Source organism: Astatotilapia calliptera, chromosome 7, assembly GCF_964374335.1.
Source record: "Astatotilapia calliptera chromosome 7, fAstCal68.1, whole genome shotgun sequence".
Classification (NCBI taxonomy): domain Eukaryota; kingdom Metazoa; phylum Chordata; class Actinopteri; order Cichliformes; family Cichlidae; genus Astatotilapia; species Astatotilapia calliptera.
The window spans coordinates 61,938,935-62,426,563 of record NC_137428.1 but is presented as its reverse complement, the minus strand read 5'-3'; the positions used below and the strand labels follow the sequence as shown (position 1 = coordinate 62,426,563).

Here is a 487,629-nt window from a genome sequence, read left to right as displayed (position 1 = left end):
ATAAATAGAGAGTGACTGCAGGCCAAAGACATGAGGTTTCAAAGCCACAAAAAGAGGTTAAAGAACGTCAGAGGCAGTGAGGACAGCCTGGCTTCCAAACGCTCCCTATAGCCATGCTCTGCTCGTAATGTGAGATCCTTCTCACCAGTCACCAAATGCATCAGATTTAATATTCCACCCAGGCTATTATGTCCCTCTAGTAAAACTCAAATGTTAGTTTTAAAGCTCTTCATGGACAGCCAAGTTACAGTGTTTGCTTTTTTCAGATGCTAATTTTTATTGTAGGAGGTTTTAGAAGGTAGAGCAGGGACCCATTTTTGCTCCATTTCATTTCCATACAGCAAATGACTCATCCGCTGAGCTCCTCAAACTTTGACAGCTTCTCTGCAAATACTGTTTGCACGTAGAGGTCTATATGTTTATCAAAGCCTCGTTACTCACATATGATATCGCTCATTATGAATTGAGTTGTTTCTTAAGTCTCTTTTTTATCTGCTTCTTTCCATTTCGCAACTCCCTTTACCAAGACATATATTTTTTGTGTTTGGTCATGTCTGTGTAATGCAGTAAAAATAAACATAATTAAACCTTTAACCCTATGCTGAATAGCATTACAGCGTGCTAGGAGTTGTAAATTAAAACATTATTTATTTATTTTTTCATATTACCTGAAAAAACAGTATCAGTCTGGTATGAGTCTATTGTGCTTTGGCTTGTTTATATGAAAAGTACTAGATACACATTAATCTAACACTAAAAATGCACAGTGCAGTTATAGGTGTTTACACCATTGCATCATTGCAGAGCAATAGCAGTCACTTCAGAGAGATGCTAGATCACCCTCAAGAACACAGAAACTGACATGGGAGATGCATCAGTGGAGAAAAGTGGGTGTAGATGGACATGTGGATAATGAAGAGGCTCACTGGGAAGAGTTTGTCAGAATCAACTTCTTGAAATAGGATAAGTGTGAGCTTTTGAATACTCCCTAAAGTATATACTCGTGACGGTATCTGATTTTGAGGCTGAGTAATTCAGGCAGTGAGTGTGGGCTGCCAAAGGAAAATGTGTTTAGTTTAGAGGAGCTGGAGAAAAGGGTGGAAGGCTGGAAGCAGCCATTCAATAGGAATGAAAAATTATATTTCAGTATAGTCTTAGGAGCTTGGAAAGAAAAGCGTCCGGACTTCTTTAATTTTCTTGAAGATGTTTCACCTCTCATCCGAGAAGCTTCTTCAGTTCTAAGACCAACTGGTGAAGAGTCCCAGATTTTAAGCCCTACCTAATCATACGAGCCAAGGTGTGAAAATGGGTGTGGGTCATGTATAGGAATTTCTTTCATTTATGTATTAATCGCATTATTTTTGTATAATGCCTTGGTGCCACTGGATTTTAACATGTCTGACACCCATACTGAAGACAAATGGTGGGGGTGTAGTAAGGAAGTTGGGGGAAGCAGACCAGAGTCTTTTGTCTCTTCGAGGACTCTGGGAAGTAGCAAGGGAGTGTGAACCTTACGGTGTGAAACAGCTGTGTACTGCCTTTTGTTCCTGGAGAAGGTATTTAACTGAGAGCCATGCTAGGCTCAGTGAGACTCTGCTGACCCTGCCCCGTGGTCATGTAGGCGCTCCATCAAGCTTGGTTGTCTGTTGTCTTTGTGTGTTTGGATTAAAGAATGTTAGCTACCGCTCACCACTCGTCTGCAGGCTTTATTTAAATAGAAAACTTCCACAACAAAATGGCGACCCAGATGGGACGGTCCGTGTGGTTGCTGAACAACGGTTCCGTGGACGGGCTGATCACCCCTGAGGGAAAAGGTACCTTTGTCCTACCGGCTGTTGAAGCAAAGGAAATGGAGGAGTCACGGAGCCGTGTGTTTCAGTCACCACCGAGACCATTTTGAGGGGACCCCTGCAGATGGGTGAGTTGTAGCTAACTTTGTATACAGTTATGAGGAGTTTTTTTGTCTGGCCGAGCAGTGAAGTGCTTGCTGCTCCGGAGTTCGAGTCTCCGGAAGGAAAATCCTGGGGTTCGAGTCCCCAGGCTTGTGTTCGGTTCCGGTGTTGTGCAAAAGAAAAGCAGTCGTCTGCCAGAGTAATTGCAAAAACACCGGTCCATCACAGGGAACGGTGGTTCGAGTCCACCGTTGATAATCACGTCTGCACAATACAGTGTGTGGAGTGACGGTATTTTAGCACTTTTCTGCCGAGAAGGGAAGAAGGCCATTGCAGGGGACGCTCTGAATGTAAATATGGGATCTAGATCCAGTAGCAGCGCTCCACCGGGCGGCCAGAGACAAAACTCAATGTGTGACTGTATGGTAAGAATTGAGTAAATGTGTGGTGTGTAAGATTGCAGAGAATGGTTGTGTGGGAAAAGTTGATGTGTGTGTAAAAACAGTGAGAAATGGGGTTACAAAATGTTGAAAATGGGGAACAAAAAAAAAAAAAGAGAGAGGAGTGTAGAAATGTGTGTAAAAGTTGTTTCCAACTAGAGGGAGAAGGTGGTACTGCAGGCCACCAGCTCCTCTAGGGTGGACACACGAAAAATTTCTTTTTAGCAGAATTGTTGATAAAAATAGGCAATAAAAATAGGAAGAGGGTTTGGTGTTTTTCAACGTAGAACAACTAAAATCTCTCTGGGATTTTAAGAAAGGGGAGTTCAGAACCAGAGAGGGGAGATGTGTTGTTTCAAGCAGTGAGAAGAATGATCAAAATGTCTCAGTGTGTCACTTGCAGGTGAAGAGCAGACCCGGATCAATTTTCCACGTGCAGCAGTCAGAAGAAAATTATAGGTTAACATGATTAGAAACACTCAAGCCAAGTTTGGCTGAATTATTTTACAGCTTAACTTCCATGTGTTTGTCACCCTGAGAACACAAGCTCCAAGAATCTCTCCCTGAAGACAAGAAATGCAGTTCCAGACCAACGAGATGGATCTCAAGAGCTCACAGCAGTATCCTGAGCAGTGAAGAAAAGGTTCAGCAGCAGCAGCTGTGCAAGACGGCGACAGCAAGGAGAAAAATGGCATCATCATGACTGGGTGGATGGATGTGCATTTCCAACGAGCTGCACCTTCACTGTGTGTGAATGGACCTTTGAAAAGACTGCCTGAGTTGGACATTTGCCACTTTCAGCGCAAAAATGGCAAGATGAGAGTGTTAAAGACACAGGACAAAGCTGAAAGGCAACTGACTCTCACTAGACTGCTGCAAGGGGGGAGATGAGATGAGACCACAGTGGAAGGAGCAGGGGAGAACATGGAGGAAGGCTGTGTGGGAATGAAATTTGGGTTTAGGAAACTGGGAGTAAAAACGACTGCCTTGCATGGAGAATTGAAAAGTGTCTGGAGCACCGCAAAGAGGAGAGGTACACAAAAATTACACAAACAGAAAAATGCATTAATCCTACTAACACAGTAGTGTCCGGCAGCCTCGCCTCTGTCAGTGTGCCCCAGGGCAGCTGTGGCTACAATGTAGCTTGCTATCGCCAGTGTGTGAATGTGTGTGTGAATGGGTGAATGACTGAATGTAGTGTAAAGCGCTTTGGCGTCCTATGGACTAGAAAAGCGCTATACAAATGCAGGCCATTTACCATTTACAAACACACATGCAATGAAGCTCATGAAGACCAAATAGCATTTTAAGCATTTCTGTTACCATCATCTTGTCCGGTTCACTTAGTGGGTTAAGAAGTGATACATAGACTAGTGAACTAGTATTATTTTTGGGGAGGGATGATTGAATCATTGCAGGGGTGAACAGAATGCTGCAGGGGGGTCAGATGAGTGGAGACCAAATAGATTGAGTTTCTTGTTTCTGATGTGTGAGGGAGGTCTGATGTGTGAGGGAGGTCTTATCATGACACATGGGTACATGGGGGAAACCAAACACTCATTATCTAATAGAATATTGCTGTTGTGCAAGGTGTGACTGGTGGATGAAAGTTTTGGAGATTTACTGATGCATTTTCCTTTGGTACCACTTTGAACCAGATCTATTATTCTAAAAGAGTATGCTTAGACAACTTCTAAAAAGAGGCCTTCATATTTTTTGATTTTAACAGTGCACTGAGATTTTTTGTTTGGCAATTTTCTCTTTTTCAAGCAGGCCTGCAAGATCGGAATCGAAAGCGCTACACAACATGTTGAACAATCGCAAGTGAGCTTCTCCAAAATTAAAATGGGCTCGGGAGAAAGCCACTTATTTGGGACAATCAGAAAACAAGTCCCTGTCAAAAAGGATTCAGCGAGGTAATCCCGTCTAAATTCTTTTTTCTTTTTTTTGAAATGACGTCATTGCTGGCAGTAGAAACGTATTGCGTCACGAGAGGTTCTACTGTCAGCAAATAAAAAAAGGGGACTGACTGTTGACTGACTGGACACCAGTATGCAAGATTGCACCTCCACCTAGACAGTGACAAAAGGGTGGATGTATGTATGTTTCTTTTTACTGATATATTGTTTTTACAGTGGGGCAAAAAAGTATTTAGTCAGCCACCGATTGTGCAAGTTCCCCCACTTAAATTGATGACAGAGGTCAGTAATTTGCACCAGAGGTACACTTCAACTGTGAGAGACAGAATGTGAAAAAAAAATCCATGAATTCACATGGTAGGATTTGTAAAGAATTTATTCATAAATTAGGGTGGAAAATAAGTATTTGGTCACCTCAAACAAGGAAAATCTCTGGCTCTCACAGACCTGTAACGTCTTCTGTAAGAAGCTTTTCTGTCCCCCACTCGTTACCTGTATGAATGGCACCTGTTTGAACTCATCATCTGTATAAAAGACACCTGTCCACAGCCTCAAACAGTCAGACTCCAAACTCCGCCATGGCCAAGACCAAAGAGCTTTCGAAGGACACCAGGAAAAGTATTGTAGACCTGCACCAGACTGGGAAGAGTGAATCTACAATAGGCAAGCAGCTTGGTGTGAAAAAATCAACTGTGGGAGCAATCATCAGAAAATGGAAGACATACAAGACCACTGATAATCTCCCTCGATCTGGGGCTCCACGCAAGATCTCATCCCGTGGGGTCAAAATGATCATGAGAACGGTGAGCAAAGATCCCAGAACCACACGGGGGGACCTGGTGAATGACCTGCAGAGAGCTGGGACCAGTAACACGCTACAACGGCAGGGAATCAAATCCCGCAGTGCCAGACGTGTTCCGCTGCTGAAGCCAGTGCATGTCCAGGCCCGTCTGAAGTTTGCCAGAGAGCACATGGATGATACAGCAGAGGATTGGGAGAATGTCATGTGGTCAGATGAAACCAAAGTAGAACTTTTTGGTATAAACTCAACTCGTCGTGTTTGGAGGAAGAAGAATACTGAGTTGCATCCCAAGAACACCATACCTACTGTGAAGCATGGGGGTGGAAACATCATGCTATGGGGCTGTTTTTCTGCCAAGGGGACAGGACGACTGATCCGTGTTAAGGACAGAATGAATGGGGCCATGTATCGTGAGATTTTGAGCCAAAACCTCCTTCCATCAGTGAGAACTTTGAAGATGAAACGAGGCTGGGTCTTCCAACATGACAATGATCCAAAACACACCGCCCGGGCAACAAAGGAGTAGCTCCGTAAGAAGCATTTGAAAGTCCTGGAGTGGCCTAGCCAGTCTCCAGACCTCAACCCCATAGAAAATCTGTGGCGGGAGTTGAAAGTCCGTGTTGCTCGGCGACAGCCCCAAAACATCACTGCTCTCGAGAAGATCTGCATGGAGGAATGGGCCAAAATACCAGCTACTGTGTGTGCAAACCTGGTAAAGACCTATAGTAAACGTTTGACCTCTGTTATTGCCAACAAAGGTTATGTTACAAAGTATTGAGTTGTATTTTTGTTATTGACCAAATACTTATTTTCCACCCTGATTTACGAATAAATTCTTTACAAATCCTACCATGTGGATTCATGGATTCTTTTTTCATATTCTGTCTCTCACAGTTGAAGTGTACCTCTGGTGCAAATTACTGACCTCTGTCATCATTTTAGGTGGGGAAACTTGCACAATCGGTGGCTGACTAAATACTTTTTTGCCCCACTGTATATTCCCATTTTCTGTGTTGTAAAGCACTTTGTGATTTTTATCTGTGAAAAGCACTATATAAATAAATTTTACTTACTTACTTACTTACTTACTTACTTACTTACTTACTTACAGGAGCAGAAAGGTGACAGCAACAGGTTGCATGAGCTTTTGGGCCGTGCTGACTTAACCTTTTAATTACCACTTTCTGTGTCTTTGTGAATTTACCAGCGGTGTGTTATTCATGACCTTGTATGGTTTACAGTGCAGAGGTCACTGTGAGAAAGTGTGCATACAGATGCGCTGCGCTAACATCTACATCACTTTTTCCACAGCAGAGGGTTAATCGTGGTTAATCACATGATTTACAGCAGGACACACCACTGGCTAATGTTTTTTCTTACAACAGGGCCCGGAGTGAAACTACTCCAGGGGAGAAGCCCTGGGAATTTTTAAGAGACTATGCACAACTTTATTGTGCATGTCCAATTGTGATAAGCTGACTGAGGGCAAAAGAGGGTTTTCCAGGGAAGTTTTCATTTTAAAATTGCAGAGACCGTGACATGAGAGATATGGAAGGATTGACTGAGGTGCAGATGCAGACCATGACCATGAGAGAAGGCTTCAAGAGGACCAGTGAGAAGCAGGAACCACCTGCAGGACAGCAGACGAACGACAGTGGCCAAGGTTTCGGGTGAACCCACTGTGAAACCACCCCTCCCCTTGGGCAGCACTCCCATAGGCCTTAAACGACATGTCAGCTGATTATGGTGTCTCGTTGTCAAAGTTCATTGGACTTGTGATTTGAGCTTAAATTAGGGACTCTGAAGTCATATTGCAAAAGTGCATTTCTAAATTAGTTCTTTCAGCTATGCTGGAAGTACAGTACAATTTCTTACTTGTTGATGTTGGCATTTAAAAATATCTTCAGTTTGTCTTCGTCCTCTAGTTATTTTATGGATGATCTATAACAAACAAAAACACAGAGATACATGGCATCATGGTGCAATGGTTAACACTTTCAGATAATAATGCTCTCCGGGCCTGTCGCTGTGCAGTTTGCATGTTTTCCCTGTGCTTATTTAGGTTTTCTCCTGGGCACTTTGGCTTCTTCCTGTAATGCACATTGTATAGTAAAGTGCTTTTGAAAGTACAGTAAAATTAAGAAATCATAAATAGCACTCAGTTCCATTTATTCTGAAGTGAATAAACTGACTTTATTCCAAAACTCAAAGAGAAACAATAGACTTAACAGAAAACAATGTGCAATTACTACATCAACACTTTGTTCCGCCATGTAATGAGAAGATAACACAACCACTTGTGATTAGAAATATATTTACATTAAGGTAAATTACTGATGTTATAATTTGTGTCAGTGCATGTATTTTGAGTAATGAAGGATGGTGGAATAGAAATCAGTTTTAGCGTGGAAGCAGAGATTCACTTCCTCTCTAATATCTCAAGTAGATTTTAAACAAAGCGTTGGTCGAAATTTGAGCATAGTAAACTTCTGTAAGCTAAATCAGTGCCTAATTACAACAATAAAAAGTGTTAACCCAGTGAGGTCGTAATTTGCAAGTGTAATTCAACCTTTACATATGCTATTGCTCTCACAATGGCAGTGGAAACAGGCTGATGTTTTCCAGGTCCTAAATGAGCCTGTTAGCGTTCCAGCATTTGTCAATTGGCACTAAATACAAAGTAGAGCTGAAGTTGATGTCTTTTCTTATGTGGGTGTTTGGTCAAAGAAAGTACATGACAGCTCATTTAGTAGCTGTTTGTTGGTAGCAGCCCAGTGGAGAGACATTTCCTTCCTGACAGTTTTACAGCTATTATGGCTAAAAATGATGTGATTAGTTGACAAGGATATATGTTATAGTGTTAAAGGTGTTAACAGGGACCATTGCTGGCTCATTTAATTTGGACGTTTTTCGATTGCACTCAGTGTAAATATTTTGTCAGTCTTGTGTTAAAAGTAGCTCTTAATTAAGCAGCAATCCATTCAGATTCATGCGTTTGGATCACTGAGATCTACCACGACGAAAATCATTTGCTTCTCTCAATTATTATGCCTTTGTGCCACAATTTGCTTGCAAACTAATCCTCAGCTCTTCTTATTTCTGACATATGTACCTAAACTCTTAGCATGAGAACCTGTCAATCAACTGTTTCATCTGCAGTAGTGCCATGCAGAGGGAGGCTTTTCGTGATTGGAGAACACCTTGCAGGGATTGATGTAAGCAGGTTTTGATATCTGGTCTCTTTAATCTCTAACCCTCCCCTTCTTTAAACCATGTTTGATGATTGGCAGATGAGAGGGATTTGTGGGGTCGCCTGGCGTACAGACCTGAGGCATAAAACCCAGTCTCATGTGCAGGCATGTGTGCTGATTCTCCAATCTAGTGTTCGCTGGTGACAGACAAGCGGTTTGTTAATGTAGAAAGGGTGAGGTTTTTGAGTCTGGAGAACATAAGAATTCATCAGTAATCAATGGGTTTTCCCTCAACCATGGCACCGATATGAATAATATGAATACTTAATAAAACCCTTAATCTTAGGCGTTTTTAAAGACTTATTTCTTTGTTTTGTTTAGTTTAGTTTAAAAGAAGATTTCTGCTTTAAACCCTTGAAATTCAACACAGACCGATCACAAAGACCTAACTAAGTACTGACTTCACTTTGCTAACTCTGAATGTAGTGGTTTAAGGTCTTGGAAATGGTGGATGAATGTAGGTCTTTCTTAAAGGTGTCTGCTATCTAAATATTATAAACCTGACACACATGTTCCACTCCACAAATATATTACTTTGCATTTTTAAGATTTGACAATCCGCTGACAAATGCAGGTTTCAACAGAGCACAAGTGTGTTATTCATCCCAGCTGATCTTCTTTAAGCCCTGCTTAGGTGGATAAGAGACAAAAAATGTTACTTCTACTTTTGCTAAGATGCAGCCTAAATGCAAACATGCAAGCTCATTACTGAGGTTTTCTGGGTGAAAAAAAACAAAGGACAAAGCAAAAACCTTTTAAAAAAGCATCAGAAATAAACTCTCTGAATGTAAATATTTTAAAATCTCAAAAAACAAAACTAATAAATCAGTTCTTGTAATTGTGTTTAAACCCAGCTGCTGAAGAATTTTTATGCCTCTCCAAACCAAAGTGTTTGAAATGTTTCCACTACATTTCTCAAGTTAACTCATGCATAGTCTTACACGAAGCGCTTAACCTTTAGCTGTAAATTTAAATATGAAAATTATGTCTGCAAAATTACAACCTTTATGCAGCTTTGATTTTATGAACTGCAAGATGACCACGGTGAGTAGTGCAACAGTGAGAGCTGAGTTCTCATGAGCTGAATGTAGCTTTGAATTCAAAGTCTAGTATATTTGGAAAGGGGACATAATGACTACCTAGAAAAATGCGGCATTTTGTATAAATATTTGAGTCAAAGTCACACATCCTATGCTATATAAAGTTCTCAAGATGAAAGACCTGCTTAAAGTCACTATACATTGGAAACCGACTGAAGCTTTCTAACTATGCTCAAAGGAATTGTTACTGTAGTGAGTTTGTACAAAAATTAAATTTTGTTTTTTTTGTTGTTTCCACCATACAAAGCATATTAGCTCCACAATCAAAGTAAGTAACTTGGAAAAGTTGAAATGCCCAGATAAACACTTTTTTCTGATCCCTGTAAAAAGTGACATGTGAGTTTGACCTAGTGTAACAGTGTTCATTCAAAGATGAAACCAACACATTGCTGAAGTTTAAAGGTCAGCATTTCAAAACATCATGAGTCCCTATACATATATTACTTGGGAGACTACACCAGGCTTGGCTGCATTGAGTTTCAGCTCCAACGAGGTTCCCAGAGTTCATCGAACTAAAAAAAACAAAATCTTAGTCTTGTAACTTACTTTTCTTAAAATTTACTGTGTAAATTGACCTGAAACGCATTTTCAAATAATCACCAGCTGACTATTTCAACTGAGGCAACAGGTCACAACAACACAAGTCACTGTCCTCATGAGAACGAACATGCAATCTTTCATTTAGTTTTTACATATGAACACAAAAGTGACAAAACAAAGCAAAAATGAAAACCTGATGGGAGAGACTTCAAACTGATCACCACAATGATTCTACTGTAGAAACATGTACAGGTAGGGCTATAATGCTTCAAGCCTGACAGCTTACTTTTCTACTTACTGCTTTGCTTTTGTTACTCATTGAAGTTCAGAGTATGGCTGCAGGCCTGGAGTCTGCATGCACTCAACATTCTTTGCTGGCTTTGTTTTACTATACAGTTGTTTCTGTCCTGGACACGGTTTGGCATTTTACCACTGGGTTCATGTCAGTTTGTGCATTAAAAATATCATTAATGTCCATATCCACTCCTCAAAAGCTGTAGACCACTACACTATTCTCCTCCTCACAGCACAAGAACAGATATCAGCTGACTGCTGGATGAAACGCACAGGAAAAAAAAACATGTTTACTATTTCTATCTGTGCAGAGAGCTGAAGAATTTTGTAGCCCAAGTAACGACATAGTTGTAACTTTAATTTAAATACTGTATTTAGTACAGTATTGCGCTACTTTGTAATGTGGTTGGCTCTGTTGTAGACTATCGACCTGTCCAGACTACACCTTGCTTTTCACCCAGTAACAGCTGGGATAGGTGTCAGCCCTCCTCCCCAACCTGAATTGGGCAAACACAAGAAAATGGGCTGATGGATGGATGGTTGTTTTAGTTCTGTGGCTTCACACATTACATATGCATTCATAGCAGTGTCTAAAATAGATTTATTATCTTTAGCCCTCAAGCCTAGAAGACTTTTACTGGCTTCAAGTTTAAGAATTAATTTATGTTTTGTCTTTGAGAGTCAACCAAGTGACACTTTACTTGTGAGTCAGTAAGGTTTTGAGATTTTGTCATCTTAAAAATATCAGTTTTTTTCGTAACCAATGCATTATGACTACATTTCTCGTTTCCTATGTAAACTCCATATATACCACTTGCAGTGTCAGTTTTCATCTGGGGTTTTTTTTTCTGTCATCCATCTTCTTGTATGACAAGATATCAGCAATACTATCAGTGTCAAGCTAGGACTTGTTGAGATCTTCCCTAAACTACACTTTGTCACTCCATATTCCTTAGAGAAGTGAGCTCATAACCCATTTATACATTCTCAGTAAGAGAGGTCAATTGTACTATCGACACAGTAGAATTTTAATATAGCAGAGTTTAAATTTTAATAAAGGACTCATCAGGGTCTAAACAAATAATCAGATATCATGTTCCTCCTGTGAATGTGGACAAACTGTTCAGTTTTGTGAGCCTGTGTAACTTGTAGTATCAGATTCTGGTTCTCTGACAGCAGGAACACCTGCTGTAGCCCATCTGCTTCAAGTTTTGTTGTATTGTCTGTTCAGAGATGCTCTTCTGTATACCTTAATTGTAGCGAGTGATTATTTGAGTTATTATTTCAGCTGGAAGTAGTCTAATCATTTACTTTAGACTTCAGCAAGGCATAGTTATTTAGAGATATTTTCTCGTTTTTAGGTGGTTTAAACTTCACCAGGTCATCGTGCCTAAAGACATTAAATTTGTGATTGGCTAATTATATATTTGTGTTGGCAAGCAATTAAACAGGTGTGCTTAAGTGGCTGGTTTAGGTACAGTATAAACACTTGAAAAAAATGATGTTTTTTTCTATTAAAAGGCTATACAAATGGGAAAAAAAACCATGATAAACTAAAATGACTGAACAACACTACAATGTGGTGTTTATGAGAATTTCTGTTGCTTCAATCTAAGGCGATTTAAGGAATTTTTTCTTAATCTTAAACCAGTAATCTAAGTCCAACTGAAGAAAAACGTCCTTTTGGTTTTATGATGCATCAAAAAATGTTATATAGCAACACTTACTGCAAATAAGATTATTCGCTAAAAAAAAAGTACTTTTCATGTCCTATCATTATGGGACTAAAACACTGTGATGGCAGTAGGTTAAACATATTTTCTGACACCTTATCAGTAATCTGTCTGTGTAGGTTTTTCAGTCATCCAGGTCGTGGTCATCTTAAGTGGCTTGGAAAAAAAGCAACTGGACTCTTTGAAGTTTCGTGAAGATGTTTCTTCTTGGATGTTTCGTCTTCATCAAACTTCAAAAAGTCCAGTTGCTTTCTTTCCAAGCCACTTAGTCCTTATATTTATATGAATGATTAAAATGACCCGTATAAAAAAAGAGCTGCTTCACACAAATAAACCCAAATTTCAATCATTTCTGTATCGTCAGATGTTCACTGAATTGTGCCTTCACCAGAGCTCTTATTATATAATCCTACATGGTTCTGCGGAACCTCTGCTCATCTGTAATATGTTCACAGTGCATGCCGATGGGCCTTTGATCTGCCTCCCCTTCTGGGCCTCTTCTAAAGGAGGACCCTTCTTAAGCTCATGCTGCCTGGATATATCTAGTTGGATATCCTCCAGGTGTGATGAAGAGTGGCCCTCATTATGTTACTGCATCTGTATGTCAATATGTTACTTCAGGTAAGCTATGGCACTCGTATGGCCCTCTGTTGTTCAGCTGAACGCATCCATGAGCACTGGTGCACTGCAGGTCCAGTACTATCTACCTCTGTAGGCCCCCAGTCCTAAGGAATGCCAATGACTGCCAGCTCCAGACAGCTTTTAAGATTTTAACTGATGTATTTCACTACAAAGGCAGATATCTGTGCCATATGCTAAACTGTGGAAAGTGCATGCTCAGACATCTAAGACTACTATTATCAGGGTTTGGATATTTGCCTAAAGCATATCTTAATGACGATGACATGTGTAAGATGTATTTAGCTGTGTTGATAGATGGTTGCACAAAGTATCTGTCAAGTGATATAAGGAAGAAGATGTTTATATGGTGAGAGCACTGTAGCACAGATTTTAAAAATATGCAGTGACTTATCTCACATATCGCCATTTCACTATATATATGTGTGAAAATTTCTTTGGAGTGTGTGATCCAGGGGGTAAAGGACAGTAAAATATGGTGTTGACTTTACTCTGTTATGCTCTTGTCGTGCGTCTCAGTTAGAGGAGGTTGGCTTGACTCTCTTGTTTTGGATAATTGTACGCTGCCGAGGTCTGTGGTCCCCTTCTCTGTCTCCATGTGGCCTAGGCTGCAAGAGCCATATTTAGGTTGCATGTCCTCTTCATCCTGTCCTGTCTCATCCCCATCCTGTCTTACACACCCCCAGAGCGCAGCAGGGGGCAGATAAGAGACAGCAAGTCATCCAAAGACGAAACTGTAGGTACATTAGGAAACTCTCCTGGGTTATTACAAGATTTGTGCTGACATCACAGGAGTGTTCAGAATTTTTATTTTGAATGGGTTTTTTTGTTGTTGTTTTTTTTGTGAACGTCAAGTTGTTTGGCTGCATAAACGTTTTTAGGGAATTTATGTAACCAAAAATATTTCAAACCATGCTTTACTTGTACTAGTGGTATTTTATTTTTGCAGGTTGTGCTTGGCCTTTCTTCTTTTAGATGGTGCAACTTGAGTGCAACGTACGGCCTCTTCTCATATTTGCTTAAAATTACCATTAATTACACCCCTTCTTAAAGAGTTAATGTAGGTCTCACATGTCCCCAGAAAGTCTGTCAAGTTTCACTTCAAAATATAGCACAAATTGTTCATTCTAGCATGCCTGTATATCCCTGGTTTTAGCCCTTTTCCAAATGGGCTGTTTCATTTTCTGTACCTTTAAATAAAATTAGCTGCTGCTGCCAGTGTGCTTTGCCGGAAGAGTAGTGTTCCTTTTATGTTGTTGCCAGCAAAAACAAGGGGGAAAAATGACCCCAGATTATAGTATAGGAGTAACCCTTAAAGAGCTGTTGGCTAGCAACAAAACCTTTAAGTGTAATAGTTTATGTTTATTATATTTATATTTATTTTTCACAAGCATACCGTGAGGAAATACTAAAAAAAAAAAGTATAGCTCAGGATAGCACTACAGGAGACATATAAACTCAGAAACCTAGTTTTGGTATGAAATTTGTCTTAGTTTCCACAATGTGGTAGTGACTGTTTGACATTACAGATTTATGGATGTCCTGAAGATTCATTTAATGGCAGGTTTTCAAAATACAGGCTGTGTGAATAAACTTACTACATCAGTATCAGTGTCTACAATGTTGTAACTTTAGTGCTGATTATAAACTTTCGTGGATGTCCACAAAAGACAACAGTGGTGGATGATCGCAGAATCATTTCCATGGGGAAGAGAAACCCCTTCACAACAGCCAACCATGTTAACAAAACTCTCCAGGAGGCAGGCGTATCTGTCACGGTTCTGGGTCAGTTTCGAACCAGTATTTTGAGTTTTGATGGTTAGTTTATTTTTGAATGATTGTTGTGGTTTTGGGCGCTATGGGTATTATTATTATAATGATGATTATTATTAGAATTCTATGTTTCTGTTTATTCATGTTTAAGGATTTGTTCTCGGTTGTATCTCACGTCTAGTTTAGTTCAGTTCAGGTTCCATGTGTCATTCTCTGTCTGTCTGTCTCTCAGTGTCAGGTCTGCGTCTTTGTGTAGTGTTCTTGTTTCCTGTTTTATTGTGAAGGTCTGCGTCTCATGTGAGAGCGTGTGTTTAGTTTTACCTCTGTCTCGTCTTGTTGATTATTCCCAGCTGTGTCCACCACCTGTGTGTAATTCCCCTGTGTTTCTCTGTGTGTATTTAAGTTGTGTCCTCTGTCATTGTAGTTGCTGGTCCGTCTGTGTATTCACCATGTTTCATCCATGTGTTCCCTGCTGTCTAACATCGTCTGCCTCTGCTCGCCCTCCTTCATGTTCTGGTTTCTGCGCTGTAGTTTAATTGTTTTCCAGTATAGTTTAGTTTGTCTTCATTTGCCGTTTTCCCTTTGCCGTTTAGTCAATAAACCACCTTCACGACTACCTGTGCTTGGATCCTCCTTCTTTTCTTCCACACGGCTCTTCTCACTCGCCGTGACAGTATCGATATCCAAGTTTACCATAAAGAGACGACTTCTTGAAAGGAAATACAACTGGTTCACTGCAAGCCACTCATAAGCCTCAAGAATCGAAAGGCTAGATTGAACTTTGCTAAAAAAAAATAAATTTAAAAATGAAAAAGCCAGCAGAGTTTAGGAAAAAAACATTCTTTGGCCATCGTTCTACTGGAACGATGGAATGAAAAAGTATGGAGAAGGAATGGAACAGTTCATAATCTAAAGCATACCACATCATCTGTAAAACATAGTTGAGGCAGTGTGATGGGCATGCATGGCTGCCAGTAGCACTGGGACAGTAGTGTTTATTGACGTTGTGACAAAGGACTGAAGCAGGTGAATGAATTCGGAGGTGTTCAGAGACACACTGTCTGCTCAAATCCAGCTAATTAGAATATATAAGAATTTTCTTGAATATTCTTGAATGGCCAAGTGAGTCACCTGATCTTCCCGATTAAGCATGTGTTTTGCTTGTTGAAGACTAAACATTGGACAGAAAGGCTCACAAATGAACAGCAACTGAAAGCCATTGCAGTAAAAGGCCTGGCAGATAAAAAGGAGGTAAACCAGCATCTGGTGATGTCCATGAATTCAAGACTTCAGGCTGTCATTGCCAGCAAAGAGTTTTCAACCAAGTATTAGAAATGAACATCTTATTTTCATTTATTTAATCACTTTTGAGACCTTGAAATGAAGGGACTGTGTTAAAAAATCCTTCACTTCCTCAAATTTTGATGCAATTCTTTTGTTCAACCAACTGAATTAAAGCTAAAAGTCTGAGCTTTCAGCTTTAATTCAGTCAACTGCATCTGAGTTGTGGTAATGTAGAAATTTAGATAATTTAGAAAAAAAGTTGTCTCTCCCCAAATATTGATGCACTTAACTGTATAAATTATACATTGTTTTACTAATTGTGTCTCAGCTGATAAAAGACAATAAGAATTAAATACAGAGTCCACAGGAGAGAGTAATGATGCGCTGATTCAGTCTTTCCGGTTCCAAAACAATACTGAAAGCTTAGCTTTGAGCATCCATTGATACCAAGTGTCAGTACCAAGTATGTCATATCAGAGCACTTGGTATTGACAATAACTGCTAATCATCGAGTGTTCTATGCAATCAAAACATGCAATTATTGTTTTTATTAAATGGTCCTCCTTAGTCTTTGCAATCAGAGAACAAAGAAAATAATCATTCTAACTGACAATTATCAAGCATGTTTTACATAAAACAGTCAGTCAGTCCCTTTTTAAAATAAAGGTTAGGAAGGGGGTTGGAGTTTGGGTTATTACCTGTTAGACCTCAGAGTGTTAAATTTATGAGCTTTGTTACTCATTTTGAGAAGGAGGCTTATAGTTGTGATAATCTCCTTATATACGTTCACTAGTCTCCTTCTCGGTGCTAGAGTCATTCGGTTAATTTATTCTTTCTCTGCTGTCAGTCTCAATGTGCTCTTCACACTCATACATGTAAATGTGAGGCATGTGCAGTGAAACTAACAAGACAAGTAAAGTGAGACGGCATTAATGTAACTGAAGGAAACATGCAATAAAAGCTTACAAGTGTAGAAAGTAAAGTAGCTTTTACACCAATCACAACGAGAGTGATAGCCGAGAAGAGAGGGAAACACCATCAGCTGATTTCAGCCATGTCAGCTCACTTGGATTCTTGCCACAGATACCTTATCATTTTTGTAGGCATAATAAAGATTCATTATCAGAAACATTGTTGTATATATCCCAAATTTAAATAGTGAACATGATTAATGTATTTTCTTTCATCCGGTTGTCTCTTACTTAGCAGTGCGCGCTGAAGATTCACTGAAGCTGGATCTGTCTTTGCCTTTGATGAAAAGCTTGAGGATATGTAGTATATCTTTCCAGAAGAACAACATTTTAGCTTAAGGGGAGTGACTGCTTGGAGAAGGAGCTCGTAATATTTATTATTACAATTAAACATTTATTGTTACTATGACTGAAATCAATATCTCTCTCTCTATCTATCTATCTATCTATCTATCTATCTATCTATCTATCTATCTATCTATCTATCTATCTCTCTCTCTCTCTCTCTCTCTCTCTCTCTATCTCTATCTCTATCTCTCTCTCTCTCTCTCTCTCTCTCTCTCTATCTTTCTCTCTATCTCTATATATGTGTGTGTGTGTGTGTGTGTACCCTTATGGAGCTGATAGTGGGGTCATGTATTTCTCTCAATCCTATACCTGCATCAGCTCGCATACCTGTCTCCTGCGGCAAATAAAAGTAGGAGCAGGTGTTATAGCACACAAAGCCACATGGAAGAACTTTTGATTTCTCTGGCTCAGTCTCTCCTTTTTCTTTTCGTTCACTCACACATATGCACCCCCTACGCAAACACTTCTTCACCTTCTCTTTGCCTTTCAGTTTAATCATCCAGTGAAAAATTTATGACTGCTGGGCTTGGATTCCAGTCATTATCAGCTGAAGTCACCCATGTAGTCAGATGCATTCTTTTTTTTAGACAGCTACTTTTCAGTTTGCTCTACCTATAGACAACCTACAGGGACTTGTTGTAATTCATCATTCTGTCCAGTTCTTCTTTTCCTTTCTCTGAGCTAGACATTGACCTGGTTTTATAGAGTTTTACTGGAATATGCTTATCTGATAGTGCTATAGCTTTAAGAAACTTTTATCAATAAAAGTACCTGTCTGTCATTTTTGATAATAATAAGACTTAGAAGAATAACAAAACAGGTGTTATTAAAAATAATGGGAGAGATCCTACCAAATAAGTACACAATCTATATACAGTGAAAAATTGAAGAGCCTGATATTATGTAGGGTTTTGGTGAAAATTCCTCTGCAAATGATCCAGAAATGTTATAAAAAAATTAAAATCTCTTTCTCAAACCTGGCTCATTTTTTGTATTGATTTCAGTTCACTTACACATTTACAGGAATCTGTTGCCTTCCTGTGCTGTTATACGGTAAACCATCACTGATGATGACTAACCATTTCTGGTCATTGTGAAGTTTTCCAAACCTCAAGTCTGTGAAATAAAACCCCTCTGTTTTCCTTGTGTTCCAATCATCCGGTATATATTCCATTTTTGCCTCATGTAGATGACCATAAGCTCTTGTCTTAACTGGAATTGTAATGGTGAATTTCCAGTATTTGTCTTTGTGAACAGATTTTGTCATACTATTGCTTAAATCTGGGATTCCAGTATGCAGTAAATCATAATTAAGATATTGTGATAATGCAAAATCTCAGGTTAGGGCTCAATCCTAATCTAGGATAATGTTTTTGATAGCTATAACATACATATTACATATGTTTCTCAAGATACTGATACTTTCAGGGTCAATCAAATTTTGAAAATTTGGTGAAGAGACGCATGAGAATACAAGTTGAACAGCAGCCACCCCAGGAAGTTTACTTGGCTCACTGGATAGAAATGTAAGTTTATCTATTGGTCTAATATTTCTAATATCTTACAAAATTGATAATAGACCACTAAATTTGGAAAAGGGTAAAATGTTCATACTTATGGTTTCCTGAACAAGTGCTCTAGTAATGACATTGACATTATCAGCTATTATCAAATTTGAACAGACATTAATGGTTCTCCTAACTTCCTGGTAATTCCCTGACATTTAGTCAAGAACCACCTAGAAGATGGTAATTGTGGATGACAATGTACCAGTAGTTTATTTTAAACATTTAGAAACCGTGATGACCTCTGTGCTGAATACACTAGCAGATGTTAAGATCCCAGTAACATGGCTAAACAGTGATCAAAACACTAATACTAAATAATCCCTTAATTATCACATTTAGGTTAGACCCTGGAGAGCTGTCCAGGGTCTAACCTGGCTCTCGCCTTACGATAGCTGGGCTAGACTCCAGCCCGCCCCTGACCCTGACAAGGATAAGCGGAAGATGATGGATGGATGGATGGATTGATTTGGAGCACGTTGGCCAGAGAATCAGGAATATCACTGACGACACATACCATCTGCCCTATTATTAGGTACACTTGTTTTACTGATTTTCCCGCATAACCATCTCTAGTTTATATAGAATGGTATGAAAAAGAGAAACTATGCAGTGAGTGGCAGTTTACTTAACTAAAATCTTGTTGATGCAGGAGATCAGAGGAGAATGGGCAGACTGCTGAGAGCTGATATGGAGGCAACAGAAAGTCAAATAACCAATTGTTAGAATCAAAGGTTTGCAGAAGAGATTCTCCAAATGAACAATACAGTATGTCAGCTGAGAAAAGGAAACTGAGTTTATAATTCCCACATGCTCACCAAAACTGGACAAAAAAAAAGATTAGAAAAATATTTCCTGGTTGGATGACAGTCCATTTCTGCTCTAACTTTTGGATGGTACAGTCCGAATTTGGTGAAAACCCAACATGAAAGCATGTTTCCATCATGGCTTGTAGGTTGCTGCTGGTGGTGTAATGATGTGGGGGGTATTTTATGGGCATACTTTGGGCCCTTCATACCAATTTACCATTGTTTAGACATCTTTACCATATAAAATAAGACATAATGATTAAAGTAGTGTACATGGTAAAAACTAGACAAAAGCGATCATGCAGAGGTGAATGTTAAGCTTCATTTAAAATGTATCAATAATGTCCACGGATCTCAAGTGCATTAGAAGCCTGTTCCACAGCTTGGAAGCCACAATCTCAAAACCACAATCCTCTGAGATACCGCCAGCAAACACTGATCAGCTGATGACCTATGAACTGATGACCTGTAAACATATAAACCAAATATAACAAAAAAAGATATTTATTTGTCAATAAAAAATATTGCCCTGTGAATAAAATCTCTGCAGAATTTGTATCAGTGGCAAAGACATTTAAAACAAGACGTGCTGGTTTAACATCTGTATACAGATACAGAACAGAAACCTGTGTGTAAAAATCAGCACACAAAGTTCCCACGCGCAGTTTGATGACAGAGTTAAACAATCACACAAAACCACAGAGACTGCCAAATGCAGGCACAAACTGTAGATGCAGGCATTTGGGATAGTGACCTAAATATGTGAACAGTTGTTAGGTCTTAACACATTTTGGGCCACTGACATAATTTGACCCTTCTGCTGAAATCGTCCAATGACAGAAAGAGAAATGGGAATGTTGTAAACCAGACAAACAGGAACTGGGGGAGTGAGGGATGACCAGCAGAGAAGGAAGCTGTTCCAGATTCTCAACGATTACATAGTGACTCATAGGTCAAGGCTTGTAAATAGGATTTTTTTTCATGATTGGAGAGCTGACTCACACGCTACTTTGATTTTAAGTAGTGCTCCCTGGGAGTGGGGGGGAAGAGTGAAGCATGGGATCGTAAAGCAGTTATCTTTGGAGTCAGGGGAGGTTTGTGGGGATGTGGCTGATGATCATTGTGGTGTATCACAATTGAGCAGCTGAAGCTGGAGCCAAGCTGGTATTTAGGATCGTGATGATGACTCAGAATCGTAATGCGGTTGTTGAAAATCTCTCATCTGCTGCACGGCTGGGTTATATTGTGAAAGCTGTTGTCAGCACTGCTCTGGCTTATCTCTTGATCAGGTTACAAGATGACTGGAGAGCTGGAGTGAATATACTCTCCTCCTTTTGACCCTTTCTAAGTTACATGCAGTAATAAAGATTGTTATGGTTACATCACAGACCACAACAAAGAGAAGAGACGGACTGCCACCGTTATAATAATTAACAAACAATATCATGAGAATAGGCTAAAATGAATGAAAAGAAGCAAAATGAGGTATGAGTGTTCGTGCATATATGTGGCACATGTTTTAGATGAAAAACTGAACGATAATACAGAGTAAGATGGTGCTGAGTGCATGGTGAGGAGCACGTATAGGCTCGCTGGTCCACGTGTAGACAGACAGAGGTTAACCGGTAGATAATAACCTTATTGGACACCAGCCAGGTGCTCTGGATTACAGCCAATCATACTTGGCTCCACCTAGAGGAAACCCTGCAGCACATACAAAACACACAGCCCCGGGTCAAAAAGGTTCTTGTGAATTTGAGACAGCCCACTAACGGATTCTTACTGAAGTGTGTCAGTCAATTTCGATTTTAGCTACATCTCCTTTCTTTCTCCCAGTAGGTCCCAGTAATTCTGTTATTAAACTTGCATGCCTGCCTCTCAAAAAGCACCATGCATCCCTCAAATTTTGGAAAGATGATGTTAGGGTCATTAAAGCTGTAAAGTGCATCTGTGCGAGTGTCTTGCAGGTATGGAAGCCATATTATTCACTGTCACATGCAGTCACCAACCAACCATAAACATTTAAACATTTCCTATTAAATGCCTTCAGCCAAGTATAGATTTATAGAATCAGTTTAACAGTTCTGAAACCAGATGACAGTTGAAACAGTATGGAAAGCAAACTCCAACTGGATTCCATCTTTTGGCTTAGAGTAAGCTCTGTACTGCACACATATATGTACACACACACTTCAGTGAAAGCAGGTGTGTTTCCTTCATTACACAGCTGCACACCAGGGTAAGTGCGAGGTAAAGCACACGCTGTGAGTGTGGTGCATGAGTGTGAGAGCAGGAGGCAGACGGAGAAAGAATTCAGACAAATTTAGATAAACAGTGACAGGCAACAGCAGGGAGAAGAAGAACTTGTGAGTGGCAGAAGCAGAAAGAGAAAGGAAGCAGGATTTTTTTTTTTTTTTTTTGAAAGAGCAAGCGATTTGCTGATTGGCAGGACTTTAAGAGGGAAAAGTAGTTTTTAGGAAAACCTTTAAAAACTGCTAGGAAAAAGGAACAGAACAAAAAGGAGCTCAGTAAAAAGAAATCGGTGGAAACAGCGCAGTGGTGAGAAAGTTTAAAACATTTTGGTGGAGTAAAGTGTTCTGATCTTTTCTCTCCTGAGGGCGTTTTTTTGGAAGCCTTTCTCATCAGTCTGGGCAGGACTCATTTGTCCCTCTAACCTTCCCATCCCTCCTTTTCCCTCTGCCTTAGTTCACCGTGACTAGCGCCACGCGATGACTGCAGGTTGAGGAGTAAGTGAGGGAAAGGGAGAGCAAGATCAAGGAGAGGAGAGACTGACACACACCTCATACATTGGAGTTTGGAGTCACTGTGCAGCCCAGAAAGGTGAGCGGAGGAGAGAATGTCTTACCTAATGTTGAGCTTTCCCAGTGTGTGTCTGCATGTGTGTGCATGTGTTTTCGTGTGTCTATATGTAAACACAGGTATCATTATGGTAGAACTGGGACTGTGAAAGCCATGTCATGCAGTGGACTGGGTGGAATTTTCTTTGAATCCACCTTAGCCTCAGAGAAGACACGTATTTATATTTGAGTATGTAAACCACTCTTGTGTTAGTCATCAGACTTTGAAGTGGCTGTGGCACCTTTTTCCTCCCTTAGATTAGAGTTTGATGTGTGTGTGTGAATCACCAGGTGAAGCAGGTCAAAAGACAATGGAGGAAAGTCGCTGCAGCGGGGTGCACGTGTGCTGCGAGTGCCTTTGTTTTGTTTTGATTCAGTTTGAACTTTGGTTTATGAAAGATCAAACAAAAAACTTGTCCTGCTTCAGCAGTGGACAGCTAGTAAAAGAGTCAAGACCTCATCTGGTCACAATATGGTTTGCATGAACATTTTGCTGCCACATAATAAAATAAATTAAGCATTTCTTTTAAGTTTTGTATGTTTACAGGACATCAGCTGTTATGTTAGCAATGAGAAGCAGAAAACAGCTGCAACAGACTAATATTACAAGAGTCTGTGTAGACTTTGTAAGTGTGCGTTATCTTTTTTGAACACCAAAAAGTAGCAGAGAAGAAGCTACAGCGGTGATCCTGCCTATACCTGTTTGCTGTAATACTGTTTACACATTGCTTCTACATGCTCCACATTTAGACTTAAGTATTTCTTTTTTCTTCTGCCTCTCATTCACCTTCCGATTGATTCATCTCTGTGTTGTGGTTATCTTGATTTGCTTTTAGCCCACCGGTGACAGCTCAGAGCTAAGAGCTTCCAGGGTGTGGCGAGGAACCTAATGGTGGGGTTAAGGTAGAGCAGAGAGAGAGAGGTCACAGGAATGTTTGGGGGTTTTTTTTTTTCGCTCACTACTTCCACAGTGAATATACCCAGCCCCCAACTTACATGCCTCCAACCAACCTGTGTTTCCTTGGCTTGCACTGAGCCCTCCACTTCCCCTCCCTTTCATCCCCACACCCACTTTATCCTCCCCTGCTCCGCAAGTGGAACCTGCTCGGTCATGCCAGTCTACCTCCCTGTGCCAGCCTGACTACCACACTCATTTGAAAGGTGGAAAACTCATCCTCACTGCTGCCAGGTGTGGCATTCCCCCTGTAAGTGTAATGCTGTATTTTGCCAGGTGTGCCATCATGATGTCTGCGTGAAGGAGACAGTTATACTTTGGGTCCTGGTCGGCGAACGCTTTGTTTCAGCGGTGAACAACATAACTCCAAAAATGCTGATCCAATATTTTGTTGCGATATGTGTACTTATTACATATTTGCTGTCCACTGCTGTCAGCGCTGTCAATTATTGCCTTAGGTTACTTTGCTCCACTTCCAAGGGAAATTGTGCGTCTATGTGTGTGTTCTGTAAGGCAGACTGAGCAGCAGCAAGGCTATAAACTTTGCAATTATGAGTTCATAAAATGTGCTATGTGTTCTGTGCATGCAAGTGTGTTTTCTAATGCTTCTGAAGTCTGTTTATTTCTTGTTGCTACCTTACTCCAAAGCATCCATAAGATTTTATATACCACACAGATTTTATATACCTTTAACAGTGACTCGAAAAGAAGGTACAAATGCAGTGATCAGTAGACAAGGTACCAGATGTGTCCATCAGCAATCAGAGTCATGTTCACAATATAGAGGGACAAAGCAGGTATTCCTTTAAAAGCTTTATAAGAGGATTGATTGATTTATGAGGTCGTAGGCGGGAGTGAGGTCAGGAATCCAGGTGTACGGGGATGCACATGCATAATCTGATGAGAACAACAGAATGGACGAGTGATGTTTGACATGAAGTTGGTGTGCCCTGAAAATGTTGGCTGAGTGAAACAAGAAGATAAAGGTGTCATTGATAGTCAAGGGAATAAAACCCCAGGCAGTTAGCAAAAGGAGTGGTGCAGATGGAAGGAGAAGGGTGTGTCAGAGGTGGGAGACAGCACTGAAGAGTGACAGTCCAGCTGTATGACAGGCCTGCTGCCTTGAGCTCTTTAAACACCCAGAAAATGCTGCAAGAATAGAAACCATATCAGTGCTGCGGACCTTTTACCTAAGATTACTTCTCCCCCTTTTGTCCCTCCCCTTAAGATACCCTTTCCATCCTCTGTCCTCTAGCATTGTTATGTTTTTCATTAGCCATTTTCAACCTCTGAAGCTGGGCACGTTTCTGGGGCAGTCTTATATCCTTGTTTCGGATCTTTGCTGGGGTCTCTTTGACCTCTGCATATAGCGCTGCCTTCTTTTTTACTTTCTTTTATCTTGTAAATTTGGCTTAGTATCAAAGCTAATCCAATGACCGCATAATGCAGCGTGTTATTAAATCACATATAGCAGTCTCTGGAGCAGTCTTTTTTTCAAACTGCCAGTCTAAATCGGATTTGTTTTTCATTTGAAAGGCAGCTCAATTTAAAGAAAATATTTGGCATGTACCAGCCTCTTGCATTTGTATGTACATGTACAGATGTATGCACAGAGCAAGGCACACAGTGCATTCTCACTAGCTGGAAAAGCTAACACATGCAAGCCCTCACTTGCTCCCTTGCATTTATTAATTCAGGCAAGGATATCTCAATATGCCCTTAGAGATGAATTAAATAAAACCTCAACCAAAAAAAAACCAAGTAAAACACTGTTTTGTATTGTCACAGTATTTTAACGTGATGCATGCAAGGCGCTGACAAGCTGATGCAGTGTCATACACTACTTTGAAATACGAGCAGCCAAAATCTTAGAAATATTGTATTTTTTATGACTAAATCATTCCGAATTGAACTAACATTATGTATATAGACCTATATAAGTGCGGGCTTATAAAAATACTTCTGTTTTACAGTATAAATTGCTGCGTTTTAGCTTCCATTACATGATGCTGCCATTGAATGTTCGTATATTCGTCTCTGACAGGCAGCACTGCAACAAGCCCTGGTGGACCAGTAAACCTCCAAGAAAAGAGAAACAAATGGGTTTAAAGCACACAGACATAGCTGTCATAGTGCCAAATCATCAGTAAACACCACAAAGTCTCATGTAGGCAGTGCCTTAGCATTTCCTTCCAGATAAGTGTCTCATCTGCTCAGCTAGAGCAAAATACCTGGAGCTGTTTCCATTGGTCCATTCAACAAGCATTTATATAAACTGTTTACTACCTTCATTTTTTACTTGCTGTTAATGGCAACCCCAGCTTTTATCAGTTAACATTTAGTCTTAAATGAGCTATAGTTTACCAAAGTGACTGAGGAATGTTGTTTTTTTTCTACCCAGCATGACTTTCTTTCCATTTTCTCTCATGTGCTTTTTATCACGTTGTCATAAATCTCCCCCGGTAATCTTTGTTTGAAGGTGTTTAATCTGTATTTGCTTACATTTAGAGTATATTTCACTGGAACTATAATGATACGCAGTTTTATTTAGTCATTTTATGTGCTGGTTACTTTGCATGGAATGATTTAAGAGAGAAAGCTTTCTTTTTCCATATATTATTTTCAGTTTTTAGCACACTTTGGTTAGATGGTTACATTTAGGCAAAAAAAAAAAAAAGTAGCTGGGTAGGTTTAGGAAAAGATCATGGTTTGGGTTAAAATGCATCCTAAAATACACACTGCCTGCCTGGCAGAAAGTTGTGGGAGCAAACTTCTCCCGTTTGCTTTGCAGGGTTGGTTTATGTGTTCAGCCCATGTCCATTTGAGTTTCAATCACAAATATGTGTATTTGTCTTCCAGATGCTTAGATTATGAATGATACAAATACTCCTAAAGTGAACAAATACAGAAAAACGTGTCTTTAACTAAAGTGTGCTGTTATGGAAACATTTTCAGGTATGCAGGCACCTCAGCCTTTAGGCCTGAGGCACTGACATATCAGCTGTACCCTGCAACCCAGGACTTTCTCAGAACTTTAGCAAAGAACCAAAAGCGTGGGTGTGGAGATAATAATCCCCTGACAACTGCCCTGATTTTAGCTGTTTCCAGACACGTAACTTAATGAACCAAATTCCTGCCTAATGCCTCATCATTACAATTCCTGCAGTATAGCTTTTTTGTTGTTGTGTTGTTTGTTTGAAAAAGTACAGCCCTCACCCAGTTCACTGGAGTAAGATATACCATGTGATCCACATTGTATATGTCACCTCACCTGACTGGTAAGCAAATATGCTGAGATGATAAAAAGGGGGCTGGCAAGGATGCTAACGGTGTAAATACAGAGGGAAAGGAAAGGACACACACACACATATTTATATATATATATATATATATAGAGAGAGAGAGAGATACACACACACACACACACACACACATTTACGCAGAACAGATTCAACATTACGTGTTATCACACTGACAGGCACATGTCCATACGTCAGAGTATGACCCCGTGTGGGAAAAATTGTTCACCACATTTGACAGGCTCAAAATTCACATGAAAAAAAATCTCCCTTTCTGAGCACTTTTTATTTACATTTTTAAAAATGCTTCTACATGTGTAAGGTTTCTTCTTAGTACTGTGGTCACACTTGAAGTATGATTACCAAGCAGAAACACAGCATGAGAGGAAAAATCAACAAATGTTAAATCCTGGACGTCACTTTCTCTTTGGAGTTATCAAAGACACACGATGATCCACAAGAACACTTTGTTCTCCTCTTATGCTCCATTTCAAAAAATGACGCAGAAGACTGGGACCGAAAAAGGGCACAGAGTGGAATGACATTGGTGTCCTCGAGGATTAATATGACTCGCATTTCCTTCCATGTTTATATGAGTACATGTGTAACTGTGTCGGTGTGTGGATTTGTGGTTGCACGTTTGTGGCTGCATCTGTGTGTCTCAATAGTAAAAGTCTTTAACTCCTTGTGGTTGCAGCTCTGTGGTGTCATAGAATAGATGAAGACACAAACACCAACAGATGACTCAGAACACCTTGAGGTGATTCCCAATGGCAGGGAATTGAATGTGTCAAGAAAACCACACAGCTGTACATTCTCAGACTCTGAGAGTGGGATGTAGATTAACCGAGTGGAATACTTGAATCTGTAGACGGGGGCTGTGCGCTTGTCTGATTACTTTTGTGTGTTTATCTGTGTCTGCGCATGGATATGGGTCTCCCAACTCATACTGCCTCAATGTGTGTGGGAAGGAAGACTCATTTTGGTTACACTTTTAAAAGTCCGTGTAAATATTTTCTGGATAGCCTCCACGGTTTAGCACTTTAAGGCAGCGTAAGTGGCTCTGTTTACTACATGCCTTTATGACTGATTGTGCTACATGTGAAAATCCACAGTATACTGTACGTCACTTGATATTTACTTCCCAGTCTGTACATGGGGCATGTGCTGTGCTTCATGGTAGCACTGCCATGGATATGTGGGTATGTAAAGGTGATCTGATTGACAGAATACGATTTGAATCTCCAAAAGTTGATTCTGTTCATCTGGACGTGGCGTTTTGTGGGAGAAATACTATTTCTTTTTATACTATTACTACTATTTCTTTTATTATACTATCAAAATACTATTTGAACACACTCACAAAGACAGCAGTGTTATGTAGCTCCCCTTCCACAGATCTAGCTGCCTGGAAACCCTTCTGCAACTCCTCAGTGGTTAAAACCTCCGTTTGGGGTTCTCAAAGTTTTGGTGATTTCTTTGTTTAAGATTGCACTGGGCCAAAAATGCATTGCTTACACCTGTACAGTGTTAGAATAGTGTTCTGTCTCTTTTACTGTAAGATATGCATGTGTGCCTGATTTCTGTGTTTGGCATTCGGTGTGACAGCTAAAGAGTTGATGTGATGGGTTAGATAAGGGAGCAAAATAGGCAGTGTCATCACAGGCTGAGTGGGATTTTTTTATGTGTGCTGTCACTGCTTGGTATCAATTTGTCTCCTAAAGTGAATGTCAAACATGGTCGGCGGTTTCTGAATACATGCTGTAAATTTAGGAATTACACCACAGTTGCATGTGATTTTGTCTGGTATTCTAATGAGAGTTAGTATCTCCCACAGCTTAAGGCAGCTTTAGAGCAACAAGGTCCACAGTGGCCACAAAATAACTTAAAAATACAAAAAGAAAAAGAAAAAAGAAAAAGAAATACTGCCTCCCAAAAAGAAGAAAGAAAAAGGGTCACATGAATTTATGGACAAATTAGCACAAGTTAAAGGTAAAATCCTTTGGACTTTACCTTTAACAATGCACTTTGGCATGATTTGTTAAATGGACTGGTACTGATGCAGTGCTTTTGCTTTTCTAGTTTTAATGAGCACTCAAAGCACTCAAATCATAAACGCATTTACCTGTAATACTCATGCACATTTAACGTTTAACTGTCCAAGGACAGTGAAACAGGCAGGCCTTGCTCAGGGATTGAACTGATGTTCAGATCAGTAGATGATCTATTTCACCTCCTGAGCCACAGTGATATGGGTCCCATTGTCTCTCTATTAAAATATTTCTAACTTGATGGGAATTATCTGTTACAAGATGACAATGGTCCATCCATAGGACACAAGGGGTCACTGATGGAAATAAGAGTTTGACACAGGAAATCTGAATTAAAAGGACTGATAGACGTATTGTATGTATTGAATTCAAAAGCTAATGTTATTTTTAAAATATACTGGCTGATGGTAAGAGGAGGCTAAAATAAGTTCTGAAGTCTGGAGCTGATTAATGGATATTTAGTTGAGGTATTTGAAGAGACTAGTTCTTTGTCTTAATAGAGGATAAGATAGAATAGCTTAGCATTTTAGCATTGGAAATTTCATTTCTAAGATACTAAAATGGAAATGATATTTCTAAAAACACAACTGCACAAGCTTTCTTGATGTACTGCTCAAAACTTTGTATCAGACCAAAAGAGAAAAAGCAGATAGGGATGGGCTGGGGGACCGACTAAGCGGTGATGTGCTGAGGGAGGAAAAAGGAGCAGGATGCCACCATCTGTTAGCCACATGCACGCCCCACAGCAGTAACATAAATCTCAACCACACTCAGCAATGCAAAGCTACATTCTGCCAGGCTAAACTTGTGCTCGCTAGCTGCATCAAGAGAAGTGTGCAACTCAGGCGTCATATAGATCGAGGATGTATATTCATTATATTGTAATAAAAGTTAAGCCGAAACACCATGGGTGGACTAAGACACTAAATTGGTCTGGAACAAGGTTTAGAAACATACTGGAAACCCTATCTCCAGTTGGGAACTAAAATATTGATGGGATGCTGTAAACCTGCTCAACGAGTTGCCAGCTTTGTAGAGAATTAAGTAAGACTTAGTAGAGCAGTTGCACATTCTTTTTGAATATGCTACTGCTGTAGTGGACCCATAAATTACAGCTCCTAACTATTGGCTAGAAATTCGTAGGAAAAATACTGTGGCTAAGAAATGGTTGATTTAAAAGTTGTTTATAAAGGAAACGTTCTTCTGTTCTTCTCGTGTGGTCCCTTGGCCCTCCACTACACTAGGAATAGTAGATGTGCAAATACACAGGGCACTCTCACACAAACACACAGTTACAGGTCACCGGGGTTAATGGCAAGCCCAAGCAGGGCAATGTGTGGATGAGTTGGGCGTTACTTTGTATTTCAAATGAGCTGGAACTCACAAAGTTGATTCTTCCCACCATCCTCGTTTATGACAGTGTGTCCTCTACTACAGTGGCAGTTTCATCTTCAGTGACACAGTTAGATCTCTGCATCAGCCATATAACATGTGTTGGTGTATGAAATTTGAAAGAGGTTGGAGGCTGATGTCTTAGTTACAGGTGAAATAGCTAGGGTAAAAAATGGAAATAGTAGGTAAAAACACTTCACATCTGTCTACTAGTTTCTATTTTTTGATAATTGGTAGTTGTTTTTTTTCTAAATCACTTTTTAACCAGCAAGGAAAACCGATGGGTTTTTGTTTTGGGATTTCCCAGAGAAAACCTGTTAAACACTAGGACAACATATAAGCTGTACACAGAAAGTCTGAACGCGGGAACAAATTTGCAGCTAAGGCTAGAGTAAAAAGTAAAAGGAGTAAAAAACTCTTCTCTGTTATTCCACTCTCTTGTCTTCTACCTCATCAATTTTACTTTAAGATAATAGGGGCCAAATAATGTGCCCATAGTGTGTCTATAACTATAAAGATCTCTTGTCTTGTCTCAAATGACATTTAAGTAGTACAATCACATGTCACTCAAATGAAGTTTATGGAAAAAATGGTTTCTAATTTTAAGTGGAATTTTATTCTATAAAAAATCTCATACATGTGTGTGTATTTAAGATTTTGTACTATATTAAATTAACTATATGAAGCGAAGGAAACCTGCTCTTAAAAACAAATAATTTCCGTCTTTCGCATAGAGAGACATTCTTTTGGCTTTTTTGGTCTGATTTCATGGAACTTTAGATCGATTGAAATCATCACTGGTGAAGAAATGATATAATAACATAGTGGCCAGAGATGAGTCACCACTAATTTCACGTTCCCTTTCAAACCCACTGTTCAATTGTACTGTTCAAGAGCTGCGGGCGAGCTGAGCCCAGCCAATATGAGGGCCCAGTCCTGACATCACACTCATGCAGTGTGACAGATGGATGGGGGAGAACGCTCCAGAAAAAACATTTAAAAAACAGCAGCAGAAGCAGAAGTTTGACTCTTCTTATATCATTCGCTGAGCTGTGATCAGCAGAATCGGTAAGAAGGTGGCATCTTGTCAAGAGGTCTTGCTTACTAGGCAGTAACACAGTGACACGCTACAGTTACTTTAGGATAAGGAAACCATAACATAATCACAGTCCTACAGAGCATCATTGCTGTATGTCCTTCATCTGTCCTTCATCAGCATGCGTCTTCTATTAGGCTACAGAAGCCACAGCCAAAGTGGCAGCTTGCCTTATCCTCTGCATATGAAGCAAATGAGGCAATGTCATTCAGAAAATAATTGAAAACTATGGGGAACGCTGCTCAGGGACTGTTGGTCTGATGTATTGTTCCAGTAACTTGGGGAGACTGTTGATTAATTCCCAGTATTCCAACTACATTAACAAAATAGCCAGCTGATGAAAGCATAGCCATGCAAAGCTGCTCACCATTCAGCTGGCTATGCTCCAGCAGCAAAGTCAGTCAGCTGCCCGGTGGCCAATTAATCCATGTTTTAGCTCTTTGCTGCTTACTTTAATCATCTTTTCTAGATGTTGCACAAAAGTTATAAATAGAATTCTTTATAAATTGTGGAGAGATAAATGGTTTTCTTTGGCATCAGGATGGGCTGATGTAGCCCGTCACATGCTCAGTCAGTTGATGCAGGACAGTGACAGCTGTGACTTCCTGAATCTCAACTACTGACTCTGTTGCCAAGCCAGACTAATGGCATCTGGAGCAGTGTGCTTCCAAAGCAGTGTGCCGCTGATAACATTAGGTTCTTTTTAAACCAAGAGTCATTAGGTGTATTATGTTAAAAACGCTGTTTGAAGTTGTATGGAGCATCGTTAAACATGTACTGTCCAACCAGTTTAATCTGCTCCAGAGTCCCTGCCTAGTAGCATCGGATTGCTACTGAGGGATTTCTTTGTTATTTAACATCACTTGGTGACATAAAAAAGATAAATAGAGTGTGTAAATGCAAAAGTGTGTAAATCTAAAATTAAACTAACCACAGGAGAATGAAAGGAACAACACAAAGCAAACTTTTCTCTCTGCCATATCAAATAAGCTGTTCATTAGGCATTTCAAGAAATGATCAAAGGAAAGTTAATGAAAGACATACAAATGTCATGGTAGAACTGGCTATCCCGTGTGTCTGTCTCACAAAACGCATAAAACTTGTTCATCTTCCTTCACTCTGTCTTTTTTTTTTTTTTTTGCACTTCTACTTCTTCCTTTCATCTTCAGCCAGACGCTTTTGGACATGTAAGATGTAAAAAAAAAAAATGCAGGAAGGAGAAGAAGAAAGAAAGGACAGTTCTAAAGGAATATGGCTCGTATTAATCTGGAAATATTGCTTTACCTCATCTGAACTAAATTACCGGTCTGAACTCGCTGTCCTCAGAGAGTAGGCAGATTTCCACCGGCAGCCCAGATGGGCAAGGAGGGGTCGACAGATCTGTCACCATGACCACAGTGAGCACATGAACCCCTGGTCTGTCAAGCTCTGTTGCTGTCCTTTTATACAGCGGATCAAAAGTGTTTCTTTGTTATTGTTGGGCTTGGATTTTATACTCAGGGGCAGCATCTCTGGAGGAGAATCCAGAAGTTTTTAGACTCTTTCTCTCTCTCTTTCTTTGTCCTGTTTCCTGCTATCTTTGTGGCTTTGTGAATGTGTATTCTTAAGAAACCAAAATTCCTATAAGTAAGGACATGAAGGTCCTGAGACATGATCTATTATTCTAAAACTATTAAAGACACAATGAAAGTATGGTGTTGTTCAAGCTTACCAAGGCTTGTGGTTTCTACTGGTAAGGAACAATGCCAGGTTGGAATGACCAGCAGCCTCTCTCACATTATGAGGGATATAAAGCTGCGTTTTGACACACTAGGAGTGAGTACTAGGCCATTAGCCTGCTCTTACCCATAACCGAGCATAAATTGGAGATAGAGAGGACCCTCGGAAGGGTGACGGTCAAGTGATACCTGTATGACACATCAAAGACCAGTGGCAGTCAAGCAGCACTTGTTCCTACAATTGCACTGTGGTAAGAGAGCACTCTGTTTTTAGTGGAATGGTTTAGAATTGTGAAAAGGGGCTGAAATGATGCCCTCAAATGACAGATATTGTTGCATCACTCCACTGTTCTCACCTGTGTAAGAATACTCAAGAGAGACTTTCCTTTCATGTGTACCTGTCCAACAGACGAGGCAGCAAAGGAGGAAAATCGACCTGTTTTTGCTCCTACACCAACTCCAGTTTTCACTGTTAAAATTTTTTTTACAAGACAGAAGTATGCTGTGATTTATCTCCAACGATAATTTTTCGTGAAAGAAATCATAAATTACCTTGCAGATGCCCCAGACAGCAGTTTCTGATAGAAACCAGCAGGAATGTTGCTGTCTGTGTGTGACATGCAAAAAAGGTGCTTCTAGCGTTTTGGTTACAGCTGCACAAACATAATGAGCATGATGGGGCGGCTTAATGAACAACTGATGCAGCTGATCAATTATAAAAGTGAATAATATCATTGAAATGGATAATAGAACTGTAATACTTATATTAATTATTACTGAAGTTATTATTACGTCGGTTATTAGGTCTAGGTCTATGTTTCGTATTAAAAAAAAAAATGAATATAGCAAATTACATTTGTTATTATTAATGTCTTCATCAAGAGTCATTAGCTCTGATTCCAACGGTGATGATAATATTTTCCCACATAAAACATGTTTTACACTACATGCATAGCCAGAGTTAAACAGAATCAAATTACAAGTGTTTGAAAGCTGTAAAGATTCTCATTATTCATTATGTTTTCTATGATCTCCAGATGTGATATGGAAATAGGAGTGTTGTTGTAGATCTGTTGAGGACGGAATGTTTGGACAGGTTTTTGACACAATCTTCAAAATACTAAAGTTGAAATGTGATTTCAGACAGAAAGCAGGGCTTGCATGACGCATGAGAATTATTGCTGTTAGTGTGGTAAAACTGTTTTCAAAATCCAAATACATGTTAGGGGTACAGGAAGAGGCTCCAGCGAAAAAAGACAGCTTTCACAGTTCATAGACGCAGTAACCATTTATGGATGTGGTTCATTCAGAGGGACCAGATCAAAACATCGATTCATGCCTTTTAGTACAAGACTTTCACAATTATGATACATATCAGTTAATAGAACAGATGAATGGAGGAGTGGTATAGAAGCTAGGTTGTGACTGTCTGAAGCACCGCATTTGATGTGAGCTGACCAGAACATGGACAGTAGGACTATGAAACCCATCTGACAAGTTCTGTCCTCAGATGAAGTTGATAAATTTATTCGTCTCTTTGTTGAGAGGTCCCTCCACTCATCTTAGTGAAAAAATCAACACCATGTCATTGCAGTTTGATGTGTCAAAATATATCATAGCTCAAATTTACCATTGCTGCTGTTTGTCAGCTGATCTGAGAGCTTTATTTTTATTTTTTCTCATCAAATTTGCTCCTGCCACACAGAGAACAAAGATTTTTGCACACCCCTTCTTCATCCAAGTCATTGGTTCCAATCAGTAGCTCCTATGTTTGTATATTTACCTGGTTTGCCTACAGGTGACCTCTGACCTCAGGAAACACAACTCCGTGGGAGAGAGAAATGTTCCGGTGACAGGCCCACTCGTGGGCGGCAGAGCGGTTTTATACTCAGACTGGCATTATCTGCATCTCCTGCTCTGCTCAAAAGGACAGGGCCACTAAATATACCCTGTAAGGCCTTCCCAGGCTCCTCTGGGCTGGGGAGATGCAGCCACCGCTTGGGCCGAAGGCCAATGACATGGCTGCCGACCTCCACTGAAAGTATTTTTAAGGTCAATTACAGGGTACAGTGCCTTTAGATGGCCGACTGGTGCTGAGGAGGCCTCATATTAAAGGTTTATGTGGAGAAGGACCAGAGAACTTTGCCTTTGCTCACCCCAGCTCCCATTGTTACCACACACCCACTGAGACAGTGCACCCAGAAAGATTCCTATGGTGATATATGTCATATATGCAAGTGTTTTGATATGTTTATGTGAGTGTTTTCTCTTGCAAAGTGTTTCAAAGAAAGATCGTTATTAAGTATATATTGTGACGAGTCTGTCAGTGGCTCATCATTCTGGAATGTGTTTTTACTGATAATGTAGTTTTGTAAAAATGATTATTTATGCATCTGTCAGTGTTATCTGGAAATTGTTGTAAATCCCGTTGTCATTTAAGGTTATGTTGTGGTTATTGGAATTTTAACTGAAAAGAAGAAACTCTAGCCTTCTAAACTGTAAGCACTTTTCTTGCATTGAAAGCTTCCTCCATGCTTATAGTGGCAATTAAAAAATCATTTGAGACAACCTTTATAATGCACATTAACAGATACAAACAGATAAACAGAGCTTGGTCCTCATTAGGCTTATCTTAATATTCCCTCACACATACACTCACACAAGCCCCATTCTCTTTACATAGGCCACACACGCAGACCGCCACAGCTGACCGACACTTGATATAAATGAGCATCCAGCAAGATGCATTTGGTTTTTTTCATGATTCATTCCAACACGACTACACTATGCCATAAATACAGGCCTGTCAAAATGTGTTCTACCCCACAGAGAGGGGAGTGGTGTGAGGTACAGTAGACACCATTCACTCTGTGTTTGGAAGGGGCAGAAAGTTGGAGTTGGTGGCTTTGGTCTCCCTGAAGAGTAAGGTATTGATGGGACAAAAGTGAGGAGAAGGATTGAAAGGCCCATTTGTGAGGGTCAGTCATCTCTGTGTTTGCTATGCTGTGGCTCTGGTGCAATTCAATGGACGCTCTATCCACCCGACCTATTTCAATCCCAACTCCTAAGTCAAAAAAATAAAAAATAAAGACACTGCAACTCAAAAAGGTCACACTTATATTCATTTTATCCTAAAACATAATCACTTAATCATTTTAAATCAGTTGCCCTTCAATTAAGTTCAATAAATTCTTTCTAGAAAGTCCAAGTATAGTTTGTCTTTGTGAACATGATCATAAAATTGTTTGGGTTTTGTTCTGAAATTTAAAAAAAAAAACTGCTTTAATTACAATTAATAAAAGACCTTTTCAAATAAAAAAAAAACCAGTTATGTTTTTGTGCGGAACTGGACTGTAGTTCACGTGCGGTCACAGTCCCACAGTTATGCTTATAGATTTATGAAATGCAATCAAGGCGGGTCAGCCCACTGTTTTAGTGGTCTTATCGTAAACATACCATGGGCTGTGTGAGAAGTGCTGAAATTGTCACAGCATACCACCATATCGGTTTAAATTGCCACAGCAGTCAAGGCTATAAGAGCCTGAATAAATACTATTCCATTCCAACGGAGTCGTTCTTATTATTAGCAATCGTCTGGATTTGAATTACCCATATAAAATAGAAAAGTAAATCAGTGTATTGTATAGGTTGTGTAATCCTTACCATTTCTTACAGTGCTGTGCAAAGACTTCAGTCACATTTCAAATCTGAATATTTTGCTTTTATTGAAACATCTGCAAAAATACATGAAAATACAGTATATAAGGCAAAACAGAGTTTGCACAATTCTAACAAACTTGAAAGTCAGTATTTGGTAGGACCACCTTTATTCTTCGACACAGCCTGAAGACTCTCAGGCAAGTTTTATTGCTTCTTCTTTTGATGTCGGCAGCCTTTTTTCAGTTCTCTGTCAAGATGATCCCATACTGCTTCAATAATGTTGAAGTCTGGGCTCTGAGGAGGCCAATCCATGATTGAGAGTGTTCAATTATCTGTTTTTCTATCCAGGTTTGTTTTTACTGAACTGGTAGTGTGTTTGGGATCATTGTTGTGATAGAAAATAAAGCCATCACCAGTCAGATGTTTTCCAGATGGTACTAAATGGTAGATCAATCAAGAAAAACAGATATTTTTGCATTCATAAATTCATTTTTTACAAAACCTCCAATACTACTGGCTGAAATGAACCGTGACAAAGCCTCCACTCTGTTTTACAGACAGATACATAAATACATACATTTAATGTTGTACCTCTCTCCTGAACTCCTCTGTGCATATTGACAGTGATATAAACTACAAATGTAAAATTTGGATTCATTATCCTTGTAAAATCTGTTGCCATTGATTTTCATTTTTTGTGTAATTTGGCCACTCAGCCTTTTGTCTCTGTTTCCCTTCCTGAAGAATGGCTTCTTTACAGTCACTCTTCCACTGAGACCATTTCTGACGAGGCTTCAATGAATAGTTGTTAGATCTGTTGAAGGGCCTGATCCTTTGTTGGATTTTTTCCTGTTTCTTAAGGACATGACTTTCAGATACATTCATCTTCTGTTGATAGTTTTAAGCCTACCACTTCTTCTTTGTCTTCTGCTTGGCCAGTTTCCTCATTTTTAAGGTCACATTGCACAGCATGCCAAGATATGCCAAGTTTTCTGCTAACAGCTCTTTGGGAATTACCTTGTTGGTGTGAAATACTATTTTATGCCTGTAAAACTATGTTTTCTTTGGCATTTTTCATAGATTAAGCAAAAGACATGGGAACTATTAACTGTTTCTCAAGAGCACTTTAAAACAATTACCAGAAAGTCTGGCTTTTTGGAAACAAAATATCAAGAAATGAAGGGTGACACAAGGCTTTTGCACAGTACTGTACACAGAGTATTTTCCATCCATCCATCTTCTTCCGCTGAGTATTAAGCGGAAGAAGAAGCGGAGTATTTTCCATGTGGTACATATATTGAAATTGTTTTAGTCAAAAATAAATATGATTATAATTTTCAGAATCTTCTGGTAACTAAGTTTTGAAGTAGATTTGAAATTATTCTGTGCTGCTTCTTTCAAGGACGTATTTGACTTAGAATTAAGTTCATATATAGTGATTATGTCTACCTTTGCTCTTTCAAGAACACACTTTCTTCAGCTTTCCCTCTTTTACCTGCGGTGCACCTCATGACGTTGTCTTCCTGGGAACATCATCACTCCTGATCGACATGATGGGGCGAGTACACATCGCCAAACTGCTAAGTCTACACTGGCTGGGGTGCCCCATGTTTGCCCTGGGGGAGAGCATCTGCTCTTGTCTGCTGGGCTCTCTCGGTCAGAAATGGCACACCATGGTGTGATGGACTCTACCGGTCACTGTTCATCGGCATTGTAGGTGTGAAATTCCCAGGAATCCCCAGTACGGCTGCTTCAGAGTCCAGTAGTTGAATCAGAGAGAGGATGGGAATGGATGTGTTAGACCTTTTGGTCAGACATCATCACCGTGTCTAACTTGAAACCCACAGTCTAATATTTCTGGGGCCCATTCTTGCCTCAGGACATAAACTTACAAAGCACTCATTGAACTAGTCTTGGGTTTGTAAAATATTTTCTTTCCTGGTTGTTAAGTTTTAATGTAATTGATTTTATAGGACATTTCAGGTGTCTAACAGTCAGTGACTCATGGAATATACTCACCACATGTAGTCAGCGCCTACACTCAGTGCCCTTAATTGACAGTTACAGGAGCGTTGTTGGTGGTGGTGATGGGGAGGCCTTTCATTGGGCCTCTGGGTGTGTCACCAACATGACCTGGAATAACCCAGTTACTTTAAAACCTTACTGCAACTGTGGCAAAATCGGGTTGCAGAAATAATTTAAAAACTTGGAACCAAAGCAGTGTTCTTGCTATTACTTCACTGAGATGCTGGAGTCCAGTGGCGCTGTCTTAGCTTTTACAGTATACAAAGCACTCAAGGGTTCATCTCTTCTTTAGCTGTTAAGGTACTTCGATGTCAAGTTACCACATGTTAATTGAGTACACCAAAACAGTGACACACAGCCAGGGAGCAAGATCTCATTCAACATTAATCTTGCCATGGTTAAACCACTCTATCCTCTAAAAGGCTGAAAAGAAAAGCTACACTGTATATTTAGGGGAGGTGAATTTACACATTTTCCCCCAATCTATGTTTAGTTTTAGGGAACTATTTTTAGTAACTTTATTACAGTCAGTCAATAAATCTGTGCATGCAGAATTACTGCTAAACGGTCAAAAGTTTTATTAGTTTTTTGACCCAGGTGTTGCTCCAGTCAGGAAAGCTAGAATCTTTTGTGGTCACTGTTAAAAAACTCTAATAAGCATCAGCATTGGTTTCTCTGGGGTTTTTTTTAGTGACACACAGAAAGAAGGACCATTTAGAGACCCCAGACGGTTGGCAGGAAGAGGATTTGTGTACTAGCGGAGAGTTTAAATTGAATTCCCCGTGTGGGCAGCTGGTGGTCTGATATGCACAGACTACAGGGCTAGGTTTGAGCAGGCTCCACTCTTTTATATACATTCATCTTACAAAGCGGTTCTCATTGAAGTGACGTTCAATTTGGCATGGCTGTTGGTACCAGATTGGCTGATCTGAACATTTCAGGAATTGCTGATCTACTGGGATTTTCCTGCACAAACATCTCCAAAAATGCCTAACTGATGTCAGTGGACAATGCCAAGCAGGGGCGTAATTTCCAGGGGGGTTATGACCCCCCCAATAATCAGACCCAGCCAATATAACCCCCCTCCCCCCCAATAAAATTATGAATTATATCTTGCATAAATAGGCTGTTGATTTTCTTTACTCATTTCAGTTATTACCAGCAAAATAGTTGCATGTTTAATCATCTGGGAATTTACAACATATTTATTTATTTAGACAGAGATCTTGACCCCCCCAATGTTCAGCACAAAGTTACGCCCATGATGCCAAGACTTCTATGAGCCAACAGGATGGAACAACAACTCAAATAATTACTTGTTAGAATCATTGTATGCAAAAGAGCAGCTCTTAATACAATTACAAGTCTCTTAATACATGCTATAGATGGACTACAGCAGCAGAAGACAACACCAAGTGCCACTCCTGTCAGCTGGGAACAGTAAACTGATGTAACAATAGCCTTCAGATCAGGCTTATCATTGTCTGATCTGACGAGTCTTGATTTTAAAATTTCGCTGGTAGCATTGCAATTTGACCGTTTCAATAGTGTGGTGGATATTTTCTTTGCACTTTTTGGGCTCCTTAGTACCAATTGAGAATCATTTTAACTCCAGAGTCTAATTTAACATCGTTGGCGACCATGTCCTTACTGTTTCCATCTTCTGATGGCTGCTTCCAGCAGGATAATGCACCATGTCACAAAGCTCAAATCATCTCAGTGAGTTCACTGTACTCACAGAGTTTCCACACTCACTCAATCCAAGAGAGCACCTTTGGGATGTAGTGGAACGCAAGATTCACATCATGGATGTGCAGCTGACAAATGTGCAGCAGCTACGTGATGCTATCATGTTAATATAGACCAAAATCTCTGAAGAAATGAGACAGTTCCAAAAGCAAAAGAGAGTCCAGCAAAGTATACCTGATAAACTGTCAGGTGAACATTATCATTCATTTAATTTACACAATCCTCTCTTCTTAAATTGGGTAAAAAGCAACAGAAATTATGTTGTTTATTTTTAGTCTAATGAGTTGTAGGCCATGTCTGACCTGTACTAGATTAATAAGTGATTTAAATCGGTGAGATGGGATTTACAATTTGCTGTACCAGTCATGAAAACAAAGGGCACAGAGGTTTGTCCTCTTTGAAACAAAAAAGAGGGAAGAATGTGAGAGTTGTTGTTACTGCTAAACTTTGCCGCACTGCACTGTACTGTATTTACACCACAGCTCTGTAGAGCCCCTAGTGGCTAGGTAGGATGTTGAGTGTATTCACGTTCCTAAATACCAATTTTAGATCAATCATATCTCTCTTTTTTTTAAACTTTCTCCCTCTTTCTTTCTATTTATATTTCTCTATATCTTTCATTTTATTGTATGGGTTTTTGCTTTTTTTGTTTTCTGTTGGCTGCAAAGTCTGATGGCAGCCTGTCGTGACACATCTAATTTTCCTTATCGCATGACCACTTTGTGCTATTTTTATCAATTTACCATCTTTAGGGTAATGACCATACCTGATTATATTGCAGACAGTAAACAAACAGCAGCTTTCAGATGTTGGATTAGTCTTTTCTTTATCACCAAAGCCTCCGATTAAAGACATAAAACACCACAGAAAGGCTGTCCATGTCACTGGTTTTGGAGGATTAGTGTTTCTTAGCAATGAAGTACACAGAAATGACTTTGTCTCTTCTTTCTCTGTCATTGCTCTACCAAACCATTTTCAGCTGTCTCAATCCCCAGTCTCGTGTCTGAGTTTTCACAGCCTACAATGAAGGCAGCCCATAACTTTAAGTACTGTTTTGTGGACCTGTGTAAATTTGACACCATTATGCCACTGAGAGGGTCTGTGTAGGTGTTAATGTTAGCATGGGAGATTGCCAGAGATCTGTATAATGCCTGCTTACCTCATCATGTGCTGCCAAAAAGTTCTCCTTTACTCTTACATTATGCTGACATTTTGGTCCTTCTGCTCTGCTCCAAGATCTCTGGCTGTCTTTTTTGTTGTTGTTGTTGCGGTATTCATATTTGTCCCAGCTGCTGTTTTGCTTATCCCTCTTCCTGTTCCTGTTCAAGGAGCTAGCACTGTATCTTAGAGCGCTGTCCTCTTATTTAAACTTAATGCCTTCTTTTTCTGCAAAGGTAAATCAAACTGAGGCCAACAGATTTGCCAGTAGTGGTGGATGTAGAGATGTCCTGTGATGATGTCTTTTTAAAAAAAAAAAAAAAATGTTAGCATCAATGTTTAACTTTCATGCTATGATCTTGAAGTTGGCATGCAGCAGCTGAACTTCCACAGAAACCTAACTAGAAGTTATTTAAAGTATAATGTGTTTTTTTGTTTCTGAAGTCTCTATTACCAGTTGACTTGAACCTTAATTTTAACCTTAATTTGTTTTAGTGTACTTTTCTTTCACTTTACAGCCCCCTTTTTCTGCCACTGCCCAGTTTAAACTGGCAGACTTGGCAGAGCAAGGTTTGTGTGTGGTGGCACTGGGGGCAGGGTGCAGAGCTTGCCTGGGCTGACTGTACCCAGCCCCTCATAATTACGGACAGTAAACAGCTAGTGCTTTTAGGTCTGATTTTCCCTGTCTCATGGGGAGAGAGTTCACTTTGGCATGAGAAAAAAAGGCAAAGAGGATGAAAAAAGGGGAAAAGACATTCTGAAGGTGGACAAAAAACGTCATCCTTATTCTTGGTGATGAATATGGAAGCAGTTTGCAAAGAGTTATAAACACACAGACAGTCATTGTGCCCACCCCCAGAACTTAACACACACACACACAGTCATAGTCCTTCCTGAGCAGCAGTCGTTTGATGTGATCTTATAGTAAGTCTTAATTAAAACTTCCAACACCCCCTGGTTAAGTATGTGTTTGGTCTTTTTCCTTCACTCCCTGAAACTGTCAAACTGATCACCTATTTTATGTCTCTCTCTGTGTCTGTGTTTTTCTTTCCGTCTGCCTGCCTGTCTATGTCCTTCCCCTGTCTCTTTCCACTATTTCTAAAGCGAAGCCCTTCTGTCCTACACCCAATACTTGGTCTAAATTTACTTTTGGTCTTCCTTCTTTTCTTTCTTCATTTTAATTTCCTAGACATTTAACGCAGTCACTGGCAAACTCTCACACTTTATTTCTCCCTATTGCATTTTGAGGTTTCACTGGCAGAAGTTGAACGGATTTTGCGACATTATATTTCATTCATAAGGTCCAAACTAAGCAAATAACTCTCTGTGTATTCAAATGATTTGCTGTATGACATCTCTGTTTCTCCATCTTCTTCCTCATTGCTCTTTTTCTCTGTCCGTGCACTGCACGGCACTAGCAGGCGGTGGGACTGGAGGTTTTCTTTGGCAGCCTGCTCCCCCTCTCTTGGCTGAGACAGGGCCTGTGCTACTGGCTGGGAGTGTGGAAGGGAAGCAGGGAGGTAGTGAAGGCAGAGGGGAGGGAGAGAATGGGCTTGGGAGGAGAGAGGCTGGAGGGGTAGAGGCGTGGTCTCAGCTGGTAATGAAGTCTTCTCTTTTCATCCTCAGAAGGCAGAGTGGGAGCGAACGGGCCCGGGGTCTGCGCAGCTCCACAGCCTTCTCTGCCTCTAAAGTGTGCTGAGCGCTGCTCCGCTCTGCGCTGCCTGTGCCTGTCTCAGTTCCCGTCTGCCACAGCTGAGAGATACAAAGATACCAAGACTGAAAGAGACCGCTACAAACATGAAGCTTTTCCTTGCATCGGCTCCACAGCGCTACTCTTGAGGTAAGACTTCCTTCTTTATGTGCTGCTCCTGACCGTGCCTTGCTATGTGCTCTGCTTTACTGTCCGTCAGTCTCTGTTGATTGTTGTGGTGGGGGCTGGGAGGTGGGGGTGTAAGGGGGCCTGTCCAGGTTAAGTCACTCCCACTTTCATCATGCATGTGTACGTGTGTGCACGTGTTTGCCCATACAGTATGACCAGTTGTGGGTAGCTGTGTTTTGGCTCATGTGAGATTGCACCTCTGAATATGCAGCATGTGTGTGTTTGTGACTTTGCACAAATGAATGCAGTCAGCGTCAGCAGTGAAAGGTTTATGTTAATGGTGACAAATGGGTTGTAGCCATGCAAAGACTGTGGCTGAGGCACACATGAAGGAAACAGGATGAAGTGGCAGGCATTATTAGAAAAAAAAAAACTTTGGAAAAGTAAGGTGAAAGTGACTATTCTGTAAGAATGTTTTGGTTTTTTAAAAATTGCTTTGTTTGTCAGATGAACTTAATATCACTCTTTTTACTGCCCTTCTGGGCTAGTGTTAATGTAATATAGAGCCATAAAGTCATTTTAAATGAGCTGCTAAATGGTGTGGTGTTACTGCACCTGAGTGTTTGGCCACATGTGGATATTTATTTATTTGCACTGTTTATTGCTGTTGAATGCAAAAGGCTAGTGGGGCCCATCTCTGTAAATAAAAAGGACAGCAGGCACTCATCTGCAGCCCAGTGACACCAGGCTTTGAAGTGATTTCAGTGGATCTGTCCTCCTCCCCGCTGGGCATTTCAGATCCGGCCTGCAACTCTCTTACTTTCATCTGCATTCCCTTGGAAATCCATCCATCTGTATTCTTTCACACACCTCCTTCCTGATCCCATTCACCCCATGAGTTCTTGCACCCTGAAACCCCTCTGCGAGGCCTTCACCTCCTATCAACACCTCCTGTATTTTCATAGACAGTATTCCTACTGTTTTTATTCTCCATCTCATCTGACGAGCTTCCAGGGAACGGGTCTTTCCGATACCTCTCCCAGAAAAAAAAAAAAAAGCTAAGTGACTTTCCATTAGTTTTTGCTAGGCCATGAGAATTATGGTTTCCCAAATGAATGGTGTACAGGAGCCTAGCTTAATTGAAAAAACACAAGCATGGTCTGCCATGAGGAGACGGTCCTTGTGTCACTGTTGAACTGTGCGAATGTACTTTCCAGAGCTGGCGAGAAAGAGAGAGAAAATACAAAAAAAGAGCACGAGAAGGAGTACAGACAGAAGGCTGGGGCAAACAGATTTATTAAATAATAGTGTGGAGAATGAAAAGAACTGATTGAAAACATTGGTGGTGTTACACAATGCTGATCAAGCAGCAAATAAAGATGAATCAGCAGAGGGCATCAAATTATATAAAAATTCTTCTAAAGAGAGCCAGAAGAGGAAAAAACAGTACAGCGTGAGTGAACTTCCAGTTTGGCTTCAGAAAGGATAGTTTGGATAAAGTGAGATTTTAGTGGCAAAAAATGACATAAGACGCCCATGTTGAGGCAGTTTGCTAGCACTTTAGCCCCAAGGACAACAATAGAACACAATAGAACTGCACAGTTCTGCAAGTTTGACTTGTAAAGCACTCCAACACACACTATCAATATCTGCCTTGCCTCCTGCATTCTCTCCATCTTATTTCTCTTCTTCCCTTCCACTCCCCCACTCCCTTCACTGTGTTTGTGTGAGATACTTGTGAAGCAGCCCCATATTGTGATGATTGAGGCCCTGTCATTGATTCAGATGGCACATTTGTCAGACACATGTTTGCCAGCAACTGCTGTTGCTAGGGTGCGCGGCGCTGCTGTGGAAAGCATCTCTTGTTGACTTCCTCACTGGGTGGTTCATGTGTTTGTCAGGTCACCGTAACCCCTGACACCATCACCACCTCCTGCTTTTCGTACTGCCTGTTAATGTAACTCTAGACTCCCAAAGAGATTACCGCCACACTCATGCATCACTGCTGACATAAGGAAACATAAAAGATCAACATTTGCAACTGCAAGAGGATAACAAAAAGTATTTGTTGTAAGAATCGTCCACAAGAATCCTCTGATGAAAACACATGCAGGCAGCCTTCACTGGAGAATGTGTAAAAAAAAAAAAATATAACCCCAGGACTTAATACTGATTTACTACTCCAGAGGTGGCACACACATATTATTTGTGATAAGTGCACTTTTTTTCAATTTATCCTCACTGACGTGTCTAAGGGGCATGACAATGGTTTAAAGGTTGGTTTATTATCAGCTCAGCAGGTACGTAATACAGTGGAGAATATTCCAATATTCCATTAATTTTTATGTTGAGTGATGTCATCATGACTTTCTGACTTCTCTGGCTCAGTGCTGGCAGGACTGAGAAGACTTTCATTATAATTTGGTAGTGAAAGGTGAACGGTGACTTCAGTGCTCATGTCTGCTCTGTCCTTCCTCCGTGGGATTAGAATAGAAATATAGAATAGAAATATCCCGTATTGTCAGTAACTGGGGAAATTCAAGTGTTCCCGCAGCAAAGTGACAGGCAGATGGAGCATGGAGATAAAAAAAAACAATTTACAGCATAATAAAAAAAATAATGTGCAGTTATTAAGTTATTAAAAATGTAAAAGATTATTAAAAACAGAAAATGGAAAAACTGTGCAAATAACAGTGGTGTTATTTTTGCCAAAGTTCTTCTGTTTCCTTCCACCTGCACTGGGTCGAGAGGGCATCCGAAAGCAGCGCTGGCCTTCATGATGAGCTTCTCTAAACGCTTTCTCTCAGCTGTAGATAAGCTACTGTTCCAACAGACAACATCATAGAAGATGGCTGACATCACCACAGAGTGAAAAAAGGTCTTCAGAAGCGCCCCCCTCCAAAAGATCTCCTCAGCAGTCTGCTCTGACCCTTCCTGTAAAGAGCATCAGTGTTGTGACTCCATTTATTCTTCAGGTGAACATCCGTGTACTTATAAGAGTCTGCTCTCTTAATGTCAGTTCCCTGGATGTTCACTGGTGTCGGTGTGGTGGGTCTGCACCTGCGGAAATCCTACACCAGCTCCTTGGTTTCCCACATTGATCAGAAGATGGTCACGCTGGCACCAGTCCACACAGTCTGTATTCTGAGTCATCCTCACCTGTTATGAGGCCAGCTATACCAGAGCTATCAGTGAGGTAGTCCACTAACCACTGGGACAGCTCCAGCTTCTACCTCAGAAGTCCAGGCTGGATGGTGTTCAAAGCACTGGAGATCCTTACAGTGCTTCCAGGCTTCTCCAGCTGGGTCAGAGTTCGGTGCAGGACGTAGATGGTGGCATCATCCACCCCGATTCTAGGCTGGTAAGCAAACTACACCAGATCCAATGAAGACTGAAGGAGGAGGCAAATATGTTTGAGGACCAGTCTCTTGAGGGTCTTAATCAGACGTGAGATCAGTGCTACCAGCCTGTGGCTGCTGAGGTCCTCCGGATGCGTGGTCTTTGGTACTGGTACCATATAGGATGTCTTTCACAGCTGTGGTACTTTCCCCAGCTTCAGGCTCATGTTGAACATGATGCCAAACAGTTGGTCAGCGCGGCACCTCAGGAGCTTGGAGCTGATTCCACTTGGACCTTCAGCCTTTTGCATCTTGATCTCTCGCAGCTCGTTCCTCACCTGAAGTGTTGAAAGGGACAGGATGGTGTTGGAGGAAGGGGGGCGTGGGATGGAGCCTTTTGAAGCAGAGGTGGTGGATGATGGCTGAGGGCTAAGAAGTCATGGGAAGAAAAGCTGGCACTGGTTGAAGATAGGGTGTTTGCAGCAGAGATGATGGGGCTGGGGGAGAGCCTTCATTTCAGGGTTGATCCAGGGCTTGTTGTTGGAGAAACACTGTACCTTCAAAAGGGGCAGAGTGTCATCCGCACAGAAGTTAATGTAGTCAGTGATTATGGATTATGGTGCAAAGGTATTGGGGAAAAAATAAGTTCTCCAAAACTTCTCCAGACATGAAAAATCTAAGTCTGTGTTAAACTGAACTGACCCTCATGTTGAGGATTATCACTGGTGATGAAAGCTGAACCTCACACTATGACCCTTAAGACCAAACAACACTCTTGACTTCGTGGAGTCCAGTTCTTCAGAAAGCACATCATGTGAGGAATGTGAACAAGAGCATGGTTATCGTTTTTTGTTTGTGTTTCTTTCTCTCTTTTTTTATTTTGAGATTGTCAGGGTTGTGCACCGCAGATGAACACAGTGTCAATCTGCCAGACTTGATTTATGCACTAACGTCCTACAGAGTAAGGGAACATTTAGCACATGTGAAAATGCTGGTAAAAATCGCAAAGTTTTTTGGAACTACCACCACAATCTTTGCTTATCTCCTATCTTTTCTTTTTACCAAATTTGCGTTGGGGCGAGTTTGTCAGGTCTTGACACAGTGGAGATTCAGCATGAATCCCAAACAAACACAAAGTGGTCAGAACAGTATCAGCAGGATGACTGGAAGCAGTGTATGACTGCACAAGGAGACAACCTTGAAGGGTGTAGATTTGATTGGAATTCTTTGTAAATAATGTATTTTGAGGACATAATGAGTTTATTTTGTGACCATAATCTGTGCGTTATTTACTGTTGTCAAGGACAAAATCCAGATTTTTCTCAGCACTAATTTTTAGATGTTGACTAGTTTCTACTTGCTTAAATATTCCATTTACCTTTATCTTATTTTCACTGGTGAATGATCAAAGAAACACAGTCTTAGTAAACGAGTATTTCTTTAATTATTACTGACTACACCCATAATAATTTTCAACCATAACTGGAATTACCATACTGTTATATTTTGAATTCCCTCCCTCCATCTTTTACTGGACACTGTTGCCTCCTGAGTGTGAGCAGAAACCATCTACAGTTGGCGAAAACATAAGAGAAATGATGCGCTTGGTAATACCTTAAAGGAAAGAGCTTTGAATTCATGATAAATTATTGCTTTCATCACAGACTTCTCATGGTGCTCCCAGTCATTAAAACTCAAAAAACCTCAAAGTTAGATGAGAGTATTTTTAAATTTCTTGGCCCATATAATTTTCAGCTAAATTTGAATATATAATTGAAGAGATGGCCTCATGATTAAAAATTGTTATGTGTTTGTCGGCTGATCGCTAACATCAATAGAGACCAGTGTGATTTAAGACACTGGCACTATAAACAGCAGACTTCATATTACAAAAATATTGTGCAGTAATTTTTACTTTTATTGTTCCTTTTCCAGCATCCTTTGTACCGCTCTCAGTTTATTTATTCCATTGTGTAAGTTGTGCAGTAAGTGACATGAATATTATCAGGACACTCTTAGAATTGAACTTCTTGACCTCATTCACCTCATATCCTTTCCTCAGCTTGCTTGCTTTCACTGTAACTCTCAAACTTTTCAGTCAGGCATTACTGGCTTTCCTTTAAAGAGTCTTTATAATGAAGTACTTCATTTAGTAATTAGCTCATTTATGCGACCCACTGTCAGGTGCCTTCTCCAGCTGGTGGCGCTCTTACTGGCGAACTAGTCTGTCCGTGCCTAGAATCAGGCCTGTAAATAGGATTTGGAGGCAGATGCTTTATAAATTGCAGTGCAGATGTAAAACACATGACTTTGGGGAGCAGCGAGTCCCTCAGGTTCTATCATTTTGTCTCTTTCTCCTACCTACTTCTACTCCTCTTATTCTTTGATTTCTCTGTCCTCTTATTCAACTACTGCACATCCGCCATATTTTCCATCTTATTGTATGTCTGTATTTATCAGATCACACCTTCATTCTGAAGGTCTCCTTAACCTCCTACGCAAATCCAAGTTAATATATAGATATGCAATGTGTTCTAAAGTGTGCATGTGTCCGTGTGTTACGGTGCGCATTTTATGCATTCTTGACTGTAAGTCCAAATTTCTGTGTCAGACTGTAGGTGGTGTACTGTGTGTCTGCTGACAAATAACCTCTGGATCAGCCGTCATGTGTTTATTAGACACTCTATCCAACAGGCAGAAAATTGGCCTGAATTTTTGCCTTGCACCTCTGCTCTTCTGCTGCGTGAAGGCAGACCCAGCAGCTCTGATTGCTTCTGACACTGACAACAAGACCTAGCTTCCTGAGAAGACTTTCTGCAGAGCTCCTCTTGTATCTGCACAGAAAAGTCAAAGGTGATCAAATCAAATAAGATGTTTTTTCTCTAACGCTTGCCAGAACTTAGAGGTCAGACAGCGAGTTACGTATGGATTGGCAGGTTTATGTTTACTTTCAGTGTGCTGAAATATGTCTTTATCCCATTTTTTTAACCCTGACATTTGAACCTGCTGCATCATTCCTTTGTGAGTGAAGGGCAGATGCATCATTTGTAAATTATGCTATAGTTACCTTGGCCTGCAGCTTGATAACTTCAGGATCACTTTCCCTTTTCAACCCCTCTCCGCTACATTCCTGCTGGTCTCTGCTTACTTCTACGTTTCGCTCCAGATGTGGCATTGTTTGGACACATTTGTTTTGGGCTGGGGCCGGTAGACCTGCTCACAGTCTGATGTCATGCTCTATTTAAAGGGAAAGCCATGAGAACTGGGTGGAACGCTGTGGTTTCACTTCAAAGCTTCTTTCTTGGACTACTGATGACTGTCATCCGTGGCACAGCAATCTGTGTCATGGACAGATGACCACATTCATTTTAACTGTTGACAGATATGTGATTTTAAAAAGGCTTATAGAGGAGGCAGGATTTTGCACAAAAATCAGGAAGTTTAACTTTTACCTCATGGCCTATGAGTTTTACTGAAGTTTTCTCAGTTTCACAGTTCTTTAAAATAACCTGCCACTCCTACAAAGAAACAATACAGGGTCTTATTTAAAGATTAGGCTCGGGCTGTTTATGGTATAACTGAGAGAAACCTGATACTATAGTTGGATGAGATGAAAGGATGATGCCCTCAATTGAACCAACAAACATGACAGGTTTTTATGGGTCAGGGGAGTCACATGCTGCTTAAACTTTCATGCCTCTCTAATTAGCTCTGTCAGTCAATGAACCTGGCACCTCATGCCATTAAAGAATGGGATAATGAATCCTGTCTGTCTCTCAGTGTGTGTGTGTGTGTGTGTATGTGTGTGTGTGTGTGTGTGTGTGTGTGTGTGTGTGTGTGTGTGTGTGTGTGTGTGTGTGTGTGTGTGTGTGTGTGTATAGGGTATTCTGTACCACATTAAATATGAAATATCTCACAGTGTTCCAGCTATATGGGGGTTAGGATAAGGGCATCTTTTCCTCGATGACTGAGCTTATTGTGTCTCTTATTTAAACTGTGAGCATAGTGGAAAGCCGCTTTACTGTCAGATTCCCCATGGGAGCTCTGCCTTCAGCACTATTTGGCCTTCAAACACATATATATTTGCCAGGTCCTCTCTAGTGTTTCTGCTTCAAAGAGCCAAAAGTTCTAACCCTGCTAAATATTTCCGGTTCAAACGGGCATCTTTGCTAGATGTTCATCCCTCTCTGTCCTTTCTCCTTTCTCTGTGGTATTTGCTTAAGGAGTTCACAGTGGCCTTACAGGAGTTGAAATCTGAAATGACTGAGGTGAAGTGCTATTAGGCAATTTAGTAATGCTCACACACATACTTCCAGAAAAAGGGAAAGTAGCAGTGAGATAATATTGTCATCACACAGGCTCTCTTTGAATTTGCATCAGTTTGGGATGCCCACATCCTGACAATGCTTAAGTGTTGTATTCACACACTCAGGCACAAATATTTAAAAGGTTAGGTTAGAAGGTGACACAGCCTGCTGAATGTTTTTAAATGCATTATTGCCCATTTGTGCATTGTGTTTTATTCCCAGATTGTTTAAAGAGAAAGATGCTGGCAACGGAAAGTGAGTTTTCCCACTTTTGCAGCGTACATATAATTCAACAGTTGTATTTTCAGAGTAGTTATATATAAATGCAGATGTTTTTGACACCGAAATGTGTTTCTCTGTGGGTCTCGCTCCCTTTCGGCTTAAAGTTCACTACAGTGCATTGCCACTGTGGTCAGCATCAAAGGCCTGGATATAGACATGTTTACACACTTTCATGCACAGACACGCAAACAGACCTTTGGATCATTTATATTTACTTACATATGAGAACATAAACAATAAAGATGAAATCAGGAAAACTCTTCAGCTCATGCATCCTTTCCAAAAGCACACTCACAAAGTCACACGCTCACACACACTCACACACACACAAACAGTCTGCCTGGCTGCGGTCCAGTGCTGCGCCCAGTGTTTCCTCCAAACACAGAGGCCAGATATTACACATAATGAATGGATAACAGTTCAACCCTGGGGTCATGAGGTCAAGCATCTAAATGATCAGTGCTTCCGCTCCAGATTCTGTTTATGACTATGTGTATACACACCATACAGCCTGTCAGACAATTATATACACCCCACACCCAGCGTCAAGCTCAGACAGCTGGCACAGCCAAACATTCACCGTCTGTTTTAGGGAGGGGGGGGTGTTTGTGTGGGGGTGCGTGGAATTACTCATGTTATCAGGACATAAATCTGTTTACCCACCACTTGCAAGAGTCCATAACATAAATCAGAACAGAATGAAGGACTGGGTTTACGGTTTGGTTAAACTTAGGTTTAGTTTCAAGTTAGAGTTAGAGTAAGGCAAGTAGTGATTATGGTGAGAGTTAGGGAAAGTTTCCAAAAAAATGAATGAATGCGATATCTTCTTGTGCAATAGATACACAAGAATCTGTGTGCCCGTTTGTGAACTCATTCAACTTATTAATCTGCTACTAACACAAAGATTAAAAAGAAGGCTAAGGCTGCGAGGAAATTCTGTTAGTGCTGGAAAAAAAGTCTTCTTCATCTTAGTCAGAGACAGTCTTTATTGCTGCCCTTGACTCACATTTGTCCCATTTTCTTTCACATATTAGTCTATCCTAGTGTGCTGCACATTGCAGGAAACACAGATAATGAATCTCAGTGTATACCGTGATAATGTGGGGAAAAGATGTAATTTGTTCACACATGCTCACTTTTCAAGGATGATAAACTCACATTTTAGAGGGCTAAAGCAGGTGTTTGGGTGGGACAAATGGGAGGTACTGATGGATAAGGTGACAGGGTGGAGTAATAACAAACTTCAGTATAAATTAGAGTTAAACATTGTCATTTGATGGGAGTGTCAGACTGGTTGAAACATAGTTTCATTTTCATCCTTCTTTTTTTTATTTACTTGTGTTTCTATCCCAGATTCCCACAGTCCTTTTTACATTTGAAAAAGTTGGACATCTAAAGAGAACAAATTAGTTCATTGATGTAACTGGATTACTCTTCGCCTGCGGACAGTGTTATTTCATAAATAAATGTTTCACTGATCTTTGAAACAGGAAATTATCCAGTGGGAAAAGTCCAGTCCATGAAAGCAGCTTTGCATCCTTTCACAGCGGTTTTATTTCATGTAGCATCTTTTGCTCTGTACCCGTTTGGAAGTAGGGACAAAATCTTCATCATCACCGCTCATTGACTCAGCCCGTGTGTATGTACATATCCATTTGTTTGGATTTGTTTATCTTCTTCCGTCTGTGTTGTATATATGCAGCCATGTATACGTACACCTACACATGTTTTTGTTCAAATGCCCTTTTGTGGTATGTCATGCCTATCTGTGGGTTATAACTCTGCATTAGAAAGTTGATGCCTGACTCTTCAGCCTCAGCACCATAGTGTATATCTCATTTCCGTGTTCGCATGCAGCCTTAAACTGCCGAGGAGAAAAAAAGGGGTTTGTTATGTGAACCATGTGTGGCTACCGATGCACATCTGAAAGGTTAAAGCAGCAGGGAACTCAAAAAGTGTGGCTACATCTGCCAACTTATTTTACTCTGTATCTGATGTCATACATGAGACTGTCAGTCTGTGAGATGCTATCAGCTCCGAGGCATCCAGCGAGGCCTAAAATGACCATTGATACCAGAGATAGGTATGATTTTGGTCTGTGTAAGTCCTCTAAGCCCTCTTGGCTGAAACAAAAACTGTGATGTACATCATTTCTTACTACAAAGTCACATTTTGCTCCATGGGGTTTTGAGGAATAACTTTCAAAAGCTTCCATCTTTATCCAGATTTAGCGAGTGGGAATAACTGCTTCCTGTAAGACACGGTGGGATTATGAGTAAATGCAACAGACACACAAAGTGTCCTGTGGAGGAAAATGTATTAACAGACTTAATGGTGAGATTGCAATGTCAGGTTTGAGTTTGTTGTGTCAGTAGTTACAGGGAGGCTTTGTTGATATCATATGTAAGATGTGGAGCAGATCATCAGCTTTCTTCTTTACCTTACATACCTTATGCCTCTCAGCTTAAATCTCAGTGATGTTAGAATGAGCGTTGCTTTTATTTCCAGAGCTTAAACACATCTAAGGATCTGTCTGTATCTGCACCTTGGAGAGGGGCTAAGGTATCCCCTGTACTGTCTTACAGCACTACTACTATCTTCTTCAATGTTCCTACTTTTGAACTAATCTCTCTCTGGCTTCTTCCACCCCTGCCACTCTATGTGTCCTGGTTCTAGACACAAACTAAGACCTACAGTCTCTGGTCCTCCAGAGAAAGTTACAGATGTTGTTGGGAAAACCACCTCAGTCCACCTCTTCTAAATCCTCATGGCTCTGTTAGATGCTACAGTGCCACTGTTGTCTAAGCCCCTCCTACAATTTGAATGACAGACTCATAGGCGAGCAGAGCAGAGGTATTACTATCAGGTTTCCCTCTAACTACAGCAAAGACTGAGTCTGAGCCTGCTCTGCCACAGGGATCTTATATTCCCAGAGGCACTCACGTGCCTTCTGCTTATGAAATTACACGCTTGGCCTTAGCTATTCTATTTCACAGAAGAAATTCACTTTTATTGCTGACATTTTGTTTTCCGTGACTTTACTAGAGAATGAAAGAGATGAAAAGAAGGATAAGAAGAAGTGGGGGTGGTAGTGTTTAAGAAAAGCCAACATCTATTTCCATTGGGGAGCTGCTTTGCTTAGTTGAACCGCATGGTTTGGATAAGAGTAGATATTCCGCATAAATATTTTTACGTGTGATTGACAATTAGCCCAAATGTGCTCATAGTTCAGCTCACGATGCTTGAGAAAAAGCCATTTGAAGTACTTTGATGTAGCTCAACACTCTGTGATCATTTTCTCTTTTGGTTCGTCTTTATTACTTTCCCTCCTCATTTCCAATCTTCCTTTACATCAGGTAGATAACACCCTTTGCTCTTTTTTAAGCTCTGTTGTGAGAATATCAGAAACGTTCAGAAAGTTTCAGGTGGAGAAAGCACGTACACAAAAAGAGCTCCAAACACAGCGTTCAGTTAGAAACTTTTAATCTCTGTTTATCCAGGCTGTTGATTTATAACTGAGTTCCCAGGATTTATTGGTCAAGCTGTGATCCAGAGGATTATAAACCCTTCAACAGAACTGCTCTCTGTTAGTTATTATTCAATATCTAACACAGAGCTTCAAGTCATGATGGACCTTGAGTGAATTTTAATGAAAGATTTCCTGCTTGGTCCCTGCCAGGCCGACTAACACGCAATATCACCCGCTCCTTAAGAACTCACTTCTTCAAATTAAGGGTGAGGGAAAGGCTGCACTTCTAAAAACAGAATATTTTCAAAGGAATGAGGCCACTTTCAGGAAAGTTACAGGAGCTGTATCCGACTTTAGACCTCGGTATGGGTCAGTGAGTGTAGGAGCAGTAAAACCCAGAAGGCCGTGTCTCCCCCTTTTACTTCACCAGCTCAGGCCAGAGATGAGGTGATCCACACGGTTGATATGTGTGTGTATGTGTTTGCGAATGGAGGAAAAAGTCAGACTCTGGTCTCGGTCCAAGACAGGAAAACGCTGAAGTAAGCTCGCCCGTCACCTCCCAAACTCCACTGGCCTAATTATTCCTAATGCAGTTGTGTGATTTATTCTTTTAGCACCCTTTTAACAGGGTGTAGATGTGTGTGTGTCTAATGTGGTAGTCTCGCTGAAAAAAGGTCATGTGAGGACAACTGCTCTAAGGATGCAATGATGTATCAGATGTGTGTTTTTTGACAGATTTTCTTTCCTGCCATTGCTTGATTTGTGTCAGGAGCTGAGACTCACCCATTTTATGCTGTACAGACTGTTCAGAACAGCCCCCACAGAGAGCAGAGGAAAGAGTTCAGTCTGACGAATGATGTCAGTGTTTGGAGAGGATGAGTGTGATGGTGGTGGTGGTGGTGGGGGGTGGGGTTACATGGGTCTGGGAAAATAAGAGTTTGTGTGGGGGAGGTAACATGAGATCCCCCACAGAGATGCTAAACTCCTTTACAGACTGAAAGAGAGAGAAGAGGACTCTTTACAAGGATGAAGAAAAACGTTCCCCTTTTAATCTGTTTGCAATCTAAAAATAACCTCCCCTCTCTGTCTACTGCCCACTGGGGCAGGCTTGTTAAAGTGTCTGTCTCCGAAGGGAAAGAGTCAAGTGCTACAGAGGACCAAACAAAAAAGAAGCTAGTAAAAGGGATGAGAAAAGAGGGAGGGGTTAAAATGGAAAATGGAGCAAAAGTAGGAGGGCAGAGGCAAGGTAACAGCAAAAATATGCAAAGAAGGAAGAGTGCTGGGAAAGATTTAGGACAGATGGATCCTCGAGAGAGTGAGAAAAGGTTCATGAAGCTTTAAAGACTGCTAAGTGGATCATCAGATTTCTACCTTGTCAACTGTTCCTTCTCACCACGCCAGTCAGCTAGCCAGACTGAGTGTAAAGCAGTTACACACCAACAGTATGTGGCCCCAAGGTTTTTTTGACTGTTGGTGCAGCAGTAAAAGCACCTAATGCTTGGAAATGTGAAATAACAGAAAAACTTTTCCTTGGCCCAATGGCATGGCACTTCTCTAAGGGGTTCACTGCACATGCGCTGAATCGCACATTCCAGATAGTCACCCATTCTTCAAATGCTTCCCTAGTTTTCAGTCTGACTCACAACTTTCTACTGTACCAGTGTGGCCAGCCACCCAGCCTGATGTGTCATCCCCATCTGTTACTGTTCTTTTTCCCCTGACTTCCAGGAAAATGAATGGAACAGGACAGTATTTGTTTTCAGTGGGATTTGGTAATTTGTACCAACAGCGTATTAGAAGAAATGAACAAAGAGGGACAGAAATTCTAAAAATGCAAGACACTGTCTCAAGGACATGCTGAGCTTCTCTCGGAAACTAAAACAATCTCTGAAAGGTGGAAAAGAGACTCAAAGAATGTGGAGAAAAGTCTACTTGGTGGATTCTTCAAATTGCGACTCTGCTATACTCAGAGGCTCCTTCTTTCTGACCTGCACTACAGAGCTGGCTCTCAACTTGCTCACCTCTAACATTCCACCTTAAACAGCGGCAGATAAAAGCATCTCGTCATCTCTTCTCTGACCTCAGTTCCCTTTCATTTTATAATCACACTCACACTGTGGTTAGCAGAAATATTATTCAGATACTCTCAGATGACATAAAGAGCAGACTGTTGCCTGCCAAGTACACAACTGATATGCTACAATTACACATCGTAGCTGATAAACAACATATGGACACTTTACTTTCAGACAAGATCACACAAAAATACTAAAGCTACATACCTTATCAGTGGTGCCTTTTTTACCACTGTGATGTCATTTTCCCATTTAATTCAGGGGGAACTAACCTCCCTGCTACCATTACTTTTTCCTTTTTTAACAATGGAACATCAGCTGGGCGTCTGTGGAGAGATTGCAACACTGAGGTTATTCTAGTCTGCTGGAGCTGCAGCAGTCTGGCAGAAATATCTGAGCCCCTGACCAAACCAGCTAAACACCATTCATAAATTCCTCCAAGATTGCAGCCAAGAGCCTAAGACCTGACGATGTGTGGACTGCCTGACCTGCTATTTGCTCTCTCTGCTGGTTTGAAGCAGACTACCTTGCCATAGAAAGAAAGGTATTCTAATGTTAGATAAGAGCATATCCTCAGACGCATTTTCTGTCTTCTGCTAGTTTTCCCTATCCTTCAAAACATAACAGCAGTGATTTGCGTATTTGTTTTTTGAGGTCAGTAGAAGCTTTTAACATTTCAAATCCTCTCAAAACTTTACGAGCCTATATTTCATTTTAATTTTCCTGTCCTCGGTCTGCATGCGCGATAGCAAGGTGGATAAGAGATGAAAAATCACCAATCACATGAGACTATCTTCATTTGTTATTCTTTCCTGGAAGTGTTGCAAATGGTACTCCTCCACATAGTTTTCAGTACATGAACTCTGAAAGTGTCTTTCTGTAAAAACAAAAAAGAAGTTAAGGTACGCATTTTGCAGTAGATAAAAAAAGGACATGAAAGGGGCTTCCTTGTATTTATGTTATGTTTGAGATGGTTGTGAATCACAGTTAAGCAGATAATTCTAATGTAACTCTCTATCCTCAGTAAGTGGATAATAAGAAAGCAGGATCAAAGTCATCTTCTGTAATCACAGTTTACATTTGAACAACTCTTATTTATTTAGCATTTGTAGATATTTTAATATTTACACTTGATAAATGATTGCTCCTATTTTTGACTAAATCTTTGACCAAAATCTGGGTGTGTTGTAGTGGCGAAAGGTCCTCACATGGCCCCTAAAGACCCAGTAGCCCTAGATTAATGGCTTTCCTGCTACCCAAGAGATGAAGACTGTGCCAAAACAAATGGTTGGGCACGCGATGTTGGCATGACAAATTGAAGTGAGGTCAAAAGGGCAAAAGACAGACCACAGCCCAGACCGACAGTTTTTCTAGTGGGGCTGCAATGAGACCATAATGCTAAGCTGAGAGGTCACCAGCGCAGGGTTACAGGTTGTAGCTTGTCCCTGTCTCAGCCTTTTAATGGACTGTGACAGGGCTTCCGATCCCAGCAGCCTGGCCAAATGTTATATTCATCAGAGCAGCTCCTGGGTGCAGCACTAACACTTTTCATGGATACGGAGTTTGACACATAAATTAGAGCGTGCTATCCTTACCTCAGCTTGTGCAACCAGAAAGGTATTCATCTGATGTGCATCATTCTGGAAGCGAAGACAAAAAGAAGTTGGCAAACTGTGCTGTAATGCTCACAGTAGTCATTTCACTTGAGTTATTTATTGTAAGTTTATAAGATGTCAGAAATGTGAAATGCTGTTGTAGTATGCAGTCAACCATATAAACAGCAAAAGAAATAAACACCAGTTCTGAGTTAAAACAAACGTCATCTCTCACTTTAAGGTATGTTACTTCCTTAAGTGAGCTCATTTCAGATTTTGGAGACCATTCTTAGCACCGGCGCAGGCGTTTGTCCACGATTGTTCAGTGTTTACTTAATGTTTTCCAAGTGTTGATTTGGTGACAGTCTGATATGGGATTGTGGTTTCAACTCTTGCGTTTTGAAGTAAATTGGCTAAATCAAAGTAGAAAAACATAGGCTGTAAATCATTACTCGTTCACTGATAAAAATGTTTTTTTGAAATGCACGGAGCATTATGTTCACACATAACTCAGGATGTGAATGCTCACATATGGCTGAAGGTCAAGAGGGGATTGTTGGTGTTTGGGTGACTGTGAGAACCTTAGTCTTGAATACTCTGGGTTTCTTATAGTTCTTTGTGACCAAAGAGTTAAGCATTCAAGCAGATCTAGTTGTGCAGCAGCTGTAAAAATAGGAAGGAGAGGCAAAGTATAATTCATGAGATAGCGGGCACGACTACTGCGGCTTGCATATACTATTTTGCTTCTGGTAGAAGAAAAATTACCCACAGCAATTCTTGTAGATGAATTAATTCAATATTATTCATTATGTCCAAAGCCCAGATAAAATAGCACTACTGGCCAGAGGATGACATTTGTGTACTTCTGTTTAGAGTGAACCTTCCCTTAAGCTGTGTGTCTGGAAATAAAATGTTTTCATCATGAATAATCCCCTTTTAGAAATTTTGATAGTGGCATTGTGTACAAGAGTAAGTATATTCTCCATGCTACCCAAGGGTATTGTAAGTCTCACTTTCACTTTTAGCCATTTGAGGCCCCATAATCTGTCAGATTTGGAATAAGTCACACTCACTGTACTCACCTATATTAAAACCTGAGAACATATAACAACGATTTTATGTAAGCCCTCTATTAATTGCTAAGACATGGGCTGAGAAAAATATTCTTAGGTACACAGAATATTCTCTGGTTTGCTCTTTGGCTTGCTCGGCCGCCAGCGTTCCACACAGGTATGTCAGACAGGTGGGGTATGGTTGATGCACAGAAGCTGCTTTCTCTATCTCAGCCTCCTGCACTGGTCTCCAGTGAGCCCGAGCACATTTGATGGGAACAAAGTGAGTGCTGCCAGGTGCTTTGGCCTCCTTTTCAGCACTGGAAACGCATTGGGGAGTATACAAAAACATTTAGTGTGGTTTCAGTTGATTAAGTTTGTTGATCAGCAGGAGATTAATCGTGTAAAAACTGGTTTATTTCTTCATCATACACTCCTATGCTTCAGTGAGAGCTCAGCCAGAAATACCAATGTTTTTAATAGGCTCTAAGCGTACTATCTCATCTGTGAAGATGTTGAGCAATTGAGCACAATCTTCGAGTCAGTGGTGATGTTGTGCAGGATCTCTGCAGAGACCCTGCAGTGATCCTGCTGAATCAGTGGGCATATAGCCTTAGGATCACTGTGGCATCCAGCACAGAAAGATCAATACTGATGTTGTGTGGTGTAGAGACAGCAGGGACTGGATCAGTGCTGGTTCTGTTCCAGCCAGCATGGGTCAGTGCTGCACACTCTCTGTGGTGGAGTTGTGGATGTATGAATGGCTTCTTGCAGTGGCTGTACAGAACGTCATTCTTCTCACCCTCATCTGAGGCTGACATCCGAGGGGGAAGCCCAGGAAGCCGGCAAGTTAAATGTTTTTCTGTCCCCCTGGTAGGAATGGACGTATCGGGTGCTGTTTTAATGTGTGTAAAGTATAAACACACGGCAGTGTCCAACGACCCAAGGTAAAAACGACAAGGACATTAGAGAAAACAGACTGTGTCTCAGCAATATGCAGGGGGGAAACCAAAAACATTAATGCTGGGTTTGTTTGTCCTAAGAGTTACTTGCCCACTTTGCCATTTCCCCAAGAATCTTAAATAGCCTTACCTTATTGGCCCTCATAGGGTTGTGTAAATATTCCAACTCAGGTGAAGACTACTATTCCCAAGTTCCTGTTCTCTCCACTGCTGCCAGGTCTAGATGGGACAAAGTACGCATTCCTGGAATAGCAGCACGACTCCAGTAACCAAACTGATTTGCTCCCCCTAGCCTCAGACAGAGATTTATTTATTTATGTATTTGTTTATTTTACCCTCCACCTTTAACTGTGACTGCCGGGATTCCCTTGCAGTGACTCAATTATAAGGCTCATTAACCATTAAACCATTATATAACCTTTTTTCTATGTTCAAATACATCATTTTGTCAATGAACCCGTGCTGCTTACTTTACCTTCTGACGTAAGTGGATACATGTCAGAGAGACAGACACCATACAAAGGCTTAACACCAGCGTGTTTCACCTCACCAGTCTCGGGGCAGCACTGGCACAGCTTGTCTGTCAAGCCCCAGTGAAAAAAGGGAATGAGCAGTTGGTTTATCTCAATGCCTCTGAGAGGGCAATATTTGTGAATTTTAAAATAAAGCTATCCTAAGGTTGGTTGGGGAGAGAGGGGAGGAGTCTTGGGGAGAGGATGAATAGGGTCCTGTGCTCAGCCCCTGGGTGGACTGAACCCCTCTGTTTGAGCTTTTTTCGGCCTTGGCACACAGGATTCCCTGTGAGGAGTTGGTCGGAAGCAGGAAGTGGTCGTGTAAGTCGATCTGCAGATGCAGCACAGAGCTCCTTTTCAACAGCAGACCCCTTGGTCCTATTCTACACAGCGACGCATCAGGTAGTCCTCCTGCTGCACCCGCAGCAAGACACATGCCACACAGAACCACTGGACAGAGAAAGTGCAAAAGATAAGAGGAAACGCTAGGAAAGAGGACAGAGAGACAAGGAACAAAATTGGGAATGATGCCGAAACAGTGCAGACTTCCGCTATTTAAGTCATTGATCAGATAGGAAAAGCTGTTTACCAGCTGTGGTTTAGCACTGCTGAAGTCTCTGCCAAAATCTGACACGGCTGGACAACAGTCCAAACTGTTATCCATGAAATCTTCTTTTGACAGGCAAGGAAGGGTAAAGTAGCCAGTGCTGATACTAAAGTCAGGAAAGAAAGAGTAAGCTACAGGTGCACTGCAGCTTAACATTTCCACAGCATATTGTGGTCGAACTGTTTGTTGCAGATAAGGGACTTTATTATTTTAACGGCTCTGAATTAGATTCTGAGTGCAGTTTACAGTCCTCTCTACTTGAGATCCCTTCGTCCTCCACATATCTCTTCTCCAGCCTTTTTGTGACTTTTCTGATTTCCAAGAAAGAACAACTGCTCCAATTGTGAATTTGAGAACTATGCTACTTCTTATTTCAGATCCTGCACATGCCCCCCAGATCCCTCCCCCCCACCCCAATCCATCTGTTTATAGATATTTTTATCAGCAACATATAAAAAAGGTCTCACTCACAAAGGTGGCACATTGACAAGCTAATTAGAATGGAATGTGGGGCACTCCAACAAGTGTGTCACGTTCTCCTTCATTTTGCCTTAATTGTCTTGGCTTTTCCAAACCATTACTATAAAGTGGTTTTGAGCAGGATGTATACCACCTTGTCTCTCAGCACTAAACAAGCAGTGCTGAGGCACAAGCAGTAAAAGGATAAAGTTAGAATCCTGCTAAAATTTCACTAAATGACAGCTGAAACTGAGCTTCTGTTGCTATGAACGAGGCTATTGTTTAAATAGGATTCGTTGTTATTGTTTCCAAGTGCTACTTTAGGTGCAGCTGAACTGCTGAAGTGGACCAAAGTGTTGAGTCTCCAAAATAGAAAAAAAAATTTTAATGATGTTTGTTCGGGCAAGAGAACTTTTGTGTGTGTGTGTGTGTGTGTATGTGTGTGTGTGTGTGTGTGTGTGTGTGTGTGTGTGTGTGTGTGTGTGTGTGTGTGTGTGTGTGTGTGTGTGTGTGTGTGTGTGTGTGTGTGTGTGTGTGAGTGAGAGAGGCTGCCACAGTTCAGTAGTAGTTTGACTGCATTTTAGTGATGTAAAATGCATTACTGAAACAGAGTTTCCAGTTTGCACTATTGTGACATAGAGTAAGGGGTGATGAATTGGTCCAGTCATGTCTCTGGCAGATCGTTTAACTTCAGTAAGCCTTTGAAGAACTGCCGTGACCAAGGAAATCCTTGACATCTGAGACACAACACAAAGAAACATAGACACAAACACAATCCAGCTTATGGTCCTAACATACGTCTAATAAAACCAAACAGAAGGGAAGCAAACTTTATCACCATCAAGATCCTGCTGTTTTGTCATTGGATATTTTTGAATACCATGTCATGCATTAACACAGGCTACTTAGGAAAGTCATAATTAGGTCATTTGGACATTTCCTTGGGCTATTTAAAGAGACACAGGCAGAGTGAATTTGGAAAATGCTGGTACTGACTCACGCACACTAGACCTGGAATTCCCTCTTTGCCATTTGCCAGGGGCCTACTGATTTTGGCATTGGTGCAAATTGGACGGAAGAATAAAAAAGGGAGGGAAAAATATTAAGCTGTGTTTTTTCTTTGCTACCCTTTCCACTCATCTCCTCACATAAATGCTAGAATTCTGCTGGAGACACAAAATACTTATTGTCACCCTAATACACTCAACTCCAAACAACCTAAGCTAAGTCTAAGGAGCTTGGAAAGAAAAGCGTCTGGACTTCTTTAAGTTGCTTGAAGATGTTTCACTTATCATCCGAGAAGCTTCTTCACAGACATTTTAGCATTAAGCTGTGACTGTCAGTCATGCAGCCACTCCAGTAACCTTCGTCCTAAATCTTCCACAAATGTTTTTGTTTCCTCTCATGACCAACCCCCACCTGTCCCTCAGTTCCTGTAGCCTAATGCTAAACTGAAGAGATTTTCTTTCATGTGGGTGTGGGATGGAGACAGAAAGAAAGTGTTAAGACAGACAGCACAAGATAGAATGAAGGAAAGAAGAGGCACAATGGTTCATCTGGGAATGATGTTTGAAGCAAGAAAACAGAAGTTTACTGGTCATGTTTTTTTTTTTTTTTTCTCTGTTCTTGTCTCTGTCCCAACCTAACGGTAGAATACTGAGCTCTTTCTCTCAGCATATGGCACATCAGATGCTGCCAAATCTAAAAGGAGTGAATTACTTTCCATTACAAACCCGCTCTCCTTTTGATTTAAATCTCTGTGACAAGATCAAGTCAGAATTAAATCTGACTTTGATTCAGCCGCTGGTGCCGTAAAGTAATATTACATCTACTACTCTATAAAAACCCAAACATTGTGCATGTCAGTCATACAACTTATACTCACGTTGTACATAAACAGACTTGTCTGGATAAATACAGCACACATATACAATTTTACTCCTCTGAATGTGTGAATGCACTTTCATGCACTCACGTAAAACCTGAACCATTTTCCTAACTGCTATCATGAAGTGAGACCAAATGTTCACAAAAAGAGTTTTTGTATATCTGCCAGCTGTGAAGTCTCACAGAAAAACTGTATTTCATGAAAATGTGCTTGTTTTATGTGGCACTGACATGTACTGCATTTAAATGGCCCCCTTTCCCAAAGTTTCACAGTCACATGCCGGGACTCGACTGTCCCCTTGTCTGGAGATACGTGCACACTAACTCCTGTCTAAACCTTACTAAGCAAAAGTTGAACCTGAAGGTGAAAGGTCATGAGTATATCCTGCAGGTAAACAGGAGTCTAAAAGACTTTTGCCTCATTGTCTTTAATGGATTTCTGCCACTCCCAACTTCTTCTAATGAAAGCATCTGTCCACAAAAGGCTGTAGTATGCGGGCTTATCTGGCTGTCTAAAAGAGAAACAAATCTAACTAGAATCTCAAAATTATTTAATATTGCCTGTTCTTCCATACTTAGTTCAACACACAACATGCTTTAAATACCCAGTGATGTTAGGTTTGCTTTTACTCTTTTTGCAGGGGGATATAGAATTTCTTCACTGCTTAAAACATTAGTGTGAGGCACAGACTTTATGCCAGTTGTAAAAATCATTTTAGAGCTTTTGTTACCGTGTAGAAATAGCAGCATGTGCATGGCTGAATAAGTATTTTGCCATTTAGGCATGGCGTATGACGACAAGGAAGCTTGTGTCAAAATTTTGTGGCTACCGCGCGGCGTGTTTCTGCACGCTTGTGTTAGGTGAGGTTGTTCATTTGCTCATGGGAGGTAGGGTGATGGGTCACTAACAAAGGGCTGATTCCCCAGAGGCCAAAGAGGTTGTTGCGCATCTTTCGCAGGCCCAGTCTCATCTCTGGACTTTCACCTATGTGCTACTGGCGCCAGAGTCTCACTGCCTCTGGCTTCTTTAAGGCACAGGATATGCAAATATTAATGGAGCAAAACATGTATGTCATAAATAGATGGACACTTTTATTGTAACACGGTATCATGGATTTATGGGAATCTGATAACTAATGGCTGCAGAAATTATTTAATGAAAGAGAAACTGCAGACAAAGTTTACATAAATATGTCTGTACCGTATAAACCTACATGCCGTTTCAGTCCTTGAGTATGTGTGTACAATAATTTACCTCAAGGTTTGTAAAGATCAAAGTTTATTTTCATGTAGAGGATGAAAAAGACATGTATCTAATTATTAAATAAAACCGGTTTCAATTATTTAAAAAAAAAAACTTCACATACTTTAACGTCAAAGTAAAGATTAACAGATGGTCTTTTTTTATCTGGCACATCTGAATTTGTCAGGATTGTTATGATTTCTTTGTAACGTGTGACTGAAAGAGCTAAAGCCAAAGCTTCTATGTTTCACCTTTCACCTTTTGCATCTACTGTATCCAGATTCAGTAATTGTTCTACCATGACCACTTTATAACGGGACTTTCCTCAGATACCTTTCAGCCAGTGTTTAATGAGTTTAGGTTGTCTTTTGTGGTATGTGGCTTGGTGAAGAAAGCATGAAGTGTCTTTTACCTTATAAATTCCTAGATATGTGCAGCAATTAATAGTTAGTTATTTTACTGGAGCTCTTGGTGTGTCTTATAGTATTAACTGTCATCTGGTTAAATTTCCCCCGAGTACAGCCCTGGACCTAATTGAAACAATTACAAATGAGGCTAAATGAGAATGTCAACTGATGATTTTTTTAGAGGCAACCAAATACTTTTGCCCAGGCAGAAGAAAGGACAAGCAAATATTGATACGGTAAAGAAGGAAGACTTTCTCCATTAAAAACAAGAAGGAGCCAGGAAATTTTACCTCCATCGCCCTTTTCATTAATATCCTCTTCTACTCACTCATGTTTTACATGTCTGTCACACACACCTTTTTCTGTCACAGCCACACAAGTAATATTCCACAGACAAGCAGAAATACTGGAAACTGTGTCAAGAAGAAAAAATAATAACCTTGAAATGCTCTAAAACAAAGATTCCATCATGTTGATGGAATGCTGTGGTTAGCAATATGGAAACAGACTGACTCCAGAATTCAGTGGTTAGCAAAAAAAATAAATAAAAGAAAAAACTCGTCTGTGAAAGAGGAAAAACTTGGGAGGGGGTAAGGACAGCCTCTGGAATTACACACCAAAACCTCTGAGACGCGCACACTCATGCACACTAACAGATTCACATACACATACACACCTTCTATCTTACCCACTGAGCAGTTAACCACAGTGGGTGAAGGGTGGGGTTAGGGTGGTGGCGAGCAGGGAGGCACAAATTTAACAAACCTCCTTTTAGTGCTTTGCTCGCTGCTTCATTTGAAGTGCTCAGATGTGCTCTTCTTTCAGACACTCTGAACTGACTTCTCGCAAAATGTCACCAGTATGGCAGAAGACAGATGACTCATTAATTATCCTCTGTAAATCGTACACTGAGAAACTAAGGTTATGAACTACTGACAGGCCACTGCTGTTCGCACACCCACATCCATTGCTTCTGTTTTAATAACTGCGGTGGCAGAATTGAGAAAGCGCATCACTGTCATATCTCTCCTCCTAGCCTGCCGTTAAATAGACATAAGTGCAGAGATCTTAAAGGCAAATTGCTTGCATAATGGATGTCTCCAGAATTACAGGGGAGGAGGCAGGCACGCTGACAGAGGTTTTGGCGGAGAGCCCCAACAAGGGCCTGGGGCCAGCCACTCTCACCATGCATTCTCTTCACTGGGCTGGTCATGCTGGGAAAGGTGTGAGGAGAGCAGTGAGACACCCCACCAGCATCCCTCTCATTACACAGCCTACTGGGCTACGCAACACACTGAACAAGCCATCCCTTTTGCACACTTTTCCTTCTACTTAATGGAATTCCCCGTTACCCCATAAATGCCTCTCCATTCCATCACCTCTTACCTCTCATCATCTCTCGTCTTCATCTGTCTTCTCTCCCTCAGTGATCTTCTAGACCACTGCATGTTGATGTTTCAGTGCACAAGCATCTGGAAAAGGCGAACAAGCAGCTGATGGCAGTTATTGATTTCCATTATTATAAAGCAAGCCATTCTTTGTAGGAGTGGATTACTCACCCTGCTGTTGCTTTTCTCTTGGCATTAAGGGTTTTTTGTTTCTCTGGAGAGTCATTGTCTTCCCGAGCCACCTTTTTTTTGTGGTGTCTTAAACAAATGTTGAATTGCTGCATTGTTAAGATCACCCATTTTAGTAGCTCTGGTCTGCTTTTACCATTTCTGTGAGTCACCTTTGGGTACTCTCCTATTACAGAACGCACATCAACAGAGGTGTTGAGTGGCTCATAAAAAAAGAGATGCTGAGCCTGTAGTCTTTTATGTTAACTGATTTTGAGAGATATGGCGCTTAGAGGTTTTGGCCTCTAAATGGCAAAAGCAGCTATGTGAGACTGATGTGATGAGTCGACAAAGATTTTGACAGCGCTACTAGCAAATATTCACTTAAACCAACACCACATACATCCTGTTCTAAAATGACAGGAAAGGGGCTTCCAGGAAATTGAGCTTTCATTCAAGCACCGTTTAACCATCCCTTCCTTCGTTCCTGTGAGAAACCAGTACAGACCCTTGTGAAAGTAATGGGAGAAAACAGTGTAGCCACTTTTGTTACAGTTATGTGCACGCACACACACAAACACGCGTGGACTTATACCACAAGCACACCAGTTCTTAGGCACTCAGCAGTCTCAAGCTGAGAGTCAGGGTGGTGTTGTGGTGAAGCCATATGGGGCGCCACTGCCTGAAAGACTTGGTGATTTGACAGGAGGCCTGAAGAACACACACTCACATGGACACATACACACAGCCTTAATTGACTTATAAAACTGCACTAAAATGCACTTTTATGGAATAAATTTTAGACCAGTCACACAGGATTTGATATGAACTTGTGCCCAGCTTGCAATTCTGTCACCACCACATTGTCTTTATACACAGTCCAACAGCAATTCATGCTATTTCATGAAAAAACTAAGTAAGCAGTGCAAAAACACCACCAATTTGCCAGATTAATATGCAAGCAGTCTCTGTATGAAATAATTCTTGTTTATGAGAAGGGAAAGAAATACTGTGCAGCCCAGGGCTGTAGGGGAAGTGTCCAAGGCATTTTTAGACTATAATTGACCCTTTACTCTTTGTAAACTGACAGCTCAGGCTTTGGTGCTACTTCTGTAAGGTTCCTGTAATCCTCATACTGCTCTTTTTGTTGTTGGAGGCGTTCATTCACAGCCACAAACCGCAACAGCCAGTCTAGGCAAATACAATTGGGGCTATGATGTATGATCGTGACTGTTGACTCAGCAGTGCTGGATCAAGCGCTGCCTGATGGAGACACGGCAAGACCGTTCACCCCAGTTTCCCCAACCGGTGGCAGAGATACCTGCAGACACTTTGGCTTTCAGATTCTGTGGAGCTGTAAAGGGGATGTGATTTTTCACAACCAGGTCAAAACCTAGCCAGGTCTCAGCTTCAGGTCTCCCTTCCAAACTGTTAAATACCTCTGGGAGGTTTACCACAGGATGAGACAAGGAAACATGCAGCACAGGGTGATCTTGTCAGAAAAAATTGAGGGTCATATCTCACTGTGTGTCATGTGGTATCTGAAAGCATTGACTGCTGCTTTGTGGATGGAAACATAATGGCCTTCAAGGCTCAAAGCTGTAGGCCAACACATCTTATCTCATATCAGCTCATCTCCTCGTCTCTGTGGCTTTGAGAGGGCTTGAATTTATACAGTGAAAAAAAATTGTCCACCTTTAGGGACCTATCTGGCTGTGACCTCACTTACACTACAATACAGTCAACATACCATGCACTTGCTAACTTATTACCATTAATAAGGCCACAAGACATACTCCTACAGAAACAGGATTGTATTTATGTTTCATCGTGATTAAATGTGGTTTGGTTCTTTTGCCAGGGTGCACAAAGAATTCATTTGTGAGCCATCTGTCATCGTCTTCCAGATAGTCAGCACTAATGTTGTGCTGTCAAACAGTCTTATCATAGGCTCGGTGCTCAGGTGATCAGATACGATCTCTACGAAAGGAATTTGGATGTTTTGCAAAAAAAACTAAAGTAGGGTTGTTTTTTTAAATCTGCCTGAATTATACCTCTAACTGAATACGGCTATAAATAAAAGAGTACATAAATCATAATTACCATACCAACCTGCTAAAGGATGTTTTAGTAAAAATATTGATTCCACAGGATGGATTCAAGATGGAAACAAAATCAGGTGCTGATGACAAAATGACCCAGAGAGTTCCAAAAAAATAATCTCCTGAGAGACTGATGAGGGTGCACATACTTACTGTCTGTTTGTCTTTCACATCTCACAGTGTTATATACAGTTTTCTGGCTCCATTATAGTCACTGGCTAAAAGAGAGGCTCGATTCAGTGGTACTTCGTTTTTCATTTTAGTATGCAGTTTTCACTCATTCCTCACAAGCTAAAACTTTCCTCAGGAAACCACAAGTGCTTTGCTCAAGGACACTTCAGCACAGTGGATGGTAGCCAAAACAGATGCTTTAACCAGAAAGGTAGTCTCGGCAAACACAGGCTACCTCCAGTACCGGTATAGTCAGTGGAGGCAGACAGAAGATGTGTTGGAAGTTTGGTTACCGGGCCTAGAAATTACATTTTGGTGCTAACTGCAAGTTTCATTTGGTCTGACCTCAATCAACCAGGAGCATTGCCGGGCCAAAGTAAACCAGGACCCGAGAGCACTGTCTGGGATGCCTGGGGAAAGGCAACAAACGTCAGTGTGCCCTCACTTCTCACTGTCTAAGGGCTGGCTGACTAATCCTCGATATTCCTCCATGATCTAAACCTGAAGCCTTCTGTAGCAAAAGAACACTGTGGCATTGTGTCCCTTCTCTCAAGGAGTCTGTGATTCATTTACTGGCAATGCACTTTGGATGCATGTACTGAATTTTTCTCATCCTCAGAACTACGTTCAACTTCATCATTCCAAGACGAAACTGCTTTCTTTGTATGACTGTTGAATATGACACAACAACTATTTACTGCTGTCAAGCGAGAATCAAGCACTCAAAAAAACTCTATGTGGTTGTTTGAAATGTGTCTGTTGTTGAAAAAAGGAACTTAGACTAAGTAATATCTCAAGGACTAGTATGAAAAGACAGAATTTTGGAATTCCCTATTGATCACACAGTGTATATTGACAGTACTGTTGTTTGATGCTGCAATACTGCTCTCTGCTGGCAGAAACAGGGAACAAGTATATGACATGAAGTAGCTTTGTGTGAAACTGTAGGGTTTTGTTTTGTTTTTTAACTTTATTTGTTTCATTTGGAAGTTCCTGACATTTCTATTTTCAATACTAACACCTAGGCCAAAAAGTATTTTTTGGATACACAAGTTTTTCTGAATGCTGTTCAATGTTTCGCTTGCATGTTTAATTAGTATTGTTTGCTTTTATCTAACAAAAAACATTTAATTTCTAAGAGTTTTTAATTGTTTTCATCAGATAGTTTAAGGTTGCCATCTGATCCTCTTTGCTCTTTATTCCTTCCAGGTCTGATTTGCTTTGGTGCCAGATCTGCAATTGACAATGAGGGTGAAGAGATGAGCTTGCAGCGAGAAGCCCGGTCCCTGCAGTTCCTGCCACTGGACATTTAGTGAATATTACTACACACAAGACGATGTCCCTGTCTCCCAGATAGCGCTTCTGAGGACCAGGCCTTCACAGCACACATTGTGCACCATGGCAGGAGAGACTCAGCGAATGCATGCAGTCAAAGAGCTGGACACTGAGTCCAAACTGCAGGATGAGGGCACCACGCTGGAGCAGACGAGTGAAAAAACCTCAAAGGAATCTTCAGAGCACTTTTCAAGCACAGGCACTGAGGCCAGAGCCAGTAGCAGAGGGCCCAAAGCTGAAAAAATAGAGAAGAAAAGGGACTGTCCTCAGCAGCGTGAGGCTGTCATACGACCACAGCAAGCAGGGAAGATTGACTTCAGATCACTGCAGAACAGATCAAAGTTCGCCACTGACAGGACTTGGTCGAGTGGCAAAGGCAGTCCCCAGTCTCCAAGTGGAAAGAGCCGCAGCCGAGAGAAAGGGAAGCGGTCAGTAAAGACAGAGCGAGGCAACCCACAGCAGCTGTACAGACCAGGCATTACAAATCCACGCACTGTTGGTATTGCATATCCGCAGCAGAAGGTTTTGCCACCCAAGAAGTTGGAAACCAGTCGTGGCCCAGTTTCGGGCAGCTACAGATTCCACGTTCCCAGTATACCAGAGAGAGAGGCCGAACTACAACAAGAAGAGCTTAGCTACAGCCGCTGTTTCCAAGAGGCTTCCTCTAACCTCACCTCCCAAAGCTTTACCTCACAGACACTGGGCTCCTCAAGTGGAACATCATCTCACCCACACCCACCCCTGTCACAGCAGCAGCAGCCAGCATCCATGGAGAGCAACAGTGCACAGCCTGGCGGCCAACTGATTCTGACTGACTTTCATCTGAGTGGCTCTAATGCATGGGCATCTCCTGAAAGGACTTTCAATGGTGCTAACTTTGGGGTTTCATCGCAGAAATCCACTGCCCTATCAGAAGCAAATAAGGCAAACACATTTGTGCCTGGCCCATTTCAGTATGGATATAATTTAATGGAAGAATCAACCTCTGACTCTTTTCCCTGTGAACAGGACCCACAATCCCAAGACTTCACAAACGCCTCTTTAGGTTCTGTTCATGTGACCCATAACTCGTTTTCTTTCGCACCTGCAGAAGGGCAAAATATTGCTCAGAACAACACTCAGTTCAATAATGAACAGCAACCAGAGGGTCGAAGCACTTATCCTCACAATCCGCAGTCACAGTTTATGCAAGGGGTGGCATCATCCATCCAGTGTCCAAGAAACCTGAGTGAGGACTCAGCCAGCAGCGACAGCTCTGGCTCCAGCTCACAGCAGTCGGAGCAAGGAAAGACTGGGCTGGCCGAGAGCACAGATGCAATTGGTCAGGCAGACAGTAGGGATGCAGCCATCACCTCGGGGAGTAAGAGAAACTGTCACCCCAAAGACACAGCTGCCAACCAAAGAACACTCATTCAAGGAAGTATGCATGCAAGAAATATTTCACAAGTCCCAGGCTCACCAATGCACTTTCCCACCAAAACATATAACAGCATTCCAGTCAATAACATTCGCTCGAGCACAATGGCTTTTGATAAAAACATCAACAGTAATGTTCTAAGTAGGATACCACATTCATGGGAGGGGCCTAATAAGGCATATTCACAAGAGGATCCAAACACAATTCAGTACACTGATATAAATGACAAGTTTCAGTTTCAGAACCAGCCAGCGATTGACCAAAGGCCAAATTCATCTAAAAATAACAGAATGCCCTGGCAGCAGATACGACCCACCCCTGCCATGCCAAACCAAAGTAGAATTGAGTTATCTAGACAAATAAGCAATCAAAAATTGGCTTACATAGTTTCCCCCTCTGACTGGCAGGATGACATAAAATCACATAAACCCAGCTCGTTGAAAACTCCTGGCTCATTTCAGAACAGCAGAACTGGTGATGTCTTTTCAAACCAAAGACAGGAGATTGTTAAAAAAAACAGTAACACAGTCCCAACTTTTAAAGTAGAAACAAGCCACTCACAAGTATGTGAGTCGAAAAATAAGGTAGTATTCTTTGGACTCAATCATTCTCTTCCAGCAGCACCGTCAAGAAACTACAGCTTTCCACCATTACAGGTGCCGCCTATGGGACTGATGATGGTATCGCCTTATGAATCCCCTTTACCATCCCCAGTTCATAATCCTGCATCTAGCAGTACCTGCTCCTCCCACTCCCCAGCATCCACGAGCCCTGTTAACATCAGCTCAGAGGACATGCAGATATCTAAGCCACCACCCTCTCACCCATTCTATCACCAACCACAAGGCAAAACCCAGTTACCCTCAGATCACCTGAGCACTCACTCCCACCAGTTTCATTCCGACGCTCCGCGGAACCTTCCTTTTGTACCAGACAGACCCAAAGACGACATGATGAGCTACCTGCAAAGCAGTAATCATGTAAAGACAACTATGGATGGAAGCAAAGCTTATGTGGATAGTTTTGGCGTGGAGCACCAGCAGCCTCCCCCGCCATACTCTGCACATCAGCTGTTAGCCAGCTCATTAGCCACAGCAAATCTTGACCAGTTGGATGTGCTCCTGACATGCAAACAGTGTGATCAAAATTTCAACAACCTGGCCTCATTTTTAGGCCATAAGCAATACTGTGCTCATCACACGTTTGCACAAAATGACCTCAAAGAAACGGCAAAGATTGAGGACAGTAGAAAATACCATTCAGATCCAGCAAAAGCAGTGTCGTCCGTGTCAAACGTTTCACTCTCAAGGTGTCCGTCTGATCTTCACTTGTCTTTGTTGGGCCTCAATAAAAATGGCGACCTGATATGTGACAGTGAAATGAAAGGAGACAATAAAGACGATTCAATGAAACTGTTCTCCAGTTCAGTCAACCTCCCCGAGCTGGAAATGGATGCCAAGTTAGACAGTCTAATCACAGAAGCTTTGAACGGACTGGGATATCAGTCAGACAATGCTGAAATAGACAGCAGCTTTATTGATGCATTTGCTGATGATGACCTCACCACTGTCAAAACATCGTCAAACAAACAATCTCTGAAAATGAAAGAATCCCTGGTCTTTGAGAGCAAAAGTAAACAAGCAGTTGATGATGTGTCTTTCACACAGGAAAAGTATTTTTATGACTCTGATGTAGAGAGCCCTGAGAAAATCTCTCTGAATCTGGAACAAGATGAGAAAATTAACATAAAAAAAGAAGTCTCTCATAAAAATTCAAGAATTGCCTCCAGGGAGAAGACGTGGGAACAAGGCAGCAAAGTGAAAGAGGCAAAAACTCTGTGCAAGAGCGAGGGCGAAAACACGGGGACACAGAGGTTACTCTTATCCAGCAAGTTTTCGGAACGCTGCGGCGTTAAGAGCTTTCAGGACAACTCCGCACTTCGAGGGTCGGCACCCTCACAGGCCTCCACCTCTCCGACTTCAAGAACTGCAGTGAAAGAGAGCAAGAGGAAAAACACTGGAGGGGGCACCTGGAGCAAAGAACTTATTCACAAAATAGTTCAACAGAAAAATAAGCTCCATAAACTCCACGTCAAAGGTACTAAAAACCTTCAGTTTTCCTTGGTGATGGAGAGACTAACTCCTACGGTGCAGAACACCGCCTTTGGAGAATACGACTATGTCTCAGACTCAGATGATGAATGTGAGCCCGTAAAGATAGCAAGCCAAGGCCGACTGAATCAGAGTAGTCGCTGTAAATATACATACACTAAAGAGTGCAAGTGGCGAGCGAAGAGCGAGAGGGACCAGGCAGCATGGAGGCATGAGTCGAAGGACTGTTTTGAGATGAAAAAAAGCGAAGAGGTTTCTCTCTCGCCCGACAAGCACAGCTCTCACCAGAGGCTCAGGAGGCGGGGTAGCAGATCGTCCACAAGCAGTGAACTCAGCACATCTGTGAGTGTTTCAAGTGATAGTATCAACAGCCCCAAAAGCACTGATCGCACTGACTCAGACTGTGAGAAGAAGACAGACAAAAACAAAGAGTCTCCAGAGCAGAAAACCCATGAAAGGTCTTCCCCTCAGAAGTTATTTAAAGAGTCCAGCACACTTGCACTGACTTTCACAAAATCTGTCAAGAAGTATAACAACAACAAAGCCATTCATTCTGATATCAAAGACAATACAGAGGATCCAAAGAAATGTCACTCAAATCCTGAAGCTGCTGATCTAGCGGCATCCTCACAAAAAGCAAAAGACATAGTAAAGTACTTGGAAAAAAGCAAAACGTCTCATGCAAAATCAAGAGAGAAACCCGTGTCTCACAAAAAAGAACCCAGTACAACGGTTACTTCAGACAGAAATTCCCTACAGAGAGCAGACAATCTTTGCCCTAAAGACGAACCAACACAATGTGGCGGCACAGATAACAAGACATTTAATTCACAGTCCCCCTCTACCAAAGAAACTGATTTCAATATTGACAGAAAAACAAAGGGCAAAAGAAGAGAGGGCTCCCTGGCTGCACAGCCAGAGTTATCAGACACTCCCACGTTTGAAAAACAGAGCGACAGTGTCTGTGCAGTGAAAGAGGCTATCACTTTAGCCAGTGACCTAGTCACGCACAAACCTGGGTCTCTTTGCAGCTCTTTGATGGATGAAGTGTGCCTGTCTCCAACTGAAAGCCAAAGCCCGCTGATACAAAAAGACACACTCCACCTCATGCCTTACCCCCTGGACCAGGAGCAAGGACTCATTAAATCTCCGCTTTCATTTGACACCTCATCAATGTTTGGGGACCTCACAGGCTTTGACGGTGGCCTTTACTCGGAGATGCCGATACAAAAAGAGGGTTTCCATTCAATAGAAAACACATCGGAGAAAAAGGACGACTTTGTGTCATCTTTCTCTCCTTTTCTGGAGCAAAGAGACTGGAATCTCATTGTTAGCCCCGTTCTACCAGATGAGATATCCCAGTACAAAAGCAACTCGGAGAAATCAAATGAAAAGAAGCCAGATTATAATCACGTTCCTTTGTCTCTGCCAGAAAAAATAACTGACTACAGTGCAAATCTCAACAGCTGTGCATCAGAGGATGAGCTGGAGATAAAGAGAATAGTGAACGAGCTCGAGAACCAGCTGCAGACAACAAAGTTGGAAAGGCCACCGATACTGGATCAGCACGTCCCCAAACAGCTGCAAATGAGCAAATTTTCACCTTTACGTCTGGGTGATGAGTCAGAGAGTGAGTGCCCCACTTTGGATGCTAAATGCTCTGTACCGACGATAGATGTACCTGTTTCGATGCCTTCAGAGCCTTTCACTGAACAGGGACTCTCATGGCACGGCACGTTTCAATTTGAGCTAATGGGTGAACATCACAGTCCCCACACTGCAATTCACAATGAATCAGGGGCTCTTGAAATATTTTCAGACAAAGAGGGCCATGCACCAAATTTAATCTCTGCATCCTCACGTATTGAACACCCACAGCTCCACCTTGGTCAAAAAACGGAGGAAAGAAGTGCTGAAGAAGACACTCCTGCGGAAACAAAGGAAGAGATTTTGGAGCAGAAGAGATATACAGAAAATCTCATGAAAAGTCTGGAGGTGATTTCACACTCTATATTCAAGAAAGAACCCCTTATATCAGTAGACAAAACGCCAAATGTCAACTCTCCCCAAAGTCAACAACATGTAGAAACTGAATGTCAGGCAACAGATGCAGTTGAAAGAGAAGATCATGAGGAAAAGGAAGCAATTATGAAAAAGGAGAATATATTATCACCTCCAAATATCAGTGAGAGGAAGGATGAAATTGAATTCATTCTGGATGAGTCAGAGTCATCTCTCTCCAGCAAGGCTGACCCCAGAGTCAATGGCAGCCAGCCAAATTCATCGCAGCCAAGTGAGGCCACAGAAAACAAGGATTACAAGGCACAGAGTAAAGTCGCATCAGAGCAGGATATCTCCAAGAGTAGCACTTTAACCGAGACTGCTCACTGCTCAAGTGTGGTGACACATGAGCCACGTGTGGATGAGGAATCTTGCGGAAACTGTAATGCAGAGGACAATGTCGATCAGCTGTTTAAAAACAGTAGTGTCAGCCGAGAGTATTCACCCACGGGTGAGGAAGCGGAGGCGGTGAAGGGAATTACGGGTCACTCTGGTGTTCATCTGTTATCACCAGCTCAGGCTGAGCCCAGTTCAGATATTAGTGAGAAAATGGCAGATGTGACGAAGGCAGCAGCGGAGCGACAATCAGCTGGTAGCCATGGTAATCGTGACGACAACAGCTCATTGCATGCTGACGAATTAAAAGTGGAGCGGTCAGAAAGTAAAACTGTTAAAATAACTGTTGAAACATCAAGCCAAGATCATTTAATAGGCCTGTCGACACAGACGTACAGTGAAACTGATATGTCCGTAGAGATTGTCACCACAGACAAGCCCTGCAGTCCGTTACTGGTGGAAACCAAAACAGAAAGCTCTAGATGCTGCTCGCCCTTCCATGACACCCAATCCATAGAGGGACAAAGCAATCTGTTGATCATTTCACAGTCTGATGGCATCATTAACGGTGATTCCTGCAAAATGACTCCATTTAATGACTCATTAAAAACTGAGACAGGTCTCATCTTTGAGTCTGCTCAGAAACGAGAAGAGATTTTAAATGTTCAGGACATCAAAGAGCAGCTTCCCATTGATTTCATGGCAAGTCAGCATAACTCACCGTGCAGAGATGAAGTGGAAGAAAGTCACTGCGTCTATTTAACGACTGCTCCATCAGTCAGTCCTCTATTATCAAGCTCTAATCAAATGCCTATGCGGAAATGTAACACAGAAGAGGATTCGTGTAAGTCAAACAATACATGCGACAATAAATTTATTGATCAAGACTCCATTCAAAATACAAAATCCCCAAGAAGCAAAGGCAAAAACAAAAATTCAAACAGTGAGGAGCTAAACACAACCGTGGAGATGGAGTACTCTTTAATAAGTCCGCCTGACCTGCACTTGGGAATGATAGAGTGTAAAATCCCCAGATCTGAAACCACCATCTCCTCTCCACTTCCAGCAACCGTTATGGCAGAACCACCAGTGGTATCAGAGAGCCTTGGAAAAAGAGATTTAATGTACGACTTCAAGCTCAGCCCACTCAACTATAACAGCATCTCAGATGAACCTCCACAACTAAACCAGTACGATTACATACCAGTCTCACCAGCCAGTCAGCCTAAAGAGAATGCAGATACCGTGCTGAGACCCAGTGATGACTCTGAATCATGTGATCTGAGTATAAACCCTGCACTGATTTTTAGCAAAACTGAAGCAGACACAGGAGCATCACTGAATTCCAACCCTGCAGCTAAGCTATATTCATCCGATGAACCACTGGTGCTACAGCAGAGTATGAAATTCACATGTTTTTCACTGGGGCTCCCAGCTCAAAGCAAGAGAACAGACTCTACAGCTGGTAATGTAAAGACAAACCTGGAGGTTTGCCATGAGGTGCTCAAACCTGTTGAGAATTTGCATGTGCATGCAGACCTTCTGAGCAAGGCTGAAACAGAAACTTTAGATTCTCACAAAGCTTCTGTTGAGGACAGTAAACTTCTCAAAAAAACCTTTTCAGATGGTCCGCCCACTCCTAAGCCACTCATCATCTGTGAAAGTGAACAAATGCTGATTCCATCAGACCCTTCAGAGAAGCGACCAACAATAGACACTGGCCAGTGTTCAACAACGCAAATACACAAAGATGTGACGCAAAAAAAGACACAGAGCAGCGCTCAGCAGGGCAAAGTGCTCTGCGAAATTTGCTTCATGTGTTTCAGGACTGTGCCAGGGTTAAAGAGGCATAAAGCAATGAAGCATTTGGTCAAAGCTGAAAAACACACTGGCCCGCAGAGTGCAGCATCAAGCCATCAGGGGAGTGCGCTTATTTATGAAGCATCACAAACTACAGAGAAAAAACATAAAGATGATTCACAGACCTGTTACCCAACAAAAATAGATGGCCTGCCTGAGATAAGTAGTGCTCTCATATCTAAAGCGGCAGACACCGAATCCATCCTGGAGGAAATGGCAAGTGAGACAAGTGCAGTGGCAGTAGATGAAATAGGCTATCAAAGCCCAATGCTGTCAGTAAAAGCAAAGAAGAACAACAAAGCTAGAAAGAACAAGAACAGTGAGGTAAACAGAAAGCCTAACCATCTCTCTGATGAGCTTCTGAATATATTAAAAACAGATATACTTCAAGCTATAACTCCCGAATTCAAAAGCAGTGCAGAGCGCAGCCAATCTTCTGAGGAACAGGAGAAAACCAGTGAAAGAACTGAGGAATTCCCTCACTGTGCTGCTTCAGAGCCTGCTTTTGACAACACAGCCCGATCTCCAACAAAAGAGACAAATGTACTTAATGAAACTGTGGAGATCAATCAAATTGCTGATGCAGAAGAAACAAAATGTACGAGTATCACAGAGATGGCAAATTTGGAAGTGTGTACGGATAATAATGTGGAAAGTACTATAACTGTAGAAAAGGAGGTTATCAGAGAATGTGATGAAACCAGAAGGACTCTGCTCCCTGTGGAAGACATGTGTGAACTGAAAGGTTCAGAAGATAGCCTTGCCCAGGAGATTCTTAGAAACGTGGCAGGCGAAATAAAATGTGAGAAAAACAGTAGCCCTGCAGACAAAGTACATCCTCTCTCCTGTTTGAACTCCACAGCTCTCAGCCCTCCAAGTATAAGTCCTGATCTGAAGGCCCTACTTGACGATGACACCACATTCTCACAGCTCTTCCCCAGAGATGATGAGGCAAAAAGGAAGAAGTGCCAAAGGGTGTACAGCAAAAGAAACAAAAGGCAGAAGCTATCGCCCCGTTCAAATGTGACTGCTGACTTCCTTCCTCCTGAAACATTCGTGCAAAGTAAAGATCAATTCGCGGAAAACCAGGCTGAACAGACTTTTAATGACAATCACGCAAAGCACTGTGAATATGAGACAATTTCTCTTGATGATGCCATCATGTTGAATATGTGCCACAACAGCACAATAAAGGCAGATGTCACACCGCTGGCAGATGTTAAACAGAGGGATCAGGGGGATGCTGTTCATGACAACATTAAAGAGCTCCGCAGCAGCCTCTTGAAACCTCTCGAAAGCACAATTGATGAATCTTCAATTGAATGGAGCGGTCCCGCTGCCTTCACCAGCTTTGATACCAGCTCATCTGTGACCTCTGACCCCAAATCTTGTAAACCAGAAGTAGCATCCACCCCGTACACTGTGGAGCCAGAGGGCGTTCAAACCTTCCACAGCATTGACATCCAAAACATGAACACCACGTTTCAGCTTCCAGAAATCCAGTTCTTTGATTCTAATAAAGATATCTCAGTAGCTCCTCCAGCAATCGCAACTGTTGATGTGGAGAATAGAGATGATGAAAAGTCCAACAAAGTGGCAGAGCGGCGAGGCAGGAAACGGCAAGATGGCGGAATGAAAGTCAAAGATAAACAATACAAGTGCAAAGTGTGTTTCACTTGGTTCCTTACCCTGGGTGAGCTGAACTTTCACAAACTCTCCCACAACCCCTCTCCACCTCCAACCTGCTACATGTGTGTCCAGCGTAAATTCAGCTCCAGGGAACAACTAAGAGACCATCTGAGGGAGAAGCATGCAAAAAACAAGACAGGTATTTGGACCTGTGGAATGTGTTTGAAGGAGATATCAGATGTGTGGATGTACAATGAACACTTACGGGAGCATGCCACACAGTTTGCCAGGAGGGGTCAGACTCAAGGATCCATGCTAGGCATTTCGGGCAGCTTCATGCAAGAGACAGCAGTGAAGAACTTCATCTCCTCAATAATGCAACATCGCCCCAGCAAGGTGAGCAGAGAGGCCAGCAAAGTTAATAAAGAACAGGAAAAAGCTGTTTCTGCAGACAGCACAATGGTAGAGGGTGCTGAGGCAAAGCTTCACAAATGTAAAAGCGCCAGCGGAGCTGGTGGGAAGAACGCCTTAACCCCACTTGAAGTCCTCCACAAAACAGAGACACCTAAAAGCGTGGAGATGCATCCCAACTGCAAAGACCCCTCAAGAGACTGCCACCACTGCGGAAAACAATTCCCCAAACCATTCAAACTCCAGAGACATTTAGTGGTTCACAATTTGGAAAGGATTTTCCTGTGCCACAAATGCCCCGTCTCTTATCAGGAGGCCCAGGAGCTTAAAGATCATCTGAAGAGAGCTCACGAGGAGGTGGATGAGCTGGATTCGAAGCACACCACCCTCTACACCTGTGAGCTCTGCGCTGATGTCATGCACGTGATTAAAAAATCCTTCATCTGCAGCACCTGTAACTACACCTTCTCCAAGAAAGAGCAGTTTGATCGTCACATGGAAAAGCACCTGTCAGGGGGAAACAAAATTTTCAAATTCCGAGGCGTCTTGAGACCCGTCAGAGTGTCTGCATCCAAAGAAGATGAATGTGTTTCGCCTACAAGTAAAAAGAGGAGAATTCTCCCTGACAGTCTGCAAGAAAACAGCTCAGACAGTGGCATTGCTAGCGTAAGCTCACTGCACTTAAATCAAAACTCTGACACACAGTCTTCCAAACCCCCTGTGTCCATGGCAGACGACTCCACACAGACCATCAAAAATGAATACCACAGTGACACAAACAATACAAGTGTGAAGACTGAGGACATTGCTGAGGACTACTCTGAACTGCTTGTAAAGTTGGAAAAATGCATTCATATGGATTCTCCTGAGTCTGCTACACCCAAGAAGGAGGAAATTGACCCGACTCCCTCGCCTCATCTTGATAAAGAGGGTAATGAAATATCAATTCCTGAAGCATGCGACGTGAAAGAGGAGAATGAGTCGATCCACATTAGAGCAGAAACAACCTGTTGGTCAGCATCTAAAGAGAGTAGTGGTGCGGGGGAGGAGACTGTTAAAGCTGAGGAAGGTTCTGTTCAAGGTGACGCTACAGAAACGGAAGAAAAAACTGATTCACCTCCTCCTAGTGACAACTCTGTAGTCAGCTTAATAGAAAATCAAATCAGTTTAAAGACACCTGAGTCTGCAAAGGATGAATCAGCTGTCGATGTGATGGACCAGCAGGGGGATGAGGAGCAGTGGCATCAGATGTCCAACTCTTCTAGTAATAGCAGCAAACAACAGATCTTATCTCATGGTGCTGAGCAGGAATATGACAGTCAGAATAAAGAGAAGGCTGCCCTTGAGAAGTCAATTGACAACACCAAAAGTAGTCCAAAGACCACAGAGTCAACACCAGGCCTTCACTCCAAGGTTTCCCCCAATGCCTCAGCTTCAAATGAGGATAAGGAACCGCTGAGGCGACAGAAGAAGAGAAAGGACACGAAATCCCCTCATAGCCTGCAAAGGGTTTCCTCTCCAGTCACACAAGAAAATTTTGGCGTTGATTCTAGACCCAAGAAGAAATTTTGCCCCAGCAAGTGTGCAAATCCGTCTCTGCAGAGAAAGTCAGATGGACTGAATGAGTACCCTGTGCTGTCCTCAGTACGGGATGATGTCGTTAGCAACAAAATCATTTCCAAGTGCAAGACTGTAAGTTTGGGCTTGCAGTCGAAACGAAGTCTGCTTGATAGCTGTACGCAAAAGAAGGCTGAGTTTGTGAGCCCTCAGAACGGGGACTATAAAACCAAAAAGGGAACTCTGGGGAGAGCTTTGCATTCTCAGATATCGAAAGTTTCTTCAGTTCCCATGAACAATTCTTTGAAATCTCGACCAAAGATAGGGGTAAGGTCGATGGAGACCCATTCCTACCGGACAGCAGAGTCACAGAACCACCTCCTCAGCCAGCTGTTTGGCCAAAAACTCACTAGCTTTAAGATTCCTTTAAGGAAGGACACATCAGAATCTATTAACTAAGGGTTGGGGAGGGGGGGGATCTGTGAATAATAGACTGTAAATGTTCACAGGTATAAATGTTTAAGACAATTCATTATGGTGAATGAGATTGCACAGCTATTTTCTGTGAAATGCTTTAAATCTTTAAATACTTACATAGTCACTTTATTTCTTCTTTGTACATGTGTTTTTATTACATAAATGTGAGGATGAATGGCAGATATGAATATTGGGTCAGAAATTAAATATGCTAGTTGGAGAAATCATTGAACTTTTTTTAAGAGAATATATTTCATTTACCTAAAGGAGAGAAAAAAGAATACTTGAAAATACAGTAAAATATTTTGTTTTTAGAAATGCATGTTCATGTTGCATTCATAAAATAATTTTTTTAATGTTTTCTACTAAAGGACCAAATGACATCAGAACTGACATGGACTATTGTCTGTGCACCTTTCATAAATACTTCCTACATAGTCATTTTGTATTTTTTTTTTTTACATTACTGTACTGCATTGACATTCATCGTATTAGCCTTTGTATAAACATTACGTGGTGCTACATTGTGTTTTTTTATTGTAATGTGAATGCCAATGTCCTCAGAAGGGAACATGAGATCTGTAGCAGATGCAGTTACAAACGTACATCAGACTGTTTTTACTGGCTCTCTGTATTTTATTAATACTGTGTAAACCATCCAAGTAAATCACATGTAGGCTGACAGAAAACAAAATTAGGAAAAGCTTCCATTGTATAAACTCAGGTGCATACAAGGACATCAAAGTCCCAAGACCTGTATTTGGAGTTCTTCCCATGCACTGAAAATACCACACACAAATTACAAACTCAATCTGTAACTCCAAGTGTTTAATTCTTAATAGTATTTACTAGGACAACAAAGGTGCTTTATCTTGTTTATACTGTATGTATCTTACATTGTATTATATTGTAGGTAGATGAATGTGTGGTGTAAAAGTTTTATTTTAAAAATGTGCAAAATGAATACGAATGAGAAGAAAGGGAAATGCAGTGTCTCTTGCAAGTTGTAAAGTGGCTCACCAAGTGCCTGTTTTATAGTTGGTTATTAAAGATCTGTACAGGTCTCTCCTTGCTCTTTTCTTCTTTTGTTCATGACATGTTTTGCAAATGTTCCTACTTCCATCCCTGCGGACTGCAGCTGTCACCGCTTGCTTCAAACACTGGAAGCAGTGGAAGGTGCGTGTGCCTGGAGGCAAAAACAGGTGCACACACAACAAACTCTGACGCCATATTTTTGTCTTCAAATCAGCACTTCGCTGAGCTCACTTTTCATCAGAGAGACGAGCATAAATGTATCTTTACTACAGGGAAATATTCAGCAAGAAGACAGTTGCATTTATCCAACCATATGTTGTTGGTCTCCGTGAGCACTGGCAAGCAGGCAGCGAGGAGCTCCCGCTTGTTTCATGCTTCCGTCATGCTGCTCTACCACCACGTGTAAAATGGCTTCTGTTCCTACATGAACACTTTTCATCATCACATAGGAATAAAAAGCCATATTACACAGTGGCATACACACAGAGAATACAAGGAGAGGGGTCCTCGCATTTTTCCCCGTATTACCTGAGGGGAAAAAGCAAGAAGAAAAGAGGATAGTCAGAAAAATCAAGTCTTTCTTTGGTTGAAGCTCAGGATTTGGTTCTTGAGGAAAAAAATAAATAAAAGATTAAAAAACAGTATTCAATAATAACAGTTGGCTGACTGAAGTGGATGTCTGCATTACAAGATGACATTTAACAGCAATCATCAGCACACTGTAAAGGACGGTTTAAACTATTAGTCTGTGTTCAATTCGATTCAATTCAATTTTATTTATATAGCGCCAAATCACAACAAAAGTCGCCTCAAGGCGCTTCTGTGTTGAGGATATAAGCAGATTTCCACATATGTGGCTCCTTTTTCTTCAAAATCAAAGATCTCACTTGTGGTACGAACACACTGGTGTTTTCTGTAAACACTGTAAGCAGCCATCGGCCCATGTGTTGATTCAGAGGGAGTGTGGAGGAAACAGAGCCACCGTGTTGTTGAAATAACTTCTCCAATTATATTTGTGTGAATGCTGGTTTGGCAGCAGACGCAAACACCATATTTTTGGACTCACTGATGACAACTGAAAATAAAGCAGGCATAACTGGGAGGGAATTATAGGCCTCGGTCCCTGTCAGCCTCTCTCAAGGAGAAGCAGCGATTCAGACTGCATGAACGTGTGCCGGCACGTGTGCTATATCCTGACCTTTGTTACCGTACCCAAAATAAGCACTTTAAAGATAGAAAATCAAGATTGTTTCCTTGAAGCAGTCGAGGAGATGTCATGAAGGCTGAGTGCTGAAATGAAAACTCTTACAAAAATCAAGCAGTGTTCAGAAGCATCCCAGTTATATCATCCTGCGTATAGACCCTAGAGTCTAATGCTTGTGAGGCTTTTCCAATACTCCTAAACATTTTAGATACACATTGCATAATCAGAAATGGTCTAACGTTAGCAGTGATGTAAAATGAAGGATTTGGCATTTAAATTATTTTTGGACCTAGGTATTAGCAGGTTTTGGTTATGAAGTAATGAAACCCATCATAAATGTCACTGTATCAGTGGAAAGTCATTTTTAATCCTTCAGTCAATAATTAATAAGACTCTAGTTTGCCTTTTCAGTGTCAAAAAGTGAAGACTGTCTCCCCTGATGTTTATCCTCAGCTGTCTATCTATGTATTTAAAACCCAATCGTCAATCTTTCGCTCAGCATTTGTTAAATACTTCCAGATAACCCACAGAATAACTTGCTGTTTAATATTTAATGATGTATAGCAATGACTCGGTTGGATTACTAAAGCAGCTCACTGAAGCATAAAATATTTTGTGGTTTTTGTAGAGCTGCTTTTTTTCTTATTCTAAACAATAATTAAATTCCCACCCATTAGTAGATCCACAGCAAAAAATAAATGAAAAACCTTCGTGGGAGGATGGATGACCATCTGTTGATGCGTGTGTGTGTGTGTGTGTGTAGTAAAAGAATGCCACTGACTCATTGGCAGACGTATCAAGATTAATTAAAAAAGAAAAGAGCTGCTGAGGATCACAATGTGCTTTGGTTTAGCCTCAAAGATTAATCATTTAAAATGCTTAAATATTGAAAGACCTTGATTGTCACAGTAAATATAGGGTGCGTGGTTCATGAAGATTTTAACAGTATTCAAAAACAACACAGTTCTCAGTGTAACTGTTATGAAGTGAAATCTAGTTACAGATCTAATTAATGCATGATCTGGACTGGGAGTAAATTTATTGCACTGCAGGAATCCTTGCAACTCAGGGACTCAGGCATGAGTGTGGTGCCTGAAGGCTGCATCACTGATGACTTCAGTGACGTCTAAGCCATCAAATTGTGTCAGTGAAATGCCTGTGTGGTGATTAACATGTCAAACAGAGCAATTATAATAGAAGCAAAATTACAGTTACATGTTGCTTTGTACGTATATTACAAAGTTTGCCATTTAACAATCTCAGGCTCAAATTAAAATTTTTGTTGCTAATGCACAACCAAGTCCTGCAGTGGTACTTCTGAGTAAAAAAAACTCATAAAATATGTATGTGGGGTAATCAGGTTGTTAGTTTTTAACTGTTGCAAATCGGCAACGCCTGCCTCGAGAGGGTTAAGTGTTTACATTTCAGATTTATTATCCTTCTGAGCTCCACTGGTAATTTATACGCTAATTAGTGGTTGATGTTTTGTCCTTGACTGCATCTGGATTTTACCTGAATGTCATGCTGAGCTTGGTTCCCCCCCCCCCCCCCCCCCACACACACACACACACACACACACACAGTCTTGTTGTTGTTGATTAAGACAGAATTAGAGACCTCAGCAGATTGTGTCACAGTTTAGCCCACAAAGTGTCACACATAGTATGAGCCCCACACACCCTACTGCCATGCATCCTTTTATCATCTGATCTATAAGGAAATTCTCCAGAGGCACAGTCATGCAGGAGCATGACAGGAACGCTTTGCACTTTGAAGTAGAGTGACATTATCAGTAAGTACGGTCTTGAAATAGCATCTCCTCTCACTCCATATCTGAGTCTCCCACCCCTGCCTCATCTGATCTCCGACTTTCTTTCCTCCATTTTTTTCTCTGCCGCCACCCTCCTCTTCCTTTTCTCTCGCTTTTCTGCTCTCTTCATCATCAATTTCCAATTCAGTGTCTCACCCCCCCTCTCCCCTTCCTCATTTTTGCCTCTGCCTCTCCCCATTTTCTCCTTTCACCCTTTATCTTAGTCATTCACCTGATTTTTCATACATTCCTCTGTTTTTTACATTTCACCCCATCTCTTTGCAGCTTCCACATTTTTTTCCATCTATCCCAGCTGCCTGCACACCTTTCCACCCACTCTTCTTCCTTGTTTTTTCCTTCCTTTCTATCTCCCTCTCATTCTGTCCCACTCTCTCGCCTCACCCTTTGCTCCCTCCTCCCTTAGGTTAGTGTTGGCAGCCTCGCGGGGAGGTCATGAGATCAGGGGCAGATAGAGATGGGCTACTGGTCAGCAGTAATGACACACAGGCTGAGGGGCCACTCAGGTCGCCCGTGTTGGGAATTTTCACTTTCAGCCATCATGGAGAGATAAATGGATAGGCGGGAATTCGCTGCATGAAAGGGAGGGAATGACTGAGCATCCCTCCCGGCACACACAGGAGGGAGATCGTGATGAATTTCCATGGGGATTGTATCTGAAATCATTTTTGTTCAGCAGGAAGAAGGTGTACAAATAACTCAATGCAGGCACTTTGCCTTGATGTAAACAAAAAGGGAAGAGAAATCTTTGAAGTCAAATGATCAGTCAGATTTTTCCTGACAGACATCAAAACAATCTCTATCCAATTTCTTTTTTTAAACAGGAGCGAGAAATCTATGCAAGGAATCTCCCACAACACTGGAACCTGAAATAGAAGTCAAATGAACTAGGGCAGCAACAACATCAACATGAATTATGGAGCAAATGAGCAGATAAAAATATATCTCAGTGGGTAAAAGGTAATATAGGAAAATGAAACATTAAAGTGATGCCAGGCACACTTCAGATTTCCTAATTAATGGCCTCTCACCATGAAGTCTTGGCCGCTTACTGCCAACAGAGGCTTTATCAACTCAAACATTTGTCATTGCAGTCAGAGCCAGAGAGGAAACAGGCTGCACACAATAGCTAAAAGTACCTGTTTGATGTTCCAGGTTTACAGAAATAAATGGGGTTGCACTGTAGGGGCTATGCAAACAAAAGCCTGTCGATGTGTGTCTGCAGCCACTGGAAAGCTGCAGCCAACAGCAGGTGTCTCCAGAGCAGCTGGCCTCAGCAAACAAACACACAGCTCATGTTAAAGAAAGTTTAATGCAGACAGACATCATAATGAGTTTAGTTGAATTTTGTATAATTTTCTCATTTCTATTTATACTTCTTTTATACTGATTCATTCTTTAAGCTATTGACAGACTTGAGAAAAATCCAGCAGATAATTGGTGCTGGGTCAGAGTTAAACAACAAGAAATAAACACCTGCGTCGTGATATATACATTTCAAAATTGGCTTACATTAAGAGCGACTCATTGTTGCATACAAGGCTGGACCTGACGGCCAGTAGGGTTTCCTCACGTACCTCCAAGACATTCTTCACCCTCGTTCCCTTTCTCCCGTGCTAAAACCTTCATCCCTTCCCCCCTCCTCTACCTCCACAGCGTGCTCTCCCAGCTTTGCCCCTGCTGTTTCTGTGGATATCACAGAGAATCTGAAGGATCTATTCTGACATTTGATGTGGCACAAAATTGGATTTCCACTGTGATTCTCTCCCCAAGCGCCTCGTGGAGTGTAATCCACGCTGTGACTAATTGAGTGACATGCCAACAGCCTGAGAGTGTAAATGGATGGTTGCTGGTGATATGTGTCTGTGACCTGTTCTTTTTTTCTTTTTTTTCCAAAGGCCGGTGAGTTAATTAGACAGAAAACAGAAATAACACACACAACCTCTAAATCTAAAGCAGAGGCTCTGGTGCTGAATTCTCCAACACAAAGACACATTTTGTGCTTTGTCAGTGTCATCTTGTGTCGTTGCCTATTGAATGTGACCCTGCATTGTTGTCTGGCTGCCTGTGACATTTATAACTAATATCTGCCACAGAAAAAATCAAATTCCCTTGTATAATAAACAACATACTCTATAAACTGGCTTAATTTGTGTGATGGGTAGCAATGACATTCGCCTTGTGGATCAGAGAAGCTGTAATCTAAAGTGGGAGACAGAGGTGTCAGTGACAGATGTTACAGGATGACTCACCACTGCTATGTCACCTGTATGACCACCAGCATCCCAGAAGGCATTGCTTTAACCTGGCAAATCCCTGATGCAGACAGAGGAAGAGCTCTATAACAATGACGCAACAGACAAAAGAGCATTTCCCCCCCGCCCCGTGTAGATAAGTTATCCTTGCACAAAATCCCTACACTCTAATCTCAAATCTCTGTCATGCCCTCTGCTCTGGGGATCCTGCATCTGATTTGGATTTGAATAATTGAAGCCGCTTTTCTCCTCCGGAGACTGGATACAGCAGTTTCCTCTTCATTAAAAACTTTCCACTAATGCGCGCGGGTGCGTGTGTGTGTGAGTGCACCCCTTACACGAGCACTCTCCTTTCACACCCCCGCTAAAATATACACACCCACACAAATTCACACGGAATTAGACCGGGATGGAGATGTGTACACTGAGTGCACGCACTCGTTCGCTGTGACACGTTGTGAAAACATGATAATTACTTTGAACAAGTGAGTTGCTGGCAGCAGTCTAAAGCATAATGGCAGGCAGCACGCAACAAAAGACACTAATGAATGAACTCATAGATGGATGCTAATGTGGCATACGTACCTGAATGAGGATCATCCACCAGACTCTCCCTGCTTTTCTTCTCAGTTCTCACCCCTTTCCTCCCTCTTTGTGGATGTTGTTATGGCTGGTAGTCTTGTACTGGAGAACAGAGTCTTCACCCTTTCGAGTCGGGGACCGGGGCTCAGCTGCAGAGACTGACATCATCCCTTTCAGAGAGGAGGTTTTCCCCTCCCGCTATCTGCACCCTCTGTGTGTGTGTGTGTGTGTGTGTGTGTGTGTGTGTGTGTGTGTGTGTGTGTGTGTATGTGTGTTTCATGGCTCTCCCTATCCCTCTCTTTCTCTCTCTCTCACACACACACACCCTAACTCAGCCGCTCGCTCTGTACAGTAGTATACTCCTCCTATCTCTCCCTCCCCATGCTTCTCTTTTTTATCTTTTCTCATCTATTTTTTACTTCCTAAAATTGCTGCTATTTTTCAAAGCCACCACAGGTGAGTAACACAAAACTGTACAGTAACATGTGCTCAAGTAAGACCATACCAGTAACAGCACCTTGGACTTGTGCTGCATATTGCTCCTCGTAGGTGTGTGAATCTGCCGTCACAGAAGGAACCCATCCACAGGAGTTTTACATTAGAGATTTTATTAATAGATGTGATTGCCTGCAGGTCTTTCATAGTTAGCTTCACCTCTTCTTCTATCACCCCCTGCATCTGCTTTCCATTCCCGTTATAGACCGAGGGCTGAAGGTGTACATCAAGGCTGAAGCTTAATGGGCAGCCCACTTTCACCTATCCAATTCTTTCACATCAGCAGAAAATGAAAATGGAAAGGAGCTAAGCACAGGAAGCCTTTTTGAGTCTATTGAGATGGATGCCTGCTGTGGTGCCTGTGATGGTGGAGATCGGTGTTGCTGTCCATGGTGCTGATTACTCCTGAAGGAGACATCACTAAGGACAGCAGTGACCCTGCAGACCCACAGAAAATAGCCTTCAACGGAGCAAGGAGGAAAAACCTCTTTCAGCCACTGCAGAAACCTTAATAAATGCACATGCACGGACTCACACACGCAGACACACACAGATAAGGGTGCATGTGTACACAGCAACAAACACACACACACACATAGAGACTTAAATCTACCTCCCAGCCTCCTCCTCTGTCTCCCGCGGGCATTTCTCTGCGTCTCAACTCATTTAGGCTTACATTCATCATTGTAAGGTAACTGTGGCAGGTGGGATTAAAATGGATTAGCCCTATTAAAGAAATGTGTGGTGCATATTACACCCCAAGCCACACACACATATTGTCCTCAGAGCCACATGCATTTTACTGCAGGCACAGCGCTGTGCTCAGACATGTAGAAGAGTATACTGAAAATACATGAACGTGTGAGTATACGAACCTGCACAGTCTCGTAAAGGTAAAAAAACCCAAAAAACCAGAGGGATAAAGATAAAAGGGCTGGCAAAGCAACTTGATGAGGACATTCACAGGAAGGAGAGGTATAGCTGCTGTGTATATTGTTGCTTTTCTGCCACTCACACAGTGGACTCCTTTTTGTTGTCTTAACTCTCGTCTCAAGAGGTAGCTTTTAGAATCTCGCCTCCTTGTTTCCATAGTGACACTTTCCCTCCTTTGTGCGAGAGAGTATGTGTGTGTATTTCAGAGACACACAGAGAGGAGAAAGACAGGCGTAGGGAGGGAGAGAGGAGGGGGATGACAGCAAGATAACTTGGTTCACTTACATTTATTCACAACAAAAAAAAGTCCACACAGCCAGTTTTGTACATCAGGGAGAGTTTCCTTTGTTGATGTTTTATCGGCCAACTTTTGACTAGTTGCTTTGCAACGGCTCAACCAAATTATAACTGTTGTTACTTTACGTGTGAGACCAACAATAGCACATGCTGATTCCTCAGAATCTTTCTATGGGGATTTTTAAGGCATTACTTACTGTGCTAAATGCTCCATGTGGAGGGCTGCCAGTTCTTTTAAAAATACACCAAAAAAACTACTAAAATTAAACCAGTCTCTCTCCTATTTTCTTGCTGAAATAGGAGAGAGACTGAAAAAGTGTGTCTTTTATTTTCTACTCATAGTGCCATTTAGTTATATCAAAGGCAGGTTACTGAAAAGCTTCATTGAAATTAGCTTAGAAAGAATAATGACAAACATTCAGAATGACCTTGAAGGATACAACTATTACCTGGATAAAATACTACCTAGTGTAAATCTGTGGCGCGTTGCGTATAATAAATTATTAATTATGGATATTAAATGGCTAAATTTATCACTTTCAAAACAACCTGGGTTGGTGTGGGAGATTGATGGCAGGAAAACAGATGTGTGGATGTGTATGTGTGGATATATAGATATATAAATTTAAATCTCCTCTTGTTGCTCCAGAAATCTGCACAAAAAAAGACTTAGCCAAGGAGCAAATCCCTTCTCCCCATGCCCTCCAGCATCTCAGCCAACTGCGTTCCACATCAGTGAATCTGATTCAGGAGCGAGGACACTGGAGGCTCGGCTGAGACGCAGGGTTGACTACACATAAGGGGATTGTCTAAACTGAGACGTCTGCCATCTTGAGCTGTCATAACTCTTGTGTATAAACAAGGATACATGTGACAAACTTAATGCAATGATGGAAGAGGTAAATGGATCATATAAGCAAGGCTCAACTACTCATCAGCTTCTTAGCCATTTCCCATTCTGAGATTGCAGCACGAGGTTTGAAAGTGTGGCAGCAAACTTTTCGAGAACCGGCATTGACACAGTATCTCCACAATTTTAACCACTGTAGCTGCTCTCTAAAGTTTCTGAATGCTCAATGATTACTAACATAGCAGTAGAGCATCATATAAGTGCAATGGCAGGGTGGTATTACATAAACTGAAGCTGTTCCCCATGAGTGGCTGGAGGTAAGTGGTGGTTCTTGACATCCATTCTGGTTTTGTATGAGAGAGAAGGGAAAAACCAAAAGAGCGGAAAAGAAAATGCAGAAGGTGGTGCGATGACAGCGGTGTTGACTGATGCCTGAGTGGCTCTGAACTGATCCCAGCAGCAGGTTGAAGTCGTCATAAGCCCAGTATTGCTCAGCTGCTCCATCAACCCGCAGTTATCTCCATAAAAAGAAGGTCTATCACCCTGACAGTGAGGCTGAGGCGAAGGTGCACCACTTGATCCTTCACCATTTCAAATTACTGTAACCTACCTGCCAGCCACTTTCCACAGTAGGCAGAAGTGGGGCCGCGTTACCTTGTAAGGATTTGTTATCACTGAGATATTGAAGCTGTTCGTCCATGTGATTTTTAATCTGTGTGCGCAAGCAAAAGATTGCGTGTGTGTGTGTGACTCTCAGCAAGTGGCGCATGGCCGCAGATGACTGTGTAGTCTTCTCTTCACTTTTCTATTTTGTCTTGAATCAATCCCCAGAGTGTAACAATACCTATTTCTCTCTGTATAATTGGACTGGATGACAGGCACATCTGAAGTCAGCGGATGAAAGCCTCTCCTGACAATGAGAGAGTGTCTGGCCTGTGACATGACTTGAATGAGAAAGAGATAACACTGCCACACACACACACACACGCACGCACGCACGCACGCACGCGCGCACACACACATTGTAGCTGATAAGCAAAGCAGGTCAAAAACTTTTACTCATTTGTCACACGAACGTGATCACTGGACAGCTAGTGATCACAAAGAAAAGGCAGATAAGGGATGAAACAATATCATTTGTGTCATGATCTCTAATTTGCCTTAAATTAAATCTCTCCCTGCATAAGCAAAAGATAAGTTGCAGATTGAATTTATTGCAGTGCTCTCCAAATATTTGCTAGCATTCTGCTTGCTCTGCATAACGCTACTTTGACAGACTGTAAGTTTGAATAGCTGCCAGTGAAACAAATTATTATTCACTTCCCCCTGTATTCTGGCTTGCCTATTTATATCTGCGTGTGAGGGTGTGAATGTAATATTCTGCATCCTGATGCATACAAACCCACACGCGTGCACACAAGGATCTCTCACACACGCGCACACACACACACATAGACACACACACATGCTACCAGAGTGTGAACAAAACACCGAATGCATCTCAATAAAGCACTCAAGGAGATATTTGTAAAACCAGATCATGCCCCTAAAAAGCACAAAATGTCTCTTTCTTAGTCTATTTGCTGTTCACTTTGTCACCACGGAAACCACCATTGCCCAAACATCCCTACGCTGATGGACACTTACATTAAGTGTCTTCCCATCTCTCCCTCTGTTAGGCCCCTTCCTTTCCTCCCCTCTCTCCCCTGCCATCACTTACCACCATGTGGTCAAGCAAGTAAACAGCTCTGAAAAACTTTGTTACCCCCCAAAACCAGTTTTTTGCTCAAGTAATGGATCGTATATTAAATGAAGGGGGGAAAAACTCCATCTCAAAAAGCCAAGGAAAAAAAAACATTTTTTTCTCCCACATAAATTAAAGGCACCAAGGTACAGATCAATAGCCTTAGAAGTAGGGAAATATTTCCCTGGACAAGAAATTTATGTATCTCGCACAGGCTGGCTATTATACTCTCTAATGATGCCATCTGTGCCACATCATATACTATTTCAACCATCTATGTATATAGATATATACGGAATAGGCACTGGAGTGTATAATAGCGGCCATAAATCAATATGTCACAGTGTACAAAAGTGATTGGTTTTCTTTGTGTCCTTTAAATCCCCTTCACAAACTGAAAACACAGTCTCATGGACTGAGCATTCCTCTCTGCAACACTAATTCAGCAGTGATTTATTCTCATGAGAATGTTTTCCAGCAAAAGTGCAAACTGCAAACAAAACAAATTCCTAATCATGGGACATTTTAACAACATAAAGAGAGAGGAAATCTTTCTTTTTCAAGCCTAATCTTGGGCATTATCATTTTGCCAATTTGCCAATTTGCGAAGAACCAGTGACACATCTCTCGCGCCGCATGTTGCAGACTGGCGCATTTCCATGGGCACGTGGACAATTTGATTCAACTAAAGCTTATTACGTTAAATTTATGTTGAGCCTGACTGTCACAGAAGAGTTGGTTAAACTCTTTGGAAAGTTTTGGGGCTCCAGTTTGTTTTGAACCACATTCAAGTGAATCATAGCAAAATAATATGTGCTTTTAAAAAAAATTGTGTGTGTGTTAAATGCATTTATCTTAAAAAGTACATATAAATCTATTTGATTGACTTAATTGTGCACCAATCAATAACAATAACATTTGGTCAGAAACCTTGGTAAAAAGGAACTCAACTGTCTTAAGAAATTATAAAATACCTACAATCAACAGTTTACAAAAAATAAGAAGAGCTGCATAGCTCAGATTGCTCTCAACAATCTAAGCTAGTTCCCTCTTCAACGAGGCAACTTGAAGTCCAAAAAATACTTTTGGGGGGCTTATATGCTTACTATATAACATCTAGCAAGATTTCCCAGATTTTGCTTTTTTTGTTTGTTTGTTTGTGTCTATAATCCATATTTTTACCTTTTTTTTTTTCTTTTTTAGATGATTGTGAAATAGGAGACAAATTCCTGGCTGTGATGAATCTCAAGGAATTAGAGTCTGCTCAGCAGTTCTCTTCACGTTTTATTTGTCTTTCTGCATATTTTTAAATGTAATTTATTTTTGTTTGCTTTTGTAGGCTGCAGTGTTAATGTTCTGATTCAGTCTCACAACATTCACCGCTTTCATTAAGACTCAGCTAGAAGCCGTATTCAGCAATTCGAAAATCCCACAGTATGAGTCAAATGAAAGAGAGACAAAGTTGGTGAACATAACGGAGCATTTACCAGCTAAAAGAAGACGGGTTGTTGGAGACCAGAATAAAACTGCAATGATAATCAATGGTGAACTTTCACTCATTGAATAGATACAAGCATGATTAGAGTGATGCAAGTGTAGCCATATGAATACAGTTTAATTACTTCTCACCACATGTTAATCAATTTTCTGGCCACCTGTTTTGCTGTCAACAAGTTGCCAGAGACAGTTAATACCTCCTTTAAGTCTTCAGGGTGGATGGAACTGAGATATAGGCATTGTGGATTTAGACTTTTGACTTTTGACTTTAAAAGTATTTAGTCTGTGTTTTATACTGCATATATGAGAAGGTTTGTACATTTTCCTTAATGGTGGGAGCAGTGGGAATGATTTAACGATTCTCCCACTGTGTAGTACATCCATTATGATATGCCTCTCTGACACTCTGGTCAGCAGCAGCAGCAGCAGGTGGCATGATGTGGCTGAAGTGTAAGTGGCTTTCACAGTGCAAGATAGCCTGTCAGTCAGAGGCCCTAAGGGAAACAGCTTCACACCATGCAGAATGGCCTTTCCAAACTCTCTGTCGTTCTGTCTTTGTGTGTGTGTGTGTGTGTGTGTGTGTGTGTGTGTGTGTGTGTGTGTGTGTGTGTGTGTGTGTGTGTGTGTGTGTGTGTGTGTGTGAGAGAGAGAGACTGAAGTTGACATAGAAGCTCATCTCTTTTGTTTTGTGTGTCTGTGTTAAAGTCAGAGGCAGAAGATGTTAGTGGGTGGGTGTAAATCTCTGTCCAGCAGCATGTTGGGATGGGTGTTTGGGGACTAGTTGGAGAGCTGGCTCACAGGAGCTTAGATTGATGAAGTGATGGTGATGGATGGTAGTAATAAAGGCCTGGATGTCCTGTCTGTTGCCAGTGATGAAGCTGGTATGAATCACCCGTCTGGGGGCTGCTGAACATGACGCTGCTCAATCCCCACGCCCTCCACCCTGCCACCCTTCTCGCCTCTGTCCTTCTATCCCTTTATCTTTCTGCCTTGTGCCTTTGCCGTCATTACATGGAGAATATGCTTTGTGCACTTCTAGCAGCAAGCATTCAACATCGTGCCATTATAGCATCAATTGGTACTGATGCATACTCTAAGATATTATGAGGCTTGTTTATCCATCTTGGAACACAGCATGCCCACAGTTCAAAGCATTGTACGCTGTTCATTAATTTTGTGTCCAAACATCACTTGTTGACTGATTGTGATGCATGCAAGAAAAAAATCCAATCAACTCAGTCAGCCACTCCTCATGAATAGGGTCATTTGAATATAGAGGGGCATCTGAAATTGCAGTGTTTGTGTCAACATAACAAGTTAATGATCTCAGATGATAATTGGTAGTTGGATGCTGAAGCGCTGTGCTGTGGCCCATGAGGTTTAGTGCCAAGGACCTTCTGTGATAAAAGAAGCAGCATGAGGGCTTTCAAAGTGGCACGATGCTGTAGGCAACACAATTCATCACCGCTCCATGAATATTCATCCAGCTCTCCGCTTCCTCCTGAGCTGCTGAAAACACGTCTGTATTAAGTCTCTTCTATGTGCTGCAGTGTGAAGACACCTAAACCTTCTGGCCTCTCATTACCAGACTGTGCTCTTGCAGCCCCGCATTCAGCTGCCTACCAGGGAGGGAAGCCACGCTTCATTAAAATCAAAAAGAAAATTCTCTTACTCGCCGCACTAACAAGGCAGAGGGTTGGACGGTCAGATGATTGTGAATTCACCCTTCTTCGCACACGCTCGCGGGGGTCAGGAGTAGTGATTGCCACCCAGCTTTCTCCTGCACATGGCAAGTGGGTAGATGAAATTGCCAGCTTTGGGCTGTGTGGTTTGCGCGTGGACCCAGTCTGAAGCTTGATGTTAGCAATTTAAGAACATTTGCTGTGTCTTTTTCCAGCCCAACCTTCTCGCTGACGAGAGCCGAGAGAATCGTGGATTGGTTTCTGGGGCATCTTTTCGGCGCTTTATCGGACCTGCAGGCTTCTCAGTGCTGTCCCCAGATTACAGTTTAGGAAGACGGTGCTTGACTGACAGGCCTTGGCCTTGACAGTCCCTGGGGGGAAGGGGAGGGGGATTTGTGATGGCTGAACTGACTTGTACTTCTCTTACAATTTTCTCCAGGCTGGTTTCAGACTGTCAGGCTGAGAGAAAGCTCTCTCTGCATAATTCATTAGATCTCCTCTCTTTTTCACTCTTGGCTGGTATGTGGCAGGCACCGTAGCCCCATTGTTTAGGAAGACAGAGTAATGGAGCTTGTCACAATATGGTAACATAGTTTATTGTTCACAGCAACAGTTTGAAAACAACTTAACTTCCTTTGAAACAAGCTATTTGGCATATCCAATGCAGAATAATTACAAAGGAAAACCGAGCAATCAAATAGGCTATTCAAACAAAAACAGCTTAAGCCGCTCGTTTATTTTTCATTTATAATTGGTTAAGAGCATAAAAAGAATTCATAAATGATAATTACAACTTTAGTGTCACAAACAGTTTTGGCTAATAGACTGTAATACAGAGCAGGATATATCTATACAGGTTGCCTCGACACCAACCATTGTTTTGCAGCCAATTACCCCAGCATTGTCGGCATATGACACATACACAGGCCTGTCCTTTTGAAGCTTGTATACTGTCTCTGGGCATGATCTAGCTGGCATTTATTTCTTGAAAATCTGCAAGGGAAAATATCTCATCTTTGATGCTACATGACATCTCCCTTCACAGAATATGACTAAACAAGCTCGTTTTCCAACACACAATCCTGCGTGTTGAAGCCAGAGGACAACTTCTGTCACTGTAGCAGTAAATAAGGGCTGGTAGGAAGGGACTTTCTATAAAACTATGCAAATGCAGCAGCATGCTGACGTCTAAAACTCCTTGCATGGATGCAGTATGTCAAAATCACAAGGCATACACTGCCAATGACAGAAATGTTTAAACAGGGCCGTGGCTAATTTGGAAATTATGGTTACAGCATTTAAGGTGGTGGTAAATAAAGCTGAATTTATCTGTACTTGATTTGAATCATTAATTTTTAAACACGTGCTCAAAACTTCACCCAGGCAATTAAATTTAAAAACAGCCTTCTACACTGTTTTCTACATGGAGTTAAAACCAATAGTAAGGGCAAATATGAAAGGAGAGTGTCGGTCTCTGCTACAACAAGGAGGGATCATCTTCCACAATAACTAGATCAGGAAATTCTGTAACTGTCGCAGGTACATTCCATAAATCCCAGAGAAGACCAGCCCGTCTGGCGCCAACAGTTATGCCACGTTTAGTCACTTAAATCACCTTTGTTCCCCATTCTGATGCTGAGTTTGAACTTCAGCAGGTCGTCTTGGCAATGTCCTCACGCCTTTGAGCTGCTGCCATGTGTAGATTAGATATTTGCATTAACGAGCAAGTGAACAGGTGTGCCTAACAAAGCAATGTGCAAACAATAGTGCAATGGAGGATCCTCATCTTGAATAAGGTCAGCAAGTACAAGGAATTCCTGTGAGTCCCAGACCAGGTTTCAGACTTCTCTAAACAGTCTGTTTCGGATCATTTTTCTCTACTTTTGGGTCTTTGTGATGTCACTGAGACAGCCAATCAGAAGATAGCTGGCTTAAAAGGAAAGGAGATAAAATAGACTGCACTAAGGTATAGTAATGAAAATACTCTAGAGTTAAAGAGAAAGACTGTAGAGTACAAAATGACCATAACAGCCACGTTTTCTACATTATTATCCATTAGTCTTTGTATGTATATATTTCAATAACCCTGAGTGTTGCTTTGATTGCAAGAAAGGTCAGAATGTAACAGAAAGATGTTCAGCATCTTGCTTTTGAGAGAAAAACACACGAATTGAACAAAAACATACCACGGGCGAAGCTCCAAAGACATGCAAAAAGTGAAAGCCAAAAATTTGCACATTAATATAAAAGAACAGTTTCTTTCAAGTTTAAAGCCTGGTATTAGTATTCTGATGCTACACTGAAAAACACCCTTGGTTTCTCATTCAAAGTTAAGGATTACCTCTGGAGCGGTTTTCTGTCAGTACTGAACAGCTGTAAATAAGATTTGGATGCTTTTAAAAAATACATTTAAATCTAGTCAGAGTTAGAGGGGTGGAGCATAAAAGTACAAATGAAAAAGAATAAATGAAACGCTAATGTTGACTGAATGAAACACATCTGATGTAAGGTCACATGTGGACACAGGACAGGACCAGATATTAAAATATTTTTAAAGTCTCTTTGATTAATAGCTCTGCATGTTTTAACATCACTATATCAGAGTTCATCACAACTCTCAGCTTTTCACTGTATAAAAACTTGGATCTGTATGTAACAATATGAATACTATAAACATGTAACGAGCCTTAAGAGATAATAGATGTTGTCCCATTCAGAAAAATAGCAAATGTATTCACCATTCAATGCTAATTCTTAATACTTAGATTTAGCAAATTTAATGAGCTAAAATAGGTTTTAACCAACTGTTTGGACTTTGCAAACATAATTAGTTAAAATTAGATTCCTGTCAAGGTGCCTGCACTGAACCGGTTTCATTCAGATGAAATAACATTAAGAGCTCATTATGTTAAACCTGGAGAATAAGATCAAGCTATTTCAAAGAAAGGATACAAGACAAATGTGATTGTGTGTATATTTAAAGCTGAGCTTTCTTACCAAATCAGGACTCTGGACTGACTCCCAAATAAAACCTCAAGTGTGGAGCTTTTGCTTTGTTAGAACTGTGCATCATGGCCTAATGAAACTGGCATGTTTTTGTTTATACATATTAAAATATATCAACTTAATTCATGCACGCAATGAACCTGATGACAGTACATGAGGTTAATTCTTGTCATAAATGCCTGTCCATGATTTTCAAAATGAATAAAAGTAAATATTTGTGCTGTGACTCGAGTATATTTAGTGCTTTTATATTCTTTAAAATGTACCAGGTAGAACACGGCTGACTCTACAGCAAGTGCGAGCAGATGGAGAAATGCGCCTTCAGAGCTGCTCCTTGTCATCTGTAATACTTTTCAAACTGAGTGAACAGTGCCATCTACTGGGAAGACTGGCGAAGTCTTCAAATATCAGAAGAACAAAATGAGATCCTATTTTTAATCACTGCAAATTTGTGTCAATACTGCAGTTACATTCTCCTATTCTCCAGCCGTTCGTTGTGCTGTGATGGAAAAAAAACTAATCAGATCATTCAAATTGAAGAGGAGGAAAAACATTATGAAGGAAACAGAAAAAAAAAAAATAGTTGGGTTCCTCTTTACTTTGTTCTTTATTACACATTAAATAGGAGTGGTGAGATTTATGGCAAAATAGACTCATTTGAGATTAGATCACCACTCTACATTGCCCACCACAGGTATGATGTAAAGTGGTCATTCATTCACTTCCCTAAACCTGGACCCCAGTCACACTCGCTGTTCACATACAGAGAGCGGAGCGAAACTCCATTAAAGCAACATTCATGTAGACACAAATGAAATGAAGCACAATTTACAAAATATGCACCTCTCATTATCACAACTATACAAAGGTTGTTAAAATACGATCCAGGTATAAATGATACATTTCAGAAATCAGCTGTTGGCACCCATTAAAAGGAAGAGGAATATTTCAAACATTACAGTAAAACTACTTGTGAAACAGTATTGTGGACAGGAGGGTTCCATAATTAAAAATTGCATCAACAGTTATCATCTACTTCATGAAAGAAAAAGAAAAAAAGAAAGCAAAAGAGGTAATAATAAACTGGGTCAAAATCCATTAATCCTGAAAGCAAAACATCACTTTTTGTGGGAATAACAACGCTCCCCTAGAAGAGCATTTTGTGTATCTCTAGAGTACACGGGGGAAAAATAAATGATGTTTCGGCTCTTCCAACATCTATATGTAGCACCTAATGCAAAGATAAAAGGCAAATTTAAAAAACCCAGATGAGCAGTTTGTAAATACAATGGAAAATGGTGAAATTGGGGTTGACCCCAGAAGGAAACTGGACTTTTTATTATTTTTGTAATAAAGTCAGACGATTTAATCTAAGAACCAATTTTATGGCAATTATTGCCTCATTTACAAACATCCGTTCCAGTTGCATCGCCACGCTAAACACATTTTATGAGAGAAAAAAAAAAGAAAAGAAAAATTATTTTGCTGGACAATCATTTTTGTTGAAAGGCAAGCCAACAAACAATTTCAACACTCAAGCAAAAGAATCCAAGGAGTAGGAGAGAGAAGGGAAGAAAGAAAAAAAACAAAACCCTCTTCGAAAAGCTAAACAAAATCTGAAAATTTATTTGGACAACATTTTGAACAACCTCTGTGACTCCACACCAAGACAAATATTCTTGACAGCTGCGTAAAGGATTCGTTCTGCTTTCTAGCTGCTCACAAGCAAAGAAGTTAGTGCGCAAGACACCTCCGTGGCCTCTTATGTTCTGCTGCTGGACAAACCTTAAATTATGCAGTGAACCTAAACATTACGGTCAAATACGAAGTCCACAAGGAGGAGGACAGCTGTTAACAGCTGTTTTTGAGCATATATTGATGAAATGATTATTTGTCAGGATGAATCAAAACAATCCTACAGTCAAATCTTAGCCTAAAGAAAAGCAGGAAACTTTTAACCGAAGTCAAAAAAGGCAACACAAAATGACCCTCATAATGTGGCTGCTAGTCCCATCTTATTAAGACAAAAATGGGTTCAAATATATATCTTGCTTAGAATTTCTGCTTTAAAAAAAAAAAAAAAGAGAAAAAAAAGGCAGATTTATTTCTCACAAAAGCAAAAAACTACTTTCAAAAAAACCTGAAAAACTAGACTATGTCCAACCGAGTCAGAGTTCTTTATCGCTGGCTTCGTTTAATCCATCGACCAGAGGCAGTTTACCCATGTCTTCTAGGACATAATTCATGCAAAAAAGGAAAAAAAAAAAAAATCTCTCTCACCTCATGGCAAGAACACACAGTACTAAGAAAAGACAAATTAATTAATAACTAATGAAGGTGTTAAAACATTCAGAGATGAGTAGGAGTTTGCATGCATACTTATCAGTGGCATAGCTAAGTCATACCTAGAGGTCGTTAGAGACGGGGACAAAACATGGGGGCTGGGATTGGATCTCATCTGGCTGACTGTTGGTCCTTTCTTCATATCCATATTGTCTACGTGAGCGGGATGAAAATTCATTCTTTGGCATCCCATACTTTTAAAAAGGTCATTAGAGAACATGACCTTTCAAGCAAAGAGAAAATTAACTCACGGTTTAATGAATAATTTGTTAAACATAATTTGCAATGCAATTGGCTCCCAGCTCTGTAAAATGCTCCAAATCAGCATTATCATTTAAAAAAAATAACAATCCTAAATTCATCAGGCTCTTGAACCCATATTGTGGGCAACTGGCACTAAACTGAAAATGAAGCTTATTGGTGTCCAAAGAAGCAAATAAGAAGAGAAAAAAAAAAGAAAAGGCAGAAAATTCAGTTCAGGTTTAGTATTGTGTGGGTATGGAGAAATAGGCTAATAATTTAGTGTAATGTACAAAATGTATTACTTGAACTGTTCAACATAGTTGCATTTTTTTGTCTTAAAAGGGAATCATTATTCACATAATTGTACACTTTGTCTTGGACTTCTTTTTCTTCTTTTTGCCCTCCTTGCTCATCTTCTCCTTATGCTTCCGGATTTCTCGCACTAACGTGTAAAAGGCATCGTCGACGCCCTGGAAAACAAGCAGAGAGTGTGCACCGTTAGAGTTAAGAAGCTTTGTTCATGACTGCACTGTGTAAACTTGTCTACTAAAAGTGAATCAAAATCTCCAAATAAAAAGTCTGTCCATTTTAAATATACCGTTTTCTGATTAAGTGTACATTCTGTAAATGAGACACAATTCGGGGGATCAATCCGATTCGAACCATTTAGGACATGCTGAATAAAATGTGTGTTTCAGAATAAAAGTCAGTGGTGCTTCCACTGACATCAAAGACAGTGGCTGCAGTTACATGGGCTTCATTTCTCAATGTCATCAGCACAGTCTGGCACCAGTACAGGATTTAAAATGTATGTACCTGAAGTATTCATAAAATATAGTTCCAGTGGAAAAGATGCACCGCTGGGAAAAGTGCTCTCACAAGCAATGAATAAACAAATTTAAATTAGCCCTTTTAAAAAATAAAATAAAAAAAAATAATTAAAAAAAGAGTTAAAGGGGTAATAAAACTTTGTTTTGTTTTTATATAAATACACCAATTTATTCTGACAGAGGTATTTAAATTAGGCTTTTATTCTCTCACAAAGATCCTATTCAGATTATTGGTGAGTAACAGGCTCCATGGAAATGCAGCAAGTGTCGTTTTAATGGCACACTGACGTAAATGTGTGATGAACATTTTGAACGGTGTGTAAATGTGACAATAATCTGTAAGGAGCAGTAGAGTGAAGAGCCTGAGGCCAATTTAAGGTTTTGACAAAGACAGCAGGAAAACAAAACAGAGTAAAGAAGAAGGGATTTATATCAGCAGGAAAAATTGCCTTAAAACCACACGCACACAATTTGTTGACGACACATCTCTGCCATTTTCTCAAAGCGCATCCTTCGCAGAAACACATTCCAGCAAATGATTCAGTCCAATGTTTGCAGTAACATCCTCTAATCACACATGATGGCTAAACCAGCCCAAAAACCCCATTGTTCATGCTGATTTCAGCCCATTAGGACACTTTCACACTGGTAGTCTGAATCTAGGAACGGTTAGCCTGGAAATCTGACTGTGTGAACACAAGTGCAGACCCCTTTCCAGGTTGACTAAAAGGAAAAGGTCTGGCTGCCAAAGTGCAGAAAGAAGGTTTCTTTCATTATAGGAAAATGTATTTCAGTAGTCGTGTTTGGATTAAAACAGGACAGAAAACAGACTCCCAGCTTTACAGTCGGAAAACAAACCCAAACCTGGTGCCGTGTTAGTTTTTATGCTCGAGTTGAGCAATAAGGTAGGCACTTGTTTGGGTTTTTTTGTAACATTTCTCACTCTATGCAGACTGTTACTTCAGTCGTGCTTTTTCTACTTACAGCGTTCAATTTTTCTGACATCTCTCAATAAGCACAGTCATCATTCATAATGGAAATAAGGGGAGAAAAAAAAAATCCCCACCTCTATATGAGGAAGGCATAATGCAAATGTCCACCAGTGTGAAAGTAGACTAGCTTGCATAGATCAAAGTTCTTTAGGCTCAGTAAACCAATCCAGTGTGAAAACAAACTCAATAAAATCAACCATGATACACAGAAACACTGAAAGGACAGGAATCATCAGCTGCCTCAGCCTCATGTTAGACTCACACCACAGCCCCAATAGAAACCAGCAGGTTAGCTTTGAGAACATGTGAAGCACCAGCTCCTCACTGAGTGTCTTCTTCCATTTCCTTCACCACAATTCCCACTAACAACACACACGCAGAGCTGGTGGGTGTGCGGCTGCATACACTTACCCCTTCACATCACAACACACTTTTTAAGCTTGACACAGCGCGGAGTCTTTTCTTCCTTGCTGATCTTATTGACCCGGTACAGCCTGATCTCCCGTACCAGAGTGTAAAAGGCATCTTCCACTCTCTGCAGTATGAAACACAACTTTCCTCAATGTTGAGGAATACACAGGAGGAGGGGGGAGGACATACTATTTGGATGCATTTGTTACAAACTACAAATACGAAGGAGTAAAGCAAACTGGCGGTGCAGGTCTACTTGCAAAGTTTGCCCTGCCTAATCCTCTGCATAACACTTTATTTCAAAATCTTGGGATATGGATGAATATAAATGTTGATTTTTCCCCCCCCCCTCCATATCTTTAAAAATATAATTTGAGTGTTTTTAAGGAGAGGAAATAAATATTAAGTCATTCAGAAAACAAATACTTTGATTCAGTATGTTGCCTGACCTGACTACTATTAAGCAATGATGCACTGTAGTCTCCTTACTTTTCCATCCACATTGAAACTGACAGAAGCAGTGTATTCAGCTACATCAGTCCAAAACAAGTGCAACGCATTGAGTATATGTATACAGTTGTAGTCAGAAGTTTTAATTCACTTATCATGGGCATGAATGTCCTGATAATTTTGGGCCATTATTTTTTTCTTTCAATTGATTGTACAGCATACATCTTTAAGCTTGAGCTTTGAGTTCATTTTAGTTTTCTCTAATCCACACAGGCTCAAATACAAAGACACGCCCCCACTAATATTTGGCTAAATGTCCCTTCTTGAGTTGCACCTCAACCAGACACCAGCCATCAACACGCTTCTGGCATAGTTCTGGCTGGATTGCTGACCACCCTTCTTGGCAGAATTTGTTGAGTTTGTGTAAACTTCTGACCACAACTGTAAACAGACAGTGGAGAGGTGTAATATGGTGCAGGAGTGGTTCAGAATTTTGATTACCAGTGTGGCTGCTCTTATTTTCACCTTCTGAGTACATGTATGCAAGTGTTCTGTGATGGTAAATAAGATCCCTGAGACATCTACTGTAGTGAGGACTAAGACAAGGCGGCTCTCTTTGCTTTAGCTTGTGGTTTTATATCTGCTTGTGGACAGATTGTTATGAATGTGATACCTTTACAACTATGTAAGACGCAGTTAAACTTTACAGTCATAATAAAAATGTCACAATACGAATATATTTGCTTTTTTTTTTTTTAAATTGCATATTTAAAAAAAAAAAAAAAAAAAAAAGCAGCAAAGCTCAAGCCACCAGATTTTAATTTAGCCAATTATCCCCTCTGGCCTCTGCACCACAGCCAATTTTAGATGATTCAGTGAAAATCTCATTTTTAGCAGATGCATTTGGGAATCTGAAATGGAGTTACCATTACTTCCAGCAGAACAAGCTTAAATGCTTCTCTAGAACTTTATTTTTCAAGATGACAAATGCGGCAAGCAGGGTAAGTCGTGAGCGAGGACTGTGTTGGTGTGTCCAAAACCTCCTTCGTTATTCATGTAACGTGTGCAAGTTCCAAAACTGTATGCCGTTTTAAAAACAGACACCTTCCAAGCTTGCAGTGGGCGAGTGGTAACAGTATTTGTTTGGTATCATTTAAAAATTGTATATTGTGCCCATCGTGCATTTCCAGAGAAGATTAAATTATTTAAGAGTAGCCATGAGTGGCTTCAAATAAATGTAATAGTTCCGGTTCTAATAGAAGCAGCACTGTGTGGACACTGAACTTCCCTGCACCAAAAGGAACTATGATTCACCCCAGATCAGAGAACACTAAAATGCACTTACAGATCACTCCAATAGCCAGTCTGCTACCTAAAGCCATGCCCACAACACACACACCACTGATATCACAGCAAAATCTTCCAAAACCCCAGACACAGCAACCAGTAAGCAGAATCATTAACCCTCTGATTAATTTCCGACACTTTGCCCTTTCATGCAGAGTCCCTGACACCGATTTGCTGATTATTTATAAAGCAGGATCCTTTGCAGGTGGGCTAATAATGATTTAATTCACATATCCGTGACAAAGCAGCATGCAATGATTACATTGTCACCCATTAAATTTAAATTAACCAAAAAAAGATTTAATGATGCACAGCGTGTTACCTGAGACAATTTCAAGCAAGATAATCATTTAAGAAAAAACAAACAAAAAAACAAAAAAAGGGACCAACAGAGATAGCAACACAAATCAATAATCCCTCATGATACAATCACATTCTTGTGATCCATTTCCCAAAATCATCCAGCTGTGTTACCAAAATTACCATTAGCTTACCTTTTCTGAAAAAACAATTTGATACGAAAGGAACATTTATGGAAATGACAAAACGACCAATAACCCTGAGACCACATGCACCTCCACACCATTTAACATGCTCTCCATACCTCCAGTTCAATCCCACAACAGTTTAGTGACAGAGTTGACAAATGAGCCACTTTGAGTCTTGAGGACAACACTCAGTCTGTTGTTGGGATTCTCACCTGTCTGGTTTTGGCTGAGGTCTCAATAAAGGGAATGCCGTAGCTACGTGCTAAGTCCTGAGCCTGCTTTGTGTCCACTGTCCGGGACGGGAGGTCACACTTGTTCCCCACCAGCACCATGGGGACGTCCTCAGAGTCCTTCACCCGCTTAATCTGTTCTCTACACATTCACAGCCAGAACAGAATTGCAGTTTTAGTTTCATTTTACTTGTGTAGTACTCCATTGGCTACGTAATACGATGTTAGAAAACACTGTACAAACAAACCACACTGAACACACAAAACACTTGTAGTGTACAGAATGACTTTCTATAAACTGCAAGTGTTGCTGTAGTTTTCAGAAACAAGAACATTAATGACTTAAGCTCAGCCCCTTACAGAACACTGATACACATATTCTGCTGTAGTTGTAATTCCTACAGTGTTTTTGTACATTTTAATAGAAGATCCCATATATTTACAATATTTTCGTATATCAGTAAGTTGGGGGCGGGGGGGTTGCTACAGTAAAAAAATAAATAAAACTAAATAAATAAATAGCAATGATACTGGTATCGATATTGAACCGTTCGATACAGTGCTTTCGGTTCGGTACGCATATGTATTGAACAATAAAACATTTATTTATTTTATCAACTCTTCTTCTGACGATACTGTCTGTGTTGAGCGCTCAGTGGATCTGTGTTCGACTACCCCGCCTAGGCTGCACTGTCGAGTGCAGATCCACTGAGCGCAGCGCAAGCTAGCAAGACAGAAGCTAAGCTCGTTGCAACATGGCAACTGCCTCAATGCTACCCGAAATTGAACCTCCCCCACCCTCATTCAGATCTGGCGTTTGGAACTATCTTGGTTTTCATGTGAAGCATGACCCTGATGGTAAGCGCGTCATGGACAAAAGTAAAACAGTATGTCGGATAGAGGTGGGAATCACCATACATCCCACGATACGATATTATTGCAATTTTTTAAAATATTTTGCAATAGTTAGATTCAGTACATAAAGGTAAACTTTATCAATATTCATTTTATCTAATATCAAAGTCTCGCACTCAGTCTTTCTCTCATTTCAGTCAGTTTTATTGTTGACAAACTGAACGGTTTGTATTACAGTCTAGTCCAACTTAACTGAATGCAACCATCTGGTACAATTATAGCTATTCTGAACTATGCAATTTGTGAAAACTATGCACCCCATTCAGCAACTGAAGAATTTGAAAGTAAATTAAAACAAAATATAATTTTACATTAAATAAAAAAGTTTTAAACTTAATTAAAAAAAAAAAAAACATGTCTTAAATTAAAATAAGTAAACTGTCATGTTTATTGCTGCCAAAAAAAAGTTAAACACATTTGGACAGTGAAGGAATGTCAGGATTCTTGCTCAGAAAAAGGAGCTGATCAACATGCTCTGAAGTCAGAGCACAAAAACTTTTTTTGTAACAAAATATCGATTTCTGCTGTCCCTGTATCGATACATTATTAGCAAACAAAATATCACGATACTACACAGTATCGATTCGTTTCCCCCACCCCTAATGTCGGATGTGCCACGCAATGCTCAATTTGTGGGAACTAGTGCGTTAGCGCAGTTAGCCGTTTACGTGTTGACGCCGTCCAGCCCCACGCACGGAGCGATCCGCGGTAACTTGTTAACGGAGATTTGACGCGTTATGGTGTTAACGTCATTTTAACAAGATTAACGCTGACAGCACTAGTGGGAACAACGAATATGACTGCACATTTACACCGACATCATCCTAGTGCAAAGACAAGTGGAAGCAGGCAAAAACAACAAGCACGCATGCTACAAACTTTAGCCGAGTCATTTAGACAGCCTTTAGCACATGATTCTCCTTATGGGGACCTGATATGTTTAATATGCTGCTGAGAATATACCCCAGAAGAAGGCTATAGTATAGCTTTTATTTTGGAAAGAGCCATGTCTCTGTAATAAACTCTCTTTTCCAAAGATGAGTGATTTCTCGATCAGATAGATTTATTTTTTTTTATTTTGTTGTTTCAGCAACATTAAATTTAAAAACTGTACTTTTGAGTTAAAATATACATTTATAATTTTAATAAATTAAAAATTAAAAAGGCATGAACATTTTTTGTATCGAAAAAATATCGAACCGTGACACCAAAGTATCGAACCAAACCGTGAATTTTGCGTATCATTGCACCCCATATATATAAAAAATATACATTTTTATATATACACTTTAGTGACTTCAAAATACAGCATGTTATTTCTTAGTTTTAAGTAAACTACTACATACTGGTTACAAAGACATGAGGCAATTTCTCCCCTAGCTCACCTATAGTGGTGAATGTCTTCAAAGGACTTGGTATTGTTGATGGCAAAGACACAGAGGAAACCCTCCCCTGTCCTCATGTATTGATCCCTCATGGCGCTGTACTCCTCCTGACCTGCTGTGTCCAGGATGTCCAGTAGACATGTCTCTCCGTCAATGACTACCTGCTTTCTGTAAGAGTCCTGGAAGCAAAACACATGAGAATCCTGGAATTTAGTGGTTTTAAGAGATGTAATACAATGAGATGATAGCTTATTTAATAATTTTTAAATAGATTTTAAGTTACTCTAAATGTGTTGGCTGAGTGTGATTTACCGATGATATCGCATTTTTAATCTAATAATTACGATACTTAAAGTTATGAGATGATTTCAATAAAAGATACCACAGGGCATCTTCTGTTCACTACACCAGTAGGGCACTTCATTTTTCAGCAGACCTCATATTACAATGAGCTCATTTCTACCGTGTCGACGTACTCCAGCTTTTTATTACACTGATAACTACACTCAATCCCATCTAACACAAATAATTACTCTTTGCTCCAGTGAACAGCCATACCTTTGGATGCCATCTTCTATTTAATCTATATCAATGGTCTAACCTCCAGCAACAAATCAATAATTGATTGAAATCATGATGGGACTTAGTTTGATCACTGGCCTTTTGAGAGCTCGGGCAGGAAGACATCCATTGAAAGTTCTAGAAAACCTGTTTGGAGTCTCTCTTTAAAGCTTAAACCAGTAAAACCTGTTGAAACTCATTTTTGTGAATATATACACATATATATATATATATATATATAAAAACAGGACTTACAACTTGTGCTGCCCCCTTTCATATGTCGACACATACACAAAGACACAGGAACAGAAACATTCTATATTTTTCCTTTACCTCAATGGTGGGGTCATATTCATCCACGAAGTGATTCTGGATGAGCTGAATGGTAAGTGCGCTTTTGCCAACGCCACCAGCTCCCACCACAACCAGTTTATATTCTGTCATGATTCACCTGCAAGTTAAAAAAAAACAAAAATACAATCTCATTATATGATTATCTTCAGTGAAAGTCAAATGGAAAGTATTAGTTTATCTGGTGCACAATCAATGCCTCGTGCATTTTCCACTTAAAACAATTTTACAATCTAATCGCATTCAAACATTGTCATTTCTGTACAACAACCCGTTTGTTTACTGGAAATCTGCACACTCAGGACTGGCAGAATGAGAAGATATTAATATATGAACACCACTTCCAGTAAGTAACTCAACTCGCCCTCAGCTATTCGTTTAATAACACACCTGAATCACTGGGAAATTAGATTTCACACCAAGTTTAGTTTGCTTTTCACAGAGAAAATGCCCATTTTAGTATTAACCAAGAGGCTTGTAGAAGAAGCTTGCCACAAACACAATAGATGGTTAATCTGCATGTGTTTGTATGCAAATGGAGGGTATAAACAGAAAAAACCCAAATGGATTCACAAAAAGCTGCTATATTATCAAATATTCTTTAAATAATCAATTGAAATTGCTGTCTCTGAAAATTGTCAGAAACATCAAACGTGAAATAAAATGCATAAAGATGAGATTATGCGTATATATAATTAAATGTCTAAATTCAGTAGTGTTTTCTGAGTGACAGCTCCACAACAGACGCCAACCCCAGGCAGAAATCCATGACATTACATTAAGGCTCCAAAATTGACAGGCAACTGGGAGGGTCTCTGCTGTCTGTCTGCTGTGTGGAGCGGAACACATCAATAGTAGTTGCTGGTCTTTTCAGAGGCTACAGCACAGAAAGCTCAGCTGAGCCTGCAGTCAGGGAGGAGTGCCACTAAATATTATTGCTATGTCTAGAATGCTATGCATTTGCCCAACTACTAATAAACTAGTTTGTGCTCACAACACTTTTCTTTATAAAATTGTCCCCCATTATTTCATCTACACACTAAGTGATTTACACATGTCATTGATGAGGATGCCATCTGTAAAGAAACAACCTCATCTTTAACCTGAACAGACAAGACCAATTCCAGTGTCAATGGAGATTCCTCTGAGTGTGCCACATGGCTTTCACGTCTCTATGTCTATGCTGTCACTTTGCAGCATACTAGTCAGTGAAAGTGGAAAATGAATGAATACAGCAAGCTGTCAAGCAATAAACAACAATTTAAAAATAAGGAATTTAGCTCTTGTACTCCAGTAAGAAAATATAATTTGCGTTTTAAGGATTGAGATTCTTTTTTTTAATTTTTTAATACAGTGAATGATATCTGCTTCAAACTGTGGCAAAGTTTTGAAGCTGTGGAAGGTCGATGGAAACCTTATTTCCTTAAGATAGGAGTGTGCCACTCGTGGCTGTAGCTTGCCTTAAACTGAACCCATTAATGGCATGCAGTGCATCCAACTTTATGTTGACATTCCTGAAATCAAGGACATTCCCAATAGAGGAAGAAGAAGAAAAAAAAACCCACTGAACTGAATATCACTGCGGGAGAAAAAAATATATCACCCATTTCACAAGAAGACTTGTCGATATTTATTAGCAAACATATCGTTATGCTAGTTTGGAACGGTTAGCCGGCTACGTGATTTAGCTTTTCAATGAAAGACCACCTATCATGCTTCAACAGGTAGAAGCATCAGTAGCATACTTAAAAGTCAACAGGGATTTTGATTTAAATTCACCGCTTTGCGACTACAGGGTTACCATAAAGGCTGTGTGAAACCGTCTGAGCACCGGGCTGCTGTGCTGCTAGCAAGCTTAGCATTGGAGCTCGCCAACAGCCTCGAAAGTAAACTCACCATGAGACCACATCAGCTAACTTAACGTATTATAAAAATGTAATTCATTAAAAGGAGCACTGGCTGCACCGCCTACCCCGACACACTCGTTATCATTCATTCAAAGGGGAAGGGTGCCAGATTTTGAAGCCGCCATTGGTAAGCTAGCTCACAGGTCTGCGTTGCAGGGCCAGACGGTAGGTTAACAATTGGGCGTAGTTAAGTTCAAAAAACCGAAAATGAATAATACCACTATAGCGGTGTTGTTTAGTGTTTAGATAGCGGGCACGGTGACCGACTAACTACATTAGTGAAAACAATGTTTCGACAAGCACTACAAAAAAAAAAGGAAAGGGGGCCCAACATGTAATAATCTCCTCCATTTGTTTTACCTTTTACTGAGTGGAGTTCCGCGTCCGAAGTAGCGACCGAGTCAAGCTGATATTCCTCTCGTTTCACACGATCTCTGCATTTCCTATTTCTCACCAAAACCCCCGCATTTAAGTTGATCTGTCGTCGGTTCACAAGCAAGAGAGAACATGCGAAAAAGTGAGCAAATTAATCGATTGAACTTTCCATTTGATCCAGCGCCCCGGCCTAGCTGCTCCGTCTGGCCTGCTTTACGCGTATATGGGCGGATACCAGGCGTACTTTTACCCATAAACCATAGCAGGATTTCAACCGGTCTGGGGCATTTATCTCTCGATGTGTGTATGTGTCGCAATATGAGTTGTAATACACTGTACTTTGTCATTTGTGTGCGCATTGCGGCTCTTTTACACAGTTTTCATTTATGACTAGATTTATATAAGCACTGATTATTCTACTAGTAGTGGAGATGTTACCTGTCTTTTTTAATTCACATATGTATGTTTTTAAAATTATTATTTTTTAACCAGAGTGAGAGGTTCATATCAATACTTTAATGATTGAAATGATTAATGATTTCATTGATATACCCACAAAGGTCACAATTTGTAGGACTTGTGCTCTGACTGCTGCTGCCTGCAGTCAACAAAGCCTAGGGGGCACTCCACGAGCTTATTTATAGGCTCTAAATATAACTGGAATGTGCAGGACGGACGTCATTCCCAGGCAGGAAAATGATTTGGCAATCCCTTGTCAGTTTTCCTACGTGTTCACAAGGGTTCCTCCTGCGCACTGCATGTGCAGGCGTTCGTAACAAAAGACGGACACAAAACCCAAACTTATGTTTAAGGATAAAAGGAAAGAACAGCATATAGCATGTTTTGTTTGTTTCTTGTTTTGTTTTGTTTTCTCTTTTAGTCATGAGGATTAATGCCCATTGTACCAGAAAGGTTGTTTTTAGTGGATTCTGTCTGGGACCTTATACTAATAACATTAAATAAATAACATGCAGCAAACATAATACGTTCTTGTACCGTAAAATAATATGACGTTGTTTTTAAAACCCAATGCATTGCTTTCACATTGTACAACAGACACGCTAGAGGGCACTATTGAGCTCTCAATTCCATGTGCTGCTGGATTTAGAGATCATCTGTGAAACAAATGTGTAAATTGAGAATATCTGAATCACTTTTTCAATTTTTAATCACTTTTTCATTACTTTAAAAGATGCCAGGTCAGAGAGGTGCAGGTAAGAGGTAACTTTACAGCTGAAAAAGACTATAATCAAATGCTCAAACGTATTAAGGTCGCATCATTCATTATACTGTGAGCAAATAACAGTAATTATCATAATCTGTGCCTGGAATTTTACATTAGTGTCAGAGAAAATGCTGCATTGTATCTACATCTCAAAAAAATATACAGTGTGTAAAACTAAGGAAGTAGTTAAAAGAGAGAACTCTTAAGTTCCCTCTTTTCAAAGTCATACACGGTTCAAATGTTAATTGAACAAAAAAAAAAACCTCCTATCTACCAACGAAACTCTAACTATAGTATCACCATTGAACTACACATATCAAAGGCACTGTTATTTGCAGACATGAGAGCAAATTTTGGACAAAAAGTAATTTCCACAGTGACAGGCATGTTCCAGCCACATGTTCATCAGTAAAATCACGTCCATAAGTTTTTGGACAAAGATACAAATTTTTTAATTTTGGTGGACAATTGTCATATTAATGAAACGCTTTAATTCTTCAATAGTTAATGTCTTTTTTCTTTTTTTGCTAAGCTAAAAATCTGTACTCAAGTCACATCTCGATTGTTTGATTTAGATTCTACAGTGGTGTCACACAGGGGCAAAACTACAAAAACCAATGTGTCACTCTCCAAGTATTTAACTGCACATTAAAGAAGCTTCTGTGCTATGACACATTTTACTCAATTTGAGCACTCAAAGCACTTTTTACTTAAGTCTCGTTCACACCTCACTTTTATATATGACTAAGGAGTTCTTGTCTAACAGTCACACACACACAGTCCAACTGATACAAGGATATCTCAACACATGGACTAGAAGAGCCGGGAATCAACCAAGCGACCTTCTGATTAGTAGATGGTCTGAACTATATATATATATACTCAACAAAAATATAAACGCAACACTTTTGTGTTTTGTTTTTTCTCCCATTCCCCATGGGATGGACGTAGAGACCTAAAATTCATTCCAGATATACAATATAAACATCCCTCCCAAACACTGGTCACAAATCAGTCCAAATGTGTGGTAGTGGGCACATCTGCTATATTGAGATAATCCATCCCACCTCACAGGTGTGCCACATCAGGATGCTGATCTGACATCATGAGTAGTGCACAGGTGTACCTCAGACTGCCCACAACAAAAGACCACCCTGGAATGTGCAGTTTTTTGCGCTATTGGGGGTCTGGGGACCCAGAACCGGTCAGTATCTGGTGTGACCACCATTTGCCTCATGCAGTGCAACACATCGTCGCATGGAGTCTATCAGATTGTCAATTGTGGCCTGTGGAATGTTGGTCCACTCCACTTCAATGGCTGTGCGAGGTTGTTGGATATTCGTGGGAACTGGTACACGCTGTCGTATACGCCGGTCAAGCACATCCCGAACATGCTCAATGGGTGACATGTCCAGTGAGTATGCTGGCCATGCAAGAACTGGGACATTCTCAGCTGCCATCTGCCCTGAACAATGTGAACCATGATTCATCCGTGAAGCGCACACCTCTCCAACGTGCCAGACGCCATCGAATGTGAGCATTTGCCCACACAAGTCTGTTACGGCGACGAGCTGGAGTCAGGTCAAGACCCCGATGAGGACGACGGGCATGCAGTTGAGCGTCCCTGAGACGGTTTCTGACAGTTTGTGCAGAAATTGTTTGGTTGTGCAAACCAATTGTTCCAGCAGCTGTCTGGGTGGCTGGTCTCAGACGATCTTGGAGGTGAACCTGCTGGATGTGGAGGTCCTGGGCTGGTGTGGTTACACGAGGTCTGCGGTTGTGAGGCCAGTTGGATGTGCCGCCATATTCTCTGAAACGCCTGTGGAGACGGCTTATGGTTGAGAAATGAACATTCAATGCACGGGCGACACATCTGGTTGACATTCCTGCTGTCAGCATGCCAGTTGCACGCTCCCTCATTGCTTGTGGCATCTGTGGCATTTTGCTGTGAGACAAAACTGCACATTCCAGGGTGGCCTTTTGTTGTGGGCAGTCTGAGGTACACCTGTGCACTACTCATGATGTCAGATCAGCATCCTGATGTGGCACACCTGTGAGGTGGGATGGATTATCTCAATATAGCAGATGTGCCCACTACCACACATTTGGACTGATTTGTGACCACTGTTTGGGAGGGATGGTTATATTGTGTATCTGGAATGAATTTTAGGTCTCTACGTCCATCCCATGGGGAATGGGAGCAAAAACAAAAGTGTTGCGTTTATATTTTTGTTCAGTGTATATCAGACATTATACTTGCTGACACAGTCCACTGTGCTTTAGTTTTGAAAGCAATTTGGCAAAGATCAAATTGGTTATTACAAAAGCGATTATGCACATCAGTAAAATAAAAATGTATACATTTATACCAAACCTCTGATGAAGTAATGTAAACCTCACCAGACGTGTTGGTTAAGAGCACTTAAACCACTGATTGCACCACTTCTCTGTCCTTAAGAATTTAAGAGGAAAGTCTGTTTTGTCACAAGAGGGCACTAAGCCTCCGTTTATACGCGGTCTCACTGCTGTAGGCTCATCTTCATCATTTGCATCAGTTTGAATGCATCTACATGCTGTGTATTTGCAAGAAACTGAGGGAATGTAAATGCAGCCTACAAATTCATTCACGTGATTTCTAATATGAATATTTGACAGTGTAAATGATGTTGTTTGAAAATAAAAGTGTTCAGAGCACCAATTTGACTTTTTTTTCAGTTAGATGATACAATGATGATTTATCAGCTCTTTATGTGAGCTTGCCTTTATGGTGTCTCAACAGAACTGGAAATAAAACACGATGGTGTTTAAATGTCTATTTTCACTCTTTTGGTGCAGTCTAACTGTAGTTCAAAGCTTTTTCGCTCTCTCACGGGCAGATTTTCAGTCACAGCCTACGCGACATCCCCCCTTATCCCAGTATTTCCTTATGTAAGAAAACCCTGCATGGTATCTTTCTTCTTCTTTTAAAAAGTCTGCGGATCTGTAAAAGTTGGCTGGAAGTCATCCTCCCCCTCACAGTGTATTGCAGCTTTAAAACAGTCCACAATGCCTTGCGGTGCGTCCCAGTTCCAATGCGACTCCAGCAGGAGTAATGAAACGGGGGAGAGGGGCTTTTTCCGCATCTTATTGGTGAGACCGCAAAAGACTGTGTGCCTAGAGAGGACTGACACAAACTTTCGGACCGCGGATTGAAGCGACAGTTCATCTGTTTTCGGTGGGTTTCCTAAGCCTCTGTTTTTTTTCTGTTTTCGAAACGTGACTTTGTCGCAGTTCGTTGGTAGTGATTTACTGGGCAATGCTGAAAAAGGAGGACGAATTTTGCGGAATTCTCTCCTCTACCTGTGTTTTCCCTCTAAACTTCGGTCCGGACAGGAAGGACTAACTTTAATCCAGCAAAGGTAAGACCGTTACGCAACGTTGATTATTCGCAGATTGCGCCGCAGCTGAGTCCGCTGTAGTTGCGTGTAAGGCGGAGATAACGGAAACATTTCTGTAGTAGAATTTAGTTAGACTGCTCAGGACCCACTACAGCCCACTATCGCCATTTCTCGGGCTTCCTCCCACTCAACACCCACTACAGCTCGAGCTACACAAGCAGCTAGAAGGTGCTTGTTTTTGAGGTGTTTCAGCTCACAATGCTCCTTGCGTTCTTTCATGTGAATTTTAGAAATATTGTCAGTTACAATCATGTGACGTGCTCAAAGTCTATGTTTGCCCGTGTTGTGTTGGCTTGCCCCGGGTTTTTCCACAATATCGGGTAAGCTGCAGCTTCTTCTGCAAATATGTCAAGCTCGTATGGTCTCAAAAGTATGTATGCATGTTTAATAATTTAATAATCTGCATATAGAGCCACTTGGTTTATTGTGTCTAAAGCTCCAGTGCTTTAACCACTTTGACACACACACACCAAGTGCAGCAGAACCAACCTGTAGAGTTGTTGCACTTGCACAATGTCTTATTCTCTGCAGCCTTGGAGCATTACTTGGGTTTTGTAGCGGAATCGAGTCATTTGGTGGTCTTTTCTGCATTCTGTAAAGAACCATGAAGACCAGGCTGAAAACAACCACCTACAGACTGGAAAAATATATATATATAATTGGCACATTTTTTTTCGTGGCTGCCACTTCAGTTGCTCCTGTAAAAACCATTTGAGTTCTATAAACGCATACGCAACAGTTTGACTCACAGCTGCAGCTTTGCAAACCACAGTAACATGTAAAAGAAATTGGCCAAAGGCCTCTGGTTGCCCCGCTGAGCCGCCGCTGTGCTGCCCTGCTGCAGGAGCCTGCTGCTTGGCCCTCTGGCTCTTTAAAGCTGGCTAGTGAGCAGAGAATATGGCAAGGGAACAAAGGCGGCATTATTGCTGGCTGAACGTGCTGTCCAGATGTTCCAGATTCTGCCAGCACTGACCTCCCAAATGGGGGAGGTTGCTTCAGCGCTTAATAGTTTAATATCAACCAGACAGAAAAAAAGAGAGAGGAGTAGCTCCAGGGCAAGGGGCCACTGGAGACATCCCAAGAGCTGTGGGTGCTGGGTGTAGCCTAACTGGATGGGGGTTTAATCCCAAACTCTCCTATCTTCAGAGCGAAAACACAAATTCTGAGGAAGTGCTGGAAACATTTTTGTCCTTATTTTTGGGGTTACTTTGGTGGCTTGGGGCATTTACTTAAGGCACACACATTTAAAAAGCTTCACATGTAATAAGTATGTTGAATGCAATCCATTATCTTCTGCTACGTTTTCAGCGGATTTAGTATAGGTGCAATAAATGGACAACAACCATCAATTGGGAATCCTCAGTTTGAGCCTTGCAAACGCAATTTTTCTGACCTTGTAATTATTATTATTGTAGGTTCATGTTATTTAGGTGCCATTACCTACTGTTGTACTTTCCATAGCCACCAGTATCACTATGCAAAGGACCCCATAGCTTTCTTATCTCTTAGTCATGGCCTATTGGATTCTCACAGCCCAGGAATGCATACCCTGTATGTTATCAGTTTTCACTCTCCAGGATCAAGGCTTTTCTCTGGTCCTTACCATGCTCTGTGATGTTTACAGTTGCACAGGACATTGTACACACTCTAGGCTGGCATATCTGTGAACAGGAACTTCTTTATCTGGTCATCAGTGCAAGATGGATAACTTTTAGCCACAATTGTTCCATGATGTCAGCGTTTCTTACATTAATTAAAAACTTTTGCCTCACACAAGTGATTTAAGGCCAGGGATTATACTTGTTTATGTAGTTGTAGCGCTTGACTAAAAGGGAAGCAGTAGATTACTCCTGTTTGTTCCAACCCAGTCGCCTCCACGATAAAACCATCATCTGTCTCTGGCTGCTCACAGTGATCTATTTCACAACAGGTCTGTTACCAATTACAGCAGAGTATAAATTGCTACTAATTACATGCTACCCTGCAGGGTGTGCAATTTGAATTAAAGTTTGGTAAGTAATAGGCTGGAAGGTTTAGAGAAGACTTTTGTTGCTCCAGTCTGTAAGAAGGATCCTATTGTATTTAGTTAACAGCAGTGTGGGGGAGTTTTAAATCTCAGAAGGCTTCTGCTATAAATCTTTATTAATAAAGATGCTGAATACGAATTCCAATAATGCCTGAATGCCTGAACCTCTGCTAATAGCATTGTTTACCACCTTGTTGAACAATGGTTAGCAAATATAGACAGGAACTGGAATTTTATAAGAACAATTTTATTTCATAGTCTTGTGTTTTGTTTTTGCTGCTTTACAGGCCTTTTCCTTGGTGAAGCACACTGGCTTTGATGTCTCCTTGTTCAGCATACTGATAAAATGCACAATACACCTGCCAGATCGCGATGGCTGACAGACTGTAAATCCAAGACGCAGTTCCGTATTTAAGCTCTAACATTGAAACTCCTACAGTATTTCTGTATACTGTATGTTACTGAAATGTGTTGGTTGTGCTGAAACACCCACAGGAGCATATGGTAGCTTGTTTACAGCAGCAGCCAGTAGAAGCCTTTTCCCTGCCAGCTTGGTGTGCTCCTGTAGGTCTGGAGAAGTGTCATCAGCAGCCGGCCAGGCAGGCTGCTCATTTCTGCTCGTACACCTCACTACTCAAAGAAGACTACTTAACCAATACCAGACCGAAACAAATGTGAGCGGTCACTAAAGTCATTTGGGGTTGTTGTTTTTTTTTTTTATGCAGCTGATCATGGCTCAAATGGGCTTAAGCAGAATTTGCAGAAATTCGAGTGTTTCTCTGTCTTGTGAAATGCTTCTCTGGCAAAACACAAGCTGCCCAAATCAGCAGGCGGGCATCTCCCCAGGCTGTGGCTTTGACTGGCCAGAGGAATGGAGCTTGCAGGGCTCAGGATGGCACTCTGCCTCGCACCGCTGTGCCTGTATCATCAGTTGGGTTTTCTGGGTTAATGGTAATGAATACAAATGTTGCAAGCCTGGACTAAACCGAGTGACATTTGTAAATTCCCCTCTGAGTCTTATAGAGCTTTTGCAAAGAAGAAGCCCTGAATCAGCCAGCAGATATTTCTAATGCCAGTGAAATACAAAGTGTTCCATGCAGTGGTCTTTTTAAAATCCTTTTCAGCCAGATGCCATTAGTCTGGAAGTGTTGCTATAGTTTTTTGTTTTGTTTTTTTTTTTTTTTTTTTCTTCCAATCAGAATGGCTGATCACCTCTGGCTGCTCCACTATGACTGCTTTGCATCAAGACCTAATCAGTGCCTGTTACTGTTTCTACGCCCCCCTGGAAAAAGGTCTTTTGGGTGATGGCAGAAAAATCTAAGCGTCTGCATGTGTTGGCCGTTATTCATGTTCCTCTACGTCCTTCAAGCATGTAATGCCATTTAGGTTCTGTTTTAAAAGAAGGATAATAGCACTGAAACTAGATGACACTAGTGCACATACATACATAACACACACTGCAATGAAACTACGTAGGGTTTTTGCTTTTCTGCTTTTTGTATTGCAGATAGGTAGAAAATTCTTCAGTCAGTATTATGAAAATTGGAGGATTAAAAGATTTTTTTAAAAATTTTTTTTAATCCAACACTTTGGCTGTTTTTAAATTTCTAAAAACAATCATTTTAAAAATATCAACTTAAATTTCTGATAGGCTTTGAGGACCATCTTTTAAAACAGTAAATATTATTAAGAAGTCTACTTCTGTTTCTCTATTCTTGCATACCATACCTTGTAGCACTGCACAACGTCTTGACCATATTTAGAAAAACTATTGGCGATGGTGACTTTGTGGTTGTGGACAGGGGATATGTGGGGCGTACAGGAGGTTTAACGGCGGGGCGGGGGGTGAACAAAAGAACCTTTTGACACAGTAGTGTAGGTGCATTGAAGGTTAGATTCATGGAGAGTGATACAGGTCTGCAGAGAAAGTATGCATTCATTCGGTTGCTGTCCTTGAAGTGCATGTCGACAGATGCCTCCATGTAGATTCTTGTTTCTTGTGTGGTGTTTTGTCACTGGTTATTTACATCTTTGTGTAAGTAACCAGCTTTCATAGGCATAGCCACATAGCTGTTGGTATAAATCAGTCAATGTTAATATTAAACAAACTTCACGAGGATACATCTTTTCTTGTATTTTGCTGTATTGTTCCACAGTGGAGAATAAGGGATTCTGTCAATACGATATACATGCCACGGCCATTTTACAGAACCGTGAGCACGCATCCAAAACGAATCTCTACTCCCCTGTGTTGTAATTCTTTCTTTCCTTTGTTTTAAATTACATTTACATTCCTTCTCTGTTTCTGTCCACCCTGCTAACTGAGTTAATCTTTCTTTCGTCGCAGCTGTACAAAAGCAGGAACTGGCCTTGGGAATGTCTCCTGGCACTCTCTTCCTGCACCCCCAACAGACATGTACCTATTCATAGAGAAGAACAAAACAACAGCGTTATGGCCAGCTGGCCCTGGCATGCCAGTCTCTTTGAGTCACTCTCACTGGATTATTTCTTACCTTAACCTACTGCGAAAATAGCGCCACTCTACCTCCACATTATTATTTTTCCCTTCTCAACTGGGTTCTTGTTAACAAGTAGGAAGTATACACCTTTGGCCTTGAGTACATGCAGACTAAAGACTTCCTGTTTCCCCTTGTTCTCTCCACAGCGAATTAATCAGAGGGGCTTCCGCTGCCCTGCCATTGCCACCTTCAGTAATGTTGGGGCCAGCACGCAGCACCCGGCCCCCTTGCTTCTGACCCAGCATGGAGCTCAAGGTATGGGTGGATGGAGTCCAGAGGGTTGTCTGTGGGGTCACTGAGGCAACCACCTGCCAGGAAGTGGTGATTGCTCTGGCACAGGCCATAGGTAAATAATCCCTATTTTATGAAAGCTACAATAAGCACACCTAAAGAAGTTCATTCAAAATGATTCAAGTAGTGTGAATGTATTAGTATTGTCATGCATCAGTAAGTAACTGATTTCTGCACAAAAATGTCATCATGAAAACATGAAAGGTTACACCTGCTGTAAAAAGACACTGATAATTGGCTAATATTAATAAATTCTTTTTCTTATACATGTTGGCCCAATGGTTGAATAGTTTACAAATATTTTTTTAATACCACAAACACTGAACAGACATTAACTTTCATCAAGTGTATTTTTATGCGTTAGCCAACCCACAAAGCTTTAATCTTGGTTTAAATCCCCTAAATGCCAAGTAAGTCCTAATGAAGTGAAAAAACAGACTCTCCTGCCTACATGCTAAGTCCCTGCAGAGATGTAGTGGGTCATAGGCTTCATTGGTACTTCCTTAAATCTCAACACCCTACTCTCTCTTTCCATATGGTTCCTGCAAGAATAGGGGCACTTGAGCATACTGTATTGACATCACTTTCCACAAAGCCCAGGGTAGGAGGAGGGGGAGGAAGGAAAGTCTGACTCATCCCTCAGTCTCCTGCCAAACTGAGAAAGCAGCACTTCTGAGCCCCCTCCTTTGCTTTTTAACGCCATGTTAAGTGATCAGACATCAGTATTGATCTGGTACTTAAACCTTTTCTGTCTGCACTCTACTACTAAGTGTTGTGTCTACGTTTTCCCTAAACAGCAGAAAGCAGTTTCTTTGTTATAATCATTGAATGAAATGTACTGTGAAAGAATTGCTCATTGAGCTGAAATCGCTTAATAACACCCCAACAATGCAGATCTGTGCAGCTCGCATCCTGTTTAGGCTGAATGTTCTGTATTCCAGACAGTATTTTTACAGTATGTTTAGACTGTACTCTATAGTGTGAGACTCAATGCTCTTGCTGCAGTTATAAAAACCACTATAAGGTGTTTCAGAAACCATGTAAATAAGCTGGGTGAAATTGTTAACTGTTATTGTTAATGCAGCCAGAAAAATCATTCCAATGAGGTCATCATTCTAATCTGTGTGTGCTAATGGTTTAAAGGTTGGAAAGATTGTAAACACCAATCAATTAAAACCACTTGCATAATATTTGTAGGTCTCCCTTGTCCTGCCAGAATATGGTGTGAAAGTGGGACTCTTGGCACTGGTTTGCTGGTGGCAGGTCTTTAGGTTCATAAGGTAGTTTTTCCAGCATTTCCCACAGATACCTGATCAGAATGGGATCTCTGGAGTTTGAATGCTAGACGCACATCTTTCAGACTTTGTCGTCTCAACATCCAGTTGAATATTAGGACCCAAGTTTTCTTAGTTAATGTTTGGTGTATGTTGATCACATCACAACTGCATTTCTATGACTTTGTTTTAGAGATTTATTTCTAGCAGCAGTTGTCACGTAAATGTAAATGTGCTATACTGTGTTGTTTTCAGGTCGCACTGGAAGATACACTCTTGTAGAAAAATGGCGCGACACTGAGCGTCACTTAGCCCCTCATGAAAGCCCCGTGGCTTCCCTGAACACTTGGGGCCAGTATGCTGGTGATGTCCAGCTGATCCTGCACCGCACAGGCCCTTCACTGACTGAAAGACCCCCCTCAGAAGGGCCCCCTCTCAGGGGGCCAGAACGCGGTTTGCATCGACAAAGCCTCCCTCCGCTTGCAAAGCTTCGTCATCCCAATGATCGCTCCCTTCGCCGCCGTGAACCCCGCCGCAAGTCTCTTACATTCACTGGTGCACCCAGAAGCCTTAGGGAGATACTGAGCGGAGGCCGGATTGGTGAAGCCGAAGCCAAACGAAGGCTTCTTCTAGGAAATGGAGGAAGTCTTCACCATGCTGGACCCACTATCGGGACCACGTCCCCCAGCCTTTGGGCCTGCCGCATGGAAGATCTTGTCAGGCTGGTCGGTCTGCAGAGAGAAACTCTCAACGTGTTGGAAAAAAAGCTTGAGGCCTATGAAGCTGAACTTCAAGTCTGGGCTGAAGGACGAGGGGGGCGAGGTGAAGGGTGCGCTGGGAACCCAGGTGTAGGTGGAGGGTTAATAGAGGAGATCCTGAGGTTGGAGAAGTACCTGAGGAAGAATGAGGTGGAGATGGAGGAAGAGGAGTTTTGGGCCACTGAGCTACAAATTGAGCTTGAAAGTGAGAGACAGCTGGAGGAAAGGCTGCAGGAGCTTCGTGGGCGTCTGCAGAGCTGTGAACTGGAGATTGAGGAGAAACTGGCAATGGTGCAGGTGTGTTGTATGTGGGAGCTTTTTTTGTTAGATTGGATTTGTGGGCGGAAAATACGTTTTTATCATTGTTTCAAAGGTTTTACAGACTTTCTAGTCATCTTTTCTTCCTTCCTTTTCCTGAGTAGTTTAGTTTCTTTCTTTTTCTTCCACCTTCAGGGTGTAGAGGCAGGCCTGGAAGAAGAGAAACTGCAGAGAGAGCGGCAGGAGACCCAGTGGGTCAGTGAGGCTGAGGCTCGGGCTCAGGTCCTTAGGATCAAATCAGAATTGAAGGCCCAAGAAAGACAGGCTGTCCAGCTGGAGAGCAGTTGCAAAGCTGTGGACAGGTCGCTTGGACAGAGTAGCAAGAAATTGCAGGTGACTGATTTGAATGCAGTGTGCAAACTTTCTATGAAAACACTGCTGCAGAATGATGTAATTATAACACAACTCTATCAGCAAGCTCTTCTTTAGCACTGTTCCTCTAAGCTGTGAGGAACAGTGATAGAGGAGTGCTGAGTATTACTCACTCAATTTAGAATCAATAGGAAACACTGATAACAAACCACAGATAACAAACAAGTGCTGTTGTTCTATGTGATGGTTTTTTTGTTGTTGTTGTTTTGTTTTTTTTAATTAGTCAAACATTTTGAGCATTTGTCTGAACTTTTCATGGAAAAAGAAGCTGTCTGAAGCTGCTGGTAATGCTTTGCGGTCTTCTGAAAAATAATTTCTCCCACTGCTGCGTTTTTTTATTGAAGGACATGCAGCATGACCTGGAGCAGCTGACCAAGGAGCTGAGACAGGTTAACCTGCAGCAGTTCATCAAGCAGACTGGCACCAAGGTCACTGTACTGCCAGCTGAACCTGCTGAGGAAGGAAGTACCCACAACAGCCCCGGTATAGGTATTGAAATTTTCTTCCAAACATTGAATAAGTAGCTGTTTCGGGTCTTCTGGGAAGTTTTCTTTGGAGTAAAATATGTAACTACAACTCCGTATTGCAATATGGATGCTTTTTTTTTTAGCCAAAGTGTGGAGTCTGTAACAGTGGTTTCTTTGAACTAATGGTATGTCAAATTGCAGCGTGCCTTTGGTGGTTTTTCACATGCTTAACATGTGATCTTTTTCTTTTTTTTTTTTCTTTTAATGAAGTAAGAAAGCTGAGATTGAGTTTGCCTGTGCATTAATACAGTCAGTCTGTTCCATCAAGGTGCTCATTATTCTGCTGCCTCGTGTCTTAACAGCATGCTGAGTGAAAATGACTCTGCTGTGTGTTTAAGTGTTTGTTTTCTTTGAGCTTAATCTCATTGTAAACTGTAGGGATTGTATTCACCTTGGACCAGCAGGTAGAGACTAACTGCTGAGGGCCGAGACTTGGTTTTAGGGATTCAAATTAGATTACTGGTAGGTAGAAAAAAGTATCTCGATGGCTCTCCCTCACCTTGTCCCATCAACTGACTCGTTAAACTGGGAAGGCAAAGGCTCAAGGCAAGGTTGCTAGGGAGCTCAGTATGCCCATGTATGTTCATAGGGAGCAAGAGTGAGAGTTCTTTATTATGTAGGATAAAAGCTTAAGTGTATGTTTGCGTGAGAGAAAGAGAGAGAGATTATCCTGCTGAAAACTGTGGTAGGTAAAGGGCTCAGACCTAGTTTATTACCCCCTTCAGTGGCAGTTTTAATCTTCACATCAGTCTGGATAAAGGGAGACCTAGTATCAGTTGTTTGCGACGTTTATTTATTCTTGACTCCTTCACATCTTCAGAAGTTTCTGTGGTGGGTCATTGGACCAAAGCTATCTCATCCTACAAGAAACCGTCAGACAGCTGACACATAAATTAAGAGCACTCAGTGAGAAAGTAATGCAACAAAGGAAATGAACCATCATCCAGCTAGTTGTTAAAAACTTTACGATACCAACCCACAGTTGGATATAACTCTTAAGTTTTGCAATTCAGCCTTTGTAAAAACATTAAAAAAACAACCTCAGAACCAAATGTATAAATGCAAAGGCATAAATATGATAATAATTAAGCCTTTATTCTCATGCATAGGAATGATTTTGGTACTCCACATTCACACCTCCTTAAAAACTGAGCATTTATTTTTAAGTAAATAAAAACTTGGATTTCCGTTTATTAATACTGAATATTGAATCGCTTTATTTAAATGAAGTCATTCATCTGAATGAATTCCATTTACTGTGCATATAGTGAAGCTGGTTATATAGTTTGGTTATACTGATGGTGTAATAATGTATGCCACATTGGATTTGTGCTAATTGAATTGAACTGTTTACACCATTGGATCTCTTAGATGCACTTCATGGTAATAGTTTCTCATTATGAAAAGTAATAATGGAGGGTTGATGATGATCTTCTTGTAACCTTCAGTGCAGAGTGTAAATCAACAAAGGCTTTAGTTCCTGGCCATTAAAATTAACTGCACTGGCTGATTCTTTGCATGGCCCAATCCTGCCCCCTGGTGCCCGTTTAGCAAAATTACACTGCATTACATCATCAGCATGTGTATGTTTTTAACTAATGGTTGTCATTTGGAAATCTCACCATTAAAATTTGCATTTATTCATAAGCTTTGGGGCATTAGTTGATCATAAATCAAGTTTTCAATTAAAAAAAAAAAAAGCTAAATGTTAGTCTTTGATGCCGCTTGCCACAGTCCAATGCTTTTATTATTAAAATTTTGAAATGCTCTTGATAATTATTGTTTCTCATTTTGGTGATGTTTTTATATTTGTTGTTAGATTTAGTGCCCCTGTCTGGCTCGTTAAAGCGCCCTGTGTCAACCCACCCAATGCCCAATCATCTCCGGGCCCTTCACAGTCCTCTCAGCTCTGGTCTGAACCCAGAAGGGATCTATGTGTGAGACGGTTCTGCTGTGGAAGCAACACATCTTGCCCCCGTGCCAACAGCCAGTTTCACCCCAGAACAGTTTTGTAAGTTGATATTTTAGTACAGAATGCCTCCGTAGCACACTACTATGCACTGTTTTTGTTTTTTTTTCTCAATTAAGGCAACCTTTACTTTGAAGATGTAATCTTTGACTAAAAGGCATGGAGCACTTGGTAGGAATGAGAGATGGTTAGCAGCTATGGCATGAAAAAAAAAATGATAACAGAACCAATAAATTACCATGTAAACATCTGGCTTTTTGTTATAAACATATCCACCTGATGTACTCTCACTTCAGTACCTGCTGAATGATGTTTATTGTTTTCTGCATAGCATGGTGAATCAAAACTATTGCCTTTGGAATTTTGGGTATGTGAACCTATGAACCTTGTGTCTTTAAAATCAGCTGATTCTTAAATAAGTGAAGGATCTACTTAGAGTAAAATTGTGAACAATCCATCATTTTGCATATCAGAATCTATTCCTGCGATCTTTGTTCAAATTAAAACTATGCACAAATGCTTTCCTTACTGTAGAATGTTGCATTCTGTATGCACCAAAATGATGGCTTATTGTAAATATGTTTTCTTACTTTTCATCTTTATTTAGTGGATTAGTATATTTTATTACCAAGCGGTGCATTTACCGTCATACCAATGCTGTTCCTCATTCCTGCAGTAATATCTGCACACTGAAATGGTGTTATTAATCCTTTTACACTGATTTTTGTTTTTTGTTTGTTTTTTTTCTTCATTTTGTGTCCTCACACTATATTTTTGCCAAATGTGTTATGCTTGTTTTTCTTGATTATCATGTGGCCAAAGATAGGCAGGTCTTGATGCATGATTATGTTGTCCATATATGAATGTGCACAGCAACCACACTCCATTTAATCTGTTAGTTATATCTGAAAATGGAGGCATGTAGTAATAGGGTGGATAGTTCCAGCTAAGCTAGTGTGTCTATTAGAGTTTGTTTGTAACTATGCGCATCAAAATAGCCAAGGTATGAAGCCCTTATTAAGTAGTAAAGTGTGTGTGTGTGTGCGCGTGCGTGTGCGTGTGTGTGTGTGTGCACGCGAACACAAACGTGTGAACTCCTTGGGTTGTAGTCCAGCTGCTAATTACATCAAAGTGCCTTATATCAATTCCACAGTGGGTGTATTCAAATAATGTACAGTAAATCTTTAGTGGGGCCATTTAAGGAATGAGCCAGTTTAGACCAAATGTGAGTAGATATTAGTGAGAGAAGCTAAAACGGCACAGCAGCAAAGAGTATATAGTATTTTTTTTCTATAGTTGTTGTTTTTTTGTTTGTTTTGTTTTTTGTGTCCCTGTGGAAGGAAAGTACATTAGTTTTCATGCTTTTTTCCCCCTTGGTGTATTATTGTCACCATAACAGTAGTGCTGTAAAATGAAGTAAACATTAGTTTAGATTTATTACTTGTCATGCAGCACATTTATACTGTAGGTTGGATCAGTACTGTCTCATAGTTATGGTCGTTGTTTACAGCTGCATATCTTCTAGAAAAGTGTAAGATGTCGACTGTACATAACCTGTTTTTTGTTGTTGTTTTTTTCTTCTTCTTCTCTGCCTTAATATACTGCAAAGTGTTGACAGATGTATGGCTGTAACAGGTTGCTGATATGACATGGATTGCATGGTTCAATAAACCATCTGACAAAATTAAATGTGTCGCTGGTGCTTGATGTAAGTGTTAAAAACAGCCCATGGGTGTAAATGAAAAAGATTCTGTACTACGTTGTATAGTGTTTCCGCTTTTCACCAGTAGGGGGAGACATTTACTTTGTAATTGAGGCAAACATGGTGGGAAATGCTCAGGAGTTGGGTATGTTTACATGCAAAAGAATGCAGTGAGGAAAAAGAATAATGTTAGAATATGAAAATGAGCTGTTTAGAAAAAGTATGTTTTTGGTGAAACTTCATTTCACCAAAAACAATCTAAACTTTCAAGGGTTTTTCTTTTTTGTACCATAATAATGACTTTTTTTGAATTTTGTTGTTGTTGGATTTGTAGTGTGGGTCTTATTCCATCAACAATGATGGAACATGTATAATGAACTTGTTTATACCGTTACCAAGATTGCTTCAAAAAAAAAAAAAAGGTGAGAAACTGGAATGCCATGTTAATATTAAAATGATATTGCGACAAGCCAATTAACGGCAACAACAAAGACTGGTTTTAACCTTGTTTAAAGCTTTTGACAGGTTGGAATGAGGGCCCCCTGTTTTTCTTCAGCCTGTACAGACAGACTATAATCTCACTTCATCACCCCTTTTATCACATGACTTTTGTTTAAAGCCTTGGCTTACTGTACATTCCTCTGCTGTGACCTGTCAGCTGATGTGTAGCATTACATTCCACCCATTGAACTTCTAATATTTTTATTATTCATTAATCCCATTATACTAATGCTGTCCAATATTTTGTATTGTTTCTCGTGACCTATGTTACACGTGTATGTACTTGTTGCTTATTAATAGACAATGACCGAAGCTGGATTTTATTGCACGTAAGACTGTGAAGACATGAAAAACTGGTGTAGAATAATAAGTAATCTGCAATGTTCAGATTTTGATATTTATTTTACAACTCATCAGCAATAATTTAGAACAGCATATGTGTAAAGCATTAACGAAATGTGCAACAGTTGCTCAGTTAAGTCTTTAAAAAAAATCCATAGACTTCTACAACATTGACAAAGACATGTATACTTCTTGATATATTCACAAAAACCTATTTACAAACACACATGCCACTTTATAGAACAGCTGATAACAGATCTGAGGCAAAAACCCAGCTGAGGAAAACTACAAAAGCAATGTCATGTAGGCGAAATACAATGAGAAATCTGAAAAAGCAGAACAGCACTATACTTAGTGGGAATTATTTATAAAAAAGAGGCCAGGATAAAGTTCTTAAAATGACCAGACTTTCTTTCCCAGTTTTAGACCATTTAAAAAAAAAAACTAAAAAAAAAAACTATGGTTTTACATGATGATAGCACAGTATCCCAGATGATGACCTGATGTGTAGTTGGGTTCAGGGTTTTCAAACTTGATTGTGATTTTAACCCCTGAAAGAGCTAGAAATCAGTTTTTTGTAAAATCTGGCAACTTGGTTAACTCCCACTTTACTGCATGGAATCATCACAAAATATCCAATATCTCTTTTCATTGATGGAACAAAATCTTTTTTTTTTAAATTTCAAGACAACACAATAGAAAGGTTCAAAGAGAACTATAATGATTTACTTTAATGATGAGGTGACTTTTCAGGGTGGAGTGGGTAAAAGCAGAAAAAGTGCACTTAAAAGAGTAACTCAAAGAGCAATGCCATTCTACATACAAACTTTAACAGCTGGGAAAATACAGGTACATTCAATATCAAAGATCTTTAAGGTGCTATCCTACAATGTTTCCTGGAGGTACAGAAGGTCACTGCATCTCTGTGCAGAAATGCTTCAGTCAGGGGATGTACAATATGCTGGTCAAGCAAATCCTTATGAATGAAGGCTTTGTCTCTCCATTAATGGTTTTATTACATCTGTTTCTTTCTTCTTTTTATTTCTTTTTTTGCCACAAGGATACAGAAAGCAACGGAAACCAGAGTAACTTTAGTGGGAGTGAAATGAAGGAATTTATGCATAACACCTCTCCCGTGAATGTATTACAAATGTTTTATTAAAACATGAGACTTTTATATGTGTTGTGTATGATGGAGATGCTGTCTGTGTATGTTCTGAAAGGGGGATGCGTTTCAGTTCTCAGGAGGTACAGTAATGTGCCTCCCAGCTTACCCATGCAAAGTTGGGGATAGATGCACTTCCAGGACCACCCATTTTATAGGCCCCATTTAGTACACATTTACATGGTAATGAATCTTTCAGGTAATAATATTTACAGTCAGAGTCAGCCAAGTTATTAATAATCTTGGCAGAGGTCAGTTGCAACTTCATACATCCAAAGAGACTCATTGACTGGAATATTGCGCACTGCTGCAGTACTCAAAGTTTTGGCACCAATGCTGCCATGTCAAAATAGTTTATCAAAGAGGATAAAAAAACTAACTCCAGCACAACACGGCCGTGTAGTGTCAATCATTGTCGATAATCATTCAGATTGTTTAATCTAGCATAAGTGCAAAAGGCACGCGCCGTCACAACTGTCCTCTCTTTCGCCAAGATATTGTACACGAGCAACTCTCCTGTGAAACCCCGTTTAAAACTAGCCTAATTATTTTAAAAAAATGAAGATACATAAACTCCTCGAGAATGCGCAGAGAGGTAACACGGACTAATTAGCTCCTCTGACACCCAGAAAACTGGTCGTGTGAGCTACTCTTGCTCTCGTGGGACGTGTCGCCTACGTCACCCTCTCCGTCGTCACTAGCGGGACTCTCCTCGCGCTCCTCAGGTGAGCCCTCGTCAGCCTCGAGTGACCCGTCGGTGTCTAGAGAGGGTGAGTCCTTGGACTGAGAAGCGGCTCCAAAGTGCGCAGACAGGCCGGGGAACGCGGCAGCAGCGGCCGCCGCCGCCGCCGCTGAGGCGTGAGCGGGATATAGCCAAGGGAAAGGGGAAGCAAGGGCGGCCGCCGCAGGGTACATGTACTTTTCAATGTTGTTCTTGTCGAAAAAAGGCATGTAAGAAGCAGCGGCTGAGGGGTTAATGAAGTAGAAAGGCATGCAAATCGGTGTCTGCTGTCCCACACTGCTTATTCCCATCAGAGAGTTCATAAACGCCACGTCGGGCCTGGTGAGGTCTGCGCCCCCTGCCCCGTTCACAGGCCAGCTCATCTTTGGTTTTTTGGCAGCCCGCTCATCTCCGAACTCTTGCTTGATTTTCACTGCCTTTGGTCCCTGCGCCTTATTGCGCTCACATTCTTTATCTTTGCCATCGCTCTTTTCTGCCTCGCCCCCGTATCCACTGTCCGTGTCTGTGTCATTCTCGTTGAGCTCTCCACCCTGGGTCCTCTGGATGACGGGGACACAGTTGGCTTGGCTGTCAGATTTCTGACCATCCTGTGCGTCCCCGGCGGGCAGCTGGTGTTGTAGTGGCTGCGCGCCGGGCTGGAACTGCGCCAGCACCTTGTGAAGGTGGTTGATCAGCTGCGCGCACCTCTGCTCCCGTGCTGTCCAGTTCTCAAACTGACTCAGGTATTGCAGGACCTCTTTGGCACAGGCCTGGAATCCGGAGTGGAACGCATCCAGATCAGCGTGAATGGAAGATTTCATCGACCGGTCTCCTGCGAAGCAAGGAGTTTGAAGAGTAACAGATCATTATTCTGTAAGATGCTCATCATAACTAGTGACGAGACGAGGCTAGCGACTCAGACAAAGTGAACAGATGCGGTATTAATAGGAAGAATCTTGAAATACACAATAAAGCATCCAAGCTGAGTCTACTCTAGCTCCTCTTTCTTCAATTCTGCTCGTTCTGCTATTTTAAAAACGGAGATTAATAAAGTTTCCCCAAATCCGGTCAGTTAAATGATAAAAACCCATATCCATTTAATTATTGTCAAGAAGTGCAGTTTCTTTACAAAACTTTATGTATATGAGGATTGAGTTCGTTCATCTTACCATTCTGCAAAGCAATAATCTTCTGGTGCTGCTGCTCAGTGACAGCAGTCAGCGCGTTTAAGTGTTTCAGCGTTAACTCCAGGACGACTGCCTTCTCCAAGTGCCCGAGCGTCTGTGGAGAAAATCAGAGGTTGTGTTTGGCTGTTTACGAGGTCTCTGTCATGTAAAGCCATGTCCTGAGCACGTATAAAACTTTTCATGATTTCGTGATCTCACCGACAGCTTGAGATGTTCGGGTAACAAATCCTTCAGCTGCCCTATACATTCGTTGATTCTGTCTCTCCGCTTCTTCTCTATCAACCGGTGTGGTAACTTGTATGCGTCCTGCTGACAAAATACGAGTGTTTAATTAATCAGAACAGGAACACGCTAGTAACACTATAACACTAGTTACAGTGTGTTTCATATCATTTGTGGTATTTTTAAGGAACAACTGTGAAAACAAGCTACATATTATAATAATAATTTTTTTTTTAAAAAAAACAACGCGCGCACCTTCCCACCATCCTCTCGCTTTATTCCTCTTTTGGATTTACACATGTAGAGTGAGGGGTAATCCACCCTACGGACACGGGGAAAGTGTCAGATTATTCACCAGGTCATCATGACAGTTTATTAGGCATACTTTGACAGAGTTTGCCAAAAGCGATACTCACCCCAAGAAATCCGCGTGCTCCATGAACTGTCTGTCCTGTAAATGCGGTATTCGTTCATCCATCTCTCCTCTGCTGGTTCTTTGCTTCTTCTGAGCTTCTTTTGGGAATGTTTGTTATTCCAACGACCCACGCGTGGACGGCTGAGGCAGATAATGCACAGTGCGTGTCCTCCAGTGGAGCTGCGCGTCAGACTGATGTCTATAGTTCCCTGAGCTGCCACTTTGCAAAGCCGTCGGCTCTGTGGTTAGAGCGCACGCGCGCCGGTTGGGAACAGCTTCCGACTCACGTGTAGGCTGCACCAGCACAAAGTCCGGTAATTAGACCTTGTCTGTAATATTGCAGCTATCGACGCTGCTTCTATGGCGACTAAGTCCAGGCCATTTTGACCAGGCTGCTGAAACGTGATTCGTGCGCAAAATGCAAAGGAGCAGACGCAGGCGCGTGGAGCGAGGTAGAATAATGATCCTCAGATGCAGCGGTTTTGCATCTAGTTTTATGGGCTACAAAACTTCACAGCTCGTGTTTGCTGTGCAAGCGCTGAGCTGCCGGAGCGAGACACAGACTTCTAAACTGATCACGAATAGTCGCACTTCGGGAAAGAAGCCTCCGCGAGATAAAAACAAGAACCGGTCACGTAACGTGACCGAGCCTGAACAGCAGACAGGTTATTGTGGCGTAAACACGGAGCGTAAACATGGGGGTGTGAGCTTTTTAAAGTCCACAAAATGTGTGCGCTCATGCGTTTTCATGCACCCTGCACCCTCTATGTACGTTGTTGTGCGACAGGACAACCTTAGTTGTACATCAATTCCCCAAAGCTGCGTTGTCAGTAACCATGGCACCGGCCCAGCTGTGTGCTGAAACACGTGCGTCGCAGTTCTTTTATTAGTCCCGGGATAAAGTTTTGTGACTTGTTAGTCCGACGTGCTGAAAATGATGAGTGATCACAGTCCCCTTCAAACACCTCGGTTTCTCGTAAGCCCGTTAGTTCTCTGTATTGACCGCGATAAACACGTGAAGCGTGAGGATAAAAAGAAATAAAAACCTTTTATATATAAATGTGTTACTGCATATTTATAGTTTAACCACATAAAGTTCATCTGTTACTGACACCTGCTCCTCCCTTGCGAACGTTAAAATGATCCAAAAACACTAAAATCTGCGCCACTGTAATGCCCTCACATGCCTTGTGATCACATTACTCGTTCCTGTAAGTCATGTGACACGTTCTGGCTGGCGGCATATGGTTGTCTTGTGTAACTGCTGACAAAGAATGAAACAGTCACTTGGCTCTTTAATGAAGTGTCACCTCCTCTGTGCTGGCTGTTCATTAACTCATACCTGCTGATCCCTCTCTGTACTTTCCCTTTTTTGTTTTTAATGTGAGTACACGATAAATCATCTTATTGTCGTAAGTTGGAATCCCCCTTTGTGTCTTCCTGCCTCCCATCCCTCCTCTTCCTTCCCTCCTCAGTATGCTGCCTGCTCTATATGTGGCACTGGAGCCGCGTTAGGATTCCAGTCCAAATGTTTTCCATATTAGTTCAGAGCCTTCTCTGATTCCAAATAGCAGCCATAGCTGTGTTTATGGTGAGAGAGGGCAGGGAGGGGAAGGGAAGGGAGGGAGACCGCAGGCGGGCTCATACACCCCAAAGAGTAAAAGTCGTGTAGAGACACAGGAAAAGAAAGTGAAGGCAGAAAGAGAAATGAGACAGACACAGAAAGATTCCTCAGACAAGAAGGAGGGCAAGAAGAAGAGAGAAGAGAGCCCAACACCAGAAGATGGCCATAAGTGCAGAGTCTGTCGTTTCCCTCTGCTCATCGCTCTGCTCCAGCTGCTGTTGGGGGTGGCTGTCACAGCCGTGGCCTTCCTTATGTTGGCTATCAGTCCCTCACTTTTGGCCAGGGAGACTCCACACTGGGCTGGGATCATTGTAAGCTGCATACTTTACGCTCTATCATCATCCGCTACACTCATTTGTTTGCATGGAACTTCCGGTTTCTGATACTTCTGCATGAGCCTCAGCAACACACCTGTGTTGTACATCTTTAGCACACTGTATGTCAACACCGGCCCCCACCAGGCTGTCTCTGCCAGACAGGCACCGTAGCCATGGGAAATCACTAATATTGTCATGTGGTAACAAATCTCCATCTGTCATATTCACCTGAATGCATACACCTGCATTTCCATTATTTCTCAGTCACATGCATCAGCTTGCACCTTCTGTTGTTCACACTGCATGTCCAAGAAATCTTAAACATCTGGACAGATGAGATGAGTCATCCAATAACAGCATGCCGCATTCCAAACTAACCCACGAACACCCACACAGTGTCAGAAGACCTCATTATTATTTGCAAATATGATGTACATCTTTTTGAGTACCTCTGCATCCTTGCCATCCGGTCTCCCCCACATATACACGCACACATCACATATAGTTTCACACAAAAGTAAACTTTTACGATGCAAACAACAAATGAAAGATAAGTTGCGTGTTTCATTTAGGTTAAGACGAGAAGTGGAATTTCAAGAGAAATTAACAAAAAGGTCACGAAAGCACTGAAAGTTTGTTAATGTTGAAGTGTAACTGACTGGGAGCATCAGTTAAACTGTAAAGCTTTGAGGTTTCAGCTCACAAAGGTGAACTTTGTTAAGAGTAACACGTAAAAAGTGGATAAACTGTAAGTTGAAGTGTTACAAATGCACGCACTTTAACTTGTATAACCAATGAGGCACAAAGTGTTCATCTTTCCTTGTGAAATGTGTAATAAAAAAGGGGGGAAGGCAAATTTACTTATTATTATAGTTTGGGCTAAGACTTCAGCTCACCTTTCAGTGATATATGTTTAAAAAAACGTGTTTTTTGTGTCTGGGCTCTACCCCAGCCTATCACAGATGCCATCTGCCTTCGAAAACATCCCTGGACATCAACATCCCGAGTTAGATCCTCACGAGATTCAGCCAAGTGAAAAACATTGAGGTCATCAAGAACTTTCCAGAGAATCCTGAGTGCTTAAGAACCTGAGAAAAACATTTAAATAAGATGCCTCACGTTAGTCACAAGACTCCAATTGCACTGAAGACACAGAGATAGAGTGTGAGTGTGTTTGTGTGCAAGAAAGAGAGAGGAGGGGAGTGAAAGGGAAAGACAGAGTAAAGTAGTCAGATGGCAGCTTACTGCTGAATCATGTAATACCAGGAAACACCTCTGAAAACCTGGGGGAAAGTATTTCTTTTTCTTATTCATGGTCTAAACTGTATGTAAATGTATGATCTACAAGTCATTCATATATGCTATATATATGGATGAAATGGATCTTTGTGGTGCTTAAAAATCATGTTGTCACAAATCATGTAGATGTTTTTAATGCCTTGATGACTGAGTCTATCCAAATAATGCTAAACCCTTTTTTTCTGTTATGTTTCAGCTGTGTTTAGTTTCCATCCTGGGCTTTGTCCTGTACTGTATCACCTATGTCCCTGATGAGAGAACATCGAAGCAATTCATTGTCAAGGTGAGCTTAGCGAAAGCCTGGTGACTTAAAACATTTGCTTATTAATGCGAAAACAAGTGTCTGAAATTGTCCCACGATTTGTAGAATCAGTCAAAAGTATGACCAGGCTTAGTGTTCAGACAGAAAACCTCTGCAGAAAACATTATTTTACTCCCTGTTAAAGTACAAAGCTGGTCTCAGGGAACTGCAACTGTCAGAAGCATAGAGAGAAAAGCATTTAACAGCATTCCTGTTTAAAAGTGCTCTGCAGGAATCCGTGTGAGCGGAGGAGTGCTTTCATTAATGCGACTTGATTGTACAGCTTAATTAGCCACACAATGTATGCAGCTGGAATTTCAAAGCAATTAAAATCAGCCGATCATTGTTTCCTGGGAAGGGGCATCCTTTTTTTATGTCTGGGTCTTCTGTGCATACCAGGTTCAAATATGTAAATGATGTAAAGACAGCATACTTCAGCAGTATTTTGTATTAGAAAATGCTGCTAATTTGCAGAAAGGCTTGTTAAAAAAACAAAACAATGCTAGCATGTCTATTTTGTGTAGCTTTAAATGTCATCGATGTACCTCAGTCACCAGAAAGACACAGATTCTGATCATTTGCATTTTTAAGTTCACAAACTAGTGATATTAGCCAATCCCTAAATGAGACAGTATTGAACTTGTTGAAATTTGACTGCATTGTTCATTTATCCATTTGTCTTGCATAGCAGCAAAGTATAGTGCTGTGAAAAAGTGTTTGGCCTCTTGATACAATGAGTCTTTCACATCGCTGTGGAGGAATTTTGGTCCACTCTTCTTTGTAGAATTGTTTTAATTCAGCCACCTTGAAAGGTTTTCATTCATGAATAGTCTCAATTGGATTTGAGTCCAGACTTTGACTAGGACACTTCAAAACCTTCCTTTTTTCTTTTGAGACATTCAGAGGTGGACTTGCTGTTGTGTTTTGGGTCATCGTCCTGCTGCCCAACTCAAGCGTTCTCGAGCTTCAGAGCACAAATTGATGAACATTTAAAAATTTCTGCTGAAGAGAATTTTTTTTGATTCCATCAATTACAGCAAGTTACTCAGTTCATAAAGCAGCAAATAGCCCCAGACTATTAACCCACCATTGGTCATGATGTTCTTTTTCTGAATTGCTGTGCTAGTTTTATGCCTGATGTATCGTGACATAAACCTTCCAGAAAGTTCAACTTTTGTCTCGCCAGTCCACAGAATATTTTCCCAAAGGTCTTGGGGATCATTAACATGTTTTTTGGCAAATGTGAGACGAGTCCTTGTGTTCTTTTTGGTCAGCTTGAACTCTCCCATGGATGCCATTTTTGCCCAGTCTCTTTCTTAGTGTTGAATCATGAACACTGACTTTAACTGAGACACGTGAGGCCTGCAGGTCTTGGGTTCTTTTTTGGCCTTCTGGAAAAGTTGTGTTGGTCTCGGATGATAATGGCTCTCATTGTGGTTCACTGGACTCCCAAAGCCTGGGAAATGGTTTTGTAACCCTTTCCAGAGTGATAGATGTCAATGACTTTGTTTCTCAGCTGTTTCTTTTGATCATGTGTTTTTTGATATCTTTTAGCTTACTAAACTTTGTCAGTCAGGTTCTGTTTGTGCTTCTTAATTGATTCAAAGGTCTGTTGTAATCAGGCCTGGGTGGGGCTGGTGAATATAATTCATTAATCATAGTTAATTCAAGATTTTACAATGGGGGCAATTACTTTTTCAAACAGCATCAGGTAGGTTTGGATAGCTTTTTTTCCTTTAATAAGATAAGCAATCATTTAAAATCTTTGTTTTTGTTTACTCGGGTTATCTTTGTCTGATATTAAAATCTGCTTGATTATCTGAAACATGTAAGTGTGACAGTTACATAAAAAAAGAGATCAGGAAATGGGCAAATATTTTTTCACAGCACAGTATGTCCTTATGTCAGGTGTCATTTCTTGTAGTTTTTTTTAGCCAAAAGTTCTATGTAGAAGAAAAAACCTCCTTGTCTGGCCTTCAAACAGCCCTCAAACCAAAACAAATGTGTTTTAATTTGTTAATTTACTTTGTCAGTGAATACGCGACTACACTGTCTCTCTTTCTGAAGAATCTGTGGCCTTGCAGTGAGCTTGTTTATTAATTCCAGTTGCCCTTGGTTCAAAGAGAGAGCAAAGGGAGAGGGAGCCGTTCTCACATTAAGTGTTAACTGTGTTGTTAGATAGGGACTCATATGACCACTTTATTTCTCATTAACTGTGTAAAAACACTCGTGACTATGAGTTTTGAAGTGCTCTGTAAAAGTGGACAGCACATAGACTCTTAACAACGACGACGACAACAGCATCCTTACTTTCAACTTTGGGCTTTCCGATCACCTGTTTAGTGAAGCCCACACTGTTCAGCAGAGTGCTTGTTGATGCACTTGCTTTACATGCATCTCCCCTGTAATCATCCATACTCTCCATCTCACAGCTGTTCCAAAATTAACATAAATGCAGTTTCAAATCAAGCACCACTCATCACTTGCATAACTCTATAAGCAGCATGTAACTGAAAGCAAAATACACCAGCGAATGAGGGCTCCTTTTATATAAGCGGTGGATTAAGATGAAGGTTTAGTGTTATTGCAATCGTGCAGTTGCATAAACAGCACAAAGCCTCTGTCACATTTTGAAACTGTATTTTTAGATGCTCTCTGCAAGTATTCTCACACAGGACATCCACTAAAGGTTGGAGGTGGCTGTAGCTGCAGGTCACTGGAATATATGTGATATCTCCCCTTCGTGCTAAGAGCTGGACCAGTACTCTTAGGGTCAGAGTATTCTGGGTAATCTCTTTGAACTTAATTTGCCATAGGCACTGAGCCAGCACGTCTGTTTCTAAGCTACAGTTTTGGCACTGTGGGGTAATCATGAGACAACAGGCTAAAGTGGGAGCCGGATTAGAATATAAAAACATATTGAATAAAAGATAGACAATGTTTTCTGATGAAAGCTTTCATAGTGTCTGGTCTCACGCTAGCTTTCTGCCCCTACAGCTCCTGTATTTTGTCCTGTGCATGATTGGCCTGGTCATCTCTGTGCTGGTCATGGCGTTTGCTGCCCACCATTACGAGCAAACCAGCAGCTTCATCTGTGAGCAAGATGTAGAAGCCTGCGTCTGCATACTCGATGAAGAAGATCTACTAGCTCGCACCTTCACTTACGAGGGAGTCAGTGACTGCGAGGTGATCACCGGTACACTCACACTTTACTTCCTGATCCAGATCTTCCTCAATCTGGCCCAAGCGCTCATCTGTGCCGTTGGTGCCTTCATCATGTGGAAGCACCGCTATCAGGTCTTCTTTGCTGGTCTTCAGATTGGCTCTCCCTCAACCCAGCAGTGGCAGAAAGTTTAATTGAAGATGGCAAAGCTCACGAGGTGCCTCTGGTCAGTCAGCTCAAGAGGGAGGTTGACTTAACTCTGGCGGACTGGAATATTTGTCTTTTTGTGTGCCTTGGCTTGTTCTCTGTCAGCCAATCACGTGGCAGCAGCTCAATGTATTTATGCTGGAAGTTGTATCAGCTTTGTAACAGCTTTTTGTATTTTATATAAGTAAAGTTCTACTTCCAGTTTCCAATTTTTAGTCCTTGAAAAGAAGTTGTAAAGTCAAAAGCAGCTTATTGTGTTTCATATTTTTGTTAGTTATGTTTTCATCTCATTCACAGAAATTTCATAACCACGACACCTAAAACACATCGAGTTCTTGTGCAATGATTCTCAATTACAGAATGAAACTGCCTCAAAAATTAAAAAAGGATTGTTCACACATTAGCAAATATTAGTAAGATGAATCTTAAACCTTAAAATGAATGCTTTATTTATTGTTACTGTTACTGCATAAAATCCCCTTTTATTAAAGCCTTGTTTTATATTATGTGCATTTTGAGGTTCGTTTTCAGGGTTTTTTTGATGAAAATCATTTAGTTTATTAATTTTGCCACTAAACATATGCAGCTCGCTAAATACAGACTTCACTCCCCTGACAAAAAAAACGTTATCAAAGTCCTTTTCAGCTGGTACAAGTAAACGCCACACAGTTCTGAGTGCAGTAGCATAACCTGAGCAGGCTACACTTCATAAGACTGGTTTCAGACTGAACTGGGCTGTGGTGGAAGGTGGCCAGCAGCCAGCATGAGTCAAACAGCCTGTAGGAGTGGAACTGCTGCAGCCACAAAGAGAGGAGGGGTGAGACGGGGTGAGGAAAGGGGGGACTCAGACTGGCAGCTGGACTGAAGTGACCTATGGTGAATCATTTCACAGTGTTTGAGCTGTGTTAGGAAGCGGGGAAAAAAATAAATGGTGGTTTTTATTTTTAAATGAAATAGGTTTCTGTGTTATTTATTACTACTCTAGCAATATTTACCTGCAATCTCAACATGCTAAGCAGGAAACGTAAGCATGAGTCAGTTTCCATATGAATGAAATGTATGCCCAGAGGAAGAGTGTAACTAGTGCTGAATCAAATACACCCTACATTGTTTTGTCAGTGATAAAAGGTTAATTAACTGAAATCTTAAATTTTATGAATTAATTTCATGTGGATAAAAAAATGCCAGTAGTTACTCTTTCAAGACTGTCTTAACATATTTGGGCACAAATAGAAACCTTTTTGTCAGCTGTATGCAGTTGCAGTTTCCCTTTTTTTGTAATTACATACACAGGTACCAGGCACTTTAGGTAAAGTGTTGAGCTGCCTATTAACACAAAGGTCTAATCAGCCAATCACATGGCAGCAGTTCCACAGGTGTTGGTGTAATGGTGTGGGGGACATTTTTTGGCACACTTTGATTCGCTTAGTACCAGCTGAGCATCATTAAAATGCTGCAGCTTTCCTGAGTATTGTTGCTGCCTATGTCCATCCTATTATGACCACAGTGTACCCATCTGTTAATGGCTGCTTCTAGCAAGATAATGCACCATGTCACCATATTGTCATCTCAAACTGGTTTCTTGAACATGACAATGAATTCACTGTACTCAAATGGCTTCCACAGTCACTAGATCTTAATCCAATAGAGCACCTTTGGGATGTACAGTTGACAAATCTGCAGCTGTGTAACGCTATCATGTCAATATGGACCAATAACTCTGAGTCATGTTCCTAGCACTTTGTTGAAGCTATGCCATGAACATTTAAGGTAATTCTCAAGGCAAAAGGGGTCTAATCTAGTACTTGCACACTGAGCCCAATAGTGTCTAATGAGTGTATATAGATATCAAATGAAGACTGAACATTGCATTCAGAATAATTACTTGGTCTTTACATTAAAACATGTATTATTATTGCTGAAAACAGAGTAGAGTAAGCTTTACCTATGCTACCTGCAAGTTACGCCAATCTATACATCCATTCACAAGCCACAGCATATCCAGGCAGAAGGGCAGCCTATCATGATAATGTAAAACGTAAAAGCAGGCACTGAAACTTGTTGTTCGTTAACAAAATATGTAGTGATCATAATTTACATGTGACTGCTCACATGTGGCTTTCCTCAAAGACTATGGCACAACTTAAAAAATATTAACTCAGTGTGTCATTTATTGTAGGAATGATTTATTCATTCTGTTTAATGATTTATTCACACATATTGCACGATACACAACTGTGTGTGTGTGTGTGTGTGTGTGTGTGACGGAAAACAATATTCTCCATGTGCTTGTTTTCTGTGATATGATGTCAATGCATCATGTGACCAGAAACAACTCAACTTCACTGCCATACAAAGGAAGTCACATGCCAGTCGTCATGAGGCCATGGTTATTTATAAAAATGAGTGTGATGAGGGACCTTCCACCCACCTCTTTGGAAGGTAACAGCTTTCTGTGTGGTCAGTTTGTCTTTCCAGGCAAAACAACAACAAAAAAGCATCGTCTGATATCTGACTCTGGTGGCCACTGATGCTGCTGAGAGTCTTTAGAGAAAACTGCAGAAGACAGAAGATCAATATGTGTATTGACACGAAGGAAAACGATGCACTCTGCATCTCTAAAATAGACTGAACAACATCAAGTGTTTTTGATCATTTTACATGCAGATGCTCTTTATATCCAGCTAAATATGGCTTGATTAATTCTGTGCATTGGTGTCAAAATGCCTTCCAGGCACAGAGGTGTCTCAGATGTTGCCTTATATTTACTGATCTGGGTGTTTTCCTACTTGCTCTAGTGAATACACAAAAGCTAAGCATGTGACTTGAAGATGATCCAAATGTGTCTGAGGTTGTGTTCATAAAGTAAACAAAACACTTCTCATGTGCATTAAAAGGGCTTTGGTAATCACCAAGGATGAAGTTAAGCAGACTGTAGAGTCTAGGCTATTAGCCATTAATAGTAAATGGACATCAAAGTTAAATGGTTTCTCTCCAGGGTCACAGCATAAATATTAGCTGATCAAATTTAGGAAGTGATGCAAGGTGAAGCGGTGGTGTTACAATATAGCATCAAGAGTTTTGCCAGACAGCAGTGATGGTCCTGATATTAGCCTCTCCCTCCTTTCCATTTCTGAGTGCAACACATTCCAGTGAAGCTGCACTTAACCCTTCTTGTCTGCGCAGTGACAGCTGCTCGCCATTATGGCACTGCGTGAACTAATTTTAATGGCTGTCACAGGCAGCAGGAGCAAATGCAGGCCTGCCAGCGTAAACACTGAACTGAAGCCAAGAAGGATGGGCTTCTCTGCAGAGGGTAAATGGCAAGACAGGATAAGAGACCAGTTTACTTTCTGAGACTTGTTAATCATTTCAAATTTCATACAGACGCACAGACAGACGCAGAGACGGGTTTGAGTTCACCACCTCCTCAAGTGATGACTGTGGAATTACCAGTGGGGATTTCCATGTGTGGAAACAAAGCTCAATGTAGCTAATGCTTCAGTTCATTAATGCCGTTAATATTTTTCTTCTTAAAACCATCACCGTTTAGCTTTTGGCGGGGTTAGTTTTTACACCAACATTTTCCAAATTACTTTTAACTATTTTTACATATCCAAGCTGAGGTGTTACAGCTTAATTTGTTAAAATAGGTGCAATTAATGAATAATTGCACCTATTTTGCTTTCCCACCACACGTTCACTGATAGTTAATTACTGCTCTAGAAATCCTGTACAATCTTTTATTTTTGTAGTTTAAAAACTATTTTTTAAGTACTGAATTAAACTTAAATAAATCTAATTAGATGGATGTGATTATTTGAAACTATTCATTAACCGATATGACGGATTGAAATGACAAGGCTATCTAATTAAACATTTGGTATCTCTGATTGCTAGACAGCTAAGCGTACAGATTCAACACCGCCCACCCATTTAATTCAGCTATTGCACATTTTGAAACTATAGACACTTAAATCCACTATTCAGGGAAATGGTTGCAAACTTTACAAGGTCAGGCAGCCATTCATCTCACACATGAAGAGCTGCAGACTTAATAAACTACTTGATAAAAATCTGATGATGATTCTGTATTGAATGAAAGGAGGCCTTATGCTTTTTTTTTTTTTTTTTTGCCATTTTCCATCATATTTATTCATGGATACTTATATTATACATAGTCAAAGTCTCATTTAATGTAGACAACATCTTTACCAGGCGCAGACAGTCAGTGGAAAGTTAACTTAAAGGCAAAGCAAGTAAAACAGCTTGTTACAGACAGACGATGAACCACGAGGCCGCACTATACTTAGATATAAGCAAAATTAATAAAGATTATTTTGTAATTTGAATCACGCATAGCTACTCAAGTACAGCACAAGAATAAAAATACTGGGCTTGAAATGTACATAATTAGTCCCCTTTAAATACAAGGGGTGTAGCAAAGCTGGAAGAAGTAAATTTGTCATAACAGTCATGAAACTGAGCCGAAATATTAGCTCATCTAAAAGAAGACGTGACATCTTGCATCCCCCTCATGGACGAGCACAAGTAAGTTAAGACTGGTGTACAGGGGCTCACAGTGAGTACTCATCCATTTCCAACAAGAAGATTTGAACTGAACTTTACTAGAGAGTTGAAACATTTTTCTACACACTGCCTTTCAGCTAACAGTGTCTCAGGACATTGAGTGATGGAGTACGCCACAGTCTGGTGTTCATCTGTGCAACTTTAAAATAACTGCAGACTTCTCAACTGCACTTCACGAGGGACTAGTGAAAATTATTTACACTAAAAGACACTTTATAAAACAGTAGGAGATGGATGTTAGAGCAGATACAGTAAATTACAGTATTAGCTTACATCTCTATAAACACAAGGATGTTCATAACGTAACAAAAAACTGTGAGCTTACCATCTTCAGTCAAGATGTATCAATATATGATTTAAGACCATCAAGAAAGTTTTGCACAGGAAATAAGTTTATTCACATTTATATATATATGACATAGAAATCTGTAAAAGGCAACTGAAGTGGTGCGGTGAATGCGTATTTAAACAGAACAAAGCATTCAAATAATAATAATAATAATAATAATAATACCTCAAACCAACCTGTTACTGTTTGCAGTTAAAGGTTTTTACTCTTTTTTTTATTTTAAAAAGTGCACTTTCAGCAATCGCAATGTTCCATTTATAAAAGTTAACGAGTAAGGCAGCATGAGTCTTTTTTTTCCCAAAATGCAAAAATACTCGTCCAGTTATGAACCAACAATTTTCTCATAAATACCAACAAAAATCTAAAACGGTAAAATTCTTGATCTTAGTGTGCACACTCTTCCTCTGGAAGCCTGCGAGCCAATCATTGACCTCTGTGGGGCTGGCTGATCAACACTATGACAGTGGTGGAGCAGAGGCCAAGACAGCTGTCCACAGGCCTGACAGCACTTAACCATTAACCTACCTTAACATTTCCCTCAGCTTCTGTCTGGCACGCTATCACTACATTGGAAGGTGTGTGCTGTGCCTGGTCAATCATTGACAGACCAGTTTTTCTGTACACAAGGGCCCTTATGGCTGAGTGGGCACAAAAGGCACACTGTCTCCAAATAAGGCCGTGTTTGTGTCACTTTGTGTCACAGAAAAGGCACTATGTCTAAAATTAAGCATCAACACTTGCTGGTCCCTTGCAAATTTTGACATCAGTAATTGTAGGTGTACATTTGAGTACAAGTGTTGTTCTCAAGGCTGCAGTTCATGTGTCTGCGTTTCTCTCTGGCTTTATAGTGAGCCAATAGCAGCGCTCAGTGAGTTGGAATGTGATGATTGGGCTGAGGAGGACCCAGGAATCCGAGCCTCTGTTTGTTCTTCCTCTGTTCTGTCATCTGTTGAGGAGAAGGGGAGGAAAACAAAAGCTGTAAGGTTTGTATATTCTGTATGTAGCACACACAGAAACTTGGTTTCTTGCCATTAATGTAGTAGTACAGTTATATATATATATATATATATATATATATATATATATATATATATATATATATATATATATACACACACACACACACACACATACATATATATATATATATATATATATATGAATAAACTTGCAGTACATGTAGATTTCTCCTCCAAGAGTGAACAAACTGTTTTAGTTTAGACAAAAATCATTGAATTTGTCATTTCAGAAGTTGCACAGTTATTCTACAACATTCTTCTATCAATTTTAAATCGCCTGAGATGTAATCTTCTGCACGGCTGCATGAAAATAACCTTGTTCAACACTGCCGTTATGACTGGAAACTAAAATGTCCCTTGGAAACTTCATTAGAGGACACAGTCATGTGTGGGAGTGTGCAGAACTGTGACCTGCACAGTGGATGTATAAGAGTAAGTGCGTGTGTGTAAATGAATCAGAAATGCTGGTTCACATTTACAGTGGTTTCCAGTGTTGACGTCACAAATGGGGTCCATGGGTTCTGTGAGCCGTAAACTGTATATGCAAAATAAAGGGGGCGAAAAAAAAGCAGGCTGTGCAGAAAGCCACACTGCTAAGTAGCGACACACATAAACCTACACAGAGTCTCAGCTGTGATAGTGTGCAGAGGTCAGCAAAAGGTTGTAATGAAGGAGGAGCTGCAGGAGAACTTTCCTCCCAGTGAGAAACAGTCTTGAGTTCATATCTGGTGTGAGACCTGCAGACCTCCCTTGTGACTGCAGAGCTGTGGTTGGGCCTCACCTAACCCTCCATAAACACACTCACCTCCTGTGGCGTAAACTACACTTTCTGTTTACCATATAGGTGGAGTAGTATTCATGCTAACCCTATGATTCCTTATTAGTCAGAATAGAACCGGCAAACTTAGATTAGAATAGGTCCGCCTGCAGCTGACGCAAAACAGATTCAAAGATAATGCCTTGCCATCTTTGTTCAACCGTGCTGTAATAAAAGACATATTGAGCTGTTACTGGGGGTTACATGAGAGATCCCAGCACACAGCGAGATGTTACCAACTTTACTGCTTGCAGAGGTCGACAGTAGCTGTTCTCTTTTTTTGTTGTTTTTGTTTTTTTTAGTGAAGTGTTATTCTGCCCCATAAGGAGCTGTTTTCACACATTAGGCAGAAGAGGAACAAGGACAGGCCTGTGACTGGAATCACATGCAGAGGAGGCAGGTGATGAGAGTGATCAGTCACACTGCAGCAGCGGTGCTAGTCATCCAAACAGCCAGAGGCTCACTGGCGGCTCTCAGTCGTGTCGACTGCTGACGTGATAGTCACCTGTCGTGCTGCGTTCAGTAGCAGAATCCATCTGCATGAATAAACTGAGAGCATAGGGACTCTGCTAAAGCTATGTCTTTTATGTGACCTCCTCCCCTGTTGGTGTTACGAGGAGTCATGTGATGTGGACTTCACAGCACATGCGTGGAAGTCAGCTACCGAACAAGACGCAGTTTTACTTTGTGCTATTAAGCAGTTACAAAGAGCACAATGCTCAGAAGAGACCTTTTCCACAAGAGCATGAAAAATGCCTGAAGTAGCATTCTACCTGTTCTTTGAGCTCAGCCAGCTGGCCTGAGAGCTGAGCCACCAGATTGGCAGTGTTCTCCAGTTTCTCCTGCAGAGACCGCATCTCATTTTGCTCGTTGTCTCCCTCGCTGCTCACCAGAGACATGGCTCTCATACGAGGGAACCAGTCCAAGTTCTTCTCCTGGAGGAAAGGGGGAGAGAGATGGTATGTATGAGAAACTGAGAGAAAGGTGAAAAGAATAAACGCCTGAAATAAAGCTGACTCAATAGGTCAGAAAGATGGAAGCAACAGTATGTTGGCACACATGCAAGATTTGCATAGACACGTCAGGAGCATTACAGTGCTGAAGCCAGACTGCAGGAGGAGAGTAAACACAGAGGTAGTGGTAAGTGAAGACAGGCATGGAGGTTTAATATTAATCATTTCATCAGAATGGAAGCTGCTCTCCGTTTTGCACCTGACAGTGTAAATTTTTTTAAGCACCATTGCTGTCTCTTGGATACAGCAGATAGCAATAATACACTAAATGAACAGTAACTGGCATTTCAATTCTCACCCACTCCATAAGCACACTGTTGATGCACACAGGAGATGAGTCACTGTCGTCTATCAAGAACACAACTGGGAGTATAGTGTTACTTATGCGCTCGCGCGCGCGCGTGTGTGGTCACATGCAAAACGTGGATGTTTATTTTCTGTTTTTCTAACAGCGCAGCAGCAGCAGAGCAAACACTCTGCAGCAACGGTATAAGAAAACAAGGCGCATGCAAACCTATAGAATTATGTAAAGCGTGACTGTGTTTGTCTCTGTGTGGGTGTGTGTGCTGTTCATTTGCTACTGCATGGATATGTACACAGAAAGGTGTGAGCGAGCGTGTGTGTTTTACAACACGCGTGGCTCTTGTGCAACGCTGAAAGTGAGATAGGTTTCACAGCGACAGACTGCCATCGGCTTATCTTATGTAATATTCTTTAGCCAGTTCTTCTGATAAAAATTACTTAAAAGGTGCTGAGAGTGGGATTTGACTGGCACCACGTTAAGTCTGGTAGGAGGAGTGAGGTATTCTCCCACCTTCTCTTATATAAGAATAAACCGCAGGGATAGAAAGACCGATCAGAGTGCGAGACGCTGAGGACAAAGAAGAGGGCATGCCGTCTGAGGGTGGACAGGGATGTGGAGCGTGTCGGTTATTTGTTTGCATTTCCTCATGTGATCGGTTTAACCACTCTGCTAGGTGAAACATTCGTATCGTGAGTTTACTGCTTTGTCCATTCCTCATCAACAATACAAATGGAAACTCTCAGAAACTGTTCATATCAGTTTTATATATGCTCGCAGTGTCAGATTTTTAACATTCAAACACTGAAAAACTGTTGTGAATTTGACAGTTGTATACAAAATACAAATTTCTACTATATAGACTGAAATCATAATAATAGCACTGGGAATACATGAGAAACTCTTAGTTACTTCGTTACCCAAATCATAAGTGAACCTTCAAAGTAATTTCAGTTTAGCATGCACATGCACTCACCAGAGACTATTAGTTTTACCTTGCTAGCATATTGGTATCACAGCATCACACAGTTGGTGCAGATTTGTTGGCCACTCATCCACGATGAGAATTTTACCACATCCCAAAAGGTGTTCTATTGGATTCAGATCTGGCAACTGTGAAAGCCATCCAGGTGCAGCAGACTAATTTTCATGATGAAGAAACCAAAGCTTTTGTGAACTTTGGCCCCAATTTTCTTTTCCAATTCTGACAGGCGTGGCACCCAGTGTGGTCTTCAGCTGTCGTAGCCTTTCTGCTTCAAGGTTCAGGCTCAGAGATGCTCTTCTGCATACCTTGGTTTGTTGATGGGTTATTTGAGTTACTGCTACCTTCATATCAGCTCAAAGCAGTCTACCATTCTCCTCTAATCTCTGGCAATAATAAGGCATTTTCAACTAAAGAACAAACAATCTTAGCATATTACTTTACAGATGGTTTGGTGGGAAAATCCCAATAGATGATTATTTTGTGAAATACTCAGACCAGCCTGTTTGGCACCAAAAATAATTCCATGTTCAAAGTCACTAAAATCACCTTTCTTCCTCATTCTGATGCTCAGTTTGAACTTCAGCAGGTTGTCTTGGCCATGTCTGCATGTCTAATTGCTCACTGGATATTTAGCAAGCAGCTGAAAAGGTGTAGCTAACAAAGTGGCCACTGAGTGTGTACACACACACACACACACACACACACACACACACACACACACACACACACACACACACACACACACACACAGTAAGTAAAAGCATAATATATCCACTTTAAGAGATGCATCAAACAAGCCGTTTTCTAAAGGAAATAGCTTAACTTACATTATACAGATCAGAACAATTGTACCTAATGAAGTGGCCAGTGATGTTATAAACTTTGCATTTTTAGCATTTTGCTAGGCTTTAGCTGACGCCAACATGAAGTATTAAAATTATCACATTTAACTGGTGTTATTATATAAAATCAAAACGCCTCATCTGAGGGTTAGAAACAGAGAAAAAAGGGGCCTGGTGAAGAATGGAAGTGGAGAAATATGATCAAGTACACATATTACTAAAACTGGGTTTAAAACAAGGTTGAGTCTCTTTCACTGAAGTAGATTTATGATTAGGTGCCATTTAGTTGTGCTATCACATAAGCAGACCCTCTTCGCAGAATGTCAGCTTTTATTTTAAATGAGAGGCAACAGCCACTTTAAGTAACATCACTTATCTGAATCATTGTTAGCAGGTCAGTTTAAGTTGTCAGGTTACAGTTTGCTCCATTGGCCATTTTGCAGATATCTGAGTCAGATCACTCTGTAAATAAAAAGGTCCTTTCACTCCTTTACTGTACTTTGTTTTCTATTCCTGTTTTTTCTTTTAACCAGAACAGTCTGTTCACTACTCAGTGCTGTAAAGTATGAATTAAGTCATTCTATAAGAGCTTGACTGAAGATCTTTTCTGATTTAGGCTTCTGGCATCACAGGGGACATAAAATTAAAAAAGGAAAAAAAAAACAAAAAAAAACCACACAGCAAAGGCTGTGAGAGCTCAGAGACAAAGCTCCAACATCTGAGGACTATCTAAAGCTCACTCTTAACAGCTGGATTAAAAAAAACCCTCAAAAATGTGAACATAATATCATTTTGTATGTGAAGTCCCTCATGTTGCCTGAAGCATTGTTTAATTAAAGAGTTAAAGTTAAACATCCCACCAATGTTTTGTTGCTCTTTATTAGACTGTACAGTAATCCACTGTGGGCTATGCTGCACTGTCTCAATGAGTCAGGCTTTAGTGTCGCTTCATGATCAATTTAAACACATAACTGAGCGTGAATTTACAGACATTCATGTGCTTCTCACTCTGCTGCCGTCACCAGACCAGTGTGCGTTTATTTCATCCCGTACGGGTACATACTGTACATACAATCTGTAATATACTCCAGAAAAGTCAGGGTACTGATATAAAAGTGTGGGAACAACCTTAGATGTCACCAAAGACAAACAATGTATAATCAAATATCATCAACGCTCCAGGTTCCAACCACTGTGTTGTTGTTGTTGTTGTTGTTTTCTTTTTAAAAACCCAGGCTTAAAGCATAGGTTTTAATCATGAACAATAATGCTATCCATGTAATTCTACAGGATTCATTAAACTTCCTGACATATCTGAAGGTATTAGACATGCTGTAAGCATGGAAACAGACATTTATATACATACAGTACAATAAAAGGACATATTCATTAAAACAGTGCAGCCTACTGGGTAAAATTAGTAGTTGAGAGTCGCTGGTTAGCTAAAAGCATCTTTCTCAAAATTTATTTTTAATTTAAAGTATCTGTGCAGTAATGATTTTACTTGCTTTACTTTAATTATCAGTTAAGTATGCAGCACATAATTATTAAAGTGCTATGAAATATGTTTTTTGTATTATGTGTCACAACTCCATGGATCCTCTACCCTACACGCTTGACTTTGAGGTTAGTCAAGCTCAGTGAGGTTAAAATAATGGAGTTCAGCCTGAATGACGTAGCTGCACAACACGTCCTTGTGATCAGCAGCCACAGAAGAGTGTCAAAGTATACAATGACACAGCACACAACAGTGCACCAGACAAGCATACACATATCACTGACACACACACACACACACACACACACACACACACACACACACACACACACACACGTTCTTGACTGGGACATTTAACAAAAAACCACAGCAGTACTTTCATCTCATTAAGCAAATTCTAACCTCTGTCCTCAGTTTACATCACAAATGCCGGCCCTTCGTTTGCTTCTTTTATTAAAGGCAATGCGTTGCATGTGTGTTATATCAGAAATAAAGGGTTCATGATGTGACAGTGACTGTGTACATGTGTACGTGTGTGTACGTGTGTGTGAGAGAGAGAGGGAGACAGAGAGAGAGAAAAAAAAGAAAGGGACAGGGGAGCACGTGCCAGGCAGGGCTGAGCTATTAGCAGGCCACTTGAGATGGGTTATGTAACGCTGTGGCTGCTGCAGTACTTGCTGGGCCTGTAGTCGCTGTCATAATTTTACACACAAACACCCGCACACTGACTCACATCCACATGCACAACACCGTCAGAACAGTCACAGTGTAACAAGATCCTACTTTTTTTCTTCTTCTTTTTTTTTGGCTTCGCACCACATCACTTTATCCTACCAGATGAAATCATTAGTCAGGAGCTGCTTGTGTGTGCCTGCATGCATGTGTGTTTGAGGTCATCAGGTTACAGCTCTGTTCCATCACTGGGAGGGCAGTTTAGTTCATACAGCAGCTGCTGCCAGTGTTACCCTAAAACTGTAGTGAAGTAGCGGAGAATAGAGTTAAAAAACAAAAAGATCCAATTAGTAAACTGGCACCAGCAGTATTTCTACCTGAACATCACATCAAGCACAACTCTGTGTTGGGATGTGGAGAACACAAACGGTGCAAGCTGCTGCAGACATCTGCATCATGGACTAGCACTTCTCTCCAATTCAGCTGCTCTTTTACAGCTTACGTCAAAACACCGACGCTTTCTCTTATCAAGACTAAGTTACTATGTGTGAGCAAGTGGAGCAATTTAATACAACATTTTAAGATGACGGGGCAGCAAAGAGATAGACTTGTTTAAAAAACAAAAAAGCAACAACGAAAAAACAAAACAAAACAGGAATCCTAATCAAGGCAGTACAGTCTGAAACATGAGTCCCATTATGCCCTAGCAGAGCAGTTTATTGCATTTTTTAATTAGATCCTTACTGTCTGGTATATGGTCACACAACTTGTGTATCTTCTGTTCAAAAAAATAAATCCAAAATAAGACTAGTTAAAAAGCTGAAGTTAAGGTAAAGTAAGCAAACAACTAATACCCTAAACATATACCAAACTTAAACTTAATGAATGTCAGAAGCTGAATGCATCAGACAGAAAAACTATTTCTGGAGATTTTAAAAATGTAAAACTCTGCTTTCAGTTCCCTGTGCAACCTGCACGTAGGTGAAACCTGCACCACCTGCACTCTGAGTACAGCACAACCTCTTTATATTTATTCTGACATGGTGGTAGGATTTTATATGAAAGATTGCAGTAAAGCATACAAGCGCTGCACAAACAAACTGTACGCAACAGGCTGTTTGTTTAGTTGTCCACGTGCGTGCGCATGTGACTGTGTGGGTTCTGCAACACTTAAGAGGTGTTAATATGTAAAACCCAAAAGAAGTTAGAAGTTCATTTAAAAAATAAAAAAAAAGGTGATTCTTTACAAATCAATTTATTCACAATAATATTAATATTATCTCATTCTGAATTTTATGGCAGCAACATGTCTCAAAGTTCGGATAGAGGCAACAAGATGCTGGAATAGAAAGTGGTACTAAGTAGAAAGGGGTGGAACAACATGCAGCTGAACTTCTCAGAAGTAAAGATCGGTAAAGATTGCACCAATGTGCAAAAAACTACATCTAAAAACTGTGGAACAGTTTCAGAATAATGTTCCTGAATGTAAAATTGTAAAGATTTTGAACATCTCATGACCTACAATCAAAGGTTTTTTCATAATCTCTGTGTAAACGTCTGGATTCCTGTGATCTTTAGGCCCTCTGGTGTCAGTGCACTGAAAACAGGCCTAAACTGTCAAGGAAATCACTGTACAGCCTCAGAAATGCTTTAGTTCATGGTGTCATCCACAAATGCAGGTTAAAGAAAAAAGAAGAAGCCAAATGCAAACATGATCCAGAAATTCTGTTGCCTTGTCTGGGCCAAAGCTCATTTAAAATCGTCTGACGTAAAGTGGAAAACTGTGTTCTGTGATCGGACAGATCGATATTTGAAATTCTTTTTAAAGAGAGCAGGACCATCTGATGGTACGGGGGTGCATTAGTACCTATGGAATTGTCAGCTTGCACATCTGCAAAGGCACCATCAATACTGAAAGGCATACAGCATACAGATTTAAGAGGAACAGATGCAGATGATGTTGTTGTCAGAAAAAGCCTTACATATTTTTGCATATTTCAGCAAGAAAACATACTGTAGCCATTGAAACAGCATGGCTTCATAGTAGAAGAGCCAGGTGCTGGGCTGGCCTGCCTGCCTTGAAAACATTTGGTGTGTCATGAAAAGAGAAATACGACAGACGGCCCAGGACTGTTGAGCCGTTAGAATCCAGTATCAGACAGGAATGGGACAGCGTTCCTCTCCGAAAATTCCAGCACCCAGTCTCCTCAGTTCCTAAATCTTCACACGCTCTTGTTAAAAGAAAAAGGTTGCTGTGTGCGTGGAAATTCAAAATTGGCTCGTGTTTCTTCAAATGGTGCATTTTCTTAGCCTAAACATTTGATATGTTTTCCATTTTCTGTTGACAATAAATTAAGGGTTTCTGAGATTTTGTTTTTAAGTAGAATTTACACAATGTCCTCACTTTTTTTTTTTAAACTGGGTTTGTAAATTCCTGACTCATCATTGCATCATCACCCAGCAATACCTTGGCCTGGCATCAGAGAACCGACCTGTTGGAAGACCTGCTGATGCATATTAATTCAACGTCTATCACCTGTTTGTTATGCAAATTGTTCATTATAATGCCACCATTCTTATGCCCATCACGGCTGAATGTTAATCACAAAATGTGCCATTGTGCTCCAAGGCTTCATTTGAATCCATTAACCTAACAGCAACACCTTTAGTTGCCCTTACATCCTTCAACTTCTTGTCTGTGTGTCAGTGCGGCAAGTTGGTACATTGATGATAATAGGCCTGGACTGGGTTTAATTACTATTTAACCACACTGTGTCCCTGCAGGTTAGGAGCTCAGTATGGTGAGGACTACCTGAGTATAGAACCCCATCTCTCTCCAGCAGCGAGGGGAAAGGAGAATAAATTGGGATGCCTGGCACAGTCCTAGAGGCTCAGTCTCATTTTTTGATCACTCGTCTGCTGTAGAGGATCACGCTTCTATAGCACACTGTGCAAGTCTGCTAACTAAAGAGGCTGTGCATCTTTAAGGCTCTAACACGAAGACATCTGTATGCTCATCTGCTTGGTGCAGCTTGCCAACAAAATATGAATTAGGGGGTGAAATGAATGTGTTTGTTTGTCCATATGTTCCTGGAATAATAAGGAGGCTTGGGTGTGTTTATGTACCACCTTAAAAATGTGCAGTCTCAAATTCCTAAATCTTTACACTGCTGTATGTCTCTTAAACGTGATCTGTATAAAGAGAGTTAAGCTATTTTGATCAGACAACAACTTGTGAGATGTACCTGTTAAAGTGGATCTATTACGCTTTGACTTATTGTGTGTGTGCGCATATACACTAAGTGGCCACTTTGTTAGGTACATCCGAAAAATGGCTGATTAACAAGCAGCCAATCACATGGCAGCAATTCAATACATTCAAGCATGTAGATGTGTTCAAGACAACTGAATATCAGAAAGAGGAAGAAAGCTGATATAAGTGACTGAGCATGGCATGGTTATTGGTGCCATACAGATTGGTCTGAGTATTTTAGAGAAATCTGCTCACACTCACACACAGAAAAAAAAACATGGATCCATCCTGCCTTATATCATCCATTCAGGCTTCCGGTGGTGGTGTAATGGTGTGAGGATGTTTTCTTGGCACACTTTGAACCCTTTAGTACCAACTAAGAATGGTTTAAACACTAATGTAACCCTAAACACCAAAGCCTAACCGAGTACAGTTGTTATTAACCATGACCATACCTTTATGAGCACAGTCTGCCCACCTTCTGACAGCCGCTTCCAGCAGGATAACTCGACATGTTAAAGCTTAAATCATCTCAAACTGGTTTCTTGCACATGACACTGTACTCAGACAGCCTCCACAGTCACCAGATTTCAAACCAATAGAGCACATCTGGGATGTGGTGTAATGGCAGATCCTCATCATGAATCTACGGCCAACAAATCCGCAGTAAATGTGTGGTGCTATCATGTCAATATGGACCAAAATCTCTAAGCAATGGCTCCAGCATCCTTTTGAATTTATGCAATAAGAATCAAGGCAGTTATGAAGGCAATAGAGGGTCCAACACAGTACTAGCAAAGTGTAATTAATTGTGCGTGTTCATATTAAAGCTGGCCAAAGTTTCAGATAAGGTTAGCATATGAGGACGAGTAGAAATGATCCCTCTGAGCGGCTCTATTTTTTCTACTCGTCACTGTAAAAGATCAGAGTGTGTCCGCTTAGCATCGTCATCTCAGACACAGAGCGCCGGCTGTGAGCACGGCAGCCCCAACCGCTTGCTGCTCAAATCTTCTTTTTACGAGAAGCTTTCAGTCAAGCTTTTTAAGCCCACTTAAAAAGTTTGTTTTATAAAGTGGGTGAACTGACACACTGCACCAAAGCCCAGCATAATATAAATAAGAATAATAACTGTTTTAGTAGATTCTGAGAATAAAAATATGGATGCGTAAATGAGCATAATGGGTCACATTTAAAGAACATAAATCTGCATTACAAAGATACACTGTAACCATTTCCTGTGTGTATAGTGTGTATATATTTGGCCTACTTACTGCAATCATTTTGTTTACGTAGCTCTCAGGACCAGTGTACTCGGTTGGATCCTTCACTCTCACCAGAACCATGAAGTAAAGGTAGTGCCACATGTTGTGTTCAGACTTGATATGCTCCTCAAAGGACACCGTTTTGTTATCAAATTTGTCTCTTTCCAACCCTGCAAGATTATACACATTAGCTCTGTTATGAATTCTACCTTAGACCATTTTGTCTATCATAGGCATGCTAGCTATACCACGAAGCTGTCTGTACACACCACAGATGAAACAACTGGTTTTGAGGATTTCCTCCTTCCCCTGTTTCTCACTCCTCAGGTCTGCAAAGGTGTCAATGATAACACCAAAGATGAGGTTGAGAACGATGATGATGACAACAAAGAAAAACAGAAGGTCGTAAACCACTCGAGCTGCAAATAGTGGCTCCTGGAAATATGGAAGAAACGCAGAATTTTATTTCAGGTTTTTCTTCAGACAGAACACACAATGAGAAAATGCCATTTTTCTGTATTCCCTGTATTCGTTTTCGGCTTGTCCTACCTCTTTGGAGGGTCTCCTGAGAATATCTCCCACACCACCTCCATTACGCAGGCCCTGGTTCAATACAGTGATTATACACATGAGCAGAGTGTCGCACACCCGCTCGGTCCCATCATCTTCACCTAACAAGACGAAAACACAGAGAAAAACATGTGAAGAAATGGAGCGAGAGAGAGAGAGAGATAGAAAACCTATAAAAAGGGAGATTTTATCAAGAGGACCTTTGGTGTCTAATGGGATAAATGTGAACCTTTAAATTTGTGTTACATCTGGTATGAAATTACACAAGATTGGACTGACACGCAATACTGTTGTTCTTTAAAAGTTCTTCTTAAAAGGTGCTTCCCTTTTCCATCATTACATTCTGCTCATTTGATAAATTGTTTTTATTAATCTCACAGTGAGAATATTTATTTTTATATTAGTCTTAATTTTATTAAACTGAGCTAGAAGAGTTGAAGAAGATTTTAGTTCATGAAATGAAAACAACATTCAAAAACAATTTGACCTAATTCAGATAAAAGTGTGACTCAGCTGACGCTGACAAGTGACTGATAATAAAACACCTCCAACTCCTACTGTAAATGAATAAAGCCACGCACAGCATGACTGCTGAGGAGAAAGAAGAGGTGAAGGATGTGGCTGAGATCACGTGTGTGCCCTTATGGCGCAGGTGATCCGTGGAGACGAAGGAGAACAAACAGGAGTAGGAGTCACCCGCCCTGCCTCATCAAGTTTCTTTGTGTGCACAAACTCAGTGTGTGTGCATGCGTACGTGCTTATGTCTCAGTATGTGTGTTAGTAACCTTTCAGGAAGTGATTACTGCTGGAAAGGTCACATACACGCCCACCACCCCAGTCAAAACACAAAATCTTAAAACTTATCCACTCCGTGACTTCCACCATGGGTAGGACATATTCAGTTTAATTTTACCCCAAAACCTACCAGGAACAGATGTGGGTGTAGAAGCAGGGCATCTCTCATTCAAACATGAGCCTGCAACCTCGCTGTTGCTCAATAAATCCCTTTTTCCTACAAGAACAACAAAAACATGGGAAGTTTGCGTCAGTGACAACAGCACTAAAAATTTCCATATGAAAGGTGACGATTAAATTATGCTCCTGCATTAAACCTTCTTCCCGCTAATTCTCATCAGCGCTGGTAGAAATCAGCAAGAAAGATATAGTCAGACATTATGTAAACTGAGGCAGCAGCTGCTGGGTGGGCGGTGAAGTGTTGCTGAAAAAACCTGAGCAAATCATTTGCACATCGGCAAAGCCCCGAGCAGCAGAGGAGCCGCACCGCCTGAGCGTGATCTGCTTGGGCAGACAGGCAGAAGAAAGAACTGTGCATCTGGACCAGAGTGTCACCAAAAGAGCTTTTTACAATGATAGTCTGGAGAACTGAGGGCAGGTGACAGGAGGTTTAGGAAGGAGAAGAAGACGACAACTTGGCGGGACAGGGGAGCACGGGGGGGGGGGGGGGGGTGCAGGGGTCACAGCTCTAAGTTGGCAGAAGAGTGTAAAGGGTGCTCCCCAGTTTTGATGAAGCTCCCTCACGTCGTATCTCCACTCAGCCTTCAGCTAACATACAGAGAGGCGTGAGCCCAGCTGGTTACATAACCCACCACTGCTCGGCTGTGTCTGCTGTGCTCTATTCAGTAAAACACAGGATGGCGCGGCCACCAGGTTATGCAACAGGTGCACATGTGCTAGCAGGATGTCTTCCTGACCGTGGGTGCTGGAGCTCATTAACACTACCCACACTCTCCACAGTGTTTTCAAAACATGTGTCTGGGTATATAAATATATATATATATATGGCTTACTCTAGATGGTCGACAATTTCTATGGGGAGATTATACACAAGAAAATGCTGATTTGATCATTGTAATTAAGAAATTATAGATCAGATCAAAAGTGAAGGGAAAAAATGAACTCGCTGGATCAACTAGCATCCAGCAACTCCAAAATGTGAACAACTTTGTACATTACGTTCTATGATTTACACAAATTCAGAAAACGAAAACACAGCTCACTAACAAATCACAGATGTTCATGGCTGGAAAAGATTAAAAAAGAAGAGCAAACTTGTTTCAGTTCAACTAAGGATAACTTTCTTTTTTTTTCTTTTTTTTTTTTTTCTTTTTTTTTTCTTTTTGCCTGTCCCGTTTGGCTCTTTTGCCATCAGAATTGTTGTCTAAAGGCAAAGAAAGATGCCCAACGGATTTACTTTACCAAACTGACCATCCCAGCCTTGCCGTAATGGTCCATTTGATTCACCTTTTATTGTTTATTTTATTTTCACTTACTGAATACGGAACAGACTTGACTGGGGGAAAGAAGGGGAGAAAGAAAGAGGGAAAGAGAAACAGCTGAGAAGAGGGACGGGGGAGAAGGGCAAAAGACAAAAACCAACAGAACGGGCAGAGAAAAAAAAATGCATATATCAATCACCTGGATCACCTGCTGAGAAAGAAAAAAGAAAGCAAGCAGAAGAGAACAAGAGTAATAGAATAAACAACATCACAATGATATATGGGAATATGACAGTAAATACTAAATGTTAAACCTTATTGTGCAGCACATAAGATCAACAGAACACAGTGTGCTTTGAGGTAGGAGCCATAAAGGGTGTAGTTTGTGGGTGTGATCACCTGTGTGTACACCTGTGAGCATGGACGCGTTTGTTTTTTGTTTTTTAAAAGGTTCCTTCATGTAATAATCTGCTAGAGGGTGTGGGGGGGGCCACAGCCCCGTCCTCCAGGGCGTGAAGCAGGTGTGGAGGAGATCAAAACTCCAGACATCCAGAGGCCCCCAGAACACAAGAGACCAAGGAAGACCAACAGAGGGGCAGCTGCGCCACTGTCCCGGAAAGAGCTGAGGAGAGTCCCAGATGAGGGCTCACTCAGCAGCCGCGGAGCAGAAGCCAGGGGGAGTTGCAGTGACGCGCCCGTGAGCTCCGCCGGCAGCCAGCTGCGCCTGAGTGACCGAGCCCCAGGCCGAGAGGCCGGGGGCACCCCACCTCCGAAGTGGCCCGAGCGAGCCCCAGGCTCCAGGCCCCGATAAGCGGCCGCCAAGGAGTGAGCCGGTGTGTACCTGGACGCCCATCCCCGGACACAAAGAACCACCAACGCACCGATGTCTGAGGGGGTCCGCCACTGGCAGGGGAAGTGGTGGTAGGGGGAGATAGGCCTCCAAACCTTGGAGGGCCTGAGATGTCCCCAGAGAGGTGGCGCCTGACACCCAACCTGACATATAGACACAGACATACAGGCACACACAGATACAAACATCCATTCCCACCCTCATGCTCTCATATGCACTTACTCCACACTCAACCAACGTGGAGACAGACATAAAGAGACGTTGTACACACGATCACACTCCCCAAGCGTACTCTACAAACCGGGTCTAGGTGCCCCCGCCCCTGGAGGGGGGAACTGCACCCAGACCCAGGTGGTGTTTCCCTTTTCCCTGCGGTGGGGGGAGGCAGACCGCCCCGACTCCGCAGCAGCAGGAAGGCTCCACACTCCAGACCGCAGTTGGACGGCCAACTCCTCCTCCTAGTCCTAGCCCCCCTGCTCCAGCAGGTCGCAGAGAATGGGGGTGAGAGAAGACTCTAAACCTCCCTCCACCCACTCATTGTAATGTTGATGCATGTGTGTTCTAAGGTGCATTTAAAACCCAGGAGGGCATGGAGCTACCTGCCAGAGAGCAGCAGGTAAGCGCATGGTCCCTCCTGCTAGCCCTCAATGTCTACGTGTATTTAAAATTGAGAGGTGGGCAACGATGCCAGGGGTGGGGTGTACACCCTGATGGTACTTTGGACTCCGTGTATCGTGCCCACCCCCAAGATCCTATATGTATGTGTAATGAGAGTGTGAGTAATGTGAATGTCTAAGTTGTGGGATAAAATTGAGGCAGAGGCAGCCAGAAGGGGACAGAGGGGGGGGGGGGGGGGTAGCCTCCTCTGCACCCTGGTGATATACCCCTACTCCAAGGCCCTGCATGTGTGGGTGGTTGTGGTGGAGCGGGAAGAGGGAGGCAGCTGGAGATGGGGAGGGAAGGAAGGGAGGGGCAAGTGACCCCTCCCTGGTGCCAGCTCCCCCGCTGACCCCAGTAGGCACCCCCATACTCCGCGACCCGCCAGGGAAAGGGGGCCCAGGCCCATCCAGACCGGGCCCAGTGCAGCAGCGCCGCCCGGCCCCACAGAGCCCGGGACAGTCCACCCAACCCCACCACAGAGAAAACTGCACCCACCCCACCATCCACTCATCTTCCAGACTACATAAGACAATAAACACCCAGGCTGAGATCTTCCTCCACCTCTCCTGTATCTCCCCCTCCTGCAGAGGGAGCTCCTGAGGAGAGGAAAGCTCCTGCAAGATGTGACAATCTCCCCCACCAGTTGAAGAGCCCCCCAGGTGGCTCGACGCACCGGCGGCACCCTGCTCCAGGGCTGGGCCCCCATGCACCCACTCGCCCACAACCCCGGCAACACACCAACCAGGACCCAAGCCCCCGAGGCCCGATCCGGGTCCCAGCCCAGAGACGGAGCGCCCCCAGAACCTCACGCCCATCCCGGACCCACCCAGGGGCAGCCAGGCCACCAGGTCAGTAACCCACGTCCGTCAGCACAGACCCTCCCCTAGCCCCGCTGCACGCAGCCGCGAGGAAACAGTCACCTGAGAGCCAACAGAGCCCCTAACCGGACATGACCGCTACCCCGGGTTGAGCCCCCCAAGGAAGATGCCTCCGGGGAACCCCCCGACGCCCTAAGCCTGTCCCTACCCCCACACCAATCACTAGGTGATGGAGCTGATCAAAGGAGCCCAGAGCAATTGATCTGATGTGGTGGCAGAGGCTGTATCAAGACTAATGTAATCTAATAGATAATTTCTATATTGGTTAGAATTAAGATTATTTTTATTTTTCCAGTTCATGAGGACAGTTTTCTTGGCTATGCATAGGGCAGTGAAAACCATATGGGCGATATTCTTTTCTGAAGTGACATTATCTAAGCTGCCCAACAAACACACTAAGGGGGAAGTTGGAATGTTACATTTCAGACACTTCGATAAGTCTTCACATATCTCGCGCCAAAACTTCTGAACTGGTGGACAGAACCAAAGAGCGTGGATATAATTGTCCGGTGAATTGGTTTGGCAGTGTGAGCAGTTGTTGGTAGACGTAAAGCCCATCTTGAACATCCGATGACCTGTATAGTGCACTCTATGTAATATTTTGTATTGAATTAATTGAAGACTGGGATTTCTAATTAGATGAAAGGTTTTTAAGCAAATCTGAGACCAGAAGTTTAGGTCTAAGTTAACTGATAAATCCACTTCCCATTTTGCAATAGGAAGTGATATTGATTCATCTGTTTTAGAAAGCATTCTGTATATTTTGGATAGTAATTTGGGGGGTTTAAGAGTAAGAAATTGAACCACACTTGGTGGTGTTTGTAGTTCAACTTGACCCGGTTTAAATTTCTTTTTTACTATGGATTTAATTTGTTGATATTCTAAAAATCTTTTCTTGTTGATCCCATATTGTGTAACTAGTCCGTCAAATGAAATAAATTCTGTTCCTTCTAGTATATGTTCTAAATATTTGATTCCTTTATCACTCCAATCTGAAAAGTTTATCATATTATTGTTTTGTAATATGTCAGGGTTGTTCCAGATAGGTGTACGTTTGCATGGGATTAATGAAGACGCCGTCAATTTTAGAAACTCCCACCATGCTGTCAGAGAAGAGCTGATGTTGATGCTTTTAAAGCATTCATGTCGTTGGATGTTTGAGCTGATAAATGGTAGGTCTGAGATCTCTAGATTATTGCAGAGTGCTTGTTCTACATCTAGCCAAGGTTCATCTAAGAGGGTGTGTTTTAGCCATCCTGAGATAAACTGAAGCCTGTTGGCTAAGAAGTAGTGCTGAAAGTTAGGCAGTTCTAGTCCTCCTTTATCCTTGGTCTTTTGTAGTGTTTTTAAGCTTATACGTGGGGGTTTATTTTTCCAAAGGAATTTGGACATACATGAATCTAGAGATCTGAACCAATCTTGTGGCGGTTTAGTTGGGATCATTGAGAATAAATAATTTATTTTTGGTAAGACCATCATTTTTATAGCGGCAACCCTTCCCATGAGTGATATGGGTAGACATTTCCATCTAGCCAGATCATCTTCTACCTTCTTTAAAAGTGGGATATGGTTTAATTTAGTTAGATCTGCAAGCTTGGGAGAAACATTAATACCTAAATATTTTATATTTCCCGATTGCAGTGGTGTAGAAGAGGAATTATGGAAGGAGCAATTAATCGGTAGGACTGTAGATTTTGACCAGTTAATTGAGTAATCTGATATTCTTGCAAAAGAGTTTATCAATTCAATCACCCCAGAGATATTGGTTTGTGAATTTTGGAAAAAGAGTAACACATCATCCGCATAAAGGCTGATTTTATGTTCCACGTTCTTGCATTTTATGCCCTTAATTACTGAATTCTGTCTAATTGCTGCTGCTAGTGGTTCAATAAAAATTGCAAATAGTGAAGGGGAGAGTGGGCATCCCTGCCTGGTGCCCCTCAAGAGACAGAAGCTGGAGGATGTCTGGTCATTTGTTCTAACACAAGCTGTTGGGGAATTATATAATATTTTTAACCAGTTTATGAAAGAGGATCCAAAACCAAATTTGTGTAAAGTTGCAAATAGAAATTTCCAGTTAACTCTGTCAAATGCTTTTTCTGCGTCTAAAGAGAATATTGTAGTTTCTAGGTTTTTACTGTATGAGTAGTCTATCAAATTAAGTAATCTACGTGTATTTGTTGATGAGTGCCTACCTTTTATGAAACCAGTTTGGTCAGGATGAATTAAGAGGGGGGTTATTTTCTCCAGTCTCTTTGAGAGAGCTTTGCAGATTATTTTAAGGTCTACATTTATAAGGGATATTGGACGATAGCTTGAGGGATATACAGGGTCTTTGCCTGGTTTTAGCAGGAGATTAATGTTTGCAGAATTCATATTTGATGGAAGTCTGCCCTTTTCTTTAATTTCCAACAACGTTCTGTAGAAAACTGGTGCTAGAATCGACCAGAATTCTTTGTAGAATTCTGCAGGAAAGCCATCTGGATCTTATTATTGTGCATACTTATCAGGGCTTCGTGGAGTTCACCTGGTGTCAGTGGTGAATCCAGTGCCATTGCTTGAGTGTCCAATAATTTTGGAAGAGTTATGTTGTCCAAAAACTGATCAATTTCTTTTTTAGATGGGTTTATTTGTGGTGAATACAACGTTTTATAGAAATCCCTGAAAATGTTGTTTATTTGTATTGGTTCATATAATGTGTTCCCAGATGAATCTTGAACAGCACATATAGTTGTTTTTTCTTTATTTATTTTTAGCTGGTTTGCTAGAAATTGACCGGATTTATTACCATGTTCATAATTTTGTAGGCGTAGTCTTTGTACTAAGAATTTTGTTTTTTTATCAATTATCTCATTTAATTCTAGTTTTGTTTTGCGTATTTTGTTCAATGTTTCCTGATCTTGGTGGGACGCGTAGGCTTCTTCTAGTGATTTGATGTTTTTTTCTAATTCCTGAATATTTTTGTTTTCTTTTTTCTTTTTATGTGATGAGAAAGAAATAACTAAGGATAACTTTCACGAAAGATAACAGAAAAATATACTGAGAGGAGCGCAAAGCACAACTACAATCCAGTCTGGAGAATGAACAAAACTTTCCTTTTCCTCCTTACACAGTATAGACTTGAAATGAAGTTAAGAGAGATAATACATATCACCAGATATGCAATTACTGCACATACTACTAGAAGATTTGATCTTTTTTTACATTGTAGAAATTATTATTTATTTAATTGTTTAAACATTGCCAAACTGGAGCCATCAGTGCATTTTTAAAGGTTTTTAAGTATGACACATTCATTGGAAAGGTCAGGTATAAGTACTATGACTAAAATAGATGTGGCATTCTTGCAACTGATTTCTATTGCATCACATTTCTTGCAGTTACATCTGAAGATGTTGAATATCACCCATGTCTCACTCAGTGTTTTTTCTGCTTTCCTCATAAAAGTGGAAGTGAAACTGTCACTATTTGGTGTAGTTTGTTTTAAATATCACACTAGACTGGTGATAAACATAAGCAGCATTTTTGAAGCATTATTTTCAAATGGCAATATCAAAGGATATCTTAAAGCCCAAGGAATTTACGACAGGGAGAAGACCACAGTAATGACTTAGTGTACTTTAAAAGTTAAAGTTTCTGACCTGGTGAAGGAAGGCGGTCCACCTCCATGCGGAAGTCGTCTTTGAGGAAGAGGAAGCCGATGATGGAGAAAAAGTAAACGAGAAAAACGGCCAGAACCGCTGTCAAAAAAATGGAGCGGCCATTTTTCGTCACACTCTTTATCACATTGAGCAGCGTCTCCTCTCGAATCACCAGGTCCAAAAGCTGCAAAAGGAGATCGTTATCTGTGAGCCATCAGCAAACATTCGGAGAACACTGTCACAAATCAAACGAGCTCTCTTACCAAAATGCTGTAGAAGAACTCATGAACAAAGAGGCCCAGGACGCAGATGATGGCATACCCCAAATGGTAGATAAAGAGTATGTCCATCACGACTGCTTTGTAGCCTCGAGTGAACGTCCCCTGGTTCCCCACAAAACTTACAAGAAACACCAACTTGTTGAAAAGCTGAAAATGGAATAAAAACAAAAAAAACTCGTACGTGTGAAGAGGCAAGAACAGACACATTCTTCAAAAACAAGCCTTTGTTCACTTACATTGACAGCACCGAGCAAAAGCAGCGCAGGGCCAAGGCCCATTGTGTAGATAGCACGCAGAATAAGGGAGACCAGGAAGAACCCGATGCCTATTGGTTTAGGTAAGACGGGAAGCAGTGCGGTGAAGACTCCCAATGCCACCCACAGTAAGATATTCCAGAATGGGGATAATGTGCCTGTGTGGAAGAATAAACAATCGAACAAGGCACAAAACATCAATGCTTTAAAGCACAATATCCCTCTAATGAATTATTTATCTGAGCTAAAAGCTTAACTTAGCAAACAGTCAAAGGAAACACTTTAAAATGTCAAACAACCATCCATGGGGACAGCATCAGTCAAAACAACCAACTCTTCTTCAGCTCACTGAGTAAATCAGCAGAGTGATGCTCATGGGTCTTTTGGAAACTGCAAAGTGCTGACAATTCATTGAGGAAGTATTTATCAGAAAGCCATCTTTAACACTTCTGTACGCCACAGGAACCACGTGTACAGTAGGTTTACATTTCAACAAATCACACCAAGGCAAACCAGCAAATACAGCAAGTTCTAGTAACATTTCGCAAAACCTAAAATCAGGTAATCTAACATTGCACGTAAAGAAATGAATTTTAAAGAGTAAAATAGGATGATTATTGGGTGATTTAACTTCATCTGATTAATTAGGTCTCAGGCTGACGCCAGGCTGAGGGCAATGACATGAAGTCGTATCAACATACCGATAAAAACGATTAAAGTCCAAGTTGTCCCACCTCAAAACGATATCATGATGACGTGTGATGGATTTCCTTTAAGCACATTTTGTACACGCCCACTGCTTCTTATCCAATTAGATACTGTATTGTTAGATAAATCACCAGCATTCATGAGACTGAGTGACCAAGGTGTTTAAATAAATGCAGCATCACGTGTCACAGAACACACATTTTCAGTCATAAAAAGAAAGCAATAATCATTAATAATTAACATTCCAAAAAAAGAGAATTGTTATAAACTTACTTTACTTGAAAATTAATACATTCAAAGTGTTCTTCCATAGGTTTTTAAAATTATTAAAACTGCTTGATAAAACAGCTGTAAATAGATAATTTTTTTAAAAAGATCTGCCTGTTGCTCATTGCGTTGTAGCTGATGGTTGGTGGTTGACACTCCAGGCAGTGGTTGCACAGGTTTTCCTCATGTCACATGTCTCATGCTGTATTCACCTCATTTGCCCATCTCAAAACTGAAATTAGTTTAAATAAATGGCCCCTTTGCCAACAGTTGCTTTAAAATTTACCACATTTCTTTCTTTCTTTTCATCACATAGCCACTAGTCTCTTTAACTCTCTGTGTGTACGCCTCTTTTTTTTTTGCATGCTTGACTCCCTCATTATTTTAGTTGGATAATACTAATGAGTGTGTCTGCATTTGAATTAAAGAGATACGGCATAATTTAGCTGATATTAAGGACTTTTATTCTCCACATACATTTTCTCTAGTACATTTATGAGATGTTATTTCAGCACCAGGAGCTGTCCATACTATGCTCTATACAAATTTTACACAATGCACACAATAATTCTGTCTGCCTCATATGGTAAGTTCATCTCTACTTTGATATTGGCAGATGTATTGCAGATTAAATAGTTAATCCATGTCCAGTAGGAGCCATTTGAAGACCACTGCCTTAAAACATTGGTTTGCTTAGCAAAAGGTTTAAAAAAATGGCTTGAAATTACAAATTACAATTTGAGAAATATGCAGAAATTCTTACCCTCATCTTCATCGTCACCAAAAGGGTAGAATACAGCCACAGCAATGTTGAGCAGGAGGGCCAGGTAGAAGGAGATGCTCCCCCAAAGAGAGATGTGACGTGAGAACCAGAACAGAGCCTTATTTTCTGTGCAAACACAACAGGGAGCATAAGTACAGGCACACGAATTCAGCACACACCACATCACTGCAGGCCCTTCAGTTTACTGTGAAAATAACATAACCAGACTTGCTGGATGGGAATCGTGATTTGTCGTCCTGAAGCCTGTTCCTGCTGCCACCACCGCCACCACAATCATTATTATTTTCCAAGAACTGGATGCCGAATGTAAGGAAGACTTACTGCGGATCTTCTTCTGCCACCTCATCTCATTGTAGAGGTTGTCAAACTGGTGGAAGAAGTCATTAACCTTGCTGCCTTGGTCATCTCTCTCAGTGGTGGTGAACACACGCATCTTTGACTCCTCAGTTAGGTACTCACAGATGTTAGGAACTGGAAACACTATCTGCTCCATGCTGCGGTCATTACGCACAATCTGATAACAAAGATTAAAGGTTTGGCTTACAGTTTTATAGTTTGACGAACGATTTAAGAGATTTTAGGATAAATGATAAATTGATGATGCGGGTTACCTCTATCTGAGCTGTGTGCTTCGCATAGTAACGGAGGGCATCATCCTTTTCCTTATCGTGGTCCATGCCTGACCCCAGACCTAACCCTGACCCAGGGGTGAGGCTCTGCTGCAAGATTTTGTTGTGCCTGGCCAACTAGGAATGAAGAAATATGATTAATATCAAGATATGATTTTGCTGCACTACACTGGATGATACTGTAACCAGTAATGAACCAAAACTAAACAAATATGGTTTACAAAATCTCCTCATGAGCGTTAATGTCATGGTCATTTTTATGGATTTTACAAGACATGACTGTGACTTTGGAAAACAAGAACTGGGTGCTGCTTTAACCTTGACTGAAATTTGAAATAGCCCATATGGACAAGAAATATTCCTTCTGGAGAAAAGTTTTATGGTCAGCGCAGACAAAGGTAGTGCCATGATGACAAGAGGTATGTTTCGCGGAGTAAAGGTGAGGCTTTCACACTAAGAACACTCAACTGCCAAGCATGGTGGTGGTAGCATTGTGCTCTGGGAAGTTTTGCTGTAGTACTGGTACACCGCACAAAGTGGATGGAATAATGAAGAAAGTTCTTTCACCTCACATTAAATTAACATCTAAATGGTTGAAAATTTGGCAAAATTGGGTTTTCCATCAGAGCAATGATCCCAAACACACATCAAAACTGGTTTTGGGATGGATAGACCAGGCTAACATTAAGCTTCTGGAATGGCCTTCCCAACTCCATGAACTCACCTCTATCGGAGGATTTTGGAGCAGGTCTAAAACCCAGGTGTGTGACAACCAATTTAAATAAATTCTGCCAAGAAGAGTGACCAAATATCTAAGCAGAATTATGCCACAAAATTGTTGATCACTATCAAAAGGTGTGTGTGTGGTCGAGATGCAACTTATTAAGAGATGTTTAATACATATATTTGATCACTGTTTATATATTTTTGAAAGTCCAAAATAAATGCAATCTTGTGCACCCGATTCTTGTTTTCTAAAGCAATTAAAGATGTAAAGTATACAATGATTCCACCCTGGAAAAAGCCCTAAATTGTTGTGAAATTCATACCCATGATGAGCCCACAACATCTGTAAGTAATGTCTATATACCGTTCAAATTCAAGCTTTATGGCCTTGTTTTTTGTAATAGAGCTAAAGCTGCCATCTCCCATTAAAGGAATTGAATTATTTCACAGTTTTAAAGTGATCCAGATCCCAACCAGAAACCAGCAACAGTTTCTTTCTTTCCCCACACTCTGCAGAGGTAGTTTTTATGTATCCTTGCTGATAAAAAGACATTGAAAAGGACACCTGTGGCACAAGAATTAATAGATGAGTAAGAAACAGGTTCTGGCCTTTTTCCTTTCCTGTGTTGTTTACTTGTTTTGTGTACACTGAGGTCAACTAGAAATCTAGGTTCAGTCAACAAATTAGATTTCCTTATTTTTTTCTGCTTCTCTTTTTAGGTGAGGAAAATTTTACATGGTTTGTGGAGTTCTGAATACTTGCTGAGGTTTTCTTTTTAATTTATTATATTTTAAACATCTATTTTACTCCTTTAAAATAGGCAATTGTAGAGAAATTTATGGAGAAATGTAGAGAACCATTTAGTTTGTGCATTCTATCTATTGTTTATTTTATATTATCAATTTAATTTGTTTATTTAGACAATCAGAAAATATATTTCAAAGCTGATGCACACATTTGTGCATTCCTGTTTTAAGCTGAAAGGTTATTTTTTTAAAAGTCAAACATTAAAAAAAAAAAACTAACAAAAAAAACAAACATGCACACTTCCTTGTCATGATGAAACTCGTCTGCTCTGTAGACCAAAATATCCTGTCTGACACTTTGCTCTAAAGAGACAGAAGTGAAAACCCACAAGACTTGGCTTGCTCTCAACAACTTACAAACAGCGTAGACAAAGACTGAGACACGTCAGATGGACACACACATTTAGAACAAAAACAAATTTCTCAGGGGTACAGTACTCCTTCCTCATTCCCTCGTTCCTGATCCCTGGACAAAGCAAACCATGTGTATTTAGTTGTGCAGCGACTACCTGCCTCAGTGAAAACGCCTAAAGCCTATCTGTCAGTAGAGCCAATGTCACAACACAAAAACTCATTTCAGAAAACTGTCAGAGCAGTTCATTCAGAGAAGCACTCCTCCATCACTTGGCACTCCTGCACTGCACTGGCCCAGTGGTCATTAGACTAAAGCATCACTGCATTTCCTCTGTTTGTCTGACCACTTTAGACTAACTCAAGTTTAATCTTTTCTTTTACCTGGTGGGCCAGGATGTAAATGTTGTGTCCGACATCTTTAGGTTTGATCTCGTCTCCCATGCCGTCATCGTCGTCTTCACTCTGCAAACCCTGTTTGTAGGCGTCCTTCATGACATCCACCTGAAGCAAAAGTGTTTTAGAAGTCACCGTTTTTGCACCACACGTCAGGTGTAGTTTGTGTGCATGCATGACCACACTCACCAATTCAGTGGGTCTCATCTTGTAGAGAATCTTCTCTGCGTTCTCACTGTCATGGCAGCTCTCCATGATAGCTAGCAGGAGCTTGGAGGCATTGTTCTATGATACACGTTTCAAAATAATCAGCTTTTATATTTTGATCAGTTACACAAAGCTGAATAATTGAAAGGAAAAAAACCAACAATACTGGTCAGATGCAGTTTTTTCAGAGTGCTGTGATTCGACTAAAGGGTTGTACTACTAAAGACATCTGCAGTCAGACAGCCAGTAAACATGGGCTTTATTTGCCCCATTGCCTTTTTCATCATTGCACAATTGTTATCTATATTTAATTAATACTATGCAGCAATGCAAGTATATAATAGGGTAATGGAAATGTGTTGCCTCCCAGACCTCTCATACAACTACTGCTCACCTTGAGTTGCAGCACCAGGTCCAGGCGATCCTTACCCAGGGGGTTGATGGCGTTGACAATCAGTGCTATAATAATATCAATACCATTTGACTCATGTTTAGCTATACAGCTCTGGAAAAGAAAAAAAATGGACATGCTGTAGTCAGTGTTGGCTACATTACAAAAAGAAAATCATTAATATAATTCATCAGAAGAAAGTGTCTGTGCTTTACAGGTAAATCCAAATAAAAGATAGTTTAAGACGGCTTACTACACCACAGCTCATGATTAAAACAGCGGTGTGATCACAAAGTGACCAGGTCCACTCTAGACAGACATTTATGCTCATATTCACACCAACAGTAGATTTAGAATCACCAGATTTCCTCCTCCTTCTAATTAGAAACCAACACAGACACAGGCGTAACATCCAAACTCCATACAGAAAGGCCCCAGCTGCTCAGCTGGTTCGAAACCAGAAATTTCCTGTTTCCTGTATTCTCAACTTGACTGGACTTGAACACATGAAATAAGAAAAGCTTTTCGCTACAGGTTTAACGATACTGTATGATGCTTCACATTTAGGAAAAGATGAACAATTTTTCAAATATATTCACAGTATTAGGCTCTATTAAATAAATATGTTGACAACTTGACTATCCAATAAATCGAGCATTTTCTCTCAACTAACCAGCCACCCTCCTCCTACCTGGTTTTCATGGCAGGGCCCCTGGCAATACTCTGTAATGGTTTCCAACGTTTGGAGAATCAGATCCACATTATACTCATTTATATAAAGTCCCAGCAGCCCTAGGCCTCCAGTGGTGCTCCCACAAATGCAGTCCAAGAACTGAAGAGTCTCACACACCAGATTGTAGTTAGTCTTGTTGTTCTGACTGCGCAGAAAGTTCTGGATTCAGAGCAGGAAAAAAAAAAATCAATCAGCGGTCATTTTAATGACTGGACTTAGAAGGGCAAAGTTCACAGAGCATCAGTACCTGCAGCTTTGAATTGTGGTTCTCACAGAGCAGCTGTAGGTAACGCAGGATTGGTTTCATGATAGATACAGCCGGGCTCATCTGAGTGTCTTCCGATGCCTCCTCAGTACCGATTATCTCACTGTTTTGGCCGAGGCCTTCAAGGTCAGGGTCCAGCTCTTTTCTGAAGGCTGAGAAGGCCTTTGAGGTCACTGAGGAGGCTTCTTTTAGCTGCCCTCGCATGTCGTCCCTCATGTGAAGCCCAGAATCTTTCCCTACAAAGAAAGGATTTATTGAAAAAAAAAAAAAACACACACACACACAAACAGACACACAACACGATTCACTGTTTAACTGCAGGGCAGGAGCAAATTGCTTCCATTCATAAGTGCGGCAATTGTATTCAAGAGAAATTGATATGTGTGTATATATATATATTTATTTATTTACAGACGTTCACTGACAAGCAGGCAACAATTTAGTGGGTTTCTGTAGCATAAAAACACTCAAACTTGATACAATGGCCTTTTGATAGGATTGCAATGTGGGCTGTCACATGCTTCAGACATGTGACTGCTTAAACTGGGAACAACAGTTTCAACAGAAGTCAGCAGAGCTACAAAAATCATTGTGGATTTATCCACTACAACTGTTTTAAACTAAACTAAACTTGTAGACCTCAAACACTGTAAAAGCATTACTTTTTTCCAGTCTGTGGCTTTTTAATTCGCTCTTTCTATGGAAATGCCTGGATGTGCTGAGGACGTGAGCCTCATGACTCAGTATTGCACTTTTAAATCCTCATCGCTAGGTACCTCTGACATTATAACAGAGGTGATTCACTTCTAATGAACTTTGCTTACTTACTTTCAGCCTCCCTTTGACATTTTGACACAGTGGTTAGCTGCATTTTGAGCTCACAAACGTTATCTGGACATTATGTGGTGTTTTTGCTCTAATAAGTCAATAATGTGAAAAAAATTAAAAATACACCATCACCGAACGGTACCTTTTTTAACCCTGATACTACTGACATCACTGTCATCGTCCCTTCTTTTGCAGGTGACTTCAAACATGTTGACTGACACGGTGGCTCGAATCTCCTGCTGGGCCAAACGCATGCGGTCGTAGAAAACCTTGAAGAACCTCTCGGACTTTTTCTGCTTGTTCAGTTGGCTGTAGAATGAGTTCTAGTTGGGAGCAAAAATGGCCATGAGTATACTTCTAAAACATGTGGAGGAGAAGTACAGGATTCGTGTATCTGTGAAGCCAACCTGTATCTGTGTGTTTCCACCCCTGAGAAGGGCAATGCCCAGCTCGATGCTCTCCTTAAACAGTCGATCATTCTTGGTGTTGACGATGAGTTCAATTACCATCTCTGTTGCCCCAACATTGTCCAAAAGACACTGAATATCCGAAACAGTGGTGGCTGGCTTGTCAGCGTCTACCATGGGAGAACCTCCTGCAATGATGTAGAAATTTAAATTCTAGCTTCTGCTTCTCATGCTCTTTCTGAGTTAGTCTCATGTATGTTGCCTGGTTATTTTTGTGCTGCTGCTCTCCCTGCCTCTGGCTTTCCATGCATGCACATACCATATATAAATAATTGTAGATAGAAATAATCTCTTTTTGAGAAATTGAACAGGAAAAACTTTACAAATGTTTGATTATTTGTTATGCTCATCTACTATATTCCACACCTGCCTGGACCGAATATTTGTGGGATGCATTATAAACCTCTTATGTCTGCCAACAATTGTCAAACAGCATACTGCCTAAGAAACAGAGCACTGTCATTTTAGTTCCTGTTGTTTCCTCGGCTGTGAGTAGTTATTGCAGCATCTACTCAGTTTATTTGGGGTTCTCGGTACCTCCAGGTGACTGCTTGACAAAGCCACCAGATGAGCTGTTTCCACTCCCGAGCTCTGACTTGGAGAGGAGCTTTTGATTTCCAAAGTAGCGTGTGAGGAGAATCTTTCTCAAGTCGTTTCCCTGTGGAGACAGAAATCATAATGTTAAATCCATTTAAAAGTCTGACTGAGTATGAGCTTTAAACTAGGAAATTCACACATATTTAATAGATTTTGATAAAGCTTTTTTTCCCCTTTACAGAAAGGGAAAGAGGAATAACTATAAAAATGATCAAAATGAAGGACAAATCTTAAGAAGGGAACATTTGTGGTAAGGTGCATTCATTGGCATGAAATCCATCCGATCATCTCTCAGAGGGCTGAGCAGATTTCATCTCATTTCACCTAATAGGAATCATCGCCATCATCCCATGACACATTTCTGCCTTGATGGAAGCAGTGGTTTGCAGTATGACAATGCTCTTATCAACAAAGAAATTGGAGCTTGAGAGAGCATGACGGTTATAATGTTGTCCAATATCTTGATCCTATCTGAGCATTTATGAGAGATTCCGAGATAGCAGCCAGGGTGTGTTTGGAGAAAAGCAACCATAAATGATGACAGATGTTACTTTTACTTTTAGTTAATATTAGTCGGCAATGAAAGTCTCCAAACAGTTCAATTTTTAAATTGACATGATGAACCGCTGATCTTACCCCAAACTTTTTGGGATGAGGCTAGTTTTCCCTCTCTTATTGTGCAAAATAGGACCACACTGTGCTTCTTTCTTACACACACACACACACACACACACACACACACACACACACCGTGTGCACATAAGCATGCAAGTGAAGACAAGTGGAAAAAGGTTATACAGAATGTGGTCATTTGCGTGCAAGGATTACTGATGCATATGTATAAAGTAATGCATTGCACAACACCAGCTTGCCTCTAGCAGCTCATTTATTTAATAACTGCATTTATTTTCTTTCGAATAAACATCTCTCTGTGTCTGCGACATTTGACGCAGATGAGCAGAAATGAGATTAAAAGATTCACGGCGACAATCGCCCTTCAGTGGTTGTGTAATCAAAGTGTGTGATTGGCAGGTGGATGACTTGCATTGTACATTTCACCACCTATTTTTAAAGAACAACAGGGAGAGCGATGGATGGATGAAAAGAAGGAAATATAAAGGGAAGATAAAGTATGTATGAACACTACATGTGGTCAGCACCTGTTTCTATGGTAATCCAACAACGCATCAAGGCCTTGTTTCATGACACCTTACCACTGGTATTGATCAAAAGACTTCAAGAAGAGCTGGGTAAGGGGTGGAGTTAAAATTAATGGGCTGTAAGCAGCCATGTATGGTTTCCATGGAAACGTGTTAGCAGGCTAGCAGAAAGGCAGGTGCCTGTCAAAATAACAACTGAATACACTTGATGTGTTACACTCTGCTTGTGCCAGGTTAGACCCCCCTTTTGCCATCAGAACTCCTAATTTTTCATGCTATAGATTCAGCAGGGTGCTGGAAACATTGTCATCATGATGCAACTCTCCTGTTCCTCCTAGTCCCAAAGGTGCTCCATGTGATTGAGATCCGGTGACTTTGGAGGCTATTTGTGTACAGTGAACTAATTGTCATGTTCAAGAAACCAGTCTGAGATGATCCGAGCTCTGTGGCATGCCACATTATTCTGCTGTGAGAAGCCATCCGAAGATTGGTGCACTGTGGTCATTAAGGGATAGACATGGCTAGAAATAGTACTTGGGTAGGCTGTGGTGTTAAACAAATTGTTCCTAGAGCCTAGAGTGTGCAAAGAAAATATCCTATACTACTAGACCACCACCACAAGCCTTAACTGCTGATACGAGGCAAGATGGACCCATGCTTTCATGTTGTTTATGCCAAGCATACAATGTTTAGCCAATCTTCTATCGTCAGATTTTAGTTAACCTGTGCAAATTGTAGCCTCAGTTTCCTGTTTTTAGCTGACAGGAGTGGCACCCAGTGTGGTCTTCTGTGGCTGTAGCCCAACTGCTTCGATGTGCTTGATGTGTTTTGCGTTGTGTATAGGTTGGTTGTAGGGACACAATTTTGGCTTCCCACATTTAAACACAGACAGTCTTGAAAATGTGTTATTTAAATCGAACGCAAAGCAAAAACAAAATGAGGCACTCCCCCACCTGACTAAATCAGCGCTGAACCACATCCAATCACAACTGTTCACTGCATTACGAAGCCTGAAGCTTCCTGGACTAGTCTAGACCGATAACACAATGTAAAAAGACAGATATATTAAAAAAATCGAATGACTGACACAGTAGAAGGTGAAGAGCTTAGCAAAGCGGATTTAGGGTTAGTGACATTGACCAAGAAGAGATTATATACAAAGAGTGTTGTAGAGTTGTTTCTGTGCCACAAAGCAACACAACTAACATAACCAGCGGCCTGAAAACTTACCACCAAATAATTAGTATAATTAATGCATGAAGGACAAGAGAAGCAATGCAATGGTTGCTAACCTGAATTGCTCAACATCAACACAGACATTCATAAAAGTGAGGCTGTATGGCACACCACTTTGCTAACAAAGATGTACTGAAATCACTAACACAAAGCGTTCACTAAACATTTTTACTATTGAAAGCTTCAGGAATGCATTTGGGGGGTTTTCAAGATGGAAAAACTTGCAAAATGTTGCAGGAGAAAAAGAGATAGATCTCACAACAGTAAATTACTATGCTACATCACTCATGCAGGTCCAACAAATTTAGTTTTCTTCCAAGCGATGCACCGAATTTACGCAAACGAGGATACATTTTCTTTTGATGCAAAGATTTGTAAATGAACAGGAATGTAGCGCAACTTGGATGCAAAAACAGTGTTATGTTTAAGTGAAAGAGAAATTTTTTTTTTGCTCTGTCAGTTTTTTGTCAGTTAATTTTGACAATAATCGCACAGCCCTACTTGATTGTAATGAATCAGTATTTGTTGCCTTCCTATCAACTTGAAGCAGTCTGACCATTCTCCTCTGAGCTCTGGCATCAGCAGAACAGTCTCTGTAATCGCTCTGGGTGGTTGTGCAGAAAAAGTCACCTATATCGCCATTTCTCTCCATTCTGATGCTCCGTTTATAATAATAATGATAATACATTTTATTTATAGGCGCCTGTTGAGGATCCTCAAGGTCACCTTACATTAGTACAACAAAATAAAAACATAAGATAAAGTATGTAAGTATAAAAGCTAAGTAAGATAAAAATAGACTAAGACGGAGTCATGGTGAAGAATATGCAATTCTGAATGGATGGGTTTTAAGACACAATTTAAAAGTAGAGAGAGAGTTTGTAGTCCAGAGATCCAGTGGAAGTGCAAAGACTTCCAAAGACTCAGAAGGAAAGTCAGAAGGACGTAAGATTGAACATCGGGCAGGTTGCCATCAGGTCGCTGCCACATGACTGGCTGATGAGATATTTGCATTACCAAGCAGCTGAACAGGTGTACCTAATAGTTTTGAATATATGTGATCATTTTTAGGCTGTAATTATGCAACCTTTAGGCTATAAAATAACTAAAAGCTGAAATTGTTCATTAGGTGTTAACATTAATTAATTCAAAGTTTAAGTAAAAGTTCTGACTCCTGCTTCAATAATGTGAATATTTGGTGCGTGCTCTGAACGATTAGTAACAACCAATTTCTTTCTTTAACTGTCCTTTTAGTTTACTTATATTGTAAATCTTGTTTTATATTTGGTACTTTTAATTCTTTTTATGTAGCTTTTATGTTGAATCATCTATGAAGCACTTTGAACTGCGTCAACCTTCATGAAAGGTCCTATACAAAGAAGGATTGATTTATTCACTGACTGGCATTGTTGGTTAGACAAGTCACCTCACCTCACCTGACCTACAACCCTATAGACATTTAATGGAAATTTTTCCCATTCCATTTATCCTAATACTTGCATGAAAATAAATGCATTTCCTTTATTATACATTTCAGAATTTTGCAGTTTGTGACTGACGCACCAGCAGTTCAGCAATTGTCTGGTCTCTTTGTTCCTTTGCAAGTTTCCCTGCTGTGATTGTCACACCTCCTTTAAAGCTGACACATACAGCTAATTAGTATTCAGATGTATATGACTCATTTGTGTAGCTGCCATTGTAAGTTGTAAGTAGTTGCTTCTTATAAAATTTTGGGTGCATTTGGATGTGTCAAATGTAGTGTGGTTCATCCAAAATGAAACTGAATTATCAAGCAGAAATAATGGGATTTCTTTTTTTCTTTTTTTTTAAAAAAAAGCTCCAAACTGCAACCTTAAAAAAGAAAAGGTCTAATTATACAATATCAAGGCATCAGGCAAACGAGGTACCTCTATGTCTCATCACAGAGGCTGGCCAGATACAGTTCAGCTAAGCATCCTCAAACTAAGTGTACCGAAGAGCAAAGATGTGGATGAGCACGTGTAGCTGATGCTCCCTGTGTCAGTAAACACTCTATCTCATCTGCAGTCAGCAGAGACACTTGTCTGCCTGCACTGTCTGGCTGAGATGTCTCACAGAAACACAGACACACACCCACATAGACACACACACGCACGTACACACACACGTGCACGCACACACTTCTTGAACTGAAGGTGAGGATCCATTGAGTCAGTGTCTCTCATTTCCACACACCACTACACAGACACAATCCCAGTGCATCTCCAACCTCAGCACTACACTCTATAAGGCAATGCATCCCACTGCATGCTCCCTTGCAAACTAAACATGTTTGACTTTCCCCTTTTCCCTCTTGTAGGGAGAAGTTGAAAGGTGGGGGTGGTGACAGGTTTTTGGGGGGATTTTTTTGTCTCCCTTCTGGGTGATGCAGTGTGCTGGCACACACTGCAGCCAGCACACTGCTAGGTCTGCAGAGAGAAAGGAGAGGATAGAGGAAGCAGGATGGCAGTAGAGAAGAGTCAGCCCTGCCTGACTCATCTGCTTGTTGCTGCATTGACAAGAAAAACTCTAGTCAGGTGATGTAAGAGCCGAGAGAGAGAGAGAGAGGGGGGGGGAGCAAGAGAGAGAGCGAGAGAGAGAGAGAGAGAGAGAGAGAGAGAGAGAGAACTGACAAAAGTAAGAGGAGGGTGGCAGGAGGAGGAGGAGAGGAACAAACAAAACCTAGCAATGAGCAGACAGTCGTGGTGTTTTAAAATGTGCACCGGCACGCCACACTGCGGCTCTGGTGTCCAAGCTGAGGATGAGCTGCCGATCCCCACCTCCAGCTTCACTCCCCCCCACCACCTCTCGCAGCTCTGCTGTCTACAGATTCCTGTAACTCCGGTGAGAAGCATGGATAAAAAGACACCGCCTGTTCTGTGCTTCTTTAGGTGGTCTGAAAACTCATGCAGGCATCAGAGGGCAGTAGCAGCTGTAAACCAGGACATACACTGCCTGGATGGAGAAGTTAGAGCTGCTGAGCTCTGATAAGGTCAACTGCAGCAGCGTGTCAGGCAGTGCAGGAGGACAATGTTCCCCAAACAAGGTTGAGATGAGAGGGGTGGAAGACTAACAGTCTTACTTTTTTCCTCCACAGAGGAATCCGAGTCGGTCTTTTATGAACAGAATGACTCAAGCACACAGTGGCATAGCACAGTTTCCCCACAGGCTGTGAGAGACCAACAACTTCACCATCACAAAGCTTATGTTACTTCAGTCAATACACTGATCAGTACAGTGTCAAACTGAAAATCTACCTTCTGTTATACAAAAACTCAAAGGGAAATTCGATCTTATCATGTACAGTTTAAAAGCACGCGCTGCATGCAATCTAATAAAAATTTCTGTTGTCTCTAAGGCGAGCTTGGAGCTGAAGGAGAAATGAAAAGCTTAAAGTGGGAACCTGTCATAATAAAATCCATATCAATATGTTTTATAAAGTGTTTTCTCCAAGATATTTATTCTTTTTTAAAAAGAAAATAAATTAAAATGTATTTCATTATTTCACATTTTTCTGCTATTCTACCACAAACACAACAGGAGCGCAGATGAAAAACAAAACACGAGGGAACATAGGGTGGTGTGCAACTGCCACCCATAACTGAGATCACTGGGTTCATCATTCTTTGGTGAAATTGTGGCTGGATGAGCTCAGGATTACCTAAAACTCTTGCCATTAGTCAAGTCCATTAGGGTGAACCATGTCTGCATATTTGCATTTCATCCCATCTCTTTTACCTGCTGCTGAATATGACATGTTCAGAAGTAGCTGTGGAGCGCTGCGTGCAAGGCCAAGAGGTTACAAATGGTATCTGGAATCCTGGAAGACACACGCGCATCAAGTGGTGCCATTTATGATTTCAAGCTGCAGTTCCACAGCGCATGAAATGCTTTTACCCAACAAACAAGCACATCAGCAAAACAAATTAAGCCCACATGTGAGAGCAATTGGTGAGAACGAGTCAGGGAAATACAAGCATAAACAAGTAAACAAGCATTCAGTAACAGGTCTGCTTTAGGGAAGGCCTGACTTTTAACCAGCGGGTTTACGGTGGAAGTGTTATGTGTTATTCACTAATATCATTATGTACTGATTGAGTTTATTAAGGAGACTATGATGCTGAAGATAAGCTGACTGGCAAACAAGGCTCATCTGTTTTGCCTGCCTCACTGGAACTCGGGCAATTTAGTTGACATAAAAAGGCAAGCATGGGGAAAACATAATAATTTTTGAGAGCTTATGTTTCAGCCATGAGGCTTCTGAAAAATTACATCAGCATAAAAATAAGATTACATTTGGCAGAATCACTCATGGTTCTCAGAGAGCATGGGGCCATCTGATTTTTGTGATCCACGGACTTTGAGTCTATCAATTGCAGCGGATCAAACTTTTCCCTTATTCTAAGCTGCTGGTTACTGATGACACACCCTCGAGACGCTGACGTTTATTTTTGAGAGACAGAGTAAGGAATATTGCATTTATTCCAATCAAATACGGTTCAGGTGCTCAGATCCTTCTAAGGATAAATGGTTAATAAAGCATTTTTTTGTCCACCCTGTAATAAAAGGCTTTAACAGAGGTGTGAGCACATGTGAGATACCATGACATAAGAAATGAATCAAAAACTGAAGCAGATACTGAACGCTAACTGAAACACACAGTGTTCTTCACCAGACTCTTGTTTGTCTTGAGTATTATATCATCACTGGATGGTTTGTGTCGTGTTGTCCACCAGCTATGAGCAATAAACGCAAACACAATTTCAAATTCATGTCATTCCGGCTCTTTTCTTGTCATGTGCCTCTCAGACTACAAGTGACCTAACAACACACTATGAACTTGTGAAACTCTGTTTACACTGAAAACCACTGAGATTCATAGAAACACTTAGATACCATACGTAGGTAACTCAAAACCTCAAAATTCCTGCATGCTAAAAATAAAGACAATCTCTTTTTAGAAAATCTCAAAGGTAAATAATCTCATTGCACACATAATACATTTGTTATGTTGCTCGTGTCAAGGTAAATCAGTGATTTAAAAGTAATTTTTCAGCCAGAACTAAACAAGAAAGGAGTCCGACAAATGAACGTGATGGTCTAGTTTCAAGCATCTTCAACTTGCAGATTTTATAAAGCTACACAGGGTTAAAAATAATTATCCACCCAAGTTCAAGGTTTTATAAGAACAACTGGAGCAACTGAAATATTTTTGCTCAACCCACAGGAAGATTATTTCTAAGTTCAAATAAGTATAATTCAGTGTTTTAGATTCTAGAAGGATATCTTCTTGCAGTACAAGTGAAACTTTCTCTCTGTCTCTCTCTGCTTGGAACTAAAAGAGTTCAGCAGGCATCGTGCTCCAGTTCTGGAGGCATCTCTACATGGTGTACACAGACCTCCAGCGCCCAGTCACGGCCAGACTAGACAAAACAACGTGTTCTAATCCCTCATCGCCATGGAAACCAAAGCATAATGCTCCCCTAACAGACACCTGGCTGATGGATCGAGGGAAGCAAGGGCAAGAGGAACTGAGTAGAACCTCCTCAGCACAAGTTCACGCAGCAAAATAAACACTTTTTTTGTATTAGATAAGTTAAACTTCACAAATCAAAACTATTTTGGTTAGACCTCTGCAATCTCCAACTTTCTGACTCAACTCAGCATGCTGTCTCAGCCAGAGTCCAGCCAAAGGTCAACCTTTACAATGTACGCATGAGCTCACGCAGCTCTCTGCCTGCCTGACCCTCTCCACCTAGAAAACCTAAAGGCATGGTCCATCATGATTCCCATCAGACAGACAAACAAGGAAAGGCCTGCAGTATGAGCTCACGCAGGGCAAGCCAGCATGACACTGCATGCCTGGGAGTGTGTGTGAGTCTGAGTCCTTGCATCTACGTGTGCGTTTGTGTGTGATGTGCTTAGCATCGAGAGGGTGGTAATCTGTAAATCTGCTTTGCCTTGGGCAGGTGGTGTGAAACTTGGCAAGCAAGACAGAATGAGAGACAGACAGACATCGTGTGAATGACAGATGAGTGTGATAGAGAGAGGAAAAAGAAACCACGTGAGAGTGGTTTAGATTATATAATTAGCTGGTTTTTTATTCCTATGTCACTTGTTTACATACTTATGCATACGTCTATATCAATTTAAAAAATATCTTAAATACAGGCTAGTAAAAGTTTAATCACAGGCTGCTAACATTTGTAACTGCAAGGATTTAAAAAAATATCTTATTGCTAACAAATCCCTGAAACCAGCAACCAGCTGATCCTATTATGAAGTATTCTCTGTGTAGCCGAAGGCGTTTACATCCTTCTCTTTCAACAGCCTCCCATTGTTGGCGAAAAAAAACTATTAAAAAACACATGAGCGTTTCCTTGCGTTGTAAATACTGGCTGGCATCAAATGTGTGCCATTAAAATCTACAGTGCTCAGCAGTTTTGGAGAATTGCTTCACTTCATTAAAGGAAAGAAAAGCGCAGATCATTAGGTTTTCTATTTATTTATTTGTTTATTTTTATAAGTAGTCCTGACTGATATCCACCTTAGAAAAGGAAATAAAGCTAAATAAATCACTAAACTTTTTACCCTGAACAATACAACACAGACTTCCTGAGGGCAAGTGAGAGCACAAACATTTAAAGTGGCCTTTTACTGACAGCCAAAACAAGTGACATGCAGCAGCCAGAGCCAACACATCTCTGTGCAGTTACTGCAGATCTTGCCCTCTCTGATCAAGGCAAACACCTGAGCAGGGCCTGGGTGGGAGCAGGTGTGAGCGAGACAAAAAAAATAAAATTATAATACTCAGGCGGGCAGACAGACTGCCACAGACTAAGATAAAGCGTAGAGGGAGCAAAGGAGGAAGACAGAGGCAGCAAGCGGACAGGAGAGTGAGAGTAAGCAGGGAGGGAGGGAGAACGTGGTGGTACACGTGACGCTGGCTCAGCCACTGCAGGCTGTTACGTAAGCGCACCCCCTGCCCTGTCTCCTCATGGACTGAGCAGACTCTGCTTCTCTCCAATCCCTATCCCTGCAGCCGCTGCCCACTTTTTTTTCTCTTTCACTCACATGGCTCCTCACATGGCTGCTTCCCTCGCTCCCTCAATGACTCTCCCTCCATCTCTTTCACTCACTCTCCTCCACCCACTCATTGCACCCCAGGGGAGCCACCAACCTCTACTGCCTTTGCTGTCACTCTGTCTCTCTCCTTCTGTTTTTGTCTGTCTGCTTGCCTGCCTGCCTCCCTCTCTCTCTCATTATTTCCATCAATCGTTTTTCTCTCTCTCTCGTGCAGTAAGGCTGCAGCTCCACACTCAGGGCTACGCGGATATGACAAAGAGAGGCCGCAAATACATGCTCGAGCACACTCATGCACACCTACACAAACTGACATTTCACATATCGTTACCGCACTGTCTGGCTTCTCCAAGCCGCTTTTAAAAAAAAGTGACTGTTTTTCCACTTTGAATTCCTCTTATCTTGTTCCACACAACTGTTGAATCATTTGCCTTTCAAATAAAAAAAATAAAAAAAGCGCTCCAAAAAAACAAAAACAAAAAAAACCCCACATAGCTTGGCTGACTGACACACAATACAAACACAAAAAGGAAAAGCAAAACTCTGACTCCTCAAGCAGCTGGAAGTCAAACAAGTTGCCGTGTACTATATTGAGCAACGTAGTCCTGACAGTATTAGTAATACCATTATACTGAAATAGAAGGTAAAAGAACATACATTTGTTCTGCTTTAATAAGCTGTGCCTTAAGTGGACTAATAATAATCACATGCATGCATGAAACATGCAAACGTGCTTTCCTACCACTTTTCTTTAAAACAAGACAAATGGAGCTGCAAACTGAGCAAAGCAGTGGACGATTAAAACAGGCCATGTCATGTTTTTGTGCGAACTGATAAAAGGTCTTTTACAGGAACGGTGCATCCTGTGTGAACTTCAGACTGGCACCTTCTCTCGCCACACAGCTGGAGCAAGAAGTAATTACAGGCTTGATGTTTTTGTACTTTGGCCCTCACCTTCCACCCCTGTCAATGTGAACAAACATGCGCGCTCTCGCACACGTAGCCACCTCTTTGAGTCTCCTCTACACAAATTTGCGTGTCATCCTACCAACTCTAGTCATTCGCTTCCCGGGCCTCTGGCTGAGAGGGAGGTGCAGCAGGACAGGGGCTCCTGTACCCCCAACTCGCTGCAGTATTGATTTGTTTGTTCAGTGCGTTCCCCCACCACCACCTCCTCCTCCTCCTTCCTTTACTTCCTCCTTCCTTTTCTCCCTCTCAGTGTGAGTGTGTCCTCAAGTGCCTCCCTGCCTTATGTAACACAGAAAGGCCCACAGCATACTGATGAAGGGGAGTCTGGGCTCTGGGCTGACAGACCTGAGAGAAAACAAGCACTACGCTGCACTGCTATAGGAGCACAGCATTGCCAACACATGAAGTTGAGGATAAATCCAAAGCAAACTTTTGGATGTTCTCACTCACGTAATGTAACTTGTATGCAAAGGTGAATGTGACATCCTAAAACCATTCACTTGGTGAACTTGTTAAAGTCACCTAAAGTGTCATGTACTCACAGATTGCTCAAAGCTTTCCTTCTTTTCCAGCATCTCTCTGAGCGTCTTCAGGATCTTCAGACACAATTTATCCTCTTTGTCCATCAGCTTCTTGGTGTGTTTGATTAGTCTGGAAGAGCGATAAGAGTTGCTGCGTCATTTTGGTTTCTGGTTAATGCACTCGCTTGCTCACAAAACAAGGCCACGCTTTAATGATCACCGCAGGTGAAATCTCCCTCTCTCTGTTCCCAGAGGGTGTCATAGAGAAGAAATAGTGAGAGCACCCTCAGAGGTTTGATGATGTGTCTGAGTATTTTTTACAAAATGTATTTGTCAATTCATGCAGGCCACTGCCACAAATACTGACTTTTTTGCTACCATGCTCTCATTCACTTCATTTAAAGCTGAATGTGGCTCTATGCAATGACGTTCATTTATCATTTAAAGTGTGTTTTGCAAGTTTATTCTTTTTTTACTTTTCCAGCATCTACACAGCTGATAAAAAGGTGAAAAAAACATTGTCAAAAACTGCAAATAACTCCAAATACTAACTTAGTCATGCTGCTAGTTTTCCCAATGGTCAGACAAACACTTTAAAATGTGGCCTGCAGGCTGTCTTTGTTCTAAGGACAGTTTATAGAGAGCTGCTTACTTGGACATAAAAGCTCCACCCTCACAGCGTAAACGAGCAGGCTCTGGAAACAGCAGTTCTGGGCTGTGCAGAACATCCACCAGCACAGAAAACTCTGCCTGAACCTTTGGACTGAACTGCTCCTCCAGATGGGACACAACCCCCTGCACAACACAACAGATGCATTAAAAATGCTGCAGCAGAGACTGTAGTGCTGATGAGCATGCATGTTCATACATTACGTAATTTCAAGGGATGGCAATGTCAGTTTGTCAGGCCACTACTGTGACTATTGAAACTTTCTATATACCCAGAGGATAAATTCTAACAGCTTAGCACAGTCGTTAGATCAAAATGTTCATTTGCCTAATATTCCTTCTTGAGCATGTTGCACATTATCATAGACTCAAAGCACTGCAGTGTCAGAGCTGCTAGCATAGATGTAGACTCCCAGTGTTAGAATAAAGGTTCACCTGCAGCTTCTCTATGATGTTCTTATAGTCAGGCCCACCCAGTGGCTCCTTGCGAGGTCGTGTACGAGCAGAGATCCTCCAATCTTTAGCTGCCCGCTGCACCATATTACTATGGAACTTGAGAGACAAAGTGTTGACCTGGCTGTCCAGATCAACAGGGATGGCTATGGACCGTGCCTTAGCTGAAGGAAGAACACGTAGAACATGTAGGAGATGTCATTGTGAGCTTAACTTTACAGTCATGCGAAAAGGGAGGCTTTCACAGGACTCTATGCAGCCCTATGGAAAACTAAGCACACACCAAGTACTGCTTGCAAACGTCAATGGAGTGAAGCAACACTGTAAAAAAAAAAAAAAAAAAAAAAGAACGGGGCAAAATTCTTCCACAATGATGTCAGAGATTGTTAAAGTCATACAGAAACTAGTTACTTCAAGGTATAGCTGCTAAAAGCGGTTCCTCAAGCTACTGAGTCACAGGGTGTACTTAGTTTTTATAGGACTGCGTGGAGGTGTTGTGAAAGATCTCTTTTTCAAATGTGTTTCAACCTCAAATGCAACCAAAGCCTAACTTTGGCTGATCCAGCAAAGGACAATGGAACTGTGCTGCACACGATTATGTCATATAATAAGTAAAATAAAGGACAATTGAAAAGCAACATTACAGCAATAAATATTGGTAAAAATTCAGATCAGCATATGCACTGTAAGATATGGATTAAAACTTTTTAAATATACAGTGAATGTGAAGTAATGAAACCATCTCCTATCGAGGCTGAAGAGCAAAGTTGCATCACTCACCCACATCGGACAGTGTTTTGATACAACTCTCAATATTAGCCTTCTGAGCTGAGCTGAGCCATGTGCAGTTGTAAATCCGGAAGGCTGACTGGAGGAGCTTGATGAAGATAGACTGGTTTGTCTACATGTTAAATAAAAGAAGAAGAAGAACTAGCAGGATGCTTTAACTTAAAAAGGCATAACCACAGAGAAATACAGAGGAACAATCAGATGGCATGACTTGAAAATTGAATGTCTCTGAGGTCATTACTGCATTACTGCTAAAAAAAAACAAACTCAATCTTTATTAAATATGTTCACCATAAAGTTATCCAAATCCATGACATTTGCATGCTTGTCAGGGGTGAAGAGATACCTGTAGGTTAGAGTGATTAACAGAGAACTGAGAGCTGAAGAAACCCTTGACAATGGCCATCACCGTCTCCGTCACATACTTCTCCAGGGCTAGATCTGCATGGCTACGCTCCGTTGTAGTGTTGCACACCTAAATTACAAAAATCATGAAGAGGAATATGTCTATTATCATTTCTTATGCAATAGTCTTGACACATACACAGGCTCATAAGGAAAGAAAAAGAGGTGAATGAACCTGACTTACACTGGCCATGTCCACCAGGAAATTATCAAAGAGCTTCCAGATATGGGAGGAGGTGTAGATCTCCTTCATTTCGACCTCTGTGTCCACATAGCAGTGATTCACAAAGTTCACATAAGCAGTTTTGACCTTAGGGCGAGAAATTAGAAAAAGCAATGTCCAATTAGTTTTTGAAGGCACACAGCACTGAAACATAACCAAAAATGTCTTTACAGAAGGATGGCGATATTATTTATCTTTACCCTACACCTCAATGTGTATTCTTATTGTGTCGTAAAACTATCTGGTCACTACCTCTGGTATGCAATTCACATCAGTGACAACTTTAACAATGTCATCCAGCGGCAGCAGGGAATTGCATTTCAGCTCAGTGTAGACGTTCTTTCCCTCGGTACAGGCAGCCAGCAGCTCCACGAGTGTGTTATGATACGCCAGAGCTCCATACTCATCGGCCCGCTCCCGCTCAGAACCCATCATTTGCAACAACACCTGGAAAGACGAGCGGTCGTTGTAGAACACCAGCACGTCCTCACCAGCGTTCACCAGCTGGAAACGCAAACAGAGAACCCAAGAAGAAGAAAGGTTTAAGGAAGAGTCTCGCACACCGGCATTCATTTAAAAGTAAGCATCAAAAAAAGCCTTTCAATTTATAATTGATTCTTTGTGTAGTGCGCAAGTATTCTCATCTTCTCAAGTTCAGTGAAAACCAAACATGAAATGTTATGATTAGTAATAACAATCTGTCACATGTTAAATTTAAATAACCAGTTAGATGAGTGGCTGCAGTTATTAAGAAAAATACATGATAACTGATTTGGAGAACTTCCACATGAGTGTTTCCTGTTCATAAGATTATTTTTTCCCATTTTTCACACAAAAAACAAACAATAAAAACAAACCTCTGTCATGACTTTGTCCTGACATTTCTTTACATATTTTGTATCAGCCTTCACAATGGTTTGCAAAAACTTGAGGTACTGAACATGTCTTCCGTGCGTTTCGATGCAGTGGACAAAATGATGGACCACCCGCTCACTGATCTCATTGCACAGCTGGTAGTTGTTCATAAAGATGTGGCGCATCGTCTCAGCTTCCAGCAGCTGGAGAAAAGCAGAAGTTGTGAAGATGATAACGTTCACTTAAACGGCACACTGAATCATTCATCAAAAGAAACCATACGGCTGTCGCACTACTAGAAAGAGGGCACCCAAAGGTATGCCAGCATGAGAAAAAGTGGAGGATAGTCATGTCTACACACCCCTGGAGTGAGGAAGAGGTTCAGCTGTTTATGTAGGAGAACTTGATTCTGATGGTTTCCTTTGCAAAAGTTTTGGAGAAATGTATGTGCCAGGGTCATGATGTCATTCATCTTGTCATCACTCTGTGAGAACATGGCACCGGGGAAATAAAAGATGATTAGAGAATCAGGAAGACATCCAGTAACTATGTTGCACACAGAGTGAAGCAGAAAATCATTGAACTGGCTGTTGTGTACACGGCTTACCTTCTCATAAGGGATCTGCAGCAGGTCCAGCACCACTGTATGAGCTCCCATGTTCTTCAGCAGCCTCTGCTGCTGCACGCGACTCTTCTTGTTGCCGTAACACAGCTTACTGAGCCGCAGCAGGATCTATAGATGAGACCCACAAATTTTTTTCTCAGATGCACAAGAGCCCAACAGACATTTTACAGGAACACACTTGAGATAAGGATGTGCAGCGCACCTCTTTTACTATTTTATAGTTGTTTGCCTTGTTACCGTCAATCTGAGGTTTACTTTCCCCATCCTGCACTGGGCTCAGAACAGCCTCCTGAGAGAGACATGAGACATGTGAAAACAGTTGTGCTCAATGTCCACTTTAAAACAGGTCTGTTTTTAATATGAAACAATCTTATCCCATCTCAGTGAGTTATTAAAGTGTGTTCAAAGACTTCCAGCACTCACGGAGATGCTCTAAAAATAACAGTAAAAATAAAAATTTGTCACACACAAGTGCCTAAATGCAGTTCCCTGTGAAGTCAGACATTTTTTACTAATTAAGCTAACAGAACAGTTGGACTTTTTCATTAGCTGTGAAGAAAAAACAACAATCATCGAAACCATTTACAGTGCAGAAGAATTACTGATGGCCCATTTAACACAAACAGTAATTTCTGAGAGAGCTGAAAATGTCATATCCAATTCTAAAACGTTACTTTTAGATGTTGCTTCTAGATGCTTTACTTTTAAATACGAGCACAGCACCTCAGTGTTTGGCTCTTTGGCCATCTTGGCAGCAAGTTCTTCACCGGTGTAGACTACACTCTTCTCCACCCACAGCTCTGACTTCTCAACGGTCAGACGCAGCTGGTCCAGATCCGACTTGATCTGCTTGTAGTTCTCTACATCCTGCTCTGACACGAGCAGCTGCACCTAAGACACACATGCGCACAATGAAGAGTCAGTCAGGGATATTCCTAAAATATGTATAACCAAAAGAAATTTCTATCTTCTAATAAGTCTCTGTGTACCACTTTGGAGTCAAACTGGCTCTGAGGCAGTTTTTTTTTCATCTGAGGAATCTCTTAGTGATGCATTTTAGAGCTGTTGGCTCTTTAGAGAACACTCCTCCTCCAAACTGATTACATCAACCAGTACTGAAAAAAATAATCGCTTAACTCAGAAAGTGCAACTGCTTTGTTGTTACCTGTTTGAAGGCCTCCAGCACCTCAGATCTCTGACTGAAGTGTTTAAAGAGGAGCTGCAGAGACCCAGATACCAGTGGGGGGTAATCTTGCATGATGAGATAGATCAGAACCTTCAAAAATGTCCGGCCATCCTCACCGTCCAGCTCCACCGCGCTCCACTCAGAGCTGAAGTCAGAGCTGTGCATATTTAAATTTTAATTTGCTTTATCTGAATGTTTGAAAGCATATTAAAAAACACTGGCATACATTTCCTGTCTGTCTCTACTGTCAATCTAATAAAGGCATAAATGCCCTAACAAATCATGCGGAGTCAATAAATAGGCACATGTTCACCTACCTTTCTACAAACATGCTCTCTGCTTTTTGTACAATCTCATCTATGTCAGGTTCACAAGCTGAAGACAAAAATAAAATGAAAGAAAAAGTGACGTGAGCAGACTGCAGTAATCAACACAGGATAATGTAATAAATAACTTTTCTGCATTTGCACGGTAAGAGAGGAAAGTCTCACGTGTTATTGGAGGCACATCGGCCAAAGACATCGAGCTGTCAGTTAAGGCCCTGTCCCCAAACGCTTTCTTGTAGATCGACAGTAAGTATGTGATCCTGTAATCCAACCTCACACTCAAGATGAACTGTCAGAAAAAAACAAAGTTCACAAAAAAAGTGTCAAGCACTGGAAAAAGAAAATGCAGCAGTGATGGTAAGCAGAACATATAGAAGTGCCACTGACTTGCAGGATCTCGATGATCTTTAGTTTTGTGTCCATCACCATCAAATCCTCATTTTCAGGCAGGAAGAGCACCTTCCCATAGCGTAGAGAAGGAGGAGAGTCAGGGAGGATGTGTGGCACACCTCGACTCATCACCATCTGAGTCATCATTTCACCAACACCGTGGATCGTTCGCAGGACATTGTTGCCTAAAGAAAATAAGATTTATACATGTCTCATTATGTGTTTGTGTGTGTCAAGTCAATTGAAGTTAGATTACGTTCATTAAAAGCTAGGAAAGTCAAGAGAAATAAAATGCTACACAGCTATGAAAAAGTATTTGCCTCTTCTTGATTTCTTAGTGTTTTCAGCATATTTGTCACATTTCACATCATAAAACTTTAAGCTATCCAAACCTACCTGCCCCATGTGAAAAAGTAATGAATAATAAATGAATTACTTTTTCACATATAGTCACATTAATGACAAATCATGAATCATGAATTAACTGTGATAAACCCCTTTTTTTTTTTGGCAGGTATCGCAAACACTTGATTGCAGCTCTTGTTGCAAAGAGTGGCAAAACCAGTTATTAGGCTTAGGTGGCAATTGCTTTTTCACACAGGGCAGGTGGGTTTGGATATCTTTTTCTCCACTCAGTTAATTAAAATCATAATTTAAAAACTGCATTTTCTATTTAAACTGGTTATCTTTGTTTGATTTTACAAGTTGTTTAAAATATAAGGGGTGACAGATATTCTGAAAACCTATGAAAAAAGGAAAGGGGCAAAAACTTTTTCACAGCATCGTAGATGACCCAGATGTTTCTCCAGCTGAAGAAAAGTTAATATATAGTTAGTGTTTTCATGTCATTAAACCTCAACACCATTTGTATCTACCAGTCTGTTCACCAATCTTAAAAGTTTTAATTTTTGTTTAAATTCTATCTGCATTGCATGAGCAGATCTGTCATTTCCTCTGTTCTCTGCATTTTTTAAATTTAGATTAAAAAAAAATTCAAAGACACACATACAGTAATTTAAACACATAACTGCACTAACCGCCAGCCTCTGGGCCTTTGCTGAGCTTGTTCAAGGGGCTGGCCGGGTACTGGACAAAATCCAAGATGGACAGCAGAGTGCGCGTGAGGCGCAGCAACTCACTAAAGCTATAAAAACCAAAGTAAACCAGATTTCGAGCCAGGTTCACCACCTGAAAGAGAAATCAAACATGATCCATCATTAAAACAACCCAATAAAACCAGTAAATGAAAAAAAAAAACATGCCAAAGTTATATCTGAAGTTTTGTTTATCCTACCTCCAATGTGAGTTCATTCTTAGCTTTTTCCTCAAAAGGATGAGCCTGGTTTAGCACATCCTTAAGATATTCTTCCACAAACTCCATAGTTGGAGCAAACTTCTTCTTCATTTCCTCCGTTGAGCTGTCAGTTGACTCATACTCAAACCTGTTGAAGCCATTAAAATCTACATGTAGTCACTCACAAATTGTACTTGTAAACACATATAACCCAACACGTAGATGCTCACTCATTAATGTTGATCTTGGAGGGGATCTCGGTCCAGAGGCGGGCATAGCGCACAGGAACCACGGACTCCTGTGGGTCACGATCCACATGCATATGCAACATGAGGCGGCAAAAGGAGGCTCTGAGGTTGTAGGGCAGGCAGTCGTCATACATGCACCGCAGGAGCAGATCCACAGATAGCTGACTGGAGATCTGGTTGATGGCTAGGTACTGTCGGTCCAGACACATTTTAGCAAACAGGTTTAACTGGTATCTGTGGAGTAGAAGAAGAAATTGTCAGAAAAAGGGGAAAATAGTTTCTGTGCACGCATTTGTGGAACTGAATGTTAAAGAGACCTGTAGTAGGTAATGATCTCGGCATCACACTTGTGGCTGGCCTTAGCATCCTGGGCCATGTGGCGGATGGATTTGCCATGAGGCTCCTTGTTGCTGTCGATCCAATAGAGCCAAACCTCCTCCTCCTCCCCCTCTTCTTGTATCAGAGAGGACTCCAGGTTGCTGGACTCTATGTTTGAGATTAGTCTTGGAAGGATAAAGGAGCGAGTGAGACATTAAGTAGTAGCTAGAAAAACTGCTCACTTTACACACTGATGTAGAGCTGCTGCTGCTGAAAATATACATTTCACAAGAGGTAGATGCTCTGGAGGAAACGGCAGTCTCGCACGCTGTGCAAAGGCATCACATATTGGAATTTTTTTTTTTTTTTAATGGTTCGGGACATTTTAAAATATAACAATCACCAGGTGTGACTCACTTGGTCTGGATGAGGATATCTGCATTGGAAGGATTCAGCATGAATTTACAGATAAGCTCTTGTGTGATGGGGATGGCCGTCTTGTTGGACACACAAAGATCAGACAAATAGTCCAGAAATCTGTGCAAAGCAGAGCAGACATGAAATGCCGAGGTTTGTTCAAATATATATTTACATTTAAGATTAACCAGTATATATAAAAATAGAAGAAATAAAAGATATCAAGTAAGTAAGCAGCAGCTGGAAGAAAGATTTGAACTAATTTAACACTTTTCCAGCATTTTTTTCCCTCCATGTAATTGTTCCCTGGGGTTGTCTAATATTTGGGAGGTCTGCTTGACTGACCTGGGTTCTCTGTTGCGCCTCAGCAGGTTGACAAAGGTCTCAATCTCTCTGGCTGTAATGTGTTTTTCCAGCAGCTTGCGGTTGTTGTGCACCAGTGCAGTGATCGTGTCTTCAGCCAGAATCTCATACCCGATCTGAGACTGCATGATTGTGAATTTTTTGGCTATATATTCCTGCATGAGGAAACAAACATGCGTTTATCAGCACTCGTAATGCAGAACGTGGTGAAATAAAAGTGTGTGTGTGTATATATATGTGTGTGGGTGAGACTCACCAAAGGACTTTTGTTTTATTAAAATAAATAATAATAAATAAAAAACTGGATTTGCAATAAAATTAAAGAAGGGAATGTTTTCATACATTTTGCTGTTTTGATCATCATAGCACAATTGTTGACTGAATGTTGCCATGTATTTTTTTTTTTTTTTGAGACCTACTACTTCGATTGCGACCATTAACACATCAGTTGGGGTCCCCAATAGATTTTTTCAGACCATCTGGCAGAATCTATACTGGTTTCAGTCAAAAGCCACCTCTATCCTTAGCTACCTCACATCTTATTGACACTGTTAATGACCCTGATGACAACTCAATGAAAACTCAATATCAGCTTGTATGGAGGCCAGGGAACAACTTTCCTGGCCTGAAAAAAAAAATAAAATAAAATAAATCAACAAAGTGCCAGAGACTTTGTTGCTACATGATTTTATTATTTTATTATTTTCCCCGCACTGGTTAGCTGATCAAACCCAAAAACAGCAACTTATATACAGCATGACAACATACCTGGTTCTTGCGATAGTCCTGTTGGGAGTGGCGTAGGATCCTGTAGCACAGGCTGAACATATACTTGTAGTGAGCATAGCGCTGGTCTCCCAGTTCCTCCAACCTTAGCATTGGCCCGTCGCCACTATCTGTAAATGAAGCCTTCAGGATGCCAAATATCTAGACAAGCAAAAACCACAATGCACTGATAAAGAACGGAACACAAAATGTTTTTATTGTAATTTAGCTGTATCATTCGTTGCAGTAGACTTTTGCACCGGGGTCTTTTTTAATACTTAGTACCAATCAGCACCTGTGTTTACATATTCCTGACCTGGGCAAGGATGTTTTGTTCCCGCATGAGTTTCTGCCGCTCCCGGTTGGGCGTGGATGTGACCACAGACAGAACGTCCTCTCCGTTGTTGGGCACCACACACACAAAGTAAACCAGGTCCTCCAAAAGCTTAGTCACAAACCTGAAATATGCACGAATGAAATATTACATCAGAACATGAAGTACGCACATCATCTGGTGTTACGTGTGTCGCGGTGCTTGCTTTTCTATACCTCCTCTCATTTTGAGTAATACTGGCGTTGAAACACTTCTTCACAGTGGACTCCAAGACTTTGTTTGCATCATTAGCAAAGTCCAAGTCTCTGACCTCTGATAGGGGAACAGACACAATGGCGAACGCTTCTTTGTCCTCTTTAGTAGAACAGGTGCCAATCTATTGTGACAGCCAAAAAAATATGTTAAGTAATCTATCCAGGGTTAGTGCGAGTGTGTGAGTGTGGCCATATTCAGACCTTGAGCATAACTGGACGCTCCTCATCTGCATCAATGGGGACGTTGGTGCTGGTCACCCAGGTGTTGGTGCACAGGTGTCTAAGTCTTACATAGGAGTTTCTGAGGAAGGACAATTTATTCACAGCATGAATGTCAGTTAATTATTTATCTGCGGTAAAATAATTAAAAGTGATCCATCCAGTAAAGTCAATTAACCTACATCCATTCTTAAATTGTTATTTTTAGCAGCAGCAAGACTTTGGGATACTGAAAGTCACAAATTCCCATTACAAAGCTAAAATTTCTGTTTTTTAACAGCTATTCCAACTTTTACTCCAATGGTTTGTGATTGATTTTTTTTTTTACAATTTACAGACATTAACCTAGAATGTGTTCCACTTATTGTGAACTGGAATAACCTTTAATAACGCTGTTTTACTCCATCCCCCATGAGTCACTATAATTATTACTAACAACAAAATTTAAGTAATCTCAAGAAAAAGGGTCAGAAGTTAGAATTAGAAATGGAAGATTTTCTGACATGAGCTACTGTGAGCCTCCTGTGGAAGTTAAAGCTGTGACCTATTTTCTTTAGCGTTGCCTCGCGTGGGAATAACTGACCTGGGCACGAGACAGTCGGCACGCTGCAGAGTGGTGGCATCCAGCTCAAACAGAGATGAAATGTCATTCCCATGAGGAACAGAAACCAAGGTGAAAGCAATCCTTTCTGCTGCTTGATTCTTCTTCTTCGAGTACACAATATCGGTCTCATTCTGAAGCGTACACACGCACATACACACCCACAAAAACAAAGGAAGTAAACATTTGTGTGTGCAGTTTAAAAGCTTATATGGCACAGGCAAGTTACTCGTCAGTCAGAGTCTGTTTCAACTATCAGACTCAACACAGCACAGCAAGCGCAGAGTCGATGCTGGTTTAACTTGAGAAAAAAAAGAATCTCTCTGCAGAGCTCGGCTACGCAAATGGGTCAATTGAAGAAAGTCGTACAGAGTGCAACTCATTAATACACAGGTTAACGGGGTTATTGTGCAAATTATCCTCCTGAACCATTGCATCAAAATGCTTATTTTTGTTGCTCAAACGTCTAAAAGTCAAAAGAAAATTGACTGAAAAGTTTTAAACTTTTAGTGACTCAAATTGTTCAAGTTTTTTTGGTTTGCTTGTTTTTTGGGTTAATGCTAGTTCCAGCTACTCATGATTGCTTTTAAATACAGCATGTAATATTGCATACATACAGTGGAGTTGCACAGGAAAGAAAAACTGTTTTTTTATGACATTATACACAAAGTAATTAACAGGCTAACAGGCTCTGGATCGGACTGGTAACTCTCAAGTGTATTGAGTGACTTCATGTATGTAAATCACGATGTTCTCCAAAAGTTGATTCTGTTCATCTGGACGTAGCGTTTTGTGGGAGAAATGTTTAGTCACTCATCCAAGTGACTTCTTCAGTCTCAGCTGACTGCAGGTTTCCCCAAATCTTATAAACAGTACATTTGCACAATGACTGAAACCAGCCCACTGAAGGAACAATGGGCTGGGAGGTCAGTTCCTTAATCTGAAGAAGTCACTTGGATGAGTGACGAAACGTTTCTCCCACAAAACGCTACGTCCGGATGAACTGAATCAACTTTTGGAGATTTACCTACCTGGATGATTGAGCATGCATCAAATCACAATGTTATTTTTATCCTGCTTTCCTGCACTTTCCTATTTTTTCTACACTTCACTACCATTCAAAGTCATTATCTTTAACTACTACTTCTTTCAGTTGCTCCTTTTTTAGGGGTCGCCACAGTGGATCATTTGCCTCCATATCACAACATCTCTAGCATCCTCCTCTGTTACACCAACCCTTTGCATGTCTTGCTTCACTACATCCATGAACCTCCTCTTTTCCTCTTGCCTGGCAGCTCCATATTCATCTCAGCGTCACCTCTGTAACCAGACCCGCCCCTCCAAAATACTAATTTCTAATCCTCTTACTCCCGTTCATCACCAGAGGAAAAAATCTTAGCATTTTTAAGTCTACTACCTCATGCTCAGCCTCCTGTTTTTTTGTTAGTGTCACATCTCTAAGTCATACATCATAGCAGGTCTCACTATATGTTGAAAACCTTCCCTTTCACTATCCTTCTGTCACAAATCTCCCTGTACACTTATTTCCACCTTTTCACCCTCCTCCGCACCCTTTTCTTCACCTCTCTTGTTCGCTGTAATTTCAGGAATTTAAACTAATCCACCTTCACTACTTCCACTCCTCAAATCTTTATCATTCCCTTATCTCCCCCCATCTCATTCACACCCATGTGTTTCATTCCTCTTCTCGCCAGTGCATTCCTCCACCTGCTACATACTCCGACTGCAGCTCACGTCCTCTGCAAACATAGTTCACTGGGAACCTAAATTAAACGAAAACCTAAAGTGCGAGTGCAAAAAAGGTAGTCTGGTTTTGTGAAAATAGCGATGAGAAAAAACAAATCAATGACAGTAATTCAGATTATTTCAATTAAAAAAAATCTTCTTTTCTGTAGCTGCACTCAAAAAAACTTCGGATTACAAGATTAAACAGAAAGTTTGATTCAAGCGTTTCGTTGACTCTACAATTTTTCCACCCATGTAAAAACTTTTGATTGATCTGATAAACAGTTTAGCACTGAAGGCAGTAAAAAACTTTTTGTTGTTCTCCTCATGTGCAATCTAGCAAATCTACCAACATCCCAAGGCAATAATTCAAATTGTACTCGCATACCCAATGGAAAAAAGATCCAGTACATCCGGCTGCACAGTAAATATTCAGCCACGCTGAAATAAAATTGTAAGTATTGGCTCTGCACTGACATACCTAGTGTCAAGTTGTTGTGTTTTTCCATGCATACACCTAAATAAGACCTAATGTTGATTAATTGAGTACAAATTACACCGAAAACACAAAGAGCCGGGACTTCTCCGTGTGTTGTGTCAGACACTGCAGTACTTAGGCTCCTAAAGAGCGCAGATACTGCAGATAATGGTGAGGGTTAATTTCTCCCACTGTTCTCTGCATGTCAATGGGAAGCTCCCCGGAGCTGCCTCCATGCCTCAGCTTCTCCATCCTCCCACTCTCCTCCTCCCCTCCTCCACCTCCCCCTCCGCTCTGCTAGTGACTCACCCCACCAGCTTAGCACAGCCGAGTGGAGCAGAGCAGACAGCACGTCTGCCTCCCCTCCATCCCCTCTCGCAGGGCACCCCCACACACCCAGACGTTATGTAAGGAGCCCCCCGTGTGTCTGAAATTCAGCATGTGCATGAGAAAGTGTGCGAGACTGAGAGAGTTGGTGTGCATGCTCCTTGCATTGCCAGAATACAAATGTGCAAGCTCGCTAAGAGCTGAAAGAAATGTCTAGATATAGATTTGGAGTTTGGCAGAGTTTGTGTGTGTGCGAGAGAGAAAGAGAGAAAGGAGCTGGTGGTATTGCATAACCAAATAATGGGGAGACAGAGAAGTTTGAAGTTGCAACGCATTTACCTTAAAAACACAGTTTGAAGTTTCTCTCGTGTTAATTAACTCGTCTTATTTCAGTTGAATTTAGAAAAAAGAACAAGAATTAAACGTGCTCTAAAATTCATTAATACTGACAGTGCCTTAGTATTAAGAATATATAAGCAAAATTAAAGTAAGCCACAGTCTGATGTCAAGGGGGTGTGATAATACATGTAAATCAGCTTGTTTACCTGATTCACATCTCCTTTGGTCTCCACAGTTTTGGGTATGAATTCAGGGTTTACCTGCAGAGAGACGATGACCCGTCAGTGGCCTCAGATCTAGAAAGCTCTGATGACAGAGTCATTATCATCATCAACACCTAAAACAATCTATTCAACAGCAACGCACGGGTGATAGTGGGCATAACAATGGGAACACTGCCACCTACAGCACATCATCTAAAATCCTCTTCAGCTGTGCTCACTCAAAACTGAAAAGCAGGTGCACTCAGCTTGAACAATAAACACCATATGATTATTAATGTCAGCTGATTTTTAAAAGCAGGTAACATAAAAAAAAACCTCAGCTGCCAGGTAATTTCCAGTCGCCAGGTGTTTGAAGCGGAAGAGACTGTTCCACTGTCCAGCTCCGCTCCGACAGGGGTCATAGTGCACAACCTGACATAAGGACACAAAATAAGAAGCTTTAGTTGTTTTTTTTTTTATCAGAGATTAGCATGTTTTCAACAGTATCACTCCAAAGAATGTATTTCAGTGTCCAGCAGTTGAGAGGAGCTTTAATTATCTTGCTCACAGCTTGTATGTGAATTAGAGTACTGCACATATATTTAGACATATATCTGCACATTTAAAAAAAAAAAAAAAAAAAAAAGACAGCTGGTGTAAAAGCATTGAGATTAATTCGCTGAATGTAACACCGTGCGGTTACATGACCTGGAAGATTATGAACTAAAAGTCACACTGGCATAAATGCCTTGATTTTAAAGCTTTTGGTACGCCAACATCATTTTGCACCGCAGTATCAGAATGAGTCAGCGTCATCTCTTACACACTGGCAAGAACACAAGAATATTTTGTTTTCCGCAGACTGTTGCAACAACATGTCAGACACTGATACAGTAAGAGAAGTACATCCTGGCACAAACAGAGGGACAACAGGAACTTCAACTAACTGCAAGCTGATAAAGAGGAACATGCAGCACAACAGACGGGTTTATACAGAACTAAAGACGAGCACATGTCTTACATAAAGGGGAAATAATGTCATAAAGTCATGATTGAATGATCTTTTTTCATGGCAATTTTAATATCTGCTTATCCAAATTGTGCTGAGCACAGTTTACAAGTCAGGATTTTACTCTGTTAAAGCCGTGCCTGGCAGTTACTTAGAAGGAGAAACTGCCCCCTGAACGCCAAGTTACCCCGGGGCTGAATTTCCCAAACATACTACGGTCACATCTTCAGTCTGTTCTATGCTTTACCTCAATCTCCCACAGAGCCTTGGAGCTGGTAGCAGAGGTGGCAGACTGCCGCAGTGTGGTCCTGAGAAAAACGTACTGATGATCCTTGTACTCGTCACAGGTTAGAAACTTCTCCTGCTCAGCATGAAACAACCTCACAACGTCTCCCTGACAGAGGACAGCAAACAAAAACATGAGTGCTACATAGCAGAAAACTGCATGTTACACATTTTAAGACGCATATAATGAATGTGGTTCCATTAAAAATAATGGCTAACAAGAATATAAAGAAAGAGGGGAGGAGACGGGGGAGAAAAAAAAAAGCATACTCCTTTTAGGACATCGTCCCTGTAGTCACTAAACTTCATGAACAAGGTGACTTTCCAGCTGGTGTTGCAGTTAACAGCATTGACCTAGGGCATGCACACAAGTAGAAGACAATCGGATAAATAAGAGTCATCTGCCGAAATCACTATGATGATATAGTAATAATGTGACATCCTCCTTTTAATACCCAAGTGTGCCTCCTGATGAAAAACAATCCAAGTGCACTAGTCTCACCTCTTTGCAGCCAAGGTTATCCAAAAGCTCAATGTTACTGGCGTGAAGCGGCTGTCCGGCGTTCACTGGCATCAGCACCACTTTGTCTCCAACCACCACCTTGAAACCAATAGAACAGTCAAATTACAAAAAGAGACCCTGTTTTGTCAATTTCTTGCAGTTTTCCAATAGCTTAACAGGAAAGTAAGAATGCATCCATGCAAAGGGTTTTTCAAACATCCCCATTTTTTTTTCTGGTCAAGGGTGCAGCAGCAAAACAGGCTGGGCTTCACTTGAGAGAGTGGTCGAGCCGTTCACAGCAAACAGATTTATTCATACCATGGCCAGAGGATGTGAATGCAGCATTCAAAAGACACGAGGACTTAAAAGTGCACTTCCCTTTGCTTACTTAACACATGCTTTCTAGTTCATAAAATAGAAAGCTGTAACAGACTCTACACGGTCAACTGTTTCTCCTCTTAAGCATCCACACACAAGCACGCTGTGGTATCAGAAACAGGTGGCCTGTGCTGTTCTGGAGTATTTGACAATATTTCAGCAGTGGCAAACAGCAGATAAAAAGCAAACCAGCTGACTAGATTTTTAACCTCAACCTGACAGTCTACGTGCATTCGAAATGGTGTTGCATCCATGCTTTTCCACAGTATTTTGTGTCAGACCTAACACATGTACACACATCATGCACAATCAGAAGCAATACCTTTAACCATAGGATGCTAAAGCCAAAGGAGAAGGACAAAATCAGAAATGTTACTTGAACAGGACAAACAATGAACTGACAGTCTAGACAGAGGGAATGTCAAGTTTTTGTACAGTACTTCATGTCTACAAAGAGCTGATGCCAAGGAGACAGAAACCTACATTGTCTCCTTCGCTGCGGAGCTTCCAGAAGGGCTGAATATAGAACCAGGAGCCCTCATTTCCAGCCGGGTCCAAAGAAACCCGCATGGCATTCTTCTCAAGCAAAGCAGGGAGTCGCTTATTCACCGTCAGGTACTTATTACTCTTTATGTGCAGGAGCTGAGACAGAAAAATTAGGCAGTTTAGACACTGGGAGAGCAGTGGAGGAGGATGTATTCAGACCATTTATCTATCATTGTTGGGGGGGGGGAATGAGTGTGAAGAAAAAAGTCCTGCTTTGAAAATGTTCCCAAGTAAACGTAGGCAGGGATATGCAGTGAAATGGTCTCAAGGTTTGCATCATAGTTACACAGAGAAAATGCTTCTTATGTTCAACCAGCAGGTGACTAAAACAACATAAACACAACGTAAAAAATGTATGTAAAAATTATTCATATGATTCAGAAGAAAGAAAAACCCAGAAAATGCTAAAACCATGAAATATTTAACATTTTTGCTCAACAAATCTAAGTTATAATCTGAATAATCATCTGGCAAAATGTGTATACTGCAGGTGCAATTTCTGATGATGCTTCAGAGAACAGTGCTGCTTTAGGTCTGCCATCTCGTCTTTTTGTCCTCCACCCTGCACACCACGCTGATATTAGATTCAACTAAAGAAAAGTGGACAAATGATGTGTTTTTGAGAGCCTGCAAGTAACAAGGTGCCTTCATAGGTCTGTGTGTGTTAACAATAAGCAAAAACATTCCTCTGAAAATGCTCAGGTACAAGGACTGGACTGAATGAGCCATCCGCTCATTTGTAGGATACACGAGCTACTCCACTATGTTATTTAATTTGACTTCATTTGGAGACATTTCCTGAATTCACTGAACAAACGAGGTTCTAAATTAGCCCGTGCTTTGAGTCAATACAGACAAATTGCTTATCCATAAGGCGAGTTAACTAAGGTAAGGGAACAATGGCCGGTACCTTTCACAACAGCAGTTAAATGTGTGGTTTCCCAATCCAACCATGCAGGCAAGAGTTCAGCAATGAGTGAAATCAAATACCAGCATTGTTTTTTAGAAACCTGCCTGAGGTGTCAGGGGTTAGATGACAGTAACAGAAGCTGGGTAAACAATAAAACAAAAGGTAGGCTCAGCACACAACAGAGTGTAACACCATAGTTTAAGAGATTATCTCTACCTGGATAACACTGCTGTACTTGACAACTTCTCCAAGAAGTTTCTTGTTCTCTGAATCGTTCTGCTTCTGCTCCAGTTCTGCTGCATGCTGCGTAACGAAGCAGACGATTGTTAAAAAGGTATTACATACACATCCTTCCTCATTCCACATTTTGTTTACAAACGGAAAGGTTGTCCACACAAGATCAACGACCAACCCTACGCTACCATTTTTTAAAAAATATGCTGGATGGTCATAATAAACTGAAGTATGCTCTCTTAACCTCTCTGCTCTGCTTCGTGTGTCACTGGTCAAGCAGAGGAGCAACGGAAAGAAAATAGTTCAACTGACAGCAAAACACAGTAGAGGCTCTCACGCTGAGGTCTAAAGAAAAATTGTATTTTACAGTTAAATTAGCAAAGTGATGTTAAACTCAATAATGATGTTGGCTTACTCATAACACATTGCGTCTTATCCTCACGTTGACAAATAAAGCTTAATAATTTAACACTCGGAGTCCAGATATCTGTACTAGATGGAAAAACTGGATTGGTGCATCCCTGATTTAAACTGTAATTAGGCATAAATTCATGCATAATTGCTTCCCGATTGTCATTTGAGCTCATGTGCCCAACGGCGGTTCAGAGTACCCGGTCTTCTCGGCGTCCCTGGTTTGAGTTCTTGAAAGTACCCCTGCTGAGGGACTTCATTGCTTACATGGGCAACAACAGTGTGACCTAGAGGGCTGTGACTGGGAGGGGCGGCCTGTCCACTATAAACCCAATTAGTGTTTTCTGCTACAAACAGTCTGTCCACAGCAAACTCCATGTTCAAGAACAACAGGGTTTATAAGCGCACTTGGTACAAGGACATCCTAGGTCACACTCTGGTCAGGTTTTGTAATCATATCATTACATCTGTGGCCATGTTTCTTCTGTCTGTTCTCTGCTAATAGCCCCATTACAAGCAGAAAGAAAACAACTGCATACAAGTTAAAAAGTTCTGTAGAACTTTTAAGGCTTTGAAATGCTCATAAAATTAAAAATCCTCATACCTGTAACTTTTTAAAGAGTTCTCCTTGTGTGTTGTTTCCTTGTTTCCCTTGTTTTGCCTTCCAGAACTGTTTCTGGGCCGAGTATCTGTTCATGGGACATACCTTGAAGAGGCAATCTGCAGAAGAGAAAAAAAGAAAAAGCAGTGAGGCTCACAGGACTCACCTGAGCCAGATAAAATGACACTCTAGCGTCTACATGTAGAGCTTGAAGCCTTGAAGTCATTTCAACACATCAAAGCTTATTTGTAACCCATAATGCAGTCTCAGAAAAGTCCAAGTTCACGTGTGTGCCCGCCCATGTGTGTGTGTATGACCAGAAACCAGTGTGACCAGTAAAATCCTACACACCTCTGAACTTTTTGGGTGGGTTGTTCAGGTCTCCAGCTTCAGGCTGGACAACACACCTATCATCGACAAGCCTGCAGAGAAGGACAAACATGAAATTGCATCAACATGATTACTATAGGTGTGTTATTACGGACTTAAACTCCTTTGAGAGCATTTTAATAAGCAGTAAACCACTCTATTATTGTGAGTGTGATATACTATAAGGTATATCACACTCACATGCAAATACATAAGGCAGAATCTCAAACTACAAATAATACCATGATTCGAATAGACAGTTTATAGCACTCCATGGGAAGAAAAGCTTTACTGTCTCTCTTCTCCATCACATCCATTTAATCCAAGGCAGTCCCATTATCTGGATGTGTTTCTGGGTGGGGTTCATCCACGTTGGCAGTGCTTTGATCTCTGCTTTCCTGACCAACATAGGTAATGTGGTGTTGTGCTGAGATAAAAGAACTAGAATAAACTGACGTCAAAGTTTCTATGACTTTTACATGGGTCCGATTAAAACTGTAAAATAAATAGTGTCAGGATAATTTAAAATAAAGCTGTGAGACTGCACATTGAATTGGTCACGGAAGATCAGGCCTCTCTGTGAAGTCTTTTGTAGCTCATAAAGTGCACACTGAGCCACCTCCACCTGGGGAAACCATGTGGTTTCTGTTCAGAGTGGATGAGGGGGCTTTCAATAGGTGTCATCCAGTTAACTGTCTTGTTCCCCCATATCCTCGCCTTTTATTTGCCACACACTAGACACGTTTCACTGAAAGGGTTAAGGGACACAGCAGGTCAGCAAAACTCGCCTTTCTGACACATCTGACGAGCACAGAGTTAAAGCTATGAAGTTGATGATGGCTGATAACTAAGGAAACAGAACCCAGTTCAGATTGAAAAAAAAGTATTAAGGAAAGAACAATTATAAGAATGCACATTCATCAACAGCCATTTAAAGTTATCTGATGCCATGAAGTGTATTCATTATGTACTATGGTGTCCTAAACTGGTTTAAATTGGTCCAGAAGCAGATCTTTGGCAGGCAAAAGCAGTGATCCCTTTTATTAAAAGTGTCCTTCTGCACACATCGTCTTTAAACTGCAAAATTTGGGCAACCTTTGTTAGCAGCCAGCACAGAGAGAGCTGAGGCTGAAGGTGCTTGTAAAAACCTTAATGGCTAAGAGCCCATTATTGAATCGGTGGGAAAAAAGCAAGCAGCGACAGAAAAAGAGCATCATTAAATAATGAAGGCTTATAACATTTCAGTGATTGTGGAGTTACAGGTTTTTCTTTTATGACTAAAATGCAACTTTAAGTTCCAGCTGTGAATTTCTTTGCCTCTTGTTGTGTACATAAGGAAGAAGACTCTGATATTTGATCTTACCAAACTACTGAACTAGTTATTTTATCTAAATCCGTATCCTGCCCATTGTTTGTTTTTATATATAGTGCCTTAAAACTATAAAGTGAAATTCCATTTCTTGCTGGGCAAAGGCACCAGAACATTCTGCAGAAGCAAAACTGAGACATGTGGAGAAAAAGGCCCTTTTGAGGCAAGAAGAATTCATGTAAAGTAAGCCTGTAAGGGAAATTATCACACTACCAAAGATGGTTTTTTTGCAGTATTTGTAGCATGCATACAGCTTTCACTTTCCCCGAAGAGAAATGCTAGCATTTTTTCTGCAGGCAATGACACCAGCTAATGAATTTCTAAAGACTCCATAATCATCCCATTCCATTTATCTCCTCTGCACCACATTTTGAGTTGCACAAGTGCATCCATTCATTCCGTCCGGTGGGGAGAAACATAATGCAATGCACAATTCCTCCAATTCATACAAAGCTGGCAGCTTTGCTAAAGAGAGCTGAGCCATTTCCCTTTTTAAGTCACGGCAGTCAATCAGTCAATCTACAGGCTGTGTATTGCTTCCTTCAACACTGTATCAAAGTTACATCTAAATGAGAAACAATAGAGCCCAACAGGAAGAATTATCACAAGGCTAACTGGCTAAAGAGAAGGGCTCTCTGGGAAAGCTCATAAATAAGGAGGGCCGCAGAGAGCTGGGCGTTAGTACAAACAGAAAGACTCTGACAGTGCCTGACACTCTGTAACCAAGTTAAACATGAACCAAAGATAAATCTAGCAGGCTGGACACAGGGGAGCTAATTATAGCTATTGCCTGTGTTTAGTCGACTGAGAAAATAACACAGACAAAAAAACGAAATAGAGAGCATGTAATGCAAAGCAGCAAGTCTATGTAACTGCTGTTAAATGTTTTAAAGAACAGCGACGGGCAACAGAACAATGACTCATCTGCAAGAAAAGTGGATGCATGTGAACAATTTCAACACGAATGCATGTTTCAACTTGCTGATACCACGGTACTCTAAATGAGTCACACACATACTGATTAAACAGACTCTTCCAATGAATTCACTTTTGGCAAAAAGGTATGAATGTGAAAATGTTTGGGTTTTTTGGTGTTGCATCTATGCATCAGTTTCTACTGTTAGTTGCAACAAACTGGACTGATTGTTACGACACATTAAAATATGGGAAATCTGCCAGTTAAACTGCAAGACTTAAAAGGTCAGGTTGGTGATGTCACTTGGAGGTTAGCCAGCTTTTGAGAGTTTGCAATGACAGGTGTGGAACTAACAGATTTGATGTTATTTTATGCAAACATGGACACGGTTGGGTAGATCAGGTTTAATTGCATTGACAGGGGTTGCAGCTCTGGGAGGATCTTGAAGGCTCTTTGCTTTACTTGCTGCTTCTCTTTGGGCCTGAGTGAGCTCTGGCACAGCAGCGTCCTTGATAAAATTCTCAGGGCACCAGTCAAACTACGTGAGCTATTGAAAGCACCTTGGTGGTTCAGCTACCCAATTTCGCTGTGCAAGAAACTGCACAATGACAATATAAAGCTCTAAGTCTCTAAGTCTCTAAGAAAGGCTGATAAGAATTTAATTATTTTCCCTTTGCAACAATAGCAGGCGTGAACAATCGTTGCTGTGCACTTTTGCTTTTTTGAAACTTACAGCCTCTGTGTACCATGTAGGGTGCCGTCACTTCGATTTGCATTACCACACGCCTTAACAGTTAGCAGCTTAGTTCACACCAGCAGATAAGTCAGGAAACAGCATTGCATTCAAGGGTTACACACAGTTCGGCTTCTATTTGCTCCAAAACTCTACAGATTATTTGAGCATCTGATGTGAGGTACCTGTTGGCAGGAATGACTTAAAGCAGGACAAAGGAGAGAGAAGAAGAGTTGGGGAAAAGGAGAGAACATGGGTGGGGCAGAGCCATTCCTCAGGGCCAATCAGTGTTTCCACACTCGTTCAGCAGGCTCAGAGGCCAGAGTGTAACCCGGAACCACCGAGGCATTTCACCTTGCACTGAAGCTCTCAGCTCATGAGGGGCGACAACCAAACAAACTGTGTGTGCAGCTTCTTCTTTTTCTGCACTGCTTTCCAAAGAAAAGCTGTTTTATTTTCACCAAGTAAAACTGATAAGTAATCTACTGAGTGCAAGTGCTACAACATAGGAAGGAGTCAAAACCAATGGTTTCCTCATTTTAAAAAAATTATCCTGAATATCATTATAATGACACAATAAACACCAATAAATTAACAATAAATGACAAGAGCAAACGGGAATCAGTGAAAAGGTTTTAAATATCTAATATGACTTTAGAACGTTTTTCTTCTTTTTAGCCCCCACATTCACCTTGCACCCTCTCATGTTTATCTTGCAATCCACCAGATTCGTTTTCAATCTGTACATGGACTGCAAAGAGATGACTTCAAAGCATGTGCAACATATAGAGCACACTCATTCCTTCACCTAAACAGGAAGAGTCTAGTCCTTTATTTAAGTGAACACTATAAATATTTGAACATCATCCAAATAAGAGGTAGCCTAGAGCTTCACTCGGTGTCAATTTATTTTGTTAGACGTGGTCTATTTAACAGGAGGAGTGGCATTCAGGGTCATTGGACATTTCTTATCTTAACGTCAAATGAATGAACAACTACTCTTCCCTCAATCTGGTCACCCTGACACCTCCTCGTGCCTCTCTCTGGGCCCCTGAACCATATGTTGGTGACCACAGTAACAAGAATCCGCTCGCAGCCTCTCGCGAAGCGTACCTGGGCAACACGCTGGTTTGCATTCCTGTTAGATTTGCGTAAACGTGAAGAATTTCCTGAGAAGGAGCAGTTTACGCGCCGATGGGCCTTGACCGCAGGTCGCACTTTAGGTTTTCACTTGTTGGATTTGCATAAAACATACATTTGAAGAAGTTCATGCCTGATGTAAAGTGAAAGCAGTTTTTAAGCGTGCATACGGGAGGGTTAAGCCATGGACTCTTGAGTGATTAGAAATTGAGATAGAAAGGAGGAACGTACCCCAAAGTACTGATGAAGCCATTCACCGAGCCTTCCGCGTACAGAGACACAATGTCTCCAATGTGAAGAAAACTGGATCTGTGCTCTGGCATTTTCACCGAAGATATGTTTCACACTCGTTCTTGCTTTTCCATTTATGAACAAATCCACACGTTACAGCGCCTCCAGTTTGGCATCAGCCATCAGATTCGCCGTCATTCTTCCAGATCTGCCGCTCGGCAAAGTCGATCGAGTAAGGTGAAAGCGCAAGAGGAAAAACAAGCAGGCGAGTTTGAGAAAAGCGCTGTGTTTTTGCACTTAATCAACTTCTTCCTGTATGTCAGAGAGACCCGCAGTCTTCACATCCACTCTTCGGGGGGAGGAGACTGCCGCTGTCACGGCTGTGAGCAAATTCCGTTCAATGACAAGTTTTTTGGTTTTTGCTCAGAGCAGGCGCACTGAAAACACAAGTCATTAAATGGCGTTTTACAAGGAAATGCAATTGCATAAGTGTGCGGAAAGACACCCGTAAACATGTATCATAACAGACACGGGGGAAAGTAATTCAAATATATTAAAATTATAAACTGGGCACAAGCCATGAGTATGTTTGTGCAGCTGGACAAAGATCCCACATTAGAAATCACAAACTATCAGACTGTCGGATCTACCCGTCATCTCTGTTATCTTGATCAAAACTATTCATTTCCGTGTAAATATTCATATTGGTCTCAACACAGTGCAAACTTCTGACTGCTCAGCACTGTAATGGACAAACATGGTACTGCACTCTTTTGTAACCTATACAATTTTTGTGTGATTTCACAAAACTTCACAGTTTGACTCATTTGTGTTGAAGTATCTGCTCCTTCACTCATAAAGACTCGCATCTTCAGCAGCTTCTTGTTTTTACACATTTTTTTTTTCAAATGAGCTTATAAAAGCCAAACGACAATGTCCTTTATTGTCATTGTACATGTACAACAAAATTGTGGTTACGTATAACTTTTGGTGATGGTAATAACACAAAAAAAACAACTAAAAGCAGCAAAAACTGCATTTATAAAACGAGTGGGGGAGTAGAAATTACGACCCAGCTACTCCAAAAAATGCTACTGTGAGCTATTTTTTTTCTATCGAGCTACACTGGTATCAGTCAGCAGAAAAACCATCCAGAGTGACAGATGGTAAAAAAAATTATAATAATAGTTTATCCTAATTGAGCTTTTATGTTCACTAAAACAGAAGAAAGGAAAAAAAGCTCTGCAGATATTTTGAGAACCTGGTATGAAACTTGCTCATTTGTTTCTTCCTTGTGACTGCGAGCTTCACAAGGTCAGAGCCATCTAAAAGATCACATTCAGAAGATTTCAGACATTTCTGCAGCTGTTCTCTCTAAAACAACCCAACTGTCACTAAACTGATTTAGATGGATCAGCTGCACTGTAGATGAGAGAAGATATAGGCATGGAATTATGGGGTAAAGTACACCTTTAAAGCAGTTGTTCCCAAATTTAAAAAAAATAATAAAAACTTTCTGGCTTGTGTCTTTTTACTTGTTAGCAGTTCCATTGATTAGATGTTTCTCCTCCAAACTTTGAGGATAAAAATGTAAAATTACAAAATATTTAACCAAAAAAAGACATATATTTTAAAGAATCATATAAACTTGTGCTTGTTGTTCCTTTTTGTTCACCCTTTCTTATGCCATAACTATTTACATTTGGTTAAGAACCACTGAACTAAACCACCATGGTGCTGTTAAAACATAGTTATGTATCAGTACTAATAACGTAATAACATACACAATTATGTCATTCACAACTCAAAAAGGATACATTACACTCGATCCATCCAGCTGTCCTAGAGTTAGAGTTAGAAATAATCCGTGCTTTTATTTTATTGAGAGTAACTTCTTACAATGACTAAAATTATTATGACCATAGTGTTAAATTAAATTTAATCAGTACTGAATGTACGATCATTATGGCACATGAATGTGAAATGGCTTAAAATGAAAGTGTCATTTGCCCATTTTATTGGGAAAGTTAAATCAGCAGCAGGAAATCAGCTGCAGTGGAAGAGTGGCAGGAGCTCACGAGGAAGAAAAGTTGTGGCGGTTTCATGTACTACCCATTCTTTTACACCAGGGGGCGCGCAAGACCCAATCTTAAAGAGTTCCTCCGGAAACGTCGCTCATGCAGCGCAGATGATTCACCCTGCATCGCCCCGTAGTGTTCACTTCATTGAACCAACAGGTGATTCAGCTGTTCCACTTCCTCTGTGTTAAATATAAACACCACCGACTGCTGTTTCATACTGGTTTCAATAACTGGTTCCTCATGGTGATTCAGTGCAATACAAAGCTAACTAATAACTAAAATAATAATGGTAATAACACAAAAAAATTATGAAGATTATTTCTGAAACTAGAAGAAATGAGTGGGTTGCATAATGTTAGGCTTTCCTTAATTTGATGCTGGCACACAGACAGTGACAGGCTAACAGCCTAAACTGAATAAACATAATTGGGAGCAGCACTTTATGCTGACAAATTTTTATTCCACCGACTGGGGAAAAAAATCCTGGACTTTTTTTTTTTATCAAAAGCAGTGGTTTTAAAAAATGTAGCATCAGAAAAAAACAAACTAAATTATATTTTAAATATTACACTATTTTAAATATACATAGACCTAAAACTAGTGTCTCTAATGGAAATTAATATGATATTGATTTCTGATACTTGCTCACAATAATACATCCACAGTTGTGGTCTATATCCTTACACTTACCAAAAAGTTGAGGCATCTGAATGAACTGCGCATGTTACAGAGGTAGGTGGCAATAATTTAACATGAGGTGTACTAGTGAGGCAAACACTGACCGGGTGGCTTCGTGTAACTTGTGTGTGACATACTGGGCTGGAGAGAGAGAGAGAGAGCAGAGCAGAGCAGAGCAGTCGCACCTTTCACAGCTCTGAACAATGAAACGCTCCACTCCTTCCTTCACTTCTCTCTACACGGACCAGCAGTAGGAGCTCCACTCTGGAGGAACAAATAAGAAATAACTTAATATTCGGCCTTGTATCCAGACATCCAGCAGGACTCCCCTCGGTCAGCCTTCACCGCGAGCTGTCGGTCCGAGTGGTCGCGAGGCACCGGAGGATGAAAGTAAACCAGGCTTGTTAATTTTTTCCCTCTTTCGGCGCATGTGCAGTCTCTCTCTTCACGTTAACGCGTTTATTTATTATTAAGACAAATCGTTGATGTGGTTAAATCGATACTTTTTTTGTCTTTATTCCCTTAACCTTTCTCCGCTCGTTGATGTGCCGAGTTAACTGCTCTTTCGGCTTTGAGTAAACAGTGAAAGGCAGTGTTGTAGTACATTAGGACAACGAAATAGTAAAAAGGAGAAAAGGCTACATCAATATGCAAAAGCAGGAGCAGATGGTAACCTGAGTCAGTAGAGGTAGTGCAAGGTGCATGGCCTCTTTAGCGCCACATTGCCAAGACCTCTATTGCCACACTGTGCTGTGACTCTGCTGTTGGATATGTGAGCTACTCCATCTGTATCGTAAACTATATAAACACACGATGTATTTTCAGGGCTTCTTTAGTGCCAGCTGACCTTTTAAAACTCATTTTTTGGATATAGGCTTGTGCCTGGTTTCATTTGCTTTTTTCTGATGGCTAACTCTCATCTTTTCCCAGCAGAATCAGGAGAAGTAAAGCGATGTGAACGGTGACTGGAATGTAGGATTATCATCTGAGCTCGAGTGGAAGGAGAAAAAAAATCAGACTATAAGATTACACATTTCCTGATCTATGCAGCCCTACAATGCCTTTGAGGTTGCAATGTCTTCTCTACAGCACGTTATTCTGCAGGATAAGGACACGGACAATGAAAAGAAGCTGGACTGGAGCTACATCGAATGGGCTGAAAATGAAGTTGTCACAACAGGTGTGGCGGATGCTGAGACGCAAACGGACTCGCCATCTTTTGAGCACAAAGAGAGCCAGACCAGTAACCCAGTCATAATGCACATAGATCTCAAACGGACACACTCCAAAATGAGACATTTGTCTTTGGTAAACCCAGACAACTCGGCTCCACCTTTCTTTCAGTTTGACCGCCAGGCTCCTGGACGTATCTCCACATCTCCCACCTTGAGGAGGATGAGGAGCACCCGACGTCCTCAGATAGATTTTAGAGAGCCTCACAGGATGGGGAGCACTCAGGAAGAGCAATCATCTGCAAGCACGGGATCCCCCATAAGTCCCCTGTCACCAGGACACCGAGTAGATTCACCTCTTGCAGCGAGCCCACTCTCTGACGGGGAGGCCGATCATCAGCCAGTGTCATCCTCAGGCCAACAGCGAAGCAGATCGCATAGATCAAAGACTTTTGACAACAGTATCACTTCTGTGGAACAAGAATGTCACAGTGCTCATCCTTTTCTTATTAAAGACAATGGATTTCCTGAGGATGAAGTTCAGGTGAGCTTTTACCACGTATTTGTAAATTTAGTGTTTGCATATTTACTCAGGAAAAAGACGATTTTTCATAACCTTCACACCAACCTCTTCCCCATCACCACACATAAATTTCCTGTAATCTACTGCAGATTTTTTTTCTTTTTTGGCAAAGTCTAAAAATTAAATGGTTGCACATTCCTTCCTTGAGGAAAACCTTCATTCCCTCAATTGGCCTTGCCTCCCGCAGTGGTCACTCACAATGCAAGCTTTTGACAGCAAATGAATCAGCAGTTACATGCACTGACAGCTCTGACCAAGCCCACTGCCTGGAGAGCCCTGGGAAGTGCTCTCCTCGGGCCCCTATTCACCGCAGTCAGCAGTCACCTAATAATGGAGGGGTCAGTGAGCGATGGAAAAAGATAATGGGGAGATCTATTCATCAGCTCACGGTATTCAAGCGAGCCGATCCTCAATAGAGCACCGGCATTCTCCTCCAATATCAGAGGCTTTTGAATGCAAGCGACCACTTAAAATACAGATTCAAATTTGAATGTCTTTGAAAGTGATATAGTGGTGTTGTTAGCGGCAGGAGGTCTGTGAACCCTCTGCTTGGTCCTGACTGTGGAGCGAGACAGTGTCGATGTGGCGTGTAGTATAACTGCTGATTTGGAAAGATGAGGTCACTAACAAAGTTCTTTTTTCTTACAGGAGAAGGAATCCTGCCATGATAGGTAAGTGTACCTTGGACTGTTTTGCATGTTGTCTGTGTTACCCTATCGTAAAACTCTTCCTGGAACGGATACAGCTGTCACATATGGTTTCTTTTTTTATTTTTGTCCTTCTGTTTCACCTGCTCACAAAAACAACCCAAAATCCGAGCTACAACATGTCAGAGTGCCTCTGAGTTGTGTGCTCTCTTGGTGCTTGAGAGCAAGCGAGGATGATTGGACCTTTGCTTTGAGGATCCCTGTTGTGCACTCATTGTCACTCGTGTCTTTGTTAATGCTTCATAAGCTTGGTGGGTTAAGTTTTGAGAGTCCTATGGTTATGTATGGGCTCATTAAGGCTGTTTTCCCTTACTGCCGCCCACACCCCTCCTAATAGGCGTCCAGGCTCTTCCCCTCACCGGATAATTAGGCAGCTATTGTCCCTGTAATTACACCCTGGCACTGTGCCTCTTACAGTGACCGGGCCTTTGCGAGCCTTGGTTGGGACAGTCTTGTTTGGGAGCATCATTATTTCTCTTGTTATGCATGAACAAAGCGGCCATTTTTACAAGTGCTCTCTGTAGCAGAGAGGCGGACAAAGAGAAAGCTTTCTGAGCTGCCACAAACCAACAGGATGTCATTGTGAGGATGCTGTGGAATGAACTGCAAGGCGACACTGGCCTGGTATGAAGAGGTAATCGTACCTTTCGTGCCACATGTCCCCTACATTGCTCAGGTGCTACTGCCGACTGTTATCTGTCTCTCTGTTCAGCATCTTTACATTGATCTGGACGTGGGTGTCGTATCAGTTTACCAGGAAGAAAACGGCCCATCCAGTGAGAGCGAAGAACAGTTGGTGCTTTCACAGTTGAACAAAAGTGTCCTAGAGGAAAAACGTACCAGGTTACCCCCGCTCAGTTGTAGACTGACTTATCCTCCAAGTGTATGAGTTGGCCCTGCAGCTATGTGGCCTACATGTGCACTCGAATTAGTCTCGTAGGGTACTTTTGCAACTGTGCAGCCACAGCAGCAAGAATGCAGGTCCTGTGTGAGGGGATGTGTTGCACCGTGAGGGGAAGAACACTTCCTCCTTCAATCTAATGAAGAAGTTTTACATAAATTGTTCCTGCATTTTCTTCCCCTTGCTTTTACTTCTGCTCCACTGTATTGTATTGTCAATCTAAACAGGGGCATTAGCCCTCATCTGTCAGTCACACTTCCTTATGGTTTTTAGCCACATTGTGTGTTGCTGTTATCTGCCCTTAATCTGTTACTTTCATCACTACTGATTCCTGCTTAAATTCTCCTTTTTGAAGTCAAAGGCACTAAAATATTTAAAAGCCAAACCGCAGAGTGTTGACGTGGGTCACTGACCGCTTGTCGATCAGTGTCAGCGTGTTCAAAGTGAGCCTTAGCTTTAGCAGAACCAGCTCGTCTGGCTACTTTGCGTCCTTTTTTATGGCTGTATGCAGTCATGTTTAACGACTGCAGTTGTCTATTTAGCATTGGGACGGTTTAATGTCATGCTGTCACCAATCAAGTTCCTCCTTTTGGGCTTTTACAACAAATGAAAACATTTCCATGGCCGTGCCCTTTCTGGATATTTAGCCTGCATATTCCAGGGTCAGCTTCCATTGCTTATGAAGATTTATCACTGGGCTTTTAATTTTTAATTTCAACATGTGAACGTCCATTTTTGCTTTCAGCAATAATCCCAGAAGTGCAGCAGCAGCAGAGGATAAGTCAAAACACTTGAGAACAGTGGCCGTTTAAGCCCTGCCTGAGGCTGAGAGGCAGGCCTGTGTTTTTCCAGCCACAGCCATGCCTCAGTTACTAACTATGAAAAGCAGACCAAGCGGATTATAACTGGCACACACTGACAGCTTGCCTCCTTCCACACAAATAGGGCGATCCATTAACAAGCATCTATCCACGGATAACCAGACACATAACACTTATCCTATGTTAATCGCCGGGTTGCTGCACAATGCGGATGGTATTTCAGTGGTATCCCAACAATGTAAAACCACAAATAGGAATTCTGTAATTTCCTGTTGCTTGTATGATTTCCATTCTTTTAGAATATAATACACTTACAATGGAGTAATAATCATTGAACTGTACATTTCTGATGTCTGATGAGCTTTTCTTCTTAGCATGAAGAACTCGTTTTTGGTTTTTTTGGTTGTTTTGTCTTTTCTTTGTTTGCGTATTTGGATTTTTTTCCATCTTAAATTGTCCACCTGTCCGCTTTTGTGTCCTCAGGCTTTATCAGAGGAGACGGAGCTCCGTCGTCGTGAGTTTGCCCGGCTTGGATGTTTCTCCAGGAGATCTTTTCGTGTCCAATGGAGCAGCTGACTTACTAAATGACTCAAACTTCGCAGGTACCTCTGTCAGTCCCAGCAGATTGCAGTCTGCCCTCTGTTTAGGTGATGCTTGCTCATGAACTAGTATGGGTCTATTATTGAGTCAATATGTCTATTGTTGTAATGCTTCACAGCAAAATGAACTTCCTGCTTCCTGCTTGGTTGTATCGTGTCCTTTCTTGTTGTTATGGTGATCGACTCAAATGTGTGCACAACAGCTAGATTTTTTTTTTCAGTTTACTTTATGAATTTCCATGAACTTTTTATTTTTAGACGTGGGACTCACCAAGCACGCCACCATACAATATCATCGCAATTTTTAGGCATGCGATATCCTGAGTATCTGCTAATTACATCCGTACCTGTTTTATCCAGTAACACAAAGATAAAGTTATCTCACTTCACTTATGTTTTTTGGCTGCAAAATGAGGTTGCTAAGCATACCAACACCATCAATAAAACCTCCCATAAATGTTACCCTAATGCAGAGTCAATCTGCTAATCACTTTGATATCAATTAAGTTTGCTCGGCTAACGTTATGTCAGATGATGGTGCATGAGATGAGCCTTCCTGTTTATAGTATTCTCAGACTATTTAAATTTATGACTAAATTATATTTATTTGGTATTCCTGTTTAGATGCAAGTAAAAATACTACAAAAATACTGCAAAATGTTTTTTCCCCACCATTATTGATTATTGAAATACTTGAAAGCTACTTTGACTAAATGTTTAATTTAGTACTTTAATAAAAGTTTGTTTTTTTAGCTGAATTTCAAACCTCAAACTAAGTTCATTAATGATTATAATTACTTTTTTATAATGAAGGTAATGGTTTTATAGCATTAAATTTATTCAAAGTCAAGATTATTGTAAGTTACATCTTATTTTATTATTACATCTTTACTAAAAGTGTGGTTTATAACTTTATCTACACACCTATAAAACAGACAGACTAGAGATAATCTGTAGAAAGTGCTATATAGAGTTATGAGTAGACATCAGTCTAGTGTTGTTGTGTCGTAAAGGGAGCATTATTTGTATTTCTAGAATTTAAAAAAAGCAAAAGGACAGAACTTGTGGTGGTCACTTTACAAAAAACAAAAGATTTTTTTGACATTTTCAGCAAGCTGTGATTGGCACTGTCATGTGCGTATAACTTAAAATGCCCACGCTTCTTTTCACTGTCACAACTTTTACAGATACCAAGAAGTCAAAGTGGCCTTTTTCGAGGTGTAGTACGGTAAGTGCATTTGTATTTCTGCTAGTCATCGATGTGTGTGACTGGTGCCAGTGGCATGCTTGTAATTTGTTTTGATGTACTTTGTTTTAGGAGTGAGCAATTGGCTTGGACATTGTTCTCTGACCCACTTCCCAAAGCAGATTAGTGTGTTTCCTCTTATCCCTTTTGGCCCACACAGCTTTTTGTAATTGGTCAACACTTGAAATGCAGAACTTGAGCCAAACTTGTTAATTTAGTTTTGAAACTGCTGGGTTGTTATGTGAACAGATATTAACAACAATTAGGCACACACCCTTTTTTCTTGGCTAGTGCACAGCCCTAAAAATCTGCCTAATGTGTTGCCTAATTTTTTTTTCCCTTTCAGAGTAAAGGCAAGCCGCAGACATGCACGGTGTCAGATATTGAGAAATATCTCTCAACTGCACAGATTCAAGACTGGAGAAACTTGGAGCTTCAGAGATATAAGGCAAGAAATGAGCGCTATTAGCTGCTGTTTGTTTTGTAAATCATCGTGTTGGTTCTGTACGTTCACTGACTTTGTGATCCAGGCTTAGCCATCCAGATTCCCAAGTCAAATACAACTCAGTGTTTGCCAGATGACTCAGAAATGAGAAGCTGACAGTTACATGGAAGCTCCTACAATGTTTGAATGACACAGACTGTGTAAGAACCAGAATTTCTAGGCAGTGACTACACAAGTCGACCTGTATATGTACACAAACAAACACTGATGTACTCCTGAATCTATAATAGTGGCAGATGGAAATTTACAGCCATAAAATAAACACGTTTGCTGAGATTTCTGTGGAGGATGCAGCCTTTACTTTGAGTTATAGCTTCTTGTCTTTTTGTGTATCTGTGAGCAGGACTACTCTCTGGCTGAGTTCCTGCAAGACCAGTCTTCCCAGGTCAGTGCTTCCTCTGACCCGCAGGGCTTCAAGAGACAAGAGACCATCTGGGAGCTCTTCACCAGCGAGTGTGTTTACTTCATGGATCAACTCATGGTTCTCAAAGAGGTGACTCTTTCCCTACAGAGCCTCACAATGCACACATACACACAATCACAAAAACACACACAGGATCACAAATAAATAGACCAAACCCAAATGCAACTGAACACCTGCTTCTTTGTATTCTTCTCACTGAATTCCCGCCTTTGGAGTTCGTGTAAAAGTCTCTTTGGATTTTCCCGTCTTTCCACCAGTGGATTTGAAATTTAATGCTGGCATGAGAGAGACCTTGAACCTATTCTCTTTCTGCTTTCTTTGTGCCTCTCAGGTGTTTTCGGCTACGCTCACAAACCTGCAGGTGACCAACTGCCTGACTGATATTGACTCATGGAGGCTGTTTGCGAATCTCAATGAGCTTTGCCTGGTGAGAAATGATGCAAATCATTTGCATGAGGAGTTTGTGTAAATCATTTTTAACAACAGTTGCTTTCATATCCTTAAAACAACATGGTTTGGTGTCACATCAACATAAAGTTACTATGAAAGGGCTAATGATGAGTCGTTACAGCTGTATTATTTTAAAATGCTAGCTTTTTATTTAAAGCTTATTTAATGGTCAGCAAAAAATAATGTGGTGTAAAAAACCTTTGTTAACAATTATCTTAACATAATACCTCGGTGATATTATAAAAATGTCACATGGCCCTGTGGTGACATTTGACACTGTTTTCTGCTCCAGGTGAGCTCAGGTTTCCTAAACAGCCTCCTCCGCGTTATCAAGAACATGTTGGAGATTACTGAGGGTGGCAGTCCCACCCTGCTGGATCTGCTGGGGAAGGCAAGTTTGATTCACATTTGGACTCTGTGACAGCAGTGTTCACTAGCCCGCTGATAAGACAATCAAAATAGATAGAAAAAGTATGAATGATATGCTCATCTGGATTAATTATTATATAATCCTTAAAGTATTTTCATAAACAGCTTTTTTTTTCAAAGACTTGAAAAATAGCTGCATAGTTTGAATTTATTAACCTTAAGCTCTTATTTGGGAAGCATTCTTATTTTCTTCTAGCTATTAAGGATCAGCTGGACTTGATATAATGTGCAGAAAAGCCAAAATGTAATATTCTCGTACAGTTGAGGTCAAACATTTAAGTACACTGATCATTTTTTGGTAATTTTTTATGATTTCTTTGGACTGTTCATTTTCCAGGGTAGGCTGATTGTATAGCATATATCTTTAATGACTTCAAAAAACAAGAACTGGGTACACAAGTTGGACTTTATTTTGGATTTTCTCTAATCCACACGGGATTAAAAATGCACATACAGGTATTTAATCGCTCGTTAGGGTGGAATTTGAGTTCATTTAAATTGCTTAGTTTGTTGGCACATACCTGGCCTTTAAGCATAGCCACATGAGAGGAATTTGTTTAGGATGTTCAAGAACAACTTAGGAACCACCGAGGCTCCAGCCTGCTATGAACTGGTAACTGCACAAGCGTTTTACATCACCATGGACTGAGAGAAGCTCCTGCTCTAAAATCGACAGCTTCAAGCTGGACTAGATTTCTAGCTGCCCACATGGACAAAACACATTCCACAGAGTCTTATAGCCCAATAATCAAGTGTGATAACTAGTGCCCGGGAAAGTGTCCCCTTAATGCAGATGTTTTTTATGAGAACACAAATACACAGCTGAATTTACTTTCTTTCTTTCACGATGCTCTCACTGACCAAATTTAGCATGCTTGCATTTAAACTGTACTTTGAAATCTACGTATGTGCTTTGTTATTATCTGTTCCATCTTCCTTTCTCTCATGACAAGAGCGTGTTGAAAATATGGCATCTTCAAAGCTCGCTGAGAAGGGAAAAGGTTACCTAACTCTAGTTACAATTACATAAAATTATTAAAAGTTTAACAGAAACATCACAGGACAATCTTAGACGCATGTATGCCATTACAAACACACACTGGACATTTTTGTGCGTGCATGTGTGCATGCGGCATCCTCTTTGTGCTTTTTTACGATATGTTTATCTGCAGCTTAACAGCTGATGCGACCCAGCAGCCTGTATCCCAGTGTTTGTCTAACACTACTGTCTGCTGGCAGGCTTTCCAGGAGAGCATATGCCACTGCCTGCAGACGTATTGCCTCAACTACTCCACGGCTCTTCTGTATCTGGACAGTCTGAAGCCCAGAGAGGACTTTGGGACTTACGTGAAGGTACAGGAGAGGTCTTACTGGTGTGTGTGTGTCTGTGTGTGTGTGAGCGTGCCAGTCAGCACAGTGGGAAGGACGCTGTGTACCATGACAATGCAGCAGGTGTTGTGTGCCAATGTGAGAGAGGACTCACAGGAGCATTGGTGCCCAAATAGCAAACAATCAGTTCAGTGTCACAGCAGCCTGCCAATGGGAGGAATGTCACCGTTTGTACCTTGTGTAACTTTCCCTGTCATCATGCTGGCGTGTTTGCTGGAACTGTCACTGTGTTTGGTCTTACATATAATTTCTTCTCACAGGCATTTCACTGCCCATCCTCTCCCTCCTTCCCTACAAAGTCAAGTCCTTTCAAACATTTGACCTCACTCGTTCTGTCACTGTACCCATTCTTTGTCCCTCCTTTTTTCTCCTCAGTGGTGTGAGAGGAGCAAGCAGTGCCGAAGGCTTCACCTGCGTGACCTGCTGGTGGCACCGCTGCAGAGGCTAACTCGATACCCGCTGCTGTTGCGGAATATCGCAAAGAGATGCCAGAAGGAGGACGAAGCCCGAGGGCTGGAACTTATAGCAGAACAAGTGGATAAATCGATATGTGAGCACTGAATTCGAAAATTCCCTTCTGTTATCAAAATGCTCTCCTTTTGATTTCGGCTGACCTCATTAGGAGACTCTGCTTGGCTAAATTTGCTTTTACTGTTTCAGTCCTGCTAAATTAAAGCGCCTGCATAGGTCTCGTCACCTTGCAAAATGAATGTTTTGAGTCAGGCGTCTGAGTAATGTTAATCAGCTGATCATGACTCAGGTGTTTCTTCAGCACGACGTGTTTGCCTCCTGGTGGTTTACAAACATATCTAGATAGAAGGGTTTTTTAAGTGGACGTAAGTCTGTCAACATAAACAGGCCAGCTAGTATCAGTGCCTGTCAGCACACAGGTTGCATGCTTTGGATATCAGCCAGGAGGCCTTGACCATTTATTTTTCACTGCAAGCCTCTGCTTGCAGACCTGTTTTGGCGGTTTATTATATAACTGGAAGGACAGGCTGTGGGAAATGTTCTACAGCCGTTCAACTCAATGTCATGTTGCCGCGTTGAACAAATAACCGTACCAAACGAAACTGCTCAGGGTTCAGAAATCTTTAATTAAACCTTGTCCCATAACCATTAAAAAGGTGTGTTTTACCACACCTTTTAAAAGGTTATGATTGTGTAAAGCGTAGGTGACAATGAGTATTGTAATCACAGCTAGGATGTGTAGACCAAAGTCCTCTGTGGGTGTGGGGGATATTTACTGTAAAAGCAGAGACAGCTGAAATCTCTCACGATATGGTCACGCCCATGTATGGCATCACTGTATAGCATTATAAATGAATGTAATCATTATGCACTTTGGTACATTATAAAATGCATATTTTACATAGGTATATGTTACGTAAAATAAAAGGCATAGGAAATGTAGCAGGAGTTTTGTGTGACGTGTCAGACATGAATGAAGTTGTCAGTGACCAATTTGAGTCTGAGGACCTGTTTTTGTCCTTAATGACATTCAGTCTCCTGTCCTCTCTGTTTACAGGTGATTTAGAAGGAAAGGTCAAATGGCTGGATAACTACCAGAAAGTGAAACAGTTGAGAGATGCCCTGGTTTGGCTGCCTGTATGGGAGAGGGACAAGCGTGCTTTCATCCCTGAGGTCTGTCCTGTGTTTGTGTATATATTGCTATTTGGGTGTGTTTGTGTCTTCAGGAACTGTGTTGAAAGAGCAACGTGTCACACAGATGTGCCAACACTTTATCCTCCAGTGCCTGATGATCATCAGATAAACTGATCAAATTATCAGAAAATCAGATCTGAAAGCAATGAATAGCAGTATTTAGAGTTTTACAGTGTCATTTGATAATAGTTCAGTTTCACATCTTTAAATATTAGCTTCAATTTGAATGGGAGGATGACAGCGGCACTATTCTTCTTCTTCTTCTTTTTTCCAAGAGAGTCTTTCTTCCCTATCATTGTAGGTGGATTAACACTTCTGTTTGTATTCTCTTCATCTGTAGTTATTTTATCTTCACTTTCTCTCTGCCGTACATGTGGCAAGGGAATGGGCTTTGCATACAGAGCGAAATAGAAAGAGCAGCAAACACTTGGTGTAAGTGAGAGCAGTGAAAGGAAGACAGTTAATGAATAGCTTGATTTCATAGCACTTATACTAAGGTAATAAGTCTGTCATCCAGGTGCAGAGCACGCTGTGAAACAGAAAGACTCAGACACCAGAGGAGAGAAACTTGCATGTGTGTAAATGCACTTATTTTTTTCCCTTTTGTTTTAATGGGACCAGCCCACCCAACAGTTGTATGGGGAAAGAGCTTCTACTGTGAAACCACCTCCCAGTTTGTATTTGGAAGACAGATACCTTCTAAACTGATTAAAACATTCCTTTTTGAAAAGTTAACTTATAGTTGCTGCTATAGTTTTGCTGCTACAGGCTTCTGGGAGATTTCCTGTCATACACTGTGACACACATTCTCTTCCGAAATTTGTGTTTTGTCCTGTCAGATTTTTTTTTCTCTTCTCTTTCTCCTCACCATGAACCAGTTCCTTGATAGCTGCCCCTCAGTGAGCCTGGTTCTGATCCGGAGGTTTCTTCTTGTTAAAAGAAAGCTTTTCCCAAGTGCCTGCTCATAGGGGGACTGTATAATTGTTGTAGTCTTTGCTTTTACATTGCAAGTTATATAGTAAAGCATAAATTGCCTTGAGGAGGACTATTGTGATATGGTGCTATATAAACAAACCTGAACTGAAGTGAACACAGATAGCAGTGGTAGAGAGTTGCGATGTGTAAGTCTTACATGTAAATGACTTGTTGCATATAAGTATTGTGAGCATTTAACTATCGTCAGTGCTGACAATACTTATTTACACCCGTGGTACTGGTAGTGTCAGCATGTAACCGTAGTTAAATGTGACCACAGTTTTGAACATTTAGTTCTTTCCGCCATTGTCATCTGTTTATGTGAACGTGTTTGTTTTTGTGTGCTACCTGTTTGCAGCAGCTACCTGTAGCCCTCACACAGACAGCTCATCTGCATTTGAAATACCAAAGATGCATCTTAAATTAGACACGAGTGACTTGCTCTTTCGCTATCATGCGCATACCTATTTATTAATCCAATAGTATGCAGTTAAGACGTGCTATGCTTAAAGTGATATGTACATGTTACTAGTAGAGGGCCAGGGTGCTCATTCAGAAGCCAACATGCTGAGTTGCTGTCAGATTAATGGAAAGACCGATGTGTCTGAAAAGCGCTAAAAGGTGAAAATGTTTTCTAATGTGACTTTCTTTCTTTTAGAATCTGAAACATCTTCTGAAGGCTGTCACACTGGATAATCTGATTTCTCACAGGAGTCTGCTGCACGAAGGGAAACTCGTCCTCACAGGTGTGTCAGCTGGCATAAATCCAACACATTTCACACGCTTCCTGCTTCGAATTGACTAAAAACTTTACGTCGTCTTTCTGTGGTTAATTCCCAGAGAACGCAAAGCTCATAGACGTCTATATGTTCCTCTTTGATGAATTCTTGCTGATTACAAAGATGAAGAGAAACAAGAAGGTGGGTCACTCATTAACCTTTGCTCACTCTAACCTAGGCTAGTGATAGATATTTAGTGCAAGGATGCCTTAACTACATATCCCTCATAACTTCATATATATGTCCTGACATCCTGTGCAGAGGTCCATAGGTCCAGAGCAGAATCCTCTGAAAAACCTGGAGCTGGATCAGATGCTGAAGGAGGGATGCACCTTCACGGTTCTCGACCAGCCAATCTCTCTAGATCGACTCCAACTTAGAAACATCGATCAACTTAATGCCTCCTGTAAGTAAAATTTTTAAGATTCAACTAATTGAGTTTTCTAGCTCTAAACCCATTTTTTATAAAATACATGTTTGTAGCACATCGTAGCAAAGCAGTCAACAGAATCAAAATATCCTTCAGGGTCACGTCTCTCTGTTTATGTTTGCATGCCATGTGGTGCATTGGTGTTATTAAATGAAAGCATTTGTACTTTCTTGATAGCATCGGGGTTGCCTCATTCTTTCATAGTAATGCACCAGAACCGCTACCAACAGTGTATTGGTGCATTCATCCTGCAAGCTGCGTCAGAGGCTGTCAAGGTAGATCAATTCAACTGTGAATACCTGAAATGTTTCCAAAGAGAGCATGCAGGACACAGATCACATTATGTTCAGAAGAACAATGTGTCATAAGTTTATCCAAACATTTCTGCCTTGTGCAAAACATCATTGCAAGATGTGAACTCTACAGAGGCCTGAAAGTGAAGCTAAAATATTTGAAATGATTTCTAAATTCAGTTTGTATGCATGTCTGTTCAGATTTATTTATAGTAAAAAATTCATAGCTATACATTTAATCTTTTTAAAGGTTTCTGTTATTTTGGTTTAGATGAACAATGTATAGGAAAATAAAAATAAATTGCTGTATTGTTTAATCTTACTTGTGTGAAGCTGTTTAGGACAGCTTACAGCAACAAACATTACAAAGAAATAATAAACTATACAATTTATAATATTATCAGTTAATCAAACTGGTAAATCTGATATTTCTCTTTCTAAACATTTTTTCCCCACCAGAGAGTATGGATGTCAAAGATAGAGGGCGCAGTGACGGCGCTGCTGAAGCAGGACTCTCAGCAGGCACGAGTAAAGAGCTCCTCGCTGTGGCTGGAGTCTTCGCAGATATGACCCATCAAGCAGAACTAGAAGCCATGTGAAAAAGTTTCTACTGTTAATGTGCACTTCACTGCCCCCTGATGTCTTGTAAATGACTGCACTAGCACTAGGATGATTTTGTAAACGGTTTGACTGTGAAGGCAGCTGCTACAGTAGTGTGAAATAAACATCTCATCATGTAGTAAAACGTTGGGTTTAGCGTTCCACACATCATTTCATGCAGTTTTTAAATTGTCTGTGAGCTATTGATCACTTCTGATGTTTTATAGTGCTTCATACAGTACTGTGCAAAAGTCTTCAGCCACCCCTAATTATTTAATATTTTAAAAATAGGATATAGGTGCATTCTAAAGAGCTTGAAAGTTTAGTATGACCACTGCAGCTTGATCTCTTAGGCACGCTTTTTGTAACTTCTTACAGTCCTTCAGGAACAGTTCTCCAGGCTTCTTGAAAGACATTCAAGGCTCTTCTTTTGATGTTTCTCACTTTTGTTTCATTTTCTGTGCAGACGATCCCACACTGCTTTAGTAATGTTGAGGTCCAGGTTTGTTTTTATATCCAGGTATGGTTTTACTGCACTGACAGTATGTATCATTGTCATGCTGAAAAATGAAGCCGTTGCCAATTAGATGCTTTCCAGGTGTTATTGCATAGCAGATGGTGGTGATGGTATTTTCCTGCATTTATAATACATGTACGATTAATTCTGACAAGATCTCAGACACCACTGGCTGAAATGCAGCCTCCACCGTGGTTTACAGATGGCTGTGGACCTTCACTGCCGCTCCTCTCTCCTGAGCTCCTTTCAAATTGTCATCAATACGTATAAACTAAAAGAAAATTTGGATTCAAGACCCGTTACCACTCATTTTCTATCTGTTTGCCTTCCTTAATAATGGCTTCTTGACAGCCACCCTTCACCAGTGCCAGATCCAGTATTTGCTGGATTTTCCATCTGTTCTTCTTTTGTCATCCACTCATCTTTTTAAGGACATACTGCACAGCATCCAAGATATGCCAAGTTCCAAGTAGTCTGCTATCTGTAGATACTACACTGGTTCAGCCCTTTTTATGGTTGAATGATTCATAGCACACTCTTAAGTTCCTTAACAAAAAAAAAATTGTCTGAATTGTCAGGTTCAAGGATAGGACTGAAAATTAGGAAAACTTTGAAAGACCTCCAGAAAGCCTGGAAGAGGAAGAATATTAATTATATTAGCAAAATATAAAGAAATGAGGGGTGGTTTCAGACTTTCTGTATTTTATCACAGCATGGATTCGATATTTGAGACAGCATGGAAGAACATCCAGAATTCATTTAAAAAACTACTTGATTAATCAGTGTAGTGGGAAATGTTCACTGAATGAACATCGGGTTCAGATGTGATTTGCTCTTTCAGTCATTTGCTGTTTGTTGGTGCTGTGTGCATTTCTCAAACTTCAGCGCTTTTAGAGGCTTCGAGAATCATTCCTGCAAAGCGACAAAAACATGACACGGTAAGATACAAACATACTGCAGGTTTTATTTTACGTTTGCCATGACAATTAGAAAAATCATCTGGTGCATGTGAACATAAATCACTTCCCTCATCCAGCTTCAGTGAGCCAAAGTCACGTCGACGCTGCTAAAGGCGAGCGGTGACGTGCAGGATGTTTGCGTGAAAACACACTTTCACAACCGCCAAATATGATGACTAAACAATGGAGAAACGTGTGAGCCACAGGCCAGTAAAGTCATCATGCATGATAAGTGAGAGCAACACAAAGCAAGCCACAATTCAGTGTCTTCACGTTTGTGGTGCCGTTTGGTAAAAATGAGTAAGACGCCGATGAATCCACACAGTTTCACCGTTATCATGTTTCTACACCCACGAGTGTTATATAGATTTTATTTTTCTCTTTCATTACAAACATTTACAAAGATGACAGCCTTAGTATTAATGAGCAGTTGAGTACAGCGGTGCTAGAAATGCCGAAGCCTGTATAAAGTCGGTGGTCCTATGTTTGTAGCTGAGCTCTCATACGAACAAGCCCAGAATACGATAAGGTGCAAATCATCTCTGTAGAGTTTCGGGTCTGTACACTATAATAGATCAGTCACAAAATCCCTCATCGAATGCAGGCAGAGATACAACATTTGTGATGTCTATCATTTAGAAATAGTGCTTTTCCTGGGCCAATCTGAGGTAGACATAACAAAACCACTGAAGCAAAAAGACTGGTGTTTTTGAAAGATGGCAACTGAGACAGACATTCTTTTGTAATGAGCATACAAGCATAAGAGCTAACGTAGTAAGTCTGAAGCAAGCTGCTTGTTACATCGTGACCTTCTCCAGTCTACTGACAACTGCACAAAAGATCTTACCAGGAGCGATCAACAATTATAAATTAAACAAAGCAGGAATCAACTTTGACATTGTCCTCAGCAGCAGACGCGTTGGACAGAGAGCCGTCAGCAACCGCTGCTCCTGAAAGCAGCACCGAAGCCCCCAAGAGCAACATGCCGGAGAGAAGCTGAGATTCTGAGCAGCCGACATTCATACAGTGCATTTCAGCATACACAGCAGGCCTAACACTAAAATACACACTCTGTTACAGCAACTTCACACACACACACGCGCCTCCACAGTTATTGCTTGAAAGCAGAACACGCATACAAAAACACACAACTCCAGCCAGTAGGTCAGTGCTGCTGAGTGGAGACAAGCAGCAAGGAACAAAAAAAAGTTAACATGCAGGCACCTTTAAGTCTGCAGAAAGCACCACGATTTGAAGAAAATAACACGTTAAGAGTAATGTGGCACAGGACACAACAAAACAAAAACACGACTTCACGTAAAAAAAAAAGCCTCTCAGATTGCCACATATGCCGTTTTCAAGATAAAAATATGCAACCCCGTGACTTAAAAATGACGACACGTCGAAAAATACTGATAAATGAAACAAAGTCAGGGTGTTAGACCTCGGCTGTATTCCTGCTGCACACATTCTTTGGTCATGAATACATTAAATCCAACAGACTCACAAACGCTCTGCCGCACAAAGGAAACGCGCAGTAACTGATCCGAAGGTCTGTACAGAAACACGCTGGTGCACGAGTCTTTTGACGGAGGGTTTTTCTGATTTTTAAGATTAAAAATCCCTAGAAGGATGTTTAATCATTTCCACTGCACAGTGTTGCAGACAACTTTTTTTTTATAGATTGCTGAAATCCTGAACCCAACAGGGTTTCACAGCCTCGTTTTGCCAGCAACTAAGTGTGTGCGTGTTTTTTTTTACACTTTGAGAGGTGACGTATAAAAAAATGCAAGATCGCTTAAGTTTTTAAGAGTTTTCTTGCAACAAAATTAGAACTCACATATCTTTGTGATGGGCCTGCTGCAGAGCTTTGTAGCGATAAAAAGCAAATACTAGTTAACTGCATTTACCTTTGCAGGGCAGATTACAACATCACTTTTACAATACTCACTTTTGCAGTGTCTTAACAAATATGATGCCAAACATTTCACAACGTATGCCTTATAACTTACTAGTGGGATACGAACTTAAAAGAAATGGTAGGTGTTTTGATTTCCACTGTCTCCGCTCTCTGGCAGTCCACAGGAGTAGCAAAGGCACAAAAACAGATACAGACAATCCCAACCAGTCCTACCCCGACCCATCGCACGGCTCCGGTGTTTCCTCAGCAAAAATCCTTTCCTCGTTACCCTCCACACCAGAGTCAGAGGTCACATTCAGGTGGGAGTCTTTGCACAGCGTCTGTCCTTTATAGTGCACATTAAAAATGACAAAGACATGCCTTCTTCTGCCCATTGGAATAGAAAGGGTAGGGTAGGGATGAAGGGAAGGGTAGGGTAGGGGTGGGGGGAGGTAGGAGTGGGTGGGTAAGTAGGGTTAAAGAAATGAGAGGGGGGAAAACAAAAGAAAATCAGCCTTGGAGCTCCTCGAAGCATGTCTCACACACGCGTACTGGCTTTTTAGAGGATGGAGTGAGGGCGTTCCTTGACGAACACTCGGCACAGAAGATGTTTCCACAATGTCTGCAGTGGTGCTGGACATTCAGAGAGAAGAAGAGAGGCTCAGGGTAAGGAACGACTCAAACGTGCTCTCTTATGGGTTAAAAACAAAAATAATACCCACCTTCCTGACTGTGACGGTGAAGCCTTTCCCACAGGCCATGCAGTTCTGCACTTCATGATCCTCAGCCCACTTTCTGGTCAGACTCTGTGACTGTTTGATCTAAAAGGATCAACAGAAGCTGGCACAATCAGACAACGTCTAACTTTATCGCTATGATAAAGAGCCTCCTTTTTCATCATCTCATTATTTTAGAATTTCTGAGTTTTGGTGCTGACCTGAAGTGACTGGTTCTCTCTGCCGAGCTCCTGCATGGCAGCCGTCGTGTCATCCAGTTTCCTCCTTAGCTCCACCACTTTGGCCTGGAGCTTCTCGATCTCACCTTCACCCTTCACGCACCTGAAACACAACCGTAGAGTGACGTCATCTTATTTAATGGTTTAAGCTTCAAAATGCATTTCCTAAATGGGTAAGATGATTTCATTTGTTAGGAGGTGTGACAGTTTTTTATAACTACATCATCACATGAATATAAAACGCTTTTAAACATCATTTAAAGTTTTCTACTATAAGCTAAGTTTAGCATTCAGTTCCTGATGGGCCCAATTACATGTTTTCATTTGTAAGGCATGACTGAAGCTCGTGATGGTCACATCCACAGCCACGCAGCTGATCTGCTACCTGTCTGCTGCTCCAGCCTGTGGGTGGCTTGGGAGTGGAAATGGTTTAAGTGCAGAGACCAACCAAATCGAATTAACCATCTGCTGTGACGCCATGAGAAGGATTGTTTTTTTATTTACACTTTTTCTTAAAATAGCCTATTTTCATGGTTATGTTTCTTGGATATTATCTGCATCTTTTTGGGGGCATAATAAAACCTGCATTTTAGAAAGTGTGCCTGTGCCTGTACATCCTTGGTTGTTTGGCTCCTGACAGCTACTGAATTTTACTTGGAAATGAGGCGTATCAGCTTTTCATAGTGTGGAGTTTTATTCAGTCCAGCTCAACAATCTTTCTGTTGTTATAACTGCATTTTCACCCTGAAACTGATCTGTAGGCAATTTAACAAAGACAAGCTCTCGGTGCATTAAAAAAAAAAAACATTATAGAAAGTGGATATATTTCGACTTGCACCTGCTGGCTGATATTTATTTTGTTCATTATTTTTTTCCTTTTAGAGAATTTCCCACTTATTTTTGATTTGCTGTGCATAAAAAAAACATTGAGCCAATTTAAACTTATGGAGTTTAAAGAGTTTATAAAGCACTGAGGATGGTAACATATACAGTATTATTTCTTTTTTCTTGGAACTGAATATATGACCAATAAAATACTGTGAATGGTTCTAAAAGCAGTGAATTTTCAAGGCGGTCAAGGATATTTCATACCTTTTCAGGGTTTATAGCATCTCTGCTAAGCAAAGTGTCAAAGGTCAAAGAGAAGTAATATCAATTCACCTTTCCAAAAGAGCCCGTCGCTCGTCCTGGTTGTTCTGCACGGTGGCCTCCAGCACAGCGATTTCTCCTCTCAGCTCATCCGTCTGTTTCTCGAGTTCGCTGACTCTCCGCTGGCTGCCCTGCCATTCCCTCTTCAACGTGGCCACGTTTTCATTCAGGGCTGTCACCTGCAAACCCATCTTAGCTTCTGCCTCCTCCCCACGTTTCACCTGCTCTTGCCATCTCTTCTTCTCTGCTGCCTTTTGATGGAAGAATTGACCGTGTCAGAGAAAGGAATAAGAAGGGAAGCGCCTAATACTGTATTTCTTGGGATTTGGGAGCCTACCAGCTGATCCTGAGCGTCCCTGATTTGAGCTAGGAGCTGCTCCTCCCTCTCACTCCTGCCGTCCTTGGTGGTCTGGTGCTCCTTCTGCTCCTGCTTGAGAGCACCCTGTGCTGCCTCCACCTGAGCCTGCAGCTCAAGTTTCTGCTGGATCAACAGCTGTTTGGCTTCCTGCAATTCGCCGAGCTCCTGAGAAGACACAGTTATGGGCATCGAATTGGTCAAGTTTCAGTGACAAAAGAAGCAATAACTCATCTGTGATCTCTTCACAGCTATGATGTCAAATTGCTGGCTAGAATGCTGCCTTGCGGCATCCCTGACACACCAACATGAGAAATATCAGTATGAGATATATCAATATCTAATATCTTAAATCTTAAGACAAACACTGCTGCTTGTTAAGCAGCGTGACTGACCTTCTCGCTCTTCTCTGTTAGCGTTTTTAACTCTGAAGTCAGCCTGCTGTTGTTCTTCTCCAGGACACTCTTTGCTTTGTTCAGCTCCTCCACATTGCTCTTCTCCTTGTCCAGCTCCTCCTTAACTTGACCCTGAATCAGTTGGCACGGTTTAGATTAAATGAATTGATAACTGTGAACATTTAGGTGTTAATAGTTTCCCAGACCTTTTGCTTCTGCAACTCCTTCAGGGTTTGCTCCTTCTGTTGGAGCTTCTCGTCCCGTTTGGCAAGCTCCTGCTCCAGCGAGCTACGGGCTGATTTCAAGTCCTGGATCTGGGACTCTAAGCCTGACTGATGGGTTTGATTAGCAGCCAGCTCCTCCTGAGCCACGCTCAGTTTCTGCTCAGACGCCTGCACACAGAAGAAGTTTGAAAGTCACTTAGAATCACTCACTGCAAAATCCGTGAGTATAATTTAATACATTTCAATCTGAGACTGAGAATCACCTGAAGCTGCACTATAACAGCCTCGTCTCGCTTGCATTAATGTACCTTGAGATCCTGACGGAGGGCAGAAACCTCAGAGTCTTTTCCGTACACGTCAGACTGAAGCTTACTGATGTTTTCCTTGCTTTGCTCCAAGGCCTTCTGCAGCTCTGCTGTCCGGCTCTTCTCGGAGGTCAGCTCCTGGCCGAGCCCTGACACCTGTGCCCTCAGCTTATTTTCTTCTTGTGCCTGGAGATAACAGTTAAAGTAACAGACTGTGATGGATTGTCCACTGTTACAAAGCTCAACTCATTGAGAATGACTTGTTTCAGTATAGAAACACTGACCACAATGTTAATGAGGAGATGTACAACGCTTGTCTCTTTTCTTAGTTTAAAGACAGTACTTACTTTCTTGACACCAGCTTCCTTTAGCTCTGTCACTTGGCCATTCAGTTTCTTAATCTCTTCTTCCAAAGATCCCTGGGTCATCTTCAGTTGCGTCCGCAGTTTTTCCAGCTCGTTCTCCTTTTCCCTCAGTGTCTCCCGAGTCTTTGTGTGCTGCTGTTCTAATGAGGTCAGCTGCACTTTCAGCTGCTTCTCTGACTGACAGTTTCAGAAACAACAGATGTTTATGTGTTGGATTTTAAAGTCTATAACATTTGATATTGCATTTTCTTTTTAGACGCTTACCTCTCTCATCTGCTCCAGCTGTTCTTTGGATTCCTTCATTGCCTTTGTGATGGACTCATTATTTTTCAGAAGCTCCTGTCTTGCTTTTTCATTAGACTTATCCTGGGGAGAGATGGAATCATGTGAGTAATTGTTTCCTAGAATTTCTCACAGGCTGCAGATTAACCAAACCTACCTTCTCCTCTATAGCTGATTTATGGTTCTTCCTCTCAGTGTCCAGTTGACTCTGACTCTCTTTCAGTGCCTTGTTAGCCTTTCCGAGACTCTCCTGAGTAGCTGCAAGCTCCTTTTGTTGAGCCTTTTTTCCCTCTTGGGCCTTTTGTAACTCTGCTGCCAGACTCTGAGCTTTTTTATCCAGCTCTGCATGCTGAGACTTTCCCTCCTGGGTCACCTTTTCCAGGTTTGCCTTCAAAGTAGCAATCCCCTGCTCGGATTGTGCTAGCTTCTGTTGGACATCACTCAAGGTACCTGCCTTTTTCTTTAATTCCTCCTGCAGACTTGTAGCACTTGGCAGAGGAAAGACAGGAGGTTATTCAATAAAACACAGAAAAATCAGTAAAATACAGTTACTCTGAAAACTAAAAAGCACAATCTCTCACCCTGCTTTCTCAGTCTCCAGCGAGCGTTGTAGCTCCTTGGCTTTCTTTTTAACTTCCGAACTTTCCTTCTGCAGCTGCTGCAGTTCCTGCTGCGCCTGATCCCGTGCAGCCTGCATCTCCCCTACCTGTGACTCCAATTTCTATTAGAATAAAAAACCACGTTAACTTATAAAAGCAATACATGGATGCACTTTCTAGGTGTTACATCATTCAGATCAAAAATAAATCTCTTAAACCGAGAACTCAACGCAGACCTTGCCGAGTCCCTCCAGCTGCTCTATCCGCTGCTCTGAGGCCAGTAGCTTGTCTTTGCATTCCTTCAGACTGCTTTCTAGTTGTGTGCACTGCTCTTGTCTCTCTTTGAGCCTTTGGCCATGATCCTCCAGGTTCTTCTGAACCTTATTCAGCTCCTAAAAGGGACAGCAAGGCAGAGTGAAGGACAGCAGCAATAAAAAGTTGAGCAGAGGTGGAACAGACAAAAAAAAAAAAGCACAAAGTCAAATGAAACTGTGAAAACTGTGTTTCACTGTTTCGGTCTTCAAAGGAAAGAAATATGACACATTACAAAGGAAGCAGTGGGGCGCTTTAGCCAAATTTTAACACCAGTGGTACAGAGAGGAAGCTAACCTGCTGCTTGTCCTGTAGTGCATGTTGGGCAGACTCCAGGCTGTTCTCGAGGTTTGCTTTCTGTGCAGCCTTAGCTGCCTCTGCAGAGAGCAACAACTCTGTCTTTGCCTTCAGCTGCAGAAAAACAATCTGTTATTCTCACTATTTAAACTAAAGACACAACGTAGTGTGCTTGGATCAGTTAAGCAGCACGTGTGCAACACACCTATATCAATATCAACACATTACAGTCAGACACGTTTATCAGAGGCTTACCTGAGTATCCAACTGGGCCACTTTCTCCTTGCTCTCCGTGAGCTGGGTGGTGAGTTCAGTGACTGAAGTCTCCAGGGTATGAGCTCGGTCCTGGGCCGAGCGGAGCAGAGTCTTCTGCTCCTGGACCTGCTTGTGTAGATTATCTTGTGCTTGCTTGTTGCTCTCTGATTGGTTCTTGAGCTTGTCTGTCAACTGCGTTACCTTTAAATCCCACACATGAAAAAAAGTTATAAACTCGGGGAATGACTAAGAGCTCAATGCTGGTCTTTCTATATGATGCAATGTTTTTTTTCCTTCTATACAACAGTAAAGGACATGAGGTGAGGCAATCTAGAAGAGTGTGTGTGTGTGTGTGTGTGTGTGTGTGTGTGCCCACTTGTTCTTGTAGTGCATGGTTTTTCTCTTTAAGCTGGTTAAGGACAGCTGTCTCTCCTTCCCCGGCCTGGATTTTGGCACACAGGTCCTCTCTCTCAGCTTCCAGCTGGCTCACTGTGTCTTTACTCTTCTGAAGCAGAGCTTCCAGGTTCTGTATCTTCTGGTCTTTATCTCCGATTTGACGCAACACCTGCTCCAGGTCATTCTAAATGACAAGACAAACAAGACTTTTGATATTTCGTTCATTTTTTTAAAACTGTAAATCCTTTATTTCATTGGGGTTGTGATGTGATACACATGGAAAAATGTTGACTTGAGCTGAATCTTTCCGTAAATAAAATCTTATTCCATCATGATGAAATTAAATGAGATTTCAGTTAAATACTCAAATTAATAAATCTTAAACACAGCTGTCTTTTTATGCTTTGTGCTTACTGACGATATAATAAATGTCTGAGGTGAGAGGTTACAGAGGAGCCTTACCTGCGCCTCGCGGAGTTTGCCGTTGGTGTTTTGCTGCAGTGCCTGCAGCTCCTGGTGCTGCTGCTTGGCTTTCTCCAGCTGGTGCTGCAGGTCTGTGCTCTTACTGGCACTCTCCTTCAACTGAGGCAAAAACAAATGAGCATCATTACTAACTTTATTGCTTTCACACTGTTTTTTGCCTATACACCTAACATCAGGTAAATTTGTTAACCATTTGTTAACCAATCCTCTAAATTATACACCACCTTTCTAACTCTTTCATCAAGATTTGTGTGTGGGCTTTTTTCTTTTGTTTTTTGGGGGGGTATTTTGTCCTGTCCATCACTGATTCCTTCCTGAATTTTAGTCAAATAAACAAATCAAAAGTATATTTGACTATTTTTCAGTGCACAAAACTCTATCTGCAGATATTCTGATGTTCGCTCTTTCCAATTCCCAATTTCCCTACAAGAATCATTAAAGCTCCAGCAGATGCCCACCTGTTCCTCTGCACGGGAGAGTTTGAGCTGCAGGTCGGCTGCTTGTTGCTCGCGGTCCTTGAGTTTCTCCCCCGACAGCTGCCTCTGTTCTTTCAATCGACCTTGCACCTCACCCAGCTGCCTCTCTGCCTCCAACAGTTTGGCATGCAGCTAGAAAAGCGCAGAGACGATAGTAAAGAGTAAAGTAGATAACAAAGGATGACAAAGTCCAAGAGCAAGAAATACCAGATATTTAGATGTGGAAAATCAACTCTACTGTGTTCGTTTTTTTATTCATGTTTTTTGCTGCACTTTAAACCAATATTATGGTTTAAGTCTGTTTTTTTCACCCTCCCAGCCAAAATATTTGACACGATATTATGTGTGTAACTGAAATGTAAGTAGCAAATTATATTCAGTGTATTTTTTTATACTAATTTGCAACAACGTTCATCTAAAAGCACTTCATGTTTTGAAGAGACATTTTAGACAATGTATGCAAAAGCACATTTTCAAGAGCCTCTGATGTTTTGTTCTCCAACTCTTTCTAACAACAGAAGCATTTGTGACTTCTTTGCCTGCCTGACTCACCTGACTGATCTCAGTCTGCTGCTGAGCACCTTGGCTTTCCTTTTCTTCCCGCTGCTGTTCCAGCTGTTTCCTCTCAACCTTTAACTCTGCATGCTTCACCTCTAGCTCTGTAATCTCACTCTTCAACTTTGCCACCTCCTCAGCCCTCTCTGAGACCTCCATCTGGGCTTTGTGCAGGGACGCCTCAGCCCCTGTGGCCCGAGCCTGCAGCTCTTGCACTTCTAATTCCCTTTCCCTCAGGCTTTCTTGGACTTCCTTCTTGGAAGCTTTCTCAGCCCCTAGATGCTCCTCCAGATCTTGATACTCCTTCTCCTTGCGTGCAAGCTTTTCAGACAGGCTCTGCAAGTATAACAGAAGACAACATCAGTCAGTTATGCGATCTATGCCAAGACATTTGGCCTTTATGGTGGTGACGTTTTTCCATAAATTGAACAAAACTTGTGAATGACAAAACAAGAGCAAGCAAAAATGACTGCCTTGTGTTACTTCTTGGCAGTGAGCAGGGTCTTATTGAAAAAGACTGATAATGTTACAGCCGCTAATTAAGTCACAGCGGAACATGAACCATTTGTCTTTTCTAAATTAAAACCGTTAGCGTGATAGGAGTTGCACCACGTCATGAACACACCCCGCCCCGCACGACCTCATGTGCTACGAGCAATGGAAAAGAACAGTGGCCTGTCAAGAGTCAAGAATAAAGTGAGGTATGCCATTTCTAGAGGATGGTTTACAACACAGAGCTGCACAGCACTTGCTCCGGCTGCAAACTTGGCAACAGGGCGACAAAGAAAAATAATGTTGTTAATAGTGAAGCATGCCGCTAACTAGGAAGAGTGACAGGGGATCTGGATTTCACAGACATCCAAGAACCCTCGTTAGATTTTTGACCCCCACTCTGCATTTATGCATTTCCTTCCTTCTCCGTGTTTTTGCTTTTCTCCTCTTGCTCCCCACTTCCTGTCTCTCACCATCTGCTCAACCTTTTTTTTGCCCCTTTTTATTCTCATGAGACAAATATCTGTATCAGGTCTCGGGTGTCCTGTTGTTAGGAGAAGCACAGGGCAGTGGCAACGTGCTGGAGATCCACTTCTCTAATCCCCTTCTTACCAGAAGGCTGGAGGACTGCTGTTGAGAATTTAATCTCTGGCTACGTTTCCCCAGTTCCCGTTGCAGCAGTGCTGTTACCTGTGACTGCATTTCACCCCTGCAGTGCAGCGCTGGTTTAATTATAGTGCGGCGTGTAAGTTTTGCCAACATATCTGGGTTGTCAAAGACAGTTGGTGACAGCAGGGTATTGTGATGAGACCTGATGCTGAGCAACAGAGGAAGGTTTACAGCAGCTGCTGAGACTGAGTAATGTTACTGTGGGAAAAAGTAAATCCTACACATTCTTGCAGTGCAACAGATGTAAAAGTAGACACGTTTGCACCTGTGCTTATTCGTCCAGAATAGCTACAACAGCTGTAGCTGTTTGGTTCTGGTGTGGTGAGCGTGTGTTACCTGACTTTGCTGCTGCAAGTTATTCAAATTGCTCTGCAACTCATGAATCTGTTGCGTGTAGACGGCTGCTTCCTGAGGACCCTTCTCCAGCTCTGCCTTCAGTTGGGATATGGTCATCTGCAGTCCAGTAAAAAGGACACGTTAGACTCTTTCTCAAAGACAAATGTATATTGACGAAACAGACGCAGCACTGTAAAGGACTGGCATAAAATAAAACACAGACTAGTAATGAACAGGCTTCACTTCCACAAAAGCTAATAAGTAAATAAAATAAATTCACAGACTAATAAAAGTAAAGAAACCTCAGACAAAAACGAAACAAAGCTCCAAAGAAATGAAACTAAATTTGGGGGCCAACTTGTTTACCTCCAGTTTACGAATCTTGAGTATTGTGAGTGTTGCGGAGGGGTGCAGTGTGTGAGAAGCAGAAGGAAGAAAGGGAAAAAGACAGAGGGACAAAAGTGAGTCACAAAACAACAGCAAGCAGCAGCACAGAGCTGCTGAGCTGAGAGAATAAAAATCTGAATATTTCACACAAACATGTGTTTAATATACTAAAACGACAGCGAGTTGGAGACAGCTGGCAAATTCCTAACAGCGCTCCTCGTCAACTATATCTGACAGCTATTATATAATTAAAACCCAGACCTCTAAATATTCTCAAAATCTGCTTTTTTCAGTGTGTAAAAAAATATGAGTAGGTCTTTAAGATCATTTGCAGAAGGAGAGGTTCAGGGCCCGCGGCTGCCTGATAGAGCTCTAAAGATAGTCCTCTCCTTCTGGGAGAAAAATGCAGGAAATAGGGCTGAATTATTCACCATGCATTAATTAAAGGCTGAATTAGGCACAAAGCCCAAAGAACATCTGAACTTTTTCAGAACTTATTACAAAACTGTTTCTTGTCTTTGGTGAACTGTGAAAAGTAAGTCAAATTAAACTTTTTCAAATATTTACACAGACAATGAAAACAATCGTTTTTATGTGACTGTGACAGTCAAGAGCGTCAAACACAACAGGTGTTTCGGCGTTCTAACCTCTGAGGTAGTGTAATTAGCCTGCAGTTGCTCATAATGGTTTTTGAGGCGCTCTGACTCTTCCTCCCTCTCACGGGTCATGTTGTCCATCAGTGTTTGCACCTGGACCAGCTCCTTCTGCAGGACCTCGACATCCTCAACGCCCGGTCGCTGCAGCTAGGGGGCAGAGAAAAAAAACACTATGTTTTAAAAAAAAGAAAAAAGGACCGGGTCACAACAAGTCCAGCAAGAGACAAAAGCTATGTGAAATTCACCAGGCGTGCACACTTTAAAATGCTTTTGAACAGCACCAGTACCATGTTCTGACTTCAGTAAATCCAAGAGTCTACAGCTCAGTGGTTTTAGGATTAAATTTACTGTTAGTTCCATTAGTGGATAGCTGATTTTGAATTGTCAATATGTGACTGAAGTGCAGCCATACATGCACATGACATACCACTGTGCCCACCATGTTTGAGAGCAATTGTTTGCTTCACATCGTGACCTGTATCGCCCATCTCCAAACTTTTCTCTTCCCATCATTCAGTTTTCATCAGGCCGAAGATTTGTTTGGATTTTTTTAAGAGCAGTCTACTCCGGTCTTCCTGGTCCTGAGCGTAACCAGTGGTTTGCACCTTGTTGTAAACATTCTGCGTTTATACTCCTGAAGGCATCACTTGATTGTAGACTCTGACAATGATACTCCTACCTCCTCGAGAATGTTTTGACTTGGTTAGATGTTGCCAAGTTTTGGTTTTTTTTAAACTAAGAATGAATTTGCGATCATCAGCTTTAGCTATCTTCTGTGGTCTTTCAGGCACTTTGAGCTGGCTAGTGTGTTTCTTCTTTTCTTCTTAAGAATGTACCAGATTGTTGATTTGGTCACTTTTAAAAGTTTTACTCTCGCTCTAATGTTTTTATCTGGGTTTTTAAACCTAATTATAGCCTCCCTCACTTGCGCCAAAATCTCTATGGACCTGATATTGAGAGTTCGAATGAAAAGCTATCAAAGCTAAGATCAATGCCTGAAATCAACTCGAGATTCTTTACTTGCTTAGTTTGTCGTGGAATAATCAGAGAACCATGAAGCTGGTTATCAATTTTCCAATTGTTCTGATCTTATGAAAATGGGGGAATATGAATAAAAATGGCCGTCATTTCTAAACAGGTAATGCAAATTTTTCATTAAGCCCTTTAAATTAAAGCTGTAAGTCTCACTTATATCACATATTGATAGTTTGATTTAAAATCCAACGAAATGATGTAGAGACGCAAAAAAAAGGACCTAGCTGCATTTTTGGGTGAAGCTTCCATAAACCAGTTGGAACAGTTAACACCTGTTCAGGCCAGACGGCACAGGAATATGAGCATAATTGTACGTTTGAACCACACGACTCTATTGCTGAGGCCAGTTCACTTTTTTTGGTGATAAAAGTTTTTTAAGATTCCATTTTTCTCAACATGTCTTTGACAAATGTGTGGACAGGGCCTGTGTTGATCCTTCAGGAACACAGCTCAGAGTCAAACTGAAATCACTGTGGAGGTCAAACTCTAAAGAAAACATTTACTCGAGAGAACAGAATAAATAACAAAAGACACTTGGAGCGTGTTCTTGTACCAGCTCTGTTTGGAGTCGCTCGTTCTCCTCCTTCGCTTCCTGCAGTTGTTCGTTCAACTTGGCTAATCTCTGGTCAGCAGCCTCCCTGAGGCTTTTCTCCTCATCGTAACGGGACTTCAAATCTGTTGGATTCAGTGATGGAAAAAATGGGAAAAAAAAGAAAAAATTTAATCAGATTTATCCCGGAAAATACTCATTCCTTGAGGCTGGGTTGAAAAACGAAAAAATTCTGAATAAGGTCAAATGGATTTGTAAAAGGAAAATAAATAAATGATGATGCAGACCCACAGACACAGGCCTCCCAGTTGTCCGGCCGAACACTAACCTACTATCTCTGTGGCCAGCTGGGCAGCCTTCTGCTCAAACAGGTCTTTCATCTGTTTGATGTTGAACTTCTCTGTCTCAGCTTCATTCAGCTTCCTTTCAAGTACTGAAAAACAGCATGACATATTAGCGACTGATGATCTGCTGTGTAGTTACACGTGCACTTTAAGGGTCCCCTACCTGAATCATCCGCGCTCATCTGCCCATCGTTCTGCGGATGTGAGCGAATGAGAGAAACACTGCATTAGCATCATGTTTTATATTCACAAAGTCACCTCTTCATTAAAACATGTTTTTTTTTTATCTTGAAGCATTTACCTGCTTCAGGTGTCCTTGGACTTTGTCTAACTCCTTTTTTAGCTCACCAGAGAACCATCTTTCCTCCTAACCATGAAAAACACACTCATAAATCAAGTTTGCAGAATCATTTACACCGCTCGCTAACAGGTACAGTTTAAACGCAGCTATACCTTGAGAGAAGTGTGCAGGTCCTGGACCTCCTGCCGCAGCATTGTGAGGTCTTCCCTAAAAGAGAAAAAAAATACCATGTTGATTAAAAAAAACAAACACTAAATTAAACACTGCCACAAACGTACTGAGGTCAGTCTCTATGCTTTGATCAGAAACGCTAATCTCACCTAGTGGGGGCCACGTGAGCAGGGAGGTCTCCGGTATCATGGAACAGCTCATAGTGCTTGAACAGCTCCTCTGCAGAGTTGTGAGACTTCATGCACTGAGGACAGATGAAGCCCTGCACACAGAAGTATGCCATTAATGAAAACTGCTTCAGTTAAAAAAAACATAAAAACAGCAAAAACTAAAAGAAAAAACAAAAGTAGAAGTTCTCAGTTAAAAGCAAAGTGCATCCACATTACCTCAGATGTCTGATCGTGGTTAAGGTCGGTGCTGGGCTGCTCTGACTCTGCATTCTGAGACCCTCCCTTCCCGGGAGTCTGGTGAACAGAAAATAAGACTTTTATGATGAAGCTCAATACCTCAACGCGACAAAATTAAAAGTCCATAACTTATAACATTGTGATCTATTGAAATCACATTGTTATAAGCATTAACAACACCATTTGTTTTAAGATTTAAAATATAACTGAGATGACTCGTGTTTCTCTTCATCTGTAATATTTATAGTAGTTAATAATCTCTGGCAAAGGCACATATCTGTCTATGTAAAGTCTGACATATTAAAGAACCTAAAGTCACATTTACCCATACATTCATTCAGTAAGTTCTTCTATGCACTTCTAAGCGAATTATCTTCATCAGTTCCACAGCCAAGCTAACATTCATGTCTTTTGAGTGTAGGAGGAACATGCAAACTCCACATAGGAAGGTCCCAGCCAACCAGGAGATTCAAACCCTGAATTTTCTTACTGTGTAACAGTGCTTACCAGTGCATAACCTGACCATGTGGAACTAAAACACCCTACAGAGCCTGGATCTAGGATTGTGTTAAGGCACAGATCTGGAGCTTCGACACTTCTTCAAGGGAAGATTTTTAGAACGCCAAGAGTCATTCTAGCCCTAACTGCTAAGGCCAAACTAAGCTATCGGGCACCTGGGCTTCATGATAAAGAGGCAAGGCAGAGGCCTTTCTAGCAAGAGACACATGAAAGCTGCCTGGAGTTACGAAAAGAAAGGACCTCGACTGTGAGAAACAACATCCACTAACCAAGCAGGAACTATTTGATCTCAATGCTAAGTGTCATGTCAGGAGCACACTTTGTAATCTGGCTAGGAAATATTTTTAAAATTTCCCCAAGACTGACTTTCCTTGTACAGTTCCTATCAGTGCTTCCAGCATTTCACATATATGACGCTGTGGTGCTAGTGTGGCTATGCTTCGGTCACAGATTCAGTTTTAAAAGCAGCAATGATTTACCTAGACTATCTGCCTTTCCTGTGTTATTGCATATCAATAACTATTTAACATATGTGTTTACAAATTTTCTGTGACTTCATGAAATGTGCAAGGCTTTAGCCCACTGGCCTGAAAAACAAACACATTAGCTAGATGTTCCGCAGGTTTTCCATTCACAAAAAGGATTTATTGGTGCAGGTGACATGAATGAAAGAGGTCAAAATTAGTGTTTGTGCAAGTTGGGCATTCAGCAAAGACTGACCTAAGTTTGTTTAAAGGCTGACTTAAGGGTTGGGTTGCATTACGGAGCAACCTTTAACCCTAGTTCAACAAATAGTGTGTGTGTGTGTGTGTGTGTGTGTGTGTGTGTGTGTGTGTGTGTGTGTGTGTGTGTGTGTGTGTGTGTGTGTGTTATGTAATATTACTAGCCTCAAAAATAAATATACATACATTAAAAATATACAAAACTGTATTATACTACAGGCCTTCTTCAATAATAGCAACTGCATTACCAGTGGGATTATTATTGTACATTTTTTTGAAATGGACTGGAAATGCAATATTTGTCATCTTTTAAACTGCTGTTAAAACCTGTTGAAATCCCTTTAAGGTCAAGGGTGGTGTTGCAACTGTGATATGGCAAAGGTATAAAATGAACTGCAATCAGTATCTTGTGGCCTGATAAGTATTTGAACCTATCAAATTACCTGAGTGTCTAATCACTCTGTAAATAAGGTGGTTCAAAAGCAACTTCTCTTATATAAAAAGGGGTGAGATGTGAGCTGTCTTCTCTAAACAGAGCATGTCTCCCTTTAGTCCTATTAACCCATAATAATAGCCAAAAGGTGGTGACGGTTACAAAGCTGCTACTTCTTATTTTGGCTGCTCCCTTTAGGACTTGCCATAGGGGATCATCTACCTTCATCTTACCCTATCCATACTATCCCCTCTGTTGCACCAACCCCCTGCATGTATTCAACATATCCAAACTATATCAGCCTTTCCTCTCTAACTTTGTCTCCAAACCACTCAACCTGGCCTTTTTGTCAGTCCCACTGTCTCTTATTACCATCTTATAATAGGACTTTTCAGTCTTCCTGCCATGCTTCTGTCTCAAATCAGCCCTGACACTTATCTAGACCTCTCTGTTCACGATCTCCAGGTATGTTTAACCTCTTCTGCCTTCACAATTTCCCGTCCTCGCAGCTTCGCTGTTAATAATTACGAGGCTACAGATAATGTGTAAAGACACAGAACAAAACAGTACTAAGCGCTTTAAAAATGTACCGACCTAAATAAAAACGGAATGGGTATTGTGATCTAACTAATGTATACAAACTAACGCGAGGAGCGATGCCTTGTGGTAAATGTAGTCTTCTAAGAAGCTAGCCAAGTAGCTGACCTCTGCTCTTTACTCTCACAATTAACTTTAAAGACAAGCAGCCAGTTTAATTAACCCTGCCAGCATGAACAGTTTTGTGTTTACTTGGTTAAAACGCGTGTTTCTACGTTGTGGTGAGCCAGATGACAACACTTCCCAACACTAGTAGGTAGCTAACGTCACTGTTAGCATGTGACGAGAAGACGATGAATTAACCTACCTACTCCTGTAACATAGCTAGCTAACGGAAAGTACGAATAGAAACTGTGTCAATGACTAAATATATCAGATTTTAAAGCTCTCCCATAATGGAATAACCCTTAAGAGGTATAAAATTTAAGTATATTATAATCCACAGACTAGTTTCATTCCTGTCCACTTTAGCATGCTCGTTTTATCCAAGTTAGCATTTAATGGTTAGCTGTGTCAGCCCAACGCAAGGAGCGCTCGATGTATTCACTCCGACCTGCAGGAACTTTTTCAGCCTACCAGTTCTCACTAGCTAAACGTAAACCCGCCCATCAGCGATACGTTTTGTATCAAAACATTCGTCTCCACCACGAAACCAGACATAGACAGGCCTGTGTCTTCTGAGGAAAACATCTCCAGTTGCCTAAACAAAAATCGATCCCGATGATTGCTTTGTCCCCCGGATAGCTTACCATTTGCAGTATCCGTCTGAGCATAGCCTCGATTGTGTTTTGTCCCGTCAAGAAATCCTGACAGTTTTCAAAATGCCAAGTTTACGTCTGTGAACGGCGAACACCTGACCGGACTCAGGGAACAGCAGCGACGGATGGGCGGGTCATGGAGAGGATGGCTCAGCACCAGGAGGATACACAACCTGGTGATATTCAGGATTACATACAAGAGCCGTCGTGCTCTGCAGCACTCAATAAAAATCTGTCACAATAGTAATTATCTTTAAACGGTGTTTATTTAAATATTTTGCACACAATAGAATATCCCAGTCACACATGGACAATGAGGAAAGATGTTAGATGGGCTTTCCTGCCAATGGTAGCCTAGGAAGTTGAATTATGACCATATTTGAGCTTTTTCCCCCTAGGTGTTAAAGGACTTCCATGCACAATACAACGCTTTGAAGCAAGCACCATCAAAAAATAATCACATAAAGAAACGGATTTCCACGATCCACAGTTTATTTCTCCAAAAATAAACGACTCTCAGTTTGATTTTTAACTGTGCACGTTTGGGGGTTTGCTTCAGTTTTTTTCCTTCTTTGCATACTTAATTTTCCATTTCTATGCTTTGTGCTTGTGGTTGGACTGTACCATTGCCACCAGGGGGAGTAGTCTACAGCCTGGTATTAATGGTATAGTCCAAACACTAAGACTAACAATAAATAAAAACAATAATATTAACTTGTGAAGAAACTGGATTAAAGTTTAAAGCAAAGCATCAAATAGAATCAGGCGACCATAATTCCTGTCATACTTTTCGGTCCATGTTTCCCAGCGGAACATAAATTCAGTCACTGTGCACCCTCTGTCGTAAAAGCAAACCCACATTTTTCTTAATGTCCTATGGAGCCCAGCTTCCAAAAACTGGGTTGTTTTGACAGCATGTATAAGGCTTGATTTGTTCTGTTCATTTACTTTGTGTTTATGAAGGCACTTAATGGGAGACTTTGTGCAGCATTTGTCAGACTCTTCTAAGGCATCTCTGCAGATACACTATATAAAACATTTGCTATAATGCACTAGATTATAGTTTTTCTGAGGATATGTGCCATTTCATGTTTGATTCAGTTCACTATATAGAAGTTTTTCTCTAATTTACTCAGTTTTCACTCACATTGACAGCATTCAAATATATACACACATGATTTAAGGCTTGTTCAGTGTCACTAGTGCTTAGAGATGATACTGTGTGCGCTGAGGAAGTAATAACAATGCTGTCCACGCTTGCTGCAGACTTTACCTCATCTCTTTTAGCAGAATTCCTTACAAACTTCCCAAGGTAGCAGTTTGTAAAGTCCATCCATAGACTTGCAGCTACTCTTTTTCAAACATCTTGCACATTGTTTGGCACTGAGTCACTGTGGGAATAAGGCTTCCTCCAGGAGCCAACACTTCCCCATACCGCCTCCAGGAAATCACCAGCACACAGTGTGTGCCGCCAGTCAAATATACAACATCTAAGACTAAACAGGCCTTTATATTGCATAATCAGTGCACTGCAGTCTGCCTAAAGTTGAAAAGGAAATGCTTTACAGGAATTTAAAAAAAATAATACATTAAAAAAAGTCTTAAATACATTTGAAAAACTTTTTCAGTGTCACTTCAAATCAGTCTCAAGAAGTTCAGCTGAAAATTCATTTCCTCTCAGAAGACCTGCTCTCTGCCATTATGGCTCCTATCTGCTGACTAGGTCTGAGCAGTGTGTGGAGCAAACAACATAGTGGGGTGCGTCATCATCTGTCATGTGGGAGCTCAGGCCATTGCCGTTAGCTGGGCCACACATGGGAGTGCAGGTGGGATTACAGGTGCCCTTAAGTCTGTGTAGGTACTCTGCATGGACAGGCTTGTGGCTCTGCAGCACCCTTATGGCTTCATCGACCTTGAACCACTTCCTCTTCCTTCCTGTGAAGAGATTCAAGTAAAGTTGAATTGTTTGCATGTGGCTCACACAATCAGTGTTGTGCTTAATGACACTTCAATACAATGTGTGGGAAATTGTTTTAAGTCCGTAACACGTCCATCCTGATAGATGCATAACTGCTAATATGATATTGATAAATATTCGTAAAAGATCACAATAAGGTCTTGATTAAGGTAATCTAAACAAGGAACAAGAAACAAAACATTTCTCAGCATATGATTACAACATTTCAGATATTAGGTCACAGGAAACCATAAGCTCGTCCATCCCTTCTGCTCATTTCTCAGTTGGCACATCCTCGATTCCTTTCCTCATCTCCTTGCATCTTGGTCCCTCCCATCAGAAATGTGATCACAGGAGGAGAGGAAGAAAGATGAGGAGAGAGATGAGGCAACAGGCTGTTAGCAAAATGACACATCTTTGTTTCACAACTGTCATTTTAAGCCAGTTGATATCATGTTATGATCTTGGTGAGCTATATACTTTTAAAAAATATTAAAGAACACTCTGAAAACACATCAGAGGAAAAAAAAATCATGCCGCACATCTATACTGATATGGACTGGGTAATGTGTTAGGAACGAAAGCATGCCATATCGTTTGATGGAAATGAAAATTATCAACGTACAGAGGGCTCAATTCAAGACACCCCCACATCAAAGTGAAAAGATTCTACAGCATGCTAGTCTATTTTCCCGAAATGTCACTGCAGCACCTCAAAATAGAACTCCGTAATTTGTATGGCCCCCACATGCTTGTATGTATGCCTGATAATGTGTGCACAACAGATGGTGTCCAGGGGGATCTTCTCACAAGTTGGACCAGCACATCACTGAGCTCCTGCACAGTCTGAGATGCAACCTGGCAGCATCGGATGGACCGAAACATAATGTCCCACAAGTGTTCGAGTGGATTTAGGTCAGACAAGCATGGGGCCCAGTAACATGTATCAGTTCCTTCGTCCACCAGGAACTGCCTGCATACTCTTACTATTACACCATGAGGAACCCTGACCCGCTGCACCAGCATTGGGTTTGACAATGAATATAATCCCGATATCTAATGGTCAGGGTGCTGTTGCCTACCCCATAGAGCTCTGTGTGTCCCTCCATGGATAAGCCTCTCCACACTTTCACTAACCCACCACTAAATCAATCATGTTAAACAATGTTAAAGGTAGCATAACGCTCTCCACAGCTTCTGCAGACCTGGTGGACCAGCCAATTCTTGTAAATGCCAGTTGGGCTCCACAATGGCAGGCAGTGAGCGCAGGGTCCACTAGACAATGTTGAAGTCTGTTTCTGATTGTTTAGTCAAAGGTATTTACACCAGTCACCTGCTGGAAGTCAGGTAAAGCTCCATCCTGTTCATAAAGGAACAGATACTGGTCCTGCTGATGGGATCTCCCTCTAGGAGATTTGGACTACATGGGAAACTTCTGTAGAGTCCGAGTCCAGGCATCACCGCATGCTGCCGGTAGTGATACTGACCCTAGCCAATGGAGGGAAAGAATGTGGATCATTCCTGTTTTGTTAGTTGTCTCATTGTTGCCCCTCTAGTTTACCTCTAGTTATTAATTTCAATAACACCAAAGCAGCAGAGTGGCTGTAGCTCAGGAGGTAGAGCACCTACTGATCGGAAGGTTGGTGGTTCGATCCCTGGCTCCTCCAAGTCTGCATGCCAAGTATCCTTGGGCAAGATACTAACCTCAAGTTGCTCTCCGATGCATCCATCGAAGTGTGAATGTAGTTAGAAAGCACTAAGTATAGAGAAAGTGCTTGTGAGAATGGATGTGTATGGGTGAATGTGGCATGTTGTATAGAGCGCTTTGAAGAATCCATTTACTTAACTGACCAGATCAATACCCCAGAAGTTTAACTGGTAGCAGGTAAAAACTCTTCAGAGAAAGATACACAATGATACACCGGTGAATCCTAGATAATTGCTCCTCAGACAAACCTCCTCTCTTCCGTGTCCTTCAAATGCATTTAAGCAACTAAAACATTTCTTAGAGCAATACAGTGAAAATAACTTGCACAGTGGAGAAGATGAGGTGCAAATCAGAAAGAAAAAAAAGATAAAAGGCCCATAATGAAGCTCTTGATTTGAGCACTATGGGTCGTACACAGGAAATAAGCGTAACAAACAAATCCAAAAAAGGCACAAGGCAGAAAACAGGAAAGGGCAAAGTATCCAACATACAAACAAGGCAGAGTTAGCAGGAACTAGCTGTGGCAAAGATTAAGGAAAGGAGTGTGCGTACTGCAAAGACTCAGTGTTTAGATGATTAGGGTCAGGTAGTGCTCAAAATGCATGAGATTGAAAATGAAGGAGACTCAGACTGGACCCAGTCCATAGGTGCAAACATAGAAATATAATAGTATTTTTAAACTTAGCAAAGACTTCTTGAACAAATTTTGGATACTAATATCCACAAAGCAAACCACACTGTGTGTTAATTGTATTTAAAATGCTCCAAAGGGCATGCCACCATTAAGCAAACATTGTATAATTTGTCACAGAGAGCCTGAATAAGCGCTGAGTGAGACTGCTGAATGAAAGGATGACTAAAGGATCATTTTATTCACCACACACAAAAATAAACTGTGCATGTCATGGCACCAGTGGGTGTCGGTGTGGACATGGGCATACTTCAGACAGCCCTAAACCCTAAAAAAAGTATCTTCCATAAAAATGATCTGTCCAGCAAAGCGACAGCTGGAAGTTATTTATACTTTATTCAAACTCATCTCCTCCCATTCAATTCCAGCACTTTGCTAAAGGGATTTGCCATGCTCTGTGATAACTGGAGCCTGGTGTGATAATGAGGAGGAGGATGCCTTCACTTCATGTTGGCACCCTGAAGAGTGCCACCACTACCAGCATTTAAGGAGGCGAGGGAGTCAATTCAACCTGTAGTAGTAAACCCTTTCTGTTCAGTCGCAACCCTCGTGTAGGGCAAAAGAGGACAAGTAAGGGGGGCTGCTGTGGTCAGTGATGATAACTGGAATACAGCTGGGCACAGCAAACACTCCTCCCCCTTATGAACAGGCTGAACTCTTACTTCTGTGGGTGAAGGGAGTAAACGGCCACAACCACATTTTCCAGTCCAGTTAGAAATAGTTTACAAGTTACTCAATCCCGGGAAAGGGTATTCCATTTAAAATATCAGACAGTGAAAACATCCATGAAAACATATCTAAACATGTACATCCACCTTATATGCGTTACAGTTTAGAAAAACATTCTATGTTAACTTAAAGTCAACATAGATATTGGCGACGTGTAACGAACCACTTGCTATATTAGAGATCTCCATTCGAGCATACTTAATGTCTGACCTACATGTAATCACAACATACACCCACCAGCAACTTTATCAGTCACACCAGGCTAGTACCAGGCTGGACCCCCTTTGTCTTCAGAACTGCCTAAACCCTTTGTGGCATTGATTCAAACGATGCTCAGTTGGTATCAAGGGGTAAACGTGATGAGGAAATAGCTCCCACACATTTACACCACCAGCAGCAGCTTGAACTGCTGACACAAGGTAGAATGGATCAGTGCTTTCAAGGCGTTCATGTCAAATTTTGACCCTGCTGCCCGCAGAAATTAAGACTCATCAGACCAGATGTTTTTCCAATCTCATGTTGTCTACTTTTGGTGAACCTGAGTGAATTGTAGCCTTTTCTGTTCTTAGCTGACTGGCTGAGTGCCACTTTTTAGCTGTAAAGTCTAGAGATGGCTGTGTGGAACAATCCCAGCAGATCAGCAGCTTCTGAAATACTCAGATCCACCTGACACCAACAACCACGATACATTAAAAAAAAATCACGTTAGCTCCCTATTCTGATGCTCGGTTTGAACTTCAGCAGGTCATCCTGACCATGCCCACGTGCCTAAATGCACTTGGTTGCTGCCATCTGATTGGTTGATTAGATGAGCATTAATGAGCAGTTGAACAGGTATGCTAATATAAATCAATTTAAACCAGTTTATTTACAATTCAGGCTGAATTTGTGAAAAAATAAAAATAAAATCTACAGCTAAATGAAGTGTTGAACTGCACTGCGGAAAGTTATGAGCACAGTTGCATGTCGTTTTATTTTGACAATCAGCCAACACAGGATGAAGGAAGAGGCAAAAAGACAATACAGCCATTGTGAAAGACATAATCTGGGAAACTGCTACTCAGTTCATGAATCTGTTATTCATGTTTTCCATAAAACAGACACATGGGCAGACATGTTCAATTGTCCAATTGTTCTGTTAAGAATTTTAGATCAGGGGTGTCAAACCTAATGCCCGGGAGCCAGAATCGGCCGGGTAAGGATTTCAATCCAGCCCACTTGATGGTTTTGGAAAATGTGAAGGATGGCTTCAACTGTGGACTATTATCTGCTTTACTTTATTTCCTACTGAAAAAGACCTGCTCCCATGCCATTCATATTACACCAAAGTAAAAGATAATTAATCGAAAAGTACCTGTTTTTATCTACAATAGAAATTTCTGTTTTGTTTTTTTACAATGGGTCCACAGTAACAGAAACATTTCTTCATCTCAGTTCTTTCTAAACGACAAACTTTTGAAATTGCACTTCTTTTTTAGTATTAAGACATCTGAGGGATTTAATGTGTAGTTAAACTTCCTTAAGTGGATTGGAAGTAGGGGTTTCAGTCTTCCGCCCCATTCCAGATCAAAGCTGTATGTGGCCCTCGGTGTAAAATGAGTTTGCCATCCCTGATTTAGATCAAATGAATCAGTGGAGCTGTTACACATTCCTCGTTGTGTTTTGTTCCTCTTCATTCTGCTTATGGAGTCATCTTATGTGTGCCACCTTCAAAGGCAGTAGATTATCTGAAGACTAATGCTATGTATGAGTTTATAATCCCTTTCACATTTATGCGAATCAAAATGTGTAACCTAAGCACTTAGTTGAGGCATGTTTAATGTGAGCAAGTGATTCTGGTAAAAAACAAAACAAAACAAAAAAAAAAAACCTTGCCAATGCATGATCTTAAGCCAAGATCTTGAACTAAGAGACTGAAAGCCCTGAAACTCAACCCTGAAACAGAACATGTAATGCAAAAAGTTGCTAAAACCTTTTGCTTGCTTTTGTTTTTTTGTTTTTTTTAATAAACCACAGGATCTCAAAAAACATGCATATGAGGGATGCCCGTAAAAAGGAGAACACAAAAAAACCCCTCAAAAATCTTGTTACCACAGGAATATTTTTCACTCTTTTCCCCTTGGCTGCTAGAATAAGATACTATAATAAGACAAAGAGGGACACAGAGGCATACCAATGTTCACAGAGTCTTCCCAGTCTTCCAGCATCTCCGTCACCACGAGGGTGTAGACATAAGTCCTGTGCTTTCTGTCTTGATTGTGCTGCAAAGGTTTACATGAAGAGAAAATGAATTTATGTTTTTCTGACAAACCACCAACGCAGTGCGTGCAAAGCCTTCATTAAAAAAGGCAAAAACTGTGATTAGCCGTACCATTTCTTTTATAGAAACTCCATGAACTAAACAAGTTGATTGTCTGACCACAGACATACAAAAACGCTAGGTGCGGCAGTAGGATGATTTTATACAGCACTATGTATCGCGACATGATTACAAATTACAATTTTTCATAACATACCTCGAATATCCCAAGCAGTCTGCCGAGCTTTCCCTTTACACCAGCCTGCACACATAAATCAGAGTCATTATTAAAAGTGATTGTCCACAAGTCATAATCTAAAATATTCAGGTGAAACTGTCCTTTCAACACACTGTGCAGCGAGATCACTTGGATTCGCGTCATATATGATCCCAGGTAGACATAAACATAGTCTAAATGACAGAAACACGAGACAGGGGGCTTAGCTCAAGTATAGTACACAGTTAGGACACAGCTATCATTTACAGTATCAAACCATAACAGACATCCCGGTCATTGCTGTAATGTCTTCCAGACTTCTTTAAAAAAGCACACTAAAATGCACACAACGGCCTACAAGGCTTTACAAATTTATGCACAAATAAAAATTAACAAATGAGGCTCAATCCGCTTTGAATCGCCTTTATCCTGATCTGCGTCAGCTCCGTGAGGCGCAGGATGTGGGCAACTGGAACCCCTTCCTAAATGTCACTGCCATACTTCAAAGCTGTCAGCACACTGCTATCCATGTCAGAAGCTCACAGCTCACTTTGCTGTGAACAATCTGGCCAGCCACCAGCAGCCTCCTTTCTTAAACCACAGCATGATAAGCTGGCTATCCATGCATCCTTGCCACATATTTCTACTTCTGTTCTGGATTTTTGGCTGGTAGAACAACAGGAGCGACTTGTACTGTGAACAGCGATGACACTTCTGACAAAGATTTACTGATTTCACTTTCAGTTTAATGTGTCTGTCCTTTGAGCCCATGATGCATACATTGCAATCAGAATATATGATACTGAGATGGAAATTAGCCCCCCAGTGTTCAAAGTCATGAAATGTCATGATTTTTTTTATTTATCTTCCACTTAAATAATGAGATAATTCCTTGGAAAACCAATAAACATTATCAGCTGACAACTGATAAAATTCCCTATACTTATTACTTTTTAACACTATGGTAACTTTGTGTCACTTCCAGTATTAATGGAGCCAAAAATGGTTACTAATCTCAAGGAAACTTCAGAATGCTGCTTTTTATATTGTGCTCTGCATGAAAAATAACACTGTCTCCGTGAGAGGTGATTATGGAAAAGTCTGGAGCCACCTCTCATTTCTTTACATTTTGATTCCCAAGTACTAAAAAGTGGTTTTGACCAATAGTTCTCCAGGCTTTATTCAAAGGATTCTTTGTTTGTTTGTTTGGACATTAGTTGCTTTTTTTACTCATTTTAAGTCAGCTTCTTGTACCTCATAATTTTCATATGAAAGTTTTTGGTTTTGTTAAGGCAAACCTGTGAATAATTCAAGCATAGAAAAGGCAAATAGCAGGCAACTTAGCAAAGATCCCATTTTTAATTGTATCTTTAGCCACTTCGTGTCCTTTTGCAAAAACAAAATCATTTGTATGCATTTCTTTAGTTTATGGAAAATGATAGCACAGCTTGAAAAATACAAAACAGCCTTTTTTTACACCTAAAAAATGTATCTACAGCAGTTAGTGGCAATCTGTTTAACATGGTAGATTCACCATGTAATACATGACATGAAAATGAACCCAAACATACTGCCAGTGCAGTAAAATCATACCTGGATATGAAAACAAACAATGAAATTCCATCAGTCATGGATTTGCCCCCTCAGAGCCCGGACTTCAACATTATTAAAGCAGTGTAAGATCATCTTGACAGAGAACGGTATGAACGGCAGTCAACATCCAAGATGAGCTTTAAATGTCCTTCAACAAAAACACGTATTCCCACATACGTTTCAATAAGTCACTGCACCTATTTCCTATTTTCATTGCAAAATATAAAGAAATGGGGTGTCGTTCATCACTTTGCGCAGTACTGTATAGATCCTAGGCTTTAACCAACAATGCATGCAAACAATAGAAACGTCTTTATGGGTTTAATTAATGAACAATCAATTCACCTCTTCATACACCTCCCTGACAGCAGCTCCACAGGGCTCCTCATCAGGCTCCATTCCCCCTCCTGGCACGATCCACTGGTCTGGATGGCGACTGCTGCTCACCAACAGCACCTGCCAAGGAGAGAGAGCCCTCCGTCAGGCCTCTGCTACTGAGGTTGGGGTGCAAAAAGCACAGCAACAGCATGCCCGAGTTCAGCGTCCGTCGGCACGGACGCGGTGGCCAAACGAACTGCTCGTCATTCAGCAGACGCATGTCGAACATCTCGCATATCATTCCAGTCATTCACTTCATTTACTTAATGCAACATGAGCGCTGTGCGAATGATGCTGCTCTGCGTGTCACAGTCTTTGGCACATAATTTAAATAGACGAATGAGAACAACTAATGTAATGATTCATGTATCGGCCTGTTTTTAGTTGTCAGTGGATTTAATGAAAGATAATTCATAATCTGGAATCTATTAACAGTACGGCCAGCTTTAGCGTTTTGAGTAGTACCAACATCAAATGTTATATTTAATCCCACTGCGTTTGAAGAAGTACAAATCAACGTTCTAACCCAAAGAAATATCCTAAAGCTGCACACTATTTTTAACTGCCATCCAGCCAATGCAGTTTGATGTTTTGATGACGAAGTTACTTGACCTTAAACCCAGTCCGGCATCACTGACCCACATTGAGTTCATGTAGGACTGCCTTCTGAAACCTTAACACTGTTCAACCAACTCACTCTCCAGTCAGGCTAACACTCACCTGTGTTAAAAACGCCAGTCGAATAAACCCTTTCCACATTAAACACAGCTGTCACAGCAGAGGTTTCCCTTCTGTAAGATCTTTCTGCTCACGCTCCAAAATGGAAGCAACTTTGTGAAGCGCCTAATGGTAACATCTTCATATCATCAAAGCTGATCTCTTTGGGTAATAAATGCTTAATGTCATTTATCACCCAATATATATGGGTGATATATACCCAGTGTATATGAGTGTAACACTTTCTCACTCTGCTCCTTTATTTACAAACTCTCTAGAAACCATGTGATTTATTTTTAACAGTGCAACTCTGTCCATATCTATGAGTGAATAAAATACTAAGTTATTAAGGTAAAAGTCACTTCAATGTCCAAGTTCATACTCTTCCACAGCAGACACATCTCTCTACGCATTTACTCTGCTCAGTGAGCTAATTTATTTAGCCATGGCATTGCCAAAATCTTAGTTAAAATCAAATGTATGTGTTTACTCCACATCATGGCTTCTACTTTCTATGGCTACTCACATTAAGCCACAAAGAGGAAGGCCAATTATTTTAGCTGGTTTTGTATTCCAGGTGACACATCTCATCTTAAACGAATCCGCGCAGGGTCCAGGGGACTGTAGAAACACCGCAAGTTGCCTCAGTGACACAAATCCACACAACGTACACATGCATGCGCAATTTCACACAAACGGCATGTGAAGCACGTAGGCACTTGTACAGACACAGCTACTCGCACACAGACAACAGGCTTTCCAAAAACCACCAGATCAGCAGTTACCTCTCTGTATCAAAACAAAGAGCTTAGGAGAGGAGGTTAATGACCCCGACAGGCACCAAACACGATCGGGGGAAAGTGAGGAAGCGTTTGAAGTGGGCAGAACCCCGACATCTTTACAGTCTGATCCCAGTCCGGCCAAACTCTACGGGCTGAACGATGTGTTAATGCCTTTCAAAAGAAGCTAAATTTAAAAGGCAACCTTTGTCTCAGTAAATGCCTTAATTAAGGATTCACTGCTTGTAAAATACTTACATTGGTGTCTAAAAATAACAATTTATCAGCAAATAATAATAAGAATACATTTTATCTATAGGCACCTTTTCAAGTAGGAAGCAGAAACTTAAAATTAATGTGATTAAAGGGAAACCAGTGAAACTGTTGAAAGACAGGAGTGATATGTTCTGTGGAAAGGGTTCAGGTAATGACAAGAGGAGCAGTATTTTGGACCAGCTGAACTCTAGAGGGAAGCCTGTGTGGATACGATTACAATAATCAATACCAGATGCAACCGGTCAAAATAAAAACTTTGACAGACCTTCAGAAAGCCTGGAGAACTTTTTCTCAAGACAAGGCAGGCTTTGTGGAATATAATATAAGGAAATCAGTTACGGATCAAGACTTTTCCACAGAAATGTGTGGTTACATAGCTGTGGACATGTAAAAATAAGTAAATGAATAAATATATGACGTATCAATATGTTGTGAAACCATACATCAGGTGCCACTGAGTGGGGGTGGGGGGATGTCCCCGGACAGATAACTGGTGCATCTCCCCACTGTACCTCTATCCAATAAAAATGTATATACAAATTTCAATTTAAAAGTCAACTCCATTCTGATAAGTGATAAGCTGCTTCTGCTCAGCTCTGCTGTTTCACTAAAGCGATGGTTGGGGCTTTAAGTCAGTCACTTAAAACAGATTATTATGGATTTCCAACTCTTGTTTGGTTTTTATATGTACCCATTTTCACTTATCTCAACTATAAAAGCAGGAAACTAACTAGGCATATAATTCTTTTCTTTCTCTCTTTGCCAGCCATATTTTTCAAGTAACCTATATTTGAAAACAGCAAAATAAAACTGGAAATTCTGTAGTGTGCCACCCCAATATTTTTGGTGACCTCCATACGGCTACCCCTATGAAAAAATTCTGGAGGCGCCCCTGGTAGGGGCCCAGGCACAAGGAGCAGGAAAGGAAATCTGTCAGGGAGTAGCAAGTGGCTGTACCTTGTTTCTATAAATTGCAACTCATGGGTCACTTGGAGTTTAGCACACTGTAACAGCCACTCAGCCCCCTACTCATCATATCACATGTGGCCCAGAGTTAGTCTGCGTCACTAGGCAGACACATTTAGACCCAGCACAAAACAACGGTAATATTAACAAACTTAAAAGTTTCTTATCCAAACTGGCGCATCACTGAATAATAATTTGTGTTTCAGTCAATGTCTGTGCTTGTTATATGACATACATCACTACGTACACGTGCTGTATACTTACACATTTCCACGAATGACAAAATAATAGGCGACTGATTACACGTAACACGTTAAAACCTCATATTCAGCTCTCTAATTTAAAGACAAACATTTCTTTCACGTGAGTAAAATGGCTGAGAACATTTGCTTTATGGTTGCGTCATCATTTGAATCAAAAAGTAGAACCAACTGGCCTCAGGAGTAGCAGGTATCTCAGCAAAATTAGATTTAGTAAAACCGCATCAGCTGATGTGTTGGAAAACAAACTCTGCACTACTTTATTTATGACAGGAGGTGTTTATGGGCCCATAGCTGTGAAATATATGCAGAGACTGCTCTGCGTTAGAGATAACTGGGACGATTTTATGAGTAATCTGGATGTCCTTCTTGGCAAGAACGTGAAAAACGATGATCTCCTGTTGAGTGCCAGCTGCAGCCACACACCCTGTAACAGGTCAAATATTTGCCCCCCTCCAACCTTCACCTCTGCCCAGCACCTCAATTAAAGACGAGCCACGTGAACGCGCTCCCCACACACTGAAAGTCAGCCAGACGCGCGATAAAGCAGGCTGCTGTACTGTCAGGCACAGCGGTTAATTTGGGACTGTGTCAAAAATAGAGCGTGTTAATAAAAGCCCTCTCCTCCTACAAATGGTTTAACTTCACAGCTTACCTCGTCCTCTGTTTCGTTTTTGAAACACAGACACGCCGCTCTCCTCTTGAACCCTTCGACGTCGTACGTCCTGGTCTGGTTGGGCTTAAACTTCATCATATAGAGGCCTTTTTTTCCGGAGGCAGGGAAGTGTTGGGAAATCGGGCTTCAACCAGTCGCTGATTAAAGTGCTTTCAGTAATATCCAACAATATCGCAGCTTGGCTTCTTCAGACACTTCCAGACAAACCATGCAGCTGGTCCATTCATTCCTGCGCTCCGAGCGCGCGTCAGGCTGCATCTGGTGTTGTGCTCTGCTGCTTTAGTGCCGCTGTCAACACGCAGACTGGCTCACATCACGCTGTGGTGGCTGAGCTGCGACCAGCTGACCTGAGAGCTGCGCAGCAACAAGCCCGTCAGTCCCCACCTTACATCCGTGTTTATCACTGCGACGCACAGGCCGAACAGAAACGAGTCTCCTTTATGGAAGAGAAAAGGTGACTGAGCTGCGAGATGGAGTTGCTGTTAAAACTCTCCAAATCCAGCCAGGATGGACTTGAAGAGCGTGTTAATGCCCACGATAATAAGTGCACTGACTCATTTTTAATGCAGAAAACCGAACAGATCCAAACATTTCATGTCACAAATAACACAGAAAAGGTCAATTATTTTTTAAAGGCTTAATGGCACACAGATGATTTTATTCATTGTGATTTATTTATTTATTGCACGAGCACGTGAGTAAAACGCTTACCTGTTGCGTCTTGATTCTTGAGATAGTCAAATTTTCCCTTTAAACGAACAAAACTAAAAAATGCAGGCTTGCGTAAAACTTTCAAAGCTTGGGGTGCCCTCTAGTGGAAGTAGGCAGTCCTTATTTACCTGTATTCACTTGAGGAAGCAATGTGTTTAAAAAAAAAGAGGAAAAAAAAAGGTTGGGGTGTTTGTATTATTAGTGACTGTCCAAATCAGAACCAATGATAACTGGCAGCCGTTTCTGTTTGAAAGCGCTTAAGCTAAACAAATAGTCTTGATTATTATGAATGAGCCTAACATACATCCAAAGTTGCACTGACTCACACAAGGATTAAAAGGGTTTGTGAAAAGTTAAGAACTGAACCATGTTTTGCAAACACAGGTATTAAAAATCAGGAGTACAGTGTGGCAGCTGAAGTTTTCCAGGTCAGATGAAACAACTCGCAATACAGAGATCCAAGCCACATCCATGTGGCAAGTGGCAATCACTGAAGATTTTAGGCACCATGATTTTCTGTAGTTTGAAATTACTGCTTTTAACCCTGACTGGAATTCTGAATAATACCAGTAACAGCTATAAGAACGTCATGAATTTGATTTTGTGTGGACTAAACTAGCAAATAAATGTTAATATTAAGATCTTCTTGTAGTGAACTTGAGTAGCAGGGTTTCTGCATGGTTTTAAAAATCAATAATAATGCATTTTAAGGTCTTATTGTGCAATATATTTTGCCACAACTGCAAGATGAGCATACAATTCCTTCTGATTTTCTTTGGACATTGGCTGCTATGTAACTCCTTTTCAGTCCAGTTCTTGTACCTGGCCACTTTCAGAAGAATGTTTTTGTTTCTTGAGCCACATAACACTAAGCGATCATTATTCAAGCATTTTAAGATTTAGGGGAAAAAAATCCAGCAAAGACCTGAAATAGAACTGGACAGATCCAATTTGACTTTTCGTTGATCCATTAATGTTCACTGAAATGGTCTTAGTGGAGAGGTGGCTGTCAACAAATCTTTAAGGAAGAGAAAGAGGGAGAAAAGGCTGAGGCATCCCAAATTACACAGGACCGTAAAGCAGTGGCAACAGGTTTGACGGAGGGATGAATCCTAATGTGAAATTTTGGGTTCAAACTGTCTTCAGAGGTGGTGATGAGAGAGGTACAACAGTGCTTACAGCTTTCTGCAAAACACGACAGAGGTTCTGTCATGGTTTGGGGCTCCATTTCAGTTTAGTGGTGTTCAGGATCTTGTCAAAATGATGGAATCGTGAATGCAGATTTTTATCCATGCAATACCATCTGGAAAGATCTGCCATGATTGTCAGGAGCTTCATTTTTGCCATGACAATGATCCAAAACATACTGCCAATACATTAAAAGCATACATGACAAAAAAAACCTACATTGAACATCTTCAGTCACGGTTTGGTTTGCCAGACTTCAACATTACTGCGTGGAATCATCTTAACAGAGACAAGAACAAAAAACAACCAGCATTCAAAGCAAAGCTCTGCGTGTCCTTTAAGAAGCCTGGAGAACTATTCCTGAAGACTACTTAAAGAAAATACAAGAAAGGTTCCTGAGAGAGTTCAGGCTGTGTTGAAGAATAAAGGTGGTCAGATCAAATATTCAGTCGAGCTTTTTAGAATTGTACAAACTCAGTTTTTGCCTTATGTACTGTATTTACATGTACGTTTGCATTATCCAATAAATTTCCCACTTTCCTAGCAAACTAAAAAGAAATGAGAGAAGGCCCAAGACATTTGCCCAGTACTGTAGAGTACTGAAAAAAAGATTGCCATCATGCATTGAAAGCAGTTCCAATACTAAGTATTATCTGGTAAGTATGAATGCCATTCTAGTGACAAATATCTAATACCAGCTCAAAAAAAACAAAAAAGTGGTGGCTGATAAAACTCGCTCTTAAGTTTGCAATTTTTGATTTTTCACGGGGATTCCAGTTACCTTTTTTGTCGTATAAATATTTAACATCCCAAAGTGTTACTATGGTTCCAGTCCTTTTATTACAGATTGGAAGAAGTATAAAAACACCCTGGATTGTTTTTGTTGACCTAAGAAGTACGCAACATGCCGCTAAAGATAATGAAAGGCTGCATTTTGCAGATATATAAAGCAGTTACTGTCTTTGTGTTAGTCAGCACATTGCTGGTATGCCTGCCTCCATTTGTGTTTGCACATTTCTATAAATCACTGCATTGTTTTTCCATTTTCCTAAAATGTAAAGAGGAAGTTGGGTCTATAATCTGTCTCTCCCCGTTTGCCCTGTAATGGCTTTTCGCCTTATGATAGATATATAGGGTTAGACTCCACCCCCGTCCCCCTTGAACGGTGAACTGTCCGTAACTGTGTGTGTACAAATTACAAACCAACTTGGACACAATGTACCACATGTCCTATTAAGAATCACAGTCAGGTATTTATTAATCAACAGAATTTATTTACAGAACATAAAAGTTTGTAGTTGGACTGTTTCATATCATTCTGAGAGCAGGAAAACATTTCACCTTCAGATTAACAAAGAATGAATTTACACAAAGTGAAATGAATACAGACTTTACAGCCAAAGCCCAGTCACAACAGTCAAGAGTCAAAGCCTTCATTGTACTTTTGGTGTGATCTCCTCCACAATGCAGCATCTCTTCTCACACACCAATCACAACACCCCAGTTCCCGCTTTCATCAACTGACTGTTCAAATGTAACCGCACTGCTTTTTGAAATAAATGCCAGTGAGAGCAGGTAAACCACAGAGTTTTGCAGAATTAAACTGATGACGTAAGGGGCCGAAAAGCAAGAGCAGTTAGTATGCTAACAGCAAGAAAAGATTCACATGTAAAAGACAAGATATGGTAACAACACATACTGTATGTGCTAAAACTAAAGAAAGGTCCACAATGTCCACTGAACCCACCACACACACTCTCATGCCATCCACAAAAGTACTGTACATCCAAGTCCACACTGAGAGTGGCTGGAAAAGTTAATGTGACAGTGGCAGGCTCAGTTTGGTTCTCAGTCATCTCAGTTTATATTTAACAAATCCAGATTGACTCGAAGAAGCAGCACAGCGATGATTGTTTATGCGTCCTACTGGGCAAACCTACACAGGACTAAACCTTCTCCGGGCGAGCGCCTACAAAAACAGTGGGCTAGTAGAGTTAGCTGCTTTTAATGAACAGCAACACGATAAAACAAAGTTAAAAGAAACATAAAAAGCATATCATGTTATCCACATCTAAGCCAGTCTCTAACTCAGCTTATTCCCCTGCTCCAAAATTGTGCCCCCTCCCCCCTGAAAAAAAAAAAACGTGTGATGCAAGACACCTTTTCCCCTCAGTGGACAAAGAAAGCTAGATGAGTAGATCTAAAACCTCTGCCCATGCATTTGAATAGTAGTGAGTCAGGACAAAGACAGCTCGTAATTTCTAGTGTGCATTTAAATCACCAAATGTCAGCAGTATATATATATATATTTTGTGTGTGTACTTTTAGTGTGTATACATATATAAGAAAATCTGACATGTATATACACTAAAAGATGGTGTCCTTTAAATGCAAATAAAGCAGGAGGTGGTCTTGGCAGCACATGAGTTGTGTTCATACAATTTGCTTCCACTTCTGTCTCCAAGAGGCTGCTTTACACTTCATTTTTGTTTCCAGCATAAAGCCTGGTCCATGTCTTGGCTGCAAAGTAAAATAAAAAATACATCAATTTTAAAGGAAAACATAACTTAAAAGAAAAATATTCCATATTAATTGTGTGTGATATAAGTGACTTGTTTATATACAGAGATGAAGTGGCACGATTATGGGTAATGCTCCTGCATTATCATCATCATGCCATAATTTTAGTCAAGGATCAACATCACAACTGCCCAATCACATTGTTGTGATGTCATAACATTGCAATGTGGGGAGGGGGGAAAGAAAAAAAAAGGTCACAGCTTATATAAAACTCTCTTTGATAACGAATGGTAAGCATTTCAAGTGTTCTCTTTAATAATCTTTAATTTCGAGACTATAATAACTTTATTATCAAATCAGGATTGCTGTTACCTAAATTTGGTTAGTCATGGTGGTTTGCCTGTGATAGTTTTTAAAAAGCATTTGCTAACTTCTTCACAACTGCAATGTTGATTGTGGACCAAGATTATCATAACAACGTAGGAGCATCAAACTGGCTAACAACATCATGAATAATGAGGTAAATCTTATCTTTACACCACGCCAGATCATGGCTCTCACCGGTTTCTATGGCTTCAGCTTCACTGCTCTTCCACTTCTCTGCAACATCATTTGCTAGGGGATCGTCAGGGTTGGGTGCACTTAGTAAAGCCTGGATTGAGAGCAGCACTGTACGAATCTGCAGAGCTGGTGACCATTTATCTATTAAAAAATAAAAATAAAAACAAAGACAAGTGTAGTCAAATAAAAAAATGCATACAGGCAAAACACATGAAAAGTGACCAATGATCCTGTTTAGGAAGAGACTTTTAATAAGAGACAATATATTCTTTGTCTCTGATATGATGGTGAAAGGCATGATTAATATTCTCATAGATTTTTAAGCTACAATACTGGCTTACCTTTCAAAATGTCAAGACATATTCTTCCCAACTTGTCAACGTTTGGATGATAAATTTTGGTCATAAAACGTACTTTAGGAGCTGCCATGGGATATTCCTCTGGTAAAAAGAGTTCAAGTCTAAATGTGCCTCCTTCGAAAGGTGAGTCCTGAGGTCCAGCGATGACCACGTGAAAGTAGCGGGCATTGGCTTCATCTGGCTCTGCCTTGATGCCTGGGACAGGCTCTGCAAGCAAGCGCTGAGTTTCCTGGAAAAATAAAGAAAGCGGAAACAAAGGAAGGAGAAGGAATTAGATAAATTAGAATACCAAGTCCATAAAGGTCATTTTGGGGAACTGCTTTTGAATGTTGTATTAAAGACATCTGATAATACCGGGCAATCACAGGTATGATGGTTTCAGATAATATGGTTCCAGATTTAATTTTAATAATTTATCTTTTCATATCAGCTGATATATTGATTCTGGGTCATTAACGGCGTTTCCGGTGATATCTCGTAGAGCTACTCCAATAAATGCATCTAATTAGCAAAAGAATAGTAAACTTTAAAAAGTTTTGCTGATATTCATAGATCATAAATCAGGATGTGTTTAGTTGTTGCAGTGAGAAATAAATCCCCCTGTCCTCTCCTGTTATCCACTGTGGGTGCAGAGTTGCACCATACGCAGCCCTGCAGTTTCTAAACACATCCAAAAGAAGGTTGAAGGCAACAGATATCCTTAAAGCATGAAATCTTTCCAAAGATCTTCACAAAAAACCCAGACATGTGAGAAACAGTGCAATAATGGGCGCTGTGTGTTTTATGCACTTGAGTTAAAGTGTTTCATGGTGATCACAATCAGGGTCCTTAAACATCAGAGAGCCTAAATCTCCATCAGAGATAATGACTATCACAGCAGTGGTGTTCAACTTTCTGTGTTAGGTCAGACTGCTTTAGTCTATGCATACTTGCATAAAAGATGTTGTCTGGCACATTATTTCATTTTTCTTCCATATAAAACTGAACAATCAAGTCCTGCTCAAATTTCTAATCTGTGTTCTATTTACAGCAGTGTAAAACAAACTTGGCCACAGGTTAGAAATAAGTATCAAAACATTCACGCATTTTCTGCTTCACCAAGTGAAAACAAATTCTTGTGACAATGAAACGCACAGTTTACAATGGGTTTTCCTTGGTTGGCACATGGCCATTCATCAGTGGAATTTGATCAGTGGTCAGTGGTTGTTGATCAATGGCCATGAGAATTTGCATAATTAAGATTAAGGAACTGACCTCCCAGCCCATTGTTCCTTCAGTGGGCTGGTTTCAGTCATTATGCAAATGTACTGTTTATAAGATTGGCGAAACCTGCAGTCAGCTGAGACAGAAGAAGTCACTTGGATGAGTGACGAAACGTTTCTCCCACAAAACACTACGTCCAGATGAACAGAATCAACTTTTTGGAGGGGGACCCTTTAGCTATTACTTAAAGTAATTTAATGTTCTTTTCTGTATGACTTCATTCATCAGTCTCTCACATTATTTTAGAGGAATTCTGGCCCACTCTTCTTTAATACATTGCTTCAGTTCATTGGGGTTTCCAGACTTTCACTTATCCACAGCTCTCTTAAAATCCCACCACAGCATTTCAGTCAGGCTAAGATCTGGACTTTGACTTTATGTTTTTTCCTCAAACATTCTGCTGTAGATTTGCTGCTGTGATCATTGGCCTGTTGCATGACCTAATTTTCACCAAGCTTTTACTTTTGAACAGATGGCCTCATATTTGACTCTAGAATACGTTGATATACAGAGGAGTGCATGGTCCACTCAATGACAGCAAGGTACCCAAGTCCTGTGGCTTCAAAACAAGGCAAAATCATCACCCTACCACCACTGTGCTTGACATTTGGCATGAGGTGTTTGTGCTGATATGTTGTGTTCACTTAGGTCTCCTCTGTCCAAAGGATCCCCCAACCCACAAGTCTTAGTCAAAAAAAAGGGGGAGGGGGGGGGGGGCAATTTAACAGCTCCTAACAAAGCACTCTGCAACATGTGCAAGAAAACTGTTCTTACAGAAGGTGTAAACAGGCTCCAAAAGATAAGATACCAGCAGCTCGTGATGTGTGACCCCTACTTAAATGACACAACCAAACACAGCTGAAGCACTCAATATGACAGGAAGCGCAAATGCAAATTTGCGATCTGATTGCATAATACGAAGGCACGTTTTTAAGCAGCTGGTTAGCAAGCTCAACACAAAATACATCTCAATTTCCTTGAGTTATCATGATTTATCTTTAAAGGTTTGGCTTACATGCAACTTTGCAAACCTAAGTGGCGCTGCCTTGTTCTTTTTAGGAGGAGACTTTCTCCTGGAAACACTTTCAAACAACACATACTAGTTCAATCTCTTTCTAACTGTGTTTTAAAGAACTTTAAAATTCCAACAGCGGCCTGCAGAGTTGGAGATTTAGCTCTTGGGTTTTTTTTGCAGTTTCTTTGAGCATTGCACAATCCGAACTTGAGGGAAATTTGCTGGGATGCCCACTCCTGTGAGATTGTGCCTAAATGCCCCAAAGTGGCAAAACCTGCCAATCAATTAATCATGTGCATTTGATTAGCAGCACCTGGCTGCTATCTGCATTCTTGATTCCCAATGAAGCAGTAAGGATAAACTTGGTTTTCACAGGACTCAAGTATTTACTGTTGAATAAGTTGAACAAAACTGTTTCGTTATTTTCTCAGTTTTAAAAATGATAGTCTCTTCTTTTGCTGTTTGAAATGCACAACTGACTCCAACAAAACAAACTTTACAGTATTCAAAATTTAATTGAATAAATGTTCCAACAACCACCACACTCGTCTTTTACACTCGTTTCCTCCATGCAACTGCGAGTGAGATTCCTGAAATGTTTCAGATAACCCACAGACAAAACCATGCAGTGAAAACACAGACAGTAGAGGGGCTCCCAGTCCCAGTCACACGCTCTCAGGGCTCAAGGGCTCGTCCCATCAAGTACTGTTCCCAGCCCTTCCACCTTTTCCCACCAAGTCTGTGCTGTGGCCTGCTTCCTCACACACCTGGACACTACACGTGTCCAGCATAGATAAAGGCTGGAACCCACCAAATCAATTGTACTGTATTTGTTTTAACATTCACTCAATTATTTTTGCACACATTTCTGTATAATAAGGTAACGAACGTGGATAGTCAACCACAAAAAGTCCCCTTTTTATTGATGTGTGTGCTAATAAAAAGCTTGTGTCTGCAACAACAGATCTAGAAGGAAACAAAAGTGAGGAATCAACTACATTTGGAAAGCTTGGTTGAGAAAATGCACACTCAGGAAAACACAGAAAAATGGGAAAATGACACATTACCCTGCTAAGAAGGCAAACGAGTGAAAATGTATTTTAATCATTGAACGGTGACCCTAAACGTAACATAACAAATACAACAAGCAGTCACACTCGTTCTAAAAACATGGACCCCTCGCCCAAAAAAAAAAATCGTCAGGTTGAGTGTAACACAGGTGTGGATTTTTGATTTGGGGTGGCGTACAGAAAAGGAAACTCTAAAGGCCTTAAATATGTCAACTTAACAACAGTTTTACAAATCATTAAGCTCGTTAAGTAAATTAGCAAGTCATAATGTTATCATTAACAGAAAGTCATTCGCCTTGTTGAAGTAACCACAGTGGGAGCGATTTCATTCATCCAATTTGTGCAGTTTTTAAAACACGTTTTAATTACCTTACTAACCTTTAACTCCCAATGGTTGCCAAAAATAAAAATAAATAACGAAAAAATAAATAAAACGGGTGTGTGATTTTAAGTTATTGCAGTATACAGTAAAGGCACGAGGCTTGCAGTGTCGGGCTTTATTAAAATACAAGCAATGCTAAACAACTAGCCGGCGTTAGCATTTTTAGCTAGCCAGCCTTTCTGACAGCACTACAAGCAACTTGAGAACACCAGAAAAATATATTTAGACAAGTATATTTAGAAAAGGTAAGGACTTTTATCCGCCATCGTTACAGCACGGTGGTGTATTTTTAACCCGCCGTGTCTCGGCGTATGTGGGTGCAGAAACGAAGCGGAAGTTACTTTAACAAACAACCCGTTAGCCAGCGAGATGCTAATGTTAGCACACAAAACTGCTCGCCGGGCGCACCACCAGAGCGTTTAGGAGTTTGTGGCTGTGATTGTGGCATTTTTGCCGTTACTACGAAAGGCATGCTGTTGCTTGAGGCCTGATTTTTTTTCTTTTTACCTTAATGATCCTGCGGGGCAGTCCTGCCATCTTGTCTTAAATGCGGGCTTTTTAGCTCTCAGTGCCTTCTTTCTGTCGTTGGCATTGACAGCAAACACACGTCTTCCGGGTTCTCTGCGTCACGGTGATAGTGAATGGAGGGACGTGAACGTGACTTACACAGCAGCTGCTTGTCTAACACACTCACGATGCAAACATGTTTCTCGAATGGTTAAAAAATATTATTCCAAGTAAAGGTAACGTCTTCTTAAGGTAAGCCCTAATGGAAAACAATAAATATGGGTAACGTGGACTGGCCTGTACGTTTAATTTTTAATAGCATAACATGAAAAAAAAAGAAGAAGCGAACAGTTACTGGCAAGTTTAAAAAAAATTCAACTAAGAAAAAACAGATTTATGAGATTTATGTGACATGAGTGATATTTATAGTGATATATATTTATGCATCCAAAATTGAGCTTGACCAATATCTGCAGTGGCTCATATGGACAAGCCAAATGGCTTCCAGAGAAAAGTTTTATGTTCAGACAAAATAAACAATTAGCTATTTGGCCACAATGACACAAGGTAATGCCTTTAAGCTGAAGGAGACTGTACTAACTATCTAGCATGGTGGTGGTAGCACCATTTCCTAAGGCTGTTCCGCTGTCATTAGTTCTGGTACATTGCACAAAATAGATGTGATAATAAAAAGGGGGGATTAACTTCAAATTCTTCAGTGATTCTTGACAGTGATCTGATATCCACATCAAAAGCGGTTTTGGAATGGATAACGCATACTAACATTAAACTTCTCAAATGGCCATCCCAAATCCCCAAACTTAATCCTACTTAAAAATTTGTGGGCTGCATTTAAAAGCTGTGTCCATTCAAGGAAACCAACCAATTTAAATGAACTCTACCAATTCTGCCAAGAAGAGTGTTCAGATATTCATCCAGTTCCATCCAGTAAATGTTGCACCAACATTTATCAGAATCAGAATCAGAATACTTTATTAATCCCGAAGGAAATTAGGGTTACAGCAGGCAGCACGCTAATAGCGCATGCGCACTTACAAAGGAACCTTCTGACCAACTTTACACAAACATCACATTGGGGAGACATGTCAGAAAGGTAGGCTGATAGGAAAAAAACAATGAAAATACATAACATGAGGTAAGAGGAGGAGAAAAAAAACTCCACTCAGACTGAGCTCCTAGTGGGAGAACAGTTTGATAACAGAAAAAACACCTCAGCACAAAAAGCACATGACTATCAATACACCATAGAAACACAAGACAAGCAACAGGGGCGGGTAAAGGGTAAGAGAGAGCCGGTGTAGACAGCGCATCCGGTCCTGCAGCATGTCTGCACTGGTTCAGTCGACTGCCATCTTCCCTGGTAGGGCACAAGCATCGAAGCCGTTTGGAACGGGAGGGGGGATCAGTGTGTGCATATCAGTGTATGTGTGTGTGTGTGTGTGTGTCCAGAGTTCAGCTGAGACGGTGTCCTTCGCCCCGCCAGGCTAAGTAAACAGTCTTCCAGCCAACCCAGGTGGCCTTGCATGGAATGGGGGGAACAGTCTAAACACAGTCGTTATCAGGGTGTTTTGTTCAGCTCCAGCCTTGAGACCGCAGCTGGCGCCGAAGGGGTCTCCGCATGAAGTGATGGTGGTTTTTACTTTAGTGCAAACAACTCATATGAATTTCAGAGCTGTTCTAACAGTCCAACACTGGTCTCTCAATCTCCCGTTGGAGAGCCGCGAGCTTTCTATGATGTTATCCAAACTTACGTTCCGTGATGTTGTCGTTCTTTTTGCTCAAAGAGCAGGTTCTGAGAACTCACGACCGCAGTGCACTTCCCAAGATGTGATCCAATTTGCGCTCAAAGGTGTTATTCAAGATAGCCCCTCCAGATGTAATCCAGTTTTTCACTCAGAGGTCTTGTTCTGAGTATTCACGGCAGCCGTGCATTCTCCAAGATCTTATCCGTGCTGCACTCAATGAGACCATTTTGAGAAACTCACGCCTCGTCCCATCATTTCAATCCCAGCGGGCAGCCTTGTGGGGGTTTGAACAGCCGGTTCCGCTTCCTTAATTCTTCGATAAGCCAGGGCCAAGCCAGCTCCGATCAGCAAGAACCCTGTTATCATGGCATTTAACCCAGTATCACTGCGCTTGTATGCATATGTTTTCTACTTTGTACACCTAACATACAGTGCAATAGTATAGCATCAACTTAATTTCATAAGAGGAGTAGAGATTAAAGCTGTTAATATATATAAAAGTATATCCATCCATCCATTCACTTCCGCTTATCCTTTTCAGGGTCGCAGGGGGCACTGGAGCCTATCCCAGCTGTCATAGGGCGAGAGGCGGGGTACACCCTGGACAGGTCGCCAGTCTGTCGCAGGGCCAACACACAGGGACAGACAACCATTCGCACTCACATTCACCCGCACCTTCACACCAATTTGGATTATCCAATTAACCTATCTCCACAAGCTGCATGTCTTTGGACGGTTGACATCTTACTTTGACCCAGAAATCAGTTCGGGCTAATAAAAATGAGAAATAAAAATTACTTTATCAAACTCATAAACAATAATCATCATGTAATAAAGTGAGCAGTGACCAACTGCCTTGTTATCAGCACCACAGTTCAAAAGTCAGCATGCATGTTCATATTGGAGGGGACAGAAGCAGATTAGTGCGTGTGTCTCAAGAAGAAAGTCACCTGGATTTTCAAATGTATACCATGTGCATCTACTAGGAGGCTGAGGGGTAGCACTGGCAGCATCAGTATTTTTTGCACTGCAGAAGCTGTAGTAGAATAGTTACTATTAAAATCAACATGGCTGTTTTTTTGTCATTTGGCAACACCTTTTTTTCTACATAAGATAAGATAAGATAACTCTTTATTGTCATTGCACAGTCATACATAGTACAGTAGTACAATGAAATTGGAAAAACTGTCCTACGTCGGCACTACATATAACACAACACGACACGATATGACACATCACAACGTAACAAACAACACAACACAGTATATTAACTTAGTATAAAAAAGAAGAATAAGTGTATGTGTATTGCACACTGTTATTATTGCATATAAATTATTATTGCACCTTGTTATAAATATAAATATTATTGTTATCGTTTTAAACATTGTTACCTCCCCCTAAAAAGTCCAGGGAGGTATCCAGTCAGGTCAGCTATTTACATTGATCAGGGCTATTGCCCTGTTGTAAAAGCTGTCCTTGAGTCTATTTGTTCGGGACCTCAGCAGCCTGAACCTCCTGCCAGACAGCAGCAGCTTAAACACCCGGTGTCCTGGGTGTGTGTCTACATGTGCTTCCCAGCTGTGCTTGTTCCTGAAGCAGAAGTTGTTCAGAGGTTACCACAGTGCCTGATGTTGTCTTTCCCAGTGTTAGACAACTCAGCGCATTTCTTAGACTGAACATCTCCAAGGTCCAATAAACCTGCAGAGTCCTGTTGAATTTTGGGATATTTTTTGTCTCATGGATGAATAAGAAGAATATATTGGAGGGGGTTTGGAGCTCCTCCTCCTCCTCTCATATCCGAATGGACAAAAGCTTTTCCCCTTTGGGTGTCAGGCCTATAATGTGGACATTAGCAGTGCAACAACTTTCACCATGCGGTTTCTGCCCCATTGTAGCTCCACAGGTGCGTTTTTATGTCTCTTATGGATAGATTACGTTTTAATGCAAGCACTGTGTTTGAATGAGTGTGAGTTCTTTTTTTTATTATGCCGTTTGTCATAAATGTATTTCTGTGACTTAGTTTATGTATTTTGTATGTATTTACACTCTGTGTTACTGCTATATAAATGTAAGTACTTACTTTAAATAATGCAACAAATGCAAGATTGTTTTAAATGGTTAAAATTAGGTTTTGAAAACTTAATTTCAACTAGATAGCAAGAGTTTTTGGATTTGGTTAAGACAGCTCGTGCTCAGAGTTACATATTTAACTATCATCAGACAGATCTGACCTTGTAGTATTTAAAATGTATTTTTTATGCATGTACGTACACAGTATTAGATTTTGTGAAGGATTAGAAATTTTAGGATCATAAATTTCTGTCTGTGTAGGTTTGTGCTCACAAATGTGTGTGACGGTAAAATTTAATAAGTTATGCTTGTAAAAAACATTTTTTTTATATTCATGATAATATGGTAATAATAATAGCTGATTTATGTCAACCTGTGCACTTATAAAATGACGTTTCCTAAATTGTTTTGCTCTCATATCTTTTAGCATTTTGTTCTGCTTCACCTCCACAGCCATTTGAAATTTTCCATTGTTCAAGACACAGAGGAACAGATGAACCAGCACCTAATGCAGCCCTTCCGTCAGTGCACAGAGAGAACAGACAATACCAGCCATATTACAGGGGCTGCTGCTCACACCGAGGGCTTAATTCAAGTAGAAAGATTTATGTTAACAGAGAGCAGCCATACTTCCCAGGCCTAAATGAAGTGTACTTCACTTTGCTGCCAGCCTTTTGGTTTTAAGTGACCTTTAAAGCTTTACCTGATGGATATAGATATGTGCTGTGAGCAGTTCAGTTAAACACTGATTTTTAGTCTAGGTATCTTAGAGAAGCACTCATAGAGCCCTTAGAAAACTTAAAGAAAGTGATTTGGATTTAAAATGTAACCAAAATTTATAATAATATGTAATATGAAGCTATAACTTGGTTAGCATGATATCTTAAAGGTGAAATTCATTGGTTCCCTCCAACAGAAACAATATATACACCACAGGTATATACGTACCTGTGCTTTGAGTGACTGATATCTCATTATGTAATTTCACAGGTATTTCTGTCTTGTTTTCAGATCAGTGGAGCACACACTGCTACGTGCTATGTTTGTTCCTCCTCATCAACTGCTTTGGAGCAGCTTCTCCCCTTTATGCTCCTCCCGCGCCAACAGGTCTCCTCTCTGCTTTCTCTGCCACGCAAACCAGTAGCGTGGTGGGAGGCAAGCAGAAGGCAGTGACCTTCAACAGGCTCGTGGTCAACATCGGACGGGATTTCAATCCAGACACTGGCCACTTCCGCTGTCGCATCCCCGGGGCTTACTATTTCTCCTTCTCTGTGGGGAAATTTCCCAAAAAAATGCTTTCTGTCATCCTGGTGAAGAACGGAGAGGAGGTGCAGGCTATAGCTTATGACGACTTCCGCAAGAAAGGGAGAAAAGTTCAGAGCCAAAGTCTTATGATCGGTTTGAAGAAAATGGACATAGTGTGGTTGCGCTTGCAGCCTAGCCCCCAGTATGCTTTGTACAGCAACGCTGGGCCTTACATCACCTTCTCAGGTTACCTGGTCTATCCTGATGCCATGGCAACCAGCTACATCAGCAACCACTTGTCTACACCTGCTCTACCCTACCCAAACTGTCCACCTCAGGTCAGAGGCCAGAGAGAGCAGCCGCGGTCTGCCTTCTCAGTAGCACGGACATCAACCCTCATGGGTCACAGCAGCTGGACACAAGAAAAGCCACCAATCACCTTTGATGTAGAATATGTCAACATAGGGGGCCATTTCAACAAAACCTCTGGCCGCTTCACCTGCCACTTCCCAGGGGTCTACTTCTTCGCCTTCACTGTGGGGAAACACCCTCGTAGGGCTGTTTCAGTGAAGCTGATGACCGGGAAGGGTGAGGTGCAGGCGATGGTGTTTGATGATGACACATCAAAGAGAAGGGAAATGCAGAGTCAGAGTTTGTTGCTGTCTCTCAGCAGGGGCGACAGCGTGTGGCTGTACAGTCAACAGGATGAGCGCTTTGCTGTTTACAGCAACCAGGGCAGGTACACCACGTTCTCAGGCTTCATGGTTTATCCAGATACAGAAACACCTGCCACCAGCCAGGAGGACAGAGGTCACCTATAAATGTCTTAAGGTTGTAGCTGTTTTTTGTTCCCAGCCTGCAGTTTATCTCCACGTCAATGAGTCAGGTAGAATATTTAAACTGTGGTCAGCATAGTTTAACAGATTCCTCTCTCTCTTTCTTTTTGTAACATTTTGTTTGTTTTTATTAAACAGTGTTATTCCAAAAGGTAACATTTGTTGCCACCAGATGGTGCTATGATACAGCTAAGTGCAATGTTCTCTTAGAAAATCTGTGATACAGTTTGGGTTTAGGTGCACAGATACAACTATCTGAGAATTTTCATTTTAAAAAAGTGAACATTGCATGACAAAAAAAAACGTTGTAAATGATGTAAAGTTTATTCGAATTTATGTACTACAAAATGTAGACTTAGAGTTGCACCATGTTAAAGTTATTTAACTTTTATTTGTAGAAAGATCTGATTAAATGATTTGTGTGCATTTTGGGAAAATGATAAATAAATTTCCTTAAATGAGTTTTACATATGTTCTTTTTTTTTCTTCTAAATCAAACAAATGCTGGTTTGTGGATGAAAATAAACCTAAGATAAACCTAGAGATTAGACACGGGGCGATATTGGCTCAAGAGTTGGCATTTCGTCTTGTAATCGGAAGGTTGCCGGTTCGAGACCCGGCTCCGACAGTTTCCATCGTCGTGTCCTTCACCAAGACACTTGTGGTGGTGGTCAGAGGGCCCGGTGGCACCAGTGTCCGGCAGCCTCGCCTCTGTCATTGTGCCCCAGGGCAGCTGTGGCTACAATGTAGCTTGCCATCACCAGTGTGTGGATGACTGAATGTAGTGTTTAGTGCTTTTGGGTCCTTAGGGATTAAGCCCTATACAAATACAGGCCATTTACCATTTAATTAAGGATTTTTATAACATATTATAACACGGGACTCAACATCTGATAAATCTCTTTCCAAACATGAATCCCTAAATGTTGCCATTTCTACTTAAGCTCTTAAAGCTTCTAATTCACAGCACCATTACCACCAGAAAGAGAAAAAGAGCCAAACATTTATCTTAAATAATCTTTATTGGCAATTAGAAAATTGGTTAAAACATGCAAAAAAAAAAAAAATCCCTCAGTCACAGCCCTCTAATTGAGACGCCTTTGTTTGGCCAGATGGCTACCTACAGGCATAAATAAGGAATAAAAAGTCAATGTTTCTGGAAGATGTAAAAGTGAAAGATTATACAAATATGATCAAGCAGAAAAGGTGACAATGTTTTTTTATTTTTTGGTTTTGCTTACTCTTTATTGAATAACTGCATCCCAGATGTTGTGACTAACTATTATAAAAACTATTTCCAGGTAAACCCTTTTTTTCTTGAAAATATTTATTCAGGCAGATCGTAGGATTCACCCATTATCACACTTAATCTAAGCCTTCCACTTCTTAGGAGCACACCGTGGCTTTCCAGTGTTTGTACTTGTTTGACTAATCAAAGTTTTGCATGATATACACAGTAAAAAAAAAAAAAGGTTGGCCAAATCACAATATTTGAACAGGAGCCTCTTTGTCTGTGAATGGCTAAAAATAATAGAGTAATCCATGAGAAAGGCACAAGCAGCACTCTAAACCAATCACTACATGACTAATGCCAATGTCATGGCTTCACAACAGAGGCTGGGAAAGGACTGTATGTTTGAGCTATGATGTTGTCTTGTAAGTTAATGTCCACATTATCACCCCTGTGTTACCGCCTTCTTCTCTCGTCCTGGCCCGTCACTGCACATCCCAGATCTCACAGAGCAGCGGGGTAAATTTGTGGTCATCCGTTCTCCAGGATGTGAGCATCTCCGCGTGGAAGTGGTTGAGCGTTCTCAGCTCTGTCAGACGGCCCAGGAGACGAGCGAAGTACTGCGGCTCCTGCGGATGCTGCAGGGCGCACAGCTTCCTCAGCACATCCAGCATGGGCTCCTGAAGTCTCTCAACAGCCTGCTGATCTTTGACATAAGGCCGATCTGGAGAGGAATAGAGTGGATAGTGATCATCATCTTCACAGAAATCAAAATTTGAATCAAATATTACTTTAGGAAACAATGCCGTCAATGCCGTTAACACTATTTTTGGGGGGGCTCACCTGGTGTCAGGATGGTTACGGCAGTAAGGAGAGCTTGTTCCTCCTGTGCCATGTGGAGTTCGCTGATGCTTTTGTAAAAGTTGAACATGGGTGTAATGAAGTCTTGTGATATACCTGCAGAAAAAGAAAGCAACATGTTTTTTTCTAATAAAATAGAAAGTTTTATATATAAAGTCAGTGAATAGTAAATAAACAAGTCCTCAAAGTAAGAAGCCATCTCTTAAGCTTTGGTTTAATTACTTAGAGTAATTCAATTTCTGTTGTTGTTGTTGTTCATGTTGTGGAAGAGCCAATAAACATGTTTATACTGACTGGAAGTGCTCTAAACACAGTAAACTGACCTTCCCAAATTAATAATAAAAAGTCTTTGATCTGCAGCTCTATGCAGACAATGTTAGTCTGTGCACTAACTTGATGGATAATAAAGGATTGTCGATGCTGCTGAAAGCTGGCGAGGTTTTATAGTTTTAAGATGCACAGAGACGGCCTGTTTTATGTAACAGCCTGTACTTTGACCAGGATAATCTATAACGTTGTATTATACTATTCATTTTATTTATTTAAAAGATGCTGTAAAGTTTTTCATGTAAAATACATTCAGTTTTAAGCTTTTACAGCTAATATGATCAAAGACTGGAGTCTCTCAAAGTTAAATCAAAAACACATATACAGGGTCTGAGGTGGATGTGCTCTGCTGCATTGTGGTGAGAAGAGTGGGGAGGAGGTGGATGAAGGTGTGAGAGAAGCGAGGCAAAGGAGAGAGCGAAGAAAGAGTTTTTTATGAGTGAATTGTATTCAGTATGTGAAGCCATCAGAAATTACGACACAATTATTTGCAGTTAATCATAGATCTTATCCTTATCCTAGCCCTGTGTCAGATTGGTGACCTGTCCACAGTGTGCCCCGCCTCTTGCCCTATGGTAGCTGGGATAGGCTCCAGCCTATATGAATAAACATATTTCATATACATATTTCAAACTACTCTCTATATTATTTAAAAGTTTTTGTTTAGTATGCTCTTGCACATTGGCAGCATTTCCTGATATTAAAGCTCTTCAGCTAGCAGAGGGTGCCTGTCTGCTCGGGCACATTATCGAGCTTTCAGAAATGCCAGCGGGGCTCAGAGGGAGAGAAGTGGACAATAGCACTTCTGATGTTTTGATAAGAAACAATGGCCTCCTCAGACAGCTTTGACCACTTATTCTCCCAGACTGGCCTTTACTGTGAATATCTCTTATAGGCACTATTCACACCACAGCAGCACTGAGGGACCCAGTGATGCGCACACACGCCTGCCATCACCGCTGCTGTCTGTCTAACTGTCCAACCTGGTTGACATAATGACACCCCACATTAATATAAATGATTTTTTCTTTTAAAGGAGACAACACAGGGGACGTGAGCAAAAATCTATAGGTTTGGATTAAAACAGCAGAAGAAACTCATGCGCTGTAATAAATCAATCCCAGAAAAGCCCCTCTCCTTTAATCTGCAAGCATGGATGCACATGTAGCACCGAACGGAGTGAAACAATAGCCAGTGAAGGTGTGTGCTCATGTGTAATCTATACCCAGCCAGAGATCAACAGGTCAGCATACGTAACCGACACAGATCAAATATTAATCAAGGACCTGAAAGACTTAGCTGCTTGGCTGCAGAAGACCAAGACTGCTGAAGGTCATGAAGCAAGAGCTGCACACATAAAAACCTGCATCTGCTATAACTGCTGAATATCTGCACCGACACATTTATAGGTGCTGCTGTAGACTCACCACTCTTCCGTATCCTCTCCTCTAAAAGTTGCGCGTATCCAGTGGGCATCTTTTTGCTGAAAACCTGAGCTGAGCGCAGATATGTGGCTTCCACAGCTGAACCCTTCAGCAGAGCAATCTGATCTTCGTGATCCAGAGACAGAAACCCTATGACAGTCATAACACTTGTCATTACAACAGGCAAGATACTGTGTTTTTACTTTACGTACTCTCCCAGCATCTGTCATGCCTCTGTCCATGACCTTAAGATAACACTGCAGTGTGCTCCACAGGATTGGTAAAAAGAAAAAAGAATTACCTGGAATACTTTTTGTAAACTCCACCAAAACTTGAACTTGACTTGTTGCCACTTCTGTCAGTAGAAGAAAGTTTTCATCTGCGCTGTACTGTTCTTGTAGCTTGAGGAAAAAACAGCGGGAAAAACAGATCAGAGGGAAGAGGGAGCAAACAGCAAAAACTCCACAAAGCAAACGAATAAAACAGTCTCGGCGGCATGTAGTCATGCAAACATTATTTCACCCAACAAGCTGGTGCTGCTTGTCTGATGTCTGTGCATACAGGTTTTATTTTCTTAGCTGCATTCCCAGCAGCCAGTTTTTATCAGCACTGTTCGCCTGGTTATTTAATATCAATATTTCTGTTTCGTACCAGCTTTTTAGCAAAATCTTGAGGAATCTGATGTTTGTTATAAGCATCCACGATGAGTTTCATGAGTGCCTGCTGCTCTTTGGTGAGTTCAACTTTTTCCTGGATTTAAAGAGAAAATCAAAAACAGCCCATCATTGACGTCTTCTGTGCCTGTTTGAGAGCATCAGCGAGCTCTGAGGACATCTGCAGATGTTGAGGTTACCTTTGACAGTCTGGTGGTGGAGGTGACCTGCTTGTTGTCGACATTCTCTGGCCCCTCCGTCTCATCCCCAGTCGACTGTCCTGGGGAGGCCTTGGTGTTCTTCCGCAGCCTTTTAGATTTACACTGGATCTCTGTCAGCAGGCCTGTCAGTAGCGACGAAGGATTCACTTTGCGTGTTAAATACCTTGCAGGTTTTTAATGCAGCGGCAGTGCTGAATGTTTATTTTCATCTATGATGGCTTTGGTCAAACTAATTACTATCTATGTGCAACAAGCAGGCAGATTACTGCAACTCTTGCTGTTTACTATTTTAACATCACATCATAATGTGAACTGCACTCTACTAAATGTGATTCCTTTTCTACCTTATTCCTTCCCCAAAACACTGCAACTGCCTCTACTTTAGATTTCTCTGATCAATTGCATAATAAGTTTACACTTAAGATAGTGCTGAGAAGAGAAGCGTTCTCAGTAACCATCTGTCTTCTCACATTTTGATCAAAAATCTAACTCACTAGTCTCTTGTTGAGGCAGCAGATAGAGAGTCGTGAATGACTTTCACCCTGCATTATTCATCACATCTTCTCTGTACTATTTATGAGCAACAGGAGTCCAGCCTCTCATTCTTCTCTTTTCAGCTGACAGCTCTATAATAGACCCCAATAATCCTCCAATACCCAGTTTCAGAAAAGTGGGTGCTCCTATTTACAGATTTTGCCTTCAGTTTGAGGTAAGCTCAGCATTTGAAACTATAGAGACAACTGAGAAACATCAACTTAAGGCAAAAATCACTTTAGCAAATGTGTCATGTTCTTATTTTTTTAATGCAGCTTAAACAGATAAACAGATGTTTGTACTGTGTGATATGTACTGACATGTAATCCCCCATTAAAATCCAACAGCCCATGTCAGAATGGAAAATGTACACTTATATTTAGCAGTCTCTCTTAATCATAATAAGTAGATGTTACTGTGGGAACACGTTAACGCTCTTTAAAAAAATAATCCCTGTTTCAGCATCCTCGAATGCAGCGATACTCACATTCTGCCAGCATGCCCATCTCCTTGCACTTTCTCAGCCGGCACTCCTGGCATTTCCGGCGCATGTACATGTCCATCTCACAGTTTCCGCCACTCTTGCATTTGTACACAGCGTTTTTGGTGATGCTCCGTCTGAAGAAACCTGAACGTGGTAAAAATAAAAATGTATTAACAACAAGGGACGCCGATATGTTATGATCTTTAATGCGCACATGAGTGTTTGCCAGTTAATTACTGGATTTTTAGGGAATTTGACACAACGTTCCTAAACCCCCAACCTCACCCTGAAATGTCGTGGTGGATCAATGCACCTGTCTAAGCCTGGTTGTGCTGGAGAGCTTTTTTTTTCCTGTTAAAAAGGAAGTTTTTCCTTCCTACTGTCACCAAGTGCTTGCTCATAGGGCGTCATGTAATTGTTGGTTTTTTTTTTTAATATCGTTATCATCATTGTAATATAAAGCTCCTTGAGGTGATGGATGTTGTAAATTTGCACTATATCAGTTGAACTGAATGTTCAGAATCTACCTTTATACTACATAAGCCTAAAAAAGAGCTGGTTAAACAATTATCATTCCTTAAAGTTATTTTTGTGTTATCTTAATCCTTTACAGTGTCATTTAGACTGTGAACATTTAGCAACTCACGGAAAGAAAGGAAAGGCTAGATAAAGGCAACTAAGCGCTATTAAAAATCTTGGAAGCTCGTTTAAATTACAGGAGAAAAAAATCATCCATGACTGAAAATTTCAGGTAATTATCTCATAACTTAGAGTTTGTTCAGAATTTTGACATACCTAACTCAGATTCTTGATTAACCCAACAAGTTCTGACTGGCATTTTTTTTCCACTGGCAGAAACAAAGCTTCCATAATCTGCATCGATAAATTGTGTGAGTTATTAATCTCTGGCTCTCTTCCACAGTGCGTCTTTTGTCCTGCCTCCCTCCCCTTATCCCCAACCAGTCTTGTCAGATGGCTGTCCCTCGCTGAGCTTGGTTCTCCCGGAAGTTTCTTACTGTTAAAAGGAAAATTTTCCTTCCCACTGTCACCAAGCTCTTGCTCAGAGGAGGTCTTCTGATTGTCAGAGTTTTCTCTGTATTGCAATTTAAAGAACTTTATTGTTGTAGTGATTTGGCGCTATACAAGTAGAACGCAACTGAACTGAGATGAACTGAAGTGAATGGAGAGACGAATGCTGTGGCGTTTGTTACTCTGACTGGCAAAAATGAAAAAAATAAAAGTTATGTTACAGCTTCTGTATCAGGTCGTGACATAAGTTATGTTATTTTAAACATAAATGTCAATGCCATAATGTGTGTGTCATTACTTTTGCTTATGCTGAATACTTTTGTTTTGTTTTTTTGTGGTATTGGTACTTAGAAAGTAAATAAAGGATCAGCTCCAGATTCCAGCTTTCTATAAATGATAGTGTTACTATACTCGGAAAAAACTCGAGTTACTGCTTCACTAACTGTTCTAATTTAGTTGTATATTGAACCCAACTGGGTTTAATCCAAACACCACACTAATAAGTTATACCCGGAGTACTGACATGCACTCACACACACTCACACACACGCTCAGAATAACCGTGGAACAGTTAGCAGACATTCTGACATCATTAAGCACAATGGCATGCAGTAGAGTAACTGAGCTCAGGTTGCTCGTGCATTGTACAGCCGAAAGCTGAGAAGGAACCCAATCTGGTGGCAGTACCAGGTAGACCTGAGCCTATTCTCAGTCAAATGGCAGGACAGGTCAGCAGCCACACTCCTGGCATTGTCCCACTTCACAGTGTGGAATTACACTTATATCGTTTCACCCTGTTGTTTGGCAGGATCCACACCAAATCAACAGCGTCATAAAGACATGGTGACAGCAGAGTGGTGGCCTTCAGCAGTTCATCCCCAAGTTAATGATTTGTAAAAGGGACAAAAAGAGTTGTAAAGTCCTTGCTCTTACTGTAAGATTGCCTAATTTTATTGTTTTTTGTTACCTTAAAATCAGCTTCAAACCCTTCAGTGTATGATTGCGTAGTTAACCTCCTGTCCCTGAAGGGTTATTAAATACGAAATAAATGGTATTTTGTTCTCAGTGTACAGCAGCTGTAAAGGATAACAGATTTAAAAAACAGTTTTTACAGGAACTGAGTAAGGTATCAGGTCCAGCATTGGAGCCGCTTACACAGGCATTTCAAACTGTTGAAGACATCTGGAATTAACAAGATTGTAAAAGCATGTTTTCTCTTCTCCATTTGTTTGAACTGTAGATTTAAACACATCGTCATCATGGTTAGACCCCTTAAAGTCAACAGCTAAACACAATAACATGATGTTGGAATTTGGGGCAAATGTCATTCAGCTCGTTATTATGCAGTTGCATCCTAGACACAGTCAGTCTTAGATGAAAACATTGTAAAAGATTTTTTTAAAGTGGAGATATTCTTGTTCGTGTTGCTGTTCTTATGTTTGACACCCCTGCACTAAAGCATTGTGAAGCCACTGCAGAAGTACCTTTACTTCTTTCTAATGGCTAGCAGGGGCAACTCCTCCAGGTACAATAAGAAACATGACTGTATTGAAAAGCTGGTAATTTTATCATTAGTTTATGGTCTCAATTTCAATAGAAGATTAATCAACCACAATATGCTTTAGGATAAGCCAACCTTTTCATTACCAGGTCGCTCCCATATGAGTATGCAGATTCCATCAGTTCCCACCCCTTACTCATGACATCCGGTTTGAGTCACCGAGGCCATGACATTGAAATTGCTCTGCTTGGGCCTTTGTAACAGGACATCGCGGACCAACGCCTCTGTCAGTGCGACCCAGGGTGGCTGTGGCTACAATGTAGCTTGCCATCACCAGTGTGTGAATGTGTGTGAATGGGTGGATGACTGGATGTGTAAAGCGCTTTGGGGTCCTTGGGGACTAGTAAAGCCCTATACAAATACAGGCCATTTACCATTTTACCATTTACCAACTGATGATGTCACCCTGGTTACGTATTATTTTTTAGGATGTCTGTGCTTTCACTAAAGTAAAGGATTTTATTGCTTTATTCTCCACTGTATTCAACCCTGTTTTTATTCTATCAAAGTTTTTCATTTCCCACGAGGCCCACCCATGTCATCCTTGATAAGTCACCACATTTAGAAAATCCCTAAATTGCTAGTGTCTTTCAGCTCCACCAATTGCTCTTATCATTACACTGTAAAGAAGACAGGCTATTTAGAGTAACAGTTACAGTTAAGGATCACACTGCTGTTTCCTGTTCTACGTCTCACCTTTACATCCCTCACAAGTGAGAGCATTATAGTGGTATCCAGAGGCCTTGTCTCCACATACAACACACAGTTCCTCGCCTTTAACCCTTCCAGCTTGTGACAGGTGCCGGCTTCTCTTGCACACAGCCGGCACAACAGAGGAGCCCTCCTCCATCTCCGCCTCATAGCTGCCCTCGAGGGGTCCTTTCCTCAGTTCATATATCCCTGTGTGTGAATACCATTCGTCTCCATTATACTGTGGGTAGTAGTTCTGAGTGGAATAGTATGGAGTGGAAGACACTGTTGGCTCCATGAATTGATACTGCATGCTGGGATAGCTGGTGAAGGGTAAGATGTCAGGATCCTGCAGGAGAGGGCTGCCTTGATCTGTGAGGATATCTAAGAGAAGAAGAGAAATGACATGTGGCTTCATCTTAGTCAAATGTAATCAGTTGTTGCAGTTTTAATATGAACAAGTTACTTGAATAATAAAGTTCCTTGAAAAGCTAAAGTGTCAAAGTGTTAAAATATTAAAAGAAAAGCTTTGCAACGGTTGACTCCTGCCTTTAAACTAGCTTTACTAAAGGCAAGGTAAAAAAAAATTCCAACCATAGAGAATTAGTAGACTCTTACATGACAGTAACACCGGGACGACCAACAGATTACATGACAAAAGATAAGCACAGACACGGAGGACAATCAGGGGACGTGAACAGATTGAGATAATCAGCCAGGAGAGGGAAGTAGAAGCAGACACATGATACAAGAGGCAACTATTGTAAAAAAAAATAATACAATACAATAAAACAGGAAGTAGGAACAACACCTAAGGAGAGAAACACAGACACATAAGGCCATTTACCATAAATAAATTTGACACAGAGGAACTGGCACGGGAGAGTAAACAGAAAATACTGAGGCAACAACGTAACTAAATAAGTTAGGGAGCGGATGAAGAACTGAAGGCTCAAAATACAAAAGTATATACATCAAGATAAAGCTACAAGCTAAAATCCAAGAAAAGAATATCAAATAAACCGTCGTATAGAAATCCAAAAATCAAAACTCTGCTTCCAAGAATTGTAAACCGTGACGGTTAAACAAAGTTGAAGGTTTAACTACTTTCTTATAACTATAAACTATAAACCCATAAATGATTAACAACCTGCTTACACGGAGGACATTGTGGCCTTTAGAATTAGATTTAACAGCACAATGAACAAAATTACACATTTGCAAGTGATATCCAGTCGAAGAATGTTAACAGGATCGTACTTTTGGTTCATTATTACATACTGATGAATTTTATAACCTTCATATACAACTTATCAGGGATGACTATTGACAAGACAACACAATGCAATCATCTCTTGACTAAAGTGACTGTGAAATGTTAAATTTTGCTTTTAAAGCCATCAGACCACCTAATACTAGCAGAATATCAGTATAGTATAATGTAACACTGACCTCTTGAAGACTTAGTCTGGACCATGGCCATTTCCGTGAGCCCAAACACACAGATTATTTTGAAACTTTGCTCTCTGATCCACACTGTCCAGCTGTGCTCTGTTCAAGTCTATCTTTCCTTTTATTAACCAAAACAGTCATCTTCAATTTCTTCCTTTCGATCGGCGTGCTTTTCCCAAAAGATCTGAGTACAGTACCTACTGTAGCAACTTGGCACTTGCTTGAGTAATCCCAGAAAGAGCAAAGGTTGTCACAGCTACTTATTAACCACATAGTCACATTTCTTCACACTGCAAGTAGCCAGCTGATATCAGAAGTCATTTCCAGATGTGGACACAGGTACAAGCTGACTGCTACTGTTCAGTGAGCTTGAATTTGTGGACAGGTCAGATGGTCATGCAATTGTTCGGAGGAATTTGAGCATCCATAAATGCTTTACAGGTGCTGGATGAGAGTCACCTATTGTTAGTTGATATTTTCATTCAAAATTAAGATCTGATTTCTAAAGTAGGCGATAGCAGATGTGCAGAGTGTACTTTTTACTTTAAAAAATAATTTTGTTCAGCTTGTTAGTGGAAGATTGGCGTTCTGCTGCCACTCACTCAGAGTTGTTACAGACCCTTAGTCACTGGCAGATAACTGACTATTGTGACAGAAAAATGCCACAAAGTAGCCTCAAACTATTAAACGTATGTTTGTTTACAGGTGACTGTGAATTAGTAATAAATCATCAATAAATTATATCTTTGCAAATGGTCTAATATTCAGTTCTTGCTGAAACCCTGACTAGTGGCTGAGAGCTTCGCTTTGGTTAAATCAGTTCACTGATACTCATGGTTGTGTTTGTACTGTCTGCGCTCATGGCTCCTTCATCTGTACATAAAAACCTGTACAGAAACTTCTGTTCTAAAAATGTGCTAAAGAGTAGGGTGAAGGTTAAGGCTAAGACTGGGTTTTTATGGTGCATGCATGACTCATCTATTAATGTGTATTTACTCCAACGTTGTCTTTACTAGAACTTAGCTTGAGTGATATCCTACTATTTCTCTTGTTACTTAGCACTAATTAGCAGGGATCCCCGTCTTTGAACTGCACTCAATGATTCTGTCAATGCAGCCTGCCAATTAATCTTTCTACTGTTAGAACTGGAATTCAGCACTGCCCTCCTCTCATACAAACTTGATCACTTGTAGCTCCTAAAATCAAACCTGCAACAATTTCAAGCTTCAAAATAGTTCACAGACCCATGCATGGGTGATGCCAGGGTGGCTACAACCATCTTTTATATATGGTTTCTTGTTTTATTGTTCTAAACACTAGTACAAGTTAAATGCAGCGATGATTTCCCCATGCTTGTACTGATTATAATTGCAAAGAATGTTGTCACTTGCTCAGTTTTGATTTTGTCTTTCTGTAAACTTACCATAAAAGTGGGAACTCTCTAAGATGGAGAATTCATCGTTGGGTGGGAGCTGCAGTGGTCCCACCACATTGATGTCGGGGCCCATCCACTCATTCATTCAGGAGCGTTGTCTGTCACCGCCTCAGAAAACACAGGTTGGACTGGGCTGGAAAGCAGTCACACGCTTTGAATTTGGGGAGCTCTGTAACAAGCATGAAAAAGTGATTTGTCAACCGAGATGAAGCAACGCAAGTCCCTTAGACGTCTGCGCCCCGCTGGAATTAAAAATCATCTTGGGAGTCTCCACATCATTGCACCTGACAGGTCTCTCCCACGCTGGGAAGAGATGTTCGGTACTTCCCTACAGAGAGGTGGAGGATGAAGGTCAGATGACCAGACTGCCGCAGGAAGACCAAGTCATGGAAAGAGGTCTGTTCTTTCTTTCTGTTATTGCCTGTCCCGTTACAGATTCATGTAAGACTGTGTCATTAGTATGACAAGATCATTGTCTCTGTTAATTTGATTTCACTGAACATATATGGAGGCCTCACCTGTTAGCAAACAGCACCGCTTATTAAATCTTATATTAAAATCTGGACAGCTGAGGAGATTGAAAGCATCGCGTACAATATCTTAATACCAGTTCTCAAATGTGTCAGAGGGCTTTCTGCTGCTAGGGACAAAATATGTTCCCATGTGAGACATGACTTTTATAGACCTCACCAGCCACATTTTTAATTAACTAGGTGTAATTTCCCTTGAGTCTAAAGCTACCCACAAGAATTCAGAAACCCGCTGCCCACACTTCAACCAAATCTTCAAACAATGCCACACCACAGCCTTAATAATAAGTCACCAGTAAATTAGAAATATGTTCGTTCTCAATCTCACAATTCTTACCTTCTCTTTGGCAGCTGAGGTTGAGTTCCTTCTTGCTGAATTTTTCCTTCCTGTGACTTTTTCTTTTCTTTTTCTTTTTCTGGTTTGGGAGGGGGGAATATCCACGCTGTGAGCTACAACTCCATCAATACTTTCTAATGAACATTAAGCTGCTGGTGCCTGGACATCATTGAGACCATGTGTGACTAAGTTGGGGTCAGGGAGAAATGGAGGGTGGTTATTAATTAACCCTCCTCCCTATCCAAGCCAAATCCCTCTTTATCTGAATAAGACAACAGGCTACCGCATGAATTCCCACCCACATACACAAACATCACACACATGGAGCCATATCCAGTCATTAGCATGACACAAAAACTGGTATGAGTGGGAGCCCGCCGAGTATAAGCCATGTCTGTTAAAATCATCTAACAGTTCACTTGTAATAATGAAAGCCGGGGAGAGCTGTGGATTTTGAGCGATATGTTTGTTTTCCTTTACAATATTTTCATGAGTGCAAAAAAAATTGAGGTATAATGGAAAGCTTCTGAAAGCAAATGTGTGGCAATAGCTCCTATCTGTCCTTGAACTGATTCTACCCATTTTATCATGTCATTGGAGTATGCAGTACCAGTCTACACCAGATTTGTTTGTTCTGGCACTCCGCAGACCCCAGGGTACCTGCCCTATTGTCTGTGTACATTCTAAGACGAGCATGCACACTGGAAAATGTTCTTCTCTTTATAATTCTTAGTTTTCCCCAAAACAAGTTTAATCATTGATGGGTTGTTGCTCCATCCAAAGAGGCCCTTCTGAGTCAACAGACAGTCTCTTTGAAATAAACAGAACCTTTGCCATTGGCTGCTGACTGTTTGTGGACTATCTGCTCTGTGTTTAAGAGCATGTGAAGAATGAGCCAGCAGCTATGACTGTAAATGGCTGGAAACAACTCCACTAAACATAAGTTGCATATGTCTGTAATATTCAGAGCTCTCATAAGTATGGGCAATGTTACTTTAAAATGATTAAAGTTTATAATATGCCAACAGATATTAGGCTTTGTCATTCCTTATGGTGTTTTGTTCTTTATTCCAGATGGACTGTGTCATTATGGCTGGCATGCAAAAATGTAACAGAGGCACACCTTGGTGTCATACGTGACATAACAGGCCGCATATTCACCAGCGCTTTGGATTCCTGTACAGCTGACCAGCAACAAAGTCCACAGTCCTTGAAATGTCTTATCACCATGTGAAAGGTAATAATCATTGGACTTTTTGAAGGCAAATCACACATAGCATTAATTAAGTCTTATAAAAGAGGGAATAGCTCGTACAAGAGAGGCTAACATGCTGGCAATGAACATCCTGTCCAGCAATTATGTTTGGGGGTGTAAATAAAGCAAGCGGAGAGATAAGACAAAGGATGTTTACAGTGAGATGGAACGCAGACCCATCTTAGGGATACTCAAAAATGTCTCATTTGAGCAAGCTGACATAAACGAGCACCATAAGGAACAGCATATTCTGTCAAAAAATGAGAATCAAAATACAGAGACAGCACACTTTGCTAATGATAATAATTAAAGAATAATTAGTCAAGGAGCTGGGTAGACACAAATTGAACTAAACCTAACGATATAGAGTTAACATGAAGTTAAAAGAGGCGAAAATATGTTTGGGTATTATCTACTATCAGCACTTCCAAGTAGTCTGTTGACTTTGGTGATTACATCACTTTCCCTCGAGTGCCACTACCAGTTGTGTTGTGATTAAAATGTAAAATATTTTTAGTTTCAAGTCCCTCTCTGGTTAATTTGTGATTCATTACATTTTTAAAGTGTTTTAGGTTTTAGTAAAAAGAAAAAACAAACAAACAAACAATGTTAAAATGCCTAGATTTATTAAAAACAAACATACTGACAGTATGCTTTGTTTTGTTTTAATTTAATCTGAAATTAAACTTCAGCAAATTCAAGTAGCTAAATTTGATTCCTTGTCTGTGTTTGCAGTGTTATTGTGTTTTAATGCAATTATCTGAGAAAGGGAAAGACTTTCCATGACATCAAGTGACTAAGGGTAGAAAAACAGCTGGCATTTCCAGGCAAGCAATTGAAACTGCCTTCATTCTTATAACTATCTTATCATAATGATGAATATTGTTGATTTACCTACTATATTTAGCACCTTGGAATGTCTGTTGTTGTGAGTTGACACTATATAAATTGGACTAAATTTAACTGAATTAAATTGACCTGATAGTAAATAAATTAGAGAGTTACCTAGGGAACCTGGAATGACTGCCAGCTTCCAGCGTGTACGAAAGGTTAGCTTGTAGTAATTAGCAGGTACCACTACAGCTAGGTAGCATTAACTGTTAACTTAGCTCTCCACCCTTTTGTGTAAACACATACTTCTGGTTTTGTCACAGCCAAGCTAAAGGTTTGAAAAGTTGTCTACAGGCCAATGGGTGATCTCATATTAGCTATGCCCATTTCTTTTTATATATACAATGCACTGTCAACATTTAGCTAGCTTGGCTAATCATCCTTATAGACTGTATTACCAGTATGTTGGCTAGGTTGTTCAACATTTTTATGTTTAGCATGAATGCATGCAAGCATCATGAAATGTTAAAGAAATTCATGCTATTTTTGCATATACAGTAATCTCAACACTGAATAGAAATGTAGTTTATTGCATGTCAGGTCTGTTTGTGTGTGAATGACGTGTATTCTCTCAAACAATAAGATAATCATTTACTATACAAAACAGGGTTTTTCGTTCTCTTTTAGGAGTAATAATGATGAACAGCAAGTGCAAATTTTCCATATAGTTTTAGGATTAAAGTGAATTCTTACTGCACATTGTTAGAAACAAACTTGGGTCTCCATTTATCAAACACTGAGAAACTGCAAAATGCCAAAACATCAGAAGAACAAAGTCACGAAACTGAACTCACCACCTATTTTGTCCCATTATGAGCTCAGAGCTTCATAAATAATGAAGCTGATATATTAGTGCATCACAAACAGATGGTGAACTAAGACTGTTTCAGACAAAGAGAGCGAGTAAAGCGGTGACACGGTGCAGTCATTCAGCAACAGCAAATACATACAAGCAACAAAAACAGTGAGACTCGGTACATTAACTATGATCTTCTGTCAAACCCATCGATACATTCTGGCAGTGCACCTCTTTTTGCATTGCATAGCTGACACAAAACCCTTCACATATCAAAGTAAACTACATAAGCTGAGTCATGGTTTGCACAGATGGATTTGCAAGGAAAGGATCGGGACAGGGTGCAGGAGGGATAGAAGCTGATATGTGTATTTAATGTTCCTTTAACACAGCACTAGTTGAGCCATTGGTTTTGATCTGTGGTTTCTATGGTTTACTAAGCTTATTACTTTATAATACATGTCATGACAGAGTCACTTTATCAGCAGATATTTATTGATGGTTCATTTTGTGTCAGCTGGTTTGAGATTTAAAAATCTAAAAAGTTTTAGTTTAGCAGTTTGCAAATTTCTTTTTAAATGAATCTTCATATATCACAGTTGAATGGATGTGCTGACCAAGGATGAAAAAAAAGAGGATGGTGTCTTGAGGTACATATGATGCTGCTGCTTCTGACACAGATCAGTTTTGTAAAATTTAAGTCCTTTGTCCCTCGTGCCGTCTCACTGGTACCGCTCCTGGTAGTCCCCGTTCTCATAATGCTCCTCCTCCTCTTGCATGGTAACTCCTCTCTTCTTTTTCCAGCCCTGTTTTCGACCGGACGAATTGTCTGTTGTTCCGTAAGTCTTTTTGGGAGCCACCATGTTCTCGCAAGTGAGCTCTGACTCCTCAGCCAGCTCGTCCTCATCAATAATGCCACATTTATCCTCACTTGTGCTCTCAGGGTTGGCCCATTCCTGCTGCTCTCCTGAAGCGAAGATAGCGTAAAAGATGACCCCTGAGTAATGCACCATGGCTGCAATAATAAAGACATTCTGCCACTCCAGACGAGTCTGTAGGGAGATGAAGAGAGTCAATGAATTTTCTGTCAGAGGAAGAATTACTGATATTTCACTGATGTACCACTGAGGTAATGCTGTAAATCAGCTCCCTTACTCATGGCACTGAAAGTCCTACAGTTGCAATGTGTATAATAAATTTAACATTGCCATAAATTTTTAACATCCTTTGATAGGTGCAAGATTACATACAGCAATTCAATGAGCCACAAAACACTCATTCCTCATATCATTTATATACGAAATGGGAAGAAACATGTCAGTGCGTCTTGTAATGTTCTGTGTATATATTTTAGAATAGGGGACAAAGAAAAACAAAAACTATATTGTTATAGGAGGGGAAAATACCTTGTGTTTAGTCATAGCGCCAACAATTAGCGGGCACACCATTCCAGACAGCGTTCCCACCCCATTGGAAATACCCATCAGGATGCTGGCGTAGCGAGGAGCAATATCCAGATGATTGACATTGAAACCTGACAAGACAGTGCACACAGTGTAAACATACTTATAACACAAATTTTCATTTTTACGGCATTTGAATACTTTGTGTGCCTAAACCTCCTTCAGACTCACATTATTGGTCAAAAAACACAAATCTTTAGAGCTTTATTTTGACCCCAGCCATAAATCTCTAAGGTTTATCGTGCATGCTTGTTTTGTTTTACTGCTATGAAATTGACCATATCTGTTAACAGATATGATCACAAGGTAAAAACAATACCAGCTTTCCTGCTGTGGCTGGTAAAGATGTAATAACTTTTGGAAAGGTCTTTCAGAATCTAGAAAAAGCAATATAAAACACAAGACAAATAAAGATCTGCAACATCCTGCACACCTTTGTGCACCTTTATCATTTATGCAGTCAAGCTCAAAGTCTTAAATTAAAAGCAAAACACTAAACGTCAAATACCTGAGATGGCAAATCCACTAAAGCCTACAGCCAACACAAGGAAGGAGATGGCGACACCTCGAGTGTGAGAAAACCCGACCACCAACAGTAGCGTAGCCTCCATACCGAACCCTGTGAGAAAAAGTTCTTTATTAATTAATCACATTATGTACTAGACAACACCAGGTCTTTGTAAGAAATGTATCCCCAGCTTCCCAACCTACTGACCTAATGGAAAAAATGGGAATGCTAGAGGGAATGCCAGTGACACCATTCAAGTAGATATACTGGAAAACATAGAAACATGTTCGGCATACGGTGGTCTAAAGGGTATGTTAGTTGCTTTCCTAAATCAAAATGAAAGGAACTAGTAATTAAATGATTTTTCATACTATTTTTTTTCCAGTAATTTACTCACATTGTTGCAGTGTTATAGGCTAACAATTTTAAAAGTTGGATCAGTCCTGGATCTAGCGTGCACAATGTTTTATTTGTAATATAATTATTTTATATTAATATTATTCACAGTGCTTAACAAGACCACCATACGTGTTTTATACGTGTTGGCTTTTTTGCCCCTGAAAAAAACCTAAACAATAATACATTTTTAAGCAATGTTTTGTTTTGTTTTTAAATGCCAGCAAATATGGTGCAAATTAAAAGTCATGTATGAAAATTTATTTTTAAACAAATGTGTTTAAATATTTGTTTAAATTCACTTTTTTTCTTTTTCTTTTTCTTTAAAGTGAATTTTCTGGCATTTTCAAAAAAATATTTCAGGCTTTACAAGGTTCAAAAATGTAGGAATGACCAAACAGTAAATCATTACAGAAAATGACTTTCTTCTATGTTATTTTTGTGTTTAGTACAAAATGCCAAAATCTGATCGTTGGGATTAACAGAAAAACGATGTGTTTACACTGATGTACCTCCACAGTTCATGAGTTTCCTCACGTTAGTGGTAGACATGATTTTGTTGCTGCGTAAGTAGTCAGCCAGCTGTCCTCCAATAGGAACAACAATTGTCATCACCATGTGGGGGACAGCAGACAGGATCCCCACCTGTACGTAATTAAGGTTAGAATATTTTGAACCTAAGAAATATTGAATGGATCTTTGTGGACATTTTCTGTAACTGTGGTTGTTATTGTAAGGCCAACCTTGCTGATGGGGAATCCAAATACTTCCTCAAAATACGCTGGCTGGCTGATGAGAAGCAGGTAGAAGGTCCAGCTCCGGCAGAAGTTGGCCACAATGATCGCATAGACAGGCATGGAGGTGAAAAAGCGACGCCACGGAGTTTTGAATTTCTATAACCGGAGATAAGGAGTCAGTGTGTACTGCATATAGACGGTCAGCTCACTAAATTTTTGGACACTGATACAGCTTTTGTAGTTTCTCCTCTGTGCACCACCACGTTGGATTTTAAATCAAACAAGATGTGATCAAAATTCAGAGTTTCAGCTTTAATTAATAGGGTTCAGCCATTCTGTTGTGTGTGGATGTGTGTGTCAGTATAGATGCAGTAGACACACCTCGGTTACACTCAGTTTGTGCATTGTTTCACCGATGGTGGACTCTATGTACGTCCTCTCTTCGTCTGTGATTGTAGGATGGTCAGCAGGACTTCCATAAGCTAGCAGGAGCCACAGCGTGTACCATAATATCCCAAAAACACCTTTTCACAAAACAACAGTGGCAACAGGTGAATTCACGCATTCGTACACATGTACCCTTAGAGAAGCTTATCTTGGCAGTCAAAGACTTTGTAAAGTATGAAAGAGTAGCTTGAGGGCAGGACAGATTAATTACTCCAAGTCCAGACCTCATTTGGACCACAAGAATTTCTCATTATTAAAAAATGAAACAAGTGTGAGACATACAGCCCAGACAGGAAAATGTTAATTTACATCAATAAATCATGAGATGGTATCACATCAGAACCAGAGTAGCTCTTTTATTAAAACACGTTTGCCAAAGTGTGAATTTAATGTGAGTGCTAATCATTCCAATCAAACTCAAAAGCAGAGCAGATAAGGCTTATTGTGCAATGCATAAAAACGCCAGAGAACAGCGTGACAGTCGAGGATGTTTAAAGCCACTTTTCGTGACATTAAGTTGTGCTTTCAACATTTCATTTACAGTCTATCCAGCCATTCATTTAATTCATATAGACCTAATAATGTCTAACTAACAGCATATTACTATTGTCACACCTTTCATCTGCTCTAATAATCTACCTATGAATATTGGTAACCATTTAATAATGAAGACTTTCTCATTTTCATTTGAGTTTGCAGTGAATCATGTTCATACATTAACATTAATTAATAGATTTTTAGATTTTAGATTCTGTTCGATATAAAGTAACAATCTGGCAGCTCCAAAGTCTGATTTTTACAACTTTTAGAAAGGGTGAGCAGTTCTTTCAGATCACTGCTGATTGCTTTCCTCCTTGGCGTTGTGTGAAAACACACACCTGAATGCTCCAGACCAGCACAGTGCCAAAGCATCAGTTAATCGAGCGCTGGCAGCTACTTACCCACTGATTAGTTTTTTGTTTTTCACACACCGTTTCTGTAGTGCTACATGATGGGGTTTTTATGTGTAAAAACCTTAAACCTTAGAACTGACAGAGGAGGTACTTTCTTTTTCTTCAAGCATTTCTGAAGCATTTCTTATTTTTTACTTACTCTTACATTGATCAAACATCAGCCTTACCATAAACATAGAAGACCGAAGACCAGCCGACGTACTGAACGAGCACTCCGGCTAAAGGCATGGCAATCACTGCTCCTGCATAGGATCCTGGGAACAATGGATGTCAGATGTCATTGCCAGTGTATTATCATTCCAGCTGTGATATTCAAATATGATGTTTGATGTTGCTTCTTGCACATTTTTTCCCTTACGCAATCTTAAACAAGGCCTAACCTAAATCGTTATGTTGCTGCAATGACTCTAACACAACAAAACTACCCTGCACAGTGAAGATGTGTCAACAAAAACATCAAAGAAACACATTAGTTTCATTGAATAAATGCTGTCAAAATCAGTCATTAACACTGCCATTACAGAGAGGGTGTTTTAGTGCATTTTCTATTATCTGACAGATTCATGAACGCTGTTGTTTTGAATAGAGCCAGGAGCGTGAGAGTGCTTTTGGACAGTGAGCAAGGTGACACTTCATTTAGGTGAATAGAGGGAGAAGCTCCTTCAGATTACGCAGATGAGCTGTGCTCATTTGCAGACAATGTCAAGAGTGTTTTGATGCATGGGTTGTCATGGTACCAATTTAAAGTGCAACATGGTGATTTAATTTCAGCAGACACAACAAGGGGACCGGATCTGCGAAACAAAAAAATGAGCTCTCTCACGTCCATTTGCTGGCCGATTGTGTGACACGTGTAGCACAAATAGAATCCGCAGACAATTTTCACAAGAAGAATGACAGGCATCACCCACCACAGAATGAAGTTGTTGCCAGTCGACTTCGTTCAAGAGGAGGCGCCCATTTGGACCACATCCCATGACATGCTGGGTAGGTAACACCCTAGCAGGGACATGGTGTGGGAGTTGGGAAAGATCAAAGACTGATAAGGTGGAAATGCTTCAGAGCAATAGTTTGACATTTTGGGTAACATTCTCTGTTTTCTTGCAGTGAGTTTGATCATTTCATTGATAATCTTCTTTAAATATGTACGGTAAATAAAAAGCCAGAAACTGGTTAAATGCTTAGTGTAATTCCTCTAAAGATGACAGATGATAGATTTTAACTTGGGTTAGTGCAGAAACCAAGAGTATTAGGGTCGTTGAAGTAATACTTTGGGGTTATTTTTTTTCAGAATTTTTACTTTTGTCCGATAACTGTGATAAAAGTCAGATTTCTGACGTTTTTTGCAAAAAAAAGGTCATAAGTTATTTTCTTTTTTTACCCCATTGGCTCAAATCTTCTTCTGTATACAACAGAAAGCTCCACAGTTGAAAATAAACCCAAGGTAGAAAACTCTACCCACACACTCACATATGAAAAGCTCACAGTTGTCATTTAGTCGTTTAACTGGACCTCTCAATTCTATTTTTGTGTTGGTGCCAGTTGGAGCATTTCTAACTGAGTCATTTGGAGTGCATTTTGCTAACATAGCCAAAAAGTCCAGATGTTAAATTACAGCATTTAATGTAATTTTACTGAGCACCGTATATCTATGTGATATACCCATTAGAGCCTATGGCTAGACCAATGCTCCCCTATTTTGCTAGTGGTTGCTTATGGTTGCACCCCCCCAATTTAAACATGCCTACTTCTAGTGCCAGCAACGCGAGATAGTTCAGCCTCAATGCTGACGAATAAAAATGCAAAGAGTCTGCACCTCACATAAGCATCTGGTACATTTTGTTTTCCCCATACCAAAACAGGCAAGCTGCGACAAAACAAATATTCAGATTTTTACAAATGTCAAACTACTCATTGTTTTCCCTCACATTTGGTCCCCCCCTCTTCTTACCTCCACTAAGCCCTGAAGGATGCGAACAAACATGACGCAGCCGTAGTGCGTTCTGGCTGCAGATGGGATGAACATATTGAGCAGTGATGTCAGGAAAATGGCAGCTCCGAACACCCTGCAGAAAAACTGGAATGTCATCATTTTGTACCATTGGTGAAAAGGAGTAAGTCTGGATAACTTAATCTTCGTAATAATCAAACACACTTTCCAGGAATTGTACTTTTTCGATACAACCAGCAAAGCTTTGGATAAGTTTAAAATAAAGATGTGAAGCAGAGAATGAGCCAGGTTGCTTGGAAAATCAGTTTAAAATGAGAAATACATTTCACAGACAAGTTTCCAAACTTTAACCCTGTATTTTCATACAGTCTGTTTTTAATATATAAGAGAAAACCGTGGATCCAATTAAGGTCCACAAGGTCTGTGAAGCATAAAAACAAAACAAAGACTTGCAACCCAGTGTTTGCAAAGCTGCTGCAGATGCCTGATATTGGCAGGCAGTATGTCTCCACACTAACTGGTGGTCAAAGCATCTCAGTCGGCTTTATAATGAGACATATCTCGCACCTCTGTCTTTCACTGCCTCAGATAAAGACATCCCATTCAATCCACAAGTTTCTGCTTTATCGCCACAGTGCCGCTTATAGCTCCCCCTCTCTTTTCTCCTTCGCCCCCCCTTCTCTGTTTCCAAAACAGTGTGTAAGTGACACTTGTAATATTCCAGCGGCTGGTGTTTCAGAAAGAAATCAGAGGCAGGATCTTTCATTATTAACTCTGTCAGTGGCGTGTCCTCTTTTCCTGTGAAGCTTTTATTACAGGACTGCTATCTGCTCCATCAACACCGCTCACCACACCGTACAGCGTTAACCCTTTATCCACACGGACTGAGGAGGATCCTGAATAAAAATACTGGATTTTTGGGATTTTTTCTTTGTGATCCTGTCTTAAAGGGGACCTGTTATGCTCACTTGGAATTCTATATTTTTATTCTTGGACTCTTCTAGCATAATTTTGTATGATTTGTGATTGTTTACAATAATACGTATTTACTTTATCGGCCTGGGGCAGTTCCTAAGTGCATCCAGTCTATTAAATAAGCTGTTTTATTTCGCTTACTCGTCACTTAAAGCCACATTTCTTCTGATTGGCTGTCCTTCATAAACAGCAGTGCACCTGAGAGGACTGTATTAGGCACATCCTCTGTCCCTGACATCATAGAGTGCCAAACAATAGAAAAACAACCTAAAAAGGAGCATTTAGAGCAGTCTAAGTAGTTTTTCATTCAAAAGGATTTCTTCTATACACAATAAAGGTATAATAAATACCTTTAACAATTAGGGCTGCAGCAAGTTCATCTTCATTATAAACAGCATAGTTTTTCCCCATAATGCACTGTGGTCAACAACCCAAAGTTATTTTTGGTACTCTTTAATTCACAAGTGCTCCAAAGTAGTATAATGAAACTGCTTGTTCTCTAAAATGACCAAAAGTGTAAAATCGAGTAATGATGTGAAGCAGGGACTGCAATGTTGCTGTGAAACTAGAGACTAGTCATGAAGTGTATTCGACCTGTTGGCGGACAGCTTGTTGGAGATGAAACCACCGGGGATTTGAGTGACGATGTAGCCCCAGAAGAAGGAGCCGTGGATCAGCCCCACCGTCTCTGGGTCCCAGTTAAACTGAGCTTTCTGCAAAGAGGGGAAAATGCAACAGGGAGGTTTTATAAATTAATCTTTTTATGAAAGACACATCACTATCATTTTCTTAAAATTCAGTGGTGAACTCATAAACAATAATGCACCCGTACTCCATTCAAGAGATAAAGGGTTTTTCTGCGGTCTTGATCAATTTTCAGATGTGTTTCAGTTTGGTGCTTTGAATTTTTTTCAATTATTATTGCTTCAGTTCTGAAGCAAGATCTAACAGTGTCTCAAGACACTGGCAATATCACAGACAAGCCCATAAAGGCGTGAATCAAACTGGTAAACAGCAGTTTTGTCAATGTTGTCAGGGGTGGAATGGAGAGATACGGAGATCTTCTACCTGAAGCACCGGGGTCCCATTTATATAGACGGTGTTGTTGTTAACCATCTCCACGATGGCCACACCAAGATTGCATCGAATGCCGAAGGAGATGCAGAAGCCCAGGCCGCTGAGGATGGCGATGATATAACGCTTAGGCAGGCCGCCACAGCTGCAGTCCAGCAGCGGCGCGGGGCGTGGCGTTGATGCCACCGGTCTCCCATCCTCTGTCAGCTCAATATTCCCCTCTTCTTCCACATTACTGCCATCTATTTTCCTGCAGAGCAAAAATCAGTCAGAAGTTGTGTGTTCAAAATATCATCTTCAAAAATATATTTCTTTAGCTCCACAGTCTTCTTATAATTTTAGTGTCTCGTGGACTCGACACGATGGGAATCTTTTAAAGTTTAATTTGTTTGAGACGAGATTACACAGAATGCGGCTTTGTGTGTGGACTTTCTTGGTAACTCGTGTGATGACAAAAGTAGATCAGTAACAAAGCCACATCCTGCAGAGGAAAAAGGAGAAGAAAGCCAGCAAACTGCTTTTTTCAAATGCATCCCCTCTGCTTGTTCCGCCACCCAGGATCCACCGTTTCAGTGCCCCCTCCTCTCATCTGCCTGCAGAAGATTTATTATTTAGTGCAGTTCTCCTCCAGCGAGAAACAACCAAGACTGTACGAATGTATGAGGCTGGAGATCTACATGTACTCACAAACTATAGGCCTATTTCACCACTCGCGCAATGCTCTAAGATACATTAAAAAAAATCTTAAAGGATTATATAAATTTATCACAAATAACAATGACAATATTAATTTAGACCTAACAGAACTACAACATGCACTAATAGAGACTGCTGAGTAACTGAATATAAGGAATATGCCATTTGGGTATTTAGAGATTTAGAGAAGTCCGTTGAGATCATTGATAATAAATGACTATTATTTATTAATAAATTTAAATAGATACAATCTATCTATCCTCACTGCTGTCTGTGTTTGTGATTGAGGAGCTACAGTGATGACAGCTGGTGTGTACAGTCACTGAGGAATATCTCAAGGAATAACATTTTTTAAAGTGTTCTAAGTTTTGCCATATTGAAATATAATGAATTAGATGTGTTATTTGCGACACTGCAAAATTGCATTTGAAGTCCTGAAATGAAAATGTTGCAAAAGCAAAAGGAAGTCATTGTCAGGAAAACATGAAAGTACTCAAAAAATGTCCCCCTGACTCATTCTACTTATAAATATTATATGAGCACGTTATTGTAACCATGCATTTATTTCACAACTGAATTTTGGTGTTGCAGGTGGTTTTGGGTAGAGCTCAATTATATGACCAACTAAAACTAATTCTTATTATCTGTTTTATAATATGGATTAATATGTTCTATATTATTCACCAAACATTACTGCCATATATGGACTTCCACTTTTTAAAATTGTGTGGAGCCTGTCATGTATATCTTTTGTGGTTTTTTGCTTGTTTTGTTTTTTTTAAATTAAGACATTACTGAAACTAATTCAGATGTTTATCTCATTGTCACAGACTTAGATAATTCTGTGTATTGTTGTGTGTATTGTCTAGAAATTTAGAATCTTTTTTTTAAAAAGTGAAGAATGTCCCTTTTCCACAAGTTCATAATATCTGTCACTTTGACACAAGAAAAAAAAGACTTTAAAGGAAATGTATTTAAATTTTCCTAAAATGCCTTTAATCTTCCTTATTCATGAAGATTCCTTCATCATACACAGACACACAGAGTCCTCTGTGAAATATGTATCAGATATGAAATATGCATTAATATCTTAAAATAAAATCTGTGATTACATCATCAACATTGCTTGGGAAGCAAAAGAATAAAATATTTATTTATCGTCAGAATCTGGGGAGAACACGCCGGGCTTAATGTGCTCGCTCACAGTGTTGCATCCCTTTTACTGCAGATGCTTTATTCTTCTTATTTGAGCATTTTCACAAAGTCTCCACAGTTTCTTTATGCATGCAGTGCAGATTGCAGATTATAAAGCATGCACAGACACTTCATGCCTTCTTCCCACCACTCGCCATTCAAACTCCACTCACCTTTGCAGTTTTCCCAGAGAGTCTCCCACTGTGTTTTTCACCTCTTCCTTCCCTGGTTTAAACACCTGCTCCTTCAACCCTGCTAAACCAAAAGGCATTGTTGTTCTCCGGGGGGTTTTCTCCTCACCTTTTATCCCAAAATAGAGTCTTGATACCTCAAGAGGTACCCTTTGTTCTGAGCAGGGACACAAAAATCCACTAAAAGCTGTTCCTCATTCCTTGAGTTTGTGGCACTGAGGATTGGCTCCACCTTTCAGTGGTACCAGGAGTCCCTCAGAGGTAAGAAGGAGTTTTGGTATGGGATACTAAAGTATTCATCAGTTACCAAAGCACCGTTTGGTCAGAGCATCTGGAACTTGTTTCATCTCTGAGAGATCCATCCAGGACTGACCAGAGAGGCAGGAAGCAAATGAAAGGGTAGAATCCAGTTTTTAGTTTCTAGGCATTGTGGTCTCTTTTTTGTCTGCAGCTGAACTGAATGAGCTGCTTAGATCTCCTCTCCATCTCATAACCTATCCATTCCTGATGAGGAGGGGCAGGTGCAGCTGGTTTTCAAAACCCAGCCCCTCGCTTTTACACATCATCATCTTCAACATCACCTCCCTGTGCCACCCCTTGAAGCTACTTGGGTTCATCTGATAGTAGGCCAGTGGACAAACTATTAAATATGAATGAGCTTGACATGTTGCACTGAGGAGAGACAGGAGTAACTGGACGTGTGTGGTGTAAAGTGGGAGCAGCTGAAACCTAAGACAGAGCCATCGAGGATCAGGTTTTATGTCCTGTTCTCTGCCGGTTTTGTGCCTAAATTTAGTAGGAAAGGAAAGGAAATAAGAACTGCTGCAACAAGACTGGTGCCAGCAACAGTACCATATTTCTAACCCATTGGACACTAATGGGCATTTCTGTGAAATACTTACTGTGTGAGAGTGAATTTTCTTCTTTGCCCGTCATTAAATATGCAGCATTTTAAAAACAAATACATTGAGATTTTAAAATTTAAACAGCAGACTGGTGGGTGTTGGCCTGAACCCAGAGAGTCTGTCATAACTCTTGAAAAGTGACTGAACAGGGTAATTCTGGCACTCGTGCCATTTATTTACTGCATACACAGAGTAAGAGCTCAGCCCTGAAATTCTTTCAACAAATAATGTTCCTTTTACTAGAAATGTCGCAGCTCCTAGTTTCAGATTTCTTATGTTTTTATTAACATTTTATGATGCAATTTTAGGTTGATTGATGATATAATAATCTTTATTAGTCTCACTACATTTTTTTTGTTACAACTCAATCTAAAGAAATAATAATAATAAAGAAATAAGATATGCATAATAGATGGGGTGACTACAACAGAATATTCCAAACATAATATCTGTAAAAATATCTAAACTCTCAGATTAAACTGGATACTGTAGATTCATCTTGGATGTAAGAAAGAAATTTCTGAATATGAAGGCTTCTCTTCATTTCTAAACAAGTAATTCCTGCCACCTAGTGGCCAGAATGGGGAACTGACGTGAGACAAAAGTAACGTATATGTTTACACCGATGAGTTGAATGTGAGATCAATGTTATACGTAATTTTCTTCAGGGATTGCTGAATTTACATCCCAATATGCTTATGTTCACATAAAAGGGAAAAAAACTTTTTAGTCCTGCCCCTGCAACACTGAAAAACATCGCAGATTCCCGGAAGCTTGCAACTGATTTTAGTCCAAAGTTGTAAATCTGACAAGTCCATTACTTGTCAGAAACAAACTACTAGTCAGTGGCTGATGATTAAATTCCATTTGTCACATCTGACCTCTTGCAGGCATGCAGCTGGACCTCCTGCAGTTCACTTACTGTCCTGAAATTAGGAAGGATGATGCATTCATTTACCTCCTGTACGGATTCCAGAATCCTGGAAGCACTGTAAAGGTGGTATTTTTTGACTTTTTCAATTTCTTCAGCAAAATTCAGCTGGCACTGCTGAGGGACAAGCTGGAAGGAGCAGGAGTTGATGTTGATGTTACTGCATGAGCAATTGACTACATCATCAAGAGACCACAGTATGTGAGGCTTCCGAATTGTGTGTCTGAAGTGGTGGTATGTAGCACGGGGGGTCCTCAGGTGATGGTGCTCTCTTCCTTCCTCTTTACGCTCTTTACACTGGACCATGTATGTATAAGTCCACCTAAAGTTCGATGATACAGCCATTGTTGGATTTGTATCTCAGGGTAACAATGTGGAGAACAGGAGGGTCATCACTGAATGACCAAGTACAGTGTTTTGGCAGTAAACTATTTTTTTTGTTTTTTTGTTTTTTAATTTCCAATATATCTCTAATTGACTTTTCTCCCTGTCCCTTGTGCTGCTCCAACAAGTGAATTCCCACTGAGGGAGTAATAAAGTTTATGTCTACAGCCAGCACAGTGCCAATAAGTAACAAGAAGAACAAGAAGATTGACAATGGAGTGTCATAATTGTATTACTTCACCACTATCTAATCCAAGTCTTTAATCTCAAATTTTATTTCAGTTGTGGATTGTTTTTTGCCATGAACCAACATAAAGCCAATGGACAGGATGTGGTTCAGGATGGTTTACAGTTAAGTGAGAGAAACACCTGAGCCTAGAAGTGACATCTCATTTACTGATGACTCCTCCACACCTGGATCACCTGTCAATATGCTTGGAAATCTTTTGCCATGTCATCATCATTTCAAAGAATAATAAGCAAGCTTCTACCTCAATCTTGTTTTTATGGATTTTAAATGTTTTGACAAATGTGAAGCTAGAGACACCAGCAACCATATTGAAATGTCTTCAGAGGCCAGTGCAGGTGACACAGAGGGAAATGTAAAACTGCTGGCTAAGGATAAACATAATTTCTGTAAAATAATAATTCACATTGGCAGCAATGATACCCACACTGAAAAAAAGGGACTGGCCATCTCTTGGATTTATGTAAGCATCTTGCATGTATTTAACACAATTACCTCATGTTTTAAAGATAAATGTAACTATATAGTGTAAAAACTACATGATATGCAGAAAGGGTGTATTAAATTGTTCATATCATGTTCAGGTGAAGTAAGTCAATAAGATAGCAACGTTAAATCTCGTGAAACCACGCGTGATTTCATCTCGCGGGCTTTGGATCGTGGTTCAAAAAAGGCATCCATCTCAGTCAAGTCGAGCAGCCAACTCTACGTTTTTGGTATGTCTTGATTTTTTGAATTAATATTTACCATATTTCAGCCAAATGTAGTTAAACGTCTAGAGTGTCGCCATGTAACATGCTAAAAAAAGAGCCATTAGCTTATTTTCTGTTTTATCTGTTGTCAAAGAATTGGCGCTTTTTCATTTGAATTTGTCTTTGGCACAAGAGCCGTAATATCACATTAAACCTAATTACGAGGCACTCATAACATAATTTGGTTTTCTGTGTGAATAGATTTGCCAACTGACTCTTCAGTTACATTGTGTATTTACTGCACCGTGGTGTTAGTGAGATTTTGGACATTGAACAGCTTTAGCTAATATCATTAGCGGCATTATGCTAGCTTACATCCCTACCCCTCCTGCCCTCACCTGCTGTCCTTTTCTTTTTGTTTTTTTTGCTGCACATTGAGAGACCACATCTATTCTGCATTTCACCAGGAGTCAGCTGATGGATTGTGGGTTCAAGGTGTTATGGTAAGAAAGTATATTCTATTTTCGCTTAAGGTTTCTGTAACTTAATTATAATAGGTTTTGTATAATTATTAGGTGCATGCATACACAAATAGACCACCCTATTAAAACAACTGAGAAATCCAAAATCTGCCATAGGTTTAACTTATACCTGTATGTATTGTCAGAAAGGTGATTACTGGACTCACATTAATGCACACTTGAACTAAAATGAGGTTGTAACTTGTGGGTTCTTGGGTTGCAAATCAGAAACAAACATCTTTGGATTTTTTTAATCCCATAAGATCTGGAAACACAGTTTTTATTCAACAAAACATTACTGATTAACCAAGCACAGTGCCTGCTGTTATTTCAAAATTTCAAAATGTTATTTCAGATAAAATGCAGCATTCCAGTGCATCCCAACCATGCCTTTACAGCCAAGGTTTCTGACGGAGCTGAGTTTCTCTCTGACAGTCTGCTGAAAGTGTTTGCAAAGTGATCCGGGGAACAGTGCACAAAGCTAAAGGATGTAGCTGCCATTATGACAGTAAGAACTTTAAAATTCTTTAACTACAAAGTGTATATGTATTGCATTAGGTCAGTAAAATTTTTATGCTACATCCATTGAAACAGTCAACTATTACCTGTGAGTACGGATTCCACTGAAAGGATGCCATTCTTTTTTGTCATGCATTTACTGGCCCACTGAGAAAAAAATCATCTTTTTTTAAAAATATATGTTCTGGAAACTATATATCCATAAAGTTGATGTCAAACAGGAATTTTTGATATTGCTTTGTAGATGCTGGTGTTGCATGTTGACTGGTTTAAAAAGTCAAGTTTTTGTCTGGGATCATTTTCTTCTGTGCTACTGAAAAGTTCACAAATCTCTGTTTTCTTTGTTATAATACTTTAGGATGACATTAATGCTCAAAGGGAGTCTCATCAAAGTGCTCCGCATCTGTGTGAAAGACAATTGCAACATCTTGGTGCAGGAGTTCATGGTGAGTGTTTTATGAGTAGATTGTGGCTTTGCAACATTTAAAAATGCATTTAGTTATCCACTTGATCCTCATTGGACTGGTTAGGACCAGTAGTCCTCTTTAATAATTTGAAGTTCACATGAGGCCTAGTAGTGAACTCGGCCGCCGGCCCTTGAGGCCCCACCCCTACCCCTGTATTAGGGGTCACATCAGTGTGAAAAAACTTTAAATTTGTCATTCTAGTGAACAAAGAAAAATCCCACCAGTATTTACATTAGCTTTTGTTTGAAAAAAAAAAAAAAAAAAAGACCAACTGACCAACAGCTAACCAAATTGTGGGGCTGAAAGTCTAAATTCTAACATCTTCTGAGTGACATAGCCTGGATTTCTGATGGGCCGGTGTCTTTCTAACAAAAACTAATGTAAAGCATTTGAAATTATTATGTTTTTCACTCTCTCTTAGAAACTCTGTTAGACCATGAATGGCAGCATGGCAGGCCACTCTTTGGCTATAGCTATTTACTATGTTGCTTGCATTGGTTTAAATTACTCTAACATTAGAACTGGTAGATTCAAAAGAGATGAGTTTAAAAGGGAATCTTAAAAAAATGTTTTGTGTTTAACCAGGACTTGACTGAGGCCACTGCACAGATTGAGAAAACCACAATGAACATCTGTCTCCAGAGATGCGCCAGGCAATGACTTTTCTGATGTTGGCATCATCATCGAGGGTATAGTAGTTCTTCAAGATCTGGATAACGTGACCTTTGCAGTAGCCATGCTGTTTGGACCTTTTTTATTCCTTCAATATGAGTTACCCATCACAGCTCTGCTACACTTTTGAGGTGATTCAATGGGTGGTAATGGAGTTGGATGCAACTCAGCTCTCAAGAAAAGCTCACAACTAAGACAAAACTGCTCCTGCAACGAAGCTCACTGTTATGCATGCAAGGTGATCAGCTCTAGGTGAGAGGACATTTAAATCTCACACTTGTTCTGCTGCATTTTTGAAGCTCAATTCCAGGAGCAGATCGCAGGGTTCATTTTTATATACTCTGCAACTGCCATGAGGACAAGCTGTTTTTGTTGTTGTTGTTTGTTTTTCCTTTTGCTCTGTACAAGTTCTCTGTTTGTCTGTTTGGCAGCATTTTTCAATTTCTGTTTGTATTTTTTCTTTCTTTTACTAGTGAAGAGATGTAGCGTGAACAGTTATACAGTCTAAATATCCCATATGGGTCGTGTGAAATGGTATTTTCAGTTTCATTCAGTTGAAGTAAAGAACGTTGAATATTTCTAAGTATGCTGTTTTGAACCAAGATGTCACAGTATGATCAGTGCTGTAATTTTTGACAGTCACTGTATCAATGTTATTTTTGCGTCTCTTGAATAAAGTTTTTGACCTGCAAGTGCTAATTTCTTTAGTTATTGGGGTAAAATGGGTAATGTTAATAGGAAGGTGTTTGCCAATTCAGTAACCTAATTTAATGTTAATGGAAACTAACATTTCCTCAAATTGTTTAGTTATAATTGTTGTTTAACTGAATCTTGACGTCAGAGGCCTTAAATAGAATGTTTTGTATTGTCCTGTAACATTTTTCAAAAGAAACAGTCTAATTTCTTTGCTGTGATTGATTCCAGAGAACACGGAAGAACTGACATTATTTAACTGTTGATTTATATAGATTCAGTGGAGGAGTAATGTCAGTTTAATTCTTTACCTACTGTCAATGCAGTGAAATTAGACATTTTGTTTTTAAAGGTTACTGGTGGATGCCAGCAACCATCTTGGAAGAGAACAATACAATCTGTTATAAGGCCTCCATTTGAAAATTGTGTATTTGATACTAGAATATAATAGCAAAATGTAATTTGAAGATAACATGTAGTATTTAAGTGACCAAGTAGTATTGGGTAAAAGTTATTGAATGGTGTTGGGATAAAGTGAAAAAATTGTGAAGGATTAAAATATTCCAAGAGCTCAAATTACTTCATCAAAACATGTTTAAGTCACATTTTATCAACACAAATTGCACAGGTTTATTGAACATGAATAAATTGTGTTAATTTAACTCAATTGTTTAAGTTGCTGCCAAAGCAAAACATCTGTGTGCAACAAATGTCCACCATTGAATTAAGTAAATCCAACAACATATTTTTTTCAGTGCAGAGGTCACTAAAATTAATTGAATCGGTGTGTAACTTTGCCAAAAACAATGTCATACTCTGTAGTTTTCTCTGGTCCCCTCCCCAAAACTGACCAGGGGTGACATGTTTAGGCCCATATTCTCCTTAAATTGCTGTCTGAGTGGTGTCCAATAAAATGATGTGGGCTTTATAGATAATTGGGAAACTTTCTGGAGGAAACCTGGTCTTGTTAAGAGACACAGCATCCATCCCACTTTAGATGACGCAGCAGTCATTTCTTAAAATCATGACCAGAGATAAAGGCCCAGGAACTGGACTAATGTCCTCCAGCATGTCCACGTTGCCGCAACAGCAGCGGGCGAGCACCCCCAGATATCCAGACTACCCGGAAGCAGAGTTGTAGACTTACACGCCAGACATGTTTATGTAAATGGAGAGTCCTCCTCAAACATTAAGTCTCATTATGCAGTTCCATAGGGTTCTGTGCTAGGACCAATTCTGCTTGCTTCCCTTAGACAGTATCATTAGAAGGTATAGCATACATTTTCACTGCTAAGTAGATGACACCCAACTGTATCTATGCAGTGGCTGCGCAGGACATGCAGGAGCGACAACCTCCAGCTCGTGCTAAGCAGGTCCTGATGGTGCGCAGACCTGTGGCTGAGATGTGACTAGCTGGGGCTGCAGAGGTCTCACAGCAGGCTCAGAGAATGGATGTCCTTCAGGGGAAACGGGACCCACTGGCTTGGTCTCAGAAGCTGGTGTGGAGGTCGCAGGTGGCTGAATTGGCTCTCCCAAGCCCCTAGCCCCCCTGTATTTATTTGGTATCGGATTGATACCAAAATGAGCAGTGACTGTTTACCTCCTGTTCTTCTCCAAAATCGACCACAATGCAGCCCCAGGCATCGTGTGAACAGTTCTTTGATTGCTTTGCTAATCCAACCAGAGGTAGACCTTTGTCCAAACACCTGCTGTCTCACTGGATTATAGAAGCTTACTCACTGGCATATAGCACCAAGGATCTTCAGCCAAGACACATAGGGTGTAATATACCATGCTATACGTGTTGTACCTTGTTTCTTTTCTTCAGGGAACCTAAGTTACAGACATATAACTGACATAATAGCTGGCTGTTTCTGATAACGATTGAAGCAAAATTCTCTGGTATTTCATAATCTGCTCCAATCTATATTAATGTAAATTGTGGAGGAAAATGGTTTTTTTGTATATTTAATTGGGGGTGCGGAAACTGTCTCTGCTTGCCTTTCTGTAAAACCACTGGTTTATGCATCATCGCTCCCACTGCAATTTATGGACACATAAAAAAAAAAATCTATGTAATCATTTGTACACAGTATAGTATTTTGGACGATTTATACACTATTTTTCCCCTTTTTTCCCAATGTTTATCTCTAATTCACTTTCTTTTCCTGTCCCATGTGCTGATGTAACAAGTGAATTTCCCTGATGTGGGAGTAATAATCAAATCAAATCAAATCACTTTTATTGTCACATCACATGTGCAGGTACATTGGTACAGCACATGTGAGTGAAATTCTTGTGTGCGAGCTTCACAAGCAACAGAGTTGTGCAAATACAATAATGTAAACAAGCAAAATACAAGAATGGCTACATCTAAAACTAATAAATATATGTACAATATATAATAGTATATGCATTTCTATTATACATATTATACATAGAGCTAATAAAGTCTTAGGTCTATGTTTACAGCCAGAATGGGTCCAATAAATAACAAGAGTATTGATCAATTGATCCAAGTATGTTATATTTTATTTTATTTGTTAATTGTTTTCTGAACTAATGTAAAGACAAAGGAAAGGATGTGGTGGATGTAGCGCAGGAGGTAGAGCAGGTCACTCACTAATCAGAAGGTTGGTCCCTGGCTATCCCAGTCTGCATGCCAGGTATCCTTGTGCAAGATACTAACCCCACATTTATCTCTGATGCACCCATATGAGTGTGAATGCCTAGATAGAAAGATAGAAAGCACTTAAAGCATAGAAGAAAGTGCTTGTGTGAATGGGTAAATGTGGCATGTTGTTTAAAGCACTTTGAATGCAATAATAATAATTATTGTAATAATAAATATGAAGTATTATTAATAAGAGGAACTATCGGGGTAATGGCTAAATCTCATTATCTCATTAAATTAGGTAACTAAACATACTTTAAAACCAACTTTGAGAAAAGTTTGAGATTTTGATATTGTTAGGATCCTCGAGTATTGTCTCAAAAACTTGTTCCTTTTGTTTTTCTGTGTCACTCTGACAGGCATGCACGGCTGCTTTGAGACTTTTGATCTCTTTTGGAGGCTCTATCAGACACTTTATTAATAAGCTTTTCTTTATGCTCATTTTCTATTAAGATTTCTTTTCCGAACCCCCTCCCTTAAACTTGGAATTTTAACTAATTAACTGTCCCAGGATTTGTCAGGATAAATAAGTGCTTTTAATTATTATTTTTATTATTATTTTATTATTATATGGTTATTGGGATAACCAATCAGCCATTTTGACGGGAGGTCGGTGAAGCTACAGCGGTGATTCTGGTTGTGAACCGGTAGGAGGAGACTGTGCTCTGTCTTCCGTGTTTCCCTACTATGTCCTAATTGCACGTTTCGATGCACGTTTCGATGCCCTCCCTCTGCTTTTAAATCTTCATTAGCGATAAACAAGCGGGTTTTAGAATATTTTTGCTCGTTTTGTGCCCCCCTCTCGCAGCGTCTTCACTAACAAACACTATCTGGTAGGAGTCGACTGCTTCATCCATGCATTGGAGTCCCGGGCCCCAGCGTACCGGCTCCGGCTCCAGCCATGTCGGCCAGGAATGCAACGGCTACCGGCGGTGACAGAGCGGTAGGCGAACCGGCAGGTAATTCAAACATGTTAAAGCTATTATCACTTTGAATAATAGGGGTGAAATTCAAATGTCTCCGCGGCACTGACATTTAGGAGAAATAGAAAAGAGAAGCGATGTTTTTCCGGCAGTTCTTTTGTTGCTCGTTGACTGTAACTTTGCGCTATTCCAAAAACTAGGTCAGTAGATCAGTAGACCAAGCTCGCCCTCTAACGCTATGCCATTTATGTAAGACAACACGACGCTGTTAAGCGATACCACTCTGCGAATTGCGCTAAATATCCGCCTTGCGTGTTTATCAGTTAAGGATAAGGGTTTTTATATGTAAATTGTGTGTTTTAATGCCTGTTAATGCTAACTCGAAAGATTAAACCACGTAAATGTTAGCTTAGCAGCGGCACCGAGGCGAGGCCGGGGCTACACACTCGGCTAAGATGAGTCTGTTAGAGGAGGTGCTGTCATAGCCAAGGACAGATCGTTCTTGCCGATATTTCTGACGCTTATGTTCTGTTTTCTGATGAAAGTGGTGTTTAATCAGCGTCAGTGCTTGCTGCTATTTTGGCCCAACTAAGGTCGGTGCCTCTATCCGTTGACTCAGCTCGGCCATTTGTCTTACATTAGCTTGGATGAAGCAGACATTTCTGTAAGTTCATTTTAATGCTCCGCGGTCTCTTTACACAGTGTAAAATATACTCGGAACCCTTTAGTTAGTTGATTTTAGTACAAACTAAAGACCAGTGCCCATAAAAATAAACATAACTGTATATAGTGTAATTTGGTGAGTCAAAGCCAACATTTGTAAAGAATATCATTCGTAAATGGTAGTTTATAAATTCCGATAATAAGAACTGAAGTCATGTATGTATGTACATATATGTACGTACATACGTGTGTGTGTGTGTGTGTGTGTATATATATATATATATATATATATATATATATATATATATATATATATATATACATACATACGTGTATATATATATATATATATATATACATACATACGTGTATATATATGTATATACATGTATGTAAGTACATACATGTATACATATGTATGTACATACATACATGTATGTATATATGTATGTACATGTATGTATATATGTATGTACATACATGCATGTGTGTATAAATATGTATGTACATACATACATGTGTGTATAAATATGTATGTACATACATACATGTGTGTATATATGTATGTGCAACATGTCATGTGAGCGTAATCTAGGTCAAATAGCATGATCACCTTCAGCTATTGCTTATTGTTATATTCCCTCAAATATGCTTCATTGGGATAAAAATCTTGCATTAAAGAATACACTTAAACACACAATCTTTAATGTTATGGTAAAGTAAGGAATAGTATATAGGAAATGAGTAGTTAGTAAAGCAGCTGGAACCATAAAAGAAAAGGGTGCTTGAGATGATTTAAGAATTGGACACCTTTTTACTATAAATAACACTCTTTCAAATTCATTTTCCATTAAGTGAGGGTCTCATATTCAAAGATTCATACTCTGAAACTAAAGCTATTGATTATATAGTGGTAGAAAGTGTGTGTGTGTAATAAAAGAGATAATAGCCTCCTCTGCTCTGCTGTATTGAAAGCTCCCAGTAACTGAGTACTGCTTGCCACATAACTACTGCCATTTTGAATCCATGACATGCGCAATATAAACAGTTAACTGTCCAGTAAAGGCATAATATCAAATTGAAAACTGCCCATGGGGCCCTTATCCAGCAAGAGTGAGTGAGCTCAAACTGAACTTGTTGCTACTGGCCTAGGTTAAATTTTTGTTCACACTGCTCAATTTGCAATTTGAGACAACTTTTAGGATGTAAACTGTACTGGTGTTCAGGTTGTAGTAATAATAATGGATTGGATTTATATAGCGCTTTTCAAGGCACCCAAAGCGCTTTACAATACCACTATTCATTCACTCTCACATTCATACACTGGTGGAGGCAAGCTACAGTTGTAGCCACAGCTGCCCTGGGTCAGACTGACAGAAGCGAGGCTGCCATATCGCGCCATCGGCCCCTCTGGCCAACACCAGTAGGCAAGTAGGGTAAAGTGTCTTGCCCAAGGACACAACGACCAGGACAGAGAGCCCAGGGATCGAACCGGCAACCTTCCGGTCGCCACGGTCGCCCATAACCAATATTATTTTGTAGTAATACATATACAAAATAATATTGAGCCAATGTGTTTTTTGTTTTTGTTTTTTTACTGTAAATACTTTGCAAAAGGTGGCCTGAAACGCAGCAGTTACATTTATTTACATGTGCCTTTTGCAAATATTTGACACTCATTATCATACTATAATGATTGTAGCTTGTGTGTGTGTGTGTGTGTGTGTGTGTGTGTGTGTGTGTGTGTGTGTGTGTGTGTGTGTGTGTGTGTGTGTGTATGTTACCTATCATCTTCTTCTGGACAAGTGGACCAATGTTGATAAAGCTTTATATCAACATTGCCTAGGTCACTGTGAGTGCCATAATCTATAGTGCGTATACAAATCCCACAATTGTATATATTTTTACATTTAACAGTTCAGTTGAGCACTGAATGGAATGGGATGTCATAGAACCTTAATAATCTGCATTTATTAAGGCTGTTGTGTTTTAAACATGATTTAATGCTTTGTACCTTGCTATATTTAATCTGAACAAGGTGTGTGTCGTCCCCCCCCCAGAAAAAAAAAAGTCAGTGATCATTGCCGACCTCTCTTGGTTTTTATTGCCACTATAAGCACGTTTTAAAGCTCAGTTTTTAAAACCTTACGATGTAACTACTGCCCAGACCATGCAGCAGTATATTAATGACTAACCTTGTATTGTGGATGGATTACACAGGTCTGCAAAAATGATCTCCATTTCCCCCCATCATGTACAGTTTTTTGTTTGTTTGGGGGGGGGGGTTTGAAAACGTGTTGTTTTTTTTTTCTTTTTTTTCAGTTTAAAAAGGGAAATTGTATGCTTAATTCAACTAAAAATGTGAGTTTTGCAAGAAAACCTGACAAGATGCAGTTTTTAAAATATTTTTCTTGGTTTCAGTGAGTAAAAATCTATAAGACACAATCAAAAAAAATCGTATGCAGTTTTTTGGTTGCAGACTTGTGTTATCTCAGTTGTTCTCCTGACTGAAGCTTTGTCCGTTTACAGTATCCTGCCATGCAATTGTAATTCTGTTTGGCAGTCTAATTAGAAGAACACCTTCAAAGTAATCTTATAAATGTAAATGGACTAGTTCTTATATAGCACTTTTTACTCAGCTTGAGCACTCAAAGCACTTTACACAACAGGACTCATTCACCAATTCACAATCTTTCATACAAGCACTTTATTTCTATGGTTTTTCTTTATAAGTGAAACATTTCTACACACTCTGGTGAATGCACTGGAGAGCCACTTGCAGTTCAGTATCTTGCCCAAGGATACTTTGTTATGCAGGGATCTAGCTACTAGCCTTCCAATTAGTAGACCTGGTCTACCGCCTCAACTATAGCCAGTCTAACATTCAACATGAAACATTAGGACTTATAAAGTGCTGTGAAAAAGTGTGTGCCTACTTCCTGATTTCTTAGGCTGATTGCATTTTTAATATTCAACATAGTAGAAAAGTCAAAAAACAGAACAGAACCTTGAACAGAACCTGTCTAACAAAGTGAAGTAGGCTAAAAGATCTCAAAAGCAACAAATCATGCCGGAATCTAAAGAAATGTCTGAGATGCAAAGTTACTGACATCAAGCAGTTTTGCAAGACTTTGGGAGTCCAACAACAGTTTATTCATTTTGTAATTTGGAACATTGGTGAACCGTTCCAGAAGTGGCTGGCCTACGAAAATTACTCCCAAGAGCAAATCGACAACTCATCCAGAGTAGCACCTAAAGAACTGCATAACTCACTCATCTCAGTTAAGGTCAGCGTTCACAATTCAACAATAAAAAAGGGGCTGGGCGAGACTGTGAACAGAAACAAACCTGCCAGTCCGCCTCTTAATCGCTCAAACAAGCAAAGTGAAGGTTTTGGAGTAGTCGTGTCATGCTTTGGCATGTCTTTAAACAGTGTGGAGGATTTTCCTAGCATGAACAATCTGGCTGAATTAAAACGGTTCTGCAAGAAAGAATGGCCCAAAATTCCTGATTGTCAAATGTCTCATTGTCAGTCATCACAGTCGTTTGAATGCAGTTATTGCTGCCAAAGGTGGCACAACCAGTTTTTTGGTTTAGGGAGCAATTTACACAGGGCGAGGTAAGTTTGGATAACTCTTTTTCCATTTTAATAAGTAAAATCATCATTTAAAAACTGCATTTTGACTCTGGGTATTTTTATGTAGCATTAAATTAGTTTGTGGCATATATGCAAAAACAAAAATTAAGAATAGGGAAAATACTTTTATCACAGCATTGCATATAAGCAAGTGTAAATAAGAACGTTTACTAGTCTACATTTAGCATCTTAATAAAAGAAGGCATGAAGGAATATGAGTAGCAATTTATTTTTTATTAAGTGCAATATAGCGCTGACCTGAGAACAGTAAAATAAATTGGCTGAAGAAAACATGCTCATACCATTTACTTTCTTAACCATGTGTTTCTTCAGAATTAAAATCAGGTCTGGACTCATCAATCTTGGTGAAGCTTTTAACAATGCCATTACGTCTGCTCCTGTCTTTTGGGACAACCCATCAAACCAACATGTAAAAGAAAATGTTAAATTCCATACAATATTTTATATTAAAAATAATCAAATATTGGAGATCATCTTCTGCATCAAGAATTGTCCACCATGTTGGATGTGATCGAGTTAGTGGTTGGTAGGGAAGTGTGTATTCACCGACTAGTTGACAGTGGTCCCTGGAGGCTTCTGACAACCACTCTCTAGGTCTGTTTGACTGGTGCTTTTATTTAATCCTATAAGGTCGCCAGGGTCTGTATTAGAGATGGACCGATCCGATATTACGTATCGGTATCTGTCCGATACTGACGTAAATTACTGGATCAGATATCGGATAGAAATAAAAAATGTAATCCGATCCATTAAATATCAAAAAAGCACCTCACAAAACTTGCAACATGCTGTAACTCGGCTCATAACCGTAGCACCTCGGAGCAGTGTGCTCACGTGATAGAGCGGCTGTGTGTATTTGTAGCCTCGCTACCAAACCAGCATTTCATCTCCGAGGAAGTGATCCCAGAGAGAAGTAAATCAAGAGTGTAAGTTCATCTCTGAATGTTTGTAAAGCCTTCCAGCGTTAAGCTTAACAACCGATATATGGAGTGACTGCCTCTTCTCTCTCCTGTTGCTACTTCAATCGTGAAACTGATCAGTGATCAGCTGATCGGCTTTTCTGTCGCGAGTCTGTCTCTCTTCTTTGTTTTTGGCCCACTTTGCACCAGAAAGAGGAAACCAGCGGCTGAACAACAGCAGCACATTTAAGCTTGATAAGCTGTTGTTAGAATTTATTTAATATTACTTTCTAGAGCTATACTACTTTTTCCTTTGGGAAGGTACCATCTGTGCAGTCTGCAATTCTGTTGAAAAAAGATGTTGAATCTATTTAATTATTCTTGAAAAATAATTTATTTCTGTGCATTTTTTTTTTTCACACTGCATCAAATTAAAGTTGATTACGTCGATTAAGCATCATGAGGTGGGGGGTGCTTCCCTATTGTTTTTTTGCTGGGAGTTTGCAACCCTATTAGTTGGGTTGCTTAATATTTCTAAGTACTCTTTAAAATACCAGAATGGGAAGGCTTGAGTAGGTTTAAGTTTATTAGATTGATCAGTATTGCTGAACTATGAAATATTTTGGGTGCAGTGTATTTTTTACATACAGGTATAACAGAATAGCTTCAGTGGGGGTTTTTTTTTGGTTTTTTAACTTGAGTATGAACTTATACAAAATGCAGCAAGATATTAAAAAAACAGTTTTACTGTTTAACAAACACACTATATCGGATTCATATCGGTATCGGCAGATATCCAAATTTATGATATCGGTATCGGACATAAAAAAGTGGTATCGTGCCATCTCTAGTCTGTAAAAATGATACAAACAGGGACACATCTCAAGTTGTTACTCGGGTATGATTCACAGTTTCTGTGCTGTTATTGGGAGTAGCTCAAAATGCCACAGTTTACTAACTAAACTTTATCTGCTGGGCAAATAAAGCAAAATCCAATAATCCTATATTGAAATAAATATCACCTTATTGTTTTATAAGTTTCTTCTCTATGGAACATGTATATCTATGCTTTCCTTTGCACAGTCATCATGCAGTTAACTGCGTGCCTTATAAATGTTTGACCAGAAGTTGGGCCTTATCATTTAAGCTATTGAGCTGGTAATGACTGAAGAATGCAAACTTACTGGGCAGACCCGGGGTGTATGTGTGAGCAGGGTGGAACAGAGTATCCTATGACCTATTTTGATCAGACTGTTTGCCTTTATGTTCCACTCTTGCACATCTGTTCCCATTTCTCTGTTTTTGTTGTTGTTCTATAAATGAAAACACTCACCATTTAATGTTCAGTGGCAGCTGTTGCAACATTGTTGAAAGTATAACTTAAAGTTAATGAGAAACAAGTCATTTCTCATGTTGTTGCCATTGTGTGAGCACAGGGTGTAGGGTGAGTTGGGTGCAGCAGATGCTCATTCAGGTGTTGAGTGAATGAGCAAATTAATGGGCACGTGACCTTAAGAGAGGGATTGTGGGAGTTGACAGGGGGATGCTTGTATGGCCTGATGTCCATTCAAGTACTCGCCTTCTCTGTAATCCAACAGAATCTGATGAGGAGAGCGGGATTAAAAGTTAAGCTTCAGTCAATCTGTTAACAACTCTTTGGGTCACAGACAGTGTGAAACTGTTAAAACTAGGTGCCATGGATATCAGCCACATTTTGGCTATTTCTTGCCATTGTATCAATTTCTCACACGCGTACAAACTTGAGTGCCTCGGAGGCCATGTGTACATCAGTCATGGCAGCTCATGTTATACCACAATAGATTATACAGTGTAGAGATGTAGAGCTATTAGTTAGTGGTGTCTGAACAGCTCTACTAAAGCAGTTTGTGCATTATAAGTCTCTGTTAGCACACGTTGGCCTCAGTTCAAATACATCCCTGTGGGAGCTATGATCAGGCATTAACAGCATGCTGTTTTCTCTCTGAAGGCTGGTTAATGGCCAAGTCTTTGAGCTGTAGGAACATAATGAGCTGGATTCATTAACATCTGAAGGTTCACCGGCAAATATTATTGGAAACCCACTTCACCTTTAGGGAGATGACCTTACCAATAGGATCCAGTAATATGAAAACTGTGAGGCTTTTTTTTTTTTTTTTTTTAAAAGCTTCATTTTTGTTATTTTGGGCTAATGTTCAAGGTGCTTGTGTTAATTTCCAGCTCCGTATTTGTATTCCTGCACTTCACTAGAATAGCTTTGCATGATTCACAGTTCAAAATTATTCTCAGACATTTGATGCAGTGACCACCTGAAGCTAGTTTTTTTAGCTCCATTATTCTACTTTAAAGACAACCTTCTGCTGATTCTCTGCCTCTTGTAAATGTAACTTTTGAACAGCAGGTGGGTGGGTCTGGCTCTTTTTTTTTTTTTTGAATATCTGCTTTTACTGGCATCATTTAAAGCCATCAGTAGCAGGGAAAATGGCTGCAATTGAGTGTTTTGCATAGTCTAAAACACGAGCTTTTGGCTTAATAAAAGTGGCTCTAAAAATAAATCCTCTCAAATAAAAATGCAACTTCTTATGTTCGAGATAACAAAGATTACCACAAGTCAAGTTAGAGCAGCTACACTTGAACAACCCTTTTTCTGTGGTGTTGTCCATTGTTGTGGGGGCACCTGGCTAAGTGCATCCTTCAGTTACGACATGACATAGAATTGTTATTTGCATTGTATTCAATAGTAATGTATCATTCATTCACACATTCTTTTAAACTGCCTTTATATTTTGCCCCTGGTTGTCCACTAACCCACTTCCATAGCACTGGGCCTACCTGACAGTTTGAGAACCAGTTATTACGTCCCTATTAAATCACACAATGTATCTGTATGTGTAACTTCTGTATCAAGTATTTAAAATTGTTTTTAAAGCCAGAAGGTAGTATTGATTGATTGATCATACTTTATTCATCCCGAGGGAAATTGAGTTAAGGCTGCCAGCCGTGCCAGCGCCATTGCATATGCATATATTTGGCATCTTTATTATATATTAGCTCAGCATAAACAGGTGGAGCAATCTGTTGCAGTAGTGCATGGTCTCTTATATTGTATTGGAAAATTATATCAATTCCTCATGTTTTATGACCAGGTACACTTCTGTTGCATTTCAGATGATGTGCTGGTTGAGGAAGAACAAAGTACTTCTGTGTCTCTGCCCAGCCTGATGACCCCACCCTCAGCTGCTGGTATGTCCCTGAGCGTGGAGTTAACCCGAAAGCGCAAGGGCAGCGTGGACAACCAGTACGTATGGGACTGCTTGCTTCAGGAAAATCTAAATCTTAAGACCCACACTAATATTTGTTGTTAATACAGGCACCGCTGTTTTTCTTTCTAGGGATTCAAAATGTGTTTCAGTCCCTGATGTAGATATGGAAGATGACCAAAACAGGTACAGTTTAACTGATAAATGACACAATGTGATGCAGAGGAATGCTACATGAAGCTTTAGACCTACTTTTTAGAGATGGTAGTATTTAAACCTCAGTTTCAAGCCTAGAAAATTAGCATTCCCCAACTAGTTGTGAGCATTTGTTGGCAGTCGCTATGAAATTGTGTTGATGAGCCCTGGTCAGTGACCTCTGGTAACCACAGGTCGCTTTGGGAAAAGTATGTATTCCCCAGCTGGATGGCAAGTGGTTGGCTGTCGCTAGAAGAAATTGGTCTCAAAGAGGTATACCATTCTGTACCAAGGACCTCCTTGTGATTGCTTTGATCGCTTGCAAATTGCTGCAGTCACCAGGACTTTGCATGGAAGACGCTGACTTGTCTGCAAACACTTGCTGACTACTCATTACTCAATACGGTACTGAAAGTGTGAAAATCCAAACTGGAAATGGAGATAGTTTGCCTTCAAAGTTTCAGTACAGATGGGTGGTTGGGTAGTGAGCATTTGCAGTTGACTGTTTTCACTCTTCACTGACCAACAGACTCAAGCAGCCACTCGCCACCTGGTTAGGAAATACTCTGCAGCAATCTGCTAGTGATCAGAGGTTGCCTGGGGGTCACTGGCTGGTTTCTAAGCCTGTGTAACTGAGGCCTTAGTATGTTACTTGCTGGTGTATTGCTTTTCATGGAATTTGTTGAGAAGAAATTTTCTGAAGTCCTAAAGGATTTTCTTCAGGTGCTAACACCTCTTTATACCTTTTTTGTATGCTTTTAATCAGCATTAAACCATTTCAGATTTGTTTTACTTGCAGGTCAGATGGAGAGGACCAACATGTCAAAGTTAAATGCTTCAGGTAGAGTATGACTTAACTGATAAAACTTTACCAGAAATGTTACAAGATCATGGGAATCTTAAAAGGCCAGCAAGTTTTGCAATATACTGCAAGTCTGTAAAGGCAAAGCAGAAAAGTTGTTTCTATTTTTGTGGCATTATTTCTGAATTCATGTGTCTGCAGGGAGCCACATAGCCAAATTGAGAAGAGGAGACGGGACAAAATGAACAATCTGATTGACAAGCTCTCAGCCATGATCCCCACCTGTAACCCCATGTCTCGTAAGCTGGACAAACTCACTGTGCTTCGAATGGCAGTACAGCACCTCAAGTCTCTCAAAGGTACCAACTCAATGTTTTTTTTGTTTTTTTTTAATTTGTTCAATTAATCTACTCTGACTCTGTTGTTACTGGTGGTAACTGCCAGTTATTTAGATTATTGGCATTGTGCTGGAGTGTTACTTATATCCCTGAGCTGTGAAAGGCTGATGGGGGATTGTCAACACAATAACTGAAGAAGGATGTTGTCAAGGATTTTCAAATTCATACCATAGGTGCATCGACTAGGAAGCTGAGCAGAACTGGCAGTCGTCGGTATTCTTTTTAATTATCATTATTTTTTATTTGTGTAACTTTGTGTAATATCTGTATATTTTCAGGTTCAGCAAGTTCTTTTTCTGAAGCCAACTATAAACCGTCATTCCTTCCTGATGAGGAGCTCAAACACCTTGTTCTCAAGGTAAATGCAGAAGTGACAAATCTAACGGTTTCTCTGGTATGAAGTGTAACCTGCAAGTCCCTTTGGAGATGTTTTAACCTTTCCTTAAAAAGCAGAACAACACTCTGTAGAGTCCACATATGCTGCAGATTATTATTTTGTTATTTTTTCAAATAACAATGCCAAGCTTCTCATCTTTTTTTTTTTTTTTTTTTTATTCATGTAATTTTATTATAAAGAAAAGTCTGAACATGGCTCAAAGTTTCTGTCTTTGCAGACACACAACAGTGTAACAAAGTAGTTAAAATGTTGCCAATAAACTACATTACTACTGTAAAAAAAAATATTTTTTTAAAATAACAAACTCTTGCTATTTTTTTCTAGAACATTTCATCACTTTGGCTCCCCTTTTCTCCCCTTTGTTTCCTTATCGTGCAGGCTGCAGATGGGTTCCTGTTTGTAGTGGGCTGTGATCGTGGGAAAATAGTTTTTGTCTCAGAGTCTGTCACGAAGATATTAAATTATAGCCGGGTAAAACTTTTACATTTGTTACTGTTTCTGCAGTGTCTTTTGTTATGAAAACCTGGGACACACCAGATGGCTTTTGTTATCTTGTAACTAATGTAAATAGATTTGAATCCACAACCATCAGGTGACTCTGTAGTGAGATGTTTGAGTGCACAGCATTTGTTATGTATTGTAGTACTCAATAGAAATGGAAATGTCATCTAAATCTATCGTTATGTTGGTCCTAATAGTTAGTGCACAATAGTCTGTTGCAGGACAAGTGATTACTGGAAAGATGCCATACACTCACCAGCCACTTCATTGGGTACACCATGCTAGTACCTCAGATGGATCTCTTTGTGCATTTACAACTGACTTAATTCTATATGGCACTGATTCAACAAGGTGCTGGAAACATTCCTCAGAGGTTTTGATCCATATTGATACAACATAATCACACAGTTTTTGCAGCTTTACTGGCTGCATATCCATGATGCCAATCCCCTGTTGGACCACATCCCAGTGGTGCTCTTATTGGATTGAGATCTGGTGATTGTTGAGGCCACTGAGTGAAATTATTGTCATGATTTGAGATTTGTGACACAGTGTTCTCATGTATCCAAGAAAATGTCCCTCACACCATTACAGCACCAGTTGCAGCCTCAGCTGTTGACACAAGGCAGGATGGATCCATGTTTTCACGTTGTTTATGCCAGTTTCTAATCCTACCATCCAAATGTTGCAGGAGAAATAGACTCCTCAGGGCACTGGATATTTTCTCTCTTTCGGACCATAGCTTTGTAAACCATAGAAATGGCAGTTTCTGGTGAGCCCATCTGGCACCAACAACCTTCCAACATTCAGTTTCTTAAATCACCCTTTCTTCCATTGTGATGCTCAGTTTGAACTTCAGCATGCTTTCTTGACCACCTAAATGCATCAAGTTGCTGCTGATTGATTAGCTGATGAGTTTTTAATGACCAATTGAACAGCTGTACTTAACAAAGTGGCTTTTGAGTGTATTCGTGTGCTTGTTGATAGACTATAAAATAATGATCAAAATAACACTATAGTCCTAAGCTGTCATTTAAGCCATCTGTGCTCCACACAGTGTCTGGTGTGCTCCAAGGGTCACAGTTAACCATCAGTGTTTTGGGTTTTTTTGGGGGGGGGTTTTCATCATAAGGAGTAATTGCCTTAGGTCTTTTTTTTTATATACGCCATAGGAGCCTTGCTTAGGTCAGTTTGATGAGCTGTTTGTTTTCCTCTAGGCGGAGCTGATTGGGCAGAGCCTGTTTGATTACATACACCCAAAGGACATGGGAAAAGTGAAGGAGCAGCTGTCCGCTTCTGAATTATATCCTCGTGAACGGCTAATAGATGCTAAAAGTAAAGCAAATATTCTTGTCTCTGTTTTTGTGTGTAAGAGATTACGGTTAACGTTTCTCTCGTGTCTTTAGCCGGTCTGCAGGTTCAGGCTGACCTTCCAATCGGTGCAGCACGGTTGTGTTCGGGTGCTCGTCGTTCATTCTTCTGTCGCATGAAGTATAACAAAATTTCTATCAAAGTGGAAGAGAAGGAATCCCAGGGAAATGTCTCCAAAAAGAAAGGTGGAGATGTTACACAGCAGGTTTTATTAGGTCTAAATTCAAAAAAAGCTTTTTAATGAGTATGTTAATTGTGTTCTGCTTTTGATTTGTATCTGCATCTGCTTTTAGAGTCGCAGAAGTACTGCACAGTCCACTGTACAGGCTACATGCGCAGCTGGCCGACCAGTCAGCTGGGAGCAGAAGGGGAGGGTGAAGTGGACAAGCAGGAAAGCTCCCACTTCAGCTGTCTAGTGGCGGTGGGACGCGTCCACAACCACTCATCTCCCCAGGTTAATGGAGAAGTCCGAGTTAAACCCACAGAGTTCATCACGCGCTATGCCATGGATGGCAAGTTCACCTTTGTTGATCAAAGGTAAAACTGGGGTTTATTGTCAAAGTGTGGCAGTTGTGGTGATTTTTACTTTTAAAATAACTATTGATTTTCAATCTGACCTAATGTTTAAAAGTCCCAGAGAGTCCAGCGCACATTATTAATGTACAACTGGTTAGCATTTGTTATAAAGCTAATTGGTTAGCTTATTGGTTTTTTCTTTCCTCATTTGTAGTTCATGTCATAAATAATAGTGTTCATCAACAACTAGCTTGTGTATCTATAGCAACATAAGAAAAGTGGTAGGTAAAACATTCAGTTAACAGATTAAAAATGTTTCTGTTCTTGCTCTGTCTGAAATGTTTATGTTGTATGAATTTTTCCATTTTAAAGGAAATCTTAGTTGATGTAATAGGATATTTGGATCTCTCTTAATTATATTTCAATTTTCTTTGACAGAGCGACGACCATTCTAGGTTATCTTCCCCAAGAATTGCTCGGGACATCGTGCTACGAATACTTCCATCAAGATGACTTACCCCATTTAGCAGACAGACATCGAAAAGGTGCAGTTTTTATTTATGTATGGGGTTTTTTTTCCTCTATTTTGGATATGTTTAAAGCCATTTCCATGTTTAACAAATGGCTTCATTCTTAGGTTTAATATAGGTCAGATAGATACCTAATTAACACAGAACTGCCAGGAATGTGGGTGTTTGTTTGTTTGTTTTATTTTTAACTCCATCCTGCAGAAACTGCAGTAAAATTTTAAGTTTTTTAAATTTACAAATGATTTTAAATCAAAATTATTACAATTAATTAACAAACAAATACTAAGTAGTATATCTCCATTCATCCATTCTCTTCCACTTATCCAATTCATGGTTATGGGGGGAGGGGTGGGGGGTCAAACACATTATATTAAATTAATTACTGTAAAAGTAAAACTGACAGTTTAGCACACCATCCACACTGCTCCACCTCAGGCTGCAGTGCTTCATCTCCTCAAGCATGAAACCCATTTGACATGGCAGCTCTGCTCTGAATTTCTACTCTAGTTTTTACTCTGTTGTCCATGTGTTCACTCCGACCTGTTGTACCCCAGTATTACATTCCATTGATGCAGAACGCGTCAATCCTTTATGCAACTATATATAAATCCATTTTACAAAATGCCATGAAATTAGCTGATGGTTTTAGTATAAGTCAGGCTTGACCAACTTTAGGCCTCGAGGGCCGGTGCCCTGCAGGTTCTAGATCTCACCCTGGGTCTACACACCTGAATCAGATGATTTGTTCCTTACCAGGCCTCTGGAGAAGTTCAAGACATGTTGAAGAGGTAATTTAGCCATTTTAAATGAGCTGTGATGGATCAAGGACACATCTAAAACCTGCAGGACACTGGCCCTTGAGGCCTGATTTTGGACACCACTGGTTTAAGTTATCTGATTTTAAAAGCAAGGGGATCAATATGTCCCTGTTGGCGGTTCTAGTGTTAAATGTCTGTAATTTGTGATCACTGATGTACTTTTAGGTTACAGCGTTATCTAAAGATTCTGTTTTCTAGTGTTTCTCTGACTTGTCCTCTTGCTGTTTTTCTTCCACAGTGCTGCGGAGTAAAGAAAAAATAGAGACAAACTGCTACAAATTCAAAACAAAATACGGCTCTTTTGTCACTCTGCAAAGTCAGTGGTTTAGTTTTGTAAATCCGTGGACCAAAGAACTAGAATATATTGTGTCAACTAACACAGTCATCTCGTGAGTATATGGTTCAGTGGATTTGTACATTTGCTTATGTATCTGTGAGAGCGTCTGTATATATGTGTGTTAGTTTGAATTTTTCTCTTTGCTCATCCTATGACCAGATATGATCCCAGTCGAGCAGGTCGGTCAGGAAATAAATCTGAACAGTCGAGCAATCCCAAGGCTTCTGAAGGTCTTTATAAAATTATTCTATCAACACATTATTTGGTTGTAGGGGGCCTCCCCCCCCCCCCCCCCCCTTCACTTATTTAACTCTTCTGCTCTGTCTTATTTTTTCCCTGTCAGACTGTAAAAAGTCCCCTCCTATTATACCGGGCATTTCCAGCACACCTGGGACTATGATATATGCCGGAAGCATAGGAACCCAGATTGCCAATGAGCTGCTGGATTTCAACAGGTATGTACTGGATATAATTACTTTAAAAACACACAAGTCCAGCATCGGCATCTATGCTCTGGTTACTTGGTGTTGTTGTAGATGAAGGATACTGCTGTTTTAAGTTGTTCTGTGTGGGTTTCCTTTAGGACGAACTCATCACCTTCCAGTGGTAACGTCAGTCCCTTCAGTCTGCCACAGGACAAGTCCCCACAAATTCACAATCAAATCAGCAACAGCGTGAGTCATGCCGGCTGTTTATCCAATCAATCCAATCAACTTCATGCATCCTTAATGCATGAAGGAGCATTTCCACAGGTCCTTCTTCCCTGCAGCTGTCAGACTGTACAATCAAAACTGCTCCCAACAAACATAGAGGTTTACATCAGCGCTGTAACTTGCACTATTTTATCAACCGATTCACACTATAACCAGGGTTTGCCTCTTATCTGTATTTAATTTTATTTAATTTAATAACGGTACAGTACTCTGTTTTTGGTAACCATTGTCCTTGATGTAAATATGTAAAAACTGTGTATGTTTCAGTTCTGTGTCTTGTGTACTGTTTGTTTGTATATGTGTCTTTCTTGCTGCCGTTACACCCAGATTTCCCCTTGTGGGACAATTAAAGGATTATTCTATTCTATTCTGGCTCACATAAAACATTTTTAGAAGCTGAACTATGTCTAAGATGTGATGTGAGGGTTATAGTGTGCTCCCTTTTGGTCTTCAGGTCCCAAATGGAGAAACATCAGACATGGAAATACCAGGAAAGTCCAGCTCGGAGAGTGAGCCTCAAGGTGCTGCATTCTCAGGAGGAGAGACTCTTATGGGTACTTCCACTCATCGTGTCTATAAACTTTGTTATAATAAACTGAGTCACTTGCTGTATTTATTTCTTCCCTATTGCAACCTGGTAACTTTTCCTTTTTGTTTTCACTCCACCTTACCCCAGGAGAAAATTCCCAGTTGGATTTGGAGAGCGTGGTTGGACCAGGCCTGAATAGCCTCAGCAGTGATGAAGCAGCTATGGCAGTGATCTGGAGCCTTTTGGAGACGGACACAAACTTGGGAGAAGCTGTGGACTTTGAAGAGATGCACTGGTCCTTATAGAATCTGCATTACAGTGTGAAACGGCACGCTGGAAAACACCCGGATCCTCATTTTGATGATGGCAGAAACTGCTTGAAGCTTACTCAAAGGAGCAGCATTCTGTTTTTGTTTTTTGTTTTGTTTTGTTTTGTTTTGTTAAAATTTAATATATTAGTTACTCTTCTCCACATAAGCTGTCTAGTTTTTGGGTGGCTGCTCAAACAGGAGCAGAATCGGCGACATTAAGGGACACCTGCTTTCCCTCTTCAGAAAGAGGATGTGCCTCTTAAACGTTGCAGCTGCCCACCCACTCACCTTGAAACCCTGTTCCTCTCCTCCCTGCTTTCTTAAATCTGCCGTCAGCCTCAGAAAGGTTGAAGAAGCCGTGAACGCACAGAAGAGTGATATGATGTACATCATGATGGCTCTGGATCCTTGCTTCTATTTCTCTCCACCTACATTTAAACAAAGGTTGGGAGTGGTGACGCAAAAAACAATTGCACTGAATTGATTTCTTTTTTCTTTTGTTTTTAAAGTTGTAATTTCATTAGGTACTGTATGCTTGACTAAAATGCAAGAGGACACCCTAAAAAACTGGCCAAGCTTTGCAACCCTTCCCTCAGGATCCAAAACCGTGGGTTTAAAGCTTACCGCGGCAGACCACACTTCCATAACCTCTACTCTCTTTGAGAGTCACCTAAAGACGTGGCGCTCTGAGATTTTCTCTTGTCAGTATCTGAACATTTTTCTCACAAACGGTGTAGTAACCTCTTCTCTTGTATGCTAACATATGTCGCTGTTTATATGTGGGGTCGATATGATATCAAACACCATGTCTTCAGGCCACATGTGTCTTAAAGGGATAGGTTGCATAAAAAGCCTCAGAATTTACTAGTTCCACCTTCAAAAAATTTTAGTTGATGAGCTGCCAGTTTTGATGGCTGGTCATTTATGAGCACTACAGTACAACTTCATGCAAATCAGAAGGGCACTTTAGAAGTGCTGATATTAAGGGTTGGTAGTGATGGCTGAAGAGCGAACCCATTTCACATCTTCTCAGTACGTGTTTGAGACTGATGCGAGTCAGGGAGTTATCAACTTTTAAGATTTTACACACTTCCCTGCATACTGTACAAGTAGTATCAGTACTTGTTCACCTCTGAATCTTTGTTCTTATTGTTGTCTCTATAGTCGTGCAGGTAAGCCATACCTTCTATCGTTTCTTCTTTTTATGCACTGACAGTCTGAGAACATGTTTATGTGCTTGTTATGTGGCACACAGGGTTGAAATGGATATGTTTGTTAAGGGATTGTGCTATGCAGAAGTGTCATTCCAAACTTTTTCCCCCCTCCCCTTTATTTCCTCTTGTGTAATAGCCACGTGCATGACTCCTGAGTGTAGAACATTTGCAGAGCTGTGGTGTGACATTTGTGAGAACTTGAATGGTCCACGGAGCAGTATGGATCCCATTGCCATTTACCTCATGTAGAGTTTAGGATTGGCCATGCTTTCAGTTGCACATTCTAGCTTTTTACTAAAGTAATGAAACCTCTGATAGCCATGATTTGATGATCTATTTGTTAGTGATCCACTGCTGAGCGTGGCCATGAGTGGCTCTTAGTTATGGAGTTACCAAAGTGTTGTCGTATGCTAAATTAAAGGGTGTCGGCTTGAGATCCTGGTGAGACCAGATAATGTAGAAATTTACTTTATAGGTCCATTAAAGTAAAGTTATTGCATTTGGCTGTTTTTTTGTTTTTGTTTTTTTTGTTCTTTGTTTTTATAAGAAATTTAACAACTTGAGTATATACATCCCCTGTTATAAGTTACTTAAAAATAAATCCTCTATGTCTAAACGTTTAGTGATTACACATTCTTTTAACTGAAATCTTTAACTTTAAGGAGATTTTTTTAAAATTAAAACATGAACTACTGAAATCCAGCAAAATCATTTGGTTTGTGGCACATGGATTTTTATACCGTGCGTGTGTGTGTGTGCGTGCGTGCGTGCGTGCGTGCGTGCGTGCGTGTGAGATATACCAGTTGTCCACATATACCAGTGTTGTCCACTGAGCTTTCGGGGTCAAAAAGGCTGCACGTCTATGTGTTATCTTCACATAATCGTTATAATGAAACGGTGCAGTCTTAAAAAAAAAAAAGTTCCTGTTTGCTTCTTGGGAATACTTTTTTCCCCCTCATTTCTTGAAGGCCACGTCAAGATTTTTCAACAAGAACTCGTATTTCGAGGCTGGAAAAGCTTGTTGTGGATCATGCAGAAAATTGTCTGTTATATCTAATGCTTGAATTTTTAAGGAGCCGGTTGATGGAGCAGCTGAACTCTCAAGAGGACTCCTCCTTACTTGTGTCCGGTCTGAAGTGCCTTTGGACACAAAATGAACCTCTACTGCTTTTTGGAAACGGTCTCCGACGTGGCGCCTCTGCAGACTTTAAAAGGAGGGCTGAAACGTATCACTGAATAAGCTTGATGAAACGTGGCATGCTGTGCACATCAGAGATGAAACTGGAGCTGCACGTAGTTGCATCAGTGCTCTCTTTGTAACCGAACATGTAGAGCTATGAAGCTGTGCCATAGATGCAGACTGGTCCTTTTGAAAGGCAAAAAGTCAGTATTTTTTTTCATCCTGTGTATTGTGGATGTCATTGCATTCTTGTGAACGCCACTTTCCCAGAAAACTAACGCATCAGCTTATGTGGTTTATTAGTGATGAACCTTTTTAAAGAGGTGTATGTTTTGCTTCTGTCTGTTCAGAATAAAATAGTTTTTGTAAGGTAGGGAATGTTTTATTTCATGTCCGTGTCTGTGTGTAGCTGCATGTTGCTTTGGTTTTACTGATTTAATTTTTAAAAACAATTGCATTATTTGAATTGGAAAGCCAAGACTTGAGCGCCAGTTGCTCCACCAGAGGCAGGACCTGAACTCTTGGGGTTATATTTTCCAGGCTATTTGCCAGTTTGCTACTGCCGCTGTCCATACCGGTTTCTGCCACAAGTTTAGTCATGTTCGATATTCAGGCTCCAGACGATGTTGTCTGATGGATTATTGCTGCTATTATCAACATGTCTGGGCCGTCTTCCCAGGTTGTGAATAAATATTAGTTTACTGAAACTTCAGCTGAAACTTTGGTTGATTATTTATTTTTAAATGATTTCTTGGCTCTGATAGAAACACCCTTCAGTCTGCATGGCCCTTGGTGATGTGCACTGTCTTGAGTAATTACATTGTTCTCTTTGTCCCCCCACCTCCCCTCATGTGAGGAGATTAGCTCAGAGTAATTTGTCAGATGTGATAAGGCAGTGCTTGGAGCAACTAAGAAAGCATAGCGTAAGCTGGGATTTCTGCAAAGTAAAGTCAGTGGTGAGTGCGGAGCTGCTTTGTCTTTACAGTATGGGCCAAGCCGCTGTCCGGACTTGTGGAAGAAGCAAGTCATATGTTACAGAGCTGTATGAATGGTTCAGGTAAGCTTTTGAATTTGTCTTAAATTTTTACAGGAAGTTGAAAACAGATGCAGATTTTCTTTAGCCTTAAATTGATTATTACGTTCATGCCCAGAACGGAACAGACATGGCATGGTGGTGCAGTGGTTAGTACTGAAGACTCAAAGCAAGTTGGTTCTTTGTTTGAACCTGCTAGCTGGGTGGAGCCTTTCTGTGTGGAGGTTGCATGGTTTCCCTGTTCCTGCGTGGGTTCTTTTTAGGTAATCCAGCTTTCTCTCACAGTCCCAAGATGTCCTTGTTAGGTGAAGTCCTGAAACCAGATTGACCATGGGCGTAAATATAAGCTGAGTGATTGCCTCTGCGTTGCCCTGAGTTAGACTGGGTGACCTGTCCATGTTTTATCCAGCTGCTCAACACAGGGGTGAAAATGAATGAAATTTATAGAACAACTTAAAGAGATTTTTTGTTCAAAACAATCCTTGCACATCTATTATCCTGGACTTCAATTCATTCTCTGACTGAAACAAGCAGTTTTGATTGGCTGCCCCTCCAAACAACAGGTATAAACAGCAGCTGAATGGGAACTTTTGACCACATTAGGAAATCTGCTCTCACTGACATCATCCAGAGACAAGAGTATTACAAAAATCTGAAATGTAGTTTTTAGAGCAATCTGGCGCTCATTGTAATTACTTGCGCATGTGCTAATTTCATGGTTAAATAATGTTTGAGCATATTTAAAATAAGCATCCATCAGCGCGAGAGTGTACTTGAATTTGGGATCAATACATTTATTTTTACTCTTATTGATTTTAGCATTGTAGGAATTTCCAGTGTATTTAGCCAGATTAGAATTTGTTGTTTTTGCAGGCAAATCTGCAAAACTAACAGCATCAGCAACAAAGTAAAGTATTATCTCCTGTGGACTGATCAGCTTCACTCTGCCATGATGTCATTTGGCCTAATTATCTTGGCACTTGTGCCGCACTCTGTAAATAAGCTTTCAAACACATGTAATCCACACAGGTTGGGGATGGGTTGACCTTAATTCCACTGATTCTCAATTTAAGACACATTTTCTCTCAAATCAGACCCCTCTCTCAAACTCCCCTTGTTTTCCAAATCCTTTGGTGTATTAAAACACAAACTGTTGTTTTTATCTGTGGCAGAAAGTTTGTTATCGAGTGTCCAAGTGGGCTAATCGCTCTTCACGAGTTTCAAAGGCATTTCTGTGATGGAACTGTGGGCAGTGAGTCAGCAGAGTATGCAGAACAGATTTTCCGCACGCTCGACAGCAATGGGGTAAGCATGACTCTATAGAGTAGGTCTATACAGTACAGGAGTCTTGAAAAAGTATTGAGTCACCACTCACTTCTTTATATTTTTGCCTCCATGAAATCCAGAATTGCAAAGTTTTAACCTCCTAAGACCTTAACTCTTTCATGGCATGCATTTTTAATTTCTCTTTGCTATTTAGGCTGATTGGGACCTGATGAATGTAAAAACAGTGAATTATGTGATTTTTTTTTTTAACCTAATTTTTGTTTCTAAGAAAAATGAGATCCACATATGAGGACATTGGCTTTAAATTTCAATAGAACAGTGGCAGTATAATATCCCTGTAAGTGGATATCAGGCCCTTGTAGAGCAAAATGTAGTATTCTGGTCTAAAACAACCCAAAATGTGATATCCACATATGTGGACGCCAGGTCCTAGGAGGTTAAAGTAAACCTGAGTAATAATTATCCAGGTCTTCCAAAAAAGTATTCATAGAAAAACACCCTTTTTTTTCACTCTTTGTGCCTGAAATATTTTAGAGGAATTATTTTTTTCACTTAACACTGAATCATTCAGGCAATAAAAGGGCACCTAATTCAAGGGATGAACCAGTGTTGTCTTCACATAAGTTTAACGAATAGCTCATTTAAAATTGTATCTGTAGGAAGCCTGGGAGCCAGTCTCAAGAGTACATAATTTGTTCCAATATCTTTGGATTCAAAGAGATTCAAGATTCAAAGCGTTTATTGTCATTTAATCTATGAAAAGTGCCAAAAATTAGATATTTTGACAGGCATAAATTTGTGGTAGTTTTGCTCAGAGATGCATCTGGGCCTTCAGTTGATCCATGTATTAGATTATCATGCTGAAGCTTAACCTCCTAGGACCTGGTATCCACAAATGTGGACATCACATTTTGGGTTATTTAGACATAAATACTCAATTTTGCTCTGCAAGCGCCTGATATCCACTTACGAGGACATTATACTGCTACTGTTCTATCGAAACGAATATCCTCATATGTGGCTCTCATTTTTCTTAGAAACAAAAATTAGGTAAAAAAAAAAAAAATCTGGTAATTCTTTGTTTTTACATTCATCAGGTCCCAATCAGCCCAAATATCAAAGAGAAACTAAAAGCGCATGCCGTGGAAGAGTTCAGGTCTTTGGAGGTTAAAGAGAAATGGTCTCGTGGAAGGGTGTCTGTGAAGAAACCATTCATATAGAATGGAAACAGGAAGAAAAGGCTGAGGAATGAAAATTACACAAGATCTGGACTGAAAATCAGCTAAAACAGGTCTGGTGGCGAGATGAATCCAAATGTGAAATGTTTAAATGATTGTCAGAATGTAGGGGTCATGTCAGGGGATGGGTACAACAGTGAGTGTGTAGAGCCATTTTCTAAAACGCAATGGAGGCTCTGTAGGGGGCGGCCAGTGGTGGTGGGGATCTTGTCAAAATTGATTAAATTAAGAGTGCAAAAATTACAATCAAATTTTGATCCATCATACAATACCATCTGGAAAGACACTAATTAGCAACAGCTTCGTTTCTCAGCATGATGGTGATCCCAAACACACTGCCAGTGAATTAAAGGTGTATCTGTGAGATCATCTTGACAGAACTGAACAAAAGGCAGCAAACATCCAAAAATCTTTGAATATCCTTCAGAAATAGTTCTCCAGGCATATTGAAGACAACTAAAAGAAAGGACATGCTTTCATAGTCATGCATCACAAAACTGAAACAAAACATTAACTGTGTGGTGCTTTTTTTTTTTTTTTTTTCAGGATGGGGTGGTTGACTTCAGAGAGTATGTCATGGCCATCAGCATGCTTATTGAAGGTTCAGCTGTTGAGAAACTGCGCTGGTCATTCAAGCTCTATGACAAAGACCGAGACGGAGCCATCACAAAGGAGGAAATGCTGGAGATCATGCAGGTGTACAGGCTCTGTGTCGTGGTATATAAAACAGAAGATGTGCCAGATGTTGCAGTTCGACTGATGTGCGTTTCTTTGTTCGGACAGGCTGTTTATAAGATGAACGTGGCTGCTGGTTTAACCAAACCGAACCCACTTACAGCTGAAGAATGCACCAGCAGGATATTTGTGAGATTAGATAAAGACAATAACGGTGAGGAAAGGTGGCGACTTTTCCCTCCTTTTTGCGTGTAATCATACTGCAATGTTATTTCTATGTGTATCAAAGTTGATTATATATGTTTCTATAGAAAAGGTAAACAATCCAATTTAAAAAAATAAATAAATCCACCACTAAAATGTGGTTTGTTTTTAAAAGTATCTTTAGTAACAACTTTAAACAATAAAAACATCCTTGAAGCCTAATAAGGCTAATTGAAGACAAAACTGTAGCATGTTTGATGCTGATTAAAAATAACAAAATGCAAATGGATTGCTCAACCCACAAAATAAGTAAGAGGCAAAAATGTTAATCTAAAAGATATGATTTGCTCTTTTCCATTTTGATATAATTAAAGACAACCAATACTCTGGATAATATACAGAGGCATATTTTACTGACGGTGGTTCCCCAAATTTAGCCCCAAAACTTTCCATTCACTAGTATCAACCCTCACAGACAGATTATTAACAGTCAGTCCAGTGGTGTTTGTCTAATCGGTGCCCGTCCTTGCAGCAATCATCAGTCTGGAAGAGTTCATAGAGGGAGCGCTGGATGACAATTGGATCAGAGAGATGCTGGAATGTGACCCGAGCACCGTGAAGGTGGGGAGGCCGCTGAAGAGGGACACCGCTTTGGAAAACCCACGGTTAATTTGAAGTGGTTCACTATTTAGGCACACTGGACCAGCCAGTGTTTGGGCTAAAAATTCAATGAATTAAATTCTATCTTCATCTATTGGATAACTTTGTCGTAGCTGCTTTAGAGTGCTGTAACATTTGGAGCTTATTTTATCAAGCTTCCACAAGCTGAAATGCCGTGTTTGTGTTTTTATGTATTGCTCTGTTCTGGGTTATTAATGTTACTCAAACATACCAGATTTTAGAAAAAGTATGAATTTACATATGTAAATCCATAATGTACACATGACACATGTGAGTGAAAAAAGAAAAAAAAGAACTGTTATTATAAATTCTGCACTTGTGGACAGATTAACTTGCACAAAGTAATGGACCCTAATAACATTATCAGAATCAGAATCAGAAAGGGTTTTATTGCCAAATGTTGAGCAGGTTTACAACATTAGGAAATTGCTGCGGTGCTTAGTGCAAACATACTGTCATAAACGCTTAAATAGATATAAAAATAAAAATAAGAATAAGAATTAAAAGTGCTAAGTAGATAGATATATACATGAGTGCAGGTGGTGATCAAAGTTAAGAAGCTCTTCTCTGGTGTAAGAATATCCAGAGGAGTGCCCAGACACAGAAGTTATGCACAAAAACAAAACAGAAAGAAGACATCTCCACTAATGAGGCCTCACCAATGGGTATTCATGCTACATCAAAGTAATTGGGTAATAGACTAATAAAAATTAAAGAAAAGTTACTATTTTTTTACTACTACATTATTTATTTATTTTTACAGTAGATATATAGTGTTAAAACGTTTTCTGTGGAAAAAAACCACCATTTTAAACATGTATTTTTGAAATTACAGGACAGTAAATGACCAATGTGATTTTTAAAAAATGTAATTTTTACACATCTATTTCTTAAAATTTACGCTCGGAGAATCATGCTATTATTATTTTATTTTATTCTATTTTATTTATGTATTTATTTATTTTTTCGTCACTGACGCTTTAACACCACTTGGTGTCGCCTGTACTTCTTTAAAGCTCACTAGCCACAAAAGTAAGGCTTCCAAGAATTTAAGGAATACGTCTCTTCCCCGATCCAGGAAAACATGGGGAATTTCACTTTTGCGTTACTTAGCTCGACGGACCGCTGTGTGTGAAAGCTGCTGTTGGTTGTGACTATTCCTACATCAAGATGACAATAAAAATGTTTGTTTTGTTTTTTTCAAACAGTTTCTGGTTTCTCTGAATCATTTCCCGTACCGGAGATGACTGAATCTCCCGCAGAAAACTCACAGCTCCTATGTTAGGCACGTTACAGTGAACGCACCAGGACTCCCATTTAAATTCCAGGCCAATCCAAGCCTGTAGCAGGGGTGGGATTTTTCAGCCATGACATGCAAAGTTTTTCAGCGACCCTGTCACTTCGACATCATGGCGTAGCGATGTGCACGGACGGCAGGGTCGTACTGGTGGGCACGGAGAAGTTCAGAACACAACTTTTGTGGATTTTTCTCAGAAAAAACGAGAAGACGAAACTACGGAAGCGCTGAAATTCTTCGAGAAGAGTTTGGGTACGCGTCCTTCTTGAGGCTACAGCTGTGATTTATTGTTGTAGTCTGCTAAAGTTACCGTTTAGTCCGAACAAGCTGCCGCCGTTGAGGCTCGCGCAGATGCGCGCGCATGTCTCACAAAGCTACCGTTTTATGGTCACTTTTCTAACTTTTTATAACCAGCAGGTCCCCGAGCTGTTAGGTTTTGTCTGGTTAGTGAAATCTGACTCGTGTTAGTGAAATCTGACTCGTTAACACTGTAAGAAACGAATGACGCAAAGTGTCCTAAATACCCGACTGTAGACAAAACGTTAATGTTTCAGCTTTACGTTAAATATGTAACAGAAGCTAACTGGAAGAAGTCTGTTTATGACCTGCCACATATCTAATCTCTGCACTGTGCCATTGTTTTCCATCGCCTGAGGCTGCTCTTACCCTCTTTCCCCCTCTGTGTTTTTATCTGTATCTAAAGTAACATTCATTTGGCTTCATTTGCCTTGCCCTAGGTGCTGAATTAGTGGGATTTAGCTTTAGTAGTGATCGTGAACTGCCCCCGAATGTGAAGTAGACTTTCTGGAGTTCCTCTGAGAGACGTAAAACTTAATCAGTTGTTGTGTTATAGTTTGGCCTTTTTGTTTCTTTAAAAAAGCTCTTGAAAGCAGCACACTTGTCTGGAAACCAGATGTTGCCAACAGTAATTTTGGGTGCTTTTCCTTGAATTCATTGATTTACTAACTTAATCCCCTTTTTAATGCTAATTGAAAGCAGTTTAGGTCTTCGCTCTTTGTTATTCACACACTCCCAGGGGTCACTTTTCAGCATCTTCCTGTCTTCACCGCATTGCAGCCAAAAAAGGAAATGCAAGGAGTTTATATTAAGGAAAATTCCCCAAAAAACAAGCCTACTGTTGTTCGCAGCAGCATAACCAATCTTCTGTATGGCATGTATATTATTCAGTGTTGCATTTCATTGCATGTGCATGAAGATGAAGGACTTCTTAGTCAAGTTAAGACACAAGTTGTGCATTTGTGAGTAATATGAAAAGAATGTGTGATTCCATCCAACACAAATGAACTTCTGCCACGACTGTGCACATACATGCAGGCAGGAAACGCTCTTGGAAGCCCTTCTCACATGAAACACTTTATCTTAAAAACTACATTTCCACCTTTTGGAAGCTGTGTTTACATTGCTACATCACTAATTGCTTGAATACCATTAAGGTTTTTCATGATTTTATTTCCAGCCAGTCTAAAGATGGAGGAAAATTCCCTGTCCCCTTTTCAAACCTCTTGCCGGGAGGTATAAAAGTAAAGACAGGCATCCAGGTATTCAGCCATGTTGGAAATAGCTGCAGGTTATTCCTGCAGGTAGCTGATGAATACTCTAAATGTGTCCACACATACACCAAATCCCTGCAGGCACAGGAGTTTACTGCCTATGGCTAAGTAAAGCAACATCAATAAAACCCCACTTTTATTCAGGAAAAACATTGGGAATTTCTTTTGCCTCTTGTGTATGATAAATATCTTAGATACTCTTCTGATTTCTAAATTAAAAGCAGTGAGTTGATTCCTTATTTTGTGCTAAATATACTGTTTTCTGTCTGTGGTAGAAAAGGAGTTTGGCTTTTGTCATAGAAAAACTGTGTAAAGGTGAAGAATGAGTCAAGGCCTGCATGAGTCAAAACATATAAAGTGTTATTATGTGGGCCTACGCTGTCATGTCCACGGAAATTGCCACGTAACTTGGATAAAAACAGACTAAGTAAAACAAACTGTGGTGTGATTTTTGGCCTGGTTTGTCTTTTCTAGTCTTTTCTAACATGACAGCTATTCATCTCAGTACAGACTGCTATCAGTTTTTACAGGCACATGCAACTATCTGTGAAAGAAAATGAGCCAGAGGCTTCTGTTTTGTTGTGTGCTGCCGCTGCATGTGCTGAAGCATAGTTCGCTGGTCACGTGTAACTCAGGAATTAAGATATTCTTTATTTTCTTTCTATACCACGAGTACCGGAGCTCTTAGGGGAGCACCCAGTGAAGTAGGTTTATGTTGCCTAAAGGGACCTGAGCTGCAGGATTTGAAAAGCAATTATAGTGGTCCACTCTCCCTCCTGTATTCATTGTTCTCTGCATGTCTCTGTGAATTACATGGCTGATTTCACCAAGGGGCAAAGCTGCTTTTGCATGTTCTTTCAGTTTACTTTTGAGGCTCTTTTTAGTCTGAAAAGAGTATGCAGGCAGGTGTCAACTGTAGCATTGCAATGCCGTTTTTTTTCCCCCTCCCTCCCAGCCTTTGTGTGCTTATGCAGCTCAGTCAAAACAAACCACTATGATGAACAATAGAGCTCTCTGTTTTGTCTTATGGCTGGTGTAAGTGGTGCTTATAGACAGGCAGACAGAGGGACTCTGTTTGAGAGCGATGCTTGCTCATTGGGAATTTTGAGATGTCTCCTTTGATGGCAGTCTTGGACAGATGCTTAACATGCATCATAAAGGAAAAGTGCCTTATAAATCTAGGTTTATAAGGCTTTGTTACAGTTTGTCATATATAATATGTACCTGTCTCTTTCAAATGTGGAAAATTATGACATTTAATGAACACTTATTTTGTAATTCAAAACAATCACTTGTCCCAGAGCTTTAAAAAAAACGGGACAGACTGTTACCTTGGCTGCTTTCTAGACAACCATCTTATGTTTACACATAACTAAAGCAACATGGAGGCTTCCTGGGACTTGAGGAAAGAGTGCATGTCCCTGTAATTAGGAATTCTTTTTGCTGTGTCCATCCTACATCCAGGATGAAGCTGTGGAAGTGCTCAGAAGGCTGTTTGCACTTATTAGCAGGTTTCAGAGCAGCATGTCTGGTCTTGAGCTGCTGTTTGAAGTATGTTTGCTAAAGGCCATGTGCTAACCCATATTTGCTTTTCTGCTGTGATAGAAAAGCTGACTCAGGCTTTTGAAGGGGATGCCCTGCAGGTCTGGATTCCAGTTTTGTCTCATCATGATCCAAACTCTGTGCTGGCTGCTGTGAAATGCTGAGATATCGCCTCAATAAAAGCCTTCCCTCAATCTGTTTGTAGTTTATGCATTTCAAGCAGTGCTGGCAGGATGTCCTTTTTCTTTTCTCAAGTTGCACAAACCTCACCAATAGCACACATGCCCATAAAACTGTAATGAGCCTGGAATCAAACAGCAGACCAGCAGCCAGGTAAACATTTCCGTATAATAAAATAATTTCATCTATATTTGCTTTAGCCCAGAGAACTTCATAAAAACAAGCTCAAAGAGCGAGCCAAGCTGCTGCAGTACACAAACAGTCAGATTAGACAATAACTTTATTTTTTTATTCATTTTTTTACCACCAGTTTGCAGGTAATTTTTATTGGCTCTTCGCAGAACTCTTTGTAAACTGGCATCAGCTGAATGATAGATGTTCATCAGTCCACTCAATCCTTTGTTGGTTATCATATCCCTGAGATGAGGATTCAAGCGTCAGAAACTGTTAAGGGAGCACTCGGCACTGGCAGTAGATATGGGCAGATGTTGTCCCATTGTTTCCGGTTTCACATCATGATGCTAACAGCATTCACATTATCAGCAGACTCTTAACATCTGAGATTTTACTTTTCTGTTTTTAATGACTAAAATATTGAAAAGCTGTTCTAATTTATTAATTTCTAAACTGCTTTTCTGCCTGCAAAAGCAAAGTGAGTGAAATCCAACTTTGTCAAAGTGTTAATTGAGCAGCTTAACCATGCACTGCTATGAACAGCAGCCGAAACAAAGCTTGCAAGGATGTTAACCAAGGATCCAAAGATGGCTCTGATGTTATAATTGTGTTAACAAGAGAGTGTAATTAAAATAAATGTACATTAGTACCCCTGCACACTACTGTAGCTGATATTATGGCAACTGTTTCTTAGTTATAGCTTCTAAATTATATTGACTTTTGAATTTGTGCTGCTTATTAGCAAACCAAATTCTTATATAAACTAGCATGATTTGTATAATTAATCAATTAGTCAGTTTAGTTTAGATTTTAGCTGACAACCATTCAAAGGTCATCCCTTGCAGGGTTCCTAAAGGGGTTGCAATTGCTTTTTAGGAGTGTCTACACACACAGGCATGAAATATTTATGGATATATGTGCAGAAATATTTGTATACCAGCCCTCGTCCTTCCATGGAAACATTGTAAAATGCTCGAATTCTGCCCTGCCTTTTCTAAATGTCAGGTCTTTTGCAAAATGTGTAGTAAGCAGCTACTGTTGTTACTGAGAGAAGCATTTTTACACACTCAGGATTTTACTGTTGGAAACCACCCAGCACTTTACTGTGGACCAGTGGCATGCTGGGTGCTCATCTCCTCTCAGTCTGCTGTGTGTTGTGTCGAGTCTTGTGTTTTAGTACATGCTTCTTTTACACATAATGGAAACTGTGACCACAGAAATGCTTAAATAACAGTGCTCAGTCTGTGGGTGGTTTCCATAAAGTCTGAAACTGGTGGAACGTCCCAGTGCTGGGCACTCCCAGGATTGAAGGTAGCTGAATAAAGGAAGAGGTGTCAGTGGATGTTTGTGTGCACATGAACATCTCTATTTGCATGCTTAAACATGTACAAATATACAGCAGGGTCTTTCGAACATCAGAGGAGAAAGGGACTGCTGTGTTATTTGGGCAAATCTCCAAGACTGGGACACGAAAATGCATCTTTATTTCAATCCAAACAAAGTTCCCACTGTCCTCTTGATAGGACATTCAGAACACCAGTGTTTTAGATATTGGTTTAATTTAATATTATGTGTGGCATTCATTAGTTTTAGAAAATATACATGAGAACTCTTCAGCACAGAGTTAAACAACAGGAAGTTAAAGAAACTCAACAAATCGCCTGATTTTGTTTGTTTTTTGTCTTGTTTTTTTAAGCTGCCAGAGATGCCTTGCTATCATATAACCATGCAAAAACTGACTTATTTTTATACAGTCAAACCCTACTCAGAATTATGTTGTTTTACCAGCTGTTAAAGACTCGAAACTCATGGCTCAAAGAAACCCAACAGTATTGCAGCTGAATTAATGTTTAATGATACACAAAATTACTTCTTAAAAAACCCAGAGAAGGCCTTGATCCAAGCAGGCAGTGTGTTATCAGATTTAGCCGCCTCCTCATAACACAATGCATGTGTAAAAGTGATTTGGCTGCAGTTTAAAAAAAATAAAAAATTTTCATTTTTTTTTTTTTTAAGTTGTGAAAAATGAATGTGGTTAGCTGTGACAGAAACAACTGGCATATCAAAATATGCATAACATCAGATCAAAATTCTTAGCAAAACACAATTTTTATCTTCCAGCACCACAGTGCGCTAAGTTTCTGCCACTTTGCTGCCATCCATAAGTCACAATTTGTAATCATTATCCCAACTGGGTATCTCACAATTTTGATTTGCCTCTGCTAATCAGGAAATTTTATTTTGTTTCGTTTTGTTTTTTGTGGCTTAAACAAGTTTTTAAAAATGTATGCCTGGTTAAAGCTGTAACATTTAAAAAAATCATCCTGTTCAACAGTGAACTGGAAATGCATAACAATAAGTTTCTTTTATGTTCATGAGCAGGCATGTTTGAAAAAATAAAAAAATCTGTAACCTGTAAGTTGAAATGTGAACTGAACTGTAGTTTAAAAAATAGTTTTAAAACATTTACTGTGTTTTGGGGCTAACCCTTTAAACTGGTTTTATTGGTCTTTATAGGTTTGTCAGTGACTGAAGATGATGTCTGATGCCAGCGACATGTTGGCTGCTGCTCTTGAGCAGATGGATGGAATTATAGCAGGTAAACCTCTCCCATTAAAAAGCATCAGCGCAATATTTTACCATGACTTTTAGTACTCGTGAAAGCCTAAAGCAACAAAAGTCTCTGCGGGTCTTCCAGGTTGAGTCAACATTGATAAGCCCTTATCTGGTGTCTTGTTATGGCTTGTTGCACAGCTGACATTCAAGCTGTCATGTGATATCTTGTGCTCTATCTAGCCTTTATTCTTTGCACTTTGAGTCTGTGTAACTCTAAACCAGTGGTTCTTAAACTTTTTCTACCCCTTTTAAAAGCTGGGAAAAGTTAATGCCCCACCCCATGTATTTAACAATAAAAGAATCCAAGTGAAAAAGGTCAATCTGATAGCATCATTAAACTTTTTTTTTTTTTTGGGGGGGGGGGGGGGGTCCTTTTTTATTTATTTATTTTTTTACCTATATAAATCTCATCCAGTCACCTATATGCATTACATTTCTCTCCATATCCCTTCCCCCCGCAGTGGGTCTATGCCCAGATAGTGCGGTGTTATAATTTTTAGAAATGTGATACCTATAGTGTGCACAACTGTATTTCCAAAAGGTGGTGTCACTGTCTAAATTCTGAATAAAAACAAATCTCAGGAAGTCATTCATGTTATCACTAATTTAACACAAATGACTTGGCATGACATCATTTGACATGAACTGGTGAAAAGTCGAGAGGAAAAAAAAAAGTTCTTTAGTCTGATCAATCAGTATTGATGTGATGGGGTGTATTAGTGCTTGTGACATGGGTAACATGCAATTCTGTAAAGGTGCTATTGATGCTGCAGCTTAATTGTAATGTATTCTGCCATCCAGACAATGTCTTTAAGATCTTTGATTATGTTAGCAAGATTATGCCAAACCAGATTCTACTTTAATTAAAGTAGCAAAGGTCTATAAGGAGGGTCCAGAAAATCTGTCAAAGAGAGCCCAACCTGTTGTAAGGATGGAACATTTGTGACTTTGCCAGCCTTTTGTCCTCATCAGAAGGCTTAAAATGTTGCTAGAAAAAGAGGTGATGCAACACAGTGGTAAACATGCCTGTTCCAACCTTTATGAAATAACTTTTTTTTTTTTTAAACATACACTTTGACAGTTATTCCGTTTCAGCATTTTTTATAAATTGTGTATTCAGTGTTGGCTTTAAATAATGTGATTACATTTTACACAGCATCCCAACATTTTGGAAAATTATATTGTGCTCTTCAATTACTGTTAGTGCCTGAGCCACAAAATGATTGATGTCCTCTGTAATCTAGCAGATGAGAACTTTTACTCACTAAAGCTTGTCAACAAACATCACATGCAGCATAAGATGACACTGCAGTCTGTCTCTGGACTAATTTTATCCTCATATTTATTCCTGTTGTGATTCTTTTGTCTCAGGTTCCAAAGCTATAGACTACTCCAATGGTTTGTTTGACTGCCAGTCGCCTACGTCACCTTTTATGGGTAGTTTGCGAGCGCTTCACCTTTTGGAAGACCTAAGAAGTGTCCTAGAGTTGATGGACTCGGAGGAAAGGGAGAGTCTACGATGCCAGATCCCCGACTCCACAGCTGACAGCCTTGTTGAGTGGCTCCACGGTCACATGGTAAGACCCTTACTTGTGGATGTTAGAAATATCAGTTGGATTCATGGAAAGAGATAAAGTTTATTAGCAGGTCTTTAGAAATTGAAGCAAACAGACCACTTTTTGCTCTTCTGCCATCCAGAAAAGTGTAGCCTCAGGGTAAACCGTTGTAGCGCTCGTGTTGCATTTTCTGTTTTTGAAATCAGTGCAAGTTGTGTAATCTTGCCAGGTCTCGCTTGGAAATGAGATTTTTAATCTCAATGAGATTTTTTTTACTTGGATAAATAAAGGACTAATAATAAAAAAAAATCATGGAAGGAGTTTCTCCTGTGATGGCTGGGCATGAAGTCCTTCAAACAAACTGTAGCACAGCTGGTTTGATTCTGATTGTTGCGTGTGCCAAATTAAAGCTGTATTAATACAGAACAGTGTGGCCAAACAGTCTTGTATCCAAGTCCACAAATGGCTTGTTTGCTAAGCGAAAAAACGCAGAACAATTGTCCTGTTCTGCTGAGTTCCCATGGAATCCAAGATGGATTAGCTGTGTTGGTGTCACAGTTGATGTGCATGCAGCAAGAAACGCACAGACTTCTTGGGAATCAGAGCAGTGACTGGCTGCAGGCCAGTGAGAGTTTTTGTGTAATGCTGTAACCCACTCTGTGTACAGCAGTCTGAATGTGAGCTCTCCATTTCAACCATGTAAGGTTTTATTTGTGCTGGGTGAAGTGGTGTAGCTGCTCAGGCACTTTGATGTGAAGAATTTCAGCTGAGAACATTAGTAGACATCAAAGACTTGAGGTTTTGTCTTTAAAGCGTAGGAATACATTATCATACCCTTGCAAATGGCTCAGTAGAGTTCTTCTAATAATTAATTTTTCTCTCCCCAGTCTAACGGACACATTTCATTGGGTGGAGGTGACCATTACCAGGAGAGGCTTTCACGACTAGAGAGTGATAAGGAGTCTCTTGTGCTTCAGGTACCTGCCTAGCAGTAATTCCATAATTTTACCATCTCCTCCACCGTCTATTTTCTGTAAAACTCCTGTGAAGCTCATCAATGTTACTTGTCCCTCTCATCGACCAGTCAAAAACAAGAAGGGGCAGGACTTGTGTTATCAACACTGTAAACAATGGCGGGGGAGAAATCATTTTTGTAACCTAGCAACATCAAGCATTGAAAGAATGCTTGAAGCTCTAAAAATTAGGTCAGGGGTTTGACACACAAAAAACACTTACTGATAAATATTGTTTTACTTAAGAAAATACTTAAACCAACACAGAGTTAAAAGGTGAAAATGGAGCACAGCCTGACGTCCTTAACAAACTCAATAAATCTGCTGCAGCTCTGAAAACTTCAAGAAACTGTGAATTTCTGAATAATAGTTCACATAATGTTTTATTATTGAATTCATTTTTGTTTGTTGATTTTTAATGAATTTCCCTGGGGTGGCAAATGGTTACTAATGTAATTATTAGTCAGTGTTTGTATAATTTATCCAGCTACGGGTGGACTCTCCAGGATCTGGAAAGGAACTGAAACATTGTAAAACCTAACTGGAGGTTTCAAAGCTTGCTTGTGTTTGTGCCCCACATGCAAAAGTTTTATTGCACTTGAACTGTGATCAGATTTGTTTAGTTCTCGCCCTCAATGTTTTTAGGAGCAGGGTATCTGTATATGTTGATTGCATGATTCTACAGCTGCCGCCACCCCTGACGCACTAAGAGAGATTTCTCTTCTGACTTAAAACTCTTAAAAATCTATAATAGTACAAAGAGTGGAACGGATAACTTTGGCTCATCATGTTCTTTAATAACTTGGCCCTTGGTTTGTTTAATATCAGGCTTTGCTGTCCTTTCTAAAATGTGTTACCTTGTGTTCATGCAGGTGAGTGTACTGACAGACCAGGTTGAGGCTCAGGGGGAGAAGATTCGTGATCTGGACTTGTGTTTGGATGAGCACAGGGAGAAGCTCAACGCCACAGAGGAGATGCTGCAACAGGTCTGTGTGTGTTTGTGTGTTTGTCTTACACTCTGAGGACGGGAAGGCTATTCCCAAACCAAAGCCCCCCAGTAGTGAAAGGTGCAAATGGACATATGGTGCAGATGTGTTTGGGTGGTACTGACTCTCAACTGGAAGAGCTGAGTTCACGCCCTCCTGTCAAGTAAACATCTACTTTGTGCACTAAGTTTATAAGTGGGTGTAACAGGGGCGTCTTGTTAAAACTGTTAATCATTGAGGTTTTGCAGATGACTTTTTTGTGTCTCCACTTTTACACAATAATGCCTGTACTACCAGTGTTGTTTACACAGATTGTTTGTTTGCTATTACAGGAGCTTCTGTGTAGAACTGCTCTGGAGACTCAGAAGCTTGAGCTTATGTCTGAAGTGTCCAACCTTAAGCTGAAACTCAACAGTATGAAAAACGAGAGGCTTGACTTTGATGACGGATTTAGGGACAGTGAGGTGAACTAATCCTCTTTGTTTCTGAATGTTTCTTTTCTATCTCACTTAACGCACACAGACACACACAGACTCAACAATAATGAAACACTCATTTATTTTGTCTTAAACCTGGGGGAGAGAGGATCCCGTCTTATTATCAGTCTCAAAGTCATTTTTATTTCTTGTTGTTAGTGTTTGCTAAACTAGCCATTGACGGTATACCCACATTATTGTAATATTAATTGGATTTTTTTTTTGTTACTTTATTAGACAAGATTTTTATAAAGATGTTGTCAGTCATTTGTTTACTAGAGATGGGAAGGTCTCTGCTTCCCAGATAGACTGAGCAGAATGTCTGGAAAGCTTTCAAACACGTCATGGTCTTGTTGTAGCAGCGCGGCCATCTCTTCCACCCCGCTGGAACAAAAAGCTGCTGTCTGTGTTCCGCCTCACAGCACATAAATCACTTCTTTTCTACAAGCAGCTTCCTCTCATTTTATCACTGCTGCTGCTTGGAAGCACTGATTTGCTGCTTTCAAATGCATTTGTAGTCACTTTATAGAACTTTGTGCTGATACAAGTCACATTTGCAAGATGGGAGCAGTTAATGAGATGTTAAAATTATTCACTTAAATTTCATTTTGGAATCTTAGAGTTAAAATTTTATCTAGAGGACAAAAATTATCCTTCAGTATTTAAGGTGTGACCTGTTCTTTTTTTTTTTTTTTTTTTTTTTTTTTTTTTCTTTTGTCAGGATTTGATTCTTGAAATTAATGAGCTGCGGTACAGACTGACTGAACTGGAGACTGAAAAACTACAGTATGAAAAGAAACTTAAATCCACTAAGGTGAGTCATCCCAGAGCACTTTACTGGCTGTTTATGTATCTTAAAGACTAGTTTTACCCTTTTTTTTTTTTTTTTTTTTTTTTTTTTTTTAAAACAGCCAAAATCCACCATTCTGTTTAAAGTCAATACTTAACGGCTGTTCTTTTGTTCTTTTATGCCCTTTAAAAAATATATAATATCTGTACATCTCTTGTTACCTGGATAAAGTTATTCATGCAACCATTTCAGCTGCTATTTGTATAGTATTATGCTGTAGTCACAGTAGGGAAAGCAGTGGTTTGAGACCACAGCACAGCCAGAATTTTTGCAACTATGCAATGAGCTTGGGATCTTGTTGCCTTGGAAATGGTTCCTTTGCAGATGTGGACGAGGACTGTAATCAGTCACAGTCAGTTGGCATTTGCAGAGCGGCTTTGATGGATCAAAATGGTGATAATACAGTGTCGGTTTTAAATTGAAATGAGGTTGAGTTGGCATTTACAACCCCAATTCCTAAAAAGTTCAGATGCTGTGTAAAATCTGAAGGGGAGGGGGGAAACTGAATGCAATCTATTCATCCATCTATATGTTTTCTTTTGTTTATCCGGGGCTCTGTTACACTATTGGAGCAGCAGCCTAAGCAGAGAAGCCCAGACCTCCCTCTCCCTGGCTAACTCCTCCAGCCTTTTCAGGGAAATACCAAGGTGTTGCCAGGCCAGCTGAGAGATATGTCTCCAGCATGTCCTGCATCTGCCCTGGGACCTCCTCCAGGTGGCGGATGGCTCACCCAGGAGGCGCCCAAGAGAGATCCTAGTAAGATGCCCAAGCCACCTCAACTGGCTCCTTTCAACATGGAGGAGCAGCGGCTCTAATCTAAGTGTCTCCCGGATGGCTGAACTCCTCACCTTATCTCTAAGAAGAGGCCAGCCACTCAGTAAAAGCTAATTTTTCTGCCCCTTGTATCTGCGATCTCGTTCTTTCAGTCACTACCCAAAGCTTGTGACCATAGGTAAATTGAGAGCTTTACATTCATGCTCAGCTCTCTCTTCACCACGATGGACCCGCACAGCATCCGTGTCACTGCACCCAGAGCACCAATCTATCTGTCGATCTCCCACTCAATTCTCTCCTTCCTCGTGAACAAGACCCCGAGATACTTAAACTCCCCCTTTGGGGCAGGAATTCATCCCTGACCCGGAGTGGGCATTCCACCCTTTTCCGCCTGAGGACAATGGCCTCAGATTTGGAAGTGCTGCTTCTCATTCCCACTGCTTCACACTCTGCTCCAAACTGCTCTAGTGTGAGCTGGAGGCCATCATCTGATAAAGCCAGCTTAATCACATCATCTTTGAAAAGCAGAGAGGAGATTCTGAGACCACTGAAGCGAAAAGCTTCTGCCACTTCTACACCTCCTATGGACTTTCTGTCCATAGGAGTTCTGACTTTTTGAAATTGTTTTGTACTTGCAATGTGTTTGTGATTAATCTGCAAAAATTGCAAATCTGTTGACATATGTGGCCAATCTGTTGCTGTCTACGTACACAGAATTTTACATCAAAAAATTTATTTATATTCAGGGTCCAGCCAGAACATCATAAATTTGAAACAGAAATTTCATAGTTCCTCCACAAATGGTGCCACACTGCTGCAGGATGGTGATTCAGCTTCTTCAAAATGACATTGGTGGTCAGCAGCCTTCCTTTTTATGTGGGATATAACCACAATGCAACCATTGACTTGAGTCCTCTATTGCAAAAAGGCTCATCGTAGATGATTTGCACTCACTGGAACAGTGACTCTGATTGATTGCAGTGTAATGGGGTGTTATGAATTAGATGACATATTGACAAACCTTTACCAAATTGTCTGAGAAGGACTGCAGTTATTTGGAGTATAGTTGCCTTCTGCCAGGTAACTGATGCAATTGCTTTGAAGGTGGTCAGTCAGAGGCTGGGGGGTTACTAACCACCATGTTTTTGTTTTTTGTTTGGTTTTTTTTCCCCTCTCTCCTGGTCACAAAGAGTTTGTCACCCTTTTGCTTCTTAATCCAATTCCATTAACAACATCTGAGATTTCTTCATGTTTTTTAGGATTTTTTTTTCCTTCTCATTCAGAGATTCTCGTGGCTGTTTGAATGCTGTGAATTTAGGTTTTGGTTGCAAAATGAAACAAGTTCAAATATCAAATGGACCCTTAATTGTTACAACACAGACAAGAAAATTGTTTGTTTTACAGTTTGAAAAGAGAAGTTAACCAAGAACACAAAAAGCTAAACTAAACTAGGTGAAGGCCAGCTGACTATCAGATTGCCACCACCCTTTTATATGCTGAAGTTAGAAAAGGTGAAGGAGTGACTCTGCTTACTAGAATTTTCCAGATGATTGCTTTGGATGTTTTCTATCTTATGCTTCTTGAACTGCATGTAGTAACTGCGTGTTGTTTGGGGGTTTTGTTGTTTGTTGCGGCGCCTACTTTTAATCTGCTTTAGTGGTCATTTTCCTGGAAATTTAGATATTCAACATTTCTTGATCTCTTTTTATCTTCTCTCCTTCCCATTTCTGTTTTCTTCTTCTTTCCGTGGCTTGTCTCTTTACTGCTAGTCACTAATGGCCAAGCTTTCTAGCCTGAAAATCAAAATGGGCCAGATGCAGTATGAGAAACAGAGGAAAGAGCACAAACTCCAGGCGATGAAGGTCGGCTTTTCCCAGGATGACTGTTGTGCTTGCTGTATGATTATGGTTTTTTGACCTCTCCCTTTGGCACCTCTTCTTCTTCTTCTTCTTCTTCTTCTTCTTCTTTTTTAATTTTTGAGGCATAAAACGATTAAATCTGGTTAGATTCTGTTTTCACGCTCAAAAATGTATGTATTTTTGCAAATAATTTACTTAACCACGCATCACTGCATTTTGCTATAATGCATGGTTAAGTCAAGTGCAATCAGAAACACCACTTCCTTAAGTCTGCATTTACTAGGCACCAATTTTAGCAAATGCTAATTTTTAAACCACAAGTATGCTTTAATTCTGGGCTTTTGTTGAGTTGGCAGAGTTCTTCTTTCCTGTCCCTCTCTACAATTGTCCCACTCATTTCCTTTTTTTTTTAATCCACTCTATTATAACATGTACAAGATATATCTCTGTGCTTGACTCCTGCTTTGGTCATTTAAACATGTTGGTGTTTTCTTTTTGGAAATGGCTTGCATATTTAATAATATCCAAACACTTCCAGAGATCAGTGCTTATCACCCTCCTCATACTCGTTACCCTCCTGCAGCCTGTGTGCCATGTCATCCTCTGTGAACCCCTGTATTGTGGTTTGTTTGGACTGGGAGTGGGGGAGGTGGTAAAATCTTCTCACTGTTGTCCCCTGGTGAACAGGAGGAGCTAGCCATACTGAGGCGGCAGCTGGAGGGCAAAGACGGAGAGATGAGGAGACTGCAGGACGAGACGGGCTTCAAGGCCATCGGCTTGAACGGTGCAGAGCCCACAGACAGAGGTGGGGAAACCAGACAGATCACACGCCTCGCTGAAGATCAGCATTCCTGATGTTTATCTGGAGCAAGTTTTTACTTTATAATTTCTTGTCCTGTTTAGTCTCTCATCCAGATGAAACTCTTAGAAAGAGGCTGAAAGAAAAACGTAAGGGGGGTTTTTATGTCTGTGATTTTATTATTGCACTCACCTCCACCCCTATTTGCATGAACGAGCATGAGCCATCTGAACTCTGCTTGTCCATTATAACCAGTTCCAGTGCTAGTACCCGACCACAGCGCGCCACATCTCAACTTTTTTTTTTTTAATGGCACGAATCTTGTCACTGATTTTTAATGCCCGGCTACAACAGCAACGAGAACAGTTTGCCTTGTGTTTTTTAGCAGGAATGAAGAATGAACTGTTTGTTGTGACCATTCAGACTGCTTACTCCACCTTCTGACTCATGTCTTCCAGCGTTAATCACCTACCTCTCTTCACCAGCAACCTGTGTGTGTGCGCACCCTGCTAACCTGTCCTGCTGTTGTGCTTTTCAGTATCTTTCATGTACAGCTGTCTTAATAAATGTCCACTTTCCCATCAGTTATATATACTATACTCTACATTCATCTGTATAGAACAGTTTCATTTTTCATGCACAGCACACACTCTCCATGATTCTCTATATTGAAGTACAAATTACAAGTGTCCATTTTAAGAATCCTATTGACTAAAGCAAAAACACAAGCTACCTTCATGTCTTGAGCATACCTTTTAAACATTTACAGTGCAGGTGAGGAAAAATAAGCGAGGCCCCTGAGTTTAATAACTAGTCAAACTTTTCTTGGGTAGAAGTAACCTTGAATAAACATTTGTAGCTGTAGACCAGACCAGTGTAATGTTTAACAGGCATGGGTTTTTTTTGACAGTTTATCCTTAGGACTGCTTCTGCTCAGCCAGTTTCTCAAAATGTTTCAGTATGAATGAGTTTCTTGAGGTCATTCTGCAGCTTTTCTATTAGGTTCACTCCAGAAGAAGGATTTTCTTTGTAGTCATCCTTGAGTAGATTTATTTCAACGTTTTGGCCTTTTGTTTCACTGCCAACAATAACAGTTTGAGAGATATAAGCATAATTTGCAGTGTGAACTTAAAAAGAAAAATGAGGAAACTGAACAAGTGGAGGACAAAAAAAGTTCTGTTCATCCATCTGTTTTCTGAAGTATCAGAAATGTTCTAGGTGAAAGGGTGGCTGTGAAGAAAGAAGGGAAACTGGTAGAAAAGGCTGAGGTATGCCAAAATACACAAGCACTGAAAGGGACCGCTAACAGAGTGTGTATCAGTGTGTTGAAAAGTGGAAATGTTTGAGCAAAGGTTAACATGTGAAACACCCGCTCACACCAACACTGTGTGTACGTTTGGTTTCTAAAAAGCAGTGTGGCCGTGATGTTGCTGGACTGACAGCCTGTAATGTTGCATCCTGTATGTTAAATTTTACATATCCTCACATTTTAACACCCTCAGACTTCACACCAGGAACTCTTTCAGTAATCTTTTTCTCCCTCTCTAGATGTGGAAGTCCAGAGGATGAAGAAGGCAGTGGAGTCTTTGATGGCAGCAAATGAAGAAAAGGTACATGTGACCAACTAGGACAGGGGTGTCAAACTCAAATACACAGTGGGCCAAAATTCAAAACTGGAACAAAGTCGCGGGCTAACATTAATATTTATTGAAAAAAAAAAATCTTCCTCCAGATATAAGAATGAATCTTTTCTTACGGACTCAAACAAGTTTTGCTGAAAAACTGAATATGGAACAAGCAATGCTTAATACTAAACAATATATATATTAGCTGTATAATACCAGTAAGCCAGCTCTAATAGTAATTTGGTATGGCTACGTGGGCCAAATGTGGGCCAAATTTGGTTTGGCCCACAGAGTTTGACACCTATGAACTAGGATTCACCTTGTATCACATCCCAGCTACCCAAAGCTGCTCCGGGGGGGAAAAACTGACCTCATTTTTCTTTTTCTTTACCTTTTCCTTTGCAGGATCGTAAAATTGAAGAACTGAAACAGTCACTGCTGCGGTACAAGAAAGTTCAAGACATGGTGATGTCCGTGCAGGGAAAGAAAGGTTAGACTCAGACTTACAATCTAAAAATTTAAGTATTTTGACAAATTTACATAAAATTTGATTCACAGGATTTAAAAACTGACATTAATGATGTGCTAAAATAATGCATTTTAAGCTTTAGCTGCCACACAGACCCTTCATCTATCCCTGGGTTGCTTGCCTTTTCCCCTTGTTGTTTGTATAGTCTTGTGTGTGAAAACTTTTGACCTACTTCCTACATCTTGTAAACAGGATCATGTGTTAAATAATTTGATTTTATATTTTGGTCCATTACAGAAACAAAGACAAACGATAATGAGCACATTGAGAGTTCTGGTGATGGATGCACCACAGTCCCAGCTAGCTCTCCGTCTGTGGAGTCAGAAAAACAAGAAGGCACAGATGCTGAACAACTGAGAGGGAAAAGCCCAGATGAGGTTTGTGGAGAGGGAGAGGAGATGCTGCAAAGGGCCACGGGTCGGTCTCAAACTTGGTCGGTGCGTCTCAGTCATGTGGCATGCGGTTGCCTGTTCACCCACTAAGCTAAACTGGCACCCATGGTATCACTATTTAAACAGCAGAGAACATGAGATATTTTTAATTTTACTTTTACTGTTTTTCCTCCCCTGGAGCGACTTCACATATCATTAAACTCTAAAGTGCTCAGTAAAACACTCACTCTCACAAAAACTTCACATTAATTTCACTCCTTTGGAAATGAGTGTTGAAGAGCTGGACAACCAATTAGTTGAATAACATCTTTTGTCAGATCTCTGTATGCAGATTTAGACTGTTCTCAGGGACTCTGTAGAGTTTTTAAGTCACAGTTTTATTGCATTTAAATCTTCTTTTGTCTTTCTGACCCCGACTCAGATGGAAAGCCCCAGTAGACTAAGTGAAGAGCCCTCGCCTTCACCCAGCCCGTCTGATCCAGAGAGAGTGTCAGAATCTGAACCGGCAGATGCAGAAAGGTAAAGATTTTATGTGTTATACATGACTTTGTTTTTATTTTAACAATATTTTTAATTTACAAATTAAAAAACAAATAACCGGAGAACACTAGACACCAAAGAACCAAACAAACAGCAAATCCAAACATGGAAAACCACCAATCCTAGTGGAATCTCTTTCATATTCTTCACTGACAAACACAGTGAAATGGTGCTCATTCTGCCTGCATGTGTCTTGTATTTATATTACAATGCTGTAACTTGCCAGGAATTACATATTTTCACATTAAAATCTCAGAGTATTGGAAGCTCTCACTGCAATTTACGCTATAAATAAAGTGTAAATTTACACTGTAAATTGTGGTAAGAGCAGTGAAGCATGCTGTTTAATGTGCGTATATATTTAAATGATCCGGGGCAGTCCATGTGGCGTTGCACCACGTGTTTGACGTGTCACTGAGTGCTTGTTCTCATCTAATTTCCTGTCACACTCCACTGCAAAATGAACACAATGGAGCATTTAATAAGTATAAGACATGGTATTGTGCATTCAAGGAAGGAGAAAGGAGTGTGATTATTGTTAAGGATTGGTCATCTCCTTAGTATTATTTATTTTATTGTGAATGCATGTTTGCATGCTTGTTAGTACAGAAGTATAAAGACATAACATATAGGATCGACTAAACCATTCACTTGACAGATGCTGCTGTAGTCCTGACACATGTTTTGTCCATTTCCTGCAGATGGTGTGTCGGGAAGTATCTACGTGTGGTTAATAATGTCCTGTAGACTCGCACTGCTAAGTAAAGTATAATGTTTAAAGTGATTTGCGTTGTGCTTTCAGCAGTCAAGAGAACACAAAGACTGTGACTCAGGATCACCTGGATGGGAGCAAAACTGAGCAGGTATGGGCAGAAATGACGTTGGCTAAAAACTGAAGACTGATTCTGTCTATTGTGATTTTTTTATTTTTTTTTCTCCCCCACTAATTTACCTCAAACTGCTTTTTCCAGCCTTACCCATTTTTTTCCTTTCACATTTGAATTGTCTTTCATTTTAGTTTTTCTGGCATTTAGTATATGGAAGTACAGAATCTGTATACAAGCAATGTTTTTGTACTCTCAGAAGACAAGTGAGGAGATCGGTAGCATCAGTGAAAAGCCACCCATAAATCCTTCAGCCACCTTACCTGCCACCGTAGAGGACGATCCCTTTGGCTCGAGAAAGGCTCGGTCGTCTTTTGGAAAAGGTTTCTTCAAGATCCGCGGAGGCAAGAAGACGACCAGTAGTCCAAGCCTTGGTGAGTGCAAACGGAATGATTTGAGATCATGGAGTTAGTGGAAATGTGCTTTGTTCAGCTTTTAACCCACTACATGGTGAGAGTTTCTTCACATTTTTTCTCCCCCCCAAGACACACCCATGGAGTACACTATGGACCAAGACCATAATTTACAGCCCACAGGCTGTGGTCCCAGTTTAATTATGGAACTGTGTTTCTAGGCTGGTGTTTGTCCTTCGTCCTGTCTATGTGCTTTTTATATTTTGTGTGTGTGTGTGTGTGTGTGTGTGTGTGTGTGTGTGTGTTGTACACTTGTATATCTGCATCCCATCTCCCCAATCCCATTATTATTTCACTCATAATTTCTGGCCTCTTGTTCTTTTCTGTTGGACCCTGTCCTGTGTGTTGTGCTCTTTGTAACACATGAAGACCGCAGCAGGAGTGCGAGTGCGCCTATGCTAGGTACAGTATAGATCACAAGTCACGGTAGAGTTGCACTAGTTGTCCAGAGAAAGCAAACTGCTGAATATTTCTGTCTGCAATTTCTGATCTCATCCATTCACTTCACTGACATCTTTTTTTAGTTTAATAGCTCCAGTACTTTGTGCAACAAAGAACAGAGACAAACTTCTGTACCTGTGTATGTTGAGTGTGCTGTAGTGTACGTAGATTTTGCCATGTTCCTGCATGTTTTTGCCTACACTCCTTTGTTTCTTTTAAAGCTTTCCCCGAGCACAAAGCTGTGCTGAGATCCAGATTATTCGATAAAATAATTTAAACGGCTCTCAAAGACCTTCCAACTAAATCTAAAACAAAGTAACAATCCTTTTCTCAGGCAGTGAACAGTGTCTGCATGCATGCCATTCTAGAGAGCGTATCGCTTTGCTCACAGTGACCTCTCCGGAGTCCTCATGTGCCTGTCTCAGTGTATTCTGGCTCTTTGCACTGACCCTGTGCAGCAGCTCTGTCTGCCTTATCCTCATGATGCTGATGCTGATCTGCTGGCATTTGTTTGCACAGCTGAAACAGAACGACAGGGTACGGACCATCTCGATCTGGCAGGGCTGCCACAGAGGTCGAATAACAGTGACAGCACACACACGCTCCCCACTACTCCAGAAAGCAGAAAAAAATCCAAAGGAATAAAAAAGCTCTTTGGGAAGTGAGTAGAAAACCTGTAAACATCCTCCCTCTGAGTGTTCTTTTTTTAAGTATTTAACTTTAATGTCTTATTGTTCAGGTTAAAAAGGAGCCAGTCTACCACATTTAACTTGGATGACAATCTACCAGAGGGTGAGTTCAAGCGAGGAGGAGTGCGTGCCACAGCAGGACCCAGACTGGGTTGGTCTCGTGATCTTCAAAGGGTCAACAAGTGAGTCAGTGCATTCAGCATGAATAATGAAAGTCACAATGTGGTTTCCTTGTTTTGAATCTGTGTTGTACAGTGAATGTAGTGTTTGTTTGAATAATAAAGATGTAACAAGTGCATGTACTACAACTGATCTACGTCCACAGGGGCGTGTCTGCATGCCTATTTCATTGTTGACTCTTCTCTTTTCTTGTGTAGTGACGTAGACGCTCCCTTTGCACGCTGGCCGAAGGATCAGGTGTGCGACTGGCTGCAGGAGCAGGGTCTTGGTCTTTATGTAAACATGGCTCGCGCGTGGATCTCCTCTGGACAGACGCTGCTACAGGCCTCGCAGCTGGACCTGGAGAGGGTGCGATGAAGCAGAAGAATTTAATAAGTTTACCAACACTGGAAGAAAAGCAAAGTATTCCTGCCCTCAACTTCCTGTGTAGTAACTGGGGAATGTTGTATGTTTAATCCAAACTTGTGGATGTTTAGGAGCTGGGCATCAAACACCCGCTGCACAGAAAGAAGCTCCAGCTGGCTCTTCAGGCCCTCGGCTCAGAGGAGGAGGACAATAAGGGAAAGCTGGACTACAACTGGGTGACAAGTAAGTACCAGCTGCTAGTTGAAGATATGAGTCGGTTGGTCAGTTTTTTATGTTTGTGATGTTTTACTTGATGTTCTACTCGAGTTAATAATTGATGTAATTCTCTCTGCCTCTTCTCAGGATGGCTGGATGACATCGGCCTGCCTCAGTATAAGACCCAGTTTGATGAGGGAAGAGTGGACGGTCGCATGCTGCACTACATGACTGTGGTGAGTGCCGATAGGAGACATTCACTCCCCTCACAGACCCTGTGGATAAGCTGGGCTGATGACTCTAGTGTCACCTCATGTTAGTGTTACTGCACAGAGCTCCAGTGGTGATGGAAGCCTCACTACAAAGCAAGTTTAATAAACCAGGAATATGTTTTTATTAGGAGGATTAAAGAAGTCTAATTTATTTTACATAGACCCTGAGCACTTACACCAGTGGATGGAGAGGTCAATAGCAACAATACTTCTTTGCATACATACATTTCTTTTCATATCACGTTATGGAAAAAAAGACCAAGAGAATTTCTCTTCCAACTCTTCTGTTTTGCCTCACAGCGGACTAAACCCTCCTTACGTTCACAAACAACAGCTCGTTTCACAACATTTAACAGCCAAATAATTAAAAGCTTGAAAAGGAAAAATGTCCATACAAAATGTAGTCAACTTCTGAAAAGAACAGTGCAGACGCAAACTAAAAATGTTTGGTTTGTGCATTTTCTCACTTGGCCCTCATGGTGCTCCCTCAAGGTAAGTAAGCTTTAATACTCATTCTTAAATGTACCCTCTTCTTATGGCACATTTTTAGTCTCACTCTTTAATCCTGGTGTTGAAAAAAGCCTAATCTTTGCCATTGGTAAGTCAAAAATTCAAGTTAACAACTTCAAATTTCAAGTTAGTTTCTCAATTTTCAGTTATTTTCTCAGAAGTTTGAGGAGCTTCCATAACCTTGGCCTTAAGTAAAGAACATTTACAGCAAATAGCGCCTCAGTGCTCTGGGAAAGGCAGTAAGACCCCCTTTACAGTGTGTTAACTGAACTTCATGGCATCTATTTTAATTATTCTCCCAGAGAACTGATTGGTTGGTATGCTCTGCTCTTAGAAAGCTCTGATCTGTTATTTCAAACAATGTTTCACAGGAACAGGTAAGATGTGCAGCATGAGTTAGCTCTGATGTATCAGTCAGAAGTGACCTGGCATGATAAAAATAAAGTTTCCTCTCTAATCCCAGATTCACCCTCTCAGGTATTTGTATTTCAGCACTGGCTCTCTGATCCTCTTTAAGCTCTGATGTCTTGTGTTTTTAAGGATAACAATCACAGTTTAGTCAATCTTAGAGCAAATCACTGATATCTTTTTTTGTCCAACAGGATGACCTGCTTTCCCTGAAGGTGGGCAGCGTTCTGCATCACCTCAGCATCAAGAGAGCTATTCAAGTCCTCCGACTCAACAACTATGAGCCTAACTGCCTCCGTCGCCGGCCGTCAGACGAGGTGTGCTCGCTTTAACAGCCTGTTCTGCTGCTCGGCCCACTGACTTTACATACTCATAGCTATGTGTGAACACACTGTGCTTGTGGTTTGTACTTTGTGTCTGTAGAACAACATTTCACCGGCAGAGATTTCCCAGTGGACCAACCACAGGGTGATGGAGTGGCTGAGGTCTGTGGATCTCGCTGAATATGCTCCCAACCTGAGAGGCAGCGGCGTCCATGGGGGCCTGATGGTGAGAGAGTTAGTTGCTAATTTCCCTGGAAGAGCAGACGCTGTCCTGGGTTGTGTCCGCTCCTAATACACCAAATTCCCGCTCAGGTTCTGGAGCCACGGTTCAATGTGGAGACGATGGCTTTGCTGCTGAACATCCCCCCCAACAAGACTCTGCTGCGGCGCCACCTTGCCACACATTTCAACCTGCTCATTGGTTCAGAGGCCCAGCAGCTCAAACAGGAGTGTCTCGAAAACCCAGACTACACTTTGCTTACTGCAACCACTAAGGTCAAGGTAAAGCACGAGTTCCCACAGACAGACCGTCCTCTCTTACTACAAGTACTACAATTACTTCTCAGAGTACTTACAAGGAAAATATGTTGGAAATGCTTTTTCCTGTGTATTCTCTTTAAATGGGTAACAAGTTGAGAGATTTGATTTGACAAAGTGATATTAAAGTTTAGTTTCTCATGGAAATTAAATGTGCCTACACATTAATTTAAAGGAATTTTAAGTCACTAAAACTGGCATCAAAACCTTGTAACCATAAAATCATTGCCAGAAAATTCAACAAAGTTTTTGTTTGTTTTGTTTAAATCTTGTGATATCAGTTTATATCAGTTTGCATATGATTTTTAGTTCGTATCCTTTTTGCTCCATCTGGCATTTTTGTGCAACATATTACTTAAAATTTTATTGTGCAATTTATTCCAGGAGGAAAAATGACACTGATGATGCAGAGGTCTCAAAAACTCACTGATCAAATATGATGACCTTTTTGTGTTTTTTCTAAATCAGAGGTTGGTATGTGTGCGTTCCTGTGCGAATGTATGTAGTACTTACCTGTCCTCTCTCTCTGGTTCACACCAGCCAAAGAAACTATCATTCGGTAATTTTGGCAGTCTGAGGAAGAAAAAGCAGGAAGAGAACGAGGAGTATGTGTGTCCGATGGACGTGGAGATGCCAAAGGGTCGGAGCTTCCAAAAAGGCTTCGAGCTCCAAATCTATGAAGATGACCTCGACCGGCTAGAACAGGTGAGCATATTCTTCAGCATTCATTAATGATTTGCTTAATTTAAAAAAAAAAAAAAAGTCATATTAAATTTGTGCTCTATTGCTTTCTGCTCACAGATGGAGGACTCTGAGGGAACCGTGAGACAGATTGGTGCTTTCTCTGAGGGCATTCAGAATCTGACGGTGAGAACCAGGAACAATTACTCACTGATTATTGTTTCCACGGCTTCTGATAGTAAACTTAATGCTTTTCTCTCATTTACCAGAGCATGCTGAAAGACGACGAACTCTTCAAAGAGATCTCCAATTCTCCGAACCCCAGCGTAACCGACGACGACTCCAACGCATGAGGCTGTCAGCATCAGACCTGATCCTGCTGTGAATGAAACTCTGTGCCAACCCTCTCCACTTGCACACACACGTCTCAACAAAAAAACAAGAATGCTCCCACATTTTCCTCATTTTTAGTGTTACATTCAAAGAAGAGCCAAAAGTATTAGCGTCGTGTCTTTCTAGTTGATTTTTAAATGTTGAAGCCTTCGGTCCAGAGGCCACTTTCACTCCTGAACTTAGTCTTCATTACTCCCGACTGATGTCAGAGGGAACATGTAGGATAACACCACTGTTTGCCTGCCAGCTGGTTTCTGGAGATATTATTTCTGTGTTCTATTCGGGTACCTTCCTGTTTTAACTGAAGTGAAAACCAGCAAAAAATAAAAAACATCTAGAAAATGCCTATATAGATTTAATATATGACTTTTAAATTGCCTTTTGACTGTGGCAATGCTAGAAGAAAGAGTTGGACTAGAAGTGATGTGTTGAGACTGTTTCCATTTTGAAGTTATAAAGAAAAAAACCCTCAAACAGCTGCTATGTTTTCTACACAACTGAACCCTGCTAAAGAAATGAGAACAGTCTTTAAATATTATTCTGTCACTTATACATTTACAAATGTGCATATACAGTATAAAGCAAGAATCTCGCTGCATGTTTTGAAACTGCAACACAGTCATATAAGAACTCATCATTGTTTTTACCAAAAAAGGATTTTTAATGGAAACCTGCAGTTATTTCTGGGGAAATGTTGTGCTGCAAGGAAACGTCTGGTTTTCTCAAAGCGATAATGCCCTCTGCAGCTCTCCACCTTCCCTGAAAAGATGTCCTTTTTGTACACTTATGCAATTAATAAATCAATAAAGTAATTTAAATATGTTTGTTTTCTTTGAAGAAATTAAATCCACACCTGTCACAATGTCAGATTTTTTTCAAGCGTCGGGGACGCAAGAACTCTCTAATGTTGGTCGATAATGTTGACCGATAATTGGAGATGACAAAATGTGCTCTACACAACTCAGAATCAGAAAGGGTTTTATTGCCAAATGTTGAGCAGGTTTACAACATTAGGAAATTGCTGCTCTGTAATCAGGATTTCTGTGTTTTGTTCAACAATTAAATCCTCCACAAAGACTTTTATTTATTGAGCCTCAATTCTATTGTCACAAAGAGACGGAGAATGGTCGTTCCCCTTTAGCACTCGGTTCTGGAGTTTACCCTTTACAGCATCCAGGCCTGACATTAATTGTTTATCGCTGTGAGGTGGCACAGAATCTGAATGCTGCTGAGTTTAGATGTGTGAACTGCTGTGGCGCTAAATGACAGAACACTCACTAAACTTATGAGATGTGTCTTCTGTGTGTAATCGAGAACTCGAAGTCTCGAACTCTCTTTTATTTCTGCTTCTTTTTTTCAGTCTTTCTCAGATTTATTTCTTTTGTCTAGTCTGTCTGGCTCTCCTCTCATTTCTTCCTGTCATGTCTCCACACTTTCATACATGCACAGTACAGCCTTTCTACAGTTCTGCACAAAAGTCTGTGTTCAGTGGTGAGATGCACCCATCGGCCCCTGCTGACACCTCTGTACTGGTGATATACATCACACCACTACAATGTAACCTACTATAATAATGCTGTTGACATGTGGTCACTCTACAGGACATGCTGACATAGTTAACAAATATGCATGCTCCTGCTCTGAGGTAAACCAGGACAGCTACATTTTTCCATAAAGCTAAATTTAATCTAGGCCGTTAACTTTTAATATTAGCATCTTGGTGAATTTTAAAGCACAGAGGCTTTCATTTCTGAGAAAACATTTTCTGCTGTTTGACAGCTCAGTACACCCCCCTTGTGTTCAAGTCACAGACCACTGCCTTTCCCCAGATTTACATTTCACCTTACATTTGCACAGCCTACTTTACCTACTCATTGAATAATGAGTCTACCCTTCTCTTATCCCCCTTTACACTGAAACAATACATGAAAAACCTTTCACTGAGACTCTGGATAGGACTTTTGTGAAATTGAATCATGTGTGTGATGGTTTATAAGCTAAGTTGTATAAAAAATAAAAATTAAAACCACCTGAAGCTGCATCGCTGTATCACTTCTTTAGTAAAAGTTCATGCAAAACTATAGAGAGAGGCTGTGCCCTGAAACGAGGCGCCATCTGGTGGTTAAAAGTGGGTCTCAGTCTCAGAAAGGCCCCTGCAAGATTGGGTGGAGGCTGGACCTTTAGACAGACAGGCTGTGTGTGAGTCCTCTGCTGCAGTCCAGGCTGAAACAGTGGACACTTTCATTTGGCGTCATGTCTGCGAGGTTTGTATTTTTATTTACTGACTGAAGATTTGTTTGTTTACGTTGTTGCACAGGCAGCTGAATACAGGTCAGAACTTTGCTGCTTTTCCCATGTATAAAATATGTTTTCACATCTGTTATGTGCAGGTTGTTCTGTGGATTTCTGCTCCTTGCAGTGTTCCTCAGTGGACTGAATGGATCAAGGTACAGTGGTATAAACCAAACTCTGCTGATGTTTCCTCTATTTGCGTGTGCATCTGCCAGATGTTTGCATAGCCTGTCTGACACTTTCTATAACAGACCAGCTGTAAACCAGGAGCTCTCCACTATTTTCAATGAGCTGTGGAGTTTGGATGTGAATCGCATGACACCTGTGATAGACTACACGATCTCTATTCAGGTGAGAAATCTTTTCTAGTTTATTTAGCGCCTGCTATGTAGTGATGGGTCGTTCGCGAACGAAATGGCTCTTAGAGCCGGCTCTTTGACGTGAACGACGCGAGCCGGCTCCTTATCGCGAGCCGTCACGTGGGGTTTTTTTTTTCTTTCTCTCAGCCTCTCTCTCGCACTTTTTTTCCGTTTCACTCTGCACGCGAGCCTTGTGCTTTACGCTGGGCAGAGGGGGGAGGGGCGGTAGTTACACTCAGTAGCACAGGAACAGAGCCAGAGAGAGAGAAAGAGAGGCAGGGACAACAACATTAGAAAGGTATAGTAATCATCCACAACTATTTTCGGTTGCAGATGATAAAGGATTGAGAAAGTTTATTCATGCAGGTCCATATGACAGAGAATATGCATGTTATTTTAGTTTTCATATTATAATTTATATTTAATTGTGTTGTGGTTTGCAGTGTTTTGTGTTCTTTTCACTTTAAATTTGTGAAAGGAAAAAGCTGAAAATTTAAATAGTTAAAACTTGAAATGTGAATAGTTGATTTTTGTATTATATGATTTATTTATTACATTTTATGTGGAGTGAATAAATAAAAGTATATTTACGGTGGCCCCTAGAGACAAAGCACATACAAACTTCAAATCACGTACGAACTCTGAAGCATGTACAAACTCCAAAACACGTACAAACTCCAAAACACGTAAAAACTCCAAAACACGTAAAAACACGTACAAACTCCGAAGCACGTAAAAACTCAGAAGCATATAAAAACTCAGAAGCACATAAAAACTCAAAACACGTACAAAAGACAACAGAAGTGCTCCAGGATGCTGGGCGCAGTGTTGAGCCTTTGTTATCTTGTGGCTACACAAGCCAGCAAGTACCAACGACCGGATTTGGTGTGTGGTAATAACAGGTAAATGAACTTTTTTTTAAATTATTTGAATATATATATGAGTTGCCTGTGTATAAATACACAAACAATACACACATGCTTTCAATTGTGTAATTTAAGTGATCTAGTAGCTCTGCTTTGGAAGTTCAGTTCATGCTAGAAATGTGTTTTGGAGTTTGTACGTGTTTTGTCTCTAGGGGCCACCGCATATATTTATATATAAACATATATAAATAAAACCACTTGTTTTTACGTTAGTAATTCCTTTTGTGCATAATTTTATATTATTGTTAATAATAAATTAATTAAAGCAACAAAACAACCTGAAGAGCCGGTTCGGAGCCGAAAGAGCCGGCTCTTTTTAGTGAGCCGAACCGAAAGAGCCGGATCTCTAAAAAGAGCCGGAAATCCCATCACTACTGCTATGTCTTGTGTTTGTACAAAGAAGTGTTCTGTGTTTGAATTGCCTAGGGTAGAGCAAGCTTTGTAAGTCAGGGCATCCACACGGTGCAGGATCAAGCCTCGCAGCCGCTCTTCTCCAACGTTAATGAGAGCAAACTGAGAAATATAACCACTTTCTCTAGTAAGTGTGTAGTTGTGAGCACTCTGAGCTTAAACATTCAGATCGTGTTTGCAGTCATCACTGTAATAAATGGGTTCCCTTTCAGTCGATTCACTCGGTACAACACATAAGTATGGGATATCACGCCCTCGCGTGTCCTGGCTGAAGAAACCTTTATTCACGCCTTTACGGCAGATGACGTGTGATGACACGCGCAAGGCCCCGCCCGCACATATAGCCGCTGCCATCACCGTCATCCCTCAGTTCTTACGCTCTTCACCTCGCTGAGAACACCTCTGCTGAGTTGGGCTAGCTAGCTACTGCTAGTTAGCTCCGTTGTCTGCCAACTTGAACCTAGCTTAACTGCCCCTGTTGGTGTTAGCCTCCACCGCCCAGCTGGTGCGTAGGCTGCCCGCGGAGCGCTATTTTCAAGTTTTTCTTGTGCAGCGTTTCGCTTTGCGTTTTGGGAATGGACTCCAAACCGAAGCGAGCAAAGCAGAAATCTTCTGTTCGCCCCTGTCCTCAGGGATGTGGTTTCTCTTTGCACGACAGCGACCAGCACGATGCCTGCCCTGTCTGCCTGGGGATCGTCCACGCTAGGAGAGCGTTGACGGAGCCCGAAGCTTGTGCGTTTTGTCGCCAGCTCCGACGCTCGACCCTGGAAAGACGGGTGACGTTTGTGGAAAGAGTGCTGGGACGCTCGGCTGTCGCACGGCATGACCCTCTTCTTTCCGAGTCTGGAGCCCCGGCTTCGTCCGAGTCCGAAGACGAAAATTTTCAGGTCGATGTCCCCGCGATTAGCTGGGCTGACCACATGGAATACGTTGACGGGTTAGCCGATGACGGACCGGAACCATGCAGGAGCGCTGACGGGCTTCAGCCTGGGTTGAAGCCCGCCAGCGCTCCCCAGGAAGACGATGACGTGCTGGACATCGGCCTGGACATCCATGGTTTGTCGGAGGATGAGCAGGAGAGCTCATTGTCGACCCAATATGCCGCCGCTGCTGCGCCGGTCGGCCACGATGACACCTCTCTTTTCTCCCTGTTTCGCCGTGCCGCTGAGAAGCTGCAGGTGGACTGGCCCTCTCCTCCACCAGCTCGGAAGCCGTCGCGGTTTGCGGGTTTTTTCCTTCCACCGGAGCCCGCAACGGCCAAAAACTGCCTCCCCATGTTCCCAGACTTTCTCTGCGAGCTAACAGCGTCATGGGACAAACCTCTGTCTACCCGCGTCACTGTGCCCGGCTATGGACAGTACATGGAATTGGACGGCGCCGAGGGAGCTGGTTTAGCTAACCCACCCCCTATGGAGCCGTCTCTGGCTGCTTATCTGGCCCCGTCCCATAACCATGGTGTCGGTGGCCCCGCAACTCTGCCGTCCAAGCACTGCAGATTCTCGGCCTCGCAGCTGGAGAAGATTTATCGGGCTCAGGCCGGCACCGCTCGAGCCATGAGCTCCGTCACCATGCTCCAGACGTACCAAGCAATGTGCCTGGCGGAGCTTGGATCGCTGGTTCCGGAGGACAGCCCGCTGTCACCTCTTCTTAACGAGGTTAGAGTCACCACGGATTACATCCTCCGTGCGTCTCGCTGTGCAGCGCTCTCCCTGGGCAGAGGGATGGCTTCGACAGGGGTGGCGCAGAGGCACCTGTGGCTGACCCTCTCCGACGTCCCTGATAGAGACAGAGCTGTGTATCTGGACGCACCAGCGTCTGCGGCTGGGTTATTCGGACATTCACTTGAAGCCATTCAGGCTAGATTCGATCTGAGGAAGAAGCAGACGGAAGCTCTGCGCGACATCATCCCCAGACGCCAGCCCAAGCCCACTGCTAGCTCTCACAGGCCCGCCGCTCCTCTGACAGCTGGCAAGAGACCGGCGCCCACTGCTGGAGTGGGAGGGCCGCCGGCGAGAGCACGTACTCCGGCCCGAGCTCCACGCCAGTCGGCCTGGGGCAAAGGCCGGGAGACGCAGGGAGACGCTGCTCTTACCCCTCTGTTGCCGCACAAGAGGTGCCGCTTAAGTTCTGTTCAGGTTGTCAGCCCCAGAAGGCGCTGCACTTCCCTATCGCGGTCTCCCAAGCACATAACCCCTGCACACGGTTCAGATGTGTTGAATGTTCAAGCGACCACATCGAGTGTTCCCGCTGTTTTTCATTGTTATGCCCCGGAAAAGGTGCACCCAACAAAATGTATAAATGTACATGTTCCCATGTTGCAATCAATAAAGAGTGTTGTTTACTCTCAAACAATCTCAAATGCTCAACCTGCAGGCGAAATGAGCCAGGTCAGGCAGGGGATGCAGTCCCCTGCAGACACACTGGGGGGCGACGGCGCCCCGCCGTCAGTGCTGCAGGCCAGCCGGCTGGCTGCTCACTTCCCTCAGTGGCGCGCTTGCGCCCCCTCTCCGTGGGTGCTGCAAACCGTTGCCATGGGTTACCGGTTGCAGTTCCGGGTCAAGCCGCCTCGTTTCCAAAGAGTCGTGAACACGATTGTCAACCCCGAGGCAGCCTTGGTACTCAGAGAGGAAATACAGGCGCTATTACAGAAGAGAGCAATACGGGTGGTCCCCGCTTCGGAGACGGACAAAGGTTGGTACAGCCGTTATTTTGTCATTCCGAAGAAAGGGGGAGGGCTTCGTCCCATCCTCGACCTGCGAGTCTTGAACACGTACCTGCGAACGTACAGGTTCAGGATGCTAACACTCAGACAGCTCCTGAGTGCAGTCGGCCCGGGAGATTGGTTTGCGACAATCGATCTAACAGATGCTTATTTTCATGTCGCTATACACCCGAAACACAGGCAGTTTCTGAGGTTTGCGTTCGAGGGCGTAGCCTACGAATACCTAGTGCTGCCGTTCGGGCTGTCGCTCGCTCCCCGCACCTTTACGAAATGTGCCGAGGCAGCGCTAGCGCCCCTCAGGAAGAGGGGCATCCGCATCTTGGCCTACCTGGACGACTGGGCTCTCGTGGCTTGCTCCAGAGAACAGGCGGAGACGCAGCTGTCGCGGGTTCTGTCACACATTCAGACACTGGGGTTCTCTGTGAACTTTCAGAAGAGCTCGCTAATCCCAGGTCAACAGATCGCTTTTCTCGGTCTGGAAATATGCTCTCTTTCCAGCCGCGCACGGTTGTCAGAGCACAGAGTGGCCGCGTTTCATCGCTGCCTCGCTCAATTTCAGCTGGGACGCAGACTGCGTTTCCAGACGATATTGCGCTTGTTGGGCATGATGGCATCTATGATCGCCGTAGTGCCGCTTGGGCTGTTGAAAATGAGAGCGTTTCAACGCTGGACTCTCTCTCACCGTTTGTGTGCTTCGCGTCACCTCCGGAGGAGGCTGCCGGTAACTGCGTCTTGCATGCTAGCTCTCCGTCCTTGGAGGGAGCCCGGGCTACTGCACCAGGGCTCTCGGATTGGGAGGGTGTTGTGTCGCAAGGTGGTGTCCACAGATGCTTCCCTAAGTGGGTGGGGAGCGCTGTGCGAGGGTGCGTCAGTGAGAGGGATCTGGTCCGCGGCTCAGCGCCAGCTGCACATCAACCACTTAGAGCTGTTGGCAGTGTTCTTAGCTCTAAAGCGTTTCCGTCCAGTCCTGCAGGGCCAGCATGTCTTAGTCAGGACAGACAATTCAACAGTGGTGTCTTATATAAACAGGCAGGGAGGAACACGCTCTCTTCCCCTGTTGCAGCTGTCTCGCTCTCTGCTGTTATGGTGCAGTGTTCATTTTCTGACTCTAAGAGCCACCCATGTCCCGGGCCACCTGAACCTGGGGCCGGACCTTCTCTCCAGGGGGGGTCCTCTGGTGAGAGAATGGAGGTTACACCCTTCAATAGTGGCTCAGATTTGGGATCTATTTGGCGAGGCGCAAATAGATCTTTTTGCTTCCAGGGTGAATGCTCACTGCCCCCTGTACTTCTCCATAATCGACCACGATGCACCCTTGGGCTTGGACGCACTAGCGCACCAATGGCCAGACGTGCTCCTGTATGCATTTCCCCCAGTGGAAATGATATCTCCAATTCTGGAGAGGGTGCGTCGGCATTCCCTCTCTCTGATCCTGGTGGCCCCTTGGTGGCCCGCGAAGTCGTGGTATGCAGAAATAATCAGCCTGCTTGCAGCAAGTCCTTGGCAGCTTCCTCTCCGCAGGGATCTCCTCTCTCAGGCGGGGGGGGAAGTGTTTCATCCGCGCCCGGATCTGTGGCACCTTCATGCTTACCTGCTGAGAGGTTAAACTTGGTTGCTAAGGGTCTGCCACCTAGTGTGGTAGCGACGATTCAGAGCGCCAGGGCCTCGTCTACTGGAGGCTTGTACGCTTACAAATGGCGAGCCTTCGAGCGATGGTGCCAGGACCGCCACACTCTCCCATTTCAGTGCTCTATTGTGGATGTTTTGACATTCCTGCAGGAGCTGTTGGATAAAGGCCTTTCGTTTTCAACGATCAAGGTTTATTTAGCGGCTATATCTGCTTGTCATATCGGTTTTGACGGGGTGACACCAGGTGCGCATCCCCTCGCCGTGCGTTTTCTGAAAGGGGTTCGCCGGCTGAGGCCCGTGCTTAAGTCCAGTGTCCCGGCTTGGGACTTGTCTTTGGTGCTGGAGGCCCTTTGTGGCCCTCCGTTTGAACCCGTTGAGTCGGTAGATATGAAACTTCTTTCGTATAAGACCGCATTACTTCTCGCTTTGGCCTCGGCGAAGCGAGTGGGGGACCTTCATGCGCTGTCTGTGCATCCTGCCTGCACACAGTTTTCTCCTGATGGCCGCAAGGTCGTATTGCGTCCGAATGCCGCCTATCTTCCCAAGGTCATGCCTGCATCTTATAGTTCAATGGAGTTTGAGTTGCTGAGCTTTTGCTCCCCTCCTTTTGAATCTGAGGAGCAGAGGAGGGTGCATTCTCTTTGTCCGGTGCGTGCGCTACGCACCTACATTGAGCGCACTCGGGATGTGCGTTTGTGTGACCAGTTGTTTGTCTGCTTCGCTAATCCGAATAGAGGTAGAGCTCTGTCCAGACAGAGGCTGTCCCACTGGATTGTGGAAGCTATCTCGCTGGCATACAGCACCGGAGGTTTTGCGTTGCCCCACGGGGTGGGAGCTCATTCCACCAGGGGGATGGCGACCTCATGGGCTCTTTTTAGAGGGGGGCCTGTGGCTGATATTTGTGCAGCGGCTAATTGGGCGTCGCCGCACACTTTTGTGCGGTTTTATCGGTTGGACGTTACAGCCCCTTCGGTGGCTCATGCTGTCCTTTCTGCTGGGTCTACCACTCACTAAGGATGTGGTGGTCCCGTTCCGGTTCGGTGGCTGCTCTGCGGGGCGTGTATATAGGTCCCATACTTATGTGTTGTACCGAGTGAATCGACTGAAAGGGAACGATTAGTTATGTCTATAACTTCTGTTCCCTGAAGGAGAGGAACGAGGTACAACACAGGGTGGCCCCACTGAGCAGTTGGCTCGGTGAAGAGCGGCTATCGAACTGAGGGATGACGGTGATGGCAGCGGCTATATGTGCGGGCGGGGCCTTGCGCGTGTCATCACACGTCATCTGCCGTAAAGGCGTGAATAAAGGTTTCTTCAGCCAGGACACGCGAGGGCGTGATATCCCATACTTATGTGTTGTACCTCGTTCCTCTCCTTCAGGGAACAGAAGTTATAGACATAACTAATCGATTTGTGGGCTCACAGGCTTTATGACACTGCTGGACAACTATGAGCGGTCTACTGGCGTGACGGAACAAGTCACCACAGAGGAGCTCACAGAGATGGATCTCTTCTTGGACGCCGTCTTAGAGACAAAAGTCATGAAGGTATGCGTCACAACAAGCTCTGTCGAGCAGAAAGTTTACATTTGAGCACTTCAGTTACTCCATTCTGTTGGAGAAACCTGGTAGTTTCAGTCTGAATGTCTCCTCACAGCAACAAGACAATTGTTTTTGGTATTGCACAACTTTCTATTGTTTCCTACAGTTCATGGTTTTGAGGCTGCAGCTGAACTCTAGAAGGAGTTTTATGTTCTTCCTGTTGCACTGCTGCTCTGCACACATTACTTCAAGACATTACAGAGGCAAAATAACATCTGTGTGCAGCTGTGGAATGTCGCTCTGGCCTCAGCGGTCTCCCAGAAGGGGATCACTGCAGGAATGTGGACATGATGTACTTTTTGTAGGTGGAAGAAACCCCACGCTTTTCAGTGATCTCAGCGGGGGGACATGAGACAAATTCCTCACAATAACCCCTCCAACAGCGGAGATGCTGTGCTTTTCTCTTCAGAAATAGCACAGCATCTCCTCCTCTCCTCTGGGCACACTCAGGTTTGCAACCATGAAGAAGCCAGAAAGTAAATGGAGGAGGATGTCAGATATTAGAGGATTTCTTTTCACAAAGTTTAAATGAGAAATCAAAAAAAAGAATCTTTAATAACACAGCTAAAGTGAGATTCTGCAACACTATAATTTAATATGCATTTCTTTGGTAAGAAGTATGTGTGTTTCTGTTCTTAAATTGATCATCACCAGCCTGGACTCCAGTGGATTTGAACATGTGTTTGTTGGCGAGACAAAATCAGGAACAGAAATCATTGGTTTTCACAACTGGGTCCAGTTCTACCTGCAAGAGAAAAACCAACACTTGGACTACAAAGGATATAAAGCCAGGGAGCATGATTTGGTAAGAATAACAGTTCACCAGACAGAAGAGATTCATTTCCTTCGCTGGTAACATAAACATTCATGCTTTTGTCACAGCCTGATCAAGATGACCACGTTCTCAACCTCCAGTTCAGCTGGCACGGTGTGGTGAAGCCCGTTGGCAGCGCCTTCATCGGCACCAGCCCCGAGTTTGAGATGGCCGTCTTCCTCATGAACACGGAGAGAAGCACCACAGTTGTAGTCAACATTGACCAGTGTCAGATGGAGCTGGTGGTGATCAGACACGGGCGCTCACTCGGGACGGCGTACCCCAAACTGCTCAGCAGCAACAGCAGACATGTCAGGCAGCACGCGCACTGATGTGATCCATCATTTTATTCACTTCTGATAAAAACTAATCTTTGTTCAGCAATACGTGGCCTCATTGATAAGGAACTGACCTGCCTAATGTACTGCAAAGGACATTTACATGTATTTCAAGATCACTGTGACCTCAGTAGCTTTAAATAAAATGTTATTTTGGAGTTCAACATTTTTATTTTGCACAGGTTTTTTTTTTTTTTTAGAAAACAAGTCTTTCAAGGCATTTACATTTATTCAATGTAATATATATAGAACTGTGGCATGACCCTTGTGGGGACAGTAAAAGCGAACAAAAGCGAGATCCCGCAAGTGATGAAAAGTAAAGAAAATCATGTGTCCTTCCTCCCTGATGAGGCTTCAAAAAAGAAGGTTGTCCTGCTCCTGTCATCCATGCACATACAACCAAGCATAGGACCCACTGAAAACCTGAAATTATTGGATTTTAAAACCAAGCAAAGGTGGTGTTGATACTTTTAACCAGATGTGCACTCATATGGCTGTGGAAGAAAAAACAAGAAATGGCCCCTTTGCGTCTTCTATGGCATGATCATTGTTGGTGTGAACTCGTGGATCATTCACAATAAGAATGCAGTGAACAGAGGTGACAACCAAATGCAGAGGAGGCATTATATGCAGGCTTTGGCACCGGCACTTATCAAACCATTGGCAGAGGCTTATGGCGTTATTTTTGTGCCACTATTCTGAGCGCACGTAAAAAAGGTTTGCAGGTGCAAGTGTTGCATTTTGAGGAGAAATTTATTTTGAGCGAAGAAAAGCTGAATTTGAGTGAACAAAATTCATTGCTGCATGCAAAAAATGTATATCCGTGTTTGCTATTATCCATATACACACGCACAATAGCAGCCCCTCTCGCTCAGTTTTTGTATTTGCGCTCGCAATGTGTCGCTCACGCTCTCAACATTTCTGCCCGTGCACGCTCAACTCTTTCTGTACACCGTTATATTTGTGCCACAAAACCAGCCAATCACAGACTTGGATGCAAAAAAATCTGATTGGCTGTTTTTGTCTCCAATCAGCTCGAAAGGACGAAATGCAATATCCCAGAATCCATTTCGTCCAAAGCTCAAACGAGGCAGTGGCGGAGGAACACAGAGTGGCGGAGTTTGAAATATTACTCTTTCTGGGACACAAAATAAACTTTTAAGATATTTTCATGTTAGAATGTAGCTGTGTGAACTTCAAATATCTGCTCGATTTATCAAGACATCACATATTTGCATAAGTGCTCCAACGTTTTCGGAGATGCCTGTTACCCACCAGCTGACCGGGTGGGAACTCGGGTTAAACATAATATATAAGGCTGAACTGACAAAAAAATCACCGACTACACCACCAGGTATTATTGGAAAAACCATAAAGCCTTTGAACGAAAACAAACGCTGTTGTGACAGTGATGTACACTGTTTTGTTGGTATATATGTATGATTTGTATCACCTTCATGTTTCCAGCTTTACAGCTGTGGCTCCAGCAAACATCAGCTGATACTAGAAATTAATTTTAAATAAATTCTAACAACAGCTGATCAATTTTGAACGTGCTGCTGTTGTTGTTTAGCGCAACATCCGCTGGTTTCCTGTTTCTGGCGCAAAGTGGGAGATAAACAAACAAGAGAGACGATCAGCTGATCATTGATCAGTTTCATGATTGAAGTAGCAACAGGAGAGGGAGGGAGAATGAGGAGAGAAGAGGCAGCTAAGACACAGAATAACTCCAGCTTTGTGTCTTTTTTATTCTCGCTGAAGTCTTTTCCCCTCAATACGGATGTATTGTAATTGGTCCAGCCCAGAGTTGATTATTACCAGCTGGCTAATCCACCACCTTTCATTGTTTATACCATTACAAAAACAAACAAACTAACATAAAAATGAAAAATCACCATTGGCCCACCGGGCAAATGCCGGGTAAATGCCCAATGGCCAGTCCAGGTATTCGGTCAGCTGGTGGGTAACAGGCATCTCCAAAAACGTTAGAGCACTTATGCAAATATGTGATGTCTTGATAAATCGAGCAGATATTAGAAGTTTACACAGCACCATTCTCGCATGAAAATATCTTAAAAGTTTATTTTGTGACCCACAAAGAGTAATATTTCAAACTCTGCCACTCTGTGTTCCTCCGCCACTGCCTCGTTTGAGTTTTGGACGAAATGGATTCTGGGATATTGCATTTCGTCATTTCGAGCTGGTTGGAGACGAAAACAGCCAATCAGATTTTTTTTGCATCCAAGTCTGTGATTGGCTGGTTTTGTGGCACAAATATAACGGTGTACAGAACGAGTTGAGCGCGCACGGGCTGAAATGTTGAGAGCGCGAGCGACACATTGCGAGCGAGCGCAAGTGCAAAAACTGAGCGAGAGGAGCTGCTATTGTGTGTGTGGATAATAGCAAACACTGAAATACATTTTTTGCACGCAGCAATGAATTTTGTTCACTCAAATTCAGCTTTTCTTCGCTCAAAATAAATTTCTCCTCAAAATGCAACACTTGCACCTGCAAATTTTTTTTACGTGCGCTCAGAATAGTGGCACAAAAATAACGCCATAGAGGCTTCCCTCTTCAAATCTGACACGTCAACTCACAGTCCTGATCTGTAGCATCCTCGACATCCCTACCCTTGTCACTCTTGCAGGTAAGGCAGGACCAGCAGTAGAAGAAAGTAGTATTCCCTTAGTGAGGTGTGCTGACTGCCCCGCAGGCTTGGACAGGAAGTGTGTCCATGCCATTATTACCCTGCGTGTACTGACAGCATGTAAGGAATGGCTAAGTAAGAGTGGTCCTAGAATTTGCATGTTATCCTTATTTAGGGCAGTGCTTATGGATAAATATCACAAAGTGGTGATTACCAGGGGAATTCATAGGGTGAAGAAAATATTTTAGTCAATTGATCATTTTCACCCACTCAAAAATGCCATTTCTTGTTTCTCTCTCCTGCAGCTGTTCGCATGTAGAACAGCTGTGCCTTCACCAGGGAAGTCTCAAATGTCCCTGGAAGGGCAGGTCAAACCCCAACTTTCCAGTGTCATTATTTTTTGTTTAGGAATTTTTTATTCTCATATTCCTAATTTTTCAGTAACTTTGGAGCATTTCTTTAGGGTCCCCCCATGACATTTGTTTTGTTAGACATGTTGAAAATACCACAGTTGAAAACAAAAGAAGACCACTCTAATTTTTTGTCATAATTTGATATATTTCTGATGTTAGTGATGGTGTTACTCTTTATAGTGACAGTGTTCTAGGGTTAAACATGACAGTGAGTTCAGCACACCGTTACTGTATACCCATTAGTTTCTCCCATACTTGAAACACATTTTAATCAAGAAGCATTAAAATTTATCAGAGTGTGTAAGGGCTGGTGTGTTCTGTTACCTTCAGGAGGGCAACAACTTCCATTTTTCCAGTTAAAAAGGGAAAACAAACAAATAAACAGCAAGTTTGTTTTTATTCATAAATCATGGAAAACTATTTGCACTGGGTGCATGTTTATGCACGGTCTCCAAATTGAACACTAGAAAAAACAATATGTCAGAAATGACAAACTGGGACAGCACGTTCCCCTTCACTCTGCAACTCTCTGTAAGCGAACAGCCTGCACACCTTTACAATGTTTTCTTTCTTCCTTATTGGAGTTATTTCTGAACCAGCTGCCTAATCCAGATCTTATTTCACCTAACTTCATATTTACTCTATCTCTCTATCGCTCTCCTGTTTTCTTTAATGAACTGCTTTGATGAAATTTTCAATTCCATTTTTTTTATATAGTGACAAATTACAACCTTTGACTTTGGAGGGTTGTACTTGGCCTGCTACGCTGGATGTAAGAAGCTCTTCTCTCAACTGATCAACATTCCCAAGGCCACAAGGTGGTCTAGTACATTGGCTGTTGCCTTTTCTGTGTACTGAAATGAGGGGATGCAGATAAATGCAATTGCTGTCGGACTATCCAGTCTTTGAGTGATGACGTGATGAATCCTGTTTCTGGGCCCAAAGTGGTCTGCATTTAATAAAGCTGATGTGTTTTTATCATGTTTTAATGCTTTCTATCTTGTTCTATTTAATCTCAACAAGCCTCTAAAACAGTCAGTGATCACTGTTGGCTTCTCTCAGTTTTTATTAGGCTACTACTAATCATTTTAAAGCTCAGTTTTTAAACCCTTAAGATGTAACTACAGCCCAGCCCATGCAGCAGTATATTAATGACTAACCTCGTATTGTGGATGGATTATCTCAGTGGTTTTCCTGTTTGGTCCATTTACAGCATCCTGCCATGGGATTGCATTTGCCCCTAATCATTGGGAACCCTCACATTAACTTTTATCGAGTGGGAAAAAAGGTTTCCGTTCGTTAGCGTTCCTCCTCCAGCTTTACTGTTTATGTTATGTTAATATAGCTTTGTTGCGCTAGCGATAACGTAGCACATCATTATATACCAGCTAGCCCAACCTCAGTAGCCCTACAAATGTCGCTGCTGTTTAGTTTTCTGTCTTCATTTATGTTGGAAGTGATAGCAGAGCTGTACGTTTTAATTTGTTTCATAAATTGCTCAGTCAGAACATGGTATATTATATTTAGATGGCCGCTAGCGAGCTAACTCCCTGCTAACTTCTAACTCCGTTAAATATCATAAATTGTGTTTTCATGGATGTCTGGATGTTAAACTTAATTGTTACACCTGGTAGAACAGCCACACTGATCATTTTATTACAGATGAGAGAATTTAGACAGTTTCTAACTCTCAGTAATGCTGCAGTGATCATTTGACTAAGGGACTTGCAGCGGAGTTTGGGCCCAGACATGGGCAATGACGTCAGACTTAAAGACCGGATAGGAAAACCCGGACATTTTTATCAATCTCAAAAATCACCCCAGACGCTTTGGATGGAACGTGAAAAGTGGACATGTCCGGGGAAAAGAGGACGGTTGGTCACCCTAATCAACTTACCTATGTCACTATACTTAAATATGTAGTATTCTAATACCTGGGAATACCTTAAACCTAGCTGTGGGCTGCACAGGGTTCTCAGGGAGAGCAATATTGAGAGACCAACAAAAGCACCACAAGAGAATAAGAAAACAATCCATAATGCAAAAACACACCAAAACATAACAACTCAAAATACTGGCTCAAACTGACCCAGAACCGTGACAGGTAAGGAGATGTCATTTCAGGACTTAAACCAGACTCTAAGAAATTGCTGTGTCTAATTTTGCGATGCTGCAAGTAACAAACTGGGTTCCGTCTGGAGGTTGAAGAGGAACTCTCCCTCGCCAGGCCGACAGCCGTCTGTGCCACAGTTTATCTCATCTCAGTTTATCTCATGGAGTGCAGGGCTAAATTTAAAATTATTAGATATTTAAGACAATGTATATATTCTTCTATGACAAAAAATACAAGTGTTCATTTAAGCAAATAAACAGAGCCGTAAGAGATGTTTTTCAGAAATTGTTGTCTTTATTTTGATTTGCAACTAACAAATTTTTTTAAAATTTGTAGTTTTTGTTGTGCTCTCTATTATGTGAACCCCTCACCTAATTTGTTATGTTTTTTAACAAATTAAACCCCAACAATCAAATGATCCCCTGTGAGCAAGCACTAGGCACAGTGGAAAGGAAAAACTCCCTTTAAACAGGAAGAAACCTTTGACAGAACCAGGCTCAGGAAGGGGCAGCCATCTGTCGCGACTGGTTGGGGGGTGAGAGGCAAAAGAAAAGAAAAATGAGAGCACAAGTTAGCTAAATGTTGCGCACGTTGTCTAACATGAACAACGTATGGTTTTCTGGACTGTGGATGAAAAGCAGTCCATCATTACTAGTCTTTAAAAGGGAACTAATCCATCACCAAGGTGGCAATATGGCTCAAGGAGGCCATAGACAGAGTTAAATAGGCAATCACTGTTAAGCATTGAAAAGCCCCAGTAAGCTGCAGGTATAATAAGGCCTACTGCGGCAACACCTAAACCTATTTTAAGTAGGCGTTTGGCACCATGACGCCATGAACCACTAGTCGGAGCCACGTCAGGAGATGGTTCTGAGACAGGACAATCAAGCTCTTCAGGTTGAAGACCAAGATTCTCCTGTGTCGGGACCACATCAGGAGGTGGTTCCAAGGCAGGAAAAAAAAGCTCCTCGGGTTCAGGAGCAAGATTCTCCAGCTGCAGAGGTTCACCAGTGATGTTGTGAACAGCAGCTAATATTTCTTCTTCCTCCTCCCTTCTCAGCTCATCCTGAAGATTATTAATTATTTCTCTTTTCATTTTAAGATGTTCATAAAGTTCATCTATGAGATCTTCGTTATGAACAATCTTGAAATTTTGCTCTTTGACTTTTTCTTTCAGCCAAAATATTTGCAGTGTCAGACTTTCTGTTGTCTTTTCTTGATACTCAAGATTTTGTAAACGTTTCTTGAGATTTGTGTTCGCTGTTTTTAATTTGTTTATCTCAGCAGCAATGCTGCTGTTCTGTCTAAGGAGATATTCTTCCTTTTCCTGAAAGTCACAGTGCATCATTTGAACGGCTTTAACCTGTTCCTGCAATTTAGCCTCCAGAGATTCCACCTGTGACTGTTTGTCATCCAGAGCCTGTCTCACCCGACGCTGAAGAGTACAGATTTCTTTTTTCAGCTCAACTATCTGTTCAGTCTTGTGATCTATTTCTCTATTCTGTTTTTCTATTATCTCTTCTTTTTTTGATATTTTATGGTGAGCTTCTCCCACTTGGTGCTCAAGTCTCACTAACGCTTCCTTGAGATGTGCGTTCTCTTTCTTCTGTTCATTTCTCTCCCTTTCAATCTGAGACAACTCAGCAACAATGTTGCTGTTCTGCTCAAGCAGAGATGCTTCCTTTTCCTGAAATTCATGGAGCATCATCCGAAAGGTTCTAACCTCTGCTTGCAAATTTTTATTCTCTGCAACAATTAGAGCTTGGATGTTATCTGACTGTTGAGTCACTTCTTCAAGCTCAACCATGCTTTCCCTAAAGTGGACATTCCTGTCATGCACATCTCTACTCATTTGTTCACGCTCATTTTTAAAGCGATAGTAATTCTTTTTGTAATATTTCTTTTTGCGCTTTAGGGTGCTTAACTCCAACTGGAGTTCTTGTATTTTCATTTGAAGGTCCCTAGGCTCCGATATTTCTCTCTCCACTAACCCACATAGTTCGATTGATTCCGCTGGAATCGCTCTGTCAGACTGTGAATTATTGACTATTTCTCGTGACATTTCTTTAAAAGCTTAATGCAACGTGTCGAAAGAAAAATACGTGTGCTTAATTATTTAACTTTAAAATAGTCCCTTTCTGAAAGGTTTCTGGTTTGCTAAACACAACTCGCTGTTTCTGAAAATGTTCCAAGTAAAACTGTGTTTGCAACGGTGAAGAGGGGCTATTTATAGACTTTCGTGGCTGCGAATTTGACGTCAGCGCTCTTTGAGCCTTTGATATTTTGTTTCTCTCTCCTGCAACTGTTCGCATGTAGAACACCAACTTTCCAGTGTCATTATATTTTGTTTAGGAATTTTTTATTCTCATATTCCTAATTTTTCAGTAATTTTGGAGCATTTCTTTAGGGTCCCCCCATGACATTTGTTTTGTTAGACATGTTGAAAATACCACAGTTGAAGACAAAAGAAGACCACTCTAATTTTTTGTCATAATTTGATATATTTCTGATGTTAGTGATGGTGTTACTCTTTATACAGGGAGTGCAGAATTATTAGGCAAGTTGTATTTTTGAGGAATAATTTTATTATTGAACAACAACCATGTTCTCAATGAACCCAAAAAACTCATTAATATCAAAGCTGAATGTTTTTGGAAGTTGTTTTTAGTTTGTGAGGAGAAAGGCAAAGGAACTCAGACTCAAGATATCTTTTACATGTGCACACATGGACGATCCCCCCTCATCCCCCGATCCATCCTGCAGCAACGTGTGCAGGACAGAATGAGACAGAGGAAAGACCGCCCAGGGCTTTCAGAGCTCTCTTTATTTATACTCAAAACAGTTTCCAAGGAAGTAGGAGTGGCATGTATGGAATTGATAATTTTCCTTAAAAGGAGAATATTATATGATTTATTTATTACATTTTATGTGGAGTGAAAAAATAAAAGTATATGTACAGTGACCCCTACAGACAAAGCACATACAAACTTCAAATCACGTACGAACTCTGAAGCACGTACAAACTCCAAAACACGTAAAAACACGTACAAACTCCAAAACACGTACACCCTTTTTGGCTCCTACCTCAAAGCACACTGTGTTCTGTTGATCTTATGTGCTGCACAATAATGTTTAATATTTAGTATTTACTGTCATATTCCCATATATCATTGTGATGTTGTTTATTATATTACTCTTGTTTTCTTCTGCTTGTTCTCTTTTTTTCTTTCTCAACAGGTGATCCAGGTGATCGATATATGCATTTTTTTTTCTGCCCATGCTGTTGGTTTTTGTTTTTTGCCCTTTTCCCCCGTCCCTCTTCTCAGCTGTTTCTCTTTCCCTCTTTCTTGCTCCCTTTCTTTCCCCCAGTCAAGTCTGTCCCGTATTCAGCAAGTGAAAATAAAATAAACAATAAAAGGAGAAGGAATCCACTGTGATGAAGGAAAAATATGAGAAACTAACTGCAGAGCTCAAAAGCCTCCAGCAAGAGATAGACCAGGACAAGCTCACACTGAGCAACCTCAAGTTTGAAATTCAGGACTTGAAGTTTCAAAGGGAAAAGGACCAGTCAAAACTGGAGCACAAGGATGAGGCTATTCATCAGATATACTTGCAGTTGAATCAATTAGTGATGGGTTGTTCGCGAACGAAATGGCTCTTAGAGCCGACTCTTTGACGTGAACGACGCGAGCCGGCTCCTTATCGCGAGCCGTCACGTGGGGTTTTTTTTTTTTCTTTCTCTCAGCCTCTCTCTCGCACTTTTTTTCCGCTTCACTCTGCACGCGAGCCTTGTGCTTTACGCTGGGCAGAGGGGGGAGGGGCGGTAGTTACACTCCGTAGCACAGGAACAGAGCCAGAGAGAGAGAAAGAGAGGCAGGGACAACAACATTAGAAAGGTATAGTAATCATCCACAACTATTTTCGGTTGCAGATGATAAAGGATTGAGAAAGTTTATTCATGCAGGTCCATATGACAGAGAATGTGCATGTTCTTTTAGTTTTCATATTATAATTTATATTTAATTGTGTTGTGGTTTGCAGTGTTTTGTGTTCTTTTCACTTTAAATTTGTGAAAGGAAAAAGCTGAAAATTTAAATAGTTAAAACTTGAAATGTGAATAGTTGATTTTTGTATTATATGATTTATTTATTACATTTTATGTGGAGTGAATAAATAAAAGTATATTTACGGTGGCTCCTAGAGACAAAGCACATACAAACTTCAAATCACGCACGAACTCTGAAGCATGTACAAACTCCAAAACACGTAAAAACACGTACAAACTCCAAAACATGTAAAAACACGTACAAACTCCGAAGCACGTAAAAACTCAGAAGCATATAAAAACTCAGAAGCACATAAAAATTCAAAACACGTACAAAAGACAACAGAAGTGCTCCAGGATGCTGGGCGCAGTGTTGAGCCTTTGTTATCTTGTGGCTACACAAGCCAGCAAGTACCAACGACCGGATTTGGTGTGTGGTAATAACAGGTAAATGAACTTTTTTTTTAAATTATTTGAATATATATATGAGTGCCTGTGTATAAATACACAAACAATACACACATGCTTTCAATTGTGTAATTTAAGTGATCTAGTAGCTCTGCTTTGGAAGTTCAGTTCATGCTAGAAATGTGTTTTGGAGTTTGTACGTGTTTTGTCTCTAGGGGCCACCGCATATATTTATATATAAACATATATAAATAAAACCACTTGTTTTTATGTTAGTAATTCCTTTTGTGCATAATTTTATATTATTGTTAATAATAAATTAATTAAAGCAACAAAACAACCTGAAGAGCCGGTTCGGAGCCGAAAGAGCCGGCTCTTTTTAGTGAGCCGAACCGAAAGAGCCGGATCTCTAAAAAGAGCCGGAAATCCCATCACTAGAATCAATTAAATGAAACTGTGGACCAGATGTGCACTCATATGGCTGTGGAAGAAAAACCAAGAAATGGCCCCTTTGCGTCTTCTATGGCATGATCATTGTTGGTGTGAACTCGTGGATCATTCACAATAAGAATGCAGTGAACAGAGGTGACAACCAAATGCAGCGGAGGCATTATAAGAGGCTCCCTTCTTCAAATCTGACACGTCAACTTACAGTCCTGATCTGTAGCATGCTCGACATCCCTACCCTTGTCACTCTTGCAGGTAAGGCAGGACCAGCAGTAGAAGAAAGTAGCATTCCCTTAGTGAGGTGTGCTGACTGCCCTGCAGGCTTGGACAGGAAGTGTGTCCATGCCATTATTACCCTGCGTGTACTGACAGCATATAAGGAATGGGTAAGTAAGAGTGGTCCTAGAATTTGCATGTTATCCTTATTGAGGGCAGTGCTTATGGATAAATATCACAAAGTGGTGATTACCAGGGGAATTCATAGAGTGAAGAAAATATTTTAGTAAATTGATCATTTTCACCCACTCAAAAATGCCATGTTTTGTTTCTCTCTCCTGCAGCTGTTCGCATGTAGAACACCAACTTTCCAGTGTCATTATGTTTTGTTTAGGAATTTTTTATTCTCATATTCCTAATTTTTCAGTAATTTTGGAGCATTTCTTTAGGGTCCCCCCATGACATTTGTTTTGTTAGACATGTTGAAAATACCACAGTTGAAAAAAAAAGAAGACCACTCTAATTTTTTGTCATAATTTGATATATTTCTGTTGTTAGTGATGGTGTTACTCTTTATACAGGGAGTGCAGAATTATTAGGCAAGTTGTATTTTTGAGGAATAATTTTATTATTGAACAACAACCATGTTCTCAATGAACCCAAAAAACTCATTAATATCAAAGCTGAATGTTTTTGGAGGTTGTTTTTAGTTTGTGAGGAGAAAGGCAAAGGAACTCAGACTCAAGATATCTTTTACATGTGCACACATGGACGATCCCCCCTCATCCCCCGATCCATCCTGCAGCAACGTGTGCAGGACAGAATGAGACAGAGGAAAGACCGCCCAGGGCTTTCAGAGCTCTCTTTATTTATACTCAAAACAGTTTCCAAGGAAGTAGGAGTGGCATGTATGGAATTGATAATTTTCCTTAAAAGGAGAATATTATATGATTTATTTATTACATTTTATGTGGAGTGAAAAAATAAAAGTATATGTACAGTGACCCCTACAGACAAAGCACATACAAACTTCAAATCACGTACGAACTCTGAAGCACGTACAAACTCCAAAACACGTAAAAACACGTACAAACTCCAAAACCCTTTTTGGCTCCTACCTCAAAGCACACTGTGTTCTGTTGATCTTATGTGCTGCACAATAATGTTTAATATTTAGTATTTACTGTCATATTCCCATATATCATTGTGATGTTGTTTATTATATTACTCTTGTTTTCTTCTGCTTGTTCTCTTTTTTTCTTTCTCAACAGGTGATCCAGGTGATCGATATATGCATTTTTTTTTCTGCCCATGCTGTTGGTTTTTGTTTTTTGCCCTTTTCCCCCGTCCCTCTTCTCAGCTGTTTCTCTTTCCCTCTTTCTTGCTCCCTTTCTTTCCCCCAGTCAAGTCTGTCCCGTATTCAGCAAGTGAAAATAAAATAAACAATAAAAGGAGAAGGAATCCACTGTGATGAAGGAAAAATATGAGAAACTAACTGCAGAGCTCAAAAGCCTCCAGCAAGAGATAGACCAGGACAAGCTCACACTGAGCAACCTCAAGTTTGAAATTCAGGACTTGAAGTTTCAAAGGGAAAAGGACCAGTCAAAACTGGAGCACAAGGATGAGGCTATTCATCAGATATACTTGCAGTTGAATCAATTAGTGATGGGTTGTTCGCGAACGAAATGGCTCTTAGAGCCGACTCTTTGACGTGAACGACGCGAGCCGGCTCCTTATCGCGAGCCGTCACGTGGGGTTTTTTTTTTTTCTTTCTCTCAGCCTCTCTCTCGCACTTTTTTTCCGCTTCACTCTGCACGCGAGCCTTGTGCTTTACGCTGGGCAGAGGGGGGAGGGGCGGTAGTTACACTCCGGAGCACAGGAACAGAGCCAGAGAGAGAGAAAGAGAGGCAGGGACAACAACATTAGAAAGGTATAGTAATCATCCACAACTATTTTCGGTTGCAGATGATAAAGGATTGAGAAAGTTTATTCATGCAGGTCCATATGACAGAGAATGTGCATGTTCTTTTAGTTTTCATATTATAATTTATATTTAATTGTGTTGTGGTTTGCAGTGTTTTGTGTTCTTTTCACTTTAAATTTGTGAAAGGAAAAAGCTGAAAATTTAAATAGTTAAAACTTGAAATGTGAATAGTTGATTTTTGTATTATATGATTTATTTATTACATTTTATGTGGAGTGAATAAATAAAAGTATATTTACGGTGGCTCCTAGAGACAAAGCACATACAAACTTCAAATCACGCACGAACTCTGAAGCATGTACAAACTCCAAAACACGTAAAAACACGTACAAACTCCAAAACATGTAAAAACACGTACAAACTCCGAAGCACGTAAAAACTCAGAAGCATATAAAAACTCAGAAGCACATAAAAATTCAAAACACGTACAAAAGACAACAGAAGTGCTCCAGGATGCTGGGCGCAGTGTTGAGCCTTTGTTATCTTGTGGCTACACAAGCCAGCAAGTACCAACGACCGGATTTGGTGTGTGGTAATAACAGGTAAATGAACTTTTTTTTAAATTATTTGAATATATATATGAGTGCCTGTGTATAAATACACAAACAATACACACATGCTTTCAATTGTGTAATTTAAGTGATCTAGTAGCTCTGCTTTGGAAGTTCAGTTCATGCTAGAAATGTGTTTTGGAGTTTGTACGTGTTTTGTCTCTAGGGGCCACCGCATATATTTATATATAAACATATATTATTGAACAACAACCATGTTCTCAATGAACCCAAAAAACTCATTAATATCAAAGCTGAATGTTTTTGGAGGTTGTTTTTAGTTTGTGAGGAGAAAGGCAAAGGAACTCAGACTCAAGATATCTTTTACATGTGCACACATGGACGATCCCCCCTCATCCCCCGATCCATCCTGCAGCAACGTGTGCAGGACAGAATGAGACAGAGGAAAGACCGCCCAGGGCTTTCAGAGCTCTCTTTATTTATACTCAAAACAGTTTCCAAGGAAGTAGGAGTGGCATGTATGGAATTGATAATTTTCCTTAAAAGGAGAAACTGTTCGCTTGTCAGCTGAAACAGGAGATAACTTTGTATGTATAGAAATGCAGACATTCTCCATAAAAGGAGAGAAAGAGAGGGGGAGCGCCAGTCTGTCTGTTTAAAACCGGATGTCACCACATTCCTTTTACACATATGGCTTCAATTCCTCTCTCCCTGTGTTGGCTCCAATTCACAACCTCTTCTTCCTTAAATAAAGCTACAACTAAGCATAAAAACAAAATTAAAAATCTTTCATCATTCCCTCCTGTTTGTAGCTGAAATTAAAGAGATACATCAATGTGTTTCAGACACAGACCCTACATTTTGAGTGCTTTCGGTCTGGTCGTCATAAAATGTGTATCATTCAAACACAATCATTCATTACATTAGTTTCATACTCATCGTCTTTTCCTTCCTCCTCGTCTGGCACAGTGACATATGCAACGAGAGATTAGGATATCATTCTTGATACCATTCCTCTTTCACAGGGGATAATGCATGTAGTAAAGATACAAAACATGATAAGTATTAGGCCATAAAACATCAAAACCTTAAACATCAATGTTTTCCATGAGCTGCTCATAAACCAATCCCACCAATTACTTTGTGAATTTGCCCAATCGGTTACCTGTGCCTGTTGGACATTTCTAAGTAATTGTAGAGCATTTGTCATATTATCAGAATGCACATTGTCTGGAATATATGTGCAACAAGTTGTATTGAACAAAACACACAGTCTGCCCTTTTCTGCCAAGATCATGTCCAGGGCAACTCGGTGTTGCATAACAGTCATTCTTATGGCATCAATTTCCTGATTTTGCTCGTTGTTGATGGTGGTCGATGCATTTAAAAACAGCCCAAAACGATAGTCCAATAGTCAGGGGGTCGCTGTGGTTTAGGACAATTCCTGAATATTGATAATCTGGACTGGCAAAGCTTGTTGTAGTAGGCATGTGTGAGCATATATAACAATTTTTGCCTTCTGTGCGATTATATATATATCTATATCAGGTGTTGTTCATCCAGGGATGGATGTGGTCCTGTGTCACTTCGACCAGGTGTGAGTTGTCATATGTCCATGTCCTTCTATGCAAGTTGGCTTCTTGATCCATTAAGTGCATCAGAGTCCATGCTGTAAGCAGCAGGGCCAAGGTGGTAAACAGAATAATCTTCATGATGACCAGACACACCGATTTACTCTGGTGAGTAGACTACAGGCGAGAAGTAGAAGGCGGGATATACCCAATCAGCCCTCCCTTCACCTGTAGATCACCAAAGAGTCGGGGTGGTGGTGTCTTTAGGTTGTGCTGTCACTCACTTCCACTTTTTTGCAATGGCTCTGGTGGATCCAAGAGGGCCTCTCAGCGATTTTGCAAGCTGTTAAGAGTACTTGGCATGGACCTTATCACCTGGGTTTAATCTGCAAGAGACTTGAGAAGCGTCGCACAGCAGTTCAAAACAATATCCCTATTTTCTACTAAAGTTGTCTCTCTAACAGATTTATCTATTGGTTCACTTGCATTTTCACTGAGGTCTGATTCAAACTATCTTACTACTGATTCTTTCCAAAAATAATTTCACATGTAACAATTTATATATGTGTGTTTTCTATTTTTTATTTACCTCTTTGTTGTGTTCTGGTGGACATCTCTAAACACCATCATGAGTTCAGGCTTCAATTTCAACCCAATTATACTCCTCTGGGCTTCACCTTCCCACTGGCCCCTGTACCCTTCTCAAAGTGTCCTTTGTTGTCTTAAATCTCCAGCAAACACAATCTGCTTCTTCTCCGTTTCCTTTCAGTATTTTCCTTTTAGATTAAGTCCCAGCCAGGCAAAATATCACATTCAGTGCCTTTAAACAGTTATGTCACACTGTTCTTACCAGCCTGCTGTTAATTCTTCAGGTTCACGATGTTCTGTTGGTCTTCATCAGGAGATTGACTGTCCTTTGAGCTTCTTCTCAGGATCGGGACAAGTGGGAGGTCAAGCTGTAAAATTTTAAGCCAAACTTTGGCTTGTTTTTCCCCCAATTATGTTAATCTATGGTTTTGCTGCTATGCTCAAAATTCTAGGTTGAGAAAAGTCCACCTTTATCTATTTGTGGCCTATATATTAACATACTAAACCATACCATTAATATCATTTTCATTTCTTTTCTTAAAGCCTCCATTGCTTCATCTGGCTAGAGTCTGTCTCTTCTGTTTTTCTCTCTGGGTGCTCACTCCTTCTATGGGCATGCAAAGGTCCTGTCACACACACACTTCCTGTTACTCTCTCTTGTGTTTCTACAGGCTAATCAAACTCATTTTGCATTTACAATCTACAAACCCTTTGTAATTCTACTAACTTTTGATCTAAAATGTAGCGTCATTCACACAATAATTTCATATTTTAATAAAATCCATGTGGATGGTGTGGAAAACGGGCCTCTCTTAGGTCTTAAGTTTCCTTGTGAGTTGGGTTTTTGACAGAATAGGCATGTTCTTACAAATTAAAGTTTCAAACTTATAGTGTAAAAGTGTGTATTGTAATGTTTACCTATACTATATATCTCCCTCCTGTTGACACATGTATTACTTCATGTGTCACTACAGCCGCTGTCCTGTGTAACGACTCTGGTAATATTGGTTTTCCATCACAGACCATTAAATCATCTTTCAGTTGTGCTCCACATTTCAGCCACTTGTTTTGTTCAGGGGTTGTTGCAGCTTTTTGTTCGGTTTTTAGTACATCAAGTGGTATTTGTGGGCAGCAGTCGGATACTAATAGCTCTGCCGGTTTTTGTGCAGCCTGTTTTGCTACTTGATCTGCAAAATTATTTCCTTTTGTGACAATAAAATTGTCTTTTTGATATGCTGCACATTTGCAAAGTGCCAATTGTTTTGGCAAGGTGACCACTTCCAGCAAGATTTTTTAAAAAGCTGCCGTTTTTCACTGGGTCACCCGTAGAGGTAACCATACCTCTGTTATGCCAAATGTTTGCAAAGTGGTGCACTGCTGAAAGAACAAACTGGCTATCTGTGTATATATTTATATTTTGGCCTGTGTGCAACTCATATGCACATATGACTGCATACGTGCAGCTGACTTTTTTACTGCCTCTGCTGCGGCTACACAGCCTTGCACATGCAGGCAGGCCTGACGCAACAGAGTCTCATTTACACGAGTCTAAGTTTCACCAGGAATGTTAATGAGCATTGTTTTCCTCCAAACGCCTGTGTCATCACAGCTTTCATATAACCTGCTCCTCTATCTACACATAAGTAGAAAGGCTTATCACAGTCAGGCAATGCTAAAACTGTATCTTCTTTTTTCTTCTCTATAGATGCAACATTACATTTTCACTTAAGGCATTTTTAGATAATTTGTAGTTTTTCAAAGAATTCACACATCTCACACATCTTACATATTTCAAACTTTGAAGTTAGGGTTTTGTTTATATATATATATATATATATATATATATATATATATATATATATATTAAACTTTGCATTGCTCACAGTTCATAGCTTACAGCTCTAAAACTAGGCATTTGTAAATCATATGCCTAATCACTGTGTCACTGTGATCCACAAGTATGGTCACAAATTTGTTTCCAAACCAACAAAATAAAATAATCAAACAAACCCAAAAACATACATGAGTCAGGACACAAAAAGAAAAATGCTGCTACTGAAACAGCAGAAGTGTGAGGGAAAACAACTGTCACAAACCTGGGGGTCAAAGTGGACTGTGATCTGAAGTTTGATAATCAAATTAAGGCAGTGGTAAAATCTAGCTTCTTTCACCTCAGGCAGCTGCAAAAATAAAGCCAATTCTTTCGCGGCAGCACTTTGAGACAGTGATCCACGTCTTTGTTAGCACTCGGCTGGATTACTGTAATGCCCTTTATATTGGGGTCATCACGGTCATCATATATTAGTCATCTACAGAGGGTCCAAAATGCCGCAGCTTGTCTTTTAACTGGCACTCGAAAGCTTGAGCACATTTCCCCTGTTTTAGTTTCACTTTACTGGCTGCCCATTTCTTTTAGGATTCATTTTAAAATTCTTTTTTTTACTTTTAAAGCTCTCCATGGCCTAGCTCCATCTTATCTCTCTGAGCTGCTACAGCCTCATACACCCACCTGCTCTCTCAGGTCAGCTGCTCCTGAAGATACCCAGGACTGGGCGTAAACTTAGAGGAGATCGTGCTTTTGCTGTAGCAGCTCCAAAACTGTGGAACGAGCTTCCTTTAGAGATTAGACAGGCCAGTTCTTTATCTGTTTTTAAGTCACTCTTGAAAACCCACCTCTTTACCCTGGCCTTTGACACCACATAATAATAATAATAATAACAATAATAATACATTTTATTTAAATAGCGCCTTTCAAAGCACCCAAGGACACTGTACAACAGATAAAAACTGGAAATATACACAATAATAAAAATAGAAGATAAAAGTTAAAGCATACAGAAATTTAAGGATAGGCAATTTTAAACAGATGAGTTTTGAGGGTGGACTTAAAAAGAGAGAATGAACTAATATTTCTGAGGTCCGGGGGTAGGGAATTCCAAAGTCGAGGGGCAGAGCAGCTAAAAGCCCTCCCTCCCATTGTAATCAGACGAGCAGAGGGAACAGAGAGAGAAAGAGAAGATGAAGATCTGAGGCAGCGGGATGGGAGCTTCATCTGTAATAAGTCAGAGAGGTACGGTGGAGAGAGAGAATGAATAGCCTTGAATGTATACAGAATTATTTTAAAATGGATGCGAAGTTTAACCGGGAGCCAGTGAAGTTGCTTCAGGATTGGGGAGATGTGGTGGGTAGAAGAAGTCCTAGTAATAATACGGGCAGCAGAGTTCTGGACACGTTGGAGCTTGTTGATAGATTTTTGTGTAAGGCCAAATAATAATGAGTTGCAGTAGTCAATTCTAGAGATAACAAGATTATGGATGAGAATGGCAGTGGCGTGAGGTGTGAGGAAGGGGCGGAGGCGATTAATGTTACGGAGTTGGAAATATGCTGCACGTGTAATATTATTGATATGTGAGTTAAAGGATAATGTGCTATCGAGAATGACACCCAAGCTTTTCACAGAGGGAGAGATAGGGACCAGCGAGTTATTGATGGTGAGAGAGAAGTTGTTAATTCTGGATAGCAGTCGTTTAGTGCCAACCAGAAGAAGTTCCGATTTATTGCTGTTGAGTTTAAGGAAATTGGAGGAGAACCAAGAATTAAGTTCAGCTAGACAGAGGATGAGGGAGGGTGGAGGAAGAGTAGAGTCAGGTTTGGTAGAGAGATAGAGCTGGGTGTCATCGGCGTAGCAGTGGAACTGAATATTATATTTACGAAAAATATGTCCGAGTGGAAGAAGGTAGATGATGAAAAGAAGGGGCCCGAGGACAGATCCCTGGGGCACCCCAGTGGATAGAGGGGAAAGCTGAGAAGTGAAGGATTTTAATTGAATGAACTGAGTGCGGTCAGATAGGTATGATTTAAACCAGGCTAGTGGAGTGTGAGAGAGACCAATAGAAGCTAATCTGCTAAGGAGAATGGGATGAGAGATGGTGTCAAAAGCTGCACTCAGATCAAGGAGAATAAGGATGGAGAGGAGACCAGAATCAGCTGCCATAAGAAGGTCGTTTGTTATTTTTATAAGAGCAGTTTCAGTGCTATGTAGAGGACGAAAGCCAGACTGGAACTGTTCGTAAAGGTTATTATCAGTTAGGTGAAGATGGACTTGTGAAGCAACTATTTTTTCAAGGATTTTTGAGAGAAATGGTAGATTGGAGATAGGACGAAAATTATTAAAGTTGTTGGGATCTAGACCAGTTTTTTTCAGAATTGGGGTAATAGCAGCAACTTTGAAGGAAGCAGGAACAGTTCCAGTGGTGAGTGAAGAGTGAATAATAGCAGATATGAGGGGAAGGAGAGGGAGTAAGCAGGCTTTGACGAGGACAGTGGGGATAGGATCAAGCTGGCAGGTAGAAGGCTTTGATTTATGAATGAGATCAGCAATATCAGCTAAGGATGGAAGTTGAAAAACAGAGAGGAAGTGAGAAGGGGGAGAAGTTAGGACAGAGAAGCTACATTGAGCATTAGGGTCCAGGTCTAAGTGTATTTTATGAATTTTATCAATAAAGAATAGCATTAGAGCATCACAGAAGTTAGATGAATAGAGATGAGCAGGCAGAGAATCAGGTGGCCTGTTAAAAGAGTTGAATAGTGAGAAAAGGGTCTTGGTAGAGTTCTCACTTGAGCAGACAATGGCAGAGTAATAAGCAGATTTGGTTTGACTAATACATTCCTGGTAAAACAGAACGTGGTTATTAAACATATCCTTATGAATAGTAAGGCCAGTTTTTTTATAGAGACGTTCAAGCTGTCGGCCTTTAGCTTTCAGTAGTCGGAGTTCAGGGGTGTACCAGGGTGCAGAGCGAGAAAAAAGTACAGTTCTGGTTTTTTGTGGAGCCAGGGAATTTAAAATACTGCTAAGGCTATGATTATAAAAAAGTACCAGGTCCTCTTGAGTAGCTAAGTTGTTAGAAGACAAGCAGCTAGAGAGAGCAGAGGAAAGGATATCAAGATTTATATTCTTGATATTCCGGAAAGGGATAATACGGGGATTGTTAATTACAGAGAGGGTCATGTGAACATTAAAGGAGAGAAGTAGATGGTCCGAAATTAGCAGTTCGTCAGCTGTACAGATGGAGGGGGTAAGTCCAGAACAGCAGACTAGGTCCAAAGTGTGGCCCTTAGTGTGGGTAGGGAAGTTTATGTATTGTTTAAGGCTGAAGCTATCAAGGCAGGATAGAAGGTCCTTGGTAAGAGGATGGTCGCAGTTATCCACATGGACGTTAAAGTCACCCAGCAATATTATATTAGGGGAGACAGTAGCTAGATTGGTCAGCAGATCGGCAAAGTCACTGATAAAAACAGAATTAAATTTTGGGGGGCGGTAGATGACAGCTATTACAGTTGGGGTAGGTCCTGAAAGTTGACAAACAACAGATTCAAAGGAGCTGTACGTAGGGGCGGACAGAGGCGAGACTTTCCAGTTCTCGCGATAGATTATCGCGAGGCCACCACCACGACCGGACTCGCGAGGTTGGCAGGTGTAAACAAACCCCGGGGGGGGTGGAGTCGTTGAGTTGCGAAAAGTCATTGGGCTGTTGCCATGTCTCAGTCAAGCAGAAAAAGTCAAACTTACGGTCTGTTAGGAGATCCTGGATGAGATGTCCTTTGCTCGTAAGCGAACGGATGTTAAGCAGGCCGAAGTTGACAGAAATACTGCCGGACTGGATGAGAGTGTTAGCCGACCTAGGCAGGTCAGTCAGAGCATTGTGGTCAATGGACCTGCAGGGTCCATTGACCACAATGAGATGACCACATGAGATGTTGGTTTTATACTTTTTATTTTAGTTGTTTTTAGGTGATTCGATGCTGTTTTATCTTGTTTTTGTTTTAATATAGGGCTGTTTTATTTTTATGTTTTATGTGTTTTATTTATTTATTTTGCTGTTTTCTGTTATTCTATTGTTTTAACTTATTTTCTGTACAGCACTTTGTTCCTGTGCTGGGTAATTTAAAGTACTTTATAAATAAAATTGGATTGGATATCCAATGTATATGACCGACCCAATTCATGTATGTTTTGTATTTCCTCTACAATGGTCTGAATGGTAGAAGCAGGTAGCAGAAACTGTCCTTGGAATTTCAAGTAGAATAAACTTACATTTCTGAGGAAAAGATCTGTAAAATCTTCGGATAATTCAGAATCAACCTCTATTGGGACTAGGGTTGCCAACTCCCTGAAAAATAAATAAGGGACACCTCGTGGCAACCCAGTTCACCCTTCCCAGTGTGGTGAATTTTGTAGCTCTTTTTTTTGTGTGTGAAATTATTTTTTAACCATTTGACTTGAATTTGATTTAAGCAGATGCATATTCTTTGTGATATGACCATATGGGAAAGAAATGATCATTTAGCCATTTATTTTTATCTTAAAATGACAACATTAACACAGTAAAACAGGTCTCTTTCTTAAACAGAAGCCTGTCATGCTTAACTTTTGAGAATATAAATAAATTTTTCTTTAAAAGAACTCTGTCCTGCTTAACTTAAAATTATATAAATTAATAGAAAACAATAGAATGAAAAATATTCTTGTAACAGTGCACATATAGTGCATTTAGTACAATTGGCTTCAGTTGAGGTATTATTTCAGCTTTTCTAATGCTAATCAGCTGCTCCTGTTTGTAAACCCACTTGCTCCCATGATTACGCATCATAACTCATCGTCATTATTAATCTATGTATTACTTTTATGTATTAGTGATCTATTTGTTGTAATCATCTATCCTTGCAGTTGTTTATTACACAAAATAAATTATATTATCACACTTTTGGCCACATAGCGCTGATATTCACTGCACATGCCCATATTAACCTTAACCAGAGGGTTTAAAAAACAAACCAGTGTTTACATACCATATCTGCTTCTGCCATGGCCTGGTGGACAAAAACTTGGTTAAGGGTTCCCCGAGGTTTCACGCCCCTCATGTTCTTCATGTGCCCACCACTAGAAGCATGCCTATGGAAAAAGTGCACCGGCACACAGTGCAGCGCTTTAAAGGTGTTATCGTGCATTTTCCCAGACAGGTGTTTTCCTTTTCCCATTCCTCCCTGTACTTGACCATCTGCAAAGGTTTTATGTTTCCGTGACACGTGGGCAGTAAAATATGATTTGACTGTGAAAACACGTGTGCGCCCTCTTAGTGGACAAGTAACCTCATGTCCTTCCTCAATGTGGTCCTTCAAGTGAGCTATTAGAACTTTTAAGTCTGTAAACTGACATTCACACAATGCCACTGCGCATTTAAAAGTGCTAAGCGTAATCTTGTCGGTAACAGGAGTGGGAGAAATGTGCTTTCGATAAAAATGCACCTTGAAAGCCCCATACTGGACAAATGTCTGCCTGCAGTCGGCTCCAAAACATTTAAATGTACATCGCGGCTCATTTCGATGAAGTTTGCAATGAAGTACATAACCCTTCAGTGTCCTCACGGACTTGCCACAAAAATCACAACGTGGCATTGTCTTTAGCTGTTTCTCGTCAATTAAGCTGGTGTGTGTTTCGCAGTAAAGCTAGCTAAAATCTTAAACATGCTGCATTAGCACGAACTTTCCAGAAAACTAAATACAACTTAAGGCAAAGCCTGTGACTGAGGAATGCTTTCGACGCAACAAGAAAACTGGCCATGCGAACTATGGTTAAAGTTGAATTTCATGTTTAATGGTACACTTACAATGAAATAGAAAGTTGACAGTTCTGCGACGGTTGCTCTTGACGCTCTCTTGCTGAGCTGAGTCTGGAAGGTTAGAAGTGGCGCTATCTTCTTCTTTGTTGGTTTGGTGGATTACACGCTTCCAAGTAGTATTGCTGCCCTCTGCCGTTGCAGTAACTCAAAGTCAGACACAGCAATCTGTCTGAGACAACAATAATACCCTCCTCATCTGATTTTTTTTTCAATCGGTATAACGGTTCAGTCACGTGACATTGTAAGATTCCCCTAACCCCCCGAATTAAACCAGGTCTAAATAAAAAGGAGTGAGTATCACTACAAAGGTTAACTCAGTGGTCCTAATGCTACAGTTTGATATCAGCAAACACCGAGCGCATACATTGATGTGACACCACAGCCATGCTATCATTGCAAACACTGATAACAGCATAAATTGAATTAAATCGGGATTTGATGAGACCTTCTGAGTATCACTAGAAATATTATAAACAGTCGTCTCCGTACCACAGTTTGCTATCAGTAAACACCGAGAGCATTCACTGTTAGCATAGCACATCCATGTTAGCAGTGTATAAATGGATGGTTTAGCATATATTAGCACAGGTATCAATAAAGGACTACCGTATTAGATACTTTTACTAACCTCAGGCAGATGGACAGGCGCTCTGCAGGTGGGATTGAGCGTAATTGGTGTCTAGGCGGGCGATGCTGGGACCGACGAGGGAAAGCAGGTCCTCAAACTGGCCGAGTGAAAGGAAATGGAATCGGCCGTCATCCAGGCGCAGCTCCTGGAGCAAATGGTGAAACTCACCAAACTGCTCACGCCTCTGAAGGACCTGATGGACCCAGGTATGGCGAAGACGTCTTTAACGCCGCTGCTCTGCTCTCCACAGTACATAGAGAAGGGAGACTCTCTCTTCAAGCGCTAGCTCGACAGCTGCCATCTTGCAAAGATACCGGTCTGGCACAACTTCCTCCCACATTTCCGGTTCACGCGCATCAAAATATGATATTTTGACGCACTATGGATTTTTCTTGGACACGCGTTGAGGTGCGAATGTGCACGCGTCAAATTAGGGGCGTTTGGGGCGTTTTGTTCGCGTCCATCGCGTTCGGTGTGAACACACCGTAAGAGCCATTTCGTTTGCGACCAACCCATCACTAATACTTTGGAGTGTGTACGTGTTTTTTGAGTTTGTACATGTTTTGGAATTTGTACATGCTTTTGAGTTTGTAGATGTTTTGGCGTTTGTACGTGCTTTTAGGAGTTTGTACGTGTTTTTGAGTTTGTACGTGGTTTGGAATTTGTCCGTGTTTTTTAGAGTCTGTACGTGCTTTGGAGTTTGTAGGTATTTTAGAATTTATACATGCGTTTTGGAGTTTGTACGTGCTTTTTGGTAGTGATGTGCGATACCACTGATTTCCTTTCCGATCCCAAGTAAAATTCAGGGTGGTATCGACAATACTGATCCGATACCGATACTTTGTACAAAAACGTATTTCAGTAATTGTATCTCAAATTATAGGGTCATAATGATTACAGGACATCGGATTACTTGTTCTTATCGCTTAATAATGCACAGTTATCATATAGAAATAAAAAAAAACCTGAAGTTGTGCGCTATTTGAACACATTGCCTGCCTGCAGCACTAAAGGACTCCGTGAGAGATGTCTGTCTCGCCCTTGCAGCACCTGTCCCTGTCCACTCCTCCTCTTCAGTTCACCTCAACATAAGCTCGTCATGTTCTGTGATATGATTTACTCTGAAGTGCTTGATGAGGTTAGTAGTGTTGCCACAACACCTCCCTTTCTTGCCACATGTATTGCAAACTACGTCTCAACCGTTTGTGGAAGTAAAATATGTCTGCACATGACTCCATTTATGCTCAGCCATTGTTGTGAGTGTGCACAACAAGGGGCTGGACACATTTATACAAACGTACGTCACACATGACTATGACAGGTGGAAGACTAAGTAGTTCCTTCCAATGTAGACAATCCAAATGATATAGTTTATTTGCACTCTGTTCCTGTTAATGATAACCTACAAATTTACCCTAAATTACTAAAATATCGATATTTTAATATGAGTATCGATTCTAGAACATAAATGACTGGTATCGGAGGAATCAATATTTCAGTATCGATCCGCACATCACTACTTTTTGGAGTTTAAATGTGTTTTCAAGTTTGTACGTGCTTTGGAGTTTGTGCGTGCGTTTTGGAGTTTGGAGAAGCACGTACAAACTCAAAAATACGTCCAAACTCAAAAACACGTACACACTCCAAAGTATTAGTGTTGGTCGCGAACGAAATGGCTCTTACAGCCGGATCTTTGACATGAACAACGGAGCTTTTTTTTTTCTTTCTCTCACCCTCTCTCTCGTACGGAGCCCCCCAGGGGACATGGGAGAAAAAAAAATTACGGAGGAAAAAAAAAAAAATTAGGGAGAAAAAAAAAAATTAAGACGGACTTTTGCGAGATCTCGCAAAAGTATTGCGAGATCTCGCAAAAGATCCCGCTCCTTTTTGATAGCGTTTCAGTTGAAGGGTGCGGTGCCACGGTACGGGGCTCCATACGGTGCGGACATGGAGGAGGATTTAGAACATTTCTTGCGGTCAAGAGAGGTCCCACACGACGACATCATGCACATGCAACAAGACAAAGTACGTATAAACAACAAAGCATTAAACACCGTGGTTCAAAAGGCGAGTAACTTGTTGAAAAACCGAGGTCGTATATGCAGGCCTTTAATGTTAATTCTTGTAAATATGTTCAGGTTCATTAAACATAACTCGTTAAGTGCACATATGTTTTGAAATTTCAAATCGTGTCCAAATTCATGGGCTGCATCCTCCCGAGGACTCGGGCTTCGTGGTCTACGTGGGCCGGGTTCTCAGAACGGCTGGGGAAATTGGACGGTCTAGCCTTCTGATTAGCGTCACCGCTGTCTCGGTGGAGTGTAATAAGCTCGTCCGTCTGCTCCTTTCTATCTAAAATATAAGACGACACTGGAGTAAATTCTCGACCATCTCGCACTTCTGTTTAATCAGTTTTCTGTGTGACGTTGATTAAGCGCTGTAAAACCAATGTGGAACCCACCTGGGGGATTAATAAAGTTTTATTTTATCGAATTTAATCTAATAACTTTAATCTCAGCCAAACCGTTTTACTCACGAACAAATGAAACACTGAAAAAAGCCAAACATTAACATTTTTAGGTTGTCTAAGTGTTTTATATATTAAGTTTAGCCTGAGTAGCTAAAGTCCGCGGTGATCTGAAAATAATATGCCGCGAGTTGTGCCGTTCTTGGCGGCTTTAGTGACCCTTGAGCTCTCGGCTACCTATCGAGCTGGTGGGTAACAGACATCAAGGAAAACGTCGAAGCACTTTTGCAAATATGCGATATCTTGATAAACCGAGAAGATATTTCAAGTTTATACACCCACGTTCTCCCCTGAAATGTGTTTAAAAAAATTTTGTGACCCAGAAAGATTAATAACGGTCATTTTAAAACTTATTAACGGCCGCCATTACCGGAAACTGGAGTTTGGCTGGGCCGCACTTTGAATTCTGGGATATGGGCCACGAAGCACACACCGGACCCATCCTTCAAATTCGGTGAAAAGTGAATGTAATTCTTTGTATTACACCCCCTGGCATATGTTAATTTTGTTCTGGTTGTATACATGTTCTGTATACTGTTTCTTAATAAAGTTCAATAATTAAAAAAAAAATAGGTGAAAAGGAGGACGCATTTGTCTGCTGCATTCGGAGGAGTTTACGAATTTAAAATAGAATCTTTGTAGAGATTGCCAGAATTGTTGTACATTTCTGTGCAAATAATAAAAAAAAAAGGAGTCTACGAAATTGGATAGCCTTCGGTGCATCGCTGTGACATAATCGGTCTACAAAAGCGTCCTCAGGAGGATGCAGCCCATGAATTTGGACAATGTGATAAATACAGTTTAAAAAAAAAAAAAAGAGGTTGCAGCCCATGAATTTGGATGTTGTTATCTGGCTGTCCCATTACCATGGTAACATGGACAGCATGGCACAAAATACTTGGTGGAACTTACCTTACTTATACCTTACTAGCAAAATATTTTTTAGTAACGTAGTATATTGCTACAGGAAAAATGATTCTATGTTTCTTTACCTTCTTTTAAATGTACAAAGATGCCCTTTGTCTGTGGTTAGATTAGTTTAGAAGTGTCTTTTTAGACTTTCCCAGCAAAGACATATTGTTTCGGGGACATATTGTTTCAGATTGTTTTATCTCTCCCAGCTCTCTGCTGATGAGACTAGCACCATATATGGAGTTGTTTATTTTATCTGTTTATTATTTTCTTATCCTGTTCTCACTGTCTCTGTGATTTGTGCCTATAAAAATGCCAAGCCACTGTCCATGGTTGTGGGTTGTTTCCAGCAGCTCACCCGTGTACACGTTAAGCATAAAAAAGTAACTTTGTCTCATTGTGTCTCTATTCCTCCTGGGTTTATTTTTGCAGGGTTTTCTCCCAACATATATAAATATCTACTACTATTACTATACTAATACTAACACAGCAACAGTAAAGTAATAAGACAGAAGTTGACAGAGTAACTTTTGATAATGATCATGAACAGTGATTAAGAACTCTATTCTAATACAGTTAGTATTCCATGTGTGCTAGTGTGGCTTCCTCGAGTAAAAGTATATTAATACCATTTCTCTAATGTTTTATGTCTGCAGGTGGATAAGGCAGTGCTGTCCGTCATGACTGATGGACAAATGGCAAAATACATAAGGACATATGGTGACAGACTAGCTGTCCAGTCCTTCTGTCAACAAACTAAGTACAGCACAGATAAAGAGACTCTTCTGCAGAACCTAAGAGATAAAATTGCGGCACGGAAAGTAAGATCAAAAACCAAAGGAGTGCTGTGTGGTTCATCAGGTGTGTTCCAAAAGCAAAGTGAAGGGATGTCAAGACAGAGAAATACTGCAGCAGAGAAGACCTGCAGAAAAATAGAAATCGGATGGCTTCATTTAAGCAGTAATGAATACCGTCAAGTGAGAACCAGAAATGGTGGAGGAACAAGACATGCAACTGTGGAAAAAACTACAACTGTAGCTAAGATTTTGGAAATGGGAAAGGACCTGTTTTTCCAGATGGGTACTCGCCAAAAGGGAGAGTTGAAGACTTTGTCATTGAAATCAGTGATTTTAAAAGAAATCCGATTGCTTTAGATGACACTGTTGGCAAACTTTATGAACAAACCAAATTGAAGCTCCTGAGATTTTACATTTGCACGAAAGATGAAACACTGTTAACAGTTCAGTCCTCATCTGAAGAGGATTTTTCTGTCAGCATAACTGAAGAAGATTCACCAGTGACATTACTTGGATTTGACAGTGAGACAGATGATTTTGTACCAGATCTACTTGAACATGGGGATTCATCTGACAGTGACACTGGCAAACAGGTTTGTTAAAATAAGAAAGTTATTATTAAAAATAATGATCACTTTAAAGTTACTGTATTTTGTTGTGTTTAGTAGTGCTCGGTGGTAACATGCGACATTTTCTAATTTTGTTGTACTATTGTACTAGGTTTGACTGTGCAACTGCAATAAAGAGTTGTGTTATTCAAGTGCTTTATGTACATCTACGAATATTTGCACTTCTGTAGGATGAAATTATTCCAGGAATTTGTTGTTGACTTGTGTGGTAAGGTACATCTGTGAAAGACTTCCAGCTTTGTATTCATTAACATGTACAAAATGACTGGCTGCTGAAAAAATAATTGAATTATTTTCGTTTGTGTCTTGTGTTTGTTTTCTGGTTCACAGATTCACAATTTCCAGATGGAACCCAATCCAAAAAAAATGAAATCACTCTGTGAGGCAGTGACAACACAAAGTCCAGGAAAATCCCATCATATGCATTCAACCCCAACAGACATTAAAAACACTGTCGTGGGACAGCGGCAGCAGACTGACTCAAGTGATCATGATTTCCCTGACCACTGCTCTGAAATTATTGATCTGACCAGTATAGTTCCTAACAAATCCTTCAAACTACAGTCCCAGGCCAAACTTCCAGAAGATTTGGAATGTCGTTTTCCACACATAGACGAAGCGGATACGGTTGTATGGAATCCTGAAGAGGATCTTGTCAGAGCAGATGGTGATGACACAGTCGTGATAACCCTGAATTATGTCAACAGTGAGGATCTCAGACAGGTAAGACCATGGACAGTTGTGGTTGATATGGTTCAAGTGTGACAAAAGATGGAAATTTATTAATAATCAAATTCAGTAACTTGCATAGTTCTGCTTTTAAAAAAGCTGATCATGCATTCCTGCTTGGACAAAATTTAAGCATGTGTGTTATTTTCTGTAATATTCTTTTGGATCTTAAAAGAAATAACTTACAGTACTGTGAAACAATTTTTCGATTTTTATTAATCAGAATTCATCTCTTGTTTGTTTAAAACTTGATTTTTTGGCAGCAATAATACAACATTTTAAGTAGCAATAAGAAAATCAAGATCTGATAAAAACCTGTGGAATTCCACTGTAATATGTCTTTTTACTCTTGTAAGTGAGACATGTAGGCTGAAAATAAAGTGGTGTATTTTTGTTCTATTTCTTAATACCTATTGACATATTTTGCAGACTTTTTAAGAACATTCATGAATTAGAATAGGCCAAGTTAGAAGATTGAAGAAGAGTCTTCTAATCTTGAAGGGTTAAGGTGTCTGTTGTCAATTAATGCAATACTTCCTTCTCAGAATGCCGACACAAATGGATTACCTATGGATGGTTTCCTGCTACCATTGTCTTCAGCTAATGGCTTGCCCACACCCCATATGCAGTCAATACAAGAGGAAGCACCCCAGATTGCACAGGTAAGATGGATCAATTCAGGCAACCATAAACACCTACCTTTACATACTGTAGAGATGCCAAAAATGTCATGCTATTTTCTGAGGATATGGCAGTTTGTGGGTCTATTTGAATTAAAAGGATATTGTCAGTTGAGAGACAATTACAGTGTTTTACATTAACATAAGATTAAACAGGAAATTTAGTCTTGAAATAAAATTATTTACATAACACAGCAGTGAGACATTGTTTTGGTGTCACTATTGTGTTCTCTACCTATTTTGCACAGAAGTGCGTCTTCTCATACCTGTAAAGAACACTTGTATAATTTTCTGTGAGGCATACAAGGACATCCATCAGGCCACAATGTTAATGTAATATATAAATTGTCAGTGCAACCATGGTTTGGGAATGTACAAATGTTCAAACTTTTTCAGAACATTGATATTGTGTAATCTGTACAATTCAATTGCATTTCTTATGGAATGTGCATGTTTTGTCTTTTACTCAGGACCATGGACTGAATTTCATCGCACAAGGTTTGCGTTTAGATTCAAGCAACCAACTTTCCCCATCAAATTCAGGAGACCCACAGAGCCCCCTACATGTATCAATTCGCAGGATAAAAGTTGTTGATGATCTTTTGACTGTATTTATGGACAGTCGCATTCTGAATGTGACTTTAAAGATGAACTTTGTAAATGAAAATGCTGTTGATGATGCTGGGGTGTCAAGGGAGGTTTACACTGCATTTTGGGAGCAATTTTTGGAACAGTGTGAAGGTGAAAATGAACGAGTTCCAAGGCTGAGGCCAGACTTTAGTGAGGCTGAATGGCAAGCAGTTGGGCAGTTATGGGTGAAAGGCTTACTAGACCATGGTGTCTTTCCAGTGAGGCTGTCAAGGGCTTTCATTTTAGCTTGCATCCACGGAATGGACTCAGTTGATGTAGACATTCTGATTGCATCGTTTCTCAACTATCTCCCTCCTGTTGAGAGATCAGCTGTTGAGAAGGCGCTCCAAGGCACAATGGATGAAAATGATGAAGAGGACCTGCTTGACCTTTTTACAAGGATGGGTTCCCACTTCCTACCACCTAAGAACAACATGCAGCCTGCCATTGAAACAATGGCTCATAAGGCCATTCTCCAAGAGCCAAAGTATATAATGGATTGCTTCTCCACACCCATGGCACATCTGCAGCTGAAACTGGCAGACAAGGAAAGTGTGTTATCTCTGTATGAGACAAAGAAGGCCACAGGCAAAAGACTAGTGCAGCTATTGGAAGCAACAAAAATCATGCTGTCTCACGGAGAACAAACAACGTTTAACCATCTTCAGCGTTATGTTAAAAACGCTGATGAAACCAAAGCTGAAAAAATCCTGCGCTTCTGCACAGGATCTTCTGTGATATGTGTTGACAAAATTTTGGTGTGCTTTAATGCTGAAACTGGGCTCAACAGAAGGCCTGTTGCTCACACCTGTGGAGCTACCCTTGAAGTGCCATGCACTTACAGTTCTTATCCTGAATTTCGCACAGAGTTCGACAATATCCTTTCCAGCAATTACTTTGAAATGGACATCATTTGAACTTGATGAGTGTACTAATGGTTAGAGCTGTAATTTTTATTTGTATGAGACCTTGAGTTCATAAATTCTGTCTTGTTTCATTTTGTCATTGAAACATTTGATATATTCAGCCGTATAACAAGCAGTCACAAATTTAATTTTCTGATGGTTTAGTTGTATGTTAGGTCATATTTCACAAGGACTCTTTATTGTTTAAAATTCTTTGAAAATGACCGCATCTTTAACTTCTGTTGAAAACAAGGTTTGTGTTTAGCGTTAGAGGGACAAATCACATAAAAATTCGCTGTACACATTGTCATTTTTTTTTCTTTTACTCTTGCCATCAGCCAGAATAAAGGCTCGCTTTTGTTTTAAGTTGATTGTCCTCTCTCTCTCCTTGTCTGCTTTTGGGTACGTTCTCTCAACACACCTGCATACCCTGCAGTGACACACATTGGCTTGCTGTTTATCCATCTAGAATGTTTTGAAGTGAGTTGCCTAGTTTTGGGAGATATTAGCTGTAGAGATCTCTTCCTTGTTGAAAAACAACATGAAGCTACATAAGGTCTACATAAAGACATTGCTACTAAGCATTAAGTACCATGTGAAACAAGAGAGGGGTAGGCTTGTACAGTCAATATCTCTAAAATTGGGCAACTCACACTAAAACAATGTGGATTAAGGAATACTACAGCTAGCGAACAGAAAAATTGGTAAATTTGATTTTAGGGTGAAAAGTCCATTAATATTAGTAAAGAATGTCACTATGGTTGCAAAAGAAGTTATTGAAAGTTAATGATAAGATCCTGTTTACAAATTCTTAAAGCTGATGTGGCCTATAAACATCATCTTGTAACAATAAGTCCTATTTTCCCTTGATTAGCTTCCAAAATGTTTACTAGTTGTTTTGTTAAAAATCATATTGCCATCACAAGTTTTTTTTTTTTGAAAGGACTTTGCCATAATGTGACATACAGATGATTCACAATTCTTTATAGTGTCTTATATAATTACAAATTAACAAGCAATGATAATCAGATTTAACAGTTTCTAGGATAAACAAGATTGTAGGCCAGGATTTCTAATTAGATTAAATAGTATATATGGTTAATTATAAAGTATTGCTACATTTTTGACAGATTATGCACTTCTGTCTACCCTTCTCTGAAATTAAAGTGCCTGGGAACACAGGCAGTCAATACACAGATGTTGTCGATATGCTTTTGTCATTTGCAATTTTTTAGTTGTCTGTACTACATAGTCCAAAAATAATTAGAAATTGATTAGATTTCAGTTTATTTGTCCGGTAGTTCAACAACACATATCATCCTTTCAGAAGTGGTGAGTTTTGCAAAAATAGCATTCGAATGAAATTGCTGTTCATCAACAGAACAGGTGGGTGCAAAGAATTTGTTATTCAGCTGATAAAATAAGCTTCAGATAAATTCAGTGACAAAAAAAGAATGTTTATATCTATTAGAAATTCTAAGAGTTCAAAAGGTCTCTATTTAGTTCTTTATTTTTTCAGTTTTGTTTAACCAACATTAAAAAACTAAAGCTCTTCTGGAATAATAAATAGTTTAAAAAAAAAGAAGCAAAAATGACATGAAATAACTATATTTTTAGCCAGAGAAACTGGAGTTCAGAAAAATGCCAAGGTGCCCCCTCTCAGATCATGATGCCCCTTAGTACCATTTCATGTAGCCTGCCAATGTGACAGTTGGCGTTATAATATATATAAAGCAGCAAGGCATAATATCATATCTCTTCGATTTTAAACAGTATTCTAGCCAATATCAACAACTAAACATTCCCATCATTAACAAATACAGATGGTGTAAATAAAAACCAACTCACCATTTAAAAATTATTACAAAATACTCAACATAAACCACCATTATCTGATTAAACACTGTACATTAAAACTCCTAACACATTAAATTAAGATGTGTCTTATGTTTTGATCCATGTATCAAGCCAAATACACAGTTAAAGTAATTCGAAGTAATACACATAGACATGGAACTTGATAACATTTGACAGAACATTACAGTGTTTTTGTGCTAAAGAACACTCAGAATATCATTAACAGGCAGAGACTCCCCTTTATACTTTAGTTCACTGACCCTCCTGGAACACAACAATAAATATTTCTATATAAGATATTCTCATAAATGACTGTATACTAGAAAGCTTACAGTTTACAGTCTGTTTAACATCCAGAAGTTAGCTTTCGCACATATCACAGGTCAATTTTGAGTAATGTTCTCTGCTGCAGTGTATGCAATTTACACTAATGCCATGATGTTCTCTCTTAAATGCATGTACAAGTTCACAGCCTGATATGAGTCTGTTGGTGGAGTCAGATGGGACTCAGTCATGATGATATTGCACAGTTCATATACATCGGGGTCACATGGTTTGGTCAGTCGAAAAACACACTCAGTTTTACACATTTCAACATGTTCTTCTTCAGTGGGGCAAAGGAAGTCTCTTGTCCCGTAGAGCTCAGGTAATGTATACATTACATTAGGTCGACCACTGGGGATATTGATGTTTGCTGATGGCCTGATGGAGTGTGTATTCCAAACCTGTGCAGTGTCATCCAGCTCATCCTGTTAAAAAGAATACAGAAATTTAAGAAATGCGATCGCATGTACGTATATACATATACGCAAATCACGATGAGACAACTCACTCACTGAGAGGAAGGTTTATTAGATTTATGCAATTTATTATTTTTAAACAATCATGTGCATTTTTGTAATCATGTACTTTACCTAATGTCATCTGTACAAGTGTTTCACACACTAACTACGGTTACTGTTATGCTGTGATATCTTACATTAGTACTATTAGTCTTATTACTACCTGCTTGGCTCATCTACTCACCTCATAATAATCAATTTGTTTTATGTCACTGATCATTGTATTTTGTATTTGTAAGTTATTTTGATATCCCAATCGAAATAATTCCAAATTGTAAATAGTTAATATTATAGATAAGAAAATTTCATATGCCATGTCAACATAAACAACATAGATGTTACTGTAGTCTTGGTTGTTGAGCTCTTCCTTAAGGCGGCCGATTGCTTAAACCTAAATTATAGTATTTACACAATTTTTGATTTCATTTACTCCCTGCTCCTCTCACCCGCTTCTCCCTGTCTTGTCTCTTTCTTCCTGCAAGTCTCTCCATTCCCTAAACCTGGTACAGGGCCCTATTTCAGGAAGTGAAAAACGATACTCAGGGTTGAGTAACCCCGAACTGTCCAACTCGGAATATTCGGTTTCAGAAAGGCTGATAACAATTAGTTCAATCAACGCGGAGTTGCTTTAACCCCAAGTTAAGCACGCGCACGAGGATACATAAAGCCCTTATTAGTGGAGCACAGATTAAGCGAGTCACCATGGAGACGGAGGGAAAGAAGGCGCGGTCAATGTATTTTACAGCGCTTGAGGCCGAAATTCTGATGGCAGCATATGCCGATAACATGCAAATTTTGCAGAAAAAAAGTAACACAGCCTCAGCTGCAAAAGAAAGGGAGCATGCATGGCAAAAAATAGCCGACAGAGTCAATGCGTGAGTGTTAATTTAAACATTGATCTAGGGATTTCCACCCATTTAACACGTTATTTATTATATTTTATTTTATACATTTTATTTTGTGACGTGATGTGATCGCAGGTGCAACCCAACAGGCCCCAAATGTTCCTGGCAGCAAGTAAAAATGAAATATAAAAATATAGTCCAAACAGGTGAGGTGTAATTGTATTATGAGCCATAGTGCTTGGTCTGTTTGTCCGATGTAAATCAATTGCAGTTAGAGGCTACATTAATTGTCTTTCTGTAAGCACTTATTAAAATTATCTGAGCACATTACAAGTACATATTTGCTTACTCTGTATGCTCAAATGTGACCCGTTATGGCCACTAGAAAAAAAGTGGAGGCCCGAAAAAAAAGATGGGGGTCCTCCACCACCACCACCACACAGAGGCTGAGCAGTTGGCTTCCACATTTGTGATAATGGGAACACCACAAACGAGTACAGGACACGTTTCACTTCCTCAGTTTCCTTTATCTCTCACTCACACACGCATGCATCCAGGCACGCAACAAAACATATTTTATTAACTCACCTGGATGAGTCCCATGCAACAAAACTGAAGGAGGTTTTTGTCCAGAAACCCACCATCAAAGTACCCGTTGTCTCTGATGTCTGCAAATAAGGATAACCAGAACTCCAGACACTGGCTGCGAAGAAAACGCCACCAGTATTCAATCCTTTGATTGGCGGTACTTGCTCCCTCCAAGTAACTCTCAGGGGTGTCGTTAGGAGCCACGGGCACAAGGAAACGCTGAAAGCCTCTAACATGGCCATTTTCAGTTCCAAGATCGCCCCTCACAACTCTAGGGCAGCCCTTTAAACGCTGCACCGCTTCTATGTAATACCCCCCGATCACTTTCGGATTACTATTTGTTGTGTATGCATTAAGCCAGATTATTTTTCTCGAGAAACCGTCAATACTACCATTGATACAGATGCCATATGGCTTCAGTTTGTCGTAGGAGTCCATGTGCCAGATGAAATCCGGCCCTTTTGAAAAATAGTTCCTCCGCCTGAAACGTCTTGCTTGCCTCAGTGCGACGCCTCGGGGATCCAGCTCCTTCAAAACCAAGCGCACATCCTCTTTCCTCACGCGTAGTCCATGTTCCCTGCATTTAGCGTACATCCATCGGTATCCGTGAAGCTGCCCAGAGTACTGCAATTGGTTGTCTATAAATTCAACCAAGACGGCCAGGTCAGAGTACGCTTTGTGGCGAGTGTGTCCCCTTGCGCTAAGAACTCTCTTCAGATGTCTTTCGCTTATATGAAAACTGTATATAATGCAAAGCACAGTTTTAATGTCTTTATAGTTTAGTCCAAGCTCAAAGTAAAAATCTATGAATCGCTCAAATGGGTGTGTGTCCTCCATCGCTGTGGTTGTTTCTAAGGTTTCAGTGCTGATTTGGAGGTCTATGGTACAGACTTTTGCGAAATCTCGCAATACTTATTGCGAGCGCTCGCAATACTTTTGCGAGATCTCGCAATACTTATTGCGAGCGCTCGCAATACTTTTGCGAGATCTCGCAATACTTTTGCAAGCGCTCGCAATACTTTTGCGAGATCTCGCAAAAGTCCGTCTTAATTTTTTTTTTTCTCCCTAATTTTTTTTTCTCCCATGTCCCCTGGGGGGCTCCGTACTCTCGCACTTTTTCCCCCTTCACTCAGCATGCGAGCCTTGTGCTTTGCGCTGGGCAGGGGGGGAGGGTCGGTAGTTACACTCAGTAGCACAGGAACAGAGCAGGAGGGAGAGAGAGAGAAAGAGAGCCAGGGACAACAACGTCACATTAGAAAGGTATCCGGTTGTTCAGTCTGACGTCACTAGCCGTGTCTGGACCTAAAATCCGCTGCAGGTCCATATATCAAACGATCACTATGGCATTACTGAGAGTTGAAAAACTGTCTAAAGTCTTTCATCTTTAATAAAATGATCAGCGTTCTGCTCTACATCCAGGCATCCATGAAAACGGAATTTATGACATTTAACGGAGTTAGAAGTTAGCAGGGAGTTAGCTCGCTAGCTTCTATCTAAATACAATATAGCATGTCCTGACTGCTGGGTTTTGGAAACAAATTAAAACGTACAGCTCTGTTATCACTTCCAGCATAAATGAAGTATTGTATCCACAATACAAGGTTAGTCATTCATACACTGCTGCATGGGATGGGCTGTAGTTACATCCTAAGGTTTTAAAAACTGAGCCTTAAATAAATGATTAGCGGTAATAAAAGCTGAGGGAGGTCAACAGTGATCACTGACTGTTTTAGGCGCTTTTTGAGATTAAATAGAAGAAAATACATAACATTAAACATGTTAACAACACAACTCCGAAGCAGGTATAAATTCCGAAGCACGTAAAAATTCTGAAGCACGTACAAACTGCAAAGCATGTACAAACTCAAAAACGCATACAAATTCTGAAGCACGTACAAACTGCAAAGCACGTACAAATTCCAAAGAACATATTTTGCAGTTTGTACGTGCTTCGGAATTTATACGTGTTTTGGAGTTTGCATGTGCTTTGTCTCTAGGAGCCACTGTAGAAGATGTCCTTTTGCCATTAATTATGCCAGAATTTTAGTTTTCATTGTGAGTACTTGTGTTTTATACTAGGTGATACTGTAGAACTAAAAAGTATGTACTTATTTTTTATTTGCAGTAACTGACCATATTTACTACTAAGATATACTGTTTTATTAAGCAGCTGGATTGCCTTTATTTATTTATTTTTTACTGTAGTTTTCACAATAATTCTAACAATGTTTTGACATTTTGGTACAATTAAAAGTACGGTATGTTTTTGGTGATTAATATACAGTTGTAGATTGTAAATTCAAATGATAATAGCAGAAAAGACTGTTATGCATACAGAATTATTACGTAAGTTATAGGGTGATTAATTGTAAATAATGTTACAAATTTTTCTTGTTTTCAAAGACAATGGGCCATATTACTGTACATTATTGTACTTTAAACATTTTAGCAGTGCAAAAATTAAAGCAATTTACCATTTTTCAATTTACAGTGATTCAACATAATTATTACAATTATCTACTTTTTTGGATTTAATGGTAATTTACCGTTGCCATTTCGCAGTTATTTACTGTAATTTTTATGTACATTTCTTACAGTGCAAGATTATTATCAGGGGTGCACATAAGTGGTCCGCAGGTGCACATGCGCTGTCAAAATAAAAGACGCGCACCAGCTAAGAAGTTGCAACACGCAAGATAAGGAAGATAAGGTGAGATCTCCTCAAGATGTGGAAGATTCTCGGAAAAGTGGTTGCAGGAGGTGAGCTGGCTTCAAACAAATGATTTTCACGGCATACTCTGCACCAAATCTCTGAGCATTCATCATTTGTTTGAAGCCAGCTCACCTCCTACATCCACTTTTCCGAGAATCTTCAACATCTTGAGGAGATCTAAACAAACTCTGTCCTCCAGAAAATCTTATGTCTTATCTTATGGGTCTCCACAGTTTCCTTGAGTTCTGCATTGTCTTTTCTAAGCTTTGCGTTCTCCTGCATGACTTTATCTACCTTACTTTTGACCTCGCGCACCTCAGCACGAAGGCTCCTTATCTCCTTAAGGTGACCATCTTCCTTTATCTGAGCCTTTGTAATCAACGTCTGCATTGTACCACTCAGTCTGTTAAAATGCTCATCAATGTTTGGTACAGAGCGTAAATTATTTAACCTTTCCTGTGCCATTTTTTTTTTAAATTGACAGCACAGTGTATTAGCTTTTTGAAAGGTTCCTGGTTTCTGAAAATGCTCGAAAGTAAACTGTGTTTGCACCAAGGTAGCAATATGGCTCAAGGAGGCCATAGACAGAGTTAAATAGGCAATCACTGTTAAGCATTGAAAAGCCCCAGTAAGCTGCAGGTATAATAAGGCCTACTGCGGCAACACCTAAACCTATTTTAAGTAGGCGTTTAGCACCATGAACCACTAGTCGGCACCACATCAGGAGATGGTTCCAAGGCAGGAAAAAAAAAGCTCCTCGGATTCAGGAGGAAGATTCTCCAGCTGCAGAGGTTCACCAGTGATGTTGTGAACAGCAGCTAATATTTCTTCTTCCTCCTGCCTTCTCAGCTGATCCTTAAGATTATTAATTATTTCTCTTTTCATTTTAAGATGTTCATAAAGTTCATCTATGAGATCTTCGTTATGAACAATCTTGAAATTTTGCTTTTTGACTTTTTCTTCCAGCCAAAATATTTGCAGTGTTGTGTTCGCTGTTTTTAATTTGTTTAGCTCATCTCTTGACTGATGGAAATTATCTTTATAATAATTCTTTTTGAGCTTTAGGGTGCTCAACTCCAACTGGAGTTGTTGAATTTTCATTTGAAGCTCCATAGGGTCAGGTATTTGTCTCTCCATCAACCCATACAGTCTTTGTGATTCCTCTCGAATCTCTCCGTCAGACTGTAAATTATTAAATGCTTCGTTTGACATTTCTTTAAACTCTTAATGCAAAGTGTCGACAAGAAAAAATGTTTGCTTAATTGTTTAAGTTTAAAAATAGTCCCTTTCTGAAAGTCTGGTTTGCTAAACACAACTCGCTGTTTCTGAAAATGTTCCAAGTAAAACTGTGTTTGCAAAGGTGAAGAGGGGCTATTTATAGACTTTCGTGGCAGCGAATTTGACGTCAGCGCTCTTTGAGCCTTTGATCCTTTGTTTGGTCACAGGATCACATGACAGCTGTGCGTAATTCTGCGCATGCTCAGAGAATACCCATTGTGATGCACGGTTTTGTTTTGAATTTTTTAAAATACCCTGAAAACAGTCCAAACAGTGTTGCCAACTTAGCGATTTTGTCGCTATATTTAGGGAGTTTTCAAACCCCCCCCTTAGCGTCGTTTTTTTTTTTTTTCTAAAAAGCGACTAGCGACAAATCTGGCGGCTTTTTCTGGTGTTATTGGAGGCTTATTTATGACGACTTTTGACGTGAAAGCGTTGTTACTCTCAACAAGCAGCGGGTGCTGCCGTGGGCACATCGCTCGTGCCAAAGCGCTCACAGGCGGAGGATAGTCCTCCTCCAGCCGCTATCAGGGCAGGAGATGTTCACGTGCGTCCAAACTGCAAATGAATCGCGCACGAGCAAAGCCGCCGCTCCCGCACTGACTGTAACGCAGTCAATTCTTCTTTTACTGTTATGCTGTTTTGTGGATCACAAGGTTTAAAACTACTTGTAAACACACACACAGTAACTCCACCCTAACCTGCAGCTGCAGCGCAAATAACAACGAAAATTGTTTGTAAACGTGTCCTGGAGTTTACAGGTGCAGACAGTGCAACAGCTTCCAGGTCATTTATTCTGCCAATATGGCAAGAAGGTCATAACTGCTTCAAGCACTGTCTATATCAGGGGTAGGCAACGCCAGGCCTCGAGGGCCTGGAGAGATAAGGCTTTAAAGGATCTTCATTAAAAGCAAGCCTTGTGTGGAAGATCTCCTCTATTTTGTTCGCTAGCTGTCTAGCTTCACATGTGTCGTGAGGGCAGCATAGTGAGGCTGTGTAACCCAGTGTTAATTTGGTTATCTGATATTGTGTGATATTCAGTATATATGTATATACCTATATTGGGTGTTATAAAATGTTCTTCAATGATTTTGAGTTTTTTTTATTGCTATTGGTTTGCGGCTGCTTTACGACAGTCGACTGTAGTGATGGGATTTCCGGCTCTTTTTAGAGATCCGGCTCTTTCGGTTCGGCTCACTAAAAAGAGCTCTTTCGGCTCCGAACCGGCTCTTCAGGTTGTTTTGTTGCTTTAATTAATTTATTATTAACAATAATATAAAATTATGCACAAAAGGAATTACTAACGTAAAAACAAGTGGTTTTATTTATATATGTTTATATATAAATATATGCGGTGGCCCCTAGAGACAAAACACGTACAAACTCCAAAACACATTTCTAGCATTAACTGAACTTCCAAAGCAGAGCTACTAGATCACTTAAATTACACAATTGAAAGCAAGTGTGTATTGTTTGTGTATTTATACACAGGCACTCATATATATATTCAAATAATTTAAAAAAAAGTTCATTTACCTGTTATTACCACACACCAAATCCGGTCGTTGGTACTTGCTGGCTTGTGTAGCCACAAGATAACAAAGGCTCAACACTGCGCCCAGCATCCTGGAGCACTTCTGTTGTCTTTTGTACGTGTTTTGAGTTTTTATGTGCTTCTGAGTTTTTATATGCTTCTGAGTTTTTACGTGCTTCGGAGTTTGTACGTGTTTTTACGTGTTTTGGAGTTTTTACGTGTTTTGGAGTTTGTACGTGTTTTGGAGTTTGTACATGCTTCAGAGTTCGTACGTGATTTGAAGTTTGTATGTGCTTTGTCTCTAGGGGCCACCGTAAATATACTTTTATTTATTCACTCCACATAAAATGTAATAAATAAATCATATAATACAAAAATCAACTATTCACATTTCAAGTTTTAACTATTTAAATTTTCAGCTTTTTCCTTTCACAAATTTAAAGTGAAAAGAACACAAAACACTGCAAACCACAACACAATTAAATATAAATTATAATATGAAAACTAAAAGAACATGCATATTCTCTGTCATATGGACCTGCATGAATAAACTTTCTCAATCCTTTATCATCTGCAACCGAAAATAGTTGTGGATGATTACTATACCTTTCTAATGTTGTTGTCCCTGCCTCTCTTTCTCTCTCTCTGGCTCTGTTCCTGTGCTACTGAGTGTAACTACCGCCCCTCCCCCCTCTGCCCAGCGTAAAGCACAAGGCTCGCGTGCAGAGTGAAACGGAAAAAAAGTGCGAGAGAGAGGCTGAGAGAAAGAAAAAAAAAAAAAACCCCACGTGACGGCTCGCGATAAGGAGCCGGCTCGCGTCGTTCACGTCAAAGAGTCGGCTCTAAGAGCCATTTCGTTCGCGAACGACCCATCACTACTGTATACAAAAGCCAGCCGGCCCTCATAGATCCAGTTAAAATTTTTATTTTATCTTAAAATATCAGAAAAGCTGGAGCTGCTTTTATTTGAACTCATTTATCCAGGGCCGTTGCTAGCCATTTGGGTGCCCTAAGCACAAATGCTTTATGGTGCCCCCCCCCACCACTGAAAAAAAAAAAAAAACATTAATACTTTTGAATTTCTCAGTGGAATTTGTTTAATTAAATAACAACAAACATGACAGTTAAACAAATAAATAAGGTTAAAGGAGGTTAAAAATACTGTTACAAATAAATACTGAAACAAAAATTGAACATTGGAACAAGAACAAAGAGCCTGGCAATAATGTGTAATTTTTTTTATAAAAAAAATAATATATATAATATAATAGTATTATTATTAATATATTTACAAATAGTTTCACAATAGAATTTAAATAAGAAACTTAAATAAGAAAAATAAGAATTTGAACACAAAAGCCACATTCCTTAAGTAACTATGTTAAACATTTTTACAATTCGTTGTCAGAGTATGCCCTAGACTCTAGGGCATACTCTGACAACCAGAAAATGCAGGCGTGGTGTGCCTCTCTAGGGCCTAGAGAGGCACACGCCTGCATTTTCTGGTTGCAAAATCAGCTATAAGGTCATCATATGATAGCTTCTGAGCCACGTTACCATTGATGCTGATAACAGCCAGACCACTTAAACGTTCCTGCCCCATTGATGAACGCAGGTACGTTTTAATGAGTTTGAGCTTTGAAAAGCTTCGCTCAGCAGAGGCAACTGTGACAGGCAGGGTCAGTGCAATACGCAGAGCAATCCACAGATTGGGATATACCTCTTGAAGCTGATTGTCATGTAAAAATGACAGCATTTCCAAAGCAGACGTCTGTGGTGGCAGCTGAGGAAGGTTGATGATTTCCTGCATCATCTCAGGTCCATCAATGTCAGCTACTCCCTTATCTGTCAGTGTCTTCTGTACTTCAGTGCAGTGTTTTTTTAAATCCTCCTTGGACATCCCATTCACTTTGCTGAAATCAAGCAGCACTCCATATTTCTCCTTCACTTGATTCATGGTCTCAAACCTCTCCTGTAGGGAGATTAAAGCAGAGTCCACAACACAATTGAAAAATGTGACCTCAAGCTTTTTAAGGGCATCATGGAGGGGCTCATCAACAGCTTCATATGCAAACTGCCTTTTTGTGCTCCTGAGCCTTTTCTCCTTCAACTGTGGTTCTATGTTCAGGGCCTCACAGAGTTCTTTGGCAGCTGACACAGCCTCATCAAACCCAGACTGTCTGTATTTAGAGAGGTTACTTTTGGCAGTGTCAATGAGCCTGACAGCAACATCGAGCTGCATGGAGCTGGACTGTAGTAACTTGTTCACCTGGTTTGTGATTGTAAGAAGTTCACACCACACGATGGAGCAAATCAAAAATCGAAATGAGGCTACTTCCTCAGCAAGCACTTGAGCCTCCACCTTTGCGACTGCATCACTTACAGCTTCTCTGGCCTCCAGGAGAGCATCCCTCACTTCTTTTGTCTGACTCCGGACAGCAGTTACACTTTGAAGCCTGCTTTCCCATCTAACGTCACTCCAAGATTTAAGTGTCAATTTCACATGTTTTGTTAAAATGGCCCATCGCTGGGTGGCACTGGAAAAGAAATTGAACAACTTCTGCAAATACCCAAAGTAGCCAGTTGCATCTGGAGAGGACTTGGCAGCATCAGCTATGACCAGATTCATCGTGTGAGCTCCACAAGGCACAAACAATGCTCTCGGGTTTAATTGTAGCAGTCTGGCCTGAACACCTTGCTTCTTCCCCTTCATGTTGGCCCCATTGTCATAGGCCTGTCCTCGACAGTTTTCAAATGGAATGCCAAGCTCCTTCAACTTGTCAAGGACAACATTGGACAGGTTAAGGCCAGTTGTTTGCTCCACATTTATATAGCCAAGAAAGTATTCTTTAATATCTGGTTGTGCTTGGAAACAAACAATGCGTACTATGACTGACATTTGTTCAGTGTGACTCACATCTGGAGTACAGTCAAGAATGATGGAGAAGTATTTTGCCAACTGGATTTGCTTCACAATGGCGCGGAATGTTTCTGAAGAGATAATCTGAATTAGTTCGTTCTGTGTCTCAGGGCTGAGGTAATGTGTGTGGGAACCTTCATCTTTTATGTTGGCCAAGTGATTTGCCATTACAAGGTCATATGTTGCCATAAGCTCTACTTCCTTCAAGAAGTTGCCATTGTCCGGCTCATAAAGACAGTCAGAAGAGCCCCTAAAAGACAAATTTCTGGAAGCCAGTGAGAGAGTTATTGAGAGTAATCGTTTGAGAATCTCTCGCCACTTTTTCCTTTCTGCCTCTAGTAAGGTCAACTCCTGTTGATCTATTGCCATGCTTTTCTTTAGCCGTGTGTCCAGTTCTCTCCACTTAAGCATGCACTGTATGTGGTCTTGGCTACACTCATGACCCCTCAAACGGATGTTGATGTTCGACCAGTCACTGAAGCCCTCTGTACTCAGCTTTATATCCTTCACACTGAAAAGCTTACATGCAAAGCAGAACACAGCATTGTTCTGCGGTGAGTACACTAACCAGCTCCGGTGAACCTTTTCTCCATTGGGAAGAATTTTGAACTTAAGGCTAGTGTGAAATGCTCTTCCATCAGGCCCCTTTGGAAAATTAAAATCAGAGCTGACATTAAAAGGACCTCTCCGCACAATTTCAACACGATCAGCATCTACAATGTGAGCTGGCCAAAGAGCAGGATCGGTTGAAGGGGGCACACATGTCTCCACAGTGTCACTTTCTGATAGTCTCTCAGTGACAGGACTCTCAGTGGTACTTGTGTATGGAACTGTACCTGAACTGGTGGTTGATGGTTCTTGTTCTTCTTGGCTAGGGATTGTTGCAGGGTCTACAATGGCTGGTGGTTGATGTCCAGGGATGGCACTACTACTGGATGGTTCATCCTGTCCTTGAGATCCTCCTTGAACATATTTAAGCATTGACCCTGCATACAAGAGAAAATATTCAGGGATTTTACAGAAATACAATTTTGAATCTACAGTAGGCCTACGAAAGATTGCATTATAAGACTAATAAATTAAGTAAGTCACTGGTACATTTAAAAATTACTAACTATATTTTACATGTATAGATTTTCATAATGGCAAATGGCAATATAAACATGCTGTACATAATTTGATATAAATGCGCAAGTAGGAAATCTATATTACTGGAAGATATAGGTTTCATATTACAGTTTCACCAACAGATGTCGCCCTTGATCTATGAACCTAAAGAAAGACGAGAACTATTTATGTGTTCAGACGTCAATGGCATAAATAAGATATGCGTCTTTATAGATATCCTGAAATGCAGCAACATACAAAGTAATCTTGTCTAATCTGATAATAATACTTGACTGCATCACTGACCTATCCCAAAGTTAAGGTTAATCAGTAGCATGCATGACGTTAGCCAGCTAGCAACCTGAGGAGGGAAATGCTAGTCTCACGAATCACGATAACGTTAGCAATCGTGAGTCACGATTGCTAACGTTATCTGAAAACCGTCAATTGAGTGACCATGATGAGTTGCTTTTAGTAGTCCATTCTATATTCATATCCACAACGTAAACAAACTACCCAACATCAATCATTTGCAACATTTGTTAACACAGTATGAACACTGCTAACAGGAGCTATCACAGAGTTGACGGACATGAGCGTGCAAGCAAGGGCTACAATAATGAACTTTTTTTATTATTATTATTTAAACATTGCCTTACCGGCAAGCGACGCCTGAGTTTCATCACGCTTCCTCTTCTTCTTTCTTTTCTCCGCTCCCGACTCCTGTTGCCGTTTTGAGGCCATGTTCAAACAGGTGTTTACCAATTATAGAACAGACCACTGGGAGTGGGGGGGCACCAGGAGGAGACTGGAGACAGGGCACAAAGCAGATTCACCCCTTTTCTCGGGAAAATTGTTTTATGTTGCTTTTGTATTGTTTAACCATATTAATGCATATGATATTTATAGTATTAATATGGTTTACTTTTTTTTTTTACGACCCTGATTTTTTTGGTGCCCTACCGGCCATTTGGTGCCCTACGCAGTGTGCGTTATGTGCGTTTGCGGAGCTACGGCACTGCATTTATCACAAAAGAGAAAACACATTAATAGAGGAAAGGGGAGGACGAGTCACAGATATCCTCGGTCCTGCTATGTTTTCTGAAGCGTCTCATTCTGTGGCTTGGAGCCACTGCTGGATGAAACACGAGTCGACTTTTCAGGAATGGAAGAGAACCTGCTTTAATTTTGCAGCTGTAACTTGGAGTGTTTTACAACAATTTGCAAGCAGCTCCACAGCGACAGTCGGGCTCCCTGGCTGCATAAAAGTCACTTTTTTTATTGGGCTTTTTTAGGTTGTAATTTGTACTCACACTGCTGCTTGGCTAAAGTAGCAGCTAACAGAAAAGACACACACACATTTTGTTGCTGTTTCTCCCTCTCATGTTAACTTTGGGCAGAAAAAACAGGCTATGTGGTCAATCAAATTTAACTTTCAGTTGATCTCCAGTGATTAACAAGGCAAAAAAACTTTAGATAAAATTATCATAATGCAACATTTTGTTTTATTATGCTGTTAGTGGTTTATCTTTCAGTGCACCGTTTCCTAGCTGCACTTCCTAATGGGCTGTAGAAGTGACCGGACCAAGCACTGTTCCTGCCGCTTCCCCAGGCACTCTTGGTCAGTTCCCCTGTAGCACTGCCCTTTATTGTGGTTACATGAATATGCATAGTTTCATTAACATTTGGCATCTTAAACAAGCATATGTGTGAACCAATTTTGGAGAAAAGAGCCAGCAGCTAGTTTTCCTTCAACAACTCGAGGTGCTAACATCCTCTCTAGGTTATCCAAGCTGTATTTGTGCCTATTGTAGTCCAGGATTGCTTCTTGCTTCCTCTATTGCCCATCACTGACTGCTGGTTCCCTGTGTGTTGTGCTCAAATGAAGCACAATCTTCCGTTGCTTTGGCATGTGGGAAATTGCCATAGTAGTGCACCTGAACCTGAGGAGCTTGATTCTCCTGTCTCAGAACCACTAGTATTCATCATCAGCGGTGATGCAGTCAGCCTCTCTGACCAGATCATATAGACCAGGGGTAGGCAACTCCAGGCCTCGAGTGCTGGTGTCCTGCAAGTTTTAGATGTGTCCTTGAACCAACACAGCTGATTCAAATGGCTAAATTACCTCCTCAACATGTCTTGAAGTTCTCCAGGGGGCTGGTAATGAACTAATCATTTGATTCAGGTGTGTTGACCCAGGGTGAGATCTAAAACCTGCAGGACACCGGCCCTCGAGGCCTGGCGTTGCCTACCCCTGATATAGACAGTGCTTGAAGCAGTTATGACCTTCTTGCCATATTGGCAGAATAAATGACCTGGAAGCTGTTGCACTGTCTGCACCTGTAAACTCCAGGACACGTTTACAAACAATTTTCGTTGTTATTTGCGCTGCAGCTGCAGGTTAGGGTGGAGTTACTGTGTGTGTGTTTACAAGTAGTTTTAAACCTTGTGATCCACAAAACAGCATAACAGTAAAAGAAGAATTGACTGCGTTACAGTCAGTGCGGGAGCGGCGGCTTTGCTCGTGCGCGATTCATTTGCAGTTTGGACGCACGTGAACATCTCCTGCCCTGATAGCGGCTGGAGGAGGACTATCCTCCGCCTGTGAGCGCTTTGGCACGAGCGATGTGCCCACGGCAGCACCCGCTGCTTGTTGAGAGTAACAACGCTTTCACGTCAAAAGTCGTCATAAATAAGCCTCCAATAACACCAGAAAAAGCCGCCAGATTTGTCGCTAGTCGCTTTTTAGAAAAAAAAAAAAAACGACGCTAAGGGGGGGGTTTGAAAACTCCCTAAATATAGCGACAAAATCGCTAAGTTGGCAACACTGTTTGGACTGTTTTCAGGGTATTTTAAAAAATTCAAAACAAAACCGTGCATCACAATGGGTATTCTCTGAGCATGCGCAGAATTACGCACAGCTGTCATGTGATCCTGTGACCAAACAAAGGATCAAAGGCTCAAAGAGCGCTGACGTCAAATTCGCTGCCACGAAAGTCTATAAATAGCCCCTCTTCACCTTTGCAAACACAGTTTTACTTGGAACATTTTCAGAAACAGCGAGTTGTGTTTAGCAAACCAGACTTTCAGAAAGGGACTATTTTTAAACTTAAACAATTAAGCAAACATTTTTTCTTGTCGACACTTTGCATTAAGAGTTTAAAGAAATGTCAAACGAAGCATTTAATAATTTACAGTCTGACGGAGAGATTCGAGAGGAATCACAAAGACTGTATGGGTTGATGGAGAGACAAATACCTGACCCTATGGAGCTTCAAATGAAAATTCAACAACTCCAGTTGGAGTTGAGCACCCTAAAGCTCAAAAAGAATTATTATAAAGATAATTTCCATCAGTCAAGAGATGAGCTAAACAAATTAAAAACAGCGAACACAACACTGCAAATATTTTGGCTGGAAGAAAAAGTCAAAAAGCAAAATTTCAAGATTGTTCATAACGAAGATCTCATAGATGAACTTTATGAACATCTTAAAATGAAAAGAGAAATAATTAATAATCTTAAGGATCAGCTGAGAAGGCAGGAGGAAGAAGAAATATTAGCTGCTGTTCACAACATCACTGGTGAACCTCTGCAGCTGGAGAATCTTCCTCCTGAATCCGAGGAGCTTTTTTTTTCCTGCCTTGGAACCATCTCCTGATGTGGTGCCGACTAGTGGTTCATGGTGCTAAACGCCTACTTAAAATAGGTTTAGGTGTTGCCGCAGTAGGCCTTATTATACCTGCAGCTTACTGGGGCTTTTCAATGCTTAACAGTGATTGCCTATTTAACTCTGTCTATGGCCTCCTTGAGCCATATTGCTACCTTGGTGCAAACACAGTTTACTTTCGAGCATTTTCAGAAACCAGGAACCTTTCAAAAAGCTAATACACTGTGCTGTCAATTTAAAAAAAAAATGGCACAGGAAAGGTTAAATAATTTACGCTCTGTACCAAACATTGATGAGCATTTTAACAGACTGAGTGGTACAATGCAGACGTTGATTACAAAGGCTCAGATAAAGGAAGATGGTCACCTTAAGGAGATAAGGAGCCTTCGTGCTGAGGTGCGCGAGGTCAAAAGTAAGGTAGATAAAGTCATGCAGGAGAACGCAAAGCTTAGAAAAGACAATGCAGAACTCAAGGAAACTGTGGAGACCCATAAGATAAGACATAAGATTTTCTGGAGGACAGAGTTTGTTTAGATCTCCTCAAGATGTTGAAGATTCTCGGAAAAGTGGATGTAGGAGGTGAGCTGGCTTCAAACAAATGATGAATGCTCAGAGATTTGGTGCAGAGTATGCCGTGAAAATCATTTGTTTGAAGCCAGCTCACCTCCTGCAACCACTTTTCCGAGAATCTTCCACATCTTGAGGAGATCTCACCTTATCTTCCTTATCTTGCGTGTTGCAACTTCTTAGCTGGTGCGCGTCTTTTATTTTGACAGCGCATGTGCACCTGCGGACCACTTATGTGCACCCCTGATAATAATCTTGCACTGTAAGAAATGTACATAAAAATTACAGTAAATAACTGCGAAATGGCAACGGTAAATTACCATTAAATCCAAAAAAGTAGATAATTGTAATAATTATGTTGAATCACTGTAAATTGAAAAATGGTAAATTGCTTTAATTTTTGCACTGCTAAAATGTTTAAAGTACAATAATGTACAGTAATATGGCCCATTGTCTTTGAAAACAAGAAAAATTTGTAACATTATTTACAATTAATCACCCTATAACTTACGTAATAATTCTGTATGCATAACAGTCTTTTCTGCTATTATCATTTGAATTTACAATCTACAACTGTATATTAATCACCAAAAACATACCGTACTTTTAATTGTACCAAAATGTCAAAACATTGTTAGAATTATTGTGAAAACTACAGTAAAAAATAAATAAATAAAGGCAATCCAGCTGCTTAATAAAACAGTATATCTTAGTAGTAAATATGGTCAGTTACTGCAAATAAAAAATAAGTACATACTTTTTAGTTCTACAGTATCACCTAGTATAAAACACAAGTACTCACAATGAAAACTAAAATTCTGGCATAATTAATGGCAAAAGGACATCTTCTACAGTGGCTCCTAGAGACAAAGCACATGCAAACTCCAAAACACGTATAAATTCCGAAGCACGTACAAACTGCAAAATATGTTCTTTGGAATTTGTACGTGCTTTGCAGTTTGTACGTGCTTCAGAATTTGTATGCGTTTTTGAGTTTGTACATGCTTTGCAGTTTGTACGTGCTTCAGAATTTTTACGTGCTTCGGAATTTATACCTGCTTCGGAGTTGTGTTGTTAACATGTTTAATGTTATGTATTTTCTTCTATTTAATCTCAAAAAGCGCCTAAAACAGTCAGTGATCACTGTTGACCTCCCTCAGCTTTTATTACCGCTAATCATTTATTTAAGGCTCAGTTTTTAAAACCTTAGGATGTAACTACAGCCCATCCCATGCAGCAGTGTATGAATGACTAACCTTGTATTGTGGATACAATACTTCATTTATGCTGGAAGTGATAACAGAGCTGTACGTTTTAATTTGTTTCCAAAACCCAGCAGTCAGGACATGCTATATTGTATTTAGATAGAAGCTAGCGAGCTAACTCCCTGCTAACTTCTAACTCCGTTAAATGTCATAAATTCCGTTTTCATGGATGCCTGGATGTAGAGCAGAACGCTGATCATTTTATTAAAGATGAAAGACTTTAGACAGTTTTTCAACTCTCAGTAATGCCATAGTGATCGTTTGATATATGGACCTGCAGCGGATTTTAGGTCCAGACACGGCTAGTGACGTCAGACTGAACAACCGGATACCTTTCTAATGTGACGTTGTTGTCCCTGGCTCTCTTTCTCTCTCTCTCCCTCCTGCTCTGTTCCTGTGCTACTGAGTGTAACTACCGACCCTCCCCCCCTGCCCAGCGCAAAGCACAAGGCTCGCATGCTGAGTGAAGGGGGGAAAAGTGCGAGAGAGAGGGTGAGAGAAAGAAAAAAAAAAGCTCCGTTGTTCATGTCAAAGATCCGGCTGTAAGAGCCATTTCGTTCGCGACCAACACTAATACTTTGGAGTGTGTACGTGTTTTTGAGTTTGGACGTATTTTTGAGTTTGTACGTGCTTCTCCAAACTCCAAAACGCACGCACAAACTCCAAAGCACGTACAAACTTGAAAACACATTTAAACTCCAAAAAGTAGTGATGTGCGGATCGATACTGAAATATTGATTCCTCCGATACCAGTCATTTATGTTCTAGAATCGATACTCATATTAAAATATCGATATTTTAGTAATTTAGGGTAAATTTGTAGGTTATCATTAACAGGAACAGAGTGCAAATAAACTATATCATTTGGATTGTCTACATTGGAAGGAACTACTTAGTCTTCCACCTGTCATAGTCATGTGTGACGTACGTTTGTATAAATGTGTCCAGCCCCTTGTTGTGCACACTCACAACAATGGCTGAGCATAAATGGAGTCATGTGCAGTAGTGATGTGCGATACCACTGATTTCCTTTCCGATCCGATACCAAGTAATATTCAGGGTGGTATCGACGATACTGATCCGATACCGATACTTTGTACAAAACGGATTTTATTTATTGTATCTCAAATTATAGCGTCATAATGATTACAGGACATCAGAATACCTTCTTCTTATCACTTAATAATGCAGAGTTCATCATATAGAAATAAAAAAACTAAAGTTGTGTGCTATTTGAACACCTTGCCTGCCTGGAGGACTAAAGGACTCCGTGAGAGACTCTCACCCTAGCAGCACCTGTCCCTCTCCTCCTCTTCAGTTCGCCTCAACATACGCTCGTCATATTTTGTGATATGATTTACTCTGAGGTGTTTGACAAGGTTAGTGATGTTGCCACAACCCTACATGCCAACCCTGCCGATTTTTCCGGGAGAATCCCACCTTTCTCCAGATTTTCTACCCGGACAACAAAGTTGAAAAACCATATCGCAGAATTCATAGCGCGGCCCAGCCAATTCCAGTTTCCAACAATGACGGCAGCGACTTAGTTTTAATATCACTCTTATTTCTCTTTCTGGGTCGCAAAAAAACTTTTAACATATTTTCAGGTGAGAATGTAGCTGTGTAAACTTCAAATATCTGAGCCGACCGACACATCGTCTTCAAACCCCCGCGGTCTTTCACCACTCGGGTTAAACATGATGTACAAGTCACTTTGATAACTTAAAAATGTTATTGTTTGGCTTTTTCAGTGTTTTATTTGTTCGTGACTAAATCGGTTTGGCTGAGATTAAAGTTATTAGATTAGATTAAATTAAATTAAACTTTATTATTCCCTCGGGAGGGTTCCTCCGGGGTTTTCACACAGCTGAATAAACGTCAAACAGAAAACTGATTAAACAGAAGAGTTTACGTCAGTGTCCGGTTATATTTTAGACAGCAAGGAGCAGACGGCAGAGTTTCACTCCACCGAGGGAGCTCGTGACGTACTACCCAGCTTTCTTTAGACCGCGAAGGCCGGTCCTCAGGTGGAAGCAGCCTCTGAATTTGGACACCCCCGCTGTTTCCGGGCCGGCCAATAATAACGGTGACATTTAACGTATTTTATCCGATAAATAAACCCTGTAAAATATATTTATCCGCCCAAACAGCCCTTTTGAATGTCTCCCTAATTCTGAGGTCTCAAGGTTGGCAAGTATGGCCACAACACCTCACTTTTTTTGCCACATTTATTGCAAACCACGGCTCAGCTGTTTGTGGAGGTAAAATACATCCGCACAATTACGCTCAGCCATTGTTGTGAGTGCGGACGCCAAGGGGCTGCGAGACATTTATACAGCCGTATTTCGCACATGACTATGAAAACGGAAGAGGAAGTAGTTCCTTTGAATGTAGGCAATCCGAATGTTATAGTTTCTTTCCATTGTGTTCCTGTTAATGATAAACTACAAATTTACTCTAAATTACTAAAATATCGATATTTTAATGTGAGAATCGATTCTAGAACATAAATGATTGGTATCGGAGGAATCGATATTTCAGGATCGATCCGCACATCACTAATGTGCAGACATATTTTACTTCCACAAACGGTTGAGACGTAGTTTGCAATACATGTGGCAAGAAAGGGAGGTGTTGTGGCAACACTACTAACCTCATCAAGCACTTCAGAGTAAATCATATCACAGAACATGACGAGCTTATGTTGAGGTGAACTGAAGAGGAGGAGTGGACAGGGACAGGTGCTGCAAGGGCGAGACAGACATCTCTCACGGAGTCCTTTAGTGCTGCAGGCAGGCAATGTGTTCAAATAGCGCACAACTTCAGGTTTTTTTTTATTTCTATATGATAACTGTGCATTATTAAGCGATAAGAACAAGTAATCCGATGTCCTGTAATCATTATGACCCTATAATTTGAGATACAATTACTGAAATACGTTTTTGTACAAAGTATCGGTATCGGATCAGTATTGTCGATACCACCCTGAATTTTACTTGGGATCGGAAAGGAAATCAGTGGTATCGCACATCACTACCAAAAAGCACGTACAAACTCCAAAACGCATGTATAAATTCTAAAATACCTACAAACTCCAAAGCACGTACAGACTCTAAAACACGTACAAATTCCAAACCACGTACAGACTGTTTTCAGGGTATTTAAAAAAATTCAAAACAAAACAAAACCGTGCGTCACAATGGGTATTCTCTGAGTATGCGCAGAATTACGCACAGCTGACATGTGATCCTGTGACCAAACAAAGGATCAAAGGCTCAAAGAGCGCTGACGTCAAATTCGCTGCCACGAAAGTCTATAAATAGCCCCTCTTCACCTTTGCAAACACAGTTTTACTTGGAACATTTTCAGAAACAGCGAGTTGTGTTTAGCAAACCAGAAACCTTTCAGAAAGGGACTGTTTTTAAACTTAAACAATTAAGCAAACATTTTTTCTTGTCGACACTTTGCATTAAGAGTTTAAAGAAATGTCAAACGAAGCATTTAATAATTTACAGTCTGACGGAGAGATTCGAGAGGAATCACAAAGACTGTATGGGTTGATGGAGACAGAAATACCTGACCCTATGGAGCTTCAAATGAAAATTCAACAACTCCAGTTGGAGTTGAGCACCCTGAACAGCACAACAGAAAGTCTTACACTGCAAATATTTTGGCTGGAAGAAAAAGTAAAAAAGCAAAATTTCAAGATTGTTCATAACGAAGATCTCATAGATGAACTTTATGAACATCTTAAAATGAAAAGAGAAATAATTAATAATCTTAAGGATGAGCTGAGAAGGGAGGAGGAAGAAAAAATATTAGCTGCTGTTCACAACATCACTGGTGAACCTCTGCAGCTGGAGAATCTTCCTCCTGAACCCGAGGAGCTTTATTTTCCTGCCTTGGAACCATCTCCTGATGTGGTTCCAACACAGGAGAATCTTGCTCCTGAACCCGAGGAGCTTTTTTTTCCGGCCTTGGAACCATCTCCTGATGTGGTGCCGACTAGTGGTTCATGGCGTCATGGTGCTAAACGCCTACTTAAAATAGGTTTAGGTGTTGCTGCAGTAGGCCTTATTATAGCTGCAGGTTACTGGGGATTTTCAGTGCTTAACAGTGATTGCCTATTTAACTCTGTCTATGGCCTCCTTGAGCCATATTGCTACCTTGGTGATCGATTAGTCCCTTTTTAAAGACTAGTAATGATGGACTGCTTTTCAGCCACAGTCCAGAAAACCATACGTTGTTCATATCAGACAACATAAGCAACATTTAGCTAACTTGTGCTCTCATTTTTCTTTTCTTTTGCCTCTCACCCCCCAACCAGTCGCGACAGATGGCTGCCCCTTCCTGAGCCTGGTTCTGTCAAAGGTTTCTTCCTGTTTAAAGGGAGTTTTTCCTTTCCACCGTGCCTAGTGCTTGCTCACAGGGGATCATTTGATTGTTGGGGTTTAATTTGTTAAAAAACATAACAAATTAGGTGAGGGGTTCACATAATAGAGAGCACAACAAAAACTACAAATTTAAAAAAAAATTGTTAGTTGCAAATCAAAATAAAGACAACAGTTTCTGAAAAACATCTCTTACGGCTCTGTTTATTTGCTTAAATGAACACTTGTATTTTTTTGTCATAGAAGAATATACATTGTCTTAAGTATTTAATAATTTTAAATTTAGCCCTGCGCTGCATGAGATAAACACAGACGGCTGTCGGCCTGGCGAGGGAAAGTTCCTCTTCAACCTCCAAACTCAACCCAGTTTGTTACTCGCAGCATCGCAAAATTAGACACAGCAATTTCTTAGAGTCTGGTTTAAGTCCTGAAATGACATCTCATTACCTGTCACGGTTCTGGGTCAGTTTGACCCAGTATTTTGAGTTGTTATGTTTTGGTGTGTTTTTGCATTATGGATAGTTTTCTTATTCTCTTGTGGTGCTTTTTTTGGTTATCATGATGATGATGATGATGATTAATCTATGTTTTAGTTCTTCTTGTTTAGGGATTAGTTCTTAGGTTTTGTGTTCTCATGTTTTTTGCTGGTTTAGTTCAGTGTCTAGTCCAGGGGTGGCCAACCAGTCAGAGACCAAGAGCCACTTTTTTTTTACTGTGTTACCGCAAAGAGCCACATCCTACACATGGGCACACATGAACATCACCCATCCTTTCCTCCCTCTCTCTCTCTCTCTCTCTCTCTCTCTCTCTCACTCACTCACTCACACACACACACACACACACACACACACCCCAATATGATAATGACTCCTACAGTACTAAAACCACAGGCCAGTCATTTTCAACAATTGTGTGCACTGTCTCACACACACAAACTCTCAGTTCAACCAAGTCCACAAACAAAAATATAATAATCTACAATAGCATTTACTTTTACAATGCATGTTGTTTAATGGGACTTCTGGCATTCCTTGCCTTGTATGTTGACCCAAACATTGACAGTATCTTAAGCGCAGCCCGTTTGACATTGGGGTATTTTTCCATTGGCATACTTTTCCAGAACTCAATGGTCCCTTCCCTTAAAGCAGGTTTCAATTGGTCCTCCTCACAAAGATCGATCATCTCCAACTCAGCCGCAGCTTTATCTGTGACTAGCGAGACTTTCAAACAGCCGGACTCTGCATTCAATGGGTCGACGAGGAACGTAATCTGTGGCCTTTTCAATTGTAGATCATGGAACCCGGTCACAAAGCTTTCGTGCAAGTTTTCAATCAGCGTTGCATATCTGGCTCTTTGCTTGCTCAGGGCAGCGCTGGTGACTTGCCCGCTTGGCTTTTAGCAGAGTGGGAAAATGCGTTAAATCTCCCTTTTGAATATGTGTCTTGAACAGCTTCAGTTTGTTGACAAACGCAAACACACTTTGCACCAGGTCAGGCAGCATTTTTAACTTACCCTGCAGGGTCAGGTTATGTCTGTCCAAGTGACACAGCATGTCGACCAAAAAGGCCAGATCCATAATCCACTTGAGGTCCGAGAGCACGGGATAGTCCTTGTCCTTCTCTTCCATAAACAGTTTCATGGCATCCAAAAGCTCAAAGAAGTGAGAGAGTACCTGGCCTTTTGACAGCCACCTCGCAGTGCAGCGGCAGGTCACCTGGAAGCCCTTGGTCCAGCTCAGCAATGAGATTCTTGAATTGACTGTGGTTAAGCACATGTGTGCGGATATAGTTGACGATTTCCATCATAGGCTTCATGACGTTATCTAAATTCAATGATTTAGACACGAGTTGCTCCATGTGGATGATGCAGTGGAAATTCCAAAAGTCAGGAATAGTTCGGTCAGCTTTGCACAGCCCCACAAGCCCGTTCACAGATCCCATCATGGCTGGTGCTCCATCCGTGGCTATTGCAGTTCATTTCGTTATGGGCAGATTTGCTTTTTCTAATGCAGCCATCATGGTTTCTTTCACATCTGTGCCACGGGTTCTGTCTTTTAATGGCACAATATCCAGGAGTTCTTTGATCACACAATCGTTTGACACAGACTGTGCAAATATTGCCCACTGAGGCTTGTCTTGTATATCACAACTCTCATCCAATGCGACACTAAAATACTCACATGCTTGAAGGTCAGAGTGCAACTGTGTTTCAATAGCCGTGTTAATGTCCGATATTCTGTGTTCAACAGTGTGGCGGGACAGTTGGACGTCTGATACCATGCGTTTTAATTTGTCGTTTTCAGGAGACAAGATTTCAACAACGTCACTGAGGCATTTTTTAACGAACTCCCCTTCATCGTATGACTTTTTAGCCCGTGCAATGTTCCAAGCCAGCTGATAGGATGCGAGTGTTAAGGTCTCTGACCGCTTCGTAAATTTTTGGAAAAACTGTATGTGCTGACTTTTCAAAGTGGCCAACTCGTGCTTGCGAAGTTCAGTCCCTTTTGGGTCGATGGTTCTGGTCGATGTTAGCATGGAGTGAGCTGAAGTGGCGCTGAAGATTTGAAGCTTTGAAATGCGCTAATGACGTCTGACATATAAGGCAGAATGGCTTGCCATTGCGTTCAACAAAAAAATATAAACTCTCCCACTCTGTTAAAAACGTCCTGTGTTCATCTTCATATTTTCTTTTTGCTGTGTATTTTTTCCTTGCCATTTTAAGGGCAAACTTGCTACTGGGAAACTTTGCGGTATTTTCATCTCACACACATGGCCATTTAATGAAAATACCGTATTGAACTCAAGCGAAGCGAACGTGCACATTTTAAAACAACAACACAAAAAACCCCCAAAACACAAACTTTGATATGAACGTAAGAGCCGCATGAAACCAGGCAAAGAGCCGCATGCGGCTCGAGAGCCGCGGGTTGGCCACCCCTGGTCTAGTCTGTCTCTCTCTGTCCGTGTCTTAGTTTAGTGTGTATTGTATCCTGTTTTATTTTGAAGGATTGTGTCTTATGTCAGTGTGTCCAGCTTCGATCCCCTGACTCGTTAGCCCCAATCTCTCCCAGCTGTGTCTCCCTCCTGTTTTCCATTCCCCGATTACTTCCCTGTGTATATTAGCCCTGTGTTAGCCCTTGCTCAGTGCTGCGTCGTACCGTCGGATTATGCCTGTGTGTTTTATACTGTGTTCAGTATTTTCGTGTTCACTACCCTTGTTCAGTTCATGTTTTAATTTCTCCAGCAATAAAGCTGAGGTTTTGAGTTACAATTCTGTGTTTGAGTCCTGCATTTGGATCCTCATCTCCGCCTGCCCGCACACAGAGCCCTGTATTTAAAATCCAACTCTTACCTGAACTCTCCTGCCTTTCTGTCTCTCTCGCTGCTTTGTAACGCACCATCCCCCTTTTGACATTAGATAATGGTAAATCAAACCTGCACTGCAGAGAGGTTGGCATAACAGGAAGTCGAGATGATAACGATAGACCAGCCTTCAAACTAAGACGCGTGATGTATCAAAGTCTTTCTACTGAGTAAAGGACAGTTTGAGTTTCCTGCTGGCACCATGCACTGTCTTCACAAGTTTCTTCTTTGTTTTCTACCATGTCTACAAGGCATCAGTGTGAACATCAAATATATCTGATTTATCTTACGGCTGTAAACGGCACACTAACTTTATCATCTTCTTTTTTTTTAATTTACCAGAGTTTTCAACAGGAATTATTCATGGAACAAAAGCTCCGGACAACTCGATACCCTACATGGGATCAGTTCAGAATAACAAGGGTCAACATGTCTGTAGAGAATTCCTCATCACTGAAGACTTTGTGCTCACTGCTGCACACTGTGACCGGTTGTGAGTTAGATTTCCTGTTCATGAAGTTCATCCAAAAACAAACTTTTTCAAACTTGTGTTTATTGATCAGATCACTCTAAGTTATTGATAAGGCAGATGTTATTTCGAGGGAAAATAAAACACAATTAAGTGCAATAGCATCAAATAAAAATGACCTTTGACTTCTGACAGCCGTTGGTTACATGAAAATGTGTTTCTATTTTTTACTTCATGTTGTGTCTCCAGTTGTGTGTGAACGTTCGATTAGTTCACAGAGTACAAACAATTCAGCCTCCACGTGCTGAAATAAACCTAAAAGAAAATCAAGTGTTTCTGGTGGCGAACCTGTTGATGAGCCGACGGTGGTGGACGTGTCTGTCATCGAACCAAAGGTCTGTAAGAAACACTGGCCTGGTCTTCCTGCCAGTGTTTCCTGTGCAGGTGGATATGGAACAACCAAAGGATTCTGTCAGGTATGTTTTCTGTGATTTCAGTGGAAACTTGTGTTCTGTTGACAAATGTATAAAAAATATATATATATAATCTGACATATTAAAATCCTCACAGGGTGAGGTAATACCAGGATGCTCTGTAGAATCCTGACCACTTTTTCATGGGAATTGATCGGCTGCTGACCGCAAGGCACTGCAGCGGGTGATATAAACAGCCCAATTATTCCACCATTTATACTGGCCTTATCTGTATTTATACATGTAAATGGTAAACGGCAAATGTACTGGTTCTTATAGAGCTACTCTTTCTACTGTTCTTTACACAACTTGTGCATTCACCCATTCGCACAAGCACATTTTTCTAGGTGCTTTCTAAGTAACATTCACACACACTCTGTGTGAATGTCAGAGATGATCTGCTCTACCACCTGAGCTACAGCCACCCCGTGTGTGTTGACAATAAACTGAAATCCTAATCCTAAAATGTGGGTCGTGTTTTGGGTCTGCCACTTGAGGATACACAGAAATAAGCCATGCTGAACAGATTTCCACATCTTTTCATCTCATCACAAATGCCTCCAAGATACCTGAAAAGCTTCTGTTTCATTTTATATGGAGAAATAAAAGCTAATATTTACAAACAGTATTTTGTTTAATGTTAAAAGAATCTGGTGGTTTGGAAGTTTAAAGTTTGAGACATTAAAGTTACACGGTTAACTACTGTAAGGAACAAAAAGACACTGTTAGAAACTCTTTCTTCAAACATATCCTTCATTTGATACATTAAATGATGCATGAATTCTACTAATTCTATTCTACTACATCAGTCATGCGTGATAAGCACTGTTGATGATTCACCAGCAGGATCGTTTTACGCTGAAATCATTTTGAAATCAGGACGGTGTGTGGCCACAAAATAAATGATTCATATCAAATGTGTTAAACCTAAAGTAAGAAGCTCATTTTGGAAATGTGAGGGGGGAGAAAGTGGAGACGTTTGACTTCAGATGTTTGGTGTAAAAACAAAGCTCTCAGGAGACTCCTTGAATACTGTAACTCTGTGAGTACAGTAATGGAGTATTTTTACTTTGTTACATCATTGATTAACATCAGTCAGCCTTTTAATATCATTTATTTAAAAAGACGTTTGTCTGTCTGTGTGCGTGATGCTCTGCGAAGCGTCCTGCATTAGAAACAATGGAAAACTATCCACATCTCTCATTTTCAGCGACTCGTTTGATTTCTGATGCAGTACGCTCATTTGGCCACACAGCGGCGCTGCTGACTTGTTAAATAGCTCAGCAGAAACATTTCAAATTATTTCATTCAGCATTCGTTTCGTGTCTCACTATGAAAAGGCCTCATGCGTGACCTCATCAGAAGCTCAAATGCCATTACAGCAGCCATAAGTGACGCCCATGTCAGGAGCGACAAGTTTCTGGTCACCTTCTGGTGTGCTGTATACAAAAGCCAGCCGGCCCTCATAGATCCAGTTAAAATTTTTATTTTATCTTAAAAGCTGGAGCTGCTTTTATTTGAACTCATTTATCACAAAAGAGAAAACACATTAATAGAGGAAAGGGGAGGACGAGTCACAGATATCCTCGGTCCTGCTATGTTTTCTGAAGCGTCTCATTCTGTGGCTTGGAGCCACTGCTGGATGAAACACGAGTCGACTTTTCAGGAATGGAAGAGAACCTGCTTTAATTTTGCAGCTGTAACTTGGAGTGTTTTACAACAATTTGCAAGCAGCTCCACAGCAACAGTCGGGCTCCCTGGCTGCATAAAAGTCACTTTTTTTTTTGCCTTTTTTAGGTTGTAATTTGTACTCACACTGCTGCTTGGCTAAAGTAGCAGCTAACAGAAAAGACACACACACACACATTTTGTTGCTGTTTCTCCCTCTCATGTTAACTTTGGGCAGAAAAAAACAGGCTATGTGGTCAATCAAATTTAACTTTCAGTTGATCTCCAGTGATTAACAAGGCAAAAAAAACTTTAGATAAAATGATCATAATGCAACATTTTGTTTTATTATGCTGTTAGTGGTTTATCTTTCAGTGCACCGTTTCCTAGCTGCACTTCCTGCCGGGCTGTAGAAGGTTTGCTATAGAAACTAATAGTGTCAGTTGAATTATGATTATGGTACAAAAATTCCCTTGTCAGAGGAAACTTTCAATAAATCTGACTTTTGTCCAACAAATTACTATTTTTCATCCATCTCACCCTATCTCTAGCATCCTCCCACATCACACCAACCCTCTGTCCTCCTTCATTCACAAACCTCCTCTGAGGTTGTCTTCTTTTACTCCTGCCTGGCAGCTCCATCTTCAACATCCTTTGACAATCCTTCCTCTGCACATGTACAAACAAGCTCAACTTTGCCTCTCTAACTTTGTCTCCAAACCGCTCAACCTGAGCTGTCAATTTACTTGCAACCTCCAGCTCCTACAGTGATGGTGATAACTTTAGTTTGATCTTTTCTTACAGGTACCAGAATAATAACATGATTTTCCATTGCAGATGTAACCATGATCATTCCATACACATTGCAGTTTGTTGCTTATTCTAGAGTTGTGCTCAAGGTAATTAAAGGTTAAAAGCTACAGCCAGCGCGAGTCTGGCTGATCTATGGAGGGCAAAGGCTTTGAGCTTGGAAGGCCGCACGCGCTTACACAGCACTTATAAGATGTTATTCTTGGTGATTTTGTGCTTAGTCATGTTTTAATATGTTTTAAGTAGAAGTAGCTGATCCAGCAATATTCATTTAATATTATATACTTGATTTAGAGCAATACACACTGATGGTCTTAACAAATGAAAGAGTCCTTGTAGCTGCCATGTTGTGTCTTAGCAGGGTACAGACGGTTCCAGGAGCAGTCAGCGTCTGCCCTCGGGAAGGAGACAATGTTTTTATTTATTTATTTATTTTTATATATATCCACAGATATATCCACAGATATATCCACAGTTCCTCCGCACACACGCGTTAGTTCCACAGCAAAATACACACAGGGGATTCTTTTGAAACTGCCACGGTTCAACGTTCCAGCGGTGAGCTGCTCAGTGCCACTGCCTTAAATAGCAGCTGGGGAAATCAGCCAGATCAGCAGCAGGTGGACACAATCACACAGGTGCGTGGGCCAAGAGCGAGAGCCCGTAACGAGCTCCACCCAGGCAGAGAGGAGGAGGAGAGACAAAGAAAACAAAAACTAACAACAACAAAACCAGGGGTCCGTTCTTCGTACCTCGCTCACTACATCCAAGATCAAATCATCGCGCTAACTTTGAGCTCGCTATTCTGGTTCTCCGAACACACCTGTTGTTGACGATTAGTATAGCTGGATGAAGTAATGTGAGATCACTGGGTGGCTTAACAGGGGCTACGCATCGATAGTAGAAACATTGATCGGCAACCCTCTGATTGGTCGGCGAAAATGTCGAAGGAGCGCGCTTGGTATTTCTCGGCAGCAGAGCAAGAACTCTTGATTGAGGGATTTCAGGAGTTTCAGAGTTTAATTAAAACTCAAGGGAACACTGCAAAGGCTGCAAAAGCAAGGAGGGCTTGCAGAAAGTTGCTGACAAATTAAACTTGTAAGTAATTTAATAATAATAATGATAATGGAGTGGATTGATATAGCGCTTTTCAAGGCACCCAAAGCGCTTTACAATGCCACTATTCATTCACTCTCACATTCACACACTGGTGGAAGCAGCTACGGTTGTAGCCACAGCTGCCCTGGGGCAGACTGACTGAAGCCAGGCTACCATATCGCGTCATCGGCCCCTCTGGCCAACACCAGTAGGCGGTAGGGTAAATTTATTATATTATATTATATTACATTATATCCTCTTTCACATTAGAGCCACGACAGGACCCACTAGAACATGGGAACAAATAAAAGTGAAATATAAGAATATTCTACAGAATGGTAATATTTATCACTTATATTGCTTTTAGTCTCTTGGAAAGAGACCCTGAAATAATCTGTTTGTTTGTTTATAACAGCAACCAAGAAAAGGGCAGAGCAAAAAAAGACAGGTGGTGGTCCTGCACCCCCTCGTCAACAAGTTGGTTAGGTAAATAATACCCTCACGGGAAAACCGATATCTCTCTATGAGCACACTGTCGCGCTGAGCTAAAGGATCCTGTCTATCCCGCAATATACGCTGAATTCTGAGGACTCTCCTTATCAATCTTGCACCTTCCGCAATGGGTTGCTCGCGTATACGGACAGGACATGGCTGCAACAGGCTTCCCAAATCCACCTTCACTTTTATAGCCGTGGTCTCCCATCTTGATTACACAAAGTAATTTGCAATTACTACTCTGAAATATGAATTACATCTGAAATAACCAAATACATGTAATAGAATAATTAATAGTACATTTCCCTTTTTTTAGGAAATGACCTGTATGTATCTGTATGGAATCAATAAAAAGGATCAAGTGCTGCATTATCTTTAGTTACATTGATGTTATTTATTTATGGAAAAACAGTGGTCAAATATCGCTGTTGCTTTCGTATACATGAAGCGGACATATCTGAGTGGCCGCGATCTAATCTTGTTTACATAAAGTAAACCTGCTCCCGAGCAGGTTTACGCTTACGGATCTGTTGCTATGACAGCAAGTCCCGGATGAGCTTCGGAGAACCGAACGATCCAAGATCACGCGAAATCGTCAACAATCTAATCCAGCTAACTTACTTAGCGAGGTACGAAGAACGGGCCCCTGTAGCCAGCGTGGGCCAACCAGAGAGACACGGGGACCGTGACAAGATCTTTCAGATAAGATGTGCCTACAATAAAAAACCCGTCAGCCTCCCCCACCAACAAATTGGCTGGAGAGGTGGTCAGAGACAAAGGAATGTCTTTGATCCTATAGTTTCAACTAAGATTTACAAATTTAAGTAGCACAATGACAACATTTAACAATTTGACTCCAACACAGTCTAAAAGAGCTTCATCTGCATCTGACAACAATATCAATATAACTCTTTGGAATTCTGTTTATGATCATCTGGAACTGAGAACATTTCGATACACAGACCATAATGTTCTAGACTTAGAAAAGGATATAGACCCAGAAAATAATTTCTTCTACAACATCAGCAATAACTGCTGCTGCTTCACCGATGAACAGTTTAATTATAAAAAGTGTAAGGAAGCAAATAAAGGTCCCTATATATATGAATAACAGAAATCCTTAAATATATATAATTTTGAGGACCCTGATTTTAAAAATTCAATGCGAAGATAAGTTTAGCCGCTTTTGGAAGAGGCGAACGTTTCAGTCCGATTGAGTGTTACAGACACCCGTGCACCCACGCGTCCTCGGATGAGCTGAATACTGATTCACGGAGCCGGGCCACGCAGTGACCACGGCGTGGCACATGACTTTAAATCAGAAGGCATGTGGATGTAAACGTCGTTACATGAAGAGCGTTTTAGGCACAACAGTTTCAGCTTTCAGGAGGATTATCGGCACCCGCTGCCACTTTGTGCTTAATGGACAAAAGGAGGGAACGATCAGGGTGGGGGGCTGGTGGCAGGCAGTGGAGGTATGTGGTCAGGTCAGCTGGGATCCTGTTGGAGGATTTATTAATACATTTTCAGGTCTTGCATCTTTTGATTCTGTCCACATTTTTTGGCAGTTCTTGGGATTCGTGCTGGGGTGGTTTGCTTCCCGCTCACTTGAAAGATCAAAGTCACACAGGAACTCGGAGCACTGAGGTGCAGCGCTCTGTCTGCGTCCATTTATTATTCGGTAAACGCCTTCCACCCACGCTTCAAGAAACATCTCCAGAGATGACAGAAGAGCGGGAACTGTCTGCAATCAGTCCTCAGTCCCAGATGTTCAGTTAGGCCACAGCCTGAGCGGCCTCGGGTACGAGGGAGGAGAAGAAGGTTTTGAAGAAAACCCAGGCCGTCCAGCTGCTGGTTCATCCTGCTGTCTGTCGGCGTGCTCACCTGCCTGAGGAGACACACACACACGTCACACATCAGCCTGCAGCACTTAATTCACCCACTACAGCAAACATCAGGGCCTGTGTGCAGGTTAGAGACTCGACCTGACCCTGGTCTCTCTGCTAGCTCATTTCAAAAACATTCAGTCTTTTCTCAGTGTGCAGCATTTAGCTGGAGTTTCATCAAATGTAGGGAAAAGTGGACAAGAGAGAAAAATGATGAGTTTCTTACTGGATTCAGGTTTGGGTTCCTGTTCTGGTTCTGCTGGTTCTCGGGGGGCTGCAGCTGGTTGGGTTCTGGGACCTGCACTCTCCTTCTGAAGGGAAACCAGCCGACGGTGTGTCTGGAAAACAAGGCAGGAAATTCAGGGGTTACAAGGAAAAGCTAACTATCTATAATCCTGAAAGAAGCTCCAAAGGTTTGTAACGTCACATCGTGGTTGGATCTTCCTGCACCGTGATGCCCACATAGAGCAGCCAGTATAATGTATATAGTTACATTTTAATCTACACTCATCAATTTGTTTGCTAGAACAAATCACATCCAGCTTAAACAAACCTGGATCTGATTTTATTCTGTTTACAAAGTAGCTGTACAAGCTGTACAAACTCAGCATCAAACGGTCCATTTCAAAGAAACTGGGACGTACCATTTTGTCTGTAAAGACTTTGTGTTCGCACTCTGATGATGACGACAAGCTCCTCTATTCGTGCCTGCAACGCTCCAAGGCTGCCATCAGTTTGATCACTTTCTAAGTGAGAGGAATATTAATCAGAACACAGGATGAGTAACAGTCACCAAACTACAGTGGACTCTGTAATCACTGACTTGATGACATTCATTATAAGACATCTGGAGCCTGCATGTGCTGCATTATCATTAGATAACAAGTATGTTGGTGTTCAGGTTTATAAAACCAACTAGTACGACATCATTTCAACCCAGGTTCTATCCAATTTGATGAAACGCAACAACTCTGCCATAAATTCTGCTTTTACAAGGCTTATTTTTCATTGTTTGTTGACACTGTCGTAATTCTACCTTAAGTTCTTTAATGAGGCCATGGTGGGTCCTGTTGTTATACACGAGTGCATTATATTGAGACTCACCTTCAGCCCATTTCTACACATCGGCCACCCATTGCTGCAGTGTGTCGTCTTCTACACCCAGCTCATTTCTGGTCGCATTCAGGCTCTCCACTTGTTCTCTAAGGATCCTTATGATCTAAGAATACATTAATAAATGTCATTCATATTGACATTAAAAGAGTACGGGTGTTTTTCCCCCATTACCCCACACATTAAAATGGTTTTTGAAAAGAAATCACCTTTAGATATCTCTGGCTCAAAGTGCAGCCCAGTTGTTCCACTTTCCTTTTGTTCCAGCCCAAAGCCAGGAGGGTCAGCATGTCTGTTCGCCCTGCATTTCAGTTAGTATACAAATAAGAATGAATGAGCAGGAGACTGAGTGGAATCTCACACACAGACACATACCTAATTTAGACATGTACTTCGTTGTGATGGCCGCCCTAGACAGGAAACTGTTTACTTGTTCCACCTCTTCTCCAACTGTTGAACCGGCCCCATCCTCAAACGCACCTCCCCATTTGATCTATAGAAAGGAGGTCACAATACATGACTGCTGAATTCATTCAACCTTATAACAAAATGTCTCAAACTAATCCAAAATTACAAGCTGCAGTATACCTCGCATTTCCAAGTGTGAGCCTTTGCATGCATGACGGAGAGAAAAGGACGCATTGACAAGAGGTTCCTCAGCTCAGGGCACTGCTGAGCCACCTTGGTTAAATAGGGGAAATATTTACAGGCCACATCGGAGCAAAGGAACGTAATATGTCCTGGGAAGCTAGCTGCCAACTTCCTCTGGAGAAAAAGAGGGTAAGCAAAGATCTCCCCTCGAAACATGTTCAATGCAGCTAAGAGGACTCCGTGGTGACAAACAGCTATTTCCACGCCCTCTTCATCCAACTTCCCAGTGGACTTTTTGGACGACTCCTTTGCTGCAGTCCAAGATGAAGATCCGCACAACCCTTTCCCTGGGACCTATACACCCAAAGATTTTAACATAAAAGACTCGGCATGATTAAGCCCTATCAGGGACAAACTTTTTAAAACAAATGCATAACAATTAGCTGAATTAGCCTTAAGTTACACGAGACCTCATATCTCCCCAGGACAGCACTGACAACACAAAATAAAAATCATGTTGTTGTTTTTTTTTTTTTAAATACACATGGTGACAAAATTAAGTACACATTAAGATAAAGTAAAGTAAACAGTATTACGACAACACTAAGAGAAAAATAAAATAAATATCCACCCATCCATATATGCACACACACACACACACACACACACACACACACACACACACACACACACACGTATGTGTATATGGTTATGGCATTAACGTCATTTTAACAAGATTAACGCTAACAGCACTAATATACATGTGTATCTTACATGATTTGTGTGTCTCTGGATGTATTTCACAAACTCAGAATCTTCCTCATCTTTTTCAATGAAGACACCTTCAAAGTTCCCCTGCTCTGAAGTGCTGAACGAACACAGTGACAGTTGTTTGAAAAGAAACATTAAAATACATTTTTCTACAAATCCATATTTGACTTATGTACACAATGCATAACGTACCTTGCATTAGACTGAAAGCGATAAAGCTTGCGGTTTCCATCAACTGAGACGGCAAGCATGTCTGCAGTGCAGGCAGGGCAGCTAAAGCATGGCTCCTTGCACATCCTGTCCACCTCAAACTTTACAGCACTCCACTCCAAGAAACTTTTACTGAAGGCATCAGCTGATATTCGGCCAGTCTTTTACATAGAGGACATACAACAGAATATTCAAGGACAGTCATCATAAACATTGATTTACACAATTTCCTTAAACTTGGCAAATTTAGAAACTCACCCTTCCAAAATGGCTGTTCGTTCATCCAGCACTTTGACAAATGCCTTAAGTGACATCCCTGGTGCAGCCTTCTTAATGTCATAGAAAGACTGAAAGACATCCATTGAAAACAGGGTGCAGAAATTTAAGGTGCCAGGCCAATATCCACTACCCAGGATGTCCTTAACTGAGGGGGACCACATTAGGCCACAGCTGGTGCAGCTCACCACTGGCAGTGCAAGGTTATAACGGCCTTTAGAAAGGATCAGGATAAATTCAGTCATGGCTCAAAGCATTCATTTTTTTCATGTTGTTTTCAAATCGGTCTGGTAAATCCAAATGACCTTTGACAGGTGCCCACATATACTGCGGGCCGAGGGTAATTCAAACCAAGATAGCAATGCACAATTTGCAATAAAACCTCCAAACTAGGGCTGCCACAAACGATTATTTTGATAGTCGACTAGTCACCGATTATTTTTGCGATTAGTCGACTAATCAGATCATCATCCATTGGACGTAAAGCGTACAGCTTATTGCACCAGCAGCGTCTGCTCTTATATAACTATCATTAGCTTACAGCTTTAAGTGTTTAAGGTACGTGCTAACTAAAAATAAAGACAAGATGATAGTTTATTAAATTTTAATGAAATTAGCAGATTGTCTCGGTGGAGTTTAATAAACTCCTTGCTATCTAAAATATAACAGGACACCGGAGTAAATTCTCGAGCATCTCACATAGGGCTGGGTATCGTCACTGATTTCTAGAATCGATTCAATTCCGATTCACAAGGTCCCGAATCGATTCGATCCACGATTCGATTTAATTCGATTCTATTTAAATCTGGGAAATTTTGACAGTCAGAAATATTATAATTCAGATCAGTACATTTACATATTTTTGTATCAATAAAAAGGAAGCTGACACACGCAAGACTTTATCACAGGTGTGAGCGTCACAGCAGAGGCCTTTGTGTCAAAGTAGCTGAAGATAAAACAGAAAAACATGAAGGTGATTTTCCTGGCCTGGGATTTTATAAAAATATTCTGCAGTACATCAAAAACGAAAGAAAACCATTAATCAATATATGAACATTACCTCTGAAGTTACAGCGGTTTTATTAGAGACACGGTTAAGCGTTTTGCATTTTGAATAATTTTAAAAAGTTTAAATTTGTTCAGTATTGAACGGCAGAAATTAGGTTTTCTTTTCGGAAAATGTAAAAGGGAAAAAAAACAGCGGCTGACAGCGCTGTAAACAACAGTAGACTGGTGTGTAACAAGCAAGCCAATAATGAAGAAAGCGAAACTGTTCTTGAAGTACAGAGAGAGAGAGAGAGGGAGAGAGAGCTGCGCATCGCGGTGGAAGCAAAACAGTGAAAGTCAGAGTGAATTCATGACGATGTTTATGTGAAGCGTTTGGATCTTCTTTTGCTGCTGGTTCGGTCAATATTGTTTGGAGAGAGATCAAACTAACAGCTTTAGAATCGGCTCATTAAGGGCGTGAACACAAAGCGCGATTCAAAGAATCAGCGCGCTGTCGGCTTTCACCCCCACCGTGAGAAAGGCAACATCTAACTGATTCTGATCCGCGGGTCGTGCTGTGTGTTTAAGTCTATGTGCAGAATCCGTGTACCTGCTCTCATTTACTGTCTTAGCTGTTTGGTGGTTCTTGAAATTTTGTGAGATGTCACCAGAGATTCTGGCATTTCGGGCAAAATAAATTTATATTAAAAAAATCGATTCAGGATTTTAATGAATCGATTTTACGTTATCCAAGCCAGAATCGATTTTAATCGATGAATCGATTATAAAAACCCACCCCTAATCTCACACTTCTGATAATCAGCTGTCTGCTTGATGTTTATTCAGCTGTGTAAAAACTATAACTTTAATCTCAGCCAAACCGATTTACTCAGGAACAAATAAAATACTGAAAAAAGCCAAATAACATTTGGAAGTTATCCACCAAGTGACTTCTATATCATGTTTAACCTGAGTAGCGAAATTTGCCGGGAGTCCGGTGTTCTCACGGCTCTTGAGCCTAGCCCCCGGTTAGCTATCGAGCTAGTGGGTAACAGACGGCTCCGAAAACGTAGGAGCGCTTTTGAAAATATGTGGTGTCTTGATAAACTGAGCAGATATTTGAGGTTTACACAGCTACATTCTCGCCTGAAAATATGTTAAACGTTTATTTTGTGACCCAGAAAGAATAATAAGAGTAATATTAAAACTAACTAGCTGCCGCCATTGTTGGAAACTGAGCTGGGCCGCGCTATGAATTCTGGGACACAGCTTCTTCTTCTTCTTCTTCGGGGTTTAACGGCAGCTGGCATCCTTGTACATGCAGTGCTGCCATCTTCTGTTTCAGTCCGTTATTACACTCTTAAATCCTACTACTTATACCTGCGTCTTTTGGGATCTTACAAAGCTTCAAACGACGCGTCGACTATTAAATCAGTCGTCGACGATTTTGATAGTCGACGTAATCGTGACTAGTTGACTAATCGTGGCAGCCATACTCCAAACACATCTATTGTGTATGTAGTGTGTGACAAAAGGGCAACTTACCATTTATGGTTACAAGAGCCACAATTGCGCCGCGTGAAACCTCAACGTTACCTGCTGGGCAGTCACACACATGTTCTGGCCTTTGCACAGGCAACAGCCGAACTAACATTAAAACACACAATATATATATAAAAAGGAATTGGAAATTAACTGATACACAACAAATATACAATAACAGCACCCACTCATAGTACATAGCAAGAAATGCATAAGACTTAAAAACCGTACCTAAACTGTGATGAAGGCTGCAAAAACCCTCCTGTTACTGCCTCTCTGTTGTGCAGGACAAAGCGTGTGTGAACTGCAATATCACAGTCAGCACAAAGGAATGGGAGAGGCAGGCAGTCCAGACACCTCACAACTACTTGTTTGCCACACTGACACACACGGTGTGACTGTGGATCCAGAGTAGCTAACATATTATCTATAAGACAAGGCCTGGCCTCTTTCCACTTTTGCGAGGACACCATATTTCTGATCGCCCAGTGAGTAGCAGCTGACTCAGACGACGTCTCACAAGTCATGGCTGCGTCCTCTTCTCCATCCTCCAACAACTGAAGGAGCTCCTGACGAAGCACCTCAGTTCCATACACTAACAGAAAAAAAATAAAGGAAGAAACTCTTCCACAAAGTGAAAAACACTCTAGGCAGTATGTTTCTTAGGACTGCACAAAAGCCCTGCCTAACTCAACTATAACAACAAATATAAAAGTAAACAGAAATCACAACATATACAAGAAGGTAAAGTACCTTTTTGTTGGGTTGACACTGGCAACATAACTAGGTTCTTCACGTGGACATTGATGCTGCTCTCTGGACACTGGGAGGAAAAAAAGAGATTGAAGAATATTTACTTACTGAAATTCTTTGGTGAAAACAAGTTGTGAGATAAAATCATTGGTTGTGTGAACACTGACCACGTGGCATGCAACTAGTACATCGACTGGTTGATGGTCTTTGAGGAATAAAATCTCCCTGTCTGTCTGTCACGTGTTTTCCAGCGCACTGGTCTTGGCTGAGGTTCACTCTGTGCATCATTCTACGCAATTAACAAGGAAAAAAGGGAACACCTAAAATACAGTCCATAAAGCAAAGATTATCAAACATCTTAAGTTAACCAACTTAATTTGACAAACTTATATATACACATATATAAAAAAAAATTTCAAATAATATAACGTTTACTCCGTACAAAATATTAGACAAGCGTGTTCCCTCTTTAACAACTGTTTCCACTAAAAATATTACCTGCATATCTTGAAGGAGTTCGTCAGCAGCCTGAAGCTCTTCCTCCAGCTCGGGATCCTCTGAATCGCTCATTTTCAAGCTAAAGAGGAAAGAGATTTTTGCAGAACTCTGTGACATAAACGCATAACTAACGCAACTCAAATGATTTTCAGTCTTGGCGCTCCAGTTAACGTTAGCAATTAACGTTAGCATCATCAGTTTATAAAAAGCTAGCAGAACTCTAATGCAAAAACTGCTTTACGCACCATGTGAGGGTATTTTGCAGCACACAAGTCCTTTAACGTTTGTAATAGATTTAATCCATCATCGTTGGATTAAATGGCTAATGCTGCAGTAGCCACGTGTAGTCGTTACCTAGCAAGCATGCTGACGGTAGCTGTAGTCATTTTTAAATGCATTAAACCGTTTCGAGATCAGTCACCTCTGTTTGTTTGAAGCTTTTATGAAAAACAAACTTTGAAACACACATCAAGAGCCATCTATCCATCCATCCATCCATCCGCTTCCGCTTATCCTTTTCAGGGTCGCGGGGGGCGCTGGAGCCTATCCCAGCTGACATAGGGCGAAAGGCGGGATACACCCTGGACAGGTCGCCAGTCTGTCGCAGGGCTAACACATAGGGACAGACAACCATTCACACTCACATTCACACCTAGTGGCAATTTGGATTATCCAATTAACCTATCCCCACAAGCTGCATGTCTTTGGACGGTGGGAGGAAGCCGGAGTACCCAGAGGGAACCCACGCAAACACGGGGAGAACTTGCAAACTCCACACAGAAAGACCCCAGCCTGATGGTGGAATTGAACTCAGGACCTTCTTGCTGTGCGGCAACAGTGCTAACCACCGTGCTGCCCTATTACTTTAAATATGTATTTTTTACATACCTGCATTAGAATCAATCAGTTCCGCCTCATTTTCTTATTCTTATAAATGGGTCTCTCCATTCTCCCATCATCCTTTGCTTACACAGGTTGCATCTGATTGGTTGGAGCCGAGCACATCCAAAACTAACAGGAGTGGTGGATGAATCTATAAATGTGTTTTACGTGTGAAATGAAAATAATAAACCTAACAAAGGATTATGTACGTTAAATCTGAGCACTTTCAGCTCGTGAATCAGTTTGGAAAACACTGTGTGATGGCCACAACATGAAGCGATTTTATTGTTGCATTATCAGTGATACTTTCATGTGTTTTTGTTGAGAAATGTTAACGATGTCCATTAAAAGAAAGCATTAAATTAGGGAGAAAAACCCGTTCGCGGAGAGGGTCCCCGGTTCTCCAGTTAGATTGTGCTTCACAGCGTCATGTTTCGCTGTGACGGGATTATTATTGGAGTAAATGGATGGCTGGAGCCTCTGCTCGAAGCGTCTCTGATCGCGCGAGCGGGTTCATATTGGAATGAATTGACAACCCACAGCGTCACATAAAAACGTGGAAAGATACCTTTAGCGTCAGCATGAGAAGTTAAGGGACGCGACAAATCATCATTATTTTACGTGTCGGGAGTGAGAACGGGTTGCTCCAAGCCACAGAATGAGACGCTTCAGAAAACATAGCAGGACCGAGGATATCTGTGACTCGTCCTCCCCTTTCCTCTATTAATGTGTTTTCTCTTTTGTGATAAATGAGTTCAAATAAAAGCAGCTCCAGCTTTTCAGATATTTTAAGATAAAATTAAAAATTTTAACTGGATCTATGAGGGCTGGCTTTTGTATACAGCACACCAGAAGGTGACCAGAAACTTGTCGCTCCTGACATGGGCGTCACTTATGGCTGCTGTAATGGCATTTGAGCTTCTGATGAGGTCACGCATGAGGCGTTTTCATAGTGAGACACGAAACGAATGCTGAATGAAATAATTTGAAATGTTTCTGCTGAGCTATTTAACAAGTCAGCAGCGCCGCTGTGTGGCCAAATGAGCGTACTGCATCAGAAATCAAACGAGTCGCTGAAAATGAGAGATGTGGATAGTTTTCCATTGTTTCTAATGCAGGACGCTTCGCAGAGCATCACGCACACAGACAGACAAACGTCTTTTTAAATAAATGATATTAAAAGGCTGACTGATGTTAATCAATGATGTAACAAAGTAAAAATACTCCATTACTGTACTCACAGAGTTACAGTATTCGAGGAGTCTCCTGAGAGCTTTGTTTTTACACCAAACGTCTGAAGTCAAACGTCTCCACTTTCTCCCCCCTCACATTTCCAAAATGAGCTTCTTACTTTAGGTTTAACACATTTGATATGAATCATTTATTTTGTGGCCACACACCGTCCTGATTTCAAAATGATTTCAGCGTAAAACGATCCTGCTGGTGAATCATCAACAGTGCTTATCACGCATGACTGATGTAGTAGAATAGAATTAGTAGAATTCATGCATCATTTAATGTATCAAATGAAGGATATGTTTGAAGAAAGAGTTTCTAACAGTGTCTTTTTGTTCCTTACAGTAGTTAACCGTGTAACTTTAATGTCTCAAACTTTAAACTTCCAAACCACCAGATTCTTTTAACATTAAACAAAATACTGTTTGTAAATATTAGCTTTTATTTCTCCATATAAAATGAAACAGAAGCTTTTCAGGTATCTTGGAGGCATTTGTGATGAGATGAAAAGATGTGGAAATCTGTTCAGCATGGCTTATTTCTGTGTATCCTCAAGTGGCAGACCCAAAACACGACCCACATTTTAGGATTAGGATTTCAGTTTATTGTCAACACACACGGGGTGGCTGTAGCTCAGGTGGTAGAGCAGATCATCTCTGACATTCACACAGAGTGTGTGTGAATGTTACTTAGAAAGCACCTAGAAAAATGTGCTTGTGCGAATGGGTGAATGCACAAGTTGTGTAAAGAACAGTAGAAAGAGTAGCTCTATAAGAACCAGTACATTTGCCGTTTACCATTTACATGTATAAATACAGATAAGGCCAGTATAAATGGTGGAATAATTGGGCTGTTTATATCACCCGCTGCAGTGCCTTGCGGTCAGCAGCCGATCAATTCCCATGAAAAAGTGGTCAGGATTCTACAGAGCATCCTGGTATTACCTCACCCTGTGAGGATTTTAATATGTCAGATTATATATATATATTTTTTATACATTTGTCAACAGAACACAAGTTTCCACTGAAATCACAGAAAACATACCTGACAGAATCCTTTGGTTGTTCCATATCCACCTGCACAGGAAACACTGGCAGGAAGACCAGGCCAGTGTTTCTTACAGACCTTTGGTTCGATGACAGACACGTCCACCACCGTCGGCTCATCAACAGGTTCGCCACCTGAAACACTTGATTTTCTTTTAGGTTTATTTCAGCACGTGGAGGCTGAATTGTTTGTACTCTGTGAACTAATCGAACGTTCACACACAACTGGAGACACAACATGAAGTAAAAAATAGAAACACATTTTCATGTAACCAACGGCTGTCAGAAGTCAAAGGTCATTTTTATTTGATGCTATTGCACTTAATTGTGTTTTATTTTCCCTCGAAATAACATCTGCCTTATCAATAACTTAGAGTGATCTGATCAATAAACACAAGTTTGAAAAAGTTTGTTTTTGGATGAACTTCATGAACAGGAAATCTAACTCACAACCGGTCACAGTGTGCAGCAGTGAGCACAAAGTCTTCAGTGATGAGGAATTCTCCACAGACATGTTGACCCTTGTTATTCTGAACTGATCCCATGTAGGGTATCGAGTTGTCCGGAGCTTTTGTTCCATGAATAATTCCTGTTGAAAACTCTGGTAAATTAAAAAAAAAAAAGAAGATGATAAAGTTAGTGTGCCGTTTACAGCCGTAAGATAAATCAGATATATTTGATGTTCACACTGATGCCTTGTAGACATGGTAGAAAACAAAGAAGAAACTTGTGAAGACAGTGCATGGTGCCAGCAGGAAACTCAAACTGTCCTTTACTCAGTAGAAAGACTTTTATACATCACGCGTCTTAGTTTGAAGGCTGGTCTATCGTTATCATCTCGACTTCCTGTCATGCCAACCTCTCTGCAGTGCAGGTTTGATGTACCATTATCTAATGTCAAAAGGGGGATGGTGCGTTACAAAGCAGCGAGAGAGACAGAAAGGCAGCAGAGTTCAGGTAAGAGTTGGATTTTAAATACAGGGCTCTGTGTGCGGGCAGGCGGAGATGAGGATCCAAATGCAGGACTCAAACACAGAATTGTAACTCAAAACCTCAGCTTTATTGCTGGAGAAATTAAAACATGAACTGAACAAGGGTAGTGAACACGAAAATACTGAACACAGTATAAAACACAAAGGCATAATCCGACGGTACGATGCAGCACTGAGCAAGGGCAAACACAGGGCTAATATACACAAGGAAGTAATCAGGGAATTGAAAACAGGAGGGAGACACAGCTGGGAGAGATTGGGGCTAACGAGTCAGGGGATCGAAGCTGGACACACTGACATAAGACACAATCCTTCAAAATAAAACAGGAAACAATACACACTAAACTAAGACACGGACAGAGAGAGACAGACTAGACACTGAACTAAACCAGCAAAAACCATGAGAACACAAAACCTAAGAACTAATCCCTAAACAAGAAGAACTAAAACATAGATTAATAATCATCATCATCATAACCAACAAAAGCACCACAAGAGAATAAGAAAACTATCCATAATGCAAAAACACACCAAAACATAACAACTCAAAATACTGGGTCAAACTGACCCAGAATCGTGACAGGTAAGGAGATGTCATTTCAGGACTTAAACCAGACTCTAAGAAATTGCTGTGTCTAATTTTGCGATGCTGCGAGTAACAAACTGGGTTCAGTTTGGAGGTTGAAGAGGAACTTTCCCTCGCCAGGCCTCGACAGCCGTCTGTGTTTATCTCATCTCAGTTTATCTCATGCAGCGCAGGGCTAAATTTAAAATTATTAAATACTTAAGACAATGTATATTCTTCTATGAAAAAAAATACAAGTATTCATTTAAGCAAATAAACAGAGCCGTAAGAGATGTTTTTCAGAAACTGTTGTCTTTATTTTGATTTGCAACTAACAAATTTTTTAAAAATTTGTAGTTTTTGTTGTGCTCTCTGTTATGTGAACCCCTCACCTAATTTGTTATGTTTTTTAACAAATTAAACCCCAACAATCAAATGATCCCCTGTGAGCAAGCACTAGGCACGGTGGAAAGGAAAAACTCCCTTTAAACAGGAAGAAACCTTTGACAGAACCAGGCTCAGGAAGGGGCAGCCATCTGTCGCGACTGGTTGGGGTGTGAGAGGCAAAAGAAAAGAAAAATGAGAGCACAAGTTAGCTAAATGTTGCTTATGTTGTCTGATATGAACAACGTATGGTTTTCTGGACTGTGGATGAAAAGCAGTCCATCATTACTAGTCTTTAAAAGGGAACTAATCGATCACCAAGGTGGCAATATGGCTCAACGAGGCCATAGACAGAGTTAAATAGGCAATCACTGTTAAGCACTGAAAAGCCCCAGTAACCTGCAGCTATAATAAGGCCTACTGCGGCAACACCTAAACCTATTTTAAGTAGGCGTTTGGCACCATGACGCCATGAACCACTAGTCGGAGCCACGTCAGGAGATGGTTCTGAGACAGGAGAATCAAGCTCCTCAGGTTGAAGACCAAGATTCTCCTGTGTCGGAACCACGTCAGGAGGTGGTTCCAAAGCAGGAAAAAAAAGCTCCTCGGGTTCAGGAGCAAAATTCTCCTGTGTCAGGACCACAGGTGGTTCCAAGGCAGGAAAAAAAAGCTCCTCAGGTTCAGGAGCAAAATTCTCCAGCTGCAGAGCCTCCAGAGATTCCACCTGTGACTGTTGTTCTTGGTACTCAAGAGGCTCTAAAGTTTTCTTGAGTTCGTCTCTCTCCCTTTCAATAAGTGACAACTGAGCAGCAATGCTGCTGTTCTGTCTAAGGAGATATTCTTCCTTTTCCAGAAAGTCACGGTGCATCATTTGAACGGTGTTAACCTGTTCCTGCAATTTAGCCTCCAGAGATTCCACCCTTGACTGTTTGTCATCCAGAGCCTGTCTCACCCGACGCTGAAGAACACATATTTCTTTTTTCAGCTCAATTATTTGTTCAGTCTTGTGATCTATTTCTCTATTCTGTTTTTCTATTATCCCTTCTTTTTTTGTTATTTTGTGGTGAGCTTCTCCCACTTGGTGCTCAAGTCTCTCTAACTCTGCCTTGACATCACGATGCATCGTACTAATTTGTTCTTGTATTTTCATTTGAAGGTCTCTATACGATATTTCTCTCTCCACTAACCCATATAGTTCGTTTGATTCCGCTGGAATCGCTCTGTCAGACTGTGAATTATTGACTATTTCTCGTGACATTTCTTTAAAAGCTTAATGCAACGTGTCGAAAGAAAAATACGTGTGCTTAATTATTTAACTTTAAAATAGTCCCTTTCTGAAAGGTTTCTGGTTTGCTAAACACAACTCGCTGTTTCTGAAAATGTTCCAAGTAAAACTGTGTTTGCAAAGGTGAAGAGGGGCTATTTATAGACTTTTGTGGCAGCGAATTTGACGTCAGCGCTCTTTGAGCCTTTGATCCTTTGTTTCATCACAGGATCACATGACAGCTGTGCGTAATTCTGCGCATACTCAGAGAATACCCATTGTGACGCACGGTTTTGTTTTGAATTTTTTTTAAATACCCTGAAAACAGTCCAAACAGTGTTTCCAACTTAGCGATTTTGTCGCTATATTTAGGGAGTTTTCAAACCCCCCTTAGCGTCGTTTTTTTTCTTTTTCTAAAAAGCGACTTGCGACAAATCTGGCGGCTTTTTCTGGTGTTATTGGAGGCTTATTTATGACGACTTTTGACGTGAAAGCGCTTGTTGCTCTTACTCTCAACAAGCAGCGGGTGCTTCCGTGGGCACCTCGCTCGTGCCAAAGCGCTCACAGGCGGAGGATAGTCCTCCTCCAGCCGCTGTCAGGGCAGGAGATGTTCACGTGCGTCCAAACTGCAAATGAATCGCGCACGAGCAAAGCCGCCGCTCCCGCACTGACTGTAACGCAGTCAATTCTTCTTTTACTGTTATGCTGTTTTGTGGATCACAAGGTTTAAAACTACTTGTAAACACACACACATACAGTAACTCCACCCTAACCTGCAGCTGCAGCGCAAATAACAACGAAAATTGTTTGTAAACGTGTCCTGGAGTTTACAGGTGCAGACAGTGCAACAGCTTCCAGGTCATTTATTCTGCCAATATGGCAAGAAGGTCATAACTGCTTCAAGCACTGTCTATATTAGGGGTAGGCAACGCCAGGCTTCGAGGGCCGGTGTCCTGCAGGCTTTAGATCTCACCCTGGGTCAACACACCTGAATCAAATGATTAGTTCATTACCAGCCCCCTGGAGAACTTCAAGACATGTTGAGGAGGTAATTTAGCCATTTGAATCAGCTGTGTTGGTTCAAGGACACATCTAAAACCTGCAGGACTCTGAGACAGGAGAGTCAAGCTCTTCACGTTGAGGACCAAGATTCTCCTGTGTCGGGACCACATCAGTAGATGGTTCTGAGACTGGAGAAACAAGCTCCTCAGGTTCAGGAGCACTACTATGACAATTTCCCACATGCCAAAGCAACGGAGGAATGTGCTTCATTTGAGCACAACACACAGGGAACCAGCAGTCAGTGATGGGCAATAGAGGAAGCCTGGAAGCAAGAAGCAATCCTGGACTACAATAGGCACAAATACAGCTTGGATAACCTAGAGAGGATGTCAGTCAGTACAGCCTTCCCTTGTTAGCAAGTAAAACCTGGTTCCGTTTTGTTTCCTTGCTTTCGTGAATGAGAATAAGTTTCTAAATTAGCGGGGCCTGTGGAAGCGCAGACCTAACAGAGTGTGCCATGTGTTGTGCTGTGTGTCACGTCACATGTGTATTCATACCTCACAGTGAATATAAACCACTAAGCCCACCAGCTAAATCCTGCAACCACACAGACCATACTGATGGATTACCACAGAGTAAAAATGGCTTGAGCAAGAAAGATCAGAACTCAGCCTAAACCTCCTGTGAATGAGACGAACTGTGTTTGACCTCCAGTGGGACAGATCATCTTAGAATTGTAGACATATTCTTGCTCTATGACAGATTCCCCGACTCATCTTCAGCCTGTTTCCAGCATTTCCTTTTCTGTTAGCTGCCACTTTAGCCAAGCAGCAGCGTGAGTACAAATTACAACCTAAAAAAGCCAAAAAACTGTGACCTGTTCTCAGTTTTCTACCACGGTCTATCCATCTCTTAAATCTTAATGTTGATTCAGAGGTTTGCCTCTTATCTTTATTTAATTTAATAACAGTACAGTACTTTGTTTTTGGTAAGCATTGTTCTTAAGGTAAATATGTAAAAATTGTGTGTGTTTCAGTTCTGTGTCTTGTGTACTGTTTGTTCGTACATGTGTCTTTCTTGCTACTGTTACATCCAAATTTCCCCTTGTGGGACAATTCAAGGATTATTCTATTCTATGTCATTTGTTCACAGCCTCTCCCAGTCAGAGCTTTTCTCCATGCTTGTCTTACTGCACATGATGTTATTAGCACAACCACTTTAAAGGTGATAATTTAGGACTTCATCAATAACACAGACAGCAATGTAGTTAAACATCTTACACTTCATTTTTATTAGCAATGAACTTAACCTACATACACATTGTATTTATCACTACCACTCATTACAATATTCATTGTTTGCTCAAATGTAATTAATACTTTCATTTTTCTAAAAATACCTCAAAACACAATTGTATGGAAGTAATAAAACACAAACAAATCAGTAAAATATGTATTTTACAAAATTGTGCTAGATAACATTCTGCAGTATTGCACAAACTCTTTCCAATGACAAGTAAAATATAAACTATTTTGACCACTTTTTTCCATTTGACTGCATAAAAATGAACATTTACAAAGAGTTATCTTATCTTATCTAACTGTTAATTTAGACTTCATCATTATGCAATGCATACCCTGCTGCATCTAAGCCCAAACCAGTAACCAGGCAGAAGTACAGAACAGTGTCCCTGGTAAATGAAGAGGAATCAAACGGGGCTTGCGTTTGTGTGTGTGTATTTGTGTTTTAATACATGGTGGTGAAGCATCTTTTTTAAGACCCAAAGGGTTACTTTGGATATTTACAAGTCTGCTTTAACTCCAAATGATCAAAATTTAGATATCTATAAATTTCTAAGAGATCATAGTCATGTTTCTGCAGTCAAGCGACTAGTCTAAATTATGCGTGGTGACACTGCACTATTTTACAGAACCAGACTTCTAAAGGTCCAAACTAATCCTTTAACATTATATAGAAACATATGCACATTTACAAAAAACAACAAAAAGCAAAACAAAACAAATCGAGAACTCCAAGGAAGATCTCCTCTATTTTGTTCGCTAGCTGTCTAGCTTCACATGGTCACGTGTCGTGAGGGCAGCATAGTGAGGCTGCACTGACTTACAAAGCTTGCTCTACCCTAGGCAGTTCAAACACAGAACATGTCTTTGTACAAGCACAAGACACAGCAGTCGCTAAATAAACTAGAAAAGATTTGTCACCTGAACAGAGTTTGTGTGGATTCTATCAGTCATGTGTTAGCAGGGTGAACAGCAGTGGGCTGTGTTTATTCCTAGTGAGTCCAACTTCTTTACCAGCTTCTGGGGAAGTTAGGTTATATATTACCAGTAACTTTTCAGATCAAAAGGTGATAAAGTTCAGATTTCTTTTCACCATATCATTGATGAAACTTACTTTTTTTTTAAATTTGAGCATCAGGGACAAGGCTGTTAATTGTTAAGGTCAAGGTTAAGCATGTGAATGTACTCTGTGTGAACACTCGAGAGCAACAGAACATGATCTGGGATGCACTGAACAGGTTCCTGAAAACTGTGGAACAAACCAAAAATGCTTATAAATATGTGACCTGGAAGCTGTTGCACTGTCTGCACCTGTAAACTCCAGGACACGTTTACAAACAATTTTCGTTGTTATTTGCGCTGCAGCTGCAGGTTAGGGTGGAGTTACTGTATGTGTGTGTGTTTACAAGTAGTTTTAAACCTTGTGATCCACAAAACAGCATAACAGTAAAAGAAGAATTGACTGCGTTACAGTCAGTGCGGGAGCGGCGGCTTTGCTCGTGCGCGATTCATTTGCAGTTTGGACGCACGTGAACATCTCCTGCCCTGACAGCGGCTGGAGGAGGACTATCCTCCGCCTGTGAGCGCTTTGGCACGAGCGAGGTGCCCACGGCAGCACCCGCTGCTTGTTGAGAGTAAGAGCAACAAGCGCTTTCACGTCAAAAGTCGTCATAAATAAGTCTCCAATAACACCAGAAAAAGCCGCCAGATTTGTCGCAAGTCGCTTTTTAGAAAAAAAAAAAAACGACGCTAAGGGGGGTTTGAAAACTCCCTAAATATAGCGACAAAATCGCTAAGTTGGAAACACTGTTTGGACTGTTTTCAGGGTATTTAAAAAAAAATTCAAAACAAAACCGTGCGTCACAATGGGTATTCTCTGAGTATGCGCAGAATTACGCACAGCTGTCATGTGATCCTGTGATCGAACAAAGGATCAAAGGCTCAAAGAGCGCTGACGTCAAATTCGCTGCCACAAAAGTCTATAAATAGCCCCTCTTCACCTTTGCAAACACAGTTTTACTTGGAACATTTTCAGAAACAGCGAGTTGTGTTTAGCAAACCAGAAACCTTTCAGAAAGGGACTATTTTAAAGTTAAATAATTAAGCACACGTATTTTTCTTTCGACACGTTGCATTAAGCTTTTAAAGAAATGTCACGAGAAATAGTCAATAATTCACAGTCTGACAGAGCGATTCCAGCGGAATCACAAAGACTATATGGGTTAGTGGAGAGAGAAATATCGGATAGAGACCTTCAAATGAAAATACAAGAACAAATTAGTACGATGCATCGTGATGTCAAGGAAGAGTTAGAGAGACTTGAGCACCAAGTGGGAGAAGCTCACCACAAAATAACAAAAAAAGAAGAGATAATAGAAAAACAGAATAGAGAAATAGATCACAAGACTGAACAAATAATTGAGCTGAAAAAAGAAATATGTGTTCTTCAGCGTCGGGTGAGACAGGCTCTGGATGACAAACAGTCAAGGGTGGATTCTCTGGAGGCTAAATTGCAGGAACAGGTTAACACCGTTCAAATGATGCACCGTGACTTTCTGGAAAAGGAAGAATATCTCCTTAGACAGAACAGCAGCATTGCTGCTCAGTTGTCACTTATTGAAAGGGAGAGAGACGAACTCAAGAAAACTTTAGAGCCTCTTGAGTACCAAGAACAACAGTCACAGGTGGAATCTCTGGAGGCTCTGCAGCTGGAGAATTTTGCTCCTGAACCTGAGGAGCTTTTTTTTCCTGCCTTGGAACCACCTGTGGTCCTGACACAGGAGAATTTTGCTCCTGAACCCGAGGAGCTTTTTTTTCCTGCCTTGGAACCACCTGTGGTCCTGACACAGGAGAATTTTGCTCCTGAACCCGAGGAGCTTTTTTTTCCTGCTTTGGAACCACCTCCTGACGTGGTTCCGACACAGGAGAATCTTGGTCTTCAACCTGAGGAGCTTGATTCTCCTGTCTCAGAACCATCTCCTGACGTGGCTCCGACTAGTAGTGGTTCATGGCGTCATGGTGCCAAACGCCTACTTAAAATAGGTTTAGGTGTTGCCGCAGTAGGCCTTATTATAGCTGCAGGTTACTGGGGCTTTTCAATGCTTAACAGTGATTGCCTATTTAACTCTGTCTATGGCCTTGTTGAGCCATATTGCCACCTTGGTGATCGATTAGTTCCCTTTTAAAGACTAGTAATGATGGACTGCTTTTCAGCCACAGTCCAGAAAACCATACGTTGTTCATGTTAGCTAAATGTTGCTCATGTTCTCTAACTTGTGCTCTCATTTTTCTTTTCTTTTGCCTCTCACCCCCCAACCAGTCGCGACAGATGGCTGCCCCTTCCTGAGCCTGGTTCTGTCAAAGGTTTCTTCCTGTTTAAAGGGAGTTTTTCCTTTCCACCGTGCCTAGTGCTTGCTCACAGGGGATCATTTGATTGTTGGGGTTTAATTTGTTAAAAAACATAACAAATTAGGTGAGGGGTTCACATAATAGAGAGCACAACAAAAACTACAAATTTTAAAAAAATTTGTTAGTTGCAAATCAAAATAAAGACAACAGTTTCTGAAAAACATCTCTTACGGCTCTGTTTATTTGCTTAAATGAATACTTGTATTTTTTGTCATAGAAGAATATACATTGTCTTAAGTATTTAATAATTTTAAATTTAGCCCTGCGCTGCATGAGATAAACACAGACGGCTGTCGGCCTGGCAAGGGAAAGTTCCTCTTCAACCTCCAAACTAAACCCAGTTTGTTACTCACAGCATCGCAAAATTAGACACAGCAATTTCTTAGAGTCTGGTTTAAGTCCTGAAATGACATCTCCTTACCTGTCACGGTTCTGGGTCAGTTTGACCCAGTATTTTGAGTTGTTATGTTTTGGTGTGTTTTTGCATTATGGATTTTTTTCTTATTCTCTTGTGGTGCTTGTGTTGGTTATGATGATGATGATGATGATTATTAATCTATGTTTTAGTTATTTGTAACCCCTATAGACATGGTTACTAGTATTTTCTTGTTTTACCTGGTAATATTATTTCCGACACCCCTTGAACACACTTTGATTTTCCGTAGTTCAGTGAATGCAACAAAAGCACGTTGCTGCATTAAGCTAGGCAAAACGGAGCAAGACACAGAGAGCAAATAACAAGCTACACAGTGAGTCTTTTGGTATAAAATAAGTGTTATAAAGTATTTTCAACAGTCTCTAACTTAAAGTTATGTACTTTTCAGAGGCCTTTATGTGTTTTACTCTCGACCAAAACCAGGCAGAGCGTGTATTTGTTTCTTGGGAATTCCGGTGAGTTACTAGAGATGATAAGTTAGCAGGAAAACTTATGCTAATTGTACATGTGGTAAACACTGCAACAGTGCGAATTCCGTATTGTCTAAAAAAAGCTAAAACCAGTCGGAGTACTTGAATCGTGTGTGAAATGGAATGTCGTATTTTATTTTATTGTCTATTTGATTGGGCATCCTCACAAATGTGCAAAACTAATGCAGGATGCACTTCTCTTTTAGCCATAAATGTTGTCCAGTGCCTTTTCTGCACTTTGTCATTTCAGTTATAGGTTAATACATGTAAATAAGTTATTTAAAACTAGTTACGTTACAAACATTTCATGATGTGATTACATATGCCTTAAAAAGGGGTATTTAAATACAATTGATTGTAATGCTGTAAAGCAATACAAATGGAATTCATAGAGACAGAACAATGTTAAAACGACAGTGTACTTGATTTTGAAAACTTTATGAGATCTCATTTTATTTAGAAAAACTGTTAAGAACTATTCTGTTTATTGCTCTGTACTGTATGTGCAGACTGGTTTTTTGTGATCCTGGATCTGAAGTGGTTCTGGATATGGATGGCGAGCCAGACCCTGTGAAAACTCTTGGCGAATCCAAAAGCAGTGTGGCCAGCTGTTCTGGATGCAGGAGTAGAGCTACAGTCTGAATTACTTCGAATCGCAGGATTTCAGATAAGCAAGAACAAAAAACTGCTTACTTGATACGGATTGTTTCTCTGGGAAACTATTGAACTCCCAATATCCTGCTCATCAGGAGTCAGGTCTAAAGAGACTACTTATTTTATTTTATTTTGTTGTTATTTTCAAAAGAGCGCTCTTCTCTGTTGATTTTCTGTTAATTTTCTATGCTGTTTACATTGGGTTATTGCACCACTGTAACATTGTAATAAATCTGCCGGCTGTTCAACACTCAATTCTCTCAAATTTATTTTACTCCTCTCGAATCTAGTCTATAAGTTTAACCCTACTATACTAAGCAGGTGTTACATATTCTTGTTTAGGGATTAGTTCTTAGGTTTTGTGTTCTCATGTTTTTTGCTGGTTTAGTTCAGTGTCTAGTCTGTCTCTCTCTGTCCGTGTCTTAGTTTAGTGTGTATTGTTTCCTGTTTTATTTTGAAGGATTGTGTCTTATGTCAGTGTGTCCAGCTTCGATCCCCTGACTCGTTAGCCCCAATCTCTCCCAGCTGTGTCTCCCTCCTGTTTTCCATTCCCTGATTACTTCCCTGTGTATATTAGCCCTGTGTTTTCCATTGCTCAGTGTTGCGTCGTACAGGTTATACCTGGTTATACCTGGGTGTTTTTGTGTTCAGTACTTTCATGTTCAGTACCCTTGTTCAGTTCATGTTTTGTTTTCTCCAGCAATAAAGTTGAGGTTTTAAGTTACAATTTTGTGTTCGAGTCCTGCATTTGGATCCTCATCTCTGCCTGCCCGCACACAAAGCCCTGACATTTCCAGCATAGAAGCATTCACAGTCATTACACTGTATGTACACTATATGTTGAAAAAAAGAAGAAAAACAGAAAGCCAAATAAGAAATACTTCTAAGCAGTAGAAGGTTGTTGACAGTAGCAAGCTACAGGTCTCTCAATATCTTACTGTTTAACTTTTGTGTTAACTAGATTGACATTATTGAAGTCAAGGTTAAATTTTAGTAATGGTGGTTTCAAAAATAGTTTCAATGCACTGAAAGGTGATCCAGAAGTAGAAGAGTCATCAGTGAATAATGAAACTGGAGATGTCACTTCTAGAGCAGGACATCTGACTTAAGTCTAATGAACCACGTGCCATTCATTCTTCTTAAATATTTATTACAGTAGTTCATTAAAGAAAACCCGAGAGTGCGAGAGAGAGAGAATATGAACTTAAATTAAATAAATGACTCCAATAAGTAAGAAAGGAAACATTCTAAAGTCTCATTGTACTGTCGCCTCTGTCAGTGCGCCCTAGGGTGGCTGTGGCTACAATGTAGCTTGCCATCACCAGTGTGTGAATGTGTGTGTGAATGGGTGGATGACTGGATATGGAAAGCGCTTTGGGGTCCTTAGGGACTAGTAAAGCGCTATACAAATACAGGCCATTTACCATTTTTTGCATCGCACAGTTACTTTTTTTGTGACGCAATTGTGAGTAACTGTGCGTCACAATACAATATTATATGACGTAATTTTTAAAAAGTAGAACGATACAGTCCTTTTGAGTTACAGAGTCGGAACGCTTTTCTTGGTTCCGGTCGTACGGACGTTTTAGAGTGCAACACAAAGGAGTCACGCTTGCACGATATCAACACTGACAGTTGGTACAGGTTTTTGTGTGTTTGCTGTTAAGCAGTGGAGTAAACCATGGAGGTCCTGGGAGGACAGTTTAGCGACATAACCCCACTGGAGCTGGCGGCTCCTGTCAACACTGTAGCTGTGAGTATGAAGACCGGAAAGGACCGAAAGTCTAGCAGCACGAGCACAGAGATGCTAACGCTAGCGTGGAGGCTGTTAGCTCATAGAGATGCAGAGTGAAGGGGAACGTCCTGTGTCCCAGTTTGTTGTTTCTGATAGATATTGTTTCTAGTGTACAATTTGGAGAAAGTGCATAAGTATGGACACAGTTCGAATAGTTTTCGCGTTATGAATAAAAACGGACTTGTTGTTTATTTGCTCGTTTTCCCTTTTTAACAGGAAAAATGGAAGTTGTTACCAGCCTCTCACCCCCCCCCCAACCAGTCGCGACACCCTCTCTGTACAGAGTTGTCATGTAGGAAATACTATTAGTAGATTGCTCTATTTTTCGCTTTATGTCTACTTTTTACTTGCTTTATTTCCACCTCTCAAAAATGTAACTTGTAACTTACCCACAGAACTTGTGAACTGTTCAGAAAATATAACCCACAGGATTTGAGAGAAAAGGGACCAGTAAGTGCAAAATGCAAACTTATTTCAGGTTTGTTCTTGCAGCACTTTCTAGAAGCACATATGTAGCCTAGGGTTGCTTACTGTGCCCATTCTTAGATGGGTCTTTAAACCACCGTAAAACTACACTCATACATGAAGAATACAAAACTCAAACGTCATTAAAAACCTAGAAAGGATATGATGCAAGGGACAAAAAGTTAAAAGGAGGGACATAAAGCAATAAACAGCAATAAACTCAAAGAAATCTTTTTGACTTTTGATCTTCACCTTCTTGCTGAGTGTTATAAGAGCACTGCTGCCTCTCATGTTTGTGCAGGACATCTGAAGCTACAGCCAGTGTTTGGCTTGCTTATCGTAGCACAGAGGAGGCCTCTACGTGCTAGTAGTGCTGATTTTCTAACACTGGAAAATAACTCAAAATGTTAGAAATATTCCAGTGTTAGAAAATCAGCACTGCTCAGTGTTAGCCATTGTTAATCTTCAAAACTGACTAGGTTACTTTTAAACATATAACACTGTCAAAAGTGTTACAGGTTTTTTTTTGGGTTTTTTTTTTTTACAGCCACTAGGACACATTTCTCAATACTTAGGTCACTTTTGCAAAACTCTTCACACAACTCCTCTAACTGACCTTCAGCTTGGCAAAGCAGTTCATTTCACATTCAAAATGCACTACAACTACCAAAACACTTTATTCAGGTCTCAAATAAAGTCATTCTTCCAGAACACTAGCAAAGGTTGACAGCCGACAAACACACTTTGTCACCCACAAAACAATGACCTAAAAAACACTAACAACATGTAGCATTACACAGTGTTTTCTTGTGTAAAACAAGGACACATCTCTGTTTATAATTTCAATATATGTTACTGGAATGAATCAGACATCATGTATTTATGTTTATGTATTTTTATTTTTTTGCACTAAGTAATCCCAAAATACAAGAATTTGTATACACACCATCCACTGATACACATACAATAGTAATGCTAATCTACTCGGTCTTCTCCATTTGGCCACAGGTTCTCATCCACATCACATCTTATGTCATCTAGGGCGATACACCTAGGAAAGAATCTCCTGGCATGCCTGATCCATCCCTGGCAATCTTCTGCTGATATTTCCAGGCATCCAGCATTCATTGCATCCAGGAGGGACATTTGATCATGTGGATGATGGTGGTAAAGCTTCCACCGCCATGAGGAAAAGAATTCCTCTATGGGGTTGAGGAATGGAGAGTAAGGTGGGAGGAAAAGAGACTCCATTCTGGGATGGGCTGCAAACCACTTGGTGACTGCACGGGAGTGATGAAATGCCACGTTGTCCCATACAATTATAAATGTTGGCTGATTCCTTCTCTCTGCATCCCTTTCCTCACCTAGCACAACCCGTCCATAGAGATCATGCAGGAACGCAAGGAGCCGTTCAGTGTTGTATGGCCCAATTAGTGGTCTGTGTAACAGCAGTCCATCGGTGGATATTGCTGCGCACATTGTGATGTTGGCACCCCTCTGGCCTGGGACAGTCACTGTGGCTCTCTTCCCAATCACATTCCTCCCTCGTCGCCGTGCTTTGGCCAAGTTGAAACCTGCCTCATCCACAAAGATGAAAATGTGGTGCGTTTGCCTGCCTTCAATCTCCATGACTCTCTAACATAAATCCACAAGGCAACATAAGCTGTTACAGTAGTAAATTTGTAAAAATTGTCTTTGTGTGTGTTTGGTTTTGTTCAAAAACAGATCTGTATTTTATTGTGATCTTACCTGGACATACTGGTTCCTGAGTTGCTTGACATGTTCAGAGTTCCTCTCAAAAGGCACAGTGTACAACTGTTTCATCCTGACCTGATGTTTTTTCTGGACTTTAGAAATTGTTGTTATGCTTACACTGTGAATATTTGCGAAAGTAACGTTGTCTGCCAAGACTCTGTCTAATTTCAGTGAGTTTTATCCCATTGTTTCTGATGACCATATCAACAATGGCAGTTTCCTGCACATCAGTGAACATCCGTCCTCTCCCTCCTATGTGAGGTAACTGTTGAGTCCTAAGCAGAAATGCAACAAAAATTACACAAAAGCTTATTTACTTCTGAAATGTGCAAATGCCCCTGCAGAATACAAGTTACCTGTTGGTTTGCCGGAAAACTCTAACAATAGATGCCACTGTAGAGCGTTGCAGATTTGGCTGCACTCTCTGACCAGCCTCTCTCATTGAGTGACCATGATTTACTACATGATCAATTACAGTAGCTCTGATCTCATCTGAGACTACAGCTCTTGATCTTCCTCTTATTCTTCTTCCACCACGCATACCTCGCCCCCTCCCAGCCACTCTTCTTCCTCTTTCAGCCACTTCTCCATTTCTGGCTGGGTCCATGTTTACATCACAAAACAAACCTATTCAGCAGTTGTCTCCTTTTGTAATGAAATTGAAGGCGTAACACCTGTGTAGATGTTCATCTACAATGAGAATCAGCTGTTGCTGGTTAAACTGCACTTTTAGATTTAAAATATGTTTCAATAAAATATTGCTGTTGAATTTTGCTGTCTTATTCAGTTTTGCATTATGTTATTGTTTTGACCATAAGTTTAAGTTTTGAAAACAGTATGTAAGTACATGCAAAATGTCCTGTACGTACAAAGATTTTTGGCAGTTGTGTCTGAGTGAGAAAATAATTCATGAAATTTGAGAGATGTAGTCATTGAATGCATTTTGTGCCAAAACAATGATAACTGATCCTCAGTTTAGCCCACATAGACTTCTGTTGTGCTCACTGTGTGAGGAGTTTTGCAAAAGTGACGTAAGTATTGAGAAATTTGTCCTAGCGGCTATAAAAAAAACTGTAATTTAACACTCAACAGTGTTGTATTTAACACTCAGAGGTGTGGACCCATATATAGACACTCTATAGTGTTAATTTAACACTGGAGATTTTGCTGTGTGCTTCCACAGCCAATTTAGAAACTTATTCTCATTCTCATGTTTGTGTGACCTGCTGCTCACCAAAAGGATCATAAAAGCAGGAAGCTTACCACACAAGAAACAGATCTGTCATGGCTACTGAATGGACTCACGCGCAGACAGTTCTTTCTCAGAGAACAAAAGGAGATTTATTTACAACAGGGATCACCTCAGTGCTATATATATGTACAGTGAGTTGGGAGGGGGGTCCAGCGCTCCAAGGAGAGAAGGAGGGGGGAAATCCACACACACGCTTCCTCTTCCACACAGTCACCGCCACAGCTCCTCCGCACACTCGCTCCAAAACTCCACACACGCTGCCACACCCGGGCAGGTAGTGATGGGTCGTTCTGTATCGAGGCTTCGGAGCGTGTGTCGAGTAATGGAGGGGGCGTTTCCGCGAAGCGCGTATCGAGGCTGCAGTATACCTCGCATTTCCAAGTGTGAGCCTTTGCATGCATGACGGAGAGAAAAGGACGCATTGACAAGAGGTTCCTCAGCTCAGGGCACTGCTGAGCCACCTTGGTTAAATAGGGGAAATATTTACAGGCCACATCGGAGCAAAGGAACGTAATATGTCCTGGGAAGCTAGCTGCCAACTTCCTCTGGAGAAAAAGAGGGTAAGCAAAGATCTCCCCTCGAAACATGTTCAATGCAGCTAAGAGGACTCCGTGGTGACAAACAGCTATTTCCACGCCCTCTTCATCCAACTTCCCAGTGGACTTTTTGGACGACTCCTTTGCTGCAGTCCAAGATGAAGATCCGCACAACCCTTTCCCTGGGACCTATACACCCAAAGATTTTAACATAAAAGACTCGGCATGATTAAGCCCTATCAGGGACAAACTTTTTAAAACAAATGCATAACAATTAGCTGAATTAGCCTTAAGTTACACGAGACCTCATATCTCCCCAGGACAGCACTGACAACACAAAATAAAAATCATGTTGTTGTTTTTTTTTTTAAATACACATGGTGACAAAATTAAGTACACATTAAGATAAAGTAAAGTAAACAGTATTACGACAACACTAAGAGAAAAATAAAATAAATATCCACCCATCCATATATGTACACACACACACACACACACACACACACACACACACACACACACACACACACACACACACACACACACACACACACACACACACACACACACACACACGTATGTGTATATGGTTATGGCATTAACGTCATTTTAACAAGATTAACGCTAACAGCACTAATATACATGTGTATCTTACATGATTTGTGTGTCTCTGGATGTATTTCACAAACTCAGAATCTTCCTCATCTTTTTCAATGAAGACACCTTCAAAGTTCCCCTGCTCTGAAGTGCTGAACGAACACAGTGACAGTTGTTTGAAAAGAAACATTAAAATACATTTTTCTACAAATCCATATTTGACTTATGTACACAATGCATAACGTACCTTGCATTAGACTGAAAGCGATAAAGCTTGCGGTTTCCATCAACTGAGACGGCAAGCATGTCTGCAGTGCAGGCAGGGCAGCTAAAGCATGGCTCCTTGCACATCCTGTCCACAAACTTTACAGCACTCCACTCCAAGAAACTTTTACTGAAGGCATCAGCTGATATTCGGCCAGTCTTTTACATAGAGGACATACAACAGAATATTCAAGGACAGTCATCATAAACATTGATTTACACAATTTCCTTAAACTTGGCAAATTTAGAAACTCACCCTTCCAAAATGGCTGTTCGTTCATCCAGCACTTTGACAAATGCCTTAAGTGACATCCCTGGTGCAGCCTTCTTAATGTCATAGAAAGACTGAAAGACATCCATTGAAAACAGGGTGCAGAAATTTAAGGTGCCAGGCCAATATCCACTACCCAGGATGTCCTTAACTGAGGGGGACCACATTAGGCCACAGCTGGTGCAGCTCACCACTGGCAGTGCAAGGTTATAACGGCCTTTAGAAAGGATCAGGATAAATTCAGTCATGGCTCAAAGCATTCATTTTTTTCATGTTGTTTTCAAATCGGTCTGGTAAATCCAAATGACCTTTGACAGGTGCCCACATATACTGCGGGCCGAGGGTAATTCAAACCAAGATAGCAATGCACAATTTGCAATAAAACCTCCAAACTAGGGCTGCCACAAACGATTATTTTGATAGTCGACTAGTCACCGATTATTTTTGCGATTAGTCGACTAATCAGATCATCATCCATTGGACGTAAAGCGTACAGCTTATTGCACCAGCAGCGTCTGCTCTTATATAACTATCATTAGCTTACAGCTTTAAGTGTTTAAGGTACGTGCTAACTAAAAATAAAGACAAGATGATAGTTTATTAAATTTTAATGAAATTAGCAGATTGTCTCGGTGGAGTTTAATAAACTCCTTGCTATCTAAAATATAACAGGACACCGGAGTAAATTCTCGAGCATCTCACATAGGGCTGGGTATCGTCACTGATTTCTAGAATCGATTCAATTCCGATTCACAAGGTCCCGAATCGATTCGATCCACGATTCGATTTAATTCGATTCTATTTAAATCTGGGAAATTTTGACAGTCAGAAATATTATAATTCAGATCAGTACATTTACATATTTTTGTATCAATAAAAAGGAAGCTGACACACGCAAGACTTTATCACAGGTGTGAGCGTTACAGCAGAGGCCTTTGTGTCAAAGTAGCTGAAGATAAAACACAGAAAAACATGAAGGTGATTTTCCTGGCCTGGGATTTTATAAAAATATTCTGCAGTACATCAAAAACGAAAGAAAACCATTAATCAATATATGAACATTACCTCTGAAGTTACAGCGGTTTTATTAGAGACACGGTTAAGCGTTTTGCATTTTGAATAATTTTAAAAAGTTTAAATTTGTTCAGTATTGAACGGCAGAAATTAGGTTTTCTTTTCGGAAAATGTAAAAGGGAAAAAAAACAGCGGCTGACAGCGCTGTAAACAACAGTAGACTGGTGTGTAACAAGCAAGCCAATAATGAAGAAAGGGAAACTGTTCTTGAAGTACAGAGAGAGAGAGAGAGGGAGAGAGAGCTGCGCATCGCGGTGGAAGCAAAACAGTGAAAGTCAGAGTGAATTCATGACGATGTTTATGTGAAGCGTTTGGATCTTCTTTTGCTGCTGGTTCGGTCAATATTGTTTGGAGAGAGATCAAACTAACAGCTTTAGAATCGGCTCATTAAGGGCGTGAACACAAAGCGCGATTCAAAGAATCAGCGCGCTGTCGGCTTTCACCCCCACCGTGAGAAAGGCAACATCTAACAGATTCTGATCCGCGGGTCGCGCTGTGTGTTTAAGTCTATGTGCAGAATCCGTGTACCTGCTCTCATTTACTGTCTTAGCTGTTTGGTGGTTCTTGAAATTTTGTGAGATGTCACCAGAGATTCTGGCATTTCGGGCAAAATAAATTTATATTAAAAAAATCGATTCAGGATTTTAATGAATCGATTTTACGTTATCCAAGCCAGAATCGATTTTAATCGATGAATCGATTATAAAAACCCACCCCTAATCTCACACTTCTGATAATCAGCTGTCTGCTTGATGTTTATTCAGCTGTGTAAAAACTATAACTTTAATCTCAGCCAAACCGATTTACTCAGGAACAAATAAAATACTGAAAAAAGCCAAATAGCATTTGGAAGTTATCCACCAAGTGACTTCTATATCATGTTTAACCTGAGTAGCGAAATTTGCCGGGAGTCCGGTGTTCTCACGGCTCTTGAGCCTAGCCCCCGGTTAGCTATCGAGCTAGTGGGTAACAGACGTCTCCGAAAACGTAGGAGCGCTTTTGAAAATATGTGGTGTCTTGATAAACTGAGCAGATATTTGAGGTTTACACAGCTACATTCTCGCCTGAAAATATGTTAAACGTTTATTTTGTGACCCAGAAAGAATAATAAGAGTAATATTAAAACTAACTAGCTGCCGCCATTGTTGGAAACTGAGCTGGGCCGCGCTATGAATTCTGGGACACAGCTTCTTCTTCTTCTTCGGGGTTTAACGGCAGCTGGCATCCTTGTACATGCAGTGCTGCCATCTTCTGTTTCAGTCCGTTATTACACTCTTAAATCCTACTACTTATACCTGCGTCTTTTGGGATCTTACAAAGCTTCAAACGACGCGTCGACTATTAAATCAGTCGTCGACGATTTTGATAGTCGACGTAATCGTGACTAGTTGACTAATCGTGGCAGCCATACTCCAAACACATCTATTGTGTATGTAGTGTGTGACAAAAGGGCAACTTACCATTTATGGTTACAAGAGCCACAATTGCGCCGCGTGAAACCTCAACGTTACCTGCTGGGCAGTCACACACATGTTCTGGCCTTTGCACAGGCAACAGCCGAACTAACATTAAAACACACAATATATATATAAAAAGGAATTGGAAATTAACTGATACACAACAAATATACAATAACAGCACCCACTCATAGTACATAGCAAGAAATGCATAAGACTTAAAAACCGTACCTAAACTGTGATGAAGGCTGCAAAAACCCTCCTGTTACTGCCTCTCTGTTGTGCAGGACAAAGCGTGTGTGAACTGCAATATCACAGTCAGCACAAAGGAATGGGAGAGGCAGGCAGTCCAGACACCTCACAACTACTTGTTTGCCACACTGACACACACACGGTGTGACTGTGGATCCAGAGTAGCTAACATATTATCTATAAGACAAGGCCTGGCCTCTTTCCACTTTTGCGAGGACACCATATTTCTGATCGCCCAGTGAGTAGCAGCTGACTCAGACGACGTCTCACAAGTCATGGCTGCGTCCTCTTCTCCATCCTCCAACAACTGAAGGAGCTCCTGACGAAGCACCTCAGTTCCATACACTAACAGAAAAAAAATAAAGGAAGAAACTCTTCCACAAAGTGAAAAACACTCTAGGCAGTATGTTTCTTAGGACTGCACAAAAGCCCTGCCTAACTCAACTATAACAACAAATATAAAAGTAAACAGAAATCACAACATATACAAGAAGGTAAAGTACCTTTTGTTGGGTTGACACTGGCAACATAACTAGGTTCTTCACGTGGACATTGATGCTGCTCTCTGGACACTGGGAGGAAAAAAAGAGATTGAAGAATATTTACTTACTGAAATTCTTTGGTGAAAACAAGTTGTGAGATAAAATCATTGGTTGTGTGAACACTGACCACGTGGCATGCAACTAGTACATCGACTGGTTGATGGTCTTTGAGGAATAAAATCTCCCTGTCTGTCTGTCACGTGTTTTCCAGCGCACTGGTCTTGGCTGAGGTTCACTCTGTGCATCATTCTACGCAATTAACAAGGAAAAAAGGGAACACCTAAAATACAGTCCATAAAGCAAAGATTATCAAACATCTTAAGTTAACCAACTTAATTTGACAAACTTATATATACACATATATAAAAAAAAATTTCAAATAATATAACGTTTACTCCGTACAAAATATTAGACAAGCGTGTTCCCTCTTTAACAACTGTTTCCACTAAAAATATTACCTGCATATCTTGAAGGAGTTCGTCAGCAGCCTGAAGCTCTTCCTCCAGCTCGGGATCCTCTGAATCGCTCATTTTCAAGCTAAAGAGGAAAGAGATTTTTGCAGAACTCTGTGACATAAACGCATAACTAACGCAACTCAAATGATTTTCAGTCTTGGCGCTCCAGTTAACGTTAGCAATTAACGTTAGCATCATCAGTTTATAAAAAGCTAGCAGAACTCTAATGCAAAAACTGCTTTACGCACCATGTGAGGGTATTTTGCAGCACACAAGTCCTTTAACGTTTGTAATAGATTTAATCCATCATCGTTGGATTAAATGGCTAATGCTGCAGTAGCCACGTGTAGTCGTTACCTAGCAAGGATGCTGACGGTAGCTGTAGCCATTTTTAAATGCATTAAACCGTTTCGAGATCAGTCACCTCTGTTTGTTTGAAGCTTTTATGAAAAACAAACTTTGAAACACACATCAAGATCCATCTATCCATCCATCCATCCATTCGCTTCCGCTTATCCTTTTCAGGGTCGCGGGGGGCGCTGGAGCCTATCCCAGCTGACATAGGGCGAAAGGCGGGATACACCCTGGACAGGTCGCCAGTCTGTCGCAGGGCTAACACATAGGGACAGACAACCATTCACACTCACATTCACACCTAGTGGCAATTTGGATTATCCAATTAACCTATCCCCACAAGCTGCATGTCTTTGGACGGTGGGAGGAAGCCGGAGTACCCAGAGGGAACCCACGCAAACACGGGGAGAACTTGCAAACTCCACACAGAAAGACCCCAGCCTGATGGTGGAATTGAACTCAGGACCTTCTTGCTGTGCGGCAACAGTGCTAACCACCGTGCTGCCCTATTACTTTAAATATGTATTTTTTACATACCTGCATTAGAATCAATCAGTTCCGCCTCATTTTCTTATTCTTATAAATGGGTCTCTCCATTCTCCCATCATCCTTTGCTTACACAGGTTGCATCTGATTGGTTGGAGCCGAGCACATCCAAAACTAACAGGAGTGGTGGATGAATCTATAAATGTGTTTTACGTGTGAAATGAAAATAATAAACCTAACAAAGGATTATGTACGTTAAATCTGAGCACTTTCAGCTCGTGAATCAGTTTGGAAAACACTGTGTGATGGCCACAACATGAAGCGATTTTATTGTTGCATTATCAGTGATACTTTCATGTGTTTTTGTTGAGAAATGTTAACGATGTCCATTAAAAGAAAGCATTAAATTAGGGAGAAAAACCCGTTCGCGGAGAGGGTCCCCGGTTCTCCAGTTAGATTGTGCTTCACAGCGTCATGTTTCGCTGTGACGGGATTATTATTGGAGTAAATGGATGGCTGGAGCCTCTGCTCGAAGCGTCTCTGATCGCGCGAGCGGGTTCATATTGGAATGAATTGACAACCCACAGCGTCACATAAAAACGTGGAAGGATACCTTTAGCGTCAGCATGAGAAGTTAAGGGACGCGACAAATCATCATTATTTTACGTGTCGGGAGTGAGAACGGGTTGCTCCAAGCCACAGAATGAGACGCTTCAGAAAACATAGCAGGACCGAGGATATCTGTGACTCGTCCTCCCCTTTCCTCTATTAATGTGTTTTCTCTTTTGTGATAAATGAGTTCAAATAAAAGCAGCTCCAGCTTTTCAGATATTTTAAGATAAAATTAAAAATTTTAACTGGATCTAGGGCCGGCTGGCTTTTGTATACAGCACACCAGAAGGTGACCAGAAACTTGTCGCTCCTGACATGGGCGTCACTTATGGCTGCTGTAATGGCATTTGAGCTTCTGATGAGGTCACGCATGAGGCGTTTTCATAGTGAGACACGAAACGAATGCTGAATGAAATAATTTGAAATGTTTCTGCTGAGCTATTTAACAAGTCAGCAGCGCCGCTGTGTGGCCAAATGAGCGTACTGCATCAGAAATCAAACGAGTCGCTGAAAATGAGAGATGTGGATAGTTTTCCATTGTTTCTAATGCAGGACGCTTCGCAGAGCATCACGCACACAGACAGACAAACGTCTTTTTAAATAAATGATATTAAAAGGCTGACTGATGTTAATCAATGATGTAACAAAGTAAAAATACTCCATTACTGTACTCACAGAGTTACAGTATTCGAGGAGTCTCCTGAGAGCTTTGTTTTTACACCAAACATCTGAAGTCAAACGTCTCCACTTTCTCCCCCCTCACATTTCCAAAATGAGCTTCTTACTTTAGGTTTAACACATTTGATATGAATCATTTATTTTGTGGCCACACACCGTCCTGATTTCAAAATGATTTCAGAGTAAAACGATCCTGCTGGTGAATCATCAACAGTGCTTATCACGCATGACTGATGTAGTAGAATAGAATTAGTAGAATTCATGCATCATTTAATGTATCAAATGAAGGATATGTTTGAAGAAAGAGTTTCTAACAGTGTCTTTTTGTTCCTTACAGTAGTTAACCGTGTAACTTTAATGTCTCAAACTTTAAACTTCCAAACCACCAGATTCTTTTAACATTAAACAAAATACTGTTTGTAAATATTAGCTTTTATTTCTCCATATAAAATGAAACAGAAGCTTTTCAGGTATCTTGGAGGCATTTGTGATGAGATGAAAAGATGTGGAAATCTGTTCAGCATGGCTTATTTCTGTGTATCCTCAAGTGGCAGACCCAAAACACGACCCACATTTTAGGATTAGGATTTCAGTTTATTGTCAACACACACGGGGTGGCTGTAGCTCAGGTGGTAGAGCAGATCATCTCTGACATTCACACAGAGTGTGTGTGAATGTTACTTAGAAAGCACCTAGAAAAATGTGCTTGTGCGAATGGGTGAATGCACAAGTTGTGTAAAGAACAGTAGAAAGAGTAGCTCTATAAGAACCAGTACATTTGCCGTTTACCATTTACATGTATAAATACAGATAAGGCCAGTATAAATGGTGGAATAATTGGGCTGTTTATATCACCCGCTGCAGTGCCTTGCGGTCAGCAGCCGATCAATTCCCATGAAAAAGTGGTCAGGATTCTACAGAGCATCCTGGTATTACCTCACCCTGTGAGGATTTTAATATGTCAGATTATATATATATATTTTTTATACATTTGTCAACAGAACACAAGTTTCCACTGAAATCACAGAAAACATACCTGACAGAATCCTTTGGTTGTTCCATATCCACCTGCACAGGAAACACTGGCAGGAAGACCAGGCCAGTGTTTCTTACAGACCTTTGGTTCGATGACAGACACGTCCACCACCGTCGGCTCATCAACAGGTTCGCCACCTGAAACACTTGATTTTCTTTTAGGTTTATTTCAGCACGTGGAGGCTGAATTGTTTGTACTCTGTGAACTAATCGAACGTTCACACACAACTGGAGACACAACATGAAGTAAAAAATAGAAACACATTTTCATGTAACCAACGGCTGTCAGAAGTCAAAGGTCATTTTTATTTGATGCTATTGCACTTAATTGTGTTTTATTTTCCCTCGAAATAACATCTGCCTTATCAATAACTTAGAGTGATCTGATCAATAAACACAAGTTTGAAAAAGTTTGTTTTTGGATGAACTTCATGAACAGGAAATCTAACTCACAACCGGTCACAGTGTGCAGCAGTGAGCACAAAGTCTTCAGTGATGAGGAATTCTCCACAGACATGTTGACCCTTGTTATTCTGAACTGATCCCATGTAGGGTATCGAGTTGTCCGGAGCTTTTGTTCCATGAATAATTCCTGTTGAAAACTCTGGTAAATTAAAAAAAAAAAAGAAGATGATAAAGTTAGTGTGCCGTTTACAGCCGTAAGATAAATCAGATATATTTGATGTTCACACTGATGCCTTGTAGACATGGTAGAAAACAAAGAAGAAACTTGTGAAGACAGTGCATGGTGCCAGCAGGAAACTCAAACTGTCCTTTACTCAGTAGAAAGACTTTTATACATCACGCGTCTTAGTTTGAAGGCTGGTCTATCGTTATCATCTCGACTTCCTGTCATGCCAACCTCTCTGCAGTGCAGGTTTGATGTACCATTATCTAATGTCAAAAGGGGGATGGTGCGTTACAAAGCAGCGAGAGAGACAGAAAGGCAGCAGAGTTCAGGTAAGAGTTGGATTTTAAATACAGGGCTCTGTGTGCGGGCAGGCGGAGATGAGGATCCAAATGCAGGACTCAAACACAGAATTGTAACTCAAAACCTCAGCTTTATTGCTGGAGAAATTAAAACATGAACTGAACAAGGGTAGTGAACACGAAAATACTGAACACAGTATAAAACACAAAGGCATAATCCGACGGTACGATGCAGCACTGAGCAAGGGCAAACACAGGGCTAATATACACAAGGAAGTAATCAGGGAATTGAAAACAGGAGGGAGACACAGCTGGGAGAGATTGGGGCTAACGAGTCAGGGGATCGAAGCTGGACACACTGACATAAGACACAATCCTTCAAAATAAAACAGGAAACAATACACACTAAACTAAGACACGGACAGAGAGAGACAGACTAGACACTGAACTAAACCAGCAAAAACCATGAGAACACAAAACCTAAGAACTAATCCCTAAACAAGAAGAACTAAAACATAGATTAATAATCATCATCATCATAACCAACAAAAGCACCACAAGAGAATAAGAAAACTATCCATAATGCAAAAACACACCAAAACATAACAACTCAAAATACTGGGTCAAACTGACCCAGAATCGTGACAGGTAAGGAGATGTCATTTCAGGACTTAAACCAGACTCTAAGAAATTGCTGTGTCTAATTTTGCGATGCTGCGAGTAACAAACTGGGTTCAGTTTGGAGGTTGAAGAGGAACTTTCCCTCGCCAGGCCTCGACAGCCGTCTGTGTTTATCTCATCTCAGTTTATCTCATGCAGCGCAGGGCTAAATTTAAAATTATTAAATACTTAAGACAATGTATATTCTTCTATGAAAAAAAATACAAGTATTCATTTAAGCAAATAAACAGAGCCGTAAGAGATGTTTTTCAGAAACTGTTGTCTTTATTTTGATTTGCAACTAACAAATTTTTTAAAAATTTGTAGTTTTTGTTGTGCTCTCTATTATGTGAACCCCTCACCTAATTTGTTATGTTTTTTAACAAATTAAACCCCAACAATCAAATGATCCCCTGTGAGCAAGCACTAGGCACAGTGGAAAGGAAAAACTCCCTTTAAACAGGAAGAAACCTTTGACAGAACCAGGCTCAGGAAGGGGCAGCCATCTGTCGCGACTGGTTGGGGGGTGAGAGGCAAAAGAAAAGAAAAATGAGAGCACAAGTTAGCTAAATGTTGCTTATGTTGTCTGATATGAACAACGTATGGTTTTCTGGACTGTGGATGAAAAGCAGTCCATCATTACTAGTCTTTAAAAGGGAACTAATCGATCACCAAGGTGGCAATATGGCTCAACGAGGCCATAGACAGAGTTAAATAGGCAATCACTGTTAAGCACTGAAAAGCCCCAGTAACCTGCAGCTATAATAAGGCCTACTGCGGCAACACCTAAACCTATTTTAAGTAGGCGTTTGGCACCATGACGCCATGAACCACTAGTCGGAGCCACGTCAGGAGATGGTTCTGAGACAGGAGAATCAAGCTCCTCAGGTTGAAGACCAAGATTCTCCTGTGTCGGAACCACGTCAGGAGGTGGTTCCAAAGCAGGAAAAAAAAGCTCCTCGGGTTCAGGAGCAAAATTCTCCTGTGTCAGGACCACAGGTGGTTCCAAGGCAGGAAAAAAAAGCTCCTCGGGTTCAGGAGCAAAATTCTCCTGTGTCAGGACCACAGGTGGTTCCAAGGCAGGAAAAAAAAGCTCCTCAGGTTCAGGAGCAAAATTCTCCAGCTGCAGAGCCTCCAGAGATTCCACCTGTGACTGTTGTTCTTGGTACTCAAGAGGCTCTAAAGTTTTCTTGAGTTCGTCTCTCTCCCTTTCAATAAGTGACAACTGAGCAGCAATGCTGCTGTTCTGTCTAAGGAGATATTCTTCCTTTTCCAGAAAGTCACGGTGCATCATTTGAACGGTGTTAACCTGTTCCTGCAATTTAGCCTCCAGAGATTCCACCCTTGACTGTTTGTCATCCAGAGCCTGTCTCACCCGACGCTGAAGAACACATATTTCTTTTTTCAGCTCAATTATTTGTTCAGTCTTGTGATCTATTTCTCTATTCTGTTTTTCTATTATCCCTTCTTTTTTTGTTATTTTGTGGTGAGCTTCTCCCACTTGGTGCTCAAGTCTCTCTAACTCTGCCTTGACATCACGATGCATCGTACTAATTTGTTCTTGTATTTTCATTTGAAGGTCTCTATACGATATTTCTCTCTCCACTAACCCATATAGTTCGTTTGATTCCGCTGGAATCGCTCTGTCAGACTGTGAATTATTGACTATTTCTCGTGACATTTCTTTAAAAGCTTAATGCAACGTGTCGAAAGAAAAATACGTGTGCTTAATTATTTAACTTTAAAATAGTCCCTTTCTGAAAGGTTTCTGGTTTGCTAAACACAACTCGCTGTTTCTGAAAATGTTCCAAGTAAAACTGTGTTTGCAAAGGTGAAGAGGGGCTATTTATAGACTTTTGTGGCAGCGAATTTGACGTCAGCGCTCTTTGAGCCTTTGATCCTTTGTTTCATCACAGGATCACATGACAGCTGTGCGTAATTCTGCGCATACTCAGAGAATACCCATTGTGACGCACGGTTTTGTTTTGAATTTTTTTTAAATACCCTGAAAACAGTCCAAACAGTGTTTCCAACTTAGCGATTTTGTCGCTATATTTAGGGAGTTTTCAAACCCCCCTTAGCGTCGTTTTTTTTCTTTTTCTAAAAAGCGACTTGCGACAAATCTGGCGGCTTTTTCTGGTGTTATTGGAGGCTTATTTATGACGACTTTTGACGTGAAAGCGCTTGTTGCTCTTACTCTCAACAAGCAGCGGGTGCTGCCGTGGGCACCTCGCTCGTGCCAAAGCGCTCACAGGCGGAGGATAGTCCTCCTCGAGCCGCTGTCAGGGCAGGAGATGTTCACGTGCGTCCAAACTGCAAATGAATCGCGCACGAGCAAAGCCGCCGCTCCCGCACTGACTGTAACGCAGTCAATTCTTCTTTTACTGTTATGCTGTTTTGTGGATCACAAGGTTTAAAACTACTTGTAAACACACACACATACAGTAACTCCACCCTAACCTGCAGCTGCAGCGCAAATAACAACGAAAATTGTTTGTAAACGTGTCCTGGAGTTTACAGGTGCAGACAGTGCAACAGCTTCCAGGTCACATATTTATAAGCATTTTTGGTTTGTTCCACAGTTTTCAGGAACCTGTTCAGTGCATCCCAGATCATGTTCTGTTGCTCTCGAGAATACACAGAGTACATTCACATGCTTAACCTTGACCTTAACAATTAACAGCCTTGTCCCTGATGCTCAAATTTAAAAAAAAAGTAAGTTTCATCAATGATATGGTGAAAAGAAATCTGAACTTTATCACCTTTTGATCTGAAAAGTTACTGGTAATATATAACCTAACTTCCCCAGAAGCTGGTAAAGAAGTTGGACTCACTAGGAATAAACACAGCCCACTGCTGTTCACCCTGCTAACACATGACTGATAGAATCCACACAAACTCTGTTCAGGTGACAAATCTTTTCTAGTTTATTTAGCGACTGCTGTGTCTTGTGCTTGTACAAAGACATGTTCTGTGTTTGAACTGCCTAGGGTAGAGCAAGCTTTGTAAGTCAGTGCAGCCTCACTATGCTGCCCTCACGACACGTGACCATGTGAAGCTAGACAGCTAGCGAACAAAATAGAGGAGATCTTCCTTGGAGTTCTCGATTTGTTTTGTTTTGCTTTTTGTTGTTTTTTGTAAATGTGCATATGTTTCTATATAATGTTAAAGGATTAGTTTGGACCTTTAGAAGTCTGGTTCTGTAAAATAGTGCAGTGTCACCACGCATAATTTAGACTAGTCGCTTGACTGCAGAAACATGACTATGATCTCTTAGAAATTTATAGATATCTAAATTTTGATCATTTGGAGTTAAAGCAGACTTGTAAATATCCAAAGTAACCCTTTGGGTCTTAAAAAAGATGCTTCACCACCATGTATTAAAACACAAATACACACACACAAACGCAAGCCCCGTTTGATTCCTCTTCATTTACCAGGGACACTGTTCTGTACTTCTGCCTGGTTACTGGTTTGGGCTTAGATGCAGCAGGGTATGCATTGCATAATGATGAAGTCTAAATTAACAGTTAGATAAGATAAGATAACTCTTTGTAAATGTTCATTTTTATGCAGTCAAATGGAAAAAAGTGGTCAAAATAGTTTATATTTTACTTGTCATTGGAAAGAGTTTGTGCAATACTGCAGAATGTTATCTAGCACAATTTTGTAAAATACATATTTTACTGATTTGTTTGTGTTTTATTACTTCCATACAATTGTGTTTTGAGGTATTTTTAGAAAAATGAAAGTATTAATTACATTTGAGCAAACAATGAATATTGTAATGAGTGGTAGTGATAAATACAATGTGTATGTAGGTTAAGTTCATTGCTAATAAAAATGAAGTGTAAGATGTTTAACTACATTGCTGTCTGTGTTATTGATGAAGTCCTAAATTATCACCTTTAAAGTGGTTGTGCTAATAACATCATGTGCAGTAAGACAAGCATGGAGAAAAGCTCTGACTGGGAGAGGCTGTGAACAAATGACATAGAATAGAATAATCCTTGAATTGTCCCACAAGGGGAAATTTGGATGTAACAGTAGCAAGAAAGACACATGTACGAACAAACAGTACACAAGACACAGAACTGAAACACACACAATTTTTACATATTTACCTTAAGAACAATGCTTACCAAAAACAAAGTACTGTACTGTTATTAAATTAAATAAAGATAAGAGGCAAACCTCTGAATCAACATTAAGATTTAAGAGATGGATAGACCGTGGTAGAAAACTGAGAACAGGTCACAGTTTTTTTGGCTTTTTTAGGTTGTAATTTGTACTCACGCTGCTGCTTGGCTAAAGTGGCAGCTAACAGAAAAGGAAATGCTGGAAACAGGCTGAAGATGAGTCGGGGAATCTGTCATAGAGCAAGAATATGTCTACAATTCTAAGATGATCTGTCCCACTGGAGGTCAAACACAGTTCGTCTCATTCACAGGAGGTTTAGGCTGAGTTCTGATCTTTCTTGCTCAAGCCATTTTTACTCTGTGGTAATCCATCAGTATGGTCTGTGTGGTTGCAGGATTTAGCTGGTGGGCTTAGTGGTTTATATTCACTGTGAGGTATGAATACACATGTGACGTGACACACAGCACAACACATGGCACACTCTGTTAGGTCTGCGCTTCCACAGGCCCCGCTAATTTAGAAACTTATTCTCATTCACGAAAGCAAGGAAACAAAACGGAACCAGGTTTTACTTGCTAACAAGGGAAGGCTGTACTGACTGACATCCTCTCTAGGTTATCCAAGCTGTATTTGTGCCTATTGTAGTCCAGGATTGCTTCTTGCTTCCAGGCTTCCTCTATTGCCCATCACTGACTGCTGGTTCCCTGTGTGTTGTGCTCAAATGAAGCACATTCCTCCGTTGCTTTGGCATGTGGGAAATTGTCATAGTAGTGCTCCTGAACCTGAGGAGCTTGTTTCTCCAGTCTCAGAACCATCTACTGATGTGGTCCCGACACAGGAGAATCTTGGTCCTCAACGTGAAGAGCTTGACTCTCCTGTCTCAGAGTCCTGCAGGTTTTAGATGTGTCCTTGAACCAACACAGCTGATTCAAATGGCTAAATTACCTCCTCAACATGTCTTGAAGTTCTCCAGGGGGCTGGTAATGAACTAATCATTTGATTCAGGTGTGTTGACCCAGGGTGAGATCTAAAGCCTGCAGGACACCGGCCCTCGAAGCCTGGCGTTGCCTACCCCTGATATAGACAGTGCTTGAAGCAGTTATGACCTTCTTGCCATATTGGCAGAATAAATGACCTGGAAGCTGTTGCACTGTCTGCACCTGTAAACTCCAGGACACGTTTACAAACAATTTTCGTTGTTATTTGCGCTGCAGCTGCAGGTTAGGGTGGAGTTACTGTATGTGTGTGTGTTTACAAGTAGTTTTAAACCTTGTGATCCACAAAACAGCATAACAGTAAAAGAAGAATTGACTGCGTTACAGTCAGTGCGGGAGCGGCGGCTTTGCTCGTGCGCGATTCATTTGCAGTTTGGACGCACGTGAACATCTCCTGCCCTGACAGCGGCTGGAGGAGGACTATCCTCCGCCTGTGAGCGCTTTGGCACGAGCGAGGTGCCCACGGCAGCACCCGCTGCTTGTTGAGAGTAAGAGCAACAAGCGCTTTCACGTCAAAAGTCGTCATAAATAAGTCTCCAATAACACCAGAAAAAGCCGCCAGATTTGTCGCAAGTCGCTTTTTAGAAAAAAAAAAAAAACGACGCTAAGGGGGGTTTGAAAACTCCCTAAATATAGCGACAAAATCGCTAAGTTGGAAACACTGTTTGGACTGTTTTCAGGGTATTTAAAAAAAAATTCAAAACAAAACCGTGCGTCACAATGGGTATTCTCTGAGTATGCGCAGAATTACGCACAGCTGTCATGTGATCCTGTGATCGAACAAAGGATCAAAGGCTCAAAGAGCGCTGACGTCAAATTCGCTGCCACAAAAGTCTATAAATAGCCCCTCTTCACCTTTGCAAACACAGTTTTACTTGGAACATTTTCAGAAACAGCGAGTTGTGTTTAGCAAACCAGAAACCTTTCAGAAAGGGACTATTTTAAAGTTAAATAATTAAGCACACGTATTTTTCTTTCGACACGTTGCATTAAGCTTTTAAAGAAATGTCACGAGAAATAGTCAATAATTCACAGTCTGACAGAGCGATTCCAGCGGAATCACAAAGACTATATGGGTTAGTGGAGAGAGAAATATCGGATAGAGACCTTCAAATGAAAATACAAGAACAAATTAGTACGATGCATCGTGATGTCAAGGAAGAGTTAGAGAGACTTGAGCACCAAGTGGGAGAAGCTCACCACAAAATAACAAAAAAAGAAGAGATAATAGAAAAACAGAATAGAGAAATAGATCACAAGACTGAACAAATAATTGAGCTGAAAAAAGAAATATGTGTTCTTCAGCGTCGGGTGAGACAGGCTCTGGATGACAAACAGTCAAGGGTGGATTCTCTGGAGGCTAAATTGCAGGAACAGGTTAACACCGTTCAAATGATGCACCGTGACTTTCTGGAAAAGGAAGAATATCTCCTTAGACAGAACAGCAGCATTGCTGCTCAGTTGTCACTTATTGAAAGGGAGAGAGACGAACTCAAGAAAACTTTAGAGCCTCTTGAGTACCAAGAACAACAGTCACAGGTGGAATCTCTGGAGGCTCTGCAGCTGGAGAATTTTGCTCCTGAACCTGAGGAGCTTTTTTTTCCTGCCTTGGAACCACCTGTGGTCCTGACACAGGAGAATTTTGCTCCTGAACCCGAGGAGCTTTTTTTTCCTGCCTTGGAACCACCTGTGGTCCTGACACAGGAGAATTTTGCTCCTGAACCCGAGGAGCTTTTTTTTCCTGCTTTGGAACCACCTCCTGACGTGGTTCCGACACAGGAGAATCTTGGTCTTCAACCTGAGGAGCTTGTTTCTCCTGTCTCAGAACCATCTCCTGACGTGGCTCCGACTAGTAGTGGTTCATGGCGTCATGGTGCCAAACGCCTACTTAAAATAGGTTTAGGTGTTGCCGCAGTAGGCCTTATTATAGCTGCAGGTTACTGGGGCTTTTCAATGCTTAACAGTGATTGCCTATTTAACTCTGTCTATGGCCTCGTTGAGCCATATTGCCACCTTGGTGATCGATTAGTTCCCTTTTAAAGACTAGTAATGATGGACTGCTTTTCAGCCACAGTCCAGAAAACCATACGTTGTTCATGTTAGCTAAATGTTGCTCATGTTCTCTAACTTGTGCTCTCATTTTTCTTTTCTTTTGCCTCTCACCCCCCAACCAGTCGCGACAGATGGCTGCCCCTTCCTGAGCCTGGTTCTGTCAAAGGTTTCTTCCTGTTTAAAGGGAGTTTTTCCTTTCCACCGTGCCTAGTGCTTGCTCACAGGGGATCATTTGATTGTTGGGGTTTAATTTGTTAAAAAACATAACAAATTAGGTGAGGGGTTCACATAATAGAGAGCACAACAAAAACTACAAATTTTTAAAAAATTTGTTAGTTGCAAATCAAAATAAAGACAACAGTTTCTGAAAAACATCTCTTACGGCTCTGTTTATTTGCTTAAATGAATACTTGTATTTTTTGTCATAGAAGAATATACATTGTCTTAAGTATTTAATAATTTTAAATTTAGCCCTGCGCTGCATGAGATAAACACAGACGGCTGTCGGCCTGGCAAGGGAAAGTTCCTCTTCAACCTCCAAACTAAACCCAGTTTGTTACTCACAGCATCGCAAAATTAGACACAGCAATTTCTTAGAGTCTGGTTTAAGTCCTGAAATGACATCTCCTTACCTGTCACGGTTCTGGGTCAGTTTGACCCAGTATTTTGAGTTGTTATGTTTTGGTGTGTTTTTGCATTATGGATTTTTTTCTTATTCTCTTGTGGTGCTTGTGTTGGTTATGATGATGATGATGATGATTATTAATCTATGTTTTAGTTATTTGTAACCCCTATAGACATGGTTACTAGTATTTTCTTGTTTTACCTGTGTGACAGGTGAGACCTGGAGATTTGGGACCGCCCCTGGTGGGCGGAGCTGGTCTTCGCTCCTTTCATAAGCGCAGGTGTGGGCAATTGGGGATTCCTTTTGCAAACCTGAAGCTGCGAGTGCTTGGTCCGAGTTGGGCAAGTTGGTGTTTCTTTACTATGAAAGTCTGATATGCGTCCTTCCCCTAAACTTCTGTTAGAACGGTGGGAAACATTGCTCCCGTGAGAACGGTATAGTGGACTTCATCGCCACTGACCCACATTTATTAGGGTGTGACACGAACTTGTGGACAGAGTACCGAGCTGCTGCTTTGCCAGGTGGATTTCTGGCTGCGGGCAAAGGACCCGACGCATCAGTGTGTTTTAATTTGTTTTAAACTGGTGTAAGCCGACAGACTGACTGCTGCGGCTGTCGATGGTTTTGGTTTTTGGTTTTACTTTTTCTGTATCAGTAGGCACCACAGATATTGATCCTTTTAGTATTTTAACCCCTTTATTTATATATATATATATATATTGTCGCAGACGGTGAAGGCGCTGCAGGGAAAACAAATCCTTTTTTTTGTCTCCCCGCTTTTGCATGCACAGCGGTGGGCCCGAGTGAAGACGGCACTGAAGATTTGACTTTTTTTCTATAGTGTTTTACCCATTTGGGGTCATGTGTGAGTTGCCGTCCATGTTTAACCTGTGTGCTATGTCGATTTGTTTTTAAACGGTTCCCCGCAGCGCTTGTCCCGTCTCACGGGCAATCGCACAGTTTTATCGTTTTTTAATAAGGTAACGTTTTTAATTGTTTTTAGGTGCTGCTGTTACACTGTTTCTTTTATTTTGTATTAAAAATTAAACTCTTTTAAACTGACTGTGCGCCTACGGCTCTGTCCTATTTTAAATAGGTACCTACCACGGGTCACACCTGGTAATATTATTTCCGACACCCCTTGAACACACTTTGATTTTCCGTAGTTCAGTGAATGCAACAAAAGCACGTTGCTGCATTAAGCTAGGCAAAACGGAGCAAGACACAGAGAGCAAATAACAAGCTACACAGTGAGTCTTTTGGTATAAAATAAGTGTTATAAAGTATTTTCAACAGTCTCTAACTTAAAGTTATGTACTTTTCAGAGGCCTTTATGTGTTTTACTCTCGACCAAAACCAGGCAGAGCGTGTATTTGTTTCTTGGGAATTCCGGTGAGTTACTAGAGATGATAAGTTAGCAGGAAAACTTATGCTAATTTTACATGTGGTAAACACTGCAACAGTGCGAATTCCGTATTGTCTAAAAAAAGCTAAAACCAGTCGGAGTACTTGAATCGTGTGTGAAATGGAATGTCGTATTTTATTTTATTGTCTATTTGATTGGGCATCCTCACAAATGTGCAAAACTAATGCAGGATGCACTTCTCTTTTAGCCATAAATGTTGTCCAGTGCCTTTTCTGCACTTTGTCATTTCAGTTATAGGTTAATACATGTAAATAAGTTATTTAAAACTAGTTACGTTACAAACATTTCATGATGTGATTACATATGCCTTAAAAAGGGGTATTTAAATACAATTGATTGTAATGCTGTAAAGCAATACAAATGGAATTCATAGAGACAGAACAATGTTAAAACGACAGTGTACTTGATTTTGAAAACTTTATGAGATCTCATTTTATTTAGAAAAACTGTTAAGAACTATTCTGTTTATTGCTCTGTACTGTATGTGCAGACTGGTTTTTTGTGATCCTGGATCTGAAGTGGTTCTGGATATGGATGGCGAGCCAGACCCTGTGAAAACTCTTGGCGAATCCAAAAGCAGTGTGGCCAGCTGTTCTGGATGCAGGAGTAGAGCTACAGTCTGAATTACTTCGAATCGCAGGATTTCAGATAAGCAAGAACAAAAAACTGCTTACTTGATACGGATTGTTTCTCTGGGAAACTATTGAACTCCCAATATCCTGCTCATCAGGAGTCAGGTCTAAAGAGACTACTTATTTTATTTTATTTTGTTGTTATTTTCAAAAGAGCGCTCTTCTCTGTTGATTTTCTGTTAATTTTCTATGCTGTTTACATTGGGTTATTGCACCACTGTAACATTGTAATAAATCTGCCGGCTGTTCAACACTCAATTCTCTCAAATTTATTTTACTCCTCTCGAATCTAGTCTATAAGTTTAACCCTACTATACTAAGCAGGTGTTACATATTCTTGTTTAGGGATTAGTTCTTAGGTTTTGTGTTCTCATGTTTTTTGCTGGTTTAGTTCAGTGTCTAGTCTGTCTCTCTCTGTCCGTGTCTTAGTTTAGTGTGTATTGTTTCCTGTTTTATTTTGAAGGATTGTGTCTTATGTCAGTGTGTCCAGCTTCGATCCCCTGACTCGTTAGCCCCAATCTCTCCCAGCTGTGTCTCCCTCCTGTTTTCCATTCCCTGATTACTTCCTTGTGTATATTAGCCCTGTGTTTTCCATTGCTCAGTGTTGCGTCGTACAGGTTATACCTGGTTATACCTGGGTGTTTTTGTGTTCAGTACTTTCATGTTCAGTACCCTTGTTCAGTTCATGTTTTGTTTTCTCCAGCAATAAAGTTGAGGTTTTAAGTTACAATTTTGTGTTCGAGTCCTGCATTTGGATCCTCATCTCTGCCTGCCCGCACACAAAGCCCTGACATTTCCAGCATAGAAGCATTCACAGTCATTACACTGTATGTACACTATATGTTGAAAAAAAGAAGAAAAACAGAAAGCCAAATAAGAAATACTTCTAAGCAGTAGAAGGTTGTTGACAGTAGCAAGCTACAGGTCTCTCAATATCTTACTGTTTAACTTTTGTGTTAACTAGATTGACATTATTGAAGTCAAGGTTAAATTTTAGTAATGGTGGTTTCAAAAATAGTTTCAATGCACTGAAAGGTGATCCAGAAGTAGAAGAGTCATCAGTGAATAATGAAACTGGAGATGTCACTTCTAGAGCAGGACATCTGACTTAAGTCTAATGAACCACGTGCCATTCATTCTTCTTAAATATTTATTACAGTAGTTCATTAAAGAAAACCCGAGAGTGCGAGAGAGAGAGAATATGAACTTAAATTAAATAAATGACTCCAATAAGTAAGAAAGGAAACATTCTAAAGTCTCATTGTACTGTCGCCTCTGTCAGTGCGCCCTAGGGTGGCTGTGGCTACAATGTAGCTTGCCATCACCAGTGTGTGAATGTGTGTGTGAATGGGTGGATGACTGGATATGGAAAGCGCTTTGGGGTCCTTAGGGACTAGTAAAGCGCTATACAGATACAGGCCATTTACCATTTTTTGCATCGCACAGTTACTTTTTTTGTGACGCAATTGTGAGTAACTGTGCGTCACAATACAATATTATATGACGTAATTTTTAAAAAGTAGAACGATACAGTCCTTTTGAGTTACAGAGTCGGAACGCTTTTCTTGGTTCCGGTCGTACGGACGTTTTAGAGTGCAACACAAAGGAGTCACGCTTGCACGATATCAACACTGACAGTTGGTACAGGTTTTTGTGTGTTTGCTGTTAAGCAGTGGAGTAAACCATGGAGGTCCTGGGAGGACAGTTTAGCGACATAACCCCACTGGAGCTGGCGGCTCCTGTCAACACTGTAGCTGTGAGTATGAAGACCGGAAAGGACCGAAAGTCTAGCAGCACTTACCCACAGATGCTAACGCTAGCGTGGAGGCTGTTAGCTCATAGAGATGCAGAGTGAAGGGGAACGTCCTGTGTCCCAGTTTGTTGTTTCTGATAGATATTGTTTCTAGTGTACAATTTGGAGAAAGTGCATAAGTATGGACACAGTTCGAATAGTTTTCGCGTTATGAATAAAAACGGACTTGTTGTTTATTTGCTCGTTTTCCCTTTTTAACAGGAAAAATGGAAGTTGTTACCAGCCTCTCACCCCCCCCAACCAGTCGCGACACCCTCTCTGTACAGAGTTGTCATGTAGGAAATACTATTAGTAGATTGCTCTATTTTTCGCTTTATGTCTACTTTTTACTTGCTTTATTTCCACCTCTCAAAAATGTAACTTGTAACTTACCCACAGAACTTGTGAACTGTTCAGAAAATATAACCCACAGGATTTGAGAGAAAAGGGACCAGTAAGTGCAAAATGCAAACTTATTTCAGGCATTTCAGGTTTGTTCTTGCAGCACTTTCTAGAAGCACATATGTAGCCTAGGGTTGCTTACTGTGCCCATTCTTAGATGGGTCTTTAAACCACCGTAAAACTACACTCATACATGAAGAATACAAAACTCAAACGTCATTAAAAACCTAGAAAGGATATGATGCAAGGGACAAAAAGTTAAAAGGAGGGACATAAAGCAATAAACAGCAATAAACTCAAAGAAATCTTTTTGACTTTTGATCTTCACCTTCTTGCTGAGTGTTATAAGAGCACTGCTGCCTCTCATGTTTGTGCAGGACATCTGAAGCTACAGCCAGTGTTTGGCTTGCTTATCGTAGCACAGAGGAGGCCTCTACGTGCTAGTAGTGCTGATTTTCTAACACTGGAAAATAACTCAAAATGTTAGAAATATTCCAGTGTTAGAAAATCAGCACTGCTCAGTGTTAGCCATTGTTAATCTTCAAAACTGACTAGGTTACTTTTAAACATATAACACTGTCAAAAGTGTTACAGGTTTTTTTTTGGGTTTTTTTTTTTTACAGCCACTAGGACACATTTCTCAATACTTAGGTCACTTTTGCAAAACTCTTCACACAACTCCTCTAACTGACCTTCAGCTTGGCAAAGCAGTTCATTTCACATTCAAAATGCACTACAACTACCAAAACACTTTATTCAGGTCTCAAATAAAGTCATTCTTCCAGAACACTAGCAAAGGTTGACAGCCGACAAACACACTTTGTCACCCACAAAACAATGACCTAAAAAACACTAACAACATGTAGCATTACACAGTGTTTTCTTGTGTAAAACAAGGACACATCTCTGTTTATAATTTCAATATATGTTACTGGAATGAATCAGACATCATGTATTTATGTTTATGTATTTTTATTTTTTTGCACTAAGTAATCCCAAAATACAAGAATTTGTATACACACCATCCACTGATACACATACAATAGTAATGCTAATCTACTCGGTCTTCTCCATTTGGCCACAGGTTCTCATCCACATCACATCTTATGTCATCTAGGGCGATACACCTAGGAAAGAATCTCCTGGCATGCCTGATCCATCCCTGGCAATCTTCTGCTGATATTTCCAGGCATCCAGCATTCATTGCATCCAGGAGGGACATTTGATCATGTGGATGATGGTGGTAAAGCTTCCACCGCCATGAGGAAAAGAATTCCTCTATGGGGTTGAGGAATGGAGAGTAAGGTGGGAGGAAAAGAGACTCCATTCTGGGATGGGCTGCAAACCACTTGGTGACTGCACGGGAGTGATGAAATGCCACGTTGTCCCATACAATTATAAATGTTGGCTGATTCCTTCTCTCTGCATCCCTTTCCTCACCTAGCACAACCCGTCCATAGAGATCATGCAGGAACGCAAGGAGCCGTTCAGTGTTGTATGGCCCAATTAGTGGTCTGTGTAACAGCAGTCCATCGGTGGATATTGCTGCGCACATTGTGATGTTGGCACCCCTCTGGCCTGGGACAGTCACTGTGGCTCTCTTCCCAATCACATTCCTCCCTCGTCGCCGTGCTTTGGCCAAGTTGAAACCTGCCTCATCCACAAAGATGAAAATGTGGTGCGTTTGCCTGCCTTCAATCTCCATGACTCTCTAACATAAATCCACAAGGCAACATAAGCTGTTACAGTAGTAAATTTGTAAAAATTGTCTTTGTGTGTGTTTGGTTTTGTTCAAAAACAGATCTGTATTTTATTGTGATCTTACCTGGACATACTGGTTCCTGAGTTGCTTGACATGTTCAGAGTTCCTCTCAAAAGGCACAGTGTACAACTGTTTCATCCTGACCTGATGTTTTTTCTGGACTTTAGAAATTGTTGTTATGCTTACACTGTGAATATTTGCGAAAGTAACGTTGTCTGCCAAGACTCTGTCTAATTTCAGTGAGTTTTATCCCATTGTTTCTGATGACCATATCAACAATGGCAGTTTCCTGCACATCAGTGAACATCCGTCCTCTCCCTCCTATGTGAGGTAACTGTTGAGTCCTAAGCAGAAATGCAACAAAAATTACACAAAAGCTTATTTACTTCTGAAATGTGCAAATGCCCCTGCAGAATACAAGTTACCTGTTGGTTTGCCGGAAAACTCTAACAATAGATGCCACTGTAGAGCGTTGCAGATTTGGCTGCACTCTCTGACCAGCCTCTCTCATTGAGTGACCATGATTTACTACATGATCAATTACAGTAGCTCTGATCTCATCTGAGACTACAGCTCTTGATCTTCCTCTTATTCTTCTTCCACCACGCATACCTCGCCCCCTCCCAGCCACTCTTCTTCCTCTTTCAGCCACTTCTCCATTTCTGGCTGGGTCCATGTTTACATCACAAAACAAACCTATTCAGCAGTTGTCTCCTTTTGTAATGAAATTGAAGGCGTAACACCTGTGTAGATGTTCATCTACAATGAGAATCAGCTGTTGCTGGTTAAACTGCACTTTTAGATTTAAAATATGTTTCAATAAAATATTGCTGTTGAATTTTGCTGTCTTATTCAGTTTTGCATTATGTTATTGTTTTGACCATAAGTTTAAGTTTTGAAAACAGTATGTAAGTACATGCAAAATGTCCTGTACGTACAAAGATTTTTGGCAGTTGTGTCTGAGTGAGAAAATAATTCATGAAATTTGAGAGATGTAGTCATTGAATGCATTTTGTGCCAAAACAATGATAACTGATCCTCAGTTTAGCCCACATAGACTTCTGTTGTGCTCACTGTGTGAGGAGTTTTGCAAAAGTGACGCAAGTATTGAGAAATTTGTCCTAGCGGCTATAAAAAACTGTAATTTAACACTCAACAGTGTTGTATTTAACACTCAGAGGTGTGGACCCATATATAGACACTCTATAGTGTTAATTTAACACTGGAGATTTTGCTGTGTGCTTCCACAGCCAATTTAGAAACTTATTCTCATTCTCATGTTTGTGTGACCTGCTGCTCACCAAAAGGATCATAAAAGCAGGAAGCTTACCACACAAGAAACAGATCTGTCATGGCTACTGAATGGACTCACGCGCAGACAGTTCTTTCTCAGAGAACAAAAGGAGATTTATTTACAACAGGGATCACCTCAGTGCTATATATATGTACAGTGAGTTGGGAGGGGGGTCCAGCGCTCCAAGGAGAGAAGGAGGGGGGAAATCCACACACACGCTTCCTCTTCCACACAGTCACCGCCACAGCTCCTCCGCACACTCGCTCCAAAACTCCACACACGCTGCCACACCCGGGCAGGTAGTGATGGGTCGTTCTGTATTGAGGCTTCGGAGCGTGTGTCGAGTAATGGAGGGGGCGTTTCCGCGAAGCGCGTATCGAGGCTGCAGTATACCTCGCATTTCCAAGTGTGAGCCTTTGCATGCATGACGGAGAGAAAAGGACGCATTGACAAGAGGTTCCTCAGCTCAGGGCACTGCTGAGCCACCTTGGTTAAATAGGGGAAATATTTACAGGCCACATCAGAGCAAAGGAACGTAATATGTCCTGGGAAGCTAGCTGCCAACTTCCTCTGGAGAAAAAGAGGGTAAGCAAAGATCTCCCCTCGAAACATGTTCAATGCAGCTAAGAGGACTCCGTGGTGACAAACAGCTATTTCCACGCCCTCTTCATCCAACTTCCCAGTGGACTTTTTGGACGACTCCTTTGCTGCAGTCCAAGATGAAGATCCGCACAACCCTTTCCCTGGGACCTATACACCCAAAGATTTTAACATAAAAGACTCGGCATGATTAAGCCCTATCAGGGACAAACTTTTTAAAACAAATGCATAACAATTAGCTGAATTAGCCTTAAGTTACACGAGACCTCATATCTCCCCAGGACAGCACTGACAACACAAAATAAAAATCATGTTGTTGTTTTTTTTTTTTAAATACACATGGTGACAAAATTAAGTACACATTAAGATAAAGTAAAGTAAACAGTATTACGACAACACTAAGAGAAAAATAAAATAAATATCCACCCATCCATATATGTACACACACACACACACACACACACACACACACACACACACACACACACACGTATGTGTATATGGTTATGGCATTAACGTCATTTTAACAAGATTAACGCTAACAGCACTAATATACATGTGTATCTTACATGATTTGTGTGTCTCTGGATGTATTTCACAAACTCAGAATCTTCCTCATCTTTTTCAATGAAGACACCTTCAAAGTTCCCCTGCTCTGAAGTGCTGAACGAACACAGTGACAGTTGTTTGAAAAGAAACATTAAAATACATTTTTCTACAAATCCATATTTGACTTATGTACACAATGCATAACGTACCTTGCATTAGACTGAAAGCGATAAAGCTTGCGGTTTCCATCAACTGAGACGGCAAGCATGTCTGGAGTGCAGGCAGGGCAGCTAAAGCATGGCTCCTTGCACATCCTGTCCACCTCAAACTTTACAGCACTCCACTCCAAGAAACTTTTACTGAAGGCATCAGCTGATATTCGGCCAGTCTTTTACATAGAGGACATACAACAGAATATTCAAGGACAGTCATCATAAACATTGATTTACACAATTTCCTTAAACTTGGCAAATTTAGAAACTCACCCTTCCAAAATGGCTGTTCGTTCATCCAGCACTTTGACAAATGCCTTAAGTGACATCCCTGGTGCAGCCTTCTTAATGTCATAGAAAGACTGAAAGACATCCATTGAAAACAGGGTGCAGAAATTTAAGGTGCCAGGCCAATATCCACTACCCAGGATGTCCTTAACTGAGGGGGACCACATTAGGCCACAGCTGGTGCAGCTCACCACTGGCAGTGCAAGGTTATAACGGCCTTTAGAAAGGATCAGGATAAATTCAGTCATGGCTCAAAGCATTCATTTTTTTCATGTTGTTTTCAAATCGGTCTGGTAAATCCAAATGACCTTTGACAGGTGCCCACATATACTGCGGGCCGAGGGTAATTCAAACCAAGATAGCAATGCACAATTTGCAATAAAACCTCCAAACTAGGGCTGCCACAAACGATTATTTTGATAGTCGACTAGTCACCGATTATTTTTGCGATTAGTCGACTAATCAGATCATCATCCATTGGACGTAAAGCGTACAGCTTATTGCACCAGCAGCGTCTGCTCTTATATAACTATCATTAGCTTACAGCTTTAAGTGTTTAAGGTACGTGCTAACTAAAAATAAAGACAAGATGATAGTTTATTAAATTTTAATGAAATTAGCAGATTGTCTCGGTGGAGTTTAATAAACTCCTTGCTATCTAAAATATAACAGGACACCGGAGTAAATTCTCGAGCATCTCACATAGGGCTGGGTATCGTCACTGATTTCTAGAATCGATTCAATTCCGATTCACAAGGTCCCGAATCGATTCGATCCACGATTCGATTTAATTCGATTTAATTCGATTCTATTTAAATCTGGGAAATTTTGACAGTCAGAAATATTATAATTCAGATCAGTACATTTACATATTTTTGTATCAATAAAAAGGAAGCTGACACACGCAAGACTTTATCACAGGTGTGAGCGTTACAGCAGAGG

The 487,629-nt window shown here is 40.8% G+C and overlaps 18 protein-coding genes and 10 long non-coding RNA genes across 59 annotated transcripts in view; 13 read left to right on the top strand and 15 right to left on the bottom strand.

Moving 5' to 3' along the window:
- Positions 1-101,372: 101,372 nt before the first annotated feature.
- Positions 101,373-112,836, bottom strand: kras (v-Ki-ras2 Kirsten rat sarcoma viral oncogene homolog). Of its 2 annotated transcripts, XM_026176374.2 has the most exons (6): positions 112,580-112,836; positions 110,295-110,412; positions 109,401-109,579; positions 107,083-107,242; positions 104,586-104,709; positions 102,580-102,822 (listed from the first exon to the last, which is right to left on the bottom strand). In XM_026176374.2, exons 2-5 carry the CDS (start codon positions 110,403-110,405, stop codon positions 104,590-104,592), a joined length of 570 nt encoding a protein of 189 aa, XP_026032159.1. In that variant the 5' UTR covers positions 110,406-110,412; positions 112,580-112,836; the 3' UTR covers positions 102,580-102,822; positions 104,586-104,589. The 2 variants fall into 2 exon arrangements, with proteins under 2 accessions (XP_026032160.1, XP_026032159.1); XM_026176375.2 differs by lacking the exon at positions 104,586-104,709 and having other exon boundaries at positions 101,373-102,822.
- A 4,035-nt stretch (positions 112,837-116,871) lies between these two features.
- Positions 116,872-128,999, top strand: rassf8a (Ras association domain family member 8a). Of its 2 annotated transcripts, none has more exons than XM_026176319.2 (6): positions 116,872-117,033; positions 121,948-122,147; positions 123,622-124,421; positions 124,578-124,775; positions 125,159-125,303; positions 127,161-128,999. In XM_026176319.2, exons 2-6 carry the CDS (start codon positions 122,045-122,047, stop codon positions 127,280-127,282), a joined length of 1,368 nt encoding a protein of 455 aa, XP_026032104.2. In that variant the 5' UTR covers positions 116,872-117,033; positions 121,948-122,044; the 3' UTR covers positions 127,283-128,999. The 2 variants fall into 2 exon arrangements, with proteins under 2 accessions (XP_026032104.2, XP_026032103.2); XM_026176318.2 differs by having other exon boundaries at positions 116,879-117,217.
- Positions 129,000-129,896: 897 nt separating this feature from the next.
- On the bottom strand, positions 129,897-134,049 carry bhlhe41 (basic helix-loop-helix family, member e41). 2 transcript variants are annotated; one of them, XM_026176370.2, is made up of 5 exons: positions 133,567-134,049; positions 133,406-133,472; positions 133,127-133,237; positions 132,911-133,022; positions 129,897-132,573 (listed from the first exon to the last, which is right to left on the bottom strand). In XM_026176370.2, the coding sequence occupies exons 1-5, from the start codon at positions 133,626-133,628 to the stop codon at positions 131,630-131,632; spliced, it is 1,296 nt and encodes a 431-aa protein (XP_026032155.1). In that variant the 5' UTR covers positions 133,629-134,049; the 3' UTR covers positions 129,897-131,629. The 2 variants fall into 2 exon arrangements, with proteins under 2 accessions (XP_026032155.1, XP_026032156.1); XM_026176371.2 differs by having other exon boundaries at positions 133,127-133,234.
- An 840-nt stretch (positions 134,050-134,889) lies between these two features.
- On the top strand, positions 134,890-140,988 carry sspn (sarcospan (Kras oncogene-associated gene)). The gene is made up of 3 exons (XM_026176372.2): positions 134,890-135,500; positions 137,002-137,088; positions 140,104-140,988. The coding sequence occupies exons 1-3, from the start codon at positions 135,273-135,275 to the stop codon at positions 140,461-140,463; spliced, it is 675 nt and encodes a 224-aa protein (XP_026032157.1). The 5' UTR covers positions 134,890-135,272; the 3' UTR covers positions 140,464-140,988.
- A 4,452-nt stretch (positions 140,989-145,440) lies between these two features.
- Positions 145,441-209,398, bottom strand: itpr2 (inositol 1,4,5-trisphosphate receptor, type 2). Its single transcript, XM_026176344.2, has 57 exons — positions 209,053-209,398; positions 204,646-204,716; positions 204,298-204,413; positions 203,265-203,351; positions 202,076-202,234; positions 201,215-201,313; positions 200,983-201,066; positions 200,675-200,821; positions 199,755-199,850; positions 199,422-199,475; positions 196,308-196,459; positions 195,707-195,806; positions 195,467-195,627; positions 195,234-195,375; positions 194,921-195,079; positions 194,135-194,307; positions 193,790-193,909; positions 193,372-193,557; positions 193,037-193,288; positions 192,807-192,954; positions 192,550-192,700; positions 191,510-191,697; positions 191,288-191,411; positions 191,114-191,171; positions 190,776-190,953; positions 190,334-190,501; positions 189,813-189,899; positions 189,593-189,718; positions 189,347-189,469; positions 188,988-189,188; positions 188,383-188,634; positions 188,092-188,217; positions 187,849-187,977; positions 187,494-187,614; positions 186,696-186,877; positions 186,244-186,386; positions 185,613-185,721; positions 174,545-174,665; positions 173,948-174,135; positions 173,683-173,863; positions 172,695-172,948; positions 172,406-172,606; positions 171,718-171,828; positions 171,306-171,401; positions 171,105-171,224; positions 168,819-168,953; positions 168,529-168,721; positions 168,187-168,312; positions 166,431-166,606; positions 166,177-166,341; positions 165,914-166,097; positions 158,573-158,659; positions 157,627-157,748; positions 157,347-157,512; positions 157,087-157,247; positions 148,025-148,186; positions 145,441-146,361 (listed from the first exon to the last, which is right to left on the bottom strand). The coding sequence occupies exons 1-57, from the start codon at positions 209,142-209,144 to the stop codon at positions 146,281-146,283; spliced, it is 8,094 nt and encodes a 2,697-aa protein (XP_026032129.1). The 5' UTR covers positions 209,145-209,398; the 3' UTR covers positions 145,441-146,280.
- Positions 209,399-211,954: 2,556 nt separating this feature from the next.
- Positions 211,955-225,924, top strand: plekhg7 (pleckstrin homology domain containing, family G (with RhoGef domain) member 7). 3 transcript variants are annotated; one of them, XM_026176349.2, is made up of 17 exons: positions 211,955-212,201; positions 212,745-213,527; positions 214,215-214,237; positions 216,479-216,597; positions 217,782-217,822; positions 218,187-218,288; positions 218,689-218,838; positions 219,101-219,196; positions 219,512-219,610; positions 220,888-221,001; positions 221,413-221,587; positions 222,566-222,681; positions 224,336-224,423; positions 224,518-224,597; positions 224,718-224,862; positions 225,064-225,161; positions 225,639-225,924. In XM_026176349.2, the coding sequence occupies exons 2-17, from the start codon at positions 212,856-212,858 to the stop codon at positions 225,747-225,749; spliced, it is 2,229 nt and encodes a 742-aa protein (XP_026032134.2). In that variant the 5' UTR covers positions 211,955-212,201; positions 212,745-212,855; the 3' UTR covers positions 225,750-225,924. The 3 variants fall into 3 exon arrangements, with proteins under 3 accessions (XP_026032134.2, XP_026032135.2, XP_080160957.1); XM_026176350.2 differs by having other exon boundaries at positions 211,968-212,201; positions 212,742-213,527; XM_080304831.1 differs by having other exon boundaries at positions 212,079-212,210.
- Positions 225,925-228,685: 2,761 nt separating this feature from the next.
- Positions 228,686-245,067, bottom strand: eea1 (early endosome antigen 1). Of its 2 annotated transcripts, XM_026176312.2 has the most exons (30): positions 244,927-245,067; positions 241,886-241,963; positions 241,649-241,761; positions 241,481-241,535; positions 241,329-241,394; positions 241,191-241,221; positions 241,012-241,116; positions 240,687-240,808; positions 239,090-239,245; positions 238,422-238,436; positions 238,056-238,172; positions 236,556-236,894; positions 235,986-236,135; positions 235,507-235,626; positions 235,025-235,228; positions 234,649-234,849; positions 234,394-234,507; positions 234,021-234,176; positions 233,767-233,906; positions 233,343-233,673; positions 233,168-233,269; positions 232,886-233,080; positions 232,542-232,724; positions 232,216-232,401; positions 232,010-232,141; positions 231,597-231,782; positions 231,272-231,510; positions 230,093-230,213; positions 229,878-229,976; positions 228,686-229,788 (listed from the first exon to the last, which is right to left on the bottom strand). In XM_026176312.2, the coding sequence occupies exons 1-30, from the start codon at positions 244,948-244,950 to the stop codon at positions 229,666-229,668; spliced, it is 4,203 nt and encodes a 1,400-aa protein (XP_026032097.1). In that variant the 5' UTR covers positions 244,951-245,067; the 3' UTR covers positions 228,686-229,665. The 2 variants fall into 2 exon arrangements, with proteins under 2 accessions (XP_026032097.1, XP_026032098.1); XM_026176313.2 differs by lacking the exon at positions 238,422-238,436.
- Positions 245,068-245,182: 115 nt separating this feature from the next.
- nudt4a (nudix (nucleoside diphosphate linked moiety X)-type motif 4a) lies at positions 245,183-258,553 on the bottom strand. The gene is made up of 5 exons (XM_026176327.2): positions 258,161-258,553; positions 254,475-254,585; positions 252,537-252,581; positions 252,194-252,281; positions 245,183-246,870 (listed from the first exon to the last, which is right to left on the bottom strand). The coding sequence occupies exons 1-5, from the start codon at positions 258,257-258,259 to the stop codon at positions 246,644-246,646; spliced, it is 570 nt and encodes a 189-aa protein (XP_026032112.2). The 5' UTR covers positions 258,260-258,553; the 3' UTR covers positions 245,183-246,643.
- A 2,780-nt stretch (positions 258,554-261,333) lies between these two features.
- ube2na (ubiquitin-conjugating enzyme E2Na) lies at positions 261,334-267,915 on the bottom strand. Its single transcript, XM_026176328.2, has 4 exons — positions 267,758-267,915; positions 263,503-263,749; positions 263,162-263,302; positions 261,334-262,600 (listed from the first exon to the last, which is right to left on the bottom strand). The coding sequence occupies exons 1-4, from the start codon at positions 267,785-267,787 to the stop codon at positions 262,554-262,556; spliced, it is 465 nt and encodes a 154-aa protein (XP_026032113.1). The 5' UTR covers positions 267,788-267,915; the 3' UTR covers positions 261,334-262,553.
- Positions 267,916-271,149: 3,234 nt separating this feature from the next.
- On the top strand, positions 271,150-274,141 carry c1qtnf13 (C1q and TNF related 13). Its single transcript, XM_026177104.2, has 2 exons — positions 271,150-271,426; positions 272,605-274,141. Exons 1-2 carry the CDS (start codon positions 271,396-271,398, stop codon positions 273,657-273,659), a joined length of 1,086 nt encoding a protein of 361 aa, XP_026032889.2. The 5' UTR covers positions 271,150-271,395; the 3' UTR covers positions 273,660-274,141.
- Positions 274,142-274,677: 536 nt separating this feature from the next.
- Positions 274,678-286,636, bottom strand: nr1h4 (nuclear receptor subfamily 1, group H, member 4). Of its 2 annotated transcripts, XM_026176308.2 has the most exons (10): positions 286,444-286,636; positions 285,565-285,745; positions 282,696-283,073; positions 279,413-279,553; positions 278,371-278,513; positions 278,169-278,267; positions 277,819-277,918; positions 277,521-277,667; positions 275,749-275,862; positions 274,678-275,629 (listed from the first exon to the last, which is right to left on the bottom strand). In XM_026176308.2, the coding sequence occupies exons 2-10, from the start codon at positions 285,659-285,661 to the stop codon at positions 275,391-275,393; spliced, it is 1,458 nt and encodes a 485-aa protein (XP_026032093.1). In that variant the 5' UTR covers positions 285,662-285,745; positions 286,444-286,636; the 3' UTR covers positions 274,678-275,390. The 2 variants fall into 2 exon arrangements, with proteins under 2 accessions (XP_026032093.1, XP_026032094.1); XM_026176309.2 differs by lacking the exons at positions 285,565-285,745; positions 286,444-286,636 and adding an exon at positions 284,142-284,344.
- LOC113026969 (uncharacterized) lies at positions 285,847-291,278 on the top strand. Of its 2 annotated transcripts, none has more exons than XR_003272978.2 (3): positions 285,847-285,972; positions 287,518-287,680; positions 290,329-291,278. It is a non-coding gene; the product is annotated as an uncharacterized LOC113026969 (long non-coding RNA). The 2 variants fall into 2 exon arrangements; XR_013910646.1 differs by lacking the exon at positions 285,847-285,972 and adding an exon at positions 286,702-287,421.
- On the bottom strand, positions 289,099-300,515 carry slc17a8 (solute carrier family 17 member 8). The gene is made up of 12 exons (XM_026176307.2): positions 299,953-300,515; positions 297,884-298,139; positions 297,410-297,528; positions 295,841-295,955; positions 294,801-294,888; positions 294,057-294,143; positions 292,871-293,013; positions 292,496-292,645; positions 292,265-292,397; positions 291,357-291,467; positions 290,792-290,919; positions 289,099-290,437 (listed from the first exon to the last, which is right to left on the bottom strand). The coding sequence occupies exons 1-12, from the start codon at positions 300,048-300,050 to the stop codon at positions 290,108-290,110; spliced, it is 1,758 nt and encodes a 585-aa protein (XP_026032092.1). The 5' UTR covers positions 300,051-300,515; the 3' UTR covers positions 289,099-290,107.
- Positions 300,516-302,850: 2,335 nt separating this feature from the next.
- Positions 302,851-306,000, top strand: LOC145430190 (uncharacterized). 2 transcript variants are annotated; one of them, XR_013910645.1, is made up of 5 exons: positions 302,851-302,900; positions 303,022-303,632; positions 304,006-304,158; positions 304,528-304,615; positions 305,222-306,000. It is a non-coding gene; the product is annotated as an uncharacterized LOC145430190 (long non-coding RNA). The 2 variants fall into 2 exon arrangements; XR_013910644.1 differs by having other exon boundaries at positions 302,854-303,632.
- A 3,328-nt stretch (positions 306,001-309,328) lies between these two features.
- bmal2 (basic helix-loop-helix ARNT like 2) lies at positions 309,329-327,323 on the top strand. Of its 2 annotated transcripts, XM_026176302.2 has the most exons (17): positions 309,329-309,634; positions 317,984-318,113; positions 318,208-318,261; positions 319,070-319,111; positions 319,274-319,431; positions 319,749-319,828; positions 320,246-320,338; positions 321,586-321,703; positions 321,775-321,924; positions 322,033-322,276; positions 322,694-322,800; positions 323,842-323,992; positions 324,100-324,170; positions 324,284-324,395; positions 324,524-324,614; positions 325,108-325,207; positions 325,330-327,323. In XM_026176302.2, exons 1-17 carry the CDS (start codon positions 309,577-309,579, stop codon positions 325,485-325,487), a joined length of 1,917 nt encoding a protein of 638 aa, XP_026032087.1. In that variant the 5' UTR covers positions 309,329-309,576; the 3' UTR covers positions 325,488-327,323. The 2 variants fall into 2 exon arrangements, with proteins under 2 accessions (XP_026032087.1, XP_026032088.1); XM_026176303.2 differs by lacking the exon at positions 320,246-320,338 and having other exon boundaries at positions 309,338-309,634.
- A 1,359-nt stretch (positions 327,324-328,682) lies between these two features.
- Positions 328,683-334,210, top strand: LOC113026965 (guanylyl cyclase inhibitory protein). Its single transcript, XM_026176306.2, is given in 6 exon segments — positions 328,683-328,716; positions 328,719-328,944; positions 330,093-330,225; positions 331,992-332,141; positions 332,229-332,334; positions 332,857-334,210. Coding segments are annotated over 6 exon segments (792 nt in total). The 3' UTR covers positions 333,000-334,210.
- A 142-nt stretch (positions 334,211-334,352) lies between these two features.
- On the top strand, positions 334,353-358,898 carry ppfibp1b (PPFIA binding protein 1b). 15 transcript variants are annotated; one of them, XM_080304825.1, is made up of 28 exons: positions 334,353-334,554; positions 340,287-340,368; positions 341,757-341,962; positions 342,829-342,918; positions 343,827-343,940; positions 344,273-344,404; positions 345,138-345,230; positions 347,810-347,902; positions 348,587-348,704; positions 348,803-348,847; positions 350,247-350,308; positions 350,729-350,813; positions 351,090-351,229; positions 351,666-351,763; positions 352,590-352,647; positions 352,871-353,042; positions 353,451-353,483; positions 354,042-354,183; positions 354,262-354,393; positions 354,589-354,739; positions 354,868-354,979; positions 355,100-355,188; positions 356,337-356,459; positions 356,566-356,691; positions 356,778-356,966; positions 357,543-357,707; positions 357,804-357,869; positions 357,953-358,898. In XM_080304825.1, exons 2-28 carry the CDS (start codon positions 340,305-340,307, stop codon positions 358,034-358,036), a joined length of 2,982 nt encoding a protein of 993 aa, XP_080160951.1. In that variant the 5' UTR covers positions 334,353-334,554; positions 340,287-340,304; the 3' UTR covers positions 358,037-358,898. The 15 variants fall into 15 exon arrangements, with proteins under 15 accessions (XP_080160951.1, XP_026032077.1, XP_026032076.1 ...); XM_026176292.2 differs by having other exon boundaries at positions 352,868-353,042; XM_026176291.2 differs by having other exon boundaries at positions 352,587-352,647; positions 352,868-353,042.
- A 1,345-nt stretch (positions 358,899-360,243) lies between these two features.
- Positions 360,244-369,326, top strand: endouc (endonuclease, polyU-specific C). The gene is given in 7 exon segments (XM_075410378.2): positions 360,244-360,340; positions 360,467-360,523; positions 360,620-360,719; positions 362,080-362,191; positions 367,841-368,042; positions 368,671-368,821; positions 368,899-369,326. Coding segments are annotated over 7 exon segments (897 nt in total). The 5' UTR covers positions 360,244-360,329; the 3' UTR covers positions 369,163-369,326.
- A 25,043-nt stretch (positions 369,327-394,369) lies between these two features.
- Positions 394,370-400,243, top strand: LOC113021562 (uncharacterized). Its single transcript, XM_080303307.1, has 5 exons — positions 394,370-394,447; positions 396,518-396,682; positions 397,852-398,010; positions 398,562-398,678; positions 399,167-400,243. Exons 1-5 carry the CDS (start codon positions 394,370-394,372, stop codon positions 400,241-400,243), a joined length of 1,596 nt encoding a protein of 531 aa, XP_080159433.1.
- An 11,215-nt stretch (positions 400,244-411,458) lies between these two features.
- Positions 411,459-414,650, bottom strand: LOC145430189 (uncharacterized). The gene is made up of 3 exons (XR_013910643.1): positions 414,575-414,650; positions 413,645-413,794; positions 411,459-411,860 (listed from the first exon to the last, which is right to left on the bottom strand). It is a non-coding gene; the product is annotated as an uncharacterized LOC145430189 (long non-coding RNA).
- A 17,900-nt stretch (positions 414,651-432,550) lies between these two features.
- LOC113026959 (uncharacterized) lies at positions 432,551-440,306 on the bottom strand. The gene is made up of 9 exons (XM_080304816.1): positions 437,011-440,306; positions 436,735-436,913; positions 436,546-436,639; positions 435,769-436,125; positions 435,390-435,673; positions 435,172-435,286; positions 434,712-434,813; positions 434,294-434,405; positions 432,551-434,069 (listed from the first exon to the last, which is right to left on the bottom strand). The coding sequence occupies exons 2-5, from the start codon at positions 436,836-436,838 to the stop codon at positions 435,464-435,466; spliced, it is 765 nt and encodes a 254-aa protein (XP_080160942.1). The 5' UTR covers positions 436,839-436,913; positions 437,011-440,306; the 3' UTR covers positions 432,551-434,069; positions 434,294-434,405; positions 434,712-434,813; positions 435,172-435,286; positions 435,390-435,463.
- Position 440,307: 1 nt separating this feature from the next.
- LOC145430196 (uncharacterized) lies at positions 440,308-442,485 on the bottom strand. Of its 2 annotated transcripts, none has more exons than XR_013910655.1 (4): positions 441,697-442,485; positions 440,809-440,887; positions 440,478-440,599; positions 440,308-440,380 (listed from the first exon to the last, which is right to left on the bottom strand). It is a non-coding gene; the product is annotated as an uncharacterized LOC145430196 (long non-coding RNA). The 2 variants fall into 2 exon arrangements; XR_013910656.1 differs by lacking the exon at positions 441,697-442,485 and adding an exon at positions 441,054-441,689.
- Positions 442,486-453,541: 11,056 nt separating this feature from the next.
- Positions 453,542-459,232, top strand: LOC145430187 (uncharacterized). 2 transcript variants are annotated; one of them, XR_013910638.1, is made up of 4 exons: positions 453,542-453,637; positions 453,713-453,779; positions 454,304-456,201; positions 457,717-459,232. It is a non-coding gene; the product is annotated as an uncharacterized LOC145430187 (long non-coding RNA). The 2 variants fall into 2 exon arrangements; XR_013910637.1 differs by having other exon boundaries at positions 453,567-453,779.
- On the bottom strand, positions 457,588-459,723 carry LOC145430188 (uncharacterized). Its single transcript, XR_013910642.1, has 2 exons — positions 458,458-459,723; positions 457,588-458,343 (listed from the first exon to the last, which is right to left on the bottom strand). It is a non-coding gene; the product is annotated as an uncharacterized LOC145430188 (long non-coding RNA).
- A 58-nt stretch (positions 459,724-459,781) lies between these two features.
- Positions 459,782-466,803, bottom strand: LOC113026960 (uncharacterized). Of its 3 annotated transcripts, XR_013910640.1 has the most exons (7): positions 466,055-466,803; positions 465,167-465,245; positions 464,836-464,957; positions 464,670-464,738; positions 461,096-464,511; positions 460,907-461,000; positions 459,782-460,440 (listed from the first exon to the last, which is right to left on the bottom strand). It is a non-coding gene; the product is annotated as an uncharacterized LOC113026960 (long non-coding RNA). The 3 variants fall into 3 exon arrangements; XR_013910639.1 differs by having other exon boundaries at positions 461,096-464,738; XR_013910641.1 differs by lacking the exon at positions 466,055-466,803 and adding an exon at positions 465,412-466,047 and having other exon boundaries at positions 461,096-464,738.
- A 12,081-nt stretch (positions 466,804-478,884) lies between these two features.
- LOC145430193 (uncharacterized) lies at positions 478,885-484,582 on the top strand. Of its 2 annotated transcripts, XR_013910650.1 has the most exons (4): positions 478,885-478,980; positions 479,056-479,122; positions 479,647-481,544; positions 483,067-484,582. It is a non-coding gene; the product is annotated as an uncharacterized LOC145430193 (long non-coding RNA). The 2 variants fall into 2 exon arrangements; XR_013910649.1 differs by having other exon boundaries at positions 478,908-479,122.
- On the bottom strand, positions 482,938-485,038 carry LOC145430195 (uncharacterized). The gene is made up of 2 exons (XR_013910654.1): positions 483,808-485,038; positions 482,938-483,693 (listed from the first exon to the last, which is right to left on the bottom strand). It is a non-coding gene; the product is annotated as an uncharacterized LOC145430195 (long non-coding RNA).
- Positions 485,039-485,129: 91 nt separating this feature from the next.
- Positions 485,130-487,629, bottom strand: part of LOC145430194 (uncharacterized) — a 6,706-nt gene continuing 4,206 nt past the window's right edge. For all 3 annotated transcript variants that reach the window (XR_013910651.1, XR_013910652.1, XR_013910653.1), the window contains 4 exons: positions 486,673-487,629; positions 486,397-486,575; positions 486,208-486,301; positions 485,130-485,788 (listed from right to left, as the gene is read on the bottom strand). The exon at positions 486,673-487,629 is cut by the window's right edge. This is a non-coding gene — a long non-coding RNA (uncharacterized LOC145430194). The remainder of the gene's footprint in view (positions 485,789-486,207; positions 486,302-486,396; positions 486,576-486,672) is intronic.

Excerpts from the sequence above, each read along its gene's own strand:
- kras (XM_026176374.2), bottom strand. The coding sequence starts at position 110,405 with ATGACAGAATATAAACTGGTTGTGGTGGGAGCTGGTGGCGTTGGCAAA. Across the intron at positions 109,580-110,294 it reads AATATGACCCCACCATTGAG|GACTCTTACAGAAAGCAGGT; the intron begins GTAAAGGAAAAA and ends TTTTGCTTCCAG. Across the intron at positions 104,710-107,082 it reads CCTCAGCCAAAACCAGACAG|AGAGTGGAAGATGCCTTTTA; the intron begins GTGAGAATCCCA and ends TTCATACTGCAG.
- rassf8a (XM_026176319.2), top strand. The coding sequence starts at position 122,045 with ATGGAGCTCAAGGTATGGGTGGATGGAGTCCAGAGGGTTGTCTGTGGG. Across the intron at positions 124,776-125,158 it reads AGAGTAGCAAGAAATTGCAG|GACATGCAGCATGACCTGGA; the intron begins GTGACTGATTTG and ends TTTTTATTGAAG. Across the intron at positions 125,304-127,160 it reads CCACAACAGCCCCGGTATAG|ATTTAGTGCCCCTGTCTGGC; the intron begins GTATTGAAATTT and ends ATTTGTTGTTAG.
- bhlhe41 (XM_026176370.2), bottom strand. The coding sequence starts at position 133,628 with ATGGATGAACGAATACCGCATTTACAGGACAGACAGTTCATGGAGCAC. Across the intron at positions 133,473-133,566 it reads GAGCACGCGGATTTCTTGGG|GGTGGATTACCCCTCACTCT; the intron begins GTGAGTATCGCT and ends CCGTGTCCGTAG. Across the intron at positions 132,574-132,910 it reads GATTATTGCTTTGCAGAATG|GAGACCGGTCGATGAAATCT; the intron begins GTAAGATGAACG and ends CTTGCTTCGCAG.
- sspn (XM_026176372.2), top strand. The coding sequence starts at position 135,273 with ATGAGACAGACACAGAAAGATTCCTCAGACAAGAAGGAGGGCAAGAAG. Across the intron at positions 135,501-137,001 it reads CACACTGGGCTGGGATCATT|CTGTGTTTAGTTTCCATCCT; the intron begins GTAAGCTGCATA and ends GTTATGTTTCAG. Across the intron at positions 137,089-140,103 it reads CGAAGCAATTCATTGTCAAG|CTCCTGTATTTTGTCCTGTG; the intron begins GTGAGCTTAGCG and ends CTGCCCCTACAG.
- itpr2 (XM_026176344.2), bottom strand. The coding sequence starts at position 209,144 with ATGCCAGAGCACAGATCCAGTTTTCTTCACATTGGAGACATTGTGTCT. Across the intron at positions 201,314-202,075 it reads TCCGCAGCGAAGGAGACAAT|GTGGTGGTTGGAGACAAAGT; the intron begins GTAGGTTTCTGT and ends ATTGGTTTCAAG. Across the intron at positions 191,412-191,509 it reads AGATCATCGAGATCCTGCAA|TTCATCTTGAGTGTGAGGTT; the intron begins GTCAGTGGCACT and ends TTTTTCTGACAG.
- plekhg7 (XM_026176349.2), top strand. The coding sequence starts at position 212,856 with ATGCAGCCCTACAATGCCTTTGAGGTTGCAATGTCTTCTCTACAGCAC. Across the intron at positions 214,238-216,478 it reads AAGGAATCCTGCCATGATAG|GCTTTATCAGAGGAGACGGA; the intron begins GTAAGTGTACCT and ends TTGTGTCCTCAG. Across the intron at positions 225,162-225,638 it reads CTGCGTCAGAGGCTGTCAAG|AGAGTATGGATGTCAAAGAT; the intron begins GTAGATCAATTC and ends TTTCCCCACCAG.
- eea1 (XM_026176312.2), bottom strand. The coding sequence starts at position 244,950 with ATGCTCAGACGGATACTGCAAATG. Across the intron at positions 239,246-240,686 it reads AGCGACTCCAAACAGAGCTG|CTGCAGCGACCGGGCGTTGA; the intron begins GTACAAGAACAC and ends TCTGCCCCCTAG. Across the intron at positions 231,511-231,596 it reads GGGACGCTCAGGATCAGCTG|GCAGCAGAGAAGAAGAGATG; the intron begins GTAGGCTCCCAA and ends TTCCATCAAAAG.
- nudt4a (XM_026176327.2), bottom strand. The coding sequence starts at position 258,259 with ATGATGAAGTTTAAGCCCAACCAGACCAGGACGTACGACGTCGAAGGG. Across the intron at positions 254,586-258,160 it reads AAAACGAAACAGAGGACGAG|GTGCTGTTGGTGAGCAGCAG; the intron begins GTAAGCTGTGAA and ends TCTCCTTGGCAG. Across the intron at positions 252,282-252,536 it reads GACTGCTTGGGATATTCGAG|CACAATCAAGACAGAAAGCA; the intron begins GTATGTTATGAA and ends AAACCTTTGCAG.
- ube2na (XM_026176328.2), bottom strand. The coding sequence starts at position 267,787 with ATGGCAGGACTGCCCCGCAGGATCATTAAG. Across the intron at positions 263,750-267,757 it reads TGCCCCGCAGGATCATTAAG|GAAACTCAGCGCTTGCTTGC; the intron begins GTAAAAAGAAAA and ends TTATTTTTCCAG. Across the intron at positions 262,601-263,161 it reads AGCTGAAGCCATAGAAACCG|CCAAGACATGGACCAGGCTT; the intron begins GTGAGAGCCATG and ends TTTACTTTGCAG.
- c1qtnf13 (XM_026177104.2), top strand. The coding sequence starts at position 271,396 with ATGCGGTTTCTGCCCCATTGTAGCTCCACAG. Across the intron at positions 271,427-272,604 it reads GCCCCATTGTAGCTCCACAG|ATCAGTGGAGCACACACTGC; the intron begins GTGCGTTTTTAT and ends TCTTGTTTTCAG.
- nr1h4 (XM_026176308.2), bottom strand. The coding sequence starts at position 285,661 with ATGAATGAGTGGATGGGCCCCGACATCAATGTGGTGGGACCACTGCAG. Across the intron at positions 278,268-278,370 it reads CCACCACCAGACTGTCAAAG|GAAAAAGTTGAACTCACCAA; the intron begins GTAACCTCAACA and ends CTTTAAATCCAG. Across the intron at positions 277,919-278,168 it reads AAGATTTTGCTAAAAAGCTG|CTACAAGAACAGTACAGCGC; the intron begins GTACGAAACAGA and ends TTTTTCCTCAAG.
- slc17a8 (XM_026176307.2), bottom strand. The coding sequence starts at position 300,050 with ATGCCTTTTGGTTTAGCAGGGTTGAAGGAGCAGGTGTTTAAACCAGGG. Across the intron at positions 294,889-295,840 it reads TCCTTCAGGGCTTAGTGGAG|GGTGTTACCTACCCAGCATG; the intron begins GTAAGAAGAGGG and ends TGTCCCTGCTAG. Across the intron at positions 294,144-294,800 it reads GGCAACAACTTCATTCTGTG|GATCCTATGCAGGAGCAGTG; the intron begins GTGGGTGATGCC and ends CATTGTTCCCAG.
- bmal2 (XM_026176302.2), top strand. The coding sequence starts at position 309,577 with ATGTCGGCCAGGAATGCAACGGCTACCGGCGGTGACAGAGCGGTAGGC. Across the intron at positions 309,635-317,983 it reads AGCGGTAGGCGAACCGGCAG|ATGATGTGCTGGTTGAGGAA; the intron begins GTAATTCAAACA and ends GTTGCATTTCAG. Across the intron at positions 325,208-325,329 it reads AGGAGGAGAGACTCTTATGG|GAGAAAATTCCCAGTTGGAT; the intron begins GTACTTCCACTC and ends ACCTTACCCCAG.
- ppfibp1b (XM_080304817.1), top strand. The coding sequence starts at position 340,305 with ATGATGTCTGATGCCAGCGACATGTTGGCTGCTGCTCTTGAGCAGATG. Across the intron at positions 342,919-343,826 it reads AGGAGTCTCTTGTGCTTCAG|GTGAGTGTACTGACAGACCA; the intron begins GTACCTGCCTAG and ends GTGTTCATGCAG. Across the intron at positions 357,708-357,803 it reads ACCTCGACCGGCTAGAACAG|ATGGAGGACTCTGAGGGAAC; the intron begins GTGAGCATATTC and ends TTCTGCTCACAG.
- LOC113021562 (XM_080303307.1), top strand. The coding sequence starts at position 394,370 with ATGGAGGAGGATTTAGAACATTTCTTGCGGTCAAGAGAGGTCCCACAC. Across the intron at positions 396,683-397,851 it reads ATAAAATTGCGGCACGGAAA|TCCCAGGCCAAACTTCCAGA; the intron begins GTAAGATCAAAA and ends TTCAAACTACAG. Across the intron at positions 398,011-398,561 it reads ACAGTGAGGATCTCAGACAG|AATGCCGACACAAATGGATT; the intron begins GTAAGACCATGG and ends CTTCCTTCTCAG.
- LOC113026959 (XM_080304816.1), bottom strand. The coding sequence starts at position 436,838 with ATGTGCAAGGAGCCATGCTTTAGCTGCCCTGCCTGCACTGCAGACATG. Across the intron at positions 436,640-436,734 it reads CGCTTTCAGTCTAATGCAAG|CACTTCAGAGCAGGGGAACT; the intron begins GTACGTTATGCA and ends GTGTTCGTTCAG. Across the intron at positions 436,126-436,545 it reads TCCAGAGACACACAAATCAT|GTCCCAGGGAAAGGGTTGTG; the intron begins GTAAGATACACA and ends TTGGGTGTATAG.